The 562,387-nt window shown below is 39.7% G+C and overlaps 5 protein-coding genes, 1 long non-coding RNA gene, 1 other non-coding gene and 1 pseudogene across 46 annotated transcripts; 3 read left to right on the forward strand and 5 right to left on the reverse strand.

The window, feature by feature from the left end:
• Positions 1–15,149: 15,149 nt before the first annotated feature.
• On the reverse strand, positions 15,150–50,107 carry SMCO2 (single-pass membrane protein with coiled-coil domains 2). 6 transcript variants are annotated; one of them, XM_021091236.2, is made up of 10 exons: positions 49,910–50,097; positions 44,884–45,020; positions 43,588–43,702; positions 35,735–35,871; positions 34,578–34,727; positions 29,650–29,740; positions 25,578–25,634; positions 23,214–23,270; positions 21,693–21,868; positions 15,150–15,411 (listed from the first exon to the last, which is right to left on the reverse strand). In XM_021091236.2, the coding sequence occupies exons 2-10, from the start codon at positions 45,009–45,011 to the stop codon at positions 15,213–15,215; spliced, it is 1,110 nt and encodes a 369-aa protein (XP_020946895.2). In that variant the 5' UTR covers positions 45,012–45,020; positions 49,910–50,097; the 3' UTR covers positions 15,150–15,212. The 6 variants fall into 6 exon arrangements, with proteins under 6 accessions (XP_020946895.2, XP_084812624.1, XP_084812625.1 ...); XM_084956498.1 differs by lacking the exon at positions 44,884–45,020 and having other exon boundaries at positions 49,910–50,107; XM_084956499.1 differs by lacking the exons at positions 25,578–25,634; positions 44,884–45,020 and having other exon boundaries at positions 49,910–50,107.
• Positions 39,877–39,978, forward strand: LOC146403365 (U6 spliceosomal RNA). Its single transcript, XR_014804721.1, has one exon. It is a non-coding gene; the product is annotated as a U6 spliceosomal RNA (small nuclear RNA).
• Positions 50,108–58,744: 8,637 nt separating the features above from the next.
• On the reverse strand, positions 58,745–254,535 carry ARNTL2 (aryl hydrocarbon receptor nuclear translocator like 2). 13 transcript variants are annotated; one of them, XM_084956486.1, is made up of 17 exons: positions 253,565–253,870; positions 212,305–212,455; positions 189,721–189,878; positions 182,485–182,564; positions 181,076–181,168; positions 174,929–175,046; positions 173,685–173,828; positions 154,595–154,835; positions 154,002–154,108; positions 153,699–153,849; positions 152,273–152,331; positions 150,408–150,516; positions 146,704–146,782; positions 143,850–143,958; positions 101,515–101,657; positions 99,142–99,250; positions 58,745–62,060 (listed from the first exon to the last, which is right to left on the reverse strand). In XM_084956486.1, exons 1-16 carry the CDS (start codon positions 253,599–253,601, stop codon positions 99,176–99,178), a joined length of 1,854 nt encoding a protein of 617 aa, XP_084812612.1. In that variant the 5' UTR covers positions 253,602–253,870; the 3' UTR covers positions 58,745–62,060; positions 99,142–99,175. The 13 variants fall into 13 exon arrangements, 10 of the variants coding, with proteins under 10 accessions (XP_084812612.1, XP_020947810.1, XP_020947818.1 ...); XM_021092151.2 differs by lacking the exon at positions 99,142–99,250; XM_084956485.1 differs by lacking the exons at positions 99,142–99,250; positions 253,565–253,870 and adding an exon at positions 254,381–254,524 and having other exon boundaries at positions 61,886–62,060.
• LOC146403366 (uncharacterized) lies at positions 253,913–272,582 on the forward strand. The gene is made up of 3 exons (XR_014803690.1): positions 253,913–254,044; positions 254,430–254,518; positions 272,445–272,582. It is a non-coding gene; the product is annotated as an uncharacterized LOC146403366 (long non-coding RNA).
• Positions 261,726–345,981, reverse strand: STK38L (serine/threonine kinase 38 like). 10 transcript variants are annotated; one of them, XM_084956497.1, is made up of 18 exons: positions 345,935–345,981; positions 339,610–339,685; positions 335,874–335,932; positions 297,772–297,808; positions 294,240–294,360; positions 292,386–292,533; positions 287,250–287,301; positions 281,405–281,527; positions 281,061–281,144; positions 274,717–274,840; positions 273,355–273,509; positions 272,876–272,978; positions 272,615–272,676; positions 270,221–270,338; positions 269,708–269,831; positions 268,612–268,707; positions 265,494–265,585; positions 261,726–265,392 (listed from the first exon to the last, which is right to left on the reverse strand). In XM_084956497.1, exons 6-18 carry the CDS (start codon positions 292,520–292,522, stop codon positions 265,265–265,267), a joined length of 1,398 nt encoding a protein of 465 aa, XP_084812623.1. In that variant the 5' UTR covers positions 292,523–292,533; positions 294,240–294,360; positions 297,772–297,808; positions 335,874–335,932; positions 339,610–339,685; positions 345,935–345,981; the 3' UTR covers positions 261,726–265,264. The 10 variants fall into 10 exon arrangements, 8 of the variants coding, with proteins under 8 accessions (XP_084812623.1, XP_084812620.1, XP_084812622.1 ...); XM_084956494.1 differs by lacking the exon at positions 335,874–335,932; XM_084956496.1 differs by lacking the exon at positions 297,772–297,808.
• Positions 345,982–475,643: 129,662 nt separating this feature from the next.
• Positions 475,644–507,682, reverse strand: MED21 (mediator complex subunit 21). Of its 12 annotated transcripts, XR_014845178.1 has the most exons (7): positions 507,617–507,682; positions 503,733–503,847; positions 503,077–503,177; positions 501,922–502,172; positions 501,610–501,651; positions 480,859–480,910; positions 475,644–478,767 (listed from the first exon to the last, which is right to left on the reverse strand). XR_014845178.1 is itself a non-coding variant. In XM_085024479.1 (6 exons), the coding sequence occupies exons 1-6, from the start codon at positions 507,656–507,658 to the stop codon at positions 478,712–478,714; spliced, it is 408 nt and encodes a 135-aa protein (XP_084880605.1). In that variant the 5' UTR covers positions 507,659–507,682; the 3' UTR covers positions 475,644–478,711. The 12 variants fall into 12 exon arrangements, 5 of the variants coding, with proteins under 5 accessions (XP_084880605.1, XP_084880606.1, XP_084880607.1 ...); XR_014845177.1 differs by lacking the exon at positions 480,859–480,910; XR_014845176.1 differs by lacking the exon at positions 480,859–480,910 and having other exon boundaries at positions 501,577–501,651.
• Positions 507,683–512,273: 4,591 nt separating this feature from the next.
• TM7SF3 (transmembrane 7 superfamily member 3) lies at positions 512,274–555,430 on the forward strand. 3 transcript variants are annotated; one of them, XM_001925025.8, is made up of 12 exons: positions 512,274–512,534; positions 523,982–524,136; positions 526,849–526,999; positions 527,958–528,078; positions 529,005–529,176; positions 536,645–536,822; positions 541,781–541,867; positions 543,387–543,467; positions 544,562–544,714; positions 549,833–549,930; positions 550,997–551,159; positions 552,892–555,430. In XM_001925025.8, the coding sequence occupies exons 1-12, from the start codon at positions 512,444–512,446 to the stop codon at positions 553,152–553,154; spliced, it is 1,713 nt and encodes a 570-aa protein (XP_001925060.3). In that variant the 5' UTR covers positions 512,274–512,443; the 3' UTR covers positions 553,155–555,430. The 3 variants fall into 3 exon arrangements, 1 of the variants encoding a protein (XP_001925060.3); XR_014803685.1 differs by lacking the exons at positions 541,781–541,867; positions 543,387–543,467; positions 544,562–544,714; ... (1 more) ...; positions 550,997–551,159; positions 552,892–555,430 and adding an exon at positions 537,419–537,615 and having other exon boundaries at positions 536,645–537,144; XR_014803686.1 differs by lacking the exons at positions 541,781–541,867; positions 543,387–543,467; positions 544,562–544,714; ... (1 more) ...; positions 550,997–551,159; positions 552,892–555,430 and adding an exon at positions 537,467–537,615 and having other exon boundaries at positions 536,645–537,090.
• Positions 531,348–535,160, reverse strand: LOC102161181 (large ribosomal subunit protein uL5 pseudogene; annotated as a pseudogene).
• Positions 555,431–562,387: the final 6,957 nt, after the last annotated feature.

The following is a 562,387-nucleotide window of genomic DNA, read 5'->3' on the forward strand; positions in this document are numbered from 1 at the left end:
TAAAATGGCATGTCAGCCTTCAATCCAGAAACCTCTGTCCTCAAGGACTAAGGAATGAGTTCTAGGTAAAATAATTGTAAGATGAGGATGGGCCAACTATTTTATTTTATTTTATTTTAATTCTATTATTTATCTTTTGTCTTTATAGGGCCGCACCCGTGGGATATGGAGCTTCCCAGGCTAGGGGTCTAATTGGAGCTGTTGCCGCCAGCATACACCACAGCCACAGCAATGTCAGATCCAAGCCGCGTCTGCGACCTACACCACAAATCATGGCAACACAGGATCCTTAATCCACTGAGCAAGGTCAGGGATCAAATCTGCAACCTCATGGTTCTTAGTTGGATTCGTTTCCACTGCGCCACAGCGGGAACTCCAAGGGCCAACCATTTTAAATAAATGTTTTCATTAAAGGAACTTTCTTGCAAGTTGAAACAAGTTGCTGACAAACTAATCTTTTGGCTACAGCATCTTATTTCCCAAATCCTACAAAAAAAAAAAAAGAAAAAAAAAGTTTTTCTCCTACTTTCTCTTGTTCTTTCAGATTCTATCTCCAGAAGAGCCTTTCTACTAACGGATGCTGACTGTGTAACATCGGAATTGCCAGATAATTAGTACTGTGGTTTGTTAAACTAGCCAAGGTATTAAGGAACAAAAGAGAAAGTACAACTATTATTTTTGTACATTTGTCTTTTAAGTGCTTCAAACCTCTTTCCTCTTACTTCACCTTAGATAATTTCCATTTGACCCTACATGGCTTGAATTCTGAATTAGATAAAATGCAACAGCTGTAGAACTACCTCTGACATGACAAGATGCCATTTCCGCAAAAGATCATCACCCATTCCTGAATAAAAGGAAGCGTAAGAAATAGCACCTCTCCTTCGGTACAATTAAATAAAGCAGTTCATGTACTCGGAGTTATAAGACCTAGGATCACGACGTTTTTGAGTTTCAGTTTCTTCATCTATAGGTGGGATGGCAATAGTGCTAAAGAGAGAGGGCCTTGGGTGGAGCCAGGACAGACCGGATCCTGCTACCCTCCTTCCGGCAGAGTCTAAAATGGTTCCGTATACACGGCACTCTCGGTTGGCATCCAGAGACCCTTCCACCTTGAACAGTATGGACTGGACCATGGACTCCCACCTCAGTCACAACAGAAAAGTGTAAACTTGGCAGCAGCCTAGACAAGCAGACACAGGAACTCCTCAGCAGAGCTCCATCCTGAATAGTCACTAAGTGGCCCTATCACATCCTTTCTCAGAACACTAAATGTGAGACATGCAGGAGTTCCCGTCGTGGCGCAGTGGTTAACGAATCCGACTAGGAACCATGAGGTTGCGGGTTCGGTCCCTGCCCTTGCTCAGTGGGTTAACGATCCGGCGTTGCCGTGAGCTGTGGTGTAGGTTGCAGACGCGGCTCGGATCCCGCGTTGCTGTGGCTCTGGCGTAGGCCGGTGGCTACAGCTCCGATTCAACCCCTAGCCTGGGAACCTCCATATGCCGCGGGAGCGGCCCAAGAAATAGCAACAATAACAACAACAACAACCAAAAAGACAAAAGACAAAAAAAAAAAAAAAAAAAGTCTTTAAAAAAAAAAAAAAATGTGAGACATGCAGAAAACTAGACAATAGAGGAGAGCAGAAAAAAAGTGGAGGGGCCTATGGAATGAAGGCAAATAAACAGAAGCAGAAGTAAGTAGAAGCATGAAGTATAGAAAAGGAGATCAGAAGAAAAGTCAGTAAGTCAAGTAAAGCAAAAAGCAGAAAGGGATGGATGCCAAGAGTCACACATAGAAAAGGTAGTGTGAGGAATTCCCACTGTAGCACAACAGGTTAAGGATCTGGCATTGTCTCTCCAGCAGTTCTGGTCGCTACTGAGGTGCAAGTTCCATCCCTGGCCTGGTGCAGTGGGTTAAGTGTCTGGCATTGCCGAAGCTGTGGTCTAGGTTGCAGCTACACCTCAGATTTGATCCTTGGCCCGGGAACTTCCATATGCCATGGGTGTGGCCAAAGAAAAAGAAAAGGTAGTAATCAGAACAACGATGCAGGAGACACTGTGAGGGTAGTGGACAGTAGCTGAAGAAGTCATCAGAAATACAACAACAATAGTAAAAATGATAATGATAATAGGAAACACCAATTTCTGTGTGCTCGGTACTATTTTAAGGGCTTTAAATATATTAACATCAACCCTGTGAGGTCTATTTCCATTTCATAGATGTGGAAACTAAGCCACAGAGAGTTCACCTAGTTTGCCCAAGTTCTTCTGTGAGGAAGTAGCATGACTCAACCTAGTTTGGCATTAGAGTCTGTGCTAAGAGAAAAGCTAAGGGACAAGAATGATAGACATGCAGAGTTCCTGTTGAAACCTTCACCACGTGCGAGCTTGATGGTCCAGGGGTTTCCTTCACTTCCTTCATTCCTCCTGTACTCACACTAAATCCGCATCACCAGAGGTAGCCTGAACACTCTCCCATGTCTTACCACTTGAAAGAACCTAATTAATATGTGACTTCAAATGAGAATTTATTATAATGGGAGAGCATTTTACCTTCCCTGCAATAAATAGGGACAAAGTGAAGTGTTTTGATTCTGAAATGAGGTAAAATTCTGAAGATGTGATCTGGTGATCAAGATGGAATTTGTCTCTAAATCATGTTTCTCTGCAACATCACTCTGGACCAGCCTCTATCTGTCTTGGTGGTATATTTTGCCACACACCGTGGGAATTTCAGAATGTATTTGTTTTCACTGTGTAATTATCATTACATATTAATTAAATATAATTATATTAATTACATGACCCTGTTCTACCTCATTCCTTCTCCAGGCAGCTAGAATGAGCAGCCTATGATTAGAGGGGCAATGAACGAAGGCCAAAGGAAAAGGAGCTTGAATATTGTTTTATCTTTCTGCCACCTCTTACAACAGCAGCCAGATCACTTAGGGTCTTTGAAGGAGTTTATATTTATTCTAATTATAATGAGAACAAAGTCAGGATATCTCTTACTACCATCTTGTTTCACTGAAATAAAAATTTCTCTCAATCAGCCCCAGTTTACTTTTATTGAGGACATTTGTGAGCGTGACCACTGGTCCAAGAACACATGCTGCTTTCTTTTTTTTAGGGCTGTACCCGCGGCATATGGAGGTTCCCAGGCTAGGGGTCAAACTGGAGCTGCAGCTGCTGGCTTACACCACAGCCACAGCAACGCCAGATCTGAGCCACATCTGTGACCCATACCACAGCTCATGGCAACACTGGATCCTTAACTCGCTGAGCAAGGCCAGGGATCAAATCTGCATCCTCATCGATACCAGTCCGATTTGTTTCCACTGAGCCATGACAGGAGCTCCCGGGTGCTGCTCTCTTGTAGGATTCATTTGCAAGGTTCTAAGCTTTGCTATCCAAAGGGCAATCAACGGATATTGTTCATCACTGATTATGAATCAGTGATGCCAGTATCATGTTAAGAAGGAAGAAAACTGGAGCCTAGATTCAACCCAACCTTAGGAAGAGTTATATTACCAAAAAATTGAATGCTGCTGAAATACTTCAGAAGATTAAAAACTTTGTCTTATGTCCCAGATTATTTCCATACGATATTATTGTTTGAAAAATTATTAGTGTTGAGAATTTCATTCTAATCCATTCAAACCAATGGCTTTCAGAAAGTAATAAACATGTCAAAGAAAATATTTGCCCCCTTCCAAAATGCCACTCAAAATCCCCTTTCTTTTCCTACTAATGAGGATTAAACTTATAAGGATCAGCTTTATTTGTCCTGTCCTATTTTTCCTTTTTTGGCCATACTCACAGAATATGGAAGCTCCCAGGCCAGGGGTAAAATCTGGGGCACAGCTGCAGCCTATGCTACAGCTGCAGCAATGCCAGATCCTTAACCCACTGCGCTGGGCCAGGGGGCCAACCCATACTTCAGCAGTGGCCTGAGCCGTTGCAGAGACAACTCGGGATTCTTAACCCACTGCAACACAGCGGGAGCTCCTGTCTTGTCCTATTTTAGACATCAGAGTTGTGTTCAGTTGCCTTCTAAAGCTTTATTTATTTATAGAATAAAAGAGTCATATGTGTGGAAATAATAACACTTTTGTCAGAAAGGCAGGCAGCAACATGGAAGCTCAGGCGGGGGTGGGGTCCGAATGCCACTTTTAGGGGAGCATGTTTCCTCCTGAGCAGGGAGCAGAGAGGGAAGAAGAGAAAGAAACATCATGCCCTGCAGCAGAGACCTGAAGACTATAAATAAGCAAATTATCCAATAACATGCACTGTTGACCCCAACCGAGTCCCTCCTCTCTAAGATATGCTCGTCCCCTCTCCCCTCCCCCTGACTACTGGCTCATTGGCCATACATAGAGATAGCAAACAAACTATTCTGGTGATCCTGGGACTCAACCCAGGCAAGATATTTCATGTTAAATTTTGAACATCTTTCTTGGTCCCCCTTCCACGCTCTCTGAGACCTTAGTCCTAGAATCGGATTTCATCTTCTCAGCAAACCTCAAAGGAAGCACAGTTATGATCACAACTTTCCAGGTGGGGAAGCTGAAGTTGAGAATCAGAACTGACCTAATGGGTGGGAGATAGGTTTGATGGCCAGGGCCTGCGCTTAAAGGGCCCCACGCTTGGTTTAATGTCTGTGGTTACCATCTTGAAATTCTTAATAATATTTAACAAGGAGCCTTACATTTTCATTGTGCCTTGGGCTCCACAAATAGTTTCTCCTGCCTAGAAAGGTAAAGTAACTTTCCCAAAGTCCCAGCATTAGTTTGCTAGGGCTGCCATAATAGAGTTTCTAGGTGCCTTGGGCAACAGAAATTTATCATCTTACCAGTTCTGGAATCTAGATATCCCAGGTATGGGCAGGATTGATTTCATTTCATTTCATTTCTTTCTTTTTGCTTTTTAGGCCTACGCCCATGGCATATGGAAGTTCCCAGGCTTGGGGTCGAAACGGAGCTGCAGCTGCCAGCCTACACCATAGCCACAGCAACTGGAATCCAAGCTGCATCTGCAACCTACACCAAAGCTCATGGCAACACTGGATCCTTAACCCACTGAGTGAGGCCAGGGATGGAGCCTGAATCCTCATGGATACTAGTGAGGTTCTTAACCTGCTGAGCCACAGTGGGAAATTCCAGGATTGGTTTCTTCTGAAGCCTCTCTCCTTGGCTTGCAGATGATGCCTTCTGTGTGTTCACCTGGTCTTTAATGGTCATTTTAACTTAACCACCTCTTTAAAGGTCCTGTCTCCCAATTCTCTTACATTCTGAGGTATGGTTAGGGCTTCATGAGAGTCCCATTAACAACCAGTAAGGAGAAGAGCCACTAAGATTCATTCCCTTCACTCTGCTCTAGTTGTCTTCACAAATACCTGTATACATATTTGTAATTGTATACATATTTGTACTTGTATACATATGTAAGAGTGGTGCTTCTTACCGCCAGCAGGAAAAGTGGAGGCACAGAAAGGTCAGCACTTGCAATCACAAGGTAAAATAGCAATGCAGGAAATACATTAGTATCATGATAGCACTGGGTCCAAACCTCAGCTCTCCTGGCACTGAATCCACTGCTGGACCCGTACTGCCTTTTACAACCTGCACATGCAGACACGGCTGCCAGAAAAGACAGTCCTTCTCTACAATTAGAGACTGTAGATTTCAAAATAGAACTGTTGACTCTGATTTTAGCCAGAAAAAAAAAAAAATTACTCTTTTGCTCACAAGTTATACAAAGGCATCTCTGTGGAGGGCATCCAACACACCAGAGTGTAGTCTTCTTTATCTCATTCTTTTGCTGGCTCCAGGCAGTAAGCAGTGAGCGGTGAGAGATAAGCGGGGAATAAGGTAACTCATTTAAATGATAATACAGGAAACCATTTCCAGTTTGGATGTGGATAGTATTCTAACGTGAACAGAGCTAGAGTCTGAACTGAAGACCCACGAGAATTATAATACAGAGCAGCCAGGAGGAGAGGCACCTGATTTCTTCTTTCAAAGGAAAGGCATGCCTCTAGATGTGATGTTTCAAGAAGAAGAATACAACGGCACTTAGATAACTTGTAACAGCTGGGCAGGCAGGGAAAGGCTTGGTTGTGTTTCGCTGGGCAGGTGTGGTAGAGTGGGAAGGGTGGCCGATCAGAGACAGAGTGTACTCTGGTCTTCTTGGTGGCTCTGATACCAACACTGGGCAAGTTACTCCACCTCTCCAGACCTTAGTTTCTTCTCTGCAACATGAGTTCCCGCTGTGGTGCACTGGCATCTGCGGCATCTCTGCAGCACAGCAGGTTAAAGGATCCAGGGTTGCCACAGTCATGGCTCGGATCTGATCGCTGGTCCCGGAACTCCACATGCTGTGGGGTGGCCAAAAAAATAAGAAATAAGTAAATAAATAAAAAGATAATATCTTAAAAAAAAAAAAAAAAAAAAAAAGGTCCTGGGAATTCCCGTTGTGGCTCAGTGGGTTTAGAACACGATTAGTATCCAGGAGGTTTCGGTTCAATTCCTAAACTCACTCGGTGGGTTAAGTATCTGGCATTGCCCCCAAGCTGTGGTGTAAGTTGAGGATGTTGCTCAGATCCTGTGTTGCTGTGACTGTGGTGTAGGCCAGAAGCTGCAGCTCTGATTCCACCCCTAGCCTGGGAACTTCCATATGCCACAAGGGTGGCCCTAAAAAAAAAAAAAAAAAGACAATAAAAAAGTTCCATCCTGGTGTGTTCTTACGTTGTAATACATTTTTTTTATTACTCAAATGAATTTATCACATCTGTAGTTGTATAATGATCACAGAATATATTCACAGAATACTTGGGTTCTCTCTCAGTGGTGAAAGAAATGTTGTACTGAAGAGACTAATCTTTTATTTAGTTTGAAGCTTCCTTAAGCCACATTTCTCAAAACATTTTTGGTAACTATTACACAGTAATATTATAAGTGAATTACATATATATATTATTTTCTGTATAAATTGCTTTATTAATTTGAAAGTATATGCAGTTTATCAATGTAGTCTTTTAGATGGCATAGTAATATTATTTTTATAGAGTTAAATTCACAGTAATTATAAGTTGGTGAAAGCAACATTTTTACCCATGTTTGTATCATTTAAAAAATAATCCCTTCTGCATAGTTAAATGGTGTGCTTAGAAATAAATTTTATCATTTAAGATTTGTTTTCGAAGATAACAGTGGTTACATTTGAAAAATTAAACTTGATAAATTCCAAGAAAAAAGTCCCATCCTATCTCTCACATTCAGTTATTAATGGAGTAATAAAGTGTCCTTTGTACAAATGAGAATTGACATACAATTTTTTATTAAATTCAGTTTCCAGGTATTAAAATATCATCTTTTACAATTTGTTATTATATTTATTTATTTATTTTTTGGCCGAGGGCATGCAGTGGCTTGATGTGGGATCTCAGTTCCCAGACCAGGGATTGAACCTGGGCCACAGCAGTGAAAGCACCTAGTCCTAACCACTACACTACCAGGAAACTTCCACAATTAGTTATTTTTTAAAAGACATTTTCCTTATTAAAAAATTCATATGTTGCTGGGGAAACCAGACAGCATCTTAACTAGCTGATTAAAATAAACATCACCAATGAGGACCAGATGAACTTTTAATGCCTCCAGTTGTGATGTTCTGAGAAGAATACAACATCACTTAGGTAATATTCTGGCTTAAAATGCATAAATCTGAATCTAATCATGAGCAAACATCAAACTCAAACTGAGGCCCTAATGTGAAATAATCCGCTTACTCTTCAAAAATGTCAGTGGCATGAAAAACAAAGTTGAAAAAACCATTGAATGAAAGGAGATTAAAAAGACAGATAAGACTAGCAATACATGAGCCTAGAGTAGTTCCTGCATAGAAGAGAATTTCTGTAAAGGCCAGTAAAAAGACAATTGACAGGATTAGAATGGGGTAGTAAAGTAACACAACCATTTGCTTTGCTTATTTACCAATCACGTGTAGCAAAATCTCTTCCAAAGGAATAAAAAGTCATGGGACCAAATCTGAATTTTGAGCCTGCTGGCAAGTTCACTCACCAGTCAGAAGCTAAAAGGAACACAAATTTCCAGATTGAGACAGGCAGTGTGGGCTTCATGCCCAGAAAGTGAGAAAGGTCCCCCTGACTACTAGAAAGGTATCAGACTTTAGCCTTGTTTTGGCTTCCCGATGGGGGTTCAATGTGGGGCGAAGACAGTGGAGGAAGCAGAAATGTTTGTAGTTCTTGGAGCAGCCCAGTATCTGTGGTTCACAGAAGACTAGGTCAGGAGTGGGCCATTGGCCAATCCAAGACTATGCCAATGACCTTTGCATCAATATGGCTCCTAGGAGTAGTGATCAGTGGTAGAGACGATGCCAGAGAGGAGCAATGTGGCAGGCGGTACGTCACAGGTCACACATGTGGCTCCGATCCAGTGGTGCTGTGGCTGTGGTATAGGCCTATAGCTGTGGCTCCAATTCAGCCACTAGCCCAGGAACTTCTACATGCAGTAGGTGCAGCCATGACAAGAAAAATAAGGTAATTGTGAGGATTGAGTAATCAAATGCATACAAAGTGCTGAACATAGTGCATGGAACATAGAAACCACAAACAATATGGCTGTTGTTTTCTTGTTTTTATATTACTATATGAGTTGTTATAGTATTAGTTAATAATAATTGTTACTGTTGTTATTAATATTATTACTATGTGCATTTGTGTTCTTTACTATAGAGGATGGCATTTTGCTGAAGTTTATCTCCTCTAAAACTGAGTGTAGCCTTTTCTGCAAAGCCATCAAAGGAGGTTGCTTTGGGTTGGTGTGCTTACAATGCTAGAGTCAGAGTGTCCATTACTCTCTTTTCCTCAACACCTTTCACATAAGCACATGAAACCTTGCTTGTCAGATTCTGTGACGATCTCAGGAACCACATGAAAATTCTCCCCTCCCATTTCCTGGAGAGATTTCCTCAATCTGAGAGGTAGGAATGAATGGTTTTGTTTTGTTTTGTTTTCCTTTTTTCTGCAGCAGCATCTGCCACATACAAAAGTTCCCAGGCTAGGGGATGAATTGGAGCTGCAGCTGCAGGCCTACAACACAACCAGAGCCAACACCAGATCTGAGCCGCATCTGCGGCCTACACTGTAGCTTGTGGCAACCCTGGATCCTTAACCCACTGAGCGAGGCCAGGGTTCAAACCTGCATCCTCATGGATATTAGTTGGGTTTGTTACCCTCTGAGCCACAACAGGAACTCCAGAAATGCACATTTCAAATGAGAAGAAAACAACACTCACTTTTGGAAGGGATCTGTATCATTTTAAAAAGCCACATGAGAGTTCCCTGGTAGCTCAGGGGCTTGGGGAGTCAGCCTTGTCACTGCTGTGGCTCTGGTTCCTGCTGTGTCACAGGTTCTATTCCTATCCCAGGAACTTCTGCATACCACAGGTACAGCCAAGAACAAGTAAAAAACAAACAGGAGTTCTTGCCGTGGCACAGTGGGTTAAGTATCTGGTGTTGCTGCAGCTGTGGTAGGTTGCAGCTGTGGCTCAGATTCTATCCCTGGCCTGGGAACTTCTATATGCCGTGGGTGCAGCCAAAAAAGGAAACAAACAAACCATCACCACAAACAGCAAAAAGTCAGAAAGATTTTTCTCTTTCTCCCTATTGCATCAGAGATCGTATATCATGGCAGAAAATATGGAAATGAGAAACAAATTATTTCTGTATCCATACACAGGAACATTAACTGTGCAGTGCAGTTAGAATATCACATCAGTTATTGTTTGGAAAGGCCTGGATCTCATCAAGGACAATCAGCAGGACATCTGGCCATGTAATCAATTGCTCTTCATTCAGGAAACTCAAATGTCCGCATCGACGCTACTGCTTGTTCTTATTCTAGAAAGCAAAACAACTGCATATAACCTGGTCATTTGGTAAAGCAGGAGTTCAATCATTAAAGGAACTTTCTTAATTCAGCACGCAGAGCTTTCATTTGCTGCCATTTAATTTCAAGATGGTAGCTATTCACAAATTAAACTTAAGATTTCTCTGGATCCACTTCCTAAAGAAAGCAAAAGTCACTCAACTTATTTTTTATATTTTTTCTTTTATTCATTTATTGATTTGGGTCTTTTTAGGGCCACACCGTGGCATATGGAAGTTTTCAGGCTAGAGGTCGAATTGGAGATGTAGCTGTCTAAGCCATAGCCCCAGGAACGACAAATCCCAGCTGCGCCTCCCTCAGTGGGTTAAGGAAGGATCCAGCATTGCAGTGAGCTGTGACATAGGTCACAGACCTGGCTCTGATACCAAGTTGCTATGGCTGTGGCACAGGCTGTGAGCTGTAGCTCTGATTCAAGCCCTAAACTGGGAACTTCCATATGCCACAGGCACGGCTCTAAAAAGATAAAAAAAGAAAAAGAAAAAGAAAAAGAAGAACAGAGAGAGATCTTTTCTTCCTACTGTGCTACTGTGTCTTTTTAAACTTTTGCTCAAAAACATGTCCTCCCCTAGTAGGTACACTTTCAAATCTCATTGGTCAGAATCAAATCATGTATTTGCATCTAAACCAGTCACTAGCAAGGGGATCAGAGCCACTGGGATTGCCTTAGGCCAATTACATTCTGATCCTTTTTTTTTTTTTTTTTTTTTTTTTTGGCTATTTTAGAGCCACGCCCTGGCAATATAGAGGTTCCCAGGCTAGAGGTTGAAACTGAGTGGTGGCCACCGGCCTACACCACAGCAACGCAGGATCCGAGCCGCATCTGCAACCTACACCACAGCTCATGGCAACACCAGATCCTTAATCTACAGATGGAGGCCAGGGATCGAACTTGCATCCTCGTGGATCCTAGTCAGGCTCATTAACCACTGAGCCACGACGGCAACTCCCTGATCCATTTTTTTGTAAGTGATCTTGAGTACAGGAGCTGACTCAATTGAAGATGGCATTTTAAAGATCTGAAATAAAACAACCAAGGCAGTGAACTGAATTACCACATGCAGACATTTATATCATCTTAATATTACAGTACTTTACGAAATGTTTCCCTCTCTCAGTAGAGTAGAACACTGTGACATCTATCTGAGATGATGACAAACTGAAAATAAATTGATGTGAAATACCACTGTTTCCACTTTAGGGATATTCATGCCCCAGAGAAGATTATTCTATCTCCCTTTAAATCCTAATAAAATGTATCTTGGAAGTTAGTAAAATATTAATTCTTTAAAAGAATCTAGTTCCCTACATACATTACTAGTGTTATATAATTATTGCAAGACTTTTAGCTTTATTTGAGCTACTTAAAGCTTCTATTTTGGTATTACAAATAAATCAGCTGATATCTGTATTCAGCAGTGGGAATGTACCTGAAGGTAGTAAAATACAGGCACAGAATTCTTTCCACAAATTTGTCGTCTGAATAGTCTTTTTATCTATAAACATGTCTAACTGGCTTTTTTCAAGCTGTCAGCATATTCTCTCACTATCACAAGACCTTTTGAGTATGTTACTCATTGTTCCCTGAGCTTTTGGCTTTTTCCCTGTGTCCTGGAAATTCCCTCACTCACCCTCCATTCCCTCTCCCTGCCCCCTCAAATTTACCTACCTCTTGTTTAAGCTTGTATTGGATCTCAGCCAAATTGTAACCCCAGGTAACTTTTGCCCATAGCACAGCGTGGTAGTGCTTAAGCTTTGGGCCCCGAGAGTTGTTAGGGGAAATGATTAAAATAGAAGATATTGGAGTTCCCATCGTGGCTCAGCAGGTTAAAAACCAACTGCTACCCATGAATGTGTGGGATCAATCCCTGGCGTCACTCAGTGGGTTAAGGATCCAGCGTTGTGTTGCCTGTGACAGAGGCCTGCAGCTGCAGCTCCAATTTGACCCCCTAGCCCAGGAACTTCCATATGCCATGGGGGGCACCCCTGAAAGAAGAAAAATAAAATAAAATAGAAGATATTAGAGTTTCATTCTAGATCTAAAGATTCAGAATTTCTGGAGGTGATGCTGAGGTAAATGTATCATTAAAAGTCTCTTTGTGGAATCCTGCTAAACTTTACCTCTTGAGACCCACTCACAAGCACATTTCACAATTGAGCTATTGATGTAGGTTGCTGGCTGTAGACAGTCAGGATGTAAGTGGCATTTGGAGTCTCTGCTTTTCTAAGTTTGTGCGAATGATAGCAGTTTATGGAAGTGGAAACAATAAGCTGGCTTTTCCCAGCAGTAATCCATTTGTATGATAAAGCCTATCAGAATGGAAACATTATAAATGCAAAGAATGGGGGCTGATCTGAGAAAATTTTCTGTAGAATTGGAAGGACCTAGTGATTCCTGGAATGTTAAAACAAAAAGCCAGTAAAGGAGTCAAAGATACTTCAAGGGTGTGAAAAGATGGGGACACTGGGAAAATGGCTATGATGGAAATTATTGAACAATATTGAATGTAGTACTGCATGATGTGACAGCGAGGCCACAAAGAACACCAAACTTAATGTACTTCAACAGATCTTTATTGAGTACCTGCTATATGCATAGCATTGTTCTAGTGTAACAAGGCATGGTTCACAAATTTGGATTTGTATTAGATTTAGCTGGGGAGATTTTAAAAAATAAACTTCTGGAGCCCTATGTTAGCTTTGCTGAATTTCAGTGTCTCCGGGGTGGGGTTGGAAATCTCTACCCAATAAAACTTCCTAAGTGATTCTGATGCATCCAGTCCATGAACTAGTGTTTAGGAATCACTGTTCCAAAATGACCACAAAATGAACCAGGCAGAATATTTTAAAGGAACATACGAAGTGTGCTGTTGGTAGGAATATAAATTGGTGCAGCTACTGTGGAAAATGGTATGGAGGTTTTTCAAAAAACTAAAAACAAAAATTACCATATGACCTAGAAATTCTACTCCTGGTTATATATCTGAAGGAAAAAAAACCCACACACACTCATTTGAGAAGATACAGGCACCCCAGTGTTCGTAGCAGCATTATTTACAATTGTTAAGATAGGGAAGCAACCTAAGTGTCCCTCAACACATGAAGGGATAAAGAAGATGTGGTACATATGCACAATGGAATATTACTTGGCCACAAAAAATAAAAGTTGGCATCATGCTAAGTGAAATAAGTGAGGCAAAGACATATAAGACATATAAGTATGATATCACTTATATACAGGATCTAAAAAATACAAAAAAATGGTGAGTATAACAAAAAAGAAGCAGACTCACAGATATAGAGAAAAAGCTAGTGGTTACCAGTGTAAAAGGGGCAATATAGGGGTAGAGGAGTGGGAGGTATAAAATATTGGGTATAATAGGTTCAAGGATGTATTGTACAATGAGGGGAATACAGCCGATGTTTAATAAATGCAAATTGAAAGTAACCTTTAAAAATTGCATAAGAATTTGTATAAAAATTAAAAAAATAAAGGAACATACAAACTGGTCTTCCTGACTCTCCCTTTATATCCATGGCTTTTAAATTTTACTCAGTATGTTCTTGTCTCTGAAATGCCTTTTCCTCGTCTCTACTATGAAAATGTATCCATCCCTTAAGACCCATTCAAATGTGAGAACTAGGCTGAATGCCACTCCTACCTGTCACCACTCCCCAACCCCACATCCATTATCCAAGCAATTATCATAAAAGCCACCCTTGCAATAACGACCTCACCCATTTCCTCCTTTTCATTCCCATTCCCACCTCTTTAGTTCACCTGAACCACTGATCAGGCCTTTTACCTGATCTCTCACATCCCATTTGCCCACCTACACCAGTTTATTCTTCAAGGATCTATTAAACGTGCACAGTTCAATTATAGCTATTTTTTATATTGCGAATAATGTTTACTATTTCCTCATTACCTACACAGGAATAAAAATGCTCTGGTCTGACTTTTAAAACCATATCAATTAGGAGTTTGCACTGTGGCACAGTGGATTAAGGATCTAATTGCAATGGCTCAGGGTGCTGCAGAGGCAAGGGTTTGATTCCCAGCCTGGCACAGTGGGTGAAAGGATCCAGCCTTGCGGCAGCTGTGGCATAGATCACAGCTGGTACGCGATTCATTCCCTTGCCTGGGAACTTCCATATGCCCTGGGTGCAGCCATTAAAACAAAAACAAAAACTGTATCAATTACACTTCCTTTTTTAATATAAGCAATAGAACCAACTCTGGCTGCTTAAGCAGAAAAATGTATGGGCTAGTATACAGAATTGAATTACCCATCATTTCCTTTCTTTTATGATTCTTCTCAAAATTCTTGGAGGATGTCTGATTTAACATATTCCAAACTCTTATTAATAAAAAGATAGGGAATGTTAACCAAAAAGGCAACTGCCGTTATACTCACTGAGGAAAAATATTCTTTCAAAGCAAAATTATGGTGGCTCTTACCAAAAGGAGAAATGAATGACAGAGCAAAATCAAGAACTGTCCATTGCACTCAAAACGTGGCACCAATTAGATTTAAAAAAAAAAAAAAATTGAGAGGAATTCTGTGCTTTCTTTTTTGAGACATCAGAGGTCAAAATGAGGGAAATAAACACCCAAGAAAGCTAATGCTGGATAGTCTCAGTGTCCTCGGGTTGAGGGAGAAGAGAGGCTAGTGGTTTGAAGTAAACATTTTAAAAAGGCGTGGAATGATTCAAGATGCTCTTGCAAGTCATAGGGGTAAAGACAAATTGTTTTCATTTTTCTCTATTATCAAACAATTTCTGCATAACTTGAATGTCCTTTGCAAAACACCCTGTAGTGCTTTTCCCCCCTTTTAGGGCCGCATCTTCAGCATATGGAAGTTCCCAGGTTAGGGGTTAAATTGGAACTGTAGCTGCTCTCCTATACCAGCTATGGTGCCAGATCTGAGCAGCATCTGAGACCTAGGCCACAGCTCACAGCAATGCCAGATCCAAGCTGCCTCTGTGACCTACACCACAGCTCACAGAAATGCCAGATCCTTAACCCACTGAGTGAGGCCAGGGATCAAACCCTCATCCTCATGGAGACTAGTCAGGTTCTTAACCTGCTGAGCCACAATGGGAACTCCTCCTGAAGTTTTTTTTTTTAAGTATCTTTTAAAAATATAAAATAAAAATAAAAATATGTTAACCACCATAATACAGGAACAGCCAGAATTTTATTGGGAGGAAAGTCAGTAGGGTAACAGTAACTTCTGTATCTCTAGGAGGGTAACAAGTCTTCCACTTCCAAATTCAAGAACGGTGCGATAATCTCCCGTAGTTCCCACATTCTGCGGCGCCCAAGAATTGTAGGGAGTATCCTTTCAAAGATAAATGTAGCGTCAAAAAGTAGTATGTAGCAAGAAAGTCCAGTGAAGATGACCACATAAAGCAAGATGAAAATCTTCAAGGCACGTTTCCTACAAGGAAAGAAAACCTCTGTTAAGGACATTTTGAAGGATATAGAGAACAAACTAGTGGTTACTGGTGGGGAGAAGGGGGCAGTACGGTGGCCGAGGGAGCAAGATAGGGATGGGGATTAAGAGACAGAAACTACTTTGTATAAAATGCATATGTGACAAGGGTATATTGTACAGTACGGAGAAATATAGCCATTATTTTGCGATAAATTATTTATTTATTCAGAATTTTTTTTTTTTTTGCTTTTTTTTTTTTTTGCTTTATAGGGCCACACCTGTGGCATTTGGAGGTTTCCCAGGCTAGGGGTCTAATCAGAGCTGTAGCTGCCGGCCTACACCACAGCCACAGCAACTCGGGATGCGAGCCGCATCTGCAACCTACACCACAGCTCACGGCAATGCCGGATCCTTAACCCACTGAGCAAGGCCAGGGATCAAACCTGCAACCTCATGGTTCCTAGTCGGATTCGTTAACCACTGAGCCACACCAGGAACTCCTGCGATAAATTTAAACGCACTAGAATCTATAGAAATGTTGAATCTCTATGTTGTACACCTGAAACTAATTTAATACTGTACATCAATTATAAATCAATCAATCAATACATAGACACACAAACAAATAAATAAATAAAAGAACATTCTGAAGAAAACCACCCTGATGTGACTCTTGGTTCCTCCACCCAAGCAGCTCTACAACTTCAAGTAACTGAACTTCTCTTGACCTCTGCTGACATCTGCAAAAGAAGGAACTTGGAGTGGACGAACACCAAAGTCTATCCTAAGACTCTATAGCCATGAAACAGTGAAAACCCTAGATATTGTGGGGCTCTTTCCTTGGAAATGCTCTTTCCCAATAACCACTCTAGAGGTTACAGCTGTCTTTCCCTCGCCTGTAGGCATATGTTGCCTATTTCAGGGGAAATAAAGGCACAGCAGTTAGATTTTCTTCAGGACACAAAATACAGTTGCAAGCGGACTTCAGCTCTATCACCAGTTTTGGGGTTTTTTTGGCCACACCCAAGGCATGAAGAAGTTCATGGGCCAGGGATAGAACCCATGTCACAGCAGGGACAACGCCAGATCATTAGCCCTCTGAGCCACCGAGGAACTCCTCTATCACCAGTTTTATCTTAGCACCAGACATGCCTTTTTAAAAATTTCATTTATGTGCTTTTAAGTCCTTGAATTATTATTTTCTAATTACAGATGCAATACACCATGATTAAGGTAGAAGATCTGGAAAATCCGGAAGAACATAAAGAAGAAAAAAAAATGTCACAGATAATCCAGTTACCTGGAGATAATTAACATCTATAATACATTTCAGAAAAGAAAATCTAGAGCACAGTTACAGTTAGCTATTTTGTGATCCAACTCAGTGGATTCCATGAATCTCAGCCAGTTTTCCTGGCATTATTGCCACTGGCTATCTCTTGGCAGTTACACAAATAATTGCTTCTACTTCACACATTTATTAAAGGACCAACGTTCTTAAAATACTGTTAGGAAGAGGCCTTGCGGGCTGCTAAGGTGAAACAGAAATGTCCTGTCCTCAAGAAGCACTGAATCTAAATGTGTTCTTTCTTATGAAAAGAAAAATGACACATTTTCAAAGCATATCTAGTAAGTAAACACTATCTTCCTAAACTCCAAAATTTATCATCTATGGAAATATTAAACTGGACCATTTTCAAAGAAACATTTTAACATTAATTTTTTTAAAGAAAAAAATCATTTTTGCTAAATTACAGATAACTTGGGGAGTTCCTTTGTGGCTCAGCAGTAACTAACCCAACTAGTATCCATGAGAATGCAAGTTTGATCCCTGGCTTCAATCAGTGGGTTAAGGATCCAGCGTTGCCCTGAGCTGTGGTGTAGGTTGCAAACACAGCTAGAATCTGGCATTGCTTTGGCTGTGGCGTAGCCCAGCCCCAATCTGACCCCTAGCCTGGGAACTTACATATGCTGCAGGTGTGGCCCTAAAAAAAGAGTAAAGAAAAGAAAAAAATTGCAGATAACTTGGAAAACAGAGAAATGAAGAAGTACAATTACATCACCTTAATATAACCAGCTGTTTATTTTCCTTTCTTACATCTCTTCCTTTCATTTATTCTTTCTTTCCTTCCATTTTTTCCCCCCTTTTTACAGCCACACCTGTGGCATATAGAAGTTTCCAGGCTAGGGGTCGAATCTGAGCTGCAGCTGTGGTCTACACCAAAGCCATGGCAACATGAGATCCAAGCCACATCTGTGACCTATGCTGCAGCTTGTGGCAATGCAGGATCCTTAACCCACTGAGTGAGGCCAGGGATTGAACCTGCATCCTGGGACTTCTCTTTGCGGCTCAGCAAAAATGAATCTGACTAGCATCCATGAAGATGCAGGTTCAATCCCTGGCCTCGCTCAGTGGGTTAGGGATCTGGCGTTGCTGTGAGTTGTGGTGTAGGTTGTAGACATGGTTCAGGTCCAGCATTGCTGTGGCTGTGGTGTAGGCCAGCGGCTACAGCTCTGATTCACCCCTTAGCCTGGGAATCTCCATATGGCCACAGGTGTGCTGCCCGCAACCCCCCCCCCCAAAGAAACTGAATCCTCACAGAAATAAGCTTGGGTCCTTAACCCACTGAGCCACAATAGGAACACCTCTGTTTTTTAATAACTTTTTGTTTTATTTGGTTTGTTTGTTTTTGGTTTGTTTTCCTTTGGTTTAGAATGTGTCCTTCCAGTTTTTCCTTTTACTTTTAGTGAACACTCCAGATATGGATGGATTCAGATTTATTTCATGACATTACTCAATCATATGATTTTTATTTACAAGACAATGTGACATAATGTAAATTTAAAAATATTTCTTTTATTAAGCAAAAAAACAACATGTATAATATTTATTTTTAAAGTTTCAGACATCTTTTCTTTGGAAAAATCATAGTTTCTAAATCAAAACATGTTTTTTCATATCACCTGATGGAATAAAAAATTAGTGTCATTAATAATTTTACTTATTTTGAATTTATCTTCCGTAAAGAATAAAAACATGCTTTTGAAGGAGTTCCCTGTTGGCCTAGTGGGTTAAGGATCTGGTGTCACTACTGTTGTGTGGTTTGATCCCTGGCCTTGGAACTTCTGCATGCCCTGGGCATGGCCAGAAAGAAAGAAAGAAAGAAAGAAAGAAAGAAAGCAGTTTTATTTATTATTTATTTATTTATTTGCTTTTATTTAGGCCTGCACCCACAGCATATGGAGGTTCCCAGGATAGGGGTCCAATGGGAGCTACAGCTGCTGGCCTACGCCACAGACACAGCAACATCAGATTGGAGCCATGTCTGCAAACTACACCACAGCTCATGGCAATGCTGGATCCTTAACCCACTGAGTGAGGCCAGGGATTGAACCTGCATCCTGGGACTTCCCTTTGTGGCTCAGCAAAAATGAATCTGACTAGCATCAATGAGGATACAGGTTCAACCCCTGGCCTTGCTCAGTGGCCAGAGATCGAACCCACAACCTCTTGGTTCTTAGTCAGATTCATTTCGGCTGCGCCATGTCTGCAACTCCAGAAACAATTAAAAAAAAAAATTCTTTTGACTTTTGAATACTACTTATTTATTTTCAAAAACCTGCCATACATAATACCTTTAATCTTTTCAAGAATGTTTACGTTATTTGTGGTCAGTCCATAGGGGAAGACTGTAAAGGAACTAAGGGATTGAGGATAATACCAGGAAAAGGCCACCCACCCTTTGAAGCTAAAAAGAGCAAAACTGATACAGAAAGATTGACTTAGTCTGCAATATAAACCCCCTCAAAAAAAACCCCAATAATGTATGAATATACTTTTTTTTTTTTTTTAAAGAAGGCAGATGTCCTAGGATCTTTTTTAATTTTAATTTTTTTTTTTAATTTTTATTTTTGTCTTTTTACAATTTCTTGGGCCGCTCCCGCGGCATATGGAGGTTCCCAGGCTAGGGGTTGAATTGGAGCTGTAGCCACTGGCCTACGCCAGAGCCACAGCAACGCGGGATCCAAGCCGCGTCTGCAACCTATACCACAGCTCACGGTAAGGCCGGATCCTTAACCCACTGAGCAAAACCAGGGATCGAATGCACAACCTCATGGTTCCTAGTCGGATTCGTTAACCACTGAACCACAACAGGAACTCCTGTATGAATATACTTAAATGGAACCAGTGTGTTTCCAGCTCTCTGACAAGAGACTGGTCAAAGTCTTAGGCCATCTTAATTAGGATGTAATGATGTGACGAAAGCTGGCCAGCTGAACTGGATTATCTGCCCATATAACACAGTTAAGTGATCACTGAAAGACATTCACTTATTTACTTATCTGTCTCTTTATTTTTTAGATATAATCCACGGGTCATAGACTTTACCTTTTAAGTGTAAAATTCCGTGGCTTTTAGTTTGCACATAAGGTTGTACAACTATCACCACGATCTAATTCCAGGGAATTTTCAGCAAAATTCTTCCCCCAAACTATTTCCCACTATCCCCAAGCCTGGCAACCACTAATCTACTTTCTATCTACATGGATTTTCCTATTTTGAACATTTTGTGTGAATGGAATCATATAGCATGTGGCCTTTTGGGTCTTACTTCTTTTGCTTAGCATAATGTCTTCAAGGGTCATTCACGATGTAGCATGTATAGGTACTTTATTCTTTTTTGTGGCTGCATAATACTCCATTGTATGCATATACCACATTTTGTTCACCTATTTATGAGTTGATGAATATTTGTTTTGTTTCCACTTTTTAGCTGCTGTAAACATTTGTGTATAGGCTTTCGTGTGAACACATATTTTCAGTTCTTTGTGTATATACTTAGGAGTGGATCATATGGAACCTTAACATTTTCAGGAACTGCCAAACTAAATGGTATCTTGCTATTTTTACTTGCATTTCCCCAATGATCAATGATATGTTAATTTTGCTTTTAGACTGAGTGTTTTTTCATGTTTTTTTTGGGGGGGGGTGCATTTGTACATCTTCTTTGAAGAAATGTCTATTCAATTTTTTTTATTGATTTTCACTTTTTAAAGATTTATTGAAATATAGCTGATTTATAATGCAGTGATCATTTCCTCTATTCATTTTTTTTGCTCATTAAAAAAATGGGTGGTCTTTTTATTTTTGAGTTTTAAGAGTTTGTATTCTAGATTCTAAATCCTTAATTTTAAGAGTTCTGAAAAAGTGGATTCTGATAACATTTTCCAGCTTGATCACTGATTTTATGAAGGAGGAAATTTTCTGGGGTCTTTACTCCAGCATTTTCCTTGCCATCACTTCTCATTTATTAATTTAATATTTGTTGACCATGATGAATATATTTTACATTTCATGTCCCCAAATCTTCAAGTAGCCTATGGAGTATTAAGAGAAGACAGATTGGAAACTATTTAATTGCAAGAATATACTGTGGGTGCCATGTCAGGATTATGTGCCAGGTACACTGTGTACACACAAAAGAAGGAACTGGAGATTCTACTTGGGTTGGTGATTGGGGTTAAAGAACCAAAAAAGCTTTCTTAGTGCAGAGTACTACTCAGGGTATATATGATGGTGTGGCATCTCCAGAAAGCAATCCAAAGAGTTAGAATTTGCCAGTATGTATGACTTCAATACCAAACAAGGGAGAGGGATCCTGTCCAGAAAATAAAAGTTTCCAGATCTGCTCAGCAGGTATGTTCTTTCATGGACGTGGCTGCATCAGAGCTTTAAGATTTATGTATAGACAGTTATCTAGAACAAGTTATCTAAGATTTATGTATATATAGTATCGTAGATACAGTATCTACGTATCCAATGCAACAGACCTATTTAAAATAATGAGAAAAATATTATGACAATAAATATTTAAAAAACAACAATAAATATTTAATTGAAAAAGATAAAATGGAGTTCTCATTGTGGTTCAGAAGGTTAAGAACCCAACTAGTATCCATGAGGATGCAGGTTCCATCCCTGGCCTCACTCAGTGGGTTAGGGATCAGGAGTTGCTGTGAGCTGTGGTTTAGTTCATAGACACAGCTTGGATCCCATGTTGCTGTGGCTGTGGTGTAGGCCAGCAGTTGTAGCTCTGATTTGACCCCTAGCCAGGGAACTTGCATATGCCATGGGTGGGGCCCTAAAAACAAAGAAAATAAATTAATACATACATAAAAAGAGAAAAGAACTTTTTAGTTAGCCATTGACGAAATTCAATCTTATGATAGCTTATCCATTTTTTGGCCTTTTTCCAGCCCCCAAGGCCCCATCCCTCACTTACCACATTGTAATGCCGGGAGGAGAGTTCTGCACTAAGGCGGGTATTGGAGCCTGAGGAAGCAGGGGCTCCCTTTCTTCACTGCCCATTTCTTCAGGACTCTGAGAGTCTGTCTTCTCTCCTTGCATCTGGTATATCCCTAGCTTTGTATTTAGAAGAGTCATGCCCTTGCAAAAGTTCTGGGGGGGGGGGGAAAGAGCAATCATTTAAAAACAAAATGATTCTACATGTTTGTCCTTATCATTGGAGATGATGCAGAATGCCTTTCTCCTGGAACATTTCAGGGGCTCACCTTGCAAATCACATGTAAGGCACGTGAGGAGGTCACGGCAGGTGCATACTCACCTAAGGAAAGAGACTTACACATTTACAGAGTGAGGTCACACTATGGTAGAAAATTAAACAAGACCCACGTGCTAATCTTTAACTATTGGATTATTCAAGTAGAAAGATTAGTTATCTTTTTATTGAATTCACCTATTCAATTTGCTCATCCATGCAAAACATTATTGAGTGATTCCTCCCAGGCACTCTTCTAGGATATAGCAGTTAACAAACTAGACAAGGAATGGGCATTCTATCGCACATGTGTTTTTATATACTTATTTTTTTCCTTTTAGGGCCACACCTGCATATGGAAGTTCCCAGGCTAGGGGTCGAATCAGAGCTGCAGCTGCTGGCCTATGCCACAGCCACAGCAACGCCAGATCCAAGCCACGTCTGTGAACCATACCACAGCCTGCAGCAACACTGGAACCCACTGTGTGAGGCCAGGGATCAAACGCTCATCCTCATGGACATGGGTTGGGCTCTTAACCCACTGAGCCACAAGGGGAACTCCTATTTTCTTTTTCAAATTTTATTGAAGGCACATGTGTTTTTATTTTTTAACAAAACAGACAAGGAATTACATGTGCATTTATAGGGATTGGGTGACAAGCAATAAACAACTAAACACATATATACATTAGGTACTATAAATTAAAATACACACTAAAGCAAGAGTAAATAAGGTGATGAGACATAGTAGCTGAGGTTTGGTGGTGGGACATCTACTCTAGGTAGGTGGGATGATTAGGTATCTCTGAACAGGTGATAGGTTCATTCACTTATTCATTGTTTCATTCACCCATTCACAGTTACCTCAATGTATAAAATCTTGTTGGAGGAGTTCAGAAATGGAGTCATTTTTCTGGCTAGGGGAGATTAGGGGAGGTCTGGAAGACAGGGTGATATTTGAGCTGAGCCTTGAAGAGTGGATAATATGTAGACATGGAGTACAAACTCTGACTGGAGGAGCTGTAGAAGCAGCTAAGAGGTATGAGAGCTTGGAAGTACACCACACCTGTGAGCTGTTCTGTCAGCCCAAAGCAGGAGGTCAGGAGGGGGAGAAGCGGTGAAAAGGCTAGAAAGAGACCAGTAAGTGGTATGAGCTCAACTTCTAGGGAAAGAATTACCTTTGTATTTAGATTTAAATCATGCTATTTTATCATCATTTGAAATTGTGTAACTCTGAACTCTTACCTCTATTCTTGCAATGAGTTTCTCCTTTAATTCATGAGCTTCATTGCAAGCATCAGCCTGAAAAGACACCCACAATTTTGGGTAAAATAGGAGTTATATTTTCTGGTTTATACAATAAACCATACTCATTCAGATACCACTTAGTCATAAAAAGGCTACGTTGGAACTTACTTTTATTCAGTCAAATCTTTCCTCTTAGAACAAATTCACAGTGCAATCATGAGATATCTCAGGAGATATAACCAAAAGATTAATAAATTACTTTTAATATTTTAGAAATATAAATTTACACAATAGCAGCTGATTATAAGTCATCTTTTTCTATATTCATTACTCTCTCCTTTCTCCCGAAATTTCCGCCAGGACATTAGTTGTAGAAACAATATATTTCTGAGGAAAAAAGCCTGTATGTCTTCTAAATATTTAAAAATTTTTAATCTATAAATGTAAGTCTTCTTTGTCCATTGACAGATGATTGGATAAAGAGGATGTGGTACACATATACAATGGAATATTACTCAGCCATAAAGAATGAAATAATGCCATTTGCAGCAACTTGGTTGAACCTAGAGATTATCATACTAAGTGAAGTAAGTCAGATAGAAAAAGACAAAGATCACATGATATCACCTATATGTAGAAACTAAAAAAAAAAAAAAAAGATATAAATGAACTTACGTGGAAAACAGAAATAGACCCACAGACAATGAAAACAAATTTGTGGTTACTGAAGTGGCAAAGGGAGAGAGGTAAATTAGGAATTGAGATTAACATATACATACTACTATAAATAAAATAAATAGCCAACAAAAGACCTAGTATATAGCATAGGGAACTATTCTCAATATTTTGTAATAACCTATAAGGAAAAAAATCTGAAAAGAAAAAAGATTTATATGGATCTTTTATATATAACTTATGTATATATAAAATTGAATGACTTTGCTGTATATCTGATAATAACACGACATTGTAAATCAACTCTGCTTCAATAAAAAAATATAAGTATTCATTATGTTAGTTTGACTATCCAGGCCTTATGGTTTAGCAAAAGAGCTGTCCACAAAAACTGTCTGGTTCCTCTTTTCCTTCCCTGCCTCCTTTAGGATGTCAGGTAGAGATTATAGATGGTTTCGGTTGGTTTCTATCAGTAAGATCAAGACATGGGATGAAAGCAAACCATCCCCTTCTAAGATGTGAGTGCCAGTTGTACATATATCAGGAGTAAATAATACTTTTAATGGTTTTAAATTAATCCGTCCATAATGGACTTGCAGGACACCTTGAAAAACAGAGCTATAGCAGAAAAAACAGTGTTCAGGGATTTAAGAAAGATGGTTTCTATAGATGTCATTTATAGAAACTGATTCTTAAAGAAGTGCTTGCAAAAGCAAGAAAACATATGGATTTCTGAGGCACAGTTTGTAATGGTAAACATTGGTATAAAGCCCTAAATATCCAACAAAGCAAATTTAATATATTCTAAAATCAAATCCTGCACTATGTAAACAGTGAAAAAATAAAATGGCATCTAGTGGCATAGAAAGTTGTTGAAGAAAAAATGCTAAGTGAAAAAGGCAAGTTCTAAAACAGTATATATAATATAATCCCATTAAAATAACAACATGGGAATTCCTGCTGTGGCACAGTGGGTTAAGAATCTGGCATTGCTGCATCTGTGGCATATGTTGCAGCTGCACCTCTGATTCAATCCCTGGCCCAGGCACATATGACGCAGGCACAGCTGAAATTTTAGAATATAAATATCTAAAATGTTTACTGTGTTTTTGAAAGAGTGGGATTATTTTTCTTTTTTTATATGAAATAGTTCTATAATGTTTTAATTATCAAAATAAGCCTGCATTACTTTTATTAGAAAAAAATTTTTTTAAGTATAGAAAGAGATAATTTTTTTTCTTTTTACAACACCCATAGTATATGGAAGTTGCCAGGCCAGGGACTGAATCAGAGCAGTCAGCTTATACCACAGCTACAGGTGTGATGTATGTCATAGCTTGTGGCAACATGGGATCCTTAACCCACAGAGTGAGGCCGGGCAGAGATTGAACCCGCATCGTCATGGATACCAGTCGGATTCTTAACCTGATGAGCCACAATGCATTTCCAGAAGGAAAAAAAAGAATTTAATGGGAGAACAAGGTCTTTTCATGTGAAAAAATGGACAAGTCACTTCATGTTTCTGAGTTACACTTTTCTGAAAATGAGAGCAGAGACTAAATAACACTAAGTTCCCTTCCAGGTCTAAAATTCTGAGTCTCATTGGATTTTGGATTCCATTCCCTAAAATTCTCTATATCAGAGATTTCTTTGAAGAACTTAATTATAAAGTCATTTTATCATTACCTGGACAAATTTGTTATCCATTTCTCCTAACTGCCTTTTAATTTCCATGATCTTCTCCTTTAAACAAAAGGACACAGGACAAAAGTTGTAATGAATGATGTGTGAAATTGAAACAAAGCAAATGGGAGTTCCTGTCGTGGCTCAGAGGTTAGCTAACTCGACTAGCATCCATGAGGACGCAGGTTCGATCCCTAACCTTGCTCAGTGGGTTGAGGATCACGCGTTGCCGTGAGCTGTGGTGTAGGCTGCAGACGCGGCTCGGATCCCACACTGCTGTGCTGTGGTGTGGGCCCGTGGCTATAGCTCAAACTCTACCCCTAGCCTGGGAACCTCCATGTGTCATGGGTGCGGCCCTAAAAAAAAAGACAAAAATACCCCCCCCCAAAAAAAAAAAAAGAAAAGAAAAAAGAAAAAGAAACAAAGCAAATGATCAAATAGTTTGAGATTTAATAGAAACTGATTTTTTTGGCATATTGTTTGTGGTGCTGATCTCCAAAATCAACTTTGTTTTTCACTTTTTAAAAATTTTTTATTTTTTGCTTTTTAGGGCTGCACCCACGGCATATGGAGGTTCCCAGGCTAGGGGTCTAATCCGAGCTACAGCTGCCGGCCTATATCTGAGCCACAGCAATGCCAGATCCAAGCCATCCAAGCCGCGTCTTTGACCTACACCACAGCTCACGGCAACACCGGCCCCTTAACCCACTGAGTGAGGCCAGGGATCGAACCCAAAACCTCATGATTCCTAATCGGATTCCTTTCTGCTGCTCTAGGACATGAACTCCGAAAATCAACTTTAAACCAAATCAACAAGATTTCACTGGTTACATCCTATGGAAGTGACCGTGGAGCTAAGCATTGTGCTGGGTAGATACAAGAAACAAGAGTGTTCACCCTCAAACTGCTTATAGGGGATGTACAGTCTACACCCTTTGTTTACCAAGTTCATACATCACCAACCCCTGAATTGTGTGATTTAATTATATGGAAAGGAGCTGTGATATAATAATCACATTTTAAATGCTGCCCTAGTTTATATATTAAATATCTTTGCACAGTACTTATCAGAGAGGATTGTACCAAAGATAATTGAGATAGGAATCAGTCTTAGAATGAAAGTTATGCTTGAATGGAGATTTCAGAAAGCTTGGGAGCTCAGTAGCAAGCAACACCCAAAAGCCACTTCAAAGTCCTTTTCTCAACTGAAAGTTCTCTTAAATTTATTTCTGGCGAGTGTGTGTGTGTGTGTGTGTGTGTGTGTGTGATTAAATATTTTCACCACTTTTCCCCTCCTCTCCCTTTCATGCCTTTCTGAGTCATTCCATTTCCTCATGAGAAATAAATGAGCCAGTACATGTAATATTACTTTAACTTTATTAACTTACTTCCCCTTTAATTTTCCCACTCTTTCCCACACTATATTTATTTCTAACAGTCTTCACTTTTCCCTCCACCAGAGTAAACCTGCAGCCATTCCTACTGACTTTGCTTCTGCAACAATCAAATTTAAAGTTTCTTGTTTATTATATGATCGTGTTTGTTTTTATGCAGTCCTTCCCATCTCCTTTTAGTCTCGTGGAGGACAGAACTTGTGTCAATTTTTAAGTCACATTCATTGAGATATGGTTTACTTAGATTAAAACTCACCTTTTAAAAGTGTACGGTGCTATGAATTTTGACAAAGAGCATACTGTCACTGTTGTGTAATCGCCACCGTAAGATATGGAATATTTCCATCACATTCACAATTTCTTTGTATCCCTTTGTCAATCCCTGCTTCCCTTTTACCACTGGACTCCAGCAACCACTAAACTGTTGTTTTGTTCCTATGGTTTTTGCCTTCGTCAGATGTGATATTCTGAGTCTGGCTTCTTTCACTTAGTATAATGCATTTGAGATTCATTTATATTGTTGGATTATTAAGAAGTCCATTCTTGGAGTTCCTGTTGTGGCTCAGTGGGTTAAGAACCTGACAGTCTCCAGGAGGATATGGGTTTGATCCCTGGCCTCACTCAGTGGGTTAAGGATCTGGTGTTGCCCTGAGCTGAGGTGTAGGTTGAAGACATGGCTCAGATCTGGAGTTGCTGTGGCTGTGGTGTCGGCCAGCAGCTGCAGCTCTCATTCAAACCCTCTCCTGGGAACTTCCATATGCCATGGGTGCGGCTGTTAAAAAACAAAAAAAAAGAAGTCAATTTCTTTTTATCATTGAGTAGTATTTCATCAGGTAGCACATACCACAGTTTATTCACTTACAAGCTGGTGAATATTTGGGCTATGTCTAGTTTTCAGGTCTGTCCCTTTTTTCAGGGGAGTGTATACAAAGTTGTGTATTTCAAGGATAGATAATCTTTGCACATTTTTTTTTTTTTTTTTGCTTTTGCTTTTGCTTTTTAGGGCCACATTCATGGCATAGATTTCCAGGCTAGGGGTCTATTCAGAGCTACAGCTACCGGCTACAGCCACAGCCACAGCAGCTCCAGATCCAAGCCACATCTGCGACCTACACCATAGCTCACAGCAACGCCAGACCCTTAACACACTGAGCAAGGCCAGGGATCAAATGTGCAACCTCATGCTTCCTAGTCGGATTCATTTCTGCTGTGCCACAATGGGAACTCCTTATACATATTTGTGATGCCTTCATATTTCATATTATTCCAAGCCCTTGTTGGTTTGTTTTTAAAATTTCACTTCCATTTGTCTTTGTGCTCTTCTATTTTTCTCTTTTCACTCTTTTGATATTCATTCCTCCCTATCCTACCTCCTGTTGAAATTCACATTCCTTTAATATAGCTGACTTTTGGAAGAAAATTTTTAAGACAGAATATTTCTTAGCTTTTGTCCTCTTGCCTTTCTTCACAGTGTGCAATTTCCAAAGCCCAAGACAGTGGAAAAACTCTTGACTTTTCAACGAGCACAAAATGAGGCTGCTCCTCCAAAATGTTGGACTAAACCATAGTTAAAGGTAATTTTTTCCTTGGTGATAAATTTGTACTGATCAGAAGATGGTTTTTAATATGGGGAGGGTTTAAAAAATATTACCTTCCTATAATAAAAGAGGCATTTTTCTTTTTTACTTCTTTCAAAATCTACTAATCTAAAGTAGAGGCTGACAATTTCAACAAAAAGGTAGTTAGGTACAGATTCTTTCCATTTTTAGAGACTTTTCTTCAAATGTCTGAAGTTTAGTAGAGAAGAAAAACTATCAGCCAGGACTCTGAAGTCTTAATTCTTGTCCAAAGTTGGACACTACTTTCTTAACATTTAAAAAGGGAATATTAAATCTTTTTAATTGATTGATTGTCTTTTTAAAGCCACACCTGTGGCATGGGGAAGTTCCCACGCTAGGGGTTGAATCGGAGCTATAGCCGCTAACCTACACCACAGCCATAGCAATGCCAGATCTGAGCCACATCTGTGACCTACACTGCAGCTCACGGCAATACCAGATCCTTAACCCACTGAGCAAGGCCAGGGATCAAACCCACATCCTCATGGATACTAGTCAGGTTTGTTATTGCTGAGCCACAAAGGAAGTCCTTTAAACCTCTATTAAAAAGGGAAAATTAAACTTTTTGCAGAAAAGAGTCTTTAAGAAATGCAAGGAGACAAGACAAGAGGAAGACTTTGGAGATGGTCAAAATCAACACAAGAACTCTTCATGAAGCCATCAAAGACAAACACAAACATATCTCTTATATTCCAAGGATGCACTTCTTCACAAACACCTATTTCCTGCATGTCTTCTCTGTATTGTTAGATGCTGGGATATAAATATTGAGAGAAGTTTTCCCTCATGGTACTAGTCATTAATCTTAAAACGGTATCGAGATGTAAACCCACCAAATATGACTGAGTTTCTAGGTAGACAAGTCTAGCCTTTTTGTGTGTTAGAGAATAGAAGTGGTGGTACTCAGGCAAACTGTGCTCAGAACTGACCACCAGAGAGCTCTGTTCCTCGTGATGGAAGATGGGTTTTAATTCTTGTTATGATCTATTAAACAGTAGAAGAGATGGAAGAGGTGGCAGAGTCCCCACAACTCAGATTGCCTTTTCCAAGCCTTCAGCTTACCTCCATGTTTACCCCCTCCTCAGGGTCAAGGTCCTGATGTGATCCCAGGTTTTCAATTTGGCCTTCCAGGGACATCACCTCACTTAATAAGCTGCAAACAGACCAAGAGATGGACTGAGTCCTGTGGAAACATACCCAATGAACAATCTTTTTTGATCTTTCAAAAATGGAACCTTAGCAAAATTATCATACTAATTCAGAGAGTGTGGAGGTTCCCAGGTTACAGGTTTAATCAGAGCTACAGCTTCCAGCTACAGCTTCTGGCCACAGCCATAGCAATGCCAGATCCAAGTCATGTCTGCAACCTACACTACAGCTCACAGCAACATTGGATCCTTAACCCACTGAGCGAGGCCAGGGATTGAACCCGCAACCTCATGTTTCCTAGTTGGATTTGTTTCTGCTGTGCCACGATGGGAACTCCTAAAAATCTTAACCACAATGACATCTCCATGCAATATGGCTTCATTGGTGAAGTGCACCAAACATTTAAGAAAGAAATTATGCCAGTTTTACGCAAACTCATCCAGAAAATAAAAAAGATGGGAAAAATCCCAGTTTTTTTTTTTTCTATGAGGCAAGCATTATTCTGATACTAAATCTAGACATTACAAGAAAGAAAAACACAGGTCAATATCTGTCATTAACATACATGTAAAAATCCAGAGTTCGCATTGTGGCTCAGAAGGTTAAGAACCCAACATAATGTCCACGAAGACGTGGGTCTGATCCCTGGACTCACTCAGTGGGTTAAGGATCCAGTGTTGCCACAAGCTGTGGCATAGGTCACAGATGCAGCTCGGATCCAGTGTGGCTGTGGCTGTGGTGTAGACCTGCAGCTGCAGCTCTGATTCGACTCCTAGCCTGGGAACTTCCATATGCCACAGGCACAGCCATGAAAAGAGAAAAAAAAAAAAAACCCAAAAACCCAAACATTTAAAAATCCCATTTCAGTAAGCTGAATTCAACAACATAAAAAAAAAAAAGATGATATATTATAACCAAGTGAGATCTGTTCTAGGAATTCAAGGCTTGTTCGGCATTCAAAAATCAGTCATTATATTTCACCTTATCAAGAGAATTATATATTTTACCTTATCAAGAGAATTATAAACAACAAAAAACATGATTATTCATAGATGCAGCAAAAACTATTGAAACAATTAATTCAGTATCATTCCTGACTTTAAAAATAGCTCCATAAACTAAGAATAGAAGAAACTTTCTCAATCTGAGAAAGAGTGTCTTTAAAAACACTCAAACGAAAAAACCTAACATAACACTTATTGCTTTTCCTGTAAGATTGAGAACACAGTTTGTCTGCTCTCTCCTGTCTCTTCTCCTACTTAACATCATACAAGAAGTTCTAGCCAATATAACAAGTCATCAAAAAGAAGTAAAAGGAATAGAGATTGGAAAGGAAGATGGAGAGCTGTTTCTATTTGCAGATGACATAATTATCTATGTGGTAAATCCAAAATAACTTATGAAAAGTACTGGAACTAATAAATGAGTTTAGGAGTTCCCATAATGGCTCAGTGGAAATGAATCTGACTAGTATACATGAGGATGCAGGTTTGATCCCAGGCCTCCCTCAGTGGGTTAAGGATCCAGCATTGCCATTAGCTGTGTTGTAGGTTGCAGACATGACTTGGATCTGGAGTTGCTGTGGCATAGTCCAGCAGCAAGAGCTCCAATTCAACCCTTAGCCTGGGAACCTCCATATGCCACAAGTGAAGCCCTAAAAAGACCAAATAAATAAATAAATAGATAAATAAGTTTAGCAAGGTCACAACACAAGGTCAATACACAAAAATCAACTGTATTTCTACATGCTAGTAATTAACAAGGAATCGAAAAATTTTAATTAACATTTATAATAGCAACAAAACCATGAGATACTTAGGCATAAGTCAAACAAAGTGTGAAATATCTGTTCACTGAACACTACAACACTGATGTAAGACCAAAATAGAAATACTGTACTCATGAACTGGAAGAGTTGATATTGTTAAAAATATTAATTCCTCCCAAATCTAGAGATTAATGGTAATGCCAGTCAAAATCACAGAAAGATTGACAGGCTGATGCAAAAAATCTGTTGGAAAAGAAAAAAATCCAAATAGCCAAAACAATTTTTAAAAAATAGAACAAGACTGAATAATGCTCACTTCCTGATTTCAAGCCTTAACATAAAGCTATAGTAAACAATGCAGTGTGGTATTACTGAGAATATAAACATACAGATTATTGGAGGAGAATAAGGAATCCAGAGGTAGATTCACACATGTATGGTCTATTGATTTTCAACAGTGATGCAAGGTAATTCCACAGAGAAAGTAAAACTCATTTCAATAAATGCCACTGAAACAACTGGATATATATATATATGTGAAAAGAGAGAGAGAAAGAAAGAAATCTTGGGATATACATATGCAAAAAAAAGAAAAAAGAAAAAAAGAAAAGGAACTTTGAGGCCTCCCTATCATGGGTTGCATGTTTTTGTCTCCTCAAAATTCATATATTGAAACCCTAACTCCCAATGATACTGTATTGAGAGGTAGGATTTTAGGTAGGTACTTAGGTTTAGTCAAGTCATGAGAGAGGAGTCCCCATAAAGGGATTAGTATTTTATAAGAAGAGAGACTAAAAGTCTCTCCATCACATGAGGAAACAGCAAGAAAGTAGTCATCATATAAAATATCATAGTTATTTTCAAACAGTTTGGATGTTTTTAAAATAAATGTAAGCATATACTTAATATATGACCCAGTGTTCCAACCTCTGATTATTTCTCCAAGGAAAATATAATGTGTGTTTATACAAAAACCTGTATGTGAATGTTTGCAGTCGCTTTATGATTGCTAAAAATTCTAAATGAGGAGTTCTGGTCATGGCTCAGAGGTTAACGAACCTGACTAGCATCCATGAGGACGTGGGATCGATCCCTGGCCTCCCTCTGTAGGTTAAGGATCTGGCCTTGCCATGAACTGTGGTGTAGCTCGCAGATGCAGCTCAGATCCTGAGTTGTGGTGGCTGTGGCGTAGACTGGCAGCTGTAGCTCTGATTCAAACCCTAGCCTGGGAACCTCCATATGCTACAGGTCTGGCCCTAAAAAAAACAAAAACAAAAACAATAAATGTGCCTCAATTAGTGAATGGATAAACTGTGGTATACTTATATGATGAAATACTATCCAGTAACAAAAAGGGACACACTACTGATGCATGCAACATGGATGTATCTCAAGTGCATTGTACTAAGGGAAAGTAGATACAAAAGACTGCATGCTGCGTGAGTCTACCTAGGTGTCATTCTAGAAAAGGCAGAAGTGTAGAGAGAGAACAGATGAGTGGTCACTAGCAGCCGGGCCTGGGGAAAGGTGCTAACTACCAAAGGACACGAGGGATTTGAGGCGTGATGAAAGTGTTCTTTATTTTCACGGGAGTGGCTACGCAACAATACACATTCTTTAAAACTAGCAGAACTGTACAATAAAAAAGCATAATTTTACTGTATGTAAATTATACCTTTTTTTTGAAAATGGAAAGTTTAATGTATAGAAGTTGAATTGATAAAAACACAGATCTTTTTTTTTTTTTGGCCACACCCACCCCATGAGGAAGTTTCTGGACAGGGATCGAACCTGAGCCACAGCAGTGACCAGAGCCACAGTGGTGTCAATGCTGGATCCTTAACCCACTAGGATACCAGGGGACTTTGAAACACAGAATTCTTTAAAATCCAAATATTATTAATGCTCTGGATGAAAAAAAAAAAAAAAGGCCATTTTGAAGAGGACAGTCAGGAGAAGGACTATGTAAAGAGATGTTTAGCTGAAAGTTATGGTGATGTTTAACTGAATGTAAAGAAGATGTTTTCTGAAAGGTAAAGAAATGTTCAGAAGAGTAGCCCCAGAGTGGCAAAGAGCTTGGAATGTGGTAGGAATGTCTAGAAGGCCAGAGGAATTTACTTCTAATAATAGCTTGCATTTATTCCTTGTTAATTACATACCAGACATCGTATGTATTTTGGTATTTTATTTAATATCCACAATAAACCAATGAGGTGGCTGTCATTAGTCCCTTTTTCTAGACGAGGAAAGTCACAGCTAAAAAAGAGGTCACAGCTTAACCTCTTTCCAAGAAACGTCAATGTCAGGATTCAAACTTGGGTCCCTCTGACTCCAAAGTCCATTCTCTTTATACCAGTGGCTGGATATATAACTTTATCATAATTTCTGTTTCATCTTGAAACATATATGCATTACAAATATACCTTAATAGTTAAAGAATTCATATGTGCATTAACAAATAAACTTTAACTGTTTTTTCATGTCATATTGGTTGGATCCCTTTGGATAATACTGGCTAAAACTCAAGGATCATTGGAAACCTGAATATTGGGAACCTGAAGACCTCCTTTTGATAACTTTGTTTTCTTTCTATGGATGCACCTGTGGCATATGGAAGTACCTGGGCTAGGGGTCTATTTGGAGCCTAAGATGCCTGCCTATGCCACAGCCACAACAAAGCCATATCCAAGCCACATCTGTAACCAGTGCCAAAGCTTGAGGCAGTGCCTGATCCTTAACCCACTGGGCAAGGCCAGGGATAGAACCCTCATCCTCACAGACACTATATTGGGTTCCTAATCCACTGATCCACAAGGAGAACTCCACCTATTAATAACTATTAATGTGGCTTCAAGGAGAGAGCCTCTGAGAGAAGTCCTTCTCTTGAGAGAAGAGAGAGGAAAGATGAAGATGACTTTGATCTAGGCTTTGAGATTTTATAACATTGACTTTCAATCCTAAGGCCTTATATTTCTTACCCTAAAGACTTTACCACCTTAAGCCTGAATTTTTTAGGTTTCTAAAGTTATGAAACTTTACTATTTTCTGACAAACCCCAACACCCTACAATTACCTCTTCACTGTGTTTTCTGTTAGATTTACTTTTTGTATAATATTTTTAATTTTCTCCATCCAGCCTATGTGATCAGCTCCAAGTTCTTTCACTTGTAGACCCATCTGTGTATTCCAGTGGTTTAGCTGGAAGAATACATTCTCCTGACTCCTGCAGAAACATTATCATGATCAGTTTTAAGGTAGAAAATGGGAAACATCTCACGAAGCCTGAACCCTCTTTCTTTGGATGGCATATTGGTCTGTTTATTCATTTCCTGCCACCAAAATGTGCCAGGTAGGCACTTAGGCCTCAAGAAAGAAGTTTGGACATGTATATAATATCCATTTCAACATAAGGGCATCTTTATAAGGCTGGAGAAAATAAAGTCTACTTTATGTTCAGTTAAAAAATACACACACGCATAAATATCTGTATATATCGGTGTATGTGTGTGTGTCTATCTATCTATCTATCTATCTATCTATCTATCTATCTATCTATCTATCTATATTTAGGGCTACAGGTACAGCATATGGCAGTTCCCAGGCTAGGGGTCAAATCGGAGCTACAGCTGCTGGCCTACGCCACAGCCACAGCAACACCAGATCCAAGCTGTGTCTACAAACGACACCACAGCTCACGGCAATACTGGATCCTTAACCCACTGAATGGGGCCAGGAATTGGACCCACATCCTCAGGGATACTGTTGGGTTCTTAACCTGCTGAGTCGCAACAGGAACTTCCAGACATATTTTTAATTTCCCTGCTTGGAATGAATGTTAAGTGTTGAATTCAGGATGGTGGTTGAATCTTGGTGGGGGAAAAGAAGCATAAAATAGGGAAAGGGTCCATAAGGATTTAAAAATACATTTTTAATAATAATTATAATAATTTTCATCTCTAGAAAATTATCTCAGTGTGATGAAATATGTATTAATTCCAGGCTCCAAAGAAAAGTTTGCAGAGAGACCTCTGCCTCTTTCCCTAGAATTGGCCACCTTCTGCCTTCCTTCGGGAAGAGGTAGGTGGTTACTCATGTACATCAGTGCTTTACGGCTCAAGACATATGTGGATTTTCAATCTTCTAGGCTTTCCCTAAGTTCTCTGCTATGTTTCTTTTTCCCCTTCTACAGAACATTATTAAATATTCCCTCTGGCGAGTGCCAAGGCTTACAGTTGAGGGATGTTCTTCTCTGAAAACTGCAAAGAAGTGGACGCTTGGGGATCTTCATGGGGAATGTGATCTTTTTCTTGCTCATCCGGTTCACTCTGTGGGTTGTGGTCACTCTCAGCCTCCAGCTCCAACATATCCTGATAAAGATTATGCAGGAAGCAAAGCACAATGAAAAGGTTATCACAAGAGAAATGTGTGTGTTTTGAAGAGAACAGGCTAAAAGTGTACTTGCATGCAATGCACAGTCTAAGGGTATTACTTTTCATTTATGTGCAACCCTAGGAAAAGCTCATATGTCTCCCCTGAATGTTTCCTGGGCAGCTCAAACTCAGAAAGGAAAAAATGGAACTCATCATATTTCCCCTCTGCCTTGTCCAAGTTCCCTATGTTTGCATGCAGTCTCCCTATCCATCAAAATGCCTCTGCTAGAAAACTGGAAGAAATCCTTAAATTTTTGTGGGAGACATTCTTTTCTCTCTTCATTACTCACGTTGTCTCTACTAATACCTATCTTTTTTTTTCATTTTTCAAGTTTTATTTACGTATAGCTGATTTACAATGTTGTGATCATTTCTGCTCTACAACAAAGTGATTCAGTTACATACTGTATGCACATCCATTCTCTTTCAGATTCTTTCACTATATAGATTATCCCAGAATATTGGGTAGAGTTCCCTGTGCTATACAGCAGGTCCCTGTTAGCCAGTCATTCCGTACACCTCAGTGTTCATGTGCCAGTCTCAACCCCCAGTCCATCCCTCCCAACCCCCCACCTGTCCCCTTTAGTAACCATAAGTTTGTTTTCAAAGTCTGTGTGTCTGTTTCTGTTCTGCATTTGTACCCTTTTTTAGATTCCACATGTAAGCAATATCATAGGATGTTAATTTTTCACTGACTAACTTCACTTAGTATGATAATGTCTAGGTCCATCCATGTTGCTGCAAATGGCATTATTTCATTCTTTTTATGGCTAATATTCCATTGTATATATGTGCCTGCCACATCTTTATCCAGTCCTCTGCCAATGGACATTTAAGTTGCTTCCACGTCTTGGCTTTTATAACTAGTACGGCAATAAACACTGGGGTGCATGTATTTTTCGAATTATGGTTTTCTCCAGATAGATGCCCGGGAGTGGCATTGATGGATCATTTGAATACTTATCTTTTTATTTATTTTTGTACTTTTTTTTTTTTTTTTTTTTTTTAGGGCTGTACCTGTGGCATAGGGAAGTTCCAGGCTAGGGGTTGGAATGCTGTAGCTGCCAGCCCATGCCACAGCCATGGCAACATAGGATCCAAGCAGTGTCTGCAACCTATATCACAGTCCATAGCAATGCCAGATCCTTAACCCACTGAGCAAGGCCAGGGATCCAACCTGAATCCTCATGGATCCTAGTCAGGTTCGTTAACCGCTGAGACACGAAGGGAACTTTTGAGTATTTATCTTTTAAATCAGTGTCTCTTTCCCCACCCACCTGGCATGCCTGCTCATGCATCCTACTCAGAGCCCAACTTCCGGTCCTTGTCAGCTCTCAGCTCCTATTGGTGTCCTGGCTTCCTATCTGCCTCCTGTGCTATTCCTGCCTCAGTGTCCTGCCTGCCTGCTTACCTGCCGTGCCTTTGCCGGCACACTTCCTCTCTCACAACAGCTTCTTTTTGGCACCTTTGTCTTTGCATGTGCTGTTCCTTCTTTCTGAAATGCTTTTCTTCCATCCAGTTCATCCTTCAAAACTTACTTGTCGTACTCCCAGTTTTCTCCCGGTACAGCGCTCCCGTGTACCTCATAACACATCTGCTACTTCTAGGACAGGTTTTATCAGATACAGAAATGTTCCTGTCTGAGTTTCTCCTAGTGTGAGCTTGCTGACGGGAAAGAATTTCATATACGGGTATCCTAGCACACACTGGGCGCTCCATAAGTGGTTTTAGAACAGTCTTCAGAAATGGGCAAATACATGCTGCTTCCGAGAGATGCAAACAAAAGCAGGAAAAAGGAAAGTCTGTTCACTGACCTGGCATCCAAAATCAACACTATATATATATATATATATAGATAGATAGATAGATAGATAGATAGATAGCAATGCCAGGGATCAGAAATGTGAAACCGGAGCAAAATATTCATTTCTAAATACTTTAGGGGGTTTTGATGGTTAGATCATCGCAGCTTTGAGAGTCTGGCTAAAGAGTCTATTTTGTAAATGAAATTGACAGTTGATTTTTTTTTTTTATTTTTTGGTCTTTTTGTCTTTTTGCCTATTCTGGGACTGCTCCCTTGGCATATGGAGGTTCCCAGGCTATGGGTCTATTCGGAGCCGTAGCCACCGGCCTCCGCCAGAGCCACAGCAACATGGGATCTGAGCCGTGTCTTCAACCTACACCACAGCTCACGGCAACACTGGATCCTTAACCAATTGAGCAAGGCCAGGGATCGAACCTGCAACCTCATAGCTCCTAGTTGGATACGTTAAGCACTGCACCACAAAGGGAACTCTAGACAGTTGATGTTTTTTAACTTCTGTTAACTCTTTGTCCATTTTCTGAACCTGTCCATTCAATCTTATGATCTTCTTTTATACAAGATGAGTATAAGTTTATGTAAACTAGACTTCTTGTTTTGCTTTCAGAGAATAAGAGAAAAAGATGTCCTTCTCAAGAAATCATGTGTCCTTTCGTCAGCAGAGCCAAATTTATTAATGATTATTTGTTAACTATGTGACTGCATGAGATTTATTTTATGTAATTATAGGAATTTCCATAGAAGTAAACATAAAGAAATACAATCATAACTTTTTTTTTTTTTTTTTTTTTTTTTTAGTGCTTCACCCATGGCATGTGGAGATTCCCAGGCTAGGGGTCTAATTGGAGCTGTAGCTGCCGGCCTACACCACAGCCACAGCAACGCAGGATCTGAGCCTCATCTTCGACCTACACCACAGCTCACAGCAATACCGGATCCTTAACCCACTGAGCAAGGCCAGGGATCAAACCCGCAACCTCATGGTTCCTAGTCAGATTCATTTCTGCTGCGCCACGATGGGAACTCCCAATCATAAATTTTTAAAAAATAGTTTGTAAAACTTTAATGCCCTGACTTGAAGTTGATAAGAAATAGTCTATAATAAGGCCTTATATCCTGAGAGTGTGGACTATTTGATAAACTCTTAGAGAGTGAATAGTATCAGCTAATTTGACTTATTCTGTCCTGGGCCATCAAGTAATGCTATCATGATCACTGACTAAAGGATTCAGCAGGGCACATTGAACCCTGAGTGCAGGGAAGGTATTGTGGCAAAGTGGGACTAATGGTAGCATCCCTTCCCTGGAGTTCAGGAACGAAGCTCCCACAAAAAATTAGATGACACCATATGTAGTATGTGTGCCCTAGGATCACAGATTCCACACCTCAATGTCCCTATTTTTTTTCCCCATCTTACGACTCCTCTTCTAATTCAGTCTCTGTTGTTCCTTTTTCTCATAACAGGTATTTATCTGTCATGCTATCTCTATTAACTATTCTCTACACCTGTAACTCCATTCCTTCATGCCTTCTGTCCCTTCTATTTCTTTGGTTTCTTTTTTACTTACTACAGAGTTCTTGAAGGTAAAGTCCAGCCTGTGGGGACCTTTCTTTCTATGGGTTTGTGGACTTAGCCATCCCTAAACCCAAAATATATGCAAAAGAGAAGGAGACAAAAAAAAAAAATGAAACCTGAGCTTCCTTTGAAGGCTGGATAAGGCTAGAAGTAGGAAATACTCACTACCCTTCCTCTATGCTTTTCAGACTGGTTAAAACCACTTTCCTTGGAGTTCCTGGTGGCTCAGTGCCTTAAGGATCCAGCCTTACCACTTCTTGGGTTGGGTTCAATCCCTGGTCCAGGAACTTTCACATGCCAGAACAAAAAAACCCTTTCCTCCCCCATGCCTTCCTCTGTAGCCAATGGCCTGGGGACTCTATGGAGAGATTTGCTCATCAATAACAAAAGGGGTCTTGGCCATTCATTTGCTTTGAACTAAATGAAAGCATAAACTCTTCATAGGACACTCTCAGGTATTTTGTTCAAATTTCTCCATTCCATTTCAGTTGGGTGACTGAATTGCAAGACTGAGAGAGGTTCAGACTGAATTAACAGTAAATGACTGCTTTCTTCAGCAGCACATATACTAAAATTGGAACAATACAGAGATTAGTATGGCCCCATGCAAGGATGACTGCAAATTCTTGAAGAATTACTTTAATTTAAAAAATCCCATTTAAAATTGTACCAAAAAGAGCAAAATATCTAGGAATAAACTTAACCAAGGAGGTGAAATATCTATACTCTGAAATCTATAAAACATTGAAAAAAAATTAAAGAAGATTCAAAGGAAATGGAAAGATATCCCATGTTCTTAGATTAGAAGAATTAATATTGATAAAATGGCCATATTCTCTAGAGCAATCCACAGATTTAATGCAATCTCTATCAAAATACCCATGACATTTTTCACCAAACTAGAACAAATGATCCTAAAATTTATAGAGCCACAAAAGAACAATGAATAGACAAAACAATCTTGAGAAAAATGAACAAAGCTGGGAGTTCCAATTATAGCTCAGTGGTAACAAACCTGACTAGTATCCATGAGGACGCAGGTTCAATCCCCTGACCTCGCTCAGTGGGTTAAGGATCTGGCATTGCCATGGGCTGTGGTGTCTGTCGCAGATGCAGCTCAGATTCCACATTGCTGTGGCTATGGTGTAGGCTGGCAGCTACCTCTCTGATTTGACCCCTGCCTGGGAAATTCCATATGCTGTGGGTGTGGCCCTAAAAAGAAGAAAGAGAAAAGAACAAAGCTGGAAGTATCACCCTCCCAGACTTTAGATTATCCCACAAGCTACAGTAATCAAAACAGCATGATACTGGTCCCTCACATCATACACAAAAATAAACTCAAAATGCCCTAAAGACTTAAATATATGCCATAACACCATAAAACTCCTAGAAGAGAACATAGGCAAAACATTCTCTGACATAAATCATAGCAATCAAAAAATGGGCAGAAGAAATATAAATCAAAATAAAGTTAACATATAATCTAGCAAACATACTCCTGGGTATATATCCAGAGAAGAACATATTTTGAAAAGGTACGTGAACCCCAATGTTCATAGCAGCATTATTTACAATAGCCAAGATATAGAAGCAACCAAAATGTCCATTGGCAGATGAATGGATAAAGCAGATGTGGTATATATATATATATATATATATATATATATATATATATATACATATATATATATATTTCACAGCCATAAAAAAATAATGAAATAATGCCATATTTACTCAGCCATAAAAAAATAATGAAATAATGCCATTTACAGCAACATGGATGGACTAAAGATAATCACACTAAGTAAAGTAAGCCAGACAAAGGAAGACAAATGTCATATGATATCACTTATGTGTAGAATCTAAAATATGATTCAGGATTTCCTGTCGTGGTTTAGTGGTTAACGAATCCAACTAGGAACCAGGAGGACGCAAGTTCAATCCCTGACCTTGCTCAGTGGGTTAAGGATCCGGCGTTGCCATGAGCTGTGGTGTAGGTTGCAGACCCGGCTTGGATCTGGCGTTGCTATGGCTGTAGCGTAGGCTGGCAGCTACAACTCTGATTAGACCCCTAGCCTGGGAAACTCCATATGTCGTAGGTGTGGCCCTAGAAAAGACAAAAAAAAAGGCAAAAATAAAATAAAATAAAATGATTCAAACGAACTTAATGACAAAACAGATACAGACCCATAGATGTGGAAAACAAAGTTATGATTACCAAAGGAGAAACGTGGTGGGGGAGGGATAAATTAGAAGTCTGGGATTAGCAGATACAAACTACTATATATAAAAGAGATAAACAATAAGGACATAATTGTATATTACAGGGAATTACATTCAATATTCTATAACAAACCATAATGGAAAACAATATGAAAAAGAAAACATATATTTCATATTATTTAAATAACAATGACTGTGTGGCACACCAGAAATTAATATGATGTGTACATCAACTATGCTTCAATTAAAAAAAAAAGAAAAAAAGAATGGCATGGTACTGGCACAAAACAAACACATAGATCAATGGAACAGAATAGAGAGGGAGAAATAAATCCACAAACCTATGGTCAATTAATCTATGACAAAGGAGGTAAGATATACAATGGAGAAAAGCCAGTCTTCTCAACAACGGGTACTGGGAAAACTGGACAGCTACAAGAAAAAGAATTAAAGTATAACATTCTCTAACACCATATACAAAAATAAACTCAAATGGACAAAAGACCTAAATGTAAGACCAGACACCATAATATTCTTAGAAGATAACACAGGTACGACTTTCTTTGAAATAAATCATAGCAGTATTTTTCGAATTTGTCTCATAAAGCAAAGGAAATAAAAGCAAAATAAACAAGTGGGACATAATTAAACTTAAAAGCTTTTGTATAACAAAGGAAACTATCAACAAAATGAAAAGACAACCTACTGAGTGGGAGAAAATATTAACAAATGATATGACCAACAAGGGGTTAATATCCAAAATATATAAAGCAGCCCATACAACTCAAAAAAAAAAAAAAAAAAAACAAGTGACTCAATCAAAACATAGGCAGAAGACATGAATAGATATTTTCCCAAAGAAGACATTACAGATGGCTAACAGGCACATGAAAGGATGCTCACTATCACTAATTGTTAGAGAAATGCAAGTCAAAACTACAACGAAGTATTGTCTTACACCTGTTAAAATGGCTAACATTGAAAAATCTGCAAATAGCAAATGTTGGTGAGGATGTGGAGGAAAGGGAACACTTTTACACTGTTGGTGGGAATGTAAATTGGTGCAGCAACTATGGAAAATAGTATGGTAGTTCCTCAAAAAGCTAAAAATAGAGTTACCATATAATCATGGATTTATATCTGGAAAAACCAAAAACAGTAATTTGAAAAGACGAATGTACCCCAGTTCTACTTTCAAAGCCAAGATATGGAATCCACTTAAAATGTCCATCAACAAATGAATGGATAAAGAATTCGTTGTATATATACAATGGAATATTACTCAACCATAAAAAAAATGAAATTCTGTCATTTGCAGCAACGTGGATGGACCTAGTGAATATTATGCTTAGTGAGAAAAATAAGACAAAGACAGACAAATACTGTGTGGTATCACATATGTGTAATCTAAAAAAGAAAAATTAAATATAACTCAACTGAAGTAGGCTCACAGATACAGAAAACAAACTAGTGGTTAAACCAAAGGGGAGAGAGAGGAGGGGAAGCACAAATTAGGGGTATGGGATTAAGCGACACTAACTACCATGAATAAAATGATAAGGAACAAGGCTATATTGTATAGCACAGGAAATTATAGCCATTATAATAATTTTTAACGGTGTAAAATCTGTAAAATGCTGAATCACTACGCAGTACACCTGAAACTAATATAATATTGTAACTCAGCTACACTTCCATAAAAAAAGAGTAAATGGCTCTCTCTGATATATTCTCTTAGAAGACAATCTGCAATCTGGGGGCAGTTCTACATATAGTAATTTGCTCTGAGGTGGAAAATATCCCAGTTGTTTCACAAACCCCAAGGACAAAAATAACATAATGCAAAAGTCTTCGCATTAGAAGACAAGTCTCTCATGCAACAACAGCAGCCTTTGGAGGAGAGGATGTTTCCTCCCTGATTTCACGCTCTGAACATCTAGCACTGATTATGAGGAGTGGTAATATATCCTTACCACTTTGAGATATGAAGTTCCTCTCTTTACCTACTGTGGCATTTAAGTCTGTCCCTTACCCATTTTTCAGTTTCCAAATCATGAAGGAAGTCAGTTGGAGGGTTTTCAGAGAAAATGTCCTCATCATCTGATCTGTCCAAGATGCGGTCCATTTTGGTAAATTCCCTTAGCAAACTGTAGGTCACACAATTGAGAGAGATGCTGTTACATATACTTTTAAGTGAATCATGATATATTTGTGACGGAGGCCTACCCTGCATAGAGAGTGGTCCTGGAATCTATACACATTTTTTTCTTTTTATGGTTGCACCTGCAATTAGGGATTGCATTGGAGCTGCAGGTGCAGGTCTACGCCACGGCCACAGCAATGCGGGATCCAAGCTGCATCTATGACCTGCATTGCAGTTTGCGGCAACACTGGGTCATTAATCCACTGAGCGAGGCCAAGGATTGAACCTGCATCCTCATAGACACTATGTCAGGTTCCTAACCCACTGAGCCACAATGGGAATTCCTATATACATTTCTATAGGCTGATAGTTTCCTACTGTATATGCTACTGATACATTATAAGTGATTTAACGTCATAGTAGCTTTTGACATCATAGTAGCTTTTTTGACATATGCGGTCTTCTGGAAAATCTTTTAGTTTAAAAAAGTTCCTCCTATTTAAAAAGGTTGTCAACCATTGGTTCATATCAGTATACACTTTTTTTTTTCGATCTTTTTTTGGCCATTTCTTGGGCCGCTCCCTCGGCATATGGAAGTTCCCAGGCTAGGGGTCAAATCGGAGCTGTAGCCACTGGCCTACACCAGAGCCACAGCAATGCGGGATCCGAGCTGCGTCTGTGACCTACACCACAGCTCACGGCAACGCCCGATCCTTAACCCGCTGAGCAAGGCAAGGGATTGAACCCGCAACCTCATGGTTCCTAGTCGGATTCATTAACCACTGCGCCACGACGGGAACTCCCGTATCAGTATACACTTTTATCATGTATAAACAAATGCATGTATATATTTATATGAATATTTGTATTTCCTCTACTCTAGAAACCATTTTAAATAGTTACATCTTTAGCAGATGAAGAAAATGAAGGCACAAAACAATCAACGTTTTTTTCACAAATTGAGACTAGAATCTTGACCATTCCTATTCAATTGATATCTGCCTAGTTTATGACCAGATATAAGTGTTTCACAGGACATACCACAGTAAATATTTATGGTCAAAATTGGAAGAATTGTAGAGAAGACTGTCAACCTCAACCTTGAACTTGGAAATCTCATCATTTGTGTCCTATGGTCTGAGGAAGTCTCCAGACAAGATCCCATGGTGCTCAGCCCTGACTTACTTCTGCATTGTGCCTTCAGCTGCATCAGTATTTTGGAGAAAGCTATTGTTTTTCTCCATCAACTCTTGTTCCTTCCCAATTGTCTTCATCTGCACAGGCATCTTGTCAGTTAGCTTGGTGAGAGCCATTCTTCAACACTGCAGGGGCAATGGTATATTTCTTTCTCTTTGAAAATTTGATTTTTGTTTTATTCTTTTCATGTTGTTGACATTTAATTTATTTCTAAATTTTCATTATTATAAACAATACAGTAATGGATATCCCTGTTTAGGAATTTTCAGTGTATCTCTACTACTTACTTAGAATACATCCCTAGAAGTGGAACTCCTGGGAATATGATATACAGATTTTTAAGGATTTAGAAAAATATTCCCAAATGACTTTCTGAAAGATTCAACCAACCACTGGCAGCTGTGTATGAGAACAGGAACCTTCACTCCAGCCTAATAGGCAAGTGTTAGTTGGAGAGCAGAGAACTGAATTGTTAAGAATATTTAAGTAGTGAGAAAAATAATAGTGAAGGAAATAAGAAAGAAAGTAGAAAAGGGTGAACCAGATTCTAGGAAGTTCATATGAAAAGCTGCAGGAAAGGATCCATGCTAAAGAAGATGTGGTACATATATACAATGGAATACTACTCAGCTCTAAAATGAACAAAACAATGCCATTTGCAACAGCATGAATGCAACTAGAGATTCTCATACTGAGTGAAGTTAAGTCAGAAAGACAAAGGCAAATATATGATATCACTTATAGGTGGAATCTAAAATATGGCCCAAATGAACCTATCTATGAAACAGAAACAGACTCACAGACCTAGAGAACAGACTTGTGGTTGCCAAGGGGAAGGGCATTGACGAAGGGATGGAGTGGGAGGCTGGGATTAGCAGATGTAAACTATAATACATGGAGGGGATAATCAGCAAGATCTTACTGTATAGCACAGAGAACTACACTCAACATCCTATGATGAACCATAATGGAAAAGAGTATTTTTAAAAAGAATGTGTGTGTGTGTATATATATATATGTGTGTGTGTGTATATATATATGTGTGTGTGTGTATACATATGTGTGTATATATATATGTGTGTGTGTGTGTTTATATATATATAAAACTTTACTATACAGCAGAAATTAACGCATTGTAAATCAACAAGACTTCAATGGAAAAAAAAAAGGGTCTATGGGAAGTTACTTAAGTCCTAGTAATTAGCAGAGATCAGAAGTGTTGTACTCAGCCCCAAACAGGAAGGAACCATCTCCTCTGTGTATTTAAAAAGAGTGTCTGTAGTTAATTGTCACTGGAGGGTGGCTGGGCCCCCAGGACCCTGAGGGCCAGAATCCCTGAGGGACAATAGGGGACTGTAGACTGATGGGAAGGGAAGTGACAGCAGGGATTTTCCTGGAAGAGTGATTTATGGCTGCGATTAGAAACAGAGGGAAGCGGGAGAGAGGCCCTGGGAACCAGAGGAACCATCTGGGCAACTAGGGCCTGGCCTATCACTCTGTGGCAGAATCGAGCTTTGTTCTTGACTTGTGTGGGATCCACAGTGGATGTGGTGAAAAGGGGACCCTTGTAAAGGCGAAGAAACAGGAGAAGGCTAGAATCTTGAGTGCAGCAATGAAGAATAAATCTTTGCTCTTTTCTCAGGAAGGACACAGTGACCTGCTCTATCTCTTCACAGCTTCCATCAGGACAGATTTGTGTTTCCTGAAGGTGGTAAACATGACCAAGGCAAGCTCTGAAAGATGAATAGCCACTGAGATCTGCCTAGTTTTGTGTTTTTCCTGTTCAAAAATTAGAATACTGTACAAATAATACGATTTCCTTATTGCAGTAACTCTTTGACATCCCAAAGATGAGGTAAAGGAAAATCTGTTTCTCTCAATTTGTACCTACACCAATTCTCCCTTTTCTCACATTTCAAATAACAATTAGCGTCCTAGTGATGGCTTATGTTTGTGCAAGTTCAAATAGATCACACAGTGCTTCTCACATATTTCTTTCTTTTCCTTCCTTCCCTTCATTCGTTTGTTCATTCTTTTTTTTTTTTTTTTTTTTTTTTTTTTTTTTGCTTTTTAGGGCTGCACCTGTGGCATATGAAAGTTCCAGGCTAGAGGTCAAATCGGAGCTGCAGGGGCCGGCCTACACCACAGTCACAGCAATGCAGGATCCAAGCCACATTTTCGACCTACACCACAGCTCATGGCAACGTTGGATCCTTAACCCACTGAGTGAAGCCAGGGATTGAACCCACATCCTCTTGGCTACTAGTCAAATTTGTTCCTGCTAAACCACAAAAGGAACTCCTCTATTTTCTTATTCAGTTCCCACAACAGTGGGGAAGGTATGATTTCACATTTTCTGTGTGCATTGACTGAGGCTCTGGGAGATGGTGTGATGCTCTTAGAGTCATATAGCAAAACCAGGACCCAGAACTTCCATGTCTTCACAGCCACTCATAAGAGATTTCTCCCCACCCCAACTCCCACCAAAGATGACCTAAACGAAGGTTCTCCAATAAAACTTTCTGTGATGATGGAAATATTCTCTACACTGTTCAGTTCAGTAGCATCTGCCACATATGTCTATTGAGCACTTGAGATGGGACTAATGCAATGGAGGAATCGAATTTTTAATTTTTTTTTGGTCTTTTTTTTTAGGGCCACACCCGAGGCATATGGAGGTTCACAGACTAGGGGTTGAATTGGAGCTGTAGCCATTGGCCTATGCCACAGCCACAGCAATGCCAGATCTGAGCTTCATCTGTGATCTATACCACAGCTCACAGCAATGCTGGATCCCACTGAGCAAGGCCAGGGATTGAACCTGTGTCTTCACGGATATAGTAGTCAGATTCATTTCCATTGAGCCACAACGAGAACTTCCCTGAATTTTTAATTTAATTTAAATATATATAAATTTAAATAGCCACACATGTTGAGTGATTACCATATTGGACAACTCAATTTCCTAGATCAGTGATCCACAAACTATAGTCTGAAGGACAAGTGCATCCTGTCACCTGCTTCTATAAATAACATTTTATTGGAACACAGCCACGCCCATTCCTTCTCATATGGTCTGTAAATGCAAAAGTGCTGCAATGACGGAGTGGAATTGTTGTAAAAGAGACCTAAATTTGGCATGCAGAGCCAAAAATATTTACTGTCTTGCCCTTTAAAGAAAAAAAGTTGCCAACCCCTGTTCTAAACTATCACCTTCTATGAGGTGGGGTTTTCTATATTGAATCAGCTGAATACTGTGAATAAGTGCTTGGATTTCAGGGAGTTGGGTTGAGTTCATATGACAGCATCAACACTTAGCAGCTGGGCATTGTCTTTAGATTCTAGGTCTTCCCTCGTCTGTAGAATGGGGCTTAACACAGTGCAAGCACTTGGCAATAGTATCCATTCATAATAAAAATAGAAATGGGAGCTATTGGAAGGATTCCTTGGCTTCAAATGTTACAGTAATAATGTTTATATGCATCCAGTACCTTCATTTATAAAGCATTTTTACTACATTGTTTCTTTGATCCTCACATTCACCTTGTATGGTCAGTCAACTGAGGCAGATCTTATTACCTCTATTTTTTTTGGCCACACCCATGGCATCTGGAAGTTCTGGGCCAGGGAATGAACCTGCACCACAGCAGTGACTATGCCGGATCCTTAGCCCACTGAGCCACCGGGAACTCCACCTCTATTTTTTGTATATGCAGGAACTGACACTCAGAAATGATCATGCTCTTCCCACAGTTTCATTACTACGAAATGGTAGAAACAGGATTCAAACTTGCAAATTCTGGCTACAAATTTTGCAGTCATTCTACTAAACATAAATTTGATGCTCAATTTTTTTTTTTCTTTTTTTTTAGGGCTGTACCAGCAGCATATGGAAGTTCCCAGGCTAGGGCTCCAATCAGAGCTACAGCTGCCGGCCTATACCACAGCCAAGGTAATGCAGGATCTGAGCCGAGTCTGCAAACTACACCACAACTCACAGCAATACTGGATCACTGACCCACTGAGCGAGGCCAGTGATGGAACCTGAATCCTCATGGATACTAGTCGGATTAGTTTCCACTGCGCCATAGTGGGAACTCAAAATTCCCAATGGATTTAATAGATTGGTTAGTAACCTTCTTACCTCAAAATAAGCCACATTTTGAAGCCAACTTTTTTTTGTTTTTAGGGCTGCACGTGCAGGAAGTTCCCTGGCTAGGGGTCACATTGGAGCTGCAGCTGCCAGCCACAGCCATAACCACAGCAATGTCAGATCCGAGTTGCATCTGCAACCTACACTGCAGCTCACGGCCACACTGGATCCTTACCCACTGAGGGAGGCCAGGGATCAAACCCACATCCTCATGGATACTAGTCAAGTTCTTAACCTGCTGAACCACAGTGGGAACTCCCTGAAGCTAACTTTTAACTGATTGTGTAGGTGGATCCTCGCCACTCAAATGATGGTCTGTGGGTCAGCAGCATCTGCTGGGAGCTTGCTAAATACACAGAATCTCAGGTCCCACCTAGACTCACTGAATCAGCACTTGCATTTTCACAGGACCGCAGATGATTCCTAATCATGTTAAAACCAGGAAGTGCTTGAACTCTAGATTTTGTAAACTAGATCCCTCTTCTTCCTACACCCTATCTTTTTATTCCTATGTGTTTATACCATTGGCCTCCAGGACTGTTTGCTACAACTGAAATGGATCCCCCCTCCCCTCCCCACCTCTAAAACCTGAAACCTTTAAAACTACAAACTTGGATAGGCATTAGTCAAAAGGAACAGATCAATGATATTAAAAAAAATAAAACAGCCAATGAAATTCTGAACTTATATTTTGTGGGCATTTTCTCCAGACTACCCAGATCACCACCTTCAGTACCTGCTAGCTAGACAATTTGGGAACTCAGAAATTTAGAAGTATGGTTCCAATCACCAGGTAGTTAGTGTCCCCCCTGTCCCTGGCAAGTTTACATTGAGCTGGTATGGCTATGAAATTGTATTTACCTCGTGATATCCTTGCTCTTCCCAATTTGATGACTACAAATACCTCCACGTGACTAGCAACAGTCAACAGAATTGGCAAGACCTGTGATGCCAGATCTTCCCTTCCCCAGCGCCGAAGGCAGAGAGGCGGCCATGGATGAGGGTGCACACCCAGGCAGGTGAATTTGCAGTTGGACTTGCCCTCTCTTGACATTCTACATGGAACGCGGCCCACATGACCCTTCAACCCCCTCTCACGAGGTTCCAGGTAAGCAGTGCTCTCCTGCTTTCCTTTTACTTGCATCTCCAGCCTGGCACCAGCTTCCTTGCTTCTCTTGCCAACTCTTTGGAAATGAAATCCTTCTCCCATCCCAGCCCTCTGTCCATCCATCTACTGGCTTCTGCAGGAGGCTCTGGGATGATCCTCTGACCTCAGCTTCTCCTGTGCCTGCCCTTTCAGCTCCTTGCCTGAACAAACAGCCGAGATCTATGATGGAGGATAGGACTTTGCCTAACTCCTTCCCCCTCAGCAGGAATGGGGAAGCAGTTGATCTTGGAAACCGGGGCCGCTCCTACTTTACAGTTCGGTTACCTATTTGCCTTCGAGGACCACACCCCCTCTTACCACGCTCCACATCCCACTTTCGCTTCCTCAGTGCCATGTTCACATTTCTCTCTATACCTCATCCTTTGCCATCACTCTCTGGGATTTCAGCACTGATGGGAGGGGCCTAACATTCTGACTTTACAGGTCCTCAGCTTTTTTTTTTTTTTTTTTTTTTTTTGCTTTTTTAGGGCTGCACCTGAGGCATATAGAGGCTCGCAGGCTAGGGGTTGAATTGGAGCTACAGCTGCTGGCCTATGACACAGCCACAGCCAGGCAGGATCTGAGCGGCATCTGCAGCCTACACTATAACTCATGGCAATGCCGGATCTTTAGTGAGGCCAGGGATTGAATGTGGATCCTCATCCTCATGGATGCTAGTCGGGTTCATTACACCTGAGCCACAACAGGAACTCCATCTTTCTTTCTTTCTTTTTTTTTAATTGAGGTATAGTTTATTTACAATGTTGTGTTAATTTCTCCTGTATAGCAAAGTGATTCTGTTATATATAAAAATATATATGCACTGTTTTTAAATATTCTTTTCCATCATGGTTTATCATAGGACATTGAATATAGTTCTCTGTGCTATATAGCAGGGCCTTGTTTATCCATTCTATATATAAAAGCTTACCTATGCTACCCCTGACCTCTCACTCCATCCCTCCCTGAACCTCCTCCCCCTTGGCAAACACCAGTCTGTTCTTTATGTCTGTAAGTCTGTTTCTGTCTTGTAGATATGTTCGTTTGTGTCATATCTTAGACTCTACATATAAGTGATATCATATGGTATTTGTTTTTCTCTTTCTGACTTCTCTTAGTGTGATAATCTCTACTTGCATCATGTTTCTGCAAATGGCATTATTTCATTCTTTTTTATGGGTGAGTAGTATTCCACTGTATAAATGGATGACATTTTCTTTATCCATTCATCTGTCCATGGATATTTAGGTTGTTTCCATGCCTTGGTTATTGTGAATAGTGCTGCTATGAACACAGGGGTGCATGTATATTTTTGAATTAGAGTTCATAGTCTGGATATATGCCCAGGAGCGGAATTGCTAGATCATATGGCAACTCTATTTTTAGTTTTTTGAGGAACTTTCATACTGTTTTCCATAGTGACTGTACCAACTTACATTCCCACCAACAGTGTAGGAAAGTTGCCTTTTCTCCATGTCTTCTCCAGTATTTGTTACTTGTAGACCTTTTAATGATTCAGCCCCCCAACTCTTACGACTTTTTCCTTCACCCACCAAAATTGTTCAGCAGCCTGGACATGACATACAGAACTTTTTAAATAAGCATAAGCATTAGAATTAGATTAGTGTTGGAAATTTGGTTTTGCCATTTATTAGCAATTTGATTTGCAGCAAAATTTAATTTCTTTTTCTGAAAAATGGACTTGAAAATACCTGCTTAATTGGCTTGTCAAGAAGGTTATGGCAATAATGTTTGAAGGAAAGACTTTAGGATTGACGATTGCTAGCATTCCCCATAGAATGTGGGCTCCATGAAATCAGGGATGTTTGGGTTTGTGTTGCCTGCTATATCCCCAGCACTAGAAGAATGACTGGCACATAATAGTTGCTCAGCAAAATTTTGTCAAAGGAATGGGATGAAGGCATATATAGTGGCCCTAATTATAGTGGCAACATTCAGGTCTTGTCATCACACCGAACATTTCCTCAGATAGAAGTTGAAGCTGAGATGTCTCAGATAGAAGTTGAAGCTGAGATGTCTCAGATAGAAGTTGAAGCCTCTTCCTGGGCTTTCCTACACTCTCTTCCTAGCTAGGAACCAACATTCCCTCACGTTGTGACCTCCCACAGTGCCTGCTGGGCCATTCTTCAGCCTTGGGTTCCTGCCCCATATCCCGACTAGGCTCCCAGGTTTGGTTGTCCCAGGTAACCTCACGTTCCTTTAAGAAAAACCATGAGTTTCTTATGAATGGTTCCACCACAATTTAAAAACAACAGCAATAGCAATAACAATGATGTCTAATACTTATTGAATGTTTACTAATGCACCAGGCATTCTTCTAGGTGTTTTACATACATGACCTCATTTAATTCTTACCACTTTCAAACAGGGAGTGATCTGGGATTTAAACTAAGACCTGGAGTTTCCATCACGGCTCAGCGCAAACAAGGACATTTGTTCAATCCCTGGCCCCACTCCGTTGGTTAAGGATATGGTATTGCTGCAAGCTGTGGTGTAGGTCGTAGATGTGGTGCAGATCTGGCAATGCTGTGGCTGTGGCGTAGACCGGAAGCTGCAGCTCCAATTTGACCCCTCGCCTGGGAAATTCTACATGCCACAGGTGTAGTCCTAAAATAAATAAACAAAACAAAACAAAAACAAATACCACAAATCTGCTTAGTCTGGCTCCAGGACCATGTTCTTAGCACCACTGTTATATGACTATTCTTCACACTGGGTTCTCACTATTACTCAGCAAGACTTTATGCATCTCTCTCCTGGCCAGCCCCGGCCCCAAACATGTAGGGGCCTGGCAGTTGTTTCTGTCTTTCCAGGTTCCTTTCCCACTCTGCCTGCTCTTTCTGAATGCTGCCATCTCCGTCCAACTCCCACATTACTGCGCTGACAGAGGCCACCTCATGTAACGCTTCTCTCCAGCCCCAAACAGCTCCTCTCGTCATGCTTCTTCATTCAGAACATGTATTCCTGTGTTTCCCTCTTCCTCTCCTACTGCCCTTCCAGCTCAGAGAAAGTTCTTTTCCACTCTTTCTCAGGCTTCCTTAAATCTGACCCTTGTTCATTCTTGGGGGAACTCTATATTCTTTTTTTTTTTTTTTTTTGGTCTACATTTTATTTATTATTTATTATTTTTTTATTTTTATTTTTGGTCTTTTGCCATTTCTTGGGCTGATCCCACGGCACATGGAGGTCCCCAGGCTAGGGGTCGAATTGGAGTTGTAGCTGCCAGCCTACACCAGAGCCACAGCAACGCGGGATCCGAGCTGTGTCTGCGACCTACACCACAGCTCACGGCAACGCCAGATCGTTAACCCACTGAGCAAGGGCAGGGATCGAACCTGCAACCTCATGGTTCCTAGTCGGATTCGTTAACCACTGCGCCACAACAGGAACTCCTTATTTATTTTTTAATATTTTAAGTTTTATTGAAGTATAGTTGATTTACAAGGTTGTGATCATTGCAGTTGTACAACTGAGTGATTCAGAGATACCTATATTGGGCAACCCTATTCTATCAGTCATCAACTCTCTTGCAATTTCAAAAATCTTTTTGAACACCTCTTCTGGCATTCCACGATGGAGCTCATAATTTCTCTGAGGAAACAGACATAACAGTATATTTCTTACCTCTTCAAGCTCTGCCTCTTTATCACTTTGCCTCTATGGGCAAACCTGGCCCTATTTCCCATCTTGTAGGAAAAAAATCCTATCTTGTAGAAAAAATCCTGTGCGTGTTTGAGCCACCCTCTTTTATCACTCCTTCCTTTTAACAAAAATTTCTCAAAATTTCAGAGACTATATATTGCTCATTACATATGATCTTAAATGCTTTCATAATGGACTCTTGATTCCAAGGTTCTTGTTTGTTTTTGCTTATTTTTCTATTTTTAGAGCCTTTAATAAACCAATTTCTTTGGCAGGGTGGAAATACTACATTGTGTTTCTCTCCCTTAATGGCTCCAGAACTACTTTCGTGCTCAAACCTCCATGTTTCATGGATCACACTTTTGGGAACACTTTTTTAATCAATAGATACTGTAAGTGAAGTTCCAGGCCCAACAGGAAGCTCCTGGATATAGTATCATCCACAGCCAAAGGCATCTACTTTGTTGCATCTTGGAATTCATGACCTTGGCAGTTTTCCTAAATGACTTCTCATCCAGTGTCATAATCTCTAGGTGCTCAGAAACAGGATTCCTCTAAGGCCTGCAGCTAGGTCTAATCCCAGCATCTGCCCCATCCCAGTGAGTGTTCTGGTTGTGCCACTAGCTTGTCCTCCCTGTCACCAGGCCACTGCCAGCCCAGTTTGTTTTGAGAGATGTCCTTAGTGTCAAGAAGGAAGCTGGATCCCTGTGAAAACTCTGAGCCTTGAGTATGTTGGCAAAAAGCCTCACTGAGGGCCCAGAGATTTCAGGAATTAAACCTAGAAAGGCATAAATATGTGTATATGTACATTCTCAAAGGAATGGGAATTTTAACGCTTAGAGGGCTATATATTTTCTTTTACTGACATTGTTGTGAAGCCAGTGGTTAGTTCAATTAATCTGCTTTGAATGTGCCTCTCCTTTTAAAAAACCTATTTTATTGAAGTATAATTTTTTTTTTTTTATTTTCCCACTGTACAGCAAGGGGGTCAGGTCATCCTTAGATGTATACATTGCAGTTACAGTTTTTTCCCCCACCCTTTCTTCTGTTGCAACATGAGTATCTAGACATAGTTCTCTGAAGTATAATTCTATTATACATACACACATATATTCTTTTTCATATTATTTTCCATTATGGTTTATTACAGGATATTGACTATAGTTCCCTGTGCTGTACAGGAGGACCTTGTTTATCCATTCTATATATTTGTTTGTATCTACTAATCCCACCCAATCCTTCCCACCCCTAGTCCCCTTCCCCTTGGCAACCCTAAGTCTGCTATCTATGTCTGTGACTCTATTTCTGTTTCATACATAGGTTTATTTGTGTCATATTTTAGATTCCACATATAACTGATATCTATATGGCATTTGTCTTTCTCTTTCTGATTTATTTCAAATAGTGTGATAATCTCTTCATCCATGTTGCTACAAACAGCATTATTTCATTCTTTTGTATGGCTGAGTAGTATTCAATCATATGTATATATATATATCTCCATCTCTTTTATCCATTCATCTGTCAGGGGACATTTAGGTTGTTTCCATGTCTTGGCTATTGTAAATAGTGCTGCAGTGAACACAGGGGTGCATGTATCTTTTTGAATTTTACTTTTGTCGGGATAGATGCGCAGGAGTGGGATTGCTGGTAGCTCTATGTGTAGTTTTTGAGGAATCTCCATACTGTTTTCCATAGTGGCTGCACCGACTTAGATTCCCACCAGTCGTGTGGGAGGGTTCCCTTTTCTCCACACCCTCTCCAGCATTTGTTATTTGTAGACTTTTTAGTGATGTGAATGTGCCCCCGTTTAACCTTTGCCAGGACAGAGCGATATCTACAAGTTACTTCATGTCTCTGAGCTTCCCTTTTTTCATCAACAAAATAGAGGAACACCAGCCTTACAGGCTTATTGTGAATAGGAAGTCAAGCATTATATGTAAGGTACGGGGTGCAGTCCATGGAACATGGCAGGCACTAAAATAGAGAAGTGACAGCCTGGAGGAATAGAATATGTAAAACTTCATGTGAAGATCCTGACCACTGGGCTAAGGAGACCATTATTCATTCTGCATCTGGGAAAGCCCCTCCTTCCTGTTCTTTAATAAAATGATAAAGTCACTGTTTTTAAGGAGACTGAGTGAGAGAAAGAAAGGGCATAGAAAGGAGAAGGAGGAAAACAATCTTTTGCCCAATGATATTAAGGACAGATCTTGGAAGCCAAAGCTGTCCCATTAGACAGAAGCCAAAGCTGTCCCATTAGACCTTAAACAAGAGTGATGTCAGAGCTGGAACTATAGAAATTGATAAGAGCCCATAGACAGATTAGGGCAAGTAGTACCTACTGCTTCACAGATATTTAAGAATCGATGTCTGTGTGAAGTCCCCTTCCATGGTGGTAACAGCATCCTTATCCCTATTATCAAATATTCATCAGCTGCTTATTGAATCTAGGGCACTGAGCTAAATAAGGCAGGGGATCAAAGATGTAAGACAGTCTTTAATTTCAGTTTAGAAAAAGATAAATATCAACAACACTCTATGTTGAGTGGCAAATAGAGGATTGCTATAGGATTGCAGAGCAGAGGGATAATTGGATGGATGGCCACATGAGGGTAGGGCAGCTGTTCTAACACCTTTTGTTTTTCTTTGTACGGTCCTATCTGGGTCATATGAAAAGTTCCCAGGCCAGGGGTCAAATTGGAGCTGCAGCTGTGGCCTATGCCACAGCCATCAGAACACTGGATCCAAGCCTCCTCTGTGATCTATGCTGCAGCATGCAGCAACACCAGATTCTTAACCCACTGAGCAAGGCTAGGGATCAAACCTGCATCCTCACAAAGACAGTGTCGGGTCCTTAACCCACTGAGCCACAGAGGGAACTCCTGTTCTGATAACTTTTAAAGACCCTCACACAGTAAGTATGACTTGAATCAAATATTATTCAGATAAATGAAGAATAGGGAAGAAAGTCTTCCAGGGAATAGGGTCTCGCTTACATGCCAACATAAAGAGTTCCAATTTAAATTGAATTTGACTGGAGATAATTCTCAAAAATTTCACTGTATTTTATTCAATTATCATATAATTAGTTTTTTAACCAGCTGAACAGAAGCAAAGGCAATGGCGAAAGGCATTTATGTCAATGCATACTTAGAGCCATATCTGTATTTTTTCTTTACATAGATAATTTGCAGGATGTTCACCCAAAGGCTAAAAGAGGTCATCTTGGAGTGATGGCCATTTTTATGATTTTCTTCTGTACAGTACAGATTTCAGAAAAGAGAAAAGAAAGGAAGAAAGGCAGGAAGGCTGCTGGCGGTGGGGAGGTAGTGAGGATTCTCATGAAAGGGCCTGACATGAAAGAGTCGTGCAGCAGGAACACAACCATATCAGGCATTTTAGAAAGGAATGCATGAGCTCTAAGCAAGCTGTTAGAAAAGGAAGCCATGGTTTCTGGGCTCTGGGTGGGTTTTCCAAGACAAGCCCCGTGAGATTCATTTTATTTCCTTTTGCAGGACAGAGATGCAGTTAGCCTCTTCTGCACACAGAATCTTCTCTTAAACATTTAATAATTCTATTGACATAAAATGAGAAAAAAATGGGTATCACTGTAGAAAACCACATAAGTAAGCCATGAGAAGAAAATTTAATTTTTCTGCTAATGTCCCCCCTTCCCCCCCAAAAAAGAGGTGGAATACAGGTTTTTCCCATATTCTTCCTCTACCAGAAACATCAGCCTCCTCCAAATCGAGAAAACAAGAAGATTTTACATTTTCCTTTTAACCAAAAGTTCTGGCTGAAGAGTTTTCATTTCACTTTTTTTTTTTTTTTTCCTTTGGGCCTCCAGAGCGGCATATGGAAGTTCCCCAGGCTAGGGGTCGAATCAGAGCTGCAGCTGCCAGCCTACACCACAGCCACAGCAACATGGGGTCTGAGCCATGACCTACACAACAGAGAGGCCAGGGATTGAACCACGTCTTCATGGATATTAGTCAGATTCATTACTGCTGAGCCACAACCGGAACTCAGAAGAGTTTTCATTTCTGATGTCATACAAAGATTTTGATTTAACTTGTCCTCTTGGGGAATTTCTGCAGAAATCAGGAAGACAGGAAGTTCCCACCCTAGCTCAGTGGTTAACGAACCCGACTAGTAAGTTGCGGGTTCGATTCCTGGCCTCAGTCAGTGGGTTAAGGATCTGGCGTTTCGGTGAGCTGTGGTGTAGGTCACAGATGCGACTCAGATCCCATGTTCCTGTGGCATAGGCTGGCGGCTACAGCTCCGATTTGACCCCTAGCCTGGGAACCTCCATATGCCGCGGGTGCAGCCCTAAAAAGACAAAAAAAAAAAAAAAAAAGAAAAAGAAATCAGGAAGACATTTGGAAAGAAATGCTAGGCAGTGAAATTGCCACAGATGTCCTTAGTCATTTAAAGCTATGATTTCAGAACCTGGGTGCTGAGGGCTCTTCAGAACTCTGGCTGAGGAGACTGACTTCCAAGGCTTTACCCCCTCCCCCCCAACCCCCAACCCCCAACCCCACAACTCCCACCCCTGCTAGGCTAGTGAGTGGTTCTGATACTTTGAAAGTACACAAAAGGCTCTTGGAACTTGGACAGTGTCTAATCTACCATCATGCCCAAGTACATAATTTGTGGGGCCCAGTGAAAGTGAAAACATGGGGCCTCTTATTAAAAATTGTTAAGAATTTCAAGGGAGCAACAGAGAGCACTAAATCAAACATAGAGCTTCTGTGACTACACAGACCGCAGGCCTTTGAAGCTGCTTTGTACTGATTTTAAGTTTCACATGCGCTGGCATTTCACTTAAAAGTTAGGAGGGGAAAGACTTTTTCTGGTAGAAAAAAACAATATGAACAACAAAAGCAGGAAAACAACTGACTTCAGTCCTTTATTTTATACTTCAGAAAATAGTGTTAAGAATCACAAAGTAAGAACAGTTGCACATTATAAGGATTAAAACACTGTAAAAACATACAGACTAAAATATGAGAAAAACTTTCACTTGCCTTATAATCCCATTTTTGTCCTCAGAGCTATGTATCAATATTTGGATCTGTATTCTTCCCAGATATTTATCCTTTCTTTCTTCCTTTTTTTATATTTTAATTTTATTTATTTATTTTATTACTCAAATGAATTTATCACATCTGTAGTTGTATAATGATCATAACAATCCAATTTCACAGGATTTCCATCTCATAGCCCAAGCACATCCCCCTACCCCCCAAACTGTCTCCTCTGGAGACCGCAAGATTTTCAATGTCTGTGAGTCAGCATCTGTTCTGCAAAGAAGTTCAGTCTGTCCTTTTTTCAGATTCCACATGTCAGTGAGAGCATTGGATGTTGGTGTCTCATTGTATGGCTGACTTCACTTAGCATGATAATTTCTAGGTCCATCCATGTTGCTAAAAATGCCAGTATTTCTTTCCTTTTAATGGCTGAGTAATATTCCATTGTGTATATGTACCACATCTTCTTGATCCACTCCTCTGTTGATGGACATTTAGGTTGTTTCCATGTCTTGGCTATTGCAAATAGTGCTACAATGAACTTTGGAGTACATGTGTCTTTGCCTTTCATATATACATTACATATTTAAATACTTTTTGTATAACATTACTGTGCTGATACTGGATATTCTACCCTATAACCTACTTTTATTCTTTCAATATCTTAGAACTTTTGATGTCAGTCTTACACATCTTCCTCATTCTTCTAAATTATTGTCGTATAATGTTTCATACTATGGATTACCATAAAGTGTTTAAACCATCCATTCTCCCTATTCCTGAATATTTAATTTATTTTCAACTTTTGGTATTGTTGTTTTTATAATAAACAACAGTATACAATGAATGTCTATATACGTGCCCCTTTTGATACATATAAGAGTATTTTTCTTGTATATACAGCCCATAAGTGGATTTGCTGAGTTGAGAGGAACTGAGATACCAAAAAGCCTACTCCATGGAATACAGATATTAATGGTAAAGTTGGTAAAAAGATAGTAAGCTTAGTAAAGGTACAAATTGTGTTAACTTTGGAAAGAGAGTGTGGAACTATATAGTAAAAGCAAATGTGCATCCCAGAATAATCAGAGATCTGTGCAAAGACATCTCTGTAAAGATGTTCATAGCTGTTCTATTTGTAATATTGATAAATATTCTGATATTGAAAAAATTTGTACCAATATAACCATATGGGTTGTTAAAATATTGAAAATCGTTTGTCGTGATTGCTAAATGGATGCTGCTCACAGCCCTCCCCTCAAGTCCCTCTTCACTGCCTGCCTTCTAGGTCTTTCCCAAGATCTCCGCCATTCAAACACTAAACTAAGGGTCATACCTGGCTGTCTGGGGCCTTCAGAACCCAGCTCTGGTCTGACCGGCTGGTCTTTCTGATTGGTTGGTCCATGCCTGCCAGCTGTCAAATGCTTTCTATGTATTTTGAATATAATCCCTGGAAATAATGTGAAAGTTCAACAATAGGAATTGGTTAAGAGAATTATGACACTGGAAGACTACACAGCTATTAACAATGGTGGTTTGGGGATGCTGAAAACAGAGGAAGCTGTGCATGTGGAGGGAACAGGGGGTATTTGGGAAATCTCTGCACCTTTCACTCAAGTTTTCTCTAAATCTAAAAATGGCTCTAAAAAAGAAAGTCTAGGAGTACTCACTGTGGTGTGACAGGGTCAGTAGCATCTCTGGAGCACTGGGACGCAGGTTCGATCCTGGCCTAGCCCAGGATCTGGCGCTGCCACACCTGCAACTAGGGCTAGGATCTGATCCCTGGCCCGGGAACGACAAATGCCACTGGGCGGCCAAAAAAGAAAATAATTAACTAATTAACTGACTAACTAAAGAGCCATTTTAAAAAGTGGTAGTCTGGCAGTTCCCTGGTGGCCTAGCAATTAAGGATTCAGCATTGTCACTGCTGTGGCACAAGTTTGATCCTTGCCTAGCCCAGGAACTTCTGCATGCCATGGGTGTGGCCAAAAAAAAGAGTCTGAAGATGCATTATATCACTGCAAAATATTTACAATATACTTACTACCAGGGTGGAGGAAATACAAAACAGTATACCCAATATAATCCCATTGGAGACACATTTATTCATAATGATTCACAGAGAAAGGCTGAAAGAAAACTACAAAAATGTCAACAATGATTATATCCGGGTAATGGGATTATACTTGGTTTTTGTCATTTGCTGTGTTACGTATCTGCATTTTTCAACATTTTTTGCAATGAGTCTGACAGTGTTCACAAAATATGTCATTGTGATTTTAAAAGTAAACTAAAGCTTAAGTCACTTAGCTCAGAAAAGGCAATCTTTCTTCTTGATCCCTACATTTGCTGTACTTGTTTGAGTACAGCTCCCTGGGGAGTGAACCAAAGAGGAAGCCAAGAAGGCTGATAGGAGTTCAGCAAAAACATCTGTAGGGAGAGAAGCTGGGGAGTGGGGGGAAAAGAGGGAAGGGCAGAGAGGCCCCGAAATCAACGAACATCTTGGCTCCTTTCACTCTTTCTACCTTCCATTGTTCAGAGGGTTCCTTTTGGTGAGGCCACAGGCATTTTTGAAATTCTGCAGTGTGGGGAGCTGCCAGAGGCAGCCTTGCCAGTTCTTTCATGTCTGAGCATATGTGACTATTTTTTCAGGGAATACATTCAAACGAATGTTCCATTCTCTAGCTGGGCCTTAAGCCAAGGTATAGGTTTACAGAGCTGTGTACACAGCCACTGAAATAACATGCCGATTCCCCAGCATAGGAGGGGGCAGCCGCTTTCATCTCAGCAGGCTCTGGTTAGAATCGTCTTTTCATAATGATAAACCCTTAAATGATAGAGGCAGACTGAGAGCAGCCTAAAGAACTTGAATCACAGTGGAAAGGCTGACATGGAACATGCTTTCCCAGCCAGTCCAGCCTCTGGAGGAGAAACTCCAAGGCCAGCCATCTCCTATGGTATGATGGATGCTCAACTGAAGGATCCCATCTGGTTGGAAACTTGGGGTCAGTCGGCAGGCACATCTCTCCTTGGACATTGAGATGAATGTTTGAAATACTCATGGAGACCCCAGGAAGAATGGGCTTTGGGCACTCACACTCTGAGATGCTGGCGTCAAACAGAACTCCAGGACCACAGACTTCACAGCACATATTTTGCAATCCTGGGCCTAGGAAGAAAGTTTCAGATCTCAGAGTAGGTGGTCCCTCATATAATATGATATCAGAAATATGCCTTTTTATCCTTATTTCCTTTAGTATCCACTCTACCATTCTGCAGTCCTTTTATTAAAGTTTCATTCTGTATATTTAAGGGACAGATTTTACAAGATTACAAATATCTCTGGAACAGGTGTCATATCAGTGATGACCTCTTAAATGTGCCTGGACTTATTGTATCCAATTCCCACTCATCACATACGTTCCTTGCAGAGCGTGAAAGATAATAGCTGACTTTAACTGTGGGGAGAGCAGAGGTTCTGTGAAAGACTTTGCCTCAGGAAAGCAGGCCCAGGAAGGTTCTAGAAGAAAGGGCCAAGCATGAGGGAAAGGTGACTGGGGAACTAAGAATATATAGGGCCAGTCCTCATTATTTACAGATTCCATATTTGTAAACTGACCCATTCGCTAAAATTTATAAACTTCAAAACCAACAATCTCAGGAGTTCCTGCTGTGGCGCAGTGGGTTAAAGGTCTGGCATTGCCACAGGAGGTCACAGCTGCAGCTTGGATTTAACCCCTGGCCCGGAAACTTCCATATGCCAGGGGTGTAGCCATAAAACAAAAACAAACAAACAAAAAAACAATAATCTTGGCACTTTTGCAGTCATCTGTGGACTTGCACAGAGCAGTGAAAATTTCTAGTTGCCTGACCACAGGTTCCCACTTGAAGCTGGACATGGTGATTCAGCTCTGATTATAAACAAGCATCCTTTTGGGAACCATAGAGTGCTATGTTTTCGCATTTTGGTTTTTTTTCTGTAGATTTCACTGTTTCAAATGGCCCCCAGATAGTTCCTGCTGTGGCACAGTGGGTTAAGAATCTGAGTACAGCAGCTCAGGTCGCTGCAGAGGCGCAGGTTTGATCCATGGCCTGGCACAGTGGGTTAATGGATTGGCATTGCCATAGCTGCAGCATAGGTTGCAGCTGCAGCCCCATCTCTGGCCTGGGAATGTCCATATGCCATTGAACAAATAAAATGGCCCCCAGGCAGAGTGCTACAGTGCTGTCCTGTGTTCCTTCGCCCAAGAAGGCGGTGATGTGCTCTACAGAAAAAAAAAAAATTGTGCATTAGATAAGCTTCATTCAGTGATGAGTTACAGTGTTCTTGGCTGGTAGTTCAATGCTAATAAATCATAACATATATTAAATATGGTGTCTTTAAACAGAAACACATAAAACAAGGTTATGTATTGATCGGTTGATAACAAAATTGTGCTCGGGAGGATGGCCCTGCATTTCCTCTTGGAGCAGCCGGTCAGCATTTGCTAATTCAGGGCGATTACGGAGACTTTCTAGATCATCACTACCACAAGTAAGGAAGATGACTGGGATCTTAAATCCTGGAAGGGAGGAAACGGCAAGTGGTAAATAACTAGCTGTAGTAATAAAATAAATGACGTGTATTTGTATCTTCCTGGTATTCTCAGGAGTAAAGAGGCATAAGAGCCTCAGCTTGGCAGTTTGGAATGTTTATCAAAGTCGAGGATTCCTGGAACTATATCAATGTCTCAGAAAGATCCTAAAATTCCTCTTTCACTTACCTCGAGGATTCACTTGGGCAGCAATTCTCCTGAGAGGATAACCTCGGTTATGATATGCCCTTGCAGGTACTCACTGCATGAGCCAGCAGTGCATAGAGGCCGAGGAATCTCTACCTGAAAAGATTTAGCCCACTTTACCCTAATATTTGCCTATAATTTTCATAATTTTATTTTATGTGACAGGCAAATTGAAATGCCATTTCTAAATACCTACAGGAACAGTTCTTCACCAATGAACATCATCTCCTCCGTAATTAAAGAATTCTTGGAGTTCCCATCGTGGCTCAGTGGTTAACGAATCTGACTAGGAACCATGAGGTTGCTGGTTTGATCCCTGGCCTTGCTCGGTGGGTTAAGGATCTGGCATTGCTGTGAGCTGTGGTGTAGGTCGCAGATGCGGCTCGGATCCCGCGTTGCGGTGGCTGTGGTGTAGGCCAGCAGCTATAGCTCCCATTCGACCCCTTGCCTGGAACCTCCATATGCCGTGGGAGTGGCCCTAGAAATGGCAAAAAGACCAAAAAAAAAAAAAAAAAAAAAGGAATTATTGGCCCCAGATTTGGAGTGACCCTGGATGCTAACCTAGCATTCCTGAAGTGTGGATTCCCAAAATCCCCGGAATGGGGGAGGCGAGGATTAATCTGAATTGACACATGTATCCATCACACACTTTATACTGACCTAGACTTGGCAATGTTAGACTCTGACAAACTTATCTAGGGAAGAGGAAGCTTCAGCTAATTGACTCACTTATAATAAGTTCACAAGTGGTTCAGTGAAAACTGGGCATTGGAAGAAACAGGGCAGGTCAAGTGGTGCTTGTCAGACATGGCAGTGGGAACTGCGGGGGTGGGGCTGCGGGGGTGGGGCTGGGGAGGGGTGGGGAGGGGTGAGGTGGAGGGGTTGCCTGACACTGAAGGAATGAGGCATTGTCTCACACACAAGGGAGGGACGAGACCTGAATCTGGAGTGGAGAGAGGATCAATGGCCTTGAGGGGAAGACGCTTTGGTAACCGGGTGACAGGATGGGCTGAGGCTGCCGGTGGGCGGAGGTGGGGTATGGGTGGGGAATGAATTTCACGGTTCTCTCCTGGAAGGAATGGAGCTGAGTCCCAGAGGAGCACTCCATCCCTGCATGAGGTCCACAGAATTCATTCCTGATGCAGCCAGTGGGATTGGCTGAAGAGGCTGTGCTGGATGCAGTAGGAGCAAGGAGCTGAAACCGGCAGATACACAGAAAGACAGAGGTGAGAGAGAGAGAGAGAGAGAGAGAGAGAGAGAGAGAGAGAGAGAGAGAGAAGGGGCAGCAAAGTGAGAGCCAGCTCGCTTGTCTGGACACATCTGTGGGCGTAGCTAGAGCTCTAAGACCCAGGTAGCCAGGCATTCAAGCCAACTTGGTCATTCCCTTCTTTGGAGGAAAAAGATTGGCTTTTTAAGAGCCTGTGGTTCTACTATAGGATGACTAGAAATACCTAGCCAAAGAAATGGAATTACAGTGTGCAAAGAGGTGAGTGAGACATATTCCAGTAGATTACTTCCTGGGTTTATATTGAGGATTTTAATGTTTCCCCCTCTTCAGGAGACCAGAGGAGAACTAACTCCATGTAAATCTTCTGTGTTATATTTAACTCAATCAAATGCACAATAGATTTTTATTTATTTTATTTTAATTTTTTTCTCAATGAATTTTATTACCTTTCTGGTTGTATAACAATCATCGCAACCAAATTTTATAGCATTTCCATCCCAACCCCCCAGCGCATCCCCCTACCCCCTAACCTGTCTCATTTGGAAACCATATGTTTTTCAGTCTGTGAGTCAGTATATGTTCAGCAAAGTTCATTGTGTCCTTTTTTCAGATTTCACATGTAAGTGATAGCATTTGATGGTGACTCACTGTCTGACTGACTTCACTTAGCCTGATTATTTCCAGGTCCATCCATGTTGCTGCAAATGCCATTATTTCTTTCCTTTTAATGGCTGAGTAATATTCCATTGTGTATATGTACCACATCTCCATCAAGGGACATTTAGGTTATTTCCATGTCTTGGCTATTGTATATGGTGCTGCAATGAATATGGGAGTACATGTATCTTTTTGAGTCATGATTTTTTCTGGATACATGTCCAAGAGTGGGATTGCTAGATCAAAAGGTAATTCCATTTTTAGTTTTCTAAGGAATCTCCATAGTGTTTTCCACAGTGGTTGCACCAATTTACATTCCCATCAACAGTGTAATAGAATTCCCTTTTCTCCATACTCTCTCCAGCATTTATTGTTTGTAGACTTTGTGATGATGGCCATTCTGGCCGGTGTAAGGTGGTACCTCATAGTGGTTTTGATTTGCATTTGTCTAATAATGAGTGAGTTGAACATTTTTTCATGTGTTTCTTGGCCATCTGAATGTCTTCCTTGAAGAATTATTTGTTTAGATCTTCTTCCCATTTTTTGATGGGGTTGTTTGTTTTTTTGCTATTGAGCTGTAGGAAGTGTTTATAAATTTTGAAGATTAGTCCCTTGCCAGTTGATTCATTTGCAAAGATTTTCTCCCATTCTCTATGTTTCTTTTTGTTTTGTTTAGGGTTTCCCTTGCTGTGCAGAAACTTTTAAGTCCCATTTGTTTATTTTTGTTTTTATTGTCATTACTCTAAGAGGTGGATCTGAGAAGATATTGCTGTGGTTTATGTCAGTGTTCGTCCTATGATTGCCTCTAAGAGCTTTATAGTATCTGGCCTTATATCTAGGTCTTTAATCCATTCTGAGTTTATTCTTGTGTATGATGTTAGGAAGTGTTCTAATTTCATTCTATTACATGTGGCTGTCCAGTTTTCCCTGCACCACTTATTGAACAAGCTGTCCTTTCTCCATTGTATATTCTTGCCTCCTTTGTCATAGATAAGTTGACTGTAGGTGCGTGGGTTTAATTCCGTGCTTTCTATCCTGTTCCACTGATCTGTATTTCTGGGTTTGTGCCAGTACCATACAGATTTGATGACTATTAGCTTTGTAGTATAGTCTGAAGTCAGGGACCCTGATTCTTCTAGCTCCATTTTTCTTTCTCAGGATGGTTTTGTCTATTATGGGTCTTTTGTGCTTTCAAACAAACTTTAAAATATTTTGTTCGAGTTCTGTGAAAAATGTCCCTGGTAATTTGATAGGGATTGCACTGAATCTCTAGCTGGCCTTGGGTAGTATAGTCATTTTGATGATATTGACCGATCCAAGAACATGGTATGTCTTTCCATCTGTTGGTGTCATCCTTGATTTCTTTCATCAGCATCTTATAGTTTTTAGAGAACAGGTCTTTTTTTTTCTTTTGGTAGGTTTATTCCTAAGTATTTCATTCTTTTTGATGTGATGGTAAATGGGATCATTCCCCTAACTTCTCTTTCAGATTTTTCATTGTTAATATATAGAAATGCCATCAATTTCTGTGTATTAATTTTGTATCCTGAGACTTTGCCAAATTCATGAATGAGCTCAAATGGTTTTCTGGTAGAGTCTTAGGGTTCTCTAGGTATAGTATCATGTCATCTGCAAATAGTGATAGTTTTACTTCTTCCTTTCCAATTTGGATTCCTTTTATTTCTTTTACTTCTCTGATTGCCATGGCTAGCACTTCCAGAACTATGTTGAAGAGTAGTGGCAAGAGCAGACATCCTTGTCTTGTTCCTGATCTCAGCGGGAATTCTTTCAGCTTTTCACCACTGAGAATGATGTTAGCTGTGGGTTTGTCGTAAATGGCCTTTATCATGTTGAGGTAGGTTTCCTCTGTGCCCACTTTCTGAAGGGTTTTTATCAGAAATGGGTGTTGGACTTTGTCAAAGGCTTTTTCTACATCTATTGAGAGGATCATATGGGTTTTATGCTTCAGTTTGTTAATGTGGTGTATCACGCTGATGGATTGGCAAATATTGAAGTATCCTTGCATCTCTGGGATAAATCCCACTTGATGATGATGTACAATCCTTTTAATGTATTGTTGGATGCGGTTTGCTAGTATTTTGTTGAGGATTTTTGCACCGATGTTCATCAGTGAAATTGGCCTGTAATTTTCTCTTTTTTTGTGATATCTTGGTCTGGTTTTGGTACCAGGGTGATGGTGGCCTCATAGAATGAGTTTGGAAGTGTCCCTTCCTCAGCAATTTTTTGAGATAGTTTCAGAAGGAGAGGTGTTAGCTCTTCTCTAAATGTTTGATAGAGTTTGCCTGTGAAGCCATCTGGTCCTGGACTTTTGTTTGTTGAAAGTTTTTTAATCACAGTTTCAATTTCAGTTATTGTGATGGGTCCATTCATCTTTTCTGTTTCATCTTGGTTTAGTCTTGGAAGATTGTACTTCTCTAAGAATTTGTCCATTTCTTCTAGGTTTTCCATTTGTATTGACATATAGTTGCCTGTAGTAGTCTATTATGATCCTTTGCATTTCTGCAATGTTTGTCATAACTTCTCCTTTTTCATTTCTAATTTTATTGATTTGAGTCCTCTCTCTTTTTTTCTTGCTAAGTCTGGCTAAGGGTTTATCAATGTCGTTGATCTTTTCAAAGAACCAGCTTTTCGTTTCATTGATCATTTCTATGGGTTTCTTTGTTTCTATTTCACTGCTTTCTGCTCTGATCTTTATGATTTCTTTCCTTCTGCTAACTTTAAGTCTTGTCTGTTCTCTCTCAAGCTGCTTTAGATGTAAAGTTAGGTTATTTGAGTTCTTGTAACCTGAGGTAAGCTTGTATTGCTATAAACTTCCCTAGTAGAACTGATTTTACTAAATACCATAGGTTTTGGAGTGTCATATCTTTGTTGTCATTTGCTTCTAGGTATTTTTAAGTTTCCTCTTTGATTTCTTCAGTGATCCATTGGTTGTTAAGTAGCATGTTGTTTAGTCTCCACGTGTTTGTGCTTTTTGCAGTTTTTTTCTTGTTGTTGATTTCAAGTCATATAGCATTGTGGTTGGAAAAGATGCTTGATAGGATTTCAATTTTCTTAAAGTTACCAAGGCTTGATTTGTAGCCCAGGATGTGATCAATCTTACAGAATGTTCCATGTGCACCTGAGAAGAATGTGTATTCTGCTGCTTTTGGATGGAATGTCCTATAAATATCTATTAAGTCCACCTGGTCTAATGCTTCATTCAGGGGCTGTGTTTCCTTGTTGATTTTCTGTCTGGATGATCTGTCCATTGCTGTAAGTGGGGTGTTAAAGTCCCCCACTATGATCGTGTTATTGTGGATTTGTCCTTTTAAGGTTGTTAGCAGTTGCCTTATATATTGTGGTGAACCTATGTTGGGTGCGTAGATATTTACAATTGTTATATCTTCTTCTTGGATTGATCCTTTGATCATTAGGTAGTGACCTTCCTGGTCCCTTAAAATATCCTTCATTATAAAGTCTATTTTGTCTGATATGAGTATTGATACTCCAGCTTTCTTTTGATTCCCGTTTGCACAGAATATTTTCTTCCATCCTCTCACTTTCAATTTGTATGTGTCCCTAGAAGTGAAGTGGGTCTCTTGAAGACAGCATATATATGGGTCTTGTTTTTGTATGCATTCAGCCAGTCTATGTCTTTTGGTTGGAGCATTTAGTCCATTTACATTTAAGGTAATTATTGATATGTACATTCTTATTGCCATTTTATTACCTGTTGTGGATTTGCTGTTGTTGCTCTTTTTTCTTCCCTTCTTCTCTTGTTCTCTCCTCTTGTGGTTTGATGACTATCTTTAGTGTTGTATTTGAGTTGACTTTTCTTGTTTGTTTGTGTATCAGTTGTAGATTTCTGGTTTGCAGTTATTCTGAAGTTTTGATATAAGAGTCTATATGTATATGAGATTGTTTTAAGTTGTTGTTCTCTTAATTGCAATTTCATCTCTGGTGTCCTGAATTTGTTCCCACCTCTTTTCATGATTTCTTATTTTGGTGGTATAATTGTGCAGGGATCATTTCGTATCTTTGCTGTATATATACCTCTACTGGTGAGCCTTGTCATTTGTGGTATTTTTTTTTTCCTTTTGCTGTCTTTTCTTTTCTGCCTAGAGAATTTCCTTTAGTATTTGTTGTCATTAGCATTGCTGAATTCTCTCAGCTTTTGCTTGTCTGTGAAGCTTTTGATTTCTCTTTCAAATCTGAATGAGAGCCTTGCTGGGGAAAGTAATCTTGGTTGAAGGTTTTTTCCTTTCATCATGTTAAGTATATCATGCCGCTCCCTTCTGGCCTGCAGAGTTTCTGCTGAAAAAGCTGCCGATAATCTTATTGGGGTTCCCTTGTATGTTATTTGTATCTTTTCCCTAGCTGCTTTCAAGATTTTCTCTTTGTCTTTAATTTTGGTCAGTTTGATTAATATGCGTCTCAGTGTATTCCTCCTTGGGTTTATTTTATATGGTACTCATTGTGCTTCCTGGATTTGAGTGAGTGGTTCCTTTCCCATGTTAGGGAAGTTTTCAGCTATTAGCTCTTAGAATATTTTTTCTGTCCCTTTCTCTCTCTCTTCTCCTTCTGGCACCTCTATAATACGGATGTTGGTGCGTTTAACATTGTCACAGAGATCTCTGAGACTCTCTTCATTTGTTTTCAATCTTTTTTCTCTTTTCTGTTCTGCATCTGTAATTTCTACTAATCTGTCCTCCGCCTCGCTTATTCATTCTTCTGACTCCTGTATTCTGCTGTTAGTTGCTTCTAGTGAATTTTTTATTTCGGTTATTGTAGTTGCATCTCTTGTTGCTTAAGTTTTATATCTTGTATCTCTTTGCTCAGTGTTTCCTGTAAGTCATCCATCTTTGCCTCCAGTTTGTTTCCAATGTCTTGCATCATCTTCAACATCGACAATCTAAAGTCTTTTTCCTGGAGGCTGAGAATCTCCTCATTGCTTAGCTGATTTTCTGGGGTTTTTCCATTCTCCCTCATCTGAGTTACAGTTCTCTGTCTTTTCATTTGTATAGGTTTTTGGTGTGGTGACCTTTTTACAGAAAATAGAGTTGTAGCCACTCTTACTTCTAGTGTCTGCCCCCCTTGTGACTGAAGTCGGTATGAGGGCTTGATGTAGGCTTCCTCATGGGAAGGGCTGATGCCTGCCCACTGGTAGTTGGAGCTGATTCCTATCCCTCTGGTAGGTGGGGCTTAGTCTCTGGATGGGATTCGAAGCAGCTGTGTGCCTGAGGGGTCTTTAGGGAGCCTGTTTACTGAGGGGCGGGGCTGAGATCCAAGCTGGATTATTGTTTGACCTGGTGCTTCTCAGTGCTGACAGGTGGGTCCAGATTTTCCCAAAGTGGCCACCTCCAGAGAAAGGCACACTGATGAATATTCCCGAGAGCTTTTCTTCCAATGTTCTTCTCTCACAACAAGCCACATTCCCCCCTGTTTTCCTAGGAGGTCCTCCAAGAATTGCAGTCAGGTTTGACCCAGATTCCTATGGAGACTTTGCTTTACCCTGGGACCCAATGCACGTGAAATTCTGTGTGCACCTTTTAAGAATGTGGTCTCCATTTCCCCCAATCCCATGTCGCTCCTGCGCACAAGCCCCACTGGCCTTCAATGCCAGATGCTCCAGGGTCTCTTTCTCCCAATGCCAGATCCCCACATGTAAGAGTTTGATGTGGGGCTCAGAACGCTCACTCCTGTAGGTGAGTCTCTGTGAACCAGTTAGTTTCAAGTCTGTGGGGCTTCCCACCCAGGAGGTATGATGTTTTTTATATCATGTAATCCCCCCTCCTACCTCTTGATGTGGCCTCCTCTTTGTCTTCTGGAGTAGGATATCTTTTTTGAGGTTTCCAGTCCAGTTGGTTGAAGATTGCTCAGTCTTTAGTTGTGAATTTTGTTGTTTTTATGAGAGAAGTTGAGCTCCAGTCGTTCTATTCTGCCATCATTTTAATTTGAAGTACTTCATCCATTTCGGTGACAAAGGCGGTTTTAGTAGCTATCATTATATTCCTTTAAATTTCAAAGTGCTTTAGGTCCTTCCAAGATGAATGTCCTTTCTTCCTTGCCTCTCATTCCTTAACTTATTTTCTGAAGATAGCAATGTTCGGTTTAACTGGTTCCAACTCTAGGTATTATGTCATTGCTTCCTTTTCTTTCCTTAGGAATGGACCTTGAATATTTTTTTCCTTAGTTTTTCAGATAAATCCACAAAGAAATATCTACAGCAAAGGTTCCAGTTTAGGCAGATACCTGAGGGGCACACAAGCCACCGCAGTGACCACCATCACTCGGCCATCCTGTACCCTTCCTGGTGACTGCAGCTGTCACCACCGAGCAACTCACACTAACAACAACTAACTAACTACTCGCCACGGCCAAGTTCACCATCCGCTCCCGGCTGCCTGCAGCTCACCACCCACCTGGCCCATCAGCCTGCCCACCTCCTCTCAGCCAGCTGGCCTCCCCTCCGTGCACACACTCCCACAATATATTTTTAAACCAAATGTCCTCTATGAAGAAAAAAGTTTCCAGGAAGTCAAAGCAAGGAAAAGAGCCTCATTATTCCCTTTTGTCAGTCTTTCAGTCCAAACTCAGTAAGTAGTTTCCTGTTGACTTACTGTTTTTCAGAGAAGCAGAAGTACACACACACACACACACACACACACACACACACACAGAATATATATATATACTCTCTATATACTAAATTACACCACTGGCCTTCCTGGGGTTCCAGCTTGCAGGTGGCAGCTCTTGGGGCTTCTCATCCTTCATAATTACAGGATCCAGTTCCTCAAAATGAATCTTGGGCTGCAAGGTGGAGCTCCAGGAAAGCCAGTGGTATAATTCGGTCTGAATCCAAAGATTTGAGAACTAGGTGAACCCTAAGAATAAGAGAAGATGAGATGTTCAGTTCAAACAGTGAGGTAGGAAAAGGGGATGAATTCCTCCTTCCTCTGCCTTTTGTTCTATTCAGGTCCTCAATGGATTGGATGATGCCCACTAGCCCTGGGGAGGACAGTCTACTTTATTGACTCCACAAACACAAATACTAATCACTTCTAGTAATGCCTTCAAAAATGTCTAATCTGGGGGTTCCTGTTGTGGCTCAATGTGTTCAGGACCCATAGTCTCCATGAGGATGCAGGTTCGATCCCTGGCCTCACTCAGTGGATTAAAGATATGTAGGTCACAGATGTGGCTCAGATCCAGTGTTTCTGTGACTGTGGCTTAGGCTTCAGCTGCAGCTCCAATGCAGCCCTTAGCCTGGGAAATTTCATATGCCATAGGTGCAGCCATAAAATGAAAAAATAAAAAAAGATATGTTTAATCTGGGGCAGTCAGATTAAACTGGACCAGTTTAATCCCATGGCCAGTCAAGATGACACACAAAATTAACCATTACACTTGTACTATTCACAACTTCTTACTTACTTTCTTTTTTTGTTTGGGGCCACACCTGAGGCATATGGAGTTTCCCAGGCTAGGGGTCAAATCAAGAGCTATAGGTGCTGGCCTATACCAGAGCCACAACAATGCAGGATCTGAGATCTGTCTGCAACCTACACCACAGCTCACAGCAACGCCAGATCCTTAACCCACTGAGCAAGGCCAGGGATCAAACCTGCATCCTCGTGGATACTAGTCAAATATGTTAACTGTTGAGCCATGATGGGAACTCCTATTCACAATTAATTTCTATAACTTTTTTTTGTAGAAAAGTTCTCTGTAATTGAGAAAACTTATCAACTTAATTCTATTCATTATTTTTCACAATCCACACTGGGTGATGGGCAATTTGGGCCCTTACACAGATAAAGATAAGGAAACATAAATTGTGTATCCAAATGTCGTTTGTGCAAAGAGCAAAGTATTTGTTTTGTATAGAGTAGTGCAAAGTAACATCTTTAAGACTTCCATGGTTTTTCTAGTATCTAGAGCATTATTCTCTGTTCTTGATCATCAAAGCAAGGTTGATCATCAAAGCAAGGGTGGGGAGGGTAGTGTGATCGATAAGAAAATGGTCTTCAGGTTAGCCAGGCTCACCCAACATTTCAGGAAAATGTGGTTTCAGGTCAAGTAATACAATTTTCTGACTCTTACAAAACCCATAGAGTGTTCAGGATCTGGGTGGCCCTACAGCCCACATACAGTCGAGTCTGCAGTAGACAGATAATCCCTCTCCTTGTCTTCTCTTTCTACTCTTTCAAATCTCCCCGGTCCTTTTAACCCTTTGATTCTGTTGTTGCTACTTCACTTTTCTCTCGCTATTAGGGTCAGCTGTTAGATGAGGCTTGGGAGCAAGAGATTGATGGGGATTAAAATTCTGTGGAGTTCCCATCTTGGCTCAGTGGAAACAAATTTGACTAGCATTCATGAGGATGTGTGTTTGATCCCTGGCCTCGCTCAGTGGATTAAGGATCCAGTGTTGCCGTGAGCTATGTCACAGATGTAGCTCGGATCTGGTGTTGTGGCTGTGGTGTAGGCTGGTGGCTATAGCCCGTTTAGATCTCCAGCCTGCAAACCTCCATATGCCATGGCTGTAGCCCTGAAAAAAAAGACCAAAAAAAAAAAAAAAAAAAAAAAGAGAGAGAGAGAATCCTGTGGTTGGGAGAAGGAGGGTAGATGATATTAGCATGAACTCAGGGTGAATTAAAAAAAGACTTGTGTTGAAAAAAATAAAAATTAAAAAAAATTTTTAAAAAGGCTAGCAATGAGATCCTGTCATAAAGCACAGGGAACTGTATTCAATCACTTGTGCTGGAACACGATGGAAGATAATGTGAGAAAAATAATGTATATATATATATATATGTATATATAAATAATGTATATATATATATATATATTGGGGGATAGAAATGGGGAGAGAGGATTAAAACAATTTAATCACGGGAGTCCCAGAGCCTGGCCGAAACCCCTTGCATAGGCCCTTAAAGACTAACATGTCTGGTGGCCCATCTTTCAGTTTTGTCTTTCTGACACAAAGCAGTGAAAAATGTTGATTCTACGTCAATTCTTACTATTACTGATTTTTTTTTATGCACTGGGGAGAAACAGGATGAAAAACAGCATTAAGTCCCAGAATGGCCGGTCTTTCTATACCAAGGAGTAGTAGTCCACTAAACTCGGTCAGGCTCCTTGGGGGAACAAAGGAAGAGGACCACCCTATTCATGGTGCAACTCTGACCCAGTGATCATTGTGTTCTGGGTTTGTATCTATTATGTCCTTAATCCTGACAATCGCTTTGCAGGATAGTTGATGTTATTCTCATTTTACTGGTGTGTATGTAACGTGTTCTGTGAGATGAGTGACTTGTCCAAGGTCCTGCACCTAATGATTGGCAAGGCAGAAGTTTAAATCTCCTTAAGCTGGAAAGATGATGCTTTCTCTACCTGTTTGCAATAATGTGTATTTAATCAACTCTTCTAAATAATTGTTGTATAGTTAATTTACCATGTTGTATTAATTTCTTCTGTACAGCAAAGTGATTCAATTATAAATTTTATATATACATATATATTCTTTTTCATATTATTTTCCATTATGGTTTATTATAGGATTTTTTTCTTTTTTCTTTTTTTAAATTTTTTTTTTATTTTCCCACTGTACAGCAAGGGGGTCAGGTTATCCTTACATGTATACATTACAATTACATTTTTTCCCCCACCCTTTCTTCTGTTGCAACATGAGTATCTAGACAAAGTTCTCAATGCTATTCAGCAGGATCTCCTTGTAAATCTATTCTAAGTTGTGTCTGATAAGCCCAAGCTCCTGATCCCTCCCACTCCCTCCCTCGCCCATCAGGCAGCCACAAGTCTCTTCTCCAAGTCCATGATTTTCTTTTCTGAGGAGATGTTCATTTGTGCTGGATATTAGATTCCAGTTATAAGTGATATCATATGGTATTTGTCTTTGTCTTTCTGGCTCATTTCACTCAGTATGAGATTCTCTAGTTCCATCCATGTTGCTGCAAATGGCATTATATCATCCTTTTTTATGGCTGAGTAGTATTCCATTGTGTATATATACCACCTCTTCCGAATCCAATCATCTGTCGATGGACATTTGGGTTGTTTCCATGTCCTGGCTATTGTGAATAGTGCTGCAATGAACATGCGGGTGCATGTGTCTCTTTTAAGTAGAGTTTTGTCCGGATAGATGCCCAAGAGTGGGATTGCGGGGTCATATGGAAGTTCTATGTATAGATTTCTAAGGTATCTCAAAACTGTTCTCCATAGTGGCTGTACCAGTTTACATTCCCACCGACAGTGCAGGAGAGTTCCCTTTTCTCCACAGCCCCTCCAGCACTTGTTATTTGTGGATTTATTAATGATGGCCATTCTGACTGGTGTGAGGTGGTATCTCATGGTAGTTTTGATTTGCATTTCTCTTATAATCAGTGATGTTGAGCATTTTTTCATGTGTTTGTTGGCCACCTGTATATCTTCTTTGGAGAAATGTCTGTTCAGGTCTTTTGCCCATTTTTCCATTGATTGATTGGCTTTTTTGCTGTTGGGTTGTATAAGTTGCTTGTATATTCTAGAGATTAAGCCCTTGTCAGTTGCATCATTTGAAACTATTTTCTCCCATTCTGTAAGTTGTCTTTTTGTTTTCTTTTGGGTTTCCTTTGCTGTGCAAAAGCTTTTCAGTTTGATGAGGTCCCACTGGTTTATTTTTGCTCTAATTTCTATTGCTTTGGGAGACTGACCTGAGAAAATATTCATAAGGTTGATGTCAGAGAGTGTTTTGCCTATGTTTTCTTCTAGGAGTTTGATGGTGTCCTGTCTTATATTTAAGTCTTTCAGCCATTTTGAGTTTATTTTTGTGCATGGTGTGAGGGTGTGTTCTAGTTTCATTGCTTTGCATGCAGCTGTCCAGGTTTCCCAGCAATGCTTGCTGAATAGACTTTCTTTTTCCCATTTTATGTTCTTGCCTCCCTTGTCAAAGATTAATTGACCATAGGTGTCAGGGTTTATTTATTTATTTTTTTTTTTTTGCTTTTTTGGGGCCACACCTGCAGCATGTGTAAGATCCCAGACTAGGGTTGAATTGGATTTGCAGCTGCTGGCCTATACCATAGCCACAGCCAAAGCAACACAAAATCCAAGCTGTGTCTGTGACCCACACCACAGCTCATGGCAGTGCCAGAGCCAGATCCCCAACCCACTGAGCGAGGCCAGGGATCAAATCTGCATCCTCATGGATATTAGTCAGGTTCATAACCCACTGAGCCACAATGGGAAATCCTATTAAAGGATATTGAATGTAATTCCCTGTACTATACAGTAGCAGTTTGTTGTTAACAACTATTTATTGAGCCTGTTGCATATGCCAAGTACTGTGCTAGGATGAGTAATATATAGTCCTGCTCTGACAGAGCTCCCAGGCAAGTATGAGATGATGTACACAGATCCACTGTTTTAGGTGCAGGTGAAGAAGCATCTGGCTATCTTAGGGGCTCAGAAGCATCGATCCAGAGAAAACATGTCTGCAGGAGTTTTTACAAGTGCTTTTCAAATTTCAATGTAAATTGAATCACTCTGGGATCTTGTTAAAGTATAGATTCTGAATAAGTAGGACTGGGATGAGGCCCGAGAGTGTGCATTTCTAAGAAGCACCCAGGAGAGGCTGGGGCCACTCATCCATAGACCACACTTCTTAGCTATAAGGCTCTAAGGGGAAAGTAAAATTTAGCCAGGTGAAGAGGGGTGCTGATGAGAACTTTCTTGATAAAGATTCAGAGTGTGCAGACTCAGGGAGCAAAAGAATAAGATCGACTTCTGGGAATTGCCATTGACCAGTAAGCCTGGATTATAGAGCATGAAGTGGTAAAGTAGCATGCCATGGGGTTGGAGGTGACAGCTGGAAGCATATCTCATGACCCTGAAAGACTTGGTAAGGAGCAATGTCTAATCTGTGGGCAGTGAGTTGCCATTAAATATTTTTAACTGATGGGTTCCTTTCTTGGATTTGGGCTTTCCAAAAAGCGTACTGTCTGTAGTGTGGAAAATGCATCCAAACAGTGTTCTAAACCAGTTTTCAACTGTGTTAGAATCACCTGGGAGCTTTGAAAAATACCAGTGCTCAGTCCCCACTGCCAGGCATTAAAGAGCATCTCTAGGCAGAGTTTCTCAAAGTGTGGTCCTTGGACCAGCAGCAGCAGTACCTGGGACACTGTCAGAAATGCAAGTTCCCAGGCACCATCCCAGATTTTCTGAATCAGGAACTCTGGGAGTAGGCCAGTAGCCTGGGTTTTAACAAGCACCCCCCAGGTGACTCCGAATCAGCTCTTTGAGAACCAGTGGATTATAGGGAAAAAGTAGGGGAGAGAGTTTACCAGTTAGGAAGCAGAGATATGATGGAGTTGTTGAGCCCCACATCAAGGCTTTTTAACCTTGTTGAGCAATGGAGAACATCATCTTGACAGAGTGTGGGCAGTGTCTAAAAGCAGAGAGTTTAGGATGCATGTTAGTCATGGGGTAGTTTCTGCATGGAAGCTTATAAGTGACATTTGGGCAGAGATTGGTCCAATTTACAAACTAGATAAGCTCCTGTGTTGGGGACTGAATTGTGTTCCCCCCAAATCCATATGTGGAAGCCCCAACCCCCAGTGTGATGGTATTTGGAGATGGGCCCCTTGGGAGATAATTAGGTTCAGATGAGGTCATGAGGGTGGGGCCCTCATGATGGGATTAGCACCCTTCTAAGAAAAGACGTCAGAGAGCTCACATGCTTTCCCTCCTCCCACCACGTGTGAGGATATAAGTGAGAAAGCAGCCTCTACCAGCCAGAAGAGAGCTCACCAGAAACTGGCCAGCCTGGCATCTCTCTCTTAGCCTTCCCAGCCTCCAGAATGGTAAAGTAAATACATTTTTTTTTGTCTAAGCCACCTAGTCTATGGTATAGACATTTCTGGAATACTGAGAAGCTTTGTGGAATTACTGTTAAAACATTTTGTGCTCTTACCTTGGGACACGTGAGTCTGAACAAATTTTAGCTGTAACAAACTAAGTGTAGATTGCTTGTATAGCAAATTATTGGTTTTGCAATTGTAGCTTCTGTTTCATTTTTTAAAATTCTATAAACTAAGGTAGTAGTATGAGTAACTGGAATTGCAAACCTATAATAGTGTTGCTGGATAAAATATAGGATGCTCAGTTAATATGAACGTCAAATAGCAAATAATTTTTTACTGTAATTATGTCCCAGACACTGTGCGGGTTAGACTGAAAAAGTGGCCTGTATTTTTGTTTGCTAACCTGGAAACTCTAACCTATAAAGAATTAATATAAATATATGAATATTTATGAAATGTGGTTGATCAGATGTATTCAGTGAGGAGAGTGATGAATTGATGATGACTTGCAGCTGTCTGGCTTGGAAACTGGGTAAATCATTGCACCTACAGGAAAATAAGGGGCAGTAGAGAAAAAGCTGATTAAGGAGGAAGGGGGAAAAGTGGTGAATTACATGTTGGACATGTTGAGATCATGAAGTCTTTCTGGAACATAGGAGGTAGGTGTAACCACTAGCTATTGGAAATATAATTCTGGTGCTTAGGAGAAAGCTCAGAATAGGATCAGTGGTTTGGGAATGATAATCAGTTGGTGGGAGGGAATCTCCCTGGAATGAGAGCCTGGGGAACCAGGAGCAAAGATAGCACAGAAGCTGAGGACGGAAGACTCAGAGAGGGGAGGAAGGGGTCTGTGGTGAGGAATGTTACTAAGAAAGAAATGCTAGAGACAGCAAGGTCTCTGGTCATCTTGCTGAGAAATTCCATGAGATGTGTGAGACAAGAAGTAACTTGGAGGTGAGAAAGTAAAAGCAGGCAGTGTGGACTAGTGGCAAGCTGTGAAGATGTAGGCAGTGGGAGACACAGACCTAAGAATAATTGTTTTGTTAAGGAGAGTCAATAGAAAAGAAATAAAGAAGAAGAAGAAGATGAATCAATAGAGTAGGTCTGAATGTCAAAGGGGAGGAGGTAGAAAAGAAAGTGGAGACAGACTGAGGTACCTGAGGTGTTGGGAGACCAGATGCAAAGGCCAGGAGGAGGGTTCTTTGAATAAGAGGAGGAAACCTTTTCTGTTCAGGAAGGAAGGTGGAAGGATGGCTGTGCATGAGGATGAACTGGTGGACTCGGGTGCATGCTGAGTGTGGCAGGGGCCCTAGGCCCAGACTTTCTGCCCAAGGAACTCATCCGCTTGTGACTTCTTCATGCTAGTTGTTTCCATTGCATTGGATAATGTAAAGTGATGGAATGCAAGTTGAAAATCAAATGGTAGTTTTTATGAAAGCTAAGCTTTGGAAAAACTCTTAAAATGGTAAGTTGCAGAGTTCCCATTATGACTCAGCAGATTAAGAACCCAACATAGTCTTCGTGAAGATGTGGGTTAGATCCCTGGCCTGGCTCAGAGGGTTAAGGATCTGGTGTTGCTGAAAATTGCAGTTTAGGTCATATATTCAGCTCAGATCTAGTTGCTGCGTCTGTAGGGTAGGCCAGCAGCTGCAGCTCCAATTCGACCCCTATCCTGAGAACTTCCATATGCCACGGGTGTGGGCCTAAAAAGAAGAGAAGAAAAAAACAAAATGGTGAGTTGCTCTTTTTGTTTTTGTTTTATTTTGGTTTTCGTTAAGATAGGTGTGAATAAGGCAACAGTAAATGTTTGTATTTAAAAAAACAGCAAAATCTAATAGGGTTTTGCACTTGAATTGCTTTACCTTAAGAAATTCAAATTGAACAACACAAATGATAAATTGATGGCATGGTTTCTGCAGAACTCCCGTTAATGGACACTCTCAAAAATGTCTTAGTCCTAACTTGCAACATTACAAATGGAAGCATAGTTTTTAGGTTAAAACAAAATATTTGCTATAACTGAAGCATTTTTTAGGTGATTCCCCCTCCCCCCCTTTTTTTTATTGTGTTTACAATAATTCTTTCCAGTTTTATTGATTTTTTTTGATTGGCAAAAATTGTATTTAAGGTATACAATGTGATGTTTTGGTTTATGTATATGTTGTGAAATGATTACCATAAACAAGCTAATTAACATCCATCACTACATAGACACCATTTTTTTTAATGGAAACATTTGAAATCTATTCTCTTAGCCGATTTCAATTATACAGTATGTTATTAACTATAGTCACCATGCCATATACTAGGTCTCTAGAATTCATTTTATAGTAAAAATTTGTACCCTTTGATCAACATCTCCTCTCCCATGACTCTGCCTCTGGTAATGACCATTCTACTCTGTTACTCCTTGAGTTCCACTTCATAGATTCTACATATAAGTGACCTCAGGCAGCATTTGGCTTTTGTGTCTGGCTTATTTCACTGAGCATAATGTCCTCCAAGTTCATCTGCTATCACAAATGGTAAAATTTTTTCATTTTTATGGCTGAATATTACATATTCCACATTTTCTCTATTTGTTCATTTTGTCAATGGACACTTCAATTGTTTCCATATTTTGGCTACTGTGAGAAATGTTGCAGTGAATATGGGACTGCAGATAACACTTTGAGATATTAATTTCATTTCCTTTGGATATGTACTTGGAAGTGGGATATATACTTGGAAGTGGGATTTCTGGGTCACATGGAAGTTCTATTTTTAATTCTTTAAGGAACTTCTATACTGTTTTTCATAATGGCTGTACCAATTCAAGTTCCCACCAGCAGGGTACAAGGATTCCCTATTATCCGCATCCTCACCAACACCTGTTGTCTCTTGTCTTTTTGAAAATAGCCACTCTGGTAGTTATGAACTGATATGCTGTTGTGGTTTTGACCTGCATTTCCCTGATAATTAGTGATGTTGAGCAGTTTTTCATGTATTTGTTGGCCATTTGTATGTCTTTGGAAAAATGTCTATTTCAGTTCCTTTGCCCGTTTTTAAAATTGTATTTTGATTTGCTATTGAGATTTAAGAGTTCCTCATATATTTTGTATCTTAACCCTGTGTACATTTGAGATATTAACCCCTTATCAAATATCATTTGCTTGCAAACATTTCCACACAATCTGTAAGTTGACTTTTCATTGTGTTGATGGTTTCCTTTGCTGTATAGAAGCTGGTTTTATTCTATGTAGTCCCACTCGATTATTTTGCTTTAGTTGCCTTTAATTTTGGTTCCAAATCCCAAAAAAATTAGTGCAAAGAATGATGTCAAGGAGCTTACCCTTTGTTTTCTTCTAAGAGTTTTCTGGTTTCAGATATTATATTGAAGTCTTTAATCCATTTTGAGTTGATTATTGTATATGGTGTAAGTTCCATTGTTTTTCATGTGGCTCTTCAGTTTTGCCAGCACAATTTGCTGAAGAAGTTGCACTTTCCTCTTGCATATTCTTTGTTGAAAATTAATCAACTATATATGCATGGGTTTATATCTAGGCTCTCTATTCTGTTGAATTGATCTATGTGTCTGTTTTTATGCCTGTCCCATGCTATTTTGATTACTGTGGATTTGCAACATAATTCGAATCAGGAAATATGCCTACAGCTTCCCCCCCCCCTTAAGATTACTTTAACTGCTCAGGTTCTTTTGTGGCTCCCTACAGATTTTTTTTTTTGTCTTTTTTCCAGGGCTGCACCCATGGCATATGGAGGGTCCCAGGCTAGGGGTCTAATCGGAGCCGTAGCCGCTGACCTACGCCACAGCCACAGCAACGCCAGATCCTTAACCCATTGAGTGAAGCCAGGCATTGAACCTGCAATCTCATTGTTCCTAGTAAGATTCGTTAACCACTGAGCCACAACGGGAACTCCTCCCTACAGATTTTAAAATCAACTTCTCTATGTTTATAAAAAATGCCAATGGTCTTTTGGTAGATTGCAGTGAATCCAAGAATGATTTGGGGTAGTATGCACAGTATGAACATATTGACAATATTAATTCTTCTAATCCATGAACACAGGATATCTTTCCATATATGTGTCTTCAATTTCTTTCATTGATGCTTTGTAGTTTTCAGCGTACAGGTTTTTCATGTCCTTGATTAGTTAAATTTATTCCTAAATACTGTTTTTGATTCTATTACAAAATGAGAACTTTTTCCTTTTTTTGATAGTTTGTTAGAGTGTAAAAATGCCACTGGTTTTTTGTATGTTTGTTTTGTAACCTGAAAATTGCTGAATTCATTTATTTTAATAGTTTTTTGGTAGATTCATTAGCTCTTTCTGTAAATAAGATCATGTCATCTGCGAACAAACAGTTTTACCTCTGCCCTTCACATTTGGATGTCTTTTATTTCCTTTTCTTGTATAATTGCTCTGGCTTGGACTTTTATGTCGAATAAAAGTGGCACAGGTAGGCATCCTTGTCCTCCTCCTGGTCTTAGAGGAAATTCTTTCTGCTCATTACTGAATATGATGTTAGCTGTGTGCTGGTCATACATGGCCTTTATTATGTTGAGGTTACAGTCCCTCTATACCAACTTTTTTGAGAGCTTTTTATTACTTGAGGATATTAAATTTTGTCAAATGCCTTTTCTGTATCTATTTAGATGATCATATGACTTTTATCTCTTATTTTGTTCATATTAATATAGTGTATCATACTGATTTTTTGGAGGGGGACATGTGTTGAATCATCCTTGGATTCCTGGATTAAATCCCACTTAATCATGGTGTACAATCCTTTTAATGTGCCATTGAATTCAGTTTGATAATACTTGATGAGGATTTTTGCATCTATGTTCATCAGAGATATTAGCCTAAAATTTTCTTTTCTTCTGTCCTCATTTGGCATTGGCATCAGGGTAATGTTTGCCTCTTAATGACTTTGGAAGTTTTCCCTCTTCTTCAATTATTTTGAGAAGTGTTTGAAAAGGATTAGTATGTATTCTTCAAATGTTTGATAGAATTCATCTGCTCGTGGCCTTTAGGAGGTTTTAATTACTGATGCAATCTCCTTTATTTGTAATTGTTCTGTCCAGATTTTCTATTTCTTTATGATTCAGTCTTGGTAAGTTACATGTTCTTAGGAATTTATACATTTCTTCTAGGTTGTCCATTTTATTGGCATATAATTGTTCATACCATATGTTTGTATGGTATCGGTTGTAATGTTTCCTTTTTCATTTATAATTGAGTCCTCTTTCTTGGTAAGTCTTGCTAAAAGTTTGTCTGTTAATCTTTTTTAAAAAAATCTTATTTCACTGATATTTTCTAATTTCTTTTTAGTCTCTTATTTATTTTTGCTCTGATCTTTACTTCCTTTCCTCTGCTAACTTTGGGCTTAGTTTGGTGATTTCTATTTCCTTGAGGTATGAAGTTAGGTGGTTTGTGTTTGAGATGGGTTTTTTTTTTTCATGGGCATTTATCATTGCAAAGTTCCCTCTTTTGCTATGTCCCATAAGTTTTGGTATGTTGTGTTTCTATTTTCATTTGTCTCAAGGTTTTTGTTTTTATTTCTCTTTTTATATCTTTGATCCATTGGTTGTTCAAGAACATGTTGTTTAATCTCCATGTTTGTTAATTTTCCAATTTTCTTTTTTGATTTTCTAGTTTTATATCCTTGTAGTCAGAAAAGAGGTTTAATATGATTTCAATATTTTTAAATGTAAGACTTCTTTTGTAGACTAACATATGCTATATCCTGAAGAATATTCCATGTGCACATAAGAAAAGTGTGATTAGCTGCTGTTGGATAGAATGATCTATAAATATCTCTTAGGTTCATCTGATCAAACATGTAGTAGAAGTTCAATATTTCCTAATTCATTTTCTATCAAGATGACCTGTCTGAATTGTTGCAAATGCTTTACTGAAGTCCCCTAATATTCTATTGTTGCCTATTTCCCCCTTCAGATCCGTTATTTATATATCTAGGTACTCCTATATTGGGTGTAGAAATATTTACTAATATATCCTCTTGATGAATTGACCCTTTATCATTATATGACCATCTTTGTCTCTTGTTACAGACTTTGGTTTAAAGTATTTAGCCTAATGTAAGTTTAGCTGCCCTTGCTTTCTTTGTGTTGTTCTTTTTTAAATGATTTTTATTTTTTCCATCATAGCTGGTTTACAGTGTTCTGTCAATTTTCTACCGTACAGCAAGGTGACCCAGTCACACATACTTATATACATTCTTTTTCTCACATTATCATGTTCCATCTTAAGTGACTAGATAGAGTTCCCAGTGCTATACACCAGGATCTCATTACTTTTCCATTCCAAAGACAATGGTTTGCATCTATTAACCCCAGATTCCCAGTCCATCCCACTCCCTCCACCTCCCCCTTAGCAACCACAAGTCTGTTCTCCAAGTCCATGAGTTTCTTTTCTGTGGAAAGATTCATTTGTACCATATATTAGATTCCAGTTATAAGTGATACCATATGGTATTTTTTTCTCTTTCTGACTTACTTCAGTCACTATGAGAGTCTCTAGTTCCATCCATGTTGCTGCAAATGGCATTATTTTGTTCTTTTGATGGCTAAGTAGTATTCCATTGTGTATATATACCACTTCCTTTTTTTTTTTTTTTTGTCTTTTGTCTTTGTTGTTGTTGTTGTTGTTGTTGTTGTTGTTGTTATTGTTGCTATTTCTTGGGCTGCTCCCGCGGCATATGGAGGTTCCCAGGCTAGGGGTTGAATCGGAGCTGTAGCCACCGGCCTACGCCAGTGCCACAGCAACGCGGGATCCGAGCCGCGTCTGCAACCTACACCACAGCTCACGGCAACGCCGGATCATTAACCCACTGAGCAAGGGCAGGGATCGAACCCGCAACCTCATGGTTCCTAGTCGGATTCGTTAACCACTGCGCCACGACGGGAACTCCACCACTTCTTCCTAATCCATTTATCTGTTGATGGACATTTAGGTTGTTTCCATGTCTTGGCTATTGTGAATAGAGCTACAATGAACATATGGGCATATGTGTCTTTTTCAAGGAAAGTTTTGTCTGGATAGATGCCCAAGAGTGAGATTCCTGGATCATATGGTAGTTCTGTATTTAGTTGTCTTAAGCTACCTCCATACTGTTTTCCATAGTGGTTGTAACAATTTACGTTCCCACCAACAGTGTAGGAAGTTTCCCTTTACTCCAAACCCTTTCCAGTATTTATTGTTTGTGGACTTATTAATGATGGCCATTCTGACTGGTGTAAGGTGGTACCTCATAGTAGTTCTGATTTGCATTTCTCTAATCATCAGTGATGTTGAGCATTTGTTCATGTGCTTGTTGGCCATTTGTATTATCTTCTTTGGAGAAATGTCTATTCAGATCTTTTTCCCATTTTTCCATTGGTTTATTGGCTTTTTTGCTGTTGAGTTGTATAAGCTGTTTGTATTTTTTGGGACTAAGCCCTTGTCAGCTACATTGTTTGAAGCTGTTATCTATTTTCTCCCATTCTGTAAGTTGTCTTTTTTTTTATGGTTTCCTTTGCTGTGCAAAAGCTTGTCAGTTTGATTAAGTCCCATTGGTTTATTTTTGCTTTTATTTCTGTTGCCTTGGGAGACTTACCTGAGAAAACATTTGTAAGATCGATGTCAGAGAATGTTTTACCTATGTTCTCTTCAAGGAGTTTGATGGTGTCTTGTCTTATGTTTAAGTCTTTCAGCCATTTTGATTTATTTTTGTGCATGGTGTGAGGGTGTTATCTAGTTTTCCCAGCACCACGTGCTGAAAAGACCTCCTTTTCTCCATTTTATATTCTTTTCTCCTTTGTTGAAGATTGATTGACCGTAGGCATCTGGATTTATTTCTGGGTTCTCTATTCTGTTCCATTGGTCTGTATATCTGTTTTGGTACCAGTACCACACTGTCTTGATGACTGTGGCTTTGTAATATTGCTTGGAGTCTGGGAGAGTTATGCCTCCTGTTTGTTTTTTCTTCCTCAGGATTACTTTGGCAATTCTGGGTCTTTTGTGGTTCCAAATAAATTTTCAGATTGTTTGTTCTAGTTCTGTGAGAAATGTCCTGGGTAATTCAATAGGGATTGCACTGAATCTGTAGATTGCTTTGGGTAGTATGGCCATTTTTACAATATTAATTTTTCTGACCCAGGAGCATGGAGTATCTTTCCATTTCTTTGAATCCTCTTTAATTTCCTTGATTAATGTCTTACAGTTCTCAGCATATAAAGTCTTTTACCTCCTTGGTCAGGTTTATTCCCAGGAATTTAAATTTTTGGGGGTGAAATTTTAAAAGGTATTGTATTTTTGTATTTGTTTTCTAATATTTCATTGATAGTATACAGAAATGCGACTGGTTTCTGAATGTTAATCTTGTACTCTGCTACTTTGCTGAATTCTTTGTTTAGTTCAAGTAGTTTTTGGGTTGAATCCTTAGGGTTTTCTTTATATAGTATCATGTCACCTGCATACAGTGACAATTTTACTTCTTTTCTTCCAATTTGGATACCTTTTATTTCTACGGTTTGTCTGATTGCTCTGGCTAGTACTTCCAATACTATTGAATAAAAGGGGTGAGAGTCTTGTTCCAGGTTTTAGTGGAAAGGCTTTCAGCTTTTCTCCATTGGGTATTATATATTCTCCATGTGGCTTTGATTATGTTAAGGTATGTTCCCTCTATACCCGCTTTAGTAAGGGTTTTTATAATGAATGGATGTTGGACTTTGTGAAATGCTTTTTCTGAATCTATTGAGATGATCATGTGGTTTTTGACTTTTCTTTTGTTAATGTGGTGTGTGATGTTGATTGATTTGTGTATGTTGTACCATCCTTGTGCACCTGGGATGAATCCCACCTGGTCATAGTATATGATCTTTTTTATATGTTGTTGGATTCGGGTGGCTAAAATTTTATTGAGAATTTTTGCATCTATATTCATCAAATATATTGGCCTATAATTTTCTTTTTTGGTAGTATCTTTGGTTTTGGTATTAGGGTGAGGGTGGTATCATAGAATGTCTTTGGGAATGTTCCTTCTTCTTCAACCTTTTGGAAAAGTTTAAGGAGGGTGGTTATAAGTTCCTCTTTGTATGTTTGGTAGAATTTGCCTGTGAAGCTATCTGGTCCTGGACTTTTATTTGTAGGGAGTGTTTTTATGACATATTCAATTTCATATCTAGTGATCAGTCTGTTCAGTTTCTTCTTGATTCAGTTTTGGCAGGCTGTAAGTCTCTAGAAATTTGTCCCTTTCTTCTAGGTTGTCAAATTTGTTGGAATATAATTGTTCATAGTATTCTCTCATGGTTTTTTGTATTTCTGCAGTATCCTTTGTGATTTCTCATTTTTCATTTCTTATTTTGTTTATTTGGGTTTTTTCTCTCCTCTTCTTGGTGAGTCTGGCCAGAGCTTCATCAATTTTGCTTATCTTTTCAAAGAACCGGCTCTTGGTTTTATTGATTTTTTTTCTATTGTTTTTTTAATCTTTATTTTATTTATTTCCTCTCTAATCTTTATGATTTCCTTCCTTCTGCTGACTTTAGGTTTTTTTTTTGGTTCTCCTTTTTCTTTTTTTTTTTTTTTTATTTTCCCACTGTACAGCAAGGGGGGTCAGGTCATCCTTAGATGTATACATTGCAGTTACAGTTTTTTCCCCCACCCTTTCTTCTGTTGCGACATGAGTATCTAGACATAGTTCTCAATGCTATTCAGCAGGATCTCCTTATAAATCTATTCTAGGTTGTGTCTGATATGCCCAAGCTCCCGATCCCTCCCACTCCCTCCCCCTCCCATCAGGCAACCACAAGTCTCTTCTCCAAGTCCATGATTTTCTTTTCTGAGGAGATGTTCATTTGTGCTGGATATTAGATTCCAGTTATAAGTGATATCATATGGTATTTGTCTTTGTCTTTCTGGCTCATTTCACTCAGGATGAGATTCTCTAGTTCCATCCATGTTGCTGCAAATGGCATTATATCATCCTTTTTTATGGCTGAGTAGTATTCCATTGTGTATATATACCAAATCTTCCGAATCCAATCCTCTGTCGATGGACATTTGGATTGTTTCCATGTCCTGGCTATTGTGAATAGGGCTGCAATGAACATGCGGGTGCATGTGTCTCTTTTAAGTAGAGCTTTGTCCAGATAGATGCCCAAGAGTGGGATTGCAGGGTCATATGGAAGTTCTATGTATAGATTTCTAAGGTATCTCCAGACTGTTCTCCATAGTGGCTGTACCAGTTTACATTCCCACCAGCAGTGCAGGAGGGTTCCCTTTTCTCCACAGCCCCTCCAGCACTTGTTATTTGTGGATTTATTAATGATGGCCATTCTGACTGGTGTGAGGTGGTATCTCATGGTAGTTTTGATTTGCATTTCTCTTATAATCAGCGATGTTGAGCATTTTTTCATGTGTTTGTTGGCCATCTGTATATCTTCCTTGGAGAAATGTCTATTCAGGTCTTTTGCCCATTTTTCCATTGGTTGATTGGTTTTTTTGCTGTTGAGTTGTATAAGTTGCTTGTATATTCTAGAGATTAAGCCCTTGTCAGTTGCATCATTTGAAACTATTTTCTCCCATTCTGTAAGTTGTCTTTTTGTTTTCTTTTGGGTTTCCTTTGCTGTGCAAAAGCTTTTCAGTTTGATGAGGTCCCATGGGTTTATTTTTGCTCTAATTTCTATTGCTTTGGGAGACTGACCTGAGAAAATATTCATGATGTTGATGTCAGAGAGTGTTTTGCCTATGTTTTCTTCTAGGAGTTTGATGGTGTCCTGTCTTATATTTAAGTCTTTCAGCCATCTGGAGTTTATTTTGGTGCATGGTGTGAGGGTGTGTTCTAGTTTCATTGCTTTGCATGCTGCTGTCCAGGTTTCCCAGCAATGCTTGCTGAATAGACTTTCCTTTTCCCATTTTATGTTCTTGCCTCCCTTGTCAAAGATTAATTGACCATAGGTGTCAGGGTTTATTTCCGGATTCTCTATTCTGTTCCATTGGTCTGTCTGTCTGTTTTGATACCAGTACCACACTGTTTTGATGACTGTGGCTTTGTAGTATTTCTTGAAGTCTGGGAGAGTTATGCCTCCTGCTTGGTTTTTGTTTCTCAGGATTGCTTTGGCGATTCTGGGTCTTTTGTTGTTCCATATAAATGTTTGGATTGTTTGTTCTAGTTCTGTGAAAAATGTCATGGGTAATTTGATAGGGATTGCATTGAATCTGTAGATTGCTTTGGGTAGGATGGCCATTTTCACAATATTGATTTTTCCAATCCAGGAACATGGAATATCTTTCCATTTCTTTACATCTTCTTTGATTTCTTTGATTAAAGTTTTATAGTTCTCGGCATATAGGTCCTTTACCTCTTTGGTCAGGTGTATTCCGAGGTATTTGATTTTGTGAGGTGCAATTTTAAAAGGTATCATTTTTTGTATTCCTTTTCTAGTGTTTCATTGCTGGTATACAGAAATGCAACTGACTTCTGAATGTTAATCTTCTATCCTGCTACTTTGCTGAATTTATGAATCAGTTCAAGTAGTTTTGGGGTTGAGTCCTTCGGGTTTTCTAGGTATAGTATCATATCATCTGCATACAGTGACAGTTTGATCTCTTCTCTTCCTATATGAATGCCTTTTATTTCTTTTGTTTGTCTAATTGCTGTGGCTAAGACTTCCAAAACGATGTTGAAGAGCAGTGGTGAGAGTGGGCATCCCTGTCTTGTTCCAGATTTGAGTGAGAAGGCTTTCAGTTTTTCTCCATTGAGGATTATATTTGCTGTGGGTTTATCATAAATGGCTTTGATTATATTCAGGAATGTTCCCTCTATACCCACTTTGGCGAGGGTCTTGATCATGAATGGATGTTGGACTTTGTCAAATGCTTTTTCTGCGTCTATTGAGATGATCATATGATTTTTGACCTTTTTTTTGTTAATGTGGTGTATGATGCTGATTGATTTGCGTATGTTGAACCATCCTTGTGAACCTGGGATGAAGCCAACCTGGTCATGGTGTATAATTTTTTTGATATGTTGTTGGATTCGGTTGGCTAAGATTTTGTTGAGAATTTTTGCATCTATATTCATCAATGATATTGGGTGATAGTTTTCTTTTTTGGTGGTATCTCTGTCTGGTTTTGGAATGAGGGTGATGGTGGCCTCATAGAATGTCTTTGGGAGTATTCCTTCTTCTTCAACCTTTTGAAAGAGTTTAAGGAGGATGGGCACCAATTCCTCTTTATATGTTTGGTAAAATTCACCTGTGAAGCCATCTGGTCCTGGACGTTTATTTGTAGGGAGTGATTTTATGACCTCTTCAATTTCATTTCTAGTGATCGGTCTGTTCAGTTGGTCTGTTTCTGCTTGATTCAGTTTTGGCAAGCTGTAAGATTCTAGAAAATTGTCCATTTCTTCCAGATTGTCAAACTTGTTGCCGTATAGTTGTTCATAGTATTCTCTTATGGTTTTTTGTATTTCTGCTGTATCCGTTGTGATTTCTCCTTTTTCATTTATAATTTTGGTGATTTGGGTTCTTTCCTCTTTTTAGTGAGTCTGGCCAGGGGTTTGTCAATTTTGTTCACCTTTTCAAAGAACCAGCTCTTGGTTTTATTAATTTTCTCTATTGTTTTTTGAGTCTCTATTTTATTGATTTCTTCTTTGATCTTTATAATTTCCTTCCTTCTGCTGACTTTAGGACTTTTTTGTTCTTCTTTTTCTAATTCGTTTAGGTGGAGGGTTAAGTTGTCAATTTGGGATCTTTCTTCTTTTTTGAGAAAGGCCTGGATTGCTATAAATTTCCCTCTGAGCACTGCTTTCGCGGCATCCCATAGATTTTGAGAGGTTGTGTCTTCATTATCATTTGTTTCAAGGTAGTTTTTAATTTCCTTCTTGATTTCCTCATTGACCCATTGGTTTTTTAGTAGCATGTTGTTTAGTATCCATGGAGTAGGTTTTTTCTCTTTGCTTTTCCCATGGTTGATTTCTAATTTCATGGCATTGTGGTCAGAGAAGATACTTGAGATAATTTCTACGCTCCTAAATTTATTGAGATTCGCTTTGTGTCCCAATATGTGGTCGATTCTTGAGAATGTTCCATGAGCATTTGAGAAGAATGTGTATTCTGCTTTTTTTGGATGTAGTGTCCTGAAGATATCAATTAAGTCTAACTTTTCTATTGTTTCCTTTAGGATCTCTGTTGCTTTATTGGTTTTCTGTCTAGAGGATCTGTCCATTGATGTGAGGGGGGTATTTAGGTCTCCTACTATGATTGTATTCTCATCAATATCTCCCTTTATGTCTGTTAATATTTGTTGTATGTATCTGGGTGCTCCTGTATTTGGGGCATATATGTTGACAATAGTAACATCCTCTCCTTGGATGGATCCCTTAATCATTAAATAGTGTCCTTCTTTGTCTTTCTTTATGCCTTTTGTTTTAAAGTCTATTTTGTCTGATATGAGTGTTGCGACTCCTGCTTTTCTGTCATGTCTATTGGCGTGAAATATTTTTCTCCACCCTTTCACTTTCAATCTATATGTATCTTTTGTCCTAAGGTGAGTTTCTTGTAGGCAGCATATTGAAGGTTTTTGCCTTTTTATCCACTCAGCCACCCTGTGTCTTTTGATTGGGGCATTCAGTCCATTGACATTTAAGGTGATAATTGATAGATGATTATTTATTGCCATTTGAACCTCGTGTTCCAGTTGATTCTATGGTTCTCCATTTTTTTTTTTTTTTTGGTTGGATGGTCTCCTGTTATTATCTGCTTGAGTGTTTTTTTTTTTTCATTTGTTGCAAATGCAATATTTTGTTTTGGCTTGTGGTTGCCCTGTTTTTTAAGTATGCTAACCCCTTCCCATAAATGTGTAAGAGAGACATACATATAAACAAAAAGGGTTATTTACCTCCTGACATCCCTTGCCCACATTTTATGGTTTTGATGACTCTTTTTTATTTTTTTCTTTTTAATTTTATTTTGTTTGAAGCATGTTCATGATTAAATCTGTATGCTGGCTTATTTGAGTGACTTCTCTCTGATTGCAGTTTCCTCAGTCCTAGTTCTTCCTCTTCTTCTTCTTCTTTTTTTTTTTTTCTTTTCTTTTTTCTTCCCTTTCCTTCCTTTCTTTTTGGTTTAGAGAAGCCCTTTCAATATTTCCTTTAACCTGGGTTTTGTGTTGCTGTATTCTTTAAGTTTTTGTTTGTTTGGAAAAATTTTTATTTCCTCTTCTATTTTAAATGATATTCTTGCTGGATGGAGTATTCTAGGTTGCATATTTTTTCCTTTGAGCACTTTAAATATCTCTTGCCATTCCCTCCTGGCCTGTAGTGTTTCTGTAGAGAAATCAGCTGATATTCTTATGGGGGTTCCCTTGTAGGTAACATTCTGTTTTTCTCTTGCTGCCTTGAGGATCCTCTCTTTATCACTAACTTTTGCCATTTTTATTATGATGTGTCTTGGTGTGGGTCTGTTTGGGTTCAGTTTGTTTGGGGCCCTCTGTGCTTCTTGTATCTTGAATCCAGTATCCTTTAGATTTGGGAAGTTTCCAGCAATAATTTCTTCAAATATATTTTCCATTCCCTCATCTTTTTCTACTCCTTCTGGAATTCCTATTATGCGTAGATTGGCCTGCTTTATATTATCCCATAGGTCTCTTATATTGCTTTCCATTTTTTTGATTCGGTTTTCTGTCTGTTGACCAGATTGAGTGATTTCCATTATTCTATCTTCCATATCACTGATTCGTTCTTCTGCATTATTCATTCTGGTTTTTACTGCCCCTAGTTCAGTTTGCATCTCTGCAAATGAATGTTCTAGTTTTTCTTGGCTCCTCCTTATATTTTCTAGTTCCTTTCTGAGGGTATCTGCATTACTGTTCATATCTTCTCTTAATTCCTTCAGTATTTTCACTATTTCTCTTTTGAACTCCAGGTCTGTCAGACTGCCGAGATCTGTTTCATTGTTGACTGTTTTAGGTGAGTTCTCCTGTTGGTTTGACTGGGGGTGGTTTCTCAGCTTCTTCATCTTGCTTGTTGTTTTCTTTCTCCTGAGGGAGTTGTGCTCTCCGTGATCGGGCAGTGTTTGCCTTGTCACTGCCGTGGAATATTTCCTGAGGGCTGGCATTGTTGGTCAATCTTTTTTGAGGCAGTGTGGCTTTTCTGGAGTGTTGATGGGGCTAACAGTGTTTCTTTGAAGCAAAGGAGGACTTCCTGAGGGCAGACAGGACTGAGAGGTCCACACCGCGATGGTAGCAGACTTCACTTGGTCATGCAGAGCTTGCTCTGGTGTTTTTAGGCTGTGGGGTTCTTGCAGGGGGTTGGCGGTGTTGGGCAGCTGCTCTTTAGGGGTGCATCACCCCTTGGCGGCTGGAGCAGCTATCTGGGTCACTGAGAACCTGAGAGGCTCTTCCCTAGGGCAGCCCAACTCAGAAGGACAGCCTGAGAATGTAGGCGGATCTTTTCACAGTCTGGCTGAGCTTGTTGCAGCTTTTCTGGGCTGCAGGGGGTCCTGCCTGGAGCTGGCAGTCCTATGCAGCTGGTCCACTAGAGCATCCCCTGGGGGCTTGGGCGGGTAGCAGGGCCGTTGGAAACCGAAGAGGCTCCTCCCCGGGGCAACCCGACTCAGAAAAACCGTCCGAGAATTAGGCCGATCTATTCACAGCCTGGCTAAGCTTGTTCTAGCTTTTCTAGGCTGCAGGCCTTTTCTCGGGGGCTGGTGCTGTTTGGTGCTGCTCTGCGGAAGTGTAGCCCCTCCAAAGGGCAAGCAGGCCTGTGCAGGGACAGCCCCTGCGGTGGTAGGCTTCAGGCAATTGTTGAGGCCAGCCCTCCTGGATGGCAGGCAGCCCCAGGTCCCTGAGAGCGTAGGGCGTGGCGGGGGTGGGGGGAGGGGATGCACTGGGAAGCACAGTTTTCAGCTAGCTAGTGGGCCTGTAAGCTTGCTGTGGCGTGGGGGGTATTCTATGGGGACCCACCCCTTCTTCTCTCCCCTCCCCAGCACGGGCGCAGACCAGGCTCTTCTCTCAGGTTCCCTCTGATGTGGCTTTCCCCTTCCCCACCCCTGGAGTATTGCTCCCTTCCTCTGCGACAGCTTTGTTTTCTAGTCTCCCAGGCAGTCTCTGCCCCGTCAACTGGTTTCTAGACCTCCCAAGCAGTTTCTGCTCCGCCCCGCCCCCCTAGCCCGGGGACTAATCTCTGGAGCTGAGGTCTCGGTGCCCAGCCCCCCTCCCAGGCGTCCCCCGGCCCTTTCTCAGGAATTAACCTTCGGAGGCGAGGTCTCAGCGCCCAGCCCCCACCCAGGCGTCCCCTGGCCCCCTCTCGGGGACCAACCTTCGGCGGCGAGGTCTCGGAGCCCAGCCCCCACCCAGGCGTCCCCCGGCCCTTTCCCGGGGACTAACCTTCGGAGGCAAGGACTCGTGCCCAGCCCGCATCCAGGCGTCTCAACTTTTGGTGACTGTGCCCGTAGTTCAGATGGTCCGTTGGGTTCTTGATCGGCCCCTCAGCACTCCAAATCACTGCCACACTCCTCTCTGCATCTGGAGATTCCTCCGGTTCGTTTGATCTTTCGCCCAGTAGGTGACTTTCCAGGGTGCGGGATCCCTTTCTCCTCCACAGTTCCCTTTCAGGAGCCCCCGTCCCACTCGGATTCACCTTCTCTCACTCTCCTCTTTTCTCCTGTTCTGCCCAATAATGTCACGAATTTCTTGCCGTTATTGGAGTTTAGGTTCCTCTGCCAGCGATTGGTTGCTGTTTTGTGCAAGTCATTTATTCTGCAGATGTGCTTTTTTTGTTGTGTTTGTGCGAGAGGGCGAGCGTGTCTTCCTACTCCTCTGCCATCTTGTCCTCTCCGGTTCTCCTTTTTCTAATTCATCTAGGTGGTGGGCTAAGTTGTTGATTTGAGATTTTTCTTCTTTTCTGAGGAAAGCCTGTATTGCTATGAATTTCCCTCTAAGCACTGCTTTTATGGCATCCCATAGATTTTGAATGGTGATGTCTTCATTATCACTTGTCTCAAGGTATTTTTTAATTTCCTTCTTGATTTTCTCATTGACCCCTTGGTTTTTTTAGTAGCACGTTGTTTAGTCTCCATGTAGTCAGTTTTTCGTCATTTTTCCTGTAGTTTACTTCTAGTTTCATGCCATTGTGGTCAGAGAAGATACTTGAAATAATTTCCATACCCCTAAATTTATCAAGGTTAGTTTTGTGCCCCAATATGTGATTGATCCTTGAGAATGTTCCATGTGCACTTGAAAAGAATATATATTCCAATATTTTTGGATATAAAGCCCTGAAAATGTCAATTAAGTCTAACTTTTCTATTGTGTCATTTAGGAACTCTGTTGCCTTATTGATTTTCTGTCTAGAGGATCTGTCCATTGATGTGAGTGGGGTGTTAAGTCTCCTACTATTATTGTATTCCCATCATTTTCTCCTTTTATATCTGTTAGTATTTGTTGTATGTATCTGGGTGGTCCTATATTAGGGGCATATATATTGACATTGTAATATCCTCATCTTGAATGGATCCTTTTACCATTAAATAGTATCCTTCTTTGTCTTTCTTCACTGCCTTCATTTTACAGTCTATTTTGTCTGATTTGAGTTTTGCAATTCCTGTTTTCTTGTCTTGTCCATTGGCATGAAATATCTTTTCTCATCCCCTCACTTTCAATCTGTATGTGTCCCTTGCCCTAAGGTGAGTCTCTTGTAGATAGCAGATTGAAGGCTTTTGCTTTTTTGTCCAATCTTCCACTCTGCGTCTTTTGATTGGAGCATTCGGTCCATTGACATTTAAGGTAATTATTGGTAAGTATGTATTTATTGCCATTTTGAACCTTGTTTTCCAGTTTATTCTATATTTCTCCTTTGTTCCTTTCTTTTTTTGGTTGGATGATTTCCACTTATTTTATGCTTGTGTACTTTTCTTTTTAGTTTTTTTTTTTGAATGTAATGTTTGGTTTTGATTTGTGGTTGCCCTGTTTTTTAAGTATGTTAACCCCTTCCTATATCTGCTTGCTTTAGTCTGATAGTCATATAGGCTCAAACACAGTTCCCATCATGGCTCAGCAGAAACAAATCTGACTAGCATCCATGGGATGTAGGTTCTATCCCTGGCCTTGCTTAGTGGGTTAAGGATCTGGTGTTACTGTGAGCTGTGATGTAGCTCATCCTGCATTGCTGTGGCTGTGCCATAGGCCAGCAGTTACAGCCCCCATTCAAACCCTAGCCTGGGAATCTCCATATGCCCTGAGTGTGGCCCTAAAAAGAAAAAAAAAAAGTCTAGATTTTCTTACTTTCCTTCCCCATATGCTATGATTTTGAAGTCCTTTTTTAACATCTTCGTGTTTGTCCTTTTGCTGTTCCTTGTGTTTATCATCACTTTTACGTAGTTTATATTTTTCCTCCCTTTTAGATCTGTATGCTGGCTTATTTAAGTGATTGCTTTCTAATTGTGATTTTTCCCCATCAATTTCTTATTACTTCTTTTTCTTCTTTTTTCTCTTTTTTTAGAGAAGCTTTTTAGAGAAGCTCTTTCAATATTTCTTTTAGAATGGGTTTAGTATTGCTCTACTCTTTTAGCATTTGATTGTTAGAGAAATTCTTTATTTTCCCTTCTATTTTAAATGATATTATTGCTGATTAAAGTATTCTAGGCTGCAAATTTTTTCCTTTTAGAACTTTGAGTATATCTTGCCATTTTGAACCTTGTTTTCCAGTTTATTCTATATTTCTCCTTTGTTCCTTTCTTTTTTTGGTTGGATGATTTCCACTTATTTTATGCTTGTGTACTTTTCTTTTTAGTTTTTTTTTTGAATGTAATGTTTGGTTTTGATTTGTGGTTGCCCTGTTTTTTAAGTATGTTAACCCCTTCCTATATCTGCTTGCTTTAGTCTGATAGTCATATAGGCTCAAACACATTATTAAAAAAAATATAGGAGTTCCCATCATGGCTCACTCTGTGTCTCAGACTCTCTTCTGGCCTGTAGTGTTTCTGTAGAGAAATCAGCTGATAGCCTTATGGGGGTTCCCTTATAATTAACGCTTTTTTTTCTCTTGCTGCCTTTAGAGTCCTCTCTTTAGCTTTAACTTTTGCCATTTTTATTATAATATGTCTTGGTGTGGTCCTATTTGGGTTCAACTTGTTTGGGCCCTTTTGTGCTTCCTGTATCTTGATATAAGTTTCTCTTAGATTTGAAAAAGTTTTCAGGCATAATTTCTTCAAATATATTTTCAATACCCTTTTCTTTTTCTTCTCCTTCTGGAATTCTTTTTTTTTTTTCTTTTTAGGGCCACACCCATGGCATATGGAGGTTCCCAGGCTGGGGATCTAATTGGAGATGTAGCTGCTGGCCTATGCCAGAGCCACGGAAATGTCACATCCGAGCCATGTCTGTGGCCTACACCACAGCTCATGGCAACACCAGATCCTTAACCCACTGAGTGAGGCCAGGGATTGAATGTGCAACCTCATGGTTTCTAGTCAGATTTGTTTCCACTGCACCACAATGGGAACTCCTGGAATTCTTATTATGCATAAATTGACCTGCTTTATATTATCCCATAGATCTCTTGCATTGCTTTCATGTTGTTTCATTTGGTTTTCTGTCTGCTGTCCTAATTGGGAGATTTCCATTATTCTATCTTCCAAGTCACTAATTCATTCCTCTGCATTACTCATTCTGCTGTTTAGTGACTTTAGCTCAGTTTGTGTCTCTGTAAATTAATTTTATAATTTTTCTTGGTTCCTCCTTATATTTTCTAGTTCCTTTCTAAAGTAATCTGCATTACTGTTTATATCCACACTTCTTAATTCCTTGATATTCAGCCTTAATTCCTTCAGTATTTTCACTATCTCCCTTTTGAACTTAGTGCCTATCAGACTGCAGAAGTCTGTTTCATTGCTGCTTCAGGTGAATTCCCCTGTTCTTTAACTGGGAATGGTTCCTGAACTTCTTCATCTTGCTTATGTTTTTCTTTTTCTGTGAGTTTAGGGAAGCCAGACTGTAGTCTTGGAGGGCTGCTTCTATGCAAGATCACCCCTTTGTACTTTGTGGGGTTTACTATTTATTTTTGGCATGGGAGTTTGGATATTTGCTGTCTCTTTCTTTGGTATGAGCAGGTTATTATCCCCAGGATGCTGAGTGTGTTTCCAAGGATAAGGAGACAATGGGTAGGGCTAGTAATCAGTGCCTGGTTGCTGGGCTCTTAACAGCAGCAAGGACCTGCAGGAAGGTGGTACAGGCTACTCCTAGTTGCAGGCCCTGGGAAGTGGTAATGAGCCTTAGGCAGATTTATAAGGTGCCCATGGTATTTGGCAGTGGCAGCAGCAGGGTGTGTGAGTTCCCAGGGGAGTGAGAGCAATGACAGGTAGTGTTTGGTCACAATTCCCTCCTCTGTGGTGCCTCTGAGGTGATTGGGGCTGCAAGTGGTACCTGTTCAGGGACCCTTAGTGGTAGCTGGCCATGCCTACATCTGGAGTCAGAGATAACTGTGGTGGTTTACCCCCACTACCTGTAAACCATGCAGTAAACACCCTGTCCTGCTTAGTCCAAGAGGCGCTGCACCAGCTGCTTCTATTTGCAGGGTCTTGGGAAGGGACAGTGATCAAGTGTCTGGGTGCTGCCCAGAGCATTTGGAGGTGGCAGCAGCAGGGCAGATGTGTTCCCAGGGGAGTGAGAGCAACAACAGATGGTGCTTGGTTGCAGCATCCCCTTTTTTTTGCTGACCTTTGAGGTGACTTGGGCCACAGGTGGAGCCTGTTCACAGGCCCCTAGTAGTGGCAGGCCATGCCTCCTTCTGGTTTCTGAGAAGACTTCTGTGATTTGTCCCTGCCACCTATAGAGCACACAAGAGGCACCACATCACACTTAGCCATCACATCACACTGGCCTTAGCCCACACAAGATGTGCCCAGCTACCTGTAGCCCTTGCAAGTGGCTTCTCAACACCAGAAGGCTGCACCAGAGGCTCCCTGCCCTCTGAGAGCCTGTGCATATGTAGGGAGATTCCTATGGTGGTCTGCCCCTCCTCCTCTCACCCTCCCCAACAATGGCACCTTGCTTCTCCTGTGATCCCAGACCTCTGCCCAGGGTCCCGCTGCTGTGGCATTTCACTTCTCTGCCTGGAACACTGTTTCTTAGCCCCTCAGGCTGTCTCCACAGAGCCAACCCTAGTCTTCTCCCCAGAAGTGACCTCCAGAGCCTGCATCTCTGCACCTGGCCCCCATCTGAGCATCTCAGGTTGTGGTTTCCAGGGTGGTGGTGCAGATAATCTGTTTAGCTCTCACTCTAGTTTTCCCTCCTCAGTCCAGCTGCTGCACTTTTCTCATCAACTGTGAGGTCCCCCCTCCATCTTGCCTGATCTCCCCACTGGTTGGATGGCTTCCCAGGGTATGGGTTCCTTTTCTCTTTCACAGCTCCTTCTCATGAATGCTAGTTCCATCCTGATTCCTTTTCTCTCTCTCTTTCTCTCTTTTTTTCTTTTGTTCTACCCTGTTATGTCAACAGTTTCTTGCCCTTTTTGGAGGTTTAATTTCTTCTGCCAGCATTCAGTAGGTGTTCTGTGTGAATCATTTTACATGTAGATTTTTTTTTTTTTTTATGTGTTTGTGGGGGAAGATGAGCGTGATGTCTTGCTCCTCTGCCATCTTTATCCCTCTTTTTGTTTCTATTTGCATGGAATATGTTTTTCTACCTTTTTACTTTTACTCTTTTTTTTTAGTCTTTTGTAGGCAACATATAGTTGAGTCTTTTTAAAATCCATTCATCCACTCTGTCATTTGGAGAATTTAGACAATTTGTATTTATTGATAGGTAAAAACTTACTATTGCAATTTTGTTACTTGGTTTTTGCATGTTCTTAATCAATTATTCCTTTCTTCCTCTCTTGCTCTCTGCCTTTGTAATTTGATTTTCTGTAGTGGTATGCTTTGATTTCTTTCTCTTGTACATCTATTACATGCTTTTGCTTTGTGGTTCCAATGAGGCTTACATAAAACAGACTTAGAAGATGTTTTAAGCATAAAAAAATTAACTTTGAACACATACAAAAGCTCTACTTCTTTACACTGCCCATGACATATTTTGGTTTTGATATCATAATGTATATATTTTTGCCTTGTGTGTTCACTAACAAATTGTAATTTTAGTTGCTTTTAATACTTTAGTCTTAAACTAGAGTATGATTGACCCACATTACAATACGAGGGTATTTTGAATTCAATTATATATTTACTTTTTTTTTTTTTTTGTCTTTTGCCCTTTTTAGGGCTGCACCCATGCCATATGGAGGTTCCCAGGCTAGGGGTCTAATCGGAGCTGTAGCTACCAGCCTATGCCAGAGCCACAGCAATGCCAGATCTGAGCTGTGTCTTCAACCTACACCACAGCTCATGGCAACACCAGATCCTTAACCCACTGATTGAGGCCAGGGACTGAACCCACAACCTCATGGTTCCTCATCAGATTCATTTCTGCTGCTCTATGATGGGAACTCCTCAAAAATATATTTACTTTTATCAGGGAGTTTTATACTTTCATATGTTTTCCTGTTATTAGTGTCCTTTTGTTTCATCATCAACTCCCATAAACAAATATATGTAAGGCCAGTCTAGTGATGATGAACTCCTTCAGCTTTTCTTTGTCTGGAAACCTCTTCATATTCCCTTAAAATCTGAAGGAGAACTTTGCTTGGTTGGCAAGTTTTTCTCTCAGTACTTTGAGTTCATCATCTCATTCCCTCCTGGCCTGTAACATTTCTGCTGAAATATCTGCTGATAGTCTTAGGGTGTATGGTACATGCAGGGGGACTATAAGTCCTGGGTTTAGGGTAGTGGTGTGCCAGAGCCCAAGTCATAGGAACACCTGGCTGCAACACTGGTAATGTCATGTGAGGTGCAGGTGTTTGTGGAGAGGCTATGGAGTTGGGGTTTGGAACATGGTCTGAGCAGAGTGGCCAGGGCTCTAGAGCATGAGGTATGCAGTGTATTGGGGGTGGGTGGTCCTGCTCCCAGGACTGGGTAATAGCAGATCCTTCTTCCAGGGTGACTAGTAGCAGTGTCGCCCTTTATGGGATCTGTGGTGGCAATGGCTATTTGTTACCTTGAAACTGCCAGGATCTTCCATGTAGCAGGCTGCTGGGATCCAATGCTGATGAACATTATGGAGTCCTTCACCATGACAGGGAGTTGAGGTCCTCAGTGGCAAAGGCTGCTGGGGTCCTCTGTAGAACAGGCTGCTCGGTTCTGGTGGCAGATATCATGAGGTTGATACTGTTAATCCCCACCTTTTGTCTTTGTTCCTACAAAGACATCTCCAGGTATCTCAGCTATGCCAATCTCCCCAGTGAGACTTTCTGTGTGGTTTTTCTGGTTTTTGCTCCCCTGTGTTGCTGCAGATTCTTAATTGGAGTCTTAAGCCCTCCCTGGGCGATATCATTCATGGATGGGTAGCTAATTGGCATTTTTCCCCCCATGGGAACATGAAGGCTAGTGTCTCCTACTCTACATCTTGCTGATTTCATTCTGCATGAGTCTCTATTTTAAGTTAATCAAATAACATGGAAGTTCTTACCACATCAAAGAGCTTCTGGAATTCCCACTGTGGCTTGACATATTAAGGACCTGAGGTTGTTTGTCTCTGTGAGGATGCACGTTCAATCCCTGGCCTCACTCAGTGGGTTAAGGATCTAGTGTTCTTGCAAGCTGCAGCATAGGTCACAGATAGAGCTGAGATACAGTGTTGCCATGGCTGATATGTAGGCCCCAGCTGCAGTTCTGATTCGACCCCTGGCTGGGAACTTCCATATGCTGCAAGTGCTGCCATTAAGAAAAAATTGAACTTCTGCTTTGTTGTCATTGTGAATATGGTGAAGGGATGTGCAAGGTTACCTTTTGTAAATCCCAAGTGGTAACAGACAGTTTGAAGAAAGTGGAAGTCAGAAATAGTTCTTAATAGAAATGGGCAAGATAACTGGCTTTAGAAATCTTTGTAACTTTACTGTCATGCTCTGTAGAGCTTGAAAAGCCATGTTGATACAGTCCATTACCAGTCTTATAACCTATATTTGACTAACTTATCAGGACCATATCTGGGGCAAGGGGGTCAATGGATAAAGTAAAACTTTTCTATGTTTGGCCTCTGTGATCACAGAGTCAGCCTGAGGTAGGCATCCAGAAGCTCATTCTTCCTCTGACATTCATTTTTGCCCTCACCTCACTTCTTCCCTACCTTACTCCTCTCCTGTTAGTTACACCCTGAATGTGCCCCCTCATGGTCAGGGTTGGAAAAGGGTTCTCGTGGTGGATAAGTGTGGATCCATTCAGTGGGTTACTTCTTACAGCTATAGGATTCACTCTATCCCACCCCTCTCCCATGACATTTTCCATTCTTCAAATTGCAGTATTAAGACAAAACCAAACCAAACCCAAACAACATTTTAACCTTTATTGAATACCTTTGGACAGACTAATATTGAATATGATTTCATTGTGTTATGAACACCCCACTCAAGCTGGGGATGAAATAGATGGAGGTGAGTGAAGAGAAATAAGAATCTCAGGCTGCCTCACTGAGAGTTATGAGTAGGGGACCATGAGTTTATGCTGACCTACAGTTTTCTTGGTATTTGATAGTCCTAGTATAGGCATGGGGTTGTCAGGGAACTGAACTGATCCAGAGCTGGGATTTTCTGCAGTTCATGTCCACCCATTCTGGACAATGGATGAGGGCTTTGAGCATTAATAAAAAGTAGATGAAGTGGTAGTCTTTAGGACCAGTCCAGGTATGAAAGGAAGAAGGGAAGATGCATGAGGGAGGAGATAAATAAGGAAAAACAAGAGGGATCAAAGGAGTGGTAGGGTTTTTTTGTGTGCTTTTTTGTTTTGTTCTGTTTTTTAGGGTCCACGGCATATGGAAGTTCCCAGGCTAGGAGTCAAGTTGGAGCTACAGCCGCCAGGCTAGGGTTCAAGTTAGAGCTACAGCCCCCAGCCTACACCATAGCCACAGCAATGTGGGATCCAAGCCGTGTCTGTGACCTACACTGCTGCTCATGGCTACACTGGATCCTTAACCCACTGAGCAAGGCCAGGGATCAAACATGCGACCTCATGGGTTACTAGTCAGATTTCTTTCTGCTGCGCCATAATGGGAACTCCAGGTGTGGTGGTTTTAATGAAGATAAAGAACATCAAGTGTGCTTTTTTTCCCCTCTAGTCATTTTAATGAAAAGGGAAACTATCTAAAGCAGTGGTTCTCAAACTGGGGGAAAGGAGAGGGACTTTGCAGAAGACATTCGGCAACATCTGGAGACATTTTTGGTCATTGTCATGGGAGTTTCTACTGGCATCTAGTAGGTACAGGCCAGAGGTGCCACTGAGCCTCCTACAGCATACAGTATAGCTTCCCACAGCAAAGAATGACCCGGCTTAAAATGTCAATAGTGACATGGTACAGAAACTCTGTCCTAAGAGAGTGCCATTTTAATCTGAAAACCATGATGTGTCTCCCCAAATGGAAACACTACCCAAGATTTTTTAAATGCCAGGTTAGGGAACCCTCGTTTTCAGCACAATTCATACTGCTAGGAAGGTGAAAGTGAAGGCCTACAAGGAGGCGGGTAGATTTCAGGAACCCCTGAAAGGTGGTGAGTGTGACTATAGCCTTCAAGCCACCCACCATGGCCCAGTACCAGATGCCACCTTTATATAGCAGAAAGCCTCCTACAGAGGCTGAGCCACTGGCTCTGTCCCACGGGGTGGGATGGCCTTTCAATCCCTAGAGCAAAGATGCCCTCTTATTTGGTTGGAGGCAGCCTCTACTATTTAAAATGCCCTCTTTCTATTTATATTAGTTTGGATTGTTTTCATAAGTGAGAAATAGCTACACTATTTTCTTCTTAAGCTGTCACAAATATTAGTCCATCTCATGGCTATACTATATTCTTATCCTGTAATTTTTCCCCTTTTGTTATTTATAGACCAATCATCTAGATCTAGTGGCTAGAGAATGGATCTTTTATAGCTGGTTTGTTTTCCTGAAAAAGCTAGCAAATCTTTTTGTGTTCTAAAAATATAGGGACAACTTCTGTACTCTATTTTGCTACAGAAGAAGGGTCATTTCTGATTGCTCATTAGATGTTATATTTGGAAAACAGCCTCTGTATTCTGCTTCTCAAATGTGGGGGAGTTCCATTATTATTAAGATCACACAAAATGAGAAGCCTCAGAGTCCAGTTGAGACAGACCAAACTAATAGCAGATGTGAACTAGAGTAACAATTCTCTAACAAGTATCAGAATCACCTGGAACACTTGGTAAAACAGAGATTGCTGGGCCTCATTCCCAGAATTTCTAAATCAGTAGGCTTGGGATGGGGGTGGGGTGAGAATTTACGTTCTGATGAGCTCCCAGATGGCACTGATGTTACTTATTTCAGGATCACATATTGTTAACCAATGTGATTTTCCACATTTATCTTGATTAGTTCTATTTCAATGTTAAATTATGTTTGGGAAATAAAGTCTTTATAATATTTTGCACAATATAGTATTTTACTCTGTTAGAAAGGCTAGATTTAGTTTTTTTAGCAGGTATTCCTGTGAATACACATATCTGAGAGTGAAAAACCTTAAGCCTTAAGACATTTTGCAACCTTGTGTATTCACAGCAACAGTTGCTATGATTTTTAAGGACTGAAAAATCATCTCTTGAAAAAAACCAATTTAATAAATGCTCACCAAAATTCTATGTAAACACATAAAAACTTAAAATAAGAGCCAGACTTTAGGTAATAGGCCTGAGTAGCCATGTTCCTCATTTGTATAAAACAACAGATAGAGAACATATTAATAATGACATCATCCCTTTTAGTTATCAGTCTTTTTAATTATTTTGGTTTATAAATAATCACTAAAAGTAGAACAGTATTTTAGAACATCCTCCTCCCACTTTTGAAATTTTCATTCTGAATTTGAAGATATGATATTTTAAAAAAATTTTCTTGTTCTTAGTCATTAGAATTAAACAGAAGGAGATCAAGGTGCCAGAGTAAGAGGATGCGGAGCTTACTTCCCTCCACAAACACATCAAAAATATATCTGTATGTGGAGTGATTCTCCCTGAAAATAAACTGGATACTGGTAGATTCTTCTACAACCAGGGCACACAAGACATGGAGTTTGATAGGAAGGGAAGAGATCACATTTGGACCTGTGTCCCTAGGAGGGGTAAACAGAGGAAGGGGAGGTTTACACAGGCTTGGATAGCCTCCCTGGGGAGTGAGGCAGTTAAAACCATCCAACACTGGCAGGATGAGCCCCCTTAGCTTGTTTGAAAACCAGTGGAACTGACAGAGGGGCTGTAAAACACCTGGACTCTATTGGTGAAGAGCACACATACTTGCTTAAAACAAGGCTGAGGAAACAGATTGGAAGTGCCTGGGACTCTCGCTATTTCCCTGTGACCACCCCAACCTCAAGCTGTGCACCCATTCTGGCCCCCTCTCACTCTGTGACATAGCTCAATATTAAGGTGAAAGCTGCTGAGGCTGTGTAGAGTGTACAGTTGTGGAGGGTGATGCTGGCCTAGACTTAGTGAGATTTCTGAATGGAGCAAGGGCAACCATTACTGGTACTTGTGGAGGCAGTAGATTGGGAGCAATCTGGAACTCTGGTGTGCCAGAACCACTCCAGTGTGCACCCCAGCCCACAGTGGGTGCCCTCTCCAGCCCCTCTAACTTCTCCCCTCTGGGTTAAAGATGCCAATGCTAGGATGAGGGAAGAGCACACACTTAGAGGGAACAGAACCAGTTTGGGCTTGGCCTTCAGGACTTCTGTCCTCAGTAGGGTGGTGTTGGTCACTAAGCAAAGGAGAAGCCCTGGCTCACACCTGGCTCTAGCTCTAGTCTCTTCATCTCCAGCCTCACATCCTATCAAGGTAATAGCTACCAGCATGCCCTGGGGGAAGATGTGACTCATGCTCACTTGAGACCCAGCTCTTCCACCAAAGTCAATGGCACATGCAGACTGTATAGGGACACTTCACAAAAAGATACCACTTCAAGATTGGAATAGGTAACTGTTTCACCTAATTACATAGAATCAGAGAAAGTTAAGCAAAGTGAGAAGACAGAGGAATTGATTTAAAATGAAAGAACAAGAAAAAAAACCTGAAAAAACCAATTAAGTGAACAAAGAGAAATTATGTATCAAAGAGTTCAAAGCATTAGTAATAAGAATGCTAACTGAACTAGAGAATAGAGATGAACACAGTAAGAATTTAAAAAACTAGAAAATATAAAAAAGAACCAGAAAAATAAAATAACTGAAATGAAAAATATACTAAAAGGAATTAAAAGCAGACTAGATACAGAAGAACATGTAAGTGATTTGGAAGATAGAATAATGGAAATCATCTAATCAAAAGGGCAGAAAGAAAAACAAATTTAAAAAAATGAACAGTTTAAGGGACCTCTGTGACAACATCAATTGTACCAACACTCACATTATAGGGGTCCTAGAAGGAAAAGAGAGAAATTTGTCAAAATGCATTTGCTGACATTATGGCTGTGAATTTCCTGAACTTGAGGCAGAAAATACATACAGGTACAGGAAGCACAGAGTCCTAAACAAAATGAACCCAAACAGATCCACATCAAAATTTATCATAACCAAAATGGCAAAACTTAGAGCATTCCAAAGGCAGCAAGAGAACAACCAAAAGAGTCACATGTGAAAGGACCCCCATAAGTCTATCAGATGATTGTTCTGTGAAAACTTTGCAGGCCAGAAGGGAGTGGCATGATATGTTTAAAAATGCGGAAAAGGGAGAAACCTACAACCTAGGATATTCTACCCATCAAGATTGTCATTCAGAATTGAAGAAGAGATAAAAGTATCTTCTCAGACAAAAAATTAAAAATTCATCAATACTAAAACTACCCTAAAAGAAATGTTAAGGGCTCTTTAAGTGGAAACAAAAAGGTTACAACAAAAAAGACTCTACAGGAAAAGGAAAAATCCCACTAATAAAAGAATATATATAGTAAAGACTGGGGATCAAACCACTTAAAAATCTAATAAAAAGATCAAAAGACAAAAATTATAAAATCAACTACAATAAACAATGAAAGATAAACATGAAGATGTAAAATATGACATCAAAAAAATAAAACATGGAAGAGGGGAGTGAAAGAAAAGGTAGATCTTTTAGACTGTGTTTGAACTTAAGTGATTACCAGTTTAAAACAAGTAGATATAGTTATAAATTTACTATAGTTATATATCAACGTCTATGAACCCCTTTGTAACCACAAAACCCAGAAAGGAACACAAGCATACCACTAGAGAAAATCATTAAACCACAAGGGAAGAAACAAAAAGAAAAAAGAATGGAGAACTCCAAAACCAACCAGAAAACAAGTAACAATAAGTACATACCTATCAATTATTACTTTAAATGTCAATGGACTAAATGCTGTAATCAAAAGATGTAAAGTAGCTGATTAGATAAAATGAGACACACATATATGCTACTTACAAGAGAGCCACCTCAGAGCTAAGAAAGTGAGGGGATGGAAAAAATACTTTCTGTAAATAGAAATGACAAGAAAGCAGGGTTAGCAATACTAGTAACAGACAAAGTAGACATTAAAGCAAAATCTATAACAAAAGACAAAAAAGGACATTGTATAATGATAAAAGGATCCATACAAGAAGAGGATATTACATTTGTTAACACATATGTACCTAACACAGGAGCACCTAAATATATAAAGCAAATATGAACAGACATAAAGGATAAAATTGATAATGATGCAATAATAGTAGAGTGAGTACTTTAACACCCCACATACATCAATGAACAGATCATCTGGACAAGAAATCAATAAGGAAATACCAGTCTTAAATGACACAATAGACCATTTAGACTGAGTAGATATCTAAGATATTTTATCCAAAAACAGTAGGTTACACATTATTGCCAAGTGCATATGGAATGTCCTCTAGTATAGATCACACAAAACAAGTTTCAACAAATTTAAGAGGATAGAAATTATATTAAGCATTTTTTTCCAAGCAATAGAAACTAGAGCAAAAATAAACCCATGGGACCTCATCAAACTGAAAAGCTTTTGCACAGCAAAGGAAACCCAAAAGAAAACAAAAAGACAACTTACAGAATGGGAGAAAATAGTTTCAAATGATGCAACTGACAAGGGCTTAATCTCTAGAATATACAAGCAACTTATACAACTCAACAGCAAAAAAACCAATCAATCAATGGAAAAATGGGCAAAAGACCTGAATAGACATTTCTCCAAGGAAGATATACAGATGGCCAACAAACACATGAAAAAATGCTCAACATCGCTGATTATAAGAGAAATGCAAATCAAAACTACCATGAGATACCACCTCACACCAGTCAGAATGGCCATCATTAATAAATCCACAAATAACAAGTGCTGGAGGGGCTGTGGAGAAAAGGGAACCCTCCTGCACTGTTGGTGGGAATGTAAACTGGTACAGCCACTATGGAGAACAGTTTGGAGATACCTTAGAAATCTATACATAGAACTTCCATATGACCCCGCAATCCCACTCTTGGGCATCTATCCGGACAAAGCTCTACTTAAAAGAGACACATGCACCCGCATGTTCATTGCAGCACTATTCACAATAGCCAGGACATGGAAACAATCCAAATGTCCATCGACAGAGGATTGGATTCGGAAGATGTGGTATATATACACAATGGAATACTACTCAGCCATAAAAAAGGATGACATCATGCCATTTGCAGCAACATGGATGGAACTAGAGAATCTCATCCTGAGTGAAATGAGCCAGAAAGACAAAGACAAATACCATATGACATCACTTATAACTGGAATCTAATATCCAGCACAAATGAACATCTCCTCAGAAAAGAAAATCAATCATGGACTTGGAGAAGAGACTTGTGGTTGCCTGATGGGAGGGGGAGGGAGTGGGAGGGATCGGGAGCTTGGGCTTATCAGTCACAACGTAGAATAGATTTACAAGGAGATCCCGCTGAATAGCATTGAGAACTATGTCTAGATACTCATGTTGCAACAGAAGAAATGGTGGGGGAAAAACTGTAATTGTAATGTATACATGTAAGGATAACCTGACCCCCTTGCTGTACAATGGGAAAATAAAATTAAAAAAAAAAAAAAAAAAAGCATTTTTTTCCAAACGTAATGTTATGAAAGTAAAAATAAGTTACAGCTACAAAACTACAAACACATGGAGACTAAACAACATGCTACTAAAAATCCAATGCATTGGTGAGGAAATCAGAAAATACCTTGAGACAAATGAAAATAAAAACATAAATTTCCCAAATCTTTAGGATGCAGCAAAGACAATTCTGAGTAGAAAGTCTATAGCGATACAGGCCTACCTCAAGAAACAAGAAAAATCTCAAAACAACCTAACTTACCATCCTCAAGGCATTATAAAAAGAGGAACAAAGCCCCCCCCCCCCCAAAGAGAATAAAGATCAGAGAAGACATAAATAAAATATAGACAAAAATATAGGAAAGATCAATGAATCCAAGAGCTGTTGTTTTTTTAAATAAAGTTGAAATTTTTAGTCAGACCATCAAGGAAAAAAAAAGGAGAGGTGATGTGAATAAACCCAAATAAAGGTAAAAAATGAAAGAGGATAAATTACAACTGCTATCACATGGATTCCAAAAAAAAAAAGTACAAGAGAATATGACAATTATAGCCAACAAACATGACAATCAAAAAGAAAAGTATAAGTTTCTAGAAATATACACATCTTCCAAGACTGAACCCAGAGGAGGAACAGGCTGGTCATTAGCAGTGATTTTGTACTCAAAAAAATCCCAGTGAACCAAAGTCCAGAACCAGAGATCCTCACAAGGGAATTCTACCAAACAGATAAAGAAGAGCTAATGCTAATCCTCCTCAAACTCTTCCAAAAAATTGAAGAGAGGGAAACATTCCCATAATTCATTCTGAGGCCACCATGACCCTGATAATAAAACCAGTCAAAAAAGGACAAAAAAAATTAAATTATAGGCCTATATCTCTGAATATAGATGTAAAAACCCTCAAAAAATGTTAACAAACTGAATTCAACAATATGTAAAAAGATCATACACCATGATCAAGTGGGTTTATTCCAGGGATGCAAAGATGGTTCAGTATGCAAAAATCAATCAATATGATATAACATGTTAAAAAAGGAAGAATGAAAATCACATCATCATCTCAATAGACCCAGAAAAAGTAAATTTCACAAAATTCAACTCTCATCAAACTTAATATAGAAGAAACACATCTCAAAAGAGTAAAGGCCATTTATGACAATTTCGCAGCTAACATCTTAACTCAATGGCGAAAGTCTTTTCCTCTAAACTCAGGAATAAGAGAAGCATGCCCACCCTCACCACTTTCATAGTCTCGAAATCTTAGTCACAGTAATCAGACAAGAAAAAAAAGGCATCCAAATTGAAAGAGAAGTAGTAAAACTGTCAATATTTGCAGATGACATGATATTCTATAAAGAAAACCCTAAAGTCTCCATCAAAACACTATTAGAACTAATAAATGAATTCAATAAATTTGTAGGATACAAGATTAATATACAGAAATCTGTTGCCTTTCAATACAATAATAATGAACCATCAGAAAGAGAAAGCAAGAAAATGACCCCATTTAAAATTGCATCAGCAGTTCCTGTCACAGTTCAGGGGAAACAAATCTGACTAGTAAACATGAGGACACGGGTTTGATCCCTGGCCTTGCTCAGTGGGTTAAGGATCCAGTGTTGCCAAGAGCTGTGGTGTAGGTCATAGACGCGGCTTGCATCTGGCATTGCTGTGGCTGTGGCATAGGCTGGTGGCTAAAGCTCTGATGTGACCCCTCGCCTGGGAACTTCCAAATGCAGTAGGTGCAGCCCTCAAAACGATAAATAAATAAATAAATAAAATAGCATCAAAATAAACATAACTGAAGAGGTGAACGATCTATACTTTAAAAACTGTAAAAGACTGTTGAAGAGAATTGAAGAAGATTCAAAGAAATAGAAAAACATCCTACATTAATGGATTGGAAGAATTAATATTTTTAAAATGTCTGTATACCCAAAGCAATACAGATTTATTACAATTCTCATCAAAATAAACATGATATTTTTCACAGAACTAGAACAGATCATCTTAAAATTTATATGCAACTACAAAAGACCCTGAATAGCCAAAGCAATCTTGAGGAGGAAAAAAAGCTGGAGGTATCATCTCCAAGACTACCTATTATACTACAAATATACAGTAATCAAAACAGCATGGAACTGGCACAAAATAGACACATAGATTGATGGAACAGAATAGAGAGCTCGGAAATAATCCTGTGTACCTATGGTCAAATAATCTATGCAAAGGAAGCAAGAATACACAATGGAGAAGAGTCAATCTCTTCAATAAGTGATGCTGGGGAAACTGGACAGCTACATGCAAAAGAATGAAATTATAACATTTTCTCACACCATATAAAAATAAATTCAAAATAGATTAAAGATCTAATCTAAGACCTGATACCATAAAACTTTTAGAAGAGAACATAGGAAGGACAGTTTTTGATGTAAATCATAGCAATATTTTTTTGGCTCTGTCTCCTTAATGCAAAGGAAACAAAGGCAAAAATAAACAAATGGGACCTAAATTTAAAAGCCTTTTGGAGTTCCCTTAGTGGCTCAGTGGTTAACGAACCCGACTGGGATCCATGAGGATGAGAGTTTGATCCCTGGCCTCCCTCAGTAGGTTAAGGATCCAGTGTTGCCATGAGCTGTGGTGTAGGTCACAGACTCTGCTCAGATCCTGCGTTGCTGTGGGTGTAGGCCAGCAGCTGTAGCTCCAATTAGACCTCTAGCCTGGGAACTTCCATATGCTGTGCGTCTGGTCCTGAAAGCAAAAAATAAAATAAAATAAAATAAAATAAAAGCCTTTGCCCAGAAATGGAAACTCTCAACAAAATTAAAAGACAACCTACTTAATGAGAGAAAATATTTGCTAATGATATGACCAATAAGGGGTTAATATCCAAAATATTCATACAGTTCATACAACTCATATATTCAAAAAATGGGCAGGAGGCCCAAATGGACATATTTCCAAAGAAGGCATGTACATAGCCAACAGGAACATGAAAAGATGTTGAACTTTGCTAATCGCCAGGAAAATGTAAATCAAAACACACACTGAGACATCACCGAACACCTACCAGAATGACCATTACCAAAAAAAGACCACAAATAGCAAATGTTGGCAAGGTAGGGGAGAAAAGGAAACCCTTTTGGTAGGAGTGTAAATTTGTGCAGCCACTACAGGAAATAGCATGGAGGCTCCTCAAAAAACTAAAAATAAAACTACAATATGACCCAGCAGTTCCACTCCTGGGTATATATATTCAAAGAAAATAAAAACACTAATTCAAAAGGATATATGCACCCCAATGTTCAAAGCATCAAAGCAGGGTATGGAAGGTATTTATTTATAATAGGCAGGGTATGGAAGTGACCTAAGTGTCCAGCAACAGATGAATGGATAAAGAAGATGTTTATATATACATACACACACACACACACACACACACACACACACACACACACACACACACACACACATATATGTAACACACACAATAGAATACTACTCAGCTGTTAAAAAGGATGAGATTTTGCCATTTGCAACATGGATGGACCTGGAGACTATTAGGCTAGTGAAATAAGACAAAGACAAATACTATATGTTATTACTTGAATATAGAATCAAAAAATAAAACAAATGAATGAATAACAAAACTGAAACAGACTCACAGAGACAAAAGAACAAACTAGTCTCAGTGGGGAGAAGGAAATGGGGAGAGGGGCAATATAGGGGCAGAGGGTTAAGTGGTACAAACTACCAGGTATAAAATAAGCTACAAGGCTATATTGTACAACATAGGGAACAAAGATACTTTTTAGTAACTTTAAATAGAGTGCAATCTATAAAATATTTGTATCTGTGTTGCACACCTGAAAGTAATATAATATTCTAAATCAACTGTATTTCAATTAAGAAAAATTAAACTATTTATGAAGATCGCATTCTACAAGATAAGATGTAAAATAAAGTTGACTAACATTTTTCAGAGTGCTGACAAGTATTATAAAATGATCTTTCTATGGGAAATATCAGAGAACTATTTCAATATTTCAAATATTACCTATTTCATAAAAATCTAATTTCTAGTATTTTAAAAAGAAACCATGTGCAAAAAAAATAATAATAATAAAAAGAAACTATGTGACATGACGTAAAGGATTTTATGGTAATACCTAATTAGGAAATGATAGATTAATCAGTTAAATAATTTCTTTCTGGGAGAACTTCTCAGTGATTTTCATATGTTTAATAATCATTATGGCGAGTTCCCATAATTTGGCTCATTGGGTTAAGAACCTGAGGACATGGGTTTTATTCCTGGCCTTGCTCAGTGGGTTAAAGATCTGGCATTGCCATGAGCTGTGGTGTAGGTCATAAACATGGTTTGGATCCAGGTTGCTGTAGGTGGCAACTGCAGCTCCAATTCAACCCCTAGCCTGGGAACTTCGTATGCTGCACATATGGCCCTAAAAAGACCAAAAAAAAAAAAAAATCATTATGAATCTGCAGTCGTGAGACATTTTTCAATGTGGCATGTTTGAGGCATTCTCCTTCACCTAGTATTGTTTTGGAAGTGCTTAAAGACAGGAAGGTAAATAGATTTGATGTATATGTTGACTCAGTTGAATATGAATGGTTGCCTGGAGTTCTGTGTTGAGAAGGATTCTGAAGCCTAGTTGGTTTCAACAAGAAAAAGTGTGTTTGTTTCTTTGGCTGTGTCTTCCAGGTGTGTGGAGTAGATGGTGGCACAAATACTATGATCTGCTATATCTCCTCTAGAAAATCTAAGAGGAATAGTTCTTCTCTGTCCCATTTCTTCCTATATAATTGTACAGAATAGCTTCTCATATTTACTATGCTGAACTAAGCAATGATTTTTAAGTACAATTTTCTTACTATATATTTCTTTCTCTCTCTCTCTTTTTTTTTTTTTTTCTGTCTTTTGAGGGCCACACTCTTGGCATATGGGCATATGGAGGTTCCCAGAATAGGGGTCTAATCAGAGCTGTTGCTGCCAACCTACGCCAGAGCCACAGCAATGCCAGATCTGAGCCGCATCTGCGACCTACACTACAGCTCATGGCAACCCTGAATCCTTAAGGGTGAGCGAGGCCAGGGATCAAACCCACAACCTCATGGTTCGTAGTTGGATTCATTTCCGCTGTGCCATGACAGGAACTCCTCTTACTGTATATTTCAAGACATCTCCTAAGGTTTTCAAAATTCATTTCACTATGGTTTTTCTAAGTTTGTAATGTATTTTTTTCCCAAATAGATACCATATATGCTTCAGCTACTGAGATGGAAATAGACACTGAAATCATAGGCAACAAAAGCCAAAATAGACAAAAGGGACTATATCAAATTTAAAATCTCTGTGCAGCAAAAGAACAATTAACAGTGAAATGGCAACCTACGGAATGAGAGAAAATATTTGCAAATCCTGTATCTGATAAGGGGTTAATATCCAAAATATAAAGAGTTCCTACAACTTAATAGAAAAATATCCTGATAGAAAAATGGGCATTTCTTCAAGGTCATACAAATGGCCATGAAAAACCTATGAAACAAGCCTATGAAAAGATGCACAACATCACAAATAATTAAAGAAATGCAAATCGAAACCACAATGAGCTATCACCTTACACTCATTAGGATGAGCACTATAAAACAACAACAACAACAAAAATAATGTGTTATTTGGATGCAGAGAAATTAGAATTCTTGTGTATTAATCAGTAGGAATGTAAAATGGTGCCATCACTATGGAAAACAGTGTGGCAGTTCTTCAAAAAATTAAAAATAGAACTACCATATGATCCAGCAATCCTACTTTTAGGTGTGTATCCAAAAGAATTAAAAGCATGATCTTGAAGAGTTATCTGTGCACTCATGTATATATCAGCCCTATTCATAGTAGCCAAGAGATAGAAGCAAGCAGAGGTCTACGGATGGATGAACAAGTAAAGATATGGTAAATACATATGAATGGAATATCATTCAGCCTTAAAAGTAAGAAAATATTGGCATATGTCACAACATAGGTGAACCCTGAAGACATATGCTGAGTGAAGTAAGCCAGTCAACACTGTATGACTCCATTTACATATCTAAAGTAGTCAAACATACAGAAACAGAGAGTAGAATCGTGATTGTCAGGGGCTGGGAGGAGGGGAAATAGGAAGTTGTTCAATGGGTATAGAGCTTCAGTCTCACAAGGTGAAAAAGTTCTAGAGATCTATTGGACAGCAGTGTGAATATAGTTAATCCTACTGAATGGTTAAGTGGTTAAAAATGGTTAAGATAGCAAACTTTGTATTATTTTACAATAAAAAATATATATTTTGTCTTTTGTCTTTCTGGGGCCACACCCACGGCATATGGAGGTTCCCAGGCGAGAGGTCTATCGGAGCTACAGCTGCCAGCTTACTCCGCAGCCACAGCAATGCCAGATCCTTATCCCACTAAGCGAGACCAGGGATCAAACCCGAAACCTTATGGTTCCTAGTCAGATTCGTTTGTACTGCGCCAAAATAGGAACTCCCCTAAAAATATTTTTAAAAGATGAGGTTCCCATCGTGGCATAGTGGGTGCAGCCCTAAAAAGAACGGAAAGACAAAAAAAAATTTTTTTTAAAGAAGAAAAATAAATAGTGGTGCATTGAGTTAAGGAGGGTCTTGGGGGAAGGTAGAAAGACCCTGAGAGCCAGCCCACAGCAAATCGAAAGGTTTACCGAAAGGTAGGGTTAAGAGTGCCAATCTGGGCAGCTCAGGTCTGGATCCAGCTCCACAGCTTATGAGCTGGGCAACATTGTCCAGGTATTTAACCCTGAGCCTCAGTTTCGTCATGTGTACGAGCATTTATCTCCAGGGTTGTTAGGGCACTTAGATGAACATACGTTAAAGGCTTAGGAACTATGCCTGCCATCATAAGAATTTAATAAATGTTGGATTATTCTTATTCTCTCAGAATGTCAACTACTTAAGGGAACACAGACTGTAGCATTGGACAGATGGTTGTTCCAAGAATAAACATCTTCCATATATAACAAAAGTGTAGAAGGCAAAACACATCACCACCATTCTTGAAAGATTTAGTTGTAACATAAGTGTAATTAATTAAGTGATCTATTTGTAGTCTGACAAATTCAGAAGTTTATTTAAAAAAAGAAATGTTGAGATCAGAAAAGGTCACTCTTCACACTATTTTATTTTATTTTATTTATTTATTTATTATTATTATTTTTTGTCTTTTGAGGGCCACACCTACAGCATATGGAGGTTCCCAGGCTAGGGGCTGAATTGGAGCTACAGCTGCCAGCCTACGCCAGAGCCACAGCAACACCAGATCCAAGCCACATCTGTGACCTACACCACAGCTGATGGCAATGCGGGATCCTTAACTCACTGAACGAGGCCAGGGATCGAACCAGCAACCTCATGGTTCCTCGTCAGAATCGTTAACCACTGGGCCACGATGGGAACTCCACACACTATTTTATAAATGTATAAATATATAGAAATATATATGTTTAAAACTTTTCAGAAAAAAGGAATGAAGCGTGTGGGGGGAAGAGTAAACTTCCATCTATTCTCTTAGGTTCTATTTCTGGGCCGAAAATTAAACAGACAAAAGACAGATTAACAGATGGAAAAGCATTTTTCAAATTTATTTAATTTTATGTGTGTGCATAGGAGTTTCCAGAAAGAAAATGAAGAAGAAGCCACTAGGTACAAAAATTTATATCCCTTTTTACACGACGAAGGATAAATTGTGGGGGTGTGACAAGACAAATATATGATATCACTTATATGTGGAATCTAATTTAAAAAGGATACAGAAGAACTTATTTTTAAAAAAGAAACAAACTCACAGATTTCAAAACCAATCATACCATAGGTTTACCATAGGTGGAGCCATGGAAGGGAGGGCAGGAGTAACATATACACACTACTGTATAAAGTAGATAATTAATGAGAACCTACCATACATCACAGGAAAATCTACTCAATAGTTCATAATTACGTTTATGGGAAAAAAGAATGGGAAATATATATATATGATTCATTTTGCTGTACACCTGAAACTAATACAGCATTGTAAGTCAAATATACTCCAATAAAATTAAATTTTAAAAAGAGAAAAAAAGACAAAGGATCTTGAGCTACAGGCAGTAAATTATGGAGCAGTGCCTAGGAACTAAATGGGGGAAACGAATGGAAGATTGGTTGTTACTTGAGAAGATCTCTTCATACAGGCCCATTTCAGCATCAATTTCCAGTCTCTGATGCTAAGAATATTGTCTTCCTGGTACAGAGAGGGCACCTTTTTTGGGAAATTTCAGGTCCTGCTTGGAGGTAGAAAGGGGGAGACCTTCCTGTATCTGCTGTTTCTCAAGTGTATTCCGCTTAAAAGAATCGGCCAAAGCAGCCTGTTTTGGAAAGTTACATTCTGAACGCTTCAAAAGAAAAGGTGAGACACTGTTAGTATCAAGCTCTATTACATCTAATTAATTTAAGCACTTTGGCACCGCTGAAAGAAAGGCAGTCAGATTAACTCAGGAGTATGGAAGTACCTCCCCTCCCCACTTAGCATCGCCTCCACCTTCACCACCTCTTTTCCCAGTAGGTCCTAGAATAGGATATAAGAATTTAACGGACGGTAAAAGTGACAGTTCAAAATGGTGGGAAAAAGGAAGGATGAGTCACTTAATGATTGTGGGGCAAGTGGCTAATGTTTTGGAAAGAATAAGTAGACATCTGTGTTGTTATCAACTAAAATAAATTTCAGCTCAACTGAAGGCTTTATTGTAAAAGTATGAAACCTCATGATGAGTAGGAGGAAATACAAGTGTGTGTTTATTTGATCTTGGGGTGGACAAGTGTTTCTGAGCATAAAAGCAAAGAAAATTAAAAAAAGAAAGGACTGACCTATTTAACCAGGTAAAAATTAACTCAGGAAAGAACACTGTATACAAACTTTGTGTATATAGGAATTGGTCGATTTTGATCTGTAACTGTATTTCCAGAAATGCATTCTAAACAAAATAGTAAATATTTGTGTAGAAGGATGGCGACTGACATGTTACCTATAAGAGTAAAACTATCCAAACATCCTAAATATTCCTTAATAGGGAAATACTGAAATAAATTACCTTGCTGTTCTATATCCATCTTGAACAAGTCAAGAAGTGGCAATAGAAGCATGTTTAGGAACATAAGTATAAATACCATAATCAGCAAAACAAAGAAATTAAGTGGTTGCTCTGGAGAATGAGAATTTGTGATAAATCAAGACTTTGAGGGGCATAATTTTATGCCTTTCAATACTGAATTGTAATTGATATACATCTGTTACTTTCCTACAAAAAAATGTAAGAATAATAAAATTGTATAAGTAACAGGATTCTAACTTTATAAAATCATCAGAATATAAAGGCCTAGAAAAAAGAAATACTCATGTTAATTGTGATTTTTCACTGGTTGGTGAAATTATAGGCAATTTAAAAAATGTTTTTAGGAGTTCCCGTCGTGGCGCAGTGGTTAACGAATCCGACTAGGAACCATGAGGTTGCGGGTTCGGTCCCTGCCCTTGCTCAGGGGGTTAACGATCCGGCGTTGCCGTGAGCTGTGGTGTAGGTTGCAGACGCGGCTCGGATCCCGCGTTGCTGTGGCTCTGGTGTAGGCCGGCGGCTACAGCTCCGATTCAACCCCTAGCCTGGGAACCTCCATATGCCGCGGGAGCGGCCCAAGAAATAGCAACAACAACAACAACAATAATGCCGAGGGAGCGGCCCAAGAAATAGCAACAACAATAACAACAACAACAAAAGACAAAAAAAAAAAGTTTTTAGCATTTCTGTATTTCTGAATTTTTAATAGTGAATATAAAGTTCCTTTATAATCAGAAAACTAATTGGAAACAAAATATGCTACTAATGTTATTACAAAGAAATAGAATTGTAGGCGTTCCTGCTGTGGTACAGTGGGTTAAGAATCTGACTACAGCAGCTTGGGTTGTGAGTTCCATCCCCAGCCCCACACGGTGGATTAAAGGATCCAGCATTGTGGCAGCTGCAGCGTAGGTCACAACTGTGGCTCAGATCTGATCCCTGGTATGAGAACCCCATATGCTGAGGGGAGGTCAAAAAGGAAAGAAAAACACTTACTAAAAAAAGAAATAGAATTGTATCCTTTCTACTGTAAATATTACTGATTTGATTATCTTATGTATAATCTGATATGTATCCATCAGCCCCCTCCCCCTGCCCCGGTAAGAAACTATTTCCTACACTATGTCTTTCTCGATCTTTGTTAAATCAAATAGAACACTGTGGATTCCCATAAATAAGCCATCAGGTAATTGTATGCTGTTGGTCTAGATGTCAACCTAATAGATTGGTAGCCCTTTAGAGTTACTGCTCATTCAACCAAGTATTAAATGGGATTTCCAAGCATTCACTTAAGTGATGAGTTGGCATAACCTAGGTTTCTAATTTTAGTATTTTTTTTCCCTAGAACCTGCAGCAAATGCAAATTCCCAGGCCAGGGAGCTGCAGCTGTGACCTATGCCACAGCTGCGACAACACCAGCTCCTTAACTCACTGCGCTGGGTGGGGGACTGAATCCACACCTCAGCAGCAACCCTAGCCACTGCAGAGACAATGCTGGATTCTTAACCTGCTGTGCCACAGTGGGAACTCCTACTTTTAATGTTTTAAAAAAGGTATTTTGTCACAAAAATTACTGTGATACAAAAATTATTTTGATGTATTTACCCCCCAAGGCAATATGCAACAGATTTCTTCCTGGAAAGGAATAACTGTGGGAAATACTGCCTAACAGTTAGCCAAGTGCTAAGACTGCTTAAGTATAAATTCAATGCCAGAAACATACAGGTGGACAAGGATTTAAGACAACTCTTAATTGTCTTTCTCAACACATACTTGCCTTAAGCAATGGACAGAGTCTTCCAAAGTGACTACTGACTAGGTATTAAATAAAAAAAATAGGCAAGGCTGAAAAAATGTGATATAGGAATCCCTGTTGTGGCTCCGTGTGTTAAGGTTCTACCATTGCCGCAAACTGAAGAGTAGGTCACAGATGTGGCTCAGATCGTGGGTTGCCATGGCTGTGGTGTAGGCCTCAGCTGCAGCTCCAATTCTGCCTCTGGCCTGGGAACTTCCGTATGCTGCAGGTGTATAAAAAGAAAAAAAAATGTGATATAACCTTGCCATCCCCCACCCTTCAAAAATAGAATAAAATAACTAATGATACTTGAGGCTCAAATAAGCTCACAATTCTAGGAAATCATCAACTGTCAAGAATTATGAGTTCTCCATTGTCCCTTCTGAGTACATCCTTATTCCTTCCTCTGGCCCTAGGCTGTCAGGCAGTTGGCTATATTCACCATGATTTTCCCTTTCAAGGATGACTTTAAACCCAGGTTTTGTCATGGGACCAAAGCCTTGCTGTCTTCCAGCCTGTTGACTACAGGAAAGTCCGTGTGAAACAAGTTAAAACAGATGCCTCATCGATGGGCATTTTTGTGAATTACTAGGAAACAGAGAAGCTCTCTTTCCAGGTATAATTGCTTCTGTGCATCAGTATCAAGGAGAAGGTCCACTAGGAGATAAAATCCACTTAGAGGAAAGCAAAGCTGAAAGAAGGAAAGAGGAAGAGGCAGGGAGGAGAAGGGAGTAGAGTCAGAGACATATTACTAATGACACTGGATGTGATAAAGAGGAGGAAAACTTTACTGAGTTAAACCACTGATATATTTTTTAATTTTTATTTTTATTATTTTTTCTTTTTACAGCCATACCTGCATTATGGAAGTTCCCAGGCTAGGGGTCGAATCGGAGCTACAGGGGCCGGCCTACATTTACAGCAATACTGGATCCGAGCCGCATCTGCGACCTCCACTGCACCTGTGGTGACACCGGATCCTTAACCCCTGAGTGAGGTTCTTGGACACTATGTCAGGTTCTTAACCCCCTGAGCTGCAATGAGAACTCCATAAGCCATTGATATTTTAGGGTTTTTACAGCAGTTAGCACACCCTGATGAACAGGTCCCACCAAAATGTATATAGTAACATGTCCCTCCGTCCCCAGTGGTTTTAGAACTCTGGATCATCTACCCAGTCTATGTTTCCACTTTAGAATGTAGTTAAGGACACACTTTTTTGGAGGAGGTTTAATATGTTAAATAAAAACTCCAAACCAGTAGTTATTATAAAATATAGTTTAATTTCACTCATTATTTACCACAAAAATTTAAAAAATACCAACATACAGACAAAAGCAAGTGAAATGAGAAAGAGCTAAAAATTGTACAAAAGGCAAACCTAAGGGAGTGCCCATTGTGGCTCAGTGGTAACAAACCTGACTAGTATCCATGAGGATGTGGGTTCAATCCCTGGTCTTGTTCAGTGGGTTAAGTATCCAGTGTTGCTGTGGGCTGTGGTGTAGGCTGCAGACGTGGGTAACTCTGATTTGACCCCTAGCCTGGGAACTTCCATATGCCACACATGCAACCGTTTAAAAAAAAAAAAAGGCAAACCTAAACTCAGGATTGAATGAGCAATGACATACACCAAACACTCCCAAATGAGTTGAGAAAGCATCATTCTAGGATGGATGGATTTTCTTTCTAAAGTCAGCTTTTATTGGAGCTACATCTGGAAAGTTCTCTAAACCAAAATTCTTATTTTATGTGGAAAGGATCTCCCCAGACTTTTCTTAAAAAGCATTTCTTAAAAAACAGAGGCAGACTTATTCTGGACACAAAAGTCATAAATGCCTTTCTTCCTCTCCTTGGAACTTGGGGAAAAAAAATCATCTAATGACAACAAAGCACTATAGGGATGGGAAAGTGACACCTAGTGGCCACCCAGGAGGTTTTCTTTAAGCTTCTGATAATTCTAGAGCATCCCGCTGTACCCACAATACTGTGCTTGGTAAACCTGAGTCTCTAATTCCAGAGCCCAGCAATGACCTAACTGAGTGGTAGATTCCTCTTTAGAGCAGAATCTGAAACTGGACTCACTGAACATGATATGATACATAGAGAGTGGCTATTTTAAACATCTGTGCCCTGGACTCCACAGAAATTCCTCAAAGTTTTTACCAACCAATGAATACCACCTTTTCCCATAGTGACACTATAATTAGATACTTCCTTTAATTCCATTTACTTACTGAAAGTTTATTCTGTATCTTCCTATTTGTCTTTCTGTTTCTCAGTGGATTTCCAAATTTAGTGACTACCATACAGTGTCAACACATACCTCAACTTTCATTTGATTTCGGGCTAATAAAATATCTAACATTTTCAAGTTTACTAATTTCAAAAAACTTTTATATGTGATATGTTGATAGAGGTTCACAGGTATTTGTACTGAATTAAGGATGAATTCATGTTCTTTAAACCATAGATAGCATTTAGAGGTAAATAGCATACTTATTGTATAACCTTTGGTCTGCTTAAATAATACCCACTTAAAATGTTCTAGAGGAGGGAATTCCCGCTATGGTACAGTAGTTTAAGAACCTGACTGCAGTGGTTTGGTTTGCAGTGGAGGCACAGGTTAAACCCCTGGCCTAGTGCAGTGTGTTAAAAGGATCCAGCATTGCCGCAGGTTGCAGCTGCAGCTCAGATTCAATCCTTGGCCCAGGAACTTCCACATGCCACTAGTGCAACCATAACATTGTTTAAAAAAATGTTCTAGAGTGGAAATATAATGTGTGCCACCTGTGTAATTTAAAGCTTTCCAGTAGCCATATTAGAAAATTTTTAAAATTAATTGTAATGTTTCATTATGTCCAAAATATTATTTGAACATGTAATCAATGTAAAATTGCTAATGTGATGTTTTGTATTTTTTTTCATACTAAGTCTCTTAAATCTGGCACGCATTTTATGTTCACAGTCCAGCTCAATATGTATTGGCCACGTTTCAAGCGCTCAATAGATGACGTAGCCAGTGGCTATCATACTGTAGGACAACATATTTCTAGTGTCTAATGTTCAAGTCCCGTGGATTAGAATCACAGAATCAGAACTGGAAGTAAACTGAAAGATCAAACCTCTTTTTACATATAAAGAAACTCAGGTACAGAGAGGTTAAATGGCTTGCTTGAGCTCACACAGATACATTTAGGTTGAGTGGGCTCTTCTGATTCCAGGCACTCCTCCTACTCCAATATATTATTGTAGGCAATTCTTAGAATTAAAAATAGAGTATTCTTTTTATGATATTTTCATTAAACTTGTAGATATTTTTCAGTAAAATGCAAGCAATTAATTGGTAAGAGAAAAAAAGTAATATAGTGTAAACCATAAAAATACGGCACTCCCAGTAGCAATCAAATGCATTTTGAAGAAAGCATTGAACTTAGAGCTACAATATCTTACAACGCATGGATTGGATTCTGGGTCCAGGGTGAGAAGATAAATATCAGAGAGGGCTACTAAGGGATCCAAGCATTCAAGTGGCTTTCCGCCCACAGGTCTATGGAATGACCCCTTCCCTTGCAAAGAGAGAGAATTGCTACTATGCAAGCAGCAATAGCCAACTTCAAGAAACTCTGCATCTCAGATCCTTACTTCATTAGGGTTTGCCCCACCTGCTTTGGAGGTCATGTAGCCCCAGTGACCTATCTTGCTGTCACTAGCTTAGGCTGACTCTGGAGATCTAGCCCATCCTGCAGTGGTTCAGACCCCTAAAGTGCTAACCTTTGGAGGCAGATCTCTCTACCCGACTTGGAGAACAGATGTGATCGTTCTTGCCTCTTCAGACTTAACTATCATGCTTAGGCTGCTGCAAACCAATCTTCTCCCATCTTCTGGGGTTTCTTTGGCTTCTTCTAAACATGGATGTCTCTCAAGTCCTCAAATGTCAGAACCAGGAGTGATACTGTCCCTTTGACATGGCTGATATATTGTATCAGCTCAAGACAAGGGGCCAATACATCCTTGCCCTTGCAGTGCCAATGTCAAAGTGGAGGGACTTTTGATTTTGGTTGTTGCCTGTTGCTGTGATTGCCATTGAGGCAATCTCCAAGTTCAAATTTATTACTTACAGCCTGAGGAAACAGGCAAGGTCAAAAGAATGCTTTGTTGTGGAGAGGGGCTCAAAGGGAAATCTGTTGGAGAGTTACAACACCACGTAGAAAAGGAAAACTGAATTTGATCCCCACATCTGACCCTCAGGTTTTCCCCATTAGTCTCCTAGCCTATCTTACTTTCATTTGTGGGGCACAAAAGAGAATATATGGGAACACACTCGATAAACTAGAAAGCACTATTAAAACCATAGGTTTGATGGAAGTTTGAGCTTCAAAAAGATAAATGTACATACAGTATTTTAAATATCCTCAATTCTTACACTGTTTGAGCCACCTCTAGATTAATTATTGGTTTAAAAATGCTCTCGATTTTTAATTACAGCTAGAAGATTGGTTTTGAAATTTTCTCATTGCCTCATGATTTTAAACATGTGTTTATATCATTACCTTTGGTTACAGGCAATGGTAACTGTGACTGCCTAATGATTTAGAAAGCCAATGTCTAGTTTCTAAGTCAGTTAACTAATCATTTAAGCAGCAAGACTATTGCTTTCTCAAATGTGTATAATGAAACTGGTTTATACACATTAAACATTAAAAGACCCAAGAACTTAATAGTGATGTTACACAAGGCATTGAATCTTCCTGGGCCTGTTTCTTCCTCTAAGACTAACCCATTGCTAAATACCTTTTCAGCATCAAAAACATGTTCTATCTGTAATAAAACTCTTGAGTGGTTATATTCTTTAAAAAAAGAGAGAAAAATTTACATGCAAAAGTTAATCACTGAGATCTTCCCTTTTCAGTAAGCAAAGTTGAACTCTTGGCTTTTTTTTTTTTTTTTTAAGTTTTAAATAAGAAATCATCTTACTTAAAATCCATCTCAAAGTGCTCGACTGAGCATAACTACCCTGGCTTGTGCTTGCTTAAGCTTACAAAGACTGAATACCGTATTCATTGTAGTTACCTCTACAAATTTGCACTGTCCCTTTAAATGTCCAAGTACTTACTTATTTTCTTAAAGTGGCTAAGCCCTACCCTCAATTAAGGAAATATACAAGGAATGGAAATGTTCCACATTACACAAATCTGTTATAAATCAATTATAAATGAATTTGAGACACAAGGAAAATATCAGTACATTAGATTCTTCAAACTCAAAACAACTGCATCAAAAAACTAAAGCAAAACCAAAGCAAGATATACGTGATATTCTTGGTTAGAAAGATTTAGCAAAAATATAGCAATTAGTGGGTTTTAAGCCATTTCAATGAGTAAAGTAGTCTATAGAAAATTCTGAGAATTGGAGGAGAAAAATCATATTTCCCCCTATCCCTGTGAAAGTCAGTTTCAAATATATAAAAACTGGTAGAACATGATTAGGAATAGAAGATAAAAATAGTAACAATACAGTACAGTAGAATAAGGTCTTTTGTAAATGAAATGCTTTAAAATGTTTCTCATTGCTAGAGTTAAAAATCAAATGCTAGAGGGTCCAGTGGATGTCGCTGAAGTCTCCAGGGTCTCCCAGGCCCCCCTCTGCTTCTAAGTAATTCATGAAGGCAGCCATGGCTGTGTCATCGTTATCACAGAGGGCATCAAAATCCAGCTGGGCACCTTCTCCTATTGAATTAAAATACAGGCCTGTGTAAGTACACGTAGAGGTTAAAAAATGAATATCATCAAAAATGGCAAAGCCAGGCTAGGATACCACACAGCATATTATTGAAGGCAAAGTATTTGTTTTAAATTGCAGAAGTCCAATATACTTTTAAATGGGTCACCTATTTTTATAACAGTCTGCTGTCAGATAGATTGCACTTAGATGATCTGATGCACATAAGTGAGCTGGTCTATGAGTTTTCTAATAGAAAATAATAGCACTAACATGTACAGACTCCCAGAGAGTTGGAAGTGAGGGGCTAGGGTTTACTCTGGTATGTATATAGAGCCTGGAAGGAAAATTTTAACTTTAAATCGGCCTTGTGAAAATAGTGCTTCTTTAACCCCAAAACGAAAAGGCTGAGACAAAAGACTATCTTCCAAAAATTTAAAAGACTCTTATAAAAGGGGCAGTCCAGGAGTTCCCGTCGTGGCGCAGTGGTTAACGAATCCGACTAGGAACCATGAGGTTGCGGGTTCGGTCCCTGCCCTTGCTCAGTGGGTTAACGATCCGGCGTTGCCGTGAGCTGTGGTGTAGGTTGCAGACGCGGCTCGGATCCCGCGTTGCTGTGGCTCTGGCGTAGGCCGGTGGCTACAGCTCCGATTCAACCCCTAGCCTGGGAACCTCCATATGCCGCGGAAGCGGCCCAAGAGATAGCAACAACAACAACAAAAGACAAAAAGACAAAAAAAAAAAAAAAAAAGGGGGGGGAAGTCCATATATATATATATATATATATTTATTTATTTATTTTTTGTCTTTTTGCTATTTCTTTGGGCCGCTCCCGTGGCATATGGAGGTTCCCAGGCTAGGGGTCGAATTGGAGCTGTAGCCACCGGCCTACGCCAGAGCCACAGCAACGCGGGATCCGAGCCGCGTCTGCAACCTACACCACAGCTCACGGCAATGCCGGATCGTTAACCCAATGAGCAAGGGCAGGGACCGAACCCGCAACCTCATGGTTCCTAGTCGGATTCGTTAACCACTGTGCCACGACGGGAACTCCAGAAGTTGCCATATTTTTTTTTGAAAAAGGAAATAAAGAGGAGCTATGGAAATGGTATTTAAATCAGAGATCAGGAAGAGGTCCTAGAATTTTAGGGTTAAAACACAACTACAGATTAACCAAAGTTTTCTAGATATCTTTCAAAGTACAACAGAATTTGAGGTGATTACTCTGTGGGTCTGTTTGAAGCCATTAAGCAGCTGCAAATCCTATGATTCTCTCTCTCTTTTTTTATGATTCTCTTCCCCCCCCACCCCCACGTGCCTAATTTCCCCCCCTTTTCAGCTGCACCTTCAGCATATAGAAACCCCTGGGCCAGGGATCTTAATCTGAGCAATGCCAGATCCTTAACCCATTGCCCCAGGCCAGGAATCGAACTGGCAGGTCAGCAAAAACAAGCCAGATCATTCGCCCTCTGAGCCACAATGAGAACTCCTGTGATTCTCTTTAACATACATTTTCAGTAGATCAGTCATTTATGAGGGGTATAAAACTGTGTCACTTCAATTTACTTGATTTAGACTTTGCATAAACTTAGTTAAAATGAATAATTACATTGCAAATGTTTTATGAGTTGTGTCTTTAAAAATTCTTTTCTTTTCCTTGAGAATGAACATTTTTCTCTAGATCTAAAAGCTCTTTTAACTTTTATTTAAATTGTGTGTTTTAATAATGCCCATAACGGATTCTGCTGATAATCAAATTTTTAATGACAGGTCCACTAAGTAGCATTAACTTAAAAATAGCAGTATAATTATTATATTTAGGATTTTGAATGAAAAAAATCTTTTTTAAATTGAAGGATAGCGATTTGTAATGTGTTGTTTCTGGTGTATAGAAAAGTTATACATATATCTTTTTTAGATCCTTTCCCATTATAGTTTATCTCCTAAATTTTTATTATACTATAGTTGATTTACAGTGTTGTGCCAATTTCTGCTGTACCCACTCATAGTGACTCATTCATACATATGTATACATTCTTTTTCTCATATGATCCTTCCATCATGTTCTACCCCAAGAGATTGGATATAGTTCCCTGAACTGTACAGTAGGATCTCATTGCTTATCTAAGTGTAATATTTTGCATCTACCAACCCCAAACTCCCAGTCCATCTCATTCCCTCTCTCCTCCCCCTCGGCAACTACGAGTCTGTTCTCCATGTCCATGAGTCTGTTTCTGTTTTGTAGATAGCATCATTTGTATTATATTTTAGATTCCACATATAAATGATACCATATGGTATTTGTCTTTCTGACTTATTCACTTGGTATGAAAATCCCTAGTTGCATCCATGTTGCTGCAAATGGCATTATTTTGTTCTTTCTCATGGCTTAGTATTCCATTGTATATATATATATATATACCACATCTTATTAATCCGTTCTTCTGTCTATGGATTTTTAGGTTGTTTCTGTGTCCTGGCTATTGTGAATAGTGCTGCAATGAATATACAGGTGCAAGTATCTTTTTGAATGAAAGTTTTGTCCAGATATATGCCCAGGAGTGGGACTGCTGGATCATACGGTAGTTCTATATTTAGTTTTCTGAGGAACTTCCGAACGGTTTTCCACAGTGCTTGTAACAATTTACATTCCCACCAACAGTGAAGGAGGGTTCCCTTTTCTCCATACCCTCTCTAGCATTTGTTTTTGTTAACTTGTTAATAATGGCCATTTTGATTGGTGTAAGGTGGTACCTCATTGTAGTTTTGATTTGCATTTCTCTAATAATTAATGATGATGAGCATTTTTTCATGTGCCTACTGACTATATGTCTTCTTTGAAGAAATCTATTTAGATCTGCTGCTCATTTTTCCATTGGGTTTTTTGGTTTTTGTTGTTATTGAGATGCATGAGTTGTTTGTATATTTTGGAGATTAGACCCTTGTCAGCTGCATTGTTTGCAAAGATTTTCTCCCATTCTGTGGGTTGTCTTTTTGTTTCTTTAATGGTATCCTTTGCTGTACAAAAAGCTTTTGAGTTTAATTAGGACCCATTGATTTATTTTTGCTTCTATAATCATTACTCTAGGAGGTGGATCAAACAAAATGTTGCTATGATTTATGTCAAAGAGCATTCTGTCTATGTTTTTCTCTAGGGTTTTTTTTCAACTATATATATTTTATTACTCAAATCAATTTATCACATCTGTAGTTGTATAATGATCATCACAATCCAATTTTATCGGATTTCCATCCCACAACCCAAGCACATCCCCCCACCCCTCAAACTGTCTCCTCTGGAGACCACAAGATTTTCAATGTCTGTGAGTCAGCATCTACTCTGCAAAGAAGTTCAGTCTGTCCTTTTTTCAGATTCCACATACCAGTGAAAGCATTGGATGTTGGTGTCTCATTGTATGGCTGACTTCACTTAGCATGATAATTTCTAGGTCCATCCATGTTGCTAAAAATGCCAGTATTTCGTTCCTTTTAATGGCTGAGTAATATTCCATTGTGTATATGTGCCACATCTTCTTGATCCACTCCTCTGTTGATGGACATTTAGGTTGTTTCCATGTCTAGGCTATTGCAAATAGTGCTGCAATGAACATCGGAGTGCATATGTCTTTGCAAGTCATGTTTTTCTCTGGATAGATGCCCAGGAGTGGGATTGCTGGATCAAACGGTAGTTCTATTTTTAGTTTTCTAAGGAATCGCCATACTGTTTGCCACAGTGGTTGCACCAATTTACATTCCCACCAACAGTGTACTAGGGTTCATTTTTCTCCACACCCTCTCCAGCACTTACTGTTTGTAGACATTTTGATGATGGCCATTCTGGCAGGTGTAAAGTGGTACCTCATAGTGGTTTTGATTTGCATTTCTCTAATAATGAGTGATGTTGAACATCTTTTCATGTGTTTTTTGGCCATCTGTATGTCTTTGGAGAATTGTCTGTTTAGATCTTCTGCCCATTTTCTGATGGGGTTATTTGTGGGGTTTTTTGTATGGAGCTGCAGAAAGTGTTTATAAATTCTGGAGGTTAATCCCTTGTCAGTTGATTCATTTGCAAAGATTTTCTCCCATTCTGTGGGTTGTTTTTTTTTGTTTGTTTGTTTGTTTTGTTTAGGGTTTCCTTCGCTGTGCAGAAATATTTATGTTTAATTAGGTCCCATTTGTTTATTTTTGTTTTTATTGTCAATACTCTAAGAGGTGGATCTGAGAAGATATTGCTGTTGGTTATGTTAGAGAGTGTTTGGCCTATGTTTTCCTCTAAGAGTTTTATAGTGTCTGGTCTTATATCTAGGTCTTTAATCCATTTGGAGTTTATTTTTGTGTATGGTGTTAGGAAGATTTCTAATTTCGCTCTTTTCCATGTGGCTCTCCAGTTTTCCCAGCGACACTTATTGAACAAGCTGTCCTTGGAGTTCCCATAATGGCTCAGTCGTTAACGAATCCGACTAGGAACCATGAGGTTGCAGGTTCGGTCCCTGCCCTTGCTCAGTGGGTTAACGATCTGGCGTTGCTGTGAGCTGTGGTGTAGGTTGCAGATGCGGCTTGGATCCCGCGTTGCTGTGGCTCTGGTGTAGGCTAGTGGCTACAGCTCCGATTCGACCCCTAGCCTGGGAACTTCCATATGCCGTGGGAGAGCCCAAGAAATGGCAAAAAGACAAAAAAGACCAAAAAAAAAAAAAAAGCAGCTGTCCTTTCTCCATTGTATATTCTTGCCTCCTTTGTCATAGATGAGTTGGCTGTAGGTGCGTGGGTTTAATTCTGGGCTTCCTATCCTGTTCCACTGATCTATATTTCTGTCTTTGTGCCAGTAACATATGGTTTTCATGATTGTTGTTTTGCAGTATAGTCTGAGGTCTGGGAGCCTGATTCCTCCAGCTCCATTTTTCTTTTTCAGGATGTCTTTGGCTATTCTGGGTCTTTTGTGCTTTCAAACAAACTTTAAAATATTTTGTTCAAGTTCTGTGAAAAATGTCCTTGGTAATTTGATATGCATCATACTGAATCTGTAGATTGCCTTGGGTAGTACAGTCATTTTGATAATACTAACTCTTCCAATCCACGAGCATGGTATGTCTTTCCGTCTATTGGTGTCATCTTTGACTGCTTTCATCAGTGTCTTATAGTTTTCAGAGTACAGGTCTTTTGTCTTTTTAGGTAGGTTTACTCCTAGGTATTTTATTCTTTTGGATGCAATGGTAAACAGGATTGCTTCCCTAATTTCTCTTTCTGCTCTTTCATTGTTAGTGTATAGAAATGCTGTCAATTTCTGTGTATTAATTTTGTATCCTGCGACTTTGCCAAATTCATGGATGAGCTCTAACAGTTTTTTTGGTAGAGTCTTTAGGATTCTCTAGGTATAGTATTATGTCATCTGCAAATAGTGATAGTTTTACTTCTTCCTTTCCAATTTGGATTCCTTTTATTTCTTTTACTTCTCTGATTGCCATGGCTAGCACTTCCAGAACTATGTTGAAGAGTAGTGGCGAGAGTGGACATCCTTGTCTTGTTCCTGATCTCAGCGAGAATTCTTCCAGCTTTTCACCATTGAGAATGATGTTAGCTCTGGGTTTGTTATATGTGGCCTTGATGATGTTGAGGTATGTTCCCTCTATGCCCACTTTCTGAAGGGTTTTTATCAGAAATGGGTGTTGGATTTTGTCAAAGGCTTTTCCTGCATCTAATGAGAGGATCATATGGGTTTTATTCTTCAGTTTGTTAATGTGGTGTATCACACTGATTGATTTGAGGATATTGAAGAATCCTTGAATCCCTGGCATAAATCCCACTTGATCATGATGCACAATCATTTTAATGTATTGTTGGATGCAGTTTGCTAGTATTTTGTTGAGAATTATTGCACAATGTTCTCAGTGAAATTGGCTTGTAATTTTCTTTTTTTTGTGGTATCTTGGTCTGGTTTTGGTACCAGAGTGATGGTGGCCTCATAGAATGAGTTTGGAAGTGTCCCTTCCTCAGCAATTTTTTGAAATAGTTTCAGAAGGAGAGGTGTTAGCTCTTCTCTAAATGTTTGATAGAATTCGCCTGTGAAGCCATCTGGTCCTGGACTTTGTTGGAAGTTTTTTAGTCACAGTTTCAATTTCAGTTATTGTGATGGGTCCATTCATCTTTTCTATTTCATCTTGGTTTAGTCTTGGAAGATTGTACTTCTCTAAGAATTTTTCCATTTCTTCTAGGGTTCCGTTTTATTGGTGTATAGTTGTGTATAGTAGTCTCTTATGACCCTTTGTATTTCTGTGATGTCTGTTGTTACTTCTCCTTTTTCATTTCTAATTTTATTGATTTGAGTCCTCTCTCTTTTTTTCTTGCTAAGTCTGGCTAAGGGTTTATCAATGTCATTGATCTTTTCAAAGAACCAGCTTTTCGTTTCATTGATGTTTTCTATGGTTTTCTTTGTTTCTATTTCATTGCTTTCTGCTTGATCTTTATGATTTCTTTCCTTCTACTAACTTTAGGTCTTGTCTGTTCTTCTCTCTTAAACTGCTTTAGATGTCAAGTTAGGTTGTTTATTTGAGCTATTCTTGTTTCCTGAGATAGGCTTGTATGGCTATAAACTTTCCTCTTAGAACAGCTTTTGGTGCATCCCATAGTTTGTGGAGTGTCATATCTTTGTTGTCATTTGCTTCTAGGTATTTTTAAGTTTCCTCTTTGATTTCTTCAGTGATCCATTGGTTGTTTAGTAGCATGTTGTTTAGTCTCCACGTGTTTGTGCTTTTTGCAGTTTTTTTCTTGTTGTTGATTTCAAGTCATATAGCATTGTGGTTGGAAAAGATGCTTCATGTGATTTCAATTTTCTTAACATTGCCAAGGCTTGATTTGTGGCCTAGAATGTGATCAATCTTACAGAATGTTCCATGTGCACCTGAGAAGAATGTGTATTCTGTTCCTTTTGGATGGAATGTCCTATAAATATCTATCAAGTCCACCTGCTTAATGCTTCATTCAGGGGCTATGTTTCCTTGTGGATTTTCTGTCTGGATGATCTGTCCATTGCTGTAAGTGGGGTGTTAAAGTCCCCCACTATGATCGTGTTATTGTAGATTTGTCCTTTTAAGGTTGTTAGCAGTTGCCTTATATATTGTGGTGAACCTATGTTGGGTGCGTAGATATTTACAATTGTTATATCTTCTTCTTGGATTGATCCTTTGATCATTAGGTAGTGACCTTCCTGGTCCCTTAAAATATCCTTCATTTTAAAGTCTATTTTGTCTGATATGAGTATTGATACTCCAGCTTTCTTTTGATTCCCGTTTGCACAGAATATTTTCTTCCATCCTCTCACTTTCAATTTGTATGTGTCCCTAGAAGTGAAGTGGGTCTCTTGAAGACAGCATATATATGGGTCTTGTTTTTGTATGCATTCAGCCAGTCTATGTCTTTTGGTTGGAGCATTTAGTCCATTTACATTTAAGGTAATTATTGATATGTACATTCTTATTGCCATTTTATTACCTGTTGTGGATTTGCTGTTGTTGCTCTTTTTTCTTCCCTTCTTCTCTTGTTCTCTCCTCTTGTGGTTTGATGACTATCTTTACTGTTGAATTGAGTTGACTTTTCTTGTTTGTTTGTGTATCAGTTGTAGATTTCTGGTTTGCAGTTATTCTGAAGTTTTGATATAAGAGTCTATATGTATATGAGATTGTTTTAAGTTGTTGTTCTCTTAATTGCAATTTCATCTCTGGTGTCCTGAATTTGTACCTTCCTCACAATTTCTGATTTTGGTAGCATAATTATGTGTGGATGATTTTGTATCTTTACTGTATATACACACCTTTACTGGTGAGCCTTGTCATTTGTGGTATTTTTGTTTCCTGTTGTTGTCTTTTCTTTTCCGCCTAGAGAAGTCCCTTTAGTATTTGTTGTAACACTGGTTTAGTGTTGCTGAATTCTCTCAGCTTTTGCTTGTCTGTGAAGGTTTTGATTTCTCCTTCAAATCTGAATGAGAGCCTTGCTGGGGAAAGTAATCTTGGTTGAAGGTTTTTTCCTTTCATCATGTTAAGTATATCATTCCACTCCCTTCTGGCCTGCAGAGTTTCTGCTGAAAAAGCTGCCGATAACCTTATTGGGGTTCCCTTGCATGTCATTTGTTTCTTTTCCCAAGTGCTTTTAATATTTCTCTTTGCCTTTAATTTTGGTCAGTTTGATTAATATGTGTTGCAGTGTATTCCTCCTTGGGTTTATTTTATATGGTACTTTTTGTGCTTCCTGGATTTGAGTGAGTGGTTCCTTTCCCATGTTAGGGAAGTTTTCGGCTATTATCTCTTGGAATATTTTTTCTGTCCCCTTCTCTCTCTCTTCTCCTTCTGGCACCTCTATAATACGGATGTTGGTGCATTTAACATTGTCACAGAGATCTCTGAGACTCTCTTCATTTGTTTTCAATCTTTTTTCTCTTTTCTGTTCTGCATCTGTAATTTCTACTAATCTGTCCTCCGCCTCGCTTATTCATTCTTCTGACTCCTGTATTCTGCTGTTAGTTGCTTCTAGTGAATTTTTTATTTCGGTTATTGTAGTTGCATCTCTTGTTGCTTAAGTTTTATATCTTGTATCTCTTTGCTCAGTGTTTCCTGTAAGTCATCCATCTTTGCCTCCAGTTTGTTTCCAATGCCTTGCATCATCTTCAATATTGACAATCTAAAGTCTTTTTCCTGGAGGCTGAGAATCTCCTCATTGCTTAGCTAATTTTCTGGGGTTTTTCCCTTCTCCCTCATCTGAGTTACAGTTCTCTGTCTTTTCATTTGTATAGGTTTTTGGTGTGGTGACCTTTTTGCAGACAGTAGAGTTGTAGCTGCTCTTACTTCTGGTGTCTGCCCCCGTTGTGGCTGAAGTCATTATGGGGGCTTGCTGTAGGCTTCCTCATGAGAAGGGCTGATGCTTGCCCACTGGTAGATGGAGCTTATTCCTATCCCTCTGGTGGGTGGGGCTTAGTCTCTGGATGGGATTACAGGCACCTGTGTGCCTGAGGGGTCTTTAGGGAGCCTGTTTACTGAGGGGCAGGGCTGTGATCCCACCTGGATTATTGTTTGGCCTGGGGCTTCTCAGTGCTGATGGGTGGGTCCAGATTTTCCCAAAATGGCCACCTCCAGAGAAAGGCAAGCTGATGAATATTCCTGAGAGCTTTGCTTTCAAAGTCCTTCCCTCGCAAGAAGCCACATTCACCCCTGTTTTCCTAGGAGGTCCTCCAAGAATTGCAGTCAGGTTTGACCCAGATTCCTATGGAGACTGCTTTGCCCTGGGACCCAGTGCACATGAAAGTCTGTGTGTGACTTTTAAGAATGGCGTCTCTCCCTCGCCAAAGTGGGTATAGAGGGAACATTCCTGAATATAATCAAAGCCATTTATGATAAACCCACAGCAAATATAATACTCAATGGGGAAAAACTGAAAGCCTTCTCACTCAAATCTGGAACAAGACAGGGATGCCCACGCTCACCACTGCTCTTCAACATAGTTTTGGAAGTCTTAGCCACAGCAATTAGACAAACAAAAGAAATAAAAGGCATCCATATAGGAAGAGAAGAGATAAAACTGTCACTGTATGCAGATGACATGATACTATACATAGAAAACCCGAAGGACTCAACCCCAAAACTACTTGAACTGATTCATAAATTCAGCAAAGTAGCAGGATATAAGATTAACACTCAGAAGTCAGTTGCATTTCTGTATACCAGCAATGAAATATTAGAAAAGGAATACAAAAATACGATAGCTTTTAAAATTGCACCTCACAAAATCAAATACCTCGGAATACACCTGACCAAGGAGGTAAAGGGCCTATATGCCGAGAACTATAAAACTTTAATCAAAGAAATCAAAGAAGATGGAAAGAAATGGAAAGATATTCCATGTTCCTGGATTGGGAAAATCAATATTGTAACAATGGCCATACTACCCAAAGCAATCTACAGATTCAATGCAATCCCTATCAAATTACCCATGACATTTTTCACAGAGCTAGAACAAACAATGCAAACATTTATATGGAACAACGAAAGACCCAGAATCGCCAAAGCAATCCTGAGAAACAAAATCCAAGCAGGAGGCATAACTCTCCCAGACTTCAAGAAATACTACAAAGCCACAGTCATCAAAACAGTGTGGTACTGGTACCAAAACAGACAGACAGACCAATGGAACAGAAGAGAGAATCCAGAAATAAACCCTGACACCTATGGTCAATTAATCTTTGACAAGGGAGGCAAGAACATAAAATGGGAAAAAGAAAGTCTATTCAGCAAGCATTGCTGGGAAACCTGGACAGCTGCATGCAAAGCAATGAAACTAGAACACACCCTCACACCATGCACAAAAATAAACTCAAAATGGCTGAAAGACTTCACTATACGACAGGACACCATCAAACTCCTAGAAGAAAACACAGGCAAAACACTCTCTGACATCAACATCATGAATATTTTCTCAGGTCAGTCCCCCAAAAGCAATAGAAATTAGAGCAAAAATAAACCCATGGGACCTCATCAAACTGAAAAGCTTTTGCACAGCAAAGGAAATCCAAAAGAAAACAAAAAGACAACTTACAGAACCGGACAAAATAGTTTCAAATGATGCAACTGACAAGGGCTTAATCTCTAGAATATATAAACAACTTATACAACTCAACAGCAAAAAAGCCAATCAATGGAAAAATGGGCAAATGATCTGAATAGACATTTCTCCAAGGAAGATATACAGATGGCCAACAAACACATGAAAAAATGCTCAACATCGCTGATTATAAGAGAAATGCAAATCAAAACTACCATGAGATACCACCTCACACCAGTCAGAATGGCCATCATTAATAAATCCACAAATAACAAGTGCTGGAGGGGCTGTGGAGAAAAGGGAACCCTCCTGCACTGTTGGTGGGAATGTAAACTGGTACAGCCACTATGGAGAACAGTTTGGAGATACCTTAGAAATCTATACATAGAACTTCCATATGACCCCACAATCCCACTCTTGGGCATCTATCTGGACAAAACTCTACTTAAAAGAGACGCGTGCACCCGCATGATCATTGCAGCACTATTCGCAATAGCCAAGACATGGAAACAACCCAAATGTCCATCGACAGATGATTGGATTCGGAAGAGGTGGTATATATACACAATGGAATACTACTCAGCCATAAAAAAGGATGACATAATGCCATTTGCAGCAACATGGATGGAACTAGAGACTCTCATCCTGAGTGAAATGAGCCAGAAAGACAAAGACAAATACCATACGATATCACTCACAACTGGAATCTAATATCCAGCACAAATGAACATCTCCTCAGAAAAGAAAATCATGGACTTGGAGAAGAGACTTGTGGCTGCCTGATGGGAGGGGGAGGGGGAGGGAGTGGGAGGGATCGGGAGCTTGGGCTTATCAGACACAACTTAGAATAGATTTACAAGGAGATCCTGCTGAATAGCATTGAGAACTTTGTCTAGATACTCATGTTGCAACAGAAGAAAGGGTGGGGGAAAAATGTAATTGTAATGTATACATGTAAGGATAACCTGACCCCCTTGCTGTACAGTGGGAAAATTAAAAAAAATTATTAAAAAAAAAAAGAATGGCATCTCTGTTTTCCCCAGCCCCATGGAGCTCCTGCTCACAAGTCCCACTGGCCTTCAATGCCAGATGCTCCAGGGTCTCTTTTTCCCAGTGCCAGATCCCCACACGTGAGAGTTTGATGTAGGGCTCAGAATGCTCACTCCTGTAGGTGAGTCTCTGTGAACCAGTTAGTTTCAAGTCTGTGGGGCTTCCCACCCAGGAGGTATGGGGTTGTTTATATCATGTAATCCCCCCTCCTACCTCTTGATGTGGCCTCCTCTTTGTCTTCTGGAGTAGAGTATCTTTTTTAAGGTTTCTGGTCCATTTGGGTGGAGATTGTTCAGCCTTTAGTTGTGAATTTTGTTGTTTTTATGAGAGAAGTTGAGCTCCAGTCCTTCTATTCTGCCATCTTAATCCCATCTCCTCTATATCAACTTTTTTCTTCTGTTCTTCCTCTAGCGTCATTTGCTCACAGAATACTGCATGCATGAACCTTGCCCAGGGCACTTCAGAGCAGAGTCCCCTGCACAAAATGACTGTGGCCATACCTCCCCTCTGACCTTGTGCTGAAGCCCTGTGCACAACACTGGAATTCTTATCTAGGAGTTTTATAGTATCTGGCCTTACATTTAGGTCTTCTGTTTTGGTGTCAGTACCATGCTGTTTTGATGACTGTAGCTATGCAGTATAGTCTGAAGTCAGGGAGTGAAGTGCCTGATTGATGGAATTAGACTCTGAAGCCATCAGGTCCTAGACCTTTGATTTTTGGAAGTTTATAAATCACATTTTCAATTTCAGTACTTTTGATTGGTCTATTCGTATTTTCTGTTTCTTCCTGGTTCAGTCTTGGTAGGTTGTACCTTTGTAAGAATCTGCCCATTTCTTCTAGGTTGTCCATTTTATTGGTATATGGTTCTTATATTAGTTTCTTATGATCCTTTGTAGTTCTGTATTGTCAGTTATAATTTCTCCTTTTTCACTTCTAACATTATTGATTTGAACCATCTCCCTTTTTTCTTGATGAGTCTGGCTAAAGGTTTATGAATTTTGTTGATCTTTTCAAAGAACCAACTTGTGATCTTCTCTATTGTTTTCTTTGTCTCTGTGTCATTAATTTCTGCTCTAATTTTTATGATTTCTTCCCTTCTACTAATTTTTGGCTTTGTCTGTTCTTCTTTCTCTAGGTGTTTTAGGTGTAAGGTTAGGTTGTTTATTGGAGATCTTTCTTCTTTCCTGAGATAAGACTTTATTGCTATAAACTTCCCTCTCACAACTGCTTTTGCTGTGTCCCATAGGTTTTGGGTTATTGTATCTTCATTGCCATTTGTCTCTAAGTATCTTTTAATTTCCTCTTTGATTTCTTCAATGATCCATTGGTTGTTTAGTAGCATATTGTTTAGCTTCCAGGAGTTCGTGTTTTTTGCTATTTTTTTCTTGCAGTTGGTTTCTAGCCTCAGAGTATTGCAGTTGGTGAAAATCCTTGAAATAATTTTAATTTTTAAAAATTTACCAAGGCTTAATCTGTGGGCTAAGATGTAATCTATCTTGGAGAATGTTCCATGAGCACTTAAGAAGAATGTATATTTTGCTGCTCTGGGAGGGAATGTTGTATAAATGGCAGTTAACTCTATATGATCTAGGGTGTCATTTAAGGCCTGTGTTTTCTTGTTGATGTTCTGTAAGGATGATCTGTTCGTTGATGTAAGTGGGATGTTAAAGTCTCCAACTATGATTGCATTGCTGCCAATTCTCCTTTTATTGCTGTTAGCAGTTGCCTTATATACTGTGGTGCTCCTATGTTGGGTGCACAATTACAATTATGATATCTTCTTCTTAGATGGATCCTTTGATCATTATGTAGTACCCTTCTTTGTCTCTTGTGATTTTCTTTATGTTAAAGTCTATTTTGTCTGATATGAGTATTGCTACTTCTGATTTCTTTTGATTTCCATTTGCATGTAATACCTCTACCATCTCCTCACTTTTGGTATGTATGTGTCCTAAGGTCTGAAGTGGGTGTCTTGTAAACAGCATATATATGGGTCTTGTTTTTGTATCCATTTAGCCAGTCTGTGTCTTTTGGTTGGAGCATTTATTCCATTACAATCAATGTAATTATGGATAATGATAAGTATGTACTTATTGCCATTTTCTAAATTTTACTGGGTTGCTATTTTAGTTCTTTTTTCTTCCCTTCCTCTTTTGCTGTTTTCTCTTGTGATTTACTGACTATCTTTAGTATTGTGTTTGGACTGCTTTTTCTTTATGTGTGTGTCCGTTATAGTTTTTTGGTTTGTGGTTCCCATTAGATGTTGATATAACCATCTATGTATGTAAAGAATTGGTTTTGGTTGCTGGCCTCTTAATTTCAAATGCATTTTCAACGTTCTGCATTTGTCCTGTCCTCTTATGCTTGCTAGTTTTGATATCATATTCATCAATGGGTGATTTCCTACTTTTATGTTTGCCTTTACCAGTGAGCTTTCTCATTTGTAATTTCCTTGTTTCTAATTGTGTTTTTTTTTGTTTGTTTGTTTGTTTGTTTTTTTCCTGCCTGGAGAATTTCCTTTAGTAATTGCTGCAGAGCTGGTTTGGAGGTTCTGAATTTTCTTGGCTTTTGCTTGTCTGAAAAGTTTGTGATCTTTCCATCATATCTGAATGAGAACTTTGCTGGGTAGAGTATTCTTGGTTTTAGGTTCCTCCCCTTCTATCACCTTAAATATATCTTGCCACTACCTTCTAGCTTGCAGAGTTTCTGACGAACAATCAGCTCTTATCCTTATGTGGGGTGGGGTGGGTGGGTTCCCTCGTATGTTATTTGTTGCTTTTCCCTTGTGGATTTTAATGTTTTTTCTTTGTATTTGATTTTTGTCAGTTTCAATAGTATGTATCTTACTGTGTTTCTTCTTAGGCTTATCCTGTATGGGATTCTCTGTGCTTCCCCAACTTGAGTGAGTGCTTCCTTTCCCATATGAGGGAAGTTTTCAGTTATAATCCCTTTAAATATTTTCTCTGCCTACCCCCCTTCTCCTTCTGGAACCTCTATGATGTGGATGTTGGTAGATTTAATGCTGTCCCAGAGGAATCTTAGATTCTCTTTAGTTCTTTTCATTCTTTTTTCTTTATTCTTTTCTGTGGTAGTGACTTCCATCACTCTGCCTTCTACTTCACTTATTTGTTCTTCTGCCTCTGTTATTCTGCTATTGATTCCTTCTAGTGTATTTTTCATTTCAGATATTGTGCTATGAATCTTAGTTTGCTTGCTCTTTAAATCCTCTAGCTCTTTATTAAACATTTCTTATAACTTCTTGATCTGTGTCTCCATTCTTTTTTGGATATCTTGGGTCATCTTTACTATCATCACTCTGAATTATTTTTCAGGCAGACTGCCCATCTCCTCTTCAATTTTTTGTTTTTATGTGGTTTTGTTTCTTTATTCTGAAAGCTATTTCTTTGTCATCTCATAGTGTCTACCTTTCTATGTTTATCGTCCCCTTGACAGCAGGTATACAGATGCAGCAGCTGGTGCCTAATCCTGGAGTTCTCAGGGGTGGAAGAAGCTCACATGTACCCAGACCACGTGGGGCAGCGGTATCACACTGCCTCTCCTGGGGCCAGGTGGCTTCTAGGGATGGGGTCTTTGAGGGGGGTGGCGGTGATTCACAGTTGATGGGATTGCTCTTGTGGTGGGGTGGGTAAAGTATGAAGTGGCTCCTGCGACCCCTTCCACTACCAGGCAGCTCTCTGTAGCTGGCAATGTCAGCAGCTGTTCCTGGCCTCCCCCTCTTTGCCTGGGAGGCTCTTGGGATTGCTTTTCAGGGGTAGGTGCCATTTGCAGTCACTCCCTCTGTTTTGCCACTCTAGGGAGCATTCTCTGTAGCCCCAAGGGCAGGGGATGCTCCCTAACTGTATCTCAAAGGCTCTCATGTAGCTGTAGGATCTGTGCCATTCCCATGGTCTCTCCACCTGCCGGGCCACTGGTAGGAGTGCTGTCTATAGCTGCCTCAGAGCTTGTGCTTTTCCCATGGTCATTCTGCCCACTTGGCAAGTTGCTCACGGCTCTTATGGCTAGCTGCAGAACATATGCTACTTGCACCATTCCTGCTGCTAGCCACAGAACATGCACTACTCCTGTGGGCCTATGCCAGGCCACTAGCAGGAGCTGTGGAGCTTGTGCTATTTCTGCTGTCCCTCTGACCAGCTGCCAGGCCGTTTGCAACTCCCAGGGCCATTTGCGCTGTTTCCACTTCACTCTGCCTGGCTGCTGGGCCATTTGTAACTCCTACGGCCAGCTGTACTGCTTGTACTATTTCCTAGCTGTGGAATGTGTACCACTACTGTGCCCCCCCTGCCGGGCTGCTGGCACTAGTGCTATTCCTGAGGTCATTCTTCCCATCCAAGTTCTCTGTAGCCCTAAGGGTGGGGGCTTCTCCCCAGCTGTTTGTTGCTAGGCAGCAGCTGCTCCCAGGTGGCTCCTGGAGCTAGAGCAGTTAGTGTCCTGAAGCCTGAGAGCACGCACAGGGAACAAGGCTAAAGTGGATCCTGCCACTTCCCTCCTGCACCCCGAAACAATGGTGCCTGGCCTCCAAGCCCGACCACATTTCCTCAGCTTACACCCTCAAATATGATTACCCTAGACTCCAGTCCCTCCAGGTTGTCTCCTCATGGCCAACTTTTGTTTTCCCATGTAGCCAGCCCCAGCCCTCTCTCTGAGTCTGATCTCTAAAGCCGGAGTCCCCATACCAGCATGTGGTTTGGAAGTGCAGGGCAGTAGCCCTTACTGTTTGTGGAGGACCATTCCCATTTTAACTGCTTCACATCAATTGCTGTGTTCTTCTCCAATACTCTAAAGTTCCTCCTCTGTCCTGGCTGATCTCCCTTGCTGGTGGGGGGACTTCCCAGGGTCTAGAGGATTTTCCTTTTTCCAGCTCCCTCCTGGGGTGCAGTTCCCATCCTGCTTCCTTTCTCATTTTTTTCTTTTTCTTCTTTCTTTTGTCCTACTAGGTCTCTTGAAGTTTTTCTTGCTCTATCAGAATCCTGAGGTCATTTGTGAGTATTCAGCAAATGTTCTATGCAAATAGTTCCCCATGTAGATGGATTTTCAAAGTATTTGTGGGAGTAGGTGAGCCTCACATCCTACTACTCCGCCCTCTTCTCTTCCACCCCTTCCCATTATAGTTTATTACAAGATATTGGATATAGTCCCTGTGCTATATGGTAGGACCTTGTATTTATCATATAGTAGTTTGTATCTGCTAATCACATACTCTTAATTTATCTCTCCTCACTGCTTTTGCCTTTGGCAACCATAAGTTTGTCTTCTATGTCTGTATATTTTGTAAATGAGTTGATTTGTATCTTTTTTTAAGATTCCACATATAAGTGATATCATATATTTGTCTTTCTCTGACTTACTTCATTGGAATGATAATCTCTGGGTCCATCCAAGTTGCTGCAAATGGCATTATTTCATTCTTTTTATGGCTGAGTAATATTCCATTGTATATATGTACCACATTTTTTTCCATTCATCTGTTAATGGGCATTTAGGTTGCTTCTATGTCTTGGCTCTTGTAAATAGTGCTGCAATGAACACTGGGGTACATGTATCTCTTTGATTTATGGTTTTCTCTGGGTTTATGTCCAGAAGTGGGATTGTTGGATTATACATAGCTCTATTTTTAGCTTTTTAAGAAACCTACTGTTGTCTAGAGTGGCTGCACCAATTTACATTGTCAGCAACAGTGTAGGAGTATTCCCTTTTTCCCATAGCCTCTCCAGTATTTATTTGTAGACTTTTTGATGATGGCCATTCTGACTGGTGGGAGGTGATACCTCGTTGTAGTTTTGGGGAAAATCTTAGTTTTAAAGCTATTTGCATTGCTAAAAATTCCCTAAGCCTGAAAATACAGTGATTAAGAGTTTTTCAAAAACCAAAAGGGTGAGAAGTTGCCAAAGAAAACTTACCAAGGAGTGGTTCGTGACTATGGGGAACAACAGCACTCTGGTTTTGCTTTGTAGCCTCTTGCTCTCCTATTTCAGAATGACTTAGTGTAGTCAACTCCTTACTTGACATCTGAAAGGGTAGAATAAGAAATAGTAAGTTTCCTGCTTGAATGAAATAAAGACATCTTAGCAGTTTTCAGATGTGGGCCTGTCCCCACTGACATTAATAATATGGCAGCTTGCATTTACTCTGAGTATTCTGAGCTAAGCATTCCACAAGCATCACCTTGTTTCATGCTACAAATGTTGGGAGGTCAAGAATCTAAGGTCTAAAGAGGCTAGTATGATGCCCAAAATGTTGAAGCCATGATTCTAACCCAAGTCTACTTGATTCCAAAGCCCCCATATTATTCACAACCATAATTGAATTATATATATAAGGAAAAGTTTTGGATTAAGAAGGAAAAGCTATTACAATTTTAAAAAACGGGGAGTTCCCATTGTAGCTCAGTGGGTTAAGAACCTGACATAGTGTCCATGAAGACGTGGGTTTGATCCCTGGCCTCACTCAGTAGGCTAAGGATTGGCATTGTCACAAGCTGCAGCATGGATCACACATGTGGCTCAGATATGGCATTGCCATGGCTGTGGCATAGACCTGCAGCTGCAGCTCTAATTAGACCCCTAGCCTGGGAACCTCTGTATGGCACAGGTGCAGCTGTCAAAAGAAAAAGAAAATGATGGTAAAACTACCCTTCATATGAAACTACAATGGGAAATACTGCTTTGGAGTAGGGAATGGATTAAACTGGAGACTTTTACCAAGTTGTCATACTGTTAATTAGTTACAGGGCAAACAATCTAATCCTCAATGCATCTCATCAAGAACTCATTTACCAACAACAAAAACAAAAGGAGTTCCCATCGTGGCACAGTGGAAACAAATCTGACTAAGAAGCATGAGGGTGTGGGTTCGATCCCTGGCCTCCCTCAGTGGATTAAGGATCCAGTGTTGCCATGAGCTGTGGTGTAAGTTGCAGACGTGGCTTGGATCCCAAGTTGCTGTGGCTGTGGCATAGGCCGGCAGCTGTAGCTCCAGTTAGACCCCTAGCCTGGGAACTTTCATATGCCGCCGGTGCGGCACTAAAAAGACAAAAAACAAGAAAACCCTCATTTACCTATATTATCATATTAAATTGATGAACTTTACCACAGAATGCCTATTTAATGTACACTACTTGGAGATTTTTGTGTTACAAGGACTTAAATCCCTGTTTCTAGTTTATTGTCTCGGATAAAATGGGTACCAAATAAACGTTTGCTAAATATATAAATAAATCTTGAAAATACTAGGTCCAAAGTCTATATTAGTATAAAAAAGATATTTTCAAGTTCCCTCTTGATCCTGGTCAGATTTATTTTCTCTTTTCTCCTATATTGTTATACCACTTAGTTTATATACCTACTTTAGAGCTTTCTGTTGTGTGAGATATATCAGAATTATACTGTATGGGAGTTAAGTAATGATATGTGAGTCAGATATTCAGTACTATGTTTAGTCATTTTTGTATATGCAACAGTGCACTTTAAACAGTATTTGTTCAACTGAATTAAATAGTATGTACTATCTAATTTGTAACTTATACCCTTTGAACTTTTTTCCAGACCATAAAGAGTACATTTAATCCACCAAATTGCAATCTATGAAAATAACAATAATAATAGCTATGGTTTATTGAGCACATATTGTGTCCCAGGCACTGCGAAGTTTTTGTTTGTGTATTAAATCACTTCATTTACATACCACCCCAAGAGACTGGTGCTATTATTAATCCCTGTTTTACAGGCGAGGAAATTGAGGGGCAAAGTTCAAATAACAAACAGGAGGTTACCCAAGCAGTAAGTGTCTAAATCACAACTTGGACACAGAAAGAATGGTTTCAGGGACTTGACTTTTTTTAAAAAAAAAAATTATTTTACATTGGAGTATAGTTGATTTATCAATGTTGTGTTCATTTCAGGTGCACAGCAAAGTGATTCATTTATACATATACATATACTGATTCTTTTTCAGATTCTTTTCCAAATAGGTTATTAGAGAATATTGAGTACAATTCCCTGTGCTATACAGTAGGTCCCTGTTGATTATCTATTTTGTATATAGTAGTGTAAATATCTTAATCCCAAACTCCTCTAATTTATCACTTCCCCTGATGTTTCCTCTTTGGTAACTGTAAGTTTGAATTCAAGATCTGTGAGTCTGTTTCTGTTTTGTAAATAAATTCATTTGTATCATTAAAAAAAACTTGTATGGCCACACCTGCAGCATATGGAAGTTCCTGGGCCAGGAACTGAATGTGAGCCACAGCTGCGATTTATGCCACAGCTGTGGCAACACTAAATCCTTTAACCCATTGCTCCAGGCCAGGATTCGAACCTGTGCCTCCACAGTGACCCGAGCTGCTGCAGTTGGATTTGTAACCCACACCACAGCAGCACTCTAACTTGTATCATTTTTAAATTATATTCCACATATGAGTGATATTGTGTGATGTTTGTCTTTCTCTGTCTGACTTATTTCACTTAGTATGATACTCTCTAGTCCATCTATGTTGCTGCAAATGGTATTATTTCATTTTTTATGACTGAGTAATATTCCATTGTATATATGTACCATATCTTCTTTTATCCATTCCTCTGCCAGAGACTTCACTCTTAACTACTATTGTACATTGCCTCCTAAAAATTATGAGCCTAGCTAGAAAGACTTCATTTTTTTACAGGATGGCTTTTTTTCTCAAAAGAAACAATCATGGTGGAAAAAAATTTTTTGTCCATTTATTTCATGAATACTATCAGTTACGATGGTACTTACATTCCTGCAGTTTATGGTGTGAGTATCTTTCAATAAATCTGTTGGACTTGAATCATCAGGGGATGATGAAGACTGTAACCTTCAAAAAGTGACACATAAAACATTTTATGTGTCTATATATATTTCAGAAAAACTTTCTCCTCTGAATACATAATCTACTGGTAAAAATACAGGGAGGAACATGAGATGAAATATCATGACAATTTTCATAATCAGACTGACTCGTTCAGTGCCAAACTTATTTTTCATTCTGTGCCAAACTTACTTTTGACTACGCAGTGCTGAAAACATTCTATAGTAAATAGCAACATAAAACTCTGAGGTGAAAGCTCTTAAGTAAATCACATTACCTGTCTTAATACAGCATGTGGCAAAATAATGGAATGATGACACAGTTCAAAATAAGCATTCACATCAAGAATCTATTCCTTATCAAGATACATGAAAAGCAGAACTAAGAGTAAAATAAAATTTCCTAACATCCTGAAACCCTTTTTTTGAAGTGGAAAATGTGGGGGTTTTTTTGTTTTTTGTTTTTTTTTGTCTTTTTGTCTTTTTAGGGCCACATTGGAGGCATATGGAGATTCCCAGGCTAGGGGTCTAATCGGAGCCATAGCCACCAGCCTACACCAGAGCTACAGCAACGCGTGATCTGAGCTGCGTCTGCAACCTACACAGCTCACGGCAATGCCGGATTGTCAACCCACTGAGCAAGGGCAGGGACCAAACCCGCAACCTCATGGTTCCTAGTCGGATTCGTTAACCACTGCACCACGACAGAAACTCCAAATGTGTCATATTTTTACTATAATAAGTCATCCCCAGATACAAATATCAATGGAATACATAAAGACATAAACATAATCATATGCTTTGGTCATAAGTCTCTTCAAGACTGTGTAAAACTGACAGTGTCATATATTATTAAATGCTCAATTATGTGATTCTGGCATAAACATAACTTTATGTCCTTATGTATTCCCAAGAAGGCAGCTGATAAGAAGTTATAGAGGGAGAAATTAAATCTGAGGAATGAAATGAATTAGTTAGGAAACATAGATAAAAAGATTGGTGACATCACTTGAGGATTTTTCATAGGGCAGTCAACATAAATAGCTTGGCTGGCTTCCCATTCTGCGGTTCATGGTTTAAAATCCCCTCCAGCTCAATTAGTCTTAAAGATGAAAACTATACCTCCTACCATGCACTGATTAATCTTCTGAAATAGGACTTTCTTTGTATTAGTCCACTGGGCAGAAATTTGCTATTTAAGTCCATCCACTAGTTGACTTCAACTTAGTTGAAAGTCCCTTTGAGTTAAAACTCAGTTGCTCAGCAATCTGACTCCTTTCTCAATGAATCTCCATGTTTGGTAAAACCAACACACTCTCTTCCACACTCCTCCACTGCACTGGCTGAGGTGCCTCCATACATAAAAGCTCTCCCCACTACATCCCGGACATTCTTTTTTTTATTTAAAGGGCTGCACTCACAGCATATGGAGGTCCCCAGACAAGGAGCTGAATCAGAGCTGCAGCTGCTGGCCTGAACCACAGCCACAGCAATGCAGGATCTGAGCTGTGTCTGCAACCTATACCACAGCTTATGGCAACACCAGATCTTTAACCCTCTGAGCAAGGCCAGGGATCGAACCTGCATCCTCATGGATCCTAGTTGGGTTCATTACTGCTGAGCCACGACAGGAATTCTGCATCCTGGACATTCTAATGATACCCATCTAGCAATGACTGGCTCATTTCCACTTTCTTTATGATGCCCTTCCAGCATATATGGTCAAATTAACTTCATTGACCATTCAATGGGGAAGGGACAGTTTTTTCAGCAAACGATGTGAGAAATATCTACATGCATATGAAGGAATTTGGACTCTAATCCTACTTGGGATAATCTTTTGGTCAAACTTTGCCCTATTTAGTACAAACATTTACAATTCAATCCAGAAATACATTTTTAAGCTTTTATTATGGAAAACTTCAAACAGATATAAAAGTAGAAAATGTAACGAAATATCATACACTCACCAAACAACTTCCGTAATTGTTCTTTTCTAATCTTATTAAATATATTTAACCCAAACTCATACATCCCCTCTCCTCCCAGACCGTTCACCATTTAAATTGTAGACACTTCTCATTCCAGAAATACTAATTTAATTGATTATGCGGTGTTACCCATGATTTAACTGTTTTCTGGGGGTTATCACGCATACCTCTTAAAAATTGAATTCAAAAACATTGTCTTTCTAAAATCCAGAGGAATTCTGAGTTTGAAACCTATCTGGCCTAAAGGGTTTTAGATGAGCAGTTATGGGCCCATATATACACATATTCACACATTCCTCACATACCTTTCTTTTGTCTTATAGAAGTGGGTTATTATACATGTCATTCTTTTGTTCTACTACTGTGCTTTTTTCTAGTAACCATACAAAACTCTTTCCATATTGGCATAAATAGAGCTACCTAATATTTAACTGTTACAGAGTACTCCATTGTATGGATATATGCCATAATAAGTTATGGTTGTGATAAATATTTAAAATTTTTTTTCCTTTTTTTTTGCCTTTTCTAGGGCTGCACCTGCAGCATATGGAGGTTCCCAGGCTAGGGGTCTAGTTGGAGCTGTTGCCGCCAGCCTACGCCAGAACCACAGCAATGCCAGATCTGAGCCGCGTCTGCAACCTACACCACAGCTCACGGCAATGCCAGATCCTTAACCCACTGAGCGAGGCCAGGGATCGAGCCTACAACTTCATGGTTCCTAGTTGGATTCTTTAACTACTGAGCCATGATGGGAACTCCAAATATTTCAATATTTAAATCACTACTGTAAACAGTGCAGCAAGGAACAGTCTTGTTCATGGATCTTTGTGTGGTTGTGTAAAAATATTTTCTCCTGGAGTAGAGTTGCTGACTCTATGATTATATATACCTATATCTTTGATGGGAGATATCAAATTGCTCTCTGAAGCGGTTGCACTAGTTTATACCCCATGGACAGTGTAAGATACACTGTTTCCTCATATTCTCACCAATACTATCGAACCTTCAAATCTTTGACAACTCCTAAATGAAAAAAAGGTTCTCATGATTGTTTAATTTTGTATACATATAATTTTAACTAAGAGTGGGGATGAGCAAGTTTTAAAGTTTTTCCTCTATTTTCTTCTATTCATATCCTCTCTTCAACCTTTTTTATAATTGAGGTATTTGAAAAATTTATTTAATAACTTTATTCTTTATACTACACATAAAGTTCATATAAAGTTAACATAAAATTTATGATATAGAAAGTTTAATATAACATAAAATTCATTAATTTTACCTTACAAAGCTCTTCCTATGTTAAGATAATTAGTGCATTTCATTATATGAAATACACATACATTCTAATTTATAATTTGTCTTTTAACCTTGTTAATTCTAATGGTCTCGGTTATGTTTAAATTGAGTTTTTATACAATTAAATTTATCCATTTTTTTTCTTAATGAAATCTGGATTTTGTGTGATGTTTTACAAAGGACTTTCCAAATTTAGTTGCTACTGTAAAGGTGATCTTCTCTTCCATTATATTATTGAACTGGTCATCGTTTGCATTTAAGAAACCTATTGGTTTTTTTAATACAGTTTTGTCAATATGATGACAATTTTACTTGTGAAAGTATTTGCAGCAATAACATTACCTTTGTAAGTCCAGAAGTTCACTTGCAATATCTGTTCCAATACTACCAGCACCAAGTACTGTCCCCATAGACATTCCAGGCACATTAATACAGGACTGTCTAGAGGATCCTAAAAAATAACAAAGAGAAAAAGTCAACCAAGGACTTTAAAAAGTGTGTAACTTGGGTCAATATCTTTTGATTCAAATATATTTCTTATTTCCCTCTTTAAAAGAAATAGACTAGCTGCATCCTAAAATGTTAGAAATATTCATTTCAAACATAATTCATGTTGTTTTAAGATGCTTATGAAGAATGATGTGAATCAAATATGTGGAAAGCCATTGAGGGTTCGATCATGACCTGTAACCCTTGAGTACAGACAGTTCCTTTCCACTTTAACCTCCACACTAAAGCCAGAGTATTATGACTTTATGTTTTTCTTTTATTTAAGTATAGGTGATTTATAATACTGTGTTCGTTTCAGGTGTACAGCAAAGTGATTCAGTTACACATACATGTACAAATATACATTCTTTTTCTGATTCTCTTCTACTATAAGATAACCTATACCTTCCATTACAGGTTATTACAAGGTACTGAATATAGTTCTCTGTGCTATATAATAAATCCTTGTTGTTTATTTTGTATATAATAGTGTGTATCTGTTAATCCTAAACTCCTAACTTATCCCTCCCCCCGTCTTTCCTGTAGTAACTATAGGTGTGTTTTCTATGTCTGGGAGTCTGTTTCTCTTTTGTAAATAAGTTCATTTGTACAGTTTTGTTTTATTTTGTTTTGTTTGCTTTTTAGGTCTGTACCCAAGGTATATGGAAGTTCCCAGGCTAGGGGTCAAATCGGAGCTGCAGCTGCCAGCTTACACCACAGCCACAGCAATGGGGGATCCGAGCTGTGTCTGCAACCTGCAATGCTGGATCCCCCACCACCCACTGAGCGAGACCAGGGATCAAACCCACATCCTCATGGCTGCTAGTTGGATTCATTTCTGCTGCACCATGACAGGAACTCCTGTACTGTTTATTTATTTTTGTTGTTGTTGTTGTTTTTTTTCAGATTCCACATATAAATGATAGCTATCTTCCCCTAATCCTTCACTTTATATGATAATCTCTAGGTCCATCCATGTTGCTGCAAATGGTGATATTTCATTTTTTTAATGGCTGAATAATATTTTTATATTTCCTAATATTTTAGTTTTTCTTTATACAAAAAAATACATTAACCTATCCCTGTGGTGAAGAACTAAGAGAAATCCCCCTTAATGCTTTTCATTAATTTGTCCACCAGATATTTGAGTGCCTTAATGTACAAGGAACTACGCTCACTGCTGGAGATTGACAATGGGAAAAACACCATTCTTAATCTTGAAGGATTCAGTCAAGCGGTGAGGCAGGAAGTGAACAACTAATTGCAACACTATGTAGATCATAATAGAAATGTGGCCAGGAGTTCCCGTTGTGGTGCAGTGCTTAACGAATCCGACTAGGAACCATGAGATTGCGGGTTCGGTCCCTGCCCTTGCTCAGTGGGTTAACGATCCGGCATTGCCGTGAGCTGTGGTGTAGGTTGCAGATGCGGCTCGGATCCCGCGTTGCTGTGGCTCTGGCGTAGGCCGGTGGCTACAGCTCCGATTGGACCCCTAGCTTGGGAACCTCCATATGCCGCAGGAGCGGCCCAAAGAAATAGCAAAAAGACAAAAAAAGAAATGTGGCCAAAGTAACTAAAGGAATTCTGAGGAGGATAACTCAACTGACTGAAGTCTTTTCAACTTGACCTTGAGAATTTTCTCTCTCCAAGACAGAAAAAGATGGTAACTTGGTAATAACAGTCTTATAATAACTCTCCATCACCAAAGCTAAACTTACCTTCTGATGATTGACAGCTACAAGAAAGCAATGGTGCTTTTCCAGTCTCACCATGTCCCCTAGAATTAAGAAACACCATAGGGGATTTTTTAAGGTGAAGAAAATTGTTAAAGCAACTACATTTAGCTCCATGTATTTGAATGATCAGTTCTTGACCCATTTATGTTTTATGTGCCCATACTGTTAATGTCACTACCAGAGATTGAGGAATTGATGTGCTAAGTATCAGTGCTCTTGCTAGATGCCGTATTACCATAATACATGTTCTCACAATGACAATCTCTCAGTTTGAATACTAATGATAAGAAGTAAAAAATTATAGAGGATACTTCTGTAAAGCTACTAAGATTTGGGGGAGTCTTTTTAAACTTAGTTTTGTAGATAAGGAAATATAATTGGTTTGATGAAACCTTAGCCGTTTCAAAGAGAAAGAAAAAATGATACTTGGAACAGGGCCATGCTAGCATATTGAGCAAATCAGGGAAAGCTGGTTCTTCCTTCAGGCCATATGGCCATAGACCAGGGCTTGGGAAGCAGTGAATGGGCTGGATTTGTGCTCATCACTCAGCCAAGCTCTTTTGCACAAGCACATGAAGTCCCAAGGCTTAAATGAGGGGACATGCAAAAATGATGTTGAGGGCAAAATAATTTCTTACAATTATAAATAGTATTAAGCCATATCCAGAGTGTTTTCTGGAAGGACAAGAGAAAGCCATGAAAGGTAGGGGGAAACATTGCCTGAATAAATGCATTTACTGTCATATTTTATACTAAGCCAAAAGGAATTTATTACAGAAGGGCAAATGTTTAGCTTAATTCTGAGAACTAACAGCAAAGAACAGTGAATGAATCACTCAAAACATATACTCAGTTATAAAGCTGGAGGATCATACAGATTTTTTTGAAGTAGAATTGATTTATAGTAATTCAGGTATAGAGCAAAGTGATTTAGTTTTATCTATGTGTGTTTGTGTGTTCTTTTTCAGTTTCTTCTCCATTATAGGTTATTACAAGATATTGAATATAGTTCCCTATGCTGTACAGTAGGCCTTTGTTTATTTTATAAAGAGTGTGTATCTGTTAATCCCCAATTCCCAATTTCTCTCTCTCCCTCTTTCTTCTTTGGCAATCATAGGTTTGTTTTCTATGTCTTTGAGTCTATTTCTTTTTTTGTAAATACATTCATTGTATCTTTTTTTAGAGTCCACATATAAGTGATATCATGTGGTCTCTGTCTTTCTCTGACTTACTTCACTTAGTGTGATCATCTCTAGGTCCATCCATGTTGCTGCAAATGGCATTATACTCAAGTTATAAAGCCAGAGGATCATACAGTTTTAATGGTTTAGCAAGAGGAAAAGAGGGAAACAAAGATACTCAATTTGAAATTAATATAAAGGTCTTAACAACATAAAAAATTACTTACAAAACTAAAGTGTTGACAGACACAATATATTCCAGTTCTTTGGTCCAAGGATTTGTGAAACTAAACCACTGGCTTTTTAAAGTTACGAAAGAGCCATCTTTTGCTCGAAATTTGTATGAATCTGTAAATATTTTCTCTTTACTCTGTAGAACTTAACAAGAAAAGACAATCAGCACAACAGTCTACCACTATATAAATCAATCCGTTAGGGATTAATTCAAGCTTCAGATTTCACAGGAATGAAAATTAAGAGTTGAAGCTGTAATTAGAAAGTACCAAAACCAGACCCCACTCAATGCATACCTGCTTTGTGCTTGTTGGTCAAATTACTATGGTCATCTTGATGAAAATATTCATAACAAGAAGTTCCTAAAAGTTCCTGAGGCAGATATCCTAAAATTGCTGTTGCCCTGGTTTTTAAATTGAAAATAAAGTTCAGAATTGGTGAATGAATTCCCTTCCAGAATCCTATACTATAGGTCCATACCTGGTCAGGGGAGTAGAGAAGTGGACCAGAGGATGAATAACCCATTTGCATCACTGGGCTCCCTTTGGATGCCCTAGACCTAGAGGAGAGCTGCAAAGTAGCATAGACACCCAGGCACCAGGCTACTCCAGGGGCCTCCCACTCAGTCCAGGCCATGTTATTCCTACCATTCACTGATAAAATTGTGTCCACAGATGGCACCCCATTTCTGCACCATTGGCTAATAAATATTTCAAGTTTACAAGTTGGCTTGAACAAATTTACTAATATATGCATATCCTTTTTTCATTTAAACTTTATTTGCTGTTCTAAAGCCTTAAAAAAAAATCCAGCAGAGCTACTAAGCCACATCTTTAACAGCCTTAGATATCCCATTGAACTCTAATCACTATGCGGCATAAATGTTTACCTTTGATCAACATAGACAAATTTTCCATTCATTGCAAAACGGGTTATAAATTCAGTTGGCTTCACTTGAATCTCTCCACTGTTCTGTGGGACAATATATGGATGTAATCTTCCAATGGCAACAAGGCAGGTAAAATTACGACTGTCTTTCTTAGCATCCCTTTCTTCTTCCATTCCAACAATATTCGGAGGCCAGCTCCTTAAGTAACCAGTGCAGTGAACAGTACAGAATTTTCTGTAATCTAATTCAAAGGTTTAAAAAAAGAGCAACTGTCAGTTATATCTCCTTAAAACTGAAAAAACAGTTTAAAAGCTTTGGAATCATTATGAATAAATTCTTAAAATTGTTACATTGACATTTACAGTAGTTATAATTGTGCTATGAAATATTCTTTACATATGCTAAATATGAAAAGAGAATAGGACTGTGTTGAAAAAAATCATCAATCATATTTACTTAACAACTTTATCTATTTATTTTGCTTTTTAGGGCCGCGCCTTCGGCATATGGAAGTTCCCAGGCTAGGGGTCAAATCATAGTCGCAGCTGATGGCACACACCACAGCCACAGCAACATGGGATCTGAACCAAGTCTGTGACCTACACCACAGCTTATGGCAATGCTGGATCCTTGATCCACTGAGCAAGGCCAGGGATTGAACCAGCATCCTCATAGATACTAGACGGGTTCATTTCCACTGCGCCAAAACAGGAACTCCCAACAACTTTATACTTAATGGTTTATATTTCTTAAGAACTAAACTATTATGTACCACATCAAAATGATTGTTTTAATTTCAGTTTAAATAGGTCTACAGCTATTTCATTATTGCCAAGAGAATTTTTTAAGTTATAATCTGTACGTTAGAAAAAAATAAACTTCATGCTTCCTTGCTCTTAGCTTATTTAAATTTTGGTATGTTTAACTTATTCTCACAAATTTAAAGAACAATTATGTGCATATTCTTAAATTTCTTATGTTAGCATTTATAATGGTTGATAGATACATAAGATTATAATAGTCTATAAAAGCATTTAGAGACATTTATAATACAATGTGCAAAAATAAAATTTGACTCAGATTTCACTTTTTAGAAAAATCTCAATTAACTCACAAGAAAAAAGCTTGTCAAATACATCCAACCAGAAAAATAAAAAACTGGAAATAATCCATATGCTTGAATATCGGGAAATGCTTAAGAAAACATAATCGTATAAAAGATAGGCAATATAGAGATTATGGCAGTCTACCAAAAAAAAAAAAAACTTAAAAAGGGGGAAGAAAGCTGGTAAAAATTACTTAAAACAGTTGCTTGTGATAAGATTTAGAAAAAAACAGAACAGTCCTTGTTTTAAATTGGCACTACTTGGTAAGACTGCTATTACAAATCATTTTTTTTAATGTTAATGGAAGATGATATCTTATAAGATGGCAACTAGTAGTAATAACAATGATGTAGAGAACATTTTATGTGCCATGCTCTGTTTTACGTGCTCTAATTGTGTAATTCATTTAATCTTAATAGTCCTATGAGAGAGTCTAATACTACCCTATTATCTTCGGGAACTGAGAGTTACTGCCAAGGTCACAGCAGAGAAGGATGGAGACAGGCTGGCTCCAGAGCGCCCTTTCTGAACCACTAATTTGGTGGTATTTGATGGTAGTCATGGAAGTCACCTCTGTCATGGAAGCTGTTCAAACAGGAGCTCCCTGGGTGAAGTGTTTCAGTCAGAGGGAACAGCCAGTACAAACAGAGTCAAGAGCAAGCAGACAGAGGGGACTGAAGCATAGTCTCTGATGGGGAAGTGGCTGGAGGATAATGCGGGGAACAGAGAGTTTAGTCCTTGTCAGCCCCTCCGCAGGCCACAGATGCCTTAAATTACAAGTCCCTATCTCCTCCAACTCCAAACCAAGTCTTTTTCAGTTATTCCCTCTCCTGTTGAGTGGCACGACCATCAACTTAGGTAGTTCAATAAGAAATCTGGGCTCCTCCCTTTACCTTACCCAACATCCAAGATACTTTAAAGGAATTAAAAATTGAGATAAGCATAAATATAAGGTTTTCATTCATACTAACAAAACTAGATGGCTCTGAAAATTACAAGGCTTACACTGACAACAACATGAGTGGTACGATGCTGAGTGAAATAAGTCAGATGGAGAAAGACAAATACCATATGATTTCACTTATGTGGAATATAAAAGCAAAAAACAAATGAACCAACCAAACCAAACAAAAACAAACGCATACATACAGAGAACAGAGTGGGGATTACCAGAGTGGGGATTACCAGCACCAAGGAGGCCCAAGGTCCCACACTGCTCGGGCAAGTATTAGCTGTGTGACCTTGGGCAGGGGGGTAACCTCCCAAGCCTCAGTTTACTTTTCTGCAAAGTGGGGGTTCTAACACGTCCTACTTCACAGGGTTACTGAGAGGACCAAGTGAGATAGTGGGTGTGAGGCTCAGCACACAGCTTGGCAGGTGACAGGACCTCAATAAATGGTCCTGTGAAGTGGAGAAGGAGATGGGGCAGGGGAAGAGGGGAAGGCAAAGTGAGTAAGGGGATCAACTTATGGTGACAGATGGAAACTAAATTTTTGGTGGGAAGCACACTGTAGTGTATACAGAACTAGAAATATAATGTAGTTCACATGACACTTAATAGTGCTGTAAACTGAAGTTACTTCCATAAAAAAATAACTTTGTAAGGCTTATATACTTAGGTATTTCTGATGATGCTTGCAAATTTACAAGTGATACTAAAAATACTCTGCTCAACTGAAAATATAGGCTGAAAAATGTTTTTCATTTATATATGGAATCTCGCATAGAACTTAAGCCTTTTACTTCAATTCTTCTCTAACAATGGGGTGACCAACAATTTCCAACTTAATCAGTCCTTCGATTCTCACCTTGACTATTCAGTTGGCAGATTTCTAGTCAGGATTGCATAACTCCATCCACTGATGGACTCTTACCCACTGGATTGATTAGCTCAAGTTAAAAATATTTCCATTAAATATCCTCTTATTCCAAGAATTCTTCAGACTTGTACCTAAATATTGGGGTCATAGGCCCCAATCCTCACCAAACTAGCTATTTATATCAGCTCCACAGGGTAGATTCATGTGCAATCTACTCCATGATTTTAAGAGAAAAAAAATCTATATTAACCCAAACACTGCCTTAATTTATAGGACATCTCTTTATGAAAATTTTATTCCACCAGTTGCAGGCTAGGTCTCTCAACCTGGTATCTTGTTGGTTAGTTTGAATTCTCACAGTAGCTGATCCTGAGACAAGAATTCAAGTACAGGAAGTATATTTGAGAGGTGCTTCCAGGGAACTCTAGTAGGGAAGTGAGATGGGGAAGCCAAAGAAGCTCATGATAGATACATTTTCCAAGTCACGACCTTAGGAAACTGAAGCTAAATTGCCTAGGGGCATTCTGGGAAAATATGGAGGACGAGAACCTCAGAGTTATGTGGCCTGAAGGGCCTCAGCAAAAGAGAGCGAGGATATTTATCTGTCAGCTTCCCTGAGTCAGTGGGTGCAGGCAGAACCGTCTCTAAGGACCAGAGAAAGAGGTCAAGCAGAGAGTCACAATTGTTGGACCCTGGAAGCCAAGTGGCCTGAGGAGATGTCATGAGGTTCTGACAGCATCTGCTACCCTTGCACAAGAAGCCAATGGAATTACTCATTATCTTCCCACAATACATGGAAGAAATACCTAAGTTATTTGGTAACAGTCATCCATCATGCATCAGCCTTTGATTTCACAATGGAGATACATGAGCAATCTTATCCTTGTCGTAAAAGCTTTTTGAAAGTTTGAATCCATGACATTCATGTTAGAATCAGGGTAGAAATAATTTTTTTTTTTTGATCGGTTTGGTTTTCTTTTTACAGCTACACCTGCAGCATATGGAAGTTCCTGGGCTAGGGGTCAAATTGAAGCTGCTGCTGCTGGCCTATACCACAGCCTTCGGCAATGTTGGATCCTGAACCCACTAAGCAAGGTCAGGGATTGAACTCCCATCCTCAGAGACTATGTTGGGTTCTTAACCCACTGAGCCACAATGGGAACTCCCAGAAATAATGTTTTTAAAAAAACTTTTTTATTATGGAAAATCTCAAACATACCCAAATATAACAAAGCCCCATTTGAGTGACTCATGGCCAATTTTGAGAAATAGCCTTTCTATAAATCCTAAATTCATTTTCAATTAGCATAAGAAGGGGTGTTTCCTAGTTTCTCTTCTTTATTTGTCTTTTTTAGGGCTGCACGCGCGGCACACGTAGTTCCAAGGCTAGGGGTCAAATTGGAGCTGCAGCTGCTAGCCTATGCTGCAGCCACAGCAACTTGGGATCCAAGGCACTTCTGCGACCTACACCACAGCTCATGGCAATGCAGCATCCTTAACCCACTGAGCAGGGCCAGGAATGGAAACCATATCTTCATGGATACTATTCAGATTCATTTCCACTGAGCCACGACAGGAACTCCTTTCTTCTTTTAAATTTAAATATAATGAAGGTGAGGGAGTTCCTGTGTGGCTCAGTGGTTAACGAATCCAACTAGGAACCGTGAGGTTGTGGGTTCAATCCCTGGCCTCATTCAGTGGGTTAAGGATCTGGCATTCCTGTGGCTGTGGTGTAGGCCGGCAGCTACAGCTCTGATTTGACCCCAAGCCTGGGAACCTCTGTATGCTGCAGGTGCAGCCCCAAAAAAGACAAAACAAAACAAAAACAAAGAAGAAGAAGAAGAAAGAAACTAGAGACAAAAAATAAGTGATTGCTGGGGCAGTTTTCAGGAGAGATGAATATTCAGAACACAGAGGGTTCTTAGGGCAGTGAAAATGCTATGTATGGTATTAGAACAATAGATATATGTCACCATACATTTGTCCAAATCCACAGAATGTACAACACCAAGAGTGTACCCTAAGGTAAACTAATGGACTTTGGATGATTATGATGTGTCAAGGCAGCTTTTATCCTTGGTTTAAAAAATATATATGTGGCATTCCGCATGGAAGATGCTGATGATGGGGAAAGCTATACATGTGTGGGCAGGTGGTAAATGGGAAGTCTCTGTAGTTCTCAATTTTGTTGTAAACCTAAAGCTGCTCTAAAAAATAGTCTTAACCAATAATTTAAAAATTGAAATGTAACTCTCATGCTATGGTAAAAAGGGAAGAAAAACATCTTTATTAACTACAGTCTTTCTTCCTTAATAGGGAGCCGTCTTAACAGAAGGTGAGTGCCACTGGCTAATTATCGGAAAGAACAATTTAGTAGCAACTATATGCAAAGTACAATCATTTCACTTGACCGACACTCCCTTTGGTTAACGTGGAATACAAAAGTGTCTCACGAGTGGGAAGTCGTCCACGTGGCCAATCAGGTTTACATTCTATGGGTGGTTACCTTATCCTGCTCCAGGCATCTGTCTACACACACAGTTCTCCCCAACTTCCAACTCTTTCACTGCGAGGAAGGGCCATGCTGATGACTAACACGTGCCCTCACCATTCCTTAGGCCAAGTTGGCCTCGTGCCTTTGGCACAGAGTATGGCGTGTGTTAAGTGAATGCTTGGTCCCATAACTGAGCAGATTAAAAAAGTCCTTTTTGAAAAGATTATTGGACTCTGACTGTAGGCATCTGTGTGGCTCAGCGTGGTGTGGGCACGAATATCCATGTGTGGGTTTCTGCAGCACGAGCCACCCCCTGGCTGTGTGTCTGCTGCAGAAATCATCTAGAATGCATTTCTTTCATTAATCACCTTTGGCATCTAGGAAACTACCCCAGTAGGTGGCCAGGCAGAGTGGAAAGAATACAGATTTTTAAAGCCAGACTCCTGATATTGCCACTTCCAATGTGACTTCAGACAAGTAACAGAAACTTCTCAGGCTTGGGTTCTCTCATGCAAGAGACTGGGATGGTTTGCACAGGAGTGTTACCCAGATTAAAGTAGGTACTTAGGCAAAGTGCTGGGCATACGGATTTTAAATAATTACTGATTCTCCTCTCGCTCTTTTATTTTCCTTCTCTTCTTTCTGAGCCACAAATCAGGGCCTCTACGTATTGAGTGCTTCCTAGGAGCCAAGCACTGCCTTGGCCCCATGTAATCCTAACCAAGTCACACAGAGTGCTATTATTTCACCCACTGTATTGGTCTGCTCCGGCTGCCATATGCAATACAAGATACCACAAACTGGGTGGCTTGAACAACGGGAATTTATTTTCTCACAGTTCTGGAGGCTAGAAGTCCAAGATCAAGGTGTTGGAAGGTCTGGTTTCTCCCGAGGCCTCTCTCTGGCTTGTGTACAGCCGATGTCTCACTGTGTCCTTATGTGGCCTCTCTCTGTGCCTCTGCAGCCCTGCTGTCTCCTCCTCCTCTTATGATGATGCCAGTCATATGGTGTTAGGGCCCCGCTCTTAGGACCTCACTTAACCTTACTGACCTCTCTAAAGGCCCCATTTACACATAGGGCTTCTGCATGTGAATTTTTGGGGAGGCACAATTCAGTCCATAATACCATTTTCCATATATGGAAAGGAATTTGCCTAAGGTCCCAGAGTTATTAAGGAGCAGACCTGACATTAAAACCCTACTGAATTCAGAGCCCAGGCCCTTTCTACTCCATCCTAGAACCTATCCACCAGCATGGCTGTTGTAAGGCAGAAACTAGTATAAGTACCTGAAGCACTGGAGGGACTTAAAGATATGTTAATTCCTTTAGCTCATCTCAGAATTCAGCTAGAAATTGGCTATCATTGACCATTTACCAGATATTCTTCAAATATCTGTATTTTTGCAGGAGGATTATTGATGTTTATTTCAAAGGAAAAAAGTTTTCCCTGCCTCTTCTAGAAATCTCTAAAATTTATGATATTAAATAAAAACATATATGGAGTTCCCTTGTGGTGCAGTGGGTGAGGGATCTAACATTGTCACAGCAGCGGCTCAGGTCGCTGCTATGGTATGGGTTCAGTCCCTAGCTCGGGAACTTCCACATGCTGCTGGTGCTGCCAGGAAAAAAAAAATCCTTTTAGAAACTACATGGAAGGAATAAGGTTTGATTATTATATTCTTCAAGAATGCTGCTTAGATTTTTTTTTAAACCTATGACTATACACATGTGCTTTTGGTTAAAATTTAATATTTACAAGACTGCTTCAGAATGCTATCACAGTACCATGTGGTTTCACAGGGACATCTCATTTTCCTTTTGATATCTTTTGAAAGACCAGACACAGAAAGTATTATTCTTTTAAGATCATTATCAGTGAGTGACTATACATACATATTCAGTCATGTGCTGTCCTAGAATTTGAAAGGAAAGGAAAAATCTAAGGTGATAGAAGAAAGAGCGCAGACAAGGTACCTATCATTGATTTGTGACTTGTAGTTCCATATTTCAAGTCAGATTATCAAAGGCCAATTTAATCAACATAGAGTTATTTTCAGCAAGGCCCAGGTTTCTTTAGCTCCCACTGCAGAGAATTATGTTAGGGAAGATGACCCAAGCTGTTTGCTGTCTTAGTTGGGACTCCCATAACAAACCACTGCAGGCTGAGGGGCTTAAACAACAGATGTCTACCTCCTTTTAATTCTGGAGGCTGGAATTCTGAGACAAGGATGGCAGCATAGTTGAGTTTCTGGTGGGGGTTCTTGTCCTGGCTTGCAGATAGCTACCATCTGCCTGCGTGCTCACAGCAGACCCTCTGGTTTATAAGGGCACCAATCACATCTGGAGGGCCCCACCCTCATGACTTCACCCAAAGCTAATTATCTCCCAAAGCTCCCATCTCCAAATACTACCACACTGGCCCTCAACTTATGAATTTTAGAGGACACAATTTAGCCCACAGTATTTGCTAGAAATTTCCTGGGGTAAAATCTTTTTTTTTTTTTTTTTTTTTTTTGGCTTCTTAGGGCCACACTCATGGCATATGGAAGTTTTCAAACTAGGGGTCAAATTGGAGCTACAGCTTTCGGCCTATACCACAGCCACATCTGTCCTATACCACAGCTGACGGCAATGCCAGATCCTTAATCCACTGAGTGAGGCCAGGTATTGAACCCGCAACCTCATGGATCCTAGTCGGGTTCTTTAACCACTGAACCATGTAGGGAAATCCAGGAGTAAAATCTTTTAAAATAGTTTGAGTTCCCTTGGTGGAGCAATGGGTTAGAGACCCAGCATTGTTACTGCTGTGGCTTGAGTTCCATCCCTGGCCCTGGAACTTCTGCATGCAATTTAAGCAATAGTTTAAATTGCTTCTTAGGTGAACAAAAGCATGATGAGGTAGCTCATTTCACTGGATTGTTCACTGTTCTTATAGACTGAAGTGCAATCGTACGTTGAGTGAATCAGGAACAAAGGGCAAGAGGATGGTCATGTGTTGCTTCAATAAATGTCTGAGGATCTGCTATGTGCTGGGCACCATGGAAGGAGAAATGAAGGTCTCGGTCTAGTAAGGCAAGCAAATATTAAAATAATAATAAAATTTCAATACAGTGAGGAAAGGGCAGTAAATATGGAAGATGCTCAGGATTATAAATGGATTACCAAAAGTGGGTACTTGAAACTCAAGCCAACCAGAAAGGGGAGGGTGTCAGGGAAGGTTTCCTGGAAAGAGGTGTTGCCTCTAGGATCTGCTGATAGGCTTGCATGCTCCCTTCCTTCCAGCAGGGTAGTCTGGTGCTGCTGCTGCTGGTATTCTGTGTTGGAGATCTGAGTCTGGGAAGCCTCCAGGGAGGCTGGGCAGGTGCCTGAGCTACAGGCTTGACAGGCTCCAATCTTCTCTTCCATCTGGGGCATGTCTCAATTCAGGAATAAACTGGCATTATGGTGGAGAAGCATATCACCAAGATGCCCTCTTAAATCTTTCATATCTCCACTGATCATCCTGTAGGGTCTGCCTTATGGGGAAACAGATCCTTCGACAGGTTTCCTGAGCTTTTTTCAGTTGGTCTATATGACTTGGCCTTCCTGTGGTCTTAGGAGGGCAGACCCAAGGTGTCTGATTTAGTACTTCATGAGTTAACTGCAGTGATGACAATGGTCACGTAGCTCCCTCAGAACCTAATACAACATACAAACATTCTTCCTCACTATTAGGTTAGGAGTCTTTATTAAAGGTGCAGAGATGTACCTATGGGCTTCTTGAGACTCATCTGTTCTTTCTCTAATCTCTTAAGTAATGACCTTCAAACATTATTTGCTTTGCATGCCATAAAAAAACCTGCAAGCACCCGTCATGTATATAAATTATATACACCTACTTTGGTACTAATATGTGTTTTATAAACACAAAACTAAAATTTTAAATAAGAGAAAAGATGAAAAATAATGTTTTTAGAACAAATTTTATTAGTGGGAATTTTTTTATTCTGTAAAAATTATAATACATAGCACTTAATCAGTATAATTAATTATGCTTTGTGATTGTATAAAACCATGTTTTAACACACTGTGAAGAAGTGTTTTAAGATCTGGCTCTAAATTTAATGTCTTATTCTGTTTTCTTTTTCTTCATAGCACTAATCACTCAGCAAGGTTGTTTTGTTCACTGTTCTGGCTCCAGCATATAGAATAGTGTTTGGGGAGTTCCCATCATGGCTCAATGGTTAATGAATCCAACTAGGAACCATGAGGTTGCAGGTTCGATCCCTGCCCTTGCTCAGTGGGTTAAGGATCCGGCATTGCCGTGAGCTGTGGTGTAGGTTGCAGACGTGGCTCGGATCCTGAGTTGCTGTGGTTGTGGTGTAGGCTGGCAGCTACAGCTCTGATTCGACCCCTAGCCTGGGAACCTCCATATCCCATGGGAGTGGCCCTAGAAAAGGCAAAAAGAAAAAAGACCGAAAAAAAAAAATAGTGTTTGGCCCACAGTGTGCACTTACTAAACGTTTACTGAAAAAAATTTTCGAACATGATACCATATAATTGTGTGTTATTGTATATCCCTTCCTTACTCCACATTCAATGACTTCATGTTGGTAGCTTGAAATTAGCCACAGGGTGACTATTTACATCAAAGAAATTAGCAAAGCTAAGTTGGGGCTTGATCTATTGTTTGTTTTCCTGACCTATAAAGCAATGAACAAAATGTTAAATGAAGATTTAACTTAAAGGCAGTTGTTAAACAGTGAATACCACCAAATAATTGGGTAAATAATCTTCCAGTATCGGAGTTCCTGGCATGGCCCAGTGGAATCAAATCCAACTAGGAACCATGAGGTTTCGGGTTTGATCCTGGGCCTCGCTCAGTGGGTTAAGGATCTGGCATTGCCGCAAGCTGTGGTGTAGGTCGCAGACATGGCTCAGATCTGGTGTTGCTGTTGCTGTGGTGTAGGCCAGCAGCTATAGCTCTGATTAGACCCCTAGCCTGGGAACCTCCACATGTGGCCCTAAAAAAAAAAAGCCAAAAAAAAAACCCCAAAATCTTCCAGTATTAAAAATTACTATTTCAGCAAAGTCACTCATATCACTAAAAAATGAGTAAAGTTATGACCTGTCTTGACGGTTTCACTTTTATCAGTGTATAGCAAAGTGACATATGGATATATGCATCCATTCTTTTTCAGATGCTTTTCCCTTACAGGTTATTATAAAATATTGAGTATAGTTCCCTGGGATATTCAATAGATCCTTGTTGGTTACTATTTTATTTTATTTTATTTTTTTTGGCTTTAACCTCTTTTTGTTGTTAACATTATTCAATGAATTTATTACATTTATAGTTGTACAATGATCATCACAACCCAACTTTATAACATTTCCATCCAAAACCTCCAGCATCCCCCCACACCCCGACCTCTCTCCTTTAGAAACCATAAGTTTTTCAAAGTCTATGAGTCAGCATCTGTTCTGCAAAGAAGTTCAGTCTGTCCTTTTTTCAGATTCCACGTGCAAGTGATAGCATTTGGTGTTAGTGTCTCATTGTCTGACTTCACTTAGCATGATAATTTCTAGGTCCATCCATGTTGCTAAAAATGCCGGTATTTCGTTCCTTTTAATGGCTGAGTAATATTCCATTGTGTATATGTGCCACATCTTCTTGATCCTCTCCTCTGCTGATGGACATTTAGGTTGTTTCTATGTCTTGACTATTGAAAGTAGTGCTGCAATGAACAATGGAGTATATGTGTCTTTTTGAGTCATGGTTTTCTCTGGATAGATACCCAGGAGTGGGATTTCTGGACCAAATGGTAGTTCTATGTGTAGTTTTCTGAGGAATCTCCATACTGTTTTCCACAGTGGCTGCACCAATTTACAATCCCACCACCGGTGTAATAGGGTTCATTTTTCTCCACACCCTCTCCAGCACTTATTGTTTGTAGACATTTTGATGATGGCCATTCTGGCAGGTGTAAGGTGGTATCTCATAGTGGTTTTGATTTGCATTTCCTTAATAATGAGTGATGTTGAACATCTTTTCATGTGTTTTTTGGCCATCCATATATCTTCTTTGGAGAATTGTCTGTTTAGATCTTATGCCCATTTTTTGATGGGGTTATTTGTTTTTTTGGTATGGAGCTGCAGAAGGTGTTTATGAATTTTGGAGATGAATCCCTTGTCAGTCGATACATTTGCAAAGATTTTCTAGCATTCTGTGGGTTGTCTTTTTGTTTTGTTTAGGGTTTCCTTTGCTGTGCAGAAATTTTTAAGTTTCATTAAGTCCCATTTATTTTTGTTTTTACTGTCCTTACTTTAAGAGGTGGATCTGAGAGGATGTTGCTGTGGTTTATGTCGGAGAGTGCTTGGCCTATGTTTCCCTCTAAAAGTTTGACAGTATCTGGTCTTATATCTACGTCTTTGATCCATTTTGAGTTTATTTTTGTGTATGGTGTTAGGGAGTGTTCTAATTACATTCTTTTACATGTAGCTGTCCAGTTTTCCCAGCACCATTTATTGAACAGGCTGTCGTTTCTCCATTGTATGTTCTTACCTCCTTTGTCATACATTAGTTGACTGCAGGTGTGTGGGTTTAATTCTGGGCTTTCTGTCCTGTTCCACTGATCTATATGTCTGTCTTTGTGCCAGTACTATATACAGTTTTGATGACTGCTGCTATGTAGTTCCATTTTTCTTTTTCAGGATGTCTGGCTATTCTGGGTCTTTTGTGCTTCCAAACAAACTTTAAAATATTTTGTTCAAGTTCTGTGAAAAATGTCCTTGGTAATTTGATATGCATCATACTGAATCTGTAGATTGCCTTGGGTAGTACAGTCATTTTGATAATACTAACTCTTCCAATCCACGAGCATGGTATGTCTTTCCGTCTATTGGTGTCATCTTTGACTGCTTTCATCAGTGTCTTATAGTTTTCAGAGTACAGGTCTTTTGTCTTTTTAGGTAGGTTTACTCCTAGGTATTTTATTCTTTTGGATGCAATGGTAAACAGGATTGCTTCCCTAATTTCTCTTTCTGCTCTTTCATTGTTAGTGTATAGAAATGCCGTCGATTGCTGTGTGCTAATTTTGTATCCTGAGACTTTGCCAAATTCATGGATGAGCTCTAACGGTCTTCTGGTAGAGACTTAGGATTCTCTAGGTATAGTATTATGTCATCTGCAAATAGTGATAGTTTTACTTCTTCCTTTCCAATTTGGATTCCTTTTATTTCTTTTACTTCTCTGATTGCCATGGCTAGCACTTCCAGAACTATGTTGAAGAGTAGTGGTGAGAGTGGACATCCTTGTCTTGTTCCTTATCTCAGCGGGAATTCTTTCAGCTTTTCACCACTGAGAGTGATGTTAGCTCTGGGTTTGTTATATGTGGCCTTGATGATGTTGAGGTAGGTTTCCTCTGTGCCCACTTTCTGAAGGGTTTTTATCAGAAATGGGTGTTGGACTTTGTCAAAGGCTTTTTCTACATCTATTGAGAGGATCATATGGGTTTTATGCTTCAGTTTGTTAATGTGGTGCATCACGCTGATGGATTGGCAGATATTGAAGTATCCTTGCATCTCTGGGATAAATCCCACTTGATCATGATGTACAATCCTTTTAATGTATTGTTGGATGCGGTTTGCTAGTATTTTGTTGAGGATTTTTGCACCAATGTTCATCAGTGAAATTGGCCTGTAATTTTCTCTTTTTTTGTGATATCTTGGTCTGGTTTTGGTATCAGGGTGATGGTGGCCTCATAGAATGAGTTTGGAAGTGTCCCTTCCTCAGCAATTTTTTGAGATAGTTTCAGAAGGAGAGGTGTTAGCTCTTCTCTAAATGTTTGATAGAGCTTGCCTGTGAAGCCATCTGGTCCTGGACTTTTGTTTGTTGGAAGTTTTTTAATCACAGTTTCAATTTCAGTATTTGTGATTGGTCTGTTTATCTTTTCTATCTCATCTTGGTTTAGTCTTGGAAGATTGTACTTCTCTAAGAATTTGTCCATTTCTTCTCGGTTTTCCGTTTTATTGGCATATAATTGCATATAATTGTCTCATGATCCTTTGCATTTCTGCAATGTTTGTCATAACTTCTCCTTTTTCATTTCTAATTTTATTGATTTGAGTCCTCTCTCTTTTTTTCTTGCTAAGTCTGGCTAAGGGTTTATCAATATCGTTGATCTTTTCAAAGAACCAGCTTTTCGTTTCATTGATCTTTTCTATGGGTTTCTTTGTTTCTATTTCACTGCTTTCTGCTCTGATCTTTATGATTTCTTTCCTTCTGCTAACTTTAAGTTTTGTCTGTTCTCTCTTGAGCTGCTTTAGACGTAAAGTTAGGTTGTTTAAGCTTTTTCTTGTTTCTTGAGGTGGGCTTGTATTGCTATAAACTTTCCTCTTAGAACTGCTTTTTCTGCATCCCATAGATTTTGGAGTGTCATTTCTTTGCTGTCATTTGTTTCTTGGTATTTTTTTTATTTCCTCTTTGATTTCTTCAGTGTTTACTAGCACGATGTTTAGTCTCCACGTGTTTGTGTTTTTTGCAGATTTTTTCTTGTTGTTGATTTCCAGTCGTATAGCACTGTGGTCAGAAAAGATGCTTGATATGATTTCGATTTTCTTAAAGTTACCGAGGCTTGATTTGTAGCCTAGGATGTAATCAATCTTAGAGAATGTTCCATGTGCACTTGAGAAGAATATGTATTCTGTTGCTTTTGGATGGAATGTCCTATAAATATCTGTTAAGTCCATCTGGTTTAATGCATCATTCAGGGCCTGTGTTTCCTTATTGATTTTCTATCTGGATGATCTGCCCCTTGCTGTAAGTGGGGTGTTAAAGTCCCCCACTATGATCGTGTTATTGTAGATTTGTCCTTTTAAGGTTGTTAGCAGTTGCCTTATATAGTGTGGTGAACCTATGTTGGGTGCATAGATATTTACAATTGTTATATCTTCTTCTTGGATTGATCCTTTGATCATTAGGTAGTGACCTTCCTTGTCCTTTAAAATATTCTTCATTAAAAGTCTATTTTGTCTGATATGAGTATTGCTACTCCAGCTTTCTTTTGATTCCCGTTTGCATGGAGTATTTTCTTCCATCCTCTCACTTTCAATTTGTATGTGTCCCTAGAAGTGAAGTGGGTCTCTTGAAGACAGCCTATATATGGGTCTTGTTTTTGTATGCATTCAGCCAGTCTATGTCTTTTGATTGGAGCATTTAGTCCATTAACATTTAAGATACTTATTAATATGTACGTTCTTTTTGCCATGTTATTAGTTGCTTTGGATTTGTTTTTGTTACTCTTTTTTCTTCCCTTCTCTTGTTCTTTCCTCTTGTGGTTTGATGACTATCTTTAGTATTGTATTTGAGTTGATTTTTCTTATTTGTTTGTGTATCAATTGCAGATTTTTGTTTTGCAGTTACTCTGTAATTTCGATATGAGACTCTCTCTCTCTCTCTCTCTCTCTCTCTCTCTCTCTCTCTCTCTCTCTGTATATATATAGGAGATTGTTTTAATTTGTTGGTTTCTTAATTGGACATTCGTCTTCATTGTCCTGCATTTGTACCCTCCTCTTCTCACAATTTCTGATTTGGGTGGCATAATTGTGTGTGGATGATTTTGTATCGTTACTGTATATATAACTTTACTGGTGAGCACTGCCATTTGTGGCATTTTGTTTCTGGTTGTGTCTTTTCCTTTTCTGCCTAGAGAAGTTCCTTTAGTATTTGTTGTAAAGCTGGTTTATTGTTTCTGAATTCTCTTAGCTTTTGCTTATCTGTGAAGCTTTTGATTTCTCCTTCAAATCTGAATGAGAGCCTTGCTGGGTAAAGTAATCTTGGTTGGAGGTTTTTTCCTTTCATCACGTTAAGTATATTGTGCCACTCTCTTCCAATCTGCAGAGTTTCTGCTGAAAAATCTGCCAATAACTTTATTGGGGTTCCCTTGCATGTCATTTGTTTCTTTTCCCAGCTGCTTTCAATATTTCTCTTTGTCTTTAATTTTGGTCAGTTTGTTTAATATGTGTCTTGGGATATTCCTCCTTGGGTCTATTTTACATGGTACTTGTTGTGCTTCCTGGATTTGAGTGAGTGGTTCCTTTCCCATGTTAGGGAAGTTTTCAGCTATTATCTCTTGAAATATTCTTTTCTGTCCCTTTCTCTCTCTCTTCTCCTTTTGGCACCCCTATAATATGGATGTTGGTACATTTAACATTGTCCCAGAATTCTGAGACTCTCTTCATTTCTTTTCAATCATTTTTCTCTTTTCTGTTCTGCATCAGTGATTTCCACTAGTTCTCCACCTCGCTTATTCATTCTGCTTCCTGTATTCTTCTGTTGGTTGCTTCTAATGAATTTTTTATTTCAGTTACTGTATTTTGCATCTCTTTGCTTAAGTTTCATATCTTGTATCTCTTTGCTCAGTGTTTCCTGTAAATTATCCATCTTTGCCTCCAGTTTATTTCCAATGTCTTGCATCATTTTCAGCATCAACAGTCTCAAGTCTTTTTCCTCAAGGCTGAGAATCTCCTGATCACTTAGCTGTTTTTCTGGTTTTTTTTTCTTTCTCCCTCATCTGAGTTATAGTTCCCTATCTTTTCATTTGTATAGGTTTTTGGCATGGTGACCTTTTTACAGATAATAGAGTTGTAGCCTCCCCTACTTCTGGTGTCTGCCCCCCTTGTGGCTGAAGTTGGTGCAGGGGTTTGCTGTAGGCTTCTTGATGGGAGGGACTGGTGCCTGCCCGCTAGTAGGTGGAGCTGATTCTTTTCCCTCTGGTGGGTGGGTCTTTGTCTCTGGTTGAGATTAGAGGTGGCTATGTGTGGTGGGGGTGTGCTTCAGGCAGCTGATTACTGATGGGTGGGGCTGTGATCCCACCTGGATTGTTTGGCCTGGGGCTTCTCAGGGCTGATGGGTGGGGCCACATTTTCCCAAAATGGCCACCTCCAGAGAAATGTACACTGGTAAATATTCCCAAGAACTTTGCTTTCAATGCCTTTCCCCCACAACAAGCCACAGTCACCCCCTGTTTTACCAAGAGATCCCCCAAGAACTGCAGTCAGTTCTGACCCAGATTCCAATGGAAACTTTGCTTTGCCCTGGGACCCAGTGCATGTGAAAGTCTGCATGTGCCTTTCAAGGATGGGATCTCCATTCCCCCCAGTCCTGTGGAGCTCCTGCACTACAATCCCCACTGGTCTTCAATGCTAGATGCTCCAGGGACTCTTTCTCCCAGTGCCAGATCCCCAGGCACAGAGACTTGATATGGAGCTCAGAACTTTCCATCCTGTAGGTGAGTCTCTGTGATACAATTACTTTCCAGTCCATGGGGCTTCCCACCCAGGAGGTATGAGCTTACTTATATCACATAATTGCTCCTCCTACCTCTTGATGTGGCCTCCTCTTTGTCTTCTGGAGTAGGATATCTTTTTGAAAGTTTCCAGTCCATTTGGTTAAGATTGCTCAGTATTTGGTTGTGATTTTGTTGTTTTTAGAAGAGAAGTTGAACTCCAGTCCTTCTGTTCCTGGTTACTATTTTATATACAGTAGTGTGTATAGGTTAATCCCAAACTCCAAATTTACCCCTCCCCCCACACACTTCTCCTTTGGTAACCATAAGTTTGTGTTCTATGCCTGTGGGTCTATTTCTGTTAGTACATAGGTTTATTTGTATTATTTTATTCATAGTCCACATACAAATGATATCACATAATATTTGTCTTTGTCTGGTTTACTTCACTTAATATGATAATCTCTAATTCCATCCATCTTACTGCAAATGGCATTATTTCATTCCTTTTTATGGCTGAATAATATTCCATACACACACACACACACACACACACCTTCTTTACTCAGTCCTCTGCTGATGAATATTTACTTTGCTTCCATGACCTAGCTATTATAAATAGTGCTGCTATGAACATAGGGGGTGTATGTATCTTTTTGAATAATAATTTTCTCCAGATATATGCCCAAGAGTGGTATTGCTGGGTCATATGGTAATTCTATTTTTAGTTCTGTAAACTAAACTTTTACTTATTAATGTAAAGGAAAATATCAACAACATCCACATCAAAACTCTACTTGGAGAGCTGCCTATTAAAAATGTTCCAGCAAACCATTGCCCCTCACCCCTGTGGGCCCATAGATCTGGCCCCAGCTGCCGCCCTTCCTAACACTATCTTCTGCATCTAAGATCCAGTCATACTGATCTTTGTTGAGATAGCCCCAAATACCAAGTTTTTCCTACCTCTAATTCTCAATATTTATCTGTTGGGAATTTCTTCCCATAGATTTCTGCATAGCTGGCTCCTTCTCATCATTCCAGTCTCAGATCAAATTTCCCCTAAGAGAGACTTTCTCTGAGTAAAGTAACTCCTTCATCCTAGTTCCTGTCCTCATTATCCCATTTTATTGGCCTCACTGCATTGCATCACATTAATTTACAGGTTAATTGGCTTCCTCCTGAGCCCATAATAGGAAGTTCACTAGAGCCATGACTTGTCTGTTTTCAGTGTATCCTTTGCATTTGGTACAGTGCCTGGCACACAGTAGGCACTCAGTGAATAATCGTCAACTGACCAAAATCTATTTAATTAGAGACTATCAGGCAACAATCTCAGCTTATTTCTATCACTTTTAAATAAGCATAGCCAATATATAGTAAATCTTGTTAGAAACAAGGTTGTGATAGAAGCTGTGGGAAAATGCAAGAGGGGCAGGACTCTCCACCCACAGAACTTCAGCACCAGTCCTGGACACTGCTGCCCAGTGCATCTTTTCTTCCTCTACTCTTCCTTGCTCCTCCTCATGTGCTCCCAGGGAATCCCATACTTGAGAGAAGAGTTTAAAACAGTGATTCACCAAAAGAATCGAAAGATTGAGAATCAAACCTTTAGTCTGCAAGGTTTAGAAGCAAGGTGTAAGATGCTAGACCAGGGGGCAGAGGGTGAGATCAAATCTTACAGAAGTAAAATGGTTCTACTGGACACTAACCATGCACCAAGACAAAGAGATGACTAAAATATATGTATTAAATAAGTCCATTGGAAACGCTTCTCTTCCCAGAAGGAAAGATAAATTAATCCAATAATCTTTTTTTTTTTTTTTTTTTTTTTTTTTAGGGCTGCACCTGCAGCATATGGAGGTTCCCAGGCTAGGGGTCCATCAGAGCGGCAGCTGCTGGCCTACAACACAGCCACAGCAACACAGGATCCAAGGCGCATCTGCAGCCTACACCACAGCTCACGGCAACGATGGATCCTTAACCCACTGAGTGAGGCCAGGGATTGAAACTGCAGTCTCATGCTTCCTAGTCATATTTGTTTCTGCTGCACCATGAGAGGAACTCCAATCTAATAATCTTTAAAACACTTACAAAGCTTGATCTTGTTAGGCTCTACTCAATTTATAACTTGCATCAAAAATCACAGAGGTCTCTGGCCACGTTAAGGTAGTTGTGTTGGCTGCCATGTTTTTCTCTCATATGGACTCTGTGTAGATTAGGTGACTCACTTACAGTTGGATCTACTCAACACAGCATTTATTCACCAGAAAGAGAATTATTTAAATGCTTTTGGCCTCAATTATTTGCCTTAACCATACAGCCTATTTTTTTGTATAGAAAATATTTAGGACATCCATTTTATAACCATGCCTCGAATCACTTGAAATTTCAAAAGGACTATACCTTTCTTCTTTGAGTTGGATAAGCATTCATGCTCTTCTTTGACGGAAATTTTACAACTCTTCATTCGACAGAAAAAGGACCGTCTTGAGCCAGAATACACACGACTCCTTTCAGTGTGGAAATTACTGTGTACTTGCAAACCAGCTTTCAGAGTGCAAGGAGGCAAGAGAGTAAGATGAAAATAAGATTTTCAAAAGATTTTGAAATTATATCCTAACATTTTCTGGTCATCTATTGCACAAGAAATAGTTATTGACATAATTCTATAGTAAGCCCCAAAGTAAAACATACCAAAAAAAAGTATTTGTCAAGCAATCACATTCTGATAACTTATAATCACTTGCAATTTATCTTTCTATTTTTCCCCAGAGTGCTGATTATAAAAATAATATAAATGAAATAAAAATTAAATGAAAAAATCTGAACTAAAATTGTAAACAATGGCATAATGCATTATTATTATTTATATTATAAATAATTATTTGGTAATAAGCATTTTCAGAGAAGATAAGTACTTTTGGAGAAGATAAAGAATATGAATACATCCCAAGCACAATAATAAAGATTAAGTTATTCATATGGAGTAGACTTCACACATTTAAGAAAGAGAATAGGAGTTCCTGTTGTGGCTTGGAAGGTTAAGAACCCAACTAGAATCCATGAGGATGTGGGTTTGATCCCTGGCCTTGCTCAGGGTATTAAGCATCCAGCATTGCTTCAAGCTGCAGTGTAGGTCTCAGATGTGGCTCGTATCTGGCGTGGCTGTGGCTGTGGCTGCAGCTGCAACTTTGATTCAGTTCCTAGCCTGGGAACTTCCACATGCTGTGGGTTTGGCCTTAAACAGGCAAAAAAAAAAAAAAAAAAAAAAAAAAAAAAAAAAGAGAGAGAGAGAGAAAGAATACTTATCCCTCAGCATACAGCTAAATAACAAAAAACCAGCAATTTTTAATCTCAAATTATACTGTCCTATAAAGATTTTATTAGCATATGAAAAATAGACTACTTCTTCTATTTTCCCCAAAGCATCTTCATATGAATATTGGTTCTCTTATGTGTGTACAAATAACATGATTTCCCCATATATTGTTTTTTTTAAACTGAGGTTGTTTATTATCAAATTTACTAAATTATTCTCCTCTTATCAAAACCATAATTAGCTAACTTTTTAAAACACCATATAGCTACACTTTTAAGTAAAAACTATATTTACATGAAATGGTAAGAATGCTGAAATGAGTACTTACTTTTAGCATCCATTAACTTCTCTCTTGGTGAAATATCAGAGGAGGAAAGTTGTTCTTTTACTTTGGCAACATCTTTTGGATGTAAGAAGTCAAATAAGCTTTGTCCGGTCAAACTAGCCTGTTTATAAGGTAGACGTTCATTTAAAATCAGTATCATGATATTTGTACATCTCCTCATGCAGACATATACTTTTCCTTTTGTTAAAGTTGCTTTTTCTTAAGCTCAGATATATCTGCTACACTGGGTGATGTTAGCTTAGTCAGTGTTAAAAGCAGAGTGATTCACACAGACCCATAATCAGATTCATACAAACCACATACACGTACCTAATTCTATTAACATCCTTCAGTTCACATGTTACTTCTAAGTCATATTATGATTTACTTTAAACTTTACCAATTGTAAAAATGAAGAGATTATAGTATAGCATAATATAGAAGTCACAGAATACCTGTGATTTTATGGTATGACTCAGCAATTTACCATTTACCATACTGTTTACAAAAAAAATCACACGGTATTAGCATTTGTTTTTTGGTCAGGATTTATTTATTTTTTGATTGAAGTATAGTTGATATACAATGTTATATTAGTTGCTGGTGTACAGCAAAGTGATTCAGCTGTGTATATTCTTTTTTATATTCTTTTACATTATTGTTTATTATAGAATATTGAATATGGTTCCTTGTGCTATAGAGTTGGACCTTGTTTATCTATTTTATATGTGGTAGTTTGCACGTGCTAATCCCAAACTCCTAATTTATCCTTCCGCGACCCCTTTCCCCTTTGGTAACTATAAGTTTGTTTTCTATGTCTGTGAGTCTATTTCTGTTTTGTAAATAAGTTCATTTGTGTCATATTTCAAATTTCACATATAAGTGATATCATGTGGTATTTGTCTTTTTCTGACTTCAGTTAGTATGATAATCTCTAGTTTCATCGATGTTGCTGGTAAATGGCATTAGTTCTTTTTATGGCTGAGTAATAGTCCATTGTGTATGTATACACATCTTCTTTTTCTTCTTTTTTTCTTTTTGGCCACGTCCACAGAATGCAGATGTTCCTGGGACAGGGATCAAACCTGAGCCACAGCAATGACCCAAGCCACTGCAGTGACAATATGGATCCTTAACCTGCTGCCCCACAAGAAAACTCCTGTATAAATACCACATCTTCTTTATCCATTTATCTGTTGATAAATTTAGGTTGCTTTCACGTCTTGGCTTTTGTAAATAGTCCTGCTATGAAACTGAGGGGCATGTTTCTTTTTGCATTAGAGTTTTCTCTGGATATATGTCCAGAAGTGGGATTGCTGGATGATATGGCAGTTGCAGTTTTAGTTTTTTTAAGGAACCTCCATACTGTTCTCCACACTGACTACACCAATTTGCATTCCCACCAACAGTGTATGGAGGGTTCCTTTTTCGCCACACCCTCTCCAGCATTTGTTATTGGTAGACTTTTTAATGATAACCATTCTGACCAGTGTGAGGTGGAAATTTATTGTAGTTTTGCTTTTTCTTTTTTTGCTTTTTAGGGCTGCACCCATGGCATATGGAGGTTTCCAGGCTAGGGGTCTGATTGAAGCTACAGCTGCTGGCCTATGCCACAGCCACAGCAACACAGGGTCCGAGCCACATCTGCAACCTACACCACAGCTCATGGCAACACCAAATCCTTAACCCACTGAGCAAGGCCAGGGATCAAACCTGCAACCTCATGGTTCCTAGTCAGATTTGTTTCTGCTGTGCCATGATGAGAACTCCTGTAGTTTTTCTTTTCCTTATCTTTCTTATTTGGCTGCCCTGCAGCATGTGGAGTTCCTGGGCCAGGAAATCAGATCTGAGCCACAGGTGCAACCTATGCCACAGCTGCAGCAATGCCAGCTGCTAGGGATTGAACCTGCATTGCTGATTCCATTGCACCACAGTGGGAACTCCCCTTATAGTAGTTTTGATTTGCATTTCTCTGATAATTAGTTATGTTGAGCATCTTTTCATGTGCCTGTTGGTCATCTGTATGTCTTCTTTGGAGAAATGTCTATTCAGGTCTTCTGCCCATTTTTCAATTGGGTTGTTTGTTGTTTTGTTGTTGAGTTGTATGAACTATTTGAATATTTTAGATATTAAGCCCTTGCATAACATTTGCAAACATATTCTCCAAGTCCAATAGGTTGTCTTTTTGTTTGTTTATGATTTCCTTTGCTATGCAAAGCTGATAAGTTTGATTACGTCCTATTCATTTATTTTTGCTTTTATTTCTATTGCCTTGGGAGACTGACCTAGGAAAACATTGGTACACTTTATGTTGAAGAATGTTTTCTCTATGTTCTCTACTCGGAGTTTTATGGTGTCATGTCTTAAATTTAAGTCTTTAGGCCATTTTGCTCATTTTTGTGTATAGCGCAAAGTTCTAACTTCACTGATTTACATGCAGCTGTCCAGCTTTCCTAACACCATTTGCTAAAGAGATTGTGTTTTCTCCACTGTATAATCTGCCTCCTTTGTTAAAGATTAATTACCATAGGTGTGTGGGTTTATTCCTGGGCTCTCTATTTTGTTCCATTGATCCATATTTCTGTTTCTGTGCCAATACCATAATGTTTTGATAAATGTAGGTTTGTAGTATTGTCTGCAGTCTGGAAGGCTTATGCCTCCAGCTTTGTTCTTTTTCCTCAGGATTGCTTTGGCAATTCTGGGTCTTTTATGGTTCCTTATAAATTTTAGGATTTTTTGGTTCTAGTTCTGTGAAAAATGTCATGGCTAATTTGATGGGGATTGCATTATATCTGTTGATTTCTTTGGGTACCATGGCTATTTTTTTTTTTCTTTTTAGGAACACACCTTTGGCATATGGAGTTTCCCAGGGTAGGGGCTTGAATTGGAGCTACAGCTGCTAGCCTATGCCACAGCCACAGCAACACCAGGTCCAAGCCACCTCTGTGACCTACACCACAGCTTGCTGAAATCCCAGATTCTTAACACACTGAGCTAGACCAGGGATCAAACCCACAACCTCATAGACACTAGTCACTATCCAGACTAAGCCACAGTGGGAACTCCAGTATGGCCATTTTAACAACAGAAATTCTTCCAATCCAAGAGCCTGGGATATCCTTCCATCTCTTTGAATCATCTTCAGCTTTCCTTATCAATGTCTTATAGTTCTTAGGATATGTTTTTCATCTCTTTGGTCAGGTTCATTCCTAAATATTTTATTTTTTAAATGTGATTTTTTTTTGTCTTTTTTTTTTTTGGGCCGCACATGCAGCATGTGGAGGTTCCCAGGCTAGGGGTCCAATCAGAGCTGTTGCTGCGGGCCTATGCCACAGCCACAGCAACTAGGGATCCGAGCCACATCTGCAACCTACACCACAGCTCATGGCAATGCTGGATCCTTAACCCACTGAGCGAGGCCAGGGATTGAACCCACAACCTCATGGTTCCTAGTCGGACTCATTTCCTCTGCACCATGACAGGAACTCCTAAATGTGATTTTAAAACATTTTTTGTTTGTTTTACTTTATCTTCTGATACTTCATTATTAGTGTAAAGAAATGAAATAGATTCTGTACATTAATCTTTTATCCTGCTACATTGCTGAATTCATTTATTAGTTTAAATAGTTTTTATATAGAGTCTTTGGTGTTTTCTATATATAGTATCATGTCATCTGCATATAAGGACAATTTTGCCTCTTCCCTTCCAATTTGGATACCTTATATTTCCTTTTCTTATCTGATTGCTGTGGCTAGGACTTCCAATACCATGTAGAATAGAAGTTCACCACACTATTCATTCAAAATCAAACCTGGCCATGAGATATCACCTCACACCAGTCAGAATGGCCATCATTAATAAATCCACAAATAACAAGTGCTGGAGGGGCTGTGGAGAAAAGGGAACCCTCCTGCACTGTCGGTGGGAATGGAAACTGGTACAGCCACTATGGAGAACAGTTTGGAGATACCTTAGAAATCTATACATAGAACTTCCATATGACCCCGCAATCCCACTCTTGGGCATCTATCTGGACAAAACTCTACTTAAAAGAGACACATGCACCTGCATGTTCATTGCAGCACTATTCACAATAGCCAGGACATGGAAACAACCCAAATGTCCATCGACAGAGGATTGGATTCGGAAGAGGTAGTATATATACACAATGGAATACTACTCAGCCATAAAAAAGAATGACATAATGCCATTTGCAGCAACATGGATGGAACTAGAGACTCTCATACTGAGTGAAATGAGCCAGAAAGACATAGACAAATACATATGATATCACTTATAACTGGAATCTAATATCCAGCACAAATGAACATCTCCTCAGAAAAGAAAATCATGGACTTGGAGAAAAGACTTGTGGCTGCCTGATGGGAGGGGGAGGGGGAGGGAGTGGGAGGGATCGGGAGCTTGGGCTTATCAGACACAACTTAGACTAGATTTACAAGGAGATCCTGCTGAATAGCATTGAGAACTTTGTCTAGATACTCATGTTGCAACAGAAGAAACGGTGGGGGGAAAATGTAATTGTAATGTGTACATGTAAGGATAACCTGACCCCCTTGCTGTACAGTGGGAAAAAAAAAAAAATCAAACCTGGGCCACCTCCCACTTGGCATTCCACTCCTTCCCAAATGCAGAGCCTTCCTTTGCCCATGACTTTGCTTAGCTTGCATGGTCTCATCACCTGGATTTCATTACCCCTTCTCTATAAACTCGATTCCTTAGCCAATCCAGCCACTGGTCTTTTACTCCCTAAATTCCAAGATTCCATCTCCCAATATGTCTTCCTCCCCTTCTCTGCTCATCATAAAGCCTAGCAGGCATTCTACTTAACATGTGAAACCTTCCTAACCCACAGTGATCACCTCTCTTCTAAACTCCATTCTTACTCAAATATACATTCTTATAGTAGGTAGAACAAATGGACAAGCTGGTCCAAGTAGCATCAAGTGCTTGGCTGTTAGATATCTCAGACTAAAAAAGAAACAAAAAAACCCTAGCAGTCTGATTTATACATCAGTCTATTGTGTGACTGGCTAATAAAAGTCTATGCCCAGAATTCTGCTTTAGAGCAAATCACTTTTCTGAATCTGAAAACCTGAGGACAAGACTGTACTATGAGGAGGTCTCAAAGTCCTCCTGAGCAGTCACTGAGTCTCTTGAATAGTCTCTGAAATGCAAAGTCAGTGTCCAGTGGGTCTGGACTCCATGTCACTAATTTGGAACTTAATAGTTACCTTGAACTGTCAAGTTTCTTGGTGTGTATGTGTGTATGTGGGTAATGTTCTCTATCTCAGATTAGAAGATAGAATAATCAAGTCTTGCCCTGCTTTCATGTCCCCAGCTATAACCAGCTGCATGATTCATTTGGTTTTCATTCCTTCTGTAGGTAGGCTCATAACATCTTTTTCTGTTATTTAACTCATTATCTATGAATGTCTTCTGTCCCTCCAAATTTTCAAGTTTTGGGGGGAATATAGGCTGAGATTAACAGGAATTATTTAAGATTAAAGCTGTGAGCTATCTTGGTTTTATAGTAATTATTATATAATTTATATATTTATCATACTTTAATTATTTTATTTCTATTTTAAAGGAGACCAGAGGTGCTAGCTTATTCATTCTGTTGGTTTTAGGGCTATAGTTTCTGAGTAACTAGTTTAAGTTAAATGGTGTTCCGTAATGAGGAGGCAAATCAATCACACTGCTGGTTAAATAGAAGATGTATTCCAGAGTCTGTTGCCAGAGCCTAGATCAAAAGCTGTTTTATAGTCCATATAACTTAATAAATAATAACACTGTCTCTTGGAGGAAACACAGAATGGTGACTAATATTTTTCAGATATTCAAATATGATGGCTTATTTAGTGCTTACATCCTGGGAGACAGGTATAATCATAATTTCCATTTTACACAGGCAGAAGCTGAGGTTCACGAAAATGAAATAACCTGCTGCAGGAAGTAAACACTCCTGTCAGTAACTCTTCACACATCTTCCCATGTCTCTTGGAGTTCTAACTTAGCAGAACCTAATCCCACAGTCTAATTGGAGGAAAGAATTCAGAAAAAGAGCTTGCAGATATGTATTTTTATAAAAAAACATAGTAGGAAAAAATCCTCAGTTTTGGATACCTGATCATAGTTAAGTATTTTGGAGACTGATTTAGAAATGAAGATGATTTTTCCTCTTTCACATCCAACAACAAATAGGAAGCCTTCTGCAGTCTAGGATTTAAAAATACAAAGTGAATATTTAAAAAGATCCTCTGTCTCTTATTATGCACACATTCAGATTTGGAGGAAATTATTGTAGCAATAACACTAATAGAGTGGTCATAAGAGCTAGTAAAATTATGTTCTCAATAGGTAAAAAGATTGGTAACATCAAATCAACTCCCCAGTCTAAATTAATGTTTCTCACATGGGAAGTTCAGGCATGGAATTGTTGAGATATTTCATAATGTAAAAATTACCTATACTTGTACAGAAACTCTGTTAAATGTCAAAACACATCAATAGTAGTTGTCAATGGATGTGATGAAATGGAAGGTCTGTGCAGATTTGGATGAAGAGAGTATCAGGAATATTATATTTGAAAGCAGCTGTTCAAATAAAAAGTGGGCTTTTTTAAAAAGTAAAAGAAAAGTAGACAAATGTATATCAAAAATCTTTCTATTTAATCACATATGGTGTAAAGCCTAGTAGTTACAGCACAAGATCAAGATACATGTTACCTCCCGGGGCAGCATAAGCCAATGATACAGTCACATTTTCCAAGTCAAATAAACCTCTAGACCAGTGACTCTGAAACCCACGCATACAAAATGATGAGGACAGAAATGTCGAAGCATCAACTTACAGCCCATTAAGTAGGCAGTGGCTGGCTCTTTGCAGAGAATAGGATCCTGAAGTAATACAGTACAAGGTAGATGGTTTTGAAGGAGGAGGAGGTAATGGTGGGGGACAGAGCCTCTCGTGTGGGAGGGAGTCCATCAGTCAGTGTAAGGAGCTTAGCCTTAAGGGCAGGTATACTAGGAGTTCCTGTTGTGGCTCAACGGTAACAAATACAACTAGTATCCATGAGGACATGGGTTTGATCCCTGGCCTCACTCAATAGATTAAGGATCTGGTGTTGCCGTGAGCTGTGGTGTAGGTTGCAGACACACCTCCGATCTGGTGTTGCTATAGCAGTGGTGTAGGCTGGCAGCTACAGCTCTGATTTTCGACCCCTAGCCTGGGAACTGGTAAATTCCATACGCCGCAGGTATGGCCCTAAAAAGATTAAAAAAAAAAAAAAAAAAAAAAAAAAAGTCAAGCTCTACTGTCTACTTTGGCAAGTGCCTGTTCTCCACTTCTACATGCATTATCCCAAACTAATAAGACATGGTTATTATACAACTTAAATTTGTATTAAATGAAATTCAGTGTAATACAGAGTCCTGTATGTGTATAACAGCAAGCAAACTGAAGAGAATCTTCCCCCCATTCAAACAAAAACGAAAGGACAAATATGACTTAGACAAGCATATCTCTTTCCTTACCTTAAGAATCAGGTGTCTGAGCTCATTATCCTGAATGAATGAAGGTCTACAATTATTTCCCATATAAGAATTTGCCATACCTGAGGTAAAGAAGTCAAAAGTTATTTAAAATAGAGATGGAAATGAGGTAAATGCTCAATGCTGCTGCTGCTACTGGTGACAATGACAGTATTTTCTCTTTTAGCACTCTAACACCTCTTCTGCAATCATCCTCTTTCTTTGTTATTACTAGATTTAAATTTCCTGCTTTCAGATTATAAAATTATTGTAACTGCTTATTCCATTACATTCAAATGTGTGCAAAATAAGTATATTGAAAAGTAGTAAAATGCAATATATTATCTATTACTTTATAATAACATGCAAAAATATTCAAGACTGGTTATTTTAAAATGTATTAAAGTATAGTTGATTCACAAGGTTGTGTTAATTTCTGCTATACAGCAAAGTCATTCAGGTTTATGTATTCTTTTTTATATTCCTTTCCATTATGGTTTATTACAAGATATTGAATATAGTTCCCCGTGCTATACAATAGGGACCTTGCTGTTTGTCCATTCTGTATATAATAGTTTGCATCTGCTAATCCCAAACTCCCAATCCATCCTTCCCAACCACTCCCACCCCCTTGGCAACCACTAGGCTGTTCTATCTGTGAAGACTCCAGTTATTTTTATAATTTCTTAGTTCTTAAAACTGATAATATGAATTACCCCAAATAGGGAGATTCTGGAATTCTAAGCAAATTTTATGGATTCTTCAGATTTTCCATATGACCTTTTAAAGATCTTATGGAGACTTATGATAATATACAAAAATATATAAAAGTATAAATGAAATAATTTATTTTAAGCCCTTAGCACAGAGCTTATTGTATTAAAAGGAAAATCTATGAAACAACCAGAAGAGCTGGGAGAATGATAAGGAATTATCAGGTCAAAGCTAGGTAAAAGTTTGACCTGAGAGAAGTAAGGAAAGAACTAAAACATTTATCTTGAGGGCATCCAACCTTGACAGGGATGCCTTTCATGGCCATAGGTGGGTGCAGGGGACAGTTTGCCAAGGCAAGGTGTGAGGTCCCTAGATAACCTCCAGGCAAGGGTGATTCAAAAGTAAATCAGATTTCCCTCCCTTATACTTCCCAACCCCCTCTAACCCCATCCCATCCTTCTGGGGACTACAAGTAAAGATGCTTTTGAAAAAGAAGTATTGCTGGGAAACCTGGACAGCTGCATGCAAATCAGTGAAACTAGAACACACCTTCACACCATGCATGAAAATAAACTCAAAATGGCTGAAAGACTTAAATATAAGACAAGACACCATCAAACTCCTGGAAGAGAACATAGGCAAAACATTCTCTGACATCAACCTTACAAATGTTTTCTCAGGTCAGTCTCCCAAAGCAACAGAAATAAAAGCAAAAATAAACCAATGGGACCTAATCAAACTGACAAGCTTTTACACAGCAAAGGAAAACAAAAAGACAGCTTACAGAATGGGAGAAAATACTTTCAAATGATACGACTTAATCTCTAAAATATACAAACAACTTATACAACTCAACAGCAAAATAGTCAACAACCCAATTGAAAAATGGGCAAAAGACATGAATAGACACTTCTCTGAGGAAGATATACAGATAGCCAACAAGCACATGAAAAAATGCTCAACATCACTGATTATTGGAAATGCAAATCAAAACTACCATGAGATACCACCTCATGTCAGTCAGAATGGCCATCATTAATAAGTCTGCAAACAACAGATGCTGGAAGGGTGTATAAAAAGGGAACCCTCCTGCACTGTTGGTGGGAATGTAAGTTGGTACAACCACTATGGAGAACAGTATGGATGTACCTTAGAAAACTATACATAGAACTATCATACGGCCCAGTAATACCACTCCTGGGCATATATCCAGAAAAAAACTTTTCTTAAAAAAGACGCATGCACCCACATGTTCATTGCAGCACTATTCACAATAGCCAAGACATGGAAACAACCCAAATGTCCATCAATAGATGATTGGATTAGGAAAATGTGGTATATGTACAACAATGGAATACTACTTAGCCATAAAAAAGAACAAAATAATGCCATTTGCAGCAACATGGGTGGAACTAGAGGCTCTCATAGTGACTGAAGTAAGTCAGAAAGAGAAAGACAAATACCATATGATATCATATATCTGGAATCTAATATATGGTACAAATGAACCTTTCCACAGAAAAGAAAATCATAGACTTGGAGAATACACTTGTGGTTGCCAAGGGAGGGGGGGGGCGGAGTGGGATGGATGGGGAGCTTGGGGTTAATAGATGCAAACTATTGCCTTTGGAATGGATTAGCCATGAGATCCTGCTATGTAGCACTGGGAACTACGTCTAGTTACTTATGATGGAGCATGATAATGTGAGAAAATAGAATGTATACGTGTATGTGTAACTGAGTCATCACGCTGTATAGTAGAAAAAAAATAATGTATTGGGGAAATAAAAAAATAAAAACACTTGAAATTTTTAAAAAAGAAAAAAAAAGAAAAAGAAAAAGAAAGATGAGGTAACACTCTGAGACGTGTTAACCTCTAATTGGCCTCTAATTGGCCTTTCAATGGATTTATAGAGGCCAAACTCACCAATTACCTAAGTGGTAGGGAATAAACAAAACCAGAAAATTGAATACCTTCATGATATGATTCAGGAAAGTCTTCTTAGACCGGAAACACCCCTAAAAAAACCTGGCATAAGCAAAAAAAGACTCTTTTGGAATCTCCCTCAAAGAATCCCCCCAAATGACATTATTATTATTATTACCACTACTATTACTACTACTACTACACAGTAGTCTGATAGAAGGGAGTTAAGAAAAGGCTGAAGGGTGGAGACTCTGTGTGCCAGGCCATGTACAGTGATAAATCAATGTGAGTGAAGCAGTGACACTTCCAGGCTGGCCTCAGGCAAGGTTGGCAGAAGTGTGCCAAGGAAACCCCGTCAGTGTCAATCAGCCAGAAGGGACAAGCCCAGACTAAATAGGTGAGTGAGGACATGCCAGTGAGCAAACAAAGGCAGTCAGTGTGGAGAGGAAGCTAGAGTGTGGTCGGTTAACAAAATGCATGCTGTGCCATTGTGTACACCTGCCAAAGAGTGGTGACAACTCTGATTCTCAGATTCTGATAGCAAAAACAAATAAGAAAACACGATCACCTACTTTTATTATGACGTTCATACTATCATTAAAAAAAGGACAATATGACAATAATAATGATCATAATGATCAAAATGACAATATCTGACCACCATCTCCATCACTGAGAAACTCTGTGCTCTTTCTCGGATATTTGCCTTATGACAAATATCATATGAGCTCACTTATATGTGCAATAGAGGAAAATGATACAGGGTCGGGGGATGAGTGAAATAGGTGGTGATGAAGTGGTACAGATTTCCAGTTGCAAAATAAATAAGTCCTGGGGATGTAAATGTACAGCATAGGGAAGATGGTCAAGAGAGTAAAATAACTTTGCATGGTGGCAGGTGGTAATTAGACTTACACTGATCATTTCTTAATGTACGAAAATATTAAATGATTATGTCATACCTCGATAACTAAAAAAAGGAAAAAATGATACAAATTAACTTATTTACAAAACAGATATAGACCCATAGATAGAGAAAACAAACTTATGGTTACCAAAGGGGAAAAAGGGGGAGGGATAAGTTAGGAGTTTGGGATTAATAGAATATACTACTATATATAAAAGAGATAGGAGTTCCCATCATGACTCAGTGGTTAACACACCCGACTAGTATCCATGAGGACATGGGTTCTATTCCTGGCCTTGGTCAGTGGGTTAAGGATCCGGCATTGCCATGAGCTGTGGTGTAGGTTGCAGACATGGCTCAGATCCCAAGCTGCTGTGACTGTGGTGTAGGCCAGCGGCTACAGCTCTGATTCGACCCCTAGCCTGGGAACCTCCACATGCCATGGATGTGGCCCTCAAAAGACAAAAAGACAAAAAATAAAATAAAAATAAACACCAAGGACCTACTGGGAATGATATTCAGTATCTTGTAACAACCTATAATGGAAAAGAATCTGAAACTAACAAAACATTGTAAATCAACTATACTGCAATTTTTAAAAAGAATAAAAAAATAAATACTGGAATTCCCATCGTGGAGCAGCAGAAAAGAATCCGACTAGGAACCATGAGGTTGTGGGTTCGATCCCTGGCCTCACTCAGTGGGTTAAGCATCCGGCATTGCTGTGAGCTGTGGTGTAGGTCAAAGATGCGGCTTGGATCTGGTGTTGCTGTGGTTCTGGTGTAGGCCGGTGGCTACAGCTCCAATTATATCCCTAGCCTAGGAACCTCCATATGCCGCAGGTGTGGCCCTAAAAAGACAAAAAAAAAAAAATATGCTCACCCTTTATACATATTACCCTTTACTCAGCAACAACACTATGAGGCAAAGCATTACCCCTGTTTTATAGATGTGGAGGTTGAGGATTAAATTGTCACACGGCAATTTAGGCAGGGAGCCAGGATTTGAAACCAGGTTTACCTCCAGGACCCAGGCATGCACCACTGGTTCCCAGGTACTCAGACCCATGGAGGCCCTTGGAAAGCATCTGCTCCAGAGCAGGGCTTACTCCAAATGTGGTCTGCAAACCATCTCACCAGTTTGTCATCATCTAACTGTAGTGAGATGAGCACAGAAATTAACAAAAAGCATGGTAATGCTTTATGGTAATGCTGTTGCCTTCCAGCCCATGAGCATTTTTTTCCATTAATTAATTGTATGTATTTTATTTTATGTATTTTTCTTTTTTGGCCACCCCATGACATATTAAGTTCCCGGGCTGGGGAGCAGATCCAAGATGCAGTTGTGACCTATGCTGCAGCTGCGGCAACGCTGAATCCTTTAACCCACTGGGCTGGGTGGGGATCGAACCTGCATCCTGGCACTGTGGATACACCTCTGGTCTCTTTTGCCACAGTGGGAACTCGTGTACTGTACTTTATAATGGATGGAGGTGAAGAATACTTGCCCTTCCCCCACAGAGTTTGAGAAGCACTGCTGGAAAGTGTAGTTAAAAAAAAGATCATTTCATCATTCTCTGTCTTCCAAGTAATTACGTGTAGACTAAAGTAACACTGTCCACATGCAGCCCTCTGATGATCAGGCATCCAGGCGTTTGTAGGTCGAGTTGGGGTCCACTCTGGCTAGGGCACTGGGGGGTGGCCCCAGCTGCTTTAAGTCATCATTTCCTCAGGTAGACGTGACTAAGGATCTGGTCAATTGTGATGAGTAAATGATCGCCTTGGCCAATGGTGAAATCTATGCTCTGTTCCAAAGAATCCTCTCTGGATCTAGGCAGTGTCTCCTCCCTACTGAGTGTCCCTTGTCACAGGCATACATTTATCACTAGCTGTTCATGATCTCTTCGTGGGTCTGTCTCCCAAGTCCACCATGAACCCTCCAGCACAGAGAGCTTGCCTCCTTCATTTTCATAACCCCAGCAGAAGCTCAGTTCCCGTTGGCTGAATTAGTTTAGTGATTCATGGCTTTTCCCTTGGGTCCTCCTCTCTCGGGATGTTATAAATGTGAGAACTGTTGGGTAATTTTCGGGTTGCTATCCAGTGACCTCAGTTGAGCCCACTAATGTTCACTGCTGAAAGATTTAAGGGTAATACTGCACACAACTTGTGGGTAAAAGAGAATCTTATTTCACAAGAGACTGGTAGGAAAAAAAGGCCTCCAGTCATGCTGTAAAAGTTGCCAATGCCTGTGCTGCTCTGCATGGTACGGAAGGGGTCGAGGGCTGTACTTGCCTTCCCCACTGCCTGCTCTCCAGATCTGCATGTGCTTAACTGGTCACAATATATAAGCCATTTTTCTATCTTCTGCAAAGATCTAGGAAAGGTGATTTACAGTACAGCTCGCAGGGAGTTCCCTGGTGGTCTAGCAGTTAGGACTCAGTGCTTTTACGGCTGTGGCCCAGGTTTAATCCCTAGTCTGGGAACTGAGATCCCACATCAAGCTGCTGCATGCTGCAGCCAAAAAAAGTACACTTTGCACAAGTTACTATTAAATAACACTTTAATAACTGTCTCTAGTTTTCTTCCCTAATTTGTATACGCACCTCCCAGGCCTCCTCTAATCTGAACAGATTTGTCAGGATTTGTTGTTTTTGTTGTTCATTATGAACTAAGATCCTCTTTGGGCTCCAGTTTGCACCTGGAGTCCAGGTAACACTGCTCTCCTCCAAGCCACTTTAACTCAACCTGGTAAATCTCCTGTGTTCTGACCACAGGACTTCCTTTTCCCTTTAACAGCTTTTTCTTCTGCTAACGTGCAGTATAGGACAGAGATCTAAATGAGACCCTTGGTCTTCCTTTGCTTATTCCTTTTTTATACTTTTGGAGCCAGATTTCACTATAATATTTTAGGTCTTTACAGATCTGAATATGCAAGTCTCCTCTATGGTCTGCAATGCCCCTTCTGCCAGGTCTTCTGATCCTCTCAATATAAATATATGTCATTAACATTCAAATATCTAAAACTCAATTCTATTTCCATCATTCCACACCCCACACCCCAACCAGACTGGGGTTGTTCCCAAACCAGAGGTGATTCCACTTTGATTTAAAATTCAAGCTCACACAGGGAAATTGGTAAAGTCAGAAATGATCACACACACCACAAGTAGCAATGCCTAAGGACCTCCTTCGCCCAATGTCCCATATATATGAGAATGCCTTACAATAGCAAGATGTGATGCATTTTCTGACCTACTTACCAGTCTGAACGACATTTTAAGAGAAGTTGTGTTTAAGGGGTTTTGCGTTTCTAATAGTAGAAGTCTGACAATAATTTAAAATTATAATAATTAACATGACATTTCAGAACTTCTAAAATATTGAGAGGTATGTACAGCAGGTGTTATCTTCATATTATATATGAAGAAACAAGTAGAAATATAAAGACTTTCCAAGTTCCCGTAGTAAACTTAAGATGAAGCTTGTAGTGAAACCAAGTTTTCTGGCATCCAAATTAGTACTCTCTCCGCATAAGAATATGGACAAGCATCCAAGTTAATGCCTAGAAAGCTGAAAGACATAGCTGCATAAAATCTCAACAGCCAGGAACAACGAAACACACCCATCCAGGACCTTGTCAATCACAGGGAAGACATCACAAATCCAAGTGTGGGGGCCATTTTCAAACTCACCTTTTAAAGATCTCAAATGCTGAACAGCCATTCTTAAAACTGTCAGTTTGTCCAGCTTCCGTGCCACAGGATGGCACTGAGGGATCATCGCAGACAGTGTTTCAATCAGGTTGTTCATTTTATCTCTCCTCCGCTTTTCGGTTTGGCTATGCGCTTCTCTAAGAAGGAAAAAGAGCTGCCTTTATATTTAATATTCAGCAGACCCCCACTTACCCCAGAGGTACCAGGGAGCATGGGTGAGGCCAGCAAGCCCCTGCTGCTCTTCCTCCCAACTCTGGCCCTGCAGGTGGCAATCAGGGAAGAGGCAGAAGCACTGGGAGCAGGAATGGCACTCACTCATCTGCTTTCACCACCCTCACCCCACTACCCTTGTTCCTTCCCTCCTGACCTCATTCCCTGAAACCTTGAAGAACTAAGACCTCAGAGATACATGCACCCCATTGGTCACTCCAGCACAATTCACAATAGCTAAGACATGGAAACAACCTGAATGTCCATTGACAGAAGAACGGATTAAGAAGATGTAGTATAGATATACAGTGGAATATTACACATCCATAAAAAGAATGAAATATTACCATTTGCAGCAGCATGAATGGGCCTGAAATTAACATATTGAGGCAAGATAAAGACAAATATATGAGATCACTAATATGTGGAATCTAATACAAAATGATACAAAAGAACTTATTCACACAATGGAAACAGACCCACAAAGAGTTAGAAACCAAACTTAAGGTTACCAAAGGGGGAACACTGGTGCAGGGGAGGCGATAAATTGGAGGTTGGGACTGACATATACACACTACTATATATGGAATGAATGAGTAATAAAGACCTACTGTATAGCACAGAGAAACCTACTCAACACTCTGCAGTGACCTATATGAGAAAAGAATCTGAAAAGGAATGGATATATGTATACATATAACTAATTCACTTTGCTGTACACCTGAAACCAACACAACATTGTAAGTATATTCTTTTTTTTGAATGATTTTTATTTTTTCCATCATAGCTGGTTTACAGTGTTCTGTCAATTTTCTACTGTACAGCAAGGTGACCCAGTCACACATACATGTATACATTCTTTTTCCCACATTATTCTCCATCATGCTCTATCATAAGTGACTAGATATAGTTCCCAGTGCTGTACAACAGGATCTCATTGCTTAACCATTCCAAAGGCAATAGTTTGCATCTATTAACCCCAAATTCCCAGTCATTCCACTCCTATCCCCTCCTCCTTGGGGTCAACTATATTCTAATACAATTTTTTTTTTTAAGATTAAAAGGAAAAAAAGAACTAAGACCTCTGAGAGCCATGGTGAATGCTTTTTTAGCTTCCCTTCAGGCTCAGAGGAAGAGGTAGCTTGCCCTCTATTCAAAGCTAATGCCTCTCTGGCATTTGCTTGAATAGTTATCAGCATCTTAACCTTATTCTCTTTCACAGCTCTTTCTGTGGGTCAATAAATGGGTTCAAGTCCCTTCTCTTTGAAAAAAAAAATCACTTTCCCTAATTCTAGGGAAACTTTTTCCTTGCTTCCCTCCTCAGCCAGCTTCCTCAGAGTGTGGACTCCACTCAAACTTTCATCTCCCAGGCACCTCTCCATCTCTTAAAATCAACCCCCTTCCACAACCCCCCACTCCACTAAAACTACTCTAGTAAAGGTCATCCTAGACTTACGCAACCCCAGCTGATTCCTGCCTTGAATTTGAGACTGTTGCCACTTCTCACATTCTTCCCTGGCTTCTGTGCCCTCTCCTGCTCCTCCATCCTCCTGGCTCAGCTCCTTCTCTGTCCTTCAACACTGGTCCTCTGAGATCCCTTACCTGGCATCACTCTTTCCTCACCTATAGCTTCACCCTAAGAAACTGTATTCTGTCATAAGCTTCTTTCCATTAAATCCTTATCTCATTCACTCTCCATCCAATTCTCAACCTTCAGAACCCAATATTATGCACCTCAGTGATTCACGAGCACTCTAAAACTCAAGAAATCCCAAACTGAATGCATCTTCTACAGCTGACCCTATTATAATTCCCCTTCCTCTACCAGCCCTAATTACTCTTCCTTCTGTAGGGTTTATCTTGATTGGTGACACCACTAGACTCATTCTTGACCCTTCTTCTTCACCCTAAAGAGTCAAATAATTATAAACTTCTGTAGATTCTAGTTTTTAAAATATCTTTAAATCTGTCTTTTCCTCTTCTCCAGCCACTCTGTTACCACCTTGATTCAGGCCCTTATGGTAGCTCATTGCATGACTCCAAAAAGCCTTTGAAACTGATTTTCCTGCTTCTTCTAGTGTCTTTCTCATTCACTCTATCCATCCACTATTCCCAGAACAATTGCTTTCAAATCAAATCATGGAATCCCATGGCCAACATGTATTTCCACTGCCTAAAAGTGAAGGCAAGACTCTCTACTGACATCCCAATGTTCTCATGACCCGGCTCATGCCTTCATTTCCAGTTTCACCTTCCCTTGTCTTCTCCCTCCAGCTCCAGATTTCACAAAGCAGCAATGCCAGATGACTTGCTAGTCCTCCAACACATCAAGTCCTCTCTCATCTCCTCTAACCCTTGCTCTTTACTCAGTTTAGAATGTCCTACCTTCCTATATTCTTGGGAAAATCCTATTCCTTCTTCAAAACCCAGATCAGTTATTCTGGGAATGTTTCTTTGATGATTCATCATTTCCCTTTCTCAGTCATCTCAGTACCTTATTTCATCAAATATACTCCTACCATATTTCATCAAGTCTAAGATACTATCATTTGTAAGATGCAGCATTACTTAATGCATCACAAAGAAGGAAAAATGCTGCCAATTAATAGGAAGATGACCTTGATGATAAGATCTGTTTCACAGATGATAAAATGTGGAGGGAGAGCAATGTGTCACTTGGATTTCAAGAATTATTTTATTTTACACTTTATTGTGAACATATGTCTGTTTCTCCTACAACACTCACGTCATAGCAACTCCAGAATTTCTATATAAGAAGAGTTTGGGGAAGGGTATCTAATGGGAAAGAGGAAAAATGGAGACTTGTCCTGTTTTTAGAGACTTTAAACTAGATGAAAGAGTTGGGGGGGGACACTGATGGAGCTAACCCACCCCACAACCATTCACCCCTGGGCCATGCCCCTCCTGGAAGAAAATACATACTTTGGGGTGTGCTGGCTGAAATTCAAGTTACACATGTATTTACATAATATCTTACTCATACTTTGGTCTATTCATGGGCAATTTTTAGATTAAAGACTTACAATTTTAAAAATGTTATAGTTATCCTCTTGCTAGAATATTCACCTCTTCTTTCTAACAGTATTACCCACTAGCATAGACAGAAGCAGTGGACAGAAATGCCTGATTCCAGGAATGTACAGCAGAAGAGCAGATGCCTTCTCTTAGAGCTAGGGTTTGGAGAGAGATGAAAACAGGTGGAAACAAAACCACTTAAGAATGATTAATGATGATGCAAACACAGAGGAAGGTGAAATAGCCAATTTTTGAATACTTTACTTGAAGGAGGTGCACCTGAAAATACCTCTTGGAGGAATTTAATAAAGAAAGGCATATCCATCCAGAGGCTAGTTCTCTGCTTAATAATTCATCAGGGCTCTGGCCCTTATCTCTGTGAACTATTACTGTCACTTTAAACCATGTCAGTGTTTTGCAGAGTCATATATATATATATATTCTGAGAAAATAGAATAAATGGAGAAAAAGCAAAATTGAGATCTGGCCATGTTGCCAGATGCAGGAAATAAATCTGTAGATATTGAAAGAATATGTTGAAACAATTGACAGAATTTATGATGATGTATTACTAATAATCAGATGTTCCTTGTAAGTAATTCTGATTTGCTTACAGGGTAAATTAGGTTTTCTCTAGTGTTTAAAGACAATAATAGTTGTTGTTTTTTTGTTTTTGGCCATGCCCACAGTATACAGAAATTCCCTAGGCAGGGATCAAAACCAAGCCACAGCAGTGACAAGGCAGAATCCTTAACTGCTAGGCCACAAGGGAACTCCAATACTAGTTGTTTTTAATAAAGAGCTATTCTAAGAAAAATTTAGATACATAGGCCAAATGTTATTCAAGTAAATAGAGAAAAATGGTACAAAGTATCAGAGGATCTCTACTTCTCAGAGCAATAGAAAAACCCAATACTCATGAATCCATTCTATCTTGACATCACCCATTTGCTTTGGCTGCTGGTCTGCCTGTGTGACCTCTTCTACCCACCATGTACCTTCTCAATGGTACAATATACCTGAGGGACTTCACCTGTACTTTTTGTTCACCATCTTACAAAAAAGCAGGATAACATATCAAACTACATGAAACAGATTTTAATTCTTGAGAAAGAAAGAAATGTGAGATTAAGTCCAATCATCCTAATTCCTAGTAAGCCTTTAGGTCTTTTTGTTTGTTTGTTTCCACTTTTTTTTAATTTCCCCAATAAATTATTTTTTTTCTACTGTATAGCATGGTGACCCACTTATACATAACATGCATACATTCTATTTTCTCACTTTATCACACTCCATCATAAGTGACTAGACGTAGTTCCCAGTGCTATACAGCAGGATCTCATGGCTAATCCATTCCAAAGGCAATAGTCTGCATATATTAACCCCAAGATCCCAATCCATCCCACTCCCTCCCCCTTGGCAACCACAATCTATTCTCCAAGTCCATGATTTCTTTTCTGTGGAAAGGTTCATTTGTACCATATATTAGATTCCAGATATAGGTGATATCATATGGCATTTGTCTTTCTGACTTACTTCACTCAGGATGAGAGTCTCTAATTCCATCCATGTTGCTGCAAATGGCATTATTTTGTTCTTTTTCATTGCAGGAGTAGTATTCCATTGTGTATATATACCACACCTTCCTAATCCAATCATCTGTTGATGGACATTTGGGTCAATAGCCAAGCCTTTAGTAGTAAATGCACCCCCGAGCCCCTCCTTAAAACCATTACTACTGTTTGTAAAGCTGATAGGCACCTCACCCCCATCAGGTAACAAAAAATTGTTAACTCACAATGAATAATCACCACTGTTCTGTTTAGAAATTACCCCATGCCAAAGTTCAAAAGGAATATAATATTCATAAAATAATATTAAATCAAATACTTTAAAAACAATTGATGGCTTAGTCAAAAATTTATAATAGCACTATTAAATAGCTTGAAAATACATTAAGAATCTCAGACCTGGGGGGAGGGGATCAAGATGGTGGAGGGGTAAGACATGGCTCTCACCTTCTCCTACAAACACATCAAAAAAAAAAAAAAAAAAATCTAGGGAGTTCCCGTTGTGGCACAGTGGTTAACGAATCCGACTAGGAACCATGAGGTTGCGGGTTCGGTCCCTGCCCTTGCTCAGTGGGTTAACGATCCGGCGTTGCCGTGAGCTGTGGTGTAGGTTGCAGATGCGGCTCGGATCCCGAGTTGCTGTGGCTCTGGCGTCGGCCAGTGGCTGCAGCTCCGATTTGACCCCTAGCCTGGGAACCTCCATGTGCCGCGGGAGCGGCCCAAAGAAATAGCAAAAAAAGCCAAAAAAAAAAAAAATCTACATGTAGAATGATTTGCACCTAATAACTACTAAACCCTGGCAGAAGACTTAAAACCTCCAAAAAGGGCAAGAAACCTTCCACATAACTTGGTAGAACAAAAGGAAAAAAAAAAAAGAGAGAGAGAGCTGAGTAAAAAAAAAGGAATCAGGATGGGACCACCACTCCTGAGACAGAGCTGTGACAGAGGAAAAGAATCTGCACCCTGGGAAGCCACCTAACTGGCAGAGAGATCAGCCAAGACAGAGAGGGAACCTCAAAGCCTTGGAGAAAAGTAAAGCAGCCAGACTGAGGAGAGCAAAGCTGAGAGAAAGCTGCATGGACCATCAGTATCACTGCCCACAGACACCACAGCCTGAGACATTTGGGAGGGAGCTGGGCACTGATACTCAGGCTTCGGAAGTCAGTTTTGCACAGAGGACTAGGGTTGACTGTGTGGAGACAGCCTGAGGGGCTAGGGAGTGGTGCACCACAGGTGGGAGAGTGGAGCACCACAGTCGAGGAAGCACAGGAGGAGGTCTAGGCCCGCAGGAGAAGCAAGGAACCATTGTTGTGTAGAGGGTGAGAAAAGGAGGGGTGGACTGCCACAAGAATCTCTCTGTTCATGCATGGACTCTTGGATGGTGGGGCAGTGGAGTGCCTCTTATGTAGGCTATGGGCAGTGGGGGCAAACCACTGCAGCCATCTCAGACTAGAGGTCCATAAACAGGCACCACCTGTGACTTCATTCACCTCAGGGGTAGCTGCAGAGGAGGGCACTGCAACCAAGTGCCACCTGTTGCTGCTCTCACTTCCCAGGGAATGCACACACTCTACTGTTGCCACTGCCAAAGTCTCTGGGTGCCACCTACACCTGCCTGAGGGCCACTGCCACTTCCCAGGCCCTGTAACCAGAAGCAGGCTGTGCCACCTCCCCACAGGTCCCCAACATTGTCAAGGATTGAGAAACCAGGCACTGACTACAGGCGTTGTCCACTACCTCCATCGCCCTGGAAGCACACATAGGCCATACACTAGCACACCCCCTATCAAGGGGATAACAGCCTGAACACACTAAGGAAAGAGACAGCAGGCATCCAAATGGAAAGCAGCCCTCAAGCTAAAAAAAAAAAAAAAAAAAAGTAAACCCTCATAAAATACCCATGGGTACTCTTTTATAGAAATAGCCCTCAAAGACTATAGTAGTTGTTTTCCCTAAACTCACAGAATAAGAAAAATATAAGCAAAATGAAGAAGCTCAGGAACCATTCCCAATTAAAAGAACAGAATTCCCCTGAAGGAGCAAACAATGAAACAGACCTCTGCAGTCTAACAGACCCAAAGTTCAAAAGGACATAGTGAAAATACTGAAGGAATTGAGAGCAAATATGAAGGAAGTAAGAACAGATATGAACAGTAATGCAGATTACTTTGGAAAGCAACTAGAAAATATAAGGAGGAGCCAAGAAAAATTAGAAAATTCATTGGCAGATACACAAGCTCAGTTAAAGGCACTAAGGAGCAGAATGAATAATGCAGAGGAATGAGTTAGTGAGTTGGCAGATAGAATAAATGGCAATCACCTAATCAGGACAGCAGACAGAAAATCAAATGAAAAAACATGAAAGAAATATAAGCAATCTATGGAATAATATAAAGTGGGCCAATCTATGCATAATAGGGTTTCCAGAAGGAGAAGAAAAGGAAAAGGGGATTAAAAATATATTTGAAGAAATTATGGCTGAAAATTTTTGAAATCTAGGAAACAGATATTGAGATACAGAAAGCACAGAAGGCCCCAAACAAACTGAACCCAAACAGACACACACCAAGACGTATCATAACAGAAATGGCAAAAGTTAAAGATAAGGAGAGGAGTCTATAGGTAGTAAGAGAAAAACAATGAGTTAATTATAAGGGAACCCCCTTAAGGCTATCAGATTATTTCTCTATAGAAACACTACAGGCCAGAAGAGAGTGGCAAGACATATTCAAAATTTTAAAAGGGAAACATTTGCAGCCTACAATACTCTACCCAGCAAGAATATCATTTAAAATAGAATGAGAAGTAAAGAATTTATCCAACAAACAAAAACAAAAAGAATACAGTAATACTAAACCCATTCTAAAAGAAATACTGAAAATTCTCCTCCAATAAAAAAAAAGAAAGAAATCACAACTGGAAAGTAATCACCTAAATAAGCCAGTGTTAGAGATATAAAAAGAAAGGAAAAAACCTAACATAAAAATAATGTTAAACATAAAGAACAGCAAAAGGATAAAGATGACAATGTTAAAAAAGGACATTAGGAGTTCCTGTCATGGCTCAGCAGTAACAAACCTGACTAGCATGCATGAGGATGTGGGTTCGATCCCTGGTCTTCCTCAGTGGGTTAAGGATCTGGTGTTGCTGTGAGCTGTGGTATAAGTTGCAGACATGGTTTGGACCCTGTGTCACTGTGGCTATCGTGCAGCCTGGGGGCTACAGCTCATATTCAACCCCTAGCCTCAGAACTTCCATAAGCCATGGGTACAGACCAAAAAAGATAAATAAATAAATAAATAAATAAATAAAATAATAGACATCAAAATCATAAAATGTGCAGAAGGAAAGTAAGAAAATCTAGGAGTTCCCGTTGTGGCACAGTGGTTAACGAATCCGACTAGGAACCATGAGGTTGCGGGTTCAGTCCCTGCCCTTGCTCAGTGGGTTAACGATCCGGCATTGCCATGAGCTGTGGTGTAGGTTGCAGACGCAGCTGGGATCCCCCGTTGGCTCTGGCGTAGGTGGGGGACTACAGCTCCGATTCGACCCCTAGCCTGGGAACCTCCATATGCCGCGGGAGTAGCCCAGGAAATAGCAAAAAGACCAAAAAGACAAAAAAAAAAAAAAAAAAAAGAAAATCTAGACTCTCTTTTTCTAGAATGTATTTGAGCCTATATGACCATCAGGTTAAAGCAAGCAAATATAGGAAGGGGGTAACATACTTGAAAAACAGGGCAACTACAAATCAAGACCAAACAATACATTCACAAAAATTAAAAAGAAGAGGACACAGGCATAAAAGAAAAGGCAATTATCTAGCCAAGAAAAGAAAAGAACAAAGGAGAAACATAGAATCAACTGGAAAACAAGGGTTAAAATGGCAATAAAAACATAATTATCACTAATTACTTTAAAGGTCAATAGACTGAATACTCTAAAGACATAGAGTGACAAACTGGATAAAAAAACAAGAAACTTACAGCATGCTGCCTACAAGAGACGCACCTCAGGGCAAAAGACAAATATAACTTGAAAGTAAGAAGATGGAAAAAGATATTTCATGTGAAAGGAAATGACAGGAAAGCAAGAGTTGCAATCCTCATACCAAACAAAATAGACTTTAAAACAAAGGGCATAAAGAAAGACAAAGGAGGACACTATTTAATGATAAAAGGATCGATTCAAGAAAAGGATATTACACTTGTCAATATATATGCCCCTAATATAGGAGCACCTGAATATATGCAACAACTAGTAACAGAATAAAAGGAGAAATTGATGGGGATACAACAATAGTAGTCCCACTCACAACAATGGACACATCCTCTAGACTGAAAATCAATAAAGCAACAGAGATACTAAATGATACAATAGAACAGTTAGATATTTTTAGGATATTATATCCAAAAAACCAGAAGATACATTCTTTTCAAGAGCTCGTGGAACATTCTCAAGGACTGATCACATACTGGGGCACAAAACTAACCTCAACAAATTTAAGAGTATAGAAATTATTTTAAGCATCCTCTCTGACTACAATGGCATGAAACTAGAAATAAACCACAGGAAAAGAAAAAACTGACTACATGGAGACTAAACAACAATCTACTGAAAAACCAATGGGTCAACGAGGAAATCAAGACATAAATTAAAAATACCTCAAGAAGTTCCCACCATGGCTCAGTGGAAATGAATCCAACTAGGAACCATGAGGTTGCAGGTTCCATCCCTGGCCTCAATTGGTGGGTTAAGCATCTGGCATTGCTGTGAGCTGTGGTGTAGGTCACAGTTGCGGCTCGGATCTGGCATTGCTGTGGCTCTGGTGTAGGACCGCAGTAACAGCTCTGACTAGACCCCTAGCCTGGGAACCTCCCTATGCCACAGGTGTGGCCCTCAAAAAGACAAAAAAAAAATACCTTGAGACAAATGATAATGGAAACAAAACTACTCAAAATTTATAGGATGCTGCACAAGCAGCTCTTGGAGGGCAGTTCATAGCAATATAGGTCTTCCTCAAAAGAAGAAAAATCTCAAATCTGCAACTTAACCTACCAACAAAAAGAATTAGAAAAAAAATAACAAACAACACCTAAAGTCAGCAGAAGGAAGAAAATCATAAAGATCAGAGAGGAAATCAATAAAATAGAGATTCAAAAAACAATAGAAAAAAATCAATAAAACCAAGAGCTGGTTCTTCGAAAGGGTAAACAAAATTGACAAACCAAGAGTTGGTTCTTTGAAAGGTTAAACAAAAGTAACAAACCTCTGGCCAGACTCACCAAGAAAAAGAAGAAAGAACCCAAATAAATGAAATAAGAAATGAAAAAGGAGAAATCGCAATGAATACTGCAGAAAATACAAAAAAAAAAAAAAAAACTGTAAGAGAATACTGTGAACAACTATATGATGCCAACAAATTTGAAAACCTTGAAGAACTGGATGACTTTCTAGAGACATAGCTTGCCAAAACTGAATCAAGAAGAAATATACCATTTGAAAACAGACACTAGAAATGAAATTAAATGTGTAATAAAAACATTCCCTACAAACACAAGTCCAGGATCATATGGCTTCACAGGTGAATTCTACCAAACATATAAAGAAGAACCTATACCTATCCTTATTAAAATTTTCCAAATGGTTGAAGAAGGAATAATCCCAAAGACAGTGTAGGAAGCTACCATCACCTTAATACCAAATCCAAACAAAGATACTACCGAAAAAGAAAATTATAGGCCAGTATCTTTGATGAATATAGACACAAATATTCTCCACAAAATTTTAGCCAACTGAATTTAAGAACACATAAAAAAGATCATACACCATGACCCAAGTGGAATTCATCCCAAGTTCACAAGGATGGGTTCAACATATGCAAATCAATCAACATCATGCACCACATTAACAAAAGAAAATCAAAAACCACATGATCTTCTCAATAGATGCAGAAAAAGCACTTGACGAAATCCAACATTTTTCATGATAAAAACTTTTACCAAAGTGGGTATAGAGGGAACATACTTTAACATAATAAAACATTTAACATTTGTCATAAATGTTAAATGTATATATAATATATAATACTCAATGGAGAGAAACTGAAAGGCTTCCCACTAAAATCTGGAATGAGACAAGGATGCCCACTCTCGCTCTTTTATTCAACACAGTATTGGAAGCCTTAGCCATACCAATTAGACAAACAAATAAAAATTATCCAAATTGGAAGAGAAGAGGTAAAATTTTCACTCTATGCAGATGACATGATACTATATATAGAAAACCCTAAGGACACCACACTGAAACTACTCAAACTGATCAACAAAATCAGCAAAGTAGCAGGATAAAAGATTAACATTCACAAATCAGTTGCATTTCTGTATACTAACAGTGAAATATTAGAAAAAGAATATAAAAATACCTTTTAAAATCACACCCCTAAAAATTAAATACCTAGAAATAAACCTGACCAAGGAGATGAAAGACTTATATGCTGAGAACTATAAGACATTAATCAAGGAAATTAAAGAGGATTCAAAGAAATGGAAAACTATTCCATGCTACTAGATTGGAAGAATTAATATTGTTAAAATGGCCATACTACCCAAAGCAACCCACAGACACAATGCAATCCCCAACAAATTACTCATGACATTTTTCACAGAACTAGAACAAACAATCCAAAATTTTATCTGGAACCATAAAAGACCCAGAATTGCCAAAGCAATCCTAGGCGGTGGGTGTGTGTGTGGTGGCTAGGGGGAGGGGGGGCACAAGCAGAACTCTCCCAGACTTCAGACAATATTACAAAGCTACAGTAATGAAGACAATGTAGTACTGCTACAAAAACAGACATAGAGACCAATGAAAGAGAAAAGAGAACCCAAAAATAAACCCAGACACCTATAGTCAATTAATCTTCAACAAAGAGGCAAGAATATAAAGTGTGAAAAATTCTCTTCAGCAGGTTGTGCTGGGTAAACTGAACAGCTGCATGTAAATCAATGAAACTAGAACACACTCTCACACCATGCACAAAAATAAACTCCAAATGGCTTAAAGACTTAAACATAAGACAAGACACCATAAAACTGCTAGAAGAGAACAAAGGCAAAAGATTCTCTGACATCAACCATATAAATTTTTTTCTCAGGCAATAGAAACAAAAACAAAAATAAACAAATGGGACCTAATCAAACTCACAAGCTTTTGCACAGCAAAGGAAATCATAAAAAAAAGACAACCTACAGAATGGGAGGAAATAGTTGTAAACAAAGCAACTGACAAGGGCTTAATCGCCAAAATATACAAACAAGTCTTACAACTCAACAGCAAAAAAAAACAAACAACCCAATTGAAAAATGGGCAGAAGACCTAAATAGACATTACTCCCAAAGAAGACATAAGGATAGCCAACAGGCACATGAAAAAATGCTCAACATCACTAATTACTATAGAAATGCAAATCAAAACTACAAGGTAAGTCTATAAATAACAGATGGAGAGGATGTAAGAAAAGGGAACCATCCTAAACTTCTGGTGGGAATATAAATTGGTACAACCACTATGGAAAACAGTATGGAGGTATCTCAGAAAACTAAATATAGAACTATCATATGATCCTGCAATCCTGCTCCTGGGCATATATCCAGACAAAACTTTCATTCAAAAAGACATGCACCTTGGAGTTCCCACTGTGGCTCATGTAAAAAACCCAACTAGTATCCATGAGGATATGGGTTCTATCCCTGGCCTTGCTTAGTGGGTTAAGGATCCCATGTTGCCATGAACTGTGGTGTAGGTTGCAGATGTGGCTTGGATCCTGTGTTGTTGTAGCTGTGGCATGTGCTGTATTGGAGCTGTAGCTCCAATTTGACCCCCAGCCTGGGAACTTCCATATGCCACAGACCAAGCCCTAAAAAGCAAAAACAAACAAACAAACAGAAATGTGCCCCCTGTATTCATTGCAGCACTATTCACAACAGCCAAGACATGGAAACAACTTAAATGTCCATTGAAAGATAAAAGGATTAAGAAGATGTGGTACATACAAACAATGGAACACTAGTCAGCCATAAAAAGAACAAAATACTGCCATTTGCAACAACATGGATGAAACTGGAGACTCTCATGCTAAGTGAAATAAGTTAGAAAGAGAAAGAAAGCACCTATATCTGGAATCTAAAATGTGGCACAAATGAACCTATCTACTGAACAGAAATAAAATCATGGATATAGAGAAGAGACTTGGTCGCTGGGGGTGGGGGTGGGGGTGGAGGTGAGGAATGGGATGGACTGGGAATTTGGGGTTAGTAGATGCAATCTACTGCATTTGGAGTGAATAAGCAATGAGGTCCTACTGTATAGCCAGGGAACTAGAGCCAGTCACTTGTGATAGAAAATAATGATGATTAAAAAAAAAAAAAAAAGAAAATAATGGAAGATAATATGAGCAAAAGAATGCATATATATGCATATAACTGGGTCACTTTTCTGTACAGCAGAAATTGACAGAACATTGTAAATAAACTATAATAAAAATTTTTTTAAAAGAACTTCAACCCAAGGCAATCTACAGATTCAATGCAATACCTATCAAATTACCAAAAACATTCTTCACAGAACTAGACCACAATATTTTAAAATTTGTATGGAAATACAAGAGACCCAAATAGCCAAAGCAACACTGAAAAACAAAAATGGGGGAATCAAGCTTCCTGACTTTAGACAGTACTACAAAGCTACACTCATCAAAACCATATGGTACTGGCACAAAAACAGAAATATAGACAAATAGAACAGGATAGAAAACCCAGATATAAACCCAAATACCTACAGTCAACTAATCTATAACAAAGAAGGACAGAACATACTGTGGAAGAAAGATAGCCTCTTCAATAAATGGTGCTGGGAAAACTGGAAAGCTACATGTGAAAGAATGAAAATAGAATACTATCTAACACCATATAAAAAAATAAACTCTAAATGGATTAAAGACCTAAATATAAGGCCAGACATGATAAAAGTCCTAGAGGAAAACATAGGCAGAATGCTCTTTGACATAAATCACAGCAACATCTTGTTTGATCCACCTCCTAGAATAAAGACAATAAAGACTCAAATAAACCAGTGAGACCTGATCAAATGCAAAAGCTTTTGCTCAGCAAAGGAAGCCATTAAAAAAATGAAAATACAACCCAGACAATGAGAGAAAATCTTTGCCAATGATGCAACAGACAAGGGCCTAAGCTCCAAAATATACAAACTCATGCAACTCAGTAATAAAAAACCAAACAAACCATTTGAAAAATGGCAAGAATACTTAAATAGACATTTCTACAAAGAAGACATATGGATGGCCACAAGCATATGAAAAAATGCTCAATGTCACTAATTTTTAGAGAAATGCAAATCAAAATTAAAGTGAGGTACCACCCCACACCAGTTGGAATGGCCATCATTAAAAAGTCAACAAACAACGAATGCTAGAGAGGGTGTGGAGAAAAAGATACTATCCTCCACTACTGGTGAGAATGCAAGTTGGTATAACCACTATGGAAAACAGTATGGAGGTACCTCAGGAAATTAAATACAGAGCAACCATATGATCTAGCAATTCAACTACTAGGCATATATCTGGACAAAACTTTCATTGAAAAAGATACATGCACTCCTATGTTCATAGCAGCACTGTTCACAATAGCCAAGACATGAAAACAACCTAAATGTCCATCAACAGATGAATGGATTAAGAAGATGTGGTACATATATACAATGGAATATTACTTGGCTATAAAAAAGACAAATTAATGCCATTTGCAGCAATATGGATGGATCTAGAGACTCTCATACTATGTAAGCCAGAAAGAAAAAGACAAATACCAGATGATAATTTACAGAATCTAAAATATGGAACAGATGATCCTATCTAAAAATAACAAACCAACCAACCAAAAACAGAAACAGATCATGGACAAGAAGAACAGACTTGGGGTTCCCAAGGGGGAAAGGGGAGGGAGTGGGATGAATGGGCATTTGTGGGGGTTTGGGGCATGCAAACTGTTATGTTTGGAATGGATGGGCAATGGGATCCTACTGTAGAGCACAGGGAAATGTGTGTGACTGGGTTACTTTGTTGTACAACAGAACTTGATGAAACATTGTAAATCAACTATACTTTAATAATAATAATTTTAAAAAAGAATCTCAGACCTTTAATCAAAATGAATTTATTTTGCCTGAAAATTCATCTAGATGGTAAGAAATATATCTGAAAATTCAAAACTGATGATTTGTCAGTAATACTAATTTTCACATTAGCATATTCCCCAGAATATACTAAATGTATATATGTGTATAAATATTTATATATACACATTCATGTACATACACATGTGTGTTTATTCATTTAGAAATCACTACCAGGAGTTCCCATCGTGGCACAGTGGAAACCAACCTGACTTGGAACCATGAGGTTGCAGGTTTGATCCCTGGCCTCACTCAGTGGGTTAAGGATCCACATTGCCATGAGCTATGGTGTAGGTCGCAGACGTAGCTCAGATCCTGCGTTGCTGTGGCTGTGGTGTAGGCCGGCGGCTGTAGCTCCGATTACACCCTAGCCTGGGAACTCCATGTGCCACTAGTTCGGCCCTAAAAAAGGTAGTAAAAAAAAAAATCACTACCAAAATGAAATACATTGATGGCAATAGAACACTGTTCACATTAAAAAACTACGCAGGCTGAATAGTTTTTAGAAATACATATTTTTAAAAATATACTTTTAAACATATCATTTTGTCAAAAGGCATTTTAAAAATTCAAGGTAGGAGTTCCCATTGTGACTCAGCAGAAACAAATCAGACTAGTATCTTTGCTCAGTGGGTTAAGGCCTTGCCATGAGCTGTGGTGTAGGTCGCAGATGCAGCTCAGATCCTGTGTTGCTGTGGCTGTGGCGTAGACCAGCAGCTGTGGCTCTGATTAGACCCCTAGCCTGGGAACCTCCATATGCTGCAACTGAGGCCCTGAAAAAAAAGCAAAAAAATACAATAAAATAAAATTCAAGGTAAAGCACCCAAAATGTCATCTGCAAATAAACACAGTTAATATTTTAAGTGGTCTCCCTCCAATCTCTTTCTTAAAACTATATCTAGATTATCTAGATACATACAAAAAATAGCTTTGACTATTTAACTTAGCCATGTTGGGGGGGGGTAGTTAAGGGGAAGAGCATTTATGTAGATCTTTCTGTGTGTTCTATACATATATAAAGTAAACAAAATCCAGATCATGTATAAAATTTTTCAAGTTTTATCTTATTCTCTTAACGCTGTAACATAAATATTTTCCCCTAGCTTCAAATATTCTTGGAGAACATGATTTGAAGTGATTAAACAGTGGCCCATTGATTAACTATACTCTAATTTATTTAATAACTTTCTATTAATAGATATCTCAGTTTTCTAATTCTTCAATATTATAAATAGTATGGCTAATACTATTGTGCTACATGTATTTTTTATTATTCTCCTAGGATAAACCCTAAGACATATAATTTATGGACAACTATTTTAAGGCTCCCGACTCATCTTGCCAAATTTTCTTCTTAGAGGACTCAACAATGATCATTTTCCAGACTTTGAAAAAGGTGGGCCTCTTATTGAACTATTTTATTCAAATAATGAGGTTTTTAATAATATTCATCTGCTTAAAAAAGATAATACATGCTGTTTATAGAAAATTTAATAAAATATATGAAGATACTTACAAATATTCCATGTAAAAAAGGACCACTAAGATCAAAGCTTTAATCAAAGGAGGTTTTCCTTCTCACTGTCTAAATAAATAACTTTAATGATGCTTTATCAAAAATACTTTCTCAGCTTTTGAGAATATTACTATCCCCATTTTACAGATGAAGGAATTGAGGCCCATTAAGTTTAATGACTACTGAAGTTCATAGACCTAATAGGAGACCAGTGAGGCTTACACTCTGTAGGCTGGTGTGTCTTCCTCTATGCCTTGATCATTGTCGGCCCGATCTGTGGTATGAAATTAAACAGCTTCTTTGAAGCAAAAGAGAGGGTCAGATTAAGTGACTTTTTTTTTCTCCCCTTTTCAGCCTGACTTCATACTGAAGGACTAAAACAGAAAATAATTATACAAATGAATAATTTTATTCTTAATGGTCTGGTATTATATATACATCACTTCAATTTCACAAGGTAAAATTTGACTTTTAAGTCATACTTTTGCTTTGATTATATGTGTTCTAACCAATTAACACACTAACGTTGCCTCCTTGGCAAAATCCCAACCTACTGTACTTAAGCAATCCAAATATACTTTGATTTAATGGTCCTTCACAGAAGAGGATATAGGATGATCTTGTTAATCAGACAATTCATCTCTTTGTTTGCAGCATGAAATTAATAAATTTGCTCTTTGTATGTTTCCCCCCCCCCCCCGGCATTTGATCCAGAGTCATAATATTTTTGCTTATGGATTTTAATAAGCTTTCCATTCACAGTACTTAGATGTATTTTCTTAGTGTAGCATCTTAAAATTACAGTCACGTTTTTTTCAAAACACAGGGCAGGCTCTCCTTCAACACTACTTTCACTGCGTTTTGAATGAGATGTCGGCCCTCTTCCTAAAGCAGCCAAAGACAAGTGAAATTGGAAGATAAAATGATCAAAACTTTCTCCTGATTTGCCTATTTCCATGCCTTTCCCTTTGTGAAACTTTCTTCCTTTGGTTTTTGAGATGCCACTCCCACCTCAGGGCCCTGTGGTCTCACATCCTGGGTAGGATTCCCCTCCCCTCTTGGCCTCCTAGTCTTCCCTCTGCATACACTTCCCCCGTAACTGCACCCAAGCCGGTCACTGCACTTGCTCTCCATACATTAATGGTGCCTGAATCTCCATCTCCGGACCAGGCCTTAAGGTCCAGATCCTCCTATCCAACCACCTACTTGAAGATCCCATAAATATCACATTCTCACCGAGCTTATCATCCTCGCCTCCGTCTCAGTGAAAGATACTACCATCCCCCATCTAGGTGTCCATATCAGAAAATCTGATGCATCTTAAATTTCTGCTCTCCTCCATGAATGAGCATGAAATCTTAGCCAATTTTTTTTTCTTTTTATGGCTGCACCTGGGGCATATGGAAGTTCTCAGGTCAGTGGTCAGATCAGAGACGCAGCTGCCACCCTACACAGCTTGCTGGATCCTTAACCCACTGAGGGAGACCCGAGATGGAACCTGCATCCTCCTAGAGACATCAGGTTCTTGATCCACTAAGCCACAACAGGAACTCCTCTGACTTCTAAATGTATCATAATATGTCCCTCCCTTTCCATGTCCTTCCTTCCCTGGCCACTATCCTGGGCCAACACTTAGAAATCCTAGTCTCTCACAATCATCTCTCAGCTATTTTCTCTGTCTGCTGATTTTCCTCCTTCAGCCCATCCTCTATGCTGTTTCCAGAGTAATCCTTTGAAAATATAAATCTGTACCACTTCACACTTACTAGGATAGCTGTATTTATTTATTTATTTATTTATCTACTTATTTATTTATTTATTATTATTATTTTTTTTTTTTTTTTTTTTTGGCCACACCTGTGGCATGTGGAAGTTCCTGAGCCAGGGGTTTAACCTGAACCACAGAAGTGACCTAAGCTGCTGCAGTGACAATGCTGGATCTTTAACCTACTGCACCACAAGAGAACCCCACCTTCTTCTTCTTTTTTAATGGAAAAGAATAAGTGTCAGCAAGGATATGGAAAAATTTCTGGTGGGAATGTAAAATGGTACAGCTACTGTGGAAAATAGTTTGGTGGCTCCTCAAAAACTAAAACAGAATTACCAAAGGAGCCAGCAATTCTACTCACAGGTACATATACCAAAGAAATGAAAACAGGGCTCAGATACTTGACCACCAATGTTCATAGCAGCATTATTACAATAGCCAAAAGGTGGGAAAAACCCAGATGTCCATCAACAAATAAATGCATAAACAAAATATGGTATATACATACAAGAATACTATTCAGCCATAAAAAAGGAGATTCTAATATATGCTATAACATAAATGAAATTTGAAAACATTACACTAAGTGAAATAAGTCAGAGACAAAAGGACAAATATTATGATCCCACTTACTTGAAATATCTAGAACAGACAGATTCTGAGAACTAGAAAGTAGGCTAGAGGTTACCAGGGCCTAAGAGAAAGGGAGGTATGGAGAACTACTATTGAATGGGTACTGCCTTTCTGACTGGGGTGATGAAAAAGTTTTAGAGATAGACAATGGTGATGGTTATACAACATTGTGAATTGTACACTTAAAAGCACTTAAAAGGGAGTTCCTGTCATGGCTCAGTGGTAATGAACCCAACTAGTAACCATAAGGATGTGGGTTTGATCCCTGGCCTTGTTCAGTGGATTAAGGATCTGGCATTGCCATGAGCTGTGAAGTAGGTCACAGATGTATCTCAGATCCCCTGTTTCTGTGGCTGTGGCTTAGGCTGGCAGCTGCAGCTCTGATATGACCCCTAGTCTGGGAACTTGCATGTTCCGGTGAGTGCGGCCCTAAAAAGACAAAAAAAAAAAAAAAAAAAAAAAGTGGTTAAAATGGCAAATTTTATGTTATATATATTTTACTACAACACAAAGTTTTTTAAGTGCAAAGGCAAGTGAAAGTTTTCAAAACATTATCTGATCAGAGACAGGATTAAGACGGCGGAATAGAAGGACAGGAGCTCAGCTTCTCTCATAAAAACAAAATTACAACCAAATGCTGAGCAACCTTCAACCGAATGGACTAGAAACTTTCAAAAAGATATCCTACTCCAGAAGACAAAGAGGAGGCCACATCAAGAGGTAGGAGGGGTGATTATGTGATATAAGCAACCCCATACCTCCCTCTTTCCACAGACTGGAAAGTAACTGTCACAGAGACTCACCCACAGGTGTGAGAGTTCAGAGCCCCACATCAAACGCCCATGCCTGGGAATCTGGCATTGGGAGAAGGAGCCTCCAGAGCATCTGGCATTGAAGGCCAGTGGGGCTTGTGAGCAGGAGCTCCACGGGATTGGGAGAAATGGATACCCCATTCTTGAAAGGTGCCCACAGACTTTCACGTGCACTGGGTCCCAGGGCAAAGCAAAGTCTCCATAGGAATCTGAGTTGGATCTGACTGTAGTTCTTGGAGGATCTCCTCGGAAAACAGGGGGCAACTGTGACTTGTTGTGGGGGAAGAGCATTGGAGGCAAAGTTCTTGGGAATATTAATCAGCATGCCTTTCTCCAGAGGTGGCCATTTTGGGAAAATGTGGCCCCACCCATCAGCCCTGAGAAGCCCCAGGCCAAACAACAATCCAGTTGGGATAACAGCCCCACCCATTAGTAAACAGGCTGCCTAAAGACCCCCCAGGCAGACAGCTACCTCTAATCTCACCCAGAGACAAAGCCCCACCCACCAGAGGGATAGGAATCAGCCCCATCTACAAGTGGACAGGCACCAGTCCGGCCCATCAGGAAGCCTACAGTAAGCCCCCATACCAACTTCAGCCACAAGGGGAGCAGACATCAGAAGTAAGAGAGGCTACAAGTCTATTATCTCTAAAAAGGTCACCACACCAAAAACCTATACAAATGAAAAGACAGAGAACTATAATTCAGATAAGCAAGAAAGAAAAAAACCTAGAAAAACAGCTAAGTGATCAGGAGATTATCAGCTTCCAAGAAAGACTTGAGACTGTTGATGCTGAAGATGATGCAAGACATTGGGAAAAAACTGGAGGCAAAGATTGATAATTTACAGGAAACACTGAGCAAAGAAATACAAGATATAAAACTTGAGCAAGAAGAGATGCAAAATACAATAACTGAAATAAAAAACTCATTAGAAGCAACCAACAGCAGAATACAGGAGGCAGAAGAACAAATAAGCGAGGTGGAGGACAGACCAGTGGAAATCATGGATGTGGAATAGAAAAAAGATTGAAAACAAATGAAGAGAGTCTCAGAGAATTCTGGGACAACAGAAGAAGACAACAGAAGTTAAACACACCAACTTCCATATCATAGGGGTGCCAGAAGGAGAAGAGAGAGAAAGGGACAAAATGTTATCTGACCAAGTTTTTTTCACGGCTTAACATGCTTTCACGTTCCTCATTTTGTTCAAGATAATTTTTGGATTAATTAGTTCAGTAGACTTTCATGGCATAGTCCATGTTTATCCCTCAAGTCTCACAGCTCACCCACCCCCTGGTGCAGCCTCTGCTCTACCGTAACAACTGCTGGTGGTTCCCTGATCAGCGATGAGCTTGCTTTGTACTCTGTGCTTCTGCACAGCTGTGTCTTCTGCCTAAAATACCTTCTTCTGTTCTGAATGGCTCATTTCCATTCTTCATTTAAAACTTAGCTTAAGTCAACATCTCCAGGAAGGAAGGCTTTCCTTCACTTCTGATACCAGTATTCTTTAAATCCCCAACTTTCCCTGTTGCCATAAATACCTAGGGTCCCCTTTACAGCAGTCATCATGATGTATAATAGCTATTTGTATTTTTCCTATTTGTACAAGTTTCTTGTGTCTTACCTGTATGTCTCCCTCCTGGTCTACTGGGTGTCACATAGAAGGTACTCAATAAATGTTTAATGACTACATTCCAGAGAATTTTCATCAGTGATCCTTTTAAAGAATGAGTTCTCCATTCAAAACCAACAGTGCTAACAGTGCTGCAGAAAGGGTGAATCTTCTCATACATTCTTCGTTGTTTAAAAATGTCCAGGGAGTTTCCTGATGGCTCAATAGGTAAGGATCCAGAATTGTCACTGCTGTGGCTTGGGTTACTGCTGTGGCATGGGTTCAATCCCTGGCCTGAGAACTTCTGCATGCATTACCTTGTAATTAAAACTAATGATTTAAAAAGTAATCCTTTTCTAAAGAAGATGTGGTATAAATATAGAATGGAATATTACACAGCCATAAAAATGAATGAAATAATGCCATTTGCAGCTACATGGATGGACCTAGGAATTATCATACTAAGTGAAATAAGTCAGACAGAAAAAGCAAAATATCATATTATATAACATATATCATATAAGTATAACATCATATTGTATGATAAGTATATCATATAACATAAGTATAACATATATAACATAAGTATATCATATTATATAACTTATAGATCATATAAGTATAACATATATCATAATATCATAAAATATGATATTATATAACAAATTTTTATCAAAATATGATATTATATAACTTATGACACAAATAAACTTATCTACAAAACAGAAACAGACTCACAGGCAGAGAGAATAGACTTGTGGTTGCCAAGTGGGAGGAGAAGGGGGAAGGGAAGGACTGAGAGTTTGGGATTAGCAGATGCTAACTATTATATACAGGATGGATAAACAGCAAGGTCCTACTGTATAGCAAAGGGAACTATTTCAATATCCTGGGATAAGCCATCATAGAAAAGAATATGAAAAAGAATATGAAAAAGAATTTGTTCACCTATATTTTTAAGTTTTTAGTTTATATATGAATCACTTTGCTATACACCATAAACACAACATTATAAATCAACTATACTTCAATTAAAAAAACAAGTAATAAAAAGAAACTAAAGGTTTTGTTTTTACAGGTGGAAAAAAAATCATCTTTTTCTTTTTTCCCTAGAGTTGAAGATTTCATGGTGTTAGAGGAACAAACTCACTTACTGAGATGGGTCTGAATCACTCCCTTTTCGTTTTCTTGGAAACTCTGTCACATGTGGCCTGAAGGATCCAATAGCTGTTGGCTTAGTCCATGGGTTCAGATGACTCGAAACCATGGAAGAAATGCACTGGTTCTCTTCAATCAACAGTTTACCTAAGACATAAAATGCAATAAGGCATCTATTTGAAATGTTAATTTTACTTTTTATTCATATTACACATTTTTAAATGGCTTTCTACTTTGACATTTTAAAAATGTCAGCAAGGAGTTCCCATTATGGCTCAGTGGAAACGAATCTGACTAGTATCCATAAGGATGCAGGTTCGATCTGTGACCTCGCTCAGTGGGTTAAGGATCAGCATTGCCTTGAGGTGGTGTAGGTCACAGACATGGCTCAGATCTGACGTTGCTGTGGCTCTGGTGTAGGCCGGCGGCAACAGCTCCAATTCAACCCCTAGTCTGGAAACCTCCATATGCCACAGGTGTAGCCCTAAAAAGACAATCAATAAAAATGTCAGCTAAATAGCAACAAAGAATGAAAGATTAATTACGTATACTCAAATCTTAGAAATATATTTGTTCACCTATATTTTTAAGTTTATTTTCCCCATCTAATTATTAAAAGTATGGGTATTTATAGAAAATATGGGGGAAAAAAAGAAAGAAAGGGGGAAAACCAAATTTCACCAACCAATACTACTATTTAGAAATACTTTTTTTATTTTTTTATTTTTTTTTTATTTATTTATTTTTTTTTTGTCTTTTTTGCTATTTTCTTGGGCCGCTCCCATGGCATATGGAGGTTCCCAGGCTAGGGGTCGAATCAGAGCTGTAGCCACTGGCCTACGCCAGAGCCACAGCAACGCAGGATCCGAGCCACGTCTGCGACCTACACCATAGCTCACGGCAACGCTGGATCCTTAACCCACTGAGCAAGGCCAGGGATCGAACCCGCAACCTCATGGTTCCTAGTCGGATTTGTTAACCACTGAGCCATGACGGGAACTCCTAAAAATACTTTTTTTAGAATTTTTTTCTATAGTTGTTATTGTAGTAACTGAAATCATAGTGTATATTCTGAGTTACATATCATTGTGATAATAACTCTACAGCATTATTATGATTCTTTATAAATTATTCTAATGGCTGCATTATATGCCATCATGCAGCTGTGTCATAACTACTTAACCATTCTTCTGTTATTGGAATCTATATTTGTTTTTCTTTTTTCACCATCGTAAATGCTTTTATCTATGTGTATAACACTTTATCTACTGGTCATTTCTTTTTAACTTCTAGTTATTTCTTTTGGATAGCATCCCAGAAATGAGTTGACAAGGTTAAGGGACATGAAATTTTTTAACCCTGAATTTCTAAATATTACAGTAAAATCCTTTTGGTCTAAAGTGTAGTTTATTAAATGTTTTATAAAATATAAAAATCAGAGTCATTTAACTAAAAATAACTTATAGTTCAAATGTAGGCTTCCCTGAATAACTATATTCTTATATTAAAACTGACCTAGCAAGTTTAAACTTATTTATACCTAGTAACATAGGTTGAAATATATAAACAATATTTACAAGGAGAATGCAATAAATCATCCAGTAAGAGTGGTAGCTTTTTAACACATCTCTGGCAGTAACTGATAGAGTGAGCATTTGAAAATAATAATATACACTAACATGTGGACTAAATATGGCACAAATGAACCTTTCTACAAAACAGAAACAGACTCACAGACATGGAGAACAGATTTGTGGCTGCCAAGGAAGAGGCAGGAGGGAGTGGGATGGACTGGGGGGTTAGTAGATGCAAACTATTACACTTAGAATGGATAAACAATAAGGTCCTTCTGTATAGTACAGGGAACTATATTCATTCTTCTGGGATAGACCATGAGGCTTAAACAAATTTGATATTAAAATTTGACAATGGCAGTACAAGAAAGGGTAACTATAAGTCTATCTCATATAGGAACAAAGATACAAAAATCCTAACAGAATATTAGCAAACAAAATTCAGAATTATATAAAAAGAATAACCCATCATGACCAAGACAATTTTATCCCAGGAATGCAAGGCTTGTTTAATATTGGTAAATTAATTAATATAATTTATCATAATATAATCATAGTGGAAAGATATGATAATCTTAATAGATTCAGAAATATTAATGAAGAAACACTGAAAGCATTCTTTGTTTTTTTCTTTTTGCCTTTTCTAGGGCCACTCCTGCAGCATATGGAGGTTCACAGGCTAGGGGTCTAATCAGAGCTGTAGCCACTGGCCTACACCAGAGCCACAGCAACGCAGGATCTGAGCCGTGTCTGCAACCTACACCACAGCTCATGGCAACGCTGGATCCTTAACTCACTGGGCAAGGCCAGGGATCGAACCCACAACCTCATGGTTGCTAGTTGGATTCATTAATCACTGTGCCATGATGAGAACTCCTGAAAGAATTATTTTTAATAATGAGAAACAAGAACGTCTTTTATCACTACCTCTTCTCAACATTGTATTAGAACACCTGCCAGCGGAATAAGGCCAGAAAACAATATGTGAAGTATAAGAATTGGAAAGGAAGAAAAAAAATATCATTATTAGGAAATAATATGATTGAGGATATAGAGAACCCCAAATTATCAACATATTAATTATTAAAATTAGAGAGTGTATCAAGGTTGGCTGTATGTAAAATCAATACACAAAAATCAACTGCCTTTCTATTCACCAGTAACAAACTATAAGAAAATGATATTTTTATTTTTTTTTTTTTTTTTTTTTTTTTTTTTTTTTTTTTGTTTGTTGTTGTTGTTTGTTGTTGTTGTTGTTGCTATTTCTTGGGCCGCTCCCGCGGCATATGGAGGTTCCCAGGCTAGGGGTCGAATCGGAGCTGCAGCCACCAGCCTATGCCAGAGCCACAGCAACACAGGATCCGAGCCGCGTCTGCAACCTACACCACAGCTCACGGCAACGCCGGATCGTTAACCCACTGAGCAAGGGCAGGGACCGAACCCGCGACCTCATGGTTCCTAGTCGGATTCGTTAACCACTGCGCCACGACAGGAACTCCAGAAAATGATATTTTTAAAAAGTAACTTATAATATAACTTGAAAATATAAGATTACCTACCCATGCACCTACGGTCAACTAATCTATGACAAAGGAGGCAAGAATATACAATGAAGAAAAGACAGTATCTTCAGTAAGTAGTGCTGGGGAAGTTCCAGCCATTGGCACAGCAGAAACTAATCTGACTAAGAACCATGAAGTTGCGGGTTCAATCCCTGGCCTCACTCAGTGGGTTAAGGATCTGGTGTTGTCATGAGCAGTGGTGTAGGCTGCAGTCACAGCTCAGATCCTGAGTTGCTGTGGCTGTGGTGTAGGCCAGCAACTGTAGCTCTGATTAGACCCCTAGCCTGGGAACCTCCATATGCCATGAGTGTGGCCCTGAAATGACCTAAATATAAGACTGTATACTATAAAACTCTTAGAGGAAAACACAGGCTGAACACTCTCTGACATAAACTGCAGTAATATCTTCTCAGAACCATCTCCTAGAGTAAAGAAAATAAAAACAAAAATAAATGGGACTTAATTAAACTTAAAAAAGTTTTTGCACAGCAAAGGAAACCATGAACAAAATGAAGACAACCCACAAAATGGGGGAAAACATTTGCAAATGAAACATCTGACAAGGGATTAATTTCCAAAATATACAAATAATTAATGCAGCTCAAATCAAAAAAACCAAACAACCCAATCAAAAAATGGGCAGAAGATCTAAATAGACATTTCTCCAAAGATGACATACAGAGGCCAAAAAACACATGAAAATATGCTCAACATCACCATTATTAGAGAAACGCAAATCAAAACTACTATGAGGTACCACCTTACACCAGCCAAAATGGCCATCATCAAAATGTCTATAAACAATAAATGCTGGAGAGGGTGTGGAGAAAAGGGGACCCTCTTACATTGTTGGTGGGGATATAAACTGGTACAACCACTAAGGAAAACAGTGTGGAGCTTCCTCAAAAAAACTAAAAATAGAACTACCATAGATACAGCAATCCCACTCCTGGGCATATATACAGAGAAAACTGTACTTTGAAAAGATACATGTATCCCAATGTTCATTGAAGCACTATTTACAATTGCCAAGACTCAGAAACAACCTAAATGTCCACTGACAGAGTAATGGATAAAGAAGATGTGGTACAATATATGCAATGGAATACTACTCAGCCATAAAAAAGAATGAAATAATGCCATTTGCAACAACATAGATTATACTAAGTGAAGTTAGACAGTGAAAGACAAACATCATATGATATCACTTATATATAGAACCTAAAAAAATGATACAAATGAACTTATTTGCAGAACAGAAACAGACTCACAAACTTTGAAAACAAACTTATGGTTACCAAAGTGGACAGGTGGTTTGCAGGAAGGGATAGCCTGGGGGTTTGGGATTGGCATATGCACACTGAGGTATATGGAATGACTTGCCAACTGGGACTGACTGTATAGCACAGGGAACTCCACCCAATATCCTGTGATAATCTATATGGGAAAAGAATCTGAAAAAGAATAGATAGGTGTATCTATATAACTGAATCATTTGCTGTACAGCAGAAATGATCACAACACTGTAAAACAACTATACTTCAATAAAACTTTAAAAAATGGAAAAATAAATAAGAGTACCTAAACTACATATATGAATAAATGTATAAACTAATAAAAATGTATAAGGTCTTGGGGGAGAAAATTATAAAAATTTATTTACATTAAAAAGATTCAAATAAATGGAAAGTATATCATGCTGACGGATACTATCAGCATGATATATCATCTAATGGCTACAAAGCCTTACTATCATAAAGATGTGTAATTCCAGGAGTTCCCATTGTGGCGCAGTGGTTAACGAATCCGACTAGGAACTATGAGGTTGCGGGTTCGATCCCTGCCCTTGCTCAGTGGGTTAACGATCTGGCATCGCCGTGAGCTGTGGTGTGGGTTGCAGCCTCGGGCTCGGATCCTGCGTTGCTGTGGCTCTGGCGTAGGCCAGGTGGCTACAGCTCCAATTCGACCCCTAGCCTGGGAACCTCCATAAGCTGTGGGAACGGCCCAAGAAATAGCAAAAAGACAAAAAAAAAAAAGATGTGTAATTCCTATAAAAACATTCTTTTTTAGGGTGGAACTTTCCAAGCAGAATATAAAATGTATATGGAAGTTATGAGTTATGAACAGCCAAGGGAAATGTGGTAGAACTTGACCTCTCATATATCAGGACATTATAAAGCTATAGTATTAAGACAGTGTGGTGGAGTTCCCGTCGTGGCGCAGTGGTTAACGAATTCGACTAGGAACCATGAGGTTGCGGGTTCGGTCCCTGCCCTTCCTCAGTGGGTTAAGGATCTGGCGTTGCTGTGAGCTGTGGTGTGGGTTGCAGCTGCAGGCTCGGATCCTGCGTTGCTGTGGCTTTGGCGTAGGCCGGTGGCTACAGCTCAGATTGGACCCCTAGCCTGGGAACCTCCATATGCTGCGGGAGCGGCCCAAAGAAATAGCAAAAAGACAAAAAAAAAAAAAAAAAAGACAGTGTGGTATTTGTGTAGAGACAGACAAACCAAAGGAAAAGCACAGAGAGCCCAAACATGTAAATATGGACATTAGCTAAATGTCAGAGGTGGAATTTCAGATCACTGTGAGGAGACCAGCTTTTTGATAAGTATTCCTGGGCCAATTGATTTTCTCTATGGAAAAGAATAAAACCAGACCCCCTTCCTACCTTATGCCAAATATAAAAACCAAGCCAAATATAAAAATTCAATTCAAATGGATTAAAGATCTAAACATAAAAGGCCAAAATTAACAGAGATTACTCTGAAGGAGAGAGAATATCCTTATGTTACTGGTGTAGAAAGAATTTCCCCAACTATAAAAAACAATGAAGGAAAAGATGGATCAATTTGATCTTCTTAAAATGAAGTTAAAGTTGATTAAAAACACCATAAAGAAAATGAAACCACAAGCCACAGACTGGGGGAAGATGTTTGTTACACATATAAACAATAAAGGGTTACTATCTAGACCATATAAAGAATGTCTTTGCGTCAATAAGAAAAAGACCAACACAACCAACTGAGTATAAAACTGGATAAAAGACTTTAATGGACATCTCATAAAAGAAATTCCAATTGGAGTTCCCATCATGGCTCAGAGGTAACAAACCTATTATCCATGAGGATGCGGGTTCAATCCCTGGCCTCACTCAGTGGATTAAGGATTCAATGTTGCCATGAGCTGTGGTGTAAGTCACAAATGCAGCTCAGATCCCATGTTGCTGTGGCTGTGATTTGACCCCAAGCCCAGGAACTTCCACATGGGTGTGGCCCTAAAAAGACAAGACAAAAAAAAAGGGGGGGGGAGGGGAGGAAGAAAAAGAGAGAGAGAGGGAGAAAGGAAGAAAGAAATTCCAATTACAAAATTACAAAAATGAAAAGATAATCTCATTAGTAATTAGGAGAAGCTAAAGTAAACTTGTAGCGATATACTACATACCATCTAATGGCTACAAGTGAAAAGTTTGACGATACTAAGTGCAAGTGAGGTTTCAGAACAACGGGAATGGAAAGAAAATAATCTGGAAAGAAAATTGCTACAACCCCTTTGGAAACCATTTTTACATTACCTAATAAAGTCAAACACATGCAAATAGCATTTTATTCCTAGGTATATGAAGATACTTTTAATATATCTTAGGAGACATTTATAAGAAATGCATTCACAGCATTGCTTGTAATTGAATAGAAATTAATGAGAAAACTGGAAACTTTAATTTCTATCAACAGATGAATAAATTGTTTAGTCACTGAAGGAATACTAAGAGTAGTAGAAATGATGAAGTGCTGATGTACGCAGCAATGGATGCATCTCAAAACAATAATGCTAGGCAAAAGAAGTCACAGCCAACAGTACATGTTTTTAAGGAATTGTATAAAGTTCTAAATGTAACAGTGTACATCTACCCACCCCAAACTCCCCATCCATCTCACTCAATCCCCACTCCCCCTTGGTAAACTCTATATCTGTGAGTCTGTTTCTGTTTTGTGAATAGGTTCATTCATACCATATTTTAGATTCTATATATAAGTGATATCATATAGTATTTGTCTTCCTCTTTCTGACCTCCTTCACTTGGTATGAGAATCTCTAGTTGCATCCATGTTGCTGCAAATGGCATTATTTTGTTGTTTTTTATGGCTGAGTAGTATTCCACTGTACATATGTATCACATCTCCTTAATCTAGTCATCTGTTGATGGATAAGTAATGAGGTCCTACTGTACAGCACAGGGAACTACATCCAATCTCCTGGGATAGAAGATGATGGAAGATAGTATGAGAAAAAGAATGTATATATATGTATGACTGGGTCACTATGCTGTACAGTAGAAATTGGCACAACATTTAAATTAACTATATTTTAATAAAAAATAAAAGATACAGTCAAAAAACTATATACAGTTCAGAAATAGGTAAAATTAATATGTTTTTAGTGACAACTACATAGCTTACCTCACCATACAGAAAGGAAAGGGAATATTTAACACAAAGTTAGAATTCTCTTTGGGAGGAGAAAGGGGTTGAGATCAGTAAGGAACCCATAGGTACTTCTAAGGAATTGAGGTTCTACTTCTTATCCTGGTTCTACTTCCTGAACTCACAGGAAATTTTATTTTCATCCTTTAAACTATATACATGCTTTTTACAATCCTCTGTAAGTGTAATAGATCTCACAATAAAGAAGTGTGGAGAATAATTTTACCAATGATCATTGGGAACAAAGATTCTAATTGACTGTGTCCCAAGACACTCTTCATGGGACCAATTTGGGATCACCAGAGATAGCATGAGATTAATTATGGTTTTAGCTCCTAGACTTTGCTCTTAACAGATACATCTGTCTCCAGAGAAAAATGTGGAGAAATTACTTATATTAAATAGCAGATCTATAAGAAAAATTCTCTGGTCTAGGTAATACAAGACCCTTCCCATCTTCCTCCCACCCCCCAGCACACACTCAGGCAAGTAAACTCTTGCCCTCATATAAGTTCAAAACAGAACTAAAATGAAGATTTCTTTTTCCCTCTCATCCTAGGAGGCATGATCTCCACATATTTCAATCCTACTTCTTTGTTAACCTTGAAAATAAAAAATGGACGATCTTAAATCAGGCAGAATAATATCCTTCTCTTCACAAAATTGAAATCTGAAAATTTTAAGGGTCTTTATGTTCCTGAAAGTGTAGGGGAGTATTGCCCCATAATTAGCTATGTTCTATCATTTGGTTATGTCAGTAGAAGTATATTCAAAACAGGGCTTTCTAAAAAACAAAAGGAAAAGATAGGTTAGTGGGAATAAGTAGTTCTGGATGAAAGGATCTGTTCTTTGGAAAAAATTCAAGTAATGGATTTTTATTTGGGAGATGACTCACAACTTAAAGAATAAAGCTTTCATTTTTAACTTTCCAGTTTACTTGACTTTTCAGCCTCCGCATATACTCATAGAAGATGAGACCATGTGTTAAGAACTGAAGTTTAACTCCGCTTTTAGATAACTCATTTTGGAGGTTTATGATTGAATATTTTGGTGGTGTCTTTCCTCCCCAAATTGGGTCACTTCTCAATGGCGAATGTAATCCATGTTATTTAAGATTCAGTGACATAACAGAATTTAGACAGGAAAAAAGATATTGGGATTATCTCTTGGAAAAGAAGTCTTTGGTTTTGTTTTATTCTTTTTCCTTTCTTTTCTTTTTTTTTTTTAGGGCTGCACCTATGGCATATGGAAGTTTCCAGGCTAGGGGTTAAATCAGAGCTGCAGCTGCCAGCCTAGGCCACAGCCACAGCCACAGGCACACCAGATCTGAGCTCCATCTGCAAACTCTCCCACAGCTCACAGCCACACCAGATCCTTAATGTGGTTTTATTTTAAATGAGATCCACAATGAATATCACTCCACTCTACATGCATCTCCCTGGGGATGGTAATCAACCTAACAATGTTTGACAGAGGAGTTCCCCATTGTGGCTCAGCAGTAATGAATCTGACTAGTATCCATGAGGATTCAGGTTTGATTCCTGGCCTTGCTCAGTAGGTTAAGTGTCTGGCATTGTCATGAGCTGCGATGTCAGCAGCTGCAGTGCTGACTACACCCCTAGCCTGGGAACCTCCATATGCCACAGGTGCAGCCCTAAAAAAAAAAAAAAAAAAAGTATTTAGGATCATCTCCCTAAGCATGGAAATAAATTGTGGAAAATGAACAGCTGCTAGGGAACCATAGCAGGGGAGACCAAGAGCCACTTGGTTTAGGCCTTATTTACGAAGCAGTTCAAATTTAAATTTTTATATTATGCTTGTAAGAGAATATATATATATATACACACATCCATACACACATGCACAAACATTCACATGAGTGCAATGGCAGGATGGAAAAAATATTTAAAAAATTTTTTGTCCCATTACCTAATTTCATTGCCAGTGTGCTCTAGGTTAAAATGTATATAAAACTTAAATTATTCCATGAACAATTAAAAACAAATTGTTCAGGAGTTCCTGTCGTGGCTCAGTGGAAACAAATCCAACTAGGAACCATGAGGTTGTGGGTTCGATCCTTGGCCTTGCTCAGTGGGTTAAGGATCCGGCATTGCTGTGAGCTATGGTGTAGGTCAAGATGCAGCTTGGATATGGCGTTGCTGTGGCTCTGGCGTAGGCTGGCAGCTACAGCTCAGATTGGACCTCTAGCTTGGGAACTTCTATATGCCGCGGGTGCGGCCCTAAAAAGACAAAAGACAAAAAAAAAAAAAATGTTCAATATAAACATTTAAATTACTTCCTTAAAAAATAGAAGTGGCCTTTGCTTCTTAACTTCTGAGAGTCCATGCCTAGAACATCTTTTTAGTCTGGTCCACCTCCCTCATATAAACTGTTTGTTTCCCACCTCTCCCCTTTGGGCGAATCATTAACATATCTGAGCTTGTTTCTTTAAGAGGGAAATAATTCCTACAAATCTCATGGTTTCTCTTTGGAATCAAATAAAGTAATATATCTGAAATCTATCTGAAAAACAAAAGTTACTGATGAGTAACTAGTCCAGCAAGAGAGTTCATTGTTTTTGTTTTGCTTTGTGTTTTGTTTTCCAAAGGAAATTTTTATAATGAAGTATAGGTGATGTACAGTATTATGATACAGTGATTCACAATTTTAAAGGTTATATTTCATTTATAGTTATTATCAAATATTGGCTATATTCCCTGTGTTGTACAATATATCACTGCAGCTTATTTAATGCATAATAGTTTGTACCTCTTAACACCCTACCTTATAATGCCTCTCTGCTTCTTTTTTGTTACAGTCATTAGTTTGGTTTGTTTTTTCTTTTTTTTCTGGCTGTGCCCGTGACATGCAGAAATTCCCAGGCCAGGCATCGAACCCATGACACAGAAGTAACCTGAGCCACAGCAGTGACAATGCAAGATCCTTAACCTGCTGAGCCACTAGGGAACTCCTTGTTATATTTTTTTGGTTCCACACATAAGTGATATCATAGAGCACTTGATGTTCTCTGTCTGACTTATTTCATTTACCATAAGACCCTCCAAATCTGTCCAGGTTGCTCCAAAGGGCAAATTCCATTCTTTTTTACGGCTGAGTAGTATTTCATTGTATAGATCTTACCATATCTTCTATATTCATTCATCTCTTGATAGACATTTAGATTGCTTCTTGATAACTGGGGTCCATGTATCTTTTTGAATCAGTGTCTTTGTTTTTTCAGATATATACTCAGGAGTGGAATTGCCAGGTCATAGGGTAATTCTATTTTTAGCTTTTTGAGAAAACTCCATACTGTTTTCCATAGTAACTACACTGATGTGCATTCCCACCAACAGTGTAGAAGGGTTTCCTTTTCTCCACATTCTTGCCAACATTTGTTATCTTTGTTCTTTTTGATGACAGCCATTCTGACAGGTATGAGATGGTATCTGATTGTGATTTTGATTTTCATTTCCCTGATGATAAATGATGTTGAGTATCTTTATATGTGCCTGTTGGCCATCTGCATGTTCTCTTTGGAAAAATGTCTATTCAAATCTTCTGTGTACATTACAATTAGATTTTTTTCCCCACCCTTTGTTCTGTTGCAACATGAGTATCTAGACAAAGTTCTCAATGCTATTCAGCAGGATCTCCTTGTAAATCTAGTCTAAGTTGTGTCTGATAAGCCCAAGCTCCTGATCCCTCCCACTCCCTCCCCCTCCCACTCCCATCACGCAACCACAAGTCTCTTCTCCAAGTCCATGATTTTCTTTTCTGAGGAGATGTTCATTTGTGCTGGATATTAGATTCCAGTTATAAGTGATATCATACAGTATTTGTCTTTGTCTTTCTGGCTCATTTCACTCAGGATGAGAGTCTCTAGTTCCATCCATGTTGCTGCAAATGGCATTATGTCATTCTTTTTTATGGCTGAGTAGTATTCCATTGTGTATATATACCACCTCTTCCGAATCCAATCATCTGTTGATGGACATTTGGGTTGTTTCCATGTCCTGGCTATTGTGAATAGTGCTGCAATGAACATGCGGGTGCACATGTCTCTTTTAAGTAGAGTTTTGTCCAGATAGATGCCCAAGAGTGGGATTGCGGGGTCATATGGAAGTTCTATGTATAGATTTCTAAGGTATCTCCAAACTGTTCTCCATAGTGGCTGTACCAGTTTCCATTCCCACCGACAGTGCAGGAGGGTTCCCTTTTCTCCACAGCCCCTCCAGCACTTGTTATTTGTGGATTTATTAATGATGGCCATTCTGACTGGTGTGAGGTGGTATCTCATGGTAGTTTTGATTTGCATTTCTCTTATAATCAGCGATGTTGAGCATTTTTTCATGTGTTTGTTGGCCATCTGTATATCTTCCTTGGAGAAATGTCTATTCAGATCATTTGCCCATTTTTCCATTGATTGATTGGCTTTTTTGCTGTTGGGAATTTTTTAATTACTGATTCAATTTCAGTGTTGGTAATTGGCCAGTTCATATTGTGTATTTCTTTTGGGTTTAGTCTTGGAAGATTGCAACTTTCTAAGAATTTGTCCAATTCTTCTATGTTGTCCATTTTATTGGCATATATTGTTCTTAGAAATCGCTTATGATCTTTTGTATTTCTGTGGTATCATTTGTAATTTCCCCTTTTTCTGATTTTATTGCTTTGGGCCCCCTCCCTTTTTCCCCAGATGAATGTGGCTAATGATTTATCTTTTTTTAAATCTTTTCAGAGAACAACCTTTTAATTTCATTGATCTCTTCTATTGTTTTCTTAGTCTCTATTTCATTTATTTCTGCTCTGATTTTTATAATTTCATTCCTTCTACCAACTTTGGATTTTGTTTGTAATTTTTCTCTTGTTCTTTTGGGTGTAAGGTTGGGTTGTTTATTTGAGATTTTTCTCCTTTGCTGAGGTAGGCTTGTATTACCATAAACTTCCCTCTTACAACTGCTTTTGCTGCATCTTACAGGTTTTGGATTGCCATGTTTTTGTTTTCATTTGTCTCCAGGTATTTTTTTTTTAATTTCCTCTTTTACTTCTTCAATGATCCCTTGGTTGTTTAGTAGCATATTATTTAGCATCCTTGTGTTTGTGTTTTTTGTTTTTTTTTTCCTTGTAGTTGATTTCCAGTCTTAGAGCATCATGGTCAGAAAAGATGCTTGATGTGATTTCAATTCTCTTAAATTTACTGAGGCTTGTTTTGAGGCCTTGCCTGTGATGTATCCTGGAGAATATTCCAAGTGCACTTGAAAAGAATGTGCATTCTGCTGCTTTTGGATGGAATGCTCTATAAATATCAATAAAGTCCATCTGATCTAAAGTGTCATTTACAGCCAATGTTTCATTATTGATTTTCTGTCTGGATAATCTGTTCATTGACGTAGTGGGGTGTTAAAGTCCACTATTATTATTGTGTTCCTGTCAATTTCTCTTTTTATGCCCATTCATATTTGTCTTATGTATTTAGGTACTCCTATGTTAGTTACATATATATTTACAATTGTTCTATCTTCTTCTTGAATTGATCCCTTGATCATTATATAGTGTCCTTCTTTGTCTCTTGAAAGTCTTTATTTTACAGTCTATTTTGTCTAATATAAGTATTGCTACTCCATATTTCTTTCCTTTTCCATTTGAACAAAATACCTCTTTCCAGCCTCTCATTTTCAGTTGGTATGTGTCTTTAGATCTGGATTTTAGATCTAACTTTTAAAAAATCCATTTAGTCACTTCATGTCTTTTGATTGAAGCATGAGGTCCATTTACATTTAAGGTAATTATTGATATGTTCTTATTGATATTTAGCTAATTGTTTGGGTGTTGTTTTTATATTTTTTTTTATTTTTCTTTTGTCCTTATCTCCTGTGATTTGATGACTAAAATGTCATGTTTGGATTTCTTTTTCTTTTTGTGTGTGTATATCTAGTATAGGTTTTCTGTCTGTGCGTATCATGAGGTTATTATATAACTACCTGCCTAGCTAGCTATGATTGCTTTAAGTTGCTGATCTATTAATTCAAATGCATTTTAAAAACTCTACATTTGTACTCTCCTACCCTCATAATTAATGTTTTTGATATAATATTTTACATCAAATTATTTTGTGAATCCCTTGATTGCTTATAGATGATTTTACTACTTTCGTCTTTTAATCTTTCTACTAGCTTTGTGCATGGACGATTTCCTACCTTTACTCTGTGTTTGACTTTACTGGTAAGATTTTTTCACTTCATAATTTTTATGTTTCTAGCTGTGGCCTTTTCTTCTTACATAGAGAATTTCCCTTAACATTTCTTATAAAGCTGGTTTAAACTCTTTTAGCTTTTGCTTGCCTATAAAGCTTTTGATCTCTCAACCAAATCTGAACAAGAGCCTTGCTGGGTAGAATATTCTTGGTTTTATGTTTTTCCCCTTTCATCACTTTAAATATATCATGCCACTCCTTTCCAGCCTTCAGGGTTTGTGCTGAAAAGTCATCTGATAGCTTTATGGCAATTCCCTTTTATATTATTTGTTGCTTTTCCCTTCCCTTGATTTTAATATTCTCTCTTTATCTTTAATTTTCCTCATTTTAATTACAACACATCTTGGTGTGTTCCTCTTCTGTTAGTCCTGTATGGGACTCTACTTCATGGATTTGGATGACTGTTTCCTTTCCCAGGTTAAGGAAGTTTTCAGCTATTATGTCTTCAAATATGTTCCCATCTGCTTTCTCTCTCTTCTCCTAAAATGTGAATATTAGTGTGCTTGACGTTGTTCCAGAGGTCTCTTAAAAACTGTGCTCATTTTATTTCATTCAGAGAGAGTCTATTGTTGATGAACCACTGTGTATGCCTAAGGTGTCAGTCAAGAAAAGGCACTGGGTGAAATGCCTTTGAATCTTCTTTAATTAAAAAAGTTAAACTTTTGGGAGTTCCTGTCATGGCTCAGTTGTTAACGAACCTGACTAGGATCCACAAGGACGCAGGTTCAATCCCTGGCCTCGCTTAGTGTGTTAAGGGTCTGGCATTGCTGTGAGCTATGGTGTAGTTTGCAGATGCAGCTAGGATCCTGTGTTGCTGTGGCCATAACATAGGGTGGCAGCTGCAGCTCCAATTTGACCCAAGCCTGGGAACTTTCATATGCCATGGGTGTGGCTCTCAAAAAGCAATAAATAAATTAATTAAACTTTTAATTTTGAAATAATTTCTGACTTGTAAAAAAAAAATACAATTTCCATATATGCTTCAATCAGCTTTCCCAAATGGCAGTGTTTTACTTAACTTCAGAGTAATTATCAAGACCAGGAAATTAACACTGATATAGTATTATTATTTAATTTATACACCTTATTCAAATTTTGCCAATTTTCCCCCTTATGACATTTTGCTGGTCCAGCATACAACCCAGGATCATTTGATACATTTAAGTGTCTATTTCGTAGTCTTAATTTTCTTTAAATATCCTGTTACCTTTTGTCTTTCCTGAGATTTCTGAAGGGTATGGGCAGGTATTATATAGAAGGTCTCGTCTGTTATTCCCCCATGACTAAATTCAGAGTATGTATTTTTGTAAAGAATACCACAGAAGTGATTCTGTGTCCTTCCCAGTGATATATGCTTTCACTTTAAATTTATTGCTTTTGGTGCCATTTGTTGCTTCATTAAGATCTTATTCTTCAAGATTCCAAATGGTATTCACCTCATGGAATCAACAGAAGGATAGGCAAGGAAAGATTTATGGGATTCTCTTTAAGGCTGAAAGCTCCAACACTGGAAAGCTTTGACCATGTCATCTTTTTAGCTCCAAATCTTAAATCTTAACGCAGTGCCTGACACAAGGTGTTTAAAGTTTGTTGAAGAAATGAATTACATTTCATTTCACTACCCCCAGACATTCAAAAGAGAATATGAAAGAGATGTGAAATCAGAACCCCCAGATTCACCTATTTGGGCTGCTGGGAATGAAATTCCCACAAGGAATATGCAATTCCCCAATGCACCTACTTCACAAACAGGGAGGCCTACTCCCTACTATTACTTCACTCTTACCACTTTCTCCCACAGAAGGAAAAATACACCCAATTGTCTACTGGAAAAAAGGCACTATGTGGTTTGGGATTTAGCTTTATATAATAATAAGCAGTTGCTATTTCACAGGTTGTGCTAATGCCTTATAGTGGAAACAAAATACTGTTTCTTACCACTAACAAATGACTATAAGATACTTAGTCACATAATAGAAATAAAGTGCTAATTTACACTATTCAAGAAAAATACCATCTCCTGCTCTCTCACTCTCTCTTTCTATATATATATATATATATATATATATATATATATATAATTGTATATATATAAAAATTATGAAAAAAATTTTTTTCAGGAGAGTTAAAAATATGGTATTAATCACATACACTCCAAAAAATAAAACACTTAGGAATAAACCTGACCAAGGAGGTTAAATACTTAAATGCTAAGAACTATAAAACACTAATCAAAGAAATTGAATAGGATTCAAAGAAATGGAAAGATAACCCAGGCTCTCGGATTGGAAGAATTAATATTGTTAAAATGGCCATACCACCCAAAGCAATCTACAGATTTAATGCAATCAGTATCAAATTACCCATGATGTTCTTCATAGAACTAGAGCAAATAACCTGAAATTTTATATGAACCACAAAAGACCCAGAACTGCCTGGGTCTTTTATGGTTCCATATTTCAATCCTGAGGAAAAAGAACAAAACTAGAAGCATAACCTTCCCAGAATCCAGGCAATACTACAAAGCTATAGTAATCAAAACAGTGTGGTATTGGCACAAGAACAGATATACAGATCAATGAAACAGAATAGAGGGCCCAGAAATAAATTCAGACACCATAGTCAATTAGTCTGGATTATATGATAGAGAAAAGACAGTCTCTTCAGTAAGTGGTGATTGGATAGCTGCATGTAAATCAATGAAGTTAGAACATACCCTCATATCATGCACAAAAATAAGCTCGAAATGTCTTTAAGACTTAAACATAAGATGAGACACCATAAAACTCCTAGAAGAGATCATAGGTAAAACATTCTCTGACATAAATCATACCAATGTTTTCTTAGGTCATTCGTCCAAGGCAACAGAAATAAAAACAAAAACAAACAAATGGGATCTAATCAAAATTACAAGCTTTTGCAGAGCAAAGGATATCATTAAAAAAAAAACTGAAAACACAGCCTACAAAATGGGAGAAAATATTTGCCAACAACGCAACCGACAAGGGCTTAATTTCCAAAATATACAAACAACTCACACAACTGAACAACAACAGCAAAAACCCAATTGAAAAATGGACAGAAAACCTAGATAGACACTTCTCCAAAGAAGACATGTGGGTGATCAGTAGGTACATGAAAAGATGCTCAACATCACTAATTATTAGATAAATGCAAATTAAAACTATAATAAGGTACCACCTCATGCTGGTCAGAATGGCCATCATTAAAAAGTATACAAATAACAAATGTTGGAGATGCTGTGAAGAAAAGGGAACCCTCTGACACTGTTGGTAGGAATGTAAATTGGTGCAACCACTATGAAAAACAATATGGAGTTTCCTCAGAAAAAGAGGATTACCATATGATCCAGCAATCCCACTTCTGGGCATATATCTGAACAAAATTAAAATTCAAAAAGATACATGCAACCCTATGTTCATAGCAGCACTATTTCCAATAGCCAAGATATGGAAGCAACCTAAATGTACATCAACAGATGAATAGATAAAGAAGACGTGTGTGTGTGTGTGTGTGTGTATAAATAAATAAACATACACACACATACACACATATATATATATGTATATAGTCGAATATTACTCAGCCATAAAAAAGAATGGAATAATGCCATTTGCAACAACATAGATGCAATTACAGATTATCATACTAACTGAGGAAAATCAGAAAGATAAAAATACCATATGATATCACTTATATGTAGAAACTAAAATATGGTACAAATTAACGTATCTACAAAATAGAAACAGACTCACAGACATAGAGAACAGATTTGTGGTTGCCAAGGGGAAGAGGGGTGGAGGAGGGATGGATTAGGAGTTTGAGTTTAGTAGAATGGATAAAAAACAAGGTCCTATTGTATGGCACAGGGAACTATATTCAGTATCCTGGGATAAACCTTAATGGAAAATAATATAAAAAAGAATGTATATATGTGCACAACTGAGTCACTTCCCTCTACAGCAGAAATTAATGTAACACTGTAAGTCAACTATACCTCAATAAAAAATAAATTTTACAAAATATTGTATTACTTCACAATATGTATTGAGTTTAATCCAGGTGGGGGATATATCTAAAAGGGTTAAGATTTACTACCTTCCCTTTAAGAAGCTTATAATTCTGAATATATTTTTGCATATGCAGGTGCACAGATACAGAAACCAAATACAGATGCAGTCACAACTAGATGGAGGTAGAGGTTTATGAGTTCATGCTGCAAGAACACAGTGAGAAAGGCACTTAATTCTGTTTTAGGGGAGGGAGTGATATTTTAAAGAATTTTGGGGTATCAGGCTAAGAAAACACCATAAACAGGAGGCAAAACAAATCCATTGAGTAAAATTCTACGCTGTCATTAAAAATGACATTTAGGGAGTTCCTGTTGTGGCGCAGTGGAAACGAATCCGACTAGGAACCATGAGGGTGCAGGTTAAATCCCTGGCCTCACTCAGTGGGTTAAGGATCTGGCATTGCCGTGAGCTGTGGTGTGCTTCACAGACATGGCTCGGATCTGGCATTGCTGTGGTTCTGGCTGGCAGCTGTAGCTCTGATTCAACCCCTAGCCTGGGAACCTCCATATGCCACCGTGTAACCCTAAAAGCAAAAAAAAAAAAAAAAAAAAAAAAAAAAAAAGACATTTAGGTATTAAATCCGGAAAACATATCAAAGTCAGGTGTTAGAAAATTTATTTGCTGATATTATTCTGACCAGAAAAACTGGACTTTTTCAAAACAAATTTTACCTTCTCACACATGAAACAAAATGCACACTAAACTGACAGAACACCCATCTGACCAGAAACCAGATGCCTAGATCATCGTGCATCATCCAGAAATGCAGATTACCTAGAAAATTCAAAATAAGAATGAGGTTTAGATGTACTGATATTTCATGAAAGTCCTTCAAGATTTATTTATCCATAAATCCTTACTATACTTAGAAAAGGCAGGAGCAAGTAACACCTCGCATGATTATCTTTCCCGAGTTTCAATCCAAACAGCTAAATGAACCCTGAAGAAGAGCATATATTTAGCCAGATTGCTCTTAACGGAAGCCAGCAAAATATCTCCCTCCAAATGGGGGTTCTTAAGGGGTGTTGAGATACAGGAGCCTAATTATGTATCTTTCCAAATTTCCATTTGTTCTCTTAGTCAGGACTTGTCAACAGAACTTTCACACTTCAAACACCCCTACTCTTTGTGAGAGGTACTCAATTTCAGGCCCCAATTTGTGCCTTCATATTCTGGAAGAATTGAGCCTGTGATTCAACCCGCTGCATGTGCAAATTCCCAGGCTAGGGGTGAAATTGGAGCTGCAGTTGCAAGTGTTTGCAAACTACACCACAGCTCATGGCAATGCCAGATCCTTAACCTATGGAGTAAGGCCAGGGATCAAACCCACATCCTCATGGATACTGGTTGGATTTGTTACCACTGAGCCACAGCGGGAACTCCATGGGAAGAGCTATGACATCCAAGAGTCCATAAAGGGGTGCTTCCTCATGGGGAGGGTCTAAGCAACCTGACAACCTGTGATGATTTCTGAGGACGCTTCTAAGGGAAGAGCCTCCTGACTGTACGAACTTCACAGATCCTGTCTCAAGTTCAGCCCCCACACCAGGAACACTGTTCACCACAAGTGGACAGCCCACCACCTCCGCCGACCCTGAGATGCAGCAGCCACAAGGTGACACCTGGCACAGCAAGAACACTTTGGATCGATCCCTCCCAGTTCACTGTGTGGCCCTAGGTGAGTGGTTTACCCTCTCTGTGCATTCCTCACCCGCAAAATCAAGGTTATGATATAGATGAGTCACCTCACAGAACTTTGATAAGAAAAAAATGAGATTGATGTTGGAGCCTCTTGGAATCTATGAGTTTTTGCTGGACAGATGGTGGGTAGTACATTAATTACTGATCTGAACTGAGTACCATGGGCCTATGGCCATGTATAAAATCCAAACGGACAATGAGGTACAGCTCTATACCCTCACACAAAGGGTCGGACTGAATGATGGTGTAACTGTTACAGACAGCAGACAGGGAAAGAGAACTGTCATACGATATTGCTTATATGTGGAATTTAATTTTTTAAAAAGATACACAGGAGCTTATTTTATAAAACAGAAATAGACTCACAGACATAGAGAACAAACTTATGGTTACCAAGGGGGAAAGTGGGGGGAGGGATAAATTAAGAGTTTGGGATTAATACACACACACTACCATATATAAACAGATGAGCAACAAGGATCTAAGGGAAACACAGGGAACGCTAATCAATATTTTGTAATAACCTACCTTGACATAATTAAAGCCATTTATGACAAACCCGCAGCAAATGTAATACTCAATGGAGAAAAGCTGAAAGCCTTCCCATTAAAATCTGGAACAAGACAAGGATGCCCACTCTCACCACTGTTATTAAACATAGTACTGGAAGTCCTAGCCACAGCAATCAGACAAACAAAAGAAATAAAAGGCATCCAAATAGCAAGAGAAAAGGTAAAACTGTCACTGTATGCAGATGACATGATACTATACATAGAAAACCCTAAGGACTCAACACAAAAACTACTTGAACTGATCAACAAATTCAGCAAAGTAGCAGGACATAAGATTAACATTCAGAAATCAGTTGCACTTCTGTATACTAACAATGAAATATTAGAAAAGGAATACAAAAATACAATACCTTTTAAAATCACACCCCAAAAAATCAAATACCTGGGAATACACCTGACCAAGGAGATAAAGGACTTATATGCTGAGAACTATAAAACATTAATCAAGGAAATCAAAGAAGATGTAAAGAAATGGAAAGATATTCCATGCTCCTGAGTTGGAAAAATTAATAGTATAAAAATGGCCATACTACCCAAAGCAATCTACAGATTCAATGCAATCCCTATCAAATTAACCAGGACATTTTTCACAGGACTAGAACAAACCATCCAAAAATTTATATGGAACCCCAAAAGACCCAGAATTGTCAAAGCCATTCTGAGGAACAAAAACCAAGCAGGAGGCATAACTCTCCCAGACTTCAAGCAATATTAGCCACAGCAATCAAGACAGTGTGGTACTGGTACCAAAACAGACACACAGCCCAATGGAACAGAATAGAGAATCCAGAAATAAACCCAGACACTATGGTCAATTAATCTTTGACAAAGGAGGCAAGAACATAAAATGGGAAAAAGAAAATCTTTTCAGCAAGTACTGCTGGGAAACCCAGACAGCTGCATGCAAATCAATGAAACTAGAACACACCTTCACACCATGTATGAAAATAAACTCAAAATGGCTGAAAGACTTAAATATAAGACAAGACACCATCAAACTCCTGGAAGAGAACATAGGCAAAACATTCTCTGACATCAACCTTACGAATGTTTTCTCAGGCCAGTCTCCCAAAGCAACAGAAATAAAAGCAAAAATAAACCAATGGGACCTAATCAAACTGACAAGCTATTGCATAGCAAAGGAAACCAAAAAGAAAACAAAAAGATAACTTATAGAATGGGAGAAAATAGTTTCAAATGATGCAACTGACAAGGGCTTAATCTCTAGAATGTACAAGCAACTTATACAACTTAACAGCAAAAAAGGCAACAACCCAATTGAAAAATGGGCAAAAGACCTGAATAGACATTTTTCAGTTGGCCAACAAGCACATGAAAAAATGCTCAACATCCATGATTATTAGAAAAATGCAAATCAAAACTACCACGAGATACATACCAGTCAGAACGGCCATCATTAATAAGTCCACAAATAACAAATGCTGGAGGGGGTGTGGAGAAAAGGGAAACCTCCTGCACTGTTGGAGAACCACTATGGAGAACAGTATGGAGGTACCTTAGAAATCTATACATAGAACTACCATATGACCCAGCAATCCCACTCTTGCGCCTATATCCAGACATATCTTTCCTTAAAAAAGACACATTCACCCACATGTTCATTGCAGCACTATTCACAATAGCCAAGACATGGAAACAACCCAAATGTCCATCAACAGATGATGGATTAGGAAGAAGTAGTATATATACACAATGGAATACTACCTAGCCATAAAAAAGAAAAAAATAATGCCATTTGCAGCAACATGGATGGAACTAGAGACTCTCATACTGGGTGAAGTAAGTCAGAAAGAGAAAGACAAATACCATATGATATCACCTATATCTGGAATCTAATATATGGCACAAACAAACTTTTCCACAGAAAAGAAAATCATGGACTTGGAGAATAGACCTGTGGTTGCCAAGGGGAAGGGGGAGGGAGTGGGATGGATTGGGAGCTTTTAGTTAATAGGTGCAAACTATTGCCTTTGGAATGGACTAGCAACGAGACCCTGCTGTGTAGTACTGGGAACTACGTCTAGTCACTTATGATGGAGCATGATAATGTGAGAAAATAGAATGTGTACATGTATGTGTAACTGGGTCACCATGCTGTACAGTAGAAAAAAAACTGTATTGGGGAAATAACAATTTAAAAGATATATTTTGTAATAACCTAGATATCTGACTCACTCTGCTTTATACCTAAAAGTAACATGCCATTGGAAATCAACTGTATTTCAAAAAAATTATTTTAATTTAAAAAAGTGTTTAAAGATAAATAAATAACTGTGGTCTGAGTTAATGCGCAGCTGTGGAGCTAGATTAAATCAGAAGTGTAGGGTCAAATCATTCAGATTTCCACATGAAAATCCTGATATAACTGGTAAACCAGTAAATTTCTCCCACCCCTTCTGAGGATGGTAATGTGAGACATTAATCAATAATGAAACACATAATTCAAAACTGTGATCACCGCTAGAAAAAAGCAGCATGCTATAAAACTACTCAATATACAGACCATTAGTGGTGAGACCACTGCACAAAAGCTTTGAGTCCTGCATTCCATTGCTCAGAATTCAACTGTGGCTCCCCACTGAGTTGAAGATGACATAAAATATAAAGTCTTGCCACAGCACAGCCTCCCTCTGAGCCTCACCCCATGCTGCTCTCTTATTCAGGACCCAGGCCAGAGCCACAGGGCACACGACAGTCCCCAGTCATGTCACGTTCCTCCATGGCTCTGCTTTTCTAGGCATGCCCATGCCTGGAAGGCCTTGTTCCCAAATCAGGTTAACATAAGCTCATCTGTCAAGACATATGTCAGATGTTCTCTCCTACAAATATCTTCTCTGAAAACTGCCCCCCAAACCTGCCCTGGGGCCCCTTCTATATAATCCAGTAGCACCCTGTGATGGAGACCATCATGGAGCCGCCCCTCTGCACTGAAATTATCTCTTTACTAGACACCAGACACAGCTCCTCGAGGGCAGGGACCATGTCTGTATTCTACTTAACACAATCCATGACACACCACCCATGCTCAGTAATTGAGATGATGGATTATTCACTAATCAGTATTAGGGCAACTCCTTAACCATTCGGAAAATATTAGATCTCTGTTTCCCTATGTTTGCCAAAATAAAATTGTTCTGGATGTTACATGTAGAAAAGTAAAATCATAAAAGTATTTTAAAACGTGGCTATTGGGAGTTCCCATCATGGCTCAGAAAAAATGAAACTGACTAGTATCCGTGAGGATGCAGGTTCAATCCCTGGCCTCACTCAGTGGGTTAAGGATTCCGCATTGCCATGAGCTGTGGTGTAGGTCACAGATGCGGCTCGGATCCGGCATTGCTGTGGCTGTGGCCTAGGCCGGCAACTGCAGCTACGATGCAACTCCTAGCCTGGGAACTTCCATATGCCGTGGGTGCAGCCCTAAAAAAAAGACAAAAAATAAAATAAAAAGTGACTATTTACATAAAGTGAGGGCTTTTGAGGTATGATGCCAAAAGTAAAAACCATAAAGAAAGGACTACATTAAAAAGTTAAAATTTCTATATATCTAAAAACACCATAAAATCAAGACATAAAAAAACTAGGGAAATTTCCCTATGCCCTTTGCAGTATATCCTCCCCTTCACCCCTAAACTCAAGCAAAGAGTGACTTGTTTTTTGCTTTTTAATCATTTATTTGCATTTTCTAGATTTTATACAAATAAAATCATAAGACATACCCTTCTGAGTCTAGCTTCTTTCCCTCACAATGATTTTGAGATTTACTCACTTTGTTGCACAGTTCTATTGTTGAGTTGTATTCCATTGGGTGGACATCACTTTGTTTAGCCATTAAATTCATTTGCTGATGGCCATTTAGCTTGTTCCCAATTTTTGGCTATTGTAAATAAGGCCACTACAAATATTTGTATACCAGTTTTCGTGTAGACAAATGTCTTCATTTATCTTGGGTATATACTTAGACATAGAATGACTAGATTACAAGGTACGTACAGGTTTAATGTTTTGAAAAATGCCCAACTGTGTCCCCAAGTGGTTCTGCAATTTCACATTTCTATAGCACTGACAGTTCCAGCTGCTTCATCCTAACCAACAACTGGCATTATCTACCTTTTTAATTTATCCATCCTAATGAATGGGTTGTGTGATGGATTACATAGCAACACATGTCATTTTAAGACATTTCAATTACTTGAAAAGTTTACTTCTTGGAAGGCTAAAAAGTCTCTCTGTAATTTCTATCCATCATTCATACATCTAATTAGTCTAGTAAGTTTCAATCCAGTTGCAAGTATGTGCCTACTTACTGAGGGAGAGAAACCAGACTCCATATTGTTCCTATGTCTGATTAGTAAGTATTTCAATTAGGTTGCAAGTATCTGCCTACTTACTATCACGTTAGAAGCTAGAGAGGGAGCAAAGATAAGTACCACACGGCATTTGCCCTCAAGGAGTTCGGTTAGGTAAGTACAGAAAAAACCCAACTAGAAGGTGGAATGGAATATGTCTTTGGGGAAGTCTGGTCCCAGCCCTTTCCATAAAGGCTTTAGGAAGAGGGTAGCATCTCAGATAGTTGCATAGAACTTCTCAAACTTCGGTGGACAACCAAAATATCCTACATATTCATCTTAAATTTTTCTCTTTCCTAAACTGAACCATGCGATTCTTTCAAACATTACCCATAGGTTGCCTTGTCACTAGCCTGGCTGCTCCCTTCTCCACATACTTTGGCTAAAAAATCCTTTGATGGGTGGTGTGACTGGAATTCAACACCTGAGAGCTGTCCAGTCCACAGAGGAGAGTAGACTGTTGATTGATAATGTTCTCATTATACTTTCATTATGTAGAAGGCTGCATTAGCTTTTATTTTATATTTTGGGCCTTCACTTTATGCTGTAGATTCATTTATTTACATAATTTTACATAACCATAACTGACATTATAGATGGTATAGCTCCCTCTTTTCCCAGGAAACAGTGCTGTGGAGTTCCTATTGTGGCTCAGCAGGTTAAGAACTCAACATAGTGTCCTGTGAGGATGTGGGTTCAATCCCTGGCCTCACTCGGTGGGTTAAGAATCTGGCATTGCCACAAGCTTGTGGCTGTAGGTTGCAGATGCAGCTCGGATCCAGTGTTGCTGTGACTACGGTGTAGGCCAGCAGCTGCAGCTCCAATTCGACCCCTAGCCTGGGAACTTCCATATGCTGCAGGTGTAGCTGTAAAAAGAAAAAATAAACAGAGTTCTACAGTTGTTTAAGTTCCTTGCCCTTTACCACAGAGCCAGAGAGGGATGGAGGAAAGACTAGCACGTACTGTCTCAACTCCCAATCAGGGCTTTCCTAGCATAAACCCAAACTTGTCTCTGTATGGACTATTGTTTCTTTCTTCTTTCTTTCTTTTTTTTTCTTTTTAGGACCATACCCGCAACATATGGAGGTTCCCAGGCTAAGGGTCAGATCGGAGCTACAGCTGCAGGCCTACACCAGAGCCATAGCAACACCAGATCTGAGGTGCGTCTGTGACCTACACCACAGCTCACGGCAACACAGGATCCTTAACCCACTGAGCAAGGCCAGGGACTGAACCCGAAATCTCATGGTTCCTAGTTGGATTCATTTCTGCTGCACCACGATGGGAACTCCTCTATGGACTATTGTTATGTCACACCTTCACCATTTCATACATCTGCCTTTTGTTTTATCTGGAGGCGCTCATCCTTCTTCTGTTGTTAGGTTTAGTCTTTCTTGGGGATCATCCTATCAACATCTTTTTGGATTCAGATTCTATCTACCAGACTAAGCCTCCTCAAAACATGCCATCTGGAAAAGCGACCAGCATGACATTTACACTTTCAAACCAAATATCTAGCTGGTGTGTTGAGCACAAAAAGTCAACGAGGGAACAGCAGGGAAGTACTCACTGTGACCAAATACAGTGCAGGCAAAGTGAGAGCCCAAGTGAGAGTCACAGAGGTAAGCTAGAGGCTGACACCAGGGAAGAGAGATGAGTGGCTGGGTGGACTCAGCAGATAGGAAAACAGAACCACTTTGGGTTGGGGAAAGCAGTCTGGAAGTAAGACGTGAACAATGCAAGGGTATCAGAGAGGCTCGGGGATTAAGTTGTGTAAACTACACAGACTACACTGAGCCTCCTGGCTTTAAATGAGCCCGAGGGGAACCTGGTTTCCTCTATGACACATTCCTCCTGCCAGCAAGGAGGGGCCAGGGATTTCCCAGGCTTGCTCTGTGCCAAGGCATGTATATTCCAGAGCATGTGTGAGGTAGGATGTGGATCTGCTTATATTGCTCTTATAAGACTGGGAACTGAAAATAGCCTTAAAATAAGTGGGGGAGTTCCCGTCATCGTGCAGCGGAAATGAATCCGACTAGGAACCATGAGATTGCGGGTTCAATCCCTGGTCTCGCTCAGTGGGTTAAGGATCCGGCGTTGCTGTGAGCTGTGGTGTAGGTTGCACACTCGGCTCGGATCTGGCGTTGCTGTGGCTATGGCGGAGGCTGGTGGCTGTAGCTCCGATTCGACCCCTAGTTTGGGAACCTCCATATTGCTGTGGGTGCAGCCCTAAAAAGACAATAGACAATAAAAAATAAAATAAGGGGCACCCTGGATCTCCTGCATGGTGTATACTCTGGCTCTCTATGCCTGATTGTGAGGGCAGTGTTCAGGGCAGAACAGAAGCCAGTTGCATGGGAGTGAATAGGAGAAGCTGGATACAGAGGGATCTGAAATTTACAGCATCTAAACCTTAGAATGAACTCAAAAACCATTTTCCCAGTTTGCAGCACAACAGGTACAGTACAACAGGAAGAAAGGGTCTGGGAGGAAAAGGACTAGCCTAGTACCCCACTGGGCTAGTCACCTGATGGGTAGAACTTATCAGCTGTGGTCCTAGGATGTCATGTATATCATGCCACCAGTACCTATTCATCAAGCTACTATGAAGCCATCATTGTGCTATTGGGGCTGGGAATACCATGATGACCAGAGGCCGCTCCTTCATGGGACTGAAACTCTAATAGTTTCTCATGTGTATCCTGGAGTTCCATCAGGTACTAACCAAAGGCTTGAATGCTGCTGGTGGTGCGGTGAAATGGAGGAGAAGGACACATTATTGGGAAATGGTATCATTTACTCATCTCAGTGAATAAACTCTGGAACATGATGTTAAAGCATTAGGGTTTGAAGCCCACTCACTCGCTTGTGCGGCATTCATTGTCAAAGGTGTTATGCCCACAGACTTGAACAGTTCCTAAGGTTGCACATTTGTTCACGTGTTGTTTCTCAATTGATGGAGTGAGGAAGGGGAAGACTGTCTTGGATAATTCTTATTTTTCTTTTACTTTTCACAACTGCACCTGCGGCATATGAAAGTTCCCAGGCTAGGGGTTGAATTCCACAGGCCTACATCATAGCCACAGCAACACCTAATCCTTAACCCACTGATCGAGGGGCCAGGGATCAAAGTCACATCCTCATAGAAACTATGTCAGGTGCCTAACCCACAGAGCTACAACGAGAACGCCTCTTGTCTAATTTTGTATTCACTATTTGATTCACTATACTTTTATTCCTAGCAAAAAACATTTCAATGTAGGAATCAACATGTGAACATTACATTTAGGTGGTAAAATTCAGGTTACACATATAAGATCAATATCAAACAATATCATACTTTTGGCTTAATGGAAAACATGAGTTGTGACAGTCATGCTTAACGCCATGGTTAAGTTATAAAAAGAGAAGTGGACAGGGGTGTTACAGAGGTATGCAAAGATTTAACAGTTCAAATAATCCCTATCCCTTCCGAGAAAATAGGGGTGGTAAATATGCGGCACATATTTCTGTAATATGGTGGTTTCATTCTGCTCAAGCTTTTAAAGTAACTGCAGACAAAAATAAATAAATAAATAAAAGGGAGTTCCTGTTGTGGCGCAGTGGAAACAAATCAGACTAGGAACCATGAGGTTGCCGGTTCGATTCCTGGCCTCGCTCAGGGTTAAGGGTTGGGTTAAGGATACGGCATTGCTGTGAGCTGTGGTGTAGGTCACAGATTCGGCTCGAATCTGGCATTGCTGTGGCTGTGGTGTAGGCCGGTAGCAACAGTTCTGATTCCACCCCTAGCCTGGGAACCTCCATGTGCCACGGGTGTGGCCCTAAAAAAGACAAAAAGTCAAATAAAAAATAAAGTAACTGCAGATCTTTCAGGGCACTGAAAACTAGATTCAAACCAAGTCTTTGCTCAACAAGTTAATGATACCATGAATCCTTTACATTTAAAAATGCAGTTTAGGGAATTCCCATTGTGGCGCAGCAGAAACGAATCCAACTGGGAACCATGAGGTTGGGGGTTCGATACCTGGCCTTGCTCAGTGGGTTAAGGATCGGGGGTTGCTGAGAACTGTGGTGTAGGTTGCAGACATGGCTCAGATTCTGCATGGCTGTGGCTGTGGTGTAGGCCGGCAGCAACATCTCCGATTCGACCCCTAGCCTGGGAACCTCCATATGCCACGGGTGCAGCCCTAAAAGGACAAAAGATAAAAAATAAATAAAATAGTTTAAATTTGTAAAGTTTAAGGTAAAGCATACTTGTCTTCATAATTATTTTTAAATATAATTGAGAGTATACTACTATATATAATCAGGTATACTGCTATGTGCCATTAATTCCAGTTACCATATTTTATATCTGCTGGTCATCAACAGCACAAAATTTATGTTCCAAACGAAATGTATCAGTCCAGCAAAATGATTATATATTTATACTTAATTTTCTTTTAAAGACAGATTACCTAAATTCAAGGAAGAATTGGCTTTTTTTGATATCTTATTTTCAAATTACTGACACAAACTTACCAGAGAATTATTTATTTTGTCCACCATCAAATCATCTGCAAGTTTCCAAGACAGATGCATTTCTTGTTCAATTTTCAAAAATAAATAAAGGCTTTCTAACTGAAAGCACTTACATTCCCAGCTCTCTAAATTAAACATTAAAAAACAAAGTACAGGAGTTCACGTCCTGCGTCCTGGTGCAGTGGAAATGAATCTGAATAGGAGCCATGAGGTTTTGGGTTCGATTCCTGGCCTCACTCAGCGGGTTAAAGATCCTCATTGCCTTGAGCTGTGGTGTAGCTCGCAGAGGCAGCTCGGATCCTGCGTTGCCCATTGCTCTGGTGTAGGCCAGCAGCTGTAGCTCCAATTAGACCCCTAGCCTGGGAACCTCCATATGCCACGGGTGGGGCCCCTAAAAGCCAAAAAAAAAAAGTACAAACAATGATCTCTTGGCTTCTGAATAGCCCACTTAGTTACATAAAGTATTTTCTGTCTCAACACTTTCTGAAACTCAAAAGATATTTACTTCCCAAGGACATGACAGTCTTCACTTCAAAGCATTCAATCCATTTCTATGGCAACACTGCAGGATTCCTTGGCAACCGTAAGTCACATTAGTTGACTGTGGAATTTCTTCTTTACATCTTGAGCTTGGTCTGTTCTATACACCAAAGTCATCTGTTACTTTAATACACAAACTCCCATCAGAATGCCTGTATTTGAGAATCACAGGTGCCTTCACAGTGTCAGCAAGGTAGTTTCTCCACTTGACCTCCTCCGAATTCTAGTACTGCGGCATCGTGTGTCCACGGGGGCACAGGAGACACGCACCGCTGGGGACCCGAGGCTCGCGGTGCTCCACGGCCCACCTACCTCCCTACCGCCCGCAGCCACCTACCTAGGCCTGATTCAACTATACTTAAGTACTGCCTTTTAAGTATCTGTTTAAGTCTGGAAATAAACAAACTAGAGTACCCATTGTGGCTTAACAGTAATGAACCCGACTAATACCCATGAGGATGTGGGTTTGATCTCTGGCCTAGCTCAGTGGGTTAAGGATCTGGTGGTGCTGTGAGCTATGGTGTAGGTCACAGATGTGGCTAGGATGCCACGTGGTTGTGGCTGTGGCTAAGGCCAGTAGCTGCAGCTCTGATCTGACACCTAGCCTGGGAACTTCCATGTGTCGTGTGTGTGGCCCTAAAAAGACACATACAAAAAGAAAAAAAGAAACAAACTAGTTTTGCTCTTAAAGAAAAAATTACTATAAAATATTTGGAGAAAATCCTAAACATATTTTAGGACTTAAACATCCTTAAACATAAATAAATCCTAGACAATCTGAGTGGGCCTGATTTAATCAGTTGAAAGACCTTGAAAACAGAGCTAAGGCTTCCCTTAATTTGCAATAAAAGGTTAAGAGGAGGGAAAAGGAACCATGTTCAATTCATTCACCTTTCAGAGGAGGAAACTACGGCTCAGAGTGCGAAATAAGATGCCCAGTTGTGTTATACTCCAGTTTCAATATAGGAAACAGAAACAGAACTTAAATACAGTGGCCTCCTGATCAGTCTAGTTCACTGCAAGGCTTGGCTGCCTGATACTCCTGCCTAAATTCTCTTCTCATCCATCTTCGTTTTCTCCCCAAGGCTATGTTGGAGGCTTACAGTAGCTCACTAGTATCCATCTTTGAAAAAATGTCTTACTGAAATCCAAACCCACTAGATTCCTTGGTCTATCAGTGCCATGCTGTAACTCCCTCCCCAAAAGTGCCCCCACCCCCATTGCTAAAAGTTCAAAGGAGGAAGGAATGCCTTCTGCTGTGGCATCAAATGTTCTTTTTGTTTGTTTGCTTGCTTGCTTTTCAGGGCCACACCTGCAGCATATGGCAGTTCCCAGGCTAGGGGTCGAATCAGAGCTGCAGCTGCTGGCCTACACCACGGCCACAGCAACTCAGGATCTGAGCCATGTCTGTGACCTATACCACAGCTCCCGGCAATGCCGGATCCTCAACTCACTGAGCAAGGCCAGGGATGGAACATGCCTCCTTATGCATGCTAGTCAGATTCATTTCTGTTGCACCACAACAGGAATTCCAAATGTTCTGTTTTGCATTGAGTTTCTGCAGTGATTGGGAGTGGGACATGCATGCGAACTGTTGCTCCAGACTGATCAGGAGAGTGACAATAAGGGGAATTAAGTCACTACTGTAGATGAGGCCACAGTTGCTGCTGCTGTTACCACTCTGACTTCCACCATCACCATAGATTAAATACTCTTGCTCTGAACCTTACACGCTAGGCATCATAACCCTTACTTATTTTATTTATTTACTTACTTACTTACCTTTTTGTCTTTTTAGGGCCACACCCGCGGCATATGGAGGTTCCCAGGCTAGTGGTCTAATCGGAGCTGTTGCTGCTGGCCTACACCACAGCCACAGCAATGCCAGATCTGAGCCGCATCTTCAACCTACACCACAGCTCTCATCAACGCCAGATCCTTAACCCACTGAGCGCAGCCAGGGATCAAACTCCCAACATCACGGCTCCTAGTCGGATTCGTTTGTGCTGCGCCAAGACAGAAACTCCCTATTTTATTTTATTTTTTTAGCCACTTCCATGGCATGTGAAAGTTCCCAGGCCAGGGACTGAACCCAAACCACCACAGTGACAACTCCAGATCTTTAACCATTAGGCCACTTGGGAACTTGCTTTACATACCTTGCTTTACACAATCCTCGAAACAACCCTATGGTGATGGTTCAGCATATGAGGAAACAGGATTAGAAAAATGAATAACTTGCTGTGATGGTCTTTTGCTGTGTCAACCTGGTTGGCTACAGTCCTAAGTGACTTAGTCAAACACTAAGAGTTGCTTTTGAAGGTATTTTGTAGATGAAATTAAACTCCATAATCAGTTGACCTTAATAGGGGAGATTATCCTAGATTAGGATTAGAGTTAGGCCTAGGGTTATTCTAGATAATCTGGGTGGCCTGTTCTCCACCCCCCCAACCTGCCCCCCCGCTTTTTAGGGCCACATCTATGGCTTATGGAAGTTCCCAGGACAGGGGTCAAATCAGAGCTGTAGCTCATGGGAATGCTGGATCCCCAACCCACTGAGTGAGGCCAGGGATCGAATCCACATCCTCGTGGATACTAGCTGGATTCATTTCTGCTGAGCCACAATGGGAACTTCCTGGGTGGGCCTGATTTAATCAGTTGAAAGGCCTTAAAAACAGAGCTGAAGCTTCCCTGAAGAAAGTGCTTATGGACAGCTGCCTCAGCCTGTGCCTGAACACTCCAGCCTGCCTTTCCTGATGGCCTGTGCTACAGGTTCCAGTCTTGCCCCCACACTGCATTAGCCAAATCCTTGTCATATATCTCATAATATACCTATCTCTACTGGTTCTGCTCTTCCAGTTGAACCCTGACTGACACACATACCAAAGACCACAATAATTAGGTGAAAGAGCTCAGATTCTCTCTAAGCCAAAAGTAGGCCAGTATTTCACACTCCCTCCCAACAGAAATTCAATTTCAGACAATAGCATATCAGGGAAATGGCACCTCATCCAGAGGTCTCGCAGGTATGAAAGAAAAGGATAAAAACTTTGGATGCCAGTATGCCTGGATTCAAATCTGGGCTCTCCTACTTACTATGCAATCATTACCTTGGGCAATGTAATTAAAAATCTCTGTGTCTCAATTGCTTCATCAGAAACATTGGAACAATAACAGTACCAAATTTATAGATTTGCTGAAGATTTGGTGGATCATATCACATAAAGCACGCAGATAACTGGCACAGAGTAGATACTCACTAAAGGTTAAGAATGATTAACTATTTAGCAGAACCAAAGAGTGAGCACAATCCATGCTAAGCTTTTGAAATGGGGCAAAGCAGTAGAAACACCCATGATGACTACAAGGAAATCAGAGTCATGGGAAACACGCAGTTGTGATGCAGAATATAAACCAGAGTGAGGTAAGTGCCTAAGAATGCTTCCTGGATGATGACTATTCCAGAAAAGACCAACCTTTCACAGGCATTCTAACCTAATCCAGGGATGGGCAAAAGCAAGAAAAAGCAGGTCATAAGCATTTGTTCCACATTGAAACAAAAAAGTCCCCTAACTTGGTCCAGGCCTGATTGATCCTCAGGCATTAGAAGAATGCAGGGTTCAGCATTTTCAACATCAGCCCATACAACAATGTATTTAGACTTTAATGGGCTACACCCACATCATCGTTACACAGGAAAAGACAATTTGTGCAGGTTATGAGTTCATAGAAAACACAATGTAGACTATTACCATGATTAACATTAGTCAGGACACGATGGGCTAGACCAAATTCAAGACGGAACCTATAAAATGGTTCCCGACATCTAAAATAAGATACCTTCAGTTAACTCTGAGGGGAAAAAAAAAAAAATCAGTTTTCATAAAGATATCTGTGTATCTTTTTACCCAAAGGTGATTATTCTAGAAAGAAGACCCCTTTTATGGAGGTGGTTGGGGGAGTTCCAATTATGGCTCAGGGGTAATGACCCTGACTGGTATCCATGAGGATGTGGGTTCAGTCCCTGACCTCACTCAGTGGGTGGCCTGGGAATTTCTACATGCTGCAGGTGCTGGAAACAAAACAAAACCTCCTGATAAATAATATGTCCTAGGTATCTTCTAAAATTTGAGATGTAAATTTGAACATCCTTCTAAAGTCAGGCTTCTTGGCTTACAACCACATGTCTCAGGGGTGGCAATGGTTATTGTTTAAAGGCCGAAAGTGCTCATTGAACTCAAGTTGAAGACTAAAGAAAGAAGAATTGTCCTGAAGAAGCCACTAACCCCAGGATGCATGGAAAAGCATCTTTTCTAGGTCAGTGTTGTTGCCTGGATGACTCATTACAGAAGAGATGACCTCCCTAGAAGGCAATACTGATTGTCTCCATGATAGTGTAGGCACAGCCTACCTTTGGGTACCATGCAGGCAGAGAGGAAATCCAATTCACCACCCAGGGGGCTGGGAAGAGAAATAAATGTAAAGCTAGAGGATCTTATTCAATATTTCAGTCAAAACTATTCTCTAGATTTTGACAAAACAATGACTAATCTCCACAGTCTTCTCTTTGTTTAAACATATATTGACCTCTGCTCTGTAGAGTGTTCAATTTCAGTTCTGCCCATGGTACACTGATCTCTGTTTTATAATACACATGGCTTTGGTGCTATCTAGGCTCAACGACAATCTCTTCTCCTGACAGTCTTCTAAGAAAAAAAGACATTGAAGAGGTATTTTGATGTATGTAAGAGCTTCTGCGTCTAAGTAACTTCTAAGCCAGAGCCCCTCTGCACAGCAGCTGAATCAAAATAAGAACATCTTCTGATGTTATCACAATAGGTGTTTCCAGGCGGGCTTTTTATGTTGGGAACATGCTCAGATGTGCAAGGCAATAGATTCCTTTTGGCTTATAAATTGTCACTGTTTGTTTCATAAGTCAAGGCTGAGAGTATTGTTCAGCCCAATCCCCTAGAGCTGCGTCTTAGAGCAGGCCTGGGGCACATCAGTGCAGGGACAGCAGAACAACATAGGGCATTATGTTGGACAGACAATGCAAGTCCAAAAACCTGCCCCCCAACAGGCTGCAACGGGAAGAAATGAAACAGCACTTGGGATGCTTTTCAGAAGAAAGAATGTGGGATAGACTTAAAAATATTAAACAGCTACTTTTTTTTCAGGGCAAAGAGGATGAGAGAAAGTGGCCCAGATGGACTTGAAGGCTAAGACAATATATATCCAATCACGGGGTAGGAACCAGGACTTCTACCTTTTTAAATTTTTTTCCCTGATCAGAAGTATGCCACAGGTGGCCTTTCAGGGTGATACAAAAGCTCTCCTGCTGACCAGGGACCAAAAAGAAGATGCCTGGGTCTTCCCTTCTGGAGAGAAGGCAAAACACCAGCCTGTACCTCAGGCTTTCTGAGTTAGCTGTCCTGCTGTGTCACAGGTGCGGAAGGGGAAGCCCCCCAGGACACTGATAATGCAACGACAGGCCACTTCTTTCACTTCCTCCTTTCCCACTCTTCCTGGCACCAGAGCCCAAGGATCCTAGCATCAATTCTTCCAAGCACGTCACTGATGATTTTCCATATTCACACGCAGTCTCTGTTCTGGAGGACCCTCTTCTTTGCTGCCTTCCCAGAGTTATCTGCCCCTCAGCACTAAACTTGACCCCTTCTCTGAAGCCTTTGGTGTCCCTCCCCTATGACCTAGATATAATTTCACCCAATTCTGGGTGGGAGGCTCACTCCTGGCAGTTCAACTACAGATTTTGCTAGGTTCTATCTTGTATGACACATACTTCAGCCACCTTTCACCTCATCTAAGACATTTTATAAGCTCTTTAACCCTTCTGCTTGCTTTATCCATTTCTTCATCATTGTTCACCTAGAACAGTAGTGTGTATTTAGTGGATACTTTATGGATGAACCAGCCCCTCAAACCAAGATTCACTTAAAATCAGTAAGACCCAATGAGGTACCTAACAGGTGCAAGGAGTTGAAGTTTGTAAAGATGAGCAACAACCGACCCAGCTCTCCTAGGAAAGTGCAACCCAAGGATGGCATTAAGATACATACCTAAATAACCCATAGCAAGCAGGTGCAAGCATTCTCTAAGCATACCAGCTACAGCGTGAAAACAGGGGAACCATTTCCATGGGGTCGGGGTGAGATCTGGGAGGGGTTTGTGAGGAGAAGAGGAAAAATCACTTGTCAAAGGTCAGATGTCACTAAATAGTTTGGAATCACCTCATTTAATTCACACATAACTCTCCAAGGTAGTTACCTTTTTACCCCCATTTTATAGATGGGAAACTGGGCTCAGAGAAGTCAAATCATTTGGCCAAGGTCACAGAGCTAGTCTTAAACTGGCACTCACACTCCCAAGGGCCTGGCTCCGATGCTAGTGCTGATTTTCCTCCACCCCCTCCTCTCCCACACAGGCAGAAGAAACACTGTGACACCTCAGCTTCGCCTTCCAGATGCCACAAGACTCCTATAGGCCCGTCCTGAGGGGGGTAAGGGCAGTTCAGGAGTAGCCAACCACCTGAGCAAAGGTCTGGGCGTGGGAAAGTTTAAATCCTATGGGGAAATGCAGACCCCCCGGCATAACTGAGTCTAGGATATATACGGAAGACACAGTGCAGATGTTTTGAAGAGAAAACCAGTGGATGATGCTTGGAACATACAGTAAACCATATTCCTTACCTACGTAAAAAATTTAATAAGATTACTTTTAACAGTAATTTCCAATTTCCATTTTTCGAAGGTATTGGAAATTACTGTGTAATAGCAATCGTCTTTTTTTTTTTTCCAGGGCTGCACCTTCAGCATATGGAAGTTCCCAGGCTAGGGGTCCAATCAGAGCTGCTGCTGCCAGCCTACACCACAGTCACAGCAATGCAGGAGCCTTAACTCACTGAGCGAGGCCAGGGATTGAACCCACATCCTCATGGATACCAGTTGGGTTTGTAACACACTGAGCTACAATAGAAACTCCCAATCATCTTGACTCTCGGTTGGACATCTCCTAAAATGCAAACCATACTGAGTGGAAGGATGGTTTCTTCTATATTTCCTTTACCTTCATTCTTTATTCTTCTCTCTCTGTAAAGATACTGTCTAGGGATTTAAGCCATTAAAGACCAGAGAAACGAAATACTCATTATTTACTTAGATAAAAGAAAAGTTTCCTATCATGCCAAGCAACATTTAAGTATGTTCAAATAAGAGTTTTAATAGTATGTAACTGGACTGATTTAAGTATTTTAATTAGTTTCAAAATATTTTAAGTTGAAAAATTGGGGCCTAGGTAAATGACAAAACCTAAAATGACAATAAATTGTACATGTCAGAGACCAGTAAATGTGACTTCACCCGAGTAAGAGAAGGAAAAGGGTCAGAACATGCATAGCTAAGTGCTTCATAAATGAGCAGTTAAATACCCAGAAACACTGCAGCTTCTGCAAAGAACATCTTTCAGCTGTGGTCCCAGCTCCACTAAGAGCTTAAATTGTAGGTTCTTCTAAGTTCTCACAGCCACCTGCCACCAGGAGGGAGAGAGGCACTAGGCAAAGCCCGGGGTACAGAAGGGCTGGGATGTGGGGGGAGCCACTCCAGAGAGCAGACTTGCAAAAACCAGAGCAGGAAATCACTGTTCTCACAGGGCAGGCAGATGGCTCAGGTGCACCTATCCCCTGCAGGGCACCTGGCTCCCTGTACCCCTGGTGACGCTGATGCTGACTAATGACCCAGATCCCGGGCACCTGCGTAATTCAGCTGTTGAGGTGGAAAACTGGATGTCTTCAATTCAATGGAACAACTGAAATTAGGGCTACTGAATGAATGATATGACCTTGTTTATGATGTCCTGAACATTATGTGAAGGGAGAGGTTTCAAAAGGATGCTTTAATCAATGTTCACTGCACCAAAAGTGATCATGCTTTTTAGAACCGGGAAGTCTTTCCGCGAGGACAAAATACACTGAAATCACTGTATTTACTAATATTTTGGCCTTCGTGTTAATCATCAAATTTCTCCATCCCACCCCCCACTGGAGTCAAACTTTGATGTGTGGCAATCCCTACCTTCCCTTCCTTCTCTCCTCACCTCCATCCCTTACTGCCCTCCCCACTCCTTCCCAGTGTTGCTTTTCTTTTCGTCACCTTCCCCTCCCCCACCTCCCTTGCCCTCATCTCTTCCTCTCTCCATCCTCCCCCTCCCTGGCTCCTTCTCTCGCTCTCACCTCCTCCCTTACTCTCTTTTCCTCTCTCTTTCTTCCTCCTGAAACATGTAAAAGGTAATTTTAGTCCATCCTGGTTTATACTTTTTTTTTTGTCAGAGCTGCACATGAGACATATGGAAGTTCCCAGGCTAGGGGTCGAATTGGAGCTGCAGCTGCTGGCCTACATCACAGCCACAACAGCTAGGGATCACAGCTCACAGCAATGCCAGATCTTTAACCCACTAAGCGAGGCCAGGGATCGAACCCACATCCTCATGGATACTAGTTGGGTTCATTACCACTGAGCCACCATGGGAACTCCCACCCTGGTTTATACTGAGTAACGCATGTCAGGCTGAAACTCTGCCTAAGGATCTAGGGCAGGAAGAGCAGTTTATGCAAAATTAGGATACAACTTTTGATGTCTGAGTCACAAAAAAAAAAAAAAATGAATTTAGGCCACTATAATTGCAGAAAGAGGTCTGGTAACATCATAGGTAAAAGCATGAGATGGTTTAAAAAAAAAAAAAAAAATAGGAGGGTGTTGAGAAAGTTGCCCTTCGGATGCCTAGACCCAAAGCCAAGCCTGGCTGTTAGTCTGGGGAATGTGCTGCTCCCCCAAGATCACCCTCTAACTAAAGGATCCTGGAATCATTTACTGGGAGGACGCCCAGTCACTTGGCAGCTTGCTTGATCATGGTGTTTACCATAAGCCTGTTGCAAAAAAGTAAATGAGCAGGCAATTATGTTTGGGGGGGGGAATCTTCAAGTCTAGCCCCCAAGATTTTTTTCAGCAGTGTAACCAAACCATGGGGGGCAGTTTTCTCTGCACCACCAGTTTTAGATTTTTATTCTCCCATGAGGGCCCTAATGTCAAAGTGCTTAGGAAAAAAGGAATCTGCAGGGATTTTGTGCAAAGGAAAACAACAAGGCCATGGATTCTGTTTTGTTTTGCTCCCCCCTCCCTGCCCCCTGAAACGAGGATCTGTAATAGTATTTTTTTTTTCTCTACCTCTTAAGATAAAGAGGGTGTCTGGAAGTGAGCATACTGCGGATTAAACCATGCAGTGAGATGAAAAGAAAGAAAAGCAGCATGGGCAGTGTCCACAGATTTTTTTCAGTTTTGCCACTTTCTGGCTACAGCCTCAGTTTTCTCATCTCATCTTTGACAGGGAGATAATCCCACTTACATGACAGGGCTGTTAGGAGATGAAAGATGGTATCCCTTTCAAAATGCCTGGTCCATGATAGGACCTCAATAAATGCTGGTCCTCCCAGCTCCCATGCTAACTTTGCTCCTCTTACCTAAGAAAGATTAATTTGGATCATTCCTAACCTAATATCTGATATTCTGCTAAACAACAATAAATTCTTTGTCCAAAAACTTGTTGTAACACTTACCTGGTGAAAGCCCTGTTTTGAATTAGTGGGTGTATTTTCACATCTCTTTTTTCAGAAAAGCCCAAATTCTTTCAATGTGGCCAGTTTTAACATGCATGCAACAAAACTTTCTTAATAGGCTAGAAAGATTTATTGCTTTTGGAGTTCCTGCTGTGGCGCAACAGGATTGGCGACGTCTTAGGAGCACTGGGATGCAGGTTCCATCCCCCATCTGGCACATTGGGTTAAGGATCCAGTGTTGCCACAGCTGTGGCTTAGGTCAAGACTGTGGCTTGAATCTGATCCCTGGCCTAGGACTTCATATGCCTCGGAGTGGCCAAAAAAGAAAAAAAAAATTTTTTTTTGGAGTTCCCATCACGACTCAGCAGTAACATCCCAACTAGCATCCATGAGACTTGGGTTTGATCCCTGGCCTTGCTCAGTGGGTTAAGGATCTGGTGTTGCCATGACCTGTTGTGTAGGTCACAGACGTGGCTCAGATCTGGCATTGCTGTGGCTGTGGTGTAGGCTAGCAGCTACAGTTCTGATTTGACCCCTAGCCTGGGAAATTCCATATACTTTGGTGTGGCCCTAAAAAAGAAAAAGATTTATTACTGACACCAAGAAAATGGAAGCTGTAAATTAAAATATTAGGCTAATGTTTATGGAGTACTTATTACTTCCCAAGTAGTGGGTGAAGCATGTTATATATATTTAAAGGCATTTATATCTCATTTAACCCAAACAATCCTGTAAGATACTGTAATGATCCCCATTTTACTGATGAAGAAACTAAAGCTAAATAACCCTAGTGACCTAGTAAAAGGCAGAGTTCAGTCACAGCCAGAAATGAAAGGATGTCTCAGCCTAACACGATGCGTACTGCCTTCTCTTTTAAAACCAGTGCTTACTCACATCTTTATATCATGCAGAAAGGCTTCAAATATTCAAATGATAGAATTTTAGAACTCTCCCCATGATCCAAATCCCCAAACTGTATTAGATTTTCAAAAGCATCTCCTCTTATTGCTGTATTTCAGAGAAGAACCTAAACTCATTCCAAAAGGAAAGTGGAGTAGTAAAATACTTCTCCGAACTTCTCTCTGCAGTCTTCCTTTAATTTTTCCATGTTTTTTTTTTTTTCTGGCCTCCCATTTGTCTTAAGGAACAAATATTTTATGATAAGCGCATAATTATGAGTAGTCCCATGGAAGAAACCACAGAATGTCGCCAGGGAATACGAGAGGAAAAGAGAGCAATGCTTCCAGCTCAAATCACAAAAACTAGCCCCCCCCCCCATATAAAACAAAACAAATTCCACTAGTGGCGTTCCTAAAGTTGAAAGGGCACAAGAGCCGCCTGTCGCTAACAGAGGGCTGTAGTGTGGCAAAATATGACTTTGCAGATTGAGAAAAGCGGGCCTCGCCTGCGGGTCAGACGGCATCGGGTCAGTTTCCGAAGAAGGGAACAGAAGTGAGTCTTTGCAGTTCAGAGGGGATGGGCTCGCAGAGCCCGATCTCGTTCAATGGCTGATGACAACTGGGTTATACAAGAGGAAAATGAAATCCAAGAAGTCTGTGCAGCAGTCCCTGCAGACGTCTAAGTGGGCGCCCAGTGGTCGGCGAGGGTAGGCTGCTCGCCATCACAAGGTGGATGGTCTCTCGCCAGCTCACTTTCACCAAAGCGCCCAGCCCGGGGCCAAAAAAATTGGGCTGCGTGCAGCCCGAAAGCCGGCAGCGATCGCGGGCGTCACTCCCCACCTCCGACTCCAGGGAAGGACTCGCGGGGCGCCGCGCCTCACCTGTGCCGCAACGAACGGCCTGGGCTCCAGAGTCCATCCGAGGTGATGCCAAGTGCGAGGAGAGCCCCCAGCAAATTGCGCCCACCCGGCGTCTCCTGGCCCGCCTCCCGCCCCTCAGCCCAGCCCGAGCGCCCCAAGCACGACGGGCCCAGCTCCCACACCTGGAGTCGCCTGCCACAGCCTCACCTCTCGCCGCCGCCGCCGCCTCCTTTTCCGCCGCCATCGCTGTAGCCACCCGGCCGGCTCCGCAGCCCTGGGGCCGGCAGCATGGAGAGCCCCGGACCCGCCCTGCGCGGGCCCAGGCGGCGGCTCCGGGGCGGGAGCGCGGGCACCCGCGGGGATCTGTCTAGTGCCGCGGCGGCCGCCACTGCAACCCCAGGGCGCGCGGCCAGCGGGCTCTGCAGGCAGTGCAGCCAAAACTCGCCAGCGCGGGGATCTAGGCGCCGCGGGGCCTGGGGCCAGAGAGAGGGACCGCGCGTGGGGCGGAGCCACGGCGGCCCCGCCCCGCCGACCCCTGCGGCTAGAGGCCAAGTGCCGAGAGGTTGACAACGTAGCACCTTGACCCTTTCTGGGAATCCGGCTACTTAAAACAGGTTTTCCCAACCACTTTAAGATTCGTTAGCTGCCTGTTCCAGGGGTTGGAATTGTTTCACTTGGGGGGAAAAGGTAAAGAATGGATGGAGATCATTGCAAGGTGGGAGTTACAGAGCGGGGGAGGAGGACGGCAGCGAGAGCTGGAAGCAGGACGTCTCTGATCCTTTCTCTTTTCTATCAAGGAAGGGCTTAGCTGCAGAGATGAGGGTACGATGACAGAGGGGTCACCGAGGAAGCCGTTTGGGATCCTGCAATGGTAGGGTAAATCCGAAAGCAAGATCACTCCCGTCCCTCGGGTCCCAAGGCTTCCTTGGCTACGGTTTTCTAGTAGAAGTAGTGGAGGAAAGGAACAGCAGAGAAAGCACCAAAGCTTTGCATCAACCAGCCTAAAACTATTAATTTTCCTACCAGTACTCTTCATTACAGCTTCGTAACTAGTTGCTTGTTGTGTCCTCAGGGCTACTTAGGGCCGAACCTGGGCGGGGACGTTGGATGCTTCGGATGGAAGTAGCCAGGACCGGAGCAGGGCACCCGCAGGGCTCTGCGGTGTGTGTGGCGGGGGCGGGGTGGGTGTGGGGGGGAACAGTCTTAATTGGGAACTGGGACTTGATCCTGCTGGAGGTGGAGGGAGATGCTGCCCTCAGTAACACACACAAAGAGACAAATCACTAATCAAAACCATCCTTTTGTCTTTTTTTTTTTTTTTTTTTTTTTTTTTTTGTCTTTTTGAGGGCCGCGCCCGCGGCATATAGAAGTTCCCAGGCTAGGGGTCTAATCAGAGCTGTAGCCGCTGGCCTATGCCAGAGCCACAGTAACGTGGGATCCGAGCCGCGTCTGCAACCTACACCACAGCTCAAGGCAACGCGGATCCTTAACCCAATGAGCGAGGCCAGGGATGGAACCTGCAACCTCATGGTTCCTAGTCGGATTCTTTCCGCTGGGCCACGACGGGCCTCAAAACCAATCTTGAGGGGTTCCCACTGTGGGGCAATGGGTTAAGAACCCCACTGCAGCTGCTAGGTTTGCTGCTGGCCAGAGCAGTGGGTTAAAGGATCCGGCGCTGACCTGACCCAGCTGTAGGGTAGGTCTCAGCTGTGTGGCTAGCATTCAATCCCTGGTCCAGGAACTTCCATCTGCAGGGATGCGGCCATAATAAAAACAAAGTAAAACACACACACACACACACACACACACCATCCTCTTGGAACGCAGCCCGATATCCACCAACACCAACTTATGTGGGCATCTAGAAAAGAAAAATTCCAGAGAGCCTGGCAGATAGTCTTAAAATCTGTTTTGAGGTTTACCAAAATGGAGGCGGGGGGATACTCTTAGACCTGGATGTGTGTTAAATGCCACCTTAAAGACAGAGTGGAATTGCTGGTTGAAATGTATCCTGAAGACTATGTAGACACTGTCCTGCTTACAAAGCATTTCCCTCCTTTATCATCTCAGGTGAGCCTCACAGCAGCCTTTGTGAGGTTGTTAAACACATATAATCCTTGTCTTCTCTGTAGGCAAACAAAAGTTCAGGGATGAGTGTTTTGGCCAGGATCACTCAGATGATAAAAGCCGGATGGTAAATGTCAGGTCGCCTTCTTAGGAATTGATACGTGGTATTATAAGCTTTCGGGTGAATCACTGCAGTCCTCATTTCTTAGAAATGATGATTCACTTCCACCAAAAGCCTGAAAGCCAGAGAAAGGAATGCAGAACCTAAATATAATAGCAGGAAGTCTAATGCACAAGGGGAGGAGACCCATGGATTTCTTGGGGCAAATCATTCTCATAGTTTACTGTGTGTTCCCCCAGTTGTTCAGGTTTAAAATCTACTTTGTACTTTTTTCTTTATGCTCTGGAACTTTACTTTCTAAGACATGCTTTTTTTTTTTTTTAAATGGTAGTTATATTATACCTCATTGAACAAGGCAGAGATAGAGTCACACAGTATCTTGACAAGTGAATAGGAAAGTAATCTCTCATTTCCAACCAGAGGTCTTCTCATAGTTTCTCCTTGGGTAAAATGTTAGCAAAGTGACTTGGAACGTAACTTGCGGAGTGCATGGTATAGTTCTTTCTGGTCAATGCAGTTTCCTTTCCAAAAGCTCAGGAACAGCTTTGCTCTTCAGGAATCATCACTAATCCTGGGGTGGGGGTGGGGGTGGGGTGGGGTCTTAGTTTGTTCAGTAATTTGCTTCACTGTTAAATTCTCAGGCAGGAACAGACTGGCATCAGGAACCACCTGCCTCTCACACTGTAAATCCCTATTCTTAGCCTCCTGCTGGGATCGTAACAATATAACTTAGGAGTCCCCACTGTGGCTCAGTGGGTTAAGAACTCGACTTGTATCCATGAGGATTCAGGTTCAATCCCTGGCCTCTCTCAGTGAGTTAAGGATCCAGCATTGTCACAAGCTGCACATGGGTCACAGAATCAGCTTGGATCCTGAATGGCTGTGGCTGTGGGGTAGATAGGCTGCAGCTGCAGCTCCAATTCAACCCCTAGCCTGGGAACTTTGATATGCCGCAGGTGTGGCCCTAAACAGAAAGGAAAACAAGGAGTTCCCGTCGTGGCTCAGTGGTTAATGAATCCAACTAGGAACCATGAGGTTTCGGGTTCGATCCCTGACCTTGCTCAGTGGGTTAAGGATCCAGCGTTGCTGTGAGCTGTGGTGTAGGTCGAAGATGCGGCTTGGATCCCAAGTTGCTGTGGCTCTGATGTAGGCCGGCAGCAAGAGCTTTGATTAGACCCCTAGAACCTCCATATGCCGAGGTAGCGGCCCAAGAAATGGCAAAGAAGAAAGAAAAAAGAAAAACAAGAACAATGTAGTTAAGTTTGGGGGTTCTTTTAAGGTTGCTTAGATATTTCAATTGGTCCAGGACCACAAAAATCCACCTGCTTCAGAGTGTTAAATTGAAGATACCATTTCCAGTGATGCATTAAAAAAAATAGCAGCTACCCATTAATGAGCTAAGCGACCGAGGAAAATAATTAAATTACTAATATTGAAAAGTATACTTCCTTCCCCATTACTCCCACCCCCCACTCAACATTCTCTGAAGGGTGAATGCTGGGGAAGATTCTTGGATTTGCTGAGCAAGTTGATGAGTGGGAGTGCAATTTGGAGATACACGGGGGCAAATGTTTTTAGAGGGATAGATGAGCCTCTAGTGGGTTTCTGGAACAGGAAAGATCTGCTGGAGCTTGGCTTATGCAGTGGAGGAACAGAAAAGTTAATTGCAGGATGGTATACTATAAAAGAGAGGAAAAGAGGTGGTGGCAGGTACCCCAGGGAGTAGACATTTGAGAAAGATCTTTTAAAAGATTATTTAGGAAGTTTCATTGTGTAAGGCAAACCCTCTTACTTTATTTCCCCGGAAAATAACAACGTTCACAAAAGCTGCATTCCTTTTCAATGCACTCGGAGTTGATTTATGTTATTATTAAAAGTGAAAACATTTGGAGATTGGCCTTAGAGGAAATGTAGGATCACCCACGAAATGGTTATTTCATACGTCTATTCACAAATGTGTGCAGAGCATCTCCACTGTGCCAGGCAGTGCTCTAAATTCTGACTGCAGTACGTCACCCACTGGGCACCCATTACTTTATAGAGATGTTCTCACAACCTTCAATGAGGCAGATGTTATTTCATTTTAGAAAAGACCAACAAGTGTCCATTTTCCTTTAGCTCAGTAGTTCTCCAAGTTGGATTGAGACTGTGCAGAAGTTCTGACCCACCTCAGAAATTCTGATTCAGTAGGTCTCTGGTGAGACACCTTAATCCTTACTTCAAATGAGCACCCTCACTGATTTTTTAAACAGTTGCTCTGAGTACTCCAGGAAATATTGGTTCGACTTGTCAAAAATGAATTTTCTTAAAGCTAGGTTGCTGCAGGGGGTAAGGTGTGTGTGTGTGTGTGTGTGTGTGTGTGTGTGTGTGTGTGTGTGTATTTCTGTAAGCCATGAGGATGGAAGTAGCAATAAACTAAAATTCTGAGAAAAATACAGGGAGAACAGAACTTAAGAGGGAATACTATAACAAGGTGCCACCTCATATGGGTCAGAATGGCTAACAAGTAAGTCTACAAATAACAAATGCTGGAGAGGGTGTGGAGAAAAGGGAACCCTCCTTCACTGTGGTGGGAATGTAAATTGGTACAACCACTATGGAAAACAGCATGGAGGTACCTCAGAAAACTAAATATAGAACTAACATATGATCCAGCATTCCCTCTCCTGGGCCTATATCAGGACAAAACTTTTGTTCAAAAAGATACATGGACCCCTATGTTCATTGCAGCACTATTCACAATAGCCAAAACATGGAAAAAACCTAAATGTCCACTGACAGTTGAATGAAGATATGGTACATATACACAATGAAATACTACTCAGCCATAAAAAGAACAAAATAATGCCACTTGCCGCAACATGGATGAAACTAGAGTTTCTCATACTAAGCGAAATAAGTCAGAAAGAGAAAGACAAATACCGTATGATATCACGTATATCTGGAATCTAGTATATGGCACAAATGAACCTATCTACAGAAAAGAAACAAACTCATGGACATGGAGAACAGACTTGTGGTTGCCAAGGGGGAAGGGGAGAGAGTGGGATGGACTGGGAGTTGGGGTTTGGTAGATGCAAACTATTGCATTAGGAGTGAACAAGTAATGAAATTCTGTTGTATAGCACAGGGAACCATATCTAGTCACTTGGGATGGAACATGATGGAGGATAATGTGAGAAAAAGAATATATATATATATATGTGTAACTGGGTCACTTTGCTATACAGCAGAAACTGACAGGACACTGTAAATCAACTCTAATAAAAAAATCTTTAAAAGAAAAAAAAAGATGAGGGAGGAGTTTGTGCAGTTGCTTATTTTTGCCTTAGAGATTATGCATTTGTCCATGTATGTAGGTATCAAAAGATGAACCAATTTTTACTTTTGCAAGTTTTGGATACTCTGTCTGCAAGTGGGCCCTCCTTAATGCCCCGCCCTGCCCCTTTGTATAGAATTGTACAGGAGAGTTCTTCAAGTTCTGCTCATGATTATCTAATCCAAGAGGACTAGAAAGGCAAAGGACAATTTCCCTTTCCTGTTAATGGGTTTCTCCCACTGGCAGAGACCACAAGTCATCCTACATTTAAGGGTTTCACAAGGAATGTTTTAGTATGAACAGTAAGTTCAGAGATAACTTTGTCGTGGTTAGCACAACCTCCTGAGCAATTTTTGTTTCTATTCATCACAGCCCATCGTCCCAAGTTAAACAAAGCAGTTGAGTTAATAACGATTAGGCCAGTCACTGTGATGAGGTCCACACCTGGCTGGATCTTTAGGGGAAGTTGATGAGGGTCCCTGTAGTAATATAACAGTAGCACTAAAATGACCACACCCTGGTCACTGGGTGAGATGCCCACTGTTTGTATGATGTTGGGAAACCCACCCCTATTCTTGGTTCTCTGAAGGACAAGAAAGCTGGGATCCCAGAAGTTGAGCCATGGTCTAGCATGGTCTAGTGTACCCAGTCCTCCTATTGATGGGTCAGGAAAGACATTAATGGAGCAGCCTTCAGTTTATATATAGGCAATGGCAGAACCAGCAACAAAATCCAGGGGCAGGGCTTCGGATAAGAACCATTGCTGGAGTTCCTGTCATGGCTCAGTGGTTAACAAATCCAACTAGGAACCATGAGGTTTCGGGTTCGATCCCTGGCCTTGCTCAGTGGGTTAAGGATCCGGTGTTGCCGAGAGCTGTGGTGTAGTTCGCAGACGCAGCTCACATCCCGAGTTGCTGTGGCTCTGGTGTAGGCTGGCGGCTACAGCTCCGATTCGACCTCTAGCCTGGGAAACTCCATATGCCACAGGAGCGGCCCAAGAAATGGCAAAAAAACAAAACAAAATAAAAGAACCATTGCTATAAACTTGTGTGGCACCCTTTTGATTATCTTGGAGGTTAACGCCCATTTGGTTCTGCTATCAGGTGGCTATAAGCTTTAGGTTAGCCTCGCTTTGGTACCAGGGATATGAATCCTGCTTAATTTTTTTTTTTTTTTTTTTGTCTTTTTAGGACCACATCCACAGCGTATGGAAGTTTCCAGGCTAGGGGTGGAATCGGAGCTGTAGCTGCTGGCCTACACCACAGCCACAGCAACACTAGATACCCACTGAGGAGCAAGGCCAGGGATTAAACCTGCATCTTCATGGATACTAATCCAGTTCGTTACCACTGAGCCACAATGGGAACTCCCCTCCTTAGTTTTAAATCCATCACCAGGCCAGGTACTGCGGTAGTAATGGATAGACGACATAATCATGGCCAACAAATGTGGGGAGGTACTATGCTTAGAATGCTTCTGGAAAAGATCTTCCTTGTTCTTAAAGGAAAAAAATGATGATCAATAGTTTCTCTTTTTAAAGGCTTGCTGCATGAAGATTTGATGCTGGGAGTCCCTAAAGCCATCTAGCTCCTCTGAGAAAATAAGACTAAGGACAAAGGCAACACTCTGAGGATGATAAAAGGAAAAAGATGAGAAGAACCTATATTCTTGCTGTTGTTGAGATGCTACATTGACTGTTCTGGAAGGTCCCTATCTTGGGTCTTAGTGTTAACATGAGATACTCATTTTCCTCACTGTTGAAGCCATTTTTACTTGCATCTTCTGATACAGTCAAAAGCATCCAAAGTGAAAACTATTGTCATGAGCTTCCCATGTGTTTTTCTGAGGTCTAGAAGCATAGGAGGTAATTTGTCAGTGAAGTATGCTCCATGATTGGGGGAAAGGGAAGGACACCATTCTTGGGTTCGAGAGCAATTTATTACCTGTGTTTGGCTTAAGTCATGCTCAGCCTCATGTTCAGTATCTGCAAAATGATAGTAATTATGTTTATGTCACAGAGTAGTAAAAACCAAAATGAATAATATAAGGAAAAGCCCTTTGTATACCAGTGTAAATTCTTTTAATCACAAGTTGCTTTTGAAAGAAGGTGAATGTAGAGTGTCCAAGTTTGCTCTAAAGTCCAAATTTGGATGTTCAATGTTCTCACCATTTTGTCTTAACAAAGGGCATACAGAAAGGATGTCAGTCAGGGAAGAACTGGGAGCATGGCTAGGATGGGCAGGGTTCTGACTGGCTCTCTCTGAGCTCAGAAGAAAGAGCATCAGGATTAATGATCAATCGGTGTCTTCCATGGGACAGATGTAGTAGTAACCAGGGCACTTATATCACTAGTTTCCACGCTATTTTGAGGTATTTTCAATTTAATTTTCTTTTCTTTCTTTCCGTTTTTTTAAATGGCTGCACTTGTGGCATATGGAAGTTTCCAGGCTAAGGGTCAAATCAGAACCACAGCAGCTGGCCTACGACAGCCACAGCAACATGGAATCCAAGCCACGTCTGCAACCTCCACCACAGCTGACAGCAACACTGGATCCTTAACCCACTGAGCAAGGCCAGGGGTCGAACCATAATGGGAACTCCTTCAATTTAATTTTGAGGCATTTTCATATTAGTTCTGCCTGCTACCTGGCTTTGTTCTGGTGGGGTAATTGCATATAAACTTTTACAACTATCTTGATGGTTCAAACCTAACACAATAGAAAGCTGAAATATTTATTTTGATCTTCATGTGATCTTTAAGTGTAAAAGTTGGATATATTCACAAAAAGGTCTTTCTGGAATTTTGGATAACACCTACCTCAAAACTGGAAAATAAAACCAAAAAACCTCACCAAGAGAAATATTATAAACATAGTTTTTATTCTTTTCTTTCCTTCAATGCAAAAGGCCTCATGCCACCAAAACATTTCTTTGAAACTCAGTAACTGAACATAGAACTCAACAGCCTGATGATTATTGTTCCAGACAACTGCTGAATAATTTATATTGCTTTTTAAAAAATAACTTAAGATTATTACTATTCATTCCTTTTTAAAGCAGTAATATCTTCCTCACATTTTTTCATAAAAATCTAAAATATTTCTAGTAATCCCCAGTGTCTTATATTTATATTTGTTCCAAGTGTTTGTTTCATTAAAGTTTTCCAGAAATAAGTGCACTTCTACATAGAAAATAAAATTTAAATAAAGACAAGAGGAAATAATCATGGTTGTAGCAAAATGGTTATGCTGAATGTTCTGAATCTTAGCAATTCCAGGAGAGAATGTGTTTACAGCCAGGGACCCCTCTACTGATTAAAATCTCAATTCATTTATTTGGAGATCACTGATGAATGGATAGCTGTTTCTCCTACCAAGATACTGATGGAGTAATTGTCTAAAGGTTTTCTACAATAAAACACAAAAAATAAATGTACTTTAAAATATTTTAAGATTTACAAATTTATACAAAGATATACACATGTTTAAAAAACAGAAAAAGTATGCTATTATAGAAATAAATGGAACCTTATCTTAAGCCTTAGCAACCAAAGAAAGTTTTAAATATTTCACACTTGTTATTTTCCATTCAACGAATAGCTTATTAAATCAGGTATATATTCCGTTCAGAAAAGGTTGATTTATAAGAAATTCCCTATTTCAGATAGCACTACACTTCAATAACTATAAAGATTTAAAGCCATGTTAATGAGAAAAGCATAAAAGAAAAATAACATAACTTGCTTTAATACAAAGGGTTTTGTTTAATAAAAAAATCAAAGTCTACATTAAATCAGGAAATCAATAAATCTGAATTACACAAGATTTCTATATACTTAGAAAAACCAAAAACACACACAGTTTATAACAAAACTCTTTAATTCAAAATAGAGTCTAATTTAAAGAAAACGTCATTACGCTCGGTTGATTAGATAGGGTTTTGTCATTTAAATTAAATGGTTCACCTGAAATATGGGAAGTATATAATAGAGAAAATTCAATCTCAAGGGTACTTTGCAAATTATCTAGCTAATTTGCATCATGAATCAAATTCTTAGCTTCCAAAGGGCAGACACAGTCTTTAATTGCTTTTAGATAGGCACTTAAGAAATGCTTTTGATGAGGAGGAAACCCCAAAGATTATGAATCACTCTATTAACTCTAGGGAAAAATGAGTCTCTAAACAAAGTAAACTTTCCATAACTGCCCTTCCATTGCCAAGAAATCATAACTATTCCCAAGTTCTCCGTAGTAATAAGGAAGAAGATGGAAACTGAAATGCTCCACTCTTATTCAATTAAAAGGTAAACTTAGGTGATTCAGCTCCTTTACATCAATCTCTCTAACTTGAATTAATGAAAAAGTGTTTACACTAGAATAGTTACCAAATTAGAACCAGAGAATATTATAATTTCCTCTTACCCATTCACTATCACACTAACAAAACAGTCTTTAAAAAAGGGGGTGGGGTGGGGAGGATGAGAAAATCTCATAAAACAGAGCAGAAGTTAAAAAGATTGTTTTAAAATTAGAGGCAGTTATAATCAGAAAAACCAGAATTAGCCAAATTGAGAAACCCTGGAATTTTAATAGTTCTCTCTCCTTACTCAGTCACATGATCCAAACCAAAAAAAAGGAGATGAAGTCTTAAATGAACACATAATAAGTATCAAACAAATACAAGGGAGGGAGGGAGGGAGGCAGAGGAAAAGGAAGGAAAGGGAACGAAGGGGAGAACAGGGCCGGAAGAAAACCCAGGACGACCTTATTGAAACACTGTGGAGCTCTCTAGCAAAAGCAGCAACATCTATAAAACCTTTTGCAGATTTGCATAATGATCCTATGCAATTCTCCATTAAGGACATCCTACAAATAAATTACTTTAGATTCTCATGGCAGATCATTTGTAATGGTTATGCTGTTGTACCTTCGAGTCAACCAATGAGCAGTTAAGACAAACTTAAGACATTCTTTAGATACTCCTTCACTAGTACTGATGAAACCAAAACCTCAGAGAGTTGTTTTAAAATTAAGATGTCAAGCTAGCAAAGACTATTTAACTCTTAGGAAACTACTCAAAGGATTTGATGCGGACATCATCTCCCCCACCCTCGAATCACAGCCTCCCTGGCCTGCTTTTACTTCCTTAATTCCATTTGCATTAACCACAGTGATGCAGCTAAACATGAACAGTGCTGCCCTTGAATGAGCTGACCTCTCTGGAAGATCTGAAGGCAGCATTTCCGCAGGACAGTAAACTTCTCCTCAGCTGTGGACATCCACTCTGTTCAGGATCTTTGGTACATTTGGAGTATAAGAAAATAATGGCACAATAATACAAGAACTATCAAAGGAAACAGTTTCGTCAAAAGAAATAAAAGGTAACCAGCCATGATATGTTACAGCTTTCTAGAAAACCAAAGTACATAGCTCTTTGTTTTCTACAAGTCCATTTACATGATCAGAAGTTTGACATTTAAAAAAATAGTTTAATAAAAATACACTAGGTCTACAAGCAGCCTTCATGGTCATTTCTTAAATTCAACTCACCATAATCAAATGAAAATAATGCCAAGTCCTCTGGTTAAAAAAAGAAGTCCTCTTGTCACAAGAAAAGCAATTTACATTTTATATCATACAGTACATCTCCCTATGAGTATACAGACTACGTATATAAAGGTCATCAGTATTTCTGAATGCAAAGTAAAGCATATTAGTGGAGTGCTTGAGTGAAGGTGTCAAACTTCCTCCTTGGTAGAAACTTGTCACTCCCTACTGTGGAGTTGGTGTAATAACACGATGATAAACTCTATATTTAAATAACCAGTGTATTTCCTTTTTAAAATTTCTTAAAACCATTACAGAAATTGTCTTTAAATATATTCTGTAGATGTTCAAACCAATAGGGCAAGTGTTCTAATACCAACTATGGAAGATGGCTTTTATTGATTCTCTAGACCCATAAGACTTGGAGTAAAACAGCAATACTGCAGTGTTACCTACAGATTAGCCTATGTTGCTTGAAATGATATGTGTTTCTCCTGAATTGATTAGAGGTGTTACAGTACAAAGCTACAGCACACACAGGCAGAATGGACCTTAATACGCATGTAGGCAGTGCAGTTAGAAAGGGATGTATGTTTCTTTTTATTCCAGTACCTTCATATAATAAAGTTAACAAAAAATAATAAAATATTAAAAAAAAAAAAAAAAAAAGCCAGCTGGCACTGCCAACCAATTCCTGTAGTAGTCTTAGAAATCCTAATCCTGTAGAATTTCCTCCTGTAGTCAGAAGCACCACCGTCTTCGGGAGTATTTCAGTGTATTGTTTATCTACGCCAAGCAAGCCTGGTGATGCAGCTACCTGAGTTCTCCTGGTTGTGAGCGAATGTGATCTTCATTCATAACTTCCCAGCTTTCATGTAGGTGGGGATAGAGCCACGCTGAGTCAACCCTTCAAACCTTTTATAGGTATAATTGAGAAAAACCCAGTCTTTGGATTTATAGTCCGGTTCCGTGCTGTTTGGCACTAGAAAGATGGAAAAATTAACCAAAAGTAAATGAATTTCACTAGTGAAAGATGCCCTCATAGACTTTTAATAGTGTTAATTGTGTTATAGATTGTCTTACCTGGTTGTAAAATATCAGATTCAGGGAAGTCATCAAAATTTGATGTATCATCAATGCTTTTGATTTCTATAGGGATTGCTGCTGGTCTTTCCCTATAAAAAGATATAAAATAACCATGGTAAATTTTTTTGAACTCAGTTTCCCAAAACATAGTTCTACTTGCAAATTCTGCACACTGTTATGTAGACATTGGAAGAGCCAGGAAAATTTATTATGGATTTGGAAATACCTGTTAGTTAAGTGGATTTTATAATTGAGTATAATTTTTTATTAAAATATTATTTACTTTGAATTTTTATTTCTTTGTACTAAGACTTCTCATGCTATTTTTTCAAGTGGAAAAACAAAAGTTAATGACAGGGAAGGTAGACCAAAAGAGATTTTTATTGAAAAAATTGTATCACTATATAAAGTATCCTAGATAGTGTGGAGACTGGATCCTACCTAATTAATTCAGGAATGGAATTCTCTTAGCAAAGGATCAAAAAATCAAAAGTCATTTGGGAAAATAAGGGGCTCAAAGTATGAAGGGATGACACATTTGTGATGAAATCTGAATCCAGAAACTTCTTAACCATTTAAATATCAAGGGGTCAGCCATATTAGGTTTAAAAAATAAGTCATGAAAATGCCTTTGTATGATGCTAAAAACAGCTAAAAGAAAATATCAATTTTTATTGCTTCTACTTTTTCAGCAAGTACTTACTGGATCTATTAGGTGATAAGTTTACATAATTATGTAAAAGCATGTATACATTTTTCCCAAAATTGTTCTAACCTTTTTATACTTAATGCACTAACTTAATACATTTACTTTAGTTTAGCGTAAAGAAGCATAGATCAGGGTGCCCTGAGATGTAATCTCTTATTGACAAGCAGTATGACCTCAGGTACTGTGACTGTTCCCTCATATAAAACCAAGAGACTGGACTGGTAGTCTCTAAACATCCTTTCAACTGGAACAAGGCGGGAATCATAGTTCTGCCCAATGAGATGATGTACGGACAGTATGATATGGTGCAGCAGTTAAGAGTCAGGACTCCAGAGTCAAATTGCCTGGGTCTAATTCTAGTTAGCGGTTCTGGCTAGTTCATTTACTAGCTGAGGCGCTGCTGGCACATTACTTCTTTGTGCCTTAGTTTCCTCTGTAAAGTAGGGATAATAATAGAACTTATAAGGTTTATTATGAGGCTAAGATGAGAAATACTTAGATCAGTGCTGGGCAGATAGTAAATGATCCCCTAAATTGGCTATACTCAGGTAGAGTGCCCAGCACATCTTAGGAGCGCCAGTGAAGATCTCCAGTGAAGTGACATATAAGCTGTCTTCAAAGTGTAAAGGGAAGGGGGAGGAGGGGCAGGGGCTGGGGCAGGAGCAAGGGCCAGGAGGTGTGAGTTTCCGTCAGAATGAACTGCATATGACAGAGCCCTGAGGAGGGAGAAAAGGGCAGGACCCTGCAAGATGCAGCTTGTAGAGATGAGGCAAAAGCCACACTCCACAGCCTGAAAAGCAGTTAAGGATCCTTAGTTTTATTTTAAGTACAAAGAGAAGGAAGAAAACAGCATGATCAGATTTGTTTCTAAACTGTTGCTGTGTGGAGAAGAGACCAGAACCACTTTGAAGTGAAGGTAGTCTGGCTGCAAAGTGAATAAAGGCCAGTGTTCACAACAAACACAAAGGAATTCTTAAAAGTTATTTGTATGATACAACTTTTCCCACAATGCTTAAAAGAGGGACTGTGCATTTTTACAAGTTAATCAAGGAGACACAGTATGGTAATACTAAGAGAAAGGACAAAAATGAGGGGTTACAGTGTCAAATGTAAATACATCTTTGTTGTGCTAACAACCTTCATCATGTAACTCTGTCGAAATCTATATGTGCTTTTTCCTTAAAGTGGACCTTCGATAAAAGGAGTCATTTAGCTATAGCCACTATAGTCCCACTCATTTACATAATCCAGAAAACACTGACTTAATACCATTATTGAACGACCCTATGACCTGGCAATCCCACTGTTGGGCATATATCCAGACAAAACTTTCCTTGAAAAAGACACATGCACCTGGGAGTTCCCGTTGTGGCTCAGTGGTTAACGAATCTGACTAGGAACCATGAGGTTGCGGGTTCGATCCCTGGCCTTGCTCAGTGGGTTAAGGATCCGGCATTGCTGTGAGCTGTGGTGTAGGTTGCAGACGCGGCTTTGATCTGTCGTTGCTGTGGCTTTGGGGTAAACCGGCAGCTACAGCTCCAACTAGACCCCTAGCCTGGGAACCTCCATATGCCGAGGGAAGTGGCCCTAGAAAAGGCAAAAAGACCAAAAAAAAAAAAGACACATGCACCCGTATAATGCAGCACTATTCATTGCAGCACTATTCACAATAGCCAAGACATGGAAACAACTCAAATGTCCATCAACAGATGACTGGATTAGGAAGATGTGATATATATATATATACATATATATACATATATATATATATATATACACACACACACACACACACAATGGAATACTACTCAGCCATCAAAAAAGATCAAAATACTGCCATTTACAGCAACATGGATGGAACTAGAGACTCTCATACTGAGTGAAGTAAACCAGAAAGAGAAAGACAAATACCATATGATATCACTTATATCTGGAATCTAATATAAGGCACAAATGAATCTTTCCACAGAAAAGAAAATCATGGACTTGAAGAATAGACTCATGGTTGCCAAGGGAGAGGGGGAGGGAGTGGGGTGGTTGGGGAGCTTGGGGTTAATAAATACAAACTATTGCCTTTGGAATGGATTAGCAATGAGATCCTGCTATGCAGTACTGGGAACTGTGTTTAGTCACTTATGATGGAGCATGATAATGTGAGAAAATAGAATGTACACATGTACGTGTAACTGGGTCACCATGCTGTACAGTAGAAAAAAAAATATTGTATTGAGGAAATAACGATTAAAAAAATTAAAATTATAAAAGGTCAAAAGTTAAAAAAAAAAAAAACGTTATCAAGTGTTACTTTTTGTATTTAATCTAGCAGAATCTGAGACAAATAAATCGCTAAATCTAAGTACAAAAATTTTTCTGCAGACCTCTTCCACTCAAAGCCTATAAACATACCTGATGTGCCCCCAATCTACACCTTCAAAAAAAGAATGACCTTTTATTTCTTCTACTCCACCATTCCCAATTCTGTTTTCAGAATCAATACAAAACCTAGAAAATGGAAACAGAAATTAGCAGGTGCAAATTACACCTAAAATACTCTATTTGCATTATTTCAAACATTTCAATTTTTTTTCTCTTCACTGAAGTTAATTCTGTTTATTGTGGAAAATGTGGGAGAAAACAGAAATCATCTATAACTGTCCCAGACATAACTACCATAAACCAGTCTGAAGCCATTTCCTTCCAGTCTTTTATTATAATTTCAAAAATATTGTGTTGATAAGTTACCACTTTAGGACTAATTTTTTCCACTATATACTGAGAACATTTCCCAAAGTCATTCAATATTTTCCTATAACTTCATTTTCTAAAATTTATACATAGAAGCACTTCAATTTATTTCACCAGTCCACTATTGTTCAACATAGATGGTTTTCAATGTTTCATTACTAAAAATAGTATCAAGATAACATATTATACCTAAATCTTTACACACATCTGATTATCCACGAAATTCCTAGAAGTACAAGCGCTAGGTCAAAGGTCATAGACAGTTTGAAGATTTTTTTTTTTTTTATAATATGCTGCCAATGGGCTATTCCCATAGGTTGTACCAATTTATATTCCTTCCAGCCCTTTCACACAAGAACTGACAAACATCATCTTAGTTGAGAAACAGAATGGAATCTTTTGCTTAGAAAAGTTTTCGTATATAGACTTTTGTGACATGAACTGTTACTCACAACTTATTTTCTCTTTAGGGGATAAGATCATTGCATTCTAAGAGGAGTGACCTTTGAAACAATATAAGACCTCTTCCCTTTTCTTAGCTCTTACTTTTTTTCCTGAATACTTCCTTTTAAGAGTCTGCATTTAAAAACAAAGAAAACAAAACAAAACAAAAAACAAACCACCTTTTTTTGTTGATCTGTTTGACTATATTGATCTCCTTTTCCTCCCACAGAGGCTGGAATGGGCAAATTAGTCTTTTAGGTACCTGTGAGGTTTTTAAGATACCGCAGACTTCTCTAGGGACTGAACTACTAACCTAAGAATTAAGTCTTTAGCTTTCTCAGATATAGGCACCTCTGGAGGAAATACCAGAGTTTCTTTCCAGTTCATCACTTTCCTATATGTTTCTTGAGGTGTTTCAGAGCAGAAAGGTGGATATCCTGCATTTCAGAGAAAAACATAAGTGTCATTAGCTTTTATGATCAAAAGCTATGTGTGTCACAAGAATCAAAACAGCCCCAAGTGCTCTACTTAATAAAAAAATACCACCATTCATCAATTTATAATCAAATTGCTAATAAAGTCAAAAAAATAAAGGACGTAAAGCATTGCCCCCCATTTACCCAAAAGGCCATGCAGATACCATTTTGATACACTGGGGTTCTGGTAAATACCCTCTTCCTGAAACAGGATCCCTTAGAGAGCTCACTGATATTTATCACTGTGTATTTAAAGAATACACATGTTTTAACCCATAATAAATGGGTTTGATCAGTAGCACTCATGGAAATTTATATAGCTACGTACAAAAATGAATGACAAAACATACCTATTAGCATTTCATACATAATCACTCCCAAAGACCACCAGTCACACAATTTGTTGTAACCAGTCTGCATGAATACTTCTGGAGCAATATAATCTGGTGTCCCAACTGTGGAATATGCCTGCAAAGGAACAGCTTGTCAAATCAGTGTTCTCTCTATTCTCTCTCTTTTTTTTTTAAGAGCTGAGTATGGCTCACTCCTGGGGAAAAAAAAAACCCAATATATACAGAAGTTAATTTTTCATTTAATACTTGCTTTTATGTTTCTCAGGAATAAGGCTTGGAAGGCATTGAATCAGCTAGTATGCTACTTAAGACATAATTTCTGTCCCCCAAAGAGGTCAACTAAGTTATTTATGTACTTAGCCCTAAATCCATTCAAAAAGAATTAAAAGGTTGTGCCCACAGACCTGGCTTCCCCACTGGTTACTGATGTATTCTCAGGAAAGTTATCCAACCTTTCTAAGCTTCAGCTCCTGCTTCATAAAATTAGAGTATCTGCCCTAACAGAGCTGACATGAGGATGAAACAAGCAAAGGAATGTGTTTGTAAACTACAACCTACTATCTGAATATCAGGTATTTTCATTATAAACTTAAGTCCAGGGCATTGCTTATCCATTAGAAAACAATGCAGTTTTTCATCCTTAATTCATATAAAATCTTACAAAAACTTTAAGGCAATAGTTTTCAACTAAAGGTAGTACTCGAGGGACCATTTTTGACATTTCAGTGACCTGGGAGAGGACATGATTGGCATTTAGGGGGCAGGAGATACAGGCTCTAAAGGAATTTCCTGCCCCCAAATACCATTAGAGCCCCCACTATTTCTCCCATAGGAAACATGAGGTAAGTCATGGTGATGGTCACTAGAATAATAAATGTTGTACATGAATAATCAGCTGTGAATATTCTGTAATCAGAGAGCACAGAATTCTCACCATAACTTTAAGAAGTATTCACTTTTCTTTTAAAAGTAGGAAATAACTGCAATTCTTTTCTTAATTGTAAAAGCTGATCTAAAAGTGACACATATAAAAGGAGAAGGAAGATTTGGTCATTAATGCATAGTTCAAAACATTTAAAAAACATTTTTAGGCATTCCCTTCATGGCTCAGCAGTTAACGAACCCAACTAGGATCCATGAGGATGTGGGTTCGATCCCGGGCCCCACTCAATGGGTTAAGGATCTAGTGTTGCTGTGAGCTGTGATGTAGGTCACAGATGTGGCTCAGATCTCACATTGCTGTGGCTGTGGCACAGGCCGGCAGCTGCAGCTCCAATTCGATCCATAGCCTGGGAACTTCCATATGCCACAGATGCGGCCCTAAAAAAAAAAAAAGAAAGCTTTTAAAAACTTTAAAAAACATCAGAATGCACAAGAAATTTGCACTTATTTCGCCTATTAAGAGAATGAGCTCAAAAATCCAAAATTATGGCAGAATTTAGCAGAACACTGTAAATCAACTATACTTCAATAAAAAAATAAAATAAAAAAAAACCGCAAAGGTCATTGTACTTGCTTTTTGAGGGTATCAGACTCTTGCCTTTCAGTCTGTTTTCCTTCTTGAAGGACTGCTAAATGAGTTTCCCTTCATCACTTGGTTGAATTTAACAAATACTTATAGAGTGTTAATATAACCAGGCATTGTACAAAAAGTCAGGAAATTGAAGTCAAAAGGCACATTCCTAACTTTGACAGTGTTCATGGACCTAGTTAACAGGATAAAGAGAAAAAGGAAAAGGGGCAAACAATTCTAAGATTTGCTAAGTAATGGAGGAGAAATAGTGTGGGGTTAAAAATACAGTGTGGGAACTTCTATATGCTGCACCTGTGGCCCTAAAGAGCAACAACAACAAAAGAACAGTGTTGTTCCACATTAAAGGAGTCATTGATTTTATCTGTGGTAAAGCCTGCTTTCCAAGGTGATTTTGTCTATTTTATTGTAACACTGTTAACATGCCAAATTTTCAATTTAGTTTGTCTATGAAGTTCTTAGAAACACACAACGACTTACTTATGCTGATTGCTATTTGCTGTACCAGGACAGGTAGGGAAAAGAGAACCCTGGAAATTACAAGGCATTTACTACAGTCCCATTCATCTTGATGAGTTTTGTAGAAAGTGCTAATTACTAGTAAACACAGAGATTACATAATTGTAGATATGCTCAATAAAATACTCTGAAGTGAAATCATAAAGTAAAAATCAGTATTTTTCTTTACAGGCAAGGAAATGTTACAGAGAAACTAAGAAAACCGGATGATCCTAGAACAAGCTCAGTTATTGCTACAAAGTAAGAACTCATCGCTGTAAAGATCCAAATTACTAAGCAAACACCAAATGAGAATTTAGGACCAGGGCACAAAATTCTTTCTTCAAAACTTGGCTACTCACCAGTTGTCTCCTGTTCTTCTTCCATGTTTCTGCTTTCCTCTTTGAGTTCATGTTCTGGAATGCTAATTTCAACAAAACAGAATTGTAATCACAAGGGAAAAACTCTCATCAAAAGACAAATTCACACATACGCATTTAAGATACATTGGTTTAAGGAGTGAGGAAAGGGGGAGAAGCTTCAGTCCTCAGCAGTCCTGACTTAAATCAACACAGAAAAAAAAAAAAAAAAACCAAAACCGACAAAAAAAAAATCAGACTTACAGAAGTCACTCGGTGGGTTGTGTGTAAGATTTCTGTAGAATTCAGTCCTATGAGCTTTCTTTAAGCCCGTGCATAAACCAAAATCAGATAATTTTACATGACCCTAAAAGACAAACAAACAAACAAAAAAACCCCTAATAAAATCAATAGATTAGGTTCACTTTGAGACAAAGCCTTATTATAAACTCTTCTTCTAAATGCAATTACTTATTCTTAGCTTAACATTCATAAGGTGAAATTCAATATTATAAATATTTGATTATGATTATTTTAAGAAGCAGAAAATGGAAGATGATAAAGACAGCCGATTTTCCTTTGATGTCATTTCACTTCTGTGTTCTCTCCTACTGTCTCATTCTACAAAATAATGTGGGTGAGCAATAACATAAATTGCAGTTGCCCATTTCCAATCACAAAATCAGCTCTATAACTACATAAAACAATCAGCAACTTAACAATTCACCAGTTTATTCACATGCCTTGGCATCCAATAAAAGATTGTCTGGTTTAATATCCCGGTGGATGAAACCCAACTGGTGGATGGCATCTATTGCCAGAACAGTCTCTGAAATGTAGAACTGTGTTTCCTCTTCTGTCAAAGTGTCTTTCTTCATTAGCAAAGTCATCATGTCACCTAAATAAAGGAAAATAAGTACCATGGATTAGAAATGCCTCAAAAAGGGGAATAGCTTATTACAGATTTCTTTGTAATATATAACATACGCTGGAGTTTTGCATTTTATGATCTACCCAGTGTACCTCCAACCACCTCTAGGGCCAAATTTTCAAAGAATCATTGCATAAACAAAAGTTTTGTGATGTTTAAAGGTAGAAAGTATGTGAAATCAAATCAGAGCAGAGATGATAAGGAAACATTATCTACCATTCAACATCCAGAAGAAGCTGCCAAGGGAACTATGTCGAACTGTGAAAATGAATCAGTGTAAGCACACCTGGAAATGGAACAGACTCTCAAACTCAAGTTTCAAAAATTTTTAAAATTACGTGATACCAAGTGTACGCATAATTCCACAGCTTGCTTTATTACTCTACTTTGTTTCTGAGATCTTACTGTTGGAACAGATACAGCTCCTGACTTTTAACTACTGTAAAACATTTCAACACATAATTATGCCACATTTATCTATTCTTCTACTGATGGACATGTATCTTGCATCAAGTTCTCGCTATTACAACACTGGTGCAATGAGCATCCTTTCACAAGCCGCTTGTGCACATGTGGGGGAGAATCCCTAGGGAATATGGCTGGTTGTAGGATTGCCAGACTGTAGGACACAAGCATTTTCAACTTAACTGGTATCCATGAACTGTCTGTAAGAGTTAGGAGATTCCTTTGCATAGATGAGATGCCAGCTTCCCTTACAGCCTCATCAGACTTTTAATGCTTTTGCTAATCAGATGAGTGAGTAGAATCTCATTCTTGTTTTAGTTTGCATTTCCCTGAATATGGGTGAAGGGGAACATTTTCCTATACCTTTGTAGACTAGCCCGAGTTTCTCTTCTATACAATGCCTATCATTTGCCCACTGAATTTTTGTCTTCTTCTTTAGTGACTTGTTCTTAACTCTAGACTTATAACAATCTAAACAACTGTATACTGTAAATTCAGAATGGTAATATTTAAAATGTGCCAACTTTATCATTTCTTCAAAATAATCCAATTTGTGGTCAAAATTAGTATTATTATGGGAGAAAGTAGAAAATCATGACTGTAAAACCTCAGTGCTAGGGACATAAAAGTAAATCTAGTCAATAAAATTATAATTAGATATGAAGATGTGCTTATGTGAGAATGTCATTGCTACTATGTTTGCTTTTACCTCCAGGGAGAAATTCCATGATTAGATAAAGGTTCCTCTTATCTTGAAAACTGTAAAACATCTTCACCACCCAGGCACCATCTGCTTCTACCAAAATATCTCTTTCTGCTCGGATATGGGCCACCTGGATGAATGTATTTTGAAAAATAATTATAACACATTATACATTTTCCAAGCTTATTTCTTAACGATTATCAACCCAGTTCCTTAACAGTCAAAAGGAAAGCTGGAGTTTTAGAAAAGATTTGAAACATATGTGCGCATGTTATGTTCTCATTAAATATGGAGAAGCTCAGGAAAAACTTTATTTTAGGTGATATCTTTAGGCCTGAAAAGGTGGGATCACAGGTATATTAGGGGAAGCTGAGGCCTCTCAGGTAGAAAAGCAATTAGTCTAGAAATTTTCTAACCAAAGTCTCCACCTAGCCAAGGATCTTGGCTTTGTCATACAAATTTAGGGTCTGGGACTAATTTTTAAAAGTTAAAAGTACTAAGCGATGGCCTATAGAGAGGCATGACAAAGTCAATGTCCTTAGTAAACTATTTTTACCTGTTACTAGTCCAACAAAGGGCCTGACTGGTCTTTAACCACTGGGTTGGTTTTTTAAGAAGTAGGGGGAAAAAATAAGATGTAGAAACATTTATAATAATTTGATGTTACTTAATTATAATATAAACCTTTATAATATCTATGAACATGATCTATAGCAAATTATTGTATAGCCTTTGGGGGTTTTGCTACTGACTTTTGTCAGTCACTAGAGCTCATGTGACTTTTGTCTAGTGTCTAGTCACTAGAGCTACTATTACATGAATATTTTGTAGTGTGAAAACTTATAAACTCAGTAATTTGTGGGATTTGTATAATCGATTTTCAGATGCTTTTGCACTGATATATGCATACATTCGTTCTTCAAAGATTAACAGTAAGATCTGATTTTATACTTTTGCTATTTTCATTGTGTGTCATTATGAACTCTGGCTTAAAGCACACGAGAACACAGATCTTGTAAACCTTTTCATGGTAACAAAATGTGATCTCCTTAAAATACCATATTTGGGACCACTATATTATATAAATCCTGAGATGAAAATCAAAGCACCAAAATAAACATTAACAACTAAAAACTTGCTTCTGGCATCAAAAAACTGAAAATTTCTCTAGAACTGTCTTGTAAAGTGAAAAATGTTATCAAAATTCCTACCTATTGCCTTTTACAAAGCATTTTTAAGGTCTTAAAGGGAAAACCTTAAACTCTTGGTGTTGCCTCTAGTATTGTCAGGAAAAATAACTACATTGTAAACTTGGCTTGATTATTTTTAAGTATCTGAAAACCAGATTACAGGGTATGTTTTCAAAATGGGCCTATGTTTCTAAAGTATAAGAAGTATCAGGCACAGTAATCTAAGACCACAAGAGCAGAGAGAAAAGTTGCTACTTAATTTTGTATAGCGGTTAACATCCGCTTAAAATAATGACATATTAGAACTGAGTGGGAAAAAGGTTTTCTAAAATGAAATTCAATGGTAACAAAAGTAGACTAATTTATATAGGGGGAAAACTAGATACGATTATATAATGCGGTAATCCTACTTGTGCAAAGTAGACCTGATACTGAGCTCCAGGGAGATTCTCCTACAAAATATTCTAGGCCAGCGCTGTCCAACAGAAATATAATGCAAGGCACATATGTCATTTTCGGTTTTCTAGTAGCTGCATAAATAGTAAAAAGAAACAGGTCAAATTATTTTTAACCACATGGTTTCTATAACCTCTATATCTAAAATGTTATCATTTCAGTATGTAATTAATACAAAAATTATTGAGATGTTTTACTCTCTTTTTTTCTTCTGCAGCAAGTCCTCAAAATTTGGTATTTTCCGTTCATAGCATATCTCAATTCAGACTGTCTACAATGAAGTGCCCAGTAGCCACATGTGGCTAGTTACTAAGGACCACGGCTAGAAATAACTGCTGCCTTTTGTCCTTCCTCTAAAACCCTATCCAGGACTAATCCCATGAGGCTTAGTTAGAAGATTTCTGTTCATCTCCCCATCTCTGAGGCTCTACATCTTGACCCAGACATTTATTCCCATCATTATCTTTAATTCCCTAACACAACCCGACCTTCCTTGTCTTCTAAGCCTCTTCCCCTGGCATCAGCCTGTGTTCAACAAAACCCCTGTCACCTCATCTCTGTGGAGTTCCTGTCACCTTCTCATCCTAAATGAAAGCGGACTGTCCACTGAAGGTTCTGTGCTTCTGCAGAGGGAGTTGTCAGAACGGCCTGCTTTCCCTCATGTGTTGCTGGTGATGGGGTGTGTCTACTGCTCGTTCTCCCGGCTGCTTCTGCAGCATGGTGACACTTTCCTTCTCCCCAGCTCCTCTGCAGTGCATGCTGCAAGACGCCATCAGTCCTCATCCTTCCTCACAGCGATCACTGACAGAACTCCTGGTCAACCCGCTCACCCATTCATGACGCAGCTGCTTCCTTTCAATACTTTCCACTCATGGACAGATTTCAACATCCATGAGGACAAACCACCATCCATTAGGATGAACCATCAAACAAATATCTACACAGCTCCTGGACTTCGTCCTCACCTCCGATGATCTTCTCCACTACACCTCAGCCACCCAGGGTAATCTTCTTGTCCTTCCCATCACCAATAACTGTCCCCCCTCTAAAGTCTCAATTTTGGGAGTTCCCGTTGTGGCTCAGTGGGTGAGGAACCTGACATTATCTCTGTGAGGACATGGGTTCGATCCCTGGCCTCTCTCAGTAGGTTAAGCATCTGGCATTGCCTTAAGCTGCAGTGTAGATCACAGATGCAGCTCAGATCCAGTGCTGCTGTGGCTGTGGCACAATCCCCAGCTACTACTCCGATTCAACACCTGGCCCAAGAATTTCCATAAGCTGCAAGGTATGGCAATAAAACCTTTTTAAAATAAAATAAAAGTCTCAATTTTAAGCAACTTTGTTTCTTATTTCGCCTTTTATCCTTCCAAGTCTCTTACTTATTCTCGTACTTTAATCTCCATTCCATGGACCCAACCACTTTTTCTCTACTTCCTCCCCCCCAGAACTTCATTTCTTTCTCTACCCAGCCTTTATCATTCACAAATGCCTTCAACTCCCCTGTCCTTTTTTTCCTTTGCTAGATTTGCCTGGCAAAACACCAACCCTAGTTAAGCCCATACTTCTGTCTATTCTCACCTGCCCAGAGTAACCAAATATTACTAGAGAAAAATCCCCCAACTACACAAACTGGTTTCACTTTACATGTGTGGTTACAAATCTCAATGGACATTCAACTGCATTTGCTTTCCCGCACTTCAAGTCAAGAGTTGTGACTATTTCACAACTTCTGTCTCCTTACCCCTCCAAAAAGCTACCTGCTCTGCCTTTTCTCCTGCTGATGACCTCCCTGATTTGCTGTGAGGCAGGAACCTGGCACTTCACTGCCAGATCAACCACCCTGTTTGTTCCCACTTTCTCTGCTTTTCCTTCCTGTTCTAATGAACAGGTCCCTAGTCCTAGCATAGATCAACTTCTTTGCTATCCAGTGCACTCTAATTATCTGCCCCTCTTTCCTGCATCTTCAGTTTTTCTATTAGATCCTTTCAATCAGCAATGAAACAAAGGAAATTAAAAAACCCAAAACCCACCAACATTCTTTTGATCCTAAATCGCACTTTACCAAATGATCTTTCTCCTGATTTACACGAAAGGTTTACCTATATTCACGTTCTCTACTTCTTCCTTCTCATTTTCATTCCCACTATTCCAAAGAAGGTTTACCTATATTCACGTTCTCTACCTCTTCCTTCTCATTTTCATTCCCACTATTCCTCCTCCAATCCATGGAATCTCCAACTGAATAATTTGGCAACAACATTTATTTATTTATTTATTTATTGTCTTTTCTAGGGCCGCACCTGCAGCATATGGAGGTTCCCAGACTAGGGGTCTAATCGAAGCTGTAGCCACCGGCCTACACCACAGCCACAGCAACGCCAGATCCGAGCCGCGTCTGCGACCTACACCATGGCTCAGGACAATGCTGGAACCTTAACCCACTGAGTGAGGCCAGGGATCGAACCCTCAACCTCATGGTTCTAGTTGGATTCATTAACCACTGAGCCATGACGGGAACTTCGAGCACAGTTATTATTATAACTCCATCTCCAACTGTGACACCCAGTGGCCTGTCTTGCTCTTGTCCCCTCCCTCAGCAGCATTCGACCTACTTGACCATCCACCTCCTCCTTTGAACACGTCCTTCTGGCTTCCAGGACACCATGTTCTCCTCATTTCCCCCTAACTGATCAGAGGTTCCTTCAGGGGCTCCTTTCCTGGTTTCTCCTCTGCCTAGTGTTCCCTAAGGGCTTGAATCCAGGCCCTCTTTTCTTCTCTATCTACATCTGTTCCCTGGGCAATTTCATCTGTCTCATTACGTTAAATATTGTCAATATATTAATTACTTCCAAATTATGTATCCAGTCAAACTTCTCCCCATATTCTATCCGACACGGACATAATTATCTCTACGTGGATATCTAAGAGGGGGCTCTTACTTAATAGGCCACAAAAAGAGCCCTTGATTCCCACTGTCACCAAACCTGTTCCTTCCTCAGTCTTCTCTACATGAGAAAATGATACCATCATGCATCCCATTCCTAGGTAAAACTCCTACTATCCTTGATTCTTCCTTCATTTCCTACTACCTTCCTCTGACACCCCAACATAGAGTGAGTCACAGAAAATACTGCTGGCTCTCCCATGAAAACATGTACTTAATCTGTTTGACTTTTCTTCTACTTTACTGCCAAAACCCCACACTACTGTATATGCCACAGTCACATCCTGGCTGGAATCATTACCCAGTCACTCAAGTGTTCTCCCTGTTTCAACTCTTGTTTATCCTACCAGCTGGCAAAGGGTTTGAGTTCTCTTTGTGAAACACCTATCAGACATGCCACTTCTCTGTTCAAACAAGACAGTGTCGAGATGCATTCAGAGTAAGACCCATATGCCATTTCTTGGACTTCAAAGATCAGTGTAATCTGGTCCTTGCCCGCATCCCATCACTGGGGTCTAGACACGGTGGCTTCTTTCTCTGCTCTGAGCAGGACAAGCTTATTCCTGCCTCAGGGCCTCTGCCTTTGCTCCCTGGACCTTTGTTCTGCCAGAGTGTTAGGTGTCACCCTGTCTCATTACTCAGTCTCTCATCCAACATCCTCAGAGAACCTTCCCTCACCTAATTCTTCCTCCTAAAGCCTTCTTCATCTGCATCACTTTATTCCTTTTGTAAAATTTTTCTTCATAGCACTTGTCAGCCATGACTATTTGAAATAGTGGTCCACCCATTTTCCCTATGACTGTTAAGTGATCAAGAATCAGATGTTTGTCCTATTAATCACTGTATTCCCAAAACCTAGATTAATATCTGATACATCGTAGGCAGCTAATAAATACTTGCTGAATGAATGGAATAGAAATAAAGTGAAATAATGTTGTGAAAACTCAAGTGGGCCATATTTAAATAAAAACCAACATCATGCTGCTATTATAACAAAGGAAATGCTAGGTGGGATTGAAAACCTGAAATCAAGCACTAGGTACAGAGTGATGCCATCTCCCTCTACACCCCTACTGCCCAATCCTTCACCAGCATATGTACCCACTTAGGGGTCTAAGAACATCTGCCCAGACTGGAAACACAGGTGAACACATAAAATAATACCACTGATGCTTCCAGAATTATGGCCACCCCATAAACAGCATCAAGTCATGGGAAACCCAGGAGCATGAAATTGGAGGGGTGAGAGTCTCAGGAGACTGGTTTGCTTATTTGCTGTGTGATAGGGACTAGTGTACTGAGAATGGTCCTATTTTCACTGAAGTTAGAGAAGAAGTGTTTTATTCTGGACTGAATGTTTGTGCCCCTCTCTATCTCCCCTAAAATTCCTAAGGTGAAGCACTAACCCTGCCCCCGTGTGACTGGATTTGGAGATGGGCCCTCTAAGGGGGTAATCAAGGTTCAGTGAGGTCATAAGAGGGAGGGTTAGCGAGCATCCTGGTAAGAAAAGACCCCAGAAAAGAAAATTCTGTTGTTTGAGCCACTCAGTCTGTGGTGTTTTGTTATGACAGCCTGAACAGACATGTAAAGTGGATTATAAATTTGGAAGAAATTTTAACTATAAAAATTGAGAAACAATGAAACAGGCTACCAATAGGAAGATGTGGAAGTTTCTTTTTAAAAATCCCAGTATTTAACACTTATTCCAACACCTAGTCGGTGGACCGTCCTTTGGTTAACATGTGTTCAAGAACTCATACCTGCTCTTTTTCAAGCATATCAGCTTTCCTCAATATCTTCATTGCATAGATATGGCCTGTATCTTTCTTTTGGACCAACCGCACCTAGAATGTAAAAATTCATAACATAAATGCTAATTAATCACTGCTACTTATTTAGGAGTCAAAGGCAGGCTCCTTTAAAGAAAGCGGCGTTGCAATTTGCCATTGCTGGTATTTTAGGAATTCTATTAAAAATAAGCTATGTTAATTCACCTTTTAATACATTATACTACTTTAACATATATTAAACTATTCTAATACATATTTTAAACTATATCAAGATATATATTTTCAACAGCAGTAACTTTAAAAAAGAAGCACACCTCTCCAAACGCTCCTCTTCCTATAACTTTCAGAGACTCAAAATCATCCAAGCCAAGTCTGGTCCTCTTTAGCCGTAAGAACTCTGTTTCCTTGCGAGCATGTTGTGATCGGCGTAACTTTTTCTATTAAAAAAGGAACAATTTAAAAAGATGACTTTAAAATCAGATCATTCACAGACTCACAGACATAGACTTGTGGTTGCCAAGGGGGAGGGGGAGGGACTGGGAGTTTGGGGTTGATAGATGCAAACTTTTACATTTAGAATGGATAAGCAATGAGGTCCTACTACATAGCACTGGGAACTATATTCAGTCTCTTGGGACAGACCATGATGGAAGACATACATATATATGTATGACTGGGTCAACTTGCTGCACAGCAGAATTGTTACAACATTGTAAATCAACTATACTTCAATAAAAAATAAAATTAAATAAAAAATAAATAAGTAAAAATTTTAAAAAAAATCTAAAATCAGACTGTCTCAAAGGAAGCCTAGAGTACTAAAGATGAAACAGGCTATACTGGGGGTAATGTATCTTAAATATGATATGCTAGTGCTATAACTTATTTACTGAAGTTGAATATTTATAAAGTATGAAAAAAAAGTCTAAAGAAAATGTTTTTAAATGTTGAACAATAAACCTTGGAGTTCCTGTTGTGGCGCAGCAGAAACAAATCTGACTAGGGACCATGAGGTTGTAGGTTCGATTCCTGGCCTCGCCTAGTGGTTTAAGGATCCGGCGTTGCCGTGAGCTGTGGTGTAGGTCTCGGACGCGGCTCGGATCTGGCATTGCTGTGGCTCTGGCATAGGCTGGTACCAACAGCTCTGATTAGATCCCTAGCCTGGGAACCTCCATATGCTGCAGGTGTGGCCCTAAAAAAGACAAAAGACCAAAAACAAAAACAAAAACAAAAAAACAAAAACCCCCAAATAATTAATAAACCTTTATTCTTGAGGCAGACTCCATTGGATAGTTCATCTTTACTAGTTTACATATTCCTTCATCTATATGCCAACTTAGTTCAAAAATAAAAATTAAACTTTCGGGAATGCTAATAGAATAAAATCTGATACTGATTTTCACTCTGTCGAGAAGTCTACTTTGCTTCAATTCCCTAATTTCTAAGGTCGTTCTATCACAACTACTGAGACATTACAACACCAAAATAACACAACAGCAGTATTTCCATATAGCCTTATTTAAAGTAGAATTTATTCTGGACAAATTTTTAATAAACTGCTTGAGACTTGGCACACTGCTTGAAAATATGAGACTGCACTTAAAAAATAATTAAACAAAAAATTCTAATATACGCAAATCAAGAATTTCATAAATTCTCCAAAGATCACAAAAAATAACTACCATTAGTAAGAAATATTATGAAATGCCTGAAGGTTATACTTGGAATGGGCATTTATTTAATTGTTTTAAACCTCATTTCTCTCCTCACCAAACAAAATTCTGTTTTTCGCATAGGATCATGTCAAATTACCTCTACCTAGTAGAGAAGAGGATGGGTAACACATAGGATGGGTAACAAACAAAATAAGTGAAAAAAATTAAACTTCAGTTCATCTTCAACTGAACCGCATGAAGCCTTTGGTGGTTCAGGTGTGAGGAGGAAATGAATCAAAATGACTGAAATGGTTCAGAAGCATTACTCCTAAATGCAGTTTAACATATAACAACAGAATAGTCCCTTTCTACTCTTGTGTGTGTGTTTTCAAAAGGGTAAGGTGAGCTATTAATTAGAAATATGCAAATATCTATCATCAATACAATGGAATTCTGATACTGCTAACAAAGTTAATCTAATAGGATAAAATTATTAAATTATGTCTTCAGTCTAATAGCTTTAAATGATGTCACACACTCAGGCACATAAGTGATGGAAACAGCGAAGATGTTTTTTGTTTAAAAATGCCTTCTGAATAATAATGTTGGAAAATGAATTACTAGTAAAACAAATGGGTATCTCCAAAAAAGTAGCCTGTTGTAAACTTTGACTCTAATAAAAAAAAGGCCACATGGTGGCACTATGGCATCGTCTTTCAAAGTAGTAAAGCCCTTTTAAAAATTATATAAGTGAATAAACATAAGAATTCGAAAGGCATTTTGGATTTCGGACTTTATGGATTACAAAACAATACAGTTGGATGTAGAATCAGAAACTGGTCTAATCTCAACGTAAAAGATGACCTTATCACACAGGTTCATAAATTATGCTCAAAATAGATAGACAAAAGAAAACAATGCTCATTCCTATCAGATAGGTTGGGTGGTGTAGCAAGTAAATAATGTTTATGTAGTTTGGGGGACAACTATTTAATGGCAAAAAAAAAGTTTATGGACTACATAATCCTAACAAAAAAGGGGGAAATCATCTATGACACTGTTACATTACTTTAAAAAAATCTATTCCATAGTATCAAAATCCATGTGTCCATGTTGTAGTCCAGAGGGAGCTGAAGCAAGTTCACATTTAAAAACAAAACAAAACAAAAAATCAATAAAAAAAAAGCATGTTGCTCTATCTGCTCGTGACTTGTGTAGATTAAGTCATGTTGAAAACAAATAACACTTTTCTGGTAATCACCATCTTTCCTCTCTAAAGATGACAACAAAAATCACAGACAGGCTTAACATTTCATGGCTCTTTTGCAGCTTCAACTTGCCCAGTTTGGGTCTCCATTAGAGTAAATAATATTCCATGTTGGATGGGATTTTAAGTGGGATGAATTAGAAATACATCATTTTCCTTTTTTCCCCCATTCCTTTTCAAATGGGCGTTCCTCAAACTCTCAATCTATAGGCTGCTCAGTTTTGGTAGAAGACAGAGTACACAGAAGGTTTAAGATATGAAAGGGTCAGCTATCAACTTCCTCTCAGTATAGATGCTTTTCATAGCCACTTTATATATATAGTTTAGTTTTCACACGTAACTTTCACAAATTATTTTCTATTACAGAATGAATTAAAGATAATTTATAAAACAATTTTGCTTTGAAAAGACCCACCCCACATAAAGATGGTTCCAACATATTGTACATGAGGTTGAGAGAGTTATGTCTAGTCTATTTTATAGAATGTGAAAGTCAAGGACGTAGCGTAGGCCTAACAATAAGAATTTGCAAAATTCAAATATTTTTACTAAAAATTTTAAATGCTTGATAAATGGTCATTATGAGCCACTGGGCATTTTTAGGGGTAAAATCACCTCACATTTCCTACAAGCTATTTAGGAGAATTAAAGAAAATTGCTCTAGGTACTTTGTACTTCCTGGCACGGACACCAGAGGTCGCAAGCTGGAAGCTATAAGGTGTACTTCCACTCACAGATGCATTTGCTTTGGCCCCCAAGTTGTTTTAAAACACTCTATTGATCTGCCAGTATTTTTAAAAGCAGGCAATTTCATAAAAGCCCAGATTCTCAGCTTCTCTTGAAAAACAGAGCTTCGCATCACTAGGCCCACAGAGCAGCCTCAGATGGGCAGCAAGTAGCTCGGGACTGGTCCATCCCCACCATGGTGCCAGTCACCAGGAATAATCGGGTCAGTGCTCTTGTTTTCTTCCAGTAAAGTGAAAAGCGGTATGTCTTTATCAAAAGATAAACTGTGAGGAGCAAATATTTTATTTTATTATTATTATTATTTATTTTTTTGTCTTTTTGTCTTTTTAGGGCTACACTCATGGCATATGGAAGTTCCCAGGCTAGGGGTCTGATCGGAGCTATAGCTGCCAGCCTTCGCCAGAGCCACAGCAACGCCAGATCTGAGCCGAGTCTGCAACCTACCCCACAGCTCACAGCAACGTTGGATCCTTAACCCACTGAGCGAGGCCAGGGATTGAACCCACTACCTCATGGTTCCTAGTCGGATCCGTTAACCACTGAGCCACCAGGGGAACTCCAAGGAGCAAATATTTTAGAACAGGGCCAAATAATAATAATAATAATCTATTTCCCTGTGGAAATGAAAAAAAAATTATGAGTTGAATATGCAAAGTACATTAGATAAAAGAATATAACCTAAGATGTCATTGTGAGACCACCTTGGCCAGCTTTTCTCATTTATGTTACCTGCTTGGCCCCTGGGCATCTGTTTTCATTCAATTCATTATTCAAGTTCAATATTCTGCATATATTCAATATTTTAAATATAACGACATTTATAATGATAACATAAATGCCACCTATTTCTTTAAGATTCAAATCAACTGTTAATTCTTCCATGAAACCTTTTCTGATCCCCTAAATTAGGTGGGAAAAAAAAAACCCTCTGTATTTTCAAAGTTTGCCACATTCTGTCATGTATTCACATTTTCATGTGCACACACATGTAATTCCCTCCTTCCCATCTGTAAGCTCCTTGGGGATAGATCCACTGTCCATTTGTTCATTTACTCAAATATTTCTCCTAGCCCTCTGCCAGCCCTGGAGATGCCATGCTGAATAAGGCTTTATGGAGTTTTCACTCTGGGAGATGATATTCGAAGGCTGCCATGGGGGCAGGAGCAGTGCAGATGAAGGTAGCAGACAGAAGGAGCACCTCATGAGACCAGGGAAGATTCCCCAGGGAAAGTGATGCCTAAAGTGAGACTGAAAGCATGTGGAAGGATAACGGGAGTTGGGCAGGAGGAAGGAAAAGGTCCAAGCAGCAGAAAGAGCACAGGAAAAGGTCCATAGGCAAGAGAAATGGGAATGAAAGTAACTTAATATTGGTCAGCCTGGAGGTGGGGTGACAAGAGAGGGAAGAGGCCGAATCATACAGGGCCCTCGACACTCATGTTAAAGAGCTGGTCTTCTCCTGAGAAAACCTGGGAGCCAGGCAAAGGCACTAAGCAAAAGAGTGACGTGGTCAGATCTGGTTTTTGACAAATCACCCTGGCTGAAGTGTACAGAAAAACTGGGTGTGGGAATGTGGCTCAGGATGGGGGAGGAGAGAACACTGGGGGCAGTGACTCTGCAGGTGAAATACAGGTGGTTTACACCACTAGGTTCATGGCACTGGAAGAGAGAACTGGGTAGTTCAGAGATATATTTTGGAAAAAATTTTAAGGAGACTGGACAATTGATTGATCCTTCTTGGAGTCGTCTCCTCATGCCTATTGGAGTAGTGTAGATCCTGTTTACTGAATATATGTTCTTGGAATTTAAAAAAAAAAGCTTCCTGCTTTCAAAGATGTCCATCACAGCGACAAAGTCAAAAGCCCACATTCAAATATGAAATCCACATTTTTCAAGTTGTAAAATCACCTGACAGCAATGAATGAAAAAGTCACTGGGGCTGCTTTTATACAGTCATTATGGTTTTTTCCCCTTTTATTGAGATATAATTGGCATATAATATTGTGTAAGTTTAAAGTGTGCATACTATGTGATGATTTGATACAAGTATATATCCTGAAACGAGTATGACAATAAGGTAAGTTAAACATCTATTACCTCATATAACCATTTTTTTTTTTTTGGTAGAACATTTAGATTTACTCTCTTAAGAACTTTCAAGTATAGGAGTTTCCGTCGTGGCGCAGCAGAAATGAATCCAACTAGGAACCATGAGGTTGCGGGTTTGATCCCTGGCCTTGCTCAGTGGGTTTTGGATCCAGCGTTGCTTGTAAGCTGTGGTGTAGGTTACAGATGTGGCTCGGATCCTGCTGTGGCTGTGGCATAGGCTGGCAGCAACAGCTCTGCTTAGACCCCTAGCCTGGGAACCTCCATATGTCACAGGTGCAGCCCTAAAAAGCAAAACAACAACAACAAAAAAAACCAGAAAAAACAACTTCCAAGTATATAACAGAGTATTGTTAACCAGAGTCACAGTAATTACAGCTCAGTTACCTCTTCATCTGCTAATCCTTCTTCTTCCATGGCCACTTCTAATTTCTTCTGCCTTTTCAAAGAAAAAAATAATTTACATTTTAAATGTGTTCCTAAGTATTCCCATTTAAGAAATGTGCATTTATTTTTTTTAAGTTTACACTTCAGTTTGCTATGCTAAAGAAGCTTTTCCAGTCGAATCAAAACAATCACTAAGAATAGTGATTAATATATATAAACATAATATGTACACACAAATATTCCTTTCTTAAAAAATAAACCCAGTCCAGATTTAGCTGTCTCATACTAGCCAAATGAAAAATTTACTTCTAAAGCTGCTTAATGAATTGTTAGCCAAGGTGACTCATGTTCTAATACAGAAAACTCTGTTACCCATGTTCAAACGTCCAAAATCACTCACATTTATCAGTGTTTATACTAGATGTGTTTAAAAAGGTAACAATAGTGACTAAACGTAAACATTTCTAAGGTGCATATCCCTGTGCTTGACTCTTGGTTTTAACACTTATTAGCTGATGTCTAAGTCCTTCACCTAAACTCTAAAGTTGATTTCCCCCACTAATCAAGGACAGAGGTTCAATGCAATTAAGAATATTTTACTCTATTCTATTTCTTGGAAAACTGAAAAGTCATATATGCACATAAAAAAAAAACCACATTAATTACCAGAACATTTGGTTTTACAGGAATAGCCAAGTTCAGTCATTCAGTACTTTAAAATGCACCCTTGACTTTACTTAAGCTAAGTGGGGCCGGGGGTTAGGCAGTATGGATGAAGTAGCTAGTAACTAGAGAGATAGCTGTGGTACACATTTTGCAACTCATTTCTAAGCGAATATTGCTATTTTATTTCCACTGTATTGGTACTGGTACCAGGAGAGCTCTTCCTAATTAGTTCTGGAGTGTACCAGAATTAGACTAACTTTCAAAGACTTAGCCAAATGAGTACAAGGGTTGAGGACTGAAACCATCATACAAATGTTTTGGTATTTGTTGTTTATGACAGTCTGTCCAAAAGTAATCTTTCCCTAAACTGCTGTTAAGATCTCCTATTTTTAATGGAAAGTTCCTTTAAAAAATATCTTGGGAGTTCTCGTCGTGGCGCAGTGGTTAACGAATCCGACTAGGAACCATGAGGTTGCGGGTTCGGTCCCTGCCCTTGCTCAGTGGGTTAACGATCCGGCGTTGCCGTGAGCTGTGGTGTGGGTTGCAGACGCGGCTCGGATCCTGCGTTGCTGTGCCTCTGGCGTAGGCCGGTGGCTACAGCTCCGATTCAACCCCTAGCCTGGGAACCTCCATATGCCGCGGGAGTGGCCCAAGAAATAGCAACAACAACAACAAAAGACAAAAAAAAAAAAAAAAAAAAAATATATCTTGGAGTTCCTGTCGTGGCACAGTGGAAACGAATCCAACTAGGAATGATGGGGTTGTGGGTTTGATCCCTGGCCTCGCTCAGTGGGTTAAGGATCCGGCGTTGCTGTGAGCTGTAGTGTAGGTTGCAGATGCAGCTCGGATCCAGCGTTGCTGGGGCTGTGGTGTAGGCCGGCAGCCATCGCTCCAATTAGACCCCTATCCTGGGAACCTCCATATGCCGCGCCCGTGTGGCCCTAAAAAGACAAAAGACAAAATAAATAAATGAATAAATACATATGCGTGTGTGTGTGTGTATATATATAGTTCAGTCACTTCCTTGAGTCTAGTAATAAGCACCCACCTTGGCACTAATCACACTGATTTTTGTTTACACAGTTATCTTTTGTTGCTATATTATTTGCCCAAGCCCAACCCTTTGAATGGGCTAGGCCAATACTGGATCCTGTGTCTGCCTTTATGCACAGAGCTGCTTGTTCAATGATCTGGGTTTTCTCCTCTGCAGGAAGAATCCACAGAGTGAGAGGACCATTAACCTAGGAGGCACTATCAGTACACAAGCAGATTTATTCTTCTGTCAAATCCCTACTGCCCCCTTTCCTCAATCTGTGTGAAAGCTAAAACTTCAGTAAATCTCCCATCCTTATGAGGAGAGATGCAAGGACTTTCATCCATTTCCAGGCCTAAATAGGAAGACTCACGGACTTTTCCTATACCACTTTAAAAGAGACTTTACCTCTAAATAAGCTTATGCTCTATTCTTACTGGTACTTTATTGGCATTTACTCAATTAGGTAAGCCTTAAAATGTCATGTGTTTTCCTAAAGTATAAGCTTTTAGGAGTTCCCATCGTGGCGCAGCGGTTAATGAATCCAACTAGGAACCATGAGGTTGTGGGTTCGGTCCCTGCCCTTGCTCAGTGGGTTAGCGATCCGGCATTGCCGTGAGCTGTGGTGTAGGTTGCAGACAAGGCTCGGATTCCGCATTGCTGTGGCTCTGGCATAGGCTGGCGGCTACAGCTGCGATTCGACCCCTAGCCTGGGAACCTCCATATGCCGCGGGAGCAGCCCAAGAAATAGCAAAAAAAGACAAAAAAAAAAAAAAAAAAAGCTTTTAGAAAATATAAGCTGATTATTTAACTTCCATGGCACCATAAAGATGAGATTGCTTTTTTCTTTTTAAACAACAGTAGATTCTTTTATTCCTACTTTCCTTTGTTTGGGAACAGAGGGCAAAACAGAATTACTTTAAGGTTTCAGCAATAAAAAGACAATGACCCTTTAAAATTCTGATGAATAATTTAAGTGACTATTGAAAAAATCTAGGGCTTTCCTTCCTTTCTTTTACTTTATTCCATCTCCTTTGATGATCTGACCACTTTCAGAGACATTCATTACATTTACAGTTGACATAGTTTTTTATGTGTCTGGATTTATTTCTCACTTATGGTGCAATTTCTACTTGTGCTTGCTCGTTGGTATTTCAGTTTTTCTTTTTCACTTGCCGCCTTCTGAATTTATTTTTCCCCATCCATTTTTTTCCTTCTATTAGTTTCAAAGTTACAAACTCTATTTTTATTCCTTTAGAGGCTACCCTAAAAATTACGTGTACATTTAATTTGTCAAAGCCTGAAATTAATCAATTTTCCCTAGCTATGTTGTATCCACTATCCACAGAGTCAATGATCCTCTTAAGAATAATTTAATTCCACTTACTTCCCTCCTAACTAAGAGTCTACTACACAAAAACACTTTAATACTTTTTGAAAAAATACATAAGACATTAAAAAAAAAAAGGAGTTCCCATTGTGGCTTAGCTATAATGAACCTGACCAGTATCCAAGAGAACATGGTTCGATCCCTGGCCTCACTCAGTGGGTTAAGAATCCAGTGTGTTGCTGTGAGCTGTGGTGCAGGTCACAGAAGCTGCTCAAATCTGGCATTGCTGTGGCTGTGGCAGAGGCTGGCCCCATATGCCACACTTGTGGCCCTAAAAAGCAAATACATACATACATACGTACATACATACATAAGACATTATCAATACTGCTGGGTTTTTTTTGAGTGAGAATTGCAATTTTTAATTTTTATTATTTATTTATTTATTTAGCTTTTTAGGGCCATATCCATGGCATATGGAGGGTCCAAGGTTAGGTGTCAAATTGGAACTACAGCTGCCAGCCTACGCTACAGTCCAGCAACACAGGATCCGAGTCAAGTCTACAACCTACACCACAGCTCATGGCAACGCCAGATCCTTAACCCACTGAATGAGGCCAGGGATCGAACCTGCAACCTCATGGTTCCTAGTTGGATTCGTTTCCACTGCGCCATGGCAAGATCTCAATTGCTGATTTTTTATACAGTTTTTGTTGAGAATCATTCACATGTTTACAGTTAGATTTTCTGTTTGTGACTATGTTCCCTCCACCTAAGTTAAGTTAAATCTTCTGGAATTTCTGCAGATGGCATATGCTTCATTTAACTTGCCTCTCTCTGTTCCCTTCTCCTTCTTCTCTTCCTTTGGAACTCTGATCAAAGATATGTTTGCTCTCCTCACTGTCCTCCATGTTGCTTAGCTCTCTTTCTTATTTCCTAGTTGACTTCTGAGTAGTTACTTTGGTTTCATTTTCTAGTTCTAATTCTCTCTCCAGCCACATCTAATCAGTTAGACCTGCCCAAAATTATGTTCAAAACCAGATTCTTCCTCTACAGTCCTAGTTCGCTAATTGTGCCACTCTCGGTATGCCCAAGTGTGAGATTTCGGAGCCAGCATTAACTTATTTTTCTTGCACTCCATATTTGGGTAGTTGCTATGTTTTTTCTGTCTTTCTCACTCAGTTCCTCTCTATTATTGCTGTCATAATCCGAAAGCAAGCCTCCTTTCCACTGGCCTGGGCTACAGCACTAGCCTTTCCTGTTCCTAATTCCTCTTCCCACAATCAATTCTGTCCATCACAACTAAAGTAGTCTCCCAGAGAAACACCTGTGACCATTTAAATCTTCTTTTTGAAAGTTTTCAAGGCTCTTTACTGGCATGAGAAAAGCTCCACTAACAAAGCATCCAAAGCTCTCAGGAAATGGTAAAACCCAGCTGGAGCGAAATTAGACAGTGCCTGAAGGGCACTGAAGGTGGTTTCTTCCGCCTCTAATATCCTTCCTCCTGCTCTTTCACCTCTTTCTTCTCCCCTTTCTGCATACATAAACAGTACTCTCCCTTTGGAGCCCCGTTTAAATGTCACCACCATTTATGAAGCCTTCCCAGCTGCCTCTGTCAAAAACAATCTCTCCCATCCTTGCCCTTCCCAAAGGGCATACTTTTCACCCTTTCATGTAATATTTATGTGCATTGTCTCTCTTGCTGTAAGTTTCCTGAAGGCAAAATAACATTTGACTCATTTTTAAAATTCTCCCGTTCCCACTGATATACACACAACACTGTGAATCCTTTTGGGTTAAAGGCAGTTATTCATTAAGCTCCCTTCTAAAAGAAAGTATAAAGGTATGTCAGAATTTCATAGGTAGAAAAGTTTTCTTTAAAACACCAACTGACCTGTGATACAAGTATATGGGTGCACAGGACAAGATACTACTCTATGAAAGTAAAACAAGTAACAAGGTACACTCTCAGCACAGGAAACCTAAAGACAGCATACAGGTTTCCACAATATTTGTATTATTAATGGACAGGGTGTTTACTCCCCACCTGCAGCATAACAAGAAAATTATTAACTACACAGAAAATTTTGACCAGCCTTTTCTGTACCTGGTTTCTCTCTCTTCATGCTGTAAAATTAGGTTGCTGTAGAAATTCTCCAGTGTGAGCTTGGCCACAGTCACTCTTTCCCGGGTATGGTTGCTCATAGGAAAGGTGGTAGCAGTAGTCCCTGCCGTCATTGCCATAGTAACAGAAACTAGAACAGAGAGACACAAATTGTTCAGTAGAAAAAAACTTTCTGTCCCTTTAAACAAACTCTAGAAATGGTTAATTTCTACTATGCAAACTTGTCCTCTAACAGTTAAGACGTTTGAGTCTTTTGTATTATGGATTATATGCTAGCAAAGAAAGAGGCACTTCCCCCAAAACAACAAAAGTGAATTCTGTGCTGGCAAAACCAAGGGTAAAGAAGCAGCAGTGGCAATAGACACGTAATACTGACACTTATTTATCAAGGGTCATATTCAATAAGTATTCAAAATAAAGGGTCAATTTATTTTGTATTATTTTACTGATTACTAAATAAAATCCACAAGATTTTGCTAATACTTATGTTCCCAATAAACATAAGTTTAGAAAGAAGCCTCTGCCATGTAAATTCTATGAGTCAAGACGTGTTACCTCAAATATGTACATAAACATCAGTCAACAGCAGTTTTTATGGGGATATGTTTTAGGGAAAAACCACTTTTAGAAACAAGCCCCTTTGGATGGAGTCCATGGATGCCCTATTTCATTTTGAATCCTGTAATAGTGCTATGACGAGGTCTAGTATACTACTCCAGACTGGAAGGCCCATTGCATTTTCAGATGAAACTCAAATGCCTGGAGGAACCAGGTAGGAAACACAAATGTATGAAGCAAGCCAGGTGACAGCAGGGAAGTTTTGTAGCCTTAACTGGACACTGTGTGTCTACTTAAAGCCATTTAAGTGCCAATTTTTAAAAACCACTGGGCCAGTCCAACAAAGTAATGGTTTAAAGAAGATAATGTGGACAATTAGACAAGATGAGAAATGTAGAAAATGACTGCTTCATATGGAGAAACAGACTGATCTTTGGGGGCTCCTACTGGTAGGCACTGACCCAAAAGACTTGCCTACATAGTTCATGTCTGGACTAGAAAAAAACTAGAGTGGCTCCACATAATAAAGAGGTTTTTTGCTTATGCACGTGGAGACAGAGTATCCTAGAGAAGATCCAGGTTGCCAGGGTGGCCATCCAATGCTTCAGTCTTAGCTGAAAACTATTCCTCCAGATCTGCCACCTACTCCCCAGTACCCACTTCTTAATTACATTAAGACACAAACCCCCTGGATATGGACGTGAACTGGACTAGACTCCGGGATAATGGAATGAACCATGTCATTACCAAACAAGTCAAAAACAGGTGGAAAAGCAAACACTTTAACTATAGCAAATTCCCAGCTCTACCATTGCCTTATTGGGTTTATACCTCAATTTACTGCTTGAGCCTCGTTATGTCTAAAACTGCACCAATTACTTTAATATCATAAACTTATTCCTCTGCTGACTATTCTAAATCTTTCTATAATAAGAAAGCTGATCACATAACTTTTTTTTTTTTTTTGGTCCTCTAAGGGCTGTGAAAGTTCCCAGGCTAGGGGTCGAATCGGAGGTGCAGCCAGCGTCCTACACCACAGCCACAGCCACAGCAACAAGGGATCCGAGCTGAGTCTGCGGTCTACACCACAGCTCATGGCAACACCACATCCTCAACCCACTGACCCACTGAGCAAGGCCAGGGATCGAACCCAATGGATACTAGTCAGGTTCATTACTGCTAAGCTACAACAGGAACTCCCATACTACTTGTTTAAAATTGTTCATAGCGTGTACAACAAGTCAAATTAGCTTAGCAAGATAAACAAGGACAACTCACATCCATGGAGGGCTGGTATCCATCAGGACCTTTAAACATTGTTTATTCATTGATTTCCCCCTTTTTCCTCTTGAGGATTTAAGACAGTGACACTCCCAGGCATGACTGCAGTTCATCCTCACTGGAGCCCAGTAAAGAAAGGAAGTAAAACTTGGAGAAGTCACACAGCTGGTGAGCCGCAGAGTCCAGCCCCACCCCCGCACTATCTGCAACCTGCCTTTCTGGCCTTATCTGCTGCCCTTCCTCACCACTCACTCTTCTCCCAACATACTTGGCCCTTTTGTGCCTCCAAGCCCTCATGTGACCTATTCCAGAGCCAGTTTCATCCTACCCTCCCTCTGTCTGCAGGAATCCTGCTGATCCTTAACTGCCCAGTTTAGCTGAAGTCTTACAGCGGTGACTTCTCTAATGCTCCCTGCCAACAGAGATGTCTATCTGAAGAGATCAAATGGCATTCTTTCAGGTGTGTTCTCTACCATTTCTAACAACGTATCCCAGGTACCGGTGCTGATCATTTCATCTGCTGATCTCATCAGGCAAGAACTTTTCCTGCTCCATCTTTGAGTATGCATCAAAATAGCACTGCATTGGACACGTAGTAGGTATTAGTGAATGAATGAGTCCATCGATCAAAAGGGGTGGGGGTGGAAGGAGAGTTGAAAGAATTAGCAAAAAACTGCCTCTACAGGTTGGCAACTGTGGAAAAAGAAATTTACTGAAACTAGGAGTCAGATATGCAGAGATTTAAAGCAGGTCCTGCTGCTAACTGATCACATGGACTTATTCAAATCACCAGAACACTATGAACTCAAGTCACTTTTCCCCTAGAAAGGACCGACAGAGTTCACTCTGCCTAGTTCACAGGCTGGGTCTAAGGCCATCTAAGATAACATAGAGCAAAGCCACAATAGTTTATACAAATGAAAGACATTATTTTAGGCACCTAGTTTAATTTTTTACATGTTAAATGCTTTAATAATAATGAGAGCTACTTTTTAAACATTAATAAACATAAGTTCAAAAGTTATCCTGGTCAAGTGATTTTCAAGCTCTAAGCTAGTCTTCTGGAATGCTACCAAAAGCAAAGTTGCCACACCATCTTTGGAAATCTCAGAATCACTCAGTTCATGTTCTAAGTCCCAGGATCAGATGTAGAGGAGGAGTCAAAGGAAGGAAAGGAGGAAAAGGGATGGTATAGAGCAAACATCCCAAATCATGTTTGCTAATTGGGATTTGAGGGTTTATTTGGCAGGGAGCAGGGAGCTGAAGAAGGTAGACTGGAAGTTGAGGAAATCAAATAAATTTAGGAAATCCAGATTATACAAAGTTTCTCATTGCAAGACTTGCCAGCAACATTAATATGTTAATATGTATCCTAAATCCTCACAAGGGGGATAGGTATACAATATGTAGTAGTATTCTAGGGACCCTGCTTTAGGGATCTAAAATTTAAATCCATAGATAGATACCTTCAAATACCAGTTTGAAAAAAAAAAGTGTCACATTTTTTCAGTATTTGAAGTGGGGGGGGGGGGCAGGACTTAGAAATCCCAACAAAGAATAAATATTTAGGGATTTTAGAATACTTTCTGATTTGTACAGAATATCTGTAGCTGATATGGAATTTTCACATTGGTTTGCCAATCTGCAGGAGGGAAAAAGGTCAAGACCCAACCATACTGGTCCAAGGTCTATATTTTCCTTTCACAAAGTGAGTGGTGAAAAACCTAACAAAACTTTTTATAATGTCCCTTGAAAAAAGGACAAAGAAGTAACACATCTGCAATGCCTGTAGAAATCAGAAAGAAAAATGAATGATGAACTCAGGGTGTGGCCTTGGATGGCAGCTGACAGGCTGCCAAGGGGCCTCGCCGCAGAACAGGCTGCCCTGCTCTGTCTGCCAAGGAGCAAGGTCTGGCCTTGAGCTGCCAGTGTTCCACAGCAATTGAATTCTGGAAACTACTTTATCCTCACAAAGTTCACAAGAGACTGATGCGTAAGACATATGGGCAATTTACTGATTTAGATGATAAGAAAGTGAGGAACATGAAACAGATACTTGCATCTTTGGAAAAAGCACACTGTCCTTATAGGCAAGCTGCGTGTAAAAATTTAAGACTGCTTGGTGAGCAGGGCACCAAAACAAAGAGAACTGTTATTCAATGTAACTGTTTATTGGCATAAGGATAAGGTGAAATCTTAAAAAAAAAAAAAAAAAGAAGAAGATTGATCACTATCTTGCCCAGGACACCTCTGCCCACTTCAAAGTAGTTAGAGGAGATGGCCAGTATTAAGTCCTGCTGATGATATAAAATTGAGGGGCTATGAGTGGGCAGAAATATTACTGTGCAAGAATTTTTTTTGAAATTTCTTAGGGGGAAATTTTTGTGAAATAAGAAAAAAAAATGTTAGGGAATTGAAAACAATTCCAAACAACAGAAATTGTTTGCATTAACAATTACAGAAATAAATATGAAACTGTTTTAGATAAAAATTCATGACTTAGGTCTTTACCCCACATAAAGACATAATCAGATTATAACTCCAAAATCCAGAAATGGATATAAAGTAATGAAAAACAATTTCCAAAGGCCATATAATTTTACCATAATCACTATGTTCTTTCCATCCTAGTTATGAGACATACACGCAAGCATGGATGCCTTGTTTAAAAACCAAATCAGAGCAAAACCTATACCTATTCACCCTTGCAATGAAAGTATTAGGGGATCATTGACTGAAACCACCCACCTTGGCCAGGCCTGCTAAAAGCTGCTTCCATGAGTTGTCTCACAACAGGACACCCTGATAAGGAATGGGGTCCCCCTAAAGACTAACCTGGAGGATTTGGGAGGGGCCAGTAAGAGGGAGGAGACCACCGACCTTTCAGGATCCTTGGCACTGGAATCCATCTTGAATGAGAGCAGAACATGCCAAGGTGTCTACAGCCATACCACCCTAAATGAACTTGATCTCATCGGAATGTGCCACCGGGTCTACAGCCATGCCACCCTAAATGCACCTGATCTCTATCAGAACATGCCACCGAAAAGGACCATGGGCCAGACCAAGCATGGGCTGAGCAAGACAAGTGGCCACAGACAACCCGGGAACTAACCCCATTCCCATAAATCCTAAGGCTGGAAACCAGGTGACAGAGCAGTTCTCCTGGGTTCCCTTACCCTGCTGCTCTCTGCCCAGGCTCCCTTTCCCAATAAAGTCTTTTGCTTTGTCAGCACATGCGTTTCCTCGGACAATTCCTTTCCAAGTGTTAGACATGAGCCCTGGAAGGGGTCCCCCTTCCTGCAACAAAAGTACCACAGCACCTGGCAAAATTATGAGCACACAGCAGACATTCTGTAAATGATAGTAAGTAACTGAAATCAAATTGAATGGATTTTAAATTATATGTTTCACATCTAAGAATTTCCTTTTCATTAAAAAACAACAGAATCATTTAGTGTTATGTTAACCTTCAGAGAGACAAATTTTACCTGAGAGATACAACTGCAGGAAAAGCCAAAAAGCCTACCTTTAGTCTTGATTAAATAATATCTTCTAGAGTTTAGCTAAAAGACCAAGAAAAAAAGTATTACTCTCGTACCAGACACAAATAAGCTTTATAAAATTCAAATTAAACAAAACAGAAGTGACTAAATTATTACAAAGCAAGATCTGGATGACTGGCACTTATTATATTGCAAATTTATTCCTTTAATGGATTTCACACTGTTCTTTGTCTTTTATTAAAGCCCTTTCTTTAGCCAGAAAAAGAACAGGATATAATTTGCAAGTCTAGAATTCCTGGACTGATAAAAACAACACTAGGTGCCCTTGAATTTCCTGTTCACGTGTTTTCTCTAGACTCCCCTATTCATTAATGGAGACACTACCAATCGTTAAGTCCAACATTCTTTCCTTTATTGAGCCTGAGGAAAGGAGATAACAAAACTGGCACTCAGGCCATCTATAAATAGATGTGGTGTCTCCAAACATTTACCATCAAATTTCTAAAATAGGAAAACAGAGCTGCTCACCTGACTGGTAAAATAACACCATTTGACCAGTGATTTCACCTCAGTTTTCACATACTACATTTCAGAGGACAAAATATCCTTGATGCCTTCAGTATAAAACTTTTCCTAAATTCATCATTAGTTGCGAGCACAGTGTCTGGGACAACAACAGGTCCTCAGTTTAGACTTGTATCTGCTGGGTCCCTAATGACAACAGAGCAACCACAGCTTCTTTCCTCTCTGGGGTATGACCCAAAAAGCAAGAAATTCAGTCAAGTGAGAGTTCAAGTCCCAGCACTAACTTTTACTAGTTGCATTATTTCCAACCAACATTTAGTACAGATATACACAACTGGCCAGCACTGCACAAAGCACTGAGAACACACAGATTGAAAAAATACAGCTCCTGCCCTTTGGGAGTTTACAATCCTAATGGGACACAAAGAAAGGAAGAATCAGCTCTCCAAGGACAAGTGTAGTCAGAAGTTTAAGAGGGGAGGAAGCACCTGAACTGAATCTTGCTGGAGGTGTGTGTGTGGGGGGGCGGGCAGTTCACAAGTCAGAAGCACAGGGCAGAGGAGGAAGAGGTGTTAAGGGCATGAAATCAACCGACACACTTAAGTGTAGAGGATGGTTTGAGTATATTTGCTGATAGCCAAAGATGAAGGTGGAAAGTCAGCTAGGAATCATGATAAAATTCCTTTTCTGTCACGTTAAAAAACTATCCTGCGTATAAAAAAAAGAGAGTCACTCAAGGCGTTCAATAAAGTGAAGAACGAACAGCCAATAAGGAACATTTACTGAGCGCTTACCCAAGTAGCAAGAACTCTTCTAAAAATGTTACATGTTTTAATGCATTTAATCCTCCTAACCACCCCTAAAATCCTATTTGATTGGCACTTCAGATATATTACACCAGAAGAGGGTGGATGGCAAAAAGGCAGAGAGTAGATTAAGCTGGAAGATGTAAATCAGGTTAGGGGGACTCAATAATAAAGTCAGGGTTACAAACTAGTGGTCATATTTTGTGCAACTTGCACTGTGATTCAGAAATTGGAAGATTTCATGTAAAAATCCAGACTTCTGCTTCCTCTCAAAAAATCCAATCTGTAAAATATGAGCCCATATTCCTGTTGCAAGTGGACAGCAAGGATAGAGAAGCAGCCGCTCCCTTGCAACTCTCCATCCTGCCTGGGTCCGCCAACTTTCTTCCCTCAGGGTCAGTCTCCTTAACTCATTTTATTACCAGCCTGCTTCCGGCAAGCATCTGAGATTACAGTCCTCAGTTTAATAAAGAAAAATGAGGGCCCAGTTTAAGATAGTAGCAGAAGAACTTAAAAGTAAGGCTCAGACACTCAGCTAAAAGAATGAAATCCATCGTTACCTCTGGGTTTCAGATTTGGATGACCAGGTAAATGTTGATATCATTAACAAGAATAGGAAGTAAAAAAGAGCTAACTCCAGTGGGGAAAGAATTTAAGTTCAAGGTGACCTTGCTGGAGCAGACCCAGGATCACATTAGTAAAATGGATATAACCATGCCAGCCTTACAGAGCTGATGGGATGCTCTAGGCATGGCAGAGCCCCATGTTAAAGGCCCAAATTGCCAGGTCCGAATTGTGGCCCAGACTCTCTCCAGAGATGTGACTTCGGGCAAATTACTTGAACTTTCTATGGTTCAGTCTCCTGTTGACTAAAATGAAGATAGTGATGGCCAATTTGTGTGCATGCTTATTATATTAATGCAAGATTTTTAAGAATTATGAAAGTTAATATTTGTAAAGGACTTAGAATAGTGCCTGGTACAGAGAAATGTCATGTAAGTGGTTTGATAAATCAATACATAACTGAGAAAAAAAATTTTTTTTCTTTTTCAGGGCCGTACCCTTCCCAGGCTAGGGGTCTAATCAGAGCTGTAGCTGCCGGCCTACACCACAGCCACTGCACCTCGGGATCTGAGCCACGTCTGTGACCTACACCACAGCTCACAGCAACGCTGGATCCTTAACCCACTGAGCAAGGTCAGGGACCGAACCCGCAACCTCATGGTTCCTAGTCGGATTTGTTTCTGCTGCGCCACGATGGGAACTCCGTAACTGAGAAAATATTTTAAACACATCTCCTCCTTCAAATTAAATGCACAGAAATGATTTTCTTCCCTTCCTTACCCAATCCTCCTCCTCATTCCTCCTGTTAAACTGCTATTCTGATTAAGTTAGTTTGCAAATTTAGCCTCTAGAGGATATTCTCTATCTCTTCTAGTCTTAAAAACCTTCTTGGTTTAAAATTTTAGAATGCTTTTAATGGAGACAGAATAGAAATGCATCAAAAAGTACTTATCAGTTTTCTAAATAGAAAAACCTGAAGTCTTAAAAACAAAACAAAAACAAAAAAACAAACAAAAAAACTTGTGGGAGAAGTCTTATTAGAAGTTGGAAGTGATTTGGGGATATAACTAGGATAGGAGAAAGTATTCCAGAGAAAAACTAGTCAGTCCTCTCACTCTCATGAAATACTGTGTTTACAGTTAAGAGCTTTTGCTTTTGTGTTTAGATAATGTGACTCTATTTAGTGTTGCGCTCTGTTCACTTGAATTCGTCCAGGCAGTTTTCCTTGCTTTATGTGTGTCATAAGCCTGGTGGTGATGCCATAGTGGTGCTCAAGTCAACATTATCATTCTTATCTTCAAAATTCTTCTACGAGGCACTTTTCCTGCTGACCAAAATACAATTCAAAGGTTGAGCTTTCCGAAGCTTATTTGGGCAGAGTAATACCATTAATAGCCAACTACTACCTAAGTATGTTGATCCAAATAGTTACTAAAAATCCCTCTGCATTGTGTTTTTAGCTTGAAATGAGATGGGAAAGTGCTTATGAAGCAAATGTAAACAATTAAACTAAATTAAACAGCTAAACTAAATTAAATTTGCCAAAGCAGTAGTAATTTTATCTAAAAACTGGCCTGTTTATAGATCTTAAAGTTTATAGATCTTAAAATATTCAGAAAGAAGCCATCTATTCTTAAATATATTTACATAATTACATTTTTCTATTATAAAAAACACAATGCTCTGTCTAGTAATGTATTAGAGTTTGCCTACAAATGATGCTCAGCTGAATCTACCAAGTTAAAGTTAACTAGAAAAAACTATCTTAGCTGAAATATTGAACAACTTCAGATACCGATAAATTAAGCATTAAGCACTGGAATGGGAAAAAAACCAGGCTTTTAGATAGCAGAAGCATCCCTAAAATAATTTTAAATCAAGTTCTATTAATTAGTACACACAAGAACATACCTTCATTAGACTAAAAGAGAGAAAAAAAAAAATCACAATTTGCAAGGCAGGAAGTGTGGTGCAGGGGGAGGGAGGACCACAGTGAGGACTTCAAACCTATTTGTAACGGAGAATTATTCGAGGTAAAACAAAACAAAAATGACATGGGAGAAAAAACAAGAATTAATAGATTATAAATATAGAGATATATATTTATTAATATTTTATTTATATATCTAGAAATTATAGAATTTATAGACATGAGTTCAACAGCCTAGAGAAGTTCTTGGAGAGCAGGAGAGTGTGAGAAATTACAGTGGTCTGGAGAATTCTGGGCTACCAGATCTAAGCTGTGGCTCTGAACTAGAAAGAGGAGGAGTAAGATGAACAAAGAAGCATCTAATGTGCCCAAAGGAAGTATCATCAGCCCTTTGCCTTGTCAGACAGCCATGTTCCCATCTATTTGCAATACCCAACAACATGAGCTTTCTATATGTTTTGCTTCTGTTAAAAAAAAAATATGGTCAGTGAAAATAAAATAAATTATTTTCTAAATAAAGTTTAAATTATTAAATTTCAATTTAAAGTTTAAAAAGCATGCCTTAAAGGGTTAATTTTATTTATCTATTTGTTTGGTTTTTGTCTTTTTAGGGTTGCACCCGGGGCACATGAAAAGTTCCCAGGCTAGGGTTGAATCAGAGCTATAGCTGCTGGCCTGTGCCACAGCCACAGGAATGCAGGATCTGAGCCCCATTTGTGACCTATGCCGTAGCTTGCAGCAGCACCAGATCCTTAACCCACTGAGCAAGACCAGGGATCAAACCCACTTCTTCATGGATACTAGTCAGGTTCTTAACCCACTGAGCCACAACAGAATTCCCATTAAAAGGTTAATTTTAAAGATATATATTTAGAACTTGAAAAATAATTCTGTTCACAAAAGTAGCAAGGAGGAGGAAATAAAGAACAACATTCAAAAAACAGCTAAAAATAACCTTGATCCAAAAAAAAGTGTTGGTCTTTTTAAGAAGAAATCTCATCACAGACTGTGGAAGGAACAGAATTATTCGATTAATGTGCTGGAACAACTGGTTATCTATTCAGAAAAAAAGCAAGTCAGATGTTCATTTCAGTCCAAAGAGCAAATAAATTTCAAATGGTTCAAAAGGTGAATATAAAAACTAAAGAAAAGGAGTTCCCGTCATGGCTCAGGGGAAACAAATCTGACTAGTATCCATGAGGACACAGGTTCGATCTCTGGTCTTGCTCAGTGGGTTAAGGATCCAGCATTGCTATGACTGTGGTGTAGGTTGCAGACGAGGCTCAGATCCAGCATTGCTATGGCTGTGGCATAGGCTGGCAGCTGCAACTCCAATTCGACTCCTAGCCTGGGAACCTCCATATGCCATAGGCGCAGCCCTGAAAAACAAAAAAGAAAAAGAAAAAAGGAACCAACTCTTAGTTTTATTAATCTTTTCTACTGTTTTTCTATTCTCTATTTTATTCATTTCTGCTCTGATCTTTATTATTTCCTTCTTCTGCTAACTTTGGGCCTAGTTTGTTGTTTTTCTAGTTCCTTAAGGTGTAAAGTTAGGTCATCTATTCAAGAGCTTTTTTTCTCAATGAATGCTTTACAATTATCACTATAATCTTCCCTCTTAGAAGTTTTTGCTGCATCCCATAAGTTTTGGTATACTATGTTTTCATTTTCAATTGTTCTGCATTTCAAAATTTCTCTTTTGATTTTTTTCTTTGACCGTTGGTTGTTTAGGGCTGTATTATTTAATTTCATATATTTATAAATTTTCCAGCTTTCCTCCTGTTACTGATTTCTAGTTTCATACTATCGTGGTCAGAAAAGATTTTTTTTCTTTTTAGGGCCACACCTGTGGTACATTAAGTGCCCAGGCTAGGGGTCTAATAGGAGCTACAGCTGCCAGCCTACACCACAGCCACAGCAACATCAGATTTGAGCCACGTCTGCTAGCTACACAACTCACAGCAAAAGCTGGATCCTTAACCCACTGAGCAAGGCCAGGGATTGAACCTACAATCTCATGGTTCCTAGTCAGATTCGTTTCCGCTGTGTCATGACAGGAACTCCAGTTATGGTTATTTTTAATACATTTGTTTTTTAACTTTTAAACTAGACTTGTTAATTACATGTCACAACTACAATTTTAAAGAATCTGACTTTGACTATATTTACCATTACCAGTAGATTTTACACGTTCATATGCTTTTATGATGTCAATTAGCATCCTTTAAATTCTACCTGAAAAACACCCCTTAGCATTTCTTTCTTTTTCTTTTTCTTTTTTTTTTTTTTTTTTTTTTTTTGGTCTTTTTGCCATTTCTTGGGCTGCTCCCATGGCATATGGAGGTTCCCAGGCTAGGGGTCCAATCGGAGCCATGTCTGCAACCTACACCACAGCTCACAGCAACGCCGGGTCCCTAACCCACTGAGCAAGGCCAGGGATCGAACCCACAACCTCATGGTTCCTAGTCGGATTCATTAATCACTGAGCCATGATGGGAACTCCCCTTAGCATTTCTTTTAAGTTATATTTAGGCATGATGAAATCCCTCCGCTTTTGTTGTTCAGGAAATCTTTTTCTCTCCATTTATGAAAAACAGCTTTACCAGGTATAGTGTTCTTAGCTGACAGCTTTTGTTTCTTTCAACTTTTTTTTTTGGCCACACCCATGGCATATGGCTGTTCCCAGACCATGTATGAAACCTGTGTCACAGCAGCAGCCTGAGCCACGGCAGTGACAAGGCCAGATCCTTACCCGCTGCACTAGGGAACTCAACATTTTGAATATCATCATCCCACTCTCTCCTAAAGTGCAAAGTTTTTATTAAGAAATCCACTTAACAGTCCCTTTATAACAAGTCACTTTTCTCTTGCTGCTTTCAAAGTTCTCTGTTTTTCTTTTGCTTTTCATAATGTAATTATAATGTGTTCCAGCAGAGCCCTTTACAGGTTCAAACAATTCCAGGTCCATTGGGTTCAAACAATTCAAGGTCCACTGGACCTCCTGAATCCAAATGTCTATTTGCTCCGGCAAGTTCGAGGAGTTTTTAGCCATTATTGCTTTAGATAAACTCTCTGATCCTTTCTCTTTCTCTTCTCCTTCTGGCATTCTGAATATCTGTATCTCTTTTAATGGTGGTCCCTAGTCTGCAGATTTACTTCACTTTCTCTTTGTACAACCTGAGACCCCATCTCTGACAATAATTTTCACTCATTGTATTCTTCAGCCCTAAGATTTGTCTGGTTTGTATGTTTGTTTGCTCAGAGGTTTTCTTTCTTTGATGGATTTTTCATTTTGTTCATGAATTGTTTTCCTAATTTCACCTAGTTGTCTGTGTGTTCTTAAGAGTTTAATGAATGTCTTTAAGGGGCTATTATAAATTCTTTGTCAGACAATTCATAGATCTCCACTGCTTTAGGGTCAGTTATTGGAGGTTTCTTTGTTTCTTTGGGTGGTTGTTATGTTCATCTGATCCTTTGTGTTCCTTGATTCCTTGTATTGGTGTCTGTAAATTAAGGTAAATGGTCTCCTCCTCAAGTCTTTAAAGTTACACTTCAGCTGGGAAAGACATTCATCAGTTGGCTCAGCTTGAAATACTGGACAGGTCAGCTATAGTCTCTGTGACCAGACAGGCCTTCCTACATGGGTCTCTAGTTAGGTGAGGTCACGTCCATATTCTGACATATGTGGGAATGAAGCTGGCTGGGCTCTGTGGTTGGGTGAGACTTCTGACTGCTCCACATTCAAGCAGGGGTGCCGGGAGGGCCCCTCAACTAGGTGGGGCTGCTGGCTGTACCCATGATCTGGTGAGGCCACTAGCTATGTTCTGCAATCACCTCTGGTGCAATGAGGTAGCAGGCTGTGTTCCCTGGCAGCATGGTGCTGTGGCTGGACTCCATAAATAGGAAGGGCTATAGTCTGGGCTCTGCAATTGCTCCTGGATGGGTGGGGTCTCAGGTTATGCCTGCTGACCAGATGGTGCTTCTGGATGGACTCCATATTGAGGTGGGGTCCCCACACCGGGATTTGCAATTAGGCGGGCCATTGGCTAAGCTTTACTGTTGGACAAGGTCACTGACTGGGTTCATTGGTTGGTAGGGGCTGTATCTCATAGCTGGATTGGCCAGAGACTGTGCTTTTCAGAAGGCCAGGGCCAGTATCCAGGCTTCCTCAACAGCTGGGGGCTGTAGGATATGGTCTGTGATGGGACAGGGTCACTGGCTGGGCTTTCTGCCTGGGCAAGGCCACAGGCTATGTTCCACAAGTGAGCAGGGCTCTGGGCTGGGCTCTGCTGCAGAACAGAGAAGGAGGGTGGCTCCACAGCTGGCCAGTGCCAAAGACTGGGCTCCAAGGCTGCCCAGGGTTACTGTACAGGCTACGTAACAAGGCTGCTGGCTTGGCTGTAGGATGAGCTCCATGGCTGTACAGGTTCTCTGACCAGTCTTCTGGTCAGAAAGGACTGGAAGCTATATTCAGTGGTTAGGTAGGACTGTGAATGTGATCCCCTGTCTGGGTAGGACCACAGAATGGGCTCCATGGCCAGTATGCTCATTGGCTGGAGACCCAAATCAGGCAGAGCCACTGGCTGGGATCTCTGCGCAGGTACCACTGTAACTAGGAATGTGGTCTGCCAAGGTCTGAGGGCTGGTTGCTGTGAACCTCAGCCCCCCTTCTCTGTCTCTAGTGTCCACCAGTGGTTTGAGTCCTGCAAATTTCCCCAGTGATCCCTGTGAGGTAAGATGCAAACGGGCTTCCCAGGAAGCATCCCACAACACCGAGTGGGGCTGGATATCCAACTTGGGCTCTTTGCCCACTGGGAAACCCACAGACTCAGGGCATCCTTCTTGGTGTTGGCCCTTGGCTGGCTGGGGGAGCAGCAATGTCTTCAGAAGGGAGCTGCTCCTTCTTCCCCTCTAATGTGGTCTTTCTTCATCTCTGTAGTCCCAGGGGGGTGTGTCAGCATCACCCGTGGGTTCTTGGATTTTCACATTGGGGTTTGGTCTATAGGTAATCACTAGTTGGTACTCTTGTGAGGAGGAAGGAAGTTATGAATAACCTGTGTCACTATCTTGATGATACCATTCACTGGGCTTATGTTAACTTGTAAGGATATTATCCTTTCTGGTAGGGAACATAGCACTTTGTATGAAGAATTTTAAAGGTTTTTTTTAATCTTTTGACATAAAAAATTCCACCTTCGGGAATCTATGCTAAGAAAATAATCAAAATCACTGCAAAGATCTTTAGAGTTTTTTTCTTACTCAAAGCCCATTACTTAAAATAATAAATAAATGTTTAAAACTAGGTGAAGTGGCTGATGGAATATGATAGCATGAAATAGCATAGAAATAATACTGAAGAAAATTTATCCTCCAAAATTTAAGAAAATAAGAAATAATAAGTAAACAGGATACAAAGTTCTATTTTCAGGTAATATATAGATATTCCATGTGGCTCGGCAGTTACAAACCCGACTAGTATCCATGAGGATATGGGTTCGATCCCTGGTCTTGCTCAGTGGGTTGAGGATCCGGTGTTGCCGTGAGCTGTGGGTGTAGGTCAGAGACATGGCTCAGATCTGGCATTGCTGTGGCTGTGGCTATGGTCAGCAGCTGCAGCTCTGATTCAACCCCTAGCCTGGTAACTTCTACAAGCTGTGGGTGCAGCCCTAAAAAAAAAAAAAACAAAAACAAAAACAAAAAACAAAAAAAAAAAGAACTCAACTATACAGAGGAAAAGGGGAGATAAATTATGGTGAAATACAGTGTGAAAGCATTGATGATTTAAATTTTACCCTTTATCAGTTTTTTGAATCTCCTAAGTTTTCAATAATGGGAAAACAATCATTTTTATAATAAGAAAAAAGGTAGTTAAGAGTGTTTGAGGGTGCAGGTAGGAATAGTAAAAGGGAACCAACTTGTACTCATCAGCCCACAGAGGTGGTCTCCTAAGAAACGCTGTACTTGAATTTTCTCCCTATGAACCAAATTCTCAGTTTTAGTTTAGAGTGGGATTATGAAGACAAGCAAAAAGAGTCTGAAGTCACGGAATAAAACTGAAGGCAAACCAGAAGACTAATGGGAATTCTGTTCCAAGTTATTCAGTCATATCTCACACTTCTTTTTAGGGAAACTTTTTTTTTTTTTTTTTTTAGTGGCTCATACTGTGCATGTTTACAAGGGCTCAAACTGTCACTCTTTCCTCAAACAGCTTTTCTACTGGGGACTCAAAAGGCCCACATCGAAATCAAAAAGCAAGGCAGCACAAATCTCACCTAAACTGACTTCCGGTCTCATAAAAGATAAGGGAGCTACCCCTCCAAAATCACCAGAAGAGAGGAAATGAATGCTCTGGCTTTAAGAAGACCCCCACTTGCCTTTACTCTTTCTTTGCCTGTTTTAAGGGAGATAATACTGCCTGATGCAAAACACCAATACAACCCAAACTGCCTATTTAGTGGTAAAAGGTGAAGGTTTGGTGTGACAGGAAATAACCAATGAAAGGGCAAGGCAGGAAAACGATGAGTGGCGAGAGGTGGTGTGACAAGCTGGTGAAGGAAAGGGGAGGAGCAAGCTTTGGGAAGCAGCCTGAACACATAAATCCCTCAGCAGCCCAATTACAAAAAGTGTGGTCATCCCTACACTCTTGCCTTTCACTTTCCTAAAAGTAAGCTTCTAAGAGGAGAGAGAGAGGAAGAGAGGGGGGAGCCAATACTCACACACAAAATGAAACTTGAAAACAGACTTGAGATTAAGTGAGGATGTAAAATACCAGTTTCCCAAAATGACTTTAAAAATATAAACTCGTTTCAAATTTCCCATTCATTCAAAATACTGAAAGCTTCTACATCACTGAATAGCTTCAGGAGAGACCTAATGTAGATTTCTCCATTCTATCAATTTCTTCTATAGCTCTTAATTTTAATTTTATAATTATTGTGTTGATTTTTGTTGTTTCTTTTTAAATGAAAACTGCTCACTGAAAGAGAGCAGACCAATTTAACAACCTAAAAGCCAGAAGTGGCAAGCCTTTTTGAGAGCAAAGATCGGATTAGACTCAGATTAAAACATGGTATCGCCAAGCTTACAATTTCAAGATGTAGGTAGCTATGAGTGATGTTAGTTATTCTGAGTGATTTAAACTCTCCCAAGAGATTTTTTTGACCATTACCAGCGACCAGGGAAAACTGCTCCCAGCTAAAAGCAGACACACCATGTGACTCATCAGACTCAGATACTGTGTTTAAGGCAGAGATTACTTGACTTCTGCAACTGTGAGAAAATCCAGAATGTATCAACCTCATTAAGACACCAGAGAACAAAAAACTTTAAGGCAGGAGAAAACTTTTTTTAGTGCTAGTGACCTTTATAATTAATACCTGAACAGCTTAGAATATAAGTATCAAATAGGGCCATACTACTTTGTTGACCTGTGATCTTTAGAACACAGTTATGGTTTACTCGGAAAACAAATATAGGAGGGGGGAAAATGCCTCAAATGGAATAAAAAGTAAATAGTATGGGCTTTTTGTCATCAAGGATATCCTGTAATTCAAGTAAGTATACTGGCAAACCCTTCCATGAATCAGCTTATGAGTTCCATTCTGTTTGAACTGAACCCAGCATTTTTCAAGACTCCACTCACTAAAGGTCTCTGGTCACAAACTTAGTTCACCACCAGGCAAGACTGTTAGAACCCCCAAATTTGAAAACAGAAACTCTGTTATCTAGTCTATCACCCTCAATTTACAGATGTGAAGCCCACAGTCACTTGGCTACTTGATGGAAACTCCTGGTCTAGAACCGGTCACTCACCCTTCAGGTGGCGCTCCCAAGCCAGCTGGAGAGTCCACAGTGCAGCGGCAGCTCTGCCAGGCTGAACGGCCCCCGCAGAGATGCTGCCCATCAGAACACTGACAGCAGGTCAGTCCTGGACTACACTGGTGCCTACCTGCTCTGTCACTGACGTCTGTATCCAACACTAAATCACTGCTTCCTCTATTTGGTTTACGGATCTGTGGATCAAATAACTCGTTTCTGCCAGCTCTTCAGATGACTGAAGAATGACACTTGTACCCCAAACTTTCTGGAAACCACAGTACTGTGATCAAAGGCTTCTTGAAGGCTATCAGGACTGTGATTCCAGAAGTTAGTCACCAATGAGTAATGCAGATTTAGCTCGGGACCATACCTCTAATTATTTCCTTATGAAATTATGCCCCAAAGTGAGGTTCTCAAAGCCATATATTCTGCACTTCCTTGACCAAGACATCTGAGTATGAGGGCAGACCTAAGTGTACAAATATTCAGGTCCCTGGAATTTGCCATAGGTGTTCTACAGCAGATGAAATAAGGTTTCTAAAATATAAAAATGCACTATTTTTCCCCAAACTGGAAATGTCTTTTTTCTTTTTATGAAAGTAAAATATATTCCACGTAAAAATGTGAATATCTAGAAGCATATAAAATTGCAAAGTGACACTGACCTCACCATCCTACTTCCCATAATATCTGGTTTTAACTGTTGGTGACAGACTGGAGTTAGACTGCCTGGATTAAATTCTGGCTCTGCCATTTACAAACTATAAGACCTCCCAGGATATCAAGGTCCTTATCTACAAAACAGAGACAATGACAGCAGTGAGAATTATTAACTAGGGTTAATTAAGTACACAAAGTATAGGTATTGTTCCAAACACACTCAAAACCTATGAACCCATTTTAATAAAATAGTTGATTAATTATGTGTTAAAGCACTTAGAACAGTGCCTGTGATTTAGCTGAGTGCTCATTAGATGTTAACTGTTATGTCCTTCCAAAATGTTAATGCCCATATAAAAACACATACACACAGTTTTAACATAAACGGGTTTACATAAACTCTTCTGTATCTTATTTTTCCCTTAGTACCTTGCAGACATCCTTTGATGTTAATATAAACAGATCCAACTTAATCATTCTTAAGCAACACATAGTAATAATATTTTCTAATATGCAATGGATCATTTTGTGTTAGACACTGTGCTTTGTGTATCACCTCACTTAATCCTCATAAGATCCCTAAAATGTGTGTGCTGTTATTATTGCTATCAGAGAGGAGGGAGGTGAGACTTAGCTGGAGTAAGTAACTTGCCCAAGATTGTACAGTTAAACACAGTGGAACCAAGATTTGAACTAAGGTTCCCTTAGTTGCATGGCACACTCTGTTTTCCAACCGATGTCCACTAACAGATGTTTAAATGTTTTCCATTTAGGGGGAGGGTATTTTAGTAATGCTGCAGTAAACATATCAGATCACAGAGTGTGCACTCTTTCTCCTACCTCCTTATTATATTCTACCAGACATCCAAATGTGAGTCAAAAAAATTCACATTTTAAAATTCTGATACACCTGCAAGATTGCTGTCCAGAGATACAGAATTAATTGATCATCCACAGTTATCTGAGAGAGCCAATACTGGTCACTGTCCATCTTTTTAATCTTTGCCAGTCCAATAGGATAAAAAGAACACCTGTTTTGCTTAGGCATTTATTTGATTGTAATGAGTTAAAACATATTTTCATATATTTTAAATAATTATTTCTTCTTTTCTAAGTTGCTTGATTTAAGTTCTCTGCTAAGCTTAACTTATATCATGGTGCCAATATTTAAATAATTTCAATTTATACAAGTTAAGGAAAAAAAAAATCAGAGTATGCTTTAGTCCATACAGGAACTCTAGTTATTACATTAGAAAACAGGGCACTTTCCTATGAAGCAATAGGATCAAATCAAAACAAGTACAACAAAACTCAAATGTTGAGAATGTACATAGAAGTATAGTTTTCCAAACTAAGTAAAAATTTCTGTTATTTACATGTGACATTTAGGACCCTACTGTTTGGACCTTATTTATGTGGACTAGCATACAGAACTTTTTAGGAGTTCCCATCATGGCTCAGTGGTTAACGAATCCGACTAGGAACCATGAGGTTGCAGGTTCGATCCCTGGCCTTGCTCAGTGGGTTAACGATCCGGCGTTGCCTTGAGCTATGGTGTAAGTCGCAGAAGCAGCTCGGATCCCGCGTTGCTGCGGCTCTGGCATAGGCTGGCAGCTACAGCTCCGATTAGACCCCTAGCCTGGAAACCTCCATGTGCCTCGGGAGCGGCCCAAGAAACAGCAAAAAAAAAGAACTTTTTAAAAGTAACGCCAATCCAGTCTTTAGCAGAAAATTTCCCAGCTTAGATAATGATTCTCTGGAAAGCAATAATCAAGGTCCCTGTCGTCATCACCATCACCACTGTCATCATCACAGCCACCATGATGTGCCAGACTGGACTGTGTGCCTCATCTCACTTAATCGTTGTCACAACTACCCTTGCGAGGCAGGTATTATTTCTGCATTTTACAAATGAAAAACTGAGGCTCTTAGCTAGAAAAGTAGCAGAGCTGGGATTTCAACTCTGTCTGACTCCAGAACCACTGTTCTGTTGTTCCAAAATCATGCCAACCCCTTTATGACCAGACTTAATCAGGTAAACAAAACTAAAGCCAAAGTTAATCTGCAACTTCTGAAAGGCAGCCCAAGAGAATTCCTGGTCTTTCTTGCATGATCACCTCACTTATTCTTGATAAATATAAAACTGCTATATAATTCCTAGTTTTATTTATTTATTTTTATTTTTTATTTGTCTTTTCTAGGGCTGTACCCACGGCATATGGAGGTTCCCAGGCTAGGGGTCTAATCAGAGCTGTAGCCGCTGTCCTACACCAAAGCCACAGCAACGCAGGATCCGAGCCGTGTCTGCAACCTACACCACGGCTGTGACAACACTGGATCCTTAACCCACTGAGCAAGGCCAGAGATCAAACCTGCAACCTCATGGTTCCTAGTCAGATTCGTTAACCACTGAGCCACGATGGGAACTCCTAATTCATAGTTCTAAAGAAACATAAAAGGATCAACTTGCCCATCCTTCTGCCAGAAACAAGGCTGTGTTAACCTTCCTCCCACTCAACCCGACCTCTGGCCCAAACAGCTCCATAAGCTGTTTAAAGAGTTTTATAATCTTGTTGGGAACCTCTGCTGTCCTCATTTACTTGTCTAAATAGGGGAGAAGTATCCAAATGCTTTGCTGTATGAGCGAGAGGATTAAGCAACATTGAGGGGCAGACAGAATCCTGGCAAAGACACCATCCATCACTAGGGCTGGTGCAGGTTTAAGCTGCATCCAAAGAGTACGCAGGAGCCCTGAAATAACCTCAGGGGGACAGAAAGGTCTCTTAGTGGTTGACAAAGGAGTCCTTCTTATCTGCTTGGCAGCCTTACCGAGAGTTCTTGCATCTAACCTAAATCTCTCCCAGTGAAATTCAAACCCATTACTTTTTTCTCATATTCTCCGTAAAAATGAAGAACTTCCCTGCAGCTATTAACTTGCTCAAATTCTCACAGCAAAAGGGAAAAGGCCACTGCAATCAGTACTGATTTTCTTCACTGTGTAGTCAAAAAATCTTCAGTTTTCAGTCTTTTTTTGCTAACAGAAGAACTGCTTGAATCTCTTAAGAAAACTGTGAAACTGGTTTGAAAATAAAGTTGCTTTATTTACTAATCTTCGTGACCAGTACCTATCGGGGAATTTAAGAAACAAAAACCCTTCACAGTGTTTTTTAAAGGTCTTTACTAATAAAAATAAAACCAAAGGTAAGTTTTATCCAACACTTCTGTGTTAGCTACGGTGCTAAACCTTTAACACACATGACATTCTTTCATCTTCACAACGATTCCATGAAGTAGATGTTTCCCATGTTCATAAATGAGGAAATGGAGGCTTGGTTATGTCACCATCCCAAGAACATACAACTAGTATTTGGAACCAGGTCTGCCTCATATCCAGAGCCTAAGCTGATAACCCATTCTGTACATCTCTCATCTGAACTTCATTGTATTTATTTTTTGTCTTTTTGTCTTTTTCTAGGGCTGCACCCACGGCATATGGAGGTTCCCAGGCTAGGGGTCTAATCAGAGCTGTAGCCGCTGGCCTACACCACAGCCACAGCAATGCGGGATCCAAGCTGAGTCTTCGACCTACACCACAGCTCAAGGCAACGCTGGATCCTTAACCCACTGAGCAAGGCCAGGGATCGAACCTGCAACCTCATAGTTCCTAGTCTGATTCGCTAACCACTAAGCCACGACAAGAACTCCTGACCTTTATTTTTAAATGGGTAAGATTCCATTTACAGAGCATTCTGTTCCTGAAAGCACCAAGTTCTCTATAATACATTTTATTTTCCTCATCTCTTTCCAAAATAAAATTTATGCAAATATAACAAACCCAAAGGACTTCCCATTGTGGCTCAGCGGAAATGGAATCCAACTAGTATCCATGAGGATGCAGGTTCGATCCCTGGCTCCGCTCAGTGGATTAAGGATCTGGCATTGTGGTGAGCTATGGTGTAGTCTACAGACTTGGCCTGGATCTGGTGTGGCTGTGGCTGTGGTATAGGCTGGTAGTTGTAGCTCCAATTTGACCCCTAACCTGGGAGCTTCCATATGCCATAGGTGCACCCCTAAAAAGCAAAAAAAAAAAAAAAAAAAAAAAAAGTTTTCACAAAACTAAAGAGTCTGTTATAACCAAAACAGGAAAAGAATCTCAAAAAGTATTTATGTGTGTGTGTGTGTACATATATATAACTGAATCACTTTGCTGAATTCCAGAAACACAGTAAATCAGCTATTTTTCAATTTTAAAAAGCTAAGATTTTAAGAATGCAGCATAACATACTTAAGCATGCAGCAAACATCTTTAAAAACTAAGAAAAAAATATGTGCGCCAAGACTTAGGAGCCTGAATTTGAGTAACTATGGAACTTTTACATTGGATAATCATCTGGTAATAGTCCATTCTGAAACACTTTTCTGTTCCATCAATTTACTTATTTATTTTTGTATCTCAAGCAAACTATTTTCAGAGCTGTAAAATATATTTTGACATTCTGTTGTACAAGTCTTTCCCCTTTTTCCTTTGCCCCCCCCCCAAATTTTTACACACTCATTCATTTGAATTTTATTTTATTTTTGTTTTTTTAGGGCTGCACCCACAGCATACACAGGTTTCTAGACAAGGGGTCAAACCAGAGCTGCGGCTACCAGCTTATGCCACAGCAATGCCAGATCCAAGCTGTGCTTTCAACCTACACCACAGCTCACGGCAATGCCAGATCCTTAACCCAATGAGCTAGGCCAGGGATGAAATTTGCATCCTCAGAGATCCCAGTCTGGTTCATCACCGCTGAACCACAATGGGAACTCCTCATCTAAATTTTAGATTCTTTTTGTAAAGTTCAACTTGAAATACTGTTGGGATTTTGACTGGATATCAATTTTTTGAAAACAGGAGAAAAAAACATGATTTAAACAAATCCAGCCTCAGTTCCAGGATTAAAGTTACCAATTTGATTTTGATTCCCTTTGCCAAGGTATTTTTCCCATCAGGGAAACAAACCTCCAAACTGAAGGTTAAGGTTTTTAAAAACTCCTTCTAAAAAGCTGCACCCAAACTTACAGTGTCTGTTACTGATTACAGAAAACAAAATAAGATAGTCAATAAACCTATTTATTGTGTGATGTCTGCAAGACAGTTAGGGCTTCAGGATGACCAAAAAGAGAAAAAGAAGAAACCAGCTAAGCTAAGAGTGCCACTGGTTTGGGGTAAGGCTGATCAAATGACTGGTGTCATAAGCACCCATTATGCACCAGACACTTTGCTACTAGGAAGAGACCCAAACAGTAAGGGAGATGACATGAGCACTTAAAATCCTGTAATCTGATGAAAAAAGCAAGTCTAGCCCACAGAAACAATTAGTGCATGTGACAAATAAGCCTAGGTGGGCCTTTCTGACATAAGCAGGGCTTCAGAACCGGGAAAGATCAGTATGGGCTCCAGTGCTCAATAATAACTAATAGATGGGGTAGGCTCTGCTCTAGCTTAATTGAGTGTGATCATCAGGGCACTGAAGAAAAACAGTGATGACTTCAACTTGGTTTATAAGTCATGACTGAGCCCAACTTCCAGCACCCTGAAAAGAGGGCAGAGATCCTCTAAGCAAGCATTCCTCATTGTTCTTGCAGCAGCTTCGCTAGCAGATATGCAGAACCCATGGCTAGCACTGGATTAACTCAAATGGGAAATCCTCAAATACTCTGTGGCCTGAGGGCTATTCAATACCAGAACCTGATCCTACACCCCTCTGCTCAACCTGAAAAGTCCCTCTTCCAGAGGACTCGCATCCCCCAAAACCCCAGTTTCCTGACATCATGGAAATTTACCAGTTCACTCAGAAGACCTAGTATGTGGGCTCATCTATTTGTGGAAAGAGGTAGTTCTTTCCAAAAGTACTGAGTCAGAAATTATTACCAGCACTAGATTTGTTCAAAAAAAAAAAGGAAAAAAAAAGAATTTTTTTTTTAAGTTAAATAAACAGGATGAGCACTGTATCTCCTTCCAAGGAGCAAAAAAATTAATAAAATAATAATAATAATAATGCTAAACATAGCTGGGAAAATTGGCTGGGAGGAATTGGGGTGGAGCTTTTTAAATTTTTTAAATCTTATGGAAACTCTACAGTTATTGATTTTAAAACATTAGTAGACAATGCCAAACAAGACATGACAATGACTTTTTTCCCAACTTGCCATGTCAGTAAGTATTACTGAGGGAGAGTATTTTCTTTAAAAATGAGTAGGAAACTTGCCTGTGAGTTGGTTTCAAGATAGTTTCACTAAAATCAGAAAGTTAAAACTATATAACCATCTGAGGATCCTTCCCAGTCCCATTACACTATTTATTATACTTTTTAAAGGTAATTATTCACACTTTAAATTAAGCAGAGAATCTTGCAGGGTGTGAAGAGCATTCACATATGAGCCTTGGAAGTGAATTTCTAATGAGACACACTGTAAATCATAAAACAGCACCTCACATGTTATAGCTTTTATTAAGTGAAAATGAGATACTTTGGTGGGGTGTACATTTTCAGAAGTGAAATAAGCACTCTATATACTCTTATTCCCTCCATATTTCAGGAGTTGTGAGGCCCAGGTAGGAGAGGTAAAACTGCTCTCTAAAGGGCAAAACACTACCCAACATACACTTATACATGCAGCGGACAATAACAGTTCTAAATCCAGCATAATGGCGACTTCTGGGGAGAGAAGCAAGGGAAGGACTACAAAGGCATCTCAAATCATCTGTCCTGTTTTGTTACTTAAATAAAATCCGAGGCAAACAGAGCAAAAAGTTAAGATTTGTACAGCAGGTACATGAATGTTCCTCTTATTTTTCTCTATAGTTTTATGTTTATAACAATTCACAATAAAAATGTCAACCTAAGCTTCTAACATAATCTTGAGAAAATAAAAACGACAAAGATTCCAAAGACTTTTAAAGGTTCCCTGTGGAGAGTTCTTTTTTAGCCATTCAACTTTATACATAAATAGAGAATCTTGCCTTCTACTTCCAACTACCTATTTTCCTTATTAATATCATTACCATCTCTCTTCTTCTTTACACCTCCATCTAACAGAGTTTAAATAAAAAGGCTCAACTCTCTCCAGGGCACATGGACAAAGGCAGCACAGAGAGAGGGGCTCAGTGGACACGACGGTCCTGGGAACAGCTGGGGAGCAGGTGGGCAAGCTCTGGGACAAAGACCACTACCCAGTGGGAGAGGCCACCATGTTTCTGAGCCAAATCTTTAGTGAGGCTTCATTATTTTATTTGAAGTATCATGACTTTCCAGAATACCAGAGAGACCAGTATTTAAAAGAGTAAATATATATCCATATATATTAAAATATTCCCAGACGAAAGCATGTAACATCAAGAATTCGCTGGAGTTCCCACTGGGGCTCAGCAGTAACAAACCCGACTGGTATCCATGAAGACGCAGGTTTGATCCCTGGCCCTACTCAGAAGGTTAAGGATCCGGCACTGTTGTGAGCTGCGGTGTAGGTCACAGATGTGGCTCAGATCCGGCATTGCTGTGGCTGTGGCATAGGCCAGCAGCTGCAGCTCCAATTCTACTCCTAACCTGGAAATTTCCAGATGCTGTGGGTGCAGCCCTAAAATAAATAAATAAATAAATAAATAGAATTTGCTACAAAATAATAATGGGGAGAGTTGGGTGTGGGTAGAGATGAAATAAGACAGGTTATGATTTGGTAACAGTTTAAGCTGGTGACAGTACATGAAAATATATTATACTCTCCTATTTACTTTTGTGTATATTTAAATGCTTCCAGAATAAAGTTCTCAAAAAATATCCCCAAACTAAAATCAATTGTTGTGCTAATATTGCATTACAAGCCTTGCCCTACTTCATCCTGTTAGACTGATTAGCCTGAGCAGTCAGGCCAGGGTTAATCTTGACGCCATCACTCCTCAGTGGTGTGCTCTGGTCTGAATTACTCAACATGATTACAACTTAGTTATTGTATAATACACTTGAGAATGGCAGGTGTTATTAAATACACTGTGGTCACATAGGAGCATCTTTAGTCCCTCGTTTATTTGATTTGATGAACATTTAGAGAACATGTACCATGCGCCTGGCAGTATTACAGGTGGGCAGAGTACAAAGGTAAATGATGCAGAATCTCTGCCTTCAAGATCTGGTCTAATGGTAGAAGACAGATGTATATACAAATGATAGCAATACAGTGCAAGTACAGTGACAGTGGTGATGGAGGTGAAAATACTAGAAGGCCATCATGGTGTGAGAGAGCAGGGAATTGTAAATTTTTTCAAGTGCAGACGGAAGGAGAAAGCAAGTGGCAGGAGATGAGATCAGATAAGAAAGTGGGAACCCAACTGATTCTTAGAATTTAAGGATTCTAAGCCAGAAATGATGTGGTCCAATTTACATTTTAGATAAACTGCTGGAACAGGATTTGGTAGTGGCTGGTGGTGTTTGAGGAACACAGGAGGGTAAAAAGGAGGGAAGCTAAAACTAGTATTTAAGACATAGCTAAAATGGTCCAGCAGGATATGATGAGGGCTTGAATTGAGGTAATATTAGTAGAGATTCCTGAGGTACTGCTATAGTAGTGGCACCTTGGGGTTTGGAGTAGGGAATAGAAAATGTACTAAGTCATACAACTAAGCAGTTGCTAATGTATAGGAAAGGTAATCAGTTCCTTCTCCAAAGTATAAATGAAGCCTAGATCTTAGAAATGGAGATTTTAGGTACTGATATTTTTTCTGCACCATCTTTCAAGCTAATACAAAAACTATAGCATGAAACAGCAGTCTCCACTCATCATCTGTGGACTAGAGTGTCTATACATAGTAGGTGCTTAATAAATGTGGGTTGTGTGTTGAATGTGATGAGTTTTATAAAGTAATGACATAGACAGTGCCAACCTGGTAAAGGCGATTAACTCCCTGCTCATTGGTCTTATCAGCAATGACTTAATAAAAAGCCCAAGCAAGGAAGGATGAAAATTCTCTTTTAGGCAATTTTTATGTCCCTCTGAAGCCCTTCCCATACCCTCTCCAGATTTTTAGACCTTATCAGTAATGATCCTCATTGTTATTTCTTAAAGCACTGGAATAGAGAGTTAAGTTTTGTTTTGCTTTTGTTGCTGTTGTTGTTGTTCTTCCTTTTTAGGCCACACCTGTAGCATATGGAAGTTCCCAGGCTAGGGGTCAAATCAGAGCTATAGCTGCCAGCCTACATCACAGCCACAGCAACACGAGATCCCTAACCCACTAAGTGAGGCCAGGGTTCAAACCTGTGTCTTCATGGATACTAGTTCGGTTTGTTACCACTGAGCCACGATGGGAACTCCCCTGCTTAGTTTTAAATCCATCACCAGTCCATTAACCCTAAGAAGTGGTACCTAAAGTTACTGTCATTTTTCAGCAGGAAAAATAAGGCTCAGAGAAGATGTGTATCTTGTCCAATATTATACAACCAAAACAAGCCTGTCCAACTCAGTAGCCCAGAACTCATCACCACTCTGCAGGACTGTCTCTCCCAAACCATGTAAGGTAGGATTAAAAAAAAAAAAAAAAAAAAAAAAAAAACCTGAGGCCCCAAAAGTTGATAAGACATATCTAAGGTCACATGTTTAGAACTGGAGCCAGCATAGGCTCCTGGTTTGGGGCCTCTACCACTCTACCTCTAACACTGGATCTGTTCTGTGAAACAAACAAACCATAACCATCCCAGGGGAATCAGTAAAGGATAAAATCATCACCCTGTTTTTAAAAAAACAAACACAAATGGCCTTGTCAACACAGCATAAAGGTCATGAGATTCTTCAAAAAAAAAAAAAAGCCAGTAGGTTTCTTTTCAACACATCAAGGCCACCATCAACTCAAATCATAAAAGGAGAAAATTTAGAAAATGACACTTTTCATATTTCTAATTATGCATTTATTTTTGCTTTCCCAATATTTAATCATGTGTTTCTTCTACATTCCATATTCAATTGTCAAAGTTTTCAGTACTGATTAGAGACTTAGGAAAGATTAAAGAGCAATTTTCTGTCCCTAATTCACAGAAAAAACAATGTACACAATAAATCCTCCTAGAACCTAAGACCAAGGGCCAAGCAGGTGCCATATTTCTCCCATTTCCCACCAGAGAAATACTGGGTGCAGGGGGGTGAAAGAGGGCAGAGAGAAACATTAAAAACCAATCACACTTAAGGGACTCATTTCTTCTAAGTGACTTACATCTCTTAAGGCATTTGGCTGTTGACAAGATGATCCTTGAATACAAGGAAGTTGCACCCAGTCTCACAAAGTACAGATTCAATCACCTCAAATAGAAGTCTGCACTTCCCTCAAAGACAAATATGGAATTCAGGCTGTGTGTACCCTGAATGCAGCTAATGAATTTACAATCTTTCATTATGACCATACAAGGGAGGGAAAAAAGCTACCTTCCTAGTCCTTTCTTGAGGGGGAAGCAATAGAGGAAAAAGCAAAATATTTAAATCTCGTGGCAAGTTCTGAAACTTTTCCATGAAGATACACACCCTAGCTGAGTCATCAGCCTAATACCCTACAGTGGCTCACCTCAGCACTAAACTACCTTTCCTAGACATGGTTGTTCCAACCCTGCTAATTTACTTAAAATGGAATGGGTGAAAAGCTCTAACTTGTTCCATTGTTTTCACTTAGTCATTTAGCCCTGTCATTTTTAGAGTAAATCCACTGGCCTCACTTGGCTTAAGTACTTAATCTATAGCTAAATGAAGAAGGGAACCATAGCTGAGTGAAAATTATATCTGAAATTAGCCAATAGCCAAGGCAGTAATAGCAACATAAAGAAAATTCCTTCATAAACCAATGAGAATGCTTTAAATCCAGAATAAAGATGATAACGGAGGAAATTCTCTTAACCTAAAGTTAACGAGCAGACACCCTCCAAATATGCTCACCTATTTCTTAAATAGTGGTAAGAGATTCCCCTACTAAACCATTGAGGAGGGCTCTAGCCAAGCTCTAAAATCAGCTGGAGACCTCTGTGGTATTTCTAAAGCCATTTTCCACTGATTTACTCTTCAAATATTTGAATATGGCATATGGGAGACTGAATTAAAGGCCATGAATTTCTTGAATTCTTTCACAGGCCATCATCCACTCACAAAGATCCAAAGCTGTCCCAGCTCTGAGGTTTGTTCCTGCCTTAAAAGCACTTGATACAATGGAGTTTTCTTGTAGCACAGTGGGTTAAGGATCAGATGTTGTCACTGCAGTGGCTCAGCTCGCTGCTATGCTGCGGGTTCGACCCCTGGCCTGAGAACTTCCACAGGCCAGAGATTGGCCAAAAAAAAAAAAGTACTTGCACCCATCTACCACACTGCAAATGTGTTTTCCATTCTTTCACATTAAAAAACATTATGGAATTTTGGGTAAATTCTTCTTTTAAAACTAAATGAAGTTATAATTCTCCAGAGACCTAACTATCTTAAGAATCTACTTCTAAGACTGTAACTAGAATCCGTGAGATTTGGTTCCCCCACCCCTTTTTTCAGCTGCACTCACAGTATACAGAAGTTCCTGGGCCAGGGACTGAATCTGAGCCTCAGCTGTGCCCTATGCCATAGGTCCTTAATCCACTGTGTAAGGCCAGGGATCGAACCCACACCACCCCAGAGACAACGTCAGACCCTTAAACTGCTGCACCATTGCGGGAACTCCAACTCCCTGAGTTTGAATCCCTGATTCCATTCTTGCTAGCTTTGTGATCTCAGAGGGGTTAATTCATCTGAGCCTTGGTTTTCTCACTGATCAAAGAGATTTTTGTTAGTTACTGCAGGCAATGCATTTAGAACAGTACCTGACACATAAGTGATCAATGTGAAACTAATCTTATCATTATCACTGCTGTCCATCATCACTGTTGTTAACCTGATAACCTGTTAACATGTCCCTTTTGAAATTCTTCCAGTATGTGGAAGAATCTATTAAGAGATAATTAGATCTGTGAACTACTGTTAAACTAAAGAAAATACTACATTAACAGTTTGGTCGGTAAGTAACATATTCCAAAGAACTAAAGTCTTTAACATCATAAAGACTTAACAACTCAACTATAATAACAGTTTAGGATTCATTTGAATCACTTAAGGGCAACTGCTACAGATTTCAGGCAGGCCCCTAAGTTATGAGTATGAAACTTTCAAGATCATGAAGCCAAAAATGTTTTGCCTTCAAAATGATTACAGTAAATTTGGAGAGGCAGATGTATTTATAACTAGGCTACAAAATAGAAAGCAAAATTACAGTAATTTGAATCAGAAATTAAATAGGCTACTTTCTCCTGAGGTTGGAAAAAAAAAAAAGTAACAGCAACAAAAAATGGTACTGAAGATCAAAAAGTTATAGGTTATGAAACATAACAGTTGCACCATGAATTTCCCATGCTTATGAGTATGTAATTCAAGATTATATAAAACTTAACTTATAAATATTAAAATACTATGGTAGAAAAAGCCCAATAGCAACAGACAATGAAAAATAAGCCATAAACTTGCTTAAGATTTTTGCAAAACACAAAATCAAAGAACAAAATACAATGGTAATATAGTATGAATAGCTACTCGTAGTTCTTACTATGTATCAAGCACTGTTCTAAATAAGATCCATGTATCTTAAATGTATGAAGAATTCCTAAGAATCAATAAGAAAAACACAGACAACAAAATGGTTAAATGGGCAAAAATCCCAAATAGGAATTTCACAGAAGACACAAATGGTCCATACACATAATGGCAGATGCTCAACTGCAATTCTAATCAGGTAAATGAACATTAAAGCCCTGACGAGTATGAGTACATACCCTAGATATGCAGACAGTGAAAAGGCAGTCAGCATCTAGTCTGAGGAAGCAGAACCACAAGCACTCTTATCCACTGCTAGTGAAGGTCTAACCTGATGTAACTGCTCTGGAGCAAAGCTGGATATTACTCAATAAAAATGAACTGCCAATGAGCAAGCAATCCCACTCGTAGGTATACACCATAAAGACACTCCTGTGTATGAGGGACAGGGGGCAGCGCCTAACAATGGTCCACTGGACACTGTTTCCACAGACAAAAAAAACCAACAACAACAAAAACAAAAACAAAAAAGCACAAAACAAATGACCATCAATAGAAGTGGAATAAAAAAAATATTCTGGTATATTCACCTAACTGAAAACCATACAGCAGTGCAAATGAACAAAGTACCACTATATGGATGAATCTCAGAAACATAAAATAGAAAAAAAAAGATGCAAGTCATAGAAAAATATGCACTGTATGTTTCCATTTATATATAAAGTTCAAAAACAAGCGCCTAAAAATAATACTGACTCACTGGGATGTATTCCTAGGTGATGAAACTATAAGTAAAAGCAAGAAAGTGCTTACTATAAAATTAAAGACAGTTTATGGGATATTGGTAAAGTTCTAGTTCTTAATCTCCCTGGAAGGTACTCTGTTGCTCTGTATAGATACATTTTATATTCTAATATGTGACACATTTCAAATTTTTAAAAAACAATTTAACATGTATTCTGTTTAGATGAGTTGTGGGCAAGTCTATATAACGAATCCATCAATGAAAAAATGTACACATTGCAGACTAGAAAAGTAACTGTTTTAAAATAAAACCTTAGGAGTTCCTGCATGGCTCAGCATTAAAGAACAGGACTAGTATTCACGAGGATGCAGGTTCAATCCCTGGCCTTGCTCAGTGGATTAAGGATCTGGCATTGCCGTGAGCTGTAGTTCAGGTCACAGATGCAGCTCAGATCCTGTGTTGCTGGGGCTGTGATGTAGGCTGGCAGCTACAGCCCTGATTCGACCTCTAGCCTGGGAACTTCCACATGCCATGGGTGCGGCCCTAAAAAGACAAAAAAAATAAAATGAAATAAAACCTTAAAATCTGCAACAGAAACAAAACCTAAAACTTTAAAATTGAACCAAACTAATACATAAGCAGAAAAACAACACAGTAATGACCTAAAGCATCATCTGTTTGTGTTTTACAAAACTTTTTTTTTCATAAATGTCTGAGGGAAAACAGGTACTAGGAGTGAAATATATTTGAAGACTAATAGGTTAAACAAGTAAATGTCCTAAGGAAAAAAACCAGAATTTGAGGCCAAACTCCCTGATCTTGGACTCTTTTAACATGGTGAATTCCTCTAGGATGTGTGTGTTACCTATAACATACACTGGGAAACATTTTTTGACAGAGGCCATACTAGAAAGGATATCACCCCCAAGACAGGTGATAGCAGGAGATACTCCACTAGAAGGTACTCAGAAGGCTAAGTCTTCAGCAGCTGATCCGTCCAAGCCATATACTGTGGATTGGGATCAAAACCCATAACCAAACATAACCTTTATTAACTAAGGGAACAGTCATTTGACAGGTTGCACAAACATGGAGACAGCTTTACATGATTCCCTTGAGTGTGAAACATGATATAGGTATAAGGTACAACAGAAAAGATCTGGATGGAATACAAAGAAATATTTTTCTATAGCTTTTAGGGACACAGTAGACTATTCGGTTTAGGTTGAGTTCAATAGAAGCCTCTAGCACAAAAATCTGTTTCAAATCAGATCTCTCAGTTAAAAAGGCTTTTCTAATTATATTCTCTAGTTTCCTACTCGATTAGAAATTCTCTAATTTCTTACTAAAGTTTTCCCTAGGTACAACAAGTCTGTGAACTGGATCTGCAAATTCTTCATAATGTGCTTTCATCAGTATAGGAAAATAAGATGATAATGCTCCTCCAAAGAAAATATTAACACTGCACACTTATTTTTAAAACTTCTTTGACTGGACCCACTATCATAAACTTTTGCACACACTTATTTCCCATAGAAACTAACTTCTGGGTGACAGTGAAATACCCTATTTTTATGGAAAAAGTTATCAGATACAATATCTTTGTACCTCAAATATTTAAAATACTATTTGAAGAGTCAAACATCTGTCTTTTCAGAGCAGCATGGGGATTCAAACTGGAAAACCTGGTCCTGCCACAGGTTTGCATCAGGTAAAGATGGCAGATTGGCTTCTTCAGAGGGCTTCTGACAGATAGCATCATTACCTGGCAATTTACCACAACTCAGAGCCAATCTATAGCCTCACAGATTCAGAAATATTCTTTTATCAGCATCAACAAGGTATCTTCCATCTTTTAGGAGCAAATTAATCAAGTGTCAACAGAAATCAGAATAAAAACCTATTAATACAGAATGACAAATATGACTGTGACAGAAGGAAGAATGCCTGTTTGTGGCCATACATGGCTAATTATTTCATTACAGCCAGATTCCTACTACAGCCAAATCACAATCTGAAGGTTCCTGACTGTGCGTGGAATCAGAATTTAGGAAGTAAGAGGAACTGAGAATTTAATGGTCTTCTTTCATCCTGTCAGTAATTTTTTTTAATTAGGCAACTATTATGTTCAGGTGTTCTCCTAGGTCCTAGGGATACAGAGATCTCTGCTTTCAGAGAACTACATATTTAAGTAACAGTTGAAGAGTATGTATTTCACAAAAGTTTACTATAATATTATTGATAAGAGGGAAAAAATTTTGGAAGCAATCTAAATGATCAAAGATAAAGTTGTAATTAAAGAGTGATAAATCCAAATGATGAAAATATAAATTTTTTTTAAGAATAGAACTTTTAAGCAGTAATTCATGACATGGAAAAATTATGATAATTTTTAAATGAAAAAAGCTATGAAAGTATATAAAGTTGTATATGATCATATATATGAATATATATCATACATACATATATGTATACATTCCTTGCCTTCTAAATGCATAAGAAAAAGACCAGGAGGAGTTCCTGTCATGGTGCAGTGGTTAATGAATCCAACCAGGAACCATGAGGTTGTGGGTTCGATCCCTGGCCTTGCTCACTGGGTTAAGGATCCGGCGTTGCCGTGAGCTATGGTGTAGGTCGCAGATGCGGCTCAGATCCCCAGTTGCTGTGGCTGTGGTGTAGGCCAGTGGCTAGAGCTCCAATTAGACCCCTAGCCTAGGAACCTCCATATGCCTCGGGTGCAGCCCTAGAAAAGATGAAAAGAGGGGGGAAAAAAAAAAAAAAAAAAGCATGAGTTCTAACATCAAATCAACCTGGGACTGAGTCCCAATGTCACCATTAAAAAAAAAAAAGAAAGAAAGAAAAAGACTAGAAATAAAATCACCAAAGTACCATTAATAGTTATCTTGATACCCTTCTGAATTTTCTAATTTTCTGAAACAGTATTACGTGCCTTTTATCACCAATGGAAAAAACTTTTATAGTAATTTCAATCAACACAAATACTAGGATCTCTTCAGATTCCTCTATAAGAAGGTATCCATGAATGCCAGTCCTTGACTCTGACCTTGAACTCCCAAGAAAAGAAGTCATCCTTCCCCATGTCTTTAAGCAATACTCTATAAGGATGAGTAGCCTGAGTAACACATCCTCTTAGCTTTTCATCCTACTGGCAGCCTATTTCTCGTTGCTATTTCAACTTAAACACCTTACAGATAACTCACATTTAATTGTTTGAAAGTAAATGTTTGAAAGCATCCCCACCACCAGTGTTCTAATAAACCCATTTCTATCTAAGGCACTAGCCTTTCTCCAAATCAGAAAGCTTGGAAAGCAGCCTTAATTCATCTCTCCCTTTCCCAAGTTCACTCATAAAATCTATCCAAATCTCTCTTCCATCCATCTCACTTGTCATTCTCATCTCCATCACCATGTTATCCAGGCCTGGGCTGCAACATCAGTGACATTACTGAACCAGCCTCCAACTGAGTTTTCCTGATGCCACTCACTCCCTCTCTAAATCACTGTGCTCTTTAGAACCTGGATGAAGTCATTCCTAGGCTCAAAAACTTTTACAGCCCTCTTCTGTCTTCCACTCCAATCTAAACTTCTTTGCCTGGCTTTTATTAAACCCCATAATTTGGCTCCACCCTGACTACTTAACTTTATTTTCCATTATTCACCAGTCTCGTCCCTCATCAACCAAAAGACATGCCATAATCCACCTTACCACCAAGTTCTGGAATATCTAAACATAAAAATGGCCCTTCCCTTCCCCTCTACTTGTATTTAAAAAACCTAATGAAATTGTCCTCCTCTACAAAGTTTTTTTGATTCTTTCCAACCTCATTTATATTTTGGTTTTCTGAACTTGTCGCGTGCCCGCGCGCGCGCGTGTGTGTGTGTGTGTGTATACAAGTTTTTCATTCATTCATCTGTCAATGGACACTTAGGTTGCTTCTATGTCTTGGTAAGTGTAAATAATGCTGCTATGAATGTGGCGGTGCAGGTATCTTTTCCAGTTGGTGGTTTTGTTTCCTTTGAATATATTCCCAGAAGTTACTATGTAATTCTGACTCACTGATCAGGTGCACTTTATGCTTAAAATGGAAGAAGATGTAGAAGAAGTCCAGATATTACTGTAACTATGAAAGAAACTGGCCATGCTCTGAGAAGGACAATAGTGAGAATGGTATAGAAGATTATTTGTTGCAGGAGAAAACAAATGGGAAGGGTGTGAGCAACAATGCAGTCTTAGGTGCCTGCAAATGTATAACTAGAATGTGGGTAGTAAATAAAGAAAGAAAACCGACATTTTAAAAATAAGTTAATATGACACCATTAAGCATCACTGAGATTAGATGGGATGGGACTCTGAACTGGGATAGAGCAATGGTGAAGAAGTAGAAGCACAAAGAACTGCTGGCTTGGAATAATTTATTTTTTTTAACTTTTTTTATTTCTTAAAAATGCTTTTGCTTTTTTTTTTTTTTTTTAGGGCCACATCTTTGGCATATGGAAGTTCCCAGGCTAGGGATTGAATCAGAGCTGCAGCTGCACAGCTCATGGCAACACTGGATCCTTAACCCACTGAAGGAGGCCAGGGATAGAACCTGCATCTCATGGGTACTAGTTGGGTTTGTAACCTTCTGAGCCACAACAGGAACTGCTGGAATGCTGGAATAATTTAGAGATTGAAGCTGACAGAAATAACTGAGCTGAAATGGGGACTTCAACTTTTGACATATCTGCTAGAATTCTCCCACAGCTAAAATCAAGGCAGCTGATAAATGCCTAGCTTAGCCTTCTGTCTCTCAAGTAGGGAGAGGAACATTCTGGATTACGAATGTAACCACTGGGAAGAAATTAGCTGATTAAATGGAAATGATTAATTAGGAAACCTGAGAACAATTCTGTAGTTGGTTACAATGGCTGGGAATGGGAATGTGGGCCATAATTAGGGAACATAAATTACAAAAAGTTCAGAGACAAATAAATCCTTCCTGAGACTCTACAAGGGAAGCTGCGTCATGTTTTGGGAAGTTCTCAAGAACAGAATTCTTGTCAATATTGATACCTACAATATCTTGGATCTCAAGGGACTTATACTGAGTGGGGGAAAAAAAAAAGATGATTTCTAGTAGTGATTCTACTGCGTTGCTCAGCTAAATTATGGAAGTGAAAACTAGATAAATGGTTGCCATGGGTTAGGGTTGCTGGGGATGGGGGAGAGGACTGGGTGTGCTACTAGACAGTAGCACAAAGGAGATATCTGTAGTGGTGGAATATGTCTGTATCACAATTGTAGTGGTGCTTACATGAATCTCTATATGATAAAAATGGCACAGTTATACAAGTACATTTTAACAATATCAACTTCCTGATTCTAATACTGTGGTTATGGTTATGTAGGTTATGGTTATGGTTATGTAGGATATGACCATCTGGAGAAACTAGATGAAGGGTACATGGGAACTCAGTACTATTTTTGTAACTCTCTTAATGATATCTTCCAGATGAGCAAAATTCTTAATTTTAATGTAATCAAATATATCAATCTTTTCCTTTGTAATTCATGCTTTTTATGTCATGGTAAGTAATTTTTTCTTAAACCAAAATAAAATAATCTAGGGAATCTATTGGTATGAAAAGAGAGAATTCTAGTTAAACTAGCCTTAATTAATCAATCTAAGAAATGTTTACTGAGCATCCCCCATGGACCATACTATTCTTTCACCAAGGATACAGGTGACACAAAAATACCTGCCTTCATGGAGCTAACATTCTAGTTGGGAAAAGAATAAAAAGTGCAGGGGCTGCGAGGAGCATTAAAATTTAAATAAGGTCTTCAGGAAAGGTCCCATTGAGAAGAAAAATTGAATGAGGTGAAAAGAGTGATTTCAAAATCTGAACTAAGAGGGAAGCATGCAGGCAAGGCCCTGGGGCAGAAGAAACAATATGACAAGAACTGAGGGAGTGAGGAGGAGTGGTAAGAAAAAAGTGTGGAGTTAAGAGATGCCAGAGTGTGAAGACTTACAGAGACTGTAAGGATTTGGGGTTACCCCTGAATTGTATCCACAAGAATGCACATGCCTGGAGTTCCCGCTGTGGTGCAACAGAAACAAATTCAACTAGTATCCATGAGGATGTGGGTTCAATCCCTGGCCTTGCTCAGTGGGTTGGGGATCTGGGCACTGCCTCGAGCTGAGGCGTAGGTTACAGAGGCAACTCAGATCTTGCATTGCTGTGGCTGTGGTGTCAGCCGGAAGCTGCAGCTCTTATTCAACCCCTAGCCTGAGAACTTCCATATGCTGCAGGTGTGGCCCTAAGAAAAAGAAAAAGAAAAAAAAAAAAAAGGAAGAATTCACAGGCCTTAGGCTTTGTTATACTACATGCCTGTGTTGAAATACCTATGTTTTACTAGGTGTTATGAGGAAAACACAAAGCAAGTAGAAAACATGATTACTGCCCTGTAGACGGTGAACATTTTAAACTTGGTTGAAAGAAAATTATAAACTGAAAATGAATTTAAAAGAATAACAAGGGAAGTGTTTTACATCTGTACAGGACTTGCTAAAATAGCAGGTTTAAACTTTTGTTCCTAAAGTTACATCGCTAGAAGTATCTAGGAAAGAATGTTCAGAGAAAGAGAGAGAATTAAAGAAAGAAATGTGTCAGAAAAACATGGGACAAAAAGCATACCCCAAAAGTGTATCCAAAGACTATTCGCTCTAGTCACAAAGAAAGAAGTACAACTTGAAATGATTTGGTATAGAAATATGGAATTCTGGTAAACTGCAAAGGATATAAATGTTAGAAAAAGGGGAAGATTCTGAAAAGACTGGCTGCACAAAGAGCTCTCCAATGAACTGAGGTGGTTTTTTTTTTTGTTTTTGTTTTTGTTTTGGTCTTTTTAGGGCCACACCCATGGCACATGGAAGTTCCCAGGCTAGGGACTGAATTGGAACTGCAGCTGCTGGCCTACGAGAACGCCACAGCCACAGCAACACAGGATCTGAGTCTCATCTTCAACCTCCACCACAGCTCACAGCAATACCGGATCCTTAACCCACTGAGCGAGGCCAGGGATCAAACCCATATTCTCATGGACACTAGTTGGGTTCATTACTGCCGAGCCCTGACAGGAACTCCATGAGCTGAGATTTTGAAAGACACAGATAAAAGACAGGAGGCACACATACACGGACACCTAGGAAAAAAAACTCTGGATGATGTCGGGAAGCGAAATGCCCACAGCACGCTGAACTTAAGATAACCATCAAGGGCTACCAAAGGGACTTCTGAATTTGTCTGGAAGCAAAAGTCTGCAAAAGGCCTGGGTAGGCAGGCTAAGGTGAATGGTTCAGTTAATGCATGACAGGAAAAAAAAGAACCACCTCTATTTCTGTTTTGCTTTTTTAAAATCTTCCCACTTGACAGCTCATATATCTCTATTTGACAACATCCCCTACATTAAAGAGAGCTCTCCATCCAGGGTGCATCTCCCATTCAAGCTTGGCCTCCTTCCTCAGTCTCAACCTCAGAATGATGGCCAGAAGCCTAGCCCTGGGATGAGAGGACCTAAGCCCAAGACACAGAGGCCACAAGAGAGCCGCCCACACACTGCAGATCTTCTGACTTGGCTAGTTGACCAGTTCACATACCAGGAGCCGTATGTGAACTGTGCTGAGTACAAGTCCTCTTGATGGATTATGAAGACCAGAGAGCTCTGCTGAAAGGCAAGAGACCAGCTGCCCAATCTTTCAAAAATGAGGAAGCAGCATGAGCGTTACCAAAGAACACGGACATTATGAAATACTAACTGTTGTGCTTATAATCCAGTCTGAGGAAAATTCTAGAACAGATCATAAAACAGGTGGTCCTGGAATAGACAAAGATGGGTGATCATCAGAAGTCAGCATGGATTCAGGAGGAACAACTATTACCCAGTAACTTTATTTCTTTATTTGGCAATCTATGAGGCAAACAATCTTTGAAAGATATTTAACAAGATCGACTGTCCAATTCTTTTTAGGAGGTAAAGGAGAAAGACGAAGAAAAATGGGCTGAGTAATAGACATGTTTATAACTGATTAAGCAACAAAACCTAGAATGCTCATAATTAAGTTCTGTAAGACTCACTGGGCTTAGGCAGTTATGAACCGGATAAAGCTTTTGACAAAACCCTTATCAAAACATGATAAATTCATTTGAATAATAAAAACAGTAATAACAATAATAAAACAAATAAAAAACAAAACATGAGGGTGAATGAAACCTACAGAATAATCAAAGTAGAATAATGGGTCAGAATCCAAACCAATTTTTAGAGAATATTAACCTTAACAAATGAAATTTAATAGAGGAAAAGGTAAAATTTATATTTGGATTCAAAAACAATCAAATGCTAAATATAAATTGCGATAAACTGTTTTATATATATGTGTATATATATATATATATAAAGAACAACTGATGATTTTTTATTGATAAAGCTTGACACAAATTAAAACTATGGAATGACTGCCTCCCAGATGTACATGATCTTAATTTAGGGCCAAGTTAACAGATATATATTAGGAATAAGCAAGGTGAATGCTGTTCTCCATGCCGTATTGGTCAGCTCATACCTGGTGAAGTTTTCAACACCTGGTGAAGTTTTCAATAGTCAGCAATGCACTACAATCAGTACAAAGGGACAAAGCAAAACTTCCTCGTATTTTGAAAATTAAGTCACCCTCTGGGAGTAATAACAGCATGAACCAAATGGATTAGAAACTAGCCTTCAACATAAGTCATTCCAAGAAAATTAGTAATTGCAAATTATTTGCAACACCCAAATCCAATCACAAGTGAGCAGGGATACATTCAGTGGGGGGCAGAAGGGGCAGGATTAGAATGTGAATTAAGAAAGATGAAACCTTGCCAATTGTGTTTTCTTAGAGAGAAGACTGAGTTAACAAAAGAGTGTGTCACTAGTCTAGAGGCAGGGGACAACAAGCAAGATTTTGCCTGTGTTCCCCAATACTGTCCAAGGTGGAGACGGCTGCTCACAGCCAGAGCAGTGCTGGGCAGGTGCATCCTTATAAAAAAAGAGGCTATTTTTTTTATAGTTATTCTGGCTTAGTGACACTCCCCATTAAGATGACCCATTCTGACGGCAAGAACTGCTTCCCACATACAGTGAGCTACTGGAGTAACAGTGCGCTGGCCAAGTGATGCAAGTTTCCCTTCTCCTCACAGTTATATTACCAACTGGCATTCTTGTTTCTCTGTTGGTCTCTTGGTCACTTACTAAATGTAAGTAAATTCTATAATCCTAATTACTTCTGGACACACACACACACAAATTCACATTTATGGACATGGCAAAATGAGGCCTGTATCTTAAATGTGACAATCTACATCCAGATGCTACATACCTGTGAAGTCCTGCCTCTCTTTATGACAACTGTATTTTATTTAAAATTGAACCACACATTCTAAGAGAGAAAATTAACAAAAAAGAACACATATGGAGGAGAGTAGACAAGTGGGTAAAAACCCTGGAATCCATGACATTGGAACAAATTAAATAAATATGCTTAGCCTGAAACAGAGAAGATAAAAGATAATGATACTGAATATTATTATTACAGTGATACAAAACTATCTCTAATTCTGTGATAAGAACCAGCTAAAAGCTGCATAAGGAAGAATTTTCCAGTTAACACCGTTCCATGCCTGCCACATAGTAAATGTTCACAATGCTAACTATCATTCTATTTTAAGATATAAAAAATGGGGAGCTCCCATTCTGGCTCAGCGGTTATCCACAAGATACCCATGGTATTCACGAGATTTAGGGTTCGATCCCTGGCCCCGCTCAGTGAGTTAAGGATGTGCCGTTGCTGTGAGCTGGGGTGTAGTCATAGATGTGGCTCGGATCCCGTGTTGCTGTGACTGTGGTGTAGGCTGGCAGCTGTAGCTCCGATTTGACCCCTAGCCTGTGAGCGTCCATATGCCACAGGTGCGGCTCTACAAAACAAACATTAAAAATGTCATCAAAGATATGTGCACTAGCTGTTGTGGGAAAGCAAAGGAGGGGTACTTAACCCTGACAAGAGGTGAAAGGTCAAGGGAGGCATCCCTGAAAGTGGAGGTGCCTGAGCAGAGGAAGAAACCACAGGAGTTACCCAGAAAAGAATGGGAGTGTTCCAGAAAGGAGTGTATAAGACCCAAGGTCAGAGAAAGCTAGAGGTGAAGGGCAGTTGCAGAGGTGAGTAATAATGAAAGACAGGGTTTGAAAAGTAAAGGGCACCACTTCTTCAAGGGGCCCAGACGCACATGGAGGAGGAGATGGAGAACCACTGGAAATTGTAACTATCGGAGGTATACAATGAGATTTACGTTCTAGGAGAACCCTCTGGCAGCCACGTGGAAAATGGATTGCAAGAGGGCAAGACTGGTAGCAGAGAGATGGCTATTTAAGCAATTTGGCTATTTCAGTCTGTATGAAGATACTGTCACCGTAGAAAGAGCAAAAATGGAAAGAACTCAAGAGACACTAAGGAAGACTTAACAATTAACTGAATGTGAGTAACAAACAAGAGGAGGAGTCAAGGGTGATTACCAGGTTTGTGGCTTGGGCAGCCAAACAGTAATGCCATGCATTGGAGGAGGTAAGGAACATGAGAAAGATTCTGGGAAAGAAGATATGGTCAGCTCTGGGCAAGTTGAATCTGAGTTACCTCTGGAACATGTCCAGGGCGTGATATCTAGGAAAGAGATGGACAACAGAGTCTCAAGCTCAGGGGAGAGGTCTGACTTGGAAGACAAAATCACGGGGTAGTTTCTGGAGAAAACAGAGCATGGGAGATCATCCAGACCAGAGTGCGTGGAGTTAGAAGAGGACTGGAAACTAGATCCGTAACTTATTTTCTCAGATTATAGTGCTTTGACTCCGGATCAAGTTTCGTTTGGTTAAATAGGCTACTGGAGCATTAAAGCTCATCTCAGCCTAATGGCCTCCTTGTTTAATTACTTTAGCACTAGAAACACAGTAGGTGGGATATTATCCTTTTCATCTATTTGCAAGGTAATTCAGCAATTGTCCACTTAATATAGAAATGCACAGTGATGTTGGTACAACTGTTGCATGTCCCAGAACAACCCAAATAAGCCATGTATGTACACAACAAAAACCCATACCCAATGAAAGCAGGACAAAAACACATGCAACTAAGTAAATGCATAACTATGGAGCATTTCAATAAAGTCACATTATTCATAATTTTTTACAAAATGATGAGGATTGAAGACAAGGCCAGAGAACACCAACCACTCAAGAGAATGAGTCAGCTATCTTGTAATCTGTGAAGTTCCTTGTCTTTAAAGAAAGGAACTAAAATATTCAGGCAAAGACTAAACACCCACTTATTAGGGATTAGAGAGAATTCACAGCAGAGAACTAGATTACTTGACCTCTACAGGACCTTTCAACTCTGAGAATGAGTCAAAGACTTTAATTCGATCCAGTATTTCCTACAGTCTGAGAAAAGTTTTTATTACCATTATAGAAAAACTAAACTTATACCTATTTTTAATTCTTTGGCTTTGTTTGTCCAATGATGAAAAACATTTTGAAGAAGTAATGTTTCTGGTCGGAACATTTTCAGAAAGGGAAAGAGTTTACCTAGGCAGGACAACACATGCTCAGGATCTCATTTCTTGTCCTATCTTCCCCTCTGTGGGTCCAGTTATATGGTTAGTACTGGAATGCAGTTTTACCCAAACACATGTGCCTACTTATTCTTCCCTGCCCTTTCTGTCACCTTCTGCCTAACTGGGACAATGCATAATCTATGTTTTAAGTCTCAAAATGCTTTACGACATTTCAGAAATGTAACTACAATTTTCGCTAATAATTAAAGTGTGTTGGTTTCTGTTTCCCTTTCCGTTCAGTTCTGAAAACAGAAAGATACGGGTATATAAACATGTTTTTTCAACTAAACCCATAAATATTTGACTAAAAAAATGGTCATTTTGGGCATAACAATACTCCCAGGGTATTTTTAGACAGAACTACTGGCAGCTCAACTTAATCTTCAAATATGGCATTGGTCCCACCAGGTGGCACCCAGAACAGGGCTTAAAGGTATTTGACCTCCTTTAACCATATGTGCCTTTCTCCTTTCTCCAGCCTTAGCCCCTCTGCAAGCTTTCTTTTCTTCTCCTGCTCTTGTCGTTCACTTTCTTCCTGGTAGTGCCCATAAACTTTTATTACCACTGCTGATACAGGCCCTCCCCGCAGCCCCCACCTAGAAATACAATGGATATAACCTAATTGGAGTCTACAGTGAACTATTTGGTTGTCCTCAGAAAACAGCTTAACTATATTATGTGTCAGTGGCCCAATCCATGGGACAGAAAACAGCAAATGGCTGCAGAAAGGAAACCTTTGTGCAAAGAAATCCTGAGTACCTTTTAGCCTTAGCAGTCCACTGGAGAGGTTCAGAATCATGAGGTGCAGATGCAGGTTTCTAAATGACCAAAAAAGATGGAATTGGGGCAAATGTGAGGCAATGTATGACACCATTTGAAGTTTAGAGTCATGCCATGTTATTAAAATGAGCATTAGAGTAGTGAAGATGAAAAAAAAAAAAAATCAAGGTCAGATCCAGAATAAATGGACTTCAGCACTAGATATTACAATTCTGGGAAATTTTTAGGGGTGCCATAAAACTTTATGAGAAAGGTAAATAATTATGTTCCTGCCACATCCCTCAAGGCAAGTGCCCATGGAGCTATGTTCTGATGCTGCATTTGCATTATTCCACAACCCTACCTGCTCTGGGCAGTGATCAAAGACAAGGTTTTCAGTGGATTTCTCTCTTTCTCTCTGGCTAATGATATCACCAACTTTTTTGTTTAGATTCACAAAATGGAAGCAAGGGACAATTTATTATCACTGGCAGCATACTTGCAGGCTGACTGGGAAACACAGCCCAGGTGCTTCCACAAGGCTGTAAGAGGCAACGAAAATACTTCTTTACCAAAGTTCAGGATGCTAAAGCTGAATAAAATAAATATGAAAAAACATGGCAAATAAAAAGTTATCTTCTTAGCACAAGTTCATTTATCTTAGCCAGCCTCCTGTCCCAACACTAAAATACAGATCCTTGTGGCTTCCTAAATAGTCTCTGAGGTTCTCTGCTCTGAGGTCTTCCTGCTGCTTACTGGCCTGAAAAACTCTTACTCACCCTTCAAGTCTCAGCTCAAACACTTACCACCTCCCTGGAAAGCATCTCTGAGTCTCCCAAACAGGTGTTCCTTTTCCTTAGGTGCTTCCCTGAGTGCTCCTTCATTAGAGGAGCTATGTGGAATGATTTCTAAGGCTCTAAGTAGCTCTGTGGTTACCTGCCTGCTTTGTGAGGGTACACCAGGTCTTCCCATCACTGCCTCTCCAGGTACATGCCGTGTATACATAGGTAACTCCCAGAGTCAAAGAACTCCCTAGGTCTCAACAGGAAGGGGCAACACTCATTCACCCAAGTCTCTCCTTTCCAGGCCCACTTGGTTTAAGAACCTCATTACCTATCTCCTAGAGCATTTACATCAGCCTTTTCATTGGTCTTCCCATTTCTGGCCCCTCTTCCCTTGAATCCATTTCATACTGCCACTGTAATCTTAATAAAGCACAACTTTATTTAAATGTACCAGGTTGAGCAGTTGATGAAGCAGAGGATGAAAAGCTGAAAAACACCTATTCTCCAAACCCAATGGGCTCCAATCCAATAGGGCACAGAATGAAGTAAGTAATTAACATGTAATTTATCAGGTGTTACAGAGATATTTCCAACTCATACTAATCCCTCTGCCTGGCATGTCCTTCACTCATAAATGGTCAATTCATATTTTACTTAATATAGGAAGCTTTCCTAATCTCGCCAGCCATAAGCAATCTCTCCTTCCTCTGCTCCCACAGTGCCTTGTTACTTGCTTATCACTACTTCTCTGCTTGAATTACTGTTATTTGTACCCATGCGTTACAACTCTTACTAAACGGAACCTTTCTAAATGGAAAGGCAGGACATTTTATTTGTCTCTATCTTGCCAATATAGTACCTAATATAATACCTAGGATACTGCCCAGAAAATAGTTGACAAATGCTGCACTGTGATGATTAACCTCACTGAAATAGTATGAGTCTGCGATTCCCTTAGGATTTGCCAGTATTAAGAATATCAGTGGGTCAAATATATACAATTTGGGACTGAAATTTTTCCATTCTAGCCACAAAAATAGAAAGTCTATTTTATTTGGCGAAGATAATAGTGAACATATGGAGAATATCCTCAACCAGATTTGAAAGATGTGCCCAAATGAAACGGCTCACTATTGTAAAAACACAACAAAAGGCAACTCCCCAGTGTTGAAAACCAGACAACCAGCCTCTGCTGACAAATATAGAAAAATTATGAAGGGCAAACATGGTTTCCACGGGTTGGTGGTGGGGGGGAACAGCAAGTCAACGGGCAAATGCTTAACAACAAAGAATGTTCACAGCTCTGTAGTAACTAAATTTAATAAAACAAGATACAGGCACAAGATGATATTTCAAAAGTGGATCATAAGATTAGCTCGCTGGTCTCTTAAATAATACAACTTTCTAGAGGTGAATACTTGCAGCAGCTTATCCATCCTTTAAAGTATACATCCAATTTCCTTCGACAATGTTACTGTAAGATACCTTAACAAGCCCTTGCTGGAATCCTCGATTCTTCAATTTCACTTCTGAAATAGATCTGTCCTCCCTCCATCCCATTCCTTCAGGGTAATTATTTTAGTTAAACGCAATAGTTGTGTGCAGATCAAGTAGATAGCAACTTGACAACCATGCACCTCAATTACAGGAATTGAGGGTTTGAGACAGTTTATGGTTTAAAATGCAGAACTAGGAGTTCCCGTCATGGTACAGTGGTTAACGAATCCGACTGGGAACCATGAGGTTTCGGGTTTGATCCCTGGCCTTGCTCAGTGGGTTAAAGGATCCAGCATTGCTGTGAGCTGCGGTGTAGGTAGAAGACACGGCTCAGATCCCAGGTTGCTGTGGCTGCGGTGTAGGCCAGCAGCTACAGCTCCGATTAGACCCCTAGCCTGGGAACCTCCATATGCCACAGGAATCGCCCTAGAAAAGGCAAAAAGACAAAAAAATTAAAAAAATAAAATAAATAAAATAAAATAAAATGCAGAACTAAAATTCCAGCGTTTTGATTTTGACCTAAAAGGTAGCTCAAAGCTTTAACACCTTTTAAGAAAAGGCTATGCTGCAGTGATATTTATCTGCTCTTAATTGGCTTGAATGAAGTCAAAATATTTGATTTCATCATTTCCTCAGGCTCAAAACTGCTGAGGGCAAGAACTGTTTCATCAACTACGTTTGCATAATCCTTAACAAACTTCAGGGAGCAGCTTTTAAAGACCTGAATTTAAGTTTGCTTTGAGAAGGAAGTGAGAAAATGTGTAAAAAACTCTTTATAAAACTCTAAAACACACCCCAAATACAAGGTGCATCTAGTATTCTACAGTAAGCCCTCTCCAAGAGCAAGTCGCCCTCTATAGGAAATCTGAAGAGAGCTGAAGTGTTTCTGTATACTTTTTCCACGAGAATTTATATGCTACATCAAAACTGTAAATAACTCCTAAAAAAGGAGGGAGAAGAAGGAAGAAAGAAAATTCAGGTGGGGATAGAAGAAGGGGGTAAATTAAATAGCAAAAGAGAAGTCTTTGTAATAAAGCAATGCCAGAGAAGCAAACCTGGATCTTAGGGATCAGTTTCTAACTCCGCCCCTTCAGTATCTACTCCAGTAGCCCTGCTCTTCACCTTCCTAGGCACCAGTTCCCTCATTTCTAAGTATCGATAGTAACTCTGGGGTTGCTGTGGGGATTAAATGAGACAATATTTATATAAGGTACTTGGCACTATATCTGGTACACAGTAAGGGTTAAGTAAATGATGACGGATGGCTGTTGATAAAATTATTATTAGACCTGCTCCCTGACTGGTGACATTCAGGAAGAAAATGGAGCCAAGAACATGTCAGTTGGGAGGATGATATACAGAAGGCTGCATTTTTGTGACACTGTTAGGAGACAAAGTTTAAGAAGTACAGATTATACAAAGCATTTCCCATATTAAACACACAAGTTACTTACTGTGTCTCCAGGACCGCTGAAGAATCTAGAGAAGTGTAGCCACAATCTCCAAGTCATAAAAGCAGAAGAGCAATGACTATATGGAAAATGGGACCAAAAAAAATAAATAAAAGCATTTATTGATGTGTACAGAGTTTCTCTGATTCCAAACTTTCAAATTCCTTAAAAAAAAAATCTTTCCAGTTTCTAAATATTCGGAGACAGAATGAAAGCGAAGCTCCATAACAGAGACACAGCAACTCTCCTTGCCCAAAATAGATGGTATTAACAATCATGCATAGTTATTTAAGTTTCTGCCATCTTGTTCTTTATTCAGGGGAAGTGGTTGTATCTGTGGTTGAGTCTGAGGTGTTAACCATTATTAACTCCAACATATTCAGTAATAAGCAAAAGCAGTAAAAGAGTTTTCCAAAATTAGGAAGAAGAGGAATAGAATTCCCTCCTGAATCAGATGGAGAGATAGCAAATAATTGTAAAAGATGAAAAACAATGGATGCTGCCCATGCATGTGGGTTCAGAGACTTATACACTAATAGGTGAAAAGTCTGTACTGGTGGGATCAATAAGAATTAGCAAAAGACAAGGAAAATAGGAAACCTTCTCTATGTTTGGACTGAGACTCAACACCGATTTGGGTTGTCAACTGGTCTACTGTTAATTTAGGGAAAGACAAGGAGCTTGTTTAAGAATTTAAAAGCTGAACATAATATAAGTGGTACTATTGTAAGCCACAAATTGCCAAAGTTCAAGGCTTTTTGAATTTACACAACATCAATGTGAGTGTCAGCTCACTCTCTGACCTATAACTGCTAAGGTCTTAGGGAGGCTACATGCCTCAATGGATTGTCAATGGAGGCAAAATAAGACTATGATGGAAAATGATGCCCCCAAATTTCTCTCAGCAAGGAGGTAAGAGTATGTCTGGTTTTCCTTTGAGTTTGCCCAACACACACTCATTTTTACTGAGAACAACCTTTCAAAACAAGACCTAAACTTACAGGAATGTGTAACTTTTTTATAATGAAGCATGGCATAGTGGACTTAAAAGCATCTCCAGGAGTTCCCATCGTGGCGCAGTGTTTAACGAATCCGATTAGGAACCATGAGGTTGCGGGTTCAATCCCTGCCCTTGCTCAGTGGGTTAACGATTCGGCGTTGCCGTGAGCTGTAGTGTAGGTTGCAGACTCGGCTCGGATCCCGAGTTGCTGTGGCTCTGGTGTAGGCTGGCGGCTACAGCTCCGATTCGACCCCTAGCCTGGGAACCTCCATATGCCGCGGGAGCGGTCCAAGAAATAGCAAAAAGACAAACAAACAAACAAACAAACAAGGATCACTAGTGTACTCTGAGACCCACCACAAAAAAAAAAAAAAAAAAAAAAGCATCTCCATGAAATTATGGGTTGAAGATTCTTCAAGATTTTGTCAATCAAAGAGTGGTAAATGGAAATGATATGCCATCACTACTAATCTAAGCTGTGTGGGAAAAAATGTTTTTAATTTGTTCTGCCATTTTTGTCTTATAGTAATAATATAAATACATGGCTTTAAATCCTGGCTTTCATTCTGCTACTTTTCCCAATAAGTTTTGGGTTTTTTTGTTGTTTTTGTCTTTTTGCCTTTTCTAGGGCCACTCCCACAGCATATGGAGGTTCCCAGGTTAGGGGTCTAAGCGGAGCTGTAGCCACCGGCCTACACCACAGCCACAGCAACGCGGGATCCAAGCTGTGTCTACAACCTACACCACAGCTCACGGCAATGCAGGATCCTTAACCTACTGATCAAGGCCAGGGATCGAACCCTCAATCTCATGGTTCCTAGTTGGATTCATTAACCACTGAGCCACGACGGGAACTCCTACTTTTCCCAATAGGTTTTAAGCTCATCAAGGTCTTCTACAACCTACCCTACTCACATAAGGAGAGAACACTTATCATATTCATTCACAGAGACTGTGCCTCTAGAGCTCTACTTAAAACTATGATTAGTCTACCAGGGCACTGACAAAGGGCTACATCTTGCTAAACAGGTAAAGGACAGGTAGTACCCCATCACTGCCTAGACATACTCCCCCCTCCAACCTTCAAACCCAATTAAATGTACTGAGATTTCCATGCTTAGATAAACAATAATAAATGTGAACCATTCCTGAAACTTTGTAAATAAAATCAGTTGGGCCATTTGTTCAACAAAGAAGCATTGATAGAGTAGGCCTATATTGGGCCCAGGGTATTTCCACAGCACCTGTTACTTCACAACCCCAACTCTCGGAGTTGCCCTAACAAAAAGTATCTGTGATTGAACTCCCATTTAATACATGTACAACACTCTATTTGAAACACTGATTCCAGACATTATAAATCTAGCTGTTTGTGGAAATAAAAGCTAAAGGGCCTGAGACTGACATTCAATCATTAACTAAATTCTGACTTCACAAAATTCAATCCAAAAAATGCCCAGTGCCCTGTGGTTTGAAGGAAATTACAAGCCAAAATATACAATGATTCAAACATTCCATTAGGCAAAGGAGTTGATTAATACAGATAGAATTTCTCACTTCTAAATTCTTATGGGTATTGCTATTAGTTAATAAGTCAAATTCATCAAAAGTCCCATTCAATGGTTACATTTAATTTGCACAAAGACCAACTTCCGAAAATGGATTAAATATCTAGCATACCAAAAATAACCTATTTAACCTGGGTTTTCATTATTTTGGAGCTCTTTCTAGAAACAGATCCCTATATTTAGGTGCCAAAGGAATGCATTTTCCTGAATCAAGTCTTTGAGACTACAGACCTGAGAAAGACCATCAAAAGTGGGAGAGAATGGAGTTCCCATCGTGGCTCAGCAGCTAGCGAACCCGACTAGCATATACAGTTTGATCCCTGGCTTCGCTTAGTGGGTTAAGGATCCAGAACTGACGTGAGCTGTGGTATAGGTTACAGCCACGGCTCAAATCTGGCATTGCTGTGGCTCTGGTGTAGGCCAGTGGCTACAGCTCTGATTGGACCCCTAGCCTGGGAACCTCCATAGGCCTCCGATGTGGCCCTAAAAAGACAAAAAGACAAAAAAAAAAAAAAAAAAAAAGGTGGGAGAGAAAATAAGGAGAGTGGTTAAGGGCAGGAATATAGGTATAAGTCAGAATGCCTATGTGGGAATCTTTGTTTTACTGTTTTCTAGGTAACTCAGTTATCCAGTCTGCAAATTGGGAATAAAAACACCCTACTCCATACAGTTGTTGTAAAGATTAAATTCAGGTAGATTATTACTCTAAGGGTTTATAAACAGTATTATAAAAAGTGTTTGCTTATGATGATTATCATATGACTAGATCATCCAAATCTTCTACACAAAAGCCTTTTCCTATTGAAAGCCTGTCTCAATTGGTCTAGTAGAAAGTAACCCATCACTCCTCGGCTCCTGCACAAAATGCACTGTGATTATAGTTAATTGGGTGTATTTCCTTCCCATTAGGTTATACTTCCTTGAAGATAAGAGAGCACAGCTAATCTGAGTATACAGGGCAGTAAATCCCATTCACTGCTACCCTTCAGTTCCCTCTCTCTAAAAGTTCTGAACCATAACACCATGTCAATTAGCAAACCTTTACCTGGAGACAGAATTTTTTTTTTTTTTTTTTTTTTTTTTTGCCTTTTGGAGCCACACTCACAGCATATGGAGGTTCTCAGGAAATGAGTCTAATCAGAGCTACAGTAATGCAGTACCTGAGCCTTGTCTGTGACCTACACCATAGCTCACAGCACCACCAAATCCTTAACCCACTGAGCAAAGGCAGGGATCAAACCCACAACCTCATGGTTACTAGTCAGATTCATTTCCGCTGTGCCACAACAGGAACTCCCTGGAGACAGAAATTTTATATAATCAGCACACTTAAGTACAGGGCATACATTGCTAAATAGTCTCAAGACTTAAACAAAAATTGGGGGGTGGGGAGGGAGGAAAAAGGATTCACTTAATATCTTTTAACTATTGACCAAGGTTATCTTACATTAATTTTTAAATTTTTCTTATGCTTTAAAGCATATGCTTTTATAAGCTGACTCATTATTTCATTCAAAAAGTCTATGGTGCTTTTAATATAAAAATACAGCAGCATAATCTCTGCATATGTCAAGTTTACCTAATCATAACTTGCCCATCTGCTGATTTTAATGTAATCTTGGGGGTGCTGGAGGACAATATGCTAGATTGATTCACTCTCCACTGTTTATGTAAAATAAAATGATTTTAACATTACATTGAGATGCAGATCTCTCTGGCTTTGATTTGCGCCCTCTTTTCTCTCTCAAAAGAGTGCCACACACATGCAAAAAAGCTTCCGACTTTTACAAGATCACTGGAAAACACCTTCCAAAGAGTTATCCAATTTCGCTAACATAATGATCTTGCCCTTACTTTGAGGGGACGGAACTTTTCTGAAAACAAATGGCTGAGTTGAGTCCATGGCTTTGTCACCATTTTCTACAAAGCACAATTCTTCCTTTGTTTTTATAGTGTCCTACCTTTTGAAATTAATTTTTTCGGCATAAAAATGGCTGAGGACTCCTTTTTATTTGCTCATTGGTCTCTATCCTTTGATTTACTCTGAAACAAACTCAAAATCAAAAGACTAAAAGAAGAACGGCACTCATTTAATGTGGTTTTTCTAAGTCTAATTTTTTTTCATTCCCCATGGCAGGGCGTTTTAAAGGATTACAAAAACTACACCCAATTTACTTCTCATTCTAAATATATCCCAACCAAATGGGAAATATTATCAGCCATCTTAACGAGGAGAACACCACAAAGCTAAGCCAGATCAAATTAAAAAAAAAAAAATTATGCATTGTACTTCCTTTGAGATCAGGATATTTTTACACAAAATTACTTTAATGAACCTTTGCAATGAGCAAATATCATCATACTTTAACGTTCTATTTTGGACTAACTTCTCTTCCATCAAATAGTCACAAGAGTGGCTAATTCACATACAATACCTCCCAGCTACTGGGTAGAGACTATAATAAACTTAATTGTTTTATATATCCTGAGGCAATACAAAGAAAGGCCAAACACAAAGAGGTTGCCAGTATCTATATGCATTTACGATTGAGACAAAGAACTTTGAAAAACCTTCCCTCCGTAAGGAAACTGAGCTTAAACAACAATAGACCCTGCCTCAAAGTAGGGAGACCTAACAAGCTTAAGCCCCCACCCCACTCACAGCCCCCAAAAGACAAGGTCTCTCTCCCATCTTACAGCTAGGAGACATAAAGTAAAACGCTTAAAAGTTGTTTCCTCAGATTTTAGTAGTTAGTAATAAAGCTATTACTCCGGCCACCTTTCCCGAGCAACTGGCTTCTATCAAAACTTATCACAAGTTTCATGAAATAGACAAGAGCTTTGGTTCTGCATTTTATCAAGTGAGGAACGGCAGCATCACCCTTTGGACATCCACTACTTCTAGCACCACCAGCTCTCCCGCCCCCCTCCTATTTCTTTTTATACTTTTCTTCCAAACTAAGGACCAGAAAAGCGGCCCCACAAAAGTAGCAACAGTAAACGGGAGGCCACCGCTTTTGAAAATAAACTTTTGTTCTTTTGCTATCAACCTGGCAACTTTTTAAAGGTGAAATGTCTCCTACTCAATCGGGTAGAGTCTTTCCTCTTCTCATACCAAACAAGCACTCGTTTGTCCCCGATAGCAAAGGTGAAAAAAAGGGTTGGGAGAAAACGATATTGAAAAGAAGGGTCTAGGGTTCCAGTGGCAGATTCCGAGACCGGTTTTGAACACTGTGGCTTCTGGGAGCTGGGCGGCTTTACAGTGTCTGAGAAATGTTTAGCAATCTGACGCATCAGTTTTTAGGAATGGTACACAAACAGCCCCCACAATCTAAGAGCTATGCCCAGAATCCTTCCCCTCAGTGGCACCAGCTGGAAGGCACGGGACGGGAAAGCTGGGGATACAGGAGAGGATCCGCGACATTTGTTATTGTTTACGAAGCCCAGGCAGGGACGGGGAGCAGGGTGCTCGGGGGCAGAGGCGTGGAAGGGGAAAGGAGCAGGGAAGGACAAAGATTCCTCCCTGGGATCAAGGCCACCTCTCCGGACACCTGGGGCCAGTAGCACTCCAGGGAACAAGAGGGCCAAGGCCGTCGCTGGAGCTTCACCGGAGGCATTTCCAGCCGCGAAATGAGCCCGTCTTTCCCTGGACACCCAAAGACACATAAAATCTCCTGCTCCGCTCACAGAGTTGGGGCTGGCACAGCGAGACGAGCCCCCCAGCGCCTGCCGCCTCAAAGCGCCGCATCCCCACACTCACCTGCCTCCGGTCGCGCCCGCGGCCGGCTCAGCCTCCGCACGGACCGCAACCGGCCCGGCGCCGTCCGCTCCCTGCTGCCCGCTCCGCCCTCGCCCCGCCCCCAGGAGGTGGGACCCGCCGCCGCTGCCGCGCCGGAATCTCGGGGTGGCCTCCTTGAACTCTCGCGAGCCCTCCCTGCTCGGCTTCTTGGTGGCTGGGCCGGTCCGAATCGGTCCTGACGTCATACGCACCACAGCCGGAAGTAGTCTTCTGTCGTCAACACCGCCCCCCGCCCCACCCCATCCACCTGCGCCTGGCGGTGGAGTTGTTTGAATGGTCACCGATTCCTCTCATCAGCCTCATCTCACTTCCCTCTACTCTGCCCAGAGCTAGTTCAGGCCACTCTTGGGAGTGGCCCTGTGTGTTGCTACATTAGTCACGTATTCTAAATGTCAACAGTTTTTCTTGATGCTTCACTATGCAATGCGAATGATAGAGATGGAAAGTGGCTTAGAGATAATTTTAGTGATTTGGGGGAACATTTTGCAGAGTAGGACAATGTGGTCAACAAAACTGGACTGACTGATCAAGCTGCCTAGTTAGTAGCTGTGAGATCTAGAAGCCACTCAGGTTTCTTGACCCTTTTCCATTTCACCATGACTCTAACAACTTGAGAGAGATTCGCATTTGGAAAAGCTGCCAAAAAACTCTGTGACATACATGAAAAACTTGCTCGAGTTATCTTGCTTGGGGAAAATCTTAAAATAACTGACAATACTGGGTTGCTTATTTAGGATAAGAAAACTATGAGAAAAATCACCATCCTGTAGTGTGCCTCAGAAAAGATGTTTGGGAGGATGATGCATTTGAGCTTAGGGAGAAAACTTACTGGACAAGCCAATGAAGAGACTCATTCCTAATTATCATTGAAAAATTTATCTTCTATCTGAATATTAGAGATTTTATAAAATACCATTAACTTTTAGACTGTTAAGACAATATGCAAAGCTGGCATTGTGCTTGCAGAAAATATAATTCAGAGATGCCAACCATTATCTTTAGTTTTGATGAGGGTAGGCAACGCACGTGAAAGACTTAGAGAAGAATCATAATATCATTTCTTTTTTTTACACTCTGCTTTCTCATATATACCTTGATAGTGGAAAAAGCACTATGTTGTCTGGTAATTAGTGTGTTCTTGAAGAAATCAGTTCTTCCTACATCATATGGTCATTTTAAGACACAAATGACAGTTGACATACGTGAAAATAAGAGGTTTAATTATAATCAAACATGCTTGACAGATGCCTGCACCCCATTCTCCCTCTAGTGCATACATACTAATTCAAGTGTGGTAGGATTGGAAACAGTTTATGGAGTATCCTATAGCAAGTTTATATTTTCAAATATGCCATAATATTTTCATAGCACTAGAGGAATGTGTAGGGTATTAGACTAGGGTAATGTGGGGCAGGGTACATCTTCAACTTCCAATTTCTAAATTGAGGCCATTCCAAACAAATTCCCCCAGGTTGTTGAAGGTGCCTGACCTGAATCAAATTAGAGCCAAGTGCCCTTTTGGAAGTTTGGTGAAATCTATAGGCCCTTTTGCAGAATAGTGTTTTTAAATGCATAAAAGAAACTACCTAGGGCTATAAAGGAAATTGCTTATATTAATATACAATTATTAAAATACCAAAAAATGAGTTTTTGTTATAGCTCTGTTGTAGGCAGCTCTTAAGATGACTCCCAGTAATCCTTACCTTCCAATATTTCCATCTTGCACAAACCGCTCCTGAGTGTGGGGTAAACCTAGTGATTTGGTTTTGAAAAAGAGAATACAGCAAAAATGAAGGGATGTCACTTCCATGTTAGGTTACAAAAGACTCTTGCTTCCATCTTGTTCATCCTCTCTTGCTCTATTTCTTACATACTCTGATGGAAACCAGCTGTCATGCTGTCCCCTGTCTCATGGAGAGGTCCATGTGGCAAAGAACAAAGCAAGGTCTTCAAGGAATTGAGGCACTCAGTCCAACAACCCAAGAGAAACTGAATCATACTCACAACCTCATAAGTAAGCCTGGAAGCAGATTCTTTTCCAGTGGAACCGTGAGATGACTGTAGCCCGAGGCGACATCTTGGTTGCAGCCTGGTAAAGAACACTGAGCTAACAGACATGGCTAATCTTACCTGATTGCTTGTCCACAGACACGGTGAAACAATACTTATTCATCTTTTTAGGCCACTAATGTGGTGGGAGGGGATTTATTACACTGCCATAGATAACTAATAGTTATGTATTTGCTCCTTTACTAATGCTTTAAGTAACAAGATCAGTACCTACAGTAATTTTGCAGTAGTGATGCACATAAACAGTATTTTGAGATATCTGCATCAACTTTAATGTGGTAGAAAATATGTGTGACTTCTATTGGGGACAAAGTCACAGTTTGCTAATGTTACTGTGGTTTACTGACTATATTCATGATGGAAGAAATGCTAATTTTCAATTAGGGCTTAGTAAAAAAAACATGTATGCACATGTATTATTATTTATGCAAATGCTTTATAGCTATATCTATATATAGATATATATTTAATGGGTATATTTATTTTTTCATCAAAATTCACAGACCCAGATTAAGAATGCTTGGCTTAAATAATAGATTTTTTTGGTAGGGCTTTCCAAAACTCTTATTATCAAGTTTCTTACTACCAATTGAAACTAAAGTTCATGGATTTCCCGTTGTGGCTCAGTGGTTAACAAATCTGACCAGGAACCATGAGGTTGTGGGTTCAACCCCTAGCCCCACTCACTCCCTTTCCACTTATTCCCTCTTCTCCCAATCTACGCTACATGTAGATAGACAAGCTAAAATTGTAGGCCAGAAAGAAGAAGAATGGTGAAAATGTTTTCAGCACCCAGAATTCATCTGATTTTTGTTTTCAGTGGGTGAAATTTAGTATTACTGTTACTGTTCTACGCCTACCACATAGTAAATAACCACAGAATGCCAAATGATGGTAGTAAGTGATAACAGTAGGAAACCATTAGTAAAATCATTTCACATGGAAAACAGAGTTGTTTTTCTATATATAAATAGCTTTGCAATTGTGGGCTATGGTCAAAGCAGTATTTAAAGGACAATTTATTGCTTTAAATGCACTTAACAGAAAACACAAAAATGTAAAAATAAATGAACCAAGCTCTCAACTCAGGAAATGTGTAAAAGAAAACAATAAATCAGGAAAAAAAACGCAGAAGGAGGTAAAGATCAGAGTAGAATCCCTTCCAGATGTCATGGTCCTTATGTGTACCAAGTATAGGTAAAATACATAACCACTCCCACAGAGTTATAACACTATTCTTTAAATTGATGTAAATTCTGTTATAATTAACACATTCAAATACAATTCTGAAATATAAAGGCAGAAATGTAACACAAAGTTAAAGAATTCTGAAATTGGCCAATAAGTTTGATGCTATGAAAAGTTGAGCAAATAGAAAAACTTTGGCAAGACTAAAGGCGGGGGTGGGGAAGAAGACACAAGTAGGAAAAATGATAATAGAGATGTAACTGCAGATATGGAAAGTTATTTTCTCTTTTCTTTTTTGGCTGCACCTGAGACCCATGGAAATTCCTGGGCCAGGGATGGAATCCAAGTCACAGCTACAACCTACACCACAGCTGTAGCAATGCTGGATCCTTAACCCACTGCATCACCATGGGAACTCCCTGGAGAATTTTTTTAAGCATTAAAAAATTATTATTAAGTAGCTCCTTTCGCGGCTCAGCGGAAACAAATCTAACTACTAACCATGAGGATGCAGGTTTGATCCCTGGCCTCACTCAGTGGGTTAAGGATCTGGAGTTGCAGTGAGCTGTGGTGTAGGTCACAGATGTGGATCAGATCTGGCATTGCTGTGGCTGTAGTGTAGGCTAGCACTACAGCTTTGATTAGACCCTTAGCCTGGGAATCTCCATACGCCACAGGTATGGCCCTAAAAAGAAAAAAAAATTATGAGTAAAGAGAGAGAGACATGCTATCAAGGTAAATTGTTTGAACATGCCCCTTTGTGTGAGTATGGGCAGTGTTAATTCCTGATTAACTCCATGGATTGACTAAGAAGAGCTAATATTTGTTGAGCTCTTCCTGTGTGCCAAGCATTATGTTCTTTGCTTGTACTGTCTCATTTAATCTTTACAATAAGCCAATGATTTAGGTATTATTATCACCAGTTTATAGATGATGAAACAGCCTCAAAAATTTGTAGTGGGTGTTCCCATTGTGGCTCAGCAGTTAATTAACCTGACTAGGATCCATGAGGATGTGGGTTCCATCCCTGGCCTCACTCAGTGGATTAAGGATCTGACGTTGCTGTGAGCTGTGGTGTAGGTCACAGACAAGGCTCAGATCTGGTGTTGCTGTGGATGTGGTGTAGGCCTGCAGCTGTAGCTCCTGGGAATCGCCATATGCCACAGGAGGGTGTGGCCCTAAAAAGCAAAAAAAATAGTTGTAGTGACTTACCTAAGGTCACCCAATAGCGAGTGGCAAAACCAGTAATCCAGATTCCAAATAGTAGATACGAGAAGCACCACTGAGCAAAAGTAAAAACATGAAATCTGGAGACAGAGAAACTAGTTTGAAAAAGTGCTTACCTACTTACAAAATGCTCAGTGAATGGTAGCTACTAGTACTATTTTTATGAGACCCCTATCCTTTAAATGGGATTAAGAAGACTACCATGGCAAATATGCAGAGAGATGGGCAGAAATTCACATTCAGAGATGTTTATCTTAGCATTATTTATTCTAAACTGTGAAAAGTTTAAAACAATCTAAATATCTAAAGATAGGAATTGGTGAAATAAATTATGGTGGATCCAGAGTTCCCTTTGTTGCACGGCAGAAATGAAGCCAATTAGTATCCGTAATGATGCAGGTTCAATCACTGGCCTCGCTTAGTGAGGCAAGGATCCAGCATTGTAAACTGTGATGTAGGTCACAGATGCAGCTCAGATCCTGCATTGCTGTGGCTGTGGTGTAGGCCCCCAGCTGTAGCTCCAATTCAACCCCTAGCCTGGGAACTTCCACATGCCAAGGGTGGGGACCTAAGAAGCAAAAAAAAAAAAAAAAAAAAAAATTGTGGTGGATCTGTATAGTGTAATAATATATATCCATTAAAAATTATATGTAGATAAATGGATAATGACATGGGAAGATGTTCAGAATATATTGCTAGGTTTGGAGTTCTTCCAAAGCACATTACCAATAATGTAATAGCTTTTATATTAAAGTTATTTGAAAAATATTATATGTACATATTTATAAATACACATTTCACATATATGTTTAAAGAAAAACAGTAAAATAAAGTCTTTCAATGTTGTGATTATAAAAAATGGATTATGATGTTATGACAATAAAAAAAAAATTTTTTTAAGGAGTGAGAGAAAGAATAGATGCTTTTTGGTTCTCCTAGAAGTGTGTCCTGATAGAAATCCATTAATTTTTTTTTACTGTAAAAACAAATGGAAATCTGATGGGATTAAAAAAAATGGAATGGACCTTTCCAGTTTGACATGAAGAGTGCTTGGCCCCTGGCTCCTTTTTTCATAGCCAAGACTTTCAAAGGCGTTCTTGCCCAGACAGTCTAAATGCAATTGAGTTTGTTTGTTTGAAAATAAAGGCTCTTTTCTAATAAGCTTCAGAGGACTTTCACTGAACTAGTTAAAACAAAGACATGACAATCCCTTCAGAATTCTCACCATTCTGCCTTCTGAAAAACACTTTATAAACCTGGAAACAATGACTTTTAATTGATCCATGCTTTAATTTTTAACTAGCTTAACTAAACTGCAAACTATTTATCACCCAGAGTTTAAAGCATTCCATGGTTTAGGCTATTTCTCCACCAAAGCTAAAAGCACTCAAGTAAATCAGAAACCTAAAGAAAGCATTGAGAGGTGAAAATATACCATGTCAAACTATCTCTTTGCATTATATTTATTGCTCTGCAGCATGTCACAAAGAACAACGTGGGATTTGTATTGCAAAATCTGGTTCTGTTACCACTGTATGATCTTTCACAGATGAATAAAGTTCTGTGAAGTCCTATTTCCTCATCTGTAAGATGGGAGAATATCACACAATAGTTGCTGCAAAGATGAAATATGATTATGTATGATAAAAGTACTTTGTGGATCATAAAATGCCATTGCCATAATTGAAAGAATACTGAAGATAGAAAGATCTCAGTTTGAATAATAGCTACCTCAGGATTAATTGAAATTAAATGAGATGATATAAATTAAACACCTAGTGTAGGACACAGTATATTCACACTCAATTCAAGGTAGTTATTACTATCATCATCATCATCACTCATGCTAGTAATTAGTGATATGACAAAAACGTATGTTTCAGAACGACCCTCTTTTACTTTTGTCAACTGCAAATCGAATGGGTTCCTTACATCTATGGAAGGTTTTTGGTGATATTTTCATCTATGAAGAAAGAAAGTCCTTGTCAGACCTTTCTTGCTTGTCTGGTCTACTTTCTATTAATTTTTACAAATTCCTGATACTAACAGAAATGCAGTAGATTTTCCATCTGTGAAACAGGAAATATACTGCATAAGTAAGATGAGGCTAAGTGATGCTGTGGTAACAGATAAGCACAGAATTTTAGTGGCTTAAAATGGTGAGGATTTGTTTATTGCTAGGGTTTTATGGCCTTTGCAGGTCAGCAATAAGGCCTTACTCATCAGGGCCACTCAGGCTTCCAGACCAATGGAACCGCCATCTTGAACATTGCTAATCTTTGTACCAGAAGGCAAAGACAAGACTGGAGAGTCTCAAGCAGAGCCTTCTGCTCACAAGCCATTGATTGGCCAGAAGAAGTTGGATGGCCCTATGCAAATAAAAGAAAGCCAGAAAGTACAATCTTTTGATATCCCAGGAAGGAGAGAAAAACAGGAATATTTTGGCAATACCAAAATATATTCACATATTATATAGGTGAAAAACACTGTCCGAATGCTAGATGTTACACGATTCCCTTTCTCCACCTCTTAAAGACTGTTAAGCTCTTTACAAAAGAAAAACGCAAGACACTGCATAATATTTTGTGATAATACATGCTATATTTATTGAGGTTTAAATTTTTAAAATATTCAAAGTAAAACAAAAATAAATTTCTCTTTGGTGTCTTAAGTCTGCTAAAAGTGATGTTCATTAACATTAAAAATTCACTATTATCATATAATATTAAATTTTAAAAAGACTTTAGTTTAAAACTAAAAGGTGGGATTTTTTTTTTCTTAAATCACACTGCCTTTCCTGTTCCTAATATTAGAATTGAGTCCAAAATTTTTATTTTCTCAAGAAAGAGAAAGAATACCTCTCCAAAGACTCTTTTTCATCACAATAGTGGAATTCAAATTATAAAAAACACATATTCATGTTTAATATAGGCAGCCCAAGAAAAGCTAAAATAATTTGAATATATTCTAGAAAATTATTCAAGTCAATTTTTTGTATAGTATCTATTCATATTCTGTGAATCTAGTACTTAAAATTGTTACACCTTTAAAAAGCAATCATTTTCCAGGTTTAAAAAGAAATTTCCTGCTGTGGTACAACAGAATCGGTGGAATCTCTGCAGTACCAGGACTAGTTTGATCCCAGGCCAAGCACAGTAGTTTAACTGGTGTTGCTACAGCTGCAGCATAGGTCATAGCTTGCAGCTTGGATCTGATTCCTGGCCTGGGAACCCTATATGCTGCAGGGTGGCCAAAAAAGAAAAAAAGAAAAGAAAAAAGAAAAAAAAGGAAGTTTCATGGCACCACTCCTATTTTTAACTGTAAGTCATGTGTAAGTTTGGTTTCTAGATCTGTACCAGAGTTCACATACTTTATTTGGTTCTTCCTCTATAATTTATTATTGCATTTAATGTAGAATATGGGGCTTTTTTTTGTCCATTTGTCTTTTTTTTTTTTTTTTTTTTAGGGCCACACCCACAGCATAAGGAGTTTCCCAGTCTAGGGGTCGAATAGAAGCTGTAGCCACTGGCCTACACCACAGCCACAGCAAGGCCAGATCCCTATAACCCGCTAAGCAAGACCAGGGATCGAACCCACATCCTCATGGATACTGGTCGGGTTTGTTACCACTGAGCCACATTGGGAACTCCTAGAACATGTTTTTTTTGTTTGTTTGTTTGTTTTTTGTCTTTTTGCTATTTCTTGGGCCGCTCCCGCGGCATATGGAGGTTCCCAGGCTAGGGGTCGAATCGGAGCTGTAGCCACCGGCCTACACCAGAGCCACAGCAACTCGGGATCCGAGCCACGTCTGCGACCTACACCACAGCTCATGGCAACGCCGGACCCTTAACCCACTGAGCAAGGCCAGGGACCGAACCCGAAACCTCATGGTTCCTAGTCGGATTCGTTAACCACTGCGCCACGACGGGAACTCCCCTAGAACATGTTTTTGTTTTTGTTTTTTTAAGTTGATTTCTTCTTAAGTGCTTATGACTTTACTTCCCAAAAATCTGTTTGACTTGTTACAATGAACTCTTTAGAGACAATGTCAAGTCTCAGAAAATCTATTAACTAAGAGGGTAAGTGGGACTTTCTTTTTTACATATTCCATCTTTTGGGATGGGTATGTCTTTCCTTTTGATACAGCCACCCTATTTGTGATGCTAAGTGCAGGTCCTCCTCCTCAGCTACTATGTTCTAGCTTCCACCTACTTTCTGTGTTTTTTACGTTCATTTTTTTAAATGTTGAAATTCCTGGGACGGGAGGAACAGGCCAGACAGAGAATGTCTCTAACTCAGACCCCAGTAGTTGCCTGGGTACTAGTTGATGTTCCTACAGTATTGTGGTCTGAGCCTGGAGAGACCTTCGGACTTAGGGGCAACTATCAGATTTTCCATGATTTGAGGTAAATGGCCCATGCTCAGAGGTGGAGGACAGGACAGATGGAACAAGTCAAACAGGGCAGAGGGGTCCTGACTGTGTCACACTGTGTGATGAACACAGGATCACATCTGAGGACCACATCTGGGGTCCACATTTAGAATAAGGGCTGAATCCTTAGTCTTGTGGTCTTGTGCCCTTTTCTTAAACTCTCTTAACCTCAGTTGACTCATTCATAATAGGGAAATTTTAGGAAGTTATTATTATCAGAGGTTAATCCTTCCCTGGAAGAAAAAAAAAAGCAACTATCAGATGAAGGACCAGTATTTTATAGTAAAGATAGAAAATGTATGTTATAGGAGTTCCCACAGTGGCTCAGTGGTAACAAACCCAACTGGTATCCATAAGAACGTGAGTTTGATGTTTGATCCCTGGCCTCACTCAGTGGGTTAAGGATCTGGTTTTGCCGTGAGCTGTGGTGTAGAGTCACAGACACAACTTGAATCCTACATTGCTGGGGCTGCGGTGTAGGCTGGCAGTTGCAGCTCCTATTTGAACTCTAGCCTGGGAACTTCCATGTGCTGTAGTTGTGGCCCTAAAAACAAACAAACAAAAAAGAGTAGTATGTTATATGTATTTTACCACAATAAATATAATTGGGAAAAAATTGAGGTTACAATGGCATCCACGTAGTTATTAGACTGAACAAAACCTGAATCTCCTGGATTTTTTTTGAAACAATTTTTTTGACATTGTATCATTGTATGAGATTATAGACTGGTATCCCTCAGTTTGCATTTGACATTAAATCACAGCCCCATAGAGGGTTGCTCTTAAAAAACATGTTTCATGAGATCTTTTGATGTTCACATTTTTCTATTTTATGTTTTGTTTGTTCGATTGATTTTTTTTTATATTTTCAATCTTCACCCATGGCACATGGAGGTTCCCAGGCTAGGGGTCAAATCGGAGCTGTAGCCACTGGCCTATGCCACAGCCACAGCAACACCAGATCCGAGCCTCATCTGTGACCTACACCACAGCTCATGGTAATGCCAGATCCTTAATCCACTGAGCGAGGACAGGGATCAAATCTGCATCCTCATGGATACCAGTCATGTTCCTTAACCTCTGAGCCACAAAGGGAACTCCTCACATTTTTCTATTTTAAACCATTGTTTGCAAGTTTCTACTTTGTGAAAACTGTTAAAACAACTGAACTTTCTTCTCAGTTATCTCTTCCCCCTGGAGACTGTTGACTTTAGGGCAAATTCCTAGAAGTGGGTCAAAGAGAATGCACATTTTATATTTCCCACACCAATTGCCAAACTACCACCCAGGTTGCACTAATTTCCACTGTTACTAGTATGCAGTACAAGAAAATTCCCATTTTTCCACATGCTTGTTTACACTATTCTTTGTCTAGATTTTTAATCTTGCCAAAGAAAGACAGACTCACAGACATAGAAAACAACCTTATGGAAACCATTAAAAAATGAAAAGACAACCCATAGAATGAGAGAAAATCTTTGTAAACAATATGACCAGCAAAGACTTAATCTCCAAATATACAAACAACAACAAAAACAACAATAACAAAACAGAAAATAGTGCAACCTCAGCAAGGACAACAAAAAACTCAATCAAAAAATGGGCAGAAGAACTACGTAGACATTTCTCCAAAGAAAACATACAGATGGCCCCAGGGCATACGAAAAAACTCTCAACATTACTAATTATTAGAGAAATGAAAATCAAAATTGCAATGAGGTAGCACTTCACACAAGTCAGAATGGCCATCATTAACAAGTCAACAAATAACAAATGCTAGAGAGGGTGTGGAGAAAAGGGAATCCTTCTTCACTATTGGTTGGAATGTAAATTGGTACAACCACTATGGAAAACAGTATGGAGGTATCTCAGAAAACTAAGTATAGAACTACCCCGGACATATATCCAGAACAAAACTTTCATGGAAAAAGGTACATGCACTCCAGTGTTCATTGCAGCACTATTCATAATAGCCAAGACATGGAAACAACCTAAATGTCCATCAGCAGATTAATACATTGAGAAGATGTGGTACATATATACAATGGACTACTACTCAGCCATAAAAAGGAACAAAGCAATCCCATTTGCAGCAACATGGATGGAACTAGAGATTCTCATACTAAGTGAAGTCAGAAAGAGAAAGACAAATACCATATGATAGCACATACGTGGAATCTAAAATATGGCACAAATGATCCTATCTACAAAACAGAAACAGATTATGGACATGGAGAGAAGACTTGTGTTTGCCAGTGGGAGGAGGGATAGAGTGGAATAGATCAGGAGTTTGGGGTTAGTAGATGCAAACTATTACATTTAGAATGCATAAGCAACGGGGTCCTGCTGTACAGCACAGGGAACTGAATTTAGTCTCTTGGGTTAGAACATGATGAAAGAGTATTTTTTAAAAAAAAGAGTTTGTGTGTGTGTGTGTGTGTGTGTGTGTGTGTGTGTGTGTGGATCTCTTTGCTGTACAGCAGAAATTGAAGGAACTTTGTAAATCAACTATAATAAAATTTTTTTTAAAAAACCAACCTTATGGTTATCAAAAGGGAAAGGTGTAGGGGAGGGACAAATTAGGAACATATACACATTACTATATATAAAATACATGAACAACAAAGACCTACTGTATAGCACAGGGAACTATATTCAATATCTTATAATAAACTAAAATGGAAGAGAATGTTAAATGTATATATGTGTATAACTGAATCACTTTGCTGTACACTTGAAACTAACACAGCATTGTAAATCAACTATACTTCAATTTAAAAAAGTAGATAAAGAGGAGTTCTCTTGTGGTGCATCAGGTTAAGAGTCCAGGGTTGTCACTGATGTAGTATGGGTTTGATCCATGGCTGGGAATTTCCAAATGCTGTAGGCACAACAACAACAACAACAACAAAATAAACAATAAGGACCTACTGTATAGCATAAGGAATTATATTCAATTATCTTCTAATAACCTACAATGGAAAAAATCTGGAAAAGAATATATATATGTGGAAATGGATCATTTTGCTGCACATCTGAAACTAACACAACACTATAAATTAACTGTACTTCCATTTTAAAAATAGTTTAAAAAAAAAAAGAAAGAGAAACTAAGACCTTGGCATGATATTAGTGATACACCCAAGTGTTGAGCAGAAGGGAAGTTTATGTAGAGACTCATTTTGTAATAAGTCAATTGGCTAGTCAAAATTTTCACATTTTGATGATGCTCTCATCAATCAATCATGACAGTGGAGACCTAGGGAATGAAATACCTGGATAAGGAAGACCACCTCCTTCTATCCATCAGAGTTACGAAAATTAAATTTGATAAAGTACATAAAATGACAGCCACGTCATAGGCATTCATTCTAAGTGCCTCTTCTTCCTTTCAGCTCTGGAGCTCAGGATGGGAACAAGACTTTTTAAGGAAGGGAGTCACAGAACCTGTGGTCTGTTTGAACATAGGAGATTCAAATAGGATCTGGGGTCGTGTTGGTCATTGCTGTGTTGATAATTTCTCTTTACAAGATAGTTTTATAGATCTAGAGATAGGGATTGTCTGCCTCTCATTCTGCTACACTCTCCAACCTTACTGAGAGGTTGTTTTCAGAGGAATAACCTCATGCATTTTATGCTGATTTGCTTTCCTGGAGGAAGTAATCCAAATAGGGCTTTCAAAAAAAAATTTTTTTTCTTTTTTTGGATTAGGCCACACAGGGTCTTGTGGACAGGTTGAGATTCATCTTCACTTAACAGCTCCTGGGGAGTCCCTTGTTGTGGCTCAGTGGGTTAAGAGCCTGATTAGAATTCATGAGGATGGGGGTTTGATCCCTGGCCTCACTCAGTGGGTTAAGGATCTGGCGTTGCCTCAAGGTGTGGCATAAACTTTTCAGAAGAGGATTAATATGCAGACTATTTTATTATGTTTAAAACAGGCCTGGCTTTTTGGTTTTTTTTTTTTTTTTTTTTTTTTAGGGCCTACGGCATAGGGAAGTGTCCAGGCTAGGGGTTGAATCTGCCCTGCTAGCCTACACCACTGCCACAGCAATGCTGGATGCCACATCCACAACCTACCCTGCAGTTTGTTGCAATGCAAGATCCTTAACCCACTGAATGAGGCCAGGGATTGAACCCACATCCTCATGGTCAGTATGTTGGGTTCTTAACCTGCTGAGCCACAATGGGAACTCCCAAATGGGCCTGTTTTAATACTTGAAAAGATTATTAAAAGACTCACTCACAGGGAGTTCCCATTGTGGCTCAGTAGAAACAAATCCAACTAGTATCCATGAGGATGCAGGTATGATCCCTGGCCTTGCTCAGTGGGTTAAGGATCCGGCGTTTCAGTGAGCTGTGGTATAGGTCCCAGATGCAGCTCAGATCCTGTGTTGCTGTGGCTGTGGTGTAGGTCAGCAGCTGTGGCTCTAATTCAACCCCTAGCCTGGGAACCACCACATGCCATAGGTATGCCCCTAAAAAGAAAAAAAGAAAAAAAAAAAAAACTCACTTACATTTGTAAAATGGCCCAGTCTAAGGTCAGTATAAAACTCTCAGATTAACATGCAGGTTTTTTGGGGAGTGATTTCTGGAACAACTCTGGTGAGCGTGAAAAATCATCAGGATTAGGCAGAGGAAGTTGAACAGAATCAGAGTGCAACAGATGGCTCAGCCTCTCCCAAAGGGTGCTCTGGACTTGGGGTGACCTTTCCAAGTTGTCCTGGTTGAGACAAGGGCCTGGGCCTTTGTCCCCCAACCTCAAGCAGCTGTTGAATGTCGAAGAGGCAGGTCACTTGACTGAGGGGGTGATAGAAAAGGTATGTGTCTGTGGGTTATCAGAAACCAAGATTCCCAGAAGCTGTGGATGTGGGTCCACTACCAGCCACTGAAATGGTCCCAGGCTTCACCCTCAGTCGTAGGCTTCTTATACTGCATGTACCAATAAAACACTGCTCTTTAAAAATGGTCCATTTTCCTATCGATATGATATATTGAGGTCACATCACTACTGTATTACCCTGCTCACTCTCAATTTAATCATGAAGAACATCAGACAAACAAAACGTAGGAGATAGTATACAAAATAACTAGCCTATATGCTACAAAATATAAATGTCATGGAAAAAAGGCAGATTGAGAAATTGTTCCAGATTTTTAAAACCTGAAGAGATAAAATAGCTAAATGCAACATTTAATCCCCAATTAGATTCTTGACCAAAATTGTATCATCATTTGCTATAAGGACATTATTGGGACAGTTGACAAAAATATGATTTAGATCTGTAAATTAAAATCGTAAATTTTCTGATTTTGACTACCATTCTCTGATTGTATAAGTGAATATCCTTATTCCTAAGAAATACGCATAGGAATATTTCAGCAAAAAATGGTAAAATGTTTTACTTGAACAGTACCATTTATTTTTATCTTAAATATTCCCGGTTTTGTCCTGGGAAAAACTACTATATCTGTCAACAGAGAACATGACATTTTCAGTAACTAGGACTAATTACATCTCACAGAAATATGTTTACCTAGATAAGGCAGGGAAGAAAAATAGATCCTATTTTCTAAAAGGGCCCTTTCTTATAGTTTTTTACAAAAGCCAGATGGCTTTATTTCAGACTTAGGCAACTACCCCTTTCCTGTCTATGCGTTTTGTTCCTTAGGTCCAAAGGCCCTATATTATTTACCTTCCCTCTTTGATTTTTTTTTTTTAAGCAGCAAAAATACCCTGGTTTTTTTTTTTTTTAAGTTTAAATGATTTTTATTTTTTCCATTATAACTGGTTTACAGTGTTCTGTCAATTTTCTGCTACACAGCAAATTGACCCAGTCACACATATATATATGCATTCTTTTTCTCACATTACCCTCCATCATGCTCAATCATAAGTGACTAGATATAGTTCCCAGTGCTACACATCAGGATCTCATTGCTTATCCATTCCAAAGGCAATAGTTTGCATCTATTAACCCCATCATATTTTTTAAAGAACAATGTAGTGAACTAGTTCCATATTTTATAAATATTGTTAATGAACCTCCATGGGAATTATAGTATCCAAATTACAGTAAAGTAATCCATCTAAGTTCAACCAGTAAGTTGCTTTGAATCCTGCTGAGTCCCTCTGAATAAAAGAATAGTCTTGATATAAACCTTTATACTTTCTTAGTGCTTTCATCAAAGGGTCCCAAAGCAATTTACAGGTATTAATTAAGCAAGTGAACACTCCTGTGAGCACACTGTGCATGATTCTCCTTACTTCAAAAATGATACAACTAAAGAAAAATTAAAAGGAGATATGTAGATAGATAGACATATATACATATATATATAGCATATGCTCAAGTGCTTATATGGTATATAAAATTAATGGAAAACAATGTTTACCACATAGACCTAATGCCTTTATTGACTTATTTTTATACCTCTAATGTATGTCTATAGAGGTAGATAACCAACTCGTCCCAGTTTGCCAGGAACTTTCTTGGTTCTAGCATTGAAAATCCTGTATCCTAGGAACTTCTACTAGAGCAGGGAAAACAGGACAATTGGTCACTCTAAGTAGATCTTTTGCTTTGGTTTCAAGGTAAGTGAATGAAAATTGACTATAGAATTCAGAGACTCAGAGACTCCAGTAGTTAATAAATTATGGCCTCATAGTCCTACGTATTTAAATTCTCCTCTTGTTCTATCAAGGAAGTGAGACCTGAATCAGCTTACGTGGGCTTTTGCATTCTCCACGAAATATTTTAACTTGACATTTTTGGGAGGAAGTGATTATACAAACAATGGTACAAAACGGAATTGTAAATTTCTCCTAGCCTCTTGTGAGCACAATCTTAAAGTTCATAGCACTGAGAAAAAGAAGTTATTAAAATGCTAAGGGGCTTGGAGCTTCATAATAGGAAGGTTGACTAGTAAAAACATAAAGTCAGAAAACACATCAATAGAAATCAAAAATGTGACACAAATGAACCTATCTGTGAAACAGAAACATACTAACAGACATAGAGAATAGACCTGCGGTTGCTAAGAAGGGGGTGGAGGTGGGAGAGGGAAGGATTGGGAGGCCAAATATGATATAGAGAATGGACAAACAATAAGGTCCTACTGTATAACACAGGGAACCATATTCAATGTCCTACGATAAACTATATCGGAAAAGAATATGAAAAAGAGTGTGTATATATATATGTGTGTGTATATATATGTATATATATGTGAATCACTTTGCTGTTCAGCAAAAATTAAGACAACATTGTAAATCAACTATACGTCAATAAAAACTTTTCTAAAAAATCAATAGAACTCTCAGAGATGTGAGGAATAACAGACTTTCGCAAAACAGAAGCAACAAGATGAACCTAGATGTTATCATACTAAGTGAAGTTAGTCAAAGACAAATACCCCATGAGATCCCTTTTATGTGGAATCTAATAAAAATGATAAAAAAAATAACTTATTTATAAAATAGAAACAAATGCACAGATTTCAAAATCAAACTTAGGTTTATCAAAGGGGAAACTGTGGAGTGGGGGGAGGTATAAATTAGAAGTTGGGATTAACATATACACACTACTAGATATAAAATAGATAATCAACAAGGACCTACTCTATGCCACAGGTAAATCGACTTGATATTCTGTTATAACATATATGAGAAAAGAATCTAAGAATGGATATGTATGTATATATAACTAGCTCGCTTTGCTGTACACTTGAAACTAAAACCACATTGTAAGTCAACTATACTTCAATCAAATTTTTTAAAAAATAGAAGAAGATTGTTGACTGGCTTTCTACAATAACATTGGATCGTGACCCTATCATCATCATCATCGTCATCATTATCATCCCACTGTAAATTAGCACTTACAGATTTTCAAATTATTCATGTTTTAGATATAAAGAAAGATGAGGTTGAAAGGTGACTAAAATGAAGAAACAGCTATTGCGGATAGCCATGTGTACGGCTACCGTGGATAGTAATTAAATTACCTTTAATTAATTCATATATTATAACTATCCCTTAAGAATGAAAACTTAAATGGAATGAAAAGGAAGCATACTAAGAGGAAATCACTCCCTCCTGTACACACTATTCGTATCCTGCACATATTTTATCATAGCATTGGCATCATTCCAAGCACCTAGAATGATTATTGATATGTATAATAAACATTTAATAAATATTTTTTTGAAGAAAAGACTGGGAGAAAAGCATTCAGGCAAGGGTAAAATAGTCTATTAAAAATTAGCTCTTCTAAAGATGCAAGTGGGAGTTCCCATTGTGGCTCAGTGGTAAAGAACACAACTCATATCCATGAGGATGCAGGTTTGATCCCTGGCCCTGCTTGGTGGGTTAAGGATCCAGCATTGCTGCAAGCTGCAGCGTGGGTCACAGAACCAGCTCGGATCCTGCATTGCTGTGACTGTGGCGTAGGCTGGCAGCTGCAGTTCCAATTCTACGCCTAATCTGGGGACTTCCATATGCCGCAGGCCGGGCCCTAAAAAGACAAAAACCAAAAAACAACAACACAGGTGCTAACTAGACAATGGGTAAAACATTGTTCTAATTTGAGGGGAAGGGGAGTTCCTGTCATGGCTCAGAGGAAACAAATCTGACTAGGACTCAGGTTTGATCGCTGGCCTCACTGAGTGGGTTAAGGATCCAGCACCACCATGAGCTGTGTTGTAGGCCGGCAGATGTAGCTCTGATTAGACCCCTAGGAACCTCCATATGCCTCGGGTACGGCCCTAAAAAGACAAAATAAATAAATAAATAAATTGGGGGAAGGAGCACGAGGACCAAGAAATACAGGATTATGCCTTCTGCCACTAGGAAGATTAAAATTATGCTGAGAGCTATGATTAAAAGTTTAAAAATGCCTAGTGTTCTGTGCAATAGTACAAAGCTCCATATAAGTAAAAGTCAAACTAATGACAAGGATGGTAAAATCAGAGGAGAATATGAGATCCCTGTGACCTAGATTAGAGCAGTCAAGGTCTTGGCTTAAATTCACCTTCTCCAGGAACCTTTGCCTGATGACCTAAGATTGGGTTAGATGCTCCCCTCATGGCACCATATTCCTCATATGGAGGTATTGAAATTGCCTTTTCTTCTCTGTTTCTGCCACTAGGCAAAAATGTCCTTGAAGGCACAAAGTCTATTTCATTCACCAACACATCTCCAGTAGCTACCATTATGCCCAGCAACTAAAAGGCCAAAAAGAAATGCTTTTTGAAAGTCGGACTGAGTACTTGAATGAATTAAAAAAAAAAAATCTTTGGGCTGAATCTTAAAGAGTTTGGAGAAATTAAAGGATTCAACATTTAGGGACACAGAGAGTAATGTGGGCAAAGGTGCAGAAGCAGGAACACTGTGTTTACAGAACAGTGACTGGACTAGAAGTTCCAGGAAGGAGAATTTAGCCTATACAGCTAGAAAAGTAGGTTGAGTTTGAACACCAGAGTAAGGATTTTTAGCTTGATGTTCTAGGCAAAAAGGAAGGCAATAAAGGGTTTAATTGGGAGATGATAACATCAAAGCAAATCTTCAGGGAGTTTAATCTAGTGTCAAGGAATGGGACAGATTAGTTGGATGAGGGAAAGGAAGACACAAAGAGACACAAAAATCAGTTAAAAGGCCAGGGCAGTGATTTAAGTCAAAAAGGCTAGAATGTGGACGTAGTGCAGAAAAGCAAGGACAGACATGAGAGAGATTTTATTTGTTTGTGATCTTATCATAAATCAGATCTATTCGGAAGACATTTTGAAGAAATGCTTTTTTTTTTTTTTTTTTTTTTTAATGACTGCACCCACAGCAGATGGAAGTTCCTAGGCCAGGGACTAAATCAGAGCCACAACTTTGACCTATGTCAAAGCTGCAGTAATGCTGGATCCCTTAATCACTGTGCTGGCTGGGGAACAAACCTGCACCTCCACAGTGACCTGAGTTGCTGCACTCAAATTCTCAACCCACTGCACCATGGTGGGAACTCTAGGAAATTATCTTTACATAGATTGGGTATGAACAAGGGCAGGGAAAGTAGTAAAGAATTAGGTTCTTGGGTCTTGATGAATTTGTGAACAACAGTTCGAGCTATATTTAAAGAAAAAAAAACAGAGTGGAGGATGAATTCAGTTTTGGAATGCTGCTGTGGTAGCTAGTCTTGAAGATGCTTTTAAACAGTTGCACAACTCCCCACACTTCAGCTGCTTTTCCTATCAAGAGGTAGAGCTTACGAGCTGACCCCTTAAATGTCTTTGGGCCTAGACTGCTTTAACCAACAGAATGCAGAGGATGTGACATTCTGGGACTCGTGAGCTCAGACATTCGGGAGGCCTGGCAGCTTCTGCTTGCCTCCTGGAGCTCTGGGACATCAGGTAAGAAGTCTAGGACACCCTGCGGAAGAAAGCAAGCCACGGGGAAAAGATGACACCTGGAAAATCAAGGCACCAGACATCCAGCCCCAGCTGCAGCTGCAGCCAAAATCTGATGGCAACTGCCTGAGAGGCTCCCAGTGAGATTCATACAACTGTCCAGCTGAGGAGTTCTGGTAGGGGCTCAGTGGTAGCAAACCCAACTGGTATCCAACCCATGAGGATGCGGGTTCAATCCCTGGCTTTGCTCAGTGTGTTAAGGATCTGGTGTTGCCACGAGCTGTGGTGTAGGTCACAGATGCAACTTGGATACCAAGTTGCTGTGGCTGTGATGTAGGCCAGTAGCTGCAGCTCCAATTTCGCCCCTGGCCTGGGAATCTCCATATGCCATATGTGTGGCCTTAAAAAGACAAAAGACGAAACAAACTACCCAGATGAGCCATCCAGTGCAACCTATGTTTTGTTTTGGCTAAATCTGGCAACCTTACCATCAGCCACAATGTGGAGGATTCTTTCTTCAGAGAAGACCAGGTGCAGCCAGTGTGGGTGTTAGGCTTCCTCAGTATTTCCCTTTGCAATGGAGAATTTGGAGGGGCCATTGTAGTAGCTGGCTCCTGAGGTGAAGTCAGCCCGCCGGCAAACCCCACACAGATGTGGAGTCCAGCTTTCTATTGTCTCCTTCTTAAATATGAAGAGATAACCAAGCATTTGATGAAAAGCTACAACATTAAAGAGAAATCAAGATAAGCAAATAGAAGAGGTGGCCTTGGAGAAAACAGCAAGTACAGGGAGTAGGATAGAACTTTAAAAAAAAGCAAATATCACCCTTGGAGAAACTGAAGTGATGTATTCCTAAAACACGAAGGAGATACTACGGAAAAGGCAAAGTCAGAGAACAAACTTCATTCTTCGGATTTGAAAATACAGCTTCTAAAAATATTTAAAAATCTGGAAGATTACAACAAGGAGATCTGGCAAATATAGCATAAAAAAGATACGAAGGTAAAAAATAGGAGAGAAAGTTAAGAAATAAGAGATGATGCCAGAAAGTCCCAGCTGACTAAAATGCATTTCAGAAAGAAAGAACAGGAGTTCCTGCTGCGAAACAATGTGATCAGTGTTGTCTCTGCAGCACCAAGGCCAAAGGTCTGATCCTTAGCCCAGCACTGTGGGTTAAAGGATCCAGTGTTGCCACAGCTGTGGTGTAGGTTGCAACTGCGGCTCAGATATGATCCCTGGCCTGAACTCAATATGTCTTGGAAAAAATACATCAAAAGAAAGAACAGCGTAACAGAAAAGTTAAATAAAGGAACAAAGTGTCTTCACAATGTAAAAGCCCATTGATTGCAGAACATACGTGGGGGAAAAAAACAGTAAAAACCCAGATACATCACTGGGAATGTATAAAGATAAAATCTTAAAAGCTTCTGGAAGGAAACTTCACACACACAAACACACACACCTGTCATTGAAGTTATGAAAGGCTGGCACACCTCAGACGTCTCATCAGAGGTAGTGCTGTCAAAATTCTGAGAGAAAGTGAGTTGCCATCCAGAATTCCATGTCCAGCTGAAGACCAAAAGCATATTTTCAAGTAGGTAAGAATTTGGAAATTTTACTCCCAATGCATCCTTTCTTAGGAAGAAATACTGTCTCCAGCAAAATGGAAATAGAGATCCATAGGCCCAATCAAGGAGAGCAATAAAGGGATGTACCAGCATGGTATCTCTTTAACAGGTTTAAGAGAGAAGCTTCATTTATCCAGCAAACTGTGCACCTGTGATATATTCAACACACTTCTAGGTGCTAGGAATTCATCAGTGATCAAGAAAAGTCATCATAATGCATACCTTGCAACAAGGGAGACTGAAAAGAAGTAAACAAATATGTCTACAGCTGACTGTGGGAAGTAATCAATGCTATTAAAAGTAAAGCAGGGAGGCGTTCCCGTCACAGCGCAGTGGTTAACGAATGCGACTAGGAACCATGAGGTTGCGGATTTGGTCCCTGCCCTTGCTTAGTGGGTTAAGGATCCAGCGTTACCGTTACCGTGAGCTGTGGTATAGGTTGCAGACGAGGCTCAGATCCCGCGTTGCTGTGGCTCTGGTGTAGGCCAGGGGCTATAGCTCCGATTCGACCCCTAGCCTGGGAACCTCCATATGCCATGGGAGCGGCCCAAAGAAATAGCAAAAAGACAAAAAAAAAAAAAAAAAAAAAAAAGTAAAGCAGGGAAAGGATGGGTGTGCTCCTTCAGGCAGGGTGGACAAGGAAGGCCTCTCTGAGGGGTGGCACTTGAGGGGAGGCTCGAATAAAATGAGGAAATGGGTGATAGGAAAGCTGGGGCAAATGTATTTTATGAAGAAGAAATAGCAAGTGCAAGGGCCCAGAGGTAGAAATGAGCTTTGTGTGTGTCTGAAGAGTGGGAAGATGACAACTGTAGCCAGAATGGTGGGAGTGACACAAAGAGTGGGAGGAGATGGTGTGAGAGAGATAAGCAGGGGCCAGATCACGAGGGCCTTCTCTGCCTCAATTGTGTCGAGAAGTCATTGAAGGGTTTTGAGAATGAAGTGAGCAGGACAATGGACAAATAGAGGGAAAGGGGGATTTCATGGGCTTGATAGTGTGATGGACATAATGGAAGATATTAAGTCAGCCATAAGAAAGAAAGAGTACTGTGTGCAGCAACATGGTTGGACCTAGAGATTATCATACTAAGTGAAGTAAGTCAGAATGAGAAAGACAAATACCATATGATAAAACTTATGTGTGGAATCTAAAATAGGACACAGGAGTTCCCGTCGTGGCTCAGTGGTTCATGAATCCGACTAGGAACCATGAGGTTGTGGGTTTGATCCCTGGCTTTGCTCAGTGGGTTAAGGATCCGGCGTTGCCGTGAGCTGTGGTGGCTCATGGACGTGGCTTGGATCCCATGTTGCTGTGGCTCTGGTGTAGGCTGGCGTCTACAGCTCCAATTAGACCCCTAGCCTGGGAACCTCCATACGTCTCGGGAGCGGCCCTAGAAAAGGCAAAAAGATGAAAAAAAAAATTTTTTTTAAATTAAAAAAAAAATAAAATAGGACACAAACTTATCTATGAAAGAGAAACAGGCTAACAAACATAGAGAACAGACTTGTGGTTGCTAAGGGGGAGGGGGAAGGAGTGGAATGGACTAGGAATTTGGGTTTAGCAGAGGCAAACTATTACGCATAGAATGGATGAACAGCAAAGTCCTATTGTCATATAGCACAGAGAATTATATTCAACCTCCTGTGATAAACTATAATGAAACAGAACATGGGAAATAAAATATATATATATATATATTTGAATCATTTTCTGTACACCAGAAATTAATACAACATGATAAATCAACTATATGTCAATAAAATAAAAACATTTTGGAGTTCTCGCTGTGATCCACGGGATCTGCACTGTCATGGGAGTGCTGGGACAAAGGTTCGATATCCGGCTCAGCACAGTGGGTTAAGGATCCAGCCTTGCCACAGCTGCAGCTTACATCCCCACTGTGGCTCAGATCTGATCCCTAGTCCAGGAACTCCATATGCCTTGGTGTGACAGAAAAAGAAAACAATATTTTTTTAATAAAAAATAAAATATTAAGGATCAAGCCAAAGAATAAAAGGGGGGAAAAGAAAGAAAGAAAGAAAAAGAAGGTAGGAGTTCCTGCCATGGCTCAGCGGAAATGAATTTGTCTAGCATCCATGAGGACCCAGGTTTGATCCCTGACCTCACTCAGTGAGTTAAGGATCAGGCATTGTCATGAGCTGTGGTGTAGGTCACAGACGTGGCTCAGATCTGGTATTGCTGTGGCTATGGCATAGGCCAGAGGCTACAGCTCTGATTCAACCCTAGCCTGGGAACCTCCATATGCCAAAAGAAGGGAAGGTAATTTGAAGCTACAGGGTGGAAAGATGGTATGAGAAAATGAATGTAATCAGAGCAGTCTCCACTGAAAGATATTTAACTCAACACAAAAATATAAATAATTTTTATTGACTTTCAATTTTTAGGATGGGATTGGAAGGAAGCATTAAATAGAGGAAGCAAAATAGCATGACAGTTATAAGAATGGCTTCTAGGAGCAGCTTGCCTGAATTTGAATAGCAGGTTTACCGTTCATTAACTATATGACCTTGAGAAAATTATTTAACCTCCACTCTTCAGTTTCCTTATCTGCAAAATGGGAACAATCAAATAACCTACTTCATGTGGCTATAAGGAGTAAACGAGTTGATATTCGTAACATACATAGCACAGTATCTGCACAGGATTGGCATTAAATTAGTGTTTCCCTAAATTATAAACATAGCATGATTAGAGAGCAATAGAAAAGTGCTTGATCTGAATTTCTCCCTTGTACAGGTCTGAAATTCCGTAATCGGAAACTTTGTCAGAGCTTTATAATCTTTTGGAGTCCCCTGTGAACTAAAATTTCTCTTGAAAGAAATGGCATCATAAATTCTCCTTTGCTGCTGACTTGTTTGAACTAATGGAATCCTTTCCAACTTTGATCCCTGATTGAGCACAAAGGCAGCTTGGTGGGCAACTGAAGAAGTGGAGAGGGGTCCATTTGCCAGGAAAGTAAATCAGAAAGGGCAGTGAGAGGATAGTTCAAAAGGCAACTAACCAGAAGAACTCCAAGACAAACAACCTCCCAATGTGGCCCAGAGCCAGACTTCAACCAACAGAGTCCTGGCTCCTGTTTCCCATGGCCAGTCCTATGTCATGCTGACATGTTTGCACCAAGATAGCATGAGTTCCAGGTTTGGCACAAGCTCAGGTTATTTATTAACAGACAGAAAAAAAGCATGTTATTTCCAGAGCTGCCATGGAGTCAAACCCAGGGACCACTTTCTTCACATTTATTTTTGTCCCCGGTTCACTGGTCCCTGAAGTAAACTTGATCCCAAAGGGTGGTCCTTGAACCAGTTCAGCCTCAAGGGCTTGGGAGGGACTGTTTGTTCAGGCAGGAAATTGTTCCCAGAAACTTGACGCGCCTTTGGGAGTGGTTGCCTTGGGAGACCTTTCAATCCCCTCAGACTGGGGCCTCTGACGGGCCAAACTCCTTTGCTCTTTCCACAAAAACAGTGTCTGCATTTGAATGGAAAGAACATGGATACAAGTTTGGACTTGCCCCTTTTCACGATGAGAATGTCTGATCCATAGACAATCTGCCTGGGCAATTGATGAAGTCTGAAATGTGGCCATTTACAGGAAACATTTTTAGGCTTTTAGGTTTTTCTTGGAGAGAAATATGATAAAGGAGGAAACTGCTGGTTTTAACTATCACCATCTGTATGTGCATTTAAAGTATAGGAATCATAAAATTTTAAAGCTGGAAGAAACTTGACCTCTAGTCCCCCTCTCTTCTTTTTATATGTGAGGAGGTTACGATATGAAGAAACTGAGAGTGACTGAGATTAAACTCAGGTGTGCTGACTATCCAGGTTTAAGAGTTCAACTCCTCAGACCCCATCCATAACCTGGAGGAGATTGGAAATACACTGTATGAGGCTTGGTGAACACACTACGTTTTCTTTGTAGGACACGGCTATCTGCAAAAATGTGAAAATAATTTCAAATGCTATTAAAAAATTGGGGGAGGGGAGGTGGCACACCTGTGGCATGCAGAGGTTCCCAGGCCAGGGATCAAACCCACAACACAGCCGTGATCCGAGCCACAGCAGTAACAACACCAGATCCTTAACCCACTGAGCACCAAGGAACTCCTCAAATACTATAAAATTTTTAATAGTTCTTAAATGGTTTTAAAAGTTTTAAAGATTATAAAAATCTAAAGCCATCTATTTCTCACAGATACCTGTACCCTATGGCATGTCCACTGAGAACTCTACAAATCAGCTCAATTCAGGAGTCAGTAAATAAAGCCCTCTGAAGTGCAAGTTATTAATGAAGGGGGGAAAAAGAACCCAAGTATTAGATGTCTCCCTTGCAGCCCTACTCCTACCCTGATGGCTAAGCTTAAATGTCTGTGTATTTGTGAGGGCAAAATAAACTTGGAACCTGGGGGCTGGCAATGGCCAGGCCAGGCTAAGTTTAGCCCAGCAGGTCTACTGTTTGCTGGGCTCAAGGGTTCTGGATCCAGAGCACCAGGGAGCTAGAGACAGAATGCAAGGATGGGAGGGAACAGGAAAGTTTGGGGCAAACAGGTAGGAATCAGACACGTAGGACTGTGCTTACCTGAGGTTGAGCCCATCACTCTGAGACTTAACATGGTCCATCTGTGGTCTAGGCTGTAAAGTATATCCACTCTGAAATATGGAAATACTAACGTGGCATCAGACTGATAAAATGAGCACATGGAGAAGAACAAAGTGAGTGAATACATGAAAGGATGGAGGTAGGGAAGGAGTGGAGGATGCAGGATGTCAGAGAGAAAACAAGCTTTTCTTAGGACAGTGTCAGAAAACTAGCCTCTGCTGCTCAACACCTGCATCTCTCTCTCTCACTGACTTATCACTTATACTCTTTTAAAAGTGAACTTTATGTTTCTTGGAGCAGTTTTAGATACACGGCAAAAGTGAGTAGAAGTGCAAAGAGTTCCCCTATACTCTCTATCCCCTCACAAGCACAACTCCCACGGCTTTCAACATCCAGCATTAGAGTGGTACATTTGTTACAATCAATGAACTTAGATTGACACATCATTACCACCTCAAGTCTATAGTTTACATTAGGGTTCACTCTGGGTGTTGTACATTCTTTGGGTTTTAAAAAAATAAATGATTGTAATCTGCCATTACAATATCAGACTAAATAGTTTCACTGTCCTAAAATGCCTCTATGCTCTGCCTATTCATCTATCCCTACGCTGTATCCCCTGGCAACCACTGATTTTTTTATGTGTCCAGAATGTTATATAGTAGAAATTATACAACATGTAGCCTCTTAGATTGGCTTCTTAGTAATGTGCTTTTGAGGTTTCCCCATGTCTCTTTTTGGCCTTATAGATCCTTTCTTCCTAGCCTTAAAAGTATTCCATTGTCTGGATGTACCAAAATTTATTTATTCTACTGATGTATATCTTGGTTGCTTCCTTTCCTAATGACATATGATGTTGAACATTGTTTCATGTGCTTCTTTGACCTGTGGCTGCTGGCCTACGCCACATTCACAGCAACACCAGATCTGAGGCTCATTGACAACCTACTCCACAGCTCATGGCAATGCCAGCAGATCCTTAACCCACTGAGCAGGGCCAGGGATCAAACCCACATCCTCATGGATTCTAGTTGGGTTTGTTAATGCTGAGCCACAATGGAAACCTCCACACATCTTTAGCGAAGTGTCTGTTCAAGTATTTCACTTTTTAAAAATTGGTTGTTTATATTCTATTGTTGAGTTTTTCTTATTGTTGAGTTCTTTGTATATTTTGTATAAATCTTTATCAGATATGTCTTCTGCAAATATTTTCTCCCATCTTGTGTCTTTTCATTCTCCTGACATAATCTTTCACAGAGCAGAGGTTTTTTGGGTTTTTTTTTTTTTTAGCAGAGGTTTTTAAATTTTAATGAAATCTAGCTTATCAATTATTTCTTTTATGGATAATGTCTTTGGTATTATATTTAAAAAGTCACTTCCACACCCAAGGTCATCTAGATTTCCTCCTACGTTATCTTCTAGGAGTTTTATAGTTTGGTGTTTTATAATTTTCTATGAACCACTTGGGGTTAATTTTTATGAAGAGTATAAGGTCTGTGCTAGATTCACTTTTTACATGTCAATGTCCAGTTGTTCCAGCACTGCCCGTTGAAAAAGCTATCTCTCCTCCATTGTATTGCCTTTGCTTCTTTGTCGAAGTAACTTGCTGAGATTTTTATTGAGATTTCCTTGAATCTATAGATCAAGTTGGGAAGAACCAACATCTTAACCAGATTTAGTCTTCTTATCCATGAACATGGAATATCTCTCCATTTATTTGTTTCTTCTTTGATATATTTCATTAGAGAGCTTTTTACTTTTCCTCATATGGTTCTTGCATATTTTTTTTTTTGGGTTTATACCCAAGTAATTCTTTAGGGGAGTAGTAATGTAAATGGTGTTATGTATTTTATTTCAAATTTTACTTGTTCTATGCTGGTATAGAAAAGTGACTGACTTTTATGCATGAACCTTCTATCCAGCAAACTTGCTGTAAGAGCCTATTAGTTCCAGAGAGTATTTTGTTTACTCTTTCAGATTTTGTACATAAAAAACTTAATTTTTTAGGTTTTGTTATACCTGTGGTTTTTTTCAGTTACTTCCAGTGGAGAATCAGAGTTGAAGGAAGGAGTTTTGGGGTAGAGACAGTTTTCCCTCTGATTCCCTAAACTGAACTGAGCAGAGCTACAATTCAGATCAAGTTTGTGTTTAGGTCAAGGCACTTGGAAGGGTAGTGAAGGAATGGGAGGGTGGGTGCACAAAGTAATTACTTCACTAATTTTTCAAATCTTCTGTCTGACTTTTGACTATTGTTTCCTGCAAAGTGCTTTCTTCACCCAAATAAACATGGATGCCTGGAGGTGCCATCATGTACTCAGGATCTGTTACAATGTTTCTAGATTTCCAATGTGGAACTGGCTGGTCCTCAAGTTTGCTCTTTTGCAATCTTGGCTTACCCAGCTGGACTCCAGAGAGACATCTCCTCCATGGAGCAACCTTAGAACCTTTGAGAAAAAAAAATAACTTTGCTACTTTACCTAACCTCCTGCTTTATCCAGCCTCCTGCTCCCAATTTCCTGGAAGTCTTAGGCCTAGTCAAGTGGCTCCTACAAGCAAATATTCTACAAATGTTGGTTCAACATTGATTTCATCTAGATATGGATAAAAGTTTTTTAATCAATAAAAATGTATTCAGAAACATACTATTCATTCCTTCTACAAGGTGAAGAACAGGAAATGTTTTAAATTTTTTTTTTTTAAAGTCAGTTTCCATTTTTCTGAAGTTCTCTCTGCTCTTGAGTTTTGTTTGTTTGTAATTTTAGGAACCAGAAAGTATTTTGAGAGCATATGAAAGGGTAAGGAAGACAAACCACTCATTTTCAAGAAACAGCCCTAGGCCATGCATTCATCAATTCAGAAATTTCAACTAGTGACCACTAGTGTACATGTGCATCTCAAACCCTCATAAGATAGGTTGCTGCTAATAGAGAGTATTGTTTTCATTTCCTTTTGAGGGCAGTGTCTACCTCAGTGAGATAGAACCAATTTTCATTTCCTTATCACTATAAGGAATTGATAGAAAAACCAGAGATAAAGGACATCTCTTTCCAGTTCATTCCAGTGATGTGTTGGTGCTAATTTATTTTTGCCAATGTTATTTTAACAGCCTTTAAAAAATCACCCCTCTCTATCTCCTTCCACAGCTACCCACTGGCTTGCCTATTTTATCTGGCTCTGAAACTTTGTGACCTAGTCCAGTGACATAAGTCTTTCTAAAATGCTCTTCTTTAAGGGAAAGGGCGAGGGCATGGATGGACTGGGGATCTGGAGTTAATAGTTGCAAACATTTGCCTTTGGAATGAGATCCTGATGTTTAGCACTGGGAACTGTATCTAGTCACTTATGATGGAGCTTGAGGAAGGATAATGTGAGAAAAAGAATGTATATATGTGTGTGTGTGTGTGTGTGTGTGTGTGTGTGACTGGGTCACTTTGCTGTACAGTAGAAAATTGACAGAACACTGTAGACCAGATATAATGGGGAAAAATCATTTAAAATGCTCTTCCTTGACTTATTGACTTGAAGTTAACAATTTACTCCTGAATGATTTAACTTCTCTTTTGGAACTGCCTCCTCTTAGGACTTCTCTTAACTTTTACTTCTAAGGATGTAAAGAAAGTAAAGGAGTTAGATACTCACTATGTAATTGGCTAAGAAGTACATGGACCTGACAGCAAGGACTTTTACTCAGTCTGATGTGTGTGTAACCCTAGCTGGATCTTCATCATCAGAATCCCCACATTTACTCATGAGTGCAATGATTTGACTGGGATGCCCTATTTAAGTCAGGAGGGGATGGGAGTGTGAAAAGAAAAGAGAAGTTTCTGGATTCTCTGTTCTGTTCCATTGATCTGTATGTCTGTTTTGGTAGCAGTACCACACTGTCTTGATGACTGTAGCTTGGTAATATTGCCTGAAGTTTGGGAAAGTTATGCCTCCTGCTTGGTTTTTGTTCCTCAGAATGGCTTTGGCAATTCTGGGTCTTTTGGGGTTCCATATAAATTTTCGGATGGTTTGTTCTAGTTCTGTGAAAAATGTCCTGGGTAATTTGATAGGGATTGCACTGAATCTGTAGATTGCTTTGGGTAGTATGGCCATTTTTATAATATTAATTTTTCCAACCCAGGAGCATGGACTATCTTTCTATTTCTTTACATCTTCTTTGATTTCCTTGATTAAAGCTTTACAGTTCTCAGCATATAAGTTCTTTACCTCCTTGGTCAGGTGTATTCCCAGGTATTTTATTTTTGGGGGGTGTGATTTTAAAAGGTATTATATTTTTGTATTCCTTTTCTAATATTTCATTGTTAGTATACAGAAATGCAACTGATTTCTGAATGTTAATCTTATATCCTGCTATTTTGCTGAATTTGTTGATCAGTTCAAGTAGTTTTTGTGTTGAGTCCTTAGGGTTTTCTATATATAGTATCATGTCATCTGCATACAGTGACAGTTTTACCTCTTCTCTTGCTATTTGGATGCCTTTTATTTCTTTTGTTTGTCTGATTGCTGTGGCTAGGACTTCCAATACTATATTGAATAACAGTGGCGAGAGAGAAGTTTGTTTGATGCGATATTTCTACACTGACCCATTACTTCGATAGCAACTTTAATTCAGTTCAACATTCCACATTCTACAAGTATATTTGGCAATATTTTTCTGGGAGGTAATTTGGAAATATGCATCAAAATCTTAGAATATCTATATTAGTCAAGAGTCTTGGTTGCCTAAAGACAGAAAGGCAGCTCAAATTATTTTAAGCAAAAAGGGGAACTTAAGTCAAGTAATTGGAAAAGTCCAGGAAGGCATCTTTCTTCTGCCATAGCTGGAATCAGAAACTGGAACAACATCATTGGGAATCTCCCTTCTCCATCTCTCAGTCTGCTTTTTTTTTTCTTTAAGGGGTTGAATCAGAGCTACAGCTGCCAGCCTTTGCCACAGCAATGCGGGATTAGAGCCATGTCTGTGACCTATACCACAGTTCAAGGCAATGCCAGATCCCCAACCCACTGAGCGAGGCCAGGGATTGAGCCCGTATCCTCATGAATACCAGTCGGATTCATTTTCACTGCTCCAAAATGGGAACTCCTCTCAGCTCTGCTTTCTTGTGTTGCCATCATTGTGGCAAAGATGGCTTTTGTCAATTCCAATCTTAAATGGTCTTTAGTGTCTATAATTTCAGAAGAAAAGAGATGTTTTTATCCAAGTATTAGTATCAGAAAAATTCCCCCTTATTGACCCTGCTTCTATCATATCCCTCTCCTGGACCAGTCATTGTGTCTGGAGTGGTAGGAAACAAGACACTCTGATTAATCCCAGCCATGTGACAGAAAGTTCCACCAGGTGGGGGAGAAGCAGTTCCTGAAAGGCAGTGCATAAATGGACTATGAAGTCAGTTCTGTCATCTGAAATAGGGAAGGAATTCTGGGCAGGCAGAAGTCAGGGATGTCTAGTATACAATGTTAATTTTCTTCTATGTGTTTACCCCTAGGAAATAATCAAGAGTGTGAGAGACTTACAGAATTATATCTAAAAATGTAAAGCAGAAAGAACTGAAATATTCAACAATAAAGGGATTAGTTGAATAAATTATGGTACACGCGTCCAATGGAACACTATGCAGCCTATGAAAAATGTGTTGAAGAAAACTTAATGAATGACATGAAAAAGTGTTAAGTATAGCAGCAGTGTGCAATGTCCCAATTTATACATATTTTTACACATGTACACATTTTATCTATAAAAACATAGGTGCAAATGTTTTGAAAGACTGGAAGAATAGATAATGTTGATTATTCTCAGTGAAATTAGGAGTAATTTAAATCACATTGGTACTTTTTCTTTTCTATAGTAGATGTGTATTTTTTTAAAAAAATTAAAAACATTATTAAAAAACTCTTAATTTCTCACTACTAATTTAAAACTGATCCTGTGATTTCTCTCTGTGAGAGAAGGAGCTGAAATGTGGAGATCCTAATTACTGGTAAATAGCAAACTCGATGGAAAGGAAACTAATTAGGAGAATAAATTATTCACCAGTTTTCTAAGATTAGCTACAACTCAAATGTATTCTCCATTGTGTCACATTTCCATATTTTGAAGCTTTATTTGTATGCACACCACTAAATCAGAATTCATCAACCAGCCAGATCTAGGCTCAAAGGACAGGCCCGGATATCTCTATAGGGAGAGATTTGGGGTTTCTTTCCTAAACTTCACAATTACTCAAATGTACCTAGAGAAAGCAAAATGTATTCCTTACTGCTGGAGACCAGGGCTTCCTCTCAATCGTATTAGAAATATTCAGAGTAGAGCAAACTACTTCAGCAAAACAAAGAGCAGTGTACACTCTAAAGGCACAAACCTTAGCACATAAACAGCTTATTCCACGTGTTTCGATTTTCCCTGGAGAATTCCCTTTTTAAATAAGACTTTACATCATCCAAAGAGCCACTGCCTTATCTGACCCAAGGAGAGAGTATCGAATAATTGATGTCTACCCAGTTTACCAATGAAATATCAATAAGCCAAATCTTTATAAGCTCAAAGGGAAAGCCTTAATTATGACAGTGACTTTTATTAGAGAAGCACACAATTAGGAGGAAGGACAAAGCAATACTCGTGCTGACTTATTTCCACCATTATCCATCATTTCACCTGGAAGCCAGCCCATTTCTTCTTGAATTACCAACACGAGGCAGCTTGATGCCATAGGAAGATGGCCTACAGGGTGCTCACTAAGAAAAAGAATCTTTTTTCTTTTTTTGTCTTTTTGCCTTTTCTAGAGCCGCTCCTACGGCATATGGAGGTTCCCAGGCTAGGGGTCTAATTGGAGCTGTAGCCACCAGCCTACACCAGAGCCACAGCAACTCCGGATCCGAGCCGCGTCTGCGACCTACACAGCTCACAGCAACGCTGGATCCTTAACCCACTGAGCAAGGCCAGGGATCGAACCTGCAACCTCATGGTTCCTAGTCAGATTCACTAACCACTGCGCCATGGTGGGAACTCCTTTTTTTTTTTTTTTTTTTTAGAGAAAGAATCTTTCTGTGTCATGTGTTGTGACATCCTTCCATCATGGACACAGCTACTCAGAGAAATTTGTTCAACATAGGGTCCTCTTTGTCAGGCAAAATTGTTCTTGCCTCTTAAATAGGAAACAACAAATTATATCTGATACAACAATCTGATATAAATACAAATATCTGATGCAATACCCTCTCTTCTTCCATATTAACAGAACCCCAAATGTCTTTGCATGGCAAGATGCCCAGCCTGAAAACTCCATTTCCCAGAGTGGCACATGTGGAAGATGGGGGATGTACCACTCAAATCCCCTTGCTTCAGGAAAGGATTTGCTACCTACCCACATCAAAGAGTGTGGTTAACTGACAATCTCCATTTATTAGCTCCTGGCAACTTTTTTTTCACTTTTCTTAAAAGTTTTATTGAAATATAGTTGATTTACGATGCTGTGATCATTTCTGCTGTACAACAATGTGATTCAGTTATACATATACACATATCCATTCTTTTTCAGATTCTTTTCCTATATAGGTTATCACAGAATATTGGGTAGAGACCCCTGTGCTATATAGCAGGTCCCCATCGGCCAATAATTCCATATACAGTAGAGTGCATATGCCAAACCCAAACCCCCAGTCCATCCCTCCCTCTCACCTGTTCTCTTTGCAACCATTAATTTTGTTTTCAAAGTCTGAGTCTGTTTTTTTTTTTTTTTTTTTTTTTAAGGGCTGCTCCTGTGGCATATGGAGGTTCCCAGGCTAGGGGTCCAATCGGAGCTACAGCTGCCAGACTAAGCCACAGCCATAGCAATGCAGGATCTGAGCAGTGTCTGCAAACTACACCACAGCCCACAGCAACACTGGATCCTTAACCCACTGAGTGAGGCCAGGGATCGAATCTGCAGCCTCATGGTTCCTAGTTGGATTCATTTCCACTGAGCCATGATGGGAACTCCTGAAATCTTTTTTTTAGATTCTACATATAAGTGATATCATATGATGTTTGTCTTTCTCTTTCTGACTTATTTCACTTAGTATGAGAATCTCTAATTCCATCTATGTTGCTGCAAATGGAATTATTTCATTATTTTTCATGGCTGAGTAATATTCCATTGTGTATATGTACCACATCTATTTACCTATTCCTCTACTGATGGACATTTGGGTTACTTCCTCATGTCTTGGCTATTGTACACAGTGCTGCAAGGAACATTGGGGTGCATGTATCTTTTCAAATTATGTTTTTCTCCAGATAGATGTCCAGGAGTGCTATTGCTGGATCACATGGTAGTTCTATTTTTAGTTTTCTGAGGAATCTCCAAACTGTCCATAGTGGTTATACCAGTTTACATTCCTATGAACAGTGTTGGAGGGTTTCTTTTTCTCCAGGAACCCTCTCCAGCATTTATTGTTTGAAGACTTTTTGGTAATGACATGATAACTGGTTGTAGTTTGGATTTGCATTTTTCTAATAATTAGACATGTTGAGCATCTTTTCAAGTGTCCATTAGCCATCTGTACATCTTCACCTCAATCAAAAAATGAGCAGAAGCTCCTGGCAACTTTAAGCTGAGATTGTGTTCTCCTCAGGGCAGCCCCCAGCCAATGACTAGAACAAAGGCCTGGACATTTCCACCCAACACAGGGTTCCCATAACAAGAAATCCTTGCTTTCAAGCTACACACTGAGCTAGTAGAGACTTTGTCATGTCCGCATCAGGGAATGTGGCTCCCCCTGCCCAAATCAGCTTCCTGCTTCTTTGACAGGTTGTACTCCCCATTAAACCTTTTTTACTCCTCACAATTTCAGCATCTACTTCCTGAAGAACATGACTGGCAACACCCAGCTTCCTCTGTGGCTTTGGGCAGCCACATGACACTGTTCTGGACAGTGAGATGTAAGTGGAAGTTGCTAGATGGGAGTCTAGAGAAGTACTGTAAACAGAGGCAATCAAAAGTGACACACACCTTTTGGTCTTTGCTTCCCCCCTTTCCTTTTTTTTTTTTAATGCCAGGATACAGATGCATTTTAAAGGGTGGAGCAGCCATCTTGTGATAATGAAGTAATAAGCACAAGGTCTATATCCACATACTAAATATGGCAGAACAGAAACCTGAAAAGAGCCTGGGTCCTGGAAGATATTGTGAAGGGATCTTACCAGCCTCAGACTATGTACCTCTAGGTTTCTTATTTTGAGTAACAAGGGATCCCCTTAACTGTTTAAGATTTGATATGTCAGGCTTTACAGTGAAATGCATAGGACATAGGAAAATGGTCTTGGTATTAAGCATGTTAAGGAAAATCAGTAGTTTACAGAACATGGGCAGAGCATGGTCCTAATTATCTATGTGTGTGTATGTACATGCATACATGCAGATATCTTTCATAGACACATTTTTATACATATTATATACATTTTATCCATATAAAGCTACAATATATGCTTAAGAAGAGGAAGGACATGGTGATACCTGCCTATCCAGTCAAATGAACCTATTGGCCTTCTTCAGTGAGGGAACTGGGAGTGACATCAGTTTATCCTCCCCTTCTCCTGTAATGCCTTAGCTCATGAAGAATAAAACAATCAGCATATGAAATATTTTATGTACAAGACAGAAAGCGAATGTTTACCAATGGTGTAATACTCGTATTGATTTACCCAGGAAACTGCAAAGCCAAATGCCTCATATAATTTTGGCCAAGCAAATCTTTTCCTAGTAGAGTAGGAGAATTCCAGATTTCTACCCTGTCCTCATCTGGGAGTTCCCAGTGACAAGGCAAGACAGTCTACCTTGAAACTTCAAACAAGGAAAACCAGACAGATACCCATGCATGGGTAGCAGAAAGCATTTTGAATTAGAGACTGGAAAATCTGAATTGAAGGCCTAGTGTACTGAACAACTAGAGCTGAAAAATTTATGGTAATATGGCTTGTCTTAACTCTTTCACAGGGCGTTGTGAAAATCAAATGAGATAATTAATGTAATATGATATACAGATATAAATTAATAATAATAACAATAATGACAATAACTAAAGCTGAGTGCCAGGCACCGTCCTACATACTTTATACATTTTAACTCATTCAATCCTTGCATCAACCCAAGGATGTTATGTGATGTTGACTATGGGGCCCAGAAAATGGGGACCCAGAATATCCTGAGGGCCATTCACCCCCTTTATGGGTGGCCACATTATGTTTTTATTATGAAGTGAACATGCTTCACTGATATTTTCACATTTCAGGAAATGTGTTTGATTATGATCAAATGGAACACCGAGACACTTGTCTATCTTGGCAGTGCTTCTAATCATTTTTAAGAAGACACAGAAGGAAGGAAAATTCTAGAAGAGGGAGGGACCTCCTTTCACTTTGTCCTCCTATGTGTGCCTTGTCCCAGGGGAGAGGGAAATGATGACACTTCTGTCCTCTCTCACATCACCCTTCTTTTTGTTTCTCCCCACAGGAGTGGCTGAGGTGATTGGTCAGAGTCGAGGACATGCACCGGACCAGTTTCACTGGTGGGGAGACCCATTTTAAGGCCAAAGATCAGTGCTCATGACCATCTTGGCCTTTTCTTTCGCTTCTGGGCCCAGGTCCAACAGACTTGACTTGACTTCCTGTCAGAGTGGCCAGCACACATGAGCAGGGCTGGGAGCCAATGTTTTAATAAGGAACTTGTGGTCTTTGCTGTTTGTCTACCATTTGGGTAAGCAGACCTGGGGCTGTTCGGAAGGCCTTGCCTGTGTTTCTCAGCTGCATGTCTGAATACACAGGTACCAAGTCTGATCAGTGTGCAAAGGACAAGACTCTGGGCCAGCCTCAGCCAGATTCAAAATTTAGTCTCTAACAAGGCAGTTTAACACAGCCTGGCATTTTGGGAAATGTGTGGCTACTGCCTGGATTAAGAGAGTAGTATGCATCCTTTTCATTTGCCTGTGATCTTTTCACATGTATCCTAGAAGAGAAAAGGGTTAGGGGCACCCTATTCCCCTGAAAGAAATCCCTTATATAAAAAAGAAATTTCTCTATTTATATATATTTCTTTCTATATGTATGTACATTCAGTTTTATAAATATATAATTTTTGGTTTGGATTTCTTTTTATATATATTTCCTCTATATATTCAGTTTTATAAATATATTCAGTGCATATATATACATACACACACACATACGTATAACTGAATCACTTTGCTATATACCAGAAACTAATACAACACTGTAAATCAACTCTACTTCAATAAAAAGGAAGAAAGAAAGAAATCCAGACTGTAACTTAAGAAACCTTCTCTATTCTGCTGGATGGAACCAGATACTCTTCTATGTCTGCAGGTCATGGCATAGGATTTGACCCACAGCAGTGGCTTTAAAAATGCTTCCTGGATAAATTATTAAGTTATGTTTTTAAGAAAATAGAATTTGAAAAAATTTTTTGGATAGAACAGGTTTCCAGAAAGATGAGAAGGTAAACTTAGCTTAGACTGAACAAGGAAGGACAGAGACTTTCACAGAGCCAAGCCAAAATACTCAAAACTGAAGTAATACTGGACTTTAAAGTGAACATAAGTATCCGAAGTGAAGGGCCAGAGTCAGAACACAAGGGCAAACGTCCTCAAGCAGTAGCAGAAATTAAAATTAGCTGTCAACAGGGGGCTGCACACCTGCAGAGCTCCCCCAGTGGGGAGGTCTTGAAATATTCACTATCTGACTTCCCACAGTTAAAACATCCTCAGATATCTGATCAAGGTATGTCAACATCATGTATTTTATACATCAAAGGTGAACAAACTAGTATATGAGAGTTGAAATTTCTTAAAACATAAATGAAAGATGTAGAAGAGATGGTATAGGCAGTCCCCTAAATACTTTGTTAAATGACTTAACTAAATCCTATCAAAATAACCCACATGCAGCTAAACTGTCAAATAGTGAAAAAAGTGATGGAGGATAAAACTATAACTCTGCTTTCCCTACTCTCATTCACTCTATAGAGTTAGGTCACACCTTGAGGGCAAGTCAGTAGTATTATTACAACTATGTAATTATTTACTATTGAAATAAGTAATGTATTTTTTCTGGTTTTCTCCTTTTTATTTTTCCTACAGTTAACCACAGCCTCATTTGTTCATTTGCTTGATTTCCAATGTTTATAATCCTTAATTTTTTTTTATCAATTTGTTGTATGTGTAGCAATAGTTATTTTCCAAACACTAGACACATCAGTTTATTTGATCAAATCCATTTCTCCCTAGAGCCCTCCACTCTGGATCCCCCAATCCCAGCTCCAATCCTCACTGGTTTTGGGGCCCAGGATGACATCCATGGACTTAATTTTGTCATTTTCTTATGTCAGATCTCTATTTCCTAGATCTCATTTCTTGGTTGTATTGGGTTGATGGCTTTATAATTTTTCTAAGTATCAGCACTAATTTTTCTGCTTTCCTCTCATTTTTATCAAATGTTAAGAACAAGTTGCCATTAAACTATTCTAAAAATTACATACACTACCCTTTAATAACAGTGCCATCAAACTAGGTACCACTGAAAATATTTTTTAATTTAATTTTATTTTTATTAAAGTATAGTTGTTTAAGCATTGTCCCAATTTCTACTGTACAGCATAGTGACCCAGTCATAGATGCATATACATTCTTTTTCTCATACTATCTTCCATCATGTTCTATCCCAAGAGATTGGATCTATGTCCCTGTGCTATACAGTAGGACCTCATTTCTTATCCATTCTAAATGTCCACTTTCACTACTGTTATTCAGCATAACAGTTGTGAAACTGTATTGGAGTATTGGAAGTCCTAGCAATCAAGGAAGAAAAAGAAATAAAAGGAATTCAAATTGGAAAGGGAGAAGTAAAACTATCACTGTTTGCAGATGATATGATACTATACCTAGAAAATCTTAAAGATACTACCAGAAAATTGCTAGAGCTCTTCAGTGAATTTTGTAAAGCTGCAGGATTCAAAATTAATACAGGGAAGTATCTTGGATTTCTATATTATAACAATAAAAAATCAGAAAGAAATTAGGGAAAAAATCCCATTTACCATCACATCAAAAATAATAAAATACCTAGGAATAAACCTACCTAAAGAGACAAAAGTCCTATACTCTGAAAACTATAAAATGCTGATGAAAGAAATCAAAAATCACACAAACAGATGGAAAGAGATACCATACTCTTGGATTGGAAGAATCAATATTGTCAAAATGACTATACTACCCAAGGCAACCTACAGATTCAATGCAATCCCTATCAAATTACTACTGAAAATCTTTCATTCCTCAGATGTATTTATTGTCTGAAAGGTAAACTGTTGCAGAGTAATGTAAAAAAGTACAGTTCAGCTTGTATTAAGGTGTCTGTGGGCTCAAGATAAGCTACTCATTTGGTGCCTCTTCAAACCAATATCTTAAAAATATTTTCTTCATCTTATTGTTATTTTTTGGCTGCATCCACAGCATATGGAAGTTCCCAGGCCAGGGACAAATCCAAGCTGCCTCTGTGACCTACACCACAGATTCAGCAATACTGGATCCTTAACTCACTATGTCAGGCCAGAGATTGAACCCACACCTCAGCAGCAACCTGCACCACTGCAGAGACAACACTGCAGAGATCCTTAACCCACTGTGCCACAGTAGGAACTCCTTTCCTTAACTTTTTTGTGTGTGATTAGAAACAAACTGACTTTCTGCAAATTGAAATCGCATGCTTTTTCTTCATGTGTCTAACCCTTAGCCAGCTGTCTACTCATCCTCTGATGTAAGTGTTCGCCAAGTGAAACTACATTTAGCAATAATGTTGGTGACCCAAGTAAATTTTTTCTGAAAATTCCACTGAAAGATAGTGCACAGCTTTTCACAAAATGGAAAAAAAAAAAAAAAAAAAAAGGAGGGAGGGAGTCTGTTAGTTCTATTTCTTGTTTAAATCTCTAAATCTGGCCTGAAACCACTCTTTCTCACTCTAGCATTAAGCTGGAGCTATCCCTGCCTTCTTGAGTCCCTCCTCTTTGCACTCTCAAATTCTCTCTTCCACCAAACACTTAAGCTCTGCCCCAAATGTGCACAACAGCCATTTGTCACTACTTATTTCTACCTTCCAGGATGTCAAAGACTCTTCAATTGACCCTCTTCAGTAATGGGGATCCATTTTCCTTAGAAGTCAATGAAGGATTATTAACAATAAAAAATTTTCCTCATATGTTCGAATTCAAGCTAACGGATTAATATAGGCATTAAAATGAGACTTGGACTAACTTCAATTTCTTCACTTATATAAGGAGATGCATGTAAAAAAAAAATATGTCTGTGTTTACCAGCAGCAAATTTCCAGTTGGATGGGGCAGGTAAGGGGTGGAGGGGCATGTTTGTACTACTTACAGATTCTTGCCTGGGTAGCTGACTGACCAAGCTGCACTGAGAGTGGGTTAGTTTAAAGTGGAATAAGTGAAATCAAGAACCACTATAGAGTCTTCCAGAGAAAGGCAAATCAAAGGGAGCCCTGGGGATGGGATTTGGGGCATAAGACAGCAGAGTATCCGGTGTCTGGTTCTCTGGGCTTTCAGCTATAAATTAATAATTATATTGGGCTTTCAGTTATAAATTAATAATTATAATTGCAGGGCTTTCTTCATAACACAGTTATGACAGCTACATAAGCTAAGACGCATAAGACATTTAAAACACTGACTGGTATAAAATAGGCCCTCACTAGCCAGTAGAAACACTGACTGCCATTTTGTTCAGCTGAGACCAGTTAATCTCTTTTTTTTCCCTCCAGAAGCCAAGCCTGGTCTCAGGTAAGAACAATAGAAGTGGGCATGTCACTCAAGTAGACTTGAGTCAAGTTGATCTGACTTCATGATCATCTCCCTTTAGGAGGAAGAAACTGATAGAACAGGGAGTTCCTGTTGTGGCTCAAGGGGTTACAAACCTGACTAGTGTTCATGAGGCTGCAAGGATGCAGGTTCAATCCCCAACCCCACTCAGGGGCTTAAGGATCTGGCATTGCCATGAGTTGTGGTGTAGGTCACAGATGTGGCTCAGATCTGGCATTGCTATGGCTGTGGCACAGGTCAGCAGCTGCAGCTCCTATTCGACCCCTAGCCTGGAAATTTCCGTATGCCACAGGTGCAGCCCTGAAAAGAAAAAGAAAAAAAAAAATGACAGAACATGGTAAATCAACTATACTTTAATTTTTTAAAAATTTAAAAAATGAAATTATTCATTGTTTACCTGAAATACAAAATTAACTGAGAGTCCTATGCTTTTAATTTGTTAAGCTGGCAAATGTAATATATTTAACAGGATACATTGTCATACCCAGCAACATGGGGCATCTACTCAGGAGCTGAGCCATCTATTAGTAGTCCCCACCATGTTGAGTCTTCTGTGTTTTTTCTATTGCTTAATCTTCCAGTTTTTAACCCACGCTTCCTCTCTCTGTCCCTAGAGTAATTAACCAGCTTAATTTTCCTAGGATTCCTCAACTGCTATAATTTGAATATTAAAATGCTTTTATTTTTAGAAGCACAATAAAATCCATCGCATATTTAGAGTTTTCCTTGAGAAGTGACCAGGGAAAGGGGCATTTAGCTCAAACTGGATGTTCAAGATAACTGAATTCTAATATAATTTGTCTCATTAATTTTATAACTTAAATCTTTGGGTCCTTCTTCAGTGTAAAATGTCTTGTATCTCACTGCTTTTATAGAACTTAACTCTGGGTTTTAATAATTTATTTTAAGGTAACAAATATAGAAACAAAAAAATAGTGACATAATTATATTTAAAGGAGAGCAGAGAGGAAATTGAGGAAGGAGTGAGGAAATGAGCTGTTTCATCATCCATTGTAACATACCATGTTCAACATTGGCAAATTTAAAATAGTTAAATATATATATGTATATATATAATTTTTAAAAATTCCTTTGAGGTTTTGGTGGGGTGGGGCAGGGAGTATTGCCTTTCAATGTAAGTTATTGTGTATAATTAGACTTTTTTAAAAGCTTGTGATTGGATTATTTCACTGAAAATTAAAACGTAAAGAGGAAAACACTAACTATGCATGGGATTTTATCTTCTTGGAATAGATAGGATGGTGTAGCAAGAGAGCTGTTATAAATAACCAGTGATAGTGATGACCAGAGTGGGCCCTAGTAATGAGTGAACCAGGCAAACTGTGCTTAGTTCCCATGAACTGCCACATTTTTCTTTTACATAGACTATATTCCTCTCTGTTCACCTGAGAGCTAATATTTTCATTCTTCAGAAACTTCAGATGCGAGGATCAGAAATCCATCAACTATATTGTAAATTACCAAAGAAGCTTAAAGTGTTACTTTCTTCATGGATATTGTGATTGGAAAGACAGGAAGGGTGTTTCCACTGTGGCACAGCGGAAACGAATCCAACTATTATAGGACCTGGGTTCAATCCCTGGCCTTGTTCAGTGGGTTAAGGATCTGGCATCGCCATGAGCTGTGGTGGAGGTCACAGACATGGCTTGGATCCTGTGTTGCTGTGGCTGTGGTGTAAGCTGGCAGCTGCAGCTCTGATTTGACCCCTAGCCTGAGAACTTCCATATGCCTTAAAAAGCAAAAAAAAAAAAAAAAAAAAAAAAGAAAAAGAAAAGATAGGAAGCCTTTAATATGAAGGAACAAAACCAGGTAGAACTCTGGATCTCAGTTTTTTGAGAAAAACTTTCTGGAGCAGCAAATTTCCCTAGAACTCCTGACATCAGGCCAAGGAAATGTTAGATGAAGTTTATTTATTGGTAAGGCTGTCACACTAGCAATCATTCATTTGCTCTAGAAATTTGAGTGATATAATTATTATAAGGAATGAAGATAATTTCTCTGACTTAACTAAAAAAAAAAAAACTATGATGATCTTGGGCAGAGTTAGATAAGCCTCTAATACAGAGCCCATTTTAAATCAGGCCACTGTAAGATAACTGTATTTGGAGGGGGGGGTTGTTTCTCTCTCTCTCTTTTTTTTTTATGCCCATACCTGTGGTGTATGGAAGTTCCTGGGCTAGTAGATCTGAGCTACATCTACAACCTATGGGACAGCTTGTTGCAAGGCTGAGGCCACAGATCAAAGCCACATCTGCACAGACACTAAGCCATGTTCTTAACCCACTGAGCCACAAGAAGAACTCCAAGACAACTGTAGTTTTAATAGGAGCTGCTTTGAAACAGATAAATTTGTGAATAATTATAAGGTGTGGTACCACCTCTACTTTCCATAGAATTGCCCCAACTTAAACACTCTGCTAGACTGTAGGCAGGATGTAATGAGATTTTTAAATCTCAATGTTGGTAGGAAAAAAAGCAAGTATTTTATTTCTTTTTGGTTTTATAGATTTAAAAACTGAAGTAGTTTTACATTGGTTTTGCTCATTCCAAAATAATACACATTCACTGTAAAAACTAAAAGTATGCATAACATACAGGTGGCAGGTTGTATTTCCCAAAGGAGTTTGCACAAATATACAGTGCATCCCACACACGCTTCTTTTAATGAGATGCTGACAATTTTCCATCAAGAGGTGGATTCTGGAGTTCATAGAAGCAGAGAACCCATTGGAGGGATTCGCCAGGGGCTGGGGTGGGGGTGGGAAAAATGGGTGAAAATGGTCAAAAGGCACAGACTTCCAGTTGTAAGATGAATAAGTTCTTGAGATGAAATGTACAGCATGGTAACTATAGTTAATAACACTGCACTGAATATTTGAAAGTAGTGAAGACTTTAAAAGTTCTTGCCATACACACATAGTTGTAACTATGTGAGGTGATGGGTGAGGTGAGTCTTACTATGGTAATCATTTTGCAAGGTATGTATATATAAAATCATTAAACCATACACCTTGCACTTATGCAGTGTTATATGTCAATTATATGCATTAAAACTGGGGGAGGAAAGAAGGGGGGATGTCCATATTCCTCCCCACCTTGAACCTGGACAGACCATTGTAACTAACTTTAGCCAATAGAATGTGGCAGAGGTAACTTTCCAGGCTAGGTCCTAAAAGGCTATATGGCTTCTGCCCGATTCTCGTTCTCTCTAGACATGTCTCTTTGGAGCCCTGAGAGGTCAGGTAAGAAGTCCAACTACCTTGAAGCTGCTACTCTGGAAAGACATGGAAATACGAAAAAGGAATGGAGAGATTGCTAGAAGTCCCAGAGACTGGGCCATGATAATAGGGAAGCCAGTCGGGACACTGGTCAATTATCTGGCTACCTGTCCTAATATAGCAGACTTAACACCTGTGAACACAGAGTTTCAGGAGTGAGATCCAGGTCCTGGAAGGAAAGCCTGGGAGGGGCTAATCTGGGTACCAAGGTCCTAGTCCTAAATAGGCATGTGGGTACTAGTCAGGGAAACTCAGGAGGAGAAACTACCCAAAGCTAAAGTCTGTTAAAGAAAAAGCAGGAGTTCCCATTGTGGCGCAGCAGAAATGAATCCGACTAGGAACCACAAGGTTGCGGGTTCAATCCCTGGTCTCACTCAGTGGGTTAAGGATCCAGCATTACTGTGAGCTGTGGTGTAGGTTGCAGGCACAGCACAGATCCTGCATTGCTGTGGCTGTGGCTGTGGCGTAGGCCAGCAGCTGTAGCTATGATTTGACCCCTAGCCTGAGAATCTCCATATGCCACAGATATGGCTCTAAAAAGATAAAAAAAAAAAAAAAAAAAAAAAAAAAAAAAGCAAACACAAGGGGTGGAAAACGCTATAGTGAGGGAATCTCAGGGACCATGGGAGACGAGTGCTGGTACCACCAGAGTCTGGCCTCCAGGAGCTTGACTTTATTCCAAGCCACCTTGGTGGCTACAGCTGCTAAACTAGTCCTGAGGGTGACTAAACCTAGAGTGGGGATCCAGCCATGTGGCTTTGGGAAAGGCAAAGACAGAAAACAAGGTGAGGCTCATCACTACATATCAGAGTTTACCCCTCAGTGTCCCCTGTTCCCTTCTAGTGCTCTATGGTCCTTGTTCATTTTCTTATGTGGCTCTTCCTGCCCACAGCCCTTTTCTCTCTTTCCAGAGCTGATCTCTATACCTTCTAGCTTTCCAAAGCCAGAAATATTTGGTCCTCACTTAAGACACCCCACTTTGCATCATATTCCGGTTATCTGCTTACATATTTGCTCCACTGTCCTGGACTTAGGACTGTGCATTTTGTATGTATGAATCTCTCAAAAATGTAGAACACGGGGCTAGTAGATTCTTTTTATTAAATGCCCATATTTCCATAATTTTGTAGTTCAGCAAACTGCAGTCTGTGAGCTAAATTCAACTCTCTACCTGTTTTTGTAAATCAAATTTTATTGGGATACAGCTATGTTCATCATAGATGTATTGCCTGCAGCTGCTTTTGCTCTAAAATGGCAGTGTTAAGTAATTGTGACAGAAATCTTACAGCCTGCAAAGGCAAACATATTTATTATCTGATCCTTTACTGAAAAAGGCTTGCCAATCTTGTTCATTTTTAGTAAGAAAAGAGATGTGCCCCTGAGACTCAATCCATTAAACCACTCACTGCTTTCCCTCTCACCTTATAAAATCTGCAAGCATTAGAATTGTGAAGTATTTTGAGGCATATTCATCTTAAAATGGAATCTCAGTTCGGGAAGTATCAGGTGCCAGTTAAAGGCCCTGTAGTAAATTCATGGATAACCAAAAAGTTAGGGTTAGGGTTAGGGTCTAGTTATCATTGAAAAATAACGCCTTACATTTTACATTTGTAGATAATTTCCTCTGAATGTGGATAATATGAACCTGCCATTTGCCTTCCACCCTAGCTGGACTTAATCTCTCCTCCCCCAAAGCCTCCAGAACACTTCAGCCTCTCTGTTACAGCATCTGTTTCAATGGCCTTGCATTCACTTTTTTTCATGAGTATACTTCCAGACCAGGGTGATAAACATCCTTGGCAAGGAACTCTTTTGTCCAATCCTGTAGCCTCCATAGAGTTTTCCCAAAGCAGGTATTGGTAAATGGTGATGGAATGAAGGTCATTAATGCATATGTGAGAAATAGGTTTATAATACATTGATCTTATGAACCCATGGGCAAACCCTCAGCAGGGATTCTGCAGACTATGCTCCATGCACACACATTTTGAATCTTGTCTATTCTGCTTATATCTCTGTTTATTTTGCTCCTATATGTGTATGGAAAAGAAGTCATTTCAAGTCTTTCAAGAAGGCCCACTCTACAATAGAGCTCTGTTGTTAAAAACAAAAAAAAAAAAAGAAAGAAAAGAAAAAGGAGACAAAACAATTCTCTTGAAGAAGTAAATCTCTTTATCTGGGGTTAGGCCATTTTCTCAGGAAATTAACATTATTGTGAACTGGAATATCCTTGTGGACTTCATTTCCTTAACTCTTTACTTCTTTACTGTTAAACTTCAGCAGATAATCAATCCCATTTAGCAATCCAAGTGATGTGTGATGCAACAGGCCTCTGGTTTTCATCCATGTGAAGAAATATTTCTAGACCAGGCCCAGTAGAGTCTACCTGGAAGAACAAAGCAACCCTTGGCTACACTATTTGCCAAGATGATACAAACACAGCTTGAATTTGCCAAAGAGAAGGGGGTGGGAGGCAGGGGGTGCTGGTTTACAAAATCCAAGAAGGAAGTGAATAACCAAACGATAGGGAAAATTGGGATGCAGCAGAGCCTCGGGAACAATGGGAACCAGGGACTGGAAAGCTGCCGGAACTCTCTCCTCCTCCATTTGGAATCTCTGCTTCTCTATATGCTACCCTCAATCTCAGTGTAGATCAATCTTCTCTACCAGGAGGAAACCTAGCCTGACATAGCTCCTTTTTTTTTTTTTCTTCTCTTTCTCAAATCTTACAGCTTTATTCCTAGAGAGGGACAGTGTCCCTCAATTTTAATGAGAAAAATCCCAAGGAAAACCTTTGGGTCCAGATTGGATCAAACCTAACAGGAGATGTCATATAAATGGCACTCTTTTTCTTTTCTTAATTTTTTTTTTCTTATTAAGGCTGCACCTGCAGCATATGGAAGTTCCAGGGCTAGGGGTCAAATCAGAGCTGCAGGTGCAACCTACACCACAGCCACAGCAATGCCAGAGCCAAGCTACATCTGTGAACTACTCTGCAGCTTGAGGCAACATTGGATCTTAACCCAATGAGTGAGGTCAGGTATTGAACCTGCATCCTCGCAGACACTATGTTAGGTTCTTAACCTGCTGAGCCACAATTGGAACTCCAAAAATAACACTCTTGACCTAGACATGAGGGAGAGAAGGTGGAGAAGAGACAGTTTCTAAGAGAAGGGAGCTGGAAGTTTATTTGGGTCAGCAATTCCATAGATATTTTTTGCTCTTTTTGAAGGCATGGGCTGTCCTATTTACAAATAAATTCCTAAGCTTCTGGAAAGACAGAAAAGGGCTAGTGAAGAGCCACACATTGGATGTTTGACCCCAGAGAACAGACTTTCAGCATAGTAGCACAAGTAGCCCTCAGCAAAAGGCAGGGAGAGGTGAAATGTTTATTTGAAGCGTAATCAGTGACAGTAGACTTCACATCAAAGGGCATTCAGAGAAACTGACAAGAAGTACCTAACATGTGTAGCACCTGACATGGAGCCTACTGGGAAGGATCAGTCTGTTTCCTTAAAGGAAAATGCTTTAAACTCCAGATTGCTTTGTGGTTTCTCTAAGCCCCACCCAGGACTGACACCAGCCCATGCAATGCCTTTGTGCAAATTAGAAAGGCAAGCCTTCCTTGAGGCAGACTCAGTACCAGCCCACCTCCCTAGCACCCTGCCAGGACCCCTGTGTTGAGGTGCTGTGTTCAGCCTCCACCTACCCTTCAGCCAGGCACCCTTGGGCAGGGTCCCACCTACACAAACAACTCTGGCAGCCCTGGCTCACCCAGAAGGAGGTGAGGAAGGCAGGCTATCTCTTCTCCAACATCAGTAAGAGTAAGACAGAGGTATCTTGGGCATTAGTAGGAGGAATGGCAACAATGACTGAATTCAAAGGACTCTAGGGATGGACAGCCCATCTCTGGATACCAGAGCCTTAGGGACATCTCTGGGAGTGGAGAGACCAGCAGCAAACTACACTGGTTGAGTGACAGCAGAAGCAGCATCAGCTTCTGAGGCTCCCAGAGTGATTCCACGAGCAGCAATGATGAGGGTCCATGCATGCTTGTTTGAGTTTGTTTTTTTGCAGTTTTTTCTTGTTGCTGATTTCCAGTCATACAGCGTTGTGATCAGAAAAGATGCTTGATATGATTACAATTTTCTTAAAGTTATCAAGGCTTGATTTGTGGTTCAGAATGTGATCAATCCTAGAGAATGTTCCATGTGCACCTGAGAAGAATGTGTGTTCTGTTGCTTTTGGATGGAATGTCCTATAAATATCTATTAAGTCCATCTGGTCTAATGCTTCATTCAGGGCCTGTGTTTCCCTATTGATTTTCTGTCTGGATGATCTGTCCATTGCTGTAAGTGGGATGTTAAAGTCCCCCACTATCACTGTGTTATTATCAAGTTCTCCTTTTAAGGCTGTTAGCAGTTGCCTTATATATTGAGGAGATCCTATGTTGGGTGCATATACATTTAAAATTGTTATATCTTCTTATTGGATTGATCCTTTGATCATTAGGTAATGTCCTTCTTTATCTCTTATAATGTTCTTTATTGTAAGGTCTGATATGAGTATTGCTACTCCAGCCGTCTTTTGATTCCTGTTTGCATGGAATATTTTCTCCCACCCTCTCACTTTCAATTTGTATGCGTCCCTAGAAGTGAAGTGGGTCTCTTGAAGACAGCATATATATGGGTCTTGTTTTTGTATGCATTCAGCCAGTCTATGTCTTTTGGTTGGGGCATTTAGTCCATTTACATTCAAAGTAATTACTGATATGTACATTCTTATTGCCATTTTATTACCTGTTGTGGATTTGTTTTTGTTGCTCTTTTTTTCTTTCCTTCTTCTCTTCTTCTCTCCTTTTATAGTTTGATGACTATCTTCAGTGTTGTATTTGAGTTGATTTTTATTTGTATGTGTATGAATTGTAGATTTTTAGTTTGCAATTACCCTGAAATTTTGATATAGGAGTCAGTATATATATGAGTTTGTCTTAAGTTGTCGGTCTCTTAATTGCAAGTGCATCTCCAGTGTCCTGCATTTGTACCCTCCTCTTCTCATGATTTCTGATTTTGGTTGCATATTTGTGTGTGGATGATTTCCTACCTTTACTGTATACATGCCTTTACTGGTGAGCCTTGTCATTTGTGGTATTTTTGTTTCCTGTTGCTGTCTTTTCTTTTCTGCCTAGAGAAGTTCCTTTAGTATTGTTGTAAAGCTGGTTTAGTGTTGCTGAATTCTCTTAGCTCTTGCTTATCTGTGAAGCTTTTGATTTCTTCTTCACATCTGAATGAGATCCTTGATGGGTAAAGTAATCTTGGTTGGGGTTTTTTTCCTTTCATCTTGTTAAGTATATTGTGCCACTCCCTTCTGGCCTGCAGAGTTTCTGCTGAAAAATCTGCCGATAACCATATCAGGATTCCTTTGTATGCTGTTTGTTTCTTTTCCCAGATGCTTTCGATATTTCTCTTTGTCTTTAATTTTGGTCAGTTTGATTAATATGTGTCTCGGGGTGTTCCTCCTTGGGCTTATTTTATATGGCACTTGTTGTGCTTCCTGGATTTGAGCGAGTGGCTCCTTTCCCATGTTAGGGAAATTTTTGGCTATTAACTCCTCAAATATTTTTCTGTCCCTTTATCTCTCTCTTCTTCTTCTGGCACCCCTAGAATATGGATGTTGGTGTATTTAATGTTGTCCCAGAGTTCTCTTAGACTGTCTTGTTTTCAATCTTTTTTCTTTTCTGTTCCACATCAGTGATTTCCACTAGTTTGTCCTCCACCTTGCTTATTCATTTTTCTGCCTCCTATATTCTGCTGTTGGTTGCTTCTAATGAATTTTTTAATTCAGTTATTGTATTTTGCCTCTCTGCTTAAGTTTGAAATCTTGCATTTCTTTGCTCAATGTTTGCTGTAAATTATCAATCTTTGCCTCCAGTTTGTTTCCAATGTCTTGCATCATCTTCAGCATCAACAGTCTAAAGTCTTTTTCCTGGAGGCTGAGAATCTCCAGATCACTTAACTGTTTTTCTGGGCTTTTTCTTCCTCCCTTATCTGAGTTATAGTTCTCTGCTTTTTCATTTTTATAGGTTTTTGCTGTGATCTCCTTTTTGCTGACAATAGAGTTGTAGCCTCTCTTCTGGTGTCTGCTGCACTTGTGGCTGAAGTTGGTACAGGGGCTTGCTGTAAGCTTTCTGATGGGAGGGACTGGTGCCTGATCACTGGTAGGTGGAACTGATTCCTATCCCTCTGGTAGGTGGGGCTTTGTCTCTGGGTGAGATTAGAGGTGGCTGTGTGTGGTGGGGGGATACTTTAGGCAGCCTGTTTACTGATGGATGGGGCTGTGATCCCACCTCAATTGTTGTTTGGCCTGGGGCTTCTCAGTGCTGATGGATCGGGCCAGATTTTCCCAAAATGGCCACCTCTAGAGGAACACACGCTGATAAATATTACTGAGACCTTTGCCTCCAATGTCCTTCCCCCACACTAAGCCACAGTCACCCCCCGTTTTCCCAGGTGATCCTCTAAGAACTGCAGTCAGGTCTGACCCAGATTCCTATGGAGGCTTTGCTGTGCCCTGGAACCCAGCACACAGAAAAGTCTACATGTTCCTTTCAATAATGGGATCTATGTTCCCCCCAGTTCCATGGAGTTCCTGCACACAAGCCCCACTGGACTTCAATGCCAGATGCTATGGGGGCTCTTTCTCCCAATGCCAGATCCCCAGCATGGGAACCTGATGTGGGGCTCAGAATTCTAACTCCTGTAGGTGAGTCTCTGTGATACAGTTACTTTCCAGTCTGTGGGCTTCCCACCCAGCAGGTATGGGGTTGCTTATATCACATAATCATCCTTCCTACCTCTTTTTTTTTTTTTTTTTTTGTCTTTTTTGCTATTTCTTGGGCCGCTCTCACGGCATATGGAGGTTCCCAGGCTATAGGTCGAGTCGGAGCTGTAGCCACCAGTCTACGCCAGAGCCACAGCAACACAGGATCTGAGCTGTGTCTGTGACCTACACCACAGCTCACTGCGACACCAGATCCTAAACCCACTGACTGAGGCCAGGGATTGAACCGGTGACCTCATGGTTCCTAGCCGGATTCCTTAACCACTGAGCCACGACAGGAACTCCCCTCCTACCTCTTGATGTGGCCTCCTCTTTGACTTCTGGAGTATGATATCTTTTTGAAAGTTTCCAGTCCATTTGGCTGAAGGTTGTTCAGCATTTGCTTGTAATTTTATTGTTTTTATGAGAGAAGGTGAGCTCCAGTCATTCTATTCTGCCATCTTAATCCTCCAGAGTTGCTTTTAACCCTCCTTTATTGCTAGTGGGAATGTAAAGTGGTACAACCACTATGGAAAACAGTATGAAGGTCCCTCAGAAAACTAAATATAGGGCTACCATATGACCCAGCAATCTCACTCTTGGGTATATATGCACACAAAACTTTCATGCAAAAAGATACATGCACCCCAATGTTCACTGAAGCAATACTCACAAAGCTAAGACATGGAAACAACCTAAATGCCCATCGAAAAATGAATGGATTAAGAAGATGTGGTATATATATACAATGTAATACTACTCAGCCATAAAAAAGAACAAAATAATGTCATTTGCAGCAACATGGATGGAACTAGATATTCTCATATTAAGTGAAATAGGTCAGAAAGAGAAAGACAAATACCATATGATATCACTTGTATGTGGAATCTAAAATGCAGTGCAAATGAACCTATCTACAAAACAGAAACAGATTCACAGACATAGAAAACAGATTTGTGGTTGCCAAGGGTGAGGAGGGAGTGTGAAGGATGGGGAGTTTGGGGTTGGTAGATGCAAACTATTACATGTAGAATGGATGAGCAAAGAAGTTCTACTGTAAAGCACAGGGAAATATCCAGTCTCTTGGGATAGACCATGATGGAAGATAATATGAGAAAAGGAATGTGTGTACATATATCTATATATATGAGACTGGGTCACTATGCAGCATAGCAGAAATTGACACAACATTATAAATCAACTATACTCTAATTAAAAACAAAACAAAACAGAAACAAACACAGATTTATAAAGCAAACTTAAGATTACCATAGGGAAACCATGGGGAGGGGATAAATTAGGAGGATGGAATTAACATATACACAGTACTATATAAAAAATAGATAACTAACAAGGACTTACACTATAGCACAGGAAAATCTACTCAATATTCTGTAATAACCTATATGAGAAAAAAATGAATATATGTATATGTATAAATGATTCACTTTGCTATACACCTGAAACTAATACAACACTGTAAGTCAACTATACTCCAGTAAAATTTTTTAATTAAAAAAAGAATTTATGTAGCAGAATGCCTTGATAGAGATGAAACTTTTTTGTCTTTCAAATACCATATGTTATCACTTATATGTGGAACCTAAAATATGACACAAATGAGCTTATCTATGAAACAGAAACAGACTCACAGACATAGAGAACAGACTTGGGGTTACCAAGGGGAAGGAGGGGTTGGGGAGGGATGGATCGGGAGTTTGGGTTTAGCAGATACAAACTATTATGTGTAGAATGGATAAAAAACAAGGTCCTACCATAAGCACAAGGAACTATATTCAATATCCTCTGATAAACCATAGTGGAAAATAATGTGAAAAAGTATATGCACACACATACACACATATATCTGACTCCCTTTGCTATACAGCAAAGTATATATGTATATATGTGTGTATGCATACAGCAAAGTATATATATGTATATGTACACATATGTACATATGTATGTGTGTATGTATATGTATACACGCTGTATATACATATATATACACACACATTGCCTGTATAGCAAAGTATATATGTATATACGTGTGTGTGTGTGTGTGTGTGTGTGTGTATATCTGAATCCCTTTGCTGTACAGAAGAAATTAACGCATAATAAATCAACTGTACTTCAATAAAGTCAATTTTTATAAACCTTTTTTGTCTCCTTTATCTTTACCTTTGAAACATTAAAAATAACTCCCCTTTGAAGGATTTAAGGAAGATATACTTGGAAAGTATAGTGTGGATTTAGCAGGCCATTTTTTCTTTTCTTTTCTTTCTTCCTTTCTTTTTTTCTTTTGGCCTTGCTCTCTGCATGTGGAAGTTCCCGGGCCAGGGACTGAAACCTCACAACAGCAGCAAGGAGCTGCTGCAGCATCCATGCCAGATCCTTAACCCGTGGCACCACAAGAGAACCTCCAGGTCTCATTTTTTATAAGGTTATATTCAAAGTTGTTGGGTAGCCACTCTAAGGGAAGCCATATCCCCGTTGTCCCCCAAAAGGGAGGAATCAGTCTATTTAAGGTGGGTACCCAAAAGAAAGGCACTGGCAAGCCTGAAGCAGAAATGGAGAGGAAAATGATTAAGGTCAGGGTCTGCGGGTGGGGGACACCAGGATCTGGGGGTACTTTCTGAAACCAGTTGGAGATCAGCATTCCCCTGGAGGTCTGATCACCAGGAACCTGGGTGACCAGGGTACAGCTCTGCTGCAAATGCGCATCATGCCAGTGCCTGAAGCAATGGCCAGAAGAGTGGAGCCATCATCCCAGCACTGCGGTCCAGGGAATAAGTGCCCAGGCAGGCTGCCACTGTGCTGTTAGATCTCTGTTTATTTTTGTCCTTCGAAGGAGCCGCCCATGAATGTTCCAGTCCTTGCATGAGTCAGAGACTTGTTCCCCAAGAGCCTTTGCAGAATGCCTCCATTCCACCCTCCCCTCCTTCCTTCCCCTCCCCCACTGCCTGGCCTCCATCTGAGAGGTCACTGCTCACCAAGGCTGTGAGTGAATTAGGGGCTGGGCTGGGTCTCATTCTCTGACGCCAGCACCCAGAGCCATGGGGGTCGGGAAGTGAACTGGGTACTTAGTTATGCGAATATGTAGCCAAAAGTAACCTTCAAACCACTGAAGAAAAGACTAGATCATTTTAAAACATTGCCGCAGTGTCAGTGCCAGCTAGGACTAGGACTAGGACTTAGAGGGGAAAATATTAGCTCCTTAGTTCACTGCATCTATAAATACAGACAGGCCAAAGATTTTACATAAATATTTTAAGTAAAAAAGTAATCTAAAAATAGGAAAAAATATGGAGTTCCCATTGTGGTACAATGGAAAAGAATCTGACTAGTATCCATGAGGATACAGTTTCGATTGCTGGCCTCGCACAGTGGGCTGGGGATCCGGTGTTGCCATGAGCCATGGTGTAGGTTGCAGACGCGGCTCGGATCCCGCGTTGCTGTGGCTCTGGTGTAGGCCAGGGGCTACAGCTCCAATTCGACCCCCAGCCTGGGAACCTCCATATGCTGTGGGAGCGGCCCAAAGAAATAGCAAAAAGACAAAAAAAAAAAAAAAAAAAAGAAGAAAAAGAAAAAAAAGGATAATAAAAAGGATAATGTGAGGCAAAGGGTATATTAAAAGAGCTCATACAAATCAAGAAGAATTGAAACTTCAATAGAAAAAAAATGGGCAAAAGTCACAAACAGGTAGTAACAAGGCAAATAGTCAAGACACAAATGAAAAAATGTTCAACTTCACTAATATTCAAAGAGGCAAATTGATACAATAATGAGATCATTTTCATCTGTCAGACTGACAAAGACTTCTAGTTGCTCAAACCCACAAAGTGACAAGGTTGGGAGAAACATGTACTTCATACTTTTTCTGTGGGCTTGCAAAACAGAACGAAGATCCACTCTCTCATGAGTCTCCCTTGCCTCCTCTCTCCCATCTTAAACAACTCTCCCTAGAATTCACCTCCCATTCCATCCATGGCCCTGTCTCTCTTCTCTTCACACCAGATTTATTGAAAGAGCATCTTATACACATGGCCTCCAATCCCTCGCCTCCCATTCACTTCTTCCCGCTCCATAGTAACTGCTCTCATCAGGGAGAGGTCACAAATGACCTCCTTGTGGCAAAAGTCAGAGGATGCCGGTCCTTGTCTCTCTTGCCTCTCAGCAGCATTTGACTCTGCAGATTAACTTCTCCCTGGATTTTCAAGATATCTAATTCTTTGGGTTTTGCTCCTTGCTCTCCGGTCACACCCCTTCAGGATCTTTTTTCATCCCTTAAATGCTGCTGTCCTCAGTGTCCCTCACTCTCCACCAGTGCTCTCTCATCCACTTCCACACCTCTAATTATGATGCTAAGGTGCATGACTCCTGCATAAACAGCCCAGATTTCTCTGCTGAACTCCAGACCTAAACAGTCATTTGCTTATTGCACTCACTCAAATCTGTCACTTTGGCCAATTTAATAAACTTCCCTTAACCCACTTTCTTGGGTATGTAATGAACATGAGATACCTACTTCTTGTATCCTTAAAAATTTTTTTTAAATTTTGAAATCATTATTCCTTCACAGAAAGTTGCCAAGACTGTATAGAGAGGTCCCTTGTGTCCTTCATCCAGTTTCTCCCAATGGTTACATTTTACATAACTGTAGTCAAATGTTAAAATCAGGAAATTGACATTGGAACAATGCGTATGCTTCTACACCACTTTATTATCTGTGTAGGCTGGTGGAACCACCAGTGCAATCAAGATACAGAACTATCCCATCACCACAAAGACTTCCCTCGTTTGCATCTCTTTTCACATGTTTCTTTCTTTTTAAAATTCTCATCAGGTCCTTGAGAGAACGGACCTTTATGTTATTTGGTTTTGTGTTTTCAAAACTGTGCCTTGCTCTTAGAAATCACTGCTAAATGTTTGTGAGAGCAAGAGTGGAAATATGGAAAGGGGATTCCATCTATGGAGGCCAGCAACAGCTACCTGGGATCCAGGACAGACTATGACAATGCTAAGCTCCAAGCCCACGGCCAGGGACCTGAGGACAGAGGCCTCTTCCTCAGACTTATCTCCTGTTTGAATAAGATGTTGGCAGATGCAGGAAGAGTCAGAGTAGTGAGACATCTCACATTAATTTCAATAATCACAGCTCTGTCTATAGAAAGGAAGAAGGACTTTTTCAATCCAGTACCTTTTTTGGGACTCTCTCACATCACACCACATGGCCAGTTACCCACTCCTTCTATCCGATGTCCCTGCTCTGCCTCACATTGCCAACACATCCTGTGCTTGCTGGAAGAACCAGGAGGGCTATCCTGACGTTGGCTTGTCTTCTCCTTGGCTAGCATATGTGGTAACATTCTTCTCAAGGCTCCATGAAAGTGTTGAGTCCAAGGGCATGATTTCAAAATTTTGCTTAATAGTAATTGCTCTTGGTAGATAAGTAATATTTTGGTTGCTCAGTAATTATGATAGTCAATAGGGGAACCCTAAAACTGGGAAGAGATGGAACACATAGAAGAAAACAGCCAAAGAAACTACATTGACAATTATGCATAAGTTCATGGCTATAAATGCCCCATATGGACCACGTGTGTGTGTGTGTGTGTGAGAGTGTGTGTGTGTGTGTGTGTGTGTGTGTGTGTGTGTGTGCCTATCACCAAATTACTGTTCCCAATAGAAGGAAAAATAAGGAAATACTTATCCAACATGATCTATGTTATCAGAATAGGTTTTAACCAGAGCAAAAGTCAATTTGTGTTGCCTTAAATAGCAAAGTCTCTGGTTAAAGTCTCTGAAATGAGAAACATTAGCTTGGAATCTTTGTGTCAGCAATGAGCAATTTGTGTTGTCTAGTCTGCAAGTCCCAAAGGGCAATTATTTGATTTCCAAGATTTAGACTCATTTATCAGTGGTAGTTTATAAACTTGGTTGCAGCAATTTGTGAGCTAATGTCATGCTTCCAGCAGGGTGGTTTGGAAATGGTCCATCTGGGAATTCATTTTCAATGAAAAAAGTGAGAGACATGAAATTAAGGTAGTACCTGGGCCCCTTCATTTGGGAAAATTAGGGCATTTGGAAGTACAGTGTATCCTGTACACGAAGTGGAAGACCTATTGATCTCATGTCAGAGCGTGTTTGGTTTTAAAGATCTATGTTCATAGAGAGCACACACGGGATGCATATGGTTAGAAGGACAGGGATGTCGTTTTATTCACGGCATCTCCCCAATGTTCAGAATAGCGCTCGGTGGATGGTGGGCTCTCATTTTTGTTGAATGAATGGTCAATACTTATACTGCATGCAGGGGAGAAAGAACAAATCAATAGCTGTTCAATTATCAACAAAGCCAGGGCACTCTGGGTAACCATGTCACAACTCAGACTTAGCTACAAAGTCTGTTGGGTCACAGCAAAATGAAAGAGACTTGAGAGAGAAACAAGGAAGCAGAAGAATAAGGATAGAGGGGAGGACAACCAAACATCTCTGGAAACCATCCTTGGTTCAGGGCCAGCTTGGTTTGGGATTGGGCAAGTCAGTCCAATCTAGAAGGTAGGGCATGACAGAGTGGGTCCAGTGACAGGCTGGAATCAAAGTCAGGTGGAGGGAGAATAGTCCAGGCCTAGCAGAACCCAGTCAGTAGTTGAAGATATCAGAGAAAGGATTTGTCGGGTAGGAGAGGGAACCAGAAATAGCTAAGAGGGTGAAGAACTGGAGTGCAGGACAGTGGAAAGGAGATCAAAGCCAGACTTACTGGGCTCACCTGGCAGATGACTGGGGAAGGCTGATATCTGGTGGGTCCACATGGATGCCCAAAGCATCCAGCTTTCCATCTCATTTTTGCCAAGTCTTCTAAAGGTTCACCAGCTGATGGGCAAGAGCTCATATAGTAGGCAGGGCTGAGCCTACAAGTAAAGGGAATCAGATCAGCCCCTCACTGTGTGTGTCCATGGTATTCTTAATATGTTTCTCAGTAATACTCATCACACTTGCAGGGACTTCAATGACTTGTGTTTCTTACTGGTGCAAGGGGCTATCTATATATCTATTTATGTATATCTATATAGACCTATATTTACATATATTTTTATGGTTGCACTCATGGTGCATGGAAGTTCCCAGGCCAGGAACTGAATCCCAGCTGCAGCTGCGACCTATGTTGCAGCTGTGTTAACATCCAATCCTTTAACTCACTGTGGTGGGCCAGGAATCAAACTCACACCTCCACAGCAACCCAAGCCACTGCAGTCGGATTCTTAACCCACAGCATCACAGCAGGAACTCCCAAGGGGCTATTTTATTTGTACTATTGCATATGCACAGCACCTGTACTTGGCACATAGTAGGTAGGCACATAATATGAATGAAAGAAAGAAGCAGGGCTTCCCATGGGAGAGGCTTGAGAAAGCAGGGGTGGACTCTGCAACTGAACAGGATTACATCTCAGTAGGATTCCTCCATCTCTTATGCCCTTGTGATGATCAGACTGGCTTTTACTCTGAGATTTGCAGAGTAAATCTCAACAAGGCAGCCTGGCCACATTGCCATTTGTTTCCTGAGCAGTACCAGATTTTCTGCTGCAATTATATACTTGGCTCTTTGAAGAATGTATTTTCATACCAGCATTTTCTTCCGCATGAAAGAAGAGAGCTAGTAAGACAGTGTGAGGCGCAAGGAGATGAAAGATGAGGAATCCAGAGAGGAAAGAGAGAAAGGAAATTAAGAAATTAAAATTTCCCATTACTGGAGTTCCTGCTGTGGCAGAGTAGATTAAGAATCCAACTGCAGTGGCTCAGGTTACTGTGGAGGCACAGGTTCAACCCCTGGCCCGGCACAGTGGATTAAGGATGTGGCATTGCCACTGCTGTGGCATAGGTCATGGCTGTAGCTTGGATTCAATCCCTAACTGAGGAACTTTCATATATTATGGGTGTAGCCATAAAAAAAAAAAGATATCCCATTACTTCTTGGACCACAAGTGGATCAGGGTTGCAGGTTGCTCCCCTCACAGTTATTGCCCCTATCCTGCCTACTTCTGACTTCCAATTTCCTACAAAATGGCTGAGGCAACAAACTATAGCCTCCGGAGAGTCACTGCAGAGAGAGAGGGAGCCCTGCCCACCACATCCCAACACTGCTGCCATCTTTGTTCTGAGCACCAGACTTTTGCTATATGCACTAAGGTTCCACATTCCTGTGGCTGTTGACCTTTCTGGGCTTTTTTTCTTTGTAGCATGAGCCTCTCAATCAGGGACAGAGTTAGAAGGTCATACACTCTAGAATGCCTCTGAAACCAAAGCTAATAAATAGCTGAAAAATGGGTGAGTGGAGGAAAAGAAAGACTCTATGTGTGTCTCTATATGTGTGTGATGTTAAACTAATGGGAAAATCATCGCAAATGGAATTCCAACAGGAGAAAATCCCATCCAACAGGAAATTGTAAACAATTCTAAGAAATAGCAAAGAATATACACTGTTTGCAGAAAAACTGAGGGATGACATCATGGCCTCTAAAAAGACTTGGTATCTGAAAAAAAATAAACTGAAGCAGAGAGATGATGGGAGCCTATCTGGAATGTGGGAATCTTTGTCCCATATTTTCATAGCAAGTTAAAAAAAAAAGGATTTCAAGCTTGATTCTAAGAGGGTAAGGGGAAAAACAAATAAACCAAGTGGCTTGGAACTAGCAGAAGTAATTTCCAGAGAGAGAGAGAGAGAGAGACTAACTATATGGGAAGGGCAAGAGTACCGATGGATTGAAGTCAGTGTTAAGAACTACCTAAATACTGTCATTGCCCTCATGGCATGCTTTCTTGATTTGGCGTCATGCTTTCCCCCCAAATGACCAGAGTAACTATCATTTGGGGAGAAGGCATGACAAGCATAATTCAATACAGAAATACCTAACTATTGTGCAAAGAGGGTAGGAACCACATAAAGCTATACAGTTTCCTGGGGGAACACGACAAGCACAGAAACAGCAAAGTTCACACAATCCCCAAAGTTTTTTTATGCCAGGAAAGCATGTTTAGGTTGAGACTAGACAGAGCTATTCACCAGAGCCCTGCCATACAATGCTCTGAAAACTTTCTGATGAAACTCTCAGGAAGGTGAGCTGTGCTTTATCTCTAAAGGAGAAATAATAATAGTACCTATCTCATAAAGCTACTAGGAAGATTAAAATAATTAATACTTGTAATGCATGTAGAACACTACCTAGTACATAGGCATGTATCAAGGGCCAACCACCAATCAAAGGCTGTTTTAGATGCTAAAAATACAGTGGTGAACATGGAGCTTCCATTCCATTGGAGTGACAGAAAATAAACCAATAAATAACACTGTATATAATACAGGGTCATGTAATAATAAGCACTCTAAAGAAAGTGATGAGAATGCTTTTTCACATAGGGTAGTAAGGAAAGGCTTCCATGAGGAGATGGTATTACACAAAGATCTGAATAGAGCAAGGGCAAAAATTGTGAGGGAATTTAGGGGAAAGTATTCTGGACAAAGGAAGTGGCATATGCCAAGGTCCTGAGGCAGGCACATGCTTGGGAAGTTCCCAAGAGAGTGGGGAGGCCAGTGTGGCTCAAGAGGTATGAGTAGGGAAAAAGGGTAGGAAGAAAGATCAGAGACACAGGCATGGGCCAGATCACACAGATTCTTGTCAGCGTGATTAGGACTTTGTATTTTGTTTAAGATTAGTCCGAAGCCACTGGAAAGGGTTGAACAGTGAAGTGATGTAATCTGACTTATCTGGAGAAGGATTGTGAGGGTGAGAATGAAAGCGAGGAGTTGTTAGGAGGCAGTACTCCAGGTGTGAGATGACGGTGCCTCAGACTGGGGGGGTCTGTACAGGTAGTGAGAAGCTGTATTTGAAGGGAGAAGTTATGAGTGATCGGGCCTGTTGTCAAATTGGACACAAGGTGTGAGAGAAAGAGGAAGCAGGCAAGTATTTGCGCTGAAGCAATTTGAGAGAATAGTGTCGCCATTCACAGACAACATTCAGGAAGGAGACGCTGGGGGAGGGCAGGTGTTGAAAAGTTTGATGTGGATTGGTTTAAAAGAAGATGTGATATACATATATATCAATATGTATATATACATGCATATGTTCACACAGACTCACACATACAAGTCATATTACTCAGCCATAAAAAAGAATGAGAGGGAGTTCCCGTCGTGGCGCAGTGGTTAACGAATCCGACTAGGAACCATGAGGTTGCGGGTTCGGTCCCTGCCCTTGCTCAGTGGGTTAAGGATCCGGCGTTGCCGTGAGCTGTGGTGCAGGTTGCAGACGTGGCTCGGATCCTGCGTTGCTGTGGCTCTGGCGTAGGCCGGTGGCTACAGCTCTGACTCAACCCCTAGCCTGGGAACCTCCATATGCCGCGGGAGTGGCCCAAGAAATAGCAACAACAACAACAACAACAAAAAAGAGACAAAAGACAAAAAAAAAAAAAAAAAAAAGAATGAGAGAATGCCATTTAAAGCAACATGGATGGACAGACAGAGGAAGACAACTATCATATGTGATCACTCATATGTTGAATATAAAAAAATAATGCAGGAGTTCCCACTATGGCATAGAGGGTTAAGAGTCTGACTTCACTGGCTTTGGTCTCTGTGGAGGCATGTGTTCCATCCCTGACCCAGCACAATGAGTTAAAGAACCTGGTGTTGCCACGGCTGCAGCACAGGTTGCAGCTGTGGCTCAAATTAAATCCCTGGCCTGGGAACTTCATATTCTGTGGGTGTGGCCATTAAAAAATGTTTTTAAGAAAAAATAATACAAATGAAATTATCTACAAAACAGAAACAGACTCACAGACATAGAAAACAAACTTACAGTTTTCAAAGAGGAAAGGCAGGGGGTGCAGGGTAGATTAGTAGTATGGAATTAACATATACAAACTACAGATTTATAAATAGATAAGCAACAAGGACCTTTTGTATAGCACGTGGAACTATATTCAATATCTCATAATAATGTATAATGGAAAAGAATCTGAAATATATATAAATATGATTATGTATATAACCATATAATATACATATAACTGAATTACTTTTGCTGTACACCTGAAACTAATGCAATATTGTATTGTAAATTGACTATATTTCAGTTTAAAAAAATTTGTCTTTGTTAATTTTGAAATACAAATTATACACCCAAATCCAGTAGGCAGTAATAATGAGATTTTTTTTTTTCCTTTTTTTCTTTTTTCTTGTTAAGGCTGCCTCTGAAGCATATGGAAGTTCCCAGGCTAGGGGTCAAATCATAGCTGCAGCTGCCGGCCTACACCACAGCCACAGCAATGCAGGATCCAAGCCAATTCTGCGAACTGCACCGCAGCCTTTGGCAATGCTGGATCCTTAAGCCACTAAGTGAAGCCAGGTATCAAACCCTCTTCCTCATGGATACTAGTCAGGTTCTTAACCTGCTGAGCCATGACAGAAACTCCCCGCAATGAGATTTTATAGAACATAAAATCGTGACTGCAGCGAGTGTTTCTGAGACAGGTTTGAGGCCCATGTGTGGAGAGCTGCAGGATAGAAGAATTAGGAGCCACCTTGCAGGGAGGAGGACAGAGGGGACATGGTGGCTAGCAGCTCAGAGGCCCTAGTGGAGTGGTGTGGGGGACAGCCTTAGCCAGGCAATGGCGGAGGTGTTTGGGCAGTAGGGGAAGAGGGTTTCTCAACTGAGTCCAAATAGCTCCAGAGTCACACTTGTTTTCTCCCTGTCTATGGATTCTGAGACCAAGAGTGTGAGATCAAGATAAATCACTTAATATTTCTGAGCCTCTTGTTTTTTCATTTTTTGTTTTTTTGTTTGTTTGTTTGTTTGTTTTTCCTTTTAGGGCTACACCTGCAGCATACAGAAATTCCTAGGCTAGGGGTCAAATCAAAGCTGCAGCTGCTGGCCTGTAGCACAGCTGCAGCAGTGACAGATCTAAGCTTCATCTGTGACCTACTCTGCTGTTTGCAGCAACACCAGATCCTCAACCCACTGATGGAGGCCTGGAATCAAACCTGCATCCTCATGGATACAATGTTGGGTTCTCCACCCACTGAGCCACTACAGGAACTCCTAAGCCTCTTGTTTTTATCTGTAAAGTAAGGAAAACAGTCAAATAATGCTAATGAAAACTAATAACTATTGAATATTTTTCTATATGTTGGGCCCTGTACTAATTATTTTGCAAGCATTGTCTCATGTAAAGGTCGCAATAATCCAGAAGACAGATGTCATTTTACAGACAAGGAAACTGAGATTTGGAGAGGTCAAGGAACTTGCCCAGGGTCACATAGCTTGCATGTGGTTAAAAGAGAAGAGACCAGGATTGAAATCCTGATGGTATGACTCTAGAATCTGCTAAACTGCTCCAGTTCTCATGCCCTGTTAGCACAGGATTAAAATGCCACCTCACAGACATGTTATATATGACAAAGCACTAAGAAGCATGGCCATGTTCAGGTTGTTGCTGATGACTGTAGGAGCTGGCCAACATCAAATGGTGTAGTGGGCTAAACAGTGCCCCTCTGTTCCCACTGCCCACCCCCCATGGACATCAGGATGTCCATGTCCTAACATCTGGAACCTATGACCTCTATATTATATGGCAAAGGGATTCTGCAGATGTGATTAGATTGGGAATCTTGAGATAAAGAGATGGCCCTGGATGATCCAAGTGGACCCAGCATAATCACAAGGGTTCTTCTTTTTTTTTTTTTTTTTTTTTTGCCTTTTTAGGGCCATAGCCATGGAATATGAAATTTCCCAGGCTAGGGGTCAAATTGGAGCTGTAGCTACTGGCCTACACCACAGCCACAGCAATGCAGGATCCGAGTCACATCTGCAACCTACACCACAGTTTATGGCAGTGCTGGATCCCCAACCCATTGATCAGGACCAGGGATCAAACCTGCATCCTCATAGATACTACTAGTCAAATTTGTTTCCACTGTACCACAATGGGAACTCCCACAAGGGTTATTCTAAGAGAGGAGGTGATATGAAGATGAGGGTAGAGGAAGACTAAGATTTAAAGATGCTATGCTGCTGGCTTTGAAGATGGAGGAAACATCCATAAGCCAAGAAATGCAAGAAATAACAGTTCTAGGAGCTGGAAAAGGCAGGGAAACAGATTTCCCCCAAGACCCCCCAGAAGCAAACAACCCTGCTGACACCTTGGCTGAGCCCCATGAAACAGTTTTGGACTTCTGGCCTCTAGAACTATAAATCTATGTCATTTTTAAGCTGTCAAGTGTGTGAATTTGTCACAGCAGCAATAGGAAATTGATACGACAGGGTGGTGTTGGCATGGCCCCTGCTGGCGAGGATCCGAGGGTGATGGAGAATTGGTGAGGTAGTCAAAGTCCCTGGACATTTTCAAAGGTAGGACAGTCTGTGAGAAAAGGCTAAGAAGTAGCCTCAGGCTTGGGATGGATATAATTTCTAAGTAGCTCATGGAAGACTGTGCTTCCAAAAAGGTCAAAAACTGGTTTCCCACTATGAAAAGGTGTGTTGAATCAAAGCAACTTGGTCTGGGCTAACCAGGCTTCCTTCAGGGTTAAGGACTGACGCACCTGCACCAGGTGAGATTGGGTTCCCGGCCTTGAAGGTAAGGAATGGGACCTTGGCTCAGCACCCTGCACAGTGCTTTGTCCTGTGCTACTTGTCCTGTGTTACTGGGGCACCAGTAAAATTTGTCCCTTGTTTTCTCCTAGACAGTGTGACTCAGAAACAAGAAACACACAGGTATATTCACCCATATGTGTGTGTATGTGTATGTGTGTGCATATATATATATCTCAGAATTGGAGCTAACTGCTTTCTCATTATAGACTTCTGAATAAACACCTGGAAAATTTTTTCTACCCAAACTTAAAGAATTAAGGAAAGGAATCGTGCAGAGGCAGTGGTTCTGATCCTAAGGAAATTCATGCCATTTTTCATACATATCCAAACTTATGAACATTTCACCCATAGAAATAAAAAATATTGGCATCAGCAAAAACAAGTTAACACTGTACCTGATTTATTGCTGGCTCTGGGTAACTGCAAAGATATGCCATAATAATGTCATTTTAATCAACCACTGTGTAACTAATTGAAATACTAATACACTACAATTTTAACAGGACTATCTAAATTTCCTAAAGTTGTCCCCTGTAAAGGCTCCTTGCCAAAAAAGTGGGAGTATTGCTGATTTTTCTCCCCAAGGAAAGCATCATTCAAAGAATGACATTACATCACTCCAGAACTTTTTAGAGAGCTTCAAATACCCTTGGTTTGAGTGACATTGAGTTAGAACTTATTAGGTTTTGGCACACAATCATTAGAATCCACAAATTCAACACCAGACATATCATTTGTATTATTAATTTTTTCCTGATTATTATTTTTTAAATAGCTGTACCTGCACCATACAGATGTTCCTGGGCCAGGGGTCAAACCAGAACTGCAGCTGTGGTCTACACCAGTTTGCGGCAATGCCAGATCCTTAACCCACTGAGTGAGGCCAGCTATTGGATCTGCATCCTCACAGAGACAATGTTGGGTGCCCACTAAGCCACAATGGGGACCCCAATTTTTCCCTGAGAATTAAATACTGCGCATGTCAGAGTTCCCACTCTGGTGCAGTGGAATCAGCAACAACTCTGTTGTGCTAGGATGCATGTTCGCTCCCCTGCCCAGCACAGTGTGGGTTAAGGGATCCAGTGTTGCCACAGCTGCAGCATAGGTCACAGCTCAAATCTGATCCCTGGCCTGGGAAATCCATAGGCAGCGAGGGTGTCCAAAAACAAAAACAAAAACAACCTAACAATGCCATTGTATAAAATTTAGGAATACAGGAAAATGTGCAATAGGAAAATACAAATACGCCATAATAGAACTGCATGGATATAGAACTATTAACATCTTACTATACTTTTTTTTTTTCTTTGTCTTTTGTCTTTTTTAGGGCCACACCTGCGGCATATGGAGGTTCCCAGGCTAGGGGTCTAATTGGAGCTGTTGCCTTCGCCAGAGCCACAGTAATGCCAGATCCGAGCCACATCTGCAACCTACACCACAGCTGCGACCTACACCACAGCTCATGGCAATGCCGGATCCTTAACCCACAATCTCATGGTTCCTAGTCGGATTCATTTCCACTGTGCCTTGCTATACTTTTTAACTGAACATAGATGATAGCATCTTACTATGTTTTTAAATGCATTTATTTTCATACAATTTTTAAATGTTTATATACTCATCTGTGGGTGTTTTCTTTTTAAAAAATTCAGAATATATGAAAAACTACAACCTGAATTTTTTCATTGAGTCACAAACATTCTCCCAAATCATTAAATATTCTTGAAAATAACCTAAGTTGTGTCATATGGATTTACCATAATACTTAGTGATTTTACATTATTGGATTTTAGATTGTTTTTACAAGATTCAGTAACAAGTCTTATACTTAAATGTGAAAACTTTTAATCATTTCACTAGCTAAGTTCTTAGAATTACTGGGTTAGAGGACAGTAATTTTAAAGATTCTGGTACAGAAACGTAATAACAGTGTACCTCTCCACCGAACTTATACTTATCCTGAGTATTATCTTGTTTAAATTAAAAACTTGAGTTGAGAACAAACAGAGGAACTTCAACACAATAGTCATAAATACGCACAGGTCCGATCTTAGGTAAATTTACCTTTTCTGACCAGACAAGTGAAATTTCTCCTATGGAGTTTCTAGGAAAGTTTCACATTTACAGGTAGTTTTTAAAAAGCAGTGTTTCTGGTGTGTGTGTGTTTCCAGTGAGCACCTGTAACTTTTTTTCCTTTTATACTTTTTGTCTTTTTAGGGCCACACCCAGAGCATATGGAAGTTCCCAGGCTAGGGGTTGAATCAGAGCCGTTGCTGCCGACCTACACCACAGCTCACGGCAATGCCAGATCCTTAACTCACTGAGTGAGGCCAGGGACTGAACCCACAACCTCATGGATCCTAGTAGGACTCGTTTCCACTGTGCCACAATGGAAACGCCCCAAGAAGATTTTTAACAGAAAAAAAAAAAACCAATGCAGCCAGCACAGTCCTGTCTTAGATAGGGCTGCTTGAGTTTCTTTGCTCAAAATGGAAGGGTAAATGATCTTTTCCTTTTAAAAATGTGTTTTAAAAAAAATCCCAGAACATTCCTTTGACTCTACACCTGCCCACATCTCTTCTACCATCTCTCCTCTTCTCTACCCATTTTTGAAAGTCATCTACAGTTGCTGGAAACGTTCACTTCTTCAACCTCCCCTTTGGTTCACAGTTGCATCACAGCTCTGTCCCAACCATTCCACTAAAAATGTTTTGCAAGGGCGATCAGTGACCTTCAATTGAGAAATCCTTCAGTTGCTTTTTGGTCCTTATTTCAGTGGATCTGTATGTTGAATGTAATGCTGGGGAACTGCTTCTTCCCTCTTGAAATTCTCAACCCTCGGCTTTGGTGATACCACACTTTCCTGAACGCTCCTCAAGCCTTTCTAACCTTTTCTTCTTGGCCACCTTCCTAAGCTCCTCTTCCACAGCCCACTCTGTAAGTCTTGATATTCTTCCATTTTTCCACAGCTCTCTTCTCTTTTTGTTCTGTGTATCCTCTCTGGCAGAGCTCACACACTCTCATGGTTGTGACAGCTACCCAAATGCCAAGTCTCCCAAACCCGCACCTCCACCTAAGCCCTCAGACACACGAATCTGTCTGTTCAACATACCTATTGGAATCTACCACCACAGACACTACAAGGTAATACATCCCAGATTCTCTTGCTCTTTGCATGCTTCTCCACCATTCTCTGTTGGTGACATGCTTAAGGATCCAAACTAGAAACTTGAGAAGCATCTCAGGATCCTCACTGGATAATAAGCTACAACATGTCAAGCCATCCATGGTTCAATCCAAACACACAATCATATTCCAAGAAACATGAATCTGACAACACCACATAATGGTAAAGCAACTCAGAGTTTTCTTGAAGAACATCAGTTGAAGAGAATTCATACATGGTCAAGCTTCTTTTTTAAATAAATTTTATTTACTTATTTTTATTGCTCAATGAATTTATTACATTTATAGTTGTACAATGATCATCACAATCCAATTTTATAGGACTTCCATCCCACACCCCAGTGCATCCCCTGACCCCCCAACCTGTCTCCTTTGGAAAACTTGTTTTTCAAAGTCTGTGAGTCAGTATATGTTCTGCAAAGAAGTTCAGTCTATCCTTTTTTCAGATTCCACATATCAGTGATACAATTTGATGTTGGTGTCTCATTGTCTGACTGACTTCACTTAGCATGATAATTTCATTTCTTTTTTTTCTTTCTTTTTTTTTTTACTAGCCTGGCTTGAAAATTTTATTTATTTTTTCTTTTTCTTTTTTTTTATTACTCATATGAATTTATCACATCTGTAGTTGTATAATGATCATAACAATCCAATTTCACAGGATTTCCATCCCACAGCCCAAGCACATCCCCCCACCCCTCAAACTGTCTCCTCCGGAGACCATAAGTTTTTCAATGTTTGTGAATCAGCATCTGTTCTGCAAAGAAGTTCAGTCTGTCCTTTTTTCAGATTCCATGTGTCAGTGAAAGCATTTGATGTTGGTGTCTCATTGTATGGCTGACTTCACTTAGCATGATAATTTCTAGGTCCATCCATGTTGCTAAAAATGTTGGTATTTCGTTCCTTTTAGTGGCTGAGTAATATTCCATTTTGTATATGTGCCACATCTTCTTGATCCACTACTCTGTAGATGGACATTTAGGTTGTTTCCATGTCTTGGCTATTGAAAAGAGTGCTGCAATGAACATTGGAGTACACGTGTCTTTTTGAGTCATGGTTTTCTCTGGATAGATGCCCAGAAGTGGGATTGCTGGATAAAATGGTAGTTCTATGTTTAGTTTTCTGAGGAAACTTCCATACTGCTTTCCACAGTGGTTGCACAAATTTACATTCCCACCAACAGTGTTCCTTTTTCTCCATACCCTCTCCAGAACTTACTGTTTGTAGACTTTTTGATGATGGCCATTCTGGCAGGTGTAAAGTGGTACCTCATAGTGGTTTTGATTTGTATTTGTCTAATAACAAGTGATGTTGAACATGTTTTCATGTGTTTTTTGGCCGTCTGTATATCTTCTTTGGAGAATCATTTACATCTTCTGCCCATTTTTTGATGGGGTTGTTTGGTTTTTTTGGTATTGAGCTGTAGGAAACGTTTAGAAATTTTAGAAATTAATCCCTTGTCAGTCAACTCACTTGCAAAGATTTTCTCCCATTCTTTCGGTTGTCTTTCCTTTATGTTTAGGGTTTCCTTTGCTGTGCAGAAATATTTATGTTTAATTAGGTACCATTTGTTTATTTTTCTTTTTACTGTCATTCCTCTAAGAGGTGGATCTGAGAAGATGTTGCTGTCGTTTATGTCAGAGAGTGTTTGGCCTATGTTTTCCTCTAAGATTTTTATAGTGTCCGGTCTTATACCTAGGTCTTTAATCCATTTGGAGTTTATTTGTGCGTGTGGTGTTAAGGAGTGTTCTAATTTCATTCTTTCCATGTGGCTGTCCAGTTTTTCCAGCACCATTTATTGAAGGGGCTGTCTTTTCTCCATTGTATATTCTTGCCTCCTTTGTCATAGATGAGTTGGCTTTAGGTGCGTAGGTTTAATTCTGGGCTTTCTATCCTGTTCCACTGATCTATATTTCTGTCTTTGTGCCAGTACCATATGGTTTTGATGACTGTTGCTTTGTAGTATAGTCTGAGGTCAGGGAGCCTGATTCCTCCAGCTCCATTTTTATTTTTCAGGCTGTCTTTGGCTATTCTGGGTCTTTTGTGTTTTTAAACAAATTTTAAAATATTTTGTTCGAGTTCTGTGAAAGATGTCCTTGGTAATTTGATAGGGATTTCACTGAATTTGTAGGTTGCCTTAGGTAGCATAGTCATTTTGATAATATTAACTCTTCCAATCCAAGAGTATGGTATGTCTTTCCATCTATTTCTGTCATCTTTGATTTCTTCCATCAGTGTCTTATGGTTTTCAGAGTACAGGTCTTTTGTCTCTGTAGGTAGGTTTACTCCTAGGTATTTTATTCTTTTGGATGCAATGATAAACGGGATTGCTTCCCTAATTTCTCTTTCTGATCCTTCATTGTTAGTGTATAGAAATGCTGTCAGTTTCTGTGCATTAATTTTGTATCCTGCGACTTTGCCAAATTCATGGATGAGCTCTAACAGTTTTCTGATAGAGCCTTAGGATTCTCTAGGTATAGTATCATGTCATCTACAAATAGTGATAGTTTTACTTTTTCCTTTCCAATTTGGATTCCCTTTATTTCTTTTACTCCTCTGATTGCCTAGGCTAGGACTTCCAAAACTATGTTGAAGAGTAGTGGTGAGAGCAGACATCGTCTTGTTCCTGATCTCAGCGGGAATTCTTTCAGCTTTTCACCATTGAGAATGATGTTCGCTCTGGGTTTGTCACATATGGCCTTTATGATGTTGAGGTAGGTTCCATCTATGCCCACTTTCTGAAGAGTTTTTGTCAGAAATGGGTGTTGGACTTTGTCAAAGGCTTTTTCTGCATCTATTGAGAGGATCATATGGTTTTATTCTTCAGTTTGTTAATGTGGTGTCATCACACTGATCAATTTGTGCATATCGAAGAATCCTTGCATGCTTGGGATAAATCCCACTTGATCATGATGTACAATCCTTTTAATGTATTGTTGGATGCAGTTTGCTAGTATTTTGTTGAGGATTTTTGCATCTATGTTCATCAGTGAAATTGGCTTGTAATTTTCTTTCTTTTTTTTTTTTGTGGTATCTTGGTCTGGTTTTGGTACCAGGGTGATGGTGGCCTCATACAATGAGTTTGGGAGTGTCCCTTCCTTTGCAATATTTTGGAATAGTTTCAGAAGGAGAGATGTTATCTCTTTTCTAAACGTTTGATAGAATTTGCCTGTGAAGCTGTCTGGTCCTGGACTTTTGTTCATTGGGAATTTTTTAACCAGTTTCAAATTCAGTACTTTTGATTGGTCTGTTCATCTTTTCTATTTCATCTTGGTTTAGTCTTAGAAGATTTTACTTTTCAAATAATGTGTCCATTTCTTCTAGTTTTTCTGTTTTATTGGTGTATAGTTGCACATAGTAGTCTCTTATGACCCTTTGTATTTCTGTGATGTCTGCTGTTACTTCTCCTTTTTCATTTCTAATTTTATTGATTTGAGTCCTCTCTCCTTTTTTCTTGCTAAGTCTGCATAAGGGTTTATCAATTTTGTTGATCTTTTTCAAAGAACCAGCTTTTCCTTTCATTGGTTTTTTTTTTTTTTATGGTTTTGTTTCTATTTCATTGATTTCTGTTCTGATCTTTATGATTTCTTTCCTTCTGCTAACTTTAGGTCTTGTCTGTTCTTCACTCTCTAGCTGCTTTAGATGTAAAGTTAACTTGTGTATTTGAGCTTTTCTTGTTTCCTGAGGTGAGCTTGTATTGCTATAAATTTTCCTCTTAGAATGGCTTTTGCTGCATCCCATAGGTTTTGGAGCATTGTATCTTTGTTGTCATTTGCTTCTAGGTATTTTTTAATTTCCTCTTTGATTTCTTCAGTGATCCAGTGGTTGCTTAGTAGCATGTTGTTTAGTCTCCACGTGTTTGCGTTTTTTGCAGTTTTTTCTTGTTGTTGATTTCCAGTCATATAGCATTGTGGTCAGAAAAGATGCTTGATATGATTTCAACTTTCTTAAAGTTACCGAGGCTTGATTTGTAGCCCAGGATGTGATCAATCTTACAGAATGTTCCATGTGCACCTGAGAAGAATGTGTATTCTGTTGCTTTTGGATGGAATGTCCTATAAATATCTATTAAGTCTACCTGATCTAATATTTCATTCAGGGCCTGTGTTTCCTTGTTGATTTTCTGTCTGGATGATCTGTCCATTGCTGTAAGTGGGATGTTAAAGTCCCCCACTATTATTGTATTATTGATTTCTTCTTTTAAGGTTGTTAGCAGTTGCCTTATATATTGAGGAGATCCTATGTTGGGTGCATATACATTTAAAATTGTTATATCTTCTTCTTGGATTGATCCTTTGATCATTAGGTAGTGACCTTCCTTGTCCTTTAAAATATTCTTCATTAAAAGTCTATTTTGTCTGATATGAGTATTGCTACTCCAGCCGTCTTTTGATTCCCGTTTGCATGGAGTATTTTCTCCCATCCTCTCACTTTCAATTTGTATGTGTCCCTAGAAGTGAAGTGGGTCTCTTGAAGACAGCATATATATGGGTCTTGTTTTTGTATGCATTCAGCCAGTCTATGTCTTTTGGTTGGGGCATTTAGTCCATTTACATTCAAGGTAATTATTGATATGTACATTCTTATTGTCATTTTATTACCTGTTTTGGATTGTTTTTGTTGCTCTTTTTTCTTCCCTTCTTCTCTTGTTCTCTCCTCTTGTGGTTTGATGACTATCTTTAGTGTTGTATTTGAGTTGACTTTTCTTATTTGTTTGTGTATCAGTTGTAGATTTCTGGTTTGCAGTTTTTCTGAAGTTTTGATATAAGATTCTACATATATATGAGTTTGTCTTAAGTTGTTGGTCTTTTAATTGCAAGTGCATCTCCAGTGTCCTGCGTTTGTACCCTTCCCTTCTCATGATTTCTGATTTTGGTGGCATAATTGTGTATGGTTATTTTTGTATCTTTACTGTATATATACTTTTACTGGCAAGCCTTGTCATTTGTGGTATTTTTGTTTCTGGTTACAGCCTTTTCTTTTCTGCATAGAGAAGTTCCTTTAGTATTTGTCCTAAAGCTGGTTTAGTGTTGCTGAATTCTCTTAGCCTTTGCTTATCTGTGAAGATTTTGATTTCTTCTTCACATCTGAATGAGATCCTTGCTGGGTAAAGTAATTTTGGTTGGAGGTTTTTTTCCCTTCATCTTGTTAAGTATATTGTGCCACTCCCTTCTGGCCTGCAGCGTTTCTAATGAAAAATCTGCCAATAACCTTATCGGGGTTCCCTTGTATGCTGTTTGCTTCTTTTCCCTATCTGCTTTCAATATTTTCTCTTTGTCTTTAATTTTGGTCAGTTTGATTAATATGTGTCTCAGGGTGTTCCTCCTTGGGTTTATTTTATATGGCACTTGTTGTGCTTCCTGGATTTGAGTGAGTGGCTCCTTTCCCAAGTTAGGGACGTTTTTGGCTATTAACTCCTCAAATATTTTTTCTGTCCCCTTCTCTCTCTTGTCTCCTTCTGGCTCCCCTATAATACGGATTTGTTGCATTTAATGTTGTCCCAGAGTTCTCTGAGACTCTCTTCATTTGTTTTGAATATTTTTTCTCTTTTCTGTTCTGCATCTGTGATTTCCACTGGTCTAGCTTCTTGAACTGTTCTTTTCTGTTCTGTAAACAGACTTATGTGCCTGATGCCTAATGACTGGTGTTCACTCTACCTCTCTTGAAATCCTTCAAATTTCTGTACCATTTCTGCTTAGAGATTCATCTTCACCTTCTCTTTCTTTTTTAAATTGAAGTACAGTTGATTTATAATGTTGTGTTAATTTCTGCTGTACAGCAAATTGATTCAATTGTACATATATTTATATACATTCTTTTTAATATTATTTTCCATTATGGATTATTATAGGATACTGAATATAATTTCCTATGCTGTAGAGTAGGACCTTGTTGTTTATCCATTCTATATGTAATAGTTTATATCTTCTAACCCCAAACTCCCAACTGATCCTTCCCCCACCTCCAACCCCTTGGCGAACAAGAAGTCTTCTCTGTGTCTGAGTCTATTTCTCTTTCATAAATAGGTTCGTTTGTATCATATTTTAGATTCTACATATAAGTGATAGCATATATTTGTCTATTTCTGACTTACTTCATATGGTAGGATAATCTCTACTTTCATTCATGTTCCTTCAAAATGCCATTATTCCATTCTTTTTATAGTTGAGTAGTATTCTATTGCATATATGTCCCACATTACCTTTATCTATTCTTCTGTCACTGGACATTTATGTTGTTTCCATGTCTTGCCTATTATGAATAGTGCCGCTATGAACATAAGGGTGCATGTACCTTTTTGAATTACAGTTTTGTCCAGATATACACACAGGAGTGGGATTGCTATGTCATATAGTAACTCTATTTTCAGTTTTTTGAGGACGCTCCATACTGTTTTCCATAGTGACCACACCAACTTACATTTCTACCAACAATGTCAGAGGGTTCCCTTTTTTGCACAGCATCTCCAGCATTTATTGTTTGTAGACTTTTTGATGATAGCCATTCCAAATGGTGTGAGATGGTGCCTCACTGTAGTTTAGATTTGCATTTCTCTAATAATTAGCAACATTGCGCATCTTTTCATGTGCCTATTGGCCATCTTTGGAGAAGTATCTGTTTAGGTCTTCTGCCCATTTTCTGATTGGGTTGTTTTTTCAGTTTTTGAGCTGTATGAGCTGTTTTTATATTTTGGAAATTAAGCCCTTTTTGGTCACATCTTTGGCAACTATTTTCTCCCAGTCCTTAAGTTGTCTTTTAATTTTGTTTATGGTTTCTTTTGCTATGCAAAAAGCTTGTAAGTTTCATTAGGTCCCACCCTTCTCTTTTTCTGACCTTTTGGAACTATACAGATTAACCTCCTTGTTCTGGTTGTCTTGATCTTGTCTCTGCTTTGCCTCTTACCTAGATTCTATATACACAAAAGTCTTGGGTCTGACCCAGGAAGTAAGGTTATCAGGGGAAGATTTTGAATATAATTTGTAATTTAACATCTTTCCTTCTGTCCTTTTATTCCTTTCACATAATCTAACACCCTACATAGGCTAACAATACCATGTTCTAAATATCTCTTAAATCTATTCTTTCCTCTTCAGACAATTTCCCTTCATCCAGATCCAGTCCCTTACTATCTCTTGTTTGGACTACTCTGCCAGCCCCTAGTTTTCTCCCTGCCTCCAGGACAGCTCTCTTCAAATCCATCCTCTAATAGCTTCCCAGGGCTCTCACTCATACCACAGTCTAACTTTGGGACCCTCCAAGTTACCTCAATGGTTTTCCATTTTCTTTTCTTTTCTTTTTTTTTTTTTTTTGTCTTTTCTTTTTAAGGCCACACGCTTTGCACATGGAGGTTCCCAAGCTAGGGGTCCAATCAGAGCTGTTGCCGCCAGCCTACGCCAGACCCACAGCAATGCCAGATCTGAGCCATGTCTGTGACCTACACCACAGCTCACAGCAATGCCGGATCCTCAGCCCACTGAGCGAGGCCAGAGATCAAACCCACAACCTCATGGTTCCCAGTTGGATTCGTTTCCGCTGCACCAAAATGGGAACTCCAGTCTTCCATTTTCTAGAGTTATTGTAGCAAAGGTTTTTCCCCCTCACAGGCCAACTTCAACAATTTTCTTTCTGGTATTGAGAAGGATTATGAAGCCATGCCAGATGTTAATAAATGAACAGTATCTGTTGTTGGTAAGGGAATAAAGAGTGGGGGCCCTTATTCTGCATATTTGCCTTTTCTGAGCCATGGAGCAAAAATGAAACTCCTCCATCTTCGCCTTTGAGTACTCTCTCCTCTCCCTTTACACTGAATAGCTTTAAGTCCCCTCCCCCATCACTCTGTTTCTGGTCTGTGCTTTTTGCCAAAGAGCTAGCCCCATATGGAATGCATGCAGCTGCCTCCCATATTCTCTTTCTTCTGGCTAACTTTATCTCATCACTGGAGATTCAGGCAAGACTGCACATCCCCTAGCAAATATTTACTGACCCCCAACCTTCCACAGCCAAGGTCAGATAACATGTTCTTCCTCTGTGTTCCCTCTGAATTCCAAATGTCCCTCTGACATTGCATATTGTCTTTTTATGCATTTACCCCCACACCCCCTAGGTTGTCAACTACTTGAAAGTAGAAACCATATCTTACTCAACTTCAAATGGCCATGTTAGTGCAATGTCTGGGATAGAATAGGTCCTTGAAAAGGACTACTTAATAAACAAATGCATATATGGGTTCAAACTCTTTGCCACTCCCCAAGCCCCAAAGATGGATTTATTTCTCTATCTCCTTGAAACTGGACAGGCTGGTAACTGATTTAACTAATAGATAAGGTAGAAATGACTCTGCTAATTCTGGTCCTAACCTTTAAGAGGACTGGAAACTTTTAATTTTTCCCTCCTGCAGCTCAGCTCCCAAGCTGCAAGGAAGTCCACACAGCCATGGAAGGACCGTGTGGAAGACAACTGTCATCCTTGGCAGGTAGGTGTAGCTAGCTACATTCAGTACCAACAGGCCAGCCATGTAAACAAACTCTTTTCAAAGTGGGTCCTCCATCCTCCAGGAGTAGCTGAGCCACCCAGATGATGTTAAAAGGGACAGAGATAAGTTGTGCCAACCAAGTCCTGACCAAATGACAAAATCATAAGCCAAGAGGAGAGTGTAATTGCTTTAAGCCAAAAATTTGGGATCATCCATTATATAGCCTTACAGAAAACAAATGGTGTAGTTCTATTGACTGAAATCAGTCTTTGAGGGTGATTTTCCTCCTTTGTTAACCATATTGCTTTCTTTTACTTAACTCTTTACTTTGATTTTCCCTTGTTCAATTTTTGATAAAATACCTAGGTGATTAGCTAGGATGATTTCTCAGCATTTTAAAATGCTGTGTGAAAAAAAATACATATTTGATGTATGTGATTTCCCAGTTTTCTGTGGTATAATAATCACTTTTTATTGGGAACATATACCTTTTCAAATACAAATCCAAAAATAGGTTGCATCTTGGTGCAATAAGCAGGGATTTATTAAAGTGAAATGCAAAGGTTTGCTAGCCCTTGTGTGCCTCTGATCAACATATCTTATCCAGGTTGGGTGGAGATTGACAGTGTTTTCTAACTCAATGAATGGATTTCATCATGAAAGGTCATCTCCCTAATGCATCCAGCCATGTCAACTGAAAGTGCTAAGCATCATATTTCTGTATTTTTGAAGCACTCCAGCATACATAGCTCTAAGGGCTGATAAGATATTCCATGCTGTAAGACTCTAGTAGGATAAAAACTTTATTCAGAACTGTTTTTAAAATCTGACCTGCTGGTGTTCCAATTGTGGCTCACCAGTAATGAACCCAACTAGTACCCATGACGATGTGGGTTCGATCCCTGGCCCTATTCAGTGGGTTAAAGATCTGGTGTTGCCTGAGCTGTAGTGTAGGTCACAGACACAGCTCAGATCACACATTGCCATGGCTGTGGCATAGGCCAGCAGCTATAGCTCTGATTAGACCCTTAGCCTGGGAACTTCCATAGTCCACAGGTGCGGCCCTAAAAAGAAAGAATAAAAAAAAAAAATTTGACCTGCAAAAAAAGAGAAGAAATCCTGGACAATTGTACACTCAACATCACATAAGGTCTGAATGTGTTAATAATTCATTTTAATTGTTGGCATATATTTAGCACATCATTTGACAACTTTCATGTGCCTGCTACAGAACTAAGCATCTTTTTGCCTTAGAGCCAAGATATATTTGGGTGTCTGTAGATCCACTCTTCACTTTGAGGAGGAAGGAGATTCTTTAGAGTCAGCTCTATTCATGTGTTTGTAGTAAACCATCCTTCCTAGTCTTCCTTTCATAGCCTGTTAACATAAATGAACCTCATCTCTTCTTACTCTTTCCCTTCTAGGAAATATGGAGAGTTTCTCTCTTGAGTGAACATCTCCACTCTATGTTGGGAATTGATATTATTGTGCATTTGGCACTGTTATTCATTCAGTCAGTCAAAAAAATTCTTTGTTTCTTTTTTTTGTTGTTTTTTGTTTGTTTGTTTGTTTGTTTTAGGGCTGCACCCATGGCATATGGAGTTTCCCAGGCTAGGGGTCGAATCAGAGCTGTAGCTTCTGGCCTACACCACAGCCACAGCAATGCAGGATTCAAGCCACACCTGTGACCTACACCACAGCTCACAAAACCACTGGATCATTAACTCACTGAGTGGGGCCAGGAATCGAAACCTCATCTTCATGGATACTAGTTGGATCTGTTTCCACTGAACCACGAGGGAATTCCAAACACAATATTTTAAGCACTGTTCTGAAAACTTCAGATTTAGCCCTGAAACACAGAGACAGGGTCTGTTCTCATGAACCTTAAATTTTAGGTGGGGGGAGGAGTGAATCAGTCAATTAAAAATTGAGTGAACAAGATAATTTCAAGTATTGCTATGAAGAATATTTAACCCAGGAGTTCCCTGGTGGCCAGTGGTTAAGGATCTGTCATTGTCACTGCTGTGGCGTGGGTTCCATCTGTGGCCTGGGAACTTCTGCACGCCATGGGCACAGCAAAAAAAGAAAAAAGAAAGAAAGAATATCTAGCCCAGAAATGTGCAAGAGAGTAAGTGGGCAAGGGGTGAGGGGTGGGGACTACTTCAGATCTGGATGCCAAGAGAAGTCACTCCTCTCCCTCCCAGCCTGGCCTGACAAGGAGGGAGGGAGGAAAACAAGCAAAAGTTCCCAACGTTATATGTGAAAAGCCTTCTTCAGTGATGGCAGGGATGGGAATTAATCTTAGGAGATTCTTTTGATATGAACTGATTTTTTTTATTTCTTTTCCCAATTCTTCTGGTTGGAGCCAGGAGAGACATTGTCAGAGTACCTGACTTCAGGAAGCAGGCACAATGTACTTGTTTCTTGAGGCTGCCAGCCAAAATTTCCACAAATTAGAACACTAGAAATTTGCTTTCTCAAAGTTCTAGATGCTGGAAGTCCCAAATCAAATTGCTGGCAGGGCCATGTTCCTGCTGAAGGCTCTAGGGAAGGATTCTTCTTTGCTTCTTCTTCATGGCTTCTGGTGGTGGCCAGCAATCCTTGGTGTTCTTTGGCTGGTGGCAGCATAACTTTAATCTCTGCCTCCGTTTTCACATGACTTCTTCTCTGTATCTCCTCTGTGTCTCTTTTTACATTTTTAAATATGTTTATAAAAATTTCCCTCTTTTTGTAGACATTGGTCATTGGATTTAGGAGGACCTACCCTAACCCAACATGACCTCATTTTAACTTGATGACATCTGCACAACCCTATTCCAAAGAATGTCACGTGCATAGGTTCTGAGTAAACATGAATTTGGAGGGGACAGTATTTAACCCACAAGAGACAGTCAGCTGGAACCCTCATCAGTGGGAGGAAGTACACCCCAGGAATCTGATGTCATCCTGAGACTAAAGAGGAAGGGAAAGTGTGGGAACCTCTGGAGAGGCATGGCGCAATGTTATTTGCTATCCAATTTTAACTTGGCTTACAATGTCATCAATCCCTTCTGTTGTCCTCAAGAACAGAGTTAAATTTGTTAAACAGCGTTAGATTTGTTAAACAGCCAAAGCCTCTTGAGAGGTGCTTCAGGAAATGGCTCAGAGTAGTTGGATCCATGATTAAGCAAAGTGTGGGAGGAGAGCACAGCAGGCCAGAGAGGCAACTACCACACAGCTAGGTTGATCAGCAACCTCCATCTGAGAGAACAACGAAAACCAAAGACTACCTGGCTGTTCTCAGAAATGCTTGGAGACAAAATCTTTAACGATGCAGGCTCCTTTTACCCACCCAACAACATTCTTCAAATATCCACTGCAGGCCAAGTACCCTGTTGATGTTGGGGATAAAATGCTGAGCAAAAAGAGGCCAGTGCCTGCTCTTGAGAATTTCATTGTCGACAAGGAGGGTGAGAATTTGAAGGGTGGTGTTGTTTGGGTAGAAAGGAAAAGGTGGCCCCGGGAGGTTGAGTTGAGGACCTGACTTACACTGCTTATAAACACCTGGAGTGCACAGTCAATGCTGGTTGACTGCCTTCCACGTGCCAGGCATCGTGCTCGGTACCAGCCTTCAGAAGCAGCCTCCTCCCTGCTCCCTCTCCTTTAGCTTCTCCTCCACTATTCCATAGATGCTTTGGACACCAAAAATATGTAAGACATTGATGGCCCTAATACCTCCCCCAAATAATTCCTTTGATTGGTGTGCTTCGTCTGGAAATAGCCCCATTAGAGTATCAAATACCAACCATTTGATCATTCAGCATTCCAGTCTGAAAAAACCCAAATCAATGCCTCAGGGTCCCTCTCCTGAATTTATGTTTAAACACCATGCCATGACACAAAGACACACAGCACAGTGTTCAGGACAAAGTGGACATTCCTCCACATTCACGGCTACTCTACACCTGGTACTGGAGTGGGCACCGACCAAAGGTTAGTTTCCTTTTCTTTCCTGAATAAATATCACAGGTTTGTTTGCTGGTCATAGCAATGAGTTTAGTATAAAAGAAATAAAATTCTATCAACTAAATGAAGTAAGCCAAAGACAAATATCATGATATCGCTTACATGTAGAATCTTTAAAAAATGATACCAATGAACTTATTATATGAAACAGAAATAGACTCACAGATGTAGAAAACAAACTTATGGTTACCAAAGAGGAAAGGAGGGGGGATAAATTAGGAGTTTGGGATTAACATATACACACTATTATATATAAAATAGATAAAAGGACCTACTCTATAGCACAGGGAACTCTACTCAATATTCTGTAATAACCTATATGGGAAAATAATCTGAAAAAGAATACATGTAACTGAATCTGTATACGTATATAACTGAAACTAACACAACATTGTAAATCAACTATACTTCGGTTTTAAAAAAGAAAAAAAAATAAAATTCTTATGAGTGATCTCACTATAATTTAACCAAAAAAGGAATCACTGAAGTACAAAATTTCAGAAAAGTTATGGCTTTTCAAGATCTTACAAGAACCCATCTCCAGCTTTTCTTTAATGTTGCATTTCCCTCCAGGCGTATTTCCTGCTCTGTAATCCTCTTGTCTTCTCTCCCTTCCTGCCTTCTCTTCTGATCCCCCATCAGAAAGAGAGTCACTCACTATTAAGCTTGGTCAACCATATGCAATCTGTCATACTTTTGTCTAAATAAATGTGAAAAAAAGAATTTATATAAATATACAACTGGGTCACTTTGCTGTATAGCAGAAATTAACAGAACATTGTAAATCAGCTATAATAAAAACAACTAAAAATAAATAAATAAATGTTAGATGGGCAATTTACATCTACCTTACAAGAGTTTCAGAAATTCATGTCTAAGCCATCACTAGTGAACACACCTGATCTGATGTGGCTCATTTTTCTTTTACAATTATGGACACCATGATATTTTGGAGAAGACATGATGAAAGACTAGGGCTTTGGGATCAGGTCTGGCTTTGAGTCCCTACTTTTCAATTTGCTGCCTGAGTGAACATAATACTCCTTAATTTTTTCAACTGGAATTCATAGCTACATTTGGGGCTAAAGTGAGGACCAGAGATAATCTATTATAACTGTCTGGCAAATGATAGGCACTTCATTCATGGAAGCTATTACCATTATTCTAGTCATGCCCAGTAATCTACATAATCTCTTAGATCTATTTATGGTTGCTTCTGACATTTCTACTTTTGCCTTTTTTATATTGGTTATGAATATACATGTAAAAATAAAACCGGTGTCTTCCAAATGCAAGGGGAGGGGGAACCCAATGAAGATTACATTGCATAAAATGAAGTGTCCTGGAATTCAAGCTGTGAGATATTAAACAGATTAACTACCATGGCTGTTGGTGAGGTCATTGCTTAAAATAATTTAGCAGAGCTAAACCAGACTAGCACAAACAGACTCCTGAATTGGCACATAGCACAAAAGGTAGTTCTCCTTATGCCCAAATATAGAGGTTGACTCATGCAGTCTGGGTGAAACATCTGAGGAACAAAGTGATATCACCCAAGGAGGCAGGATGACATCATTCTGCAAATGTTTCTCGTCTGTCTGGTTTTTGACTTTAGACTTTGGGGGCTCCTGTTTCTCAAGATTTCCATCAGTGGCTCTTAGACACTACCCCCCCCTCGCCCCGCCACCCGCCCGACTTGAGGGAGGCACCATCAGCTCCTGACTATCTTTAAATTTCCTGTACGTTATAAATATTTTTCCACGTCTGGCACAGTATCTGGTTTCCACCCTCCTCGTTCTATTGAAACTGGTCTCAAAAATGTCGCTAAAAATAGTCCAGTTGCCCAATCCAGTGGATTCTTTTGCTTCCTTCCCACTGGAACTGAGATCTGTGGTTGACACCAAGTATTGAATCTTCTTCCTTGCCCCTCTCTTTCTGTGCTTCTTTATCCTGGTTTCATGATTCTCTTGATTCTGAAGTTTGCTTCCCATGAGCCTCCTTCTCTTGTCTCTCTTCTGCCCTTAGATGTTCTAGAGCAGTCATTCTAGCCTCCTCTCTGGCCACAGACTCCCTTGGCAAGCTTGTCCTGTAGATGCCCTGAGCCCAGTCGCTGCTTCTGTGTCAATCTTCTCCAAACCAAACCTGGACGGGTCACTGCCCCAGCTAAGAACCTTCCATTTTCACTGTTGACTTCAGGATAAAGCCTATACACTTTGGGAAGACTGATGACTCCTTCATAACCTGGTCTGAGCAAATCTTCTGACCTTCATCCCCTACCACAGAGCTCCTCTGCCTCTGCTTGTGCTGCTTCTTCTGCCCCCCTTCCCCCAAATATCGTAGATCCTCTAAGATCCCATTCAAATGGCACTTCCACAAAGTCTTCCTTAGCAGCTTCCTCCCTGCCACCCTGGTGGAATTAGTGGCTTCCTTACCACATAACATTTTTTGCATCCCACTAGTGTAGCTCTTACCACGTTTTGTTACTACACTTATATGTCTGTTCCTGGAGACAGTGATTTCTTAAGAACAAAGACATTACCCTCTTTGTCTTATTACTGTTCACACCACCTAGCCCAGTGCCTTTCAGATCATTACATTCTCAATAAATGCTTCTCCATTTTTCAAAGATCAGTCTCATAATCAGGTTCAGTTGCTTTGCTCCTTGAAAAAGAAGAGAGACAGAAAAAACACAGTCTCTGCCAGGCACTCAGTGTGTGTTAGGCCATGTTGGGCTTTCCTGGCAAAACTCTTCCTCACTTGCCATATACTTAAACTGTGGGCAAAAGGAAGGTATGTTCCATGCTTTTTTATGCACAACCAACTCCCAGGTCAGCTAAATTCCAATGCAGAATCATCAGAAAGAACCAGCATGTCTAATCTACTTTATGCAAATAAAGGGCCTCTTCCATTAAGTTGAGTAAGCTTTTCTAGGACACCAGGGTATCATTTTGTAAATCTCTTCTCCTAGGAGATTAAACAGGGCCTGGATATACGTTGTAATAGATGCACACAAGCTCTAATTTTATTCAGCAAAATAAATGGTTCCTTGAAATTAAGCTTGGATCAACTCAAATGTATCTCATAGCCAACCCAGGCAGAAAGGAAGATCATAACAGCAGTTGTGAAGAGCACCATTTTTCTACATACACCTACTCCGTTATCAATCAAGATTTGCTTCACCAATGATCTCTTTAGCTCAGGATTTCATAAAAGGAACAGAAAAAAAAATCTACTGTCAATGACTGAATTTCCACTGCTTAATAAGGGCAGCTACAATGTATAATATATGTTTTTATAAAATAATTATTAACACATATTAAGCAATAGTATGTATGTGTCAAGCTCTGGCTGTATGTCTTACATGGATTATCTAATTTCCTCACAATAACCCCATGAGGGAAACTGTTACTATCTCCATCTTACAGATGAGGAAACTGAAGATCAAAAGGTCAAGTTAAGTGCAAACATGACAGAGCTATTGAGCAGTCAGCTGGGGATCAAAGACTGAATCTAACACTGGTGAATTTAGGGGATAGAGATTTTTGGTCAATTACCAGTGCCTGTTTATAAAGGGTATGATGATCCCCCACAAGAAATATGGATAAGGAAACCTGGTCAGTTAGGTCTCAGTCTTTATATACTCTCTTCCAGGGCAATCTTTTTTTTTTTTTTAAGGGCCAAACCCATGGTATATGGAGGGTCCCAGGCTAGGGGTTGAATCAAAGCTGTAGCCACTGGCCTATACCACAGCCACAACAATGCCAGAACCGAGCCACATCTGCAACCTACACACAGCTCACAGCAAGGCAATGGTGGTTCCTAACCCACTGAGCAAGGCCAGGGATTGAACCTGCATCCTCATCAATCCTAGTTAGATTTGTTTCTGCTGAGCCATGACTGGAACTCCTCTTCCAGCCCAATCTTGATCAATTACAGGTATGGAACACTATTTCTTTTTGAAGTGGGAAAAGGAGTAGGAAAAAGAGAGATGCCAAGGAAGTATATGAATGCAATTTTCCTGCTCAAACCTCAGCGTAAAACCATGTATGGATAAGTGGAGGCTCTGCTCAGAATCCCTTAGGACCTTGACAGTGGGTCTGACTGCACCTGAGCAGAACAATTCTGTCTTTGCCTGGATCTCTCCTCCGCTGCCCCAGGTGATCTTTGTAGCATGAGGCCCAAGGGACTCTAGTACAGAATGTCCAGCACTGCTGTGCAATCGCTTCATTTATATGGACATTTCTTTTGTAAACTGACATTTCTTTTTCACTTTTTCTAGCGTCTACTGGAAAAATATATTTGCTTTTGAAGTGGAAGAGCCAAAATATTAAATTGGATCTCTAAGAATAAGTGATACCATCTCTCAAACAAATCACCTCAAGGCTATCATTAAAAACAGAATTGCAATTATTATTAAATGCAGTCATTAACACATTGCATTAGCCAAATTTGCATTTAAAAAAAATCTTATATGAATTATTACCATTCATACTAATGGTAGAGCAAAATACAAAGCATTTGACAATACACTATATTGCTGAAGATGTGGAAAAACATTCTCATATATCACCGGTAGGAGTGGCAATTGAAACTTTTCATAGATAGCAGTTTGGAAATAACTGTTCAAATTACAAGCAGATATATAAGATGAGTCATAGGTGACTCACTGTAGCTTATTTTTATTAAATCAAAATATTATAGCCTAATTATCAATAAGGTATATACAATGCAAGCCTAAAAAGATTGAGTAAGCTCTGTTTGTCATATAGAATGATAGTGATAAATTACACATGTGTGGGTGAATGTGTGTGTTTGCACCGTGGTTGCTGGTAAATGTTCAACAACCAGCTCCTCAAGTGCAGTTCCATGAGTGTTGGTTGACAAGGAAGATGAAAGTGAAAAAATGAAGTCGTATTCTGGAGCTAATGGTTCATCAATGAGTGACTTCTTTGCTGGATTGGATGATAATTTCAAATACTAGAAGAATATTTCATCAATTTTTTATTATATTCAAAATGACAAACATTTAGGTTTAATTTGTATTATTAACATATTTCATCCTTTTTTTAAGTCTAGACAATCAATGAAACAAAAAATTAAATCCTGACTTGTATGATTCACTCATTTCTGTGGTGGAAGTCCTCCCCCAATGGTTAATTTCAAGATACCAATACGATATCACTGAACACAGAGTCGGAAGGAGATTCACATACATACACAAACATCATTATATAGCATTTATACCATTCAGAATCAGTGCATGCAAATAATCTCACTATACACATATAATAGTAAAATGTAGTAAAATAATTAGGAAGTGATGAATTTTTAGTAATTCATCATCTGTTATCATGTATTTAATTAAACTTATTTTCAAATAGTGGCTATGTTAAATAATCAGCACACGAAATTCCTGAAAATGTTAACAATCGGCTCTCATGAGTTGGCACCAGTCTATCACCATGTACACAATTAGGTAGTGTCCCACTGGGAAACAGAAAACACACTTGCTAAAAAACAAAACAAAAATGTATTGAAAGGTATGATCGAGGTTAAGGAAACACAAAGAGAGGCTGACAAATCTATGAATATACCTAAAACTACTGTACTGTACACTTTAAGTGAGTGAACTGTATGGTATGTGAATTCTATCTCAACAAAGCTATTTTTAAAAAGAGGGCGAGGGAGAGATGCTGAGGCGCCCAGGGACAAACGTGGCAGGAAGCCATCACCATCCCTAAGTCTTCTGGGACAAGAGAGGAAAACAGTGCTATCAGAGTCTGTGTGAGATAAAGACCCAGAGGAGGCGCTCCCAGCAAGAGCTGCAGTTATAGAGGGATCCAGCCACTGCCCCAACAGTAGTTCTGAAGCAGAGAAAGTTGGAGGTGGTGGCAGGGAAATAGCCCAACCTTTCTCCTCTCCTGCCCCTCAGTCTACTGACGCTTCACCTGGACCAAACTCAGCTCTAAGTCAGAGCTGAGGCAACCTGGGTGATGTCTGCATACACATCAGCTCTCTAGAGCACAGAGCAGATCCACAAATGGTAGATAATCAGTCTGAGAGCAGAGAATAGACACATACACAGCACACATACACAAACACACAAAGTATACGTAAAGAATACTTCTGGAAGAAACACAAGAAAATTATCAACATTGGTTGGCTCCAGGGAAAAGACAAAGATTGAAAGATATAGACATTTCATTCTATGATATTTTGTAGCTTTTGAATTTTGACCCATGTTCATTACCTATTTCAAAAAACAAAATGAAACAAAAATTAAAAAAAAAATAAAATAAAAAGCAAGGAAATTTGTAGCAGTCATAACGGCAACTCACAAACAGCCTGATAGTTTCCTCATGGATGCAGAATAGGGCTGTATTTCCCTATGGCAGTTGAAGTTAGGTGTGGCTACCTGTTGTTTTTTTTTTTTTGTCTTTTGTCTTTTTGTCTTTTTGTCTTTTTTGTTGTTGTTGTTGCTATTTCTTGGGCCGCTCCCGCGGCATATGGAGGTTCCCAGGCTAGGGGTCGAATCGGAGATGTAGCCACCGGCCTACACCAGAGCCACAGCAACGCGGGATCCGAGCCGCGTCTGCAACCTACACCACAGCTCACAGCAACGCCGGATCGTTAACCCACTGAGCAAGGGCAGGGACCGAACCCGCAACCTCATGGTTCCTAGTCGGATTCGTTAACCACTGCGCCACGACGGGAACTCCGGCTACCTGTTTTATTTGAAGAATAAAATGGTAACAGAACTGATGTGCATCACACTCAGGCAGAACCTTTAAGAGCCAGTGCATATACTTCCACTTTCTTTTTCCCTCCTCACAGATCATGGAAACATCATGAAATCTCTGTGAGCCAGAGGCCATAAGCAGACCCCCTCCCTCCTACTCCACTACACTAACACCAGACTTGTAGCATGAGTGAGAAACAACCAAACTTTGTTATTTTAAATTATTGAAATTATGAAATTTTTTTGCTACCACAGCACATACTAGCTTTTTAATCCTGATATAAAATGGAAGCAGATGACTCCCGGTATAGTTTTCAAATAAAAAAATATGTGATTCTTTTGTTTGTTGTTGTTTTTTTTTTTAGGGCCACACCAGCAGCATATGGAGGTTCCCAGGCTAGGAGTCCAATCGGAGCTACAGTGCCAGCCTATACAACAGCCATAGCAACATCAGATCCGAGCCATGTCTGCAACCTACACCATAGCTCATGGCAACACCAGATCCTTAACCTACTGAGTGAGGCCAGGGATCAAATCCACAACCTCATGGTTCCTAGCCAGATTCGTTTCTGCTGCGCCATGACAGGAACTCCTGATTTTTAAGAATATTTACATTTAGCCTCTTGTATTAAAAGCAGTACATGTATTTGCACCCATAGAAATATCACTGATTATGATTACAGTATGAATATTAATTTATGAATATTAATTCTAAATTTGCAATTTATATGAAAACCTCAAAAATGCATACCTTTTGACCAAACAATCCTACCTCTGGTAATTAATCCTAATGAAATAATCAATAATGATGACTATCCTGTATATAGCACAGGGAACTATATTCAACATCCTATAATAAACCATAATGGAAAAAGAATACAAAAAGTAATATATATTTATATATATGTATAAATGAATCACTTCGCTATACAGCAAAAATTAACACAACATGGTAAATCAACTATACTTCAATAAGTTAAAAATAAACAATTTTCACGCACCAGGCACCATTCTAAGCACAAAGTAATTTAGAATGCTTATAGCAATCTTATGATTACTATTATATTATTATTACTCTCTTACACAAGGAGACTGAGGTTTAGAGAAGTTGAGCAACCTGTTAAAAATCATATGGCTTATAGGTAAATAAGCCAGGATTTCAATTAATAAGCTTGACTCCTGAGCTTTTGTGAAATTTCAACCACTGTGATATACTGCTACTTTTTTTCTTTCTCTATTTCTTCTTTGACATATAGACTTCTTAATTCCCAAATATATGGTCTTTTTTTTAGTGATCCTGTTTTTCTCAACTTTACTGAGGAATAATTGAGAGATACAGTCATAAATACTTAAAATGTATGACATGATTATGTGCATTTTACATATACATATATACTGAAAAATTACCAAGATCAAGTTAATTAACACATCCATCACTTCACATAGTTAACTCTGTGTATGTGTGAGGGGAGGATGCTTCAGATTTACCCTCAGCAAGTAAATAATACCATGTTATTAGCTGCAGTCACCATAAGCTACTTAGAACTTGTTCTTCTATACCTGCAAGTTTGTGCCCTTTGACCCACACCTCCCCATTTCCCCCTCCCTTCAACCCCTGGCAACCAATATCCTATTTTCTGTTTCTATTAATTTGGCTTTTTTAAAAATAAAGATTCCGCATATAAGTGATACCATACCTCCTAAAATTTCTCAAATAGATTTAAGGATGGAAATCGTAGCACTGCTTTAGAATCACAGAGCTAAGAAACAAATGTCCAAATATGAGAATCAATTGCAGTCATACTGAGTGATAGAATCCCATGCACATGCAGTCCTTTCCTATAAGTCATAAAGAGGCACACGAGAAATGACTGCAATATATAGAATGAGAAAAAAATTTTTAAAAATCTTGTCCCATTTTCTCAAAAAACATATGCATAAACACAATGGTCTAGAAAGCTTCTTTTGGGTAGCAAATTTTGCGTGAGTTTTTCTTCTAAGTGTCTACATGTATTTTTTGATGTTCTGCAAAAACACATATACATCCTATATTTAATATTGCCACACTGAGCTTGCATAATAGATCTTGAAACAAGAGCTTGCACACAGCTATGTTATTTTGGGAAGCAACCCCAGGGAATGGGAGCAGGAATTAGAAGAGTGAAACTAGAAGGGAGGAAAGTGAAATCAAAGGGTGTGATATGTTATAAAGCTGATCACCACTGTGGGAAACTGAAGTGTTCCACTAGAACTCTCTCTCGAGCAAACCAGGTAGAGTGGACCTCCCCAATGTCTGTCTAAAGGACTAAGATGGGAGGACTAAAGTTCTCATCATGACTCAGTGGTAATGAACCCAACCAGTATCCATGAGGGTGCAGATTTCATCCCTGGCTCCACTCAGTGGGTTAAGGATCCAGCATCGCCGAGAGGTGTGGTATAGGTCACAGATGGGGCTTGGATCTGGCATTGCTGTGGCTGTACATAGGCTGGCAGTTGCAGCTCCAATTCAAACCCCAGCCTGGGAACTTCCTTATGCTACAGGTGTGGACCTGAAAAAAAAAAAAAAAGATGGGAGGACTTCTCCATGACTCCCTTCCCCACTGGTCAAGGATGCTAGTAAGTCCTTCCTGTTTCTGGATTTGCATACTTGTCAGAAAAGTTCAGATACTTGCTAAGGGTATCCCACTGTAAAGCAGGGAAGCTTCCAGGCAGAGAAAGCCAGAGCTATGAAGAGCAGCTGAACTGAGTGGCCAGACTAGAACTGGGATAAATGAGGTGAATGGAGAGGATTTGTGTAAGGTCCAGAGATTGAAATCCATGACCCTCTTCTTGATTAGAATGTGATGAGACCCCTGTCTTATTTTGTTTTTCTTTCAGAGGAAGAGCTTCATTGTAGAAGAAAGGGCGAAGTGGAATCCCCTGAAACTATGCACGTCCCCATCCAGCCAATATAGTAAATAAAAAAACAAATCACAGTGTTCCTGCTATGGCTCAGCAGGTTAAGAACCCAAGTAATATCTGTGAGGATGTAGGTTCAATCCCTGGGCTTGCTCAGTGGGTTAAGGAACCGGCACTGCAGTGAGTTCCAGTGTAGGTCAAAGACATGACTCAGATCCAGTGTTGCTGTGGCTGTGGCATAGGCCAGCAGTTGCAGCTCCACTTCAACCCCTAGCCTGGGAACTTCCATATGCCACAGGTATGGACCTAAAAAGGAAAAACCAAATTAATTAAAATAAACAAATAACCAAGTCACATCTCAGAGGAGCATGGCAGAGACTAGAGGCATCCTCAAAGATTTAAAGGGCACAGGGGTGGTGGCTCTCATTTAATTATCTTCTGTAATAACCAGATGGTGGAGGATCGTCCACTACCTAAATGCAATGAAGGAATAGCTCCAATTGCAGCTGTCAGGCCGGACATCATACCTTTACAAAAGCAGATGAACAGAGCCACAAGTACATAGTGTGTGGTTTTTCTGGTGGGCATATTATTTTCCATATCAATCCAAAAGAAGGACCAATAGCAATTTTAATTACAGTGGAATGATAGCAATATACATTCACAGGATTGCCCTGGGACTAGGTCAATTCTCCCACTTTTGCACCATCTGGACAAAAATTACATTGGTCCATGATTTTGAAGATATGTATTAATGAACTAGATGTATCATGTACTCTAAATGCCTTGATAAGACATATGGAGTCCAGAGTTAAGCTCACCCTACAAAGATCCAGAGGCCCACCAGGTTAGCACAGGATTTGCAGGGCTGTGCCTTTCCAAGTGAAAGGTAGGTTACTGCCTCTTTCACTTCCCGTCTATAAGGAAGAAGCACATCACATCAGGCCGCTTTAGCACTTGCTTGCAGACTATTCTGCACCAAGGTACACTCCTTCAATCCATTTATAAGGTGCCTTGGAAAGTTTCTAGCTTTGGAGTGGAGCCCAGAGCAAGAGAGTGCTCTGTAGCAGGTCCAGTTTTCAGTAGAAGTAGCCTGGCTGCTTAGGTTATACACCCCAGCAGAGTCGGTGGTAGCAGGTGTACCATTGAAAGAAAGGATGCCACATGAGTTCTTTGGCAAATCCCAGGAGGAGAACTGCAACACATACCTCTAGGGTTCTCAGAGATATGCTGTGCCATTTGGTGCCGAGGACCACTGCATTGAAAATGAAGAATGCAGCTCCCAGCTTGCTACTGGATCCTGATATAGTATGAGTACCTCACCATGGGACATCAAGGGAGCCTGTGTCCAGAATTGCCCATTGTGAGCTTGACACTTCCAAATCCCCAAGTTGTAAGTTAGGTGGGCCCAGCTGCAATGTGCTCCTTTTCTTTTTGTACTGTCATGCTTCTGTGCTTCTGTGCTTCCTTTCTTTCCATTCCTTTTTAGGGCTGTACCTTTGGCATATGGAATTTCCCAGGTTAGGGGTAAAAGCAGAGATACAGCTGCTGGCCTACATCACAGCCACTGCAATGCCAGATCTGAGCTACATCTGTGACCTACACTGCAGCTTTCAGCAACACTGGCTCCTTAACCAACTGAGCAAGGCCAGGGATGGAACCCCCATCCTCATGGATACCAATGGGTTCCTCACCCACTGAGCCATAAGGGGAACTCCCAGTAATGTTATTTTAAGAGAGATGATACTGTGGAGACTATGTTTGAACAGGTGCAGAAGCTCAAATGAACTTTGTGGAAGATGATCCAGGGCCCTGGAATCCCCCTGTTTTTGTCCTGAATGACATCTCTTCCTCATTTCAGGCCTACAGCCTCATGGTGGTTTCCCAGTGACCAACTAACAGAGGAAGAAAAACCCAAGCTTGGTTCACAAAAAGATCTGCTGGGTGAAGTTAGTATGAGATGACAACAGACCGATAATTCCCATTCAGGGGTGACCTTGAAAGACAGAGGTGCAGGCAAATCCTCTCAATGGGTAGGCCACTTTTTAAAAAAATCATTAAGCTGTCTTTGTATATATTCTCATGTTAACTTTTAAATATGTATTACCTCTACCCACCAAATTTATAGAGTGCTTAAAAATAATATTTATGCTAAGTGCTTGATTAAATGCCCTGGATTTAAATAATGTCATCAATAATAAAATTATTTCACTACTATCGTTAACATTGTTAGTAAGAGCAAATCAAATGGGAAGACTTCCAAAACCATATGGAGAACATGCATAGGAAGTAATAGGCTTTTGAGAATTCCGCTATTGTTGCCTCCGCTGTAGGAGACTTGGTAAGCTGTAGCAAAAGAACAAGAAGGTAAATGGAAACAGTGGCATCAACGGGGTTTTAAAATCGGGCAAATGTGGCTCTTAGTCAAGGCTCTGCCACTTACTAAGTGCATAGCATTGGGAAAACTATTTAATTTCTCCAAACCTCAGTTTCCTTCTCTGTGAAACAAGGCTGATGATATTTTAACTTGGTCCTTGAAAATCCTGCCAAGTACAGTTGTGCAGACTGTGAACTGCATAAAGTTACCTAGTAGAGGAGGTGAGAGGAGGCTGACATCCCACTTGGGCTCAGATCCTTGGATAGCATCTACCATGCAGAGGTACCTATTTATATTCTGCACAAAGCTCCCTAAGGCCCAGGTGTTGTCAGAATTTTTTTTAATTTTTAATGATTTTTATTTTTTCCATTATACTTTACAATGTTCTATCAATTCTCTACTGTACAGCAAAGTGACCCAGTCACACATATATATACATAGATTCTTCTTCTCACTTTATCCTCCATCATGCTCCATCACAAGTGACTAGATATAGTTCCCTGTACTAGTTCCTTGATTTCATTGCTTATCCACTCCAAATGCAATAGTTTGCACCTATTAACCCCCAACTCCCAGTCCATCCCTCACCCTCCTCCTCCTCTTTGGCAAACACAAGTCTATTCTCCAAGTCCATGCATTTCTTTTCCATGGAAAGTTTCATTTGTGCCATATATTAGATTCCAGATATAAGTGACATCACATGGTATTTGTCTTTCTCTTTCTGACTTACTTCACTTAGTATGAGAGTCTCTAGCTCCATCCATGTTACTGCAAATGGCATTATTTTGTTCTTTTTGATGGCTGAGTAGTATTCCATTGTGTATATATACCATATCTTAATCCATTCATCTGTCAATGGACATTTAGGTTATTTACATGTCTTGGCTATTGTGAATAGTGCTGCAATGAACATGCAGGTGCATGTGTCTTTTTCAAGGAAAGTTTATCTGGATATAGGCCCAAGAGTGGAATTGTTAGGTCATATGGTAGTTCTATGTATAGTTCTCTAAGGTATCTCCATACTGTTTTCCATAGTGATTGTACCAATTTACATTCTCACCAACAGTGCAGAAGGGTTCCGTTTTCTCCACACCACCTCCAGCACTTATTATTTGTGGACTTATTAATGATAGCTGTTCTGATTGGTGTGAGGTGGTACCTCATAGCAGTTTTGATTTGCATTTCTCTAATAATCAGTGATATTGAGCATCTTTTCATGTGCTTGTTGGCCATCTGCATATCTTCTTTGGAGAAATGTCTATTCAGGACTTTTGCCCATTTTTCAATTGGATTGTTGGTTTTTTGTTTTTGTTTTTGTTTGGCTGTTGAGTTGTATAAGCTGTTTGTATATTTTAGAAATTAAGCCCTTGTCATTCGCATCATTTAAAACTATTTTCTCCCATTCCATAGATTGTCTTTTAGTTTCTTTAATGGCTTCCTTTGCTGTGCAAAACTTGTAAGTTTGACTAGGTCCCATTTGTTTGTTTTTGCTTTTATTTTTGTTGCCTTAGGAGACTGACCTGAGAAAACATTTGTAAGGTTGATGTCAGAGAATGTTTTGCCTATGTTCTCTTCTGGGAGTTTGATGGTGTCTTGTCTTACAGTTAAGTCTTTAAGCCATTTTGAGTTTACTTTTGTGCATGGTGTGAGGGTGTGTTCTGGTTTCATTGATTTACATGTGGCTGTCCAGTTTTCCCAGCACTGCTTACTGAAAAGACTGTCTTTTTCCCATTTTATATTCTTGCCTCCTTTGTCGAAGATTAATTGACCATAGGTATCTGGGTTTATTTCTGGGTTCTCTGTTCTGTTCCATTGGCCTGTATGTCTGTTTTGGTACCAGTACCACAATGTCTTGATGACTTGTAATATTGCCTGAAGTCTGGGAAAGTTATGCCTCCTGCTTGGTTTTTGTTCCTCAGAATTGCTTTGGCCATTCTGGATCTTTCGTGGTTCCATATAAATTTTTGGATTGTTTGTTTTAGTTCTTTCAAAAATGTTATGGGTAATTTGATAGGAATTGCATTGAATCTGTAGATTGCTTTGGGTAGTATGGTCAATTTCATGATATTAATTCTTTCAACCTAGGATCATGGAATATCTTTCCATTTCTTTGAATCCTCTTTAATTTCCTTAATTAATCTCCAATCAAAAACTTAACCCACTACATAAAAGAATTACAAAAAAGAACAAATAACACCTACAGTCAGCAGAAGGAAGGAAATCATAACGATCAGAGAGGAAATCAATAAAATAGAGATTCAAAAAACAATAGAAAAAAAAGTCAATAAAACCAAGAGCTGGTTCTTTGAAAAGGTAAACAAAATTGACAAACCTCTGGACAGACTCACCAAGAAGAGGAGAGAAAAAACTCAAATAAACAAAGCAAGAAAGGAAAAAGGAGAAATCTCAACAGATACTGCAGAAACACACACACACACACACACACACACAAATAAGAGAATGCTATGAACAATTATACACCAACAAATTTGACAACCTAGAAGAAAAGATAACTTTCTAGAGACTTACAGCCTGCCAAAACTGAATCAAGAAGAAATAGCTCAACTGAACAGACCGATCACTAGAAAAGAAATGGAATATGTAATAAAAACACTCCCTACAAAAAAAAAAAAAAAAGTCCAGAACCAGATGGCTTCACAGGCAAATTCTACCAAACCTACAATGAAGAACTTACACTCATCCTTCTGAAAATTTTTCAAAAGGTTGAGAAGAAGGAACACTCCCAAAGACATTCTATGAAGCCACCAAAGATATCACCAAAAAAGAAAATCATAGGCCAATAACTTTGATGAATATAGATGCAAAAATTCTCCACAAGGGAGTTCCCGTGGTGGTGCAATGGTTAACGAATCCGACTAGGAACCATGAGGTTGCGGGTTCGGTCCCTGCCCTTGCTCAGTGGGTTAACAATCCGGCGTTGCCGTGAGCTGTTGTGAAGGTCGCAGACACGGCTCGGATCCCGCGTTGCTGTGGCTCTGGCGTAGGCTGGTGGCTACGGCTCCAATTAGACCCCTAGCCTGGGAACCTCCATATGCCGCGGGAACGGCCCAAGACATGGCAAAAAGACAAAAAAAAAAAAAAAAAAAAAAATTCTCCACAAAACTGTAGCCAACTGAATCCAACAACATATAAAAAAGATCATACACCACAACCAAGGGGGATTCATCCCAGGTTCACAAGGATGTTTCAACATATGCAAATCAATTGATGTCATACATCACATTAACAAAAGAGAAGTCAAAAACCACATATAATCTCAATTGATGTAGAAAAAGCATTTGACAAAGTCCAACATCCATTCATGATAAAAATTTTACCAAAGTGGTACAGAAGGAACATACCTTAACATAATAAAAGCCATTTATGACAAACCCACGGCCAATGAAGAAAAGGTGAAAGCCTTCCCACTAAAATCTGGAACGAGCCAAGGATGCCCATTCTCACCACTTTTATTCAACATAAAAGTCCCAGCCACAGCAATTAGCCAAAGGAAATAAAAAGTATCCAAACTGGAAGAGAGGAGGCAAAATTGTCACTGTATGCAGATAGCATGATACTATAAGCAGAAAACCCTCAGGACTCCACATAAAACCTCCTCAAACTGATCAATAAATTCAGCAATGTAGCAGGAGACAAGATTAACATTCAGAAATCAGTTGCATTTCTGTATACTTACAATGAAATAAAGGAAAAGGAATATAAAAATGAAATACCTTTGAAAAATCACACCCCCAAAATTTAAATAACCAGGAATAAACCTGGCCAAGGAGGTGAAAGACTTATTTAAATGAGATGGCATAGATAAAGCACCTGGTAAGTAGTAATAAATGGTTGCTTGTATTGTACTCTGTTATCTCCAAGTCCATCAATTACTGAAGGCCTAAGCTAAAAATAGGCCAGAATATAAGCCCTGAATAATAAAAATAAAAATGGTCACACAGGAAGGTCTTGTCTCTGACATAATCAGCTTCCCCCAATAGACTTTAAAGACCACAAGTCTGGGACTTTTCTCACTCACCTCTGGATGCTCCTGGTACCTAACACCGATTAATAAACATTTGCTGAGTGCTTGGCTGAATGAGTGAATGGATGGAAGGATATTTTTACTTTTTTAAAAACAAAGTAACAGCATCTTTGAAAACATTTCCTTGGAGCCCTTCTTGAGTATCCTCCCATACCTTGGTTTCAGTTTGCCAGTTCTCAGAGTTTCCTGTAGTTTTGAGGCCACTTACAGAATAAATCTAGGTCAATGTTCAGAATAGGTTGCTTCAACTATCTCAAATTTAGAGAGAACAGCCTCAAATAGTGCAACCAAGCAGCGACCATCCCACAGATTCTCTGTGAAAGTCAAACGATGTTTTTGGCCCATTTATGTTATATTGATCAAATTTAAGGCTGATTTATTTAGACTTATTCAGCTGATCTTTGTTGTCACCTTTAGACTACATGGAAAGAGTCTACTTTACATTAAGCTTACTGAGCGCTGTGGTTGGTAAGGGCAACTAATGAAAGAGGGGGAAATTGCCTGCAGAGATAAGTTTCTACAGTGAAACCCTCTTCTGGTCCTATCCAGACTCTTCCCCTGCTCGGCTGTGCAGTGGAGAATCAAACATCACTGGGGCACTGTCAGCAGCATGGGGAAGTTCCAGAACAATCTTCTGGTGGCAATAAGGATTGCTATGAGATAGTATGACAATCAAGTCTTTTCCGTGGCATAAAATTTTCACTGAAATCCAGCAAACTAAGGTTTTCAGTTCAGCGAATTTAATTTTCCTGAAGTTACCTCTGGTTTATTGTAAGTAGTCTGACCTAGATCTAAAAGGCAATAGGAGGAGTTCCCACTGTGGCACAATGGGATCCGGGCATCTTGGGAGCGCTGGGACCCAGGTTCAATACCTGGTCTTGCACTGTGGGTTAAGGATTGGGTGTTGCAGCAGCTTCGGTTTAGGTTGCAACCGCTGCTCAGATCTGATCCCTGGCTCAGTAACTCCATATGCTGCCGGGCAGCCAAAAAAAGAAAAAGAAAAAAAGAAAAAACAGAAAAATGAAATAAAATAATACTATAGAATGTGGTAAGATGCAATGTGATAACATTCAATAAGACTTACTCTGGTTGGTCACTGATGTGCTCCCTCCCCTGTTTTATCACCAAGTTGAATTCCTTTCATCCTCCTACCTCACCACTAACTGGGCTTACTGTCAGAATTAAATTGTATATATTGCATTGACAGTTTTAAAGTCCTTGAGGACTCCAGGACCCTGTAAGTGTAACAGCAAAAAGGATCTGCACAAACCTCCCGCTCAGGATCAGAAGGGCCCTTGTTCTTCCTGAGAACAACTACTCTCTCTTGCTAAATTTGCCTTCCATGCAATTCCAGAGACTTCTGAAGAGTTGTGCTCTTAGAACGTTTCTTTAGCCGCTCCTGAGATATTTCAATGCCCCAGTAAGCCAGGTCTTCTGCTGGTTTTAACTGCCTGTTTAGAGGTTGCTTTTAGGATAATCTGATTTTAAATTAATCTTTATATTCACTCATTTTGGTAGCAAACAAGCAGTATTATGTTGTCACTTCTCTAGGAGAATAGGAATTCCTAGAATTAATCATATCAAAGCTGAGATTTAAAAAATAAATACATTAGAAATAGTTATGAAACCCCAGGCAAGTCAACTTACTCTTCTCAGGCACATTTTTGCCCATCTGCAAAATAAAATGGCTGGACTGGCAAAAATAAATAAATAGAGAGCGAGTGAGACAGAAAATTTTGGGGCATTTAAGAGAGCCCATATCTATAAAAGGCATTTAAAAATCTTTTCTCGGAATTCTGTTGTGGCACAGTGGAAATGAATCCACCTAGGAACCATGAGGTTGTGGGTTCAATCCCTGGCATTGCCATGAGCTGTGGTGTAGGTCACAGCGTAGCTCTGATTCAGCCCCTAGCCTGGGAACTTCCATGTGTCAAGTGTATGGCTCTAAAAAGAAAAAAAAATTTTTTTCTCATTCAGTGAATTATATTAACTCAATATACTTCACAGCAAAACAGTGAAAGGAAGGAGGAAAAAAATTGCATTCTGTATAATAACTGTATCTTGGAAAGCCGCATCATAAAATTACAAAAAATTTTATGGAGTTTCTGTTGTGGTTCAGTGGATTAAGAACCTGACATAGTGGGAGTTCCCATCATGGCTCAGCGGAAATGAATCTGATTAGTATCCATGAGGACGAAGGTTCGATCCCTGGCCTCCTTCAGAGGGTTTAAGGATCTGGCATTGCCATGAGCTGTGGTATAGGTAACAGATACAGCTTGGATCTGGCATTGCTGTGGCTGTGAGGTAGGCTAGCAGCTGAAGCTCAGACCCTACCCTGGCCTGGGAATTTCCATATGCCGCAGGTATGGCCCTAAAAAACAAAAAAATAGATAAGTAAATAAATATTTAAATAATTAAATTTTAAAAATTATTATAAATGAATAAAAGCACAAAAGATTTGAAGAGAGGATAATACAGATTTCTTCAGATAAGGTTTTCCATTTTTGGTCTCAACAGAAAATTGATGCCTAGTATCCTGTTCCTGATCTAAAAAGTTCTAGGTTTCTTTAATTTTAAAATGATTGAGGAAGATTCATTCCATTTCCAGAACCTTCTCAGTGCTCACCATGCTGTTCAATTAATACCTCAAATCCCATTTCTCAGATAACCCAGTGAAATAACAACAGCAAAGTCTTGTAAGGGAATGGTTCTGAGTGTGAACCCTACTGCTAGATTGCTCTACCACTGTGTAACATTCGGGAAGTTGGCTAATCTCTGTGCCTGATATCCCACCTATAAAACGGGGATGGCAGCAGTATATACCTCAAAAAGTAGTTATTAGGAGTTTCCGTCGTGGCGCAGTGGTTAACGAATCCGACTAGGAACCATGAGGTTGCGGGTTCAATCCCTGGCCTCGCTCAGTGGGTTAAGGATCCAGCGTTGCCCTGAGTTGCGGTATAGGTTGCAGATGTGGCTCGGATCCCGTGTTGCTGTGGCTCTGGCGTAGGGGGGCGGCTACAGCTCTGATTCGACCCCTAGCCTAGGAACCTCCATATGCCATGGGAAGCGGCCCTAGAAAAGGCAAAAAGACAAAAAAAAAAGAAAAAAAAGTAGTTATTAGGAGGATTAAATGACTTTATCTTACAAAAGTACTTAGAATAGTAGGTAGTAAGAACTACATGAGTGCTGTTAAATGAAGTTAACAAAGTCTAACTTTTCTTACTTTTTTCCCTCCAAAATCAGAAGTATTTTTATTCCATAAATTCAATGGAAGAAATTCTTAGGAAATTTTAATGCCTTATATATAAAAACCTATCTAATAAATATCTTCATCATGATTATAAACAAACTAGATGTCCAATGATAAACAAATTGCTAAAATATGAGATAATTTATTATTTCACTTAATTATTTTAATATGTTTAAGTAAAAAAAGGTATGTTATGTAAAAATAATATGTATTATGATTCTACTTTTTAATGGAAATAATATGTACCTTATAGGAAGGCCAAAAAATGTCTCAACAGATAGACACCAAAATGTTCATAGTTGTCATCTGGGGGTGTTGAAATGACGGTTTTTATTTTCTTCTTTTTAAAAATCTGGATCTTCTAAATTATCTCCAAGAATATTAATTACTTATGAATAAAAGAAAACTAAAAATTAATAATAAAAACATAGTTTAAAATCATGGAAGTTTATTTTCTCTCCATGGGAATCCCTAAGGAAAATGGAGAAATATATTGAATTCCTCCAATTAAACACAATCACAACTTCCATAAACCTCAAATTTAATAAGATTTTTGTATCCTAATGCCTTTAACTAAGACATTAAAAGGTACTTTAAACAATCGTGCATTTATTAGCTTGGATATTTTAATCATTTGTTCTCACTTGTCTTACATTAGTTATGGATAATTAATGTTTAGTGTTCATTTATTTTATATAATCAAACTTTCAAAACAATTTTTTACACTAAATTTGAGAACTAAAGTTGATATTCTATGAATAAGATAATTTTAATTGTGTCTTCAATTTAGCAAATAAAAGAAATGAAAAGTTTTTAGGCATTATGAGGCAAGATAGATGACTACTTAGTTGGACATATTTTCGAAGAACCATAGAGAAAAATTAAACATACCATCTTAGAATTAGGGAAATTTTATTACATCACTTTTTTGTTTTTGTTTTTGTTTTTGGGGGGGAGACACCTGGAAGCTGTAGAAGTTATGGAAGTTCCCAGGCTAGGGGTCAAATCAGAGCTGCAGCTGCCAGCCTAGGCCATAGCCACAGCAATGTGGGATCCAAGCAGCATCTGAGACCTCCATCACAGCTCACCACAATGCCAGATCCTTAAACCACTGAGTGAGGCCAGGGATCGAACCCACATCCTCATGGATACCAGTCAGGATCATTACCACTGAGCCACCAACAGTAACTCCATACTACATCGATTTTTGATTTTGCCCTTCTTCAAGTGTGACTTTGTTTTAGGGCCACACCTGCAGCATATGGAAGTTCCCAGGCTAGGGGTCGAATCGGAGCTATAGCTTCCAGCCTACACCACAGCCACAGCAATGGGGGATCCAGGCTGCATCTGTGACCTACATCACAGCTCATGGCAATGCCAGATCCCCAAACCACTGAGCAAGGCCAGGGATCAAACCTGCGTCCTCATAGATGCCAGTTAGATTCATTTCTGCTGAGCCATGAAGGGAACTCCAGTTGTGGCTTTTTTCTAAAAACTCATCTGTGACCTGTGTGGTTCTTCCTTTACCACCTTTTAAAGTGTGCAACAGATTCCTCAGTAAAATCCTTGCAGAAATGCTAACTGCTGCTCTTTTTTCTCCTAACAGCAACAACAACTAAAATGGGGATTATCTTTCTCATACTAAGAACCGTAAAAGCCACAATGAATCAGTATGTCGGGAATACATTTCAATGTGAGGAAAATCAGTTGATTTTTGTTCTTCCACAAAACTGAGAAACCAGTTTATGTCTCTCATGAATTCAACTGTTAATCTACTAATTCACATACTTTTTTTTATCCACTAGAAATATATTTTGACTTGCCATCTCTGTGCGACCATCTTCTCTCGCTATCTTATTTCTTTCATCCTTAAGAGGAATACCCCCAATGGATTGCTGAAAATTTTCCTCCTTTTTTTCCTTTGAATATGTTCTCAGATTTAGGGGGAAAAGATTCTGAAAAGATGACCCAGTTTTTCAGAGTGAATAAAAATTTTCTTCACCCACAGTGGAAATCCTATAGTTTTTTTTTTCCCCAAAGCTATAGGATGGTGGGAAAGGAGGCCTTTTTTTTTTTTTTTTTTTTTCTTATCTAGAAGTATTAGATAAAAGGAATAAAATATGCCAAAAATCTTACTTAGAAAATCTACCAACCGAGAATGACTAGAAAAAGCCCAGAAAAACTATTTTTGTTTTGTTTTTTAATTAGGGTAAAGCCTTTCTCTTGTAATCTAATTTCTTTTTATTGAAAGATTCAACTAGTCTTTTTATTCCAGGTCTTATAGTATAAAGACAGTTTCATTAACCAGCGATATTAGTGATACTAGGTTATAAAAAATATTTTACTAAAGAAAACAGATAGCCTTTTAATGCCACATAAAAACAGAATGCTACTTTAGAAAAACACTCAAATATAGCTCAGAGCAGAAAGTATTAAACTCCTTCAATCTATATAAGGAATTTATCAGATTTTCTAAAAAACAGAGTTTTTCATAATCTTTTTTTAAAAAAATTTTATTAATACCCCCATCAAAAAACGGACAGAAGCACTAAATAGACGTCTCCAAAAAAGACATACAGACAGAAAAAAAAAAAAAAAGATGCTCAACATCACTAATTATTAGAGAAATGCAAATCAAAACTACTGTGAGGTACTACCTTACACCAGCCAGAATGACCATCATCAAAAAGCCTACAAACAATAAATGCTAGAGAGAGTATGGAGAAAAGGGAACCCTCGGAGTTCCCGTTGTGGCTCAGTGGTTAACGAATCCAACTAGGAACCATGAGGTTGAGGGTACGATCCCTGGCCTTGCTCAGTGGGTTAAGGATCCGGCGTTGCCAAGAGCTGTGGTGTAGGTCACAGACATGGCTCGGATCCCGCATTGCTGTGGCTCTGGTGTAGGCCGGCGGCTACAGTTCCGATTCGACCCCTAGCCTAGGAACCTCCATGTGCCATGGGAGCGGCCCTAGAAAAGGCAAAAAGACAAAAAAAGAAAAAAGAAAAGAAAAGAAAAGGGAACACTCTTCCACTGCTGGTGGGAATGTAAATTGGTGAATCACTATGGAAAATAGTATGGAGATTCCTCAAAAAACTAATAATGGAATTAACCTATGGTCCAGCAATCCCATTCCTGGGCATCTATCTGGAAAAGACCATGACTCAAAAAGATACATGTACCCCAACATTCATTGCAGCACTGTATACAATAGCCAAGTCATATTCTTTCTAATACATTGTTTCCCTTAAATTTATTGGCTTTTTATCTCCTGCTGTTAATTCTATAACAAGTACTTTAAAGGTATTTTTTGCAGTGCCAACAAAGTTAACTCTAAATTTTTCTACTGCCCCCTCCTCTCCGTCACTCCCAAGAATTCATTGTAATTACCTACATACAATGTTTTTTCATTCATCCACTTATTTATTTATTCAACAAGTACTAACTGAGTGCTTACAATGTCTCAGGCCCTGGGTTATGCTCTGGGAACTCCATGGTGAGAGCGGATAAACACAGCCCCTGCCCTTATGCAGCTGAACATCTAATGTGGCATTCAGATATTAATCAAGTAATCACACTAATGGCAGTATGAGCTGAGATTTACATTCTGAGAAAAAGAATACAGTCTTAGAGCCCAAACAGCAGCAATCTCACTAGACTAGTGGGACAGCCAGGCTTCCCAGAGAAAATAAACCAACAAAACATCAAGGACCAAATCTGGCTGGATCTTTAAGCTAAGATTTAATTAATTTTCATAATGACATGGTGGTAAGACAAACAACAAGCCTATTTGTTAACTCTAAAGGTGAGTGGAACAGAATTTAATCTTGACACTGTGCCCACCAAAGGTGTTCCTTCTCATATGAGGGGAAATATTTACCATCACTCATCTAAGCAGTTACATATTTTATAGGGTTGTCCCCACAACAGGCTATTTCCATAAATTATCTAAGTGAGAAAAAAGACGGGAAAAAATCCCCAGCAATTTTTCATCATTTTGCTTCTCTGTCAAATGAATTACCCTTTTGAAATATTTTCTGTATTAAAAAAAAATTGCTTCCTGGATTCTTACTTGCAAACCCATTCCATATATATTGCTGTTATAGATTTAAAATGTGGGAGAAGATGTCATGATCACCTTCTCCCACAAACACATCAAAAAACACATCTATATTTAGAATGATTGACACAGAGCATCTACTGAACACTGGCTGAAAAACTTAAATCCCCAAAAAGGGCTAGAAACCCTCCACATATCTGGGTAGAACAAAAGAAGAAAAGAGAGAGAGAAAAGGAATCATGACAGGACCAGCACTCCTAAGAGGGAGCTGTTAAAGAGGAAAGGAACCCACACCCTGGGAAGCCACCTTATCGACAGGGAGATCAGCTGAGACAGGGGGACCTCACAGTCACCAAGAGAAGCACAGCAGCTGGGCTGAGGAGGGCAAAGCAGAGTGAAAGCTGCACAGATCCTCTGCACCAGCCCATGGACAACTTAGCATGAGATGCTTGGACAGATGCTGGGCACTGAGACTCAGGCTCCAGAGGTCAGTTCTGGGGAGAGGACTAGGATTGGCTGTGTGGAGACAGCATGAGGGGCTAGGGAGCAGGGTGCCACAGGTTGGGGAGTGGCACACCACAGCCAAGGGAAGATGGGAGGAGGTCTGGGCTTGCAGGAGAAGCAAGGCACCAGTGTTGGAGAAGGCAAGAGGAGGGTGGGTGGACTGCCAGAGGAATCTCTTTCCCTGTGCATGTGCAGGCTCTCAGAAAGCAGAGCGCCTCTGGTGCAGGCTTCAGGTGGTGGGAGGGCACTTGCTTGGGCTACAGGAGACTAGGCATTTCTTGTGTGGGAAGGGCAGCAGGGGCTAAGCACTGTGTGGCACCTCTTGTGTGATCCATAGGCAGCGGGGACAAACCACAGCAGTCATCTCAGAAACCAGAGTGGGGCATGACCTGCCACCACTATGGGTCTGTGAACAGGCTCCACCTGTGACCCCGGTCACCTCAGAAGTTGGCAAAAAAGAGGGCATTGCAACTGAGCACCACCCATTGTTGTTCTCACTACCCTGGAAAAACACCCACCCTGCTGTTGCCACTGTCAAATGCTCTGGGCAGCACCCACACATGCCTTATCACTGTCACTTCCCAGGACCCTGCAGCTAGAAGAAGCCTGTACAACACATCCTGCTGTGGGCTAATCAGGACAGGGTACTTCTTGCGTGGGCTACAGGTGGTGGAGGCAAACCACTGCAGTTATCTCTAACTCCAGAGGTGGGTGTGGCTGACCACCACTAAGGATGTGTGAACAGGCACCACTTGTGGTCCCAATTACCTCAGAGGGCAGCACAGAGGAGGGCATTGTGACAAAACACCAACCATTGTTACTCTCACTCCCCTGGGAACTCACAAACCCTGCCGCTGCCACTGTCAAATGCTCCAGGCAACACCTAAAGCTGCCTGAGGCTCATTACCACTTCCCAGGGCCATGCAACTAGAAGTAGCCTATGCCACCTTCCTGCGGGTCCTTGCTGCATCAAGAGTCCAGCAATCAGGCACTGTGTACTAGCCCTACCCATTGCCTCCTTCTCCCTGGAAACACACCCAGAACCTTATCAAGGGGATAACAGCCTGTCACACTGAAGAAAGAGACAGGAAATATCCAAACTCCCACACCAAAAATAAATAGTAACCCCCCACAAAATACAAAGGGGCACTCTTGCATAGAAATAGCCCACCAAGAGTTCCCATCGTGGCTCAGCAGTTAATGAACCCAACTGGTATCCATGAGGATGTGGGTTAAATCCCTGACCTTGCTCAGTGGGTTAAGGATCTGGCATTGCCAGGAGCCATGGTGTAGGTCACAGATGTGGCTCAGATCCCTAGTTGCTGTGGCACAGAGTGGCAGTTTCAGCTCCGATTGGACCCCTAGCCTAGGAAACTCCATATGCCATTGGTGCAGCCCCAAAAAGACAAAAGAAAGAAAGAAAGAAATAGCCCTCCAAGACTCAAGAAGTTGCTTTCCCTCACAGAAGAAGAAAAATGTAACCAAAATGAAGAAATTCAAGAAGCATTCCCAGTTAAAAGAACAGGGAAATTCGCCTGAGGCAGCAAAAAATGAAACAGACCTGCAGTCTAATAGACACTAAGTTCAAAAAGGAGATAGTGAAAATACTGAAGGAATTAAGGGTGACTATTAAGGAATTAAGACTAGATATAAATATTAATGTAGATTACTTTAGAGAGGAATCAAGAAAAAATAGAAAATTCATTTGCAGAGACACAAACTGAGTTAAAGGCACTACAGACAGAGTGGAATGAATAATGCAGAGGAATGAATTAGTGACTTGGAAGACAGAATAATGGAAATTGCACAATTAGGTGAGCAAACAGAAAACCAAATGAAAAAACATGAAAGCAATATAAGAGATCTATGGGATAATACAAAGCAGGCCAATCTATGCATAATAGGGATTCCAGAAGGAGAAGAAAAAAAGGGATGGTTGAAAATATATTGGAAGAAATTATGTCTGAAAACTTTCCAAATCTAAAGGAAACAGATATCAATACACAGGAAGCACAGAGAGTCCAAAATAAGTTGACCCCAAACAGATCCACACCAAGACATATTATAATAAAAATGGAAAAGTTAAAGATAAAGAGAGGATTCTAAAGGCAGCAAGAGAAACACAAAATGTTAATTATAAGGGAACCCCCATATGACCATCAGCTGACTTGTCTACAGAAACACTACAGGCCAGAAGAGAGTAACAAGATATACTCAAACCTCTAGAAGGGAAAAATTTGCAGCCTAGAATACTCTACCTAGCAAGGATATCATTCAAATTAGGAGAAATAAGGAATTTCTCCAACAAACAAAAACTAAAAGAATACAACAATACTATACCCATTCTAAAAGAAATACTGAAAGTGCTTCTCTAAATAAAAAAGAAGTAAGGAGAAATAAGATGGAGGAAATCACAATTGGAAAGCAATCACTCAAATAAACCAGTATACACATCTAAAAGAAGAAAAAAAAAACTATTGTAAAAGCGACGACAAACACAAGGAACAGCAAAAGGACAAAGGTGCAGATGTTAAAAAAGGGCTTCAAAATCATAAAATTTGGGGAGGGAAGTAAGAAAATCTAGATCCTTTTTTTTTTTTTTTAGAATATGTTTGAGCCTATATGACTATCAGGCTAAAGCAAGCAGATATAGGAAGGGGTTAACATACTTGAAAAACATGGCAACCAAAAACAAAAACCAAATGTTACATTCACAATAACTAAAAAGAAGAGGACACAAGCATAAAATAAAAGGAAATCATCCAACTATAAAAAGAAAGGAACAAAGGAGAAACAGAGAATCAACTGGAAAACAAGATTTAAAATGGCAATAAATACATACTTACAAATAATTACCTTAAACGTCAATTAACTGAATGCTCCAATCAAAAGACAAAGAGTGGCAGATTGGATAAATAAGCAAGAGTCTACAATATGCTGTCTATAAGAAACTTCACCTTAGGGCAAAGGACACAAATAAATTAAAGGTGGGGGATGGGAAAAGATATTTCATGCCAATGGAAAAGACAGGAAAGCAGGAGTTGGAATACCTTTTTTCTTTTTTTTTTTTTTTTTTTTTTTTTTTTTGGTTTTTAGGGCCACACCTGTGGCATATGGAGGTTCCCAGGCTAGGGATATAATCAGAGCTACAACTGCCAACCTATGCCACAGCCACAGCCAGATCCAAGTGGCGTCTGTGACCTACACAACAGCTCATAGTAATGCTGGATGCTTAACCCTCTGAGTGAGGCCAGGGATTGAACCCACAACCTCATAGTTCCTAGTCAGATTTGTTTCCATTGCACCACAACGGGAACTCCGCAATACTCTTATTGGACAAAACAGACTTTAAAATGAAGGCCATAAAGAAAGACAAAGAAGAACACTATTAAATGGTAAAAGGACCTAATCAAGAAGAGGATATTACAATCATTCAATATATATGCCCCTAAAATAGGAGCATCCACATATATACAACAAATACTAACAGACATAAAAGGATAAATTCATGGGTATACAGTAATAGTAGGAGACTGTAACACCCTGCTCACATCAATGGACAGATCCTCTAGAGAGAAAATCAATAAGGCAACAGAGATCCTAAATGACGTGGTAGAAAAGTTAGACTTAACTGACATTTTCGGGACATTACATACAAAAAAAATCAGAATATACATTCTTTTCAAGTGCACCTGGAACATTCTCAAGGACTGGCAACATACTGAGGCACAAAACTAACTTCAACAAATTTAAGAGTACAGAAATTATTTCAAGTATCTTTTCTGACCACAATGGCATGAAACTAGAAATCAACCACAGGAAAAGAAATGAGAAAAAAAAAAAAAAAAAAACAGAACAGTGGGTTAACGATCCGGCATTGCCGTGAGCTGTGGTGTAGGTTGCAGATGCGGCTCGGATCCCGCGTTGCTGTGGCTCTGGCGTAGGCCGGTGGCTACAGCTCCAATTCAACCGCTAGCCTGGGAACCTCCATATGCCGCTTGAGCGGCCCAAGAAATAGCAACAACAACAACAACAACAACAACAACAACAAAAAAGAAATGAGAAAAAAATTAAGATGGTGACTAAACAAAATGCTACTAAAAAACCAATGGGTCAATGAAGGAATCAAAAAGGAAATTAAAAAATACCTTGAGACAAGTGATAATGAAAACAAAACCATCCGAAATCTATGGGATGCTGCAAAAGCAGTACTTAGAAATTCAGAGCAATACAGGCTTTTCTAAAAAAAGAAAAAAATCTCAAATCAACAACTTCAACCAACCACGTAAAATAATTATACAAAAAGAAGAACAAACAACACCTAAAGTCAGCAGAAGGAAGGAAATCATAATGATCAGAGAGGAAATCAATAAAATAGAGATTCAAAAAACAATAGAAAAAAATCAATAAAACCAAAAGCTGGTTCTTTGAAAGGGTAAACAAAACTGACAAACCTCTGGACAGACTCACCAAGAAGAGGAGAGAAAAAACCCAAATAAACAAAACAAACCCAAATAAACAAAAAAGAAGAAATCTCAACAGATACTGAAGAAACACAAAAAACTGTAAGAGAATACTATGAACAATAATATGCCAACAAATTTGACAACCTAGAAGAAATGGACAATTTTCTAGAGGCTTACAGCCAGCCAAAACTGAATCAAGAAGAAATAGATCAATTTAACAGACTGAGCACTAGAAATGAAATTGAATGTGTAATTAAAACTTTCCCTACAAACAAAAGTCCAGGAGCAGATAGATTCACAGGCAAATTCTACCAAACATACAAAGAAAAGCTTATACTCATCTTTCCTAAACTTTTACAAAAGACTGAAGAAGGAATACTCCCAAAGACATTCTATGAAGCCACCATTGCCCTAATACAAAAACCAAAGATACTACCAAAAAAGAAAATTATAGGCCAATATCTTTGAAAAATGTATATACAAAAATTCTCCACACAATTTTAGTCAACCAAATCCAACAACATATAAAAAACATCATACACCACAACCAAGTGGGATTCATCCCAGGTTCACAAGGATGGTTTGACCTAAGCAAATCAATTGATGTCATACACCACATTAACAAAAGAGAAGTCAAAAACCATATGATCATCTCAATAGAGGCAAAAAAGGATTTGACAAAGTCCAACATCCATTCATGATCAAAACTTTTACCACAGTGGGTACAGAAGGAACATACCTTAACATAATAAAAGCCATTTATGACAAATCCATAGCCAATATAATAGTCAATCGAGAAAATCTGAAAGCCTTCCTACTAAAATCTGGAAAAGGCAAGGAGGCCCACTCTTATCACTTTTATTCAACAGTATTGGAAGTCGTAACCACAGCAATCAGACAAACAAAAGAAATAAACTGGTATCCAAATTGAAAGAGGAGACATAAAATTGTCACAGTAAGCAGATGACATGATACTATATAGAGAAAACCTTAAGGACTCCTCACAAAACCTATTCAAACTGATGAATAAATTCAGCAAAGTATCAGGATACAAGATTAACATTCAGAAATCAGTTGCATTTCTGTATAATAACAATGAAATATTAGAAAAGGAATACAAAAATACAATACCTTGTAAAATCAGGCCACCAAAATTAAATACCTAGGAATAAACATGACCAAGAAAGTGAAAGACTTATATGCTGAGAACTATAAAACATTAATCAAGGAAATTAAATAGGATTCAAAGAAATGGAAAGATATTCCAGGCCCCCATGTTGGAAGAATTAATATCATGAAATTGGCCACACTACCCAAGCAATCTACAGAGTCTATGCAATCCCTATCAAATTACCCTTAACATTTTTGACAGAACTAAAACAAACAATCCAAAAATTCACATGGAACCACAAAAGACCCAGAATTGCCAAAGCAATCCTGAGGAACAAAAACCGAGCAGGAGGCATAACGCTCCCAGACTTCAGGCAAAATTACAAAGATATAGTAATCAAGACAGTGTGGTACTGGTACCAAACAGACATACAGACCAATAGAACAGAGAACCTAGAAATAAATCCAGACATCTATGGTAAATTAATCTTTGACAAAGTAGACAAGAATATAAAATGGGAAAAAAGACAGTCTTTTAAGTAAGTAGTGCTAGGAAAACTGGACAGCCACATGTAAATCAATGAAACCGGAATGTACCCTAACACCATGCATGAAAATAAACACAAAATGGCTTAAACACTGAAATTTAAGGTAAGACACCATCAAACTCCTAGAAGAGAACATAGGCAAAACATTCTCTAACATCAACCTTACAAATGTGGAGAGAGACAGGATTAAGATGGTGGAATAGAAGGACTGGAGCTCACCTTTTCTCATAAAAATAACAAAATTACAACCAAATGCTGAAAAACCTTCAACCATGGACTTGAAACTTCAAAAAGATATCCTAATCCAGAACACAAAGAGGAGGCCACATCAAGAGGGAGGAGGGACAATCACATTATATAAGCAACCCCATACTTGCCAGGTGGGAAGCTCACAGACTGGAAAGTAAGTGTATCACAGAGATTCACCCACAGGAGTGAAAGTTCTGATGCCCACGTAAAGTCCCTACACCTGGGGATCTGGCATTGGGAGAAAGAGCCCCTGGAGCATCTGGCATTGGCATTGAAGGCCAATGGGGCTTGTGCTCAGGAGGTACACAGGACTAGGGGAAATGGAGACCCCATTCTTGAAAGGAACATGCAGACTTTTCTGTGTGCTAGATCCAGGGGTAAAGCAGAGGCTCCATGGGAATCTGGGTCAGACCTGACTGCAGTTCTTAAAGGATCTTCTAGGAAAACAGGGGCTGACTGTGGCTTGTCATGGGGGAAGGACATCGGAAGCAAAGCTGTGGGGAATGTTCATCAGCCTATGTTCCACTAGAGGTGGCCATTTTAAGAAAATATAGTGCCACCCATCAGTGCTGAGAAGCCCCAGACCAAACAACAATCCAGGTGGGATCACAGCCCCACCCATCAGTAAACAGGCTGCCTAAAGAACCCCATGGCACACAGCCACCTCTAATCTCACCCAGAGACAAAGCCCCACCCATCAGAGGGATAGGAATCAGCCCCATCTATCAATGGGCAGTCCCTCCCATCAGGAAGCCTACAGCAAACCCCTGCGCCAACTTCAGCCACAAGTGGGGCCAACATCAGAAGTAACAGAGGCTACAACTCTATTGTCTGCAGAAAGGAGACTCTATAAAAATGAAAAGGCAGAGAACTCTAGCTCAGACAAGGGCTCTAGGAAAAAAAAAAAACAAAACAGAAAAACAGCTAAGTGATTTGGAGATCATCACCAGGAAAAAGACTTTAGACTGATGATGCTGAAGATGATGCAAAACAATGGAAGTAAAATGGATGTAAAGACTGATAATTTACATCAAACATTGAGCAAAGAAATACAAGATTTAAAACCTAAGCAAGCAGAGAGGCAAAATACAATAACTGAAATAAAAAACTCATTAGAGGCAACCAACAGCAGAATATAGGAGGCAGAAAAATGAATAAGCAAGGTGGAGGACAGACTAGTGGAAATCACTGATGTGGAACAGAAAAGAGAAAAAAGATTGAAAGAATGAAGGCAGTCTAAGAGAACTCTGGGACAATATTAAGTGCACCACCATCTGTATTATGGGGGTGCCAGAAGGAGAAAAGAGAAAAAGGGATAGAAAAAATATTCAAAGAGATAATAGCCAAAAAATTCCCTAACATGGGATGGGAGCCACTCACTCAAATCCAGGAAGCACAAGTACCATATAAAATAACCTCAAGGAGGAATACCCCAAGACACATATTAATCAAACTGACCAAAATTAAAGACAAAGAGAAAATATTGAAAGTATATAGGGAAAAGAAACAAATAGCATACAGGGGAACCCTGATAAGGTTATTGGCAGATTTTTCAGCAGAAACTCTGCAGACCAGAAGGGAGTAGCACAATATAATTAAAGTGATGAAAGGAAAAAACTCCAACCAAGATTACTTTACCCTGCAATGTTCTCATTCAGGTGTGAAGGAGAAATCAAAAGCTTCAGAGATAAGCAAGAGCTAAGAGAATTCACAAACACTAGACCAGCTTTACAACAATACTAAAGGAACTTCTCTAAGCAGAAAAGACCACAACTAAAAACAAAAATACCGCAAATGACAAGGCTTGCCAGTAAAGGCATATATACAGTAAAGGTAAGAAACCATCCACACACAAATATGCTACCAAAATCAGAAATCATGAGAAGAGGAGGGTACAAATGCAGGACACTGGATATACACTTGCAATTAAGAGACCAAAAACTTAAAGCAATCTCGAATATATACAGGCTCCTATATCAAAACTCAGAATAATTGAACCCAAAATCTACAATTGACACACAAACAAATAAGAAAAATCAACTCAAATACAACACTAAATATAAGCATCAAACAAGAGAGAACAAGAAAAGGGAAGAAAAAAGATCAACAAAAACAATCCAAAACAGGTAGTAAAATGTCAATAAGAATGTACATATCAATAATTACCTTGAATGTAAATGGACTAAATGCCCCAACCAAAAGACATAGACTGGCTGAATGCATACAAAAACAAGACCCATATATATGCTGTCTTCAAGAGACCCACTTCACTTCTAGGGACACATACAAATTGAAAGTGAGAGGATGGAAGAAAATATTCCATGCAAACAGGAATCAAAAGACAGATGGAGTAGCAATACGCATATCAGACAAAATACTCATATCGGACCTTACAATAAAGAACATTATAAGAGACAAAGAAGGATATTACCTAATGATCAAAGGATCAATCCAAGACGAAGATATAAAAATTGTAAATATATATGCACCCAACATAGGATCTCCTCAATATATAAGGCAACTGCTAACAACCTTAAAAGGAGAACTTGACAATAACACAGTGATAGTGGGGGACTTTAATATCCCACTTACAGCAATGGACAGATCATCCAGACAGAAAATCAACAAGGAAACACAGCCCCTGAATGAAGCATTAGACCAGATGGACTTAATAGATATTTATAGGACATTCCATCAAAAAGCAGCAGAATACACATTCTTCTCAAGTGCACATGGAACATTCTCTAAGACTGATCACATCCTGGGCCACAAATCAAGCCTTGATAACTTTAAGAAAATTGAAATCATATCAAGCATCTTTTCTGACCACAATGCTATACAACTGGAAAACAACTGCAAAAAAAAAAACACAAACATGTGGAGACTAAACAACATGCTGCTAAACAACCAATGGATCACTGAAGAAATCAGGAAATTAAAAAATACCTAGAAGCAAATGACAACAAAGATATGACACTCCCAACCTATGAGATGCAACAAAAGCCATTCTAAGAGGAAAATTTATAGCAATACAAGCCCACTTCAGGAAACAAGAAAAAGCTCAAACAACTTTACATCTAAAGCAGCTAGAGAGAGAACAGACAAGACCTAAAGTTAGCAGGAGGAATGAAATCATAAAGATCAGAGCCAAAATCAATGAAATAGAAACGAAGAAAACCATAGAAAAGATCAACGTAATGAAAAGCTGATTTATTAACAACATTGATAAACCCTTAGCCAGACTTAGCAAGAAAAAAAGAGGACTCAAATCAATAAAATTAGAAATGAAAAAGGAGAAGTTACAATGGACATAACAGAAAAATTATTATAAGAGACTACTACAGGCAACTATATGTCAATACAAATGGAAAACCTAGAAGAAATGGAGAAATTCTTTGAAAAGTACAATCTTCCAAGACTAAACCAAGATGAAATAGAAAAATTGAATGGACCAATCACAAGTACTGAAATTAAAACTGTGATTAAAAAACTTCCAAAAAACATGGAATTCCCATCGTGGCACAGTGGTTAACAAATCCGACTAGGAACCATGAGGTTGCGGGTTCGATCCCTGCCCCTGCTCAGTGGGTTAATGATCCAGCATTGCCGTGAGCTGTGATGTAGGTTGCAGACACGGCTTGGATCCTGCATTGCTGTGGCTCTGGCATAGGCTGGCAGCTACAGCTCTGATTTAACCCCTAGCCTGGGAACCTCCATATGCCGCGGGAGCGGCCCAAGAAATGGCAAAAACAAACAAACAAAAAAAAATCTTCCAAAAAACAAAAGACCAGAACCAGATGGCTTCACAGGCAAATTCTATCAAAGGTTTAGAGAAGAGCTAACACCTATCCTTCTGAAACTATTCCAAAATATTGCAGAGGAAGGGACACTCCCAAACTCATTGTATGAGGCCACCATCACCCTGGTACCAAAACCAGACCAAGATACCACAAAAAAAGAAAATTACAAGCCAATTTCACTGATGAACATAGATGCAAAAATCCTCAACAAAATACTAGCAAACCGCATCCAACAATACATTAAAAGGATTGTACATCATGATCAAGTGGGATTTATCCCAGGCATTCAAGGATTCTTCAATATGCGCAAATTGATCAGTGTGATACACCACATTAACAAACTGAAGAATAAAACCATATGATCCTCTCAATAGATGCAGAAAAAGCCTTTGACAAAGTCCAACACCCATTTCTGATAAAAACTCTTCAGAAAGTGGGCATAGATGGAACCTACCTCAACATCATAAAGGCCATATGTGACAAACCCAGAGCGAACATCATTCTCAATGGTGAAAAGCTGAAAGAATTCCCGCTGAGATCAGGAACAAGACAAGGATGTCCACTCTCACCACTACTCTTCAACATAGTTTTGGAAGTCCTAGCCTAGGCAATCAGAGGAGTAAAAGAAATAAAAGGAATCCAAATTGGAAAGGAAAAAGTAAAACTATCACTATTTGTAGATGACATGATACTATACCTAGAGAATCCCAAGGCTCTATCAGAAAACTGTTAGAGCTCATCCATGAATTTGGCAAAGTCTCAGGATACAAAATTAGCACACAGAAATCAACTGCATTTCTACATACTAACAATGAAGGATCAGAAAGAGAAATTAGGGAAGCAATCCCATTTACCATTGCATCTAAAAGAATACTTAGGAATAAATCTACTTAAAGAGTCAAAAGATTTGTACTCTGAAAACTGTAAGATGCTGATGAAAGAAATCACAGATGATGCAAACATGGAAAGACATACCATGCTCTTGGATTGGAATAATCAATATCATCAAAATGACTATACTACCCAAGGCAACATACAAATTCAATGCAATCCCTATCAAATAACCAAGGACATTTCACACAGAACTAGAACAAAATATTTATAAAGTTTGTTTGGAAGCACAAAAGACCCAGAATAATCAAAGCAATTCTGAGAAAGAAAATTGGAGCTGGAGGAATCAGGCTCCCTGACTTCAGACTATACTACAAAGCTATAGTCATCACAACCACACAAAGACAGAAATATAGATCAGTGGAACAGGATAGAAAACTCAGAATTAAACCCATGCACCTATCATTAAGTAATCTATGTCAAAGGAGGTAAGAATATACAGTGGAGAAAAGACAGTCCCTTCAATAAGAGGTGCTGGGAAAACTGGACAGCCACATGTAAAAGAATGAAATTAGAATACTTCCTAACACCATACACAAAAATAAACTCAAAATGGATTAAAGACCTAAACATAAGCCAGATACTATAAAACTCTTAGAGGAAAACATAGGTCACTCTCTGACGTAAACCACAGCAACATTTCCTCAGATTCACCTCCTAGAGTAATGACAATAAAAACAAAAATATATGGGACTTAATTAAACTTAAAGTTTCTGCACAGCAAAGGAAACCCTAAACAACATAGAAAGACAACCCACAGAATGGGAGAAACTATTTGCCAATGAAGTGACTGACAAGGGCTAAATTTCCAAAATTTATAAACACCTTCTCTAGCTCAATACTAAAAAAACAAACAACCCCATCAAAAAATGGGCAGAAGATCTAAACAGACAATTCTCTGAAGACATACATATGGACAAAAAACACATGGAAATGTGTTCAACATCGCTCATTATTAGAGAAATGCAAATTGAAACCACTATGAGGTATCACTTTACACCAGCCAGAATGGCCATTATCAAAAAATAAATGCTGGAAAGGGTGTAGAGAAAAGGGAACCGTATTACACTGTTGGTGGGAATGTAAATTGGTGCAACCGCTGTGAAAGCAGTATGGAGATTCCTCAGAAAACTAAACATAGAAGTACCATTTGATCCAGCAATCCCACTCCTGGACACCCATCCAGAGAAAACCATGACTTGAAAAGACACGTGTACTCCAACATTCATTGCAGCACTGTATACAATAGCAAAGACAGGGAAACAACCTAAACGTCCATCAATAGAGGAGTGGAAAAAGAAGATGGGGCATATCTTGATGGAATATTACTCAGCCATTAAAAGGAAAGTAATAATGACATTTTTAGCAACATGGCTGCACCTAGAGTTTATCATGCTGAGTGAAGTCAGTCAGACAGTGAGACATCAACATAAGATGCTATCACTCACATGTGGAATCTGAAAAAAAGACACAATGAACTTTGCAGAATAGATGCTGGCTCACATACTTTGAAAACCTTATGTTTTCCAAATAAGACAGTTTGGGGGGTGAGATGGGCTGGGTGTTTGGGATGGAAATGCTATAAAATTTGGTTGTGATGATTGTTGTACAACTAGAAATGTAATTGAGTAATAAAAAATGCTTTAAAAATAAAGATTCATAAAGATAAAAAAATAAAAATAAATAAATTCATAGTTTCTTCTTCCAGGAACCACAACAAAAAAAACCTTACAAATGTTTTCTTAGGTCGGTCTCCCAAGGCAACAGCAATAACAGCAAAAATAAACCAATGGTACCTAATCAAACTGACAAGCTTTTTCACAGCAAAGGAACCATTAAAAAAACCAAAAAGACAATCTATGGAATGTAAGAAAACAGTTTCAAATGATGCAACTGACAAGGGCTTAATCTCTAAAATATGCAAACAACTTATACAACTCAACAGCAAAAAAGCCAACAACCCAATTGAAAGGTGATCAAAAGACCTGAAAAGACATTTCTCCAAAGAAGGTATATAGATGGCCAACAGGCACATGAAAAGATGCACAATATCACTAATTATATTAGAGAAATGCAAACCAAAACTACTATGATGTACCACCTCACACCAGTCTAAAAGGCCATCACTAATAAATCCACAAATAACAAATGCTGCAGAAGGTGTGGAGAAAAGGGAACCATTTTGCACTGTCGGTGAGAAAGTAAATTGGTACAACCACTATGGAAAACAGTATGGAGGTAGCTCAGAAAACTAAATATAGAGCTACCAAATGATCCAGCAATCCCACTCCTGGGCATATATCCAGACAAAACTTTCCTTGAAAAAGAAAAAGGTACATGCACCCATATGTTCATTGCAGCACTATTCACACTAGCCAAAACATGGAAAAAACCTAAATGTCCATCGACAGATGAATGAATCGAGAAGTGGTATATGTACACAATGGAATACTACTCGGTCATCAAAAAGAATAAAATGGTGTGATTTTCAGCAACGTGGATGGAACTAGAGACTCTCATACTAAGTGAATTAAGTAAGTCAGAAAGAGAAAGACAAACACCATATGGTATCTCTTACATCTGGAATCTAGTAAACGGCACAAATGAAACTTTCCACAGAAAAGAAACTCAAGGACTTGGAGAACAGACTTGTTGTCAAGAGGGAGGGTAAGGGGGTGGGATGGACTGGGAGTCTGGGGTTAATAGATGCAAACTATTGCATTTGGAGTGGATAAGCAATGAGATTTTGCTATATAGCAGAGGGAATTATATCTAGCCACTTGTGATGGAGCATGATGGAGGATAAAGTGAGAAAAAGAATGAATATATGTATGTGTGACTGGGTCAATTTGCTGTACAGTAGAAAATTGACAGAACACTGTAAACCAACTATAATAGAAAAAATAAAAAACATTATAAAAAAGAATATATATATATATGACTGGATCATACTGGCTCATATACATATATATATATATATGTATATATATATATATATGACTGGCTCACTTTGATGTATAGTAGAAATTGACAGAACACTATAAATCAACTATAATGGAAAAAATAAAAATCATAAATAATAAAAAAATAAAAGAAAAAAAATTTTAAATAGATTCAAAATGTATTATTTTTACTTACAAAACAGAAACAAACACAAGGATTTGGTAACCATGAATTTGGTTTCAAAAGGGGAAACATGGGGCAGGAGGGATAAATTAGAGAGTTGGGGTTGACATACACACACTACTAACATAAAACAGGAAAGAAAGACCTAATGGGCAATCTGAAAAGGAATAGATATATGTATCTGTATAACTGATTTACTTTGCTATACACCTGAAACTAATACAGCTTTTTTTTCTTTTTAGGGCAGTTCCTGTAGCATATGAAAGTTCCCAGCCTAGGAGTTGAATTGGAGAGCCAAACCACAGCCACAGCCACACCAGATCTGAGCCACGTCTGTAACCTATGCTAGATCCTTATCCCCAGTGAGCCAGGCCAGGGATCAAATCAGCATCTTCATGAATATTCATTGGGTTCTTAACCCACTGAACCACAATGGGAACTCCAACACAACTTTCTAAGTCAACTATACTCCAATAAAATTTACTTAAAAAACAAATCAAATCATAGTCATTTTTTGTCCCCTTTGTGTAACTCTACATTAAATTATTCCTCACCTGTGGTTCATTGAATGGAGCACATTAGATAATTTTTACTTCCAGTTGTTGCTTTACTATTCCTTTTGAATCACTGTAAAGAAAATATTTCTTATATAAAAATTTTCCTAAAACTCCAAATATATTGGGTCATTTTTCATTTAGTTGTTTTTATATGTTGGGTTTTTTAAAAAATTTATTCTTATTGCAAAATAAATACATGTATAATAGAGAAAATAAGACTTTCAGTAGTAACATAAATGAAAATCTACCAGTCCTTTGTCAGAGATAATCACTATTAATATTTTTTGTATGTCTACATATAATTATATATAATTCATTGTATGTCCTCAGAATTATGAGGTAGTTGGTATAAGCAAAATAATGTTCCCCTCAACTATAATTAATAATCTATTTCCATGATCTTTTATTAAATATTAAATTATGTAAACATTTATTGAGTAGCTGCTGTGTGCTTATCATAAAAATGATTATCCCAAAAAAATCATGATTCCTTTCCAAAGCTGCCACAGAAATCATATGCCATCATTTAAAAAAAAAATAAAAGAGTTGTCTTCATTTTTGCTATCTTACTCTATCCTATTTTAAATTCAACTGGACTTTTCCTTTATCTCATAGATTTTGTATTTTTGCTATCAGCACAGCATTTCAGTAGACAGAAATCACTAGGAATCCTAATTTTCTAATCTGTCATTTTAACTACCTCCTAGTTTTGTGTCATCAACACATTTGAAAGTAATTTCTTCTAAGCCTTCATTTAAACCATTTGTTGGATATGGTAAAGCTGGCTAAAAAAGAAAGGACAAGAATAAAGTGGCTCCCTACACACCTCCAGTGAAAAGGCAACAGGAGGAAAAAGTAAGAAAGAGCCCTATGGATGCCGTAAAGACTTGCTCTGGCTGCACAGCTGGAAGTCCAGCTTAAAAGAAGGGAGGGAACTGAGCATATGCTGAGTATCAAAAGCAGTACCCACGGTAAGAAAAGATGTTGGAGTGGGGAACGAAAATCAAATACATCTACACACATCTTTGATAGTATACAAAGGAGAACTATAAATCTCTATGACTGTAAAAAGTTGCATGTTGGTGCCATGTAAGTCTGCCTGGAATATTACAACAAAAAATATATGTTTTTCAGAGCCAATTAGAAGATGGAAGGCATTGGTCACTGCTATGGCATGGATATGATCCTGGCCTGGGAATGGCCAAAACAAACAAACAAACAAAAAAACAGAGCAATGGTGTGGTGCAGTGGGGTTAAGAATCTGGTATTGCATTGCAGCAGCTGTGATGTAGGTCACAGCTGCAGGTGGGATTTGATCCCTGGCCTGGGAACTTCCATATTCTGCTAGCGTAGGCAAAAAGAAAAAAAGAAAAGGTGAGAGATGTAAGGAAAATTTGGTTGCTAACATTTGAATCAGCAATGTGGGTCTTTTTGGCCACACCCGCAGCATGTGGAAGTTGGCTTGGCCACAGTAGTGACAATGCCAATCCTTAACCCCCTAGGCCACCAGGTAACTCCTCAATTAGCAATGTGCTTACCTACAGGTCTACGTGGCACCTGTGTGTAAATGAGAAAAAGATGACTGACTCTTCCCCAGACTGACATAGTGCCACACAAGGGCTTAGCACTTGGCTAGCACAGGTTGCATCTCTGCCCTCACTCACCCCATGCGCCAGGTGCCCCTGTGCACTGGTCAGGGAGGGGTTTGCAGCATCTCTACAAACCACATCACAGCTTTGCCAGTGAGCTCCTTGTTAGGCTCTGACCAGACGGGGCACTAGAGGGAGTCTGCGAAGCTGGAGGAGAAAAGCCTTGCTGCCTCCTGTGACTCTGTTTCCTAGGGTTTCTTGCCAGTGGCACCCCAGTAACACTCCTTCCCCATAGGAGCTGTTAGATCCAGTTTGCAGTGTCCCCACACTTGCAGAACTTGCATCGCATCCCCTTACACTAGGCACCAGACCCTTCCTCAGAGGTGGATCCCAGCTCAAAAAGGCACTTCCTTCAAACTCACACCAGCAGCACCACTTCTTCGGATGTCTTGAGTTTTGGTTCCATGACCCCTTCCTTTAAGTTTCCACGTTTTTTATTTTGTTTGTTTTTTGTTTTTGTCCTTTTGTCTTTTTAGGGCTGCACCTTCGGCATGTGGAGGTTCCCAGGCTAGGGGTCAAATTGGAGCTGTAGCCCACAGCCCATACCACAGCCACAGCAACGCCAGATCCAAGCTGCATCTGCGACCTACACCATAGCTCATGGCAACACTGGATCCTTAACCCACTGAGCAAGGCCAGGGATCGAACCCACAACCTCATGATTCCTAGTTGGATTCGTTTCCGCTGCGCCACGATGGGAACTCCAGTTTCCACGTTTAAATCATAATTCCAACCTCTTGACTTTGTTCCCTCAACCCTGGAGGTAATTAAACAGTTCCCTGCCGTTGCTCCCTGGGCAATATATTCGATTTCTCTTTACACATTTATGGTTACCAAGATGACAATTTTATACCTAATTGGCAGTTCATTATATTAAATTCTCTTTGTCAAGTAACTGTGTAGTTTCTGTCTAGACCCTGACTGGTACCAAAGAGGAAGATGAGGTAGGACAATAAAAGATACAATTGACATACATGGTACTTGACCTGCCAGACTACTCAAAAAAAAGGGGGAAACTTTCCATCAACCCCTTGAGCTTGGGTTTATTGCCAGAATCAAAGCTGACACACCAAAAAAAGAAAAAAAGAAAAAAACTAGCTGGTTTAATTGGCAGGCTCTTCTTAGGGAATGCTAGTTGGAGAGTGCTAGGTTCAGCCTAAGTCTTTCCAAGGAGGTTGTTAATTATAAACAGGTTATGCTACAATAACAAACAACTCTCCAATGAACAATGGCTTAGAATAATAAATCATTACCTGCTTTGGAAGTTTCTTGGAAGATGAGGATCTGCTGCAACTCTTTTTCGTGGTTGTGCTCCAAACAGCTTCTTTATTTGGGGGCTTGGGCCAGAGGAGACGCCCCTCTCCTTGTCTGCTGGCAGAGGGAAGTGGGTAAGCGTGGAACCAGCAATGGCTGCTGGGAGGAGACATAAATCACCTCCACTTGTGTCCATTAGTCAAAGCAAGTCACATGGTCAAACCCACCATCAAGCAGGCAGTTTGGATAAAGGGTTAACAAAACCTTTTCGCTGCTGTGTAAGAAATTGACCTTTTGTTAACTCTGTTCCCCTGGAGTATGTTAACAGTATGTTAACAGTATTCTTCAGCACTACGGCTTATAATAAAAATGATCTCTGGAAATTGCAACTGTACTGGGAAGAATGATCAAGGCACAATACACCCCTGATGGAAGGTGTATAGCTTGTAGCTTCCCTGAGTGTGGTGACTGTTTTCACTGGGGGTGCCCTTGTGGGAGTGCTAGAAGTGATGACTCTGAAGTTGTTAAAGGAGGTATTGGCTCCTGTGGGGAATGAATGCTTCTGGCACCTGCCCCGCGTGGATCTCCTCTTCTCAAATGTGAGTGGTTCCTGGGCGGCTGTGTGATTTGATGTCCCATAGAAGAGGAACACATGATGTTCCCTGCTGACAATTGTAGTTCTTGTCCTATATTCTTCTGCCAAAGCTGTCGGTGGTAGTTTTGTGCTGTGAACGCTGAGTTGAACCTATGAATATCCCATGGTGTAGGCAGAAATGTATATTTTCCCATAGAGAAGCACTACAAGGGTTTAGGCACTTTTTAATGGGAGACAATCAGATAATAAGGAGCGGTAATTAACTCTGCATGGGAGATTCTCCTACAGGATGCTGGTACCTTTCAGCAAACAAATTGATTAAGAACCACTGATCAAAAGAGGCAAAATGGAAGGAGAAATAGTTTTGTGATCGCCGAGATCTCAGAAGCCTAGAGCTATTGCTTCCTGATTTTAACCTGAGTGGTGGAGCGTCATAATCCTAACCCATGAATTTATCATTCTGGCCTTTTTACTAAAAAGAAGAAAAAAAACTTGAACTCAATTAAGGACAAAAAGTGGAAGTATTTGTTCATGTGGTTGAAAAGGGAGGGGATGGAGTTGTAATCTAATGCACCTGATTCTCCAGGACTCTCTCAGCCCAATCTCCAATTTTTTCAGCCTCTTGGCCACCCTAGTTCTGGAAGGATTGGTTTTTCTGGAGGGGGGGGGGGGTTTAGGGCCACATCCCCCAGCATATGGAAGTTCACAGGGTAGGGGTCAAATTGGAGGTTCAGCTGCTGGCCTACACCAAAGCTCACGGCAACACCGGATCCTTAACCCACTGAGCAGGGCCAGGGATGGAACCTGCATCCTCATGGATAGTAGTCGGGTTCATTATCGTTGAGCCATAATGGGAACTCCTGGCTCACATTCTTACAATGTGCATATGTAAGTTTTTTAAAATTAATGGTTTCATTGAAAGGTGTGATTGGGTTCTCTTGTTATCTTACCTGTCTTAATAGGACTGAATGTCCTTATTTTGGCTGATTGTCCTGCCATTTACAAATTAAAGGCAATCCTTCTTACCAGAGAAGCTGGGACAAAGGGAGAAATTGAGTAAACCCATCACTGTAAAGTTCTGCATGTCGTCGTGACCATGGTGACTCATCTAGTCCACGAGTTCTGCCTTCATCTAACTTTGCGGCATCCTTCCCAGGATGCTGGCTCAGCCTTCTCTTGGTCTTATTGAGATTGTGACTTTAAAGTCTTTCCATTTTTATTAAGAATATTCACAAACTTGTACTTACTCTGGACTTTAATCTTTGCAACCCTTCTAGTGCCTCTCTCCTACTTTTTTCCTTTTTTTCCATGAATTTCTTACATTTATGCAGATAATTTAGAATTCTTTCCTTTTCTATTACATATGGAATTTCGATGAATTTTTGTAAACCTGCTTTTCCTTTTTTTTTTTTTTCTTTTTTCAGCCATACACAGAGCCAAGGGTAGAATTTTAGCTGCAGCTGGAGCCGATGCCATAGCAAGACCTGATGATTAACCCACTGAGTGAGACCAGGGATTGAACCTGCATCCTTATAGAGAAAACATCAGATCCTTAACCCGCTGAGCCACATCTGGAACTCCAAACCTGCTTTTCTAAACCTAATCATTCTGTTAGGATGCAATTATTTTATAGTAATTCTTTCCCATAAATCAGTCTTTTCTTTTTATTGGTTAGGAAAAAATGAGAATATTGGATCTCCCTTTGACTTTCCCTACTTTCTAAGAATGTTTCAGTCAGAGTTCTTGGTTACAAACAAACAAAAAAATAAAATAAATCTAGTTCAGTTAAGGAGAAAAGTAATTTTTGTGAGTTCCCATTTGTGGTGTTGTGGAAACGAATCCAACTAGGAACCATGAGATATAGGGTTCGATCTCTGGCCTTGATCAGTGGGTTAAGGATCCGGCATTGCAGGTGTAGTCTGCAGACATGGCTTGGATGTGGCGTTGCTATGGCTGTGGTGTAGGACTGCAGCTGTTGCTCTGATTCAACCCCTAGCCTGGGAACCTCCATATGCCTTGGGTGTGGCCCTAAAAAGCAAATAATAATAATAATAATAATAATAGTTTTTGGATGTGTTGAAAGATGCACAATAGGAAAGAGGCTGGATAAACAGACTCAGGCAAGACCATAGATGGACAAAGGACAGCCAAGATCCTACCAAAAGAGCCATCTGTGTAGTAAGCCCTGTTGGCACTGACCCTGCTGGAGAGTCACAGCTGTGCTGCTGGCATCTGCTCCTTCTGGACACTTAGTCTCATGCCTCTGAACTCACGGTGTCTCTGTAAATACAGTGACTGTAATGACGTTACCAGAATTAACTATTCATTAACCAGAAAGACTCATTCCCTTTCAGGTTCCATGATGTCAATCAGAGCCCTTCATTTCTTATTTCTCCCCTTGTGATTCTCCCAAACACAGAAGAAGTTCATAGAGTGGCCTACTAAAACAACATTAAAATATCCAAGAAATATAAGGATTTGTCAGTGTCATTTCTTTCACATAATTAGTTTTCAGGATATTGGTGTGGTTTTTTTTTGTTTGTTTGTTTTTTGCTTTTTTGCTTTTTAGAGCCACACCCATGGCATATGGAGGTTCCCAAGCTAGGGGTCAAATCGGAGCTACAGCTGCCGGCCTACATCACAGCCATAGCAACGCCAGATCTGAACTGTGTCTACAACCTACACCACAACTCATGACAATGCCAGATCCTTAACCCACTGATCAAGGGCAGGGATGGATCCCAAAACCTAATGGTTCCCAGTCAGATTCGTTTCTGCTGCACTGTGTTGTGAACTCCCAGGATACTGGTGTATTGGAATTCTTACATGACCACTCTAAACTTGTCCCTCTGCAGTTTTTATCATTTATATGAGGAAAGCATCTTTTATATATTCTACCATCCCATGGCTTCATTATAACCCATTGACTATATAGTATTTCTATTTGTCCCCATTTTTATCCTATTCTGATGCCCTATGATACTTTAAAACTGTGTTCTGTAGGGGAAAACTGCCATAAAAAATTAAGCACTACAAGCTATAACTCCCTTTTGAAAAATTTCAAAGCACAGTAAGGCATTAAAGGTTTTGGGAAATCTCGAAGTAAGGAAATGGATTTAATTATGCTTGGCCATTCTTACCAGTGTATTGTTCTAGTTATTTGCCAATTGATCTTCTACTCCATATTGTCCTTCTTTCTGCATCTCAGGGGCTAGAAACCTGAGAACTACATCTCCTAGACTCTCTCATCAACTGGGTCAGATTAGGTTCTGGCACAGAGGTCCTGGCAGGAGGCTAGAAAGTAGGAGGAGCAGAGGAGCCCTTATTTTCCTTCTGCTCTGGCTGGGGCAGCAGCTGTGGCAGGCCATCACAGGCAGCACAGGTTGCTGTAATAGTGGCACAGTCATAGCAACAGTGGCAGAGGACAATTAGCAGCTCCAGCAGCATCAGCAAGTCTGTCAGCGCAAAGGGCACTGTGGCTTCCAGGACCCTAACCATCACTGCAACTCCTGGCTTCCCATGACGTTGCAGGTGCTGTAGTTCCCAGAGCAGTAGAGCAGCAGTGGTACTCTTGTAGCCTCAGCAGCGCAGCTCTCAGGGTATCTGGGCAGCACCCCTTTCCCTTTTGCTCCTCCCACCTGACAGGTTGGGAACCTTCTCAAATTACTGATATCTAGGTGAATGGATACTGAAAGATACAGTATTTTCTGCCCAGAAAATATAACATCTTTTATGACTGTAGTATTCTTCATGACAAAGTTTAGGAAAGACAAACAGCCCAAATCCTCTCTACCTTTCTTCTGTTTTCTAGTTGTTTTTTCTATAAATACTTTGGTTATTTATAATACTATTTCTTATATTTTATTACATACTGTGACCAAAGTATTACTTAAATTCCATATTCCATTCACGCGTTTCAGCTAAGAATTTATATTAACACCAACAAGATCAAATATCAAGTTTATTTTGTTTATCATCATTCTGTATACTGATATGGAAAGATAAGTGTCTGTATACTGATATGGAAAGATATTTTTTTCTGAGATATATGCAGTAAAATGCACAGATCTGAAGTGTGTAATTAATTTATATGAGGTACAAACATATATTTATATTTTATATATTCCCATTGTATAAACATCAGTTAAAGATAATAGAGTATTTTCAGAACCCCATAAGCTTCCTCATGCCACTCTGTCAATACCTCATTAAAGACAATGAGTATTCTGAACTCTACCAGAGATTAGTGCTTGTCTTGAACTTCATATAAATGGAGTCATGCATATACATTCTTTTATGTCTGGCTTCTCTCAATATTTTGTATGTCAGATTCATCCATGTTGTTGAATGTAGTGGTAGTTTTTTCATTTTTATTGTATTATTATTACTATTATTATATCATTCTATTAATCATTCACAGCTTATTTATTCAACTTCTGATGGACATTTGAGTTTTTACCAGGTTGGAGTCCTTATAAATAATGCTGCTGTGAACATTCTTACACATGTCTCTTGATGGCTATAAGAACCTATGTCCGTTGGATACATACTCAAAAGTGGAATTGCTGATCATAGAGTGTACATATGTCTGGCTTTAGTAGATACTGAAGAACTTTTCAAAATGGTTGTACAAATTTGCATTTTCCTGAGCAATGTATAAGGCTTCTGTTAGTTCCACATCCTTACCAAACCTTGGTGTTGATATTCTGGTGGAGGTCAAATGTAACCATTTCATTATGGTTTATATTTGCTTTCTTTTTTTTTTTCTTTTTGTCTTTTTAGGGTTGTCCCCGAGGCATACAGAAGTTCCCAGGCTAAGGGTTGAATCAGAGCTGTAGCTTCTGGCCTACACCACAGCCATAGCAATGCCAGATCCTTAACCCACTGAGCAAGGCCAGGGATTGAACCCATGTCCTCATGGATACTAGTCAGGTTTGTTACCACTGAGCCACGATGGGAATTCCCTATATTTGCTTTCTTGATATGATGAAAACCCTTTGCTCTTAACGGACTATGTGGATATCTTCTTTTCATTAGGTATAAATATGGGTTCATTTAAATATATGTGTTTGTTTTTCATCAGTAATCTGTAGGTGCTTTTATATATTCTAATATGTCTTTTGTCATATATGTATATTGAAAATCTCTTCTCCAAGTCTATTGCTTTTATTTCTACTCAGTTGATTCTGTCTTTGGATAAATAGAGTTCATAATTCTAATGAAGTAGAATTCATCATTCTTCTCTATTACAAACAGTGTATTTTCTGCCTTGCTTAAGATATCTTTATCTTGGAGTTCCCCCTCCACAATTGCCTTTTTTATTCTTGGCCCTTTATAGTTTCATATATATTTTTTCAAATAGAGTCATTAGTCCAATTTAATGTAATTGTCAAAATGCTTGGGTTTAAGCAGTCTCTACTTGTTTTTTATTTGTTCATCTGTTTTTCTGTTTTCCTTTATTTCTCCTTTCTTACCTTGTTCTGTATCACACTATTATTATTCAATTTTCTCCTCCATTAGCTCTTTAAACAGCTTCATTGAGATATAATTCACATACTATGCAATTCACCCATTTAAACTATACAACTCAATGGCTGTTAGTATATTCGAAAAGATGTGTGTATATCTACCACAATTTTACAACATTTTCATACCTCAAAAAGAAACCCTGCACCCCTTATCCATTGCCCTCCCACCCCCATATCCCCCACTCATAGGCAAGTGTTAATATACTTCCCATCTATGTGGGTTCATGTATTGTGGACACTTCATATAAATGTGTGTGGTATTATCTGAAAGTGTGTGTGTGTGTGTGTGTGTGTGTGTGTGTGTGAAGGAAACTAAGAAGAAAAGGGAGGAAGTTGTGAATAACACATTGAATGAGGAAAAAATGGCAAGAAATTAAAAGTGGGGATAGAGTAAGATTTTATACTTTTCAGAGCAGGGACAACCACCTGGGCTTAAAGATCAGATTTATAAGTAGGGATACAGAATTCCATGTCCTCGGGGAAGTTTATTAAGAGAATGACGTTTCACAAATGACCCAAGTGTAAAAGTTTTGGTTCTTAGTGTTCTCTGGTGGCCTGGTGGTTCTCACTGCTGTGGCTCAGGTCACCACCATGGTGAGGATTCTATCTCTGACCGGGGAATTTCCTTATGCTGTGAGCATGGCCAAAAAAAAAGAAAAGTTTTGGTTCTCAAATATCTGCTGAAGAAAAACACTACACATTTCAGCACTGTAACAAGAGGCAACAAGCTGAAACCGGTTTTGCCTTTCAAAGTACCTCGAAGGAAAGTGGTACCTCAGCCACTCCTATTTTTTTTTTCTAGAAGATAAATAAAGGTGACCAAAGCAGTTGGTGATCCAAAGCCTGTATTTTTCTTACATGGACAAAAAAAGACTCATAAGTATTTTGAATTTCATTATTTGTAATGAGCCCTTCTTTTTATCCTTATAACATGCCAAGCTTGTTCCCACCACTTCAGCCCTGGCTCTTTGCTCAGTTGGTTCTCTTTAATGATCAAAGTCTCAGCTCAAGCTGCCACCTCCACAGATAGGTTTTCTCAGACAACTATACCTAAGACTTCCCCACCGCCCCCCACGTTTAGTCTGAATCCCATCACCCTGTTTTATATTCTTCTCAGCTCCTAATTAACACTATCTGAAATTACCATTTTGATGTATTTACTTCTTGATTACTCCTCTCCTCCCTCCATAATGTGATCTCTTTAAGAGTAAAGACCTGATCTGGCTTATTTATTGCCATATTCCAGGGCAGTGCCTGCACACAGTGGAGGCACAATAAACCTTTGCATCGTGAGTGAGTATGTAAATGATCTCCCCACCGTGCTGGACTCTGCAATGTTAAGATGGTCCCTGCTCTCTAAAATCTTAAGCCACATACCTGTGAGCCAATGATCTGAGGTATAGAGTTTGGGTCCGTAAATATCTACTGAAGAAAGATTTTTAGTATCATGTGAAATTAATAAAACAACATATAGTCAACAGAAAATTAAGTCCAATAATTACTGTATGCTTTGTTCACAAAGGTTCAAATTCAAGTTTACATACTTCTCTGAAATTTACAAGTCTTCCAAATTTATTCAATGGGATCTAAGTGTAAGAGATAAAACTTTTGGAGTTCCCGTCGTGGCTCAGTGGTAAATGAATCCGACTAGGAACCATGAGGTTGCAGGTTCGATCCCTGGCCTTGCTCAGTGGGTTAAAGATCCGGCGTTGCCGTGAGCTGTGGTGTGGGTTGCAGATGCGGCTCGGATCCCATGTTGCTGTGGCTCTGGCGTAGGCTGGTGGCTACAGCTCTGATTAGACCCCTAGCCTGGGAACCTTCATATGCTGCAGGTGCGGCCCTAGAGAAGGCAAAAAGACAAAAAAAAAAAAAAGAGAGAGAGAGAGAGAGAGAGAGATAAGCTTTTATGACCTGATTCCTATACTTACTTACAATTATTTAGGATGGAATATTGGGAAGTGACCTGAGTTTGGAACCAGAGGGTGTGCAACATGTTGGCTCTGGGTCAATGGACAATTAACTGCTGATCCTCAATTTACTCTTAGGAATAATGATATCTCCCCCCACAATAATCACAGGGATGTGTGAGGTTCAAGATATAAAAGAAAACCAGAAATAGCAACAACAACAAAAGACAAAAAAAAAAAAAAAAGATATAAAAGAAAACCAATTATATGTAAGATTTATTGGTCACTTTGTATCAGACTAAATATTTGACATTTCTTGTAGGTCATTAGAATTCTTATATAGGATCTGAGACAGAGTGGTAATGTGACTTAACCAAGGGCACATGACTTGTAAGTGTTATGGCCAGGGTTCAAACCCAGAGTCTACGTTCTAAATAATTATGTCTTATGTCTTCTAAATAGTAAAGAGTTGTTCAAATGTGATGTATCAATAATCTTTCAACCAAGAAATTCTTACAGCAATAATCAGGAGACTGCATAGAAAGATCCTATCTTGCCTAAGCTCAACTAACAGTTGAACCTGAAACCAATGCTTCTGCTATTTTCAGTGGCTGCTTCTAATTTCCAGAAAAATCATGCTGAGTCACCATATACGTCCGGGATTCTGCATAGCATGCTTTATTGACAACTATTCCTTTGTTGTGATGTAGCCAAACCAAACCAAAAAAAAAAAAAAAAAAAAAAAGGCTGACATTGAACTTGCATCTCAAATCTGAAAAAGCCTCTCTGAATTCCTATGTATCAATCATTGTTGGAAAGAATAAGTACAAATCAAGGGAATTAAGTTTAATCCCCCTAATAGATAAAAAGAGCCTCAGCGAGGGTTAGGGAGAAATCTCTTCTAACAGTGCCCTTAGGAAGCATAGGGATTTACTGTTCTGTTTTGCATTATTTGTTGAAACATTTAGAATAATCAGCCACTGTCTGATGAGAGAGTGGACTACATACGGAAGGCACTTAACTCTTCTAATATTAAAGTGCATATTCAATCCCTTATTGGATTTTTTTCTTCAAAAAGCACTGTTTTTAATAAGTAATTTCTTCACTGTGTGTTGAGAACAATAATTTCAAGGTCATTGATATAACTCTGGTGTCTAGGGAATTTTCATAAATTTTTAGCCCTGGCAGAAGGAAATTATAATTTAAGAAGAATATTCCAGAGTTCCTGTAGTGGCTCAGCAGTGACGAACCCAACTAGTATCCAGAATGATGCAGGTTCTATCCCTAGCCTCGCTCAGTGGGTTAAGGATCCGGCATTGCCATGAGCTGTAGGTGTGTGTAGGCCACAGGCTTAGCCTGGATCCTGCATTGCTGTGGCTGTGGCGTAGGCAGGCAGCTATAGCTCCGATTCTGCTCCTAGCCTGGGAACTTCATATGCCACTGGTGCAGCCCTTAAAAGACAAAGAAGAAGAAGGAGAAGAAAGAGAAGAAGAAAAAGAGGAAGAATCTTCCAATTTTAGCCAATCCTGCGTCTGAAAAATAAATAAGATCAATATAAATCGTCTGGATAACCAACAAGGAAATGCTTCATTATCGCACTCAGTAAGGTTATGTGATTTCTTTTTTGTCATAATGTCAGAATTCTTGCCATAATCAATTAAGATAAAAACACCAAGCTTTAGCAGACCTCAACCAAAGAGTAAAAAGGAAAAAATGTAACTATTAATTGTTATACCTGCTGCATCACTTTTTAAAGTGAGCACCTTCTTCTAACTAGACCCATAAGTGATCTTAGCAAAGTAAAGGTATCTTGTTGTCTTCTCTTTATTTTGAGGTGACAGCTCTCCAATTTTTCAGTCTCAAGACCCCTCTATGCACTTACAAATTATCAAGGACTCCAAAGAATTTAGGGTTGCGTTACCACCTAAGAAAATGAAAGAGCGTTAAAGTTGAGGCATATCTCAGAGACACTGCAGGTTCAGTACTGACACAATAAAGCCAATCTTGTGATAAAGCAAGTCACATGAATTTTTTGGTTTCTCACTCCACATAAAAGTTATATTTACAGTATACTGTAGAAGCCTTTTGTCTAAAAAAGTATACACATCTTAATTTTAAAATGTGTTATTGGAGTTCCCATTGTGGCTCAGCAGGTTAAGAACCCGCCTAGTATCCATGAGGATGCAGGTTCACTCCCTGGCCTCAATCAGTGGATTAAAGATCTGGGTGTAGGTTGCAGATGCAACTCAGATCTGGCATTTTGTGGCTGTGGTGAAGGCCAGCAGCTGCAGCTCCAATTCAACCCCTAGCCTATGAACTTCCATATGCCACAGATGCAGTCCTAAAACAAACAAACAAACAAACAAACAAAAACCATTATTGCTAAAAAATGCCTTTATCATCTAAAGCCTTCATCATCTGAGCCTTTAGTGAGTCGTCATCATTTTGCTGGTAGAGGATCTTGCCTCAGCATTGACGGCTCCTAACCAATCAGGGCAGTGGTTGCTGAAGTCTGGGGTGGCCGCGGGGATCTCTTAAAATAAGACAGCAATGAAATTTCCTTTCACAAACATTTCACTGTAGCATGCAGTGCTGTTTGATAGTATTTTACTCACAGTAGAACTTCTTTCAAAATTGGAGTCAATCTTCTCAATTTCTGCTGCTGCTTCTGTAACATACTAAATCTTTTGTTGTTATCTGAACAACCTTCACAGCACCTTCACCAGGAGTATATGCCGTCTCAAGAAACTGCTTTCTTTATTCATCCATGTGAAGCAACTCCTCATTCATTCAAGTTTTATCATGAGATTGCAGAAATTCAGTCACATCTTCAAGCTCCACTTCTAATTCCAGTTCTCTTGCTCTTTCTGCTACATCTGTGATAACTTCCTCCAATGAAGTCTTGAACTTCTCAAAGTTATCCATGAGGTTGAAATCAGCTTTTTCCAAACCCTTGTGAAGGTTGATATTTTGATCTCTTCCCATGAATCACAAATGTTCTTAATGACATCTAGAATGGTGAATCCTTTCCAGAAGACTTCAATTTATTTTGCCCAGATCCATCAGAGGAATCACTATCTATGGCAGCTCTTGCTGTATGAAATGTATTTCTTAAAAAATAAGACTTGCAGGTCAAAATGACTCCTTTACCCATGGACTGCAGAATAGATGCTGTGTTAGCAGGCATGAAAATAACATCAATCTCTTTGTACATCATCAGAGCTCTTGAGTGACCAGGTACATTGTCAACGAGCAGAATTATTTTGAAAGGAAGCTTTTTTCCTGAGGCAAAAGTCTCCACAGTGGGCTTAAAATATTCAGTAAACTATGTGATCCAACGATGTGCTGTCATCCATGCTTTGTTGTTCCATTTCTAGAACACAGGCAGAGTAGATTTAGCATAATTTTGAAGGCCCCTAGGATTTTCAGAATAGTAAATGAACATTGGCTTTAACTTAAAATCACCAGTTGCATTAGCCCCTAAGGAGAGAGTCAGCCTATTCCTTGAAGCTTTGAAGCCAGGCATTGACTTCTCCTTTCCAGCTATGAAAACCAAGATGGCACCTTCTTCCAATATAAGGCTGTTTAGTCTACAATGAAAATCTGTTGTTCAGCATAGCCACCTTCAGTAATTATCTTAGGTTTTCTGGATAACTTGCTACAACTTCTGTATCAGGACTTGCTGCTTCACTTTGCACGTATATGTTATTGACAAGGCTTCTTTTCTTAAACTTCATGACCCTCTGTTAACTTCAAACTTTTCTTCTGCAGCTTCCTCACTTTTCTCAGCTTTCATAGAATTAAAGAGAGTTAGGGTCCTTCTATGAATTAGGCTTTGGCTTATGGAATGTTGTGGCTGGTTTGATCTATCCAGACCACTACAACTTTCTCTATATCAGCATTAAGGCTTTTTTGCTTTCTTACCATTCGTGTGTTCACTGGAGTAGTACTTTTAATTTCCTTCAAGGACTTTCTCTTTGCATTTACAACCTGCCTAACTGTTTGGCACAAGAGGCCCGGCTTTTGTCCCATCTTGGCTTTCAACATCCCTTCCTCACTAAGTTTAATCATTTTTAGCTTTTGATTTAAAGTGAGAGGTGTGCAAGTCTTTTCACATGAATGGTTAAAGGCCATTGTAGGGTTATTAACTGGCCTAACTTCAATACTATTATTATGACTCAGGGAATAGGGAGGCCCAAGGAGAGGGGGAGAGACAGGGAATGGCTGCTCAGTGGAACAGTCAGAACCCACACAACATTTATGGATTAACTTTGCTGTCTAATGTGTATGGTTCATGAAGCTCCAAAACAATCAACAGTAGTAACACCAAAGTTCACTGATTGTAGATCACCTTAACAAATATATTACTAAGGAAATTTTTTTTTGAAATATTGTAAGAGTTACCAAGATGTGACACAGAAAGGAAGTGAACAAATGCTGTTGGGAAAATGGTGCTGATAGACTTGCCAGATGCAGGTTTTTGTTTTGTTTCAATTTGTACAAACAAAACAAAAGCAGTGTTGAAACTGCAATAAAGCAAGTGCAATAAGACAAGGTATGCTTGCATTAATTTATTCTAAAATAAATAATGAGCTCAATATATGTAAATATAAACTATAGATTTTATATAAATTAACTATACCTTTTCAAAAATAAAATCAACTAGCAAAAACAGAAGGATTTTGCAAATAATAGATTGTTATACCTGCTTCTGCATTCAATCTATTATGACTTTTTTTTTTTTTTTTTGTCTTTTTAGGGCCCCACCCATGGCATATGGAGGTTCCCAGGCTAAGGGTCGAATTAGAGATGTAGCCAGCAGCCTATACCAGAGGCACAGCAACACTGGATCTGTGCCTTGTCTGCGACCTACACCACAGCTCATGGCAACTCCAGATCCTTTACCCACTGAGTGAGGCCAGGGATTGAACCCAAAACCTCACGGTTCCTAGGCGGATTCGTTTCAACTGCACCACGACTGAAACTCCATGACATGTTGTTTTGATTTAAGTATGGGAAAAAAAGTCTGGATAAGCAATTTGAATGGGGAAGGGCATTTTTAATAGTCTTTTCAGATAATTGTGAATACTCTTTTTGATACTGCTCCGAGAATCAGCAAGTCCAAGTTTACTAAAAGTCGGTTGCCATGTGCAATCCAAAAGCATTACCAATGAAATTTCTTACTGCATTACATTAACATCCATTGCATTTAAATGGATTATCTTGCCAGCGAATTATTTTGTAACAGAAAGCAATGGCCGTTTGAGGGAAAGTGGTTGAGGTATTTAGATCTTCCACATTTCACTGAACAATACTTTAAAAATCACAGGTATTAACATCATCACTGATCTCACCAGAAAGATATCAAAAAATCTTTAAGTATTAGGAAGCTGTTGAGCTCATGCAGAGGATACACATATACCAAAATTCTAAATTTTGCTTGAAAACTCAAATGTTGAGTTACCTAAGTCTGAATCACCATAGTTCGTCTCTAAGTCATTAGAAAATGATGTTCCCTGAAAAAAAAAAAAAGCAGCTCATGTATCTCACTAGTCAAAAAATTGTCTAAGTTCTTTCACCTTCACACAACTGTCATACATGGATATGCAGAAGTGCTATATATATATCAATCAAAATTTGTCACACAGAAAAATAAAAAGATGTATACTCAAGGGTCAAGATTTAAGAAAATTAATTTTTACTGTTTCATCAGGGGCATTCTTTTTTTTTTTTTTTTATGGCCACACCCACGGCATATGGAAGTTCCCAGGCTAGGTGCCAAATCAGAGCTGCAGTTGCCAGCACAGGCCACAGAAACAGCAATGTGGGACCTAAGCCATGTCTGCAACCTACACCACAACTCACAGCAACCCCAGATCCTTAACCCACTGAGTGAGGCCAAGGATTGAACCCACGTCCTTATGCATACTAGTTGGGTTCATTACTGCTGAACCACAATGGACACTCCATGTTTCTGTTTTTTAAATAACTTCCTTTGTATCATTTTTATTAGATTCCATATATAAATGATATCACGATATTTGTCTTTCTCTGACTTATTTCACTCAGTATAATAATCTAAAATTTAAAAAAGCTATTCTTAAATATTTTATGTTTTATAAAACAGTTCTTTGCCTTCACCAAAAAAATTTTAGTGAAAGAAATGTAATTGAATAGTCCTGTTTCCATAAAATTTATTTTGATAATATGGATAAAGTGACATGAAGTTCTGGTTATAAGTGTAGTTTATGCCAATATTTGGTATTAATGGCTCCCACAGCTAAAAAAAAAATCCTGCAAAGAACTATGGATTCAAACTGAAGAGTTAGCTGCATTTACTAAATCAGTTTATCCATCCATTACAAAGTTTCTTTAACATTTGAATAGTAAATTTCCATCTTCCCAGATGTCAATCAATTGTTCTTGCAAATAGTAAAATTTTTTGCGCTTTCCACATTTTAAACAAGTTGGGTCAAATCTAACATTTTGGAAACATTTTTAAGTAGATTAGATTAGTTTTGTTTTATAAACATTTTAACTGTTTAGATAGAAGGGTTTTATAGATGACGAATATCCTTTTTGGCCAAAAAAATCCCAAACATCTGTATCAAAAATGTTTCTTATCTTAGAGGAATTTCTTCCAAACTGCAGATACATATTCTAATACAATGCTAAATGTCTTTTCCTTGAAATGACAGATTAAATATATTTTTGTATGTTTGTTTTGTTTCTCATTCTTATTTCACACCACCACTTTGAAAACAGTTTTGCTGATTCTTTAAAAATGTTAAATATACACCATATATGATCCAGCAATTCTACCCCCAGATAGTTACCCAAGAGAAATGAAAGCATATGTCCATACATACACTTATACCTAAATACTTATGTGCAACTTTATTTGTGTTGGACATAAACATCCATCAACTGGTGAACTGACAGCGCTGGCACGTCCATACAATGGAATAAGACTTGTACATTCTGCAACATGGATGAACCTCATAATAATTAGGCCAAGTGAAAGAAACCATACAAAGTACATACTGTATGATTCTATTAATATAAAATTCTAGGAGTTCCCTTCGTGACTCAGCAGATAACGAACCCAACTAGGATTCATGAGGATGTGGATTCGATCCCTGGCTTTGCTCAGTGGGTTAAGGATCTGGGGTTACTGTGAGCTATGGTGTAGGTTGCAGACACAGCTTGGATCCAACATTGCTGTGGCTGTGACACAGGCTGGCAGCTGTAGCTCCGATTCGACCAATAGCCTGGGAACTTCCATATGCCATGGGTGCAGCCCTAAAATGACAAAAAAAACAAAAAAAGACAGTGTAAAATTCTAGAAAATACAAACTAATCTACAGTGACTGAAAGCAGATTAGTGGTTGCCTAAAGTCAGAAAAAAAGGAGCAGGGAGGGAATGTATGAAGGAATTTCAAAAGGACATGAGGAAAACTTTGGGGAGTTACCCCTACACATCTTCTGGGGTGACGAAAGTTAACAGACAGTTCTAAGTGTTGCTGAAGGTATGGAACAACTAGAAGTCTCATCCACTGCCAATGAAAAAGGAAAATGAGGAATTCCCATCGTGGCTCAGTAAAAACGAATCTGACTAGCATCCATGAGGACACAGGTTTGATCCCTGGCCTCGCTCAGTGGATTAAGAATCCAGCGTTGCCATGATCTGCGGTGCAGGTCGTAGGTATGGCTTAGATTCCGAGTTGCTGTGGCTGTGGTGCAGGCCAGCAGCTACAGCTTTGATTTGACCCCTAGCTTGGGAACCTCCATATGCCACAGGTGCAGCCCTAAAATGATCCCCCCCCCCAAAAAAAAGACATTAAAGTGATAAACTTTTGAAAAGAGTTTGGCAATTTCTAAAAAAGTTAAATATATACCTAATAAGTACCCTAGACATTCCAGCCCTAGATATTTATTCAGGAAAAAATAAAACAAGTTCACACAAAGATTTGCATTCAGCAGTCATATTCATATTCATAATAACTTAAACCTGGAAACAATCCAACTATCCATCAACAGGGGAAAGGATAAACATACTTGATACAACCATTAAATGGAAATGGAATACCACTAAACAATAAAAAGGAATGAATAAAATCAATAACCTGTGTAAATCTCAAAATCATTATACTTAATGAAAGAAGCCAGACCAAAAAAAAAAAAAAAAAAGAGTATACACTGTATGATTTCATTTATATAAAATTCTAGAAAATTCAAACTAATCTATAGTGACAAGGAGCAGATCACAATTTCCCTAGAAATGAGGATGGAAGGAGGAATAAATTAAGAAGGGGCAGGAGGAAACTTCAGGGGTTCTTGGAAATGTTTGTTATCTTGGCTATGATAATGGTTTCATGAGTGTGTGTATATGTCCAACATATCAAATTGTACACCACACCCCCCCACACACACATACACATATGGAGTTTATTGTCACCAATTGTACCTGAAGAAATTTATAAAACAAAGGACTGGGATACTATCATTGTTGCTGGGTGCTCAATCAATGTGGGGGTTGGGGAAGAAGCAGAGGCTAAAGGAATTAATCACCAATTTAAGGCAAAGTGTGAAAGCCAGAAGGCATCCCTGACAGCAGACACTCAGCTGTGGTAGACTGAAGTCAGAAAAAGCTAAGGATCATATTCAGCCTTTATAAGAAAAGTGAAGCTCCAAAAATATTTGATTCTCAGTCCAGGCAAGTCAGCTTCACCAAAGTCAGGATATTGATTGGGAGGGAGTATGACCCTCAGGCTTCGAATGGCTAAAGCACTCAAAAAGCTTGAATCCTCAGGTTCCTCTGGGCCTGAACAAGTGGCCCACTCCTCCCATTAAAGGCTAGCTCACTTGAGTCCTCTGCTTTGCAAGACAAATGCCATCTCCACACATCTCTGCCCAGGATATACCCCACCTCATAGCCTGCCTACTAGATAATAAACTAGGGCCAATCACAATCTAACACAGCAGAGGAGGTGCAGGGCCTACTAAGAAGGTCAAGGTGCTGCAGGACATGGCTAATGTGAACAAGAGGAATTGAGAAAACACGAAGGACCAGGACATGACACGAGGGTACAGAGCCGAAGAGATAAAAAATAAAGTTGGTCAAGGGAGAGTTTATCAATATGGGATCATTCTTTTGTCACAAAACATTTAACATCTTGTGTTTAAAACTGGCTCATAAAATGACTAAAAATGTCACAACTGGCACTTGAAAGAGCTGAAAAAAACCAGCCATCCCTGGTGCACCAATGGCCAAGGCTGATCGTGGAAGATGCTGGCACTAAACTGGGCTACCTGATAGCAATAGAAATGACAGGATTTCCCCAAACAGGGGCCAGGTGGCAATGCTTATCAAAAGCAAGGTGGGCTCAATTATGGTCATGAACAGCAAAGTCAGAGTAGCTAGCAGTGGGGACCCTGATTCTCAGAGAGCTACAGAAATTGCTAAGAGAATACAAGCCCCCAAGGGCAGGAGAGATGGGCAGTACTTGGTTTCTTTCCAATGAAACCAAGGGTGGATGATTAAACTCCAAAGAGCAGCTGCCCCAATAAAAAGTCATGATCTCGGGAGTTCCCATCATGGCTCAGTGGTAACGAAACCCACCAGCATCCATGAGGACATGGGTTCGATCCCTGGCCTTTCTCAGTGGGTTAAGGATCCAGTGTGCCATGAGGTGTGGTATAGGTCACAGACATGGCTCAGTTTCTGCGTTGCTGTGGCTGTGGTGTAGGTCAGCAGCTGTAGCTCTGAATCGACACCTAGCCTGGAAACTTCCCTACGGCCCTAAAGAGACAAAAAAAAAAAAAAAAGTCATGATCTCTTCCCTGTTTCCAATCCTGAGACCCTTGTCAGATTCAGAATACTATTCTCATGAGAATCTCCCATCAGAAACTCTACAATACCATCCAAGTGTTTATAATGATAATTCTCGCAGACCTGCCCTCCTGGGCATTTTCTCAGGTAACTCTGTACAAGGGAAAGAGAAATACCAAGGCCTTTTGAGGACTGTTGGCTGTAGGGTTAGATATGACATTAATACCTGAGGATCCAAAGCATTATCATAGCTTCCTTGTTGGAGAAGGTAATAGCAAATAATTAATGGTGACCTGGCCAAGCTCCCATCCAGAATAGGTCCACTGGTTCCATGACTTATCCAGTGACCATTTTCCCAGCCACTAATCCTTCCGGTTAGCACCACTCCACATTAGTTTCTTAATCTGTGGCGTAAGAGCTATGGAAGTGGAAAAAGCCAAGTAGAAGCTCTGAAACCGTCTCTCGCACTCTGCCTTGGTCAAAATAATAAGTAGAAAAAAAAAAAGTAGAAAACAACATTGCATTGATAATATTGTAAATAAAAAACAAATATTGTAAATATTTGTAAATGCTGTGAGGTTTTTTTAAAAATTTGTAAATATGTATAATAAATATTGTAAATAAAAAACAATCTTGCCTGGGAGTTTGGCAGAGATTAAAAACTACCCTTAAAGACCCGAAAGATTTAGGAACTGAGATTACCATCACAACCCTATTTAATTCACTTGTCTAGACAGACCCTACAAAAACACATGTCCTAGAGGACTACAGCGCATGTATGCTCATTTACCCTCTGTAACAACTCTGTGAGGTAACTAGTAATATTACCTCTATTTTTCAGTTGCACTGAGATAAAGGTCACCTGCCCAAGGTCACACAACTATTAAGAAGCAGTGGAAGTAGTGCAGCACATAAGCTATATAATCAATCACTTTTTATATTGCCTCTCTATATGGGGCTGCCCTCCAGCCAGGAAATAGAAGGTTTGTGATGCATGGCCTGCCCAACACACACACACACACACACACACACACACACACACACGAATATGGACACAAAAGATAATTTACCATCCAGAGAAAGTGCTCACGTAATGTCCTGTGTGGTTGGCACTAGTGCTTAATGACCTCTCCATGAAGAGATATTCAATTGTGTCCCTGTCTTTTTGATTTCAGGAGAGTGGACATTTGGTCGTCAGATTCAAGTCACTGGCTCCAGGACGACACTAGCTCAAATCAGAATCATAGCACTTGCTTTTAAAGGATTCTAGGAGAATCATAGCTTATGACACGGGCTACCAAGCTAGCTCCCTCCCAGGTACCAGTCTAGGTCACAGAACAACCACTTCCTGAATAGAACCAAAGTTCAGAATTAAACTGCCCTCTTGTGGTGAAATATTGCTACCTGTTTGGTCTCAGAAGCACCAACCTGCAGCATCAGTGATTTAATGGAGCTTTCCCTCCCCCTGAGGCCTTTCTCAGACAACCAGAAGAAAATAATAATAGCTAAAAAACCCTAAATAGGTGGGGGCAAAGATGAAGAGCAGGAACATGGCGGCAATTCATTTTTCTGAATTCTACTTACTGTTGAACTTTCGAGGAGTGCAGGGGACTGTGGGTCAGTCCTGTGGAGGAACATTAAACGGACTCTTCCCAACAAAATCTATAATGGCTAATAGCAAGCTGGTTCTGCCCATCCCAAATACAATATATCATATTATGTATTTATGAAACAATATATTATGCTGCTTAAAAATGTGCTGCCTTAAACCTGATCATTGAAAACATGACCCTTAAATATAGTTTACATGAAATATGAGTTTTTCAAATATGTGCCTTCTGGTTCTAGAAAAAGAATATTTTCACACTACCGTAAAATGTTCTCTGTGAGCTTCCCTGTCGACATCACCTTCTCTCCCCCAGAGAAGTAATCAGTGCCCTGAATCTCCTTGCTTTTCTTTAAGTTACACAAACATACATTTATAGGCCTGCCCTGAACGTATGCAGGCTTGGCCAAGAATACATGGAAGCCTATGACCCATATACCCAAATGTATAAAATTCATAAATCAAGCTAGCAACTATTCATTAAAAACTTAAGTTTTATTCTCCTGCCTGGAAAAGTGAACCTGCCTGAAAAGCTAGAAAGCCAGATTCAAATTTCTCACATTACCAATGAGATTGAACATTTTTGCACCTTTACTGGCCATTCTTCTGCTGTGAAATGGTTAAATATTTTATGATTTTTCTAACGGGTTGTTTGTCTTTTTTTTTATTTTTGATTCATAGAAGGATTTTACATATTCTCAATACTAACCCTTTGTCCAGTTACAAGTGTTGCAAATAGCTACTGCCAGGTTGAATTTGCATTTTCATTCTTTTGGTAGTACTTTCATGAAGAGAAGGTCTAAATTTTAATGCACTCAAACTTATTAACCTTTTCTAAATTAGTTAATATATGTAAAACTTTGAAGCAGGGTCTGATACATATTGTTTATTGTAATTTTTATATCCTATTCCTTTATGAGTTGAACTTTTTATATTGAATTTTTTAAAAATCCTTTCCTATCCTGAAGTTATACAGATACTTTCCTAAGCAAATCTTCTAAATACCTAATGTTTTAGATATTTGCCCTTCACATGGCATGAAGTTTTTTTCCTTTCTTTTAATAACAAATTTGAGGAGTTCCCGTCGTGGCGCAGTGGTTAACGAATCCGACTAGGAACCATGAGGTTGCGGGTTCGGTCCCAGGCCTTGCTCAGTGGGTTAATGATCCGGCGTTGCCGTGAGCTGTGGTGTAGGTTGCAGACGCGGCTCGGATCCTGCGTTGCTGTGGCTCTGGCGTAAGCCGGTGGCTACAGCTCCAATTCAACCCCTAGCCTGGGAACCTCCATATGCCGCGGGAGCGGCCCAAGAAATAGCAACAACAACAAAAGACAAAAAGACAAAAAAAAAAAAAAACAAATTTGAGAAATAATTAGCATACCACAAAAGTCATGCTTTTTAAAGTATATAATTCAGTGTTTTGCAGTAAATTTAGAGCTGTGCAACAATCACTACTAATTCCAAAATAGTTTCATCACCCAAAAAAGAAACTCCATAGGTGCCAACTTTAATATATAGCATATATATAGCCAGTATTGCAGCACCATTTCTATTCTCTCCCCAGGGATTTGGGACATCACCTCTGTCACAAATCAAGTTATCATATCTGCGTGGATTTCTGTTAGATCTATTCACTTCCATTGGCCTATTTATCTATGCCTGCACTAATACTGGCTATATTAATTACTATTAAGCAAGCTGTCATTCCATCTTTTCTCATAGAAATCTTGATTTCTAGTCACACTTCATCCTTCTGTATAAATTTTAGAAATAACTTGTCAATATCCACAGAAATCCAGCTGGAAAATTAGTTACAATTGTGTTAAATGTTGAGAAAAAGTGACATATTTAAAATGACGCTTCTGTTTCTTAAAGATATTACTCTCCATTTATTTCATTTCTTAAAATATTTTTTGTTATATAATTTTTCCAATTTTTGTTCTATTTTTCTCTAAATGTCTTGCATCTTTATTATACGCTCAAAAGATTTTTTTTTTCTATTGAAAATGTTCTTTTCAAAAGTATTTTTTCTACCATTTGCTGCTGGTATGGTGCACATTGTTTTTCTGTTCAATGATCCTTCCAAAATCTATCTATAGAATCTTCTTGATTTTCTCTCCAGGTAATTATTTCATCTTTAAATAATAAGAATTTTAATTTTGTTTCAATTTTATAATTTTTCTTTCTTTTTTGATGCTTAATTGCATTGGTTACAACCATCAGCACAAAATGAATAGATGTGGTTATAGTAGGCATCCTTGTCTCTTGTTCCCAAACATAAAGAGACTGCATTGGCTCTTTCAATATGTTTGCTATATTCTGTAAGTTAATCTTCACGTTAAAATTTTTTTGTTTCTCCTTTGCCAAGAGTGTTTTCATAAATGATGTAGAATTTTATCAAATGCTTTTCCTGCAAAAACTTAAAGGATCATGATTTTGATTCTAATCTGTTAATGTGACAAACTACATTACTATTTGTAATCAAAGATTCTATCAATTAGAAGTTTAGGGAGAGGAAAATGACAGAGTAAAAAGGCATGAGTTCACTCCCTCCCACAAAACAACAAAATCACAACTAACGGCTGGACAACCACCACTAAAAAAGACTGGAACATACCAAAAAAGATATTCTACTTGCAAAAACAAAGTCACAATGAGATAGTAGGAAGGGTGCACTCATGATATAATCAAATCCCATAACTCCTAGGTAGGCAACCCACAAACTGGAAAATAATTATATCACAGAAGTTCTCCTATGAGAGTGAAAGTTCTGAACCCCATACCAAGCTCCCCAGCCTGGGGATCTGGCATTGGGACGAGGAGCCCCCAGAGCATCTGGCTTTGAAGGTCAGCAGGTCTTCATTGCAGGAGCTCCACAGGACTCAGGGAAACAGACATTCTATTCTTGGAGGATACACAAAAGGCTTTGCACATCCTGGGACCCAGGGCAAAGTGGTGACTCCATAGGAGACTAGGCCAGACTACCCGGAGGGTCCTGGAGGGTCTCCTGGGGGAGTGGTTGTGGCTCACTCTTGGGACATAAAAGCTGGTGGTGAACATACCCAGGAGTACGCATCTGAAGGCTAACATCTTGTTTAGGACATCAGCACCAAGGCTTGGCCCCACACAACAGCCAGTAGGCTCCAGAGCTAGGATGCCTCAGGATAAACAGCCAACAGGGCAGGAACACAGCCCCACTCATCAACAGACAGGCTTTCTAAAGACTTCCTAGAGCCCACAGCCACCTCTAGACATCCTCTTGACAGGAGCCTGCACACCAGAGGGCCAAGACTCAACTCCATCCACCAGTGAGCAAGCACCAGACATGCCTGCTAGAATGACTGCACAGCCCCTAGAACAGCCTCACACACTAGGGGAGGGGGAAGAGGAAGACACCAGAAGCAAGAAATATACTGTCCTATAGCCTGTGGAACTGAGTCTCTAAACAGAGGTCAGAACCTACCCTGGGATCAGCTGGTCCCTGGCACTGGGTGATGAGGAGGGAGCGTACTGCTGGGACACATAGGACTTCCTCTACAGAGGGTCATTTCTCCAAGATCAAGAAACATAACTAGCCTTCCACATACAAAAAATACAAACAGAAGTTTAGACAAAATGCAATGGTAGAGGAATATGCACCATAAGGAAAAAGATACAAATCAAAAGAAAGCTGGAGTAGCAATACTCATATCAGACAAAATAGACTTAAAAATAAAGACAGTTACAAGACAGAAAAAAGGACACTACAATTGATCAAGGGATCAATCCAAGAACAAGATATAACAATTGGAAATATATATGCACCCAACATAGAAGCATCTCAATATATAAGGCAAATGCTAAGAGCCATAAAAAGGGAAATTGACAATAACGCAATAATGGTGAGGGACTATAAAACCCAACTTACATCAATGGGCAGAACATGCAGACAGAAAATCAAGAAGGAAACATGGGCCTTAAGTGACATATTAGACCATATAATGTTTATAGAACATTCCATCCAGAAGAAGAATACACATTCTTCTAAAGTATACATGGAACATTCTCCACGAGAGATTGCATCCTAGACCACAAAGCAAGACTAGGTAAATTTAAGAAAACTGAAATTGCATCGAAGATCCTTTCTGAACACTATGGGATTAGAATTCAAATAGAGGGGGGAAAACTGCAAAAATACAACTTGTGGAAATCAAATAATATGCTACTAAACACCCAATGGATCACTGAAGAAGTCAAAGAGGAAATTTAAAAATACTTAGAGAAAAATGAAAATGAAAACATGATGATCCAGACCTATAGGATGCAGCAAAAGCAGTTCTGCCAGGGAAGTTTATAGCAATACAAGCTTACCTCAGGAAACAAACAAAAACTCTCAAATGAACAACATAACCTTACACCTAAAGCAACTAGAGAAAGAAGAACAAATGAAACTCAAAGTTAGAAGGAAAGAAATCATAAAGATCAGAGCAGAAATAAATGAAACAGAGACTAAAAAGAACAATAGAAAAGATACATGAAACTAAATGCTGGTTATTGGAAAGATCAACTAAATTGACACAACTTTAGTCAGACTCAAGAAAAAAAGGTAGTGGACCAAAATCAATAAAATTAGAAATGGAAAAGTAGAAGTTATAGCCAAAACCACAGAAATACAAAGGACCATAAGAGACTACTACAAGCAACTCTATGCCAATAAAACGGACAACCTAGAAAAAAATGGGCAAATTCTTACAAAGGCACAATCTTCCAAGACTGAATCAGGAAGAAATAGAAAAGATAAACAGACCAATCACAAGTACTCAAAGTGAAAAGTGTGATTTTAAAACTCCCAAAACACAAAAGTCCAGGAGTTCCCATCATGGCTCAGCAGTTAACGAACACAACTAGCATCCATGAGGATGTGGGTTTGATCCCTGGCCTCCCTCAGTGAGTTAAGGATCCGGCATTGCCTTGCCATGAGCTGTGGTGTACGTTGCAGATACAGCTTGGGTCCCGAGTTGTTGTGGCTGTGGTGTAGGCTGGCAGCTACAGCTCTGATTCGACCCCTAGCCTGGGAACCTCCATATGCCATAGGTGTGGCCCTAAAAATGCAAAAAAAAAAAAAAAAAAAAAAAGTCCAGAACCAGATGGCTTTACAGGCAAATTCTATCGAACATTTAGTAACAAGTCAACACCTATCCTTCTAAAATCAGTCCAAAAAATTGCAGAGGGAGGAACACCCCCAAATTCATTCTATGAGGCCAGCATCACCCTGATAGCAAAACCAGACAAAAATACCACACACACCTTTAAAAACGCTTCCCTGAAATCCATCAGGGAGTTTGGGTCTTCTGAGCATTAGCTGCCCTGGACTCCTTATCTGGTGCCTTACAGTAAATGCTGCACTTCCTTCACCACGACCCAGTGTCAGTAGATTGGCTTTTCTGCACATGGGTGAGCAGACTCAAGTTTGGTTTGGTAACATGTGTACAAGGCATTGTTTTGTGTACTATGGGAGATACCACGTTTGATTTTGTGTTCTCTTTGTGCTGTTTTCTTTCTACTCCCCACTTCCACCACTCCCTCCCACTCCTGGTCTTCCAGTCTCCACTACCTTCTGTAACTCAAATCACAGACTCCTTAAGGACAAAGACAGTGTTTTATTCATCTTTGAAAATGGCACCTATTGTATTTTTAACCTGTGCTGTCTTTGGGATAGGTGAGTTTTATCACTTTACTACTCATTAAATAAAGAGGTGCTTTCTTTTAAACATCTAAAAAAAAAAAAAAGAAAATTACAGGCCAATATCATTGATGAACATAGACGCAAAAATACTCAACAAAATACTAGCAAATTAAACCCAAAAATACATTGAAAGGATTATATACCATGATTAAGTGGGACTCATCCCAGGGACGCAAAGATTTTTCAATATCCACAAATTCAATCAGTGTGATACACCACATTAACAAATTGAAGAATAAAAACCATATGATCTCCTCAATTGATGCAGAAAAGCTTTGGACAAAATTTAATATCCATTTATGATTAAAAAAAAAAACTCTTCAGAAAGTGGGCATAGAGAGAAACTACCTCAGTATATAATAAACCCACAGCTAACATTCTCAGTGGTGAAAAGCCAAAAACATTTCCTCTAAGATCAGGAATAAGACAAGGATTCCAGTCTTGCTATTTTTATTCAACATAGTTATGGAAGTCCTAGCCACAGCAGTCAGAGAAGAAAAGAAAAGGAATCCAAATTGGAAAGAAGAAGTAAAACTATCACTGTTTGCAGATGACATAATACTATATAGAGAAAATCCTAAAGATGTTACTAGAAAACTGCTAGAGTTCATCAATGAACTTGGTTAAGTTGCAGGATACAAAATTAATACAAAATTAATACACAGAAATCTCTTACATTTCTATACACTAACAGTATAAGATCAGAAAGAGAAATTAAGTGTACAATCCCATTTACCATGGCATCAAAAAGAATAAAATATCTAGGAATAAACCTAAAGAGACAAAAGACCTGTACTCTGAAAATTATAAGATGCTGATGAAAGAAATCAAAGATGACACACACAGATGGAAAGATATACCATGTTCTTAGACTGGAAGAATCAAGCCAAGTCAATCTACAGATTCAACACAATCTCTATCAAATTACCAATCACATTTTTCACATAACTAGAACAAAAAAAATTTTTAATGTGTATGTAAACACAAAGACCCCAAGTAGCAAAAGCAATCCTAAGAAAAATGGAGCTGGAGGAATCAGGATCCCTGACTTCAGACTAAACTACAAAGCTACAGTCATCAAAACAGTATGGTATACTGGCAAAAAAATCCCAGAAATATGGATCAATGGAACAGGGTAGAAAGCCCAGAAACAAGCCCATATGCCTATAGTCAAGTAATCTATGAAAAAGGAGGCAAGAATATACATTGGAGAAAGACAGTCTCTTAAATAAGTGGTATAGAGGAAACTGTACAACTACATGTAAAAGAATAAATTAGAATACTTTCTAACATCATACACGAAAATATACTCCAAATGGATTAAAGACCTAAATATAAGACCTGACACTGTAAAACTCTTAGAGGAAAACTTAGGCAAAATATCTCTAACATAAACTGTAGCAACATCCTGTCATAGTCACCTCCTAGAGGAATGAAAATAAAAACACAAATAAACAAACAAGAACTAATTAAACTTAAAATATTTTGCAGAGCAAAAGAAAACAAACAAAATGAAAAGACAACTCATAGGTTGCGGAAAAAAATCTTTGCAAATGAAGTGACTGACAAGGGATTAATCCCCCAAATATACAAACAACTCATGCAGCTCAGTATCAAAAAAACAAACAACCCAATCAAAAAATGGGGCAGAAAATCTAAATAGATATTTCTCCAAAGAAGACATACAGATGGCCAAAAAAATACATGAAAAGATGCTCAACACCGATAATTACTAGAGAAAAGCAAATCAAAACTACAATAAGGTATCACCTTACACCAGTCAGAATGGCTATCATCTATCAAGTCTACAAATAAAAGTGCCAGAGAGGGTGCAGAGAAATGGGAGCCCTCCTACACTGTTGGTGGGAATGTAAATTGGTGCAACCACTATGAAAAACAGTATGGGGGTTCCTCAAAAAATTAAAAATAGAACTACCATATGATCCAGCAATCCCACTCCTGGGTATTTATCCAGAGAAAAACATAACTTGAAAAGATGCATGCACGGCAATGTTCATTGCAGCACTATTTTCAATAGCCAAGAAATGGAAATAACCTAAACGGCCAATGACAGAAAAATGGATAAAGAAGATACAATACATATACATGACGGAATATTATTCAGCCATAAAAAGGAATGAAATACTGCCATTTGCAGCAACATGGATAAACCTAGAGATTAGCACAGTAAGTGAAATAAATCAGAGAAAGAAAAATATCATAGGAGTTCCTGTTGCGGCTCAGTGGTTAACATATCTGACTAGGAACCATGAGGTTGTGGGTTCAATCCCTGGCCTTGCTCAGTGGGTTAAGGATCTGGTGTTGCCATGAGCTGTGGTGTAGGTTGCAGATGTGGCTCAGATCCCGCGTTGCTGTCGCTCTGGCATAGGCAGCCAGCTGTAGCTCCAATTGGACCCCTAGCCTGCGAACCTCCATATACCATGGGAGCGGACCAAGAAAAGGCAAAAAGACAAAAAAAGAAAAATATCATATGATACTAATTGTATGTAGAATGTAAAAAAAGAATACAAATGAACTTAATATTTGAGAATAGAAACAGATCCAGACTTTGAATACAAATTTATGGTTACCAAAGGGGACAAGGGGAGGTAGGGGTGGATTGAGGGTTTGGGATTGACATATGTACACTGTGGTATGTGGAATAATTGGCCAATGGGAACCTGCTGTATAGCACAGGGAAGTCTACTCAATATTCTGAGATAATCTACATAGGAAAAGAATCTGAAAAAGAATGGAGGTGTGCCTATGTATAACTGAATCACTGTTGTACAGCAGAAATTATCACAACATTGTAAATCAACTGCACTTCAATAAAACTTTTAACAAAGTTTAATGCTGAATGTAATTGGAAAACATATGGATGAGTAAGTAAAGTTTAAATCATTAAGATAATAAATCATAACTATCATTTACCTATTAAAAAAAAATCTCAATCGAAAAATGGGCAGAAGGAATTCCCATTGTGGCTCAGCAGGTTAAGGACCCAACACTGTCCCTATGAGGATGCGGGTCTCGTCCCTGGCCTCATTCAGTGGGTTAAGGATCCGGCATTGCCGTAAGCTGAGGCATAGGTCACAGAGGCAGCTCAGATTTGGTGTTGCCATGGCTGTGGTGTGGGCCTCAGCTGCAGCTCTGAGTCAACCCCTAGCCTGGGAACTTCCATACGCCCCAGAATACGACAGTAAAAAAGAAAAAAAAAATGGGCAGAAGATCTAAAAAGATAGTTCTCCAAAGAAGACATATAGATGGCCAAAATGCACATGAGAAGATGCTCAACATCAATAATTATTAGAGAAATGCAAATCAAGACACCAGTCAGAATGGCCAATGTCAAAAATCTACAAATAATAAATTCTGGAGAGAGGATGGGTAAAGAAGAACTTTTCTGCATTATTGGTGAGAATGTAAAATGGCACAGCCACTAATGGAAAACTGTATGGAAATTCCCTAAAAAACTAAAAATAGAACTCTTATATGATCCTGCAATCCCACTATTGGGCATATATCCAGAGAAAAACATAATTTGAAAAGATACGTGCACCCTAATGCTCATACCAGCACAATTTACAACAGCCAAGACATGGAAATAACCTAAATGTCCATTGACAGATGAATGGATAAAGAAGATATTATACATATATACACTGGAATACTACTCAGTCATAAAAAAGAATGAAATAATACCACTTGCAGCAACATAGATGGAACTAGAGATGATCATACTAAGTAAGCCAGAGAAAACTAAATATCATATGATATGGCTCATATGTGAAATCTAAGAAAAGATAAACTTATTTTCAAAACAGAAATAGAGTCATAGACATAGAAAACAAACTTATGGTTACCAAAGGGGATGGGGTGGGAGAGGGATAAACTAGGAGTTTGGGATTAAAATATACTACTGCATATAAAATAGATAACCAAAACGGACCTACTCTATAGCATAGGGATTGATACTCAATATCTTGTAATAACGTATAATGGAAGAGAATGTAAAAAAAGTATACATATACATATATATATAAAAAACACACACACATACACACATAGGTGAATCACTTTGCTATACACCTGAAACACAACATTGTAAATCAACAATATTCCAATAAATATTTTTTTAAATCTTATAATTCTAAAACTTTATGCTCCAATAAGGAAAGAAAAAACAGCTGCCCACTGACCATTCCAATTTAAGATATAGTTAAGAAAAAAGTACAGACATTTTAGAATTGATAAAATACTATGTAATTTATAAAGATAAAACTGCTATGCATTCTTGGGATTAAACACAGATTTATTGTGCTGTATTCAATTTTTTATTACCCTCTGGCTTTGCTATTATTTTTGCATGTTCATGAGTGATTCTGGCGGTAATTTTTATTTTTGTGCTGTCCCTGTTAGATTTGGGGAATGAGATTTCTCATTTTGTGTAATACCAGAATTTTCTTTCTCTGTTTAGGAAAACTAATAAAACTCTCCAGGCTTGGTGATTTATTTGTGGTTTAGAGTTTTGACAACTGATTGAATTTCTTTATAAAGGTTAAAAGACTATGATTTCTAACCTATTGAGCCTATTTGCTAAACTGTCTCCTCCCACCCCAGACTATATACACTTTTCATCAAAATTTTCAAATTTATCAGCTTCAAGTTACTCAAATTTTCTCAATATTTTAAAATCAATATATGTGACTTTTTAAAATTCTGTTCACCTTTTTTCCTTGATCAAATTTGCTTAAATTGTCCATTTTATTACTCTTTTTGAATCCCAATTTTGGTTTTATTCTCATGGTTTCCTTCTTAATGTCTTCTATTTCTGTCTTTCAGCTTCAAGCTTTGTTCATTAATATAATGATTATATTAGTATATAAGCAAAGAACATAATATTGCATCTCCTAAATGCTGTCTTAGCAGAATGCCCCAAGTTTCTCTCTTTTTTTTTTTTTTTGTTTTGCTTTTTAGTGCTGCATATATACATGGCATGTATGGAGGTTCCTAAGCTAGGGGTTGAGTTGCAGCTACAGCTGCTGGCCTACACCACAGCCTCAGCAACTTGGGATCCGAGCCACATCTTTGACCTAAACCACAGCTCACGGCAACGCCGGATCCTTAACCCACTGAGCAAGGTCAGGGATCCAACCCGCACCCTTATGATTCCTAGTCGGATTCATTTCCGCTGCACTAGAACAGGAACTCCCCAAGTTTCTATGTGTAGTTTTCCTTAAATTCTGAACTATGTTCTCATCTCCATGATCATTTCCCCTTTTATCCCCAAGCTGTCTCAGTGTTAGGTTTTTAACACTCATCTTTATTAATTTTATCCTCAATGTACACACAAGATGCTCTGAATCAGAGATATATTTCTTACTAATTCAAAGTGTGTCTCCATCCCTTTTGCCCCAGACTTAAGCCCCTGGTCTAGGCAATGAGAGCCATGGGATTTTTTTCCTACACAAGTTAATGGTTTTAAGTAAAAACCAGACGTAGGTAAGAAAAGATTTTATTTGAAAAACTATTGCCAATAGGGAGAGAGGAACTATTTCAACAGGGGCAGGAAGCTTTAGTAATAGTGAGAATGCTCTGACCATAAGATCTGCAAGCAGCTCAAATATAGATCAGGTGGAATTCCCTGGTGAGTTAAGGATATGGCATTGCCGCTGCTGTGGCTCTCATCACTGCTTTGGCATAGGTTCCATCCCGGACCCCAGAACTCCCACGTGATTCAGGCACAGCCAAAAAAACAAAAAATAAAAAAATGGAGTTCCCTGGTGTCCTAATGGTTAAGGATCCAGCATTGTCACTGCTGTAGTGTAAGTTCAATCCCTGGCCCAGGAACTTCCACATGCTGTGGGTTAGGTTCTCCTCTCCACCCCAACCCGCCCCCCTCCCCAAAAAGGGAAAGAGTAAACAAGGCTAGAAGGACCTGGGTGGGAGAGGAGAAGACAGAATGGCACAGTTGATCAGGGAACATCTTTTGTGGTCAATCTTCAGGTGTCCTTGAGGAGAGACTTTTCCAGTCCAGTGCTGGCTCAGGCTGAGAGTGGAGTCAAATTTAAGGGCCTGTGGGGGAGCAGCCTAAAGTTTTATCAAGTAGAGTTAGAGGACCTTTTATCCAGATTGGTCTTTGGGGACAAACAGTTCAACTATTTGTGAGATAAAGAATGGGAATCTGGAGGCTCTAGGTCCGGTTTTGTCCTAGGTAGTCAAAGGAGTCATCCATACCCTTTACCTTAGTCATGTTGGGAAAGGCAGTTCTCTGCAGTAAGTCGTTTTGTGGAATACAACAGAGTAGAGGGATTTCTTAACTGTTGCTGTTTTCCAGGAGCATTATTGAGCATGGGGTTCAAGTAAATTGTCAGTCGCCAGGTGCCCCACAGGCAAGGAACAGGAAGATGGGTTGGGCTTGTTTTACGTGCCGCACAATGCTACTTCTCCACATTTAGCGTGTCCTGAAAGGGAGTATCCCTTCTGGCATCTACGTTGGGAGAATCCCCACATGTCGATTTCAATATACTCACAGCGGAAGTCATGACCCCTGTCTATCAGATTGGTCTCAAAGGTTTTAGCCACAAAATTACATTTATCTCCCTCCCTCACTGGTTACCCTGCCCCCAAGTTGAATTCAGATGCCCCTTTTGACCACTGGACCAAGTATGACAGAAATTTGGGTGTCTACATGCAACAAAGCCTTTCTTCCCTGAGATCTCCAGAAAATTCCAACGGGAAATAGGACCTGTATTTCTTTGGGAAGAGACTCATCTGGGATTCTTCTCCTTAAAACAACTTAAATCTGGATAAAAGGGAAGGGAGGGACCCGGGGATCAAAGACATGGAAATCCATGGTTTTCAGTCCTGCCAGAGTTGTAAGCTAGGCAGCAAGATCATCACTGCCTATATATCTATTGCAGCTCCAAGGGCCTCTTGCTCCAATAGCCATGTCCACAAAATGATGGCAAAGAGAAGCTGCTGCAATCTATGAATTATGTTATACAACCTTTATGAATACTTCAGAATGTGTGTGTCCTTTTTCTAGAATGCCTTAAACTGGGGGGGGGGAAGGCAATTCGAAATTTAAGAAGTTTCTTTCAGGTAAGAGTAATATTTTAACAGTAGTCAGTCTACCGGATTAAGGCTTAACTTTCCTGGATTTCCCGTCATGGCACAGCTGAAACGAATCCGACTAGGAACCATGAGGTTTGGGTTCCATCCCTGGCCTCACTCAATGGATTAAGGATCTGGTGGTGCCGTGAGCTGTGGTATAGGTCACAGACGTGGCTCGGATCTGGCATTGCCGTGCCTGTGGTGTAGGCCGGCAGCTACAGCTCCAATTTGACCCCAGCCGGATCCAAGCCGAATCTGCAACCCACACCACAGCTTGCAGATACACCAGATCCTAAACCCACTGAGCAAGACCAAGGATCAAACCTGCATCCTCATAGAGACAACAATGACTAAATCCTTAATCCACTGAGCCACAACGGGAACTCCAACATTTGACAATTTTAAAAGTTAATGATTCTATAAATTGTCTTACTGGAGTTAAAGTGTACCTCTAGGCAGTATTTTTCAAGAATTGTAGAAGAGCTTGATTTTAATGGAAATAGGGAGAATTTCCACCTTTCTTAAGTTTTCTTAAACTCTGGATAGTAACAGATTGCAGGAAATATAGCTCAAGATATCCTGAAAAATGTGACCTTAGGAGATAAAACCGGTTACAATGTGGAACACATGTCAATTCCAACTTTCTAGTGGAGATAATCATTGGATTCAAAGAGATCCAAGACCTAAATGCATAATCACACCTGATAACACTGACACGATTATCAGCAATAACAAAGTAAGGTAGAATGGAGAAAATGATATTGAAGTATGTTTTGGTCAGTGAGAATGCAGCAATAAAGGTTGAGAGGTTTACAATATCAGAAGCCAGAACCTTTGGATAAATAAAAAGAATGAGAAGGAATCAATGACTCAGAAAACATACCTACCTCACTGTACAAATTAAGGAGAAAAATGAAAAAAAGCAGGTGGGAGTTTCCATCATGGTTCAGCGGAAACAAATCTGACTAGCATTTACGAAGACGTGGGTTGGATCCCTGGGCTTGCTCAGTGGGTTAAGGATCTGGAGTTGCTGTGAGCTGTGGTGTAGGTCACAGACATGGCTCAGACCTGGCATTGACATGGCTGTGGCTTAGGCCAGCGCCTACAGTTCCGATTTGACCCCTAGCCTGGGAACCTCCATATGCTGCTGGTGCAGTACTAAAAAGACAAAAAGCAGGTGAAGAGATATGGGAAAAAGATAGTTGAGAATGAAGAAAATTTCTCTCACAGAAGGATGGGAATTCCAGAGAAGAGGATTTCTCATTAGAAACAAATATGGAGATGATCTAGAATGGGTATGAGGCTCTAGAAAAAGAGAAAAAGGGAGTTCCCATCATGGCACAATGGTTAACGAATCCGACTAGGAACCATGAGGTTTTGGGTTCGATCCCTACCCTCGCTCAGCGGGTTAACGATCCGGCATTGCCCTGAACTGTGATGTAGGCTGCAGACGCGGCTCGGATCCTGAGTTGCTGTGGCTCCAGCATAGGCTGGCAGCTACATCTCCGATTAGACCCCTAGCCTGGGAACCTCCATATGCCGCAGGAGCAGCCCAAGAAATGGCAAAAAGACCAAAAAAAAAAAAAAAAAAAGAAAGAAAGAAAAAGAAGAAAAAGCTTCCACAAAAGTGACTTAATCTTTCATCTGGCCACACTCTCTGCTTCTTAAAAAGCAATGTGGTTTTCAGAACCATTCCTTGCTCCAGCTCCAAATTTATACAATGTCACCTTTATTTTATTTTTTTCTTTTTGGCTGTGCCCGTGGCATGCAGAAGTTCCAGGGCCAGGGACTGAACCCTTGCCACAGCAGTGACACAAGCCACTGCAGTGACAACACTAGATCCCCGATCCACTGCACCAGAACTCTACAATGTCACTTTTAAAGAGGCAGAAGGATATCAACCTAAATTCAAATATCCACCATTTCTGCATTTACCATCTTCTTCTCTAGCTTGGGGGATGTTTTCACTTGTACAGGCTGTAGAAACAGGACAAAAATAAAGACAAATTATGTCACAATAGAATTCTATAGTACATCTGTTTAATTATATTCTGACTGTAAGTGCAATATCTGCCTCAATAATTTCACTCAAAATACAAAATAATAGCATAATGACAGTTTAAAGCTGGTTCAATCACAATTTTACAAGCTTATTTATTAAAAATGAAAATAGAAGACTATTAAAAATAGCTAAAAAGATAACGTGTCATAGTGCTTAATGTTTCTCTAACTATCGATAAGGCTTACATCTAAATCTGATGTAGAATTCTTAACGGCACTGAAATAGTTCTCTTCTTGGCCACATGATATGTACACTGGTGCTATGAGTCTGGAAGAGACTGGCTGTGGGTACCACTTCTTGTCTTCAGCTGTGACTGCGCAATATCAGCAAGGGCACTCTGTATCTTTTCCAGAAGCATATCCCCTCGATAAACAACATCCTCCAGACATGTAGCAGCTTCATGATTTTCTTCTTCTAGCTTATACAAGCTGGCAGCCTTTATAAGACATAAATTTAAGAATCTTTTGACAAATGAAAAACTTGGAGATTATTTCCTTCTAAGGAAATAAACTGCAGTGGAAGTACCTACTTCTAAATCTGGATGACTGTGCAACCACTGTGATAGATTTTTCAGTGGCATAAATCCTCAGATCAGATATAACTTGAGAATTTTCCCTGTATGAACTATTTAAAAGATGACTTTTCAATGAGAGCTCTCTAGATTGCTATAGGAGACTCCTTTCCACACTGCTTTTAGACACTATGCTCTATTCCACGTCCGGAATGCTACCTTCCTCTCACTCTTTCCAAGGAAAAGAATCAAACTGAGGAAAATGGGAAGTTTCCTCATAACTCAAAATTGGACAACTATACATATTCAGTGCAGTCTTTAATAGACTACAGTAGTTTCCAATAAAATTCCCATTTTAAAATTGAGAGTACCTTTTAATATTATAATAAAAGGAATTAAAGGGGTTCTCTTGTGGCACAGTGGGATACAGATCTCACTGTAGCAGGCCAGGTCACTGCTGTGGAACAGGTTTAATCCCTGGCCTGGGAACTTTTACATGGCATAGGCACAGCCAAAAATTAAAAAAAAAAAAATTTTTCTTTAAAAAAGGAAAAAGGGTACTAAAGCTATCTCCTTTAATTCAAATGCATCTGAACCATATGGAAGCTCCCAGGCTAGTAGTCAAATCAGAGCTGCAGCTTCCAGCCTACACCACAGCCACAGCAACACAGGATCCAAGCCGAATCTGCGACCAACACACAGCTCACCACAATGCCAGATCCTTAACCCACTGAGTTAGGCTAAGGACTGAACCCGAATCCTCATGGATACTAGTTAGGTTCACTACTTCTGAGCCACAACGGGGAACTCCAGAAAAAGAGATTTTTACCTGTAAAGCAGCTGTAGATTCTTCACTGGGTAAGGAATCTATCAAAACATCAATGTCTTTTGCCGTTCGTGCAATCAGCGCTGCAAATAGCTGGGCATATTCTAGAGAAAGATTGTACTCATTTAGGGTATTTGAGAACCTCAAGTTTATAGAAACAGCAATCAAATTTTAAGTTAATGAAACAAAAAAACTTCTTAACTTTTTCTGTCCTAGGCTTCTAATGATTAAGGTGTAATTTTAACACATTAATCCTATTACATGTTTGAGAATCAGCTTTAACATTAACTCAAGTTAGGAATCAAGCATAATGTACATTATGTATCAGGACAATTTGATGATCATTTGAATAAAGGAATTTATGAGATGCCTTTCTTATTAAGGTCCCTGAAGTAAAATTCAGCTAAATTCATATAATTCTCCTCTAAAGGAGTAAAAAATCCATTATTTAACATAAAAAGAACTACGAGGTGTTATATAAACTGACTAACAAAAATTTATTTCTTTTATGACAAACTTGTAGTAACATTCTCTAACAATAACATTTTTAGAAAGCCGTGAATAAGATGAATTTTTCAATAAATCTAATTTTATGGGATTAAAGGCAATGAGGGAGAGTCAAATTAAAAGAAGCCAAAAAAAAAAAAAAATCTATTTACCTTCTGTAGGATTAGCTGGCTGATCTTTGTTAATGGTTGTCTGAATATTACTGAAAGAGGCAGGAGGACCACACTGCTGCAACACTCCAATGGCATTACAAAACTGATCTGCAAGCTACAGGCCAAAAGAAATGTGGCAAAATTAGAAAGGATTTATCAGCTTTCAGGATTTTATTGGCATTGATGATGTTTCTATAATGATCACTGAGCAAGAGAATAAAATATGATAAATCCTGGATTAAGCCAGTTACTAACAACGAAATATTTTAATCATGCAAAGAAACTTCCTTTGGCATTTATTTAGTTGCAACAGTTAAAGAGAAACACAAAATAATTATTTTTCTTCCCGAGATAACAGAATGATAACAGAAATATATGCCAATACTGATTGCAAGCACAAGTTAAGACTTTTAGCGCAACAGTGGTAGAAAAAAGCAAATCTGACAGGCAAATATCTAAAATTTACCCCAGGGTAAATTTTAAAATTTGACTCCAAGGCATATGATTCCTTTTCTGAAACCAGAGTAATTACAACTATAAAGAAATGGTGGGAGAAAGACCACACCTTAAGTATTCCAAAATGTTTTTCTTGGGAGTTCTTATTGTGGCTCAGCAGTAATGAACCTGACTAGTATCCATGAGTATGCAGGTTCAACCCCTGACCTCACTCAGTGGATTAAGGATCCAGTGTTGCCACGAGCTGTGGTGCAGGCGGCAGATGCAACTCAGACCTAGAGTGGCTGTGGCTGTGCTATGGTATAAGCCGGCAGCTACAGCTCCAATTTGACCCCTAGCCCGGGAACTTCTGTATGCTGCTGGTACAGCCCTAAATAAAAAAGACCAAAACAACAAAACAAAATTTTTTTCTCCAGGACTCAAGCTATAAACTTCTAGTGCTCTAAAAGTTCTAAAGGTCAAGAATAACAAACCCTTACTGAAACCGTATTTCATAGGGTTAACAAAAGCTGGCGTCTTAACAAAAATACTTGAGTGTGTCTTACAACTCAAGGGAACAACTTGTTAGAAAACACTCTGCTTGTAACCTGCCTTTAATGACTAAGTCTGCTTTAGTTTTTGTTTTTCTTTTTTTCCCTAATTGTATACCCTTCAAGCTTCATGCAGCTCTTCTTACCACCCCTAAAGATAATGCTCCTGATGTATGGGTCACCAAGGTAAGAGGAGCTTATTAAGTTGTTTTCCAGAAATTTGGAAAATCTGAAGTGGGCTTCCACCCAGTTCAGACCAGTTAAGAATAGTTGGGACCACTGATCATAAAATAACAGAAATATATGCCAATACCTCACCTTTCCCCACTCCTGAGACCACCCTGCTTCTTTATTCCATAAATACCTCAAGCTTCTTGCCTTCTGGGAAGCAATCTGAAATTTGTTCTCCTTTCTCCTCACTTGGCTGTCTCCTGAATAAATAAAGCCCTCCTCTGCTGCAAACTTCAGGCATCTCAGTGTTTGGATTACTGCACCCTCAGCAAACACATCTGGCTTGGTAACATTACTATTTCCAAACCTAAGACTCTTACCCTCCCCACCAACTTCTCTCAACAGTCCTGACCTCTTAAACCTCAATTCCTTATCTGCAATCAGTGAATAAGTATTTCCACTAAGTTTGACTGCCATCATTAGAATGACAGAACTCAAAGTTAACTGTTTCCTTTAATACTTAATTTGTATTGAGAATCTTCTAGTCAACCAATCTACCTTCAGACTCTCAACTTTCATCTTCAAATCCTGTTAATACTACTACAAATCTTTACCTTTTCCTCCTCCATCGCGCTGCTGTTTTAGTTCAACCAATTACCTCACATAAGAGTTATTTACAATAGCCTCATGATTTTCTAGCTCACTATGTCATTTACTTAACCCTGCTCAAAAATCTTGAGCTCACCCTAGCATTGCCTTCAAGATAATCTCCAACTCTTTAAGGCTCTTTCCAAGCTTTCAATAATCTAGGTCAACTCAACTTGTTCATTACCTACTACTCTTTCATATTCCTGACTAGTGATAAATTCATTCCTGATAACACTGCATTTGCTCACATTTTGCAAATGTAAGGGAGTGGCCATAAGTGCTCTGAAGCTGTACAAATGTGGATTCTAATTCTGGCAAATAGAGTTTTAAAAGAAATTTTAAATTGGGAATATTCTCACATTACAGCATTGTTATGAGGAACAGAGAAAATACAAGAATATTCAACACTGTGACTATGTCCTTATGAAGCTCTCAAGATCCAGTTAGTCACCAAATATTTATCAAAAATCAACACTATGATATATCAACTGTATATAACTATATAAACATTCTAAGTTAGAGCGTGAACAAGACAGTTTCTGCTCTCATGAAGTTCTCAGAGGATAAAATTATATTTTAAAAATTTTACAATTATGAGTCAGAAAAACACTAAGACTCCCTCCTAACAGCACTCACTAGCCCACTTTACTTCAGCACTTACAGCTGAAAACACTCGATTCAACTCCCTAACCATATACTGCTTTTGTGTCATTTATTTAAATGTCTCTTGAGTATATGACGTCTTTCTAATCAGACTGCAAACTCCTTAAGGAGCATCTCTCCATAAACATTATAGTGCTTCTACACATACTAGTTAACCTAGAGGCTTCTTTGCAAAATCAGTATGCCTACTTTTGGAGTAAAGGCCATATTCACTTTGTTCTTACTATCCTTCTGGCCAGGAGACATGGATGACTATGCGATATTTCCCCTAAAATAACATTTCTATCAAGTAGCATCATTACAATTTGATTTTGTAAAACCTCAAAGGACTGTCTCCCCAAGGTAGGTTGTTCAGTAGTCCAGAAAAGTCACCAAAGGTAGAATTTACCTTGGTGAATTCATCGACATTTAGGGGCTGGCCCTCATAGGCAAAGTAGATCAGTTTTTAACATGCAGATTCACACTCAATATGTGTACATTCACACTTATTGCTCACGTACAAAGACTGAGCAATAACAAGAATGCCAGCCTATTTCCTTCTAGTGAGAAAAAAAACTAGCAAGAGGTACCTGGATTTTCCTGTCAACATCTATAGGCATCTTCTCTGGGACATCAAATTACAAACAGAATGAGAGAAATGTAACTACCGATAGAAAACAATTTAGCTCTTAACGGTAATAAGCATATGAATCCCTTGGTTTGCATCACTTTCACTTCACATAACAGGAAAAATAATCAGAAGGTTCAAAGTAAGAGGGCCAATTACAAGATCTGACTTTAATAGGGAGTAGAACTTTTGGCAGACATTTTTAAAAACTTAAAGAGACAAGGATCAGAAGATTCACTATCATAAAGATGTCAGTTTTCCCCAAACTTGACTTACGCTGGGGGAGTGGCCAAGAGATGCAACGACCCTTAGTCTACAGGAACCAACCGAGATGAAACAAAATTACTCACTTTACCGTCACTCCCGCCCCAACCTGAAAATTTGGGCGAAGGATTACTCTTCGCTAAGGTCCAATCCAATGGTTAAGAACACGGGTTTCCCTCCAAGGGTTAAAATGTATGGGTGCGGGAGGGAGTTTCCGCTTCCTCTCTCTTCCCCGCAAGAGGGGCGACCCCATAAGCACCGCTGACAAGAAAATAAAGCCGTTCCTAGAAAACATGACAAGGCCGTGAGGCTTGAGACTAGGCAGGGAGACCCTCCACCTCGCAGGCTGAGGCCGCGGGCTCCCGCAGCTCCGCACCATTCCACCGGCCGCCTCGGCCTCACAGACCGCGGCGCCGCCTCCCGCCGACCCGAGCGTGCGTTGCGGAAAGACGCTCCCCACTTCCAAGCTTGCCCCCCAAGTCCCTTTTTCTAACTTGCTTTCCCTCAGGAAAGAAGACGGAGACTAATCGAGTACAATTGCTCACCGAGTTCACGGCGTCCTGCAGCTGTGTCAGGCGATCCGCCATGTTTCTCCCCGCAAACAAAGAGACGCTAAAGCAGCTGCTCGGATGCAATTGGGCAGCTTTGGTAAGCGTCACGACCAATCACAGGGCTGAGTTCGTGGAGGGGGTGGAGTCAAGCCGAACTCCACTCCCCGCGCTAAGCGGCTGGGCTTTCCTGAGGCTTATTTTTGTTCAGACCAGCTGCACCTGGGGGAAGCTCCGCTGGGCCCACGTTTAGTAATTTGGGGGCTTCTGGGGTGAGCCAATGTACTTTCTCATGGCTTTTAAGTAAACACTTTGTGGAGACTGGATTCGCGGTTTTTCTAAGTAAGTTTCCCTATCCTCTTTGTATCTTTTTTTTTTTTTTTTTCTTCTTTTTTGAAGGGCCGCTCCTGGAAGTTCCCAGGCTAGAGGGTAGCTGCCAGCCTACAGCAAAACAGACACAGACACAGCCACAGCAAGGAGGGATCCGAGCTGCATCTGTGATCTACACCACAGCTCACTGCAGCTCAAGATCCTTAACCCCCTGAGTTAGGCCAGGGATCCAACCCGCAGCCTCATGGATACTAGCCCTGGTTTGTAACCTGCTGAGCCACAAGGTTTGTATCCATTTTTAAACATCACCTTGAATACCTATTTTACATTGCTTTGGCTTTCTAGGTAGACCACATGGCCTACACAATGAACAACTAAAGAATACTTGGGAGTTCCCACTGGTACAGTGGATTAAGAATCCGACTACAGTGGTTAGGGTCTTCCAAATCCCACTGGTTCAACAGCTTTAATCCCTGGCCCAGGGAACTTCCACATGCCTGTGCGGCCAAAAAAAAAAGGGGGTTTTTTTCTAAGTTTTACTATTTTCATGTAAATTTTATGAATTACTAGAGTCCACATGGATTACTCCTCTCTCCTTTTATGATTTCGACACTTTCACATATGCCTTTTCATGGGCTTTTCTTTTTTTTTGTTTGTTTGTTTTGTCTTTTTGCCATTTCTTGGGCCGCTCCTGCGGCATATGGGGGTTCCCAGGCTAGGGGTCCAATCGGAGCTGTAGCCACCGGCCTACACCACAGCCACAGCAACGCGGGATCCGAGCCGCGTCTGCAACCTACACCACAATTCATGGCAACGCCGGATCGTTAACCCACTGAGCAAGTGGCAGGGATCGAACCCGCAACCTCATGGTTCCTAGTCGGATTCGTTAACCACTGGGCCACGACGGGAACTCCTCATGTGCTTTTCTTGAATCCCCAACTGGAGCATGTGGTTTTAAGAACAGGACCCAGTATTATGAATCTCATCTTTTAAACACCCACTTTTGGTAAGTATGTTCTTTTAAACTATATTATTAAGTTTCAGACATGTCCAAAAGTAGAGAGTACTATTGTGAACACTCATGCACCCATCTCCCAGCTTCAATTATCAACGCATAGCCAATCTTGTGGTACTTTGATTTTTAAAACCTGTAGTGATTATTTTTTCCGGAAAAAAAAATCCTTAACAGTTCTTTAATTTGACATTCTAGACCCTTAACTACCTTTACTACCTATTCAGTCACAATGTATTAAACATCTAAACGTTCCAGGCATTAGGCTGAAATTCTATAAATAAGCATTTGTTACATTAGATTTCTTGCAATCCCCTACAGGTGTTCTGTTTCACACTGCTATGCACACCATATAAAACATGATAAATCTCTCTTTCTTGTATGAAAAGCCCACACTTCCATCCCTATACTGGTTCTGTTTCCTTGTTGATCATCCACTCAGCTTTCAAAACTCATTAAAAAAATTTTTTTTAATAAAACCTTTCCTGAAACCCTAAAATTAATTGCTCCCAATCTTTACCACAGTTATTCCTTGTACTTCTGTTATTGCACTAAGCATATTGAGGCTTCGTTATCCATACATGGCTCAAATTCACTCACCACCACAAACTGCTTGTGGGCAGGAAACATTTCAATTGTTTCCATAGTTCCACTGCTTAGCATCTAGGATTCAGCCTGACACATAGAAGCCACTGAGTACATATTTATGGACTAAATGAATTAATTTCCTAGCATAATGATTTCCTTATAAGCAACTAAATAAATATTTATTGAATTTAATTTAATAAACACAGTCCCAGAGAGTTCCTGCCATGGCTCAGCAGAAATGCATCTGACTAGTATCCATGAGGAGGCAGGTTCAATCCCTGGCCTCACTCAGTGGGTTAAAGAGTTGTCCTGAGCTATGGTGTAGGTTGCAGACTTGGCTCAGATCTGCTACTGCTGTGGCTGTGGTGTAAGCCAGTGGCTATAGCTCCAATTCGCCTCCTAGCCTGGGAACCTCCATATGCTGTGGGTGTGGCCCTAAAAAGACAAAAATAAATAAGGTCCAAAGAATGTAACCCACAGGAAGAACAAAAGTGTTAAAAAATACAGAGCAAGGGTGAGGTTAGAATGAGATGTGACAAATGACCAGACTTCACAGAGGACCTTTCCTGTCTTTCCCCTGGAGCCCTATTCCCACCTCCATCCAAGGTGTCTTGGGTTTTGTCAAAAATCTAGGATAGGCTGCTTGCCTACCTTCCTTTTCTAAATTTTAAGCAGACCTTAAGGCTCTCGCTATCTACATCTCAGATTTGTGAATCTTGTCAGTTTTTGTGTTTCCTATCAATTCATAGGGATAAACACTCATCTACAAAACTGCTGAGCCCATTTGCTTCACAAGGTTGCTTGTGGAAATTTGACATGATCAAGGAACCCCAGCCAATATGCTTCCCAAGGCTGTCACAGTGTTTTAGAGGCAAATGAGGCCCTGTTCTGATTATCGACACTTCCGTCATCAACTGTCCTCTGCAGGCACAGGGCACTGCAATGCAAAAGTGTGGAGGAAAGAGAATGGGGTTAGTTCAGGGACATGAAATTGACTCAGCCAGCATAGAGGAGGTGAGTTAAGTTGCAGCAAGAATCTGGAGAGCTGGACAGGTGCTACATCATGATAAGCATATGTCATACCCGGGAAGATGGACTGTTATCCTGAATGCTTTTATAAGAAAAGCCTTAGAATGACATGTAGTGTTTTTAAACTTTAATTTTTTTATTCAAAAGGCATACACAATGTAGAATATTTGTAAACTGCAGAGATGTGTAAAGAAAATCACTCTTAATTCAATCACCTGGAAATAAACTATTTTAAAGATTTTGATAATGTTCTTTCAAACTTCCCATGCATATAAACATGACTGCATATTAAAAAGAAAACAAAGCTTACACTATATATATATTTATTGCTTTTAAATTTGCCTTTTCATAAACACTTCCTGATAAATAAGTTGCCTTCTAAAATATGATTCTTGGAGTTCCTGTCGTGGGTCAGTGGTTAAAAAACCCACTAGGATCCATGAGGACATGGGTTCAATCCCTGGCCTTGCTCAGTGGATTAAGGATCTGGTGTGGCTGTGGCTGTGGCATAGGCCAGCGGCTGTGGCTCTGATTCAACCCCTAGCCTGGGAACCTCCATGTGCCTCGGGAGCGGCCCAAGAAATGGCAAAAAGACAAAAATAAATAATATAAAAATAAAACAATGAGTATTTCTCCTCTCTTAGAGTTTTATTTATTACTTTGGAATTTTGTTCTGACAGCATGAGACAGAATCTAATCTTCCTTACCCATGCAAGTACAGTTAATCAATTATCAGACACAATTTATTGAATATTCCATTCACTGATCCAAACGCTACCCTTATAATCGCTGCTGTCATCGTCCTGGGATTTCATGTACTGAAGGATAAAGAAAAGAGGACACGTGGGACAGTGAATAAATGCCATAGGAATAAATAGTGCTACCAGCATGTGTGAACAGGCAGAGGAAGGACAGTAAAGAGTTGTGCCTGTTAATGTCATGGTGATTGCTATAGATTTTTAGTTTAGTAGTGGACTAACCGAATATGTAATTTTCAACATAGTTATCCCGTTCGTATAAATGAAAAAGTTAAAGAGCAGAAAAAAGAAAGGGCAATTTTCCCCAAAGATCTTTGAGTTTCTAGATCTAATTCCACAATCTTCTCAGGAAGCCAGCTGTCACGTGGACTACTGCCCTTTAAACAGACCTAAGGTATAAAATTTCAGAGAGGAAGTTCACATGAAGGTCTTGAGCCTTCGAAGATATTCCGCTTAGAGAAAATGAAACTTTATTTTTTAAATGTGGCGCTCTTCACTACCTCAGTAACCACTACCGAAATGGCATTGCCTCCACATTTCCATACCAGCATCGCCCCGAGCAGCAAAGATAATTGCGACAGGGAGAAACGATCAATTCTAACGTATTGAACACCAGATTCCTCTTTTTTTTTTTTTTTTTCCTTTTTACAAAGGACGGTTAAACACGGAACGAGAGCCTGGAGACGTTAGGCCGCAACCGAAAGGGTTAGTTTTTACTCCAACATTGGTTTGCGTAAGTGCGAGGGATACAAAAGTGAGAAGTACAGGTTACATCGCAGAACTTTCAGGGATCGCCAGTGCCGGCGCGGGAGCCTCAAGAGCTGGGCTGGCTGGAAAGAGATGCGGGCCTCCAGGACACGCCCCCCGCTCCGCCCCCGCCCGGGGCCCCGCCCCCCAGACCGGGCTTGGGTGACGTGAGTGGCGGGAGGGGGTGCGGGACTGCGCTGCGGGGCTGATTGCCGGAACAGGAACCCTCTCGCGGCAGGGGTGCGCTCCGGGTCGGTGGGACTGGCAGGTGTGTGGCGTTTGCACCTGGCGAGTGATGGCGCCGGGCGCGGGCGCCCCTGGGTAGCGCCGGCAAGGCTGTGGGGCCCGGCTCTGGCAGCTATGGGGCTCCTTCCGCTGCTGGTCCTAGCGGTGCTGGCGTTGGAACCCGGGGCTGCCAGTGGAGCCGAGACCGTCGGGAACTCCAGCGAGGGTAAGGTCGGGGGCGCGTCACTTTTGCGACCCAAAGTTGGTTTTGCATTTCTTGCAAGGTCAGTGTCCGCTCCGCAGTCTGTCCGCTTAGCAGGAGAGGTGGTGAGTTCAGAAGTGACAAGAATGGATCAGAATCCTTTCCTGCAGAAGGCAAGTCCCATTGCTAAGGAGGCCTTACCTTCAACCTCCTTTCTTAGGTTGGGGAAATGGGACGAGATGGGTAAGTCTCTTGTTCAGACACATTAATCTCTCCTTTAGGGCGCAGCCATGTTTGTAGGTTTAGTTTAACACACTAAAACACCTCTTTACTCCCGAGTGGCTGATCTGATCCTCTGGACAGCAAGGTTTGGTGCAGAACTAAGCAGCTTTGTGGTTGATGGCTTGCTAAGACGCAGCTGGTTTTTGTACTCCAAAAATCTAGATGCTTTTCAAATTGTTATGCTCTACGGAGTTTCAGAGGAAAAGTGAACCCAGAATGAGACTTGAGATAGTAGGTCATGTGCTTGGTGAATGGGCTTTAGCAATAGTTGGTAGTTTGTTAATATAAACTGTAAAAAGCGCTAATTGTACCAAGCTGATAATCATGTGCTTTTCCAGGAGGTTAGGCACATTCTTGGTTTTGTTTTGAGCTTGAGGCTAGTTGTCATTCTGAAATATCATATTTTCTGAATAATGTGATTGTGTTTCTGAATGCTTATCGTTGAAAAGCTCTTCTGCAAACTGAATCTTAGAATTTTTGCCTAGGACTTAAGGCCAGATCTGAAAAGGGCAGTGATATTTTTGCAGAAAAAAATAGCCTTGTTTATAATAAGGCACTAACATTCACTGCCTGCCATAAGGTACCAGGTGCTTTTCATGGCGTTAGTTAATCCTCACAACCCTATGAAATAATATTGTCCTTACTGGCAGAGGATGAAGCTGAGGTTCAAGACGATGCTTGTAACACAAGTAAACAGCTAGTAGGGGCACAGGCAGCATATGAATCCAGGTGGGTCCTGCTGTGAAGTCCAGGGTTCTCCACCTCTACAAAGCTGCCTTCCAATGAGAATACTTAGTATGGTGTGTTTTGTTTTGTTTTGTCTTTGTCTTTTTAGGGCTGTACTCACAGCATATGGAAGCTCCCAAGCTAGGGGTGGAATCAGAGCTGCAGCTGCTGGCCACAGCCACAGCCACAGCACATCACCAGATCCGAGCTGCCTCTTCAACCTACATTGAAGCTCTCAGCAACGGATCCTTAACCCACTGAGTGAGGCCAGGGATCAAACCCTCATCCTCAAGGATACTAGTTGGGTTTGTTATTGCTGAGCCATGATGGGAACTCCAGTATGGTGCTTTACACTTAATTCTCTGAATTCTCGTTCCTTAAAATAGGGTCTCTTCTCCCTCCCTCATAAAACTATCTTCATTCTTCCAAGGAGAAGAATTTGAGAGATCAAGTTTACAGATGATCAAACTAGAGAAGCAATTTGAGAAATCAGTATTTTTCAGGCACTGTTTCTCACCTCTTTTCTGTGATGACAGCACTGGTATTTCCTCAGCCACATCATTATTTTGGCCTTAAATCAGTATTATTGTTATGTTGAAGAGAGGGACAGACAATATGGGGGAACTTATCTTCTGAGGGTTAATGAAAACTGATCTTCTCCATGTCTGTTAGATAAAGATCAGTGTGGGAATGAAGAAAGGCTTAGTTTAAGACTTGCATGATCCTCCTGGAAAATGGCTGGGTTTCTATTTGAGGATTCTGAAAACTATACAAACTTGAAATTGAGCAACTACTGTAAGTTAGGAGGATTTATCCATCTTTAGCAGGACAGGCCAACTTGATACCTTGAGTAATGGCTTGGAAGCTAAGTGAATCTTTGAAGGTGGCAGATCGAGTTCCTAGAATATCTGAGGACTGTGCTTTCTGTGACCAGCAGGGCACAGGAGGTAAATTATACACCTAAACAGTTTTCCCTTCTCTTGGAACCCTGGTTCCCTACTGTCCTTAATACCTTTCGTTATTTTTTCATATCCAGTAACTCGCAGACACTTACCTAGGGATTGGAGTTGAGCAGTGTCACTTGAACCTTCTGAAGTTTCTGCCATCCATTGTGCTTTAAGGAAGGTGGCAGATGTCTCATTTGCAAGTGGTCTCTTTTTCTCGAAAGTGTGTACATCTTTGTGTTTCCTTTCATCTCTTAGGGCTAATGAAAATTCATAAGAAGACATCAGTGAGAAATTAGGAGGAGCAATTGAATGCTGGCCAGCTCAAGTAGCTGAATTGTTTTGGTTTTTAATATTACATCTGAAGAGAACAGTGAAAACTAAGCTTTGACAGATCTCTCCTAGAAGTTGGCTGTTGCTTTAAAGCACAGTGGAGGCACATTTTAGTAAAATAGTGAAAAGGAAGAGTCAGAAAAAGTTTAAGTTGCAAGTTTAGGATCTGGTCGAGAAACAAAAGGAAAATATTAAGATTGGGCAGCTCTTTTTAAAATGGAATTATTGGAAAGAAAAAGTTATCTCCGGGTTGGAATGGAGGAAGGAAAAACAGAAAGGGGTCCCCGGCTATGGGTCAGATAGCAACAAGTATTTTTGGCAGAATAAGCAGAGGCACTGCTTTTTATTTTTTATTTTATTTTTTGTCTTTTCAGGGCTGCACCTGTGGCATATGGAAGTTCCCAGGCTAGGGTTGAATCAGAGCTGCAGCTGCTGGCCCACCCCACAGCCACAGCAGTACTGGATCCATAACCCACTGAGCGAGGCCAAGGATCCAGCCCACATCCTCATGGATACTAGTTAGGTTTGTTACTGCTGAGCCACACTGCCTTTTAGAGGAGGGCTACAGCGTAAGTGATCTGTCTCGTGCTCTGCAATTGCTGTGTAATATCATTTGATGTGTCGTCTTTCCCTCCCACTCCCTAAGTCATAAGATCTAATTATCCCTCGTAAAATGTTTCTGATGAATCCTTTTCCAGATGACTTAGAGGAGCAGTAAAGTTCCTGTTAGCCTCTTGTAGTTTTTATATATGTCTTCTTTTGCCACATCTGTCTTTATGAGTAGACATTAGTGCAGTTTCTGCCAGGCAGGACTGTTCCAATTGTCTTGACTTTGAGTATTTTTCCTTATCACTCTGTGGAAGCCACTTTCTCAACTTGATGTTTATGATGGATATGCTCGGCATTTATACTTGTTAGACTGCTTCTTCCCACTAGTTTATTTGTGGAAGGACCATACTAAATGCTTGCAGGTTTATTTTTGGTTTTTGGTTTTTTGGGGGTGTTTTTTTGATAAGATGAGCCTCCAAAACATTGGAAAGCTAATGGATGTGAATAATGATATTATATTGTGTAGTATTAGACAGTTCACAGTTTTTTGGTTTTTTTTTTTTCCCATTCAGTACTTTCAGCAGCCAAGTGACGTATGCAGAACAGTTACCTGCATTTTACCATAAGGAAACTAAGGCCCAGAGGAAATAATTACTTGCCCGAGGTCACACACTTCAACCATAATTTATCGAACACTTACTGTGCGCCAGCCAGGTGCCTGTACTGTATGACAGTCCGGAACATCAATTGTGACAAAGCCCTGCAAGCCAGGACTACAACCATAACTGGTTTGTTAGTATGCAGTCTTTTATAAAAATTGTGAAATGGCTCTAGGATTGCCAAGGTAACGCTGCCAAAGGATTTTCGCATAGAAGTTAGATAAAGATTACTAAAAATAGGAAAAAATATATTTATCCTTCCTTAACTCATCAAACATCATGTTAGTTCTCAAACCTGGCCTGAACATTAGAATCACCTGGAGAACTTTGAAAAAAAGTCATGTTGGTGATGAGACAACTAGAAATCTAAATTGAAAAGAAAAAGTAGGAGTTCCCATTGTGGCACAGCAGAAACGAATCCGACTAGGAGCCGTGAGGTTGTGGGTTCGATCCCTGGCCTTGCTCAGTGGGTTAAGGATCAGGCATTGCCGTGAGCTGTGGTGTAGGTCGCAGATGTGGCTCGGATCTGGCATTGCAGTGGCTCTGGTGTAGGCCGGCAGCAACAGCTCCGATTAGACCCTAGCCTGAGAACCTCCATATGCCACTGGTGCAGCCATAAAAGGACAAAAGACAAAAAAAAAAAAAAAAAAAAAGAAACATTTATAAGACCATCAAGAAATATTAAGGGATATTTATAATGGGTTACGTAACTATCTCTACAGAGAAAACTATACAATATTCTTGAGATAAATTGAGAAACTAAATACATAGAGGGATAGCTCAAATTCATAGATTAGAAAAATTCTATATGATAAAGGTATCATTTCTCCCTAAATTAATACATTCAGTGCTATCCCAATCAAATCCGAGCAGATTTCTTTTTCTTTTTCTTTCTTTTTTTGGGGGTAGAAATTGACAAGCTGCCTTCTCAGATTGACATGGAAATGAAAATGGGCCAAAAATGGTCAAGGCAGTCTTGAAGAGGAAGGACAAACGGGGGCAGAAATTAAGAAAGTATAATATTGATGTTAGGACGCACAGATAGACAACACAGTCAAGAGTCAGGACACAAACGCTCACCTATGGTTACTTATGTGACAGGTGGAATTGCTGAGCAGTAGGGGAATTATTTTCAATAAAAGTTGCCATGTCAGTGGGACATTCATATGGGAACATGAACCTTGACCCTCCTGCCTCTCACCATACATAAAGGTCAGTTTCTGGTTGATTCCTTTCTTTTTTTTTTTTTTGTGGCCACACCCAGGCATATGGACCAAAGATTGACTCCAAGCCACAGCTGCAACCTACCCCACAGCTATGGCAACACTGGATCCTTAACCCACTGTGCCATAGCGGGAACTCCCTCAGGTGGATTTTGGACTGTAATGTGAAAGGTAGAACAGCGTTCTAGAAGTTAACATGGTGGATGTATCTTCATGATCTTATACCATGTTGGGGAAGAATTCTTTAAAATCATAAAGGAAAAATTTGAGAAATTGGGACTAAATTAAAATTAAAATTTCTGTTAATCTAAAGGTAACAGGAGAGTAAAAAGACAAGTTGTAAGAGTGGGAGAAGATATTTGTAACACATATATGACTGAATACTCATATCAGTGATGCCTAAAGAATTCCTAAAATTCAGTAAGGACAGATAATCCAGTTTTTAAAATGGGCAGAAGACTTGAACAAATTCTTTTACAAAGAGGATATTTAAATAGCCAATAAGTAAAACCAAATGTTCTTACCAGGTGATGGTGAGACTGTTGGGTAACTGAAATACTTTCTCACAAGTTGCTAGGGGTGGAAATTAGCAAAACCATATTGGATAACTGTTTAGGAGGATTTACTAAAATTGAACATAAGTAAACCTGGTTACCTGATAATTTTACTTATTCTACCCAATAGGAATGTGTACACATGCACCAACAGACATGTACCAAAAAATGTCTGTATGGAGTTATTCATAATAACTCCAAGCTGGAAATAACCCAAATGTTCCTTAGCCATAAAATAGATAAATTGTGGTATATTTATTTCATGAAGTATACAGTAATGAAAGTAAATGAATAATGGTTGCTATAGCAGCAGGATGAATCTGACAAAAATAATGTTGATTTTTAAAAAGCTAGACAGGAAAGAATTCGTGCTGTATGATTTCATTGAATTAATTTTCAAAAAAAAAAAAAGCAGCAGCAGCAGCCTGTTTATAGTGTCAGAAGTTAGGATCATGGGGAATTCCTGCTGTGGTGCAGTGGGACTGGTGGCCTCTCTGCAGCGCCTGGACACAGAGTCAATCCCCAGCCTGGCACAGCAGGTTAAAGAACCCGTTGTGGCTATACCTGCAGCTTGGGTCTGGTCCCTGGCCCAGAAACACCATATGCCACAGGTGGCCAAAAAAAGATCAAGTTAGAGGACGTCCTCTTCGTGGCTCAATGGTTAATGAACCCAACTAGGAATCATAAGGATGCGGGTCTGATCCCTGGCCTCGCTCAGTGGGTTAAGGATCCGGAGTGGCTGTGAGCTGTGGTGTAGGTTGCAGACACGGCTCGGGTCCCAGGTTGCTGTGGCATAGGCCAGCAGCTTTAGCTTCGATCTGACCCCTAGCCTGGGAACTTCCACATGCCACGGGTGTGGCCCTAAAAGGAAGTTAGGATCGTGGTTACCTCTGGGGAGAAAGGAAGAGGTAGTGATTGGAAGGGGCCCCCAGGGGACCTCAGAGATGCTGGAATGCTGTTTCTTGACCTGGTAGTGTCAACTTTGTGTACTTCTCCATATTCATGTTATTTTAGTAAATATTTGTTTTAAAATTGATACTTGGGCTCTCACCCCAGGGATTTTGATGTAGCTGATCTGGTGATGGGTCCAGGCAACAATAGTATTTATTTATTTTTTTATTTAGTCTTTTTTTTTTTCCAGCGCTGCACCCACGGCATATGAGTGTTCCCGGGCTAGGGGTTGAATCGGAGCTATATCTGCCAGCCTACACTACAGTCACAGCAGCGCAGGATCTGAGCAGTGTCTGCCACCTACACCACAGCTCACAGCAATGTCGGATCCTTAACCCACTGGAGCAAGCCCAGGGATGGAACCTGCATCCTCATGGATGCTAGTCAGATTCGTTTCCACTGAGCCACAGTGGGAACTCCAACAATATTTTTTAAAAAGCACCTTCAGATAATTGTTATGCACAGCCAAGGTGGATGACCACTGTATTGAATTTCTAATAAGGACACCTCAGGAGCTGTAGAGAAAATGTGAAAAATAAAGAAATGTGTAAAGAAAAGAAAAAGTTATTTAAAATACACCCCAGGAGTTCCTGCTGTGACACAGTGGGATAAGAATCTGACTGCAGCAGCTCTGGTTGCTGAAGAGGTACAGATTCTTCCTTGGCCTGGCGTAGTCAGTTAAAGGAGCTGATAGATTACAGCAGTGACTCGGATTCAATCCCTGGCCCAGGAAATTCCATGTGCTGCAGATGTGATTATTAAAAAATTAAAATTAAAAAAATAAAGCAAATGTTAACAAATACACCCCAGAGGACAGTTCCCTGGTGGCATAGCAGGTTAAGGATCTGGCGTTGCCAAAGCTATGGCACCGGCCACACCTGTGGTGCTGGTTGGATCCCTGGACTGGGAACTTCCACGTGGCTCAGGTGCAACAACAACAACAAAAACCCTCCAGAAATGTAAATTGGTGCTGCCGCTATGGAAAACAGTATGGTGATTCCTCAAAAAACTAAAAAAAGAGTTGCCATATGATCCAGCAGTCCCACTGCTGGGCATATATCTGGACAAAACTAATTCAAAAAGATGCATGCACCCCAATATTCATGGCAGTACTATTCCCTATAGCCAAAACATGAAAGCAGTGTAAATGTCAATCAATAGACAGATGAATGGATAAAGAAGATGTGGTGTATGTATATAAGTGTATGAGTATATATACTAGAACATCACTCAGCCATAAAAAAGAGTTAATGCCATTTATAGCTACATGAATGGACCTAGAGATTATCGTACTAAGTGAAGTAAGTCAGACAGAGAAAGACAAATGCCATATGAGATCACTTATATGTGGAATTTATAATATGGCACAAATGAACCTATCTACAAAACAGACTCACAGACCTAGAGAACAGACTTATGGTTGCCCAGGGGGAGGGAGCATGAAGGAGGGATGGATTGGGAGTTCGGGATTAGCAGATGCAAACACTTACATATAGGCTGGATAAGCTAGAAAGCCCTTTAGTATAGGGAACTATATTCAATATCTTGGGATAAACCATAATGGAAAAGAAATGAAAAAGAATATAATATGCATGTAACTGAGTTATTTTGCTGTACAGCAGAAATGAACACAACATTGTAAATCAGCTACACTTAAATAAAAAATAAAATTACATTCCAGAGGTTCTTGCTTTTAATACTCCTACTTATTTTGCCAGGTGTCCAGTTTTTTAAATAACATGTAATGTCTTTCCCCTTCATTATCTTTATTATGTTATTAAATAACGTATAGTATCTTTCCCCTTTTGCCTGGTTCTTGCCACAGGCATTTGACTGGGGAGAGAGAGTTAGTGAGGCATCGTCTTCCTTTTGGTAGCTTTGAGAAATCTGGGAAGTAATAGATGAACGTTCTGTTTCTGAAACGCCAGGTATTCTTGAAGTCAGAAGCAGGGACAGTAACTTACTGTTTTGGTCTTGATCATTACATATTCTCATATAAGCTGTTTGTTTTCATTTCTGATTTCCTTAGTGAGAAAAAGAACTTTTTAGTTATTTTAACCCTTTAAAAGCAAACGTGATCTGCTCTCCTGTCACAGCAAAAACCTTCTCAAATCAGTTTATTGCCTGGTGTATACACACACACGTGTGTGTGTGTGTGTGTGTGTGTGTGTGTATTTTTTTGAGAGTACTCTCTCACAAAATAGAACTCTTTTATTTCTTATTCATACTAGAATGGTAACAGCCTATCTGTTCAATAGGGGATTGGTTGAATAATCATAGTTACATAGAACAAAATATTACATAGCTTTTAAAATGGCAAGGCTAGAATTATCTTTGTTGATGTGGATCTATTAAATGGGCTATACCAAACATATTTGTGTCTTTCTTCATGCTGATATCTGTCTCAATCCTGAAAAATGTATACCAAACAGTTAATAGTGATTATTTCTCCACAGGGTACTTGCAGGAGGAATTAACTTTCTCTGCATTTCATGCCTTTTCAAAATATGGCTTATATATGATCTGGAAAAAATTTCCATTTTAAGGAAAAACAAAACAGGTGACAGAATGTTGAGAATGTCATTTTGTCTAGATTAGGTGTGTCTTCTTTTATAAATTTCATTTTATTTTTTATTTTTTATTTTTCTGCTTTTTAGGGCCACACCTGCAGCATATGGAGGTTCCCAAGCTAGGGGTCAAATCTGAGCTGCAGCTGCTGACCTACACCACAGCCACAGCAACGCCAGATCCTCAACCTACTGAGTAAGGCCAGAGATCAAACCCGTAACCCCATGGTTCCTAGTCAGATTCTCCTCCACTGCACCACGATGGGAACTCCTATAAATTTCAGATTAAAGGTAGAACCTATCTTTTTAGTGCCATGAAAGGAGGTTTTTTTCAAATTGTGCATTTTTTTCCCTGGTAAGACCACCTGATAATCATTATAGAAGTTTGAAAAAAACAATGATATGTGTAAAGAAAAGAAAAATCGCTCACCATACACTCCCAGGAATACCTACTTGTATTGCTCCTACTTATTTTGTTAAGTTACCTGTTATTTAGTAATCTATTTTCATTTTTATGGTCCTATGGTTTTATGGTCTTCTTCTTCTTTTTTTTTTTAAACACGTGGCCACACCCACGCCATATGGAAGTTCCCGGGCCAGGGATTGAACCAGAGCCATTGCAGAGACAACATTGAGTAGTCATTCTGTGAACCCAAGGGGAATTCCTCCTTACTAGTACTATCTTACTGTCACAGAATGTTTTGCTTCTCCAAGTGTTTCTGAGTTGTGATTTATCCTCACCCTTGTATAACAGATTAAGGAAAGGTTAAGAAAACCAAGACTTCACCAAGTTGACAGCTTCAGTCTCTTCCAGGGCCTATAAACGTTCTAGGTAATATTTTGATTCAAGGCCCGTGTAATGGGAGATAGACATAAAGATTATCAAAATAGTTTCTAAAATAAGCTTAAGGGCAAATTTAAGTGTTAATTGATACTAACCTTTGTGAATTTACTCATATCAGCCTTTGGTTATAGTACCTGATAGGCAGAGTGACTGACTACTCCATAAGTACTAAAGTAAATATTTGCCAAATAGAAAAAATGGGATGGGAAGGAACTGAAAAAAAAGGAAAACTGAAAATGTAACTGGGAAAGGCACGCTAGTAAATGAACTGAGTGTTTTGGATGGTTAGGAGATGGAAAGCCAATTCATTCCTAGGAAAAAGATACTGCTCTTAGTTTGACAGACTAGGATTTATGAATAGTTTTTAAGACTTGGATGATGGAAGATGGAGGCACCAAAATTAAAGTGCAATAGGTGTTCCCTGGTGGCTCAGCAGGTTATGGATCTGGTGTTGTCACTGATATTGTGAGAGAGATGGTGTGGTCGAATCTCTGGCCCCAGAACTTCTACATGCTGAGGGCATGGCCAAAATAATGCATAAGTGCAATATCTGAAATGTTTTTAGTGCCATTTACTGAGGTCCACTTAATTTTATGTATAATTTGATTTTCTAATAAAGTAATTATGATGGGAAGGCCTGGGAAATATTAAAGTGTTTTTCTTTTTTCCCCTTTAAAAAACAAACCAGGAAACTCCTCGCATTGTCCAGATATCTGTAGATACTTGCTACTCCCTAGTATTTTTATCTCTATTCAGGCTGGAGTTTGGTTCCACATAAAAGGTGAAATGTCATCCCAGTTCTATAAATAAGGAATGCATTGACTTTAGTTGTTATTGCTACAACTATTAAAATTTTATCTGTTACGTTTAGAATGGATAAGCAATGAAGTCCTACTGTATAGCACAGGGAACTATATCCAATCTCTTGGGATAGAACATGATGGAAGATATTATGAGAAAAAGAACATATATGTATGTATGACTGGGTCACTATGCCAAACAGCAGAAATTGGCACAACATTGTAAATCAACTATACTTTAATAAAAAATTCTTTCTCTGAATTTTTAGAGATTAAATTATAACCACAAATAACCTCTTTTCCTATCAGGAATTAAAATATTAAATTATGAAGAAAATGTAATAACATCATGGAGTTTGGGGAAAATCTAGAGAGTTCTTGCAATGTTTGTATGTTCTGTTTGGCTTTCTTGATAGTCTTTTTTTTTTTTTTTTTTCTTTTTAAATTGTCCAGATGGGATACTTGTGTTAACAACAAGTGTTGAAAAAATTACCCTTCTTAGGAAATGTACATAAGAAGGAATTAGGACTGTCTGGACTGAAGGAATTAGGACTGTTTTCTTTTTGCTCCCACTGGCTCTAATTTCCTTCTAAAATAAAACAGATCGTGCCACTGTGGGACTCTGGTGTGTATAATCTTTACCTCATCAACTCTTTTTCTTCATCTATATTAAGTTGAAATTTTTTTTTCTATTTTTAGGCTTGAACCCCCAAGACTGCTTATGTAATGCTTGTGAGCTCCTCTGCTGTTTATGCAAAGACACACTGACTGTAGGGCAGGGGGGGAGATGGGAACCCAGAAACACATAGAAGTAAAAGCAGCCTAGTTAGTGGATTTCTTGAAAATTAGCTTCGAAAAGGAAAGAACTGGTGAGCAGCTGGGAGAAAGACACACAGACTAAGGGAGTGAAACCCAACCAGACCATGGAGGCAAGGAAGACACGTGGAAAGGTGTTGGAAAATTGTTGTCTAAGTTTGTAATTGCTACAAATTGATATTAGAGGTACAAATATTACAATGAAACATTTCTCCCATTGTAGGTCTTCTTGAATTTTCAGTGGGGAAATTTAGATACTTCAAGCTCAACAGGCCCTTTCCAGAGGAAGCTATTTTGCGTCATATTTCCAGCAATGTGACTTTTCTTATTTTCCAGTTACACTCACAGTATCAGAATACAACAATTTCTTTTTCCGAGGTAAGTACAAAGCAGTACTTCCGTAAAAACCATTTCCAACTGTCGAATTAGTATTTGGCACTTTTTTCTTCCTCTTTCCTTAGCTTTAACAAAACATTTCTAGGAGTTCCCGTTGTGGCTCAGTGGAAACGAATCTGACTAGTATCCATGAGGAAGCAGATTTAACCCTGGCCTCCAACAGTGGGTTAAGGATCTGGTGTTGCCGTGGGCTCTGGTGTAGGTAGCACGAGGCTCAGATCTGGTGTTTCTGTGGCTGTGGTGTAGGCTGGCAGCCACAGCTCTGATTCGACCTCTAGTCTGGGAACCTCCATATGCCGTAGGTGCGGCCCTAAAAAGAAAAAAAGGAAAAACATTTCTGAATCTGCAACCTCTTAACTTAGCACTTTGTTATTCAAAGAGCTTTCCCAGGAGTTCCTGTTGTGGCTCAGCAGTAACAGACCCAACTGGTATCCATGAAGATTTGGGTTCAATCCCTGGCTCCACTCAGTGGTTAAGGATCTGGTGTTGGCTGCGGCTGTAGTGTAGGCTGGCAGCTGTAGCTCCTATTCGACCTCTAGCTTAGGGACTTCCATATGCTGCAGGTGTGGCCCTAATTAAAAAAAAATTAAAAAAAAAAAAGGAAAGAAAGGAAAACAAAAAGCTCTACCACCAGATGGGGGCTGGGGATGGGAGAGTGGAGGGGTATAAGGATGGGTTAGAATGGGGCACAAAGAAGGTGACCTGTATGTTTACTACCTTGGTCGTGGTGATAGTGTCACAGAGGTCTACCTATATCAACCCTTATTAGTGTACTTCATGTGTAGTTTATGTCAATCACAATTCAATTAAAAAAACAACAGCTTTCCCCAAACTGAATTTTGGTGGGCAGAGCTCATGTTTTTGTCTTGGTAGTGGTCAAGTTCATTTGTATATTGAGACCACACATGGAGGGCCCCCCAGTGGCTTGGCCCAGGTCACAGATCTAAACCTAAGTCAACCTGTATTTACAGGGAACTTCTGTCAAGGAAACCCCACCTACACCAGTGACAATCCTCCAGTCCCCCTTAACTAGTCACCTTATCCTAGAAAACAGGACCCACTTGCCTTCTAAGGAAGTCCCTGACCTAACCAATCATATGCCCTTCGAATGCTCTGCAAAACTAGTTCATGCCCCAAATCCCTTGGAAATAGGACTCTGCAATTAGTGAGGTACTGTCTTCCCTCAAATCACGAGTTGTTTTCCCTTGAATAAAGGACATCAGACTTGTTACCAAATGGTTTTAGTTTAGTTTTGTCTTTTGCTTTCATGGCCATACCTGTGGCATGTGGAAGTTCCCAGGCTAGGGGTTGAATCAGAGCTGCAGCTGCCAGCCTATACCTAAGCCACTTCACAACCTACACAGCAGCTTGCGGCAATGGTAGATCCTTAACCCATTGAGCGAGGCCAGGGATCAAACCCGCGTCTTCATGAACGCTGTCAGGTTCTTAACCTGCTGAGCCACAATGGGAACTCCTGGTTTTAGTTTTGTCATTCACACAGTTTAACTCAGTAGCCTTAGTATTTAACATAGTAAATCCTAATTGAGGGATTGAGAAGTTTGGGAATTTTACTTTGTATCTGCTATTCCTGATCAAAGGGTATATTATTTATTTATTTATTTATTTATTGTCTTTTTTGCCTTTTCCAGGGCCGCTCCCACGGCATATGGAAGTTCCCACGCTAGGGGTCAAATCGGAGCTGTAGCTGCCGGCCTACACCACAACCACAGCAATGCCAGATCTGAGCCACATCTTTGACCTACACCACAGCTCACGGCAGTGCTGGATCCCCAACCCGCTGAGCAAGGCCAGGGATCAAACCCGCAACCTCATGGTTCCTAGTCGGATTCGTTAACCACTGAGCCACAATGGGAACTCCCATATTTTTTATTTTTTGATTAAATATTTTTTTTCTAATCTAAACACTCTTTATTCAAACTGGTCAGTGGGGGATGCCCTGAAGCCAAGTGTGCAGGAGACCAGCTGGCCAGGCCTCCTGGTTCTTGATGCTGGGTTGGACACAGGCAGGTATGGCCCCACAGGGCACCTGCAGACACTACCAGGCATGGCAATTGACAAAACCAAGGAATAGGCAAAAAGCAAAACACACTCAGTAGATTTTTTCTAAGCTCCCAGAGTTCCTGGACCAACAAGTCCCAACCCTCAAAGCCAGGAGCGAGGGACTAAAAATGCCCCTTACTGCCACGAATGCCAAGGGAGACCCTGATTTAAATTTAAAAAAATAAGCCAGTGTATGTCATAGAAAATTTCAAAGAACATATATTTTAAATGGTTTCTCCATAAGTATGTGAGGGCACATGCAATAGAGGTGAAAAGAATTCTTTAATTATCTAAGGAAAGTCTGCTTTTTTGCGGGGGGGGGGCACACCTGCAGCAAATGGAAATTCTCAGGCTAGAGGTCAGATTGGAGCTGCATCTGAGATCTACCCCACAGCTCACAGCAATGCCACATCCCTGACCCACTGAGCAAGGCCAGGGATCGAACACACATCTTCATGGATACTCGTTGGGTTCATTTCCGTTGTACCACAACGGGAACCCCCAGGAAGGTCTGCTTTTATTCCTTTCTGTTTTGAGAAGATTTGGAATAGGGCATGCACACTTGGTCAGCTCTGGAATTTAAATATGCTGTTCAACTCCTGATTCATGGTGACTGTTCTTTCCTTATCACAGATGCTGCTTCCCAATGCCTCGGGAACAGGAACTGACAAAGGACTGGTTTTCATTCTTAGACCAGAGCAGAGTATGTGTACTTGGCACTTGGAGACCTTAGACTCTAAGCCTGTTCAAAATGTGGCCATTCCCCTCTCCTACTCAGAAAGAGGTAACCTTTCTATTGTCGACTCCTTGTTACTCTCTAGAATGCAGGACTTGTTCATGAAAATTCAGAGAAAACTGTCATCATATCCAAGTGTTCATTACAAGTACAATACATTGGATCAAAAAAGTTTTAACAGCAGGGGAGCCAGAGACTTAGCTTGATGATTGGCCGAAAAGAACACATTTATTCACTTGGAAAACATTTAAGGAGCCCTTGGAGAGGCTGAAACAGAAAGACAAGACATGGTCCTTAGCACATTAGTCGAACACTTTTAACAGGTTATTCTAGGCAGAGGAAGGCTTGGAGGAAGAATAGGGTATTTGGAGAATGGTGAACAGTGGGTGTGGCTGGAGCCATTCTTTTTTTTTCCGTTCTTTTTAGGGCTGCAAACTGCGCATATGGAAGTTCCCAGGCTAGGGGTCCGATCAGAGCTATAGCAGCAGCCACAGCAATGCCAGATCCAAGCCGCGTCTGCAGCCCACACTGCAGCTCATATGGCAATGCCAGATCCTTGATCCACTGAGCGAGGCCAGGGATTGAACCCCTGTCCTCATGGATGCTTAGGTTTGTTACCACTGAGCCACAATGGGAGCTCCCTCACTGCCTGTTTTGTACTCCAAGTCTTATTGGAACACAGCCATGTCCATTTGCTAATATGTTACCTATGGCTGCTTTCTTGCCCCAAGGGCAGAGTTACATAGTTGCTACAGAGACCAAGTCCCTAAAAGTCTAAAAAGCCTGAAGTCCGAGATATTTCCTCTCTGACCCTGTACAGAAAAGGTCTGCTAAATCCTGTTCCCCAGCCTGTAACCTTTAGTTAACTTTACCGTCAGTGCATGAGGTTGTACAAAACTAGCTCTGTATTAGAAGTACTTGTAAGAGTGAGGTTCTGTCTTTCTGAGTATGACCTGAATAATATATAAGAATTCTGTGTTTAGGAACCTCCTTATTTTCCATCCAGATCCTGTTCCCGGAGGCTGTAATTTGGAGTTTGATTTAGATATCGATCCCAACATTTACTTACAGTATAATTTCTTTGAAACAACTATCAAATTTGCCCCAGCAAACCTCGGCTATGCAAGGTAATTCTGCCTCCCAACTCCTAAAACTCCTTTTAGGACATGCACGGCTAGCTATTGCATAGATTCAGTAAATTCTCTCAAGATCCATAGTTCTCTTTAGTAAAATCGAATTGTTTACTTATTTATTTTTTTGGAATGGAAATAATTTAAGCCTTGTTACTAATACCCAACTTGTTATCTACAGTTAATATTTTTTTCTCTCCATTCTTAGAAAGGACTAGATGTTGAGTCTTTATTATGAGCCTAGAGGCACATGTTAGTTTTGTAAAGAATTTTAAATACAGAAAGCAGTCTGGAGCTGTGTAGCACTCATGTTTTTATAAGGATTTTATTATTTTAATTAAAACTCTGCCCTAGTTGCTGCTTTAATAGTAATGATAGCTAACACTTGAGTAACATTTGAATGCTCCCTGTGCCTAATCCACAGTGCTGCTGAATGCTGTAGGTTCTTTGTCATTTAATACCAACAATTTTATGAAGAAGGGCTGCTGTTCTTATTTTACAGAAAGGTTCCCTAAGAGTTGTTGAAAGTGACTTGCCCATATAAACACAGCCAACAAGTAGCAAAGCTGGCAATTGACTCAGCATGACTGACACTCATATCTGGTTATTTAACTACAGATTGCCTCTCTTTTCTTCTTCTTCTTCTTTTTTTTTTTTTTTTGGTTGTTTTTTGGCTGTGCCAGAGGCATGGAGAGTTCCTGGGCCAGAGATTGAACCCATACCACAGCAGCAACCCAAGCCACAGCAGTGACAATGCAAGATCCTTAACCCACTGTACCATGAGGGAATTCTCCTACCTCTCTTGTCTTTTGATGCCAAACTTGGAATTGTTGTTGTTGGAGAATTTCAAAGTTTAAGCTTTTGGTTCCTTTTTATGGATGAGACCCAAGAGATTGATGTTCAGTCTTGTTGGTTGATTTTAGAGGCACAGCTCCTCCACCGTGTGACATCGAGACGGGCCAGGACTCCAGGTGGAGGTTGCAGTATGACGTTTATCAGTATTTTATGCCCGAGAACGACCTCACCGAAGAGGCATTGCTAAGGCATCTACAGAGAATGGCTGAGGTCCCTCAGGTGAAGGCCAATGCTGTCAAGGTAAATCTGATTCCCACAATTTGTGTGGCCAGATTGTGACACTTCTTTCTGTAAGAGTCATGAAGAGGAGAAGCTACCAGGAACTTATTTTTTTCTTCATTGTTTTCCTGGTCTTCCTGGGATTCTCACTTTTTTATTTTGCTGTCATCTTAGGAGTCATTGCTAGTGATATTCCAGAGTAATGTTTGCTTTTTTTGGTCTTTTTAGAGCTGCACCCACCACATATGGAGGGTCCCAGACTAGCGGTCTAATCGGAGCTGTAGCCACCAGCCTATGCCACAACCACAGCAACGCCAGATCCAAGCCTCATCTGAGACTGACACCACAGCTCATGGCAATGCTGGATTCTTAACCCACTGAGCAAGGCCAGGAATCAAACCTGTATCTTCATGGATGCTAGTCAAATTCCTTTCCGCTAAGCTACTGAGCCACTACAGGAATTCCAGTGTTTGCTCTTGAGGAGATGCATGTGAATCATGTTACGTTTTAGTTGCAGTCACATCTATTACCTGGTAATCTTGAGGTATGGATGGAAGTGGGTAGTAATTTTCTATGTATTCCCATAACCATTAGATTAAAAAATTTGGCAAGTATAAAAGTTGTAGTGGGGGTCTTTTGATTTTTTTGTTTTTTCTCTTTTGGCTTCCCCAAAGCATATGGGGTTCCCAGGTCAGGGACCAGATTCCTGCAGTCTCAACCTATGATCCTTAACCCACTGTGGCGGGCTGGGGATCAAACCTACCTCCCAGCGTAGCAGACTTGCACCACAGCGGAAACTCCAGGTTAAGTGTTTTGATAAAAAATCATGTGCAACAGTTTAGGATATGCATGTTCTCATTAAGATTTAAACCCAAATGCAAAGTCTCTAACTTGGAACAAAAATTTTCTCCGAGCTTTTGAACCCCTAACTCTCTTGCTACTCTAAGTGTAGGGTACAGGCTGGCAGCATTCATTGTCATCATCTGGGAGTTGGTGACAGTTGTAGACTCTTAGGCTTCACCCCAGACCTACAGAATCAGAATCTGTATTTTATGAGATGCCCAGGTGATACCTTTACACATGAAGATTTGCGACTCATGCTCTAGGTCATTTTTGTAGAAGGCAGGACTTATCCTTATGTCTTGAAAGGTGCCTGATACCAGTCTAATATATAGTCATCCTTCAGTCTAATTGTGGATGGGTAGAGTTTTTCTGTCTGCTCTGATCTTCCCAGAAAGTTGTAGGTTGTCAGATTACGTAGAAAGAAGTGATTGAAATGGGGCATATGTGAGTAGTCTAGGGGCTCAGAGCAAGATCTCACTTCGTTGCTGTGTCCCCTGGCTTGTCATTGCCCCATGCTAAGAGGGAGCATTGTACAAGAAAACTTGGTGTGCTTAGTCACAAATTAGGAAGTTTGGACTCTACTGGGCAAGTTTGTCTTTGTGCATAGGAAATTGTGAAGACCATTTTTATTCCCATGAAAAATGTAAAGATTTCATGCAACAGGGCCTTTTTAGGTTACCTTTTAACTTTTGATTAAGTGTTAGGATGTCGTGTGCCAGCATTTAAGGAAACCCTCAGCGAGTAATGAGGGCATGTGATAATGACTTGGGAGCCTGTCTGAAGAGGCTCACACTGGCCAACTCTGAAATAGTTCAGTCCTCAAAAAAACCGTGATTAATTATAAGTCTTGAATACATAAAAACATGTCCATACCCATACTTAAAGAAAAAGGAAAAATCCTCAGTTGCTACTATTGGAGAAGAGTCTTATATAACATTATTCTGAAATTTGATAAAAGGAAGGAATTTACCCTGCCTTTCTTAAAGGAGGAACTGTGAATTCATCCCCAATTGATGAGAGAAAGCTCTTCTTTACAGAAAAATGCCAGCTAATAAATGTAGAAGGAATAATAGATTAGAAAATCACCACTTTGTGACCCTGAATGAAAGAATTCAGGCTAGGATAATCTGGTGAGAGAGTGCTGGAATAATAGATTAGAAAATCACCACTTTGTGACCCTGAATGAAAGAATTCAGGCTAGGATAATCTGGTGAGAGAGTGCTGGGGGACAGGATATTCCCAGGATGCCTAAGTGGCATCCTCAGATGAATGCTAATTGCAAAGGGAAAACGACTTCAGAGAGGAGCGATCTGACGGTCTCTGCCTCAGCCATGTGGTCAAAGTTAGGTTCACTGATGGTGGGTCACCTGCATTATATGTTCATGTGAATGCAAGCAGACAATAGCACCATCACCATGGAATATTCTAGCAAGACACATTTCACCTGAATTCCTGTTTATAGGAGTTCCTGTTGGCAAGAAATGCATGGGATAAAAGTACAGCTTAGACACCGGGACCAGAGTCTGACCAATTCAGATTACGGAGTGGTCTATAAAATGATTTTCTTAGTCTCTCAAAAGTCGCTGGGGAGTTCCCATTGTGGCTCAGTGGGTTCAAAACCTGACACAGTGTCCATGAAGATGTGGGTTTGATTCTTGGCCTCGCTCAGTGGGTTCAGGATTTTGAGTTGCCACAAGCTGTGGTGTATGTAGCTCACAGACATGGCTCAGATCTGGCATTGTCGTGGCCATGGTGTAGGCTGGCAGCTTCAGCTTTGATTCACCCCCTAGCCCAGGAACTTCCATAGGCTGCAGTTGCAGCCATAAAAAGAAAAAATTAAAAAAAAATGAAGGTCACTGGGCGGGTGGGAGAAGGGTGGAGGGAAGGATTGTTCTAGATTAGAGAGATTGGAGATAAACACCATGCATTAAACTTGGTTTGATCTTGGTTAAGGGGGAGAAGAGCTATAAAATCCATTTGAGAAAATTTGAGTATGGACTGTGTATTAGCTAATAAGAAATGAGTATTTTCTTCAGTGAGCTAAGGTATTGTGGGCACCTAGGAGAACATCCTAGTGCTTAGTACCTTGCTACTCAGAGTGCAGTGGGTGAATGCATAGCATTGCATCCCCTGAGAGATTCTTAGAAAAGCAGAAGTCAGGTACCTCTTCTGACCAGAAGAATCGGAACCTAAAATTTAACAAGCTCCCCAGTGATTCATTCATAGGCCATTAGAAACACACTGTTAGGACATGCACATGGAAATATTTGGAAATGAACATCATAGAAACGAACACATGTAACTTACTTTAAAATGGTTCAGGGGTTCCCCCCGTCCTAGCTCAGCGGAAGCTAATCTGATTAGTATCCATGAGAATGCAGGTTCAATCCCTGGCCTCTCTTAGTGGGTTAAAGCTCTGGCATTGCTGTGGCTGTGGTGTAGGCCGGCGGCTACAACTCCAATTCGACCTCTAGCCTGGGAACTTCCATATGCTGCAGGTGCCACCCCCAAAAGACAAATAAATAAATAATAAAATGGTTCCGTCAAAAAAAAAACCCCAATGCATATATATCTATAGAGAGAGAGAGACGGAGACAAAGACAGAGGCAGAAAAGCAAATATGGTAAAATATAATAAGAAATGTTAACATTTTGTTGGACTTGACCAATCCTTTGCCCAGAAAACATACTTTTGAAGGCTATTTTTATTTTTATTTTATTTTTTGCTTTCTTTTCTTTTTAGGGCCATGTCTGTGGCATATAGCTAGGGGTTGAATTGGAGCTACAGCTGCCGGCCTACACCACAGCCACAGCAATGCAGGATCTGAGCCACGTTAGTGACCTATACCACAGCTCACGGCAATGCCAGATCCTTAACCCACTGGGTGAGGCCAGGGATCGATCCCACAACCTCATGGTTCCTATTCAGATTCGTTTCCACTGTGCCACGACAGAAACTCCTTGAAAGCTATTTTTATTTTTAATTTTTTTTTTACATTTCAATGAAAATTTTTTATTAGCTTTTTGGATAGAAATGGGAATTTATTTGCCAGGGAGGATGATCCCATCGTACTTCTGCTAGAACCAGCGCATGGCCTCCTCTTTGCTGATTCTGTGTTTGGCCCCAGTGCAACCTATCCTGCACTTTTTTCTTTTTTTATAATTTTTTTTTTTATTTTCCCACTGTATAGCAAGGGGGTCAGGTTATCCTTACATGTATACATTACAATTACATTTTTCCCCCATCCTTTCTTCTGTTGCAACATGAGTATCTAGACAAAGTTCTCAATGCTATTCAGCAGGATCTCCTTGTAAATCTATTCTAAATTGTGTCTGATAAGGCCAAGCTCCCGATCCCTCCCACTCTCTCCCCCTCCCATCAGGCAACCACAAGTCTCTTCTCCAAGTCTATGATTTTCTTTTCTGAGGAGATGTTCATTTGTGCTGGATATTAGATTCCAGTTATAAGTGATATCATATGGTATTTGTGTTTGTCTTTCTGGCTCATTTCACTCAGGATGAGATTCTCTAGTTCCATCCATGTTGCTGCAAATGGCATTATGTCATTCTTTTTTATGGCTGAGTAGTATTCCATTGTGTATATATACCACCTCTTCCGAATCCAATCATCTGTCGATGGACATTTGGGTTGTTTCCATGTCCTGGCTATTGTGAATAGTGCTGCCATGAACATGCGGGTGCACGCGTCTCTTTTAAGTAGAGTTTTGTCCGGATAGATGCCCAAGAGTGGGATTGCGGGGTCATATGGAAGTTCTATGTATAGATTTCTAAGGTATCTCCAAACTGTTCTCCATAGTGGCTGTACCAGTTTACATTGCCACCAACAGTGCAGGAGGGTTCCCTTTTCTCCACAGCCCCTCCAGCACTTGTTATTTGTGGATTTATTAATGATGGCCATTCTGACTGGTGTGAGGTGATATCTCATGGTAGTTTTGATTTGCATTTCTCTTATAATCAGTGATGTTGAGCATTTTTTCATGTGTTTGTTGGCCATCTGTATATCTTCTTTGGAGAAATGTCTATTCAGGTCTTTTGCCCATTTTTCCATTGATTGATTGGTTTTTTTGCTGTTGGGTTGTATAAGTTGTTTATATATTCTAGAGATTAAGCCCTTGTCGGTTGCATCATTTGAAACTGTTTTCTCCCATTCTGTAAGTTGTCTTTTTGTTTTCTTTTGGGTTTCCTTTGCTGTGCAAAAGCTTTTCAGTTTGATGAGGTCCCATGGGTTTATTTTTGCTCTAATTTCTATTGCTTTGGGAGACTGACCTGAGAAAATATTCATGATGTTGATGTCAGAGAGTGTTTTGCCTATGTTTTCTTCTAGGAGTTTGATGGTGTCCTGTCGTATAGTGAAGTCTTTCAGCCATTTTGAGTTTATTTTTGTGCATGGTGTGAGGGTGTGTTCTAGTTTCATTGCTTTGCATGCAGCTGTCCAGGTTTCCCAGCAATGCTTGCTGAATAGACTTTCTTTTTCCCATTTTATGTTCTTGCCTCCTTTGTCAAAGATTAATTGACCATAGGTGTCAGGGTTTATTTCCGGGTTCTCTATTCTGTTCCATTGGTCTGTCTATCTGTTTTGATACCAGTACCACACTGTTTTGATGACTGTCTATCCTGCACTTCTTGTCTGCGATGCTGAAACCTGGCCTACCCAGCACCCACATAGAAGCCCAGGCCATAGATACCAATGTGTGGATCGTATCTGATCCCCGGATCCATGTGTTCTTGGATCCCAAAACCAAAGTTTCCAGTATCGAGAAGTTATTTTTTCTTAACTCGTGCTCTCGCACCTTTAGACCTTTCTCAAGTATTTCTTTTGCCTCGGCCCCACGGACTGTGCAGTGGATGGCAATCTTTTTGCTTCTCCTGATGCCAAAGGATCTGACTATTTATCTGTCTAGCTTTGGAGAACACAGGAGTCTGGCCTGTGAGCAACTCCAGCACCTTGGCTGCCCGGGTCAGTCCGTCTCCACTCTTCCCCACGCAGGTGTTGAGGCAGAGCTTACAGATGCAAAGTTCCCACATGGGGTTCTCCTTTTCACCTTGATCCTGCCCGTGATTGGAAACCTGAAGGCTATTTTTAAACAGAAGTAATTTACTCCTGAAACTGTTTCCTTTTCTCACTTCTGCTATTAGGAACATTCCTGGTTATTAGGGCTACATGGGGCTTTGTTTCTCCTAGTATATGTATCCCCTATCTATCTAAAACAAACAAATGAAAACAGCCTTTAAAAGGAAATTGTTAAAGTGAAGGACTGCAGCAGAACACAGCTGCGTGTGTCCAGGGGACACAGCAACAAAGTGAGTTCTTACTCTGCAACAAACTGAGCCTCTAGGCTACTCACATATGTCCCATTTCAGTCATTTCTTTCTGCGTAACCTGGCAACCTACACCCTTCTGGGAAGATCAGAGCAGTATAGGAAAACTCTACCCATCCACAATTAGGCTGAAGGATGATTTTGTAGAAAAGACTAATGTCGGTACCTTTCAAAACATAAAGATAAGTCCAGCCTTCCACAAAAATGATCTGGAGCATGAGTCTCAAATTTTCATGTGCAGAGGAACCACCTGAGTATCTCTTAAAATACAGGTTCTGCTCCCATAGATCTAGGGTGGAGCCTGAGAGCCTGCAACTCTAACAACTCCCAGATGATACCAGATAATGCACAGAGACCACTGAGCAAGATCAATAAGGTTCCTGCCCTTCTGTTGCTTACAACCTAGCAAATGAGAAAAAAATTTTTTGCTTTGTTCTAACTAGCATTTACATGTTATTTGTTTCACATTTTAATTAAATTATTAACATATACAAAATCTTAAAATGCATTTCCTGTAAGAGCTTGTTCATATTAGCACGTACAGATGGTGTAGGACAATCTTTTGACAAAGCCAGGTGGGTTGGCAAAGTAGTACATGCAGGATGAATAAACAAGGCCCTACTATAGAGCATAGGGCACTGCATTCAATATCCTGTGATAAATACAATGGAAAAACGTATGAAAAAAGGGAGTGCTGTGGTATAGGTTGCAGACGTGGCTCGGATCTGGTGTTGCTGTGGCTCTGGTGTAGGCCAGCAGCTGTAGCTCTGATTAGACCCCTAGTCTGGGAACCTCCCTATGACACGGGTGCAGCCCTAGAAAAGACAAAAAAAAAAAGAAAAAAAAAATTCGTATAGATATAATTCGATCACTTTGCTTTCACTTTATAGCAGAATTTAACACAACATTGTAAACCAACTATGCTTCAATCTGAAAAAGAAAAAAAGCCAGGGAATTCCCATTGTGGCTCAGCAGGTTAAGAACCCAACTAGTATCCATGAGGATGTGGGTTCGATCCCTGGCCTCTCTCATTGAGTTAAGGATATTGAGTTTCTGCGGATGTGGCATCAGCAGCTGCAGCTCTGATTGTACCCCTAGCTTGGGAATTTCCATATCCCACAAGTGCAGAACTAAAAGACCAAAAAAAAAAAAAATTAAAAAAAGCCAGTGGGTTGGTGTATATTTTAAACAAGATTTATAATTTTATATTAGAATTTAATATCATGTAATAGAGGTTCTGACAGAAAAGTTTGTGGGGTTTGTTTTTTTGATCTAAACACTAATCATGTCTTTTTTTTTGGCCACAGGTGGTTACCTTAACAGCTGATGATAAGACAATTGTTTCTTTCTCCTCCCTTTGGGGACAAGGTGTCATTTACAATGTCATCGTTCGGGATCCATTTCTAAATACATCTGCAGCATACGTTCCTGTTCACACGTATGCTTGCAGCTTTGAGGCTGAGGAGGGTAATTGTTTTTCCCTTGGTGAGTATGTGGGTTTAAAGTGAAAATCCTTCTTGGGCTTTGCAGACCTGGTACAGAACTTAAGGATATTTTAAAATGCCTCTGTCTCATTCATTCATTCACTCAGCACATGCATTCTGGACGCCTAGGTTACTCCACTCTCTGTTCTAGGCACTGGGATACAGCAGTGAACAAAACAGACCAAACACCTGCCCTCCTGGAGCCTGCATTTTAATGGAGGAGATGAGACAGATGAGATACACATATGAAATATACAGACCTGAGCTAAGTGAGGAGGGCTAAGAAGCAAAAATTAAGTAGGAAAGAGAGATGACCAGTAAGGGTGAGAGAATTTAAGAAAGCATAGTTAGGGAAGCCCTTGCTCAACAGGTAGCTTGAGGGTAAAGACCCAGTGTGAGTTAGGGAGTCATGCATGCATCCCTGGGGGATGTGCTAGGCGGAGGGGACAGTGGTTCAGGGCCCTCACCTAGGAGCCTGCCTGGTGTCTGCAGGAGCCTGAGGCTGAGAGAGGTGCCACTTGAGGGCAGCTCTGTAGGTCCTTGTTTGGGCTTTAGCTTTTTTTTTTTTTTTTTTTTTTTTTTTTTTTTGCTTTTTAGGGCTGCACCCTCAGCATATGGAGGTTCCCAGGCCAGGGGTAGAGCCAGAGCTACAGCTGCCGGCCTACACCATAGCCACAGCAGCTTGGGATCCAAGCGGAGTCTGCAACCTACACCACAGCTCATGGCAATGGTGGATCCTCAACCCACTGAACGAGGACAGGGATCGAACCTGCATCTTCGTGGATCCTAGTCAGGTTTGTTAACTGCTGAGCCACGAAAGGAACTCCTGGGCTTTAGCTTTTATTTGGAGTGAAATGAAAAGACATTGGGGAGTTTAAGCAAATAGTGCCATGGCTTGACTTGTATTTTAATCAGACTACTCTGGCTGCTTTTTTGAGAAAAATCAGGGGCATGAGCAGAAACAGGGAGATTTATTTGCACACCATTGTAGTACCCAGAAGCAAAGTTACAGTGGTGGGGTGGGTGTTGCAAGGTCATTCGGTGTGTATGCACTTAGCATTTTATTTTGAAATAGTTTCATAGAAAAGATGGAAAAATTGTTCACAGAGTTCTGCATAATCTTCACCAGTATTTCACAAATGTTAGTTAATATGTCATGCTGCTTGCTTTTTATTCTCTCTTTATCTATATTATACACATACACAATTTTCCCAAAGTGAGAGTAAGTTACAAGCATAAAGACCCTTTTGCCCTATTGATTTCATTATATAACTGTAGTAAAATGATCAAATCACAGAGTGAACATTGGTATACTACTATCATTTAGCCTATGGATGTTATCCAATTGCACTGGTTATTCCACTAATGCCCTTTATTGCCAAAAGAAAACTTTTGTCTGGCGTTCACTTCAGGATCACACGTTGCATCACGCTGTTTCTGCTGTCTTTTATCTGCTGTGGTCTGGAACCATTTCTCAGTGTGTTTTTGTCTTTCAGAACTTTATCTTCTGGAGGAGCACAGGCTACTTTTGTAGAATGTCCTCCATTTAGGTTTAGCTGATGTTTCCTCATGATTAAGTTCAGATTTTGCATTTGGGGCATAAAACCAAAAGAAGTGGTGGTGTGTATTTTCGGTAGTAAAACTAGTACTTGGATTACTTGGTTGGGGTACTTAGATTACTTGGTTGGGGCATCTGCCAGTTTTCTCCACTGTAAAGTAACTATTTTTCCCTTTGTATCTTTTGGGGAGATAACTTTGAGTGCAGGTAAATATGTGCTTCTCAAACTCACTTGCTGGCTTTAGCATTCAGTGATCTTTGCTCAAAACATTTACTACCAGCTGGCATTTTTCTACATTTATCATTCTGTATATGTTACAGAATGGCAGTAGGAAAGGTAGGGGGTCTAAGGACTGAGCCCAGGGTGCCCCAATGATTAGAAGTTAGGAGATTGGGAGTTGTGGCTCAGCGGGTTAAGAACTAGACACAGTGTCCATGAGGATGTGGGTTCAATTCCTGGCCTAAGGACCTGGCATATGCCAGAAGCTGTGGTGTAGGTCACAGATGCAGCTCAGATCCAGCGTTGCTGTGGCTGTGGCGTAGGCCTACAACTGCAGCTCCAATTCGACCCCTTGCCCAGGAACTTCTATATGCTGTGTGTGCAGCCCTAAGAAGAAAAAAAAGAAAAAAAAAATCAGGGAATTGAAAAAGAGCCCACCAAGGAGGAACCAGATCGGAAAAGGAAGTGGCTTTTGAAGCTAAGAGAAGAAAGTGTTTCAAGGAAGAGAATGCTATGCTGTGTCCGATGCTGCTTAGAGAGTAGCTGAGAAAAGAGACTCGAAAACGACCACTGGGTTTAGCAACACGGAGGCCAGTGGTGCCAGTGAGAGCATTTTAGGGAAGCCTGACTGGACTCAGTTCAAAGACAAATAGAAGGAAAGAAATTGGAAAAGGAGTTCAAAGAGTAAATTGTGTCAGTTGTATTCAAGCCAGGGATTCATGTCTGCTCCCCTCTGCCAGAGCTGTATCCCACCAGGTCATCCACTGCCATGGGCAAGATCCCTGAGACACACAATTGCAGGAGACCAGGCAGATGGAAGTTCTGTACTTTTGACCCATGGGCTGGATCTTGTCTGGGTTCCCTCGCTCCCTTTTCCTCAAACCCTTTGGTCCAGGGCCGCTCCTCATCAGAGATCGCGCTGGGTGCTGTCTTTCCACATTAGGCCAAGGAGAAGGAGAGCTCCAGTTCTGTTGTTCCTCCAGCTCAGATTGAACCCTTCCGGTGATGTGGGTCCTTTTGCTTTCATTTTCAAGCTCCGTGCATGCTGGGATGCCTTTCCTGAGCTTGGAGTAGGGAGAATGGATCCACATTGCTTTTTTTGTTTTTAATGTTTCTTTTTTGGCTGCCCTGTGTCATATAGAATTCCCTGGCCAGAGACCAGATCCGAGCTCTACTTGTGACCTATGCTGCACCAGTGGCAATGCTGGATGCTTTAACCCACGTTGCCAGGCAGGGATTGATTGAACCTGCATCCTGGCGCTGCAGAGATGCCACTCATCTCGTTGCACCACAGTTGAAACTCCCACATTGCCTTTTAATCAAAACTCTGGCCTGTGTCATAATCTACAGTGATGCTGTGATGATTAAAAACGATCTATGGAGTTCCCGTCATGGTGCAGTGGTTAATGAATCCGACTAGAAACCATGAGGTTGCGGGTTTGATCCCTGCCCTTGCTCAGTGGGTTAAGGATCCGGCGTTGCCGTGAGCTGTGGTGTGGGTCGCAGACGTGGCTCGGATCCCGTGTTGCTGTGGCTCTGGCGTAGGCCGGCGGCTACAGCTCCGATTGGACCCCTAGCCTGGGAACCTCCATATGCCAAGGGAGTGGCCCTAGAAAAGACAAAACAAAAAAACAAAAAACAAAAAAAACAAAGCAAAAAAACGATCTAAACGTTGGCTCTCCTCCATTCTCCCATCCCACTCACCCCTTTGTTGTCATTGTTCCCAGAATTCATCCCTTGTGTTGTCTCTGGATCCTACTTAGGAAACCCTCTCTCTTCTCTGGTTTTGCTAATATGTTACACTTTTTCTCCCTTTTCTTCCTGGTACTATGTGTGGTACATATATATATTTTTATATGTTCATATATGTTTTTGTATGTTCCTGGAGGAACATATCTGTGTGTGTCATTTTTTTCTTGTGTTGCCGTCTTTGGTGATTATACTTGCTGGAAACTTCCACTAGATTTTCCCTTGAAAAAAATTCTCCCCTGAACTGCACGTTTTTGGTATAAAGATTGAATCATAGAATAGCAGTCAAACTGCACGTCTGAGATGAGCAGAATGTGGCAGTAATCCTCATTTCTTCTTTCTTTTGAGCTTTTCATTCACAGATAAACTGATGTGTAGATAGATTTTATGCCCTATAAATTCCGGTCTTCTATCTTGTGTTCCTGATCACAATGTAGGTCTTCATGGGGAGTTCCTGCTGTGGCTCAGCAGAAATGAATCTGGCAAGTATCCATGAGATGCAGGTTCCATCCTTGGCCCTGCTCAGTGGGTTAAGGATCTGGCATGGCCATAAGCTGTGGTGTAGGTCACAGAGGAGGCTCAGATCCCACGATGCTGTGGCTGCAGCTCTGATTTGACCCCTAGCCTGGTAACTTCCATATGCCGTGGGTACAGCCCTAAAAAGAAAATAAATAAATAAATGTAAGTCTTCATTGTTTCCATCTGAGCACTCAAGTACTTGATGTGTTTTGATTTGTGGCTGGTTTGTAACACATTTCACATGAAATGAAATGTTTTGGTTTTTTTCTTTTTTGGTCTTTTTAGGGCCATACCCACGGCATATGGAGGTTCCCAGGCTAGGGGTCCAATCGGAACTGTAGCCACTGGCCTACGCCAGAGCCAGAGCAATGCCAGATCCAAGAGACATCTGCAACCGACACCACAGCTCACGGCATCCCTGGATCCTTAACTCACTGAGCAAGGGCAGGGATCGAACCCGCAACCAAATGGTTCCTAGTCGGATTTGATAACCACTGTGCCACGACAGGAACTCCTTAAACCTCTTTTAAGTCATTGTTCCCCCTCCTTCTCGCTCCGTTTTTTTCTTGTAGTTTATTTGTGAAGAAACAGAATTATTTCTTTTAGGCACACTCCCCTCTTTTCCCTCTTCCTCTCCATCCCTTGCCCCCAAGAATGTCTCCGGGTCTGTGTTGTGAACTTCTCTTAGGAAGCAGTGTTGTCTGGTTACTCTTTTTATTATACCAGCAGCCATTGGTAATCATTGCTCACACAGAGTAATTCATTAAGGGTGGGGAGGGTGTTTTTAAAATAAATTATTTATGTATGGAATAAATTATTGTCAGTTCACTTTGCTTTTTTCATGAAGCTTTGTTCTTTATTAATTAAATACAATGTATCATATCAGATGTAAAATAATTTTCATTATTTTTAGGAAGAGTATCTACCAAAGTGTTCTTCACTCTTTTTGCCCTCCTTGGTCTCTTCATTTGCTTCTTTGGACACAGATTCTGGAAAACAGGTATTTCCTCTAAGGCCTCGTGGTCCTTTTTCTTAAATGCTGCTGGGGAATTTATGGTGTACAAGGACAGAAAGCAACTGGTTATCTCCACTCTCTTTGTAGATTTGAGGTCTTTCATAATGATTCCACCGAGTTACTCCGCATTTTTATATTTTCTCTCCTCTCAACAATGGAGTAGAACCTCCTCTTATTAAGAAGAAAATAAAATTTGATTTGTGCATTAAACTTCTTCAATTACTAGTTTGACTAGCTGACCCAAGATTACCAATTAGAAATCAGGACATCTCTTTAAAAATGTATATGGGAGATCCTGCTGAATAGCATTGAGAACTATGTCTAGATACTCATGTTGCAACAGAAGAAAGGGTGGGGGAAAAACTGTAATTGTAATGTATACATGTAAGGATAACCTGACCCCCTTGCTGTACAGTAGGAAAATAAAAAAAAAATATATATATATATATAAACAAAAAAAAAAGAAAAAAAATGTATATGGATTTTGGTAATTGTGGTTGACACGGTTTCTTGTATATCAGGCTGCATGTCTGCAGGGTACAGTGAGGTTGGAATGTTTGCACAGTCCTGGGAGGTTCAGACAGTAAATGAACTTCACTATCTGCTCACTAAAATCTAGTGGGGGGAGCAGAATATACATAATATTCGTTGAACGGATATGAATTCTTTGGGCTATCTTTTATGTAACTAATATTGCCATTACTTTAAAAAAAATCCTTATTTAATTCATCTGCAAGGAGTATAATGGAGCATCAAGGGGAGAGTGGATATAACTCTGACCTTATGAAACTCTTTAAAGTTGCTTTAGTAAATCATTTGAAATAGCAGCTCCTTTCCCTCCCTTACTGTATTTCTTTTTTCAGAAAATTATTGATTGAAAAGAGAATATTGTGAAGACTATTTAACTCCTTAAGATGTAGAATGATTCTAGAAAACAGAATTTCAGGGTTAGGCTGTATGTAAGTTCCCAAAAATACTATTAGGTTTTTTTGATGGGTGAAGACAATGGTTGATGTTCACCCTCCACAGGAAAGGATGATTTAAAAGAAGACATAAAAATCACATTTTGCTTTGAAATGTTTTGTTTTGTTTTTTTACCTTTCAAATTATATTTTTGCTGATGTAACAAATTGAACTTTAGTGTGTAATTTCAGATCAGTACAATGACAAAGGTACTATTTTCGTTTTAAATAGGAAGTATAAATATATTAAGACAAGCTGTTAAATGAACACTTAACAACTTAATTGAAGTTGACCTATGGACAAGAAAATGTATCCAACAGTTAATACTGTAATATTATATCCCTGTGATAATAATATTTACTACCAATGACCTCTAAGTTTTTTTGCCTTTTCGGTAACTCTTTCTCTTCTCTGAATGCCCTCATGAGTAAATTCTGGGAACATAAACATGATTTGTAGATTAGACTTTTAAATTTCATTTACTAACCATAGTTTGTGGTTTTTTTTTTTTTTTTTTCCTTTCCTGGTGGTTTGCTACTAGAACTATTCTTCATAGGCTTTATCCTCATGGGATTCTTCTTTTATATACTGATTACAAGACTGACACCTATTAAGTATGATGGTAAGTGAATATTATATAGTTTGATTGTTCAAAAAAGAAAGTGCTGTGTTTATAACCACCTTTCCATCTACAGAGTATTGTTTATCATATCCTTATGTGTGTAAAATAACTAGTCACCTATAGGCTACACCTCTTTTCTAAACTACTTATTCAGACCTTCTCTCCTGGGTTTTGTTTTTGTCGTTTTTCTTTTTCTTTTTTGGCCACCCCGCAGCCTATGGAGTTCCTAGGCCAAGGATCAAATCGAAGCTTCAGTTGCTAACTGTGCCCCATCTGTGGCAACGCTGGATCCTCAACTCACTGTGTCAGGCCGAGGATTGAACCTGCATCCCATTGCTGCAGGGACACCACCAATCCCATTGTACCATGGTGGAAGCTTCTCTCCTGGGTTTTTAATCTGCACAGTTAAGTTCTTGGTACTTAAGAGAAATGAAGGGCCATACTGATTATAAACCTATGTTCTAGCTATGTGGTGTATTGATGACATGACATTTACAATAATCAGAATGTTAAGATTTTCTTTTCTTTTCTTTTTTGCTTTTTAGGGCTGCACTCTCGGCATATGGAGGTTCCCAGGCTAGGGGTCTAATTGGAGCTGCAGCTGTTGGCCTACACCACAGCCACAGCAACGCAGGATCCAAGCCACATCTGTGACTTACACCACAGCTCACGGCAATACCAGAACCTTAACCCACTGAGCGAGGCCAGGGCTCAAGCCCAGAACCTCATGGTTCCTAAGTCGGATTGTTTCTGCTGCGCTGCGATAGGAACTCCAAGAATGTTAAGATTTTCTTTACCTGAACACAAACACAACCCTTCCTTCCATGTCACATGTAACAGGATACTTCTCCCTCAGCCCCAATGATAGGTTGTACCAAGCCATGCCTGTCACTAGTCCTGGGAGGTTTAGCTCCCAGCTGGTTTCTAGTCTCAGACCAGGCTCCTCCCTGGAGAGGGCCACGCCATGCTGATGCACCCTGGGTGCCCAGCCATCAGAAAGAATAAGGCTAGCTCTGGTAATGGTCTTGGATATACAAGCATGCAGCAAGAAGAGCTGCCTCTAATCAAACCGTTCACCCTCTCCCCTTGTGCAGTCCGCCTGATTCTGACAGCCCTCGCCGGGAGCATTGGTGGCATTTGCTTGGTAGCTGCCTGGTGGCGATTTGGGATCCTCGTGCTCTGCATGCTGTGTGTCGGACTGGTGCTGGGGTTCCTCGTCTCGTCAGTGACTTTCTTCACTCCACTGGGTAGGAGATGTGTAACTGATGGTTTGTGTGTTCACTCCATTGTTTCAAAGACGTCATTTCAGCTCTCCAAGACACATACCACCTTGGCCGGGACCTGGGGCCCTCTCCTGGAGGGTTCTGGAAATTGACCCTGATCATGTGGTACTTTAAGAAGGATCAGTACTAATAAGAATCCCTCTTTCCTCAAAGGCACCCTGTATAATGAATTACAAAGGTCTTTGGAGGTAGCTTTGAACCTGTTGTGATGGGGGGGGGTGTTTCTCTTAGTTGGAATTAATGGAGATAAAGGAGGTTCTTTACATGCGACAGAATGGTGGGTTTTCCCTTTTCTTACTTTAAATCCTAGAACTCTTTCTTCAAGTGAATCTTAAGCATAAGCCCAGTGTATCCCACAGTTAAATTTGGTGCTGCTCTGATGGCAGCTCAGTTGGGAACCTGGTGCTTTTTTCCCAGTCTTCTCTTGTGACCCTAACCTCTGCTCCCACCCTTTGCCAAACCCTGAGTATTCCTAAGGTACCCACTTGTAGTCATCCTAGGGCGGTAGCACAGGGATGGTCCTGGGGATTTATTTATTTATTTATTTACTTTTTGTCTTTTTAGGGCCATACCCTCTCGGTTTATGGAGGTTCCCAGGCTAGGGGTCAAATCAGAGCTACAGCTGAAGGCCCACACCACAGCCACAGCAACGCCAGATCCGAGCCTTGTCTGCGACCTACACCACAGCTCATGGCAACGTCAGATCCTTAACCCACTGAGCAAGGCCAGGGATCGAACCCATAACCTCATGGTTACCAGTCAGATTTGTTTCCACTGCATCACAAGGGGAACTCCCTGGGGATTTTTTTTTAAAGTAATTCAATTTCTATTAATTTTAAAAGTCTAGTTGACTTCTAAGTTAACTTCCTTGTATCGGGGAGGAAAAAAATTTTCTTTTTACCCTTTTAGGGTCTTTGCCTGCTCTAATAATTAAATTGACATAAGACAGGTTGATAGGAGAAAAACAAATTTAATTTCCTATTAGTGGAGTCCCATAAAAGTATAAGCCTCAAAGGTAGTTAAGCAGTTGAGGCTTATCTGCTATCCTAAGCTAAGAAATGAATGGAGTTTGGGCCTTTAAATGGGAGGAGGGCAATTCACAGGATCAAAAGAAGATCATATGTTTGGTAATAAGATGCTTGAAGTTCAGTTAAGTCTTTGGAGATCAAAAGTTATCTCTGCTAAATGCTTTCTTCCCGTGCCCTGATCTAAACTATTTTAGGCATCTAAGGGAGAGAAAAGTTTTTCCTGAACCTGCTGGGTCTTGATTGCCTTTAGCTCAAAATAATGCACATGACCCAAAAGGCACGTTTTGGGGTGCCCTATTCTGTTCCCCTTCATTTTGCAGTTGTATAATTCCTGATTATACAACTGACATTTACTGATTGTTGTCAAAAATGCAAAAAAAAAAAAAAAGTATCTACACACTACTGTATATAGAATAGATGAACAAGAAGGACCTACTATGTGCCACAGGGAACTCTATTCACTATCTTGTAATAATATATAATGGAAAAGTATCTGAAAAAGAATAGATTTATATAACTGAATCACTTTGCTATACACCTGAAACTAATTCAACATTGTAAATCAACTATATGCCAATTTTTTTTTTCAAAAGGAGTATCTACATTCAGAAGTACTCTATTATGCTATTTCCTTCTCATGACAGTGCTTAGTTCTTATATTACAATATCAGATACAAGGTGATGGAAATGTTAGATACAAGATTAGCTATCTCTGGAGTTCCCGTTGTGGCTCAGCAGTAAGGAACCCAACTAGGATGCATGAGGACTCGGGTTCAGTCCCTGGCCTCGCTCAGTGGGTTAAGGATCCAGCATTGCCATGAGCTGTAGTATAGGTCAAAGACGCAGCTCGGATCTGGCATTGCTATGGCTGTGGCATAGGCCAGAAGCTGTAGCTCCGATTTGATCCCACCTGGGAACTTCCATATGCCTCAGGTATGGCCCTAAAAAGACAAAAAAAAAAAAAAAAAAAAAAGGAATAGCTGTCTCTTGAGGCAGTCAACTCTTGAAAACGCAGGATGTAGAGTGCAGTTTGTTCTGTAAAGATTTTTTTTTAAAAGACCAGAGAGAGCTAGTGACCTGTGTGTTTACTGACCATGGCAAGCAAACTTATAACCAAGTTCATTCCGATAGGATCTCCTATCAGTAGCTTTTTATCTGTCTGCAAAGGAGCATTATTTAGATTTGGCTAAATGACAGATTCACAGGATTGTTTGTTGAAAATGCAGATTCAGAGTTCTACTCTAGAAGTGCTAAATCAAATACCACTTAGTGAGTTTCCCCCTTTTTGTTAGAGGATGGAGGGAGGATAGAATTTTTTCGTAGTTAATGTGTTAAACTATCTTTGTTTTGGAGGAGGAGCGCACATGCAGCATGTGGAAGTTCCCTGGCCAGGGGTCAAACCCGAGCCAGAGCAGTGACCTGGACCGCTCCAGTGATAGAGCCATATCCTTAACCCACTGCACCAGAAGAGAACTCCCCGAACTATCTCCTTTTTATTTATTTGTTTATTTATTTATTGCTTTGGGGGGGGGGCGTGAATGTGCAGCATAAGGGAAGGTCCCAGGCTAGGGGTCAAATTGGAGCTACAGCTGCCGGCCTATGCCACAGCCACAGCAGCGCCAGATCTGAGCCACACCTGCAATTTACACCACAGCTTATGGCAATGCTGGATCCTTAACCCACTGAGCAAGGCCAGGAATTGAACCCAGGTCCTCATGGATACTAGTCAGATTCATTTCCACTGCACCACAACAGGAACTCCCAACTGTCTTATTTTTAGTAGTTAATGTATATGAGCTATCTCACTGCTCAAGGACATTTAGAGTGAGTGTCTCCTCAATGAGAGTGGATGCAAAATCATATTTTTAAGCATTTGAAAATATTTGGCTGACCTCTCAGATGTAATTAAATTACTTTTAAAACTACCTGATTCTGTGGTTAGCAAAGAGCTTGTACTCTGAGGAGTTCCTACTGAGGTGCAGCAGGTTAAGGATCTGGTGTTGTCTCTGCAGCAGCTCTGGTCTCTGCTGAGGCATGATATAGATCCCTGGCCTGGTGCGGTGGGTTAAAAATCTGGTGTTGCTGCAGCTGTGATGTAGATTGAAGCTGCAGCTCGGAACTGATCCCTGGACCAAGAGCTTCCAAATGCCAAGGGTGCAGCCAAAAAAAAAAAAAAAAAAAAAAAAAAGAGAGAGCTCTTGCTTTGGGTTTTTTTCTGTTTTTTTTTTAGGGCCACACCCATGGCATATGTAAGTTCCCAGGCCAAGGGTCAAATCAGAGCTGTAGCCCCCAGCCTGTGTCATAGCCACAGCAACACCAGATCTGAGGCATATCTGCAACCTGCACCACAGCTCACAGCAACGCTGGATTGTTAACCCACTGAGCGAGGCCAGGGATTGAACCAGGGTCCTCATGCATACCAGTCAGGTTTGTGACCACTGAGCCATGATGGGAACTCTCAAGAGCTTATACTTTGAAAGAGTCATTGTTTACCTGCCTGGCATCATAACTGTTATTTTTTTTTTATTTTTATTTTTTTGCTATTTCTTTGGGCCGCTTCTGCGGCACATGGAGGTTCCCAGGCTAGGGGTCAAATCGGAGCTGTAGCCGCCGGCCTACGCCAGAGCCACAGCAACGCGCGATCTGAGCCGCGTCTGCAACCTACACCACAGCTCACAGCAACGCTGGATCGTTAACCCACTGAGCAAGGGCAGGGACCGAACCCGCAACCTCATGGTTCCTAGTCGGATTCGTTAACCACTGCGCCATGACGGGAACGCCATAACAGTTATTTTTAAGCCCTGGGTTCCTTTTTCTTTAGAGCCACATGTGCAAAGGTTCATATAGTTGAACTAGAGAATATGATCTATCCACTGGCTTCACTATGGCATGTTTCAGTTTGCTTTCTGAGACTGTGGGGTCTCCAGGCTAGATCCCCTCACTGCAGAACTCCTGCTCTTCCAGGATACATGGGTCTCAAGAAAGAGGTCACCTCCAATTGGACTGAGGGATGGTGCCAGAGTCAGTATTAAATAATTGTCAGGTTTATAGTCTTGTTACTTAAATGTAGTTTACAATGGGAATTCTAATGTATCTGTCCTGGGTCGCCCCAAGGTGTGCACCTTTTGGAGAAGGGATTAGTAGGGCAGGTAACTGGTCAGCTCTCCTCCTTCCTGATGCCTGAGGAAATCACATTTTCCAGTGTGCAGTAGCCGGCAGGACATGCACTGATGGTAAAAATCTATTAAACAGATTTTGCTGCTTATATTGGGATTTCATATGGTTAACTCTGAACGCCCCTTCCTGGTATTTTTTTATTTTGCAGTACAAAAATCATGTAATTAGGAGTTCCCATCATGGCACAGTGGAAACGAATCCGACTAGGAGCCATGAGGTTGCGGGTTTGAGCCCTGGCCTCACTCAGTGGGTTAAGGATCCAGTGTTGCCATGAGCTGTGGTGTAGGTCGCAGATAAGGCTTGGATCTGACATTGCTGTGGCTGTGGTGTAGGCCGGTGGCTACAGCTCCAATTAGATCCCTAGCTTGGGAACCTCCATACGCCAAGGGCTTGGCCCTAAAAAGACAAAAAGATGAAAAAAAAAAAAAAAAAACTGAAAAACAAAACCATGGAATCGTAGAAGTGTATAGCCAGGAAGGATGATTTGGAGATGAAGTGATTCATCCTTCTCATTTTATGGGTCAGAAAACTGGGGTCAAATTGGAGCTGTAGCCACCGGCCTTGTGTTACAGGTCTTGTGTTACAGCTGGAGAATGGAAGAGCTTGGACTAGTCAAGCCTCTTCTACATTATCCTGGTAATAAATGCAGAGCATTTACCTGCTTGATTTTCCTCCCACTCCTCCACCTTCTTAGGACACACCCCTCAAGAGATTGTGTTGACAATTAAGTGAAAAAAATCAGTTCAATTCAAATTGCCAACCTATTCCCTGGTTGTTACCTTAAACCTTCGATGTATGTCTCTGCTCACCTGTTAAGAAAATGAAATTTAACTTGGTGAACCTGTTGTTTACTCTTGATTTCTTTTTGCTCTTCCAGGAAATCTAAAGATTTTTCGTGACGATGCTGTGTTCTGGGTGACCTTCTCCTGCATAGCTGTTCTCATTCCAGTGGTTTTCATGGGCTGCCTGAGAATAGTACGTGTTTCATCTGGTCAATTTATTCATCCTGGTGTCCACAGGATGAATAAATTGCATCATTTCACTTATTGCATCATTTTGCATTTTTATTCACTAAAGCGAGCCCTCTGATAATCCATATCAGATGACTGACTTTAAATAGCCTCATTACTGTGAAAGCAAGAGAAGTTCTAGTTGTGATTATCATGCTGATTTTCCGTCAAGTAGAGCAGATCTTCACACTTAACAGTGGGAGCAGAGAAGGTAGGGCTTATGGTAATGCAGCAACCTGATGGATCATTTGTTTTCAGGGTCTCTCCAGGAGAACAGTTCTTTGTCTAATTAGAATTAGTATTTGGAGTTCCCGTGGCGCAGTGGTTAACGAATCCGACTAGGAACCATGAGGTTGCGGGTTCGGTCCCTGCCCTTGCTCAGTGGGTTAACGATCCAGCGTTGCTGTGAGCCGTGGTGTAGGTTGCAGACGCGGCTCGGATCCTGCGTTGCTGTGGCTCTGGCATAGGCCGGTGGCTACAGCTCCAATTTGACCCCTAGCCTGGGAACCTCCATATGCCGCGGGAGCGGCCCAAGAAATAGCAAAAAGACAAAAAAAAAAAAAAAAAAAAAAAGAATTAGTATTTATTGTCAAAGTTTTTTCACAGGGAAGATATTTTTCAAGATGAGGAAAACTGTGTTTTACAAACTGTTGGTATTTTTGTTTTTGTTTTTTCTTTCTTGGCTGCACCTATGTGGAAGTTCCCAGGCCAGGGATTGAATCCCAGCTGCAGCTGCAACCTACCACAGCTGTGACAATGTTGGATCCGTAATCCACTGTGCCACAGTGAGAACTCCAAACTGTAGGTGTTGAAGGTTGTTTTCAGTTTATCTTTTTTTGTTGTTTTTTGGTTTTTGTTTTTTTTGTTTGTTTTCAGTTTATCTTTTCAGATGACCTTTATTCAGCTCTATGACTTGGTCCCTCTTCAAATACGGAAGTGATTCCTTGGGATTGAGGCTCAGGAATGATGAAAGTTAGAAACTGTTATTGTGCTCCCAGAACTGACACCTAAACACTTCTTCTCTTCTGCAGCTGAACATACTGACTTGTGGATTCATTGGTTCCTACTCGGTGGTCTTGGCCATTGACAGTTACTTGTATACAAGCCTTTCTTACATCACTTTGAATGTCCTCAAGAGAGCGCTCCACGTGGATTTCCGCAGAGCTTTCGTAAATGTGCCTTTTCAGACGAATGGTAAGACCAAGAACCAGGGTGATCAGGTTCCGTGTTGCTGTGAGCTGTGATGTGGGTGGTGAACGGAAGAGCTTGAACTAGATCCATCCACGGCTCCAATGTGGTTTTGCTGTGGCTGTGGCATCAGCCAGCAGCTCCAGCTCCAGTTCGACACCTAGCCTGCGAAACTCCATATGCTGCTGCTGCTGTGGCCCTAAAAAGACAAAAAAAAAAAAAAAAAAAAAAAAGAACCAGGGTGATCATCAAATAGGAATATTGGCCCACGTGTGCAAACAAGAGCCCTTAGTAGCCAGGTTGAAAGGTTAACTGGATAGCAAGAATAAACTCTCACCAAACCATAAGAGCCCTGTGTTAACAAGAACTTCTGATCACAGGAGCTAAGATAAATGAACTTTGTGAAGATGTTTCTAAATCAGGATTACTCAGGTTTACCTGGGCAATCCCAGTTGTGAGGGAAACACTGAGAATAAGGCTGTTTGGCACCTTAGAAGGGGTGGGGTGAGGAGGGGGGTGAGAGCAGCAACCTAGTGTTTAAAGCTGTTTTCTTGTTTCCCTCTTATAAAGAAGCACGTGATTTACTAGTCAAAAATGAAAGTGATTTTCGATCAGTAGTTATATTGTTTCCTCAGTTTTAAGAGTCTACCCATTAAAGATTTTCCATTAACTTTTTGAAAAACAAAATGACTGTTAAATTACATGTTCACAAAGCCTATAAGATGTGTTGGTTTCAGAATGTTAAAATAGGGAGGATGGCAAAACAGATCTTAGAACTGAAGATAGAGAAGCACAATCGTGCTGGTTTTGAATATTTAAGGGCAAATCTTTCCTTCTGCTATCCCGAGCCTGCCCTCATTGTTTTGGACATGATGGGAGAGCCTTTGAAAATCCACGTATCTTGGAAGTTTGACAGTGTTTTGCCAAGCCTTTTCCTGGATGCTTAGTACAATTTGTTGCATCTCTTCCTGCATTTCTGTATCCACAGAGACCATACAATATTCTGCATCCTATTGATGAGTGGGATGGGACCCCATTTAGGGTGAAATGGGAAAAAAGTGCAAGGTGATGTCTGATGTTCCTTGATGTAACTTTGTGAGGGATCATTGCCTTTCCCCCCTCCTCTGGCAAAACATGACAAACAGCTCTATCTGTGGGCACCAGTCATAAAATATGGAATTTGGAGTTCCTGTTGTGGCTCAGTGGTTAATGAAACTGACTAGGAACCATGAGGTTGCGGGTTCGATCCCTGGCCTTGCTCAGTGGGTTAAGGATCTGGCATTGCCCTGAGCTGTGGTGTAGGTCACAGACGCAGCTCGGATCCCGTGTTGCTGTGGCTCTGGCGTAGGCTGGCAGCTACAGCTCCGACCCCTAACCTGGGAACCTCCATATGTCACAGGAAGTGGCCCTAGAAGAGGCAAAAAGACAAACAACACAAAACAAAAAAACAAAAAACAAAACAAAATAAAACAAAAATATGGGACTGCTACATGATCCAAACAACTAATTCCTTTACAACCTATCTGGACTTTCAAATGCCTGTTGTGGGAAATTCTGAATTTCCTCGCTCATTCCCTGGCTGGTGAGTGAGGACGTACATGGATGCTTGGACAAACTCACCAGGAAGCGTCATAGTAACTGAGAAAAGATGATCCAGGTTGAGGCAATGAAAGGTTGTGTTAGATCTCTGTTAGGTTTTCAAATAGAGTTCCAACGGTGCTTTTCTCCTGTTTTTCAGACTTTATTGTCCTGGCAGCATGGGGGATGCTGGCTGTAAGTGGAATTACGTTACAGATTCGAAGAGAAAGAGGGCAGCCGTTTTTCCCTCCCCACCCGTACATGTTATGGAAGCGCGAGCGTGAACGCAGAGTGACGAACATTCTGGACCCCAGCTACCACATCCCGCCCCTGAGAGAGAGGCTGTACGGCCAGTTAGCCCAGATCAAAGCACTCTTCCAGAAGGAACAGCCAGCGGGAGAGAGAACGCCCCTGCTTCTATAGATGCCAGAGAGCTTGGTCTTTGTGATCTTGAAGGACAACCCAGGCACCACTGCACATTGGGTGTTTCTGCCCTGGTGCTTCAGCAGTCTCTGGGGCAAGTCTGCTAAGAACCCGGCCTCTGTACCTGCTTTGTACAGTTTTGTGCTGTTCTTATTGAGAGAGCCTAAGGGTATGCCAGGGAGGTGACAATAACCCCAATGGAGAGGGAGGACGATGGCCAGAAAGTTAGTGGTAAGGAGGTTTTTCCTTATGACTGAATACTTAAGAAATTATCTTTCGATCTGTAAATATATGTCAATTAATTCCATTAAATAGATGCACACACACACACACACACAAAGAAATTTAAAAAACAATTGTTCTCCTGTAAAGCCCTGGTGTTTTCTTTTTATATAACTCCTTGAACAATTCTCTCTTCTGAGTCTGTCTAAATTCAGGGCTGGGGCATGGAGAGTGGTTTTTAGTTAAGGGTTAGACTGAGTTTTTATTTGCTACTGTTTATGGAGGTTTAGGGATTTGATACTGCACCTTTGAACTTCAGAGTACAAAAGAAGGAGAACTAACTTATTTTCTTCCTAAAACCTGTCTGAATACCTTGCACCTTTCTTACTACCATATTTTATCCAGAGGTACCCTTTTGTTTCTTTTTAATTGTGGTAAAATACATATTTACCGTATCAATCATTTGTAAGTGTATAGTTCAGTAGGTGGCCCTTATCTTTGCCTTTTATTGCTTAAAATAGTAATTTAACTAGCTGAATTATTTCAATTATTTGACAATGCCAACTTATATAGATAACAGAACTTTTATATAGATGCTTTATTTATATTCCAGATAAAACATGGCCTTTTGTTTTCCTTTCAAGGCCTTAAATAGTGTCGACCACTGATCTCTAATTTAATCTGCATTAGATGACATGAATTGTTTTATTTTTAGGAAACAGATTGGCTCCTAGCATCATCTATAGTCCCATTAATAAGAAAACCTTTTGCATTTTGTGTTCTTTCTGCTAAACTTGTTAGAACATTGATATAAAATATAGTTTCAGAAAATTTCTGTATGAAGTCTTTGTACTTTCTGTTTTAAAGTGATGAGGAGGGAGTCAGAAAGGATTAAGGTGTTTAAAGAGCTGCTTTTAAGGTGGGCCTTGGATTCTGTAAGGAGAGTCCCTTTGGTTTTGACTTTGTTCCACCACAAGAAAGCACCGGGGTGCCCTGGGCTGCATCCCTACCCCTCATGGTCTTTTCTCTTAACCGTCAGAGCCTCGCCGAGGTTCTGCCTTGAATTTGATGACTGTGACATGCCCAAGTGGCCTTGAGGTCTATTATGGTTGCTGCATTCCCATTTGTGAGTTAACCACTATTTAAATGATGCTGCTTTTAAGAGTTTTTCTTTTTTTGTTCACACCCTCAGCATGTTCCAGGGGCAGGGATCAAACCCACACCACAGCAGCAACCTGAACCACAGCAGTGATGATGCTGGATCCTTAACCCAATGAGCCACCCCCCACTTTAAAGAGTTTTCCAAATTATAATAGGTATTTGAAGTTTCAGATAACTGAAGTTTTCAACTTTTGCTTTTAAAAAAAGTGTTTTGGGGAGTTCCCGTTGTGGCACAGTGGAAACGAATCCAACTAGGAACCATGAGGTTGTGGGTTCAATCCCTGGCCTCTATCAGTGGGTTAAGGATCCGCTGTTGCCACGAGTTGTGGGGTAGGTCGCAGACGCGGCTGGGATCTGATGTTGCTGGGGCTGTGGTGTAGGCCAGCGGCTGTAGCTCTGATTGGACCTCTAGCCTGGGACCCTCCATATGCCACGGATGCAGCCCTAAAACGCCAAAAACAGAAAAAAAATGTTTTGGAGAGGCTGAAACAAAATGAAAAAATACATTAAAAATATAATAAAAATATATTAAAAAATCATTTTTGCTTTGAAAAAAGTATACACAGGTGTTTGTTTACTATTTATTTTGTAATCTTCCTTGTTTCTATGACTTCAGTAACGCTTAAAGTTGAAGAAAAATGTGTGGTTTTGTATTAATAATTCACTGTAGGGATTCTGGATTCTGCTGTATCGTAAATTCTAACAAAGGTACATGGAATGTTTGAATTTTTTCCTATACCATGAAAATGCACTGTCAGTGAAGACTGTAAAGACAGACATAACTTTTCTTGGAGGGGGGAGACGAATTGTTTAAAATTTTTCATGATAATTTGTGAGTAATAAGCCATTTTGTATAATTTTTTAAATAATAAATACCTATTTTGAAAAAAAAACGCATGAAGTCTTACTACAATAAAATTCATAAAATTTTTACCAACTGTGTTTGTACCAAAGTACCAAGACATGAGAGGACAGTGTCATAGCTATAAAAACAATTATTTAATCAGGACAAACACTTCTTTATGTTAAAAAATCCGCATAAGCATAAACGAAATGATAGGAAATGAAGAAAATCTGGGGTAATGTATTAAAAGTTATATCCTTTGTTAGAAGGAAAACATGTCTTTAATGCATCAGTTTGTGTTGGTGTCATGGGCATTGTGGTTGTGTCAGACCAGACAAATGGCAGTGTTACCAGAAACTTGATTCTACTATTTAAATGTTTTGGTTCTGATTAACCTATTTTAGATTAGCTACTAGGTTGCCAGACCTGTGCTGTAGATAAGTTGAGTCCTGTATGAAGTGGGCTGGAAAACTAACAAAGAAATTGCTAGAATTTTAGACCAGGAATGAATTTTAGTGATTACGTTATCTGATCTAACATGTTATCATGGTTTTTTAAACCTGAGGAAATTCTTTTTTCTTTTTTCTTTTTTTTAGAGCTGCACTCACGGCATATGGAAGTTCCCAGGCTAGGGGTCGAATCAGAGCTACAGCTGCTGGCCTACACCACAGCCACAGCAACTCGGGATCTGAGCCCCATCTGTAACCTACACTACAGCTCACTGCAATGCCAGACCCTTGACCCACTGAGTGAGGCCAGGGATTGAACCCGCATTCCCATGAATACTAGTCAGATTTGTTTCCACTGGGCCACAACAGGAACTCCCAAGCTGAGGAAATTCTTAACCAGAGTCAATTATATGAAGTCACAGTTATCAAATAATAGTACCCAGACCAAAATTTGAGAACTGCCTGTCCACATGTGCTTTACACTCTAATGAAAATATAAACCATTGACTATTTTCAATTTTCTTCTGCTGGTGAATTCATAGCAAGCCCCTAATGTTAACAGTATGATCTCTTCTTCTGGAGAGTTTTAGTTTAGTTTTGGGGATTTTACACAGTGAAAACATGTTTTTCCAAGTTAATTCTCTGCAGTTATGGACCATGTCCTATTCATTACAAAGTACATGACAGATAACTAAAATTTCCAATGTCTCTAAGAATTTCTCCGCAGCAGCATCTGTATAGAATGTATGGGAGTGAAGGTCACTCCTTGATGATGTCATTGATAACCTGTTATTAATTTTCATTAAAACTGTAGAATTCTGGGCTCTGATTTCCAGAGACCTGTGTGGAGGCTTTCCCATTGTGCCATAACCTTTTTTGGGAGAGAGAGGCTACCTGTGTTTTCCTTTTTGCTATGGGCTGAATTGAGTCTCCCCACCCCCGCTACAAAATCCTTACGTTGAAGTCCTAACCTCCCAGTACATCAGACTATATTTGGAGAGAGGGCTTTATGGAAGAGGTAATTCAATTAAAAGGAGGCCATTAGGGTGGACCCTTACCCAATCTCACTAAAGATTTTTTGTTGTTGTTGTTGTTGTTTTGCCTTTTCTAGGGCCGTTCCCTCAGCATATGGAGGTTCCCAGGCTAGGGGTCCAATCGGAGCTGTAGCCACCGGCCTACGCCAGAGCCACAGCAATGAGGGATCCAAGCTGTGTCTGCGACCTACACCACAGCTCACAGCAACGCCGGATCCTTAACCCACTGAGCAAGGCCAGGGATCGAATCCGCAACCTCATGGTTCCTAGTCGGATTCGTTAACCACTGTGCCACAACGGGAACTCCAAATCTGACTAAAGTCTTTTCAAAAAGATTAGAACATAACAGAGACACCGGGGCAAAGTACATGTGAGGACACAGTGAAAAGGTGGTTGTCTGCCAGCCGAGGAGAGGCCTCAGAGGAAATCAGCCTTGATCTTGAATTTCCAGCCTCCAGAATGCGAGAAAATAAACATGTTATTTAACCCACCCAGTCTGTGGTATTTTATTATGGCAGCCCTCGCAGACTAACATACCTTGGAAGTCCTTTTATCCTTTTTGTTTTTTCTTTTTACAGCTGCACCTGCAGCATATGGAGGTTCCTGGGCTAGAGGTTGAACCAGAGCTGCATCTATAACCTATGCCACAGCTTGCGGCAGTGCCAGATCCTTAACCCACTGAGCGAGGCCCGCATTCTCACAGAGACAACAGCGGGTTCTTAACCCACTGAGTCACAACAGGAACTCCTATCCTGATTTTTTTTTTTTTTTTTTTTTTTTGTCTTTTGTCTTTTTGTTGTTGTTGTTGCTATTTCTTGGGCCGCTCCCGCGGCATATGGAGGTTCCCAGGCTAGGGGTTGAATCGGAGCTGTAGCCACCGGCCTACGCCAGAGCCACAGCAACTCGGGATCCGAGCCGCATCTGCAACCTACACCACAGCTCACGGCAACACTGGATCATTAACCCACTGAGCAAGGGCAGGGACCGAACCCGTAACCTCATGGTTCCTAGTCGGATTCGTTAACCACTGCGCCACGACGGGAACTCCCTTATCCTGACTGTTGATTGAAAGACCTCTGGGCAGTTCGGACTGTTTCAAGGACCACCGTTTATGAAACTGAGGTAGAGAGTGGAGATTTGGGCTTACCAGGGACTGCTTTGTAAATCATCACACTGAGGAGGCTGGCCCTTCTGGATCAAGCCACATCAGCACAAGGGGCAACTGTTTAAAAATTGTAGTACAGGAGTTCCCATCGTGGCGCAGTGGTTAGTGAATCCGATTAGGAACCATGAGGTTGCGGGTTCAATCCCTGCCCTTGCTCAGTGGGTTAAGGATCTGGCATTGCCGTGAGCTGTGGTGTAGGTCACAGATGTGGCTTGGATCCCGTGTTGCTGTGGCTCTGCCATAGTCTGGTGGCTACAGCTCCAATTAGACCCCTAGCCTGGGAACCTCCATATGCCACAGGAGCGGCTCAAGAAAAGGCAAAAAGACAAAAAAAAATTGTGATACAGCAATAATGGTCTGACTTGACTCTCATCTTCACTCATTCAATCAAGGTTTTCTTGAGTTTCTTAAGTGTCAGGCACTGCCTTGGGCACTAAGAAGACAGCCAACAATATAGGCCTGGTCCCTGTTTCAGGGCTTGGAGTGTGGTAAGTGAGACAGATACTAAAATAGTTACCCAAAAGAAGTACAGTATGCAATGAAAATTTATAATGGAGTGGGGGGTGTAGCATCTGGGATGCCAGGGAAGAATTCTTTGCAGAAGTGACATTTAAGCAAAGACTGGATGTGTAGGACAACAAGGAAGCTCAGTGCTTTCCAGGTAGCTGAGGGATACACAAACAAAAGCTTGGTTGAAAGCAAACTTATGGTTTCCTATGGGGGAAGAGGGAGGGAAGGATAAATTAGGAGTGTGAGATTAACATACACACGCTACTATATACATATATAAAAATATGTAAAATATATAAAATATGTAATCAACAAGGACCTCTAGCACAGGTATAGCACAGGGAACTCTACTCAATATTCTGCAATAACCTATATGGGAAAAGAATCTGAAAAGGAATGAAAATATGTATATGTATAATTGAATCACTTTGCTGTACACCTGAAACGAACACATCGCAAATCAGCTGTACTTCAGTAAAAAATAAAAATTAAAGAAAAGAGCCTGGAGGCTTTCCCTTCTCATTTTGGAGGTGCCCCAGTGGAGTCTCATCTGCACACCCACCAGTCATTACAGCCCTTCATTTTGGTGCTTGGTGGGATCAGCTCTCCCATTCTCAGCTTTTGGTATTTTGAGCACCTGATCCAGACATGATGCTGTCAGGTTTTGTTTTTATTGAGATATACTCAACATACGACATTGTATAGGTTAAAGGCATACAATGTTGAGTTAATACCTTTATATATTACAATATGGTTACCATCACTAACTAACACCTCTGTCATGTCACATAATTCTTTTTTTTTTTTTTTTTTTGGCCACCCCGTGGCATGGAAGAAGCCCCTGGGCCAGGGATTGAACCCATGCCCCAGCAGTGATCTAAGCCACAGCAGTGACAAGGATAGATCCCTTGATGGCTAGGCCAACAGGGAACTCCTCCATAATTATTTTTTTGTGGTGAGAACAGTTAAGATTTAGTTTCTCAACAACTTTGGAGTTTATAATACAGTATTGTTGACTATAACTACTGTGCTATGAATGAGATCTCCAGAATGTGTTCTTCTACTAGTTATTAGTTTGGACACTTAAACATCTCCCCGACTCCCCTCACCCCCACCCCCAGCCCCTGGTTACCTCTATCCTATTCTCTGTTACTACAAGTTTGGCTTTATCAGATCCCACAGATAAGCGAGAGCATACAGTGTTTGCCTTTCTCTGCTGACATCTCACCAAGCATAATGCTCTCAAGGTCCATCCATGTTGTTATAAACGGCAGAGTTTCCTTCTTTTCATGGCTGAATAATATTCAGTTGTGTACAAAGGCAACATTTTGGTCCATCTGTCCACCAAAGGACACTTAGGTGGTTTCCCTGTCTTGGCTATTGGGAATAATGCTGCAATAAACATGGGAGTACAGATATTTTTTCAATATCTTGTTTTCATTTTTTTGGGATATATATCCAGAAGTGGGAGTGCAAGATCCTATGGTAGTTCTTCTACTTTTTTTTGGTTAGTCTTCTCTTCCTCATTACATTTTAACTGAACTACCAAGCTGCACAGAGCACACCTGGCTTTTTTTTTTTTTTGCTATTTCTTTGGGCCGCTCCCACGGCATATGGAGGTCCCAGGCCAGGGGTCAAATTGGAGCTGTAGCCACTGGCCAACACCAGAGCCACAGCAACGCAGGATCCGAGCCGCGTCTGCAACCTACACCACAGCTCACGGCAATGCTGGATCATCAACCCACTGAGCAACGGCAGGGACCGAACCCACAACCTCATGGTTCCTAGTCGGACTCGTTAACCACTGCGCCACGACGGCAACTCCACACCTGGAATTTTAATTTACTTTTCTTTTTCCATTCCTCCCAAGACTCCAGAATTTAATAATCATACCCTGGTGGACAGGTCAGAACATGAGTGACCCATAAGATGTGGCCCTTGAAGTCATTCTTTCTCTTTCAGGGTCCTGTATGTACAAAGTATAATCATACACCTGACCCTACTGGCCCTAGAGTGAATTCTTTCCCTTGGAAGAAGGTTAAAGACCGGCTGCAATTTTTTTTTTCTTTCTGAAGTCTTTCTCCTTTGAAGTCCTTAACAGCTAAAAGGCTTACTCTGCCTCACATGAGGTTCTCATGGCCCGTTCTGCTAGTGGATTCTCTCTCACCCAGGCTAGCCTGAGTGTACTTGGCCCGCCTGAATGTGGTACCGCATGCTGAGGAGAGCATGGATGCCTGTATCTGGGAGCTTTGAGAAAAGGGGTAGAGGATCGAAAGATGAATGCAGCTGGAAGAAGCAAGAGGGCAATTACTATTCATGCCTTTGCCCCCCAGTTCTCCAGCGGCTGTGTTTTCAGGAATTGAACTAGACCTCAACTCCTTTTTTTTTTTTCCGGTCCCTGTCTGCCCCATGCTGAAGTTCTAGGGCCAGGGATATAATCCATGGCACAGCAGTGACCCACAGCTGCTGCAGTGAAAATGCTGGATTCTTAACCCACTGAGCCACTAGGGAACTCCTCCCCCCCAATTCCTTTTAAAAGTAAACTAGCTTTCTCATTTGAAGGAGATCATCCATATATCAAAATTCCTTAAAATGACTAAAATATAAGTATTGTTAGAGCTGGGCCTAGGGTTCTAAGGGTCTAAAATTTCAGGGACAGGATTAAAGGCTTCTCTCTAAAAAAACTCACTTTCATCTTGCTTATTAATGCCTGAAGGTATTTCAACACAGGAGAGTTCTCCATCTATAAGTAGAGATACTCAAACTTTCTTCCAAACCAGCTACCCCTTCGAATTCCTTCAACAATATACACCAGTGATTTACTTTCTACTGAATAAAGGTGGTTTTCACCCTTGTATTCTATGTATGTCTAGAGTTTGCCTGACCTAGGAAGAAAAACCTTATAATCATTGAGACAGGTCTTAAAATGAACCTATTTTAGGAATTCCCATTGTGGCTCAGTGGGTTAAGAACCCAACATAAAGTCCATGAGGATGTGGGTTCAATCCCTGACCCCGCTCAGTGGGTTAAGGATCCAACATTGCTGCAATGTGCAGTGTAGGTCACAGATGCAGCTTGGATCTGGTGTTGCTGTGGCTGTGGTGTAGGTGGGCAGCTGCAGCTCCAATACAACCCCTAGCCCAGGAACTTCCATGTGCCACAGGTGAGGGAAGAAGAGGAAGAAGAAGAGGAAGAAGAGGAGGAAGAAGAGGAAGAAGAGGAAGAGGAAGAAGGAGAAGAAGAACCCATTATAGGGGAAGTTAATATTTGAGAAATTCATTCACTTGCTCTCACATCAGCCTTTGGTTTGGTAGGACTGAGCACTTGACCCCTGAGTGGTGCTGAAATCTGAGACAGCGCTGACAAATCTGGCATGTTAAAACAGCCAAGGGCTACTAGCCCTATTCATCCATCATCTGTTTATACAAACCAAAGCAACGTGCTGAGACTCAGGGTTATGTACAAACATGATGGGGACAAGCTCTTAGGGAGTATTGATTCTAACCAGGTTTCTTTTTCATTTTATAAAAAGCCCAAACGTAGCCTTCTGATACTTAAGAAATACACCCTGTGTGTTATGACTCCATATTTCCAGCTAGTCGGACCCAAAACCTTGGTGGCATCTTTGACTCCACTTTATTCTTCATTTTTGTTTTTTGTCTTTTTAGGGCCACACCTGTGGCATGTGGAGGTTCCCAGGCTAGGGGTCAAATCAGAGCTGTAACTGCTGGCCTATGCCACAGCCATGGCCAGGGCAGATCTGAGCCACGTCTGCGAACTACACCACAGCTCAGGGCAACACCAGATCCTTAACCCACTGATCAAGGCCAGGATTGAACCTGGGTCCT

The sequence above is a fragment of the Sus scrofa genome, chromosome 5, assembly GCF_054392235.1.
Source record: "Sus scrofa isolate SSC_HxYL_T2T_F1_AM1 chromosome 5, Sscrofa_HxYL_maternal_Yorkshire_Landrace_v2.0, whole genome shotgun sequence".
Taxonomy (NCBI): Eukaryota; Metazoa; Chordata; class Mammalia; order Artiodactyla; family Suidae; genus Sus; species Sus scrofa.

Excerpts from the sequence above, each read along its gene's own strand:
- SMCO2 (XM_021091236.2), bottom strand. The coding sequence starts at position 45,011 with ATGGCTCTCACCAAGCTAACTGACAAGATGCCTGTGCAGATGAAGACA. Across the intron at positions 35,872-43,587 it reads ATTTGGAAACTGAAAAATGG|GATATGTTGGAGCTGGAGGC; the intron begins GTAAGGGACAGA and ends AATCTTTATCAG. Across the intron at positions 15,412-21,692 it reads CCTCCCGGCATTACAATGTG|GAAACGTGCCTTGAAGATTT; the intron begins GTAAGTGAGGGA and ends CTTTCCTTGTAG.
- ARNTL2 (XM_021092151.2), bottom strand. The coding sequence starts at position 253,601 with ATGGCGGCGGAAAAGGAGGCGGCGGCGGCGGCGAGAG. Across the intron at positions 181,169-182,484 it reads TCAGACACCTGATTCTTAAG|ACTGCAGAAGGCTTCCTATT; the intron begins GTAAGGAAAGAG and ends TTTAAATCCTAG. Across the intron at positions 154,836-173,684 it reads ATCCAACTCAAAGAAGAAAG|ATTACAGAAAATTCTGTACT; the intron begins GTATAGTCCTTT and ends CCTTTGAATTAG.
- STK38L (XM_003126421.6), bottom strand. The coding sequence starts at position 339,666 with ATGACTTGGAGATTGTGGCTACACTTCTCTAGATTCTTCAGCGGTCCT. Across the intron at positions 272,979-273,354 it reads ATCTTTTATTGGATGCCAAG|GGTCATGTAAAATTATCTGA; the intron begins GCATGTGAATAA and ends TTTGTCTTTTAG. Across the intron at positions 269,832-270,220 it reads TATGTATGAAATGCTAATAG|GATATCCACCTTTCTGCTCT; the intron begins GTATGTTTTGTC and ends TCTGAAATGCAG.
- MED21 (NM_001243530.1), bottom strand. The coding sequence starts at position 507,658 with ATGGCGGATCGCCTGACACAGCTGCAGGACGCCGTGAACTCG. Across the intron at positions 503,848-507,616 it reads TGCAGGACGCCGTGAACTCG|CTTGCAGATCAGTTTTGTAA; the intron begins GTGAGCAATTGT and ends TTTGGCCTGTAG. Across the intron at positions 503,178-503,732 it reads GCCAGCTAATCCTACAGAAG|AATATGCCCAGCTATTTGCA; the intron begins GTAAATAGATTT and ends ATCTTTCTCTAG.
- TM7SF3 (XM_001925025.8), top strand. The coding sequence starts at position 512,444 with ATGGGGCTCCTTCCGCTGCTGGTCCTAGCGGTGCTGGCGTTGGAACCC. Across the intron at positions 536,823-541,780 it reads GGGTAATTGTTTTTCCCTTG|GAAGAGTATCTACCAAAGTG; the intron begins GTGAGTATGTGG and ends CATTATTTTTAG. Across the intron at positions 541,868-543,386 it reads ACACAGATTCTGGAAAACAG|AACTATTCTTCATAGGCTTT; the intron begins GTATTTCCTCTA and ends GTTTGCTACTAG.